This window comes from Chelonia mydas, chromosome 24, assembly GCF_015237465.2.
Source record: "Chelonia mydas isolate rCheMyd1 chromosome 24, rCheMyd1.pri.v2, whole genome shotgun sequence".
Classification (NCBI taxonomy): domain Eukaryota; kingdom Metazoa; phylum Chordata; order Testudines; family Cheloniidae; genus Chelonia; species Chelonia mydas.
The window spans coordinates 8,685,631-9,251,989 of NC_051264.2; the positions used below are offsets into that span (position 1 = coordinate 8,685,631).

At 50.1% G+C, this 566,359-nt stretch overlaps 15 protein-coding genes and 2 long non-coding RNA genes across 83 annotated transcripts; 10 read left to right on the top strand and 7 right to left on the bottom strand.

The window, feature by feature from the left end:
• The first annotated feature begins 7,877 nt into the window (after nt 1-7,877).
• Nucleotides 7,878-14,482, top strand: PSMB4 (proteasome 20S subunit beta 4). 2 transcript variants are annotated; one of them, XM_037883110.2, is made up of 8 exons: nt 7,878-7,973; nt 8,055-8,082; nt 8,702-8,908; nt 11,214-11,360; nt 12,402-12,483; nt 12,699-12,815; nt 13,639-13,727; nt 14,327-14,482. In XM_037883110.2, exons 1-8 carry the CDS (start codon nt 7,937-7,939, stop codon nt 14,337-14,339), a joined length of 720 nt encoding a protein of 239 aa, XP_037739038.1. In that variant the 5' UTR covers nt 7,878-7,936; the 3' UTR covers nt 14,340-14,482. The 2 variants fall into 2 exon arrangements, with proteins under 2 accessions (XP_037739038.1, XP_037739037.1); XM_037883109.2 differs by having other exon boundaries at nt 7,907-8,082.
• A 3,767-nt stretch (nt 14,483-18,249) lies between these two features.
• On the bottom strand, nt 18,250-77,394 carry POGZ (pogo transposable element derived with ZNF domain). Of its 41 annotated transcripts, none has more exons than XM_007068116.4 (20): nt 77,085-77,379; nt 62,992-63,116; nt 60,506-60,664; nt 47,064-47,111; nt 43,502-43,677; nt 39,649-39,757; nt 38,802-39,095; nt 37,735-37,935; nt 36,785-36,894; nt 36,014-36,348; nt 34,025-34,179; nt 30,036-30,136; nt 28,862-29,008; nt 27,726-27,860; nt 27,242-27,414; nt 26,465-26,605; nt 25,574-25,633; nt 22,182-22,294; nt 21,214-21,238; nt 18,250-21,108 (listed from the first exon to the last, which is right to left on the bottom strand). In XM_007068116.4, the coding sequence occupies exons 2-20, from the start codon at nt 63,113-63,115 to the stop codon at nt 19,539-19,541; spliced, it is 4,176 nt and encodes a 1,391-aa protein (XP_007068178.2). In that variant the 5' UTR covers nt 63,116; nt 77,085-77,379; the 3' UTR covers nt 18,250-19,538. The 41 variants fall into 41 exon arrangements, with proteins under 41 accessions (XP_007068178.2, XP_043391418.1, XP_043391422.1 ...); XM_043535483.1 differs by having other exon boundaries at nt 28,853-29,008; nt 38,916-39,095; nt 77,085-77,354; XM_043535487.1 differs by having other exon boundaries at nt 36,785-36,858; nt 38,916-39,095; nt 77,085-77,352.
• On the top strand, nt 76,072-125,906 carry SELENBP1 (selenium binding protein 1). 5 transcript variants are annotated; one of them, XM_043535503.1, is made up of 13 exons: nt 76,072-76,238; nt 94,081-94,291; nt 107,449-107,502; nt 108,197-108,309; nt 112,033-112,218; nt 113,570-113,690; nt 115,021-115,203; nt 117,847-118,025; nt 119,544-119,622; nt 121,706-121,827; nt 123,312-123,404; nt 123,849-123,967; nt 124,770-125,906. In XM_043535503.1, the coding sequence occupies exons 2-13, from the start codon at nt 94,273-94,275 to the stop codon at nt 124,930-124,932; spliced, it is 1,431 nt and encodes a 476-aa protein (XP_043391438.1). In that variant the 5' UTR covers nt 76,072-76,238; nt 94,081-94,272; the 3' UTR covers nt 124,933-125,906. The 5 variants fall into 5 exon arrangements, with proteins under 5 accessions (XP_043391438.1, XP_007068180.2, XP_037739004.1 ...); XM_007068118.4 differs by lacking the exons at nt 76,072-76,238; nt 94,081-94,291 and adding an exon at nt 98,801-99,106; XM_043535504.1 differs by lacking the exons at nt 76,072-76,238; nt 94,081-94,291 and adding an exon at nt 99,441-99,468.
• An 11,141-nt stretch (nt 125,907-137,047) lies between these two features.
• RFX5 (regulatory factor X5) lies at nt 137,048-156,675 on the top strand. Of its 4 annotated transcripts, none has more exons than XM_027830312.3 (10): nt 137,048-137,333; nt 139,277-139,411; nt 142,285-142,318; nt 142,844-142,926; nt 143,419-143,541; nt 144,387-144,503; nt 148,502-148,583; nt 149,509-149,707; nt 154,418-154,515; nt 155,149-156,675. In XM_027830312.3, the coding sequence occupies exons 2-10, from the start codon at nt 139,293-139,295 to the stop codon at nt 156,433-156,435; spliced, it is 2,142 nt and encodes a 713-aa protein (XP_027686113.2). In that variant the 5' UTR covers nt 137,048-137,333; nt 139,277-139,292; the 3' UTR covers nt 156,436-156,675. The 4 variants fall into 4 exon arrangements, with proteins under 4 accessions (XP_027686113.2, XP_007068182.2, XP_043391552.1 ...); XM_007068120.4 differs by having other exon boundaries at nt 139,281-139,411; XM_043535617.1 differs by lacking the exon at nt 137,048-137,333 and adding an exon at nt 139,021-139,051.
• A 12,316-nt stretch (nt 156,676-168,991) lies between these two features.
• On the top strand, nt 168,992-226,228 carry PI4KB (phosphatidylinositol 4-kinase beta). Of its 3 annotated transcripts, XM_037882633.2 has the most exons (12): nt 171,384-171,525; nt 181,763-182,732; nt 204,717-204,761; nt 211,828-212,055; nt 213,658-213,885; nt 214,872-214,981; nt 216,016-216,120; nt 216,868-216,991; nt 217,084-217,349; nt 218,087-218,219; nt 218,772-218,892; nt 222,566-226,228. In XM_037882633.2, exons 2-12 carry the CDS (start codon nt 181,791-181,793, stop codon nt 222,745-222,747), a joined length of 2,484 nt encoding a protein of 827 aa, XP_037738561.1. In that variant the 5' UTR covers nt 171,384-171,525; nt 181,763-181,790; the 3' UTR covers nt 222,748-226,228. The 3 variants fall into 3 exon arrangements, with proteins under 3 accessions (XP_037738563.1, XP_037738561.1, XP_037738562.1); XM_037882635.2 differs by lacking the exons at nt 181,763-182,732; nt 204,717-204,761 and adding an exon at nt 168,992-169,144 and having other exon boundaries at nt 171,403-171,525; XM_037882634.2 differs by lacking the exon at nt 204,717-204,761.
• Nucleotides 226,229-229,902: 3,674 nt separating this feature from the next.
• Nucleotides 229,903-263,293, top strand: LOC102940472 (unconventional myosin-Ie). The gene is made up of 28 exons (XM_037882562.2): nt 229,903-230,274; nt 240,363-240,500; nt 242,236-242,325; nt 244,418-244,512; nt 245,272-245,359; nt 245,496-245,585; nt 246,429-246,560; nt 246,651-246,785; nt 249,820-249,952; nt 250,539-250,735; nt 251,036-251,116; nt 251,524-251,610; nt 252,223-252,309; nt 252,851-253,018; nt 253,607-253,692; nt 254,231-254,312; nt 254,930-255,036; nt 255,380-255,478; nt 256,040-256,184; nt 256,566-256,680; nt 257,980-258,149; nt 258,530-258,675; nt 258,924-259,070; nt 259,740-259,897; nt 260,135-260,215; nt 260,701-260,896; nt 261,423-261,604; nt 262,827-263,293. Exons 1-28 carry the CDS (start codon nt 230,272-230,274, stop codon nt 262,901-262,903), a joined length of 3,315 nt encoding a protein of 1,104 aa, XP_037738490.1. The 5' UTR covers nt 229,903-230,271; the 3' UTR covers nt 262,904-263,293.
• Nucleotides 263,294-264,923: 1,630 nt separating this feature from the next.
• Nucleotides 264,924-312,957, bottom strand: ZNF687 (zinc finger protein 687). Of its 4 annotated transcripts, none has more exons than XM_043535119.1 (10): nt 312,935-312,957; nt 284,412-286,675; nt 284,181-284,216; nt 276,139-276,317; nt 273,942-274,118; nt 271,567-271,729; nt 270,461-270,760; nt 269,962-270,074; nt 269,315-269,456; nt 264,924-268,612 (listed from the first exon to the last, which is right to left on the bottom strand). In XM_043535119.1, exons 2-10 carry the CDS (start codon nt 286,653-286,655, stop codon nt 268,139-268,141), a joined length of 3,828 nt encoding a protein of 1,275 aa, XP_043391054.1. In that variant the 5' UTR covers nt 286,656-286,675; nt 312,935-312,957; the 3' UTR covers nt 264,924-268,138. The 4 variants fall into 4 exon arrangements, with proteins under 4 accessions (XP_043391054.1, XP_043391052.1, XP_043391055.1 ...); XM_043535117.1 differs by lacking the exon at nt 312,935-312,957 and adding an exon at nt 292,609-292,639; XM_043535120.1 differs by lacking the exons at nt 284,181-284,216; nt 312,935-312,957 and adding an exon at nt 301,692-301,800.
• Nucleotides 312,958-328,760: 15,803 nt separating this feature from the next.
• On the top strand, nt 328,761-338,680 carry LOC119564118. Of its 3 annotated transcripts, none has more exons than XM_043535544.1 (6): nt 328,761-330,015; nt 334,756-334,902; nt 335,178-335,300; nt 335,999-336,109; nt 337,256-337,373; nt 338,237-338,680. In XM_043535544.1, exons 1-6 carry the CDS (start codon nt 329,998-330,000, stop codon nt 338,269-338,271), a joined length of 552 nt encoding a protein of 183 aa, XP_043391479.1. In that variant the 5' UTR covers nt 328,761-329,997; the 3' UTR covers nt 338,272-338,680. The 3 variants fall into 3 exon arrangements, with proteins under 3 accessions (XP_043391479.1, XP_037738830.1, XP_037738829.1); XM_037882902.2 differs by lacking the exon at nt 328,761-330,015 and adding an exon at nt 330,061-332,606; XM_037882901.2 differs by lacking the exon at nt 328,761-330,015 and having other exon boundaries at nt 332,649-334,902.
• A 2,132-nt stretch (nt 338,681-340,812) lies between these two features.
• Nucleotides 340,813-415,091, bottom strand: LOC102940695 (26S proteasome non-ATPase regulatory subunit 4). Of its 6 annotated transcripts, XM_043535543.1 has the most exons (22): nt 414,812-414,913; nt 397,943-397,977; nt 396,585-396,674; nt 392,821-392,951; nt 392,049-392,166; nt 390,419-390,571; nt 388,758-389,057; nt 387,618-387,823; nt 386,871-386,954; nt 385,964-386,012; nt 385,441-385,525; nt 385,013-385,144; nt 383,877-384,006; nt 349,981-350,121; nt 349,194-349,308; nt 346,912-346,998; nt 345,387-345,455; nt 343,199-343,414; nt 342,996-343,104; nt 342,253-342,384; nt 341,558-341,625; nt 340,813-341,174 (listed from the first exon to the last, which is right to left on the bottom strand). In XM_043535543.1, the coding sequence occupies exons 1-22, from the start codon at nt 414,867-414,869 to the stop codon at nt 341,007-341,009; spliced, it is 2,676 nt and encodes an 891-aa protein (XP_043391478.1). In that variant the 5' UTR covers nt 414,870-414,913; the 3' UTR covers nt 340,813-341,006. The 6 variants fall into 6 exon arrangements, with proteins under 6 accessions (XP_043391478.1, XP_037738828.1, XP_037738600.1 ...); XM_037882672.2 differs by lacking the exons at nt 340,813-341,174; nt 341,558-341,625; nt 342,253-342,384; ... (4 more) ...; nt 349,194-349,308; nt 349,981-350,121 and adding exons at nt 375,625-378,378; nt 379,234-379,318; nt 382,826-382,906; XM_043535542.1 differs by lacking the exons at nt 340,813-341,174; nt 341,558-341,625; nt 342,253-342,384; ... (5 more) ...; nt 349,981-350,121; nt 414,812-414,913 and adding exons at nt 375,625-378,378; nt 379,234-379,318; nt 414,977-415,091.
• LOC114021345 (40S ribosomal protein S28) lies at nt 360,084-360,456 on the bottom strand. Its single transcript, XM_027830276.3, has one exon. It carries the CDS (start codon nt 360,438-360,440, stop codon nt 360,231-360,233), a length of 210 nt encoding a protein of 69 aa, XP_027686077.1. The 5' UTR covers nt 360,441-360,456; the 3' UTR covers nt 360,084-360,230.
• Nucleotides 414,941-421,292, top strand: LOC122463782. Its single transcript, XR_006287410.1, has 3 exons — nt 414,941-415,069; nt 415,525-415,732; nt 420,361-421,292. It is a non-coding gene; the product is annotated as an uncharacterized LOC122463782 (long non-coding RNA).
• A 7,012-nt stretch (nt 421,293-428,304) lies between these two features.
• VPS72 (vacuolar protein sorting 72 homolog) lies at nt 428,305-433,428 on the top strand. Its single transcript, XM_037882817.2, has 6 exons — nt 428,305-428,581; nt 429,166-429,318; nt 430,219-430,330; nt 430,602-430,781; nt 431,605-431,749; nt 432,515-433,428. The coding sequence occupies exons 1-6, from the start codon at nt 428,468-428,470 to the stop codon at nt 432,903-432,905; spliced, it is 1,095 nt and encodes a 364-aa protein (XP_037738745.1). The 5' UTR covers nt 428,305-428,467; the 3' UTR covers nt 432,906-433,428.
• A 149-nt stretch (nt 433,429-433,577) lies between these two features.
• Nucleotides 433,578-453,261, top strand: TMOD4 (tropomodulin 4). Of its 2 annotated transcripts, none has more exons than XM_027830313.3 (10): nt 433,578-433,732; nt 440,292-440,466; nt 440,906-441,062; nt 444,998-445,120; nt 447,215-447,304; nt 447,752-447,882; nt 448,850-448,957; nt 449,950-450,093; nt 452,081-452,225; nt 452,954-453,261. In XM_027830313.3, exons 2-10 carry the CDS (start codon nt 440,344-440,346, stop codon nt 452,974-452,976), a joined length of 1,044 nt encoding a protein of 347 aa, XP_027686114.2. In that variant the 5' UTR covers nt 433,578-433,732; nt 440,292-440,343; the 3' UTR covers nt 452,977-453,261. The 2 variants fall into 2 exon arrangements, with proteins under 2 accessions (XP_027686114.2, XP_037738746.1); XM_037882818.2 differs by lacking the exon at nt 433,578-433,732 and adding an exon at nt 435,046-435,192.
• On the bottom strand, nt 433,596-436,153 carry LOC119564099. The gene is made up of 2 exons (XR_005222985.2): nt 435,345-436,153; nt 433,596-433,876 (listed from the first exon to the last, which is right to left on the bottom strand). It is a non-coding gene; the product is annotated as an uncharacterized LOC119564099 (long non-coding RNA).
• Nucleotides 453,262-459,210: 5,949 nt separating the features above from the next.
• Nucleotides 459,211-465,949, bottom strand: SCNM1 (sodium channel modifier 1). Of its 4 annotated transcripts, none has more exons than XR_006287388.1 (9): nt 465,784-465,944; nt 464,508-464,578; nt 463,207-463,295; nt 462,749-462,846; nt 462,567-462,667; nt 461,486-461,673; nt 460,813-460,888; nt 460,570-460,696; nt 459,211-460,095 (listed from the first exon to the last, which is right to left on the bottom strand). XR_006287388.1 is itself a non-coding variant. In XM_037883265.2 (8 exons), the coding sequence occupies exons 1-8, from the start codon at nt 465,832-465,834 to the stop codon at nt 460,001-460,003; spliced, it is 825 nt and encodes a 274-aa protein (XP_037739193.1). In that variant the 5' UTR covers nt 465,835-465,949; the 3' UTR covers nt 459,211-460,000. The 4 variants fall into 4 exon arrangements, 2 of the variants coding, with proteins under 2 accessions (XP_037739193.1, XP_037739194.1); XR_006287387.1 differs by having other exon boundaries at nt 459,211-460,100; XM_037883265.2 differs by lacking the exon at nt 460,813-460,888 and having other exon boundaries at nt 459,211-460,100; nt 465,784-465,949.
• Nucleotides 465,950-466,182: 233 nt separating this feature from the next.
• LYSMD1 (LysM domain containing 1) lies at nt 466,183-474,601 on the top strand. 2 transcript variants are annotated; one of them, XM_037882816.2, is made up of 3 exons: nt 466,183-466,937; nt 470,503-470,819; nt 472,753-474,601. In XM_037882816.2, exons 1-3 carry the CDS (start codon nt 466,758-466,760, stop codon nt 472,910-472,912), a joined length of 657 nt encoding a protein of 218 aa, XP_037738744.1. In that variant the 5' UTR covers nt 466,183-466,757; the 3' UTR covers nt 472,913-474,601. The 2 variants fall into 2 exon arrangements, with proteins under 2 accessions (XP_037738744.1, XP_043391176.1); XM_043535241.1 differs by having other exon boundaries at nt 466,217-466,937; nt 472,762-474,601.
• Nucleotides 474,602-474,614: 13 nt separating this feature from the next.
• TNFAIP8L2 (TNF alpha induced protein 8 like 2) lies at nt 474,615-492,851 on the bottom strand. 2 transcript variants are annotated; one of them, XM_007068127.4, is made up of 2 exons: nt 492,672-492,851; nt 474,615-478,936 (listed from the first exon to the last, which is right to left on the bottom strand). In XM_007068127.4, exon 2 carries the CDS (start codon nt 478,929-478,931, stop codon nt 478,371-478,373), a length of 561 nt encoding a protein of 186 aa, XP_007068189.1. In that variant the 5' UTR covers nt 478,932-478,936; nt 492,672-492,851; the 3' UTR covers nt 474,615-478,370. The 2 variants fall into 2 exon arrangements, with proteins under 2 accessions (XP_007068189.1, XP_043391177.1); XM_043535242.1 differs by having other exon boundaries at nt 492,675-492,819.
• Nucleotides 492,852-566,359: the final 73,508 nt, after the last annotated feature.

Here is a 566,359-nt window from a genome sequence, read left to right on the forward strand (position 1 = left end):
AACACCTAGCGATGGATGGTGTTGCCAGGCACTGTGGGATACATACACACAAGCCATTGCTCTCGCTGTCAAAAAGGTGCCCCAAATGTGGACACGATCTGTCGACAGAGGGAGCAAATGTAGACACACTTTAGCGACTTTGCTTTTGTTGATTTTTCCTTGGCGACATTAGTTTCATCAAAAAAACTTGCAAGTGTAGACAAGCCCCAAGAGAGAGATCTGGAAGCAGAAGGGTGAGTTTTTAATTGAATGTTTGGCTACAGTATCCCATGTAATCTGCAGACAAAAGGTGGATAAACAAATGCAAATAGCTACGGAAGGTGTGTCAGATAGAAAGCATCTGCCACTTTAGATGACTGATGGGCCACACCTGCCCCTAAAAAACACAGGTTCTGGTTCTAAAGGTCGTCTCTCTCACCAACACAAGTTGGTCCAATAAAAGATATTAGCTCACACACATTGTCTCTCTAATATCCTGGGACTAACATGGCTACAGCTACGCTGCATACAGGTTCATTCAGGCAAACAGTAGGTAGTACTGTGTTGTATCACCATGCACATCCTGCATAATTAAATTAATTCTTTGCTGGTTTGCTGCAGATTTTCTTTGTAAAGATTTTTTAAACTATGGTGTTTAAAAAAATCAAAAGCAAGATTTGAAATCCCACGTGGGGGGGAATCGATCGTGCTAACAAAGTGATTGGTGCCTACAAAAGAGTTATTGCTTTATGGGAATCCCAGTTAGGCCTGGGCAACACTAGAAAATTAAATCAGCTTACCTACCTTGCTCAGGGGTGTTAAAAATCCACACCCTGAGCGGCACAGTTAAGCTGACCTAAATCCCATTGTAGACAGTGTTCCTAGCTACCATGTGCCAGAGAGGTGGATTACCTCTGCCAACAAACTCCTCCTGTAGATGTAGGTATTGTCTACCTCAGAGGTTCTCAAACTGGGGGTCGGGACCCCTCAGGGGGTTGTGAGGTTATTACCTGGGGGGTCATAGAATATCAGGGTTGGAAGGGACCTCAGGAGGTCATCTAGTCCAACCCCCTGCTCAAAGCAGGACCGATCCCCGACTAAATCATCCCAGCCAGGGCTTTGTCAAGCCTGACCTTAAAAACTTGTAGGGAAGGAGATTCCGCCACCTCCCTAGGTAATGCATTCCAGTGTTTCACCACCCTCATAGTGAAAAAGGGTTTCCTAATATCCAACCTAAATCTCCCCCACTGCAACTTGAGACCATTACTCCTTGTTCTGTCATCTGCTGCCACTGAGAACAGTCTAGAGCCATCCTCTTTGGAACCCCCTTTCAGGTAGTTGAAAGCAGCTATCAAATCCCCCCTCATTCTTCTCTTCTGAAGACTAAACATCCCCAGTTCCCTCAGCCTCTCTTCATAAGTCATGTGTTCCAGTCCCCTAATCATTTTTGTTGCCCTCCGCTGGACTCTTTCTAACTTTTCCACATCCTTCTTGTAGTGTGGGGCCCAACACTGGACACATACTCCAGATGAGGCCTCACCAATGTCGAATAGAGGGGAACGATCACGTCCCTCAATCTGCTGGCAATGCCCCTACTTATACATCCCAAAATGCCGTTGGCCTTCTTGGCAACAAGGGCACATTGTTGACTAATATCCAGCTTCTCGTCCACTGTAACCCCTAGGTCCTTTTCTGCAGAACTGCTGCCGAGCCATTCGGTCCCTAGTCTGTAGCGGTGCATTGGATTCTTCTGTCCTAAGTGCAGGTCTCTGCACTTGTCCTTGTTGAACCTCAGATTTCTTTTGGCCCAATCCTCCAATTTGTCTAGGTCCCTCTGTATCATATCCCTACCCTCCAGCATATCTACCTCTCCTCCCAGTTTAGTGTCATCTGGGAACTTGCTGAGGGTGCAATCCACACCATCCTCCAGATTATTTATGAAGATATTGAACAAAACCAGCCCCAGGACCGACCCCTGGGGCACTCCACTTGATACCGGCTGCCAACTAGACAGGGAGCCATTGATCACTACCCATTGAGCCCAACAATCTAGCCAGCTTTCTATCCACCTTATAGTCCATTCATCCTGCCCATACTTCTTTAACTTGCTGGCAAGAACACTGTGGGAGATGGTGTCAAAAGCTTTGCTAAAGTCAAGGAACAACACATCCACTGCTTTCTCTTCATCCACAGAACCATTTATCTCATCATAGAAGGCAATTAGATTAGTCAGGCATGACTTGCCCTTGGTGAATCCATGCTGACTGTTCCTGATCACTTTCCTCTCCTCTAAGTGCTTCAGAATTGATTCCTTGAGGACCTGCTCCATGATTTTTCCAGGGACTGAGGTGAGGCTGACTGGCCTGTAGTTCCCAGGATCCTCCTCCTTCCCTTTTTTAAAAATGGGCACTACATTAGCCTTTTTCCAGTCATCAGGGACCTCCCCCAATCGCCATGAGTTTTCAAAAATAATGGCCAATGGCTCTGCAATCACATCCGCCAACTCCTTTAGCACTCTCGGATGCAATGCATCTGGCCCCATGGACTTGTGCTTGTCCAGCTTTTCTAAATAGTCCCGAACCACTTCTTTCTCCACAGAGGGCTGGTCATGAGCTGTCAGCCTCCACCCCAAATCCCACTTTGGCTCCACCATTTATAATGGTGTTAAATATATAAAAAATATATAAAAAAGTGTTTAATTTATTATGGGGGTCACACTCAGAGGCTTGCTATGTGAAAGGGGTCACCAGTACAAAAGTTTGAGAACCACTGGTCTACGTGAAGCGCTATCACGGTACAACTGTGCCATTGTAACAGTTGAATGGTAGACAAGCCCTTCGTGAAAGTACCTGTTTAAGTGACTTTCACTCCCCAGGGGATTTTTGGACTTTCATCTGGACCCTTGCCATGGCTCAAAGACTGCTGATGATAAACTGAGTCAATATTTTGCTGTTATCGCCACATGGTCTATGAACCTTTTGAAATATTTCTTTAATAATATAGTGCTCAATTTCTTTTATGAGCCCAAGCAAATGTGTGCAGGGATTTTGACATGAATTTGAATTGATAAAAAAATTAACTGTTCCACTCATGTAAAATGTAAGTCCTTTGCTATCATGGTAACATGGCAATATCGTACAGAAGTACCATATTTACCACTACATCCGTTCACCCCAAGAAAAAAACAAACAAACGATAGTCTCCAAAAAAAGCTTTTATTTTGCTACTCAATCAATTACAAAAAGAGTTTTACCATTTGTTACTATTTTGGGAAGAAAAAACATTGTAAATAATCCATAGGTTTTGCAAGTACCATAAAGCAGCACATGATGGCCTCTTGGAAATCCACTGAGGGGGCAAGTAAAGAACTCAGATCTACTGCTCCTGAAACATAGCCCTAGCCACTTGAGCTAGAATAATAATACCTAGCTCTTATAATCAATAGATCTCTGTAAAGGAGTAGACTCACCCCTGCGGCACCTCCTGTCATCGGGAATTAGCTCATCCAGTCACCAGAGCACCGTCTGCAGGCCGGTGATCCGCCACAGCTCTGCTCCCCTGTGTCCCTCACAGACCCCAGTGCCCCTTTCTCTGGGGTTCTGCCCCCTGGCAGTACCCCCAGACTCTGCCTCTAGGTCTCCCCTTCCTGAGGGACCCCCAACCCCCTATCCCCACCTTGCCTCAGTCTGCGCTACTGCCAGTCATCAGCAAGCCCCTGCTCCCTGGGGCAGACTGCAGTGTAAAGGCCACTCATCATAGGCAAGGGGGTTCGGACCTGTTGCTTTCCTCTGCCTCCCAGTACCTCTATGGGCCTTGGACCAGGCCTTACAGCCTGGGGAGTTGCCAGCCTAGAGCGCCCCCACTCAGCCTACTCCTTCCCCAGCACTGTACCACCCTCAGTACCCAGGCAGGCCCTGCTATCTCCCAGCCTGAAGAGAGACTCCTTGGGTCTCTGGCTCACAGCCTTTTTATACAGGCCAGCTGGGGCCTTATTGGGGCGTGGCCCAGCTACGGCTGCTTCCCCAGTCAACAATCCCCAGCCACAGCCCTCTCCAGGGCTGCTTTTAACCCCTTCTATTTTAGGAGCAGGATAGCCACCCTGCTACAATCTCAAACTGCTTTACAAACAAGTAGCAGTATCCTCATTTTGCATATGGAGAAACTGAGGCACAGGGAGGGGAAGTGCCACTTCAGTTTGCCATAGGTCACCCAGAAGGCTAGTGGCAGAGCCAGGTATTAGAACCCAGGTCTCCTGAATCCCAGTCCATTGCTCTATCCACTATTCATGGTATGCAGTATAGGAGTTATGACACACAGTTGAGCAGTTCTGATTCCTTCCAGTAGAGGGCACATTAGCTGATTCATTGAAATATACTGACTAACAGATATGTCACCTTTCATCCCTCTGGGATTTCTCACAGCTATTTTATTGTATTCTGCCAATTTACAGTAGAAATTCTGAGAGATTCTTAACTATGGAAGATACTAGGGGATTTCTACTGCCATAGATTCAGTCTATATTTAAACTGTTCCAGTGGTACAGCTGCAGCACTTCAGTGTAGACATGACAGCGACAGGAGGGATTCTCCTGTTGGTGTAGGTAATCCACCTCCCCAAGAGGTGGTAGCTAGGTCAGTGGAAGAATTCTTCCATCAAGCTAGTGCCATCTACACCAGGAGGTTAGGCTGGCATAGGTATATCTCGCCACATTTCTGAGAGATGTAGCTATCATCACAGGTGCCGACTTTCCAATGTGCCGGGGGTGCTCGACCCCCGGCTCTGCCCAGGCCCCATCCCCACTCTGTCCCTTACCAAAGGCCCCACCCCTTCTCCACCTCTTCCTGCCCCACCCCTTCTCCCAAGCCCCCGCCCCCACCCTACCTCTTCCTTCACCGCCACTTTCTGCCCCATTCCGCCCCCCGAGCGTGCGGCACCCTCGCTCCTTCCCCCTCCAGAGCCTCCTGCCCACTGTGAAACAGCTGGGGGAGAGAGGGGGAAGTGCTGATCAGCGGGGCCTGCCAGCAGGCAAGAGGCGCTGGGGGGAAAAGGGGAGCTGATCGGAGGGTTGCCAGTGGATGCTCAGCACCCATCACTTTTCCCCCGTGGGTGCTCCAGCCCCGGAGCACCCATGGAGTCTGCGCCTATGGCTGTGATGATGTAAGTTCCCACAGTAGACCAGCCGTAAGTAACACAATGGATGCCTGAAATAGGTTTGTTGGGAATCCCCGATATTATAGGTTCTACCAAAGGAGAAGGAAGAGAATCACTTCTTTTCTAATGCACCCTGGTGGCACTGCCAGAGACAAAATGGACACACATTTCCATCTGACTCCCTTGACAAGTAAAGGGCTGAGAGGGCAAAGGGATGGAAGGTGAGAGATTAAAGACCTTGGATGAAGCTCATTTTGGGTTCATGCGGCTCAGCCATAGAAAATAATATTAATAACCTTTGATGGAACCTATTCCTGCGATTCCCACTAACACACAATATAAGTAACAATAATGGTTACTTTGAATCTTTACAAATATTAATTTAGTTTCACAGCCACAGCCCAGCCTGGAAGGTAGCTGAGAATTATCTACATGTTACAAATGAGGAAACTGAGACAGAGGGAGATCTATTGACCTGGCACTGCATATCCTCAACCTGCATTGACCTGGTAACACTCAGGCCATATCTATGCTGCCATTTATGTCAGCAAAACTTATGTCGCTCAGGGGTGTTAAAAAACACCCCCCTGAGCGGCATACATTTCGCCGGCATAAGTTGTAACGTGCACAGCTCTATTTCGGTGGGAAAACTTCTCCCGCCCACACAGCTACCGCCGCTCGTGGAAGTGGTTTTATTATGCTGGGGGGAGAGCTTTCTCCTGTTGGCATAGAGCGGCTACATGAGCCATTTTCCAGAGGCACCGCTGCGTCGGTCCAGCTGTGCCACTGTAAGCTCTCTAGTGTAGACATGGCCTAAGACTAGTCAATAGGGATGTTGACCCAGGTGTTTAGGCATCTGGGAGTAAGGATCTGAGGGGTCCTACAACTCCCACTCTTTAACCCTCAGCACGGATTCCTGCTAAAGTCAGTGGAAGTGGGATTGGGCCCAGAGTGGGTACATGGAACATCTGTGGCAGAACCCAGGTCTCAAGACGTCTAGGCTTGATCCACAAATCTGCCCTTCCTCCTGACAGCTCCTTCCTAGAACACACATCACAGTGCATAGTTTGCCTTGCACTTCTTTCATCCACCATTGTGTTTGCTGTGGGAACTCATCATGAACAGAAATGATGTGTAACTTGGCTCTAAAATGTCTTTCAAAGAAGCTGGCTCTTATTATCAGCCCGGGAAATTATTTTCACTGAGTGATTCAGGCAGACATGTGGTTCATGAAACACACTGTCTCCGAAATTGTTTCCTGGCTGGGTAATCAGCAGCTCGTTAGCTTTAATCAGATCACTCCGCTGTCACTTCCTTTTCTGTGTGTGTAGATGGCAGAACAAAGCATCGCAGTGAGGAGTGAATGGGGCACAAGGGAAGGGGGATGTCATTCTACATTGCTGGCTTTTTGTAAATTGCAGTGACTAACCCTTAATTGGATGCTGAGCAGTTTAAACAAGAGATCCCAAAAGGGGAGGTGGAAAGACAGCTGGGTTGGATTTGCATTGTCAAAAGTCAAGCGAATGGGGTGGTGCTGTGTGCTGGGGCTCAGATTAATTGGGACTAAGGCCTTGAACGCATATGGGATTTCAGTCATCATGGCCATTCAACAGTGTAACTTTCCCAGTGCAAATTTCTAGTATACATAAGTGCAAAACCAATACAGGGGCCCCAATGCAGCTTATTCATGCTAACAAACTGGGTAAATTGCACCAGTGCAAATAGCAGCTATACCTGCCTACATTAAATTTAGACTGATGCAACTATAGCAAAAAGAAAAGGAGTACTTGTGGCACCTTAGAGACTAACAAATTTATTTGAGCATAAGCTTTCGTGAGCTAGTCTCTAAGGTGCCACAAGTACTCCTTTTCTTTTTGCGGATACAGACTAACACGGCTGCTACTCTGAAACCTGCACCTATAATAGTGGCTGCAACTGGGACAAACCCCAACATACAGGAGGGCTAAGTGTTGGGGAATTGCATTCACGCCAAGGTTTGGATTTAGCTCTCAATTCATTTGTCTGGTCTAAGTTTTTTAATAGAATTAGATTGGCCAGGGTATTGCACTGAGATGATGTGACATGATGGATGGCACTGGGTTTTCACTCCATGCTGTCACACCAATATGCACTCATTTGCAGAAAACCTCATGATATTCTGACTGGTAGAGGCACGCCTTGCGATGCATCATGTTGGGATTCTGCTGGGAATGTTTTCTTCTGCAACACACAAAAAGAGCAACCCTGAATGTGCGGTAAGGTGTCATCCTTAGGTCAGTCATAACTACAATGGCTAATTATCCAAATAACACAGTTACATGATTATTATATATATTTACATATGGCTCATATTCAAATATAGGGGATAGCTTTGGGCAGGGAAGTTCTGGTATCCCAACTACCCTCAAGCCCCACAGCCAGTCCAGGGTAGTGCAATATTCCTGCTGAAATGACTAGCAGTGGAATAGTGAATAGCATTTTCCATGCAAAGTGCCATCAGTAGGGTTCAGAGTTAACACACCATAGCGCTGAATGGGGGCAGGTCACAGCTCCAAGCGTCGCTGTTTCAGGGCGGTTATTGCTATCAGGGCCTCGCTCAAGGTGGTTGCACCCATAGGCCCTCGGAGGAGGAGCTGGGAGCCGGTCCCCACCCACGCCGCACCCAAGATGGCGCCCTATGGGACTCGCCTGGTTTCTGTAGGGGCCACGCTCAAGATGGCTGCGCCCGGCGTACGGCGCGCGGGAGGGGACAGTGACTGCTGCGCCTGCGCGTTGCACAGACTCAGTCCGCGCCGGAGTGACTAAGATGGAAGCCGGGGGGATGCGGCTGCCGCTGCCGTTCTGGGCCGGGGGCCCGGCCCCGGGGGAGCTGTGCAGCCTGCCCTGCCCCAGCGCGGCCGGCCCGGGCCTGGAGCTCCTGGCCGGGGCCGGGGGCCCCCTCACGCGGACCCAGTGAGTGACCGGGAGCCGCTTTCGGTTCGGGCCGCGGCCCCATGCGGGGCGGGGGGAGCGGAGCCGGGGGGGGCGCGGGGCTGAGAGAGGTGGGGGCCTGGCTGGGGGGAGGGGAGGGGAGGGCTGGGCTGGGGGAGGGGGAGGGGAGGACAAGGGCCTGGGGGGAGACTGGGGAGGGCCTGGGGAAGGGGACGGCGGCTGGGCGAACCCCACCCGCGTGGCCCTGTGGGGAAGGGAGAGATTTGGGGGAGATGGCTGAAAGCCTGGCAGACCCAGGTGAATTGCTTTCTTTTGCTAAGGAGGGGACAACGCTGGGGTCTTCCGGGAAAGGGGTGAACAGCGTTGCCCCCCCCCCCCCCGGGTCCCTGGAGGCTGGTGTTTCCACAGCCCCTATTGTACGTGCCTGTGCTGCCCTGCCATCGTGCTCTGTGACCCATTGATCCCCATGTAATCAGCAGCCCCTGGCCCAACCCCCATTGGCTGTTGGGTTCATTTGGAGCAGAATTACAGTCTGTATCCGCGAGTCAGGCTCGGGAGAGGAGTAAGGGCCGTTAGAAGAGTAATGCTGCTGTTGGCTGTCCAACGTGGGGAGTGCTGATGGTTTTGCTTGTCTCCCCAGGAATCCCATGGTGACAGGCACCTCGGTGCTGGGAGTGAAGTTTGACGGTGGTGTGATCATCGCTGCAGACATGCTGGGCTCCTACGGCTCTCTGGCCCGGTTTCGTAACATTTCCAGGATCATGAAAGTGAATGATAACACTGTGCTCGGCGCATCTGGGGACTACGCTGATTTCCAGTACCTCAAGCAGGTTATTGACCAGATGGTGTAAGTATTTCTCCTCTGCTGAGCCATGGAAACAAGCCTTCCCTCTCTGCATTAGAGGGAGCCCCATTTCCCAGGCAGAGCAAGCTTGCACTGTTCTGCCTATGCTGTGGATACCTAGACTTGGCTTCGCTGGACTTTACTGTAGTAAATAACAGAATGATCAGATACATAGATGAACACAATATGTTGGGGAAGATTTAATCAACACACCTTTTGTAAAGGGAAATCATGCCTCGCCAATTCATTAGCATTCTTGCACCCCCCACATTCCCACCCCCACCCCTCGCACCAAATGGGAGCTCCTGCACCCCCCCCCATTCCCACCTGCACCCCTCGCACCAAATGGGAGTTGCACAGGTAAGCGCTCCACACCCAAACCTCCTGCCCCAACCCTGAGCCCCCTCCCTCATTCTAGCTCCTGGCCAGACCCTACACCCCAACCCCTAGCCTGCTCCTTCACCCCCAGCCCTGTGCTCAGTGCATTCCCACCCTCAGCTCAGTGCAGAGAGAGAGGAAGAGAATGGGCTGTAACCAGGGAGAAGGTAGGTGCCCACTCTGTGTGGGCAGGGCTGGGATCCCAGACCGGCAGCGGACTGAGCGGGGCTGGCAGGAGCCGGTGGACGGAATCCCAGACCGGGAGCGGGCTGAGCCGCTCAGCCCACTGCTGGTCTGGGGTTCTGGCTGCCGGCCCCTTGCCAGCCGGGGTCCCGGCCGCAGGCCCAGCTCAGCCTGCGGCTGGCCTCGGTGAACGGAACCCCAGGCCGGCAGCGGGCTGAGCGGGCCGGTGGCGCAAGATCAGCATTTTAATTTAATTTTAAATGAAGCGTCTTAAACATTTTGAAAACTTTGTTTACTTTACATACAACTTTACATAGTTACTTTACTTTACTTTACATAGTTTAGTTATAATAATATATAGACTTATAGAGAGAGACCTTCTAAAAAGCGTTAAAATGTATTACTGGCACGTGAAACCTTAATGTGAATAAATGAAGACTCGGCGCACCACTTCTGAAAGGTTGCCGACCCCTGGGATAGATAAGACAGAAAATATCATAATGCCAATATATAAATCGTGGTACGCCCACATCTTGAATACTGCATGCAGTTCTGGTTGCTCCATCTCAAAAAAGATATGAGAATTGGAAAAAGTACAGAGAAGGGCAACAAAAATAATTAGGAGCAGGGAACTGCTTCCTTAGGAGGAGAGATTAAAAAGACTGGGGCTGTTCACCATGGGAAAGAGATGACTGAGGGGGAATATGCTAGAGTTCTGTCAAATCATAAATGGTGTGAAGAAAATGAATAGGGAAGTGTTATTTACCCTTTCACATAAAACAAGAACTAGGGGTCTTCCAATGAAAATAATAGGCTGTAGGCTTAAAAGCAAAAGGAAGAACTTCTTCACACAACGCACAGTAAACTTGCGGATCTTGTCAGGGATTGTTGTGAAGACTAAAAGTACAACTAGAATCAAAGCAGAATTAGATAAGTTGATAGCTATTAACCAAGGTGGTCAGGGATGCAACCCCATGCTCTGGGTGTACCTAAAACTTTTGACAGCCAGAAGCTGGGATGGTCGATGGGTCACTCGATAACTGCCCTGTTCTGTTCATTCCCTCTGAAGCATCTGGCACTGACCCCTGTTGCAAGACAGGATACTGGGCTAGATGGAGCATTGGTCTGACCCAGTATGCCCGTTCTTATGCTCTCTAGGGTTTGCCAGTCTAGCATCTTTCATTAACACTAAAACAAAATATTTTAAATGAAAGTAACACAAATACCCCAAACTAGTGTTTACAAAATGAATTAGCTCCAGAGATGCTAAAACCCGGTGTGTCATTTTAAGTGTGAGCTCTTTGTCCATCTGTCCCTAAGAGTGCAAACTTGTCTCCATCCCATAAGGTCCCACCACTACCACTCCTACTTAGCTGGTTTTGAGCATGCAGACTAGCTGGAGGTTAATACAGGGCTATTGATTCTTGATCCGCAGTCTCCTTCACCCCAAGAAGGAAATCGCAATTTCTGTACTACAAATCACTCCTCACAGGCCCTTTGTTGGAGATTCACTGGACCTATCAACAGGTCTCTCCAGTTACCCTTCATTTACTTTAGATCTATGGCTGATGAGCTGTAAGAATGCAGAGATGTGTTTTTGCTTTAACAGCCTGTGAGGATTTAGTATATAGGGCATATTGTCTTATTGCTAGCCTGGCTGGCAGGGGTGGGGGCTGTGGTTAAATCTAAATAATGTCCAATGGTTGGTAGGTTTTTCTAAGTTGTCTAAAACTCTTCTCTAAACTAGAATTGATGAGGAGCTGTTGGGAGATGGTCACAGTTACAGTCCAAAGGCCATTCACTCCTGGCTGACCCGAGCCATGTACAGCCGGAGATCCAAGATGAATCCACTCTGGAATACTGTTGTTATTGGAGGCTTTTACAATGGGGAGAGGTGAGTCCTGCACAAACCATGTGGGATGTGTAGCGTTACTTCTCTGCTACATGCCCACTTCAGGGACTTGATCCACTCACCGCACGATAGAAATTGGTGTCATTTATAGTCCCTGGTAGAATAAAGCTCAGGGCTTGATTTAAGCAAGGACAAACAGTAAATCTGAAAGATCTAAAAATGTTTGTAAAGCATAGGAAAGGGCTTTCAATGTGGTCTTAGCCGATCAAACTTTTGTTACTAGCTAATCTGAGGTTTTGGGGCATTAATTTTCTGCCTCTTTCAGGTCAGACTCTATCTTGTCTTGTATCATGGTGCATAGATCTATTTTTCCTTTCCATTGCAGATTTTCAGTACTGGGGCACACGACTGCCTATATAATGTGCATATGCAGTTGTTGCAACTGACTGTGTAATTGCTTCCCCTGTGTGTGCGCAGGTGAGGCCTGCCTTTTGATACACAGTTGCATGCTCCTGCCATTGTGGCCCTTGATGTCCCATAGATCAAATGCACTTCCCCTCCTTGGGCACTCATTTTACAGCCTTCTCCTTGCTTCTTCTCAGGGACAGCCTGTCTAGGAGAGAGAGCTCCCGTTCCACACTTACTGATGGCTTTTTTTCTAAACCACTTCACAGAGGAGCTGACCCTCAGTCTAGCAGCACACATCCCGCTCTAATGCAGTCTGCTACAGAGGGCAATACTAGAGGGTATTTTAAAAAGAGTAAGCCGTGTACCTGAAGGCTAGAAAATACCCTGATCCCAAGCTGTTCTTTTGAGTAGTAGACTGGAAGTTTGTTCGATGCTTGCCCTCGAAAGAACTATCTGTTAAAACATGAGCCCCTGAACTTTCCTTCCTTTGGTTGCCTGTGTGCCCAGAGTATCAGCTGGACTTCACCTTTTTCTTGGCTAGCCTGAGGGGTGTTTGCTTTGTCAACTTGTGCTGGAGTTTCCTTTGTAAGCTGGTTACACCACCAGGAATTGTCCCAGATGCTGATGTTTCTTCTGTGCAACCAGGAATGAAAATCTCCGTCATTCTGTGTTCAGTTTTCTAGGGTACGTTGACATGTTGGGTGTTGCCTATGAAGACCCTACGCTCGCTACTGGCTATGGAGCTTACCTAGCTCAGGTAAGTGCTGGTAGAACATGGACTGGGAACTGTAGAGAGAAGCAGCACAGGTTAGTGGCAAGAGCAGGGACGTGTGAGTCAGAGGCTTGAGTTCTCTGCTAATGACGTGCTGTGACTAGTGCATGCTGCTCTCTTGCTTTAACTGCAACTTCAGCCTCGTGGAACTGAGTTGTTATGGAAGATGCTTTATTTATTTATTTATTTATTAAATGCAGCCATTAATGAGAGAAGTCTTAGAGAAGAAACCCGTCCTGACGAAGGACGAGGCCCGGGACCTGATTGAGCGCTGCATGAAAATCCTGTACTACAGAGATGCCAGATCATTTAACAGAGCAAGTATCCTACCTTGGTGTTTCCTGGTCATCCTGCAGGAACTACAGAACCTGTTGTGCTGGCTCAACTGACATGCAGAGTGTAGCCTCGAAGTTTGTGTGATTCATCTTCAGTCATGATACTCTGCTGTCTTATAGCAACTTCCTTCCCCTGACTTCAGAGTGGTTTAGAGCTGCTAAGCCTCACAGCACCTTTGTGAGGTAGTGAAATGGGGAGCATATTTGTCTGAGATGTGACTTGCCCACGTCACGGGTTGTTGGCAAAGGTGGGAAGAGAGCTCAGTCCTTGTTCCCGGCTCTAATCGTGGAAATCCAGCTTTTCAAGACTTGCAGTGGCTCCTCCATCCCTAGCAACAGCAAAATGCAGTTTGCCAACTACCAGACAGAACTGGCAAAGAAACTGAGTCTCACGTTTCTGTAAGGATATTTAAGTAGGCAAAATACACCAAATTAGCTGACCTTTCTCTGAACATTTGGGATCTGGGAATTGACGTTGGTGCTTAGAGTGGGTAGCTCCTGCTAACTGACTTCAGATAAGGAGTGTCAGGGCTCAGACTTTTGGTTATAATCTAGTCCTTCAGTTAGCTGTGCGTGACCTCTGCTTTTGCTGGGCGAAAGGTAAAGCACTAGGTGAAGGTAATTGAATGTGACGCTAACTGAGTCGTTATACTAAAGCAAATTTCTTCAGTGAAAGATGAACTTCAGTTATTCATTTTTTGGTCGCAAACTATCATTTACTCAATGTCAAAGCACTTGCAATCTCAGATTTCATTTGCATTAGTTAGGGTTTACTGTAAATTCTAATTGTTGATCTCCTCCTTAGTACGAACTTGCCATAGTGACCGAGAAAGGAGTTGAAGTGGAAGGACCTCTGTCCGTAGAAACCAACTGGGACATAGCACATCTGATCCGGTAACTTGCCAAAAGTTGTACACTTCACTCAAACTGACAAATGTCTTGTAACTGAAGGCCATCTTCTGCCCTCAAGCTTCTAACTGCCATGGGAGTTGAGCCTCCTTCTGGCCCCCGTGGCGGGGGGGGGTTTGTAGATTGCCTTTTTTTTTTTTTTTTTAAAGTTGTGTTGCTCTGCTATTGGAACAATATTTCTGCTTGGTGTCATAGCTTGGAAGAAACTGGGGGCATGAATGCATAGTTCTGGCCAGAAGGGGGAAAGCATTTATTCTAGAAAACTCTTTTCTGCACCAAGGGACAGCTTCTAAGGTATTTGAGGTTGGCTAAATCTTGCATCTGGTTGCTGTTTCTGTGGCCAGGATATGAAGCCATTACTAGACAAAGGTTCCTAGGGAAGAGGGAAGAGATCTGCTGCTGACTTACCTGTTCACCAGTTTTCCACTTGTCTTGGGCAACTGCCTTTTATCAAGCACTGTGTGTAACACCTAAAATACCCAAATCTGTCTTTCACGCTTATTGATGTTGACTCTAGTTTGTGTGCACTTCTTGTGTAACTGACTTGTCTTCAAACAACCTGACCTTTTAAAATCTCTTTACAGTGGCTTTGAATGAAATCTGAAGAATTGCTTGAGCCTGGTGCATCCATATCGCCTTTCATATGCACAGTGTAAATCAGTTATTTCTACCAGAGCTTAGCGCTCTGAGCAACCCTGAGTTATACAAGTTTTGTAAATGAAATAAACATGTTGAAACAAGTTTACGTGTTTTAAGCTTGAAAACGTACTCTGCGTGGGACATCTAAAACTGGAGGTGTACCAGAAGAAAGTCTCTCATGTTTAGCTTTACTGAACAAGAAGCAAAGGGTCAGAGTATTTGAGGTTCACAGGGAGTCAGATGTTCCTCTGAGAAATTAACTACTTTCAATGATTGGTGCAGATGTATATGAGCCTCTTCTGGAAGAGGCCAGGATTTAATGGAGCATCCAGTTTGTGCTGGTAAACTTACCTTTCACAATTGTCAGGGGCCTGGCCATGACTTCAGCGTCATTGATAGAAGGCTGTACCTGTTCTATCCTATAAGCATAGCACATTTATAAGACATTCCCTTAGTCATAGGTGCAGCGTAGGCGCTATATAGACCCTCTAATGCAGAAACAGATGAGGGATGGACAACAGTGGGGGTCTCCTACTCTACACACCCCTTACCGGCCTTTAAGTCTAGCAGTTGGACATCTTGTCTCGCACTCGTCCTGCTTCTGTCAGTACAAGCCCCATACTACTCCCTCTATGCTTAGAAAGCACTTTCATCTAGTGATCCAGCTATACATACAGATTAACTTAAAATAGTACAAACACTTCTGGAAATAGGTCATGGAATGTACCCAGCTCCCAGGGAGACTGTTCAGGGATGTTACCTAAAACGTCTTAAATTGTGGGCATGTTTACCATGCTCACATCAGGGAATACTGTAAGCAGGCAACTATATTCTGCGTCCATTTAAGTTCCTTGTAGAGGGCATTGCACTAATCCAAGGACAGAAATCTTTCCAAGCCATCACATTTGGAATATCCAGGAGCAGTGGAAGACTGGAGTTGCAAACTTGAATTGAGGTAGGCAGACCTGCTGCTGCCCTTTCAGTGACTGACAGCGTGGTTCAAGGTGGGTGACCGAAGTTTGCTTTACGGGGTCCTGTACTGGCTGAGCAGGATGCTTTTAATTGTAGAGGGTCTGTGCTTAGATGGAGACATGCTGAAGGCAAAGGCTTCAGGTTAGTGTAATGCATGTGAAAATATTACTTACCTGCCAAGTTCATCTGCCCTTGCAACAGGAACCCCCTTCATTTCAGATAGATGAGTTCACAGTTGCCTCATCTGTTTTGCTCTGGAGCTGCTGATCTCCAGCGTTTCCTGCTTATTTACTATGGAACTAGGTTTGATGATATCCTATTCCAGTATCTGGCAATTCAGTTACATGATTTAACACCATGAGGTGATACAGAGCAAAACCTCACTGTTACATCACTTATTCCCAAGCCTGGTCATTCTAACCAAAAAGTGCAGTGTTCTCCCTTTCCTGCCCACCATTCTCCACAAGAGTTTAGCAGCTGTAATGAGATCTTATTACTAGGCCAGCATTGCACTTACACAACTTGTTACATGCTAACAGCTGAAGTATTAATAAAAACTGACACTTGGGAAAATAAAACTGTTTTGAGATGCAGTCTCTTTGCTTCCCGTGTGCTCAGTTTTGCAACTTATTATGTAAGCACTCTGCAAAGCGTTAGTGTAGCATCAGTTTGGAATGACTTGGCATGACTGTAAGCCTGGCAAAATTAAGAGCTACATGGTTGTAGGCATGAACAGCCTTTCAGTTTATCTTGAAGCTGAACTGAAATGCATTTCAGAAAAATGTCAACAGTCATTTAATAGAGGTGCACGCTTAGAGTTGTGACAACTACTCAAACAACATGGGCAGCCCAACAGCCTGGAATACCAACAACTGATGGAGAAAACGGGCCATGAATTTGTATCATGATAGGTAGCTTTTAGCTCACCTTTTAATCCAATCCCAGGTGCAATGAAAACACAATTTTTAATAACACCATATAGATACTAAGGTCAGAAGGGACCATTATGATCATCTAGTCCGACCTCCTGCACAACGCAGGCCACAGAATCTCACCCACCCACTCCTCCGAAAAACCTCTCACCTATGTCTGAGCTATTGAAGTCCTCAACTCGTGGTTTAAAGACTTCAAGGAGCAGAGAATCCTCCAGCAAGTGACCCGTGCCCCATGCTACAGAAGAAGGCGAAAAACCTCCAGGGCCTCTTCCAATCTGCCCTGGAGGAAAATGGAGCAAGTGCTAAATGACATCAGCTAAGTAATAACACAGGGCTCCAACCTTTCCTCACAAGTAATTCCAGAAGGGAAAAACATCCATGGGACCATCAGTTTCATTGTTGACTACTGTGCCTATTGCCCCCCTATTTAAGCACTACCCAGGAAAATTAGACTTGCAAAGACCACTCACAAGTGAGTGTTTTATGAGCAGGCTTGTATTTAAAGCATATTAAGTAATCCAATGTCCTTGTCCTGAAAGGCAGATACTTCATATCTTCTCCATGGTGCAGACTGGAAAAACTTGATACCAAGAGGTTACGGATTTCAACTTTTCAAACAGGTGCTTTAAGTTGAACAGGGATTTGGATGCCTAACTTTAGACTCCTGTGACTTGGCCAGGGCTACATAATATCAACGCGGAGTCAGGATTAGAACTTAAGTTGCTGGCTCCCAAGCCTGCGCTCTGGTCACAGACCTAATGCTTTACTGACCATTTGTAAACAGTAAAAACAAACTACCTTTGCTATTTAGCTTATAGATGTCTTAAGAAACAAAAAGATATTACCTCCAAAGAGTTAAAATACCAGTTCATTCAGTTAAATAGATGGTCTGACACATTTATACTTTCACAAATGATTATGTATATGGCTGGTCTTCGACAGTCTTACAGCTCTTACCATTCACTGGTTTAACCAGAGGTCCTGCTTACATCAAATTCTAAAAGGACTTGGATGAAGCCCTTGAAAGAGAACCTCACCTCAACAGTGATTACAGTGAAGGAACTTAAACCATTTGAAATTAGGAGTTTTAAAGAGTTCTGTAATCAAATGGCCTCATCATAATAGTAGGTGACACAGTAGGATACAACTTGGTATGAACATCATACAAAAAACTGCCCATAGCACACATGCTCTTAAGACAATCGTACAAGCACTTAGAGATAAGATGCCTCCACTTTTTTGGAATCCCAGGTTGTGTGTCTAGCCAGCTAATACATTAGGAGGATAGTAAAGAATGCAGCTACATGTAGCTAAAATACTGAATAGTCTGCTTAAACCGGGCCATCTCTTTGCAATTGATTTAGCCTTGAAATTATAATATATGACTGCTGCTTAAGTTTCATTTGAAAAGGGTGCATTTACCAGCACCTATGAGGTAAAAACTTAACTTTAAGCTGTAGTTTAAGAATGCAGAGGTTGCCAAATAAAGATGAAATGCAATATATTTATACAGTACAATATAAATATGTATTTATGCTTTTCAGACTTTTTTTTAAAACCCCTTGAAGTCAGGACAACAGGCTGTCCCACTTAACCTACTATAGTTAATATATGGCAGTTAGGGGCCAAACTCTGCTAAAGTCACATTGATTTTATGGAGGGTTGCACAGGTACAAGTGAGGGCAGAATCAGGCTCTAAGTGTTAACTACATGTAAAGCCATTTCATTACTATCCCATCTCTGGCTTTTTTCCAGACACACTGAGCTACTGAGTCCCTTCCCAAGCAGGGGATTTGTGTACAAACTGAATCAAATCAGGAATTGGTCATGTCAAAGAAAAAACTTCATCAGCTTCACATTTTTTGCAGAGTTCAGAGGAGCAAGAGAATTAATTTAGGATAATATGTACTTTTCTATCAAAGTCACAAGAGTTAAATAGTTCTCCATAATAAAAACACATATTTATAAATCCATTTCCCTGGTTTTATTAAATGTTCCACTTATGTACACTTTAAAGATGAACCATTTACAGGTCTGCACATGCTGCCTCCTGCTTTCCTTGGGTAATAGGGAAGGTTCTCAAAAACCTCTACGGAAACAGAAAGGTGCAGGTGCTTCTGATTTTTGTATGTCAAAATGCTTTCAGTTTATACCATAATACATACAATTAAAAAACCCTCAAACATGCAAATTGTAGAAAAATTTAAGCTGGCAGTGAAAAATAAAAACAAACGTCTTCCTTTTGTGCACATCACAGTTTGTTTCATTAAATCAGATTTTCTAATTCTAAGGAACGTAGTGTCTGATGCCACTGGTTAAAGCAGATTTATCAACTACTAGTAGTTTAAAAAGGTCGTTTAATGGTCCATATAGTTTTAGCTCCCATCTATTGTACAGGAAGATCAAGACAGGCTTGTCTTGTCTCTTCCGTCATGTACCCTCTGTCAGTAATTCTTTGGAGCAAGGTGGGTGGGTATCAGATGGTTTCCTGGGTGGAGGAATGAAACCATCACACACAGTGTCCTCCAGTTGTCATGAAGTCTACTCAAAAACGAGAGGCTGGCTTTAACACTGTACCTAACTCCCTAAACGTAGATCTCAGTTCAACCCCAGTTCAAATACTAATGGCTCCTAAGAACCGTTGCTGGCATTGAACAGGCAAAATTCTATCGCTTGTGTTTTACCCTGTGTCAAGATTCACAAGCAAAGTCATTGCTCTTCTTTTCTTTTTTAAAAAAGAAACAAAAACCCAAATCTTAATGGCCAATAATAGAAGGTTTCACACATTAAAGCAATAATTCAATCTAAAGTTACTACAGAAACCTAAATCTCTGGGTCAAGTGTTTAAAAAAAAAAAAAAAAATCTGTGTTAAGACAACCAAAAGATTTATATACTGGTTCATTAGCTACATTTTTTTTTCCTTTCTTTAGAAATGGTCACATTGACGATGTAGTATAATTCAAAACATTTTTGCACAATAAAACAGAAAACTATGATACAGTGAGGTAAAGAAAACGCAAAAATATTCACCCACAATATAGCTTCAGAAAATACCAACACAGTGATTTCTTTTTTTTCTTTTTAAAAAAAAAAGCACAAAACTTATAAATGAACAGCATAAATGGCTATTAATCTGAGTGATCACCTACAAATTTCCTAATCCCACAAATCCACAGGGAAGTGTAATGGTCTCATCCAACATTTATTTAAAAAATAACCCTTTCTGGATCATGATTCTCAGATTAGTGCTCAGATTTCCATCAGATCCAAATCAGCATCTTCAAAGCCATAGAAGGATTCAGTCTCGCTTTCCCCTTCAAAGAGCTGGTGGAGGATTTCTGGGTCTGTAGATTCTTCGGCACGGGTCCTGTCCTGGAATCCAACTTCTTCGTCCTGCAGCTCATCGCTCAGCTTCAGCTGCTCCTCCAGAGAGGCAATCAGCTCCTCCTGCATGTCGGCATTGCGTGTGGGAGAGTTGGCCGTGCCATCGGGGCCCGGCAGCACGCTAGCCACCAGGAAGGACTGCTGCACGAGTTCAGGACAGTCGCCAATGACCTCCAGAACCTCTGCCAGCCAGCATAAAACCAGCTGGAGGAGAATGTCCGAGTCGCATGTGGAGTCCGCCATTTCCTTGGCTTGCTCTTTCCACTTTTTATGCAAGAAGTTTTTCACAGTCCTTTTTATACACACATCTAGGGGTTGGATTTTGGAGCTGCAGCCAGCAGGGACTACGGCTGGCAGAGTGCTGGATGCATTCAGTAAGGAAAGTACCTCTTCAGACAGATGTGTTCGGTGGCAATCCAGCACCAGCATGCCCTTGCTGTTCTGGCACTCTGTGTGCTTCTGCCACACTCTAGAAGACCACACCTCCATGATTTCGTCATCGCTGTACCCATTCTCCTTTGCTTCCAATATAATAGACTCCGGCACGTTGGCAGGCTGCTCTACATGACCCCTGTAGAACACCAGAGTTGGCAGAATGCTGCCATCAGCTAAGATAGCGAGGACAACGTCGCACCAGGGCTCCCCAGTCCCCACTGTCTGCAATGCATTCTCTTTCCTGTCGTCGCTGCTCAGTACCTCCACATCAAGGAAAAGAGAGATCTCGTCAATGGCTGCGATCATGGAGAGCGGCAGGTCCTGGGTGTGGATCTGCCGTTGCACAAACTCAATGAAGCAGCTGGCATTTTCGTCTACGTCTTTGGGGAGAGGGTGAGCCACTGCTCTGCGGGTGTGCAGGCTGAGGTTGTGCCTGAGCATGAACCTCACCGCCCATTCGTAGGAGATCTTGAAGCCTCCCTCAAGGGACCGGCCAATCTTGGTTGCCTTCTGAAAGAGAGTCTCCTCGTTCACAGGCAGCTGCTGCTCTCTTTGTGTGAGGACCCACTCTGCTAGCTTCTCTTCAGCCTCTAAGCTGAGGTACTTGCCCTCTGACAAAGATGCTAAGTTGTCTTCTTGGAAAGCTTGAAACCTTCGCAACCAGCGCCTGATACGCCTCTGAGGATTCCTGAAGTGCTCTGCTGCCTGTTCAGTGTTGCAGCACAAGGCAAACAGTACGACACGAAGCTTTTTCACGGACAGTTGTTCCTTTTTGCTTACAGGTTCGGGCTCTTTTGCTGGCTGTTCTTCTTCTTGATCATCAATATTTAAGCACTCTTCCTCCTGACTAACTGCAGGTCTCTTATATGCCTCTAGCACTGCTTCAGGCTCCAACTCATCCTTCTCAGCTAACAAAGGCTTTGTTTTCACAGTAGCAGCTTTACTTGGGGGATAGGTGGAGTATATATTCTTCATGCTTCCGTCATGAGGCTGGCTGTGCCTTGAAGGGAGAGAACACAGAGAACCAGCTTAAAACAAGAAAAACAAAAACAGGGAACAAAAACTAGAAGAGTATTTGGCAGATGAGAGATGTCAAACAGTTTACCTTGAATGTGAAATCCAAGTGGGCCCTGAAAAAGGAAATATTTGGAGATTAGTTTGCAAACAGCAAGTGAAACATCAAGACAGACAACAACAACAAAAATCATTTTTCTAAGATGATGATCTTGTACCTCTACAGCGTCAGTCATCCTGAAGGATCTCAACACAATTTGCAAACACTTTATATGTATAATTTCACACCCATAGAGTAATCATTGTATCCAACACTGAAATGCAGCCACCTCTGGGTTGATGCACAGCAGCTAACAATGCTCAGTAACACTAGACAATGACCATTAAAACCAGCAGAGAAATACTGTATTCATTTGAATTCACAGGAGGAATACAGTTAGGCCGGATATAGGCCAGTAAACTGAAATTTGCCCAGGCCACTGGAGGTAACGCCTTCCTTTAGCAAAATGTAATAGGGATATTTAATGTCAAGCGTCTGGTATGCAAGTTTTAAGACCCATCCAAAATTGTAATTTCAGCAGCAGCACAATGCCTCTTAGCCTCTCACTGGTTCAACAGTGTCTCAGAGGAAGAGTAACTTACTAACAGCATTCATGCAGCCCCTGGATGAGTCCCACAGCCAGAGAGCTGTAACTATATGCAAAAAAGGAAAGGAGATATTAAACCAACCCCTCAAACCTCCAGAATAGACAGACTCTCTCATTCTGTTATGAAGGGTCCACAACACTACACATCTACCTACAAGTCCTATGGCCTGGGTTATACAGCAGGTCAGACTAGCTGATCACAGTGGTTGCTTCTGACCTTCTAATCTATGAATCTACTCTATGTTTTACACCTAAATAGCATGGAAAGCTAGAGGAATTATAGGCCAAATTCATCCCAAATAGATACACCAGGGAAGCATCTGGCCCATAATCTATAAATAATGCATTATGCCCAAAATTACTACTATGCTACAGTATAATGTGACATTTCTGCTTCATCTCAAAATCTTACCTCGGAAAATGATGTTACTGAACTCATGTGATGGGTTGAAGACCAGATGCTTGGCCATTGCATCACCTTCAGATGTTGCAAAAAGACAGGAGGCACAGGCCAACTTTACCCCGCTAGGAGGGGGAAGAGAAAAGTAGTATATAATAACACCAGCATCACAACAAACATATGCATTTCATATAAAGCAGCAACCATTAATAAAGAGATCTGGAAAGTTCTCATGGAGACTAAAGAGGCTATAAAAACAGAAAACTTAGTTGAAATCCCCCATTAATATTACCTCCTTATTGACTGGGTACATGTCACCTCGGGATGGGATTCAGAGATAAAATTTCTAGACATCATTACTGACTGCTTCTTGGAGCAGCTAGTCCTGGAACCCACGAGGGGAGAAGCAATTCTTGATTTAGTTCTAAGAGGAAGACTGGATCTGGTCCAAGAGGCAAATATAGCTGAACCACTTGGCAATATCAACCACAATGTAATTAAATTTACATCCTTGTAGGGGAGAAAATACCTAAGAAATCCACCACAGTAGCACTTAACCTCAAAAAGGGGAACTACACAAAAATGAGGAGGCTAGTTAAATGGAAATTAAAAGAAACAGTCACAAAAGTGAAATGTGTGCAAGCTGCATGGAAATTTTTTAAAAAAACACCATAATAGAGGCTCAAACTAAATGTATCCCCGCTCCCAAAAAACAGTACAAGGACCAGAAAAAAACCACCATGGCTAAACAACAGAGTAAAAGAGGCGGTTAAAGACAAAAAGACATCTTTTAAAAACTGAAAGTCAACTTCTAGTGAAGAAAACAGAAAGGAACATACATCCTTGCAAGTCAAGCATAATTAGGCAGGTCAAAAAGAATTTAAAGAACAACTAGCAAAAGACAAGAACTAAAAGTAAAAAAAAATTTTCAAGTACATCAGAAGCAAGAAGCTAGCCAAACAATCAGCAGGGCCACTGGACAACTGAGGTGCTAAAGATGCACTCAAGGAAGACAAGGTCACTGATGAGAAGCTAAATGAATTCTCTGCATCGGTCTTCACTGGAGAGGATGTAAGGGAGATACCCACACCTGAGCCATTTTTTTTAGATGACAAATATGAGGAACTGTCCCAGATTGAGGTGTCAGTAGAGGAGGTTTTGGAACAAATTCTTTAAAAAGAAATAAGTCACCAGGACCAGATTTCTGAGGGAGCTCAAATATGAAATTGCAGAACTACTAATTATGATATGTAACCTATCATTTAAATCAACCTCTGTGCCAGATGAGTGGTGGAGAGCTAATGTGATGCCAATTTTTAAAAAAGACGCCAGAGCCAATTCTGGCAATTACAGTCTGGTAAGCCTAACTTCAGTACCAGCAAAATAGTTTAAACTACAGTAAAGAACAGAATTATCAGACACATAGATGAACATGATACGTTGGGGAAGAACCAATACAGCTTTTGTAAAGGGAAATCATGCCTCACCAATCTATCAGACTTCTTTGGGGACAGGGTCAACAAACATATGGACAAGGGTGATCTAGTGCACATAGCGTACTTTGCCTTTCAGAAAGCCTTTGACAAGGTCCCTCATCAAAGGCTCTTAAGCAAAGTAAGCAGTCATGGGAAAAAGAGGCAAGTTCCTCTCCTGGATCAGTGATTGGTTAAAAGATAGAAAACAAAGAGTAGGACTAAATTATCAGTTTTCACAGTGGAGAAAGGTAAACAGCAAGGTCCCCCAAAGATCCGTACTGGGACTAGTGCTGTTTAACAGTCACAAATGATTAGGAAAAAAAGGTAAAACAGTGAGTTGGCAAAATTTTCAGATGATACAAAATTACTCCAGACAGTTAGGTCCAAAGCAGACTGCAAAGAGTTACAAAGTGACCTCACGAAACTGGGTGACTGGGCAACAAAATGGCAGATGATATTCAATGTTGATAAATGCAAAGTAATGCACACTGGAAGACATAATTCCAAGTATACATACAAAATGATGGTGTCTAAATTAGCTGTTACCACACAAGAAATCAATCTTGGGAGTTATCATGGATAGTTTTCTGAAAACATCTGTTCAATGTGCGCCAGTCAAAAAACCTAACAGAATGCTGGGAACCATCAGAAAACGGATAGATAATAAGACAAAAAATATCATAATACCACCATATATAAAAACATGGTATGCCCATACTTTGAATACTGCGTGCAGTTATGGTCATCCCATCTGATAAAAGATAGATTAGAATTGGAAAAAGTACACAGAAGGGAAACAAAAATTATTAGGGGGATGGTACAGCTTTCATGTGAGGAGAGATTAAAAAGACAGGACTGTTCAGCCTGGAAAAGAGACAACTGAGGGGAGATATGATAGAGGTTTAGAAAATCATGAATGGTGTGGAGAAAGCGAGTAAGGATGTGTTATTCACCCCTCCACATAACACAAGAACCAGGGGTCAGTAATAGGCAGCAGATTTAAAACAACCATAAGGAAGTACTTCTTCACATACCACACAGTCAACCTGGGGAAGTCATTGCCAGGGGATGTGGTAAAGGCCAAAAGTATAACTGAATTAAAAAAAGAATCAGATAAAGTTCCTGGAGGATAGATCCATCGATGGCTATTAACTAAGAGGGTCAGGGATGCAATCTCATGCTCTGGGTGTCCTAAAAGAAGCTGGGACTGGATGACAGGGTGTGGATCACTCAGTAAAGTGCCTTGTTCTGTTCACTCCTTCTGAAGCTTCTGGCATTGGCCACTATTGGAAGACAGGATACGGGTCTGCGACATATAATTGATCTGACCTAGTATGGCCATTCTTATGACCAAATTCTGCCTTCAACTGCATAAGTGCATTTCCCATTATGTGCCACATGAAGTTAGCTCACACTAAGGCTATGTCTACACTACTGCGGTAAGTCAACCTACGCTATGCAACTCCAGCTACGTGAATAATGTAGCTGGAGTTGACGTAACTTAGGTCAAGTTACCGCGGGGTCTACACTGCAGGGGGTCGACGGGAGAAACTCTCGCATCGACTTACCTTACTCTTCTCGTTGAGGGTAGAGTACAGGGGTCGACTGGACAGCAATCTGCTGTCGATTTGGCGGGTCTTCACTAGACCCACTAAATTGACTGCCAGAGGATCGATCTGAGAGCCTCGATCCAAGCTGTAGTGTAGACCTGCCCTAAGAAGTCATTAGGAGTTGCAGGTTATCCAGGGTAAAGTAAGACCCAGGATCTTGTGCTCTGTTTAAACACCTTTTTGCTATTACAGAAAAAATATATTGGATCTTCTTGAGAAAGTGGATAATTACAGAAGATGGCAGAGTTAGAAGATCAGAAAATAAATCACTTTAGATGGTTAGGAAATTAAAATAAGATGTAATCAAGTTTGGCATTACCAGGCAGTATAGTTTTTAAACAAGGCCAAGTATTTTGGACTCTTCCGAGGAACGTGGTTGCTGTAAGATAAAAAACAAACATATTTACTAGAGGCTCAGGATTATTCTGCATATTTAGGCCAGACAAAAAATCATGCACACTTATTCAGAGAAACCTGATCCTATTTTAGAACCATTCTGTTGTAAGTTTCCCTATCTTTCAATTAAGGTTTCAGGGGAATGGGATTCCTATCCCTGATTAAACTGCTTGACCCTGGTTCTGGGGGCAACCGTGCTGCATCCATCTATTGTTTTCCAGGATCTGTAAGCTTGTGTGATTAACTACATCTTTCAATGAACTATATACTTGAACCTTTTTTAGGAGCAAGACAGCAATATCCCTGCTCTGAAACCCACACCTCTCAGCGATTTGCACCAGGTGGCAGTTAATGACAGTTCTCACCTAGTAATGTTATTTATCACAGTCACTGATGCTCAAGAACTTGGAGAGGTTTTTAGGCCCAATGGTCTAGAGCAGGATCACCAAATCCTGATTCTGAATGGGGAGGGCAACTGCAAAAGTTAGATGGGGTATTTCTAAGTGGCTGACAAATTAAAAGGAGTCGGGATGCGTGTGTCTGTGGATGTCCCTTATGTGAACTGAAATCCACTGAGATTAATCCTCATCCAGCATTTGCCCTCAACTGTTCGCTCAAATCATTTAGGTGTATAAAGAAACCCATTACCACCCATTGTACCATTGATACAAACCACATGCACACTGCCCTATAACCCACTTCTAGTGAACTGGAACTTACTGATCCCCCAGTAAAGGAGAATGTCAATCTAAGGGGGAGGGGGTTCCAGTGTATTAGAGAGGTTTGCTTTTCTAGAGAGTCCTTTTACACCTACTTGATCATATGGTTGGCATAAGCTCTGGAGCAGCAAGTGCTATAACGACACAGCGAACAGTGGACGTAGGTAGGAAAGTGGTTTGGGAAATCTGGGATTTCGAAGCTGCACTCCAAGCACGTCTGCCTCCCCAGAACACTCCTGCAGATGAAAGGGGACACTCTCATCAGTGGCTGTACAGATACCTTGTGGAGTTACAATTTCTGTTACTACAAACCCTTTCAGGCTGGCAGACACAAAAGACAAAGCTAACCAGCAAACAGTGAAGACTATCATTGACAGAGGCAAACTTCCAGAAAAAATTGCAGTCAAAATAATCTCCTCTGACCTATACTTTCAGCCCTAGCTACATAGATTTTCTTAGCGTTAGGCTTTAGTTTCACCATTTGTGACACCTCGTTAAGGAATCACTCTCTTATGCCATGTACTCAAATACAATGGACTGCCCTAACCAGAAAAATTAAGGCTGCAGTGTGGGACCTCTAAGGGAGACAGGATGAGAGGGGGAAGAGAAAGAGGGAGGCTCCTCTGGGCTCTCTACAGGGAAAACCCCACAAAAGAGAAAATTAAAAAAAAAAAAAAAATTGTTTAAATCATTTGACTTAATCCTGGTCTTGTGGAAAGCTGGCTTCTCCTGGCATGATAGTTCTTCCTGGCAGTGGACAAGCCGAAACTGCACAGTGCCGAGGAGCAGACTGCCATCAATGGTGGCATAACATAGCTGACTGCATTTTCTTTAACAACCTTTTAGTTTGAAACTTAGCAAGAAGTTCTGACATTTTCTTGACTGCTCTCTTCTGGATGTTCCTCTGGACGGGTGGGTACAGGAAGATGGGCTGGGGGTCCGTAGAAGTCGTCAGTGGAGTGGCTTCCTGCAAGGTGCCCTGTGGCGCATCAGACGAAGATACTGGCACTGTCCGCGGCTGTCCTCTAGATGCTCTAATTGTAACCTGCAGCAAATGACAGATACCTCAGCTTTGCATATCTTAAGACACGTGCTGCCCCACTCCTGATCTCTGCTCCTCAGCTTTGCAATGGTCTGCTCAACTTAACATGGAATAGCAGGTGGAATCAATCTGTTCCAACAGGTGGAGATCTGAAGTGATGCACATTCTGCAAACACCTGTTTTATGGAATCTAGTAAAAACTGGTAGAAAAATGCTGCTGGAATTTTTAGGAGGTACATATTGATACTGTTGATATACTTCTGAGAAAACGTAGGAGGAGCAGCAAGGGCTGCTGTTTAACTTGGATCCCTTACCTTGGTTCCAGGTTTCAGTCCTTCTAGCTGCTTCGGCTTTCGGAAAGTTTTGTGGTGCTGCAGCTTGTGTTCAATTTTATCCTTGGCGAATAGGAATTGCAGCCGACACTTGTTACAGTGATAAACACTCTTCTTCTAAAGCAAAATAAAAAAGGAATTTTTAATTTTGGAGAGTGGAGGCAAAAAGGGTAGGTTCTTGGGTGGTTTACTTTATTTATTTAAAAAAACCAAAACAATGGCTTCTCTTTCTTTTATTCCCTTGACCTCAAGTCCAGCCATGTTTAGGTGCCATTTGAAAATGCTGTATTAAAAATAGTTACTGGTGGTGTTTGTTCCATTTCCAGTGGGTAACGTGTCCACATCATAAAATCACCTTCACCCCAGCAATTGGTCCCTTTATCAGCAAAGGCACCAAGAACTGCAGGGTCAAGAAAAATGAACTCTTCTCTTTCTCCTAGAGGGGGTTTTCTCCAAGTCACGGCTGAGGCACACTGGCAGAGTAGCACATAGAAGCTGCTTGCCTTTCCAATGCCTACCCTATACCTGTTCTGTGGGTAAACTAAGGGCTGCCAGGGTTGTCAATCTGCTACCTGCCAAGAGCACTAACTTTATATAATTTATAAGTACGCTTAGAACTACTCACACTTAAAAGAGGTCACCATTCTAGGCAACTGATATGGAAATAGAGCTTCCCAACAGCTGTACAAAACGTGGTCTGTGGGATGGAATTTATTTTCTGGAATCTGAACTTTCACCCAGAAGGATAAAGGGCTGATATCACCCACCAACAATCTTTGTTAATTACAAAGTGGAAACAAATACCGACATGGAAAACACAGGATATTTGTGCTAATCATAGCTGAGGCATAGTCGTGTGTGTGTGTGTGTGTGTGTGTGTGTGTGTGTGTGTGTGTGTGTGTGTGTGTGTGTGTGTGTGTGTGTGTGTGTGTGTGTGTGTGTGTGTGTGTGTGTGTGTGTGTGTGTGTGTGTGTGTGATGAAGTGGGCACATCGCCTGTTTCAGGCCCTGATTCAGCTTTAAGCATGTGCTCCATTCCCAATGAAGTCTCTGTGAAAAGTGAACCATTTTAACCAAAAAGTTGCGAAGAATATAAACCTAACTCCGTACTTGGGTTACCTGGTGCCTCATGAAATGCTGCTGGAAGGCATTGCCATTCTTAAAGACTTTCAGGCAATAAGGACAGAGCAGGTGCCGTGTGTCCTCGTGGATCATTCGGAAATGGCTATCCACTTCAGAGTAAAGCGACGAACGATACTGACAGACCTGGGGAAGGACAAATGCAAACAATTAACATGGAAGTAATCTAGGAATTTATATCACATCTATCACTGTAGTATATGGTTACTTTCACTGAAGCATCTAAGCAGCTGCTAACCTACACCCCCTTTAAGTTACTGAATGAACTTATCTGAAGTAAGCAGGAAGGGAGATCTAACAGGAAGTGAGACCTAACAGTGAGTGATCTCTATCAGATAAAAATGGGGCTGGTCAATCTAGGTAGATTCTTATATGGCAACCATAACCATGGTTCCTGAGCACCTGAGGAGTAATGAGCTCTGAATGGAAGTAAATCTTATGCAGTCTTCATCACTCAGAATAGAGGGCTACAAGAAGAGAGAGGTATCTTGAGGCGTTGGGGGGAACATCAGGGTTTACTGGGGGATACCCATAAAGAATAAAAATAAGCCACTTAGATTTTTTTTGAAGAGACTACATACTCTTAAAATTAATAGTTCTGAGAACAGATCTCTCCTGAGAATTCTGTTCTTTCAGATGGTTATAAAATTAGCAGTTAATGACACTATCCATCCAATCTAAAAAGAAGAAAGGGAGTAACAGTGCGAACAGGAATAATAGGTAGTTACTGAAAAGCAAGTCACAGTATGTCAGATAGAACAATTCACTCAGGCCCTATGTCACACTGAAAGAAGTTACATTTTAGAAGTTTCTTATTCTTTTCCTTTTCTCATTGGACAGGCAGCAGTGGGGCCAATTTATGAAGGGTAGCATCTTTAGAGTGGATGCAAGCACTGATCTCAGGGTTAGACAGCAACTAGGGATGTAATGAGTGAGTGACAGAGCCTTATCTCCTCCTCTAGAGTGACAGCTTCTCTTTCCTGAAAAGGCACCCATCTCCAGGCCCTCAATGCAAACTACTAGTGTCTGCTCCCTCAGCACTGACTCCAGTGGGACTAATCACCTATTTAAATGCTTTGCTGGAAAGTTCCAGACCTCCTCCTGGACTTCACAGAAACAGTCTAAAGCACAGAGTTTAAAATGTGTGTAATACCTGACAAACGTAGGGCATTTCTCCAGGCTTGTGGGTATCCTTCATATGCTGCAAGAACATTGGTTCACTCTCAAATGCCCATTCACAAATCTTGCACTTCGCTGTAACAGGAAGGAAAAGCAAAGTAACAGTTAAAACCCCCACAACACAAAGGTTGCAGTGAAGGACTTTGAAATCAGATAATATAATCCCTTTAAAGGAAGCAAAATATTACTTGTTCTCGCCTCTTGGATCTGGGGCATGTGATTTAAATATATCTATCTATATCTACTCTCAGCATCTTCTGGAAGGCATCACCAAAACCAACTGAGCAAGGAGTAAAACTGAGTCATCAAAGAACATGGAAAAGCTCCATTTCCTTTGGCCCAGGCCAATGCTGCACTGTTTCCAAAGTACATTTTTGATCAGATTAGTTTATCATCATCTGAAGTCTATTTGGTAACCCCTATGTGAAATGAATTTGGAAGGTCACAACTAAGCTTGGAATAACAGAGACTTGGTGGGGTAACTCACATGACTGGAGCACTGTCATGGATGGGTATAAACTGTTCAGGAAGGACTGGTGGGAGAGAAAAGGTGGAGGAGTTGCACTGTATGTAAGGGAGCAGTATGATTGCTCAGAGCTTCCAATAGGAAACCGGAGAAAAGTCTGTTGAGAGTCTTTGGGTTAAGTTTAGAAGCGACAGCAACAAGGGTGATGTCATGGTGGGCGTCTGCTATAGACCACCAGACCAGGAGAATGAGGTAGAGGAGGCTTTCTTCAGACAACTAACAGTAGTTTCCAGATCACAGGCCCTGGTTCCTCATGGGGGACTTCAATCTCCCTAACATCTGCTGGGAGAGCAACAGAGCAGTGCACAGTTTTTAGAGAGTGCTGGGGACTTCCTGGTGCAAGTGCTGGAGGAACCAACCAGGGGCTGTGCTCCTCTTGACCTGCTGTTTGCAAATAGGGAAGAATTGGTAGGGGAAGTAGAATTGGGTGGCAATCTGGGCAGCCCTGACCATGAGATGGTCGAGTTCAGGATCCTGACAAAAGGAAGAAAGGAGAGTAGCAGAATACATACCCTGGACTTCAGAAAAGCATACTTTGACTCCCTCAGGGATCCCCTGGAAGGTTAATATGAGGCAAAAGGAGTCCAGGAGAGCTGGCTGTATTTTAAAGAAGCCTTACTGAGGGCGCAGAAACAAGCCATCCCGATGTGCAGAAAGAATAGCAAATATGGCAGGTGACCAGCTTGGCTTAACAGAGAAATCTTCAGTGAGCTTAAACACAAAAAGGAAGCTTACAAGAAGTGGAAATTTGGACAGATGACTAGGGAGGAGTATAAAAATATTGCTCGAGCATGCAGCTGGAGTGGCACCTAGCAAGGGATGTCAAGGGTAACAAGAAAGGTTTCTACAGGAATGTTAGCAACAAGAAGGAGTCAGGGAAAGTGTGGGACCCTTACTGAATGGGGGAGGCAATCTAGTGACAGATGATGTGGAAAAGGCTGAAGTATTCAATGCTTTTTTTGCCTCGGTCTTCACAAACAAGGTCAGCTCCCAGACTGCTGCACTGAGCAGCACAGTATGGGGAGGAGGTGAGCAGCCCTCAGTGGTGAAAGAACAGGTTAAGGACTATTTAGAAAAGTTGGACATGCACAAGTCCATGGAGCTGGATGCAATGCATCCAAGGGTGCTGAGGGAGTTGGCTGATGTGACTGCAGAGCCATTGGCCATTATCTCTGAAAACTCGTGGCGACTGGGGGAGGTCCTGGATGACTGGAAAAAGGCAAATATAGTGCCCATCTTTAAAAAAAAAGGAAGAAGGAGAATCTGGGGAACTACAGATCGGTCAGCCTCACCTCAGTCTCTGGAAAAATCATGGAGCAAGTCCACAAGGAATCCATTTTGAACCACTTGGAGGAGAGGAAGGTGATCAGGGATAGTCAACATGGATTCACCAAAGGAAAGTCATGCCTGACCAACCCGATTGCCTTCTATGATGAGATAACTGGCTTTGTGGCTATGGGGAAAGTGGTGGACGTGATATATCTTGACTTTAGCAAAGCTTTTGATACAGTCTCCCACAGTATTCTTGCCAGCAAGTTAAAAAGTATGGATTGGATGAATGGACTATAAGGTAAATAGAAAGCTGGCTAGATCATCGGGCTCAACAGGTAGAGATCAATGGCTCGATGTCTAGTTGGCAGCCGGTATCAAGCGGCGTGTCCCAGGGGTCTGTCCTGGGGCAGGTTTTGTTCAATATCTTCATTAATGATCTGGATGATGGGATAGATCGCACCCTCAGCAAGTTTGCGGATGACACTAAGCTGGGGGGAGATGTACATAAGCTGAAGGGTAGGGATAGGGTCCAGAGTGACCTACACAAATTGGAGGATTGGGCTATAAGAAATCTGATGAGGTTCAACAAGAACAAGTGCAGAGTCCTGCACTTAGGATGGAAGAATCCCAGGCACTGCTACAGACTGGGGACTGATTGGCTAAGCGGCAGTTCTGCAGAAAAGAACTGGGGATTACAGTGGACGAAAAGCTGGATATGAGTCAACAGTGTGCCTTGCTGCCAAGAAGGCTAGCGGCATATTGGGCTGCATTAGTAGAAGCATTGCCAGCAGATCCAGGGAAGTGATTATTCCCCTCTTTTCGGCACAGGTGAGGCCACATCCGGAGTACTGTGCCCAGTTTTGATTCCCCCACTACAGAAAGAACGTGAACAAATTGGAGAGGGTCCAGCAGAGGGCAAAGAAAATGATTAGGGGGCTGGGGCACATGATTTATGAGGAGAGGCTGAAGGAACTGGGCTTATTTAGTCTGCAGAAGAGAAGAGTGAGGGGGGATTTTATAGCAGCCTTCAACTACCTGAAGGGGGTTCCAAAGAGGATGGAGCTAGGCTGTTCTAAGTGGTGGCAGGTGACAGAACAAGGAGCAATGGTCTCAAGTTGCAGTGGGGGAGGTCTAGGTTGGATATTAGGAAAAACTCTTTCTCTAGGAGGGTGGTGAAGCACTGGAATGGGTTACCTAGGGCAGTGGTAGAATCTCCATCCACAGAGGTTTTTAATGGCTGGCTTGACAAAGCCCTGGCTGGGATGATTTAGTTGGTGTTGGTCCTGCTTTGAGCAGGGGTTTGGACTAGATGACCTCCTGAGGTCTCTTCCAACCCTAATCTTCTATGATTCTAAGCTTCTAATGGACAAGTGTCCATTTTCTTTTTGCGGATACAGACTAACACAGTTGCTACTCTGAAAAGTGTCCTGTTGACATTTAGAACAGGCCAAAGAAAGAACCTAAGACTTGTGTGGAAACAACAATCCCATCATGCTTTGCAGATAAAATAAAGCTAACTTTAAGGAGTGGAATTTTACTAAGCATAACATTTGGCATGTTTTGAAATTGCTGTGACAGATATTTTAGCAATATACTAACCACAAAATGCATGCAAGATGTAGAACGACTACCACTGTCCAAAGAAAGGTATAAACAATGACTAGTCATCAGGTTTTAAGACGGTTGAAAAGTTACAAGAGATTGAGTAAGGCATAGTACCTGAACTTTCTCATCCCACAAGGTGGCACTGGTGGGCATGGTGTGGGGAAACACATGTGTATAAACTGAGGACTTCAGTCTGCTTTCACCTGCACTAGATTAATTTTACTGTTTAAAAGAATAAACAACAAGCCCCAATAAAAGCTCCATGGAGTTACCTTAGCTCAGAATTTCATTCCTTTAGGAGGTTCATATCAGAACCTAAACATCATCTGATTATGATTGTTTTGGATCTTTAAAATGTCCTTGACAATGAAATCACTTTGGACTAATACTACAGTTTAGTTTGAACTTTTGCAGGCATGCAAGAAAATGTAATTCCATGTAACCCCACATCACACCCTGCATCATGATGGCATGGTCCCAGGACGGATAGAACTCTTTCTCCAGAGACTTACACTGAAATCCTGAAATAAACAAACAAACCCCCTGCTACCACCACTTACTGGTTGATTCATAGGGACTGTGAACATTCTCTAGGTGGCACTGCAGCTGGAAGGGGGTGGAGAACTGCCTGTAACAGTGCTGGCAGATAGTATGGACATCTACCTCCCCATTCTGCTGATCTAGTTCAACATGGTGTTTCATATGATTCATAAACCTGAAGGAGAGCAGAGTGTATGTGAACATAAATCCAAAAACATTCGCATCCATATCAACCCTAGAAATGGTGTGAACCAGACACTTTTACATTGGTTATTTTGGCATTGCTTTCACTAGTAGCAAAAACACTTATTTTCAAATAGCTAATAAAATAACTGCATTTTTGGCATAGCATTAAGATACTCTCTTCTCACTAACCCTACTAAAACCAGGCCTGACATGACAGGAACTCTCCTCCATCAAAGAGATGGACATAACATTCCTCACTCTGTGGCCCAGAGATGCTTCAACAGCAGCTTATTCAGCCCCTGGATAGCAGGATACATCTGACTCTGCTCTCTAACTGCCCACTGAAGGAGCAGCATCAAGAGGATAACAACTAAAATTCTCCATCTGCCATGACAAAGCATATTAGCTCAAAGTCAAATTTTAATACTAACTATTGTAGCAATAAGATACTAGAGAGACTTCTTGTGCATTGTACAATCTGTTCCACAAACAGGAAATTACCTCTTCTCTTCAGCTCTCATGTTCAAACTCAACTGGATAAAGCAGTGGAGAATACTCTATCATGGGTTCTAGGGACTGGACTAGTGGTGAGTTAATCAGAAATTACAGGTGTTAAAAGTTCTATTAGGACTCAGGATTCCGTTATTCTAGCCCAGAGGTTCCCAAACTGTGGGCCGTGGCCCACCAGACAGTCCTGGGTGGTCTACTGGCACAGCCATGGGCGGAGTTTGGAGAGGACACTGGAGTTTGTGAAGCAGACAGTGACAAAGTGGCAGCTAGTGATGGCCCCTGCTCAGTGCCGGAGGAGCTCAGCACCCACAGAGGGTGGCAGAGGGCGATGTGGAGCCGTTGTGCGGCGGGAGAGAAGGGGCTGGCCCAGAGAGGTGGCAGCTCCCAGGGTGGCTGGTGGGTTTGTGGCTGTTCCTGCTCCAAGCCACTGTACCCCCATAATCCATGGCCGTCGGGCCTCCTGGAGTATCAGCTCCACGGCTCCCCCAATAACCAGGGCACAGCAGTGCTGCTCTGTTTCCTCCTGGACAATGACCATCACAGATAATGGCCGGGCCCAACCCGAGTGCCTGCCTTTGCCCAGCATTGGGGGCCCCCGAACCTCTCTCTTGTTCCCGGACAGGGGCTGCCTGTGAAGCGCACAAGGGTGCTGGGCGGGTGACTGGGGCAAGGCTGCCACGTGACAAGCTCAAGGCACTCAGTGGTCTGCAGAGGTGGAGGGTGTCAGTGGGGGCTGGCTGGCCCTGCCTGGCCCCTTCACTCTTTTGCTGGCCCTGCTCCCTGCTGAGGCGAGGGGCCGTGCACGCTCCACGGTGCCCTCTCCCTGACAGACATGTGGCAGCCACGCTACATGTTAAACAGCCCCTTGCCTGATTTCCCATTTGATCACCCCGAGGGGAGGGAGCACTATCAAACTGTATACACTGATAGCGGGAAGGGCATAATTTAAAGGTTCAGCTGCCCCTGAACAGCTCAAGTCATACCTCCAACCCCGGGTCCCACCTCCTGGAAAGCAGCAAGAAGTGCTAATAGTCGGCCGCAGTGCCTATTGCAGCTGCAGGAGGGCCTCAAGGAAAAAAGTTTGGGAACCCTGTTCTAGCCAAAAGAATTCTGGGTTCAGTTCCCAGCTCTGCCACTGACTCATTGTGTGATCATGGGCAAATCACTTCACCTCTCCATGCCTCTGTTTGTGACTTACCTACCCTATCAGGGGGGCTTTGGAACTTAATTGATTGACATAGTAACTCACTTTGAGACGTGCAGATTCAAGAACTGCGAGGTATTGTTATAGGGGCATGTGGCATTCCTCTTACCGTATGTTGTTCTTTAGCCTCTTGGTGCAGTGTGGACACCGGAAGGATGTTGGAACCTTGGGGAAGTTCAAAAGCTGAGTCACTTTGCCGCCATCCCTGCCATAGTAGAAATCATCTACCAACATGATGAGTTTGCTCTGGGACGAGTCACCTGCATTTTCACTTTGCTCTGGAGCTTTAGCGGGTGGAGACAATGCAGGGATAGGTGTGGAGGAGGGTGGTGAAGCAACAGCTGCAGTTTTTTCTGGAGATGGAGGCTTTGTAGGCTGAATATTTGGTTCAGGTTCCAGAGATTTTCCTTTCTTGAGGAATTCAACCATTTCAGGGCAGCAGTACTTCAGGAAAAAGAAAAGCCACACTAATGATTAGATTGTACATAACAGTAACTATATCACTACACATACAGTGTGGGCTGTGACCTCATTGGTTCGCACAAGCTAAGCAGGCTGGGCCTCATGAGAGCTGGGAGCCCACCATAGCAACCTTCAGGAAGTAGTGAGGTGGATGCTCTTCCCTCCAAGTCAGTACAGCTGGGTGAGACCATTGCTAGGAAGGGGCAGTGCTACTGGAGGAACAGTCCTTTTTAACAAGATATAAAACTAGGTCCTGCCTACTTGGAGTTATTAAAGATCCTGTGGTAGATTTTCCATTCCCCCCATCAGATTGTCCTACCCAAGCCCCTTCCGTGGGGGAGAACACTGTTCTTCAGTATTGCCGTATACAATCAATAGTACTGACTAATGAATTCTTCATCTCCGAATGGTTACTTACACACATATGTCCTCTTAAAGCCTCAGTCACTCGAAATTGGGCATTGCATCTTGGGCAGACTTTCCGGCCACCATCTTGTAAATCAAATGTGGGGACAGGAGAAGAGCTGACTGTAATAACAATAACAATAATAACAACAATAATAAAAAACTGGATAAACCAGATCTGATACTACCCCTACATTTCAATAAAAACTTGGATCTAAGTTCTGGCCCTATTGAAAGTGATTCATTTCAAGAGTAATAACGTTAACTGCTAACAGGACTTGAGAGGACAAGTATGAAAACGTGCAGATTTATGACAACTCATATGAGATACACTGCACACTCATCATTCCTCAGAACACAGTCACTGATGTCCTAAGAATTTTCTGATAAAGATCTTGCAGCTAAAATCATCTTCTCCCACTACTCCAGTCACACTCCACTCTCCTTGTGTCCTTTCACTGACTTCCTGCCCCCATCCACATCAAGTTCAAACTCCTTGTTCTCACCTCCAAACATGGGCAGAAGTCCAGAATCTGGATGGCATAAAAGGTGGCTTAAAGCCATCTTTTGCCTCACTCCCACTGAGATGTGCCTTCTGTGCAGGAGAAGTAGCACAGAAGCTACCCTCTTGCATGTCTGTAAAGAGCTCTGTATGCCCATGGTGATGTGTAAATAATAATTCTAACAATGGTAGCACGGGCATCCATAATACTGAATACACAGTAATAAATACAAGGAGTAGTCAGGAACTCACATGATAAATATAGGACACTCACTAGAAAAAACTTTAGAGCAATGAAGACATGAAATTCAACTGTACAGCTGTTTAACAGGTCTGTTTCCCCTTTTATATGCAATCTAGATAACATGCTTAGTTACTGTTCTCTGCTTCAGAAATTGAGTGTTAGGAACATCTTTAGAAGTCTGTGCTTTCAGCAGAATCTAGGCTACCACAGACCGTACCTTTCAGCGATGACGACGACGACTCTGAAACACTGGATCGCTGGGAACCATGTGCAGGGCTGCTATTAGAAACCACAAGTGGACCAGGGCTCTGGCCTAATGAAGGAATGGTATTCAGTGTGTTCACCAGCTTAGCAACCTCATTGCTGTTCTCTCCAGTTACTCCAGGTCTCTTCACAGTCACAAAGCTTGCAATACTCACTGCCAACAGAAGGGACAATGGAGAAAAAAAATTTAGGAACACAGGATTTGATATACCAGGCAAGACCTCTCATCTCTCATGTCCTACATCCTGATATATCCGATCAAACCATGGGTCGAACATGTCCCCCATCATCTACTGTACCACATAAGACCATCAGTTCTGGTACCCTGACTCTGACCGTGATCAATACCTGATTCATCAGAGTTGTACAAGAAGGGTTAGGGGAGGACAACACTCTTCTGACCCCCTCCAGCTATCAGCTTACACCATGAAACACGAGATTTGTCCTGTGAATAACTATACATGTTATTGATTGTCAAAAATTATCCACACCCCTTTTCTGAATCTTGCTGTAGTATTTGACTCTGACCTCCTAAATGTAATTACATTGTCTGGACCTCTTGCTGAATGAAGCAGTACTTTTATTTGTTCTAAAAGTTGTTTGCCATTATTTTTGAACAATCCATCATTATTGTATTATTGGACATCATATAAAAGGAATGACTAATTTCCACTGTGCCCTTCTTAATCTTAAAAACAGCTTCATATATAATCTTTCAAAACACACAAATAAGCATTTCTTAGGGTCTTTCATCTGAGTATCTCAAAACATTTTATAAACACGAATTAGTTAATTCTCATACCCATCTGGGATATATGGAAGGATTATCCCCATTTTACAGATGGGTAAACTGAGGCACAGAGCAGTTAAGTGACTTGCCCATAGTTACGCAATGTGTCAGTGACGGAGTCAGGAATAGAACCCAGGACTCCCTCTCCCATACTCTAGCCACTAGGCCACATATCTGAAGATCAAATTATAAACACTTGAATCCCACTGCTTTCCCATGGGAGGTCTTACCTAATTTAGGGTTAGTAGCTTGACTGGATTGCCCTGGCTGCTGCACAGTTAACTGTCCAAGTGTTGTTGGCTGCGTTGAAGTAGGAGTTGTGGAGGTGCTGGGAGTGGACTTACTTTGCTGTTGTGACTGGGACTGTGGTACAGTGCTCCTGATGGTAAGCGTGGCCGGAATGACCGTAGTGAAAGTGTTGGTAGTGGGTCGCACCGGCATGGTTGTACCTGGTCTCACCTGGGCCATTTGAGAGAAAACCTGAGGAACTCCAACGGTTGGTTTAACAAACTGGGTACCTGGGGCTTCAAAAAGAACAGAAAACCTGGTTAGATCCGATGCTCCCACTTGATGTGTCAGATATCTAACTGCTTGTTTCCCAGCAGCACTGAGCCCTCACAACTCCCACTAACTTCGCTGGAGGTTATGAATGCTCAGCACCTTTGAAAATAGTTTCACTTTCCAAGATGAGTGAAATGCAAAAGGAAACAGACAGTGAAAATTACACGTTCAAATTCTTCCCTTTTTAATAATTTTGGGTGGGATTTTCCAAAGTACCACAGTTTTCAGTGGGACTCATACTCCTAGTCATACAGACCCCAATCCTGAAAACTCTTATATACGTGCTTAGCTTTACTGCTGCGAGTGAAACTACTCAGAGTAGGAAAGTGTTTGAAGGACCAGGGGCTTAGGTCCCTAAGAAAAATCCCACTCTTCAAGGGCTACTGGCAACACAGATAAGGAAACAAATTTCAAGATATAATATTTTTAGTTTATGTTCCTTTAGTTGGATAAACGCTAAACAACAGATTTCTACCACATGCCCATTTAGTCTGTTTCAGTGGATACACTGCTTACCTGGGACTAGGGTAATGGGTCTAACTGTTTGGCCTTGCTGTACGTTCAGAACAATTCCAACCTGATTCATTGTGTTTTGTACAGGCCGGACATTCCTTACTGGAAATCCCTGCATTTAAGAGGCAAAATTATCTTTAACATATTTATTCCAACAAACCAAAAACAGAGATAATCCGTGTGCAGTTTACCAATCACAATGTGCCGTTAGTGCCTGAATGGTCTTCCCAAATTACTTCTTTGAGGTTTGCTAGGTATGTTTAGGAGTGGAAGAGACAAATTCAGCTATCACAGCAGAACCAGTATTTGGTCAGTATGAGTCTTTGCATCGATTTCAGTTGGCATTAGATTGGACCCTATTTCTGCAAAGTAATAAATCCAATTTCTCTTCCAGTAGAAATCTGCTCAAAAAGATCCTCTAACCCCAACCCCCTCCCACCCACCTCAAAAAAGTAAAGGTAAATGAAGAATATTCACATTGACAGCACTAGTCAGAGTAAGTCATATGAAGTGATCAGAGTGACAAACTGATAAGTATTAGCCAAGGCAGGTTAGTCTTCCAAGCATTTTTATTCTCTGTTTTCCACAGGTGTTTGTTTGTTACTAAAATAAAACTAACAAACAGAACTGATGATCCAAGAGCCCAGGCTCCTCTGTGCCAGTCAAAGGACCAGCACCATCCCCTTGTGTTGCCATAAGTACTGATAAAAAGGACTTTTATATTAAAGTGACAAGTATATCATTACAGAAGTACTTAGAAGTACAAATATATTGTGGAAATAATACTTATGCATTTATAGGTAAAAAATACAAGTGCAAGTACTTTCACGCCTGTATTTCCTGGCCAATAGATGAACTACCACCTAAATAATATAAGCACATAGTAGAAGAGAAAGAAAAAGAGCAACGATTAAATTTTATTTATATACACAAAAGAGATGGAACAACAATGAAAAAAATCACTTAAAACATAAATAAATTTCCTTTCCATTATATCTATATATCTATATACATAAATATTATGTACAAACAGCAGCTCATTCGATTAAATGGGCATTTTCTTCAACAACAGTAGAATCTTGAATGTATCATCCTGAAGACAGTTCCTTCTTGGCAAAAGGATTTGTCCAGCGCTACTGAATAATCTTTCCACTGGAACATGATTGGCAGGGTAGTATTAAATTTGATAAAAAGTTTAACAACTACTGGATGTTTTTTCAGTTGATCAAATTCATGAGATGGATCACTGTGGAGTTGTATACCAACAATTCTTAAGTGGGAGTCAGATGTGCCCTGATCATCAAAGCAGTAGAAATTAGTGGCATCTTTGGATGTCATTGCTTGATCTGTAGGCTTTGGTAGGCTGTCACAACAAACCAGATCATGTAAAAAGAACTTCCTCTGCAATTTTTCTCTCAATCTGATTCAGCAGCCAATGCAACTTTAAAATAAAATCGGCGTGGCACAGGAACAGCGACAAATGACTTTGCACTTTTGTTACTCACAGCTGCATCAAATGTCAAAATACGTCCAAACCTTTTCTATGGCCTTCCTTCACATTATCTACCAAGTCCAGTGGCAACCGTGGACATCACCTCCAGCAACTCACTTAGATATTCCAGCTGTGTTGGAGAATTTTGACAGTGGGAAATGCTCCATCACAATATTAACTCTATCAGGCATGTTGTAAATACGGTGAAAGCTACTAAACTCTGAATTCCATTGCTTAGAGGTAGGTTTGCGGATTGTTTTTCCAAGCGTGTCATTCACAATCTCAGAACTCTTTGAACTCTGGTATGCAGTGTTGCTTAAGACAGAGCACTTAGCCACTACACTTCTGAAGAGACGCTTGTATTGAGAGTTCTTGGCAAGAGCCCTAGAAGCATCAGTAGTTGCTACCAAGTTCAGAGTGTACGAAAAACAGTCATATGTAGTGGCAAAATATGTGGTGGTAAAATATACATGAACAGTAAGCAGTATCGCTTGTCAAAACTTCATCAATACTCACATGGCTACATCTATCAGAACGTGGGGTGTCCACTTGTTTACTAGCATCCTCCTCCACTTCCTTATCAGCATCATCCTCCAACACTCCAGGTCCTGAAAACAGCTTGAAGGCTTTAACAAAATTGCTAATACTGTCTTTGTCAAGCGTTATTTTTCTTGAATCCAGATCAAACTGTGAGTGGATCTGAGCCAAAAGAGAAGTGATCTTATTGTTACCAATGTGTTCCAACAAAGTGATGGAAGCCTAAGACTGCGGACTCTTGTTGGATTAGTAGTCAATCCAGTGACAGGTAATACCCACGTAGCTTCTTGCCTGATGTGTCCACACATCTCCAGTCATGCAAACATAACGTAGAGATGCCAATTTGTTTTTTATGCTTTCAAGAACCAAGCTGTATTGTCCCAGTAGTTTAATCTTTATTTTTTCAGTTCACATGACAGCAGTTTTGGGAATAATTCCAATAAATAAAGTGCGAAAGCCACACCCTTCAACAGTTGACAGAGTCAGCATATCACTAATAAAACTGAGAATTAGTTTGTTTATATTTTCTTTGGACACTGCTCCATCACAGAGTAATTGCTGCAGAAAAGTATCAAAACTGGGGGTCTTTCACTTTGGGGTTGCCCCAGATGCTGTGAACAAGTCATCAATAGTTTGCTTACATCCAAAGTCCTTTTCTCCATGACTTTTCTAAAAAACAAATAAAAATTATTTTATTTTATTCAGAGCAACTATATATATAAATGTTTAATTATTATTCTGCTCAAATACAAAAGGAAAAACAAATGCTAAGTGATGTATAAAACATACCATAAATACTGCTGGGGGTCTGTGTTTTACAACAAACTGAATTAGAGTAAATATGGTATTTCTGGCCTTTTCTGGCCTAGTAAATCACAATTTCAGGAAACATATCAAAACAGCAGTTCAAGAAATAATAAATATGTCCAACTAAGGAGAAAATATAGTGAGCAAAAAATGGAATGAACCATATTTAATTAATAATAATTATTTACCTGCATGTTTGGTGAAATCTGAGGGTGCCTTATCTTGTCTGTGAATTGTCTTTCTTTTTGGTTTGCACAAACTACAAACTGCTTCAATAAAGTTCCCATCATCTTCAACAACATCTGAGAAGTAAGTTCTCACTACAATCGGCAACACTTTATTTTCACACACCATTAGTGACTGAAGAGATATTTCCAGATTAAAGAAGACTAAGAATATTTACAATTCAAAAGGAAATGAAACAGGAAGTATAATCAATGATACAATGACTGGTAGTGGTGGCACTAGGCAGAAGTTGACAAAACAATTCCTTAGGCCTCAATTTCCCAATAGCCCCTTCAGCATTGGAGCATGCCCAGTGCCTGGCAGGCATTTCTTATCCCACCCTGCAGGGTAAGCAGCTACTGGGCTTGTTTTCTCAATGCAGGACACGGAGAGGTATGTGTCTGCCTGCTCTGCCCCCTCCCCCATACTGACTCACCCCTCCAATAGGCTGGACCTGTTGCAGTGACCAATCAGAAATGAAGAGGGCAGGGCCACCACCCTCCCTGGCTGGTGGAACAGCAGGAACAGAAAAAAGCCCATGGCAGCTGGAAATGAGCGCCTAAAGTGCCCAACCCAGGACAGTGGTTTCTGGGGACGAACCAGAATCCGGGACAGTTTGAAAAAGTACTTGCAGTTTTTTAAATTTTTTTTTAAAGTTAGTTATGATTTAGGTACCTTCAGTAGTACTTAAATACAAGCACTAAGTACAGAATACGTAAAAGTACTTAAGTACAGTTAAGTACAGTGCTTCAAAATATTTAAGAATACTTAAGTACATGGGAACAGAAAACTCACCTGTGTTGTTATAAAGATAGGTTGGCTGCTCACTGGTGAATTAGTAACATGGTTGGCATTCTGCATCACCTGAACAGGTCGTAACACTGGCTGTGTTACCATTGTGCCTAGCCCCGAGGTTGGGTTCTGGGTAAGGATTAGTGGCTGTCCACCTTGCTGAACAAGAGGGTTGGCAGCTGGAAGAAAAACAAGATCTACTTATTTACACACCTTAAATTTTTCATACTGATTCCTCAGTGACTAGTTTCAGCCTCCACAATTTGAATTAGTTACACTGAACACATTTTCAAATATATTATCCAAAAGACCCACCCCTCCACACCTCCCATGTATCATTTTACTAGTCTGCACATCTGAGATTTTCAAAGCTGTGCAGGGAACTGGGCATTCAAGACCCACAGGTAGTTTTGAAATATCTCAAAGATGGATTTCTCCGGCTCCCCAGCATAGCTGTTGAACACTGCTCCGGCAGCGTAATGAGACGAGAAAAGGTAACCTATTTCCCCTTGTTTTTTCCTACCCCGGCCCCCACTGTTCCTCAGACGTTCTTGTTAAACCCTGGATTTGTGCCGGAAATGGCCCACCTTGATTATCATACACATTGTAAGGAGAGTGATCACTTTAGATAAGCTATTACCAGCAGGAGAGTGGGGTGGGGGGAGAGAAAACCTTTTGAAGTGATAAACACCCATTTTTTCATGGTCTGTGTGTATAAAACATCCTCACTGCATTTTCCACTTTATGCATCCGATGAAGTGAGCTGTAGCTCACGAAAGCTTATGCTCAAATAATTTGGCTAGTCTCTAAGGTGCCACAAGTACTCCTTTTCTTTTAGCTGACAAGAAAAGAATTGAACTGGCACGCAGGCACTGCTTCAGGGTGAGGTAAGCAAACTGACACAGGACCTCTTGCAAGCCCCAGTGTAAGTGGTCTTCCAGGAGAAGAAACACAGTGCACAGCATCATAGAAATTCTGGGCAGCACTGCCAACCATAGGCAGTCAGAGATGGCAGCCACAATCATGCTGAGCGCTGCACTGCCCCCTAGAACAACCCAGTACTGGGAGGGAGGGCACAAAGGTGACCTTAAAGCCACCTTAGCCCCTCTTCCTGCTCCTGGACAGTGCTTGCATGTGCTGCACATCCAAGAGACACAGTACACAATCTCACTTTCAGCCTTAATACACAGAAAAATTATTGAGCACATTTGGATCACACTAGAGTCATGAGAATACCCTAAAATACTTTAAGGCCTTTGCCCCTTCAGTTCAGCAACTCTTTTTTTTTTTTTTTTTTAAATTAAAGAATGGTAACTCGTTTTTGCCTAGTCTACATGTCTGTGAAAAAGACAGTGTCTTGTGTCCTTTGAATTCAATATCTTGATATTACATGGTATGGTGAAATATTCCATCACAATCCCTTTGGTCTCAAAGAGTTATTATGCACCTAATAGGTCTCTTTGCGGGAATACCATTGCCTGTTACTGTTATATGCAGTGCTGGTTTTGCTACTATTGTTATAGCTGCCTAACGCTTTCCTTTATAAAATGCCATTTTCAGTTGCAGTTAATTTTGCAAGATTTTGACTGTCCAGGCTAAATTTTCCCATGACAGGTGTCTGCCTCAGGCTGAATTTTCTTAGGAAAGTTTCAGCATAAAACGGTTCACCGTTTCAGAGAGTGAGATTCAGGGAAAATATGTTGTTCTACTCATGTTAGACAAATTCCTACAGTGTTTTGTTGAGAAATTCTAGCACCTCTAAGCTATGTAGCAGGAACTTTATATTTGCCAGAGAGATGCCCTGGTGTTGAGGATGTGTCTTTTGCTATCCCCATGAAAAAAACACCCAAATCTGACTATCAGCATCTGAAAAATTTCATTTGCACATGCTCAGTAGAGGTTTGTTAGACACTGACTCCATTATTCTCCAAAGATTCTGTCACTACAGCTCCTTTATGTCAACCACAGTGACCGTGCACCATCCCCAGAGTGCAACTAAGCATGCTCAGCCTTAGGGCTGCAGGGAATGTAGGGGCTTAGCAGGACTGTCCCTGCAACTGTCCCTCCTGACACCCAGAGAACTGCTGTGGCACCAGAACTGAGAACAGAGGGATTGTTTCTCCTGTGCGCTCAATGCTTCTTCAGTTGGCACCCAGGCAGCACGAAGGATCGAGAAGGAATAGGAGCAAACAACCTGACTGCACAAAAGAAAGGGAGTGGGGAGGAGCAAGAGAAGGGAGGGGAAGACACGGGCAGGTTGGGGGTGCAGGCTAAGGGGATAGGTGCCAAGGGGAACTGGAACAGAATGGGAGAAGGACATACTAGGAAAGGGGAAAATAGGGCAAAAAGATCTTTAACCACTGAAACATACTCCACTACAGAACTGGCAATAGAACTCAGGATTCTTGAGTTCTATCATACCTCTGTTACCACTATATAGCAGTGAAACTCACTGTCAAAATGTGCATCTCATTATCCTCTATGTGAGCTAGCCACCTGGGGGAAATAAGTCCTGTTAACTGAAGTCTGTGCTGTGGGCCTAAAGGTGCCAGTCTTCCTGATGACCCATGTGGGGGTCAATAGAATTCCATGTGATGAAATTTCTGTTTTTCAGTTTACTTGTTTTGTTTTGAGCTTAGGAAGTTACATTGAAGGGAAAAAAAAAAAGTTATGTCAAAAGAACATTGTGGTTGAAAAGTCCAGCATGTAAAAGTTAGATAATGCCCAATTAAGGTTGCATAGGCAACTTTAATTCACTCCCCTTGTGCATATACATTATGATACAGACTTTAATTACATGGTCACATAATATATTTTTCCATAGAATCTCTGCCTCATTCAGCGCACAGACGAAAAGGTGCTCTGGGAATGAATCAAGGTTGTGTAACAAATGAGGCCGTGTCATCTGTATGAGCCAGCCTCATTTGTTGCAGAAGTTGGAAGGTGTGTAGTGAATGAACCAAGGGACTGGAAGAGGAGAAAGGGGTTTTTGTGCTTATGGCAGTTGAATGTAACCCTAGAGAATGGGAGTCTATCCCTGCCTCTCCCACTTAGTTTCTGATAAGGGGTAAGTCACTTAACCCAAAAACTTTTCACAAGCGCCCACTGGATCTTCCTCATTTTCTGGGTTCCCACTTTAGAACACCTGAAACCTGATCTGAAGAAGTGCTAAGAGCTCACAACTGCAACTGAAGTCAATGGAGCTGTGCTCTGAACATACACAGTGCTATAAAAACACTAAGTACTCTGAATAAAAATCAAGAATGTGGCATCTCAGGTTGGGCTCCCAAAATGAGTGGGGCATTTGACGATTTTGGCTTCAATCTGTCTCACAGCCTCATCTGTAAAATGGGGGATAATACCATCTTACCTGACAGGGATATTGCAAAGATGAAATTCATTCACTAATATTTATGAACCACTCAGCTACCACACTGACGCATGTCAAAGAAAAGCCATGAGGAAATTTATAATACTGTATTCAGGATTTAAATTTGTGTGCAATAAAAAAGGCATGGGGTCAGACATTAAATGATGAGGATAAAAAGAAGTATTGCATAGCTACCCATTCGGTCAGCAGCATTGTTCCTGTGCACTGATTGAGGCAGGGGTCCTGCAGAAAAAACAGTGTGATCATGTAATTAGAGACTATATCAAAATGCCAAAATAAGACTGTACAGGTAAGAACTCTTCAACAATAGGCCATGACTACAACCCCGAAAGAAAGGAATTTTGCTGGGATCTCCTTTTAATGAGTATTTCATATAGTACCGTCGGCAATTCAGTAAGTAGCGTTATTCTTCAAATCAGTACTGAACTAATATTAGCAGGTCTGTGCTCGAGGACATGTTATCTTTCAGAAGAGTCATAAAAGCAAGGTTCTGAACACTCATGGTCATTAAAGATCCCATAGCAACATTTGTACAACAAGAAGAGTTAACAGTAGTATCTTGGCCAAAATCCAACTAGAATAGAATGTTACATACCCTGCAGTAACCGTGGTTCTTTGAGAAGCTTTGTCCACAAAGATTTTGCTTTTAATGGGCAAACCCGCTCCATGCAAGATAGGATTACTTTGGTCAGCAGTGTTAGTTGGGGCTATGCCTGTGCCCTAGTTGCCCTTGCACCCCCCACACTCCCAAGTGAATAAAGGGAAGAGTGAACCCAATCATCCCTCAGTTCTTTCACCAATAGAGAATCCCCCAGAAGTAGGAATTAGTAGAAGTGGGCAAGGAGGGTAGGTCGTGTAATCTGTGTGGACAACACATCTCGAAGATCCCAGTTAATACAGGGGAAATAATCATTCTTTCTTCAACTGATTGCCCTGACAGATTTTATTCTTGGTGACTAAAAAGCAGTGTAGTTGTCCCATTGCTTGGAGGTGCATATTAGAGGAGTTCTACTTAAATAAATGACTGCAGAACAGCCCTACTAAATCACCATCTGATCTGGAAGCTTCTACTAAGGAACAGTGTCTTGTAAGTATGTGGATTGAACACCGTGTAGCTGCCCTACAAATTTCAGATATAGAGACATTCCTCAAACAGGCAGCAGATGCTGCCTGAGCTCAAATGCTCTCACCTTGCTAACTCTATATAGTATATCCTCGCTATAATGCCCTTCATAATAACGAACCTTCGGCTATAAAGAACCCGGTCACCAAATCCCACTTCGAGCCCCACAGCTGCAGTGGAGGCTGACAGCTTCTCCAGCCCTGCCACAGCCACAAGGCCGGAGGAGCTGTCAGCCCCTGCCACAGCCACAAGGCTGGAGAAGCTGTCAGCAGCCTCCTCTTCTCTCCCCCACCTCCAGCCCAGGGCAGTCGGCCTCTTTCACTATAATGAACTCCTGGCTATAACAAACAAATGGCTTGGATCCCGACGGGTTCGTTACAGCGAGGGTGTATTGTACTGAAGTCCCAGGAGCACGGGGGTGCCCAAACTAGAGGAAAAGCCATGTATAAGGCCCTTCGGAAATCTTGCCACTGAGGGTGGAAAAACACACTGTGACCCCTAGATAGGAAGGTGATGTTCAGATATTACTACTACTAGATGGAGCCTTATGGAGTGGATAGAAAGCACAGATTGTTTCAGGGTTAGCAAATAGTCCAGTATTGGTGCTTTTAAGGGAGAAAGCTAGTGGTGATGCGCAAATAGAAAACCTCTTCCATTTACCTTTGCAATTAAATCTAGCTAAATATTTCCTGCTTTGTAGCAGAATGTTCTGAACCTCAGCTGAACAGCTTCTTTTGGTGGATGTCATCTAGCCAGCATCCAGGCTGTCAGATATAAGGAAACTGTGTCCAGGTATGGGATCTGAATGGTGATGTCCCAGACCATGTCAGGCAGAGCGTAGGTGAAGTCTAGCATGCTGTACAATGTAAGTATATGAGGCTGTGTGTTCTGGAAGTCTGAGATGTTCTCACTCATCTTCTTCTCACTCATCTCACTCATGTCCCTTCAGGAGTTTCACCTAAATTTTGTTTGGAATCTCACTTGAAGAAGGTAATCTCTTGCTGATCTGGAGCCTAACAGTGCTCCTATAAATTCTATGCTCCAAATCAGTGTGGATTTTTGTCTGTTGTCTGCCACTCAGATATAGTTTTGTAGATATGATCATTTCTCATGTTCTTGCTGAAGACGAATGTCTTGCTCGCCTCGCACCAGAGGTTAACCAGAATCCGGCCATGTTCCTCTGCCCAGCTAGCAGTGGGCTTGTTGAAGTAAGGCTAGACCGTGTTTCCCTGTCTCCTTACATAAGCTGTCACAACCTTGGTGAATGCCCTTGAACACAGAGACAGCATCAGGCTATACTATCCGTTCTCAGCAGTGGGCATAAAACCTGATGCCTTGTGGAAACCCCAGACTGTTGGGCAGCAGAGGACCATTTGCAATAGTATCTGTCTCCTCTTCAGTGGCTCCGAGGTCCTCCGTCGCCAACTGTAATATTGGATAGAGGAGTGCTGTGTGAAGGATGGCTCCTGGAGTGACTTCTTCCTCCTTGGGGTTGGGATATAGATGCTTGAAGAGTGCAGTCACCCATGAATCCTTCAAGGAGTAGAGGGCCTCATCCATTCCAGTGTCGAAAAGTTTGTTACCCTCAAAGGGGAGATCCTCAATTGTTGCTTGGACCTCAGTGGGAATCCCCAAAGACTGACTGTATTACCTCCTCATGGCTACTGCAGCAGCCTTGTGAATGCTGTAGTGTTAAACATGTACAGCGCAACCTTTAGGGAAGTGTGGGCAGTCAGCTGTCCCTCTGCCATGACAGACTTCATGTTCTCCTGGGGTTCCTTGAGAAGCCTGTTTATAAACTAAGACAACTTATCTCAGTTTAAAAAAAAACAACATATTTCGAGATGAGGGCCTGATAGTCACCCTCCTCTGAAGGTTAGCTGACAAATATGCCATGCAGTTGAAGAAGGCCCCATTTCTTATCCTTTTTTCCTCAGTGTGGACTTAGAAAGTTCCTGCTGTTTTGATCTCTCCTGAACTGCTACTACTACAAGAAAACCCAATGCTGGATAAAAATAAAAATATCTGAACCCCTGATCAGGAACGTGGTAGTCCCGGTCAGCTCTTCTGAATGTAACCAGAATGGATATTTTTTGCACGCTCCAGTAGCCCTTCATTAATGGACATGGCAAGCCTGACTAGCATAGAGGGATGTAGAATATCCATGAGTTTGTGCTGCTTCTCTCAGATCACTTCCAGGGCTACATCTGAAGTTTCTGCCATATATTTCATCAGGTCCTAGAATACCTTAGACTCATCAGCTGAGGCCAACATGGGTGAACTGCCTCATCCAAGGAATAGCGAGCATCAAGAGTGCCCATCATAAACAGACATCAAAGCATGACACAAGGAATAAGTCTTAAATCCCGGTGACTTAGATTCTGCAATAATGCTAGTACCCCAGCACAAGGGGAGGGATATAGGCCAACTTATCTAATTATATAGAAATAAAACCAATGGGTGCAAAAAAGAGAAAACTACACCAATCAGATATTATACACAAGGCTAAGAAAAAATGACAGTGTGCAGAGTAAGCAGACATTGCAGGGTTCCAACTCACTGCCATGGGCAGTAAGAATGAAGTAAGGGCCAGTTGGGCCTGCTCTGCTCTTTATGCAGTCAGGTGGGGAGGTGTGAGGGCACCAAGGGCCTCCAGTGGACTCTGCTGACCAAAAGAATCAGTCGTGTGTGTAGCACAGCAAGAGTCCAATGTCTGTCGACAATCATTCGAAGGAAATTATAATCTGCCTGCCTAAATTCCCCTAGTAGTTGTAACTGGACATAGTATTCTCTCTTACTTCTTGTCCTAAACTATTGTATAGCATTGCTGTATCCGGTCAGGTTGTTGTCGTCATATATTAGAGATGGGTAAAATATTCCCTTATACTGTTTCAATATTTTAAAGTGTGTAAAGCACTTTGCTTCTTGGGGTGAAAAGTGCTACAGGAATGTAAATTATATTTTTATTTGACAGTGAAATTATTGAATCAAAACTGTCACACTAATGTGGAAGATGGACACCTACCACATTTTCATATCAGCATTGCTTCTTTTTTTAAATAAGGGAACACTGTCAAAACTGGCAGACAAATATTGGACCTGCTAGCTATATATGTAAACGCCAAGAATTACTTAGGTGGGGCACAGAGGTAGAAGTAGGAATAATTGAAGGAAATAACAACAGGACCATGTAGACTGAATGCCAATTTAAAAGACTTGCTGAAAGTGAGATGTATTTATGAAAATCTCCCCAAGAAAAGTGGTGGAAGCCTAATCACTTCAGACATTTAAAACTGAACAGTAGGGAACAATACTGCTCCAGCAGGGAAATGGACTAGATGAACCAACAGATATTGTCCATCTTTAACTTCTGCAACTCTGTTTTTTGATTCATGGACACACCGTCCACTCCACTATGTCCTTCTATTCACCTTCTGAAAGAGAGTTAGGCCATGTCTACACTAGTGAGCTTACGGCAGGACAACTGTACCAATGTAGCTGTGCCACTGTAAGATAGCTAGTGTAGCTGCTCTAGGTCGACAGTAGAGAGCTCCCCCGCTGACATAGCACTGTGCACTTTGTCACTTATGCCAGCGAAATTTATGTCGCTCAGGGGTGTGGTTTTTTTCCACCCACCTGAGCGACATGAGATTTGCTGATAAAAGTGGTAGTGTAGACATGGCATTAGAGTCTTGTACATTTTAATACTGAAAATGTACAATGCCCATAAGGGAATCCCTGCACCGGGTTTGTTACTGTAGGGTCACAGGCACAGAAGCTGGCTTTTTATCAACATGGTGGATCTTGTTTAAGAGAAGTTAAATTTTAGGTCTGCTACCCTGCATGCAGCATTGCATAAGAAACAATAGTGTATTGGCTAGGAGAAGATGGATGAGATTTAATGGACTTTTCCCACTCTAATCTGGAATTCTTTTTAATGAGTGTAAAGCAAAATGCAACAAGACAACCTAGGAATGTAAAAAATTAATTGCTGAAAGCTGGGATGGCTCCAGACATGGCTCGTTTCTTGAGCCTGCAATGTAGTCTGAAGTTTAAAACACGATTTGACCCTCACAGTTACTGGGCCAGTAGATATTGCAGGGATTGTAGAGGTGACAGATGTCCCTCTGGCACTTTGCCACTTCGGTCCCTGCTGGCAGCAAGCCTAAAGGGATTCCCCTGTGAGCCAAAGTCAAAATAGTAAGAGATGGCATCAGCTCAAATAACACCACTGCTCCAGAAAGAAAAGTCCACATTCACAGCCAAAGAATTTTATTCTTATTGGATTTAAAAGTTAATTGGCCGAGTTTTTCTCTGTTGTACCAGTAATCCAACTGATATTAATGGAGAAGTATGACAGCAACCAAAAGGAGAATGTAGCCTAATGTATGTAAACTAATGGGCTCTAGAGAGATATAGAAAATAGTCATGTTTCTACAGCTCCATTCATCGCAAGGGATTGCAAAGCATTTCACAAAACCTAAACTGATGTTAGCAACAATTTAAAAAAAAAAAAAAAAAGACCCTTAGGCTTTGGACACACCACCACCGCAAAACTAAGTTTAGTAACAGTTAAGGCTGATGGACACATTCCATCCATTTAAAATCTTAAAAGAATGGAAATAAGAAGTTAACACTTGTGCATTCGTTTCCACTTTCATATTGCCTACAGGGCTCGATAATGCACTCCAACAGACTTCCACTTCCATCTTCAAGAGATACCAGATAGCAATATATATCCCAACTTCATCAAACTTGCACTCCAGCACAAAACCTTGACAGTGGTCTCAGATACTTTTATATCAGCACATCTGACAGTCATACATTCCATGCATTTGGGAAGTTATTCTGCCCCATACCATGTGGTCATTGTTAAGATTCCCCCTCTGCTTCTCCAGAGTATTTTCCCCTTACACACACCTCTTTAGTTAAAAGACTTTGCATCAGAATTCTGTAGTGGCCATAGTGTTTCTTGGCCAACATCTGGCCTAAAAAGTAATTGTATGAGCCCTCAGACTCACTCCTCTTTAGAGCATCCTGCGGCAACCACAGGTGCCAACATGCAGTTATTCCACCATGATCTAAGTACGCAAAATATTTAGATGAAGCTCCTACGCTCCTGAAAGTTGCCAGTGCCATCCAGAATTGAACAGAGTTTTGGCAACACCTACAATGCTGCACACTATAATTCTTCATTCATTTCTATGTCAGGTAGCCTGAGACTGAAAGACAGTCTACAACACACACACACACAAAAGAAAAATAACCGTGGAGAATGATAGGGACCCTCATTTGGCTTAGCTCAGTCTATGTGACTGAAGTCTTTAATCTCTTCCTTAAGGATTAAAAGAAACATAAGGCAGTGACATTTGCACAGTGCCAGCTGCTAATGCATTTCTGTAAGCCAGACCAAAAAAAAAAAAAAAAAAAAGAAAGAAAAAAAAAAGAAAAGAAAAGAGGCTTAGTTAACTGAGACCACACCTCTTCCTTTTAATATAACTGTTGGAGAGATAGATGTGTAGAAATGTAATACTAGCTGTTCATGGCCAGGGCATTAACAGTACTGCAAGCATCTAATTCATTAGGAAGACAATTCTACATACTTCTGTGATTTACAGAACACATACTGAAATTTTCTAACTAGCCTGAAGCATTATGTTAGTAATCTTGCTAAGCGTCCAATGTTCTAGATGCCCAAAGGGTTTGCTTGACACATTCAGACTCTATGCAGCAAGGACTGAGAAAGGAAGAGAGAACAATCAGGTGTCGTTTTCAGATGAGATGTTGGAGCTTTGAATTAAGAGTATCATGGCAGCAGTTTTCCAAGACTCTTATTTTTAGACAGCCAAAAAAAAGTGGACAAAATAAGAGGGTTTGTCAGACTTGGCAGGACTATCACAGAATCATCATAATTTCAGATGTGACAAAAAACTATTCTAATTCTATGCATCCGATGAAGTGAGCTGTAGCTCACGAAAGCTCATGCTCAAATAAACTGGTTAGTCTCTAAGGTGCCACAAGTACTCCTTTTCTTTTTACGAATACAGACTAACACGGCTGTTACTCTGAAACCTATTCTAATTCAATTTCTGTGACTCTAACCTGTTAGAAGATATTTGGAATCACTTGCATAGTGACCACCCCCTAAGTTAAAAGTTAAGTTAAAAGTACAAATTTTGAATACTGTTCTAGCAAGCTCAGATTTACTGATTAATGCGTATTTCTAACAGACTTTTAAAATATTGAATATTATCTATCAGTAACCCTTAAGCTTTAGTTTATTAGTGTTAATCTAATCAGCATGCCAATACCACAAGGATTTGTATTTATTTTTTGTGATTGATTTAAGGTATCTCCCTAATCAACACTTATCATTAAAACTATTAAATATTTATCACAATTATGCTATGCAGTGATTCTTAAATATATATGGTATTTTTTCAACATATGAATTACTACTCCAAATAAGGTAAAGTACCTGTCCTATTACCTGCAGATGTGATCAATTTTTCTATTAAAAAATTGGTATCTGATTATTTTTAATTAGATTTATTGAACACTGAATAATAATCTTACATTTATACAGCCCCTTTAATCCCAAAGGATCCTAACACTCTTTATTAACGTTATACATTGAAATACAAACTATACAGAGAAATTGCTTTAGCCACCTCTGAAATTAAACATGGCAGCTACTTAACAGCACACTGAATGACAATTTTAGGATAGGAAGTGAAGAAGAATACCATTATCCAATTCAAACAGCAGGAAAAGTTCAAGGAAATAATATTCAAATTTAAAGTTGGCCAACGCAACAGTTTAATATCTCTACTCTTCCAAAATGCAACACTAGTTCTTTAGTGACCACAAGTAGTCAAAACCTTTGTTTTATACCACATCTGAAAGACTATACAACTGGCAACAGCAGTTTCCCCTAACAAGCCGGGGCACTGGATTCAGTATTGAATTAGAGAAAAGAGAAGCATCTATTCCACTTCCAGCAGAAGAGGTTACTCACCTTGTGCAGTAACTGAGGTTCTTCGAGATGTGTGTCCCTGTGGGTGCTCCACTTCGGGTGTCGGTGCGTCCTGGCGCCGGAGATTTTCGGTAGCAGTGCCCAGTTGGGATGCGCATGCACAGTAGTTCACAGTAGTTGTCTCGCAGTACCACTGGCACTTCATCTAGCGCTCCCGTGGCCCGATCCCCTCGGTTCCTTCTCTACCACAGAGTCCTTTCTGCGAACTCTAAAGTAGAGGGGAGGAGGGCAGGTACTAGATCACCCACAGGGAATACATCTTGAAGAACCTCAGTTACTGCACAAGGTGAGTAACCATCTCTTCTTCTTCAAGTGCTGTCCCTGTGGGTGCTCCGCTTCAGGTGACTGTAGAGCAGTATCCTATTATGGAAGGATGCTGTATAGTTGAGGCTAGTACCGTAAGGCCAAGTATTGTATTGGCCTCTAAACTCTGAGTTATTATGTAGTAGTTTGTGAACATGTGTATGGAAGCCCATGGAGTAGCTTGGAATGTGGTCCAGGCAGAAATTGATCTAGTTGAATGGGCTCTGATCCCTGTCGGGGGTTCTATATTTTGTTGTTGGTAACATAAATGGCTGCAATTCTAAATCCATTTCAATAGTCTTTGTTTCAAAATGGCTGCACCCTTCGATTGTTCTTAGAACGAAATCTTTCCGTAGGTCACCATCTCGGTAAAATGCTAGTGCTCTTCTAATATCTAGCGTGGAGAATAGATTCCTGTGTAGACCCATCTGGCTTAGGGTAAAACGCAGGTAGATGGATAGGTTGATTGAGATGGAATGATGAAGGTACCTTCGGTATGAATTTAGGGTGTAGTCCCATAGTCACTTTGTTTTTAAAGAATATGGTATAAGGAGGATGGGCCATGAGGGCCCCAATTTCACCCACTCTACATGTTGAGGTGATCGCAACCAGGAACGCTACCTTCGTTGATAAATGTAGTGGAGAATAGGTAGCAAGTGGTTCAAAAGGGGCTCTAGTAAGGCCCGTGAGGACTAGATGTCCATGCTGATGTAGGGTGGCGGACTTCAGGGTACCTGTTCTAAATACCTGCAAGGAAGCGTTTCGTAATCGGATGCGCGAAGGCTGAAAAAAAACATCTATCTTGTGGTGGAAAGCAGCTATGGCTGCGAGGTGTATTCTAAGTGAACTAATAGATAACCCTGAATGTTTCAAATGCAACATGTGCTCCAAAATGGAATGTATCGGCGCTGTAAGTACTGATATGTGGCTGTTGTGACACCACGAGGAGAATCTCTTCCATTTATGGAGGTAAGTGGTATGCATGGTAAGTTTCCCGCTGTTTAGCAACAACTTTTTAACCTCTCCCAAACAGGTTAGTTTGTCATGATGGAACCATAGGGGAGCCATGCCTTCAGGTGGAGTTTTCCCAGATTCGGGTGAAGAACTTGACCCTCACCCTGAGGGAGAAGATCCTGACGGAGAGGAAGGGTGTACGGGGTGCAAAGTGCCATGCGGTTCAAGTATGGAAACCATGTCTGTCTGGGACATGTCGGAGCTATCAGTACGATCCTGGCTCTGTCGGTCTGTATCTGTGTATCACTCTGGATAATAACAGTACCAGTGGGAATGTGTACAGGAGGGGTATGTTCCATCGGATGACAAAGGCATCTCCTAGGGATTGTGATCCTACTCCTGCTCATGAGCAGGACCTTGGACATTTGTGATTTTGTGAACAGACTGATGTGTGGCGACCCCCACATGCAGAATATGTGTTGTGTTGTCATTGTTCGGTTCCCATTCGTGTTCTTGGGAAAACTGTCTGCTCAATGTGTCTGCCATCATGTTCTGTTGGCCCAGGAGGTACGACACTGTAATGGTAATATTGTGGATAATGCACCAGTTCTATAATTTTATGGCTTCTGTGCACAGGGAATGAGATTGAGTTCCTCCCTGCTTGTTTATGTAGAACATACAGGCTACACTGTCTGTCATCATTCCTAGTGATTTGTTTTTTATCATTGGTAGGAAATGTTGGCATGGGATTCAAACAGCTTGTAGTTTGAGGAAATTGATGTGTAATAATGACTCCACGGGAGACCATTTTCCTTGGATTGTGTGTTGGTTCAAGTTTACACCAACCGATTAGTGAGGCATCTATAGTGATCAGGATGGATGCTGGGTCTTGGTGAAACGGGACACCTGCGCACACATTTCATGGGTTTATCCACCATTGTAGCGATTGTATGACTTTTGGTGGTAATGACAGGAGTCTGTTTAGACTGTGCTTGCATGATATGTAGAGTGTGCTCCGTCATCCCTGGAGACCGCGCATGTGTAGTTGTTTGTTCTTGATCACAAAAGTAGAGGCCACCATGTGTCCTAATAGTTGAAGACAGGTGCGTGCAGAGACGCTTTGGATTGTTTGTGACTACGGATATGAGAGTGGTCATTGTGGAGAATCTGGTCAATGGTAACGAAGCTTTAGCTTCTATTGAGTCTAGGTAAGCGCCAATTAATTCTAGTTGTTGAACCAGAACTAAAGTAGATTTCTTGTCATTTATTTGTAACCATAGGGTATGGAAAAGTGTCAGTCTTCTGTGTGAAGCGTATTGCTTCTGCTTGAATGTGACCCTTCAATAGACAATCATCCAAGTATGGGAATATCATAATTCCCTGTCTGCATCGGTGTGCTGTTACTATGGCAACGGTACTGGCAAAGACTCTCGGAGCCGTTGAGAGTCTGAATGGCAACACCCTGTATTGGAAGTGGTCTCTCCCTACTGTGAGCCATAGGAATTGTCTGTGTGCGGGGTCTATAGTGATATGAAAATACGCATATTGTAGGTCGAGGGCTGAAAACCAGTCCTTCTCCCAATGCTGGAATTATTGACATCGGCGTAACCATTCTGAATTTGTGGGTACATACAAATTTGTTGAGTCTTCTGAGATCTAAAATGGGTCTCCATCCTCCATTATTCTTTTGAGTCAAGAAGCAGTGGGAGTAGAACCCCTTCCCTCTCTGTTGTACTGGAACATGTTCCATGGCACCTAGCTGTACAAGATAGTTTACTTCTTGTCATAGAAGATGCTCATGAGAAGAGTTCCAGAAGAGGGATGGGTAGGTGGGATGGTAGTACGATTTGGTTATATCTCCAATATCCAGTGATCTGTGGTGATGGATGCCCACGCTCAGAAAAATGGCCTTAGTTGGTGGCCAAACATCTGGATAGGTTGTGTAATATGTGCTGGTTGTCAGGGGATGTCGATCAGACCCTCAACCAAATCATCAAATTGCATCTTGGCCGGTGGTGGATGCGGTGAACCTGCGTCACAGGCACCACCAGGGAGTTTAGTTGAGGGTGAGAGAATAGGAAATACATGCCTTTATTGGGCATGTAATCATAGAATATCAGGGTTGGAAGGGACTTCAGGAGGTCATCTAGTCCAACCCCCTGCTCAAAGCAGGACCAATCCCTAACTAAATCTGCCCCTTTGCTTGTGGGGGGTATGGTAGCCGGAGTTTGCCATACTGATTCTGCCAGTTCCAGCAGGGTGCTATTAATTGGTAGTGCTATCTTTGTTGAGGACGCTGGGTGTAGTATTTTTTAAGAGCTGATGTTGATTTTCAGTCACCTCTTCCAGAGGGATGTTCTGACTTTGTGCAACCCGTTTGAATAAGTCCTGGAATTGTTTTGAGTCATCTGCGACGGTAGGCGGAGGTGGCATTACCGCCTCATCCAAAGATGAAGATGAGTTATGGGCAGGTGAGCAGCCTTGAGTATTGGAATCCTCCAAATCCTCAGAATCCTCATGCGCCTCCAAGGGGTCAGTGGCTGTCACTGTAGAAAGGCAAATCCGTTGCCTCTGTGAAGTGTGAGGCCTTTGGGTCTGAAATCTTTAGGCCTCCCATGAGTCCCAATGTGCCCAGTGCATTGGGAATGGCACGGGTGGGCACATCCATGGATTAGCCGGCCACAAGGGTATGTCCCTGTGTAACCGGTCACTGGCACTTGTGTGAGATTGTGGAGGCTTGGTGCCTGATGGACAGGAGTGCTCTGAATAGAAGACTGCCTCTTCTAGGTCATCTTCCTCATCACTTGAAAATTGCTGGGCACTAGGTGAGTACGTCTGTACCAGTGCAATCAGCACCGGACAACCATTGGCGCCAAGTATAGCTCACCCAGGCTTGGATGCTATCTCAGCGTCAGTTGATTGAGCAAGGAAGCGTGGTGCAATGGGCATCGGTGCCGTGCTCTTATGTGTAGAGGCCTGTGAGGTCGGCCCTGTCAGTACCACAGGCTTTTGCGTAGCCTTGATTGGTGCCGACTTAGTGCATTCAGGCATCAGCTCCGCAGCATGCGGCACCAACAGAGGTGGCATGGTAATCAGAGGCGCTATCGGCACTGTGTCCTTCCTCGGTGCATTCGATGCCGTGGAGGAGGAGGCTGATTTGTGCCAACTACTTGACTCCTTATCTCTGCCGGCAGAGGTCCCAATACGGACGGTGGCGGAGGTGCCTGGAGCATCAAATGTGGTCACCCCGCTGACCATCGGCACCAAGGGTAGTGATCATGCTACAGAACATTTCCTCTTCAGTGGATCTCCATGGGTTGGAGATGCCTCCCTCTTCCTCAATTTTCTGGAGAAAAGGGAACTCGCTCTGTCCAGCGAGGAGGCACCTGAAGAATCCACGATAGGGTTTTTCCAAGGTAGATGGTGGTGTTAGGGATTTCTCCATAAGGATCCTTTTAAGTCTGAGCTCCCTATGCCTCCTCGCTCTGGCTGTAAAGTTGCTCCAATGGTTGCATTTTTGAGGGATGTGCATCTCCCTCAGGCAACAGACATACTGTGAGTGTCCATCGGAGACAGGCATAGCATCCTTACATGAAGTGCAGTGTTTAAAACCCAAAAAGCCGGACATTTTCGTTGTCCAATTTTGTCATAGTACAAAGAGACAGGAACGAAGAGGAAGGCTTTCCAAGATTTTTTTTTTTTTTTTTTAAATGGGGAAAGTCTAAGTCATTAAACAGAAACCGAAGACTAAATAACTACTGGGAATTAAACTTAACAATAAGATTAGAAACAGTTTTCTAGGTAAATTTCTGACACGGCCGTTGGAGCTCTATCTGCAGCCAAGGACGGTTGAGAAGAAACTGAGGGGGTTGGGGCCGCATGAGCGCTAGATGAAGTGCCAACGCTACGGTGAGACAGCTACTGCTCACACGTGTCCCGACCAGGCACTGCCACCAAAAATCTCCGATCAGCGGCACCGGGATGCACCAACATCTGAAGTGGAGCACCCACAGGGACAGCACTCAAAGAACCTAGAGTTTTTAAAAGATTTCTCCCATCCAAGAACTAACTTGACCCATTCTTACTTAGCTTGTGAAATCTCACAGGATCACAAGCACAAGAGCACATAGCTACCATTGTGGCCTAACATCTCCCCCTGAACACCCACGCCCATAATATATTGAAAGCATTTCTGCTTACCATTGTTGTTTGCAAACAGCGTCACTAGTGTCTTCTTAGCACTGTCACTGTTTTGAGCCCCACTGCTACTGACCGATGTAGCTGTAGAGAGATTACCTCCTATGGATGCATGGGCAACAATCGGCAGAGGGGCAGAAACAGGCTGCAGACTCACTGAAACTGCCAGGAAGGAATTTCATAGTCACATTTAAAAAAATAACACAGAGACACTACAATGTTTGCAGAGATGCCATAACAGCAAGCTGTTTGGGCATATTGCTGTGGTATTACACTAAGTAAAACCTGTAGTTTCAGGTATCCTGTTTTCTTAGCTCAGTATTTCCTACCAAGCAACACAAGTAAAAAAAGGCATTTGGCCAGTTCAAGGCCATTGTTACTGATTTGCTAAAACAGATTATTCCCCATCCCCTACTGAATCATTTTCTCCTTGCTGATGCCACTTTGTCTGCCACAGAAATCTCCCTCTTGCTCTGCTCCGGCCAGAAGAGCATGAAGAAGCAGATGGCACCAAAAAGCAGCAGAACTACACACTCCCTTAGGAGGCACTGTCTTATCCTACCCACCTACCAATATACCCAGCATCTACTAGCTTGTGGTTTCTTGTTAAAGCCCTGGTGTTGAATCCTTCCCCAAATATCCCATGTTAACAACAAGATGAAAAAAGCAGCTAGTCCAAAGAAGTTTAAAAAGAATTAGCTGCCAGGAACACTTCCAGAGCATCGCGTAACAGGATTAGAACTTAGGCTCATAGTAGTTAAAGATGCAACAGGCCAACTACCCCTGAACTAAAGCACGAGATAGTCCCTAGAAGTACCAGATTTAATAATTTTATTAAGATTATGTTAAAATAAAAAGAAAATGCTACAGAGTTTAAGCATAGACGTTTCTGGTTATCAGGGAATAAGGTACAGATTATCAAGGGGTGCGAAGTTTGGTTTAGGATCGGATGGCATACTATTAAACTGATGCTATTCTTGATCTTAGCCAAAAGGCCAAGCAAAAGCAATTCAAATAGCCAAACAAAAGACTAATTTATTAAATATGCCAGTCTGTTCCACCCACATGCACAGCTAGGAAAGGACTTAAAAAAAACAACAACCCACACCAGACTCAAGAATTTGGGATGAACCAGAAGGATACTGAGTAAATATTTTTTGATTTTATTCATGTTACATCTACTCTTGAATTTTAAATCAATTATCATCTAGTGATAATTACCCAATTTCAATATTTATCACTTTATATCCAGCCCCCTTCAACATGTTCATAACAGCTCAAGTCAATATTTATGATGCATCACCCTTATACAAATACCTAGATTGGGTAATTATAACTGGAACTATTAAATCAAAACTGAAAAATGAGAAGAGGTGTATCTACCTATTAAGTCCCTTTAAATTAGTCTTAACATTTCTCTTAAAGAAAAACAACAATATAATAAAAAGATATTCTAATCATCAAATTTAATTAAATACAGTAAGGACTCGAGATCCTTCAAGCATGCATGTTTTGAAATCAACAGAACTACTTAGGTGTTTAAAGTTAAGCATACATGTACTTGCAAGATCAAGGCCAAAAATCAGTTAAAATAGGGAAATAAAGTGATTTTAAAAAGTAATTAACAATCAAACAGGTTGCCATCTTGACAGTCTGACAATATAGGTTAGGATAGGGGTTCTCAAACTGGGGGTCGGGACCCCTCAGGGGGTCACAAGGTTCTTACATGAGGGGTCGCGAGCTGTCAGCCTCCACCCCAAACCCCACTTTGCCTCCAGCATTTATAACGGTGTTAAATATATAAAAATTGTGTTTTTAATTTATAAGGAGGGGTCACACTCAGAGGCTTTCTATGTGAAAGGGGTCACAAGTACAAAAGTTTGAGAACCACTGGGTTAGGATATAGGAAATGCAGTCTGCTGTTGAAATTAGCGGGAGTCAGACTTTCAAAGCTGTTGGAATGAGCATACTACTTAGCAGTAACATTTGCAAAAGTACTTTGTAAAATGTAAAGCACTATATATAGACACACACATAGTGTTATTTAATCTATTATTCTTACACAAATTATAAATTGAGTACTTTTTAAAACAATCACTTTGGTTGATTTAACAATAGACAAACAACTGTTAACCAAAGTTTCCTCCTCCCAAAAAACGAATCATACCTTCAAATAACTTTGAAAATCTCTAATTCCACATTAATTCCATTGTTAAACTGCATTTCCTGCCTCTTAATAAGAGGAGGTGCAGTCTGCTGAATTATCACCAGAACGTCAGCTCCCGCAGAGCCATATAACTGTGAACAGAGCTTTCATATATCAGGAATTTCTAACTGTTCAGAAAATGTGTTTTAATATATTTATTATTTGATAGCTAAATATTTACTGAACACCACATACAGGGAAACTACAGTGATTAGTTAAGTATAAATACTGTGCTATACAACATCCATATCTTGCATAACTCTATATTAAAATAGAGTATTACCCGTAGCAGTTTTATCAACTGAATTATAATCTTCAACAACAGAATCTTCAATCACATCACTAATTTTCTGCCATGGCTCCAGCTCCTCCTCCTCACATTCCATAAAAAGGTCTGTGTCTGCCATCCTGTAAAGGGAAGAGAGGAAAAACCCTTTATTGGGTGTTGAAAAAACTAGATTTCGTCAGACAGCAAAAGTCTCATTAGACAAAGAATCCTAATTCCAGATCCACTAGTAATGTCCATTATTTCTTCACTGGGGTGGGGGAAAATGTGAAACTTGGAACTGCAAATTACATTTTTCTTTCTTGTGTTTTAGAATTTAATCCACATGCTACTTGAAATGGATTTGTTTGTTCCCACTTTAAAACGAAAACTGTTTTTACCTTAAAACATCAGGCTTTCAAATCTTTACATTTCTGTTTCAGTACTGCCAAACATAGGCGCCAAATTCCTCAGTTCCCAGGGGGTGCCTGCCCCCATTTTGCCCCAAGCCCCGCCCCCCAAGCCTCCACTCCCGCTCCGCCTCTTCCTGCCCCATCCCGCCTCTTCCTGCCCCTGCTCCTCCCCCCAGTGCCTATGCTGCCATCCTGAAGGTTCAAAAATCATGACCCAGAATCCCCAAATTCATCAAATTTATTTTTTAAAAATCAGGAGATTTAAAAAATAATAATGATTTTTGGTCTATATTCTGGTTTTTGAGCACTCCCTGACCACCTTCAGTATGTATGTGACAACTGCAGGCTGAAAACTTCAATTTTAAATGCATACAAGATGTGAACACACAAATATGCAGGCCTCTGCTCCCCATCCCCGCCCTGAACCCTCCTCAGCTCCCCACTAGCAGACTTTCACAGCCACTAATTCCCCAGCAGGCTCCTATAGCCCTCTCTGTCCACACTATGCTTCCTTGTGGCAAAGAGTTCCACATGTCGATTATAAGCTAGTTTTAAAAGAAGTGGATTTCCTGTTATCAGTCTTATAATGATTTCCTTTCCAATTCACTGATTTTATATTAGAAGAATTGTAAATTGGAATGTCTAATTCACCTTCTCTACACCACTCATTTTCTATACCTCTATCATGTCCCCTCTTATCTATATTTTGTCTAAAGTAAACAATTCCAACCATTTTAATGTCTCCTCATGTGGAACTCTCTCCTTTCTGATAATCATTTTTGTCACTTCTCTGAGCTCCAATTTCTTCTTCATCTTTTTGAGATACGGGGCCCAGAACTGAACACAGCAATACAACTGAAGGTGTACCATGGATTTATACAGTGGTATTATATTTTTCAGTATTATCTACTCCATTCTTTATACATCCTAACATTTTGTTTGCTTTTTTGACCACCACTGCACACCAGAGAGAAGTTCTCACTGAGCTGTCTACAACAATGGCCACGTCTTTTTCCTGTGTGGTTATACTTAATTTAGACCTCAGTGACATTTAGGAGTGCAATACTAACACTTATAGATTGTACATCTTTAAGTTGTTAAATAAACATCCAGACTATCAAGCCAGTATTAAAACAAGATGTAAACTGCGTTACAGTTTTTGATATTAGCCTCTAGAATCACAAAGAATGTCTCTTCTCAGATGGTAAGACAAGTGTCAATATCAGGCCTCCAAAAAGCTGGTTTTCATTAGGGTGGATTTGATTTAAATCAAATTGATTTAAATCATGATTTAAAATCACTCACCAGGAAGACTCGATTTAATCATGGATTTCTACATAAAAGTGCATTCTTGTTGGTTGTTATAACCTTAATATATATTCTTCACAACTCAGAGATAGATGTAGGTTTCATTTTTAGAAGGTACACAACCTACATTTTTAAAGTGATTTATTTTGAAAATGTTTCAGATTAGTTTTACAGCTATATCAGAAAATGAATGATTGGTTGGTTGGTTATTTTATTTACCAAAAGGTAATTGAAGCAGATATTTATGAAGTCACTGGGAGGTGAACTATCTCCAATTCAACAGGTTAATCATTAATGTTTGGAGGATTTTCTTGTCATGCTGTATTAGGAGATCACCACCAGACAGACATTTAAATTGTTTTATTTAACTATTTCTCACCTCTATATATTATGTATTCATTTATTTAAAAACATTTTTGTTGTTAACAAGCATGTTATCTCTGGAGACACAAATCCACAATTTGAGAACAGCAAAACTAAGCATCTCTGATGGTATCTTCTAGACGGACCACTTAGTCCCATTGGGTAGACAGAAAGATTAACCTAAATAATCTATACAGAAGCCCCTGGAATCCCATAAAATTGGGTCCCTAATCCATGAACTATTGGAACTCATTTATAATTTTTTCTTAAACATTACATGAATATATTGTCTTATACTATAGAATTAGCATTTATAATCCCTATTCCATGATGAGATACCTTTGAGCTATAATGTATCTTAATTAAAACTATCTTTAGACAGCTTTTTTCCCTCAAAAAGCATTATAAAAAAAATCCGATTTAAATAAAAAAAATCAATTTTTTTTCAAATCATTGATTTTTATCCACCCTGGTTTTTATTATTACTGTTCAGTTCTACATATAGGTCTCCAATAGGGCTTTACACCTTGATATCTCTTGGGCCAAGCAAAATGGAAGCATCTTTCTCGTAGAACTAGCTCTGCGTTGTTTCATTTAGCAGGAATTAGCAGTCTCTGAACTCCACCTCGACATATGGTTCACCAAAAAATTCAATTCAATTCAATGGCACATTTACGGCCATGTCTACACTAGCAAGCTTACAGAGGCACAGCTGTACTGATACAGCTGCGCCGCTGTAAGATCTTTTGTGAAGCTGCTCTATGCCGATGGGAGAGAGCTCCCCTGTCAACATAATAAAACCACCTCAATGAGCGGGGGTAGCTATGTCAATGGGAGAAGCTCTCCCACTGACACAGCGTTGTGCATATCACCACTTAAGCTGGTGAAATTTATGTCCCTTGGGGGCGGGGAAGGGTTTCACACAGGGATAGTGTAGACATGGCCTTAATGGGCTGAAAGCAGAACAAGTGGCAGTTCTGTAGCATAGCTAAATGAGGCTTCACACTTGCAGAAACGATTTTTCTCCTCTTGATTGTATTTTGTATTTTTGGAAGAGGAGACTGTTGTGATTGCATTTTGTCATCTCTACCACCATTTGACAGCCACTAAATCTGATGAGAAACATTCTGAGACAGATTGGCCAAAGTAAACAGCTGACAATAGAAGACAAGCAAGAAAGTAATCCAGCTCATTTACAGACAATCTGTGTTATCAATAGCCACAGAAACAGAGCTGACCAGAATGCTTAAATACAGAACAAGGTTTTCATTAGCTTACTGTTGTAAGGCAATTTTAATTTTATGTAGTCTACCACAGATTAAGTAATCATAGTGGGACTGTAAATGTAAGTCAGATCATTGAGCTACAGTCATTTTACTCCTTATAAAATCAAAGTTCTAGCCAAACAAAAGTTGTATCTCTCTCAAACTTCAGGACATAACTCAAATGGAATGCAACTGTCTAAAGGAGAATGGTTTTTAATGCATCCAAATACTCAGTCATGATTGCTTATGAGTATCTGTTGGCTGGGTGGTGTTGATGGATCACAGACCTGGGTGGGGTCAATAGGTGTACTAAACACCTTCCATTCAGGTTAAATGAGGAAACCATTAAATGATCCTTTGTTTACTGATAATTGAAACAATGGAAACCACCACCTGTGAACTGAAGCAGCAAGGCAAGCCAGGAAAGTGACTGGACCGTGCTGCCTAAGGGGTCTTCCTGAAGGCTGATAGCAAATGCAGGGACTGAGCATTCTGGTAGGTACTGAGGGGAAATGTGAGTGTCAGAGAGATACGCAGAAGCACCAGAACAGACAGACTCTGAAGTGGCGAAGAAGACATCCAGAACCAGCACAGCCCTGAGAGAAGCCTTGGAAGACAGCTTTTGGGTTAAGTGGTGCTGACTGGAAAGGGGCTTGGAACTGTGAACAAAAGAAACCATTTCCCATTGTTTGGTTCCTCCTGCATTCAGGGAAGCAGAATGTTGTACATTCTTTGTAAATAAACAGGATTGCACCAAAGACACCAGACTCTACCATCAATTTCTCCTAAAAGAAACAACCCCTCAGAATCCTGAAATTTGGCTACCACTTCAGTCAAAAAAGGAGTAACAATACTGACTTGAATGGGACTTCCCCCCCCAACCCAAAGACTGGGTAGTAAGCACATGAACCAACTCCACAAAGGTCACGTGAGTAAAGTTATACACAACTGTTTGCAGGACTGAAGCCTAAATAAGACTATACACAAGGAAACAATGAGTTACGGGATACAACAAATACTCTGTAATTACATTAAAAAACAGAGGAACTCAAGAGGGTTAGGTTGTTAGGACAACACAGCGGTATGTGGTTAAGCATGAAAATCAACTTGGGGAAAGTACTGAACCATTTTATCTTTTAATATTAGTTCATAGACCTGATTAGAAGCTTAACTAGGTCACATACAGTTTTATTCAGAGTAATAGCAGTAGCCCCTGCTTTTCCCCACTTTCATATCTGTACGACAGCAGGGTATTGAAATAAAAAACAAGCTGTTGCACATGACCAGAGATATGGGCTTCCTCTAAATATCTTTTTTTTAAATCATTCTTAAAACATATGTTTACATGTATTTAAAAATTTAACCTGAAGTGACAACTCTTTGCAAAATTAATAGATTGATATAAAATAGGCATTAAATCTGAAACAAATATCTATTAGTAGGAAAACAGATTGTCATTACATATTGTGAGAAGTTTACATGGCATATATCTGAGATCCTTTTATTTAAAAAAAAAAAGTGCAAAATGTGGCACTTGGTGTAAAATGCAGTGTTCATATTCCATTGGGGATAGGGAGGCTTAAAGAACTGGATACATGGTTTCAAAATTGTAATTTTTCATTAGCAAGCACTCAGCAGCCAAGTTTTGTGCAGCTCCATGCGTGACATTTTATTTTAATTATTTAAGTAGATAAATTTGCATGTCAGTACACATCCGTTTTGAAAACCCTGTGGATTTAGTGCTTGTGAAAAGTGCTGGATTGATACAAGGTTTCCCAAGGAGAGAAGCAGGTGTGGGGAGCCATGTGGCTCCTCGGCAGGAGGGGAGGTGTGGTGGTTGCTATAACCGGCCATGTCTGAGCAAGGATCATTCACATAACTAAGGGTTTTCAGGACTGGGCCTTTACTCATCACATCTATCTATAATATTTTGAGTTTCTTTGTTCTTCACTTCTTTCTCTGTTAATCAAAGACTGTTTATAGGATACCAAAAACTCGAGACAAGTATGTTAAGTTACATGACAAAGACAGGTCATAACTCCACTGGGAGGTAAGTAAAAGAAAGAGAACAGAATGAGGATTTGAAATTGTACACATTCATCAACAAAATGGCTACTACTGCATTTCTTGCATATCTAGCAAATAACAAGCAAGTGCATTTATGTAGTTGTTGCTATAAGAATCCATACTAAGAAAAATGATCAATTTACCTTACTAGTTTACTCTTTTTTCTCCTGACAGAATAATTAACAAAAAGTTTATAAAATTTAACATACTATTTCAGCCAAGTTATTCCAATTTAGAACCAATCTCCTTTACATCTGTTTAAGCACGTGTCCATTCAGTAACCCCGTTATTCCATATGTCCACTGAACTCATACAAATATTTGCTTAAAAGAAGCTTGTTCAGTGAATAAAAAACCTGGTAACCAACGGGAAAATACAACAAATGAACAGCTGATTGGTTAAAAATAACAAGGTAATCTTAATTGTCAAATAAAATATTAGAAAAAAATCCATAACTCATTATCATGCACTTGGCTAACTGTACATTAGAGTTGCTATGTTAGGCTTCTATATTCCATTAAAATGAATTAAACAAGTGTTTTTCATAAAAACTTAAGTGACGATCTCTCACAATATGGAACCAGCTCCAGTATCACTTTCAGGGGAAAACTATTTTTCTTAAGTAAATTATTCTGTTGAATTATATCACCTCTGCTATTTCTGTTATTTAAGTATCACTACAAAGCACTCATCACCATAGTATCTGAGCATTTCAGAAACATTACTAATGTATTTATCTTAATAACCCCAGGAGGTAGGGAAATATTCTCCTCATTTTAAAGATGCTAAGACTCAAAGTGACATGCTCAATATTCCACAGGAATTCTTTGGCACAGTCAGAAATAGAATCCAGGTCTCCAAAGTCCTAGTGCAGTGCATTAACTACAAGATCAAACTCCCCCTCATTCAAAATAAGAATCATTTCTGGATGACAAAAGAGAAGGAAACACACCCTGACAAACAAAACAAAAGAAGGCTCTGCAGCATAAATCTACCTTTAAGCTCTGCACAGCAGTGAGAAATAAGACTCCATATGTCCTAAATACCATTTTTTTCTCTCATTTGGTACAAAATTTATAATAATTACATTTGAACTGATTTTAAAAAATCCAAAAACATGAGATAGATCTATGCATGTTTCTAGTAGGTCACTGTCTCAATTAACCAATGCCTGCACATTTGTGATTTTAAATATTCATCCTCTTAGAAACATCTAGAAAAGAATTCCATGCAATACTTCTTGGACAAAGCTCCTCTGAGATAATAAAAGAATGGTGACACTTAAAACAGTAACCATTTGTCTGGAGTCGTATTACTCCGTACTAAATGAGCAACAGTGCCTAGACATTATATTGACGGGCACTTTATAAATATTTAAGACAGACAGTCAGATCTCAGAGTAGCAGCCGTGGTAGTCTGTATCCACAAAAAGAACAGTAGTACTTGTGGCACCTTAGAGACTAACAAATTTAGTTGAGCATAAGCTTTCGTGGGCTACAGCCCACTTCATAGAATCATAGAATATCAGGGTTGGAAGGGACCTCAGGAGCTCATCTAGTCCAACCCCCTGCTCAAAGCAGGACCAAACCCCAACTAAATCATCCCAGCCAGATTCATCATTCATCAGATGCATGCAGTGGAAAATACAGTAGGACGATTTTATATACAAAGAAAACATGAAACAATGGGTGTTACCATGCACACTATAACAAGAGTGATCAGGTAAGGTAAGCTATTACCAGCAGGAGAGAAAAAAAACTTTTTGTAGTGATAATCAAGGTGGGCCATTTCCAGCAGTTGACAAGAACGCCTGAGGAACTGTAGGGGGGGGGAAAATAAACATGGGGAAATAGTTTTACTTTGTGTAATGACACATCCACTCCCAGTCTTTATTCAAGCCTAATTTAATGGTGTCCAGTTTGCAAATTAATTCCAAATTCAGCAGCCTCTCACTGGAGTCTGTTTTTGAAGTTTTTTTGTTGTAATATTGCGACTTTTACGTCTGTAATCGAGTGACCAGAGAGATTGAAGTGTTCTCTGACGGGTTTTTGAATGTTATAATTCTTGTCGTCTGATTTCTGTCCAATTATTCTTTTGAGATTGTAGAGATTGTCCGGTTTGGCCAATGTACATGGCAGAGGGGCATTGCTGGCACATGATGGCATATATCACATTGGTAGATGTGCAGGTGAACGAGCCTCTGACAGCGTGGCTGATGTGATTAGGCCCTATGATGATGTCCACTGAATAGATATGTGGACACAGTTGGCAACGGGCTTTGTTGTAAGGACAGGTTCCTGGATTAGTGGTTCTGTTGTGTGGTTGCTGGTGAGTATTTGCTTCAGTTTGGGGGGCTGTCTGTAAGCATGCATGGTATGTCTATCCACTAAGGCAAAAGCTATGAAGTTTAAAATTACATTAAGGAAATCTTTCCACGCATGATTAAGAATACATAATTCAACACCTCATAATTATTCAAAAGACGCTGAAGTAAAACATTAAAGAGACTGTAGCTACAAGCTTCCTTTGACACTAACTTGCATTAAATGCATGGTATTTCATCTGTTCATATCAACTCAACTAAGAAAATGTCTTCTCTCTTCTACAATGTAGCAGCTTTGTTTTTCATAGCTTTGATCTTGAATATTTTTGTAAGTAAGAAGCCCTTGCTCAATAAAATGATTAATCCCAGTAATAAATACTCTACATTTAGCTCTTCAGCTCATAACAGGCAGATTGCTTGCTTGCAAATATGGATGCCAAAAAAAAACCCAACAATCACTAAATGTGCTAAATATACTACAAGAAATAAACCATTTTAGATGCATTTCCCCCCCGCTGTCAGTTGAAACGTGAAAAAGACTTTTATGGTGTTGAAAGCCAGTGTATATTAATTATACATAATTAATTGGCACTATTACAAAATATGGCCCCTTTGGCTTATGTGGACCAACATGGCTCATATTCATCTTTACCACAAGGAAAAAAAATCATTAAGCCAATGATCATTCTGTTCTTGTATTAAAAAGATTAGCATTTGATTATACATTCTGCTAAACCAGCTACCTTCACTGGTGGAGAGCCAGCAATAAAAATTTGAATTTGCATCCAAGTAGACAGATTACCCTAAATTTGAGAAAGGTCTTTTTCCTTCTCGCCTAGCAGCAAAAAGCTGCTTGTCTCTTTTCTAATTTCAGCTGAAATTTGGCATCTGCTCTAGGCTCCAATTTGTATTTATTAAAATTAATAAACTGCCATCCTGTACAATTAGATAGATATAACATATAACAATTATGAACTGCGATTTTTCTCCAGAAAGCTTGACAAAACAACTAGAAAGAAGAAGAGTTTTTCTTTGTTAGTTTAGTGCTATTTTTAAACCTTCACAAAGCATCTCACCAAACAAAATTCAGTTAATTCAAATCCTACCACCAAAAAAAGGCCACAAATTAAGGACCTGATTCTCAACTAATATAAGTTTTATCCTGGTGTAGCTCCATTAACTTCAATGTAGTTAGTAGTAATTTATACAGATGTAAGTAAGTGAAGAGAATCAGGTCCCAAATGTGTTTCACTATCAGAAGCACCTGTGGGTACTGAATTCTACATGACAGCTGTAAAATAAGGCAGCTGTAGCTCACTGAAGTGATATCTAGGTCATGAGCTTATATATTTACTATTTCTTTCTCAAGTCTACATTACTTGACACAAAATGAGTTACACCCCCAGGCCTCTCCATTCAAAAACTTTTTTAAGGACTGCAAATTCAAGATTCTCTCTACAGTATTCTTGAAAACTTGCATGACAGGACATGCTATTGGTGTACAAGCTTTAAATAAAGTTTTTAATTTAAAACAAAAAATCTATATAAATCAGCACTTGTTAGGCCACTGCTGGTAGTCCACTTTCTGCTAAATAGTGACATCATCTCCAACACAGGCAGTCTTGGGGACAGAATACAAGTGAATTTCCATCATACTTTATGGGTTGTTAAAAAACAACTTTGTTTTAAGATTAAATAATATTTTCTATTTCTATAGCACCATTTATTCCAGAAATTCAAAGCTTTTTACAAACATTAATTAATCCTCACAACATCCACATGAAGTAGAGAAGTATTTTTATAACCATTTTATAGATAGGGGAAACTGAGGCAAGGAGCTGTGAATTGACTTGCCCAGGATCAAATATAGCAACTTATATAAGAGCATTAAAGAGACTCAAGAAGCTTTAACTTCTGGTCCTTGCTGCAACCACTAGTTAATACTGTCTCACTCAGCATAAAGCCCTCCTCATTATTAAAACCAGAATCAAAGCAAAATGGAAAAAGATTTCCAGTATCTGACCTTTCAGCTCCCCCAAATTAATGAACTGCAAATTATGTCATTTTAAACAACATTCACCACCACCAGTGCTCACAAATGTGGATTTTAATTTAAAAAATTTTATTCACAAATACAACAAACATGGTGAGAGAAGTATTTGACTTCATGTGAATTTACACATATAAAATGAAGGCAGTGATCTTTTAAAACAAGGGAACTTGCAGGGATGATAAATCTAAGTATTGGACCATATCATGTTGTTAATTAATTTTTTAGACAAAACTCTGCATTATTCCAACAGGGATCTTACACTCATGGCCCACTGTTTGCAATTTAAGACTGAATGCTCATCATGGAAATAACACTAAAACAGGAATGTAATTTAATCTGAACACAACATAGCAAATTTATGAACCCTGATTTAAAAGTCTGGATTTATTTCTCTGCAAAGAATATGCCAGAACAATTTTAGTTTGAACGCAAAGAGCTCAAATCCTGCAAGTCTTAGGCAAAATATTCACTGAAGGCAATGGGCCCTGGTTCATCATTGCCCTGCAACCCCCCTTATGCCAACTAAGGTAAACTGGTGGAAAAGACCCATACTACAAGTGAAAGCCTCTCCAGGAGATCTTTGCAACTGCTCTCAGGCTCTCAACCAGGGGGCATTCTGGGATGGCGATAGGAGAGGAGATGTGTCAGGGGCAAGAGGCATGCCCCGCACACACCTGTGCCCCGATGATTCTGTGCCTACAAAAATGTTCACAGAAGCTACTGAAGCAGATGCACGATTTGGGCTATCCTAGTTGAGAACAGGGTTGAATTAGTAGATGCACAAACTGCCTTCTCTCTGTCCCTTCACTAGTGTAGAATCTAATCCAACGAGTTTTGACTAAGAATTGCAGGATTTGACCCAAGATTATTACCTGTATCCCAGAAGATTAATTTTTAACACTAAATTATATAAGCTTTGTGCACATTCCTTGCCAAACAAGTTCATCACCTTTTTTTACACCAGTCTGGATTTTCTCCCAAAGATTTTATTCAAGGGCACTTATTATATATCCCAGCTAATATTTCAGTCCTCTTCTGCAACTCTGTTGTTTTTCTCAGTGTGAAAAAATATCACCTGCATTAATATGTAATTGCCATTTATATTTTCTTTCCCATTTACTAAAGAACAAGACAAGGATAGGCCTGAAAACAAAATAAAGTAAAAAAAAAAAGAATGGAACCCCCTCACTTGAAAAACAAAACTAAAACCCTAACGATGCTTCATTTGGTTCTTTATCAAGGACAACATTAGACATAAATGGAATGTATAAATGCATCGAGTCAACACCTCTCCCTCCCCTAAGCCCATCTCTTCTCTCCATCCCACCTCCCTTCTTGCCTCCACACATCCCCCTCACCTAAACTGTCATCTTGGCTCTTGTCTTCTGTATGTTGTCCCCCATTTGGATTGCAAGCATTCAGGGACAAGGAATATGTTTTATCTTTATGAGAGCTATGATAATTGATGGCACTGGTATGTTTCTTAATAACATATAATAAATTAATCCCATGATTAGGGCAGGATATATTCCTCTGCTATTTGAGACAAATCCTGCAAACCTTACGCTGGCAAAACGCCCACTGACTTTAAGGAGTATTTTGCCAAGACAGGATATTGGATATAAAACTGATACCAGACTGGATATTAGTTGAAAAGCAAAGAATCAATAATGGGTTTTATGATGTTTTGATTGTTATTGATATGACTATTTTGATGCTTTTTACAGCACCTCAGGTGAAGTTCGTGGGGGGAGAGAGTTGTATGATATGTCAGAGTCTAACAGTTACCTCCTCTATGGTAAGGCAAATTTACTTTTCATTGGTTGATGTGGTTCATTTTAGTTCACTGGCTACCAGGATTACTTTAAAGAGCATATTAAAATGTGTACAAATGTTATCACTTTGGTTTGTTACATGTTTTATTAAAGGCTTTCAAGTGCAATTAGCTACTAATTAAAAATGTATTATTATTGTACATTAAATTATCATCTGCTCTTACATTTTGAACTGCAAAAGAAAAAATTATATTTAACTTGCTTTCTGATATACTTGTGCATCTAGTCTCGCCTTATAATTTTGGTGTCTCATATAAGAGATCCAGGCTATGGGAGAGACTTGCTGGGAGACTGGGCCTGCCCATGAACTTTGCAAGTCTGTTCAGTCTAGGTTCTTATAACATGCTCATCACCTTTGGCACTGATCTGGCAAATGGCTCTGTGCAGGAGGACCCAAAAAGAACCCCACTGACTTCCACAGGGCTCTTTGTTAGTAGTTATGAGCATCACTAATACGCAAAAAGAAAAGGAGTACTTGTGGGACCTTAGAGACTAACAAGTTTATTTGAGCATAAGCTTTCGTGAGCTACAGCTCCCTTCATCGGATGCATTCAATGGAAAATACAGTGTATATAAATCTCCCCACTGTATTTTCCACTGAATGCATCCGACGAAGCGAGCTGTAGCTCACGAAAGCTTATGCTCAAATAAATTTGTTAGTCTCTAAGGTGCCACAAGTACTCCTTTTCTTTTTGTGAATACAGACTAACACGGCTGCTAGTCTGAAACTTGTCACTAATACTCAGACACTAATTATTCCCCTTCTCTTTCAACTGGGTTCATGTGTCCAGATCCCTGAATGCACAATGTATCCATATATACACATAAGCGGGGGGAGGGAGGGCAGCAACCATAACATTTGCAGAACCCCAACCAAGACTGGGGCTCCAAGCAGATAGGGGCTGGAGGCCATCTGGAATAATGTGGTGGGTAGATGAGCCAGGTAGTGTCTTATGTAATTCACTCTGATGTGTGATTCAGAAATGTGCAGAGATACACGTTGTGAGGCAGACTGTTAATTTCTGTGACCTCCAAACTGCTGGACAGTGGGTAGCGGGATATCGAAAGGAGCAGGGCCATTAGTCTCAAACGCCTGCAGGATGTCCCCCAAAAGGAATGGCAGCCCTGCAAGAATAAGTCATTTGTGCCCTGCTTGATGTGTCTTGGTGACAGCAACTGCTGCCAAGTTCATAAAGCAGAGAGCTTGTTGTTGGTGCATGTGGGATGTTGATGTCTGTGCCCCATCCCCATGTATTCTTCACACCACGTCCTGGCGAAATGGGGGTAAGCAGAGGGCAAGTTAAAAGATTCCCTAATGTCAGGTGTCCGAGGTTTCTCAGACATCCACCCATATCAGACCATCTGAAGGGAGAAAAGCAGCGGAGAAGCTAAATGGTTCCACATCACGCTGGGAGGAGTGACAAGCATGTTATGGGGACCTCCACGTTCATTGAGGCAGCCAGGCTGAGGGGAGCCACCCTCACTCCCTGGGAGGGAAGTGGCTTGCACGCTAAGGAGACCTGACCCCCTCCGCTCTGTGGAGCACAAGCATGCCCAGAGCAACCCCTCACTGAGGCAGTTGGGCCAAGCGGTATCCTCTGAGAGTGACAGCCAGGCTAAGGGGACCCCATCGTTGAGGTGAGTAGGCAAAGGGGGGCTCACTCCGAGGATCAGGAGGAGCAGCAGGAAGGCCAACCCACCCCACACTATCACAGAGGCAACTAGGTGGACTCCCCCAGTTCATTTTCATTAAAAAGGATGGGGATAGCACCTTCCCCCCAGAAATAAAAACACACTAGCTTCCATTTATTGTGGCTGCTTGGGAAGAAAAGGTAGAGAAAATAATCCCTGTGCCCAACATGGCCGCCCACCCAGCAGCAGCCCTAGGAAGGGGGTGGGAGGCACGGAGACAAGGGAGTCTGCAATCCTTCTCCCCGCAGCGACGGGAACCAGCATGAGGGGAGCGTGGGAGGCACTTTAGGACGGCGCATGGGTTGCTCTGTGCAGTGTTTAACCCGTTATGTTCGTCTCCAGCCAGCCGAGAGGAGAGGGGACGGGGGGGGGGCTGACGCGGAGGGAGCAGCCGGGGCCGTATCACTCCCCTCCCTTCAGAGGGAGGAGGGGGTATGCGGATCACTCCGCCTCCCCAGTCAGCGAAGACGAGAGAGCGAGCAAGTAGATATTCCGCCGCCCAGCGGGAGCAGCTCCTCCCCCCTCCCCTCAGGAACCCCGATCCCTCCCTCACCGGGGCTCGCGCTCCCTCCCCGCTAAGCGCGTCTGGCGGCCGCTTTGTGTACGGCGCGCGCTGCCCACCCCCCACCCGCTCACAGACCCGGGCGGTTCGAACCGGTTCCAACGGTCACCGCCACCCGCATTCTTGTCGTGCGCGCGCGCCGCCAACCTCTCCCCCCCGTGACCCCCCCCCGGAGTCTGATTGATTCTGCAGCGTCCGCCCCCCCACATAACGGACTCGCGCCAACTCACCTTTCTCTCCGTCTCCCGCCGCTGCCGCCGCCTCCTCAGCCGAGCTTGGCTCGTTCGCACACGCTCTTAAAGTGACACGCACCCCACACAACCTCTTACAGGGCGAAGTGGCCGGGCGGGGAGCGCAGGTTGCATGAGCTCCCCCCAAATATTTTTGCCCCCCTTTCCGAAAAAAAGAAGCTGCGGGTTGATACACACAGAAAGGACCAACAGACACACACACACACACAAAAAGGGGACCGGACCGGCGGAGGGATACGGTGATGTCATTTCCTCCTCTACTCCAATGCCTTCTTCTGATTGGCTGACTGAGGTGACATCACTGGGACCAAGGCGCATCCTAACTTGTCATGGGGAAGTTTGTCTGAGGCACAAATTTTGGGGGGATTCTCTGGCAGGGAGGTTGATTATAGAAGGGGACTTTTTTTTTTAGGTTGATCCCACTGGCATGTCCAGGAATGACTGGGAAGATGGAGATTTGGGGGGAGGGAACCTGGAAGTGGCCAGTGCTGCCTTTTAAGGGCCTTGTGGCGAGCCGGTCTGCCTGGGTTGTGCTGCCTGATGAAGGCCAAATAGTTAATGGTCCAAACTGGTATCCAATGTATCCTAACTTTTCCTACAGCTAGCAAAGGGAGTTTGGAGGCAGGACTTGAACCCACCACCTGCAGCGGGTATTGCCTTTGGCGTGGCTAGCGACATGGCAACGTCTCAAACCCATCGCCTGCACCACTTATTGGCTTTGGCATGATTAATGATATGGCTGAATCTCAAGCCCAACATCTGCAGCAGGTATTGGCTTTGACATGGTTAATGGTGTGACTCTCGAGCTCACCAGCTGCAGCAGGTATTGATTTTGGCCTCGTTAGTAACATGGCAAGGTGCCAAATACACCACCTGCAGAGGATATAGGCTTTTGGGTGGTTGGCAACATGGCTAAATCTGGAACTGAGCCCAACACCTGCAGTAGTTAATGGCTTTTGGGTGGTTTGCAATATGGCTGGCACTAGAACTCCCCACCTGCAAGATACAATGTTATTTGATGGTGTAGTAACATGGTTGGGTTTCAAACATGTCACTGGCAGCCTTCCTCCCCCTCCTACCCTTATTGGTGTAGCCACAGGATTCAAACCCATCACCCAAAACAAGTAACATTTCTTTGATAGCTAGTGATGTGGTTGGGATTAGAATCTGCAGCCTGGAGCGTATAGGAGTTTTTTGTGGTTAGCCATGTGTCTGCAACTTCAAGCTACACTTGTAGCAGGTAACTACTTTTGGTGATTAGTGACATGGCCAAAATCTGAATCACTTTTTAGTCAGTCAAGACCAAAAGTCATTATCAACAGACATTTTGGGGCCTCCGTGATAGGAGTTGGAGTTAAAAAACAGTTTCATGTCCTCTCCATAAAACCCATAATTCCATCAGTATTTGGCTCTAATTTCTTCCCTCACTGGCAGCTTGAGCAAAGAGACCAAGGAATAAATGGACCCTGGACATTGAACATCTCTGCTGTCCTCCAGGGGGATTGTTGCAGGACAGGACTCAGGCACACTGACATGGAGATCAGAGAGTGTATAGCAAAACTATAGGCACTGCCCAAGTGGCTATAAAAGCCCTGTTCAGCAGGATGCTTAAGCACATGCCTAACTTTAAGTATGTGATTAATCCCAGTATAGTCATTGAGACTACTCAGAGCTTAAAGTTAGGCACTTTTGCTGGATCAGCACCATAGACTTTTGATTTCTAGCACATTACATCAATGGCTAAAATTCTCACACAGACATGAAATGTTTTAAATCCTTAATAATAGTAATCACATTTATAATTAATACATACATTTAATAATAATCAGTAATACATTTTATAGTAACCACATACAATTACAAAATGAACAATGACAGTATGCTTAACTGATAATACACATAACAGTAATCAAATCAAACATTGTTATTACGAATATATATTTAACAATAATAAATGTGTCATTAATATTTTACATTTATCAATACTGAACAATAATATATTAAAATAAATTAATTATTTTGTGTAATAGTAAATAGTTCACTTATATATTTGTTAATCACTATTAATAAATAGCTATTTACATCTTCAGTGCACATTAAAAACATTAACTTATGTTTTCTCACAACACTCCTGTGAAGTTGGTCTGCCCAAATGGACCAACTTAATGAGGCATGCACCTGTTGCTAGCATGTTATTTATTATCCTGGAATTTATTAAACATGCATATTAGTCTTCTTCTGATGGACCACTATGAATTACCAATCACTGTTCCCAGCTCACACTATGCATCAGGTTACTCAACCACTTACTGGTGGGAAGTGTTTGCATGTAACTACCTGTGTATCACTTCTCTACCATTTAAAGTTCCAAATCTCTGCTAGGGTATTTCCACTGAAGTCAACAATAGTAGTAATAATGTGTATTTATTTGTTTATTTGGCACTGCTAGGCACTGCAATCGTACAACCCCAATCATGGTTCTGCACCCCACTGTGTTAGGTGCTGTACAAAGGAATCATGTAATGAAATACCAGCAATTTTTGCTTGCTTTTTCCATGAACATTTTCTGGAGCTAGCTGCACAAAGAGTGAAATATTTATGAAACGAAAATTAAGAACAGTTCCCTGAAGTTAACACTTCGAAATGGAAATGTTAATAAAATGTCTCTACAAGGAATTGAGATATCATTAAAATAATGGATCTAAAAATGGGAATGTTTTATAACAATAACAGATCAATAACTATTGTGGTAAACACTTAAAAATCAACATTTACCACACCACAAGATTTGATTTCTCTATTGTATTTACAATATTTCTTAGTGAATCCTGCTGTTTTCTATTCTATGATCTCTGTCTTCATCCAATGTATACAATTAAGATATCAAGTTCAAGATGAGCCTAATAAGCAAGACAAAAAGAAGTAGAGGATTTAACTGTATGCAGTCACCTCAGTACTGACAAGTTGTTTTTAACTGTGTGGTGGGTACATGTGAAACAAAAGGGAAGACAATGCCACTTTAGGCCATGTATCAAGCTTAGGATTTCCTGGTTGCCACTGTGCTGCTCACTAGGCCGCTCAGAAATTCACAGTGATAGTAGAGTTAGGATTCAGATACTCATGCTCCAAAAAGCTCAGACAGATGTCTGAGAATAAGGGAGAATCTTCCTTAACTGATGGCAGTGTAGGGTTTATGACACACAACTGATCACTCCTGATTCTACCCAGCAAAGAACATTAGCACACAAACACTGGCAAGTTAGTTAGGAATAATATAGATTTTTGGATTTAGGACATACTACTAAATAGAATAAAAAGGCCCAGTAGGCTTACTATTAAATTTATCAGTCTCTAAAGAAAATTAACTATTTATCTGAGAGCTAGTCTTCATGGAAAAACGGGTGGAGGTGAGGTCCAGGTGTGTCAACTAATCTTGACCTACCTATGTCATTATTCCTAGCATGGATGCATTGTAATGCCTTTTAACACAATTGAACAGGTTGAGATACGTACCCCAACCTAACCTCGACACATTTGTCTAGTGTAGACTAGCCCTTAAATTACCGTTTAGCAAAAGTACGAGTGACACAGCAAAGATTAATTGATACATCAAACTAGCTGTTCCAAAGATAGTAAATTGGAGCATTGTGTTTAGCTTCTGCAGTCTGCCAGTTTTCTTGGAAGCCTGCCATGTAGGGTTTTTGCCATGAGTCTAAAATTGGAACCACCTGCAGCTTGGTTGGTGTCAAGGCAAGAACTCAAAAGGTTTCAACATGTGGTTTCCTAACCACTGAGAAAGTCATTGTAAGGGTGTACTATAGCTTGAAAATGGAACAACAGAAAGCTTTGTTATATCATTTCACAAGCAGTTTTTCACACCGTATAGTCTGGGGCTGACTGGAAGAGGTCCACAAAGCAGAAGTTGCCGCTTGGGATTATGATTTTATTGTTATTTGGGTGAAACAAATTTATTGAACACATCAGGATTTGGTGGTTTAGAACTTTAAAGAGGCACAAGCAATTATACTTCTGACTAAAATGTTTTTCCTACTAATAGTCTCAATTCAGCAAGGTACTTAAGTATGTGCCTAACTTTAAGCATGAGAGTCCCACTGGCAATCTAAAATGCCCAGCATTACTATAATTGACAGATTAGGGGCAAATTTTCCCCTCTTATTTTTTTCAATTTATTTTATACATTTGTCAGCACTTTGAATATAGTAAGACTTGCTATTTCCTTTTTATTCTTGAGATGCTGTTCTCTCTCTACTCATGCAGTTGAATTCATATGTGGGATCTAGAATGATTTTATTTGTGATAAATTAATATATATTTGAGATTTCTTGAGAACTGAAAGTTTCAGACTTCTGCATGTTTTAGTATTGCACTTAATTTAGAAGCTTTAAACATAAGAACAGCCACACTGGGTCAGACCAAAGGTCCATCTAGTCCAATATCCTGTCTTTTGACAGTGACCAGTGCCTGGTGCCCTAGAGGGAATGAACAGAACAGGTAATCATCAAGTGATCCATCCCCTGTCACCCATTCCAGCTTCTGGCAAACAAAGGCTAAGGACACCACTGATGGACCTTTCCTCTGTGAATTTAAGTTTAAAAACTTTGCCTTTCTTTCCTCCCAAATAAACATTGAAATAAATGCCTCCATCTTTCTAAAATAAGCCTCCCTAATCTCCATGAGAAGCATCTGAGAGAGAGCATTCATCTGTTGAGGAGAAATCAACAGCATTACTTTACCCCACAAGATTTGTATTTCCACCTGCCAGAATCTACCTTAATATTTTGCATAATCAGATCCTAATAATACCTAGCCATATTAATTTGTTTAACTTAATCCTTAAATAAATCAAGTTATTTGTTACTCATTTAAATTTACAAGGTATAAAAATGGCTGAATTGCTAATTCTTGGTAAGAATAAAATTTTGATTAAGAATTGTTTAGTTTATATCTATAGATTCCCCCCATCCCCTCCCAACCTTACCCCGCCCCCCCACTCCCTCAAACCAAACCTCCATGATTTTTAAATTTTCATGAATAATATTCCTTGGATCACTCACTTACTGATTAAGTATTAGTTACTGTTATTTAGTATGTCTGCATAACAACAGAATTAAATCAGAATAACATTTAAAAATGCAGTCTGCCGCCCATTCTAGCACCAGAAGTTCCTTTCTGTATTGGATAATGACTTCTGAGGGTTCCAAAGCAGTGGCAATCAGAGGTAGTCCTACCTTGTGTACCTGTGAAGTAAGAAAGGAGATCTTAAACCATATATCTGTAATAGGATTGTGAATAAATGTAATCAAACATCTGAACTTTGACACAGTGTTCCTAAGGTCACAGTCTAGACACAATCATTCAGCTGTCAAAGGCCTAATGTCTAATGATATCATTGCCAGTTGATTTCAATTATCTTTAGACTCCAATATGATACAGAAGCCAATAGTTTTTTGAGATTATCTGATGCTTGCTTCTCTGGAATAACCCCCTCCTGACCTCTTTCCCTATAATTTTATTTAAACTATTACCCACGATTTTAGTAGGTACTTTGTAGTCTGTGTTTCACCACAAGGCTATTTTGTAATTAATACATGGCTTTTGGTCTTTTTAAAGTTTATAAATGAAGAAGACCACAGCTTCAGTCTTGGTATCTGATAAAAGTATTCTTTCATTAAATATACCCACCAGATATTGAGTCCAAAAAGTCCTCCATCTGGTGTACAAAATTCCTCTAGTAAGCTATCTTCTCCTGCAAAGTTATACATTTTCAACCTCTTGATATAACTTAATGTAGCAAATAGCCAAGAAAATGAGCACATGAAAAATTGGGAATTTAATTTTAAAGCTATCTGGAAATTATATAATCCAATGAAGAGAGTTGGTACTTTATTTTCAGCACAGCAATCAACATTTACTAAAGAATAAATTATATTTATTGTCATGTGTTTTTTATTAAATGGTTCTGAATTGCAACTAAGCACTCGATTGTCACTAGCCCTATGTGCTGGTTTGCTCCCTTGTGCCGGCTTTCCCTGCTGCTGCTCACAGTACTTGAAGGGAAACAGACTCCAACACCACTTTCTACAAGCCATTACCCTCTGATCCCACTGAGGGTTACCAAAAGAAACTACATCATTTGCTCAAGAAACTCCCTGAAAAAGCACAAGAACAAATCCGCACAGACACACCCCTGGAACCCCAACCAGGGGTATTCTGTCTGCTACCCAAGATCCATAAACCTGGAAATCCTGGACACCCCATCATCTCAGGCATTGGCACCCTGACAGCAGGATTGTCTGGCTATGTAGACTCCCTCCTCAGGCCCTACACTACCAGCACTCCCAGCTATCTTCAAGACACCACTGACTCCCTGAGGAAACTACAATCTATCATGATCTTCCTGAAAACACCATCCTGGCCACTATGGATGTAGAAGCCCTCTACACCAACATTCCACACAAAGATGGACTACAAGCCGTTAGGAACACTATCCCCGATAATGTCACGGCAAACCTGGTGGCTGAACTTTGTGACTTTGTCCTCACTCATAACTATTTCACATTTGGGGACAATGTATACCTTCAAATCAGCGGCACTGCTATGGGTACCCGCATGGCCCCACAATATGCCAACATTTTTATGGCTGACTTAGAACAACGTTTCCTCAACTCTCGTCCCCTAATGCCCCTACTCTACTTGCGCTACATTGATGACATCTTCATCATCAGGACCCATGGAAAAGAAGTCCTTGAGGAATTCCACCATGATTTCAACAATTTCCATCCCACCATCAACCTCAGCCTGGACCAGTCCACACAAGAGATCCACTTCCTGGACACTACGGTGCTAATAAGCGATGGTCACATAAACACGACCCTATACCGGAAACCTACTGACCGCTATTCCTACCTACATGCCTCCAGCTTTTATCCAGACCACACCACACAATCCATTGTCTACAGCCAAGCTCTATGATACAACCGCATTTGCTCCAACCCCTCAGACAGAGACAAACACCTACAAGATCTTTATCAAGCATTCTTACAACTACAATACCCACCTGCTGAAGTGAAGAAACAGATTGACAGAGCCAGAAGAGTACTCAGAAGTCACCTACTCCAGGACAGGTCCAACAAAGAAAATAACAGAACGCCACTAGCCATCACCTTCAGCACCCAACTAAAACCTCTCCAACGCATCATCAGGGAACTATAACCTATCCTGAAGGATGACCCATCACTCTTACAGATCTTGGGAGACAGGCCAGTCCTTGCTTACAGACAGCCCTCCAACCTGAAGCAAATACTCACCAGCAACCACACACCACACAACAGAACCACTAACCCAGGAACCTATCCTTGCAACAAAGCCTGTTGCCAACTGTGTCCACATATCTATTCAGGGGACACCATCATACGGCCTAATCACATCAGCCACACTATCAGAGGCTCGTTCACCTGCACATCTACCAATGTGATATATGCCATCATGTGCCAGCAATGCCCCTCTGCCATGTACATTGGCCAAACTGGACAGTCTCTACGTAAAAGAATAAATGGACACAAATCAGACGTCAAGAATGATAACATTCAAAAACCAGTCGGAGAACACTTTAATCTCTTTGGTCACTCGATTACAGACCTAAAAGTGGCAATACTTCAACAAAAAAACTTCAAAAACAGACTCCAAGGAGAGACTGTTGAATTGGAATTAATTTGCAAACTGGATACTGGATTTAGGCTTGAATAAAGACTGGGAGTGGATGTGTCATTACACAAAGTAAAACTATTTCCCCATGTTTATTCTCCCCCCACCACTGCTCCTTGGACATTCCTGTTAACTGCTGGAAATGGCCCACCTTGATTATGACTACAAAAGGTTTTTTTTGCCCCGCTCTCCTACTGGTAATAGCTCACCTTACCTGATCACTCTCGTTACAGTGTGCATGGTAACACCCATTGTTTCATGTTCTCTGTGTATATAAATCTCCCCACTGTATTTTCCACTGAATGCATCTGATGAAGTGAGCTGTAGCTCACCAAAGCTTATGCTCAACTAAATTTGTTAGTCTCTAAGGTGCCACAAGTACTCCTTTTCTTTCTGCAGACTCTGCAGAGCTGCTCTGTTCCCATCTATTGGAATTCTTTTCTGAGACCTTTTCCAATCGGTTCCCAAGAAATTAGCTGAGATCTGGACTTGCCACTGAGGTGTTGTTTTTTTTTAATTGGTATACAGCAACACTACACTAAGGTGATTAAACTCAAATGCAGGAGGAAGGGTGTAGGAGTTTACCACAGCGCCAAACGCTCATAATAAAAAAATCAAATTATATACGTACACTAATGCATACATATTCCATTTTGCATTGTATCACACATAATAATTGGTTTAATAATTTTTTTTAACCAATCCTTGTACAATTCCAGAAATGTCCACAAGCTACAAAATATGCTAGTAAACAAAGCTGCAGCTGCAAGCTTATCACACATTATTCTTCTTACTATTTCTTTGTCTTTTAACAACATGTTATTTACAAGGCCATTTGTAAATTCATGCTTTGTCCATTGTTAACCTCTATTTCCTTACTTCCGTTTTCTTTCATTGTTTATGCAAGGCCTATGCTGCCTTGCTTAAAAGCGTAGAGAGGTTTCATCCCCAAGATGGCCAACATAGGTACACTGCCCAACGTGTTGGTGTATGGGGTGCCAAGTATAGATCTGGTGCAGTTTACTAACTCCCTAGAGCAGCCAGGAAACTGGGAGAGAGATTGTGACTTCCTCCTGGGCTGTTCCAGAATCAGTTCTGCGCCTACCTACCCACCCATTACTCTGGGCAAATTGCTCTCTCACAATCTAGGCTGAAAGAAATATAGAGACAGAATGTGACACCCACTGGATAGTACTTACATCACAAGAGGTCTTGCTGAAATCAATGGGATTTTTTGTGGCGTAAGATACAACCAGTCAGTGATCAGTCAGTGTGAATGAGGGTATCACAGTCTGTCCCACAATAATTAGGAATTATGTTTCAGTGGAAATATTGCTTGACCTTTGTGTTTAGACTCCAGCGATTCCTTGTTGATGGCTTAACACCTCTTTGTTAAAGGAGCAACACAGTGCTTATGATTTTATCATGAGTCTTGCAATATTTGATGTTTTCCTTAAGACCCCAGCTGCTGGAATCAAGAGACTGTTGTTTTTGTTAAGTTTCAGAGTAGCAGCCGTGTTAGTCTGTATTCGCAAAAAGAAAAGGAGTACTTGTGGCACCTTAGAGATTAACCAATTTATTTGAGCATAAGCTTTCGTGAGCTACAGCAAAGTTGGGGTTTGTTTATGTTGCTTAATAATCATGAGATTTTAAAACAAACAATCTAATGATTTTGGGGGCCTGACTCCTGACTTTTGAGTGCTTGGGATTGGCAATACTGAAACAGCAATTTGCAAAGGGAATAAAGCAAGAACTTGAATATCACTTGTAAAAGGGGAAAAATGGTCTTAGCCCCTGGTTTGCATCTTTTTGATATATGGAAAGATCCCCCCCACTTTTTCCTTAACATAGGACATCCAGGTCTTGTATGGCTTGTTTTTCTTGGATGGCTAAAGAAGGGGCAGGTCTAGTACATCCTGGATACCAAGAAAATTGAACCTGATTAATTGCCAAGGGAAGTGATTTTCTTTTGACTGTTTCTTTGTTTTTATTAACACCTATTTAACCCAAACAGTTGGAAGTCTTTTGTTAAAGACTTCAGACTCTTAAAATTTAAAAAACAAAAAGGAGTACTTGTGGCACCTTAGAGACTAACAAATTTCGTAAGCTTATGCTCAAATAAATTTGTTAGTCTCTAAGGTGCCACAAGTACTCCTTTTCTTTTTGTGCATACAGACTAACACTGCTGCTACTCTGAAACCTTAAAATTTAAAGATTCAAAAGCCTTCAGTTTGCTCTCAGTCCACATCTCTGTGTCTTTCAAGGGAACACAACAGCAAAATTTGACATTCATGATATTTCAAGAACTTTTCAGGTGTTTTTTATGCAAATAAGGATGCAAGCTTTATTTTATTTCCTCTTTGGGGCATTTAAAAGGTTTTATTTGTTTGGGTTGTTTTTATTAGTTAAATGAGGTATTTCAGTATGAAGTCCCATGGGACTTTATCTGAGACAGCTGGAGGTATGCATCAGAAGTTACATAATAAAAATATTCCCTTTTAAGCATAAACCAGTCTATGGACAAGTTATAACCATAGAGTTCTCACTGAAATTTTTGGGTGCATTTGCATATTACTTGAGAATTTAATCTTTTATGGTTTAATAGGGTAAACAATTATTTAAATAAATTATTGGCCAATAAAGCTGAATATATATACATTGTGCAGATTAAACCTAAAGAATTATGATTCTTTTAAGAAGACGATAAGCATTTGACCTAGCAAATATGGAAACTAGAGACCATCAGGGCCCAGATCTTCAGCTGGTATAGGTCTCTTCTTATTATTCTGGAGAAAGCCTTATTGGATCTCAGAGATATAAATAAAGAGCTTGACTGCTTTTCTAGAAAGCTGCTAACACATGCTGATTAATCTTTTCTTAACTGTTTTTAATTCTGGTCTTGGACAACTGACAATATTATGAGCCAAAATGTGAGCTTGTTACTTGGGCAAACTCCCTGAGGAAAGACAGTAAAAAATTAGTAAAAAGTATGTTAAGGACCTCAGAATTTATATCCTAATGATCCAAAGGACCATAGGATTGGGTCCTGAACCAGAATATTTCTCTGGAGGAAGCTGTTGTGGCTATAAAAGTGGTTTTTTTAAATCAAAAGTTTTGTTTGTCTCATCAACTCCCAGCTGGGATTTCCTCTTGCAGTTTCTGTAAACATCCATTTGTTATAATTTCAGCATTACAAACCGCAAGCATTTAAAAATCTTGAATCAGCCCCTCAAAAATCATGAGATTTAATTTGGGGTCCTTTTTATTGGTTCTGTTTTGACTCACACTTTGGCCATGTTTTTAAGTGGATAGAAGCAGAGCAGGATAAAACTTTAAATTTCTCATGCTGGGTGTCTGCCTTAGGATGAATCTTTTTGGAAAGTTTTAGGTAAAACGGTTCAGGAATTTCCAAGAATGAGTTTAGGGAAAAAGATGTTAAAATTTTTTTTACAACAGTTTCATTGAGAAGCTTTAGTGCCTTCATGGTTTCGAGCACTAGAGATTTGAAATTTGGTAGGGGGTTTCCCTGGTGTCAGTGATGTGCCTTTTGCCGTACCTGTAAAAATTTGCTCAAATATGGGGAAGTTATGAGCCTCTGAAAATCACAGTTTGCACATGCTCAGCAGAGACTTTAGGGTTTGGCAGCTAAGAAGTCCAAAGTGTCCATAGGCAGTAAGCATACACCATCCCTCACAGCTCCTACATGCCACCAGTCTGGGCATTTGCCATCCTCATAGATCGACTGGGACTGCTCCCTCCATGAGCAGCAGTAGCTGAGATTGCTCCTTCTGGCTGCTGGAGCTGTGGTGGCACCAGGCACAGGAACTGAGAGTAGGCAGAATCTCTCTCGTGCTCTCAATGGTCTCAATGGCAGAGAAATGATGGTGGTGAGGACTAAAGGGAGAAGAAGTTGCAAGAGCCAGAGGCTGCGGAGAAGCAGGGAGGGAGAAAGGCAGAAGCTAAGCATTGGCGGGAGAGGATAGGCGCAAAGCAGGGAGGAGACAAGCTAGGCGCACAAGGGCAGATGGGTCCCCTACAGAGCCTGGAATTTAACACAGGAGCCCTCAGTCTTTGTTCCTTCGTTGTCAGCAAATAACTGTGAAACCCACTTGCAAAGGGTATGATTCATCCAATCTCCAAAGACTGGTCCATGTAGAGGATAACAGCCTACTATTGCTACAAGTTACTCCATTAACTGGTACATTAACTCCATTACATCAAGAATTGTAACATTCAAAAACCAGTAAGAGAGCACTTCAGTCTCCCTGGACACTCAATAACAGACTTAAAAGTGGCAATTCTTCTTCAAAAACAGACTTCAACGAGAAACTGCAGAACTGGAATTAATTTGCAAACTGGACACCATCAAATTAGGCCTGAATAAAGACTGGGAGTGGATGGGTCACTACAAAAAGTACTTTTTCCCTCTCTTGATATTCACCCCTTCTTGTCAAATGTTGAGAATAGGCCACTTCCACCTTAATTGAATTGGCCTCTTTAGCACTGACTCCCAACTTGTGTAAGGCAACTCCCATCTTTTCATGTGCTGTAATATTTATACTGCTTACTGTATTTTTCACTCCATGCATCTGGTGAAGTGGGTTTTAGCCCACGAAAGCTTATGCCCAAATAAATTTGTTAGTCTCTAGGATGCCACAAAGACTCCTCATTGTTTTTCCATTAACTGAAGTGATAGAGGTCTGTGTGTGGATCTGAAGGCCTGAATTCTGCTGTTGACCAAATTTTGGGGTCAGTATGGCTCCACATGATGGAATTTTTTTTCCCCTTTATTTTTTAATAAACTAGGGCATTACATTCCAAAAAACTATATTAAAAGAACATTAAGGTTGCAAAATCAAGCACTGACAAGTTAGGAAAAGCCAGAATGAAGATTTGCCCATGGAAAGTTAATTTCTCTTGTATGTATACATTATGAAAACACTCTTTAATTACACAATCACATACTATTTTTAATACAGGACCCCCGTCTCATTCAATGCAGAGAATGTATGGTACTTTGAGGATGAATCACGGTTGTGTAGTGAATGAGTGTTGTCTGTAGGACCTCTGCCTCATTTGTTGCAGAAGCTGAAAGGTGTGGGGGGGTTGGTTTTGTTTGTTTCTATTGTAATAGGGATGCTGCTTTTTATGACAGCTGGGACTGCAACATGTGCTGCTGGGATGTGTTGGGAAAGCGGTGACAGGAGGTGAATCTTAGGCAGCTCTGGGTCTCTGTTGGGAACAGGAGATCTTGGAATAGGAGACAGACTGTGACCTGTCTGTCTAAGTACTTATCTGGACCCCCTGAAAGGTGTGTTGTGAATGAGAGATTGAAAAAAGAGAAAGGATGGTCTTCTGGTTAAAGAAGTAGAATACTACCTTGAAGAATTGAAGTAAAAAAACTTGCAGTTGTGAGTCTCAGGGCCCCAGTCAGCTGGCTCGGACTCGTGGGGCTCAGGCTGCAGGGTTATACCATGAGCACAAATCAGCTGACCCAGGCCAATCCTGGCTGTGCCACGGGTCTTTTATTGCAGTGTAGACATACCCTTGCACAGGCTCCAACTCCAGGGGTGCTCCAGGGCTGGAGCACCCACGGGGAAAAATTGGTGGCTGCTCTGCACCCACTGGCAGTCAAGCTCCCCACCCCATCCCACCCCCACCGCCTCTCCTGGGCGTGCCACGTCCCTGCTTCTCCTCCCAGTGTTTGCTGCCACAAAACAGCTGTTTCATGGCAACAAGCTCTGGGAGGGAAGGGAGAGGAGCAGGAACATGGTGCACTCAGGGGAAGAGGCGGGGCCAGGCATTTGGAGAAGGGGTTGGAATGGGGGTGGGGCACAGGCGGAGTTGGGGTGGGGTGGAGGCAAAGGGGGGGGTCGAGCACCCACCAGCGCCAGCAGAAGTCAGCGCCTGTGTTCCCTTGGAGTCTATCCCTGCCTCTGCCACAGGGTTCCTATGTGATGCTGCGCTAGTTGCTTAAAACAAAATTTTCACAGCTGGCAACTACTTGGGTGTTCCTCATTTTGTGTCTGCTCAATGTGAGACATATGGGGCCAGATTTGCACAAGTGCTGAGTGCTCACAACCAGGGTGGATTTGATTTAAATAAAATTGATTTAAATCACTAGTCAGGAAGACTTGATTTAATCATGGATTTCTACGTAAAAGTGCATTCTTGTTGATTGTTATAACCTTAATACATATTCTTCACAACTCAGAGATAGCTGTAGGTTTCATTTTTAGAAGGTACACACTATACATTTTTAAACAGTGATTTATTTTGAAAACTTTTCAGATTAGTTTTACAGCTATATCAGAAAATGAATGATTGGTTATTTCATTTACCAAAGGTAATTGAAGCAGATATTTATGAAGTCATTGGGAAGTGAACTCTCATTAATATTTGGAGGATTTTCTTGCCATGTAGTATTAGGAGGAGAACATCACCAGACAGACATTTAAATTGTTTTATTTAACTAAAACAATGTTAAATATTCTGCATATTTTTCTTCAGCAGTAAATATATAATATTTTAACAAAAAAGCATATGTCCCTCACTTCTCATGTTTATCTCCAGACTCCTTCTCCAGATCTATTCCGCCCCCAACAATCTTCTATTCATTGAACTTTTTGAAAATTTGCACTTTTAAAGAGAGGTAAGGGATTGACTCTGTGTACACAAATTTGCACAGGGACAACAGGGTTGAGGTCTATTATTTCTCAGCTCTATAATTTATTTTAAAACATTTTTGCTGTTAACAAGAACGTTATCTCTGGAGACACAAATCCACAGTTTGAGAACTGCAAAACTAAGCATCTCTGATGGTATCTTCTAGACTGAGCACTGGGTCCCACTAGGTAGATAGAAAGATTAACCTAAATAATCTATACAGAAGCCCCTGAAACCCCATAAAATTGGGTCCCTAATCCATGAAGTATTGGAACTCGTTTACAAAACTTTTCTTAAACATTACATGAATATATTGTCTTATACTATAGAATTATATTTTATAATCCCTATTTCATGATGAGATACATTGTAGCTCAAAGGTATCTTTAGGTAGGTTTTTGAGGAAAAAAACATATTATCAAAAAAATCTGATTTAAATTAAAAAAAAAAAAATCATGGATTTTTATCCACCCTGCTCACAACTGCAACTGAAGTCAATTGGAGCTATGCTTTGATCACTATGCAAAATGCTAAGTGCTCTGAAAAAAATCAGACCATAGGCATCTCAGATTGAGCACCCAAAGTTAGTTCCTTCTCCTCTCTCTCTGATCCTCTCTACGGTAAGAAGAAAAGGAGGACTTGTGGCACCTTAGAGACTAACCAATTTATTTGAGCATGAGCTTTCGTGAGCTACAGCTCACTTCATCGGATGCATACTGTGGAAATCGCAGAAGACATTATATACACAGACACCATGAAACAATACCTCCTCCCACCCCACTCTCCTGCTGGTAATAGCTTATCTAAAGTGATCATCAAGTTGGGCCATTTCCAGCTGTTACTCTGAAACCTGTCATTATCTACGGTAAGAGAATTCCATGTGCAGTATAATGTTTTGTTTTGGTAAGGTTTTATTTTTGGTCCTTTATTTTGATACTTATTTCACAATCAGAAGAGGAAAAAAATAACGTTATTCGGCCAAATCCTTCAGTCCTTACTCAGTCAAAACTCTCAATGCCACTTTTCCTAAAGGTTGCATAATTTACTCTCTTATTTTGTAGACATCCATTTAAACATACACTGTGCTTTACAGACACTGAAAGGACAAGATCCCAATCCCAAGCTGCCTGTAAAGACAAATATGAGAAGAGTATTATTTACAATTGGATGATGATATTTATTTTCCTAGTATGTTTACCCTGACTTCGTTGGCCAACATATTTTGTTTTTGGATTAATGACAACCATAAAAGCTGAGGAGAATGAAGGTCAGATCCATGCTTCATGAGGAAGGTTTGCAGCTGGTTTTGATGATGGGATAAGTGATACAAACAAAGCGTTGCATAATTTTTGGTTTCTTAATGTGTTAAAGTATTGGGTGTGGGGAGAGGTCAGTGTTGGGGTATATAGATTGAAATTGACCATCCATCCATCCATCTTGTCCAGGGAAGCTTTGAGCAAAAGTAATTGCCAGCTCAGATTGTAATTGTTGACTTGCAGCATGTGAAATATGTTTGATATGTCTCAGCCCAGTTCCTAGTGAACAATTATTGTTATTTTTATCATGGTAACATCTAAGGACCCCACTGTACTAGGCTGTCTGCAAACAAACAGACAGTTGTTGCCTTGGAGAGCTCACAATCTAGTATCCACAACACACCTTTAATTGGTACAATTGTTGGTGGTCATAGCACTGAAACCAAAAAATTGAAAGAACCTAGGACAACTCAATGTACATGCTGTCTGCATTTGAAGAATTATAGATCAGAACATGATGACGTGGAGATCATCTTGTGCGCTTTGAGAATGGTCTGTATAGACTCTCACAAAGAGCTATAAATAAAAAATTATGGCATTTGAAGTTATTTGCTTAATACATACCTTCATTTCACATTCTGTACAGTGCAATCAGGCTGTCATCTGTTATTGCAAAAGTGGGGAGGGTGGCAGATATTGTTAAATCTCATGATTCAGGGCGTAAGATGATTGCTTCAGGTATGAAGAAAAACTCAATCACATACAGCATTGCACAACTGGCCCTGGAGGAGAAAAAATTTGCCTCCCTGTGATTATTGGGGATGTGGGACACCAGAACAGATGGGCCAAATGTCTGATTTTCTATAACCAATTCAGGGTTCTCAGACATCAGGTGCGGCTCAGACATCAATTAAAAATCTGTGGGCTAAATTCAAAGGACATACAATTTTTGTATTGCTAGAAATATACTGAATTAGAAACTGATATAGTTATTCTAGTACAAACCCCTCCTGTGGATGTAGGTATGTTATAAAGGTACTTTATAACAGTATAGCTTATAAACCCCTAGTTGTATCGTTTTAGCTATATGGGTTTCTAAACCAACATAATTATAACAGGACAAAAACTGTGTTTAGATCAGCCCAAAGCAATGTATAAATGGGTCTAAGAGAATGGAAGTTGGTCATCAACGTTTCGATGTCATGGTAATAAGTGCTATACAGAAACCTCAGACAGATGGAGAGGTAGAACTTACACTCTGAAGGACCAAACGAAGTTGTACGTTACTCATGGTGGTTGTTGTTTTTTTCCCCTTCTCTCTTAAACAGAGTTTGTCCTGCTCTGAGTGTTATAGTTTTGACTGGGTGAATGTGATGAACCTGACTTCACCATCTTGCACCCCGTGCACTGGGCCTGCCAGCTCCACTCTCCTGGCTCCACAGCTCAAAGCTAAGTTGCAGTTCTCCTCCAAGGTCTATATGTACGCAACATAATCAAGGCCCGACTCCAATTCTGTGCTCATGATAGACACCTTCCAAGGTGAATACTAAGTCTCACTTCTTCCATGCCAACCACTAGACATAAGTCAAAGATACTTAGTGTTATATTTGTTGTTTTTTTAGTTAACTGAGCCAATGTGAAGCACACATGGCTAACCTGAGTAACAGCCTGATCATATTGCTGTAACTCATATCCTTGCTCTGGACACATGCTCCCTGCTGTTTGGCACTCTCACTCATTGAGTGGGATTTTCACAAGCCAGCAGTAGTCTAACTCTGCTCTCCATACCTTCAATGGGTAAAACTCCCCATGATTCCAGTGGGAAGAGAGAGAGGCCAATGAGGAGCACTTGTGAAAATCCCACTTGGTGTCTAAAATTTAGGCCCTAGATCCTGCAATTGGGGTCATGTGAATGGACCCTCGGAGCTGTTTGGAGCCCCATTGGCTTCAGAGGGATGCTGCAGAAGCACGTGGGTCTTCCTGGAAGAGATGATTGCAAGATCAGAGACTTAAAATCCAAACTCTGAGACAGCTCTTCAGTATATGTTCTGGGGGTTGTTTAATATAATAAGCATGCCTTTGGGTACTCTAAAAAAATAGTAAGGTGGACTAGGGTGATATATTTCAGAGCAGCTGCCGTGTTAGTCTGTATCCACAAAAAGAAAAGGAGGACTTGTGGCACCTTAGAGACTAACAAATTTATTTGAGCTTAAGCTTTCGTGAGCTACAGCTCACTTCATCGGATGCATTCAGTGGAAAATACAGTGGGGAGATTTATATACACAGAACATGAAACAATGGGTGTTATCATACACACTGTAACGAGAGTGATCAGGTACGGTGAGCTATTACCAGCAGGAGAGCGGGGGGGTGGAGGGGGAACCTTTTGTAGTGATAATCAAGGTGAGCCATTTCCAGCAGTTGACAAGAACATCTGAGGAACAGTGGGTGGGGGCGGGATAAACATGGCAAAATAGTTTTACTTTGTGTAATGACCCATCCAATCCCAGTCTCTATTCAAGCCTAAGTTAATTGTATCCAGTTTGCAAATTAATTCCAATTCAGCAGTCTCTCCTTGGAGTCTGTTTTTGAAGTTTTTTTGTTGAAGAATTGCCACTTTTAGGTCTGTAATCGAGTGACCAAAGAGATTGAAGTGTTCTCCGATTGGTTTTTGAATGTTATCATTCTTGACGTCTGATTTGTGTCCATTTATTCTTTTACGTAGAGACTGTCCAGTTTGGCCAATATACATGGCAGAGGGGCATTGCTGGCACATGATGGTGTATATCACATCCGATGAAGTGAGTGAAGCTCACGAAAGCTTATGCTCAAATCAATTTGTTAGTGTCTAAGGTGCCAGAAGTCCTCCTTTTCTTTTTAGGGTGATATAGTTACTCTTTTAAAATGGTAGCTTGAAAAACACTGAAGTAGGCACCTATTTTTAGCTAAAATTACATGTTAAAAACAAATCATTAAGGAGGGAACAGGGTGTGGGGTAGGCAGTGGTGGGTCCTCTTGTATTAATTTTGATTAAATAAATGAGCCAAAGATATTAACATAACCACTGTGTTAAACAAGGTCTGGTGTTTGGTATATAGAAACTTCAGCCTGCTTAATACCGTGGCAAAACACTATTAAAAGTCCTTTGAACCTTTTATTAAAGATACAGAACAGAAGGGAAAGCATTTGAAATGTAAAGTATTAAGTAAGGCTTTCATTTTAACAACATCCCTTGTTCCCTTTCCCTGCAGAGATTTAGAAGGAAAAACCTCATTTGACAGTCTTGTAGATGTTGTTAAAGACGGTAAAAACTGTTCTTCTGGGGAAAAGAGAAGGTGTTAGTTGAAATGAGCTAGAGCTGTTGCCAAAGTTCAAACCAGTTTCATCTCAGGTAGTGTTGGGATTCACGATGTCACCAGAGTCCCTCTCTGGCCCGAGTTGGTCAGAATATGTCTCAGGATTAGGACAAAAAGGGTCTGGAGTCCTAGAAGATGCGGGTGGGAGGGGAAGGCGAGAGAAAGAGAAGGGGCGGGGGCAGCCCTGATGTGAAGCTCACTCCAGTAGCCTCCATCTGTTCTTCCTGATTTTTTTTTCTGTTCTTCTCCACACAAAGTCCCTTTCTTTCTTTAAGGACCCCCAAAGAGAATGGTGGGTGGTATAACCCAACCCCTCATTATTTAGTCTACCAATTATGCCTAATATCCAACATGCCAATTTTGGTTTGTTAATTTCCGGTTTCACATATTGTTTTTACCAACCATGATTTTGAATCAGTCCTTGAATCATATCGTGGTCTTTTTGTTCAGACTAATTCAGTTTTTCTGTCTCCGTTTTGTTCCTTTTCCCATCAACTTTTCTTGTTATAGTTATTGTATCATCTACTTTTTACAACTGAGCTCACAATTAAAGTACATTTGTCAGCCCAATTATCCCAACGGCCCCCAGAAATTAAACTGTGTAGAATTTGACAAGGTACAAAAATAACTATTAGCAGAAACAGCCCAAGGACAGGTAGGAGTTATAACCTCATGTTTCTCTTGAGTGATTCTCTCTGTCTGATTAAAGGAGTGGCTTTGCTCAGAGCCAGTGGGAGCAGTGTCTGCCTAATGTGCCTGGAGACCAGGGTGAAGAGTGAGAAAAATAATACATATCCCTTATATAATGCTTTCCATCTGTAGCTAACATGGCAGTATCCCCATTATTAGAGATGAAGAAACAGAGGAACAAAGACAGATTCACAGATTCCAATGCCAGAAGGGATCATTGTGATCATCTAGCCTGACCTCCTATATAACACGGGCCAGGAACTTCCCCAAAATAATCCATAGAGCAGATCTTTTAGATAAATTTACAATCTTGATTTAAAAATTGGCAGGGATGGAGACTAGAGTCCACCACAACTCCCAGCAAATTGTTCCAATGAGTAATTACTCTGTTAAATATTTACACCTTCTTTCCAAAAGACTAGCCAAACACCCAGCAGGTCAGTGGCTGAGCTGGGAATACAACCCATACTGGCAAATATTAAATGAATTCTCAATAGAAGAGCGGTTCCCAAACTTGTTCTGCCGCTTGTGCAGGGAAAGCCCCTGGCAGGCCGGGCCAGTTTGTTTACCTGCTGCGTCCGCAGGTTCAGCCGATCGCGGGTCCCAGTGGCCACGGTTTTCTGCTCCAGGCCAATGGGAGCTGCTGGAAGTGGCGCAGGCCGAGAGACGTACTGGCCGCCGCTTCCAGCGGCTCCCATTGGCCTGGAGCAGTGAACCGCGGCCAGTGGGAGCCGCGATCGGCTGAACCTGCGGACATGGCAGGTAAACAAACCAGCCGGCCCGCCAGGGGTTTTCCCTGCACAAGCAGCAGAAGAAGTTTGGGAACCACTGCAATAGAGCATTGCTAAATTTTCTTGCATCCTTTTTATGCACTGTAATTGAAGCTTTGTTCATTCAAGAATTTGCAGAAGACAAACTTCAGGCCCATTGTCAACATTAACTTAATCACAAAACAGAATACATTTTGCTACAAAATGAAATGCCTTTTGATTGGAAGCAATTGATAGAGGGCAGAGTATCCAAACAGGAAAGAGAAACAATGCCATGTGACATAGATGACCCATCTCACAGCTGGAATATTGATTTGTAACTATCAAGTACTTGGAGGAATTCACAGCAAATAATTTTCGAGCACAAAACTTTTGGCAAGTGGTTTGGGAATGGCAAAAAAATTAGTTTAAAAAATGCAAACTGCTCATGTACAATTTGCATACAGGAAAAAGGGCTAAACTCACCAAATAAATTGTTAGCTGCAGTTTGTTCATTTGATTCTACCAACCAGTCCCTTGGCTCTAGTATTGTCAAGGGGGTTCTCAATGGTGGGTTTTGAGAAGAGGTTAGGGTTTCAGTTGAATAATTTGTGGATTGTGGGGGTGGGGGAAGGGATAGGCTTGCAGTTGTACAATGCTACATCCTCCCCTGAGAACATTTTTGGAAATGGTGGGGCAAAAAAATATTGCTCTTTAGAAAGCCAGGGGGGAAAATATTATATTTGTTCCTGATCAGGGACAGTTTAGCAGTATCCAAAGTGGAAGATGATCTTTCCTGGGAGCAGAGAAATCCCTCCCTTCAAATCATCTATTGAGTGGGGCGGGGGGAGGGGGGAAGAGGTGTTGGTTGATTGTGGAAGATGGCTCCCCTCAAAAAAAAAAAAAATTAAGCTCTGAAGTTTTCATGGGAGAAATGGATCTAACTGTAACTAGCAGGAAGAGCTTTTGCAGCTGTCTTGCTTAGAGGATTGAAAAAACATGTAAATGAAAAAAACCCACCGGCCTGCCAAGCAAGAGACAATTGGGAGCTGTAACTAGGTCATGCATTCACTGCCTGCTGGAGAACTTGAAATATTGCCTAGAAGCAAGAGTTTTATGAACAGAATTGTTTCCTCTCCCTTTCACTGTTAAAAGCCTGTTTTTTCTCTGTGTAAGAAAGCTATTAGTGTGCCGCAAACATACACACATCCCTAGTATATGGGTAGAAGCAGGTGGGAGCTCCACCAGAACCAGCTGCGTTACCCAACCTTTGGGGAAGGGAGCAGTAGAGTCCTTCGGAGCCTTAATAGCGTCCCTGTGTATTATTAGCAGGGAGAGAAGGAGGTGGTGTGCTACTCTGGAACCTCCTACATGCTTTCCACCATTAGACCTCCCCTTTGCAGCTCCCTTCCAAACCCTCCTGCCCGCCCACTGAACTGCTATATATGATCCTTCAATACCAGCCTTTGCTCTGTGGAATCTTCTCCTGTCACACTGCAAACGCTGCTTATTCCAAGTCATAAGCAGCTGAGAATCTGACCAGAAGGCACTCAACATGGGTAAGAAACTGTCCCCAGTCTGCAACTAGCATTAGGCATGAAGACCTACAGTTTTGGCTGGTTTCCAACCTGTTATCTTGCTGCTGTTGGTATTTGCAGGCTGCAGCATTTATCCTTTGAAACTTCTTACTTTTTCCCTAAGCAGGGACTTGCAGATTTGCTACTGAATAACCAGTGCAGAGTACATGTAAGGAGCACTGTGGGCTAAAGTTTTGTTTGACTGATAAAAAGTTTTTCTTTAAGCTACTTAAACTAAAAATAACACTAAGTTTTAAAATCTTTAACTGCATCTCTTGGTATGTGAGCAACAGCTACATTTGTTTGTTTCAGAATTTGGAAGCTGCATGAAATGAGTAATAACGGTAATCTTGCTGAGAGACTAATTCTGAATCTCCCCTCTTTTAAGGGAGACTGTCAGGTAGCTAATGACCAACATATAACACTGTATTTACTTGCTTTCTACAAATCCTACTACTAATATAAACTCCTTTTGGAAACACTTTTTGGGGAAACAATGAACACAAATAGAGGATTTTTTTCTTTAGATATAAATATTCCCTTATATTATTTACAGCCTAACTAGTATATTGTGCTTGACATGTTACATGAAAAGGTCCTTGGAGACCATGGTAAAAAACCCTTATAGAGGCAGAATGCTAAACTGACTAGACTGGTTTAACTGTCCAACCTGAATATTTCCTTTCTGCAGTTCTGACAGTATAAATGGTGAAAAGTAAACTAGAGTTTGTTTATTAGGAGGATTTGATTAGTAACACAGATAAGGCTCCTGTCATGATGACTGCAGTGTACATGCCTAAAGAGTGATCCGAATACCATACATACAGAGAAAACTATGTCTCTGTGCCAACACAGAATTGAGATGCTTTATGGATTTCTGATTAACGCTAAATCAATCTCCGATGGGGGAGGAGGAAGCCCTCTTGTGCAGGTTTTTAGAGTCGAGACAGAATCCTCGATCTCTGTGATCATGAGTGATCAGTTGTTTAGGTGGGGTCTTGTTTCGCTTTTTCACACAAGTGTTACTTTTGGCCCTTTCATACTGTTAATGCTTAGTTTGTGACTGTTGAACAATGACATAATTACTGCTATTGTCCTCCAGGTCTGCTGTATATGCTTATCAGTTTAATGTGGGCAAAGTTATGTCATAAAACTAACTTGTTTGACTACCTCCTTTTTAATGTGTTACTGGATAAGTCAAACAATCTTGTAGCTGGATAAGAGAACTGCCTCTTTGTTCAAACTAACAAGCAGATGATGTGCAAAAGATATTCCACTGCACCAATCTAATGCTTCCAGTATGAAGAGGAAAACTAAAGACTTAATCCCATTTGATTTGCTGTAAATGGGTTTCCCCCATCTCAAAAAGAGTATAGCACAGACATGCTTTAACGTAAGCTAACTTACAAAGCATACAGTAGTAGTGGTGGGCTGTGTTGATCAATGTGAAAGGTCTGTTAGGCTCATTATACAAGTTTGTTTTATGGGAGGCAGTTATAACTTGGCTATAAGAATTTAATGTTGCTGAGTCATGGTACACAGTGTCAAACTCAAATTGTGCAATCATATACATAAAAGTGTAGTTGTTTAGTGGTGCAGTTAAACATGCTGTAATCTTTCATACTCCTTTAACCTCAAACATACTGCTTTAAACTAAATTATGTAGAAAGGTATCCCTTGATTGTGCAAATGGCTGTTACATTGAACTAACTGGCATGCAGTACTCTATCCAGAGGCTGAAACAGATTGTAAATTTGTGATCATATTGCATGTTGTAAGTCTATAAAATCTATAGTCTCTTTAGGCAGACTTCCAACAACTCCTGTTTTATCTGAACAGTCTGCAGATTTACTGTAGCTGCCTCAATAGGCTTTATAGCTCAGCCATAATAATGTAACAGCCAGGTTGCATAAGCATAAAGGAAATGACCTTTTTATTTTTAAAATACTGTTCTTCTCAGAAATTATTATTAAAATAGGCTCCCACATCCCATTTTTATCGCTTGCATGGTACCTAGTGTCTTTGGGCTTCTTTTTGTATTCCCATGGCACCTTTGCCCGATAAATCTGAAAGCATTTTACAGCTATTTATTAAAAGTCTACAGCCCCCTGGGACTAACATGATCCAATAGCTGGAAGTTGAAGCTAGACAAATTCAGACTAGAAATAGGGTATATGCTTTTAACAGTGAAAATAATTAACCATCGAAACAATTTACCAAGGGTCATGGTGGATTCTCCATCACTGACAATTTTAAAATCAAGACTGGATATTTTTCTAAAATATCTGCTCTAGGAATTACTTGGGGAAGTTCTATGGTCTGTGTTATACAGAAGGTCAGACTGGATGATCACAATGGTCCCTTCTGGCATTAGAATCTATGAAAGTATTATTATTCCCAAACAGGCACAGAGAAATGAAGTGACTTGCCCTAGGATCACACAGTGAGTCAGCAATAGCAACAACTAGAACCTAGGTATCTTGAGGTTAGTCCCCTGTTCTGACCACTAGACTAGAGCAGGAGTTTCATCCTTTTTCTTTCTGAGGTCCCCCCAACATGCTATAAAAATTCCACAGCCCACCTGCACCCCACAACTGTTTTTCTGCATATCCACTAGATTAAAAGCCAAGGCTGGCGTTAGGGGTAGCAAGCAGGGCAATTGCCCGGGGCCCCATGAAGCTAAGTTACTTGGGCTTCAACTTCAGCCCTGGGCGGCAGGATGGTGGCGGGGCTCAGGCTTCAGCTTTCTGCCTTGGGCCCCACCAAGTCTAACACCAGCCCTGCTCTCTGGTTTATTTTGGCAGACCCGCTGAAACCTGCTTGCAGCCTTCCAGGGGAGCCCAGACCTCTGGTTGAGAGCCCCTGGACTAGAGGATACAGTCTTCACTTTCTGACTTTGTACAGCAGGTTCTCTCATTTAGCAGAGCTTGGTGTGGTTAAAACACTAGGGTGGGGATGAACTGTAATTCTCAGGGATGACCTTTGGTTGTATAGGGGTCCTTGGAATCATCAGAAGAACGGCCCTTTACTATTTCCATGAGGTCATGAAAACTGCCTCCCCCAACTTTAAACTCTGCTGGGTGGCAGGAGAGGAGGCGTTGCAGGCCCCTGAGGTCTGTTCCTTCACTGTTCTATTGGGAATTATGGTTCATATCTTCAATATATAATATATAAATGTTGCGGTAGGCCATCCATATACCCTCTCGTTAACTAGAACAGAGGTTGCCAAGCTGTGGCCTATGGAGCACTTGCTGGTAGTTTATTGATTATGAGCTGGCTGCTCACATGGGGCTGCCTCACCTCTTGGTATAGGATAGATGGAAGAGGAAGACTGTAGCGAAGCGAGGACTCACCGGCATGACTCCTCCTGCTGGTAGTCTTGGAATAAGCTCTTTTCCAGCTTACAGAGCACCCTCTGCAGGCCAGTATCTCACCTGCCACAGGTCCCCGTGTCCCTCCCGAACCCCAGTGCCTGTTTACCCTAGAGTTCTGCTCTAGCAGTACCCCACTCTCTGGGTCTCCACTCCCAGGAGAACCCCCATCCTCTAAACTCAGGTTGCCTCAGTGGCTACTGCCAGTCATAATCTATCCCCCGCTCACTGGGACAGACTGCAGTCTATAATGGCCACTCATCACTGGCAAGGGGTTAGAACCTGCTGCTTTTGCCTACCCTCAGGCTGTCCCTCTGCAGCCCAGTACCTTTTGGCCTTAAACAAGGCCTGCAGCCTGGCAGTTTACTAGGCTGGAGCTCCCCAGCTCCCTTTGCCCTTCCCCAGCACTGCTCCGCTTACGGTACCTTCCTCTCAGGCAGCTAGCCCTTCCCACTCCAGGGCTTGAGCGAGACTCCTTTGCTTCTGGCCCACAGCCCCCTTATAAGGGCCAGGTGTGGCCAGCTACTCCAATCAGCCTAGCTTGGCTGTTTTAACTCCTTTTCTCCAGCTGCAACCCTCTCCAGAGCTGCTTTAACCCCTTCAGGGCCGGAGCGGGGTGACCACCCCGCTACAGATGGAGGTTGGTCCTGGCAGAAACCACCAGAGTCGGAGACCTCCTGGACTAGGACAGGGAGGATTGGGTGGAGCCCCGCGCGGTCGGACGACGCATGGGGCTTTCCATCCTTCCGACCCCTAGGAACATACTCCAGGAGGTGAAGGCTGCCTTGTCACCCGAGTCTCTCATTTTCCTGCAGCGAGCCCTGCGAGAGGGCGTTCTCTGCCCACCCCTCACCCCTGGCCCTCCGGACATTTTTCTTGGGCCCCTGTTCTGCGAGCCCCCCCGGCCTCCCCGCTCCCACACTCCGAGCCGGCTGCATACCCTGCAGCCGGTCCGGTTTCGAACCACGCCCAGAAACCATCTGTACACACTCGTGCTCTATACGTCGCATTTCCTCACCCTCGTGTCCCACCCCGACACCAAATGGCAGGACTGTCTTCCACCTAAAAAGGGTGAGGAGCCCCGGTGGGCCAGCCTTTATTCCACCTTGGTCCCACGGCCCGCCAGGGACATTAGTTGACGGCTCCTTCATGAAGCCGTGAGCATGGGCGTGCACCTGGCACGGTTCACCCCTACACCTGAGGCCTGCCCCTTTTGCGGCATGAGGGAGAACCTGGCGCACGCCTATCTCGAATGCGCCAGGTTGCAGCCCCTATTCTGGCTCCTCCAGGTTGCCTCCTGTTGAGGTTCTGGCTGCACTTCTCCCCACACTTGTTCCTCTTTGCACACCCTATCCATGGCCCCACGAAGTAGCGAGACCTCCTTGTCAACCTCCTCCTGGCTCTGGCCAAAGTCTCCATCTATAATACCAGGAGGAGGATGTTGGACGAGGGGGTGCTTTGCAACTGCGGGGCCTTTTTCCGTTCCTCCCTAGTTTCACGCATCTGGGTAGAGTTCCACTGGGCAGCGTCCGCTGGCTCCCTCAACAGCTTTGAGGAGCAGTGGACGCTGTCCAGGGTTCTCTGCTCGGTGTCCCCATCCGGTATCCTCATTTTGAACCTCTGACCTTCACTCCGATTCCTGTTTTTCATTAGTTGTCCCCCGCAATCAGTTGGTCCCTGGGTCCGGGGGGGGAGGGGCCTTGAGCAGTGGGTGGGCTTGCGCCTGCCCACCTCCCAGGTTTTTCCAATACGACCCCGCTACAGAGACAAAATAAAGAGCAAAGGGAGACAGTGGGACACTCTACTTTCCTGCACCTAGCACTGGTGTAAATGAGTGCAGAAAGAGGATGTAAAATGCTACCAACATCAGAATGGCAGTGTCTTACCCTCACTTTGCACAGGGGCAAATGACTGCACAAGATACAGGGAAACAAAGAATCAAGCCTAGTGTGTCATCTTGGTGAAAAAGGACAAAACACTGCACTAAAAATATCGCTTCCATGTGAGCAACTGCTGTAATTGCCACAAGTCTGTTATCTTTATGGTGACTGGGAGGGGAGGTGGATTGCATGGCAGAGGAGCTTTGTCAATAAAGATATCCTCCACATTTTGGGAAGGAAAAAACCTCAAGTATTCCTGATCTAGCAGTAAACTGGACTAGCTACTTATCCCAGTCACATTGTGATAAATGACAGTAGTTTGCAAAAGCATGTTGGCCTTTTGCTAGATTTCTATTACAAATACAGTCCAACTTCAAGGTATTCTAAACATTCAGTCAGACGCCAAGATAGCTGGGAAGCTGCATTTAATGACGACTATTAGTATGTGTAATGACACGTTAATATCTCTAATGTAAACATTTTTAGCAACATCTTGCTACAGATAGCAGATTCATGACTTGTGTGTTCATGAAGAGCCTGATACAAAATACAGTGAAAGCTATATGTCAACTTCAAACAGATCCTCAACAGTTTATTACAACAGAATATTTGAACAAGTAGGGAAGGAACGGAGAGAAAGTGGGAAGGAAGAAAGAGGAGTAAGATGGGGGAGGGGAAGAAGAAAGGCGGGGAATGTCACCATCTTGCCCTAGGTTATCTCTAGCAAACATTCTAGTTTTAGTGGTCTCTTAATTTATTAATCTGCAGAAGAACAACGTATTTGTGCAATACTAGTCTAGTACTGGTCTAATCCATGTTTTGTCCCTGCTAATGTAGGTGACTAGGAAAAATAGGACAGAGTTTAGTTATATGTATCCATTTTTAATAAAGTTTAAATTGTGCCTTACAGAGCTTAGACATGCAACGGTGTGGAATACATCAGATTGTCTGTCCTTTTGCCTATTTTCAGACAGTCTTCTTAGACAGCCTATTTAGTACTAAAACACCCTCGCTTTCTGAGGAAATCATGTTTTAAAGTAACAAACCTCAGAAGGTAGTGAGTGGATTCTACAAAGTAACGTGTCATCTTTGTTTACTAAAGAATAGTAACCTGATTTAATGGGGAAATACAGCTGTCACATCCTATTGAGTTGAAGGTATCGGATTCTGTAGGGTTTGTTTTGAAGAACTTGTTTGTCACAACATAAGATTATAACACAGTGGTGAAAATGAACAAAATGTCAAGTCATTTATCAGACACATGCTTGAAGCACTGCAGTCAGCTGCAAAGCGGGCATCTTTGGTCCTGCTCAAAATTATCTCAATTTATCACACTGCTGCTGTATAAGATGGGGGTGGGGAGGGACAGCTCGACTCTACCTCCAGGTTGGAATGGGTTCAGCAGGACTGCAGCATGGTGACTATAGCAGTGCAGAATTGTATAGTCTGATAAGGTGTATAAACTTGCTGCGTGGTGTTAATATGTTTTTAAATAGCGTGTCAGGATAATATTTTCTTGATCCTAGATGTTATTTGCTAATGTAAACCTTAAACATGAATCCTGTGACTGTCTGGAATACTGACTGTTACAGTAGCAACTGCTATACAGTAGTCTAACCACAAGAGTGCCATGTCAATGAATTGACATATATGATAATAAGTTGAGATCTTTAATATGCTAATCTATAGGAGAAGGGCACCCCAACATTAGTAGGGCGAGGAAATACAAATAAGGAATGGGGAGAAACCCCTGCTAAAAATGCATTAGATAGAGTGGCATCAGCATACCATATTATAAAAGTTGTATCCCAGCCTGTGGCAGGAGGAGCAAGAGAGGTAGCCTTTGGGAGGTGCCAGAATGATGACCACTAGTGATGAGGAGGAAGGTGATGGTGATGAGGAAGACAATGGCTAACATTTCAGGTTGTTCTGCCTGGGATGGTGTGAGTATGTACATGTTCAGATGTATGTTCTGTAGTCTCTCTGTCTTTCTGGGTTAGAGTGTTTGTGACTATGCTAAATGTATTGATAAACTATTGTAAATACAAAAGGGTTCCTAAAGTGTGAGTGCCACAACTCTGAACATTGGAGTTCCCAACTGAACTAATTTTAATAATACTGGGCCTGATTTTGGGACAAGAACCTGTCAAATCTCAAAGTGATAACTGAGAATTCTTAAGTATTCAGTATAGTTAGTGATTCATAGATTGGGCTACACATGGAATGCACCTTGAATCCATTAAATTCCTGCTTGAACCCTTAAAGCACAGAGGAACACTTGTTTTCAGTTCCTCTAGTGTTTTAATGTACCTTGATCTCCCCTAATAAAGAACAAGCCCTGAATCTCCAGCCAGATTTGAACTTCCCCTGCTGCTTGCCAGATTCCTCCACTGCCACTCATCGGGTTCCCTCCCAGTCTCTGGGAACATGGACGGGCAGCTGAGCTGCCCCCCCACCCCCCTTCTGCTGGTTGAGACTAGTTGAGGAGTTCAGCTAGAGATCAATGAAGGTTTCAGTTAGCAGGAAGGTAGGATGGAGTGCTGAGGAGCAGAAGCTGGGGAACTGAGTTTCTAGCAGTGAGAAGGTGGTACAGGTGTGGATTCCCCACTAAGCAAAACACTCGCACTATTGGCTCCTAACCAGTTTCTAAATTCCTAGAAACAGCCACTCCAAGGGGTAATACACAGAAGAGGCCTGCACAGTTTTCCTATAATAATAAAATGGGTTGGTCAGATTGAGCAATCTGTCTAGCTGAGCTCGATAGTGCTTCCCTACTAAGCCCTAACATCTTTCACAAATCAAGTCTTTCTAAATCCCAGATGTTTATCTGGCTGCTTATGATTCAGTCATTTCCTCCATTTTTGGATCTTCAGCTTGACATGGTGGGCCTCATTTTCAGAGGTCTGGAGTGCTCTCAGCTTTTATTGGTCCATGGGATTTGTGGGTGGCACTTCTGAAAACTGGGTCTAAGATCTCTTAAGCTGAGCACCCAAAGTCCGCGACCTCTTTGGAAAATGTGCAGGTAAATAACTTGGAGATATCTAACCTTTTTTTTCCCCCCTTCTTTCATCAGCAAAATGTGGAGCATGTGGTCCTGGGTACGAGACTCCTTTAGATGCCATGAAAGGCAAGTCCTGTCAAGTGTGTTCTGAAATCTAGGTTACCAAAACAAGAGCTTTATTGAACTACCCTCAGATTCAGTGAAGATTAATGAGGTGCCTTTTGGGTGTAGCATTAGCTAACTCTGTTCTGCAGCTGGCATAATGGAAGGGGTGACAAGCCTTTGTAAGGGGTAGGGAGATTCCCTGGGAATTCCTTTTTAAGGATAATTTTTTGAAAGTGTGTGCACTTTACATTCAAAGGGCCCTTCAGAAATATCTCTGATCCAAGGATGAGTCTTTCTTGAGCAAAGATGGGCTAATAGAACCCCAAACTGCGAATGGGCCATGCCACAGGCAGGGAAATCCCCTTCAGACTGACCCCTGCCTAGTGTGCTTCCCTGCATAATGAAGACTCTGATAATATCTACCCCACCCCACCCCTGAGGAAGACTAAGGAGAAAGGTTCCCAACCTCCAGTTCAGGGAGGCTGGAACAATCTTTAAAGTGGGGGTGCTGAGAGCATTGAACCAAACTGTAAAGTCTGTATATAATGGAAACCACTTCAAGTTGGGAGTGCAGCAGCATCCCCAGCACCCCTAGTTCCAGCATCTATGCTTCAGTTGGGCAAATCCAACCCAGTGAGAGATTCCTCCAAGACTTGCTTTGGGGTTAGTGTGAAGCTGATTTCTGTTGACCTAAACAAGTTCTCTGCCTTGCAAGGTCCCAGAGAGGAGATTGTATACCTGCCCTGTATCTACAGAAACACTGGGATAGAGAAACCTGACTATGTGGCCACAGTGGACGTTGACCCCAAATCTCCACACTACTGCCAGGTACACTCCTGTCAAGATTCTGGCTCTAATCCTTTGTACTTAGCCTGGCTGACCCCAGGCATCTTTAGTGCCGTTTAGTAACACTCTAGCTGCAGCTCCTTGAACCCCTTCTCCAAACGGAAAATTTTTCTGTGCTTGCCAGTGGTGGCTAAATGGGGACCTGATGCACGAAAATTTGGAGGACCCTGAACAATCTCTCTCTCTCTCTCTCTCTCTTTCTCTCATATCTATCTATCCGATGGAGTCTTGTCTTGTGTCCACTCCTAAGCCATTAATTTTCCTGCCAAATGGGGGAGGTCAGCTTTATGTTGCCATTTCTCCTTCTGCTCCACTTCTTGCTATCCTATCTGGGACCTGCTGAAATTAAGAAGGTTAGATCCCAAGGGTCCTGCATTAATCTTTCTTTGTCTGCTGTCTTCTTGGTATTTGACTCTGGGTATGTCTACACTATGAAATTAGGTCGAATTTATAGAAGTCGTTTTTTTAGAAATCGGTTTTATATATTCGAGTGTGTGTCCCCCCACAGAAAATGCTCTAAGTGCAGTAAGTGCATTAACTCGGCAGAGTGCTTCCACAGTACCGAGGCTAGAGTCGACTTCCAGAGTGTTGCACTGTGGGTAGCTATCCCACAGTTCCCGCAGTCTCCGCTGCTCATTGGAATTCTGGGTTGAGATCCCAATGCCTGATGGGGCTAAAATATTGTCGCGGGTGGTTCTGGGTACATATCGTCAGGCCCCCGTTCCCTCCCTCCCTCCCTCCGTGAAAGCAAGGGCAGACAATCGTTTCGCTCCTTTTTTCCTGAGTTACCTATGCAGATGCCATACCACGGCAAGCATGGAGCCCACTCAGCTCACTGTCACCGTATGTCTCCTGGGTGCTGGCAGACGCGGTACTGCATTGCTACACAGCACCAGCAACTCATTGCCTTGTGGCAGCAGACGGTGCAATAGGACTGGTAGCCGTCATCGTCATGTCTGAGGTGCTCCTGGTCACCTCTGTGAGGTCAATCAGGAGCGCCTGGGCAGACATGGGCGCAGGGACTAAATTTGGAGTGACTTGATCAGGTCATTCTTTTTAGTCCTGCAGTCAGTCCTATTGAACCATCTTATGGTGAGCAGGTAGGCGATACGGATTGCTAGCAGTCCTATTGCATCATCTTCTGCCGGGCAGGCAAGAGATGAGGATGGCTAGCAGTCCTATTGTGCCATCTTCTGCCGAGCAGCCATGAGATGTGGATGGCATGCAGTCCTTCTGCACCGTCTGCTGCCAGCCAAAGATGTAAAAGATAGATGGAGTGTATCAAAACAAGAAATAGACCAGATTTGTTTTGTACTCATTTGCAAACCCCTCCCACCCCCCGTCTAGGGGACTCATTCCTCTAGGTCACACTGCAGTCACTCACAGAGAAGGTGCAGCGAGGTAGATCTAGCCATGTATCAATCAGAGGCCAGACTAACCTCCTTGTTCCAATAAGAACAACTTAGGTGCACCATTTCTTATTGGAACCCTCTGTGAAGTCCTGCCTGAAATACTCCTTGACGTAAAGCCACCCCCTTTGTTGATTTTAACTCCCGGTAAGCCAACCCTGTAAGCCATGTCGTCAGTCACCCCTCCCTGCGTCAGAGCAATGGCAAACAATCGTGCATCTGAGTTGAGAGTGCTGTCCAGAGCAGTCACAATGGAGCACTCTGGGATAGCTCCCGGAGGCCAATACCGTCGAATTGTGTCCACAGTACCCCAAATTCGACCCGCCAAGGTCGATTTAAGCACTAATCCACTTGTCTGGGGTGGAGTAAGGAAATCGATTTTAAGAGCCCTTTAAGTCGAAATAAAGGGCTTCATCGTGTGGACGGGTGCAGGTTTACATCGATTTAACGCTGCTAAATTCGACCTAAAGTCCTAGTGTAGACCAGGGCTCTGGTAGATCTTTCTCCATCACCACTTTCAAATAGATGTCTCAGTACTGATTATCAATCTAACTTCATGCTACATTTCTTAGAGATGTGCAGCCAGTTCACAATGAAACCCCAAACCCTGGGTAACTCAACTTGTTTCCTATTTCATTAGAAACTCTAAACTCAACCCTCCTCCAAAAGGTTCCTCTTCGATTTGCCCGGTTTATGATTTCACATAAAAGCTATATGAAACTTGGTGGCTTAGTGGTATGTTTGCTTTGAGTTTTCAGCCTTTTTCTGAACTTGGTCTTGGGAATCTTCCAGGGATTGCTGAAGGCTAATATTTACCTGTTGTTCCAGGTCTCTTTCAAAGCCTTTCTGTGCTTAGTAAGCATAACCCCATTGTCAGTAGGTATTGAGCAAGATTACTAATCACTGCAGGATCAAATTTGTTGGGGACATCCAACAGGTTTGACAGTTACTCGTTTGTTTAAGCTGAGTAGGGTGATCCTGCTTTAGGAACTCTATAAAACTAATCTGTTCTGTCATAAAATGGGAAAGCACAATCTACCTGGCCAAGGCTACAGCTTTCAGTTAGCTGGTAAAACTGTATTTTAGAACCAATTAGTACATGGTTAAAAAAAGTGTAATCTTTCTACCTTTCAAATATTAGATACATTTAATAGCACACCCATTAAAAAACAAATGTTAGGATGTCATGATGTCCAAATTCACGTGTGATTTTGTCACAGGGCTCTCTACTCACTGCTAGAGCGCCTCTTTCTAGCTACATCTAGGGATTATCTCTGCCAAACCAACACTCCTTCCTGCAGTTGCACTCTCTCACTCTGTCTTGCTCTCTCAGGACTCAACTGCTCTCACTTCATTTTTCGGCCCTCCAGCCAGGTCATTGTGGTTTTCCCCTTCTGGGGAAATCATGTGTCTCAGGAATCACTGTCCCTGTCATTCTTCTCTTTCACTGCCGCTTAATGGTGCCACTTCCCCAGTGGCTGGTAGGGGATCCCAAGCCCATGGGAAACCAAGGCCTACCCTCTACACTGGGTTCCAGCCCAGGGACCCTACAACAAGCTGTCAAGGTCTGCATAGTCCTATCCCTTACTGCTTTATCCCTGGGTGACCTCACCTTCTCTCACCCTAACAGTGCATGCATGGCTGCCTACCACTCTCAGCCACAGGCCCCTCCTGTTACTCTCCAGCTGAGCTTCATCTCTAATTAGTCCTACTTGTTCCCTGGCTCCTCCTCCAGGTGCAGCCTAAGTGTTTAATTGGCCCACCTGGCCACCTTAACCTCTTCAAGCCTTATGTGGGATGGACACCCAGTCACAGATGCACAGAGAGTGATTTGCCCAGTATCACACATGATGGTGGTAGAGAGCCAGGAATAGGACTCAGGAGTCCTGTCTCCTGGTCTCCTGTGCTAATGACCCAGAATGGGATTTTCTTTAAAACCACCTAAGGGATTGAGCATCAAGGGATTCTTAAACTACTCTTTTCAGAGTAACAGCCGTGTTAGTCTGTATTCGCAAAAAGAAAAGGAGTACTTGTGGCACCTTAGAGACTAACCAATTTATTTGAGCATAAGCTTTCGTGAGCTACAGCTCACTTCATCGGATGCATACTGTGGAAACTGCAGAAGACATTATATACACAGAAACTACTCTGAAAATCTCGACCTAGAACTACTGCCTGGATAACAGCAACAATTGCCCTTGTGTTTCCTATGCTGTGTCTGTATTTCTAAAGAACTGTTTTTCTTAGGACTGCCTGTCTTACAGACTGAATCTGAACCATGCCTTTGACTTCATAGGTGATCCACCGCCTGCCCATGCCCAACCTCCGAGACGAGCTCCATCACTCTGGGTGGAACACCTGCAGCAGCAGCTTTGGGGATGTCACAAAGAAACGGAACCGGCTGATTCTTCCCAGTCTGATTTCTTCCCGCATTTATGTGGTGGATGTGGGCACAGACATGCGGGCTCCCAGAATACATAAAGTATGTCTGAGGTGACTCCAAGAGATGTATCTCACCCAGGAGATGGGAACTAAAATTTCCCACTTATGAATGTGGATGAGGAAATCCAGAACAGGTTTTTTGGGCTTTTGGGGAACCTTAAGAACTGGTCAGTCTCAAAAGTCTTAGAATTTTAAAGAAAATTATTCTTTTTCCACAGCCAAAGAAGATTAAGTTCTTAAATCCTTGAGTTCTATATGGAGAGCAACACCCCCCTCCCTCAACCTGATGTAAATTGGTGCCCTCAACGTACAACTTGTAGTTTAGGGTAACTTTGCTTCTTTGGGTAACAAGTGTGACTAAACCCTACTCTAGAGCAATGATGTCTGCTTTGAACTAGCTCACTTGATACGCTAAAATTACCTCCTTTTTCTAAGTACCAAATTAAGCTGGCACCTGAAAATCAAGCAGTGTTCTCTTTGCCTTTAATAGAATCCCCAGTAATAAAGGTGTTGGAGTCACAATTTAGCTGACCGGTACCTTGCTGATTCAGACAGACTAGACTCCATCTAGTTCTCCTCTAGATGTATTGAGGGAACAGACAGCTCCAGTGTGTCACAGACAGCTCTGACTTTCAGATGTACTGAGTAACTCTGGGCCACTGGTTTCACATAACTTGTCTTTCGACTAGAGACATGCTTTCAATGTAACAGCAGGGTACACGTTCTTCAGGAGAACCACTTAGTGACAGTGGAATTGATTAAAATATATACAAACTCGTACCTTTGAACTTCAGGCACTGGGATTTTGTTTATTCTCGCTTCATAGTTCAAGCTGGGCAAACAAAAGATTTTTCAGTTCACTTGCAATTAAAAAGGAAATTAGTTTTGGGCTAACCCAAAATAATAACCCAAAACAAAATTTTGTTTAACCCAAAATAATACATTTTGTTTACATTTCAAGCATATGTTTTAACTTTTTTTTTTATTTTGAAACAAAAATTCATCAAATGGGAAAAATATAAATATTTAAATTTTTTTCCTGAATAGTTTCAATGTTTCTCCTCCTCCCGCCCAACCAAAACAGTTTGGTGAAATTGACATGAATTCATGAAATGTTTCGATGTCACCAAATCTCCATTTTTTGCTGAAAAAATGTTTCGGTTGAAAAATTTTGCCCAGCTTTATTCATAATTTCCTTCTCTCTGTCTGGCCAAGCCCAGAACACAGGGGCTGAGTTTTCAAGTGGAAAAAAATCCAACAGCCTAGTATTTTGAAGAGTTTTAAGATGTCAGGAAACCCTCCTGGATGGGGATAGGGATTGACACTCTGATTTTGACTGGGGGTGGCCTGACCACGGAGGGATTGACTATGTGCATATAAACTCTCCTTAGATGATTGAGCCAGTGAATATATTCTGGAAGTGCGGCTTAGCCAATCCCCACACAACTCACTGCTTGGGCAATGGTGAGATCATGATCAGCAGCATGGGAGACCCATCCGGCAATGGCAAAGGTATTTATCCCCTGTAGTCGTTCAAGAGAAGGAATCCTTGCTACAAAAATCCAGGCTACAAAACTGGAAGCCTTGTTGAGAACTTGCAATCCTTTTGAGCTGCTGGCCAGCTTAGCAGCCCTGGAGTCAGAAGTTCTCTACTTTACCACAGAATAGGTACATCAGGAGGCATGGCAGGGCAGATTTCACAAACACAGTCCCCTGTCAATGTGATTCAATCCTGACTTGGAGTACCCACCTCCGGTGTTATAGGGAAGTTCAGTATCCAGGGCACATTCAGTCCTTGAGAGCTTTGAGCCTAAGAAGGGGACAATTGTGAATATTTGTAGTTTGGACACTTGCCAACAGGTGTACTAGGCTGAGACTAATTAGGGCTTTCTTATTGCATAGTTGCTGTCAGTTGTTAACTAGGATAGGGCTGATCCCCCAGATGTGCTGGAATTGCTTTTCAGAACAAAGGGAACTGAAACATTTTGGTTTAGAAGAGAATGCTACATGTCAGGCGCTCTGTGGCCCTTCCTCCCCCTCTACTAGGGGCTCCATGCATGCCATCCAGATTCCTGCTTCCCTCATCACCACTACTCTCCCCCAGTCCTCCTCAGGCCCTGCTTCTCCATTGCACCCCTACAAACCCTCCTTGTAAGGCTCTGATTTCTGTTAGCCCAGTCTACAGACAACTTCCTCATTAGGCAAGTTTAGCAGTTGCCTCTGATACATGTTAGCGGCAGCAGAGAAATTCCTCTGCCTGCAGCACCAGGCAGTCTGGGGCCCCTGATTTTCCTCTGAATCAGGCTTTTACCATTTTCTGATTTGCACCCAAATCAATATCTTGTTCCCATCGATGCCTAGATCATTCCCTGAAATTTTGGAATTGATCAGATGCTGTGTTCCAAAGTTATCGCATACAGGCCAACAGAAATGCTATTGAGTTGTATCATAGAATATCAGGCTTGGAAGGGACCTCAGGAGGTCATCTAGTCCAACCCCGTACTCAAAGCAGGACCGTGCTGGGCCTTACTTTGCTTGGCCAGTTGGCATACATGTCTGGTTAGGAGGACACTTATGTTAAGATACTTCATTGTTGAATCTTTGGGAGGAAATTCTCTTTGAGTTAATTTGCTTACTGGTAGAAATATTAATGAAAGCCCTTGCAATGGAAAGCACAGAAGAAACATCTCCTTTCAGAAAGCTTTCTCCACCCTCCCTCAAGTACATGTAACATGCTATTGCCTGTTAGAAGAAGAGTTCAGTATTGCATTGTGTCTTATCCTGCTTAAGTTCTTAAACTGGGTGATTAAAATCAAACAATTTGTTTTGTTTTTGGCATCAGGTGGCTTTATCTTGCTGGATGGAGAGACTTTTGAGGTGAAGGGGAACTGGGAGAAAGGATCCAACATCCCTAAACTTGGCTATGATTTCTGGTACCAGCCACGGCATAATGTCTTGATGAGCACGGAATGGGGAATGCCAAAAGTCTTGGCAAATGGGTTAGACCCAGCAGACCTAAAGACTGGTGAGAGTGTGTTTGTTTAAAATTTGATGACATTCTGGTCCAGTGTTCAATAAAGCGAGGACTGCATCCAGGGACTCTCCTATCACCAGTGAAGGCTGGTGATTTCAGAGTACATAGGCAAAATTGTCATATAAAGATGTCTGCAGAGTTAGTTTACACCAGTCATTAAAGATCACAATGTATATGGCCCCAAACAAGGTAGGCAAAACCTACTCTGAGTGTTCTTTAATAGTTCTAGCTGGTGACAGCAGAAGTTCAGCAAAACCTTGGGAACATATGAACTTGAATGGCCACAAGGGCTGCTATAGAGCTGTACTCAGTGTCAGAATTCAGCTGTGAGGAGGAAGGGGCATCTCAGTTTAGTCTGACCTCCCCTCAGAAGGTCATCTTGTTCTTCCCTATCAGCTCCATGGGAGACAGTCACATAGCCAAAATGTTGGAGGCCATTCATACTGCTTTTGAAAAGACCCATATGTAGCTAACCTGGGGTGTTCAGACGTGAAGGATCAATGGATTGAGACCCTCTGGTCTCCCATTGAACTCGGTCTTTCTCTGTTTTCTACTGCACACAGGCCAAGGTGTTGTAGTGTCAAGAATCCCACAATCTGATGCCTGACCCCTCACCTGTGATGATTTTTAAATGGGTGAAGATTTTTGGCATGATTATATAGTTAAGAGCAAAAGTCCATTCTCTGTGCTATTAAAACCCTTGAAACCTTTCATAGAATCGTATGACTGGAAGGGACCGCGAGAGGTTTTCTAGTTCAGTCCCTGCACTCATGGCAGGACTAAGTATTATCTAGACCATCCCTGACAGGTGTTTGTTTAACCTGCTCTTAAAAATCTCCAATGATGGAGCTTCTACAACCTCCCGAGGCAATTTATTCCAGTGCTTAACCACCCTGACAGTTAGGAAGTTTTTCCTAATGTCCAACCTAAACCGCCCTTTCTGCAATTTAAGCCCATTGCTTCTTGTCCTATCCTCAGAGGTTAACAAGAACAATTTGTCTCCCTTCTCATTGTAACAACCTTTTATGTACTTGAAAACTGCTATCATGTCCCCACTCAGTCTTCTCTTTTCCAGACTAAACAAACCCAATTTTTTAAATCTTCCCTCACAGACCTTGCTTTCTAGACCTTTAATCATTTTTATTGCTTTTCTCTGAACTTTGTCCACATCTTTCCTGAAATGTGGCGCCCAGAATGGACACAGTAATTCAGTTGAAGCTTTATCAGCGCAGAGCAGAGCAGAAGAATTACTTTTATCGTGTCTTGCTTACAACAGTGCTGCTAATACATCCCAGAATGATGTTTGTTTTTTTTTACAATACAATATTTAGCTTGTGACTCATACAATATTTAGCTTGTGATCCACTATGACCCCCAGATCCCTTTCCACAGTACTCCTTCTTAGGCAGTCATTTCCCATTTCATTTGTCATTTGTATGTGTGCAATTGATTGTTCCTCCCTAAGTGGAGTACTTTGCATTTGTCCGTATTGAATTTCATTCTGTTTACTTCAGACCATTTCTCCAATTTGTCCAGATCATTTGAATTTTAATCCTAACCTCCAAAGCATTTGCAACCTGTCCCAGGTTGGTATCGTTCTCAGACTTTATAAGTGTACTCTCTATGCCATTATCTAAATCATTGATGAAGATATTGAACAGAACCAGACCCAGAACCCATCTCTGCAGGACCCCACTTGATATCCCTTCCAGCTTGACTGTGAACCACTGATAACTCCTCTCTGGGAACGGTTTTCCAACCAGTTATGCACCCACCTTATAGTAGCTTCATCTAAGTTGTATTTCCCTAGTTTGTTTATGAGACGTTCATGCAAGACCGTACCAAAAGCCTTACTAAAATCAAGATATAGCACATCTGCTACTTCCCCCCTATTCGCAAGGCTTGTTACCCTTTCACAGAAAGCTTTTAGGTTGGTTTGACATGATTTGTTCTTGACAAATCCATGCTGCTGTTACTTATCACCTTATTATCTTCTAGATATTTGCAAATTGATTGCTTAATTATTTGCTCCATTATCTTTCGGGTACTTAAGTTAAGCTGACTCCCAGGGTTTTCCTTATTCCCCTTTTTATAGATGGGCACTATATTTGCCTTTTTCCAATCCTCAGGAATCTCTTCTGTCTTTCATGACTTTTAGAAGATAATTGCTAATGCCTCATTTATCTCCTCAGTCAGCTCCTTGAGTATTCTAGGATGTATTTCATCAGGCCTTGGTGACTTGAAGACATCTAACTTGTCTAAGTAATTTTAAATTTGTTCTTTCTCTATTTTACCCTCTGATGTTACCTCATTTTCACTAGCATTCAGTATGTTAGATGTCCAGTCGCTACTAAACTTTTTGGTAAAAACTGAAGCAAAAATGTAATTTAGCACTTCTGCCATTTCTATACTTTGTTATTGTTTTTTCCCCCCTCATTGAGTAATGAGACTATCCTGCCCTGGGTCTTCCTCTTGCTTCTAATGTATTCTTCTAGTATAGGCTGCAGCTGCAATAACTCTCCTTGCCAGAGGCATTTAATTGTTTAGCTGTCTGTCTGCGCTCTTGGAATTGGTTGTTCTCCAAGGCTAAAATCAACTCTCCTGACTTTATTTTTGTTTGACTTGATCTCTCAGGGAGCTATGGCCGTTACATTAATGTGTGGGACTGGACCACTCATGTCTTCACGCAGTCAGTTGACCTGGGGGAAGACTCCATCCCTCTGGAAATCAGATTCCTCCACAACCCTGATGCAGCAGAGGGATATGTTGGTTGTGCTCTGAGTAGTGCAATCCATCGCTTCTACAAGACAGGGGTAAGCACTCTAGCAGCTGCCATGTGACAGAAGGCAAGGTTAAACATGAGCATGTTTCAGAAATCCACTGGGTCACTTAGACAATGGAATTCAGTTAGGATAGATTTGGGCAGCATCTGTTTTTTGTGTTGCATCCAGGTTGACCAAGCTGTATGGCTCTATGAAACCTCCCAGAAACGTCATGGATAGGCACCAAATCTTTGCTCTAGAAGGCCCAAGAAAATACTACTTGTTCCCAAAGGAAGTCAATAGGCCCATGTCAACTTATATTGGGAGCTCCCACAAGCTCCTAACGTTCTTTGTCTTTGGCTGAGTTTCACTTGCATTGTAGAAATTTTGTGTCCAGTGAGCCCTGCCAGTGCCTTTACAAGCCAGTGGGCATTTGGAAACTAAGAGATAGTTAATAAATACCAAAACTTGCTATATTGGGAACCCAACAAAAGCCAATATCCCCATGTGAAATAATGTGCCCTCAACCTCTAGCCACTTTAAAATGAACTCTTTGGCTCTTGAGAACTGGGTGGCTTGGAGAGGTCTTGCCAAACAACCTGTTCTTACAATAGTATTCCTGTTCATGGAGTTCATTTGAGATAACAAGCTGAGTGAGGTAATATCTTGTATTGGAACAACTTCTGTTGGTGGGAGAGACAAGCTTACCCAGAACTCTTCTTCAGGCCTGGGGAAAGTACTGTGTCACAGCTAAATACAAGGTGGAGTTCATTTAAGGGACATTCATTTTACATCTCACGATGGATCTAGAGAACAGCTTAAATGGAGTTAAACTGATTTTCCTATATGCATGTATAATTATCTAGACTCTTTGTAGTGAACTAACTGGCCCAATGGCTACTGTATTTTCCCTGCCATGTTCTTTATGGCCTGTGCTAAAGGTTTCTGCAAGGTAATTATGTTGGCGAGATATAGCCCCAGTTCCATAGACTGCACAAAGCCTCCTAACCCATCATGTATATATCCCCCTGTCCCTGGCCTATACCTAACAGTTAGGTTGACTTAGCTACATCGCATAGGATGTGAAACATTCATACCCCTGAGAGACTTAGTTAAGTCGACCTAAGCCCTGGTGTAGACACTGCTAGGTCAACTGATTCTTCCATCAGTCTAGCTCCTGCCTCTCAGAGGGGTGAATTGATTAACTACAGTGATAGAAAAACCCCTTCTGTTGCTGTAGCAAGTGTCTACACTGCAGCAGCACAGTTGCAGTGCCGTAGCTGTACCACCGTAGTGTAGACATAACTCCATGGCTGTGCTCCGAAACCTAGGCTATTGTTGAGGTCCAATGAACAATGCTTCTATTTTTAGTATTGACAGATATATAATCATTAACTCTGTGTTTCTAGCTAGTCACCTATTTGTTATTCACATCAATTGTTAACATTTATTTGCAGTACCTTTGTATATGCTAGGTGCACACTATCACATGCTTATTCTGCATCTCCCATGTATAATTGGGTTCTTGCTGACTTATTGCAAGGGAATATTATGTTTACTCTTGTATAGAATGGAAATTGGGCAGCAGAGAAGGTGGTTCAAGTCCCCAGCAAGAAGGTGAATGGTTGGCTTTTTCCTGACATGCCAGGTTAGTGTAAGCACGTTTCAAAATTTTCCTTCTCATGCTTTGCAGCTGGGCTGAGCATCTTGTCATTGAATGACAAACACTTTTTGCATGAAGCATATGGAGGAGCTTATCAGTTATACAAGGAGTTTGGCATACCTTCAAAGACATGCATGTGTCCCTCCAAAGAGGGACTGGCTTAGAATTGCCAATTGCATACCTATTTGTGTTAAGATCTCCCAATGTGTATTATGAGTGGGAATCTGGCTCATCTTGACTGACGCTATAAGGAGGTGGCCCGTGTCTCTTCCTATGAGAGATTCTTTTGCAGTGCCTTTTGGAGCACCCATGGGGAAAACATGGTGGGTGCTGAGCACCCACCGGCAGTCCCCCTATCAGCACCCCCCAGCACCTCCCGCCTGGTGGGCCCCACAGATCAGCACCTCCCACTCCCTCCCCGTGCCTCCACAGCATGCAGGAGGCTGTGGGGGGTAGGGAGAGGAGCAAAGACACATTGTGCTCGGGGGAGGGGGTGGGAAGAGTCGGGGCTGAAGGGCTGGGGCAGGACCTTGAGGGAAGGGATGGAGTGGGGGTGGGACCTGGTGCAGAGCCGGGGGTCAAGCACCCCCTGGTACTTTGGAAAGTCAGCGCCTGTGACACCATGTATCTGCCTGTTATCACCATCACACAATAGTTGTCACATTCTCCCTCAGGTAGCTGGTTCCCCTGGAGCAGATTTCTGGGATGGTGAATGCCAACTAGTCCTATATTTGGGAGACCCCTTTCTGTATCCAAAGGGACTTGAGGGCCTCTCAATTGAGATCCCAGTCATTGGTTGGTCAGGGGAGAGCTCATTTCCAGTTGGACCCTTTCCTTTAAATCCATGCCTCCGGTTCCCCCACCTCTCCAATTTAATGACCATAACATCTCCTCTTGCAGTTTTCTCCCCCTGTCCCTGCCTCCAATAGTGGAAATTGTGGCTGTAAAGCAGTAGCTGGAAGCTATATGCTGCCGGCATGTCTCCCCAGCCCACGAAGGACTCACTGCCACATTGAGTCTTTTCCAGGCACAATTTTATTCTCCTTACATAAAACTTAAGCAATACCTCAAAACAAGGCCATCCTCAGCCCATCCTGGGCTACAGCTCCCAGGGGCTTTCCCCCTTTTTCTCTCTCTCCCTCCTGCTTCAGGACTGGAGGCCATCTCCTTCTTTAGCCCTCCTCCAGGCCATTTGTCTGGAAGTTACCTTTCTCCAGCACCTCCCAGAACAGCTAAGAACCCTTCTGCAGCTTCTCTCACTACCAGAGCTCTTACCCTTTTTAGGCATCCCAGGACCCCTCCCAGCTGGGCATAATAATTAAATAGCCACATGATCTCTAGCTGACCAGGATCAGATGGAAAGGGAGCCAATGAGTCACAGATGAGGCTGGGCCTGAGTCTCACAGACGGCCGGCCAGCCTGTGACAAACTGGTTGCATTGTTTTTGTCTCAACCTGAAGGTTTGATTCAGAGCAGCACAGGGCTTCCTATTCCTTCCCAAAGCAGCTTAAACACACTGATCCTGGAACAGGGTTGGGTTTGGATTCTCCAGCATAGTACCTCTGGTCTGGGCCCATATGCAGCTTGCTATATTCTGTCACCAGCTGCTGACTGGGAATGTTCTAGGTTGAAGAGTGGCTTCTGCTCAGCCCTGCTTGTGAACTACCATGCAGGCGATAGGGTTTGGCTCCTCCTCCCAGGTTGGCTGCTTGAAGCTTGACAGACAGTGGTCTCTAGAAAGAATGTGGGAGTCCCTGTGTCTTTCAACAGGAACTCACAATAGTTGTGTTCTCCAGGGAGTGGGTTGATCCTGGCTGGAATCCTGGTAATTAATGAGGGCCGAAAAGAGATCTGGAGAGGAAACTGAATAAATACAATGATATGGCTGAGACCACCTTTTGCATTGGGCTTGGGTTTCATATCTGAACAAGGTTTGTTTGATCTGGATCTGCGCTGATGCTCTGTGACTGGGGTTCTAACAAAGACAGATCTATGGCCATATGATCCTTGTCACTGTCTGCTGATCTCTGTGTGTTTCCTGACTCCACCTTTGACTGCTCTCTCCAAGGTCTCATTACTGACATCCTGATCTCACTGGATGACAGGTTCCTGTATTTCAGCAACTGGCTCCATGGAGACATTCGTCAGTATGATATCTCTGACACTCGGAAGCCCAAACTGGTGGGACAGGTAATCATAAATCATAAAAGTGGCAGAATCATAAAAGTGGCAAAGAGTCCTGTGGCACCTTATAGACTAACAGACGTATTGGAGCATAAGCTTTCGTGGGTGAATACCCACTTCTTCAGATGCATGAAGAATCATAAAGGCTTCTATTACTAGGTTGTGAAGCTGGGGAACCCCATCTCTTTAGGGGAGAAAAGGACAGTTTTCTATTGCATAGGGGTTAGATGGTCAATTCTGTACCCTCATGGCCATGTTCCTTTCATACATGTGTGATGGGTTGCGTCACAGAAACCCCTTTGGGATTGCCACCTGATGTGCTGGGACTACCTCTGAGCCCATTTTCCCTGCCAGCTTGGGACTTCAGTACCTTGCCTTGTTTGAGCCAGACACGTTTGCCTGCTGCAAACACAGATCCAAGTCTGAAACACGTCCCCAACAAGCTGCAGGCATAACTGAAAACAGCTTAAGAAGTGCTCCTGTCTCCAGCACTCAGATACCCAGCTCCCAATGTGGTCCAAACCCCAAATAAATCCATTTTACCCTGTATAAAGCTTATACGGGTAAATTCATAAATTGTTTGCCCTCTATAACACTGATAGAGAGATATGCAAAGCTGTTTCCCCTCCCCCACCCCAGGTATTAATACATACTCTGGGTTAATTAATAAGTAAAAAATTATTTTATTAAATACAAAAAGTAGGATTTAAGTGGTTCCAAGTAATAACAGACAGAACAAAAGTAAATTACCAAACAAAATAAAATAAAAAACGCAAGTCTAAGCTTAATACAGTAGGAAACTAAATGCAGACAAATCTCACCCTCAGAGATGTTCCAGTAAGCTTCTTTGACAGACTAGCCTCTTTCTAGTCTGGGCCCAATCCTTTCCCCTGGTACAGTCCTTGTTCCAGCTCAGGTGGTAGCTAGGGGATTTCTCATGACTGCAGCCCCCTTTGTTCTGTTCCACCCCCTTATATATCTTTTGCACAAGGCCGGAATCCTTTGTCCCTCTCTGGGTTCCCACCCCTCTTTCTAAATGGAAAAGCACCAGGTTAAAGATGGATTCCAGTTCAGGTGACATGATCACATGTCCCTGTAAGGCTTCATTACCCACTTGCCAGCACACAGGTATACAGGAAGATTTACAAATAAACAGAGCCATTTTCAACCAATTGTCCTGGTTAATGGGAGCCATCAAGATTCCAAGCCACCATTAATGGACCATACTTTGCATAATTACAATAGGACCTCAGAGTTATATTTCATATTTCTAGTTTCAGATACAAGAATGATACATTTATACAAATAGGATGAACGCACTCAGTTGATTATAAGCTTTGTAATGATACCTTAGAAGAGACCTTTTGCATGAAGCATATTCCAGTTACATTGTATTCACACTCATTAGCATATTTTCATAAAATCATATGGAATGCACTGTCACAACACGGACACCCTGAAATCTTTGTGGCACATCCTCTGGCTTACAGGTGTTCCTGGGAGGCAAGATTCCAAGAGGTGGGCCAATTGTTGTGGTGGAAGACCAAGAGCTGAACTCTCAGCCAGAGCCTTTTGTGATCAAGGTGAGCAATGCAATGCAACCACTGCTCCATTAATACTTCTCTACTGGCAGCTGTCTCTTGGTGCATGCCAGCTCCTATATGAGTGCCAGCTTCCTATATGAGTGCCAGATTCTGCACATCTTACTGAGGCAAAACTCCCATCCAAGTACAATAGGACTTGCTTGTGTAGATGCTGTGGAATCAGGCCCTTTCTGGCATAACCCAGTCTGTGTATGCACAGGTTAGCCAGGAGCCTGTATCAGGCAAGCAGTCAGTCTCGGTTAGAACTGCTCCTTGCCCAAATGCAGGGGTTCACCACCCCATGCATTCAGGAATGCTGGTTGTCAGATGTTCTGCCAGGAGCAGAACCTGCCATGCTGCTGTACTCCCTCCTGTTGCATTCTTCTTCCCTTGTGATGCCACTAGCAGCTTATAAACCCAGGTCTTGTTTTCCTGTAACACCAGGGGAAGAGGGTACAAGGTGGACCGCAGATGATCCAGCTGAGCTTGGATGGCAAGAGACTGTATGTCTCCACTTCCCTCTACAGTGCATGGGACAAGCAATTTTACCCAGACCTTGTCAAGTAAGAAACCTTTCTTGGATGGGAAATCCCAGGGCCAGCCATAGGCAGTGGGTGATGTTTGCACCACCTCCAAGGGCACATGGATGTGTGCAGGAGGACTGGCTTTATTAGCTCATTGCACACTACTAACTCATATCAGGGTTTCACACACTAGTAAGAATCAGCCCACACTTAATAGGCACAACAGCCTCTGAGCATCTGCAAAATTTAACGTCTGATATTGAAATCATTCCTCTAGTGGTGGGGGTGTGGAAGAATTCATTAGATACTAGTATTCTGAAGATGACCTAGCCTACAGGAAACCTGTATTGCTTCAAAGCACCCGCAAATACATGGTTTTTATTACATAAAGCAGATGATTTTCCACATGACCACATGAGGGCATGGTGCGGCTTGCCTATCACCTGCAGTTAATGCATAAGTGCACATCTAGTTGTAGTCACTTCCCATTCACTGGCAGCTCTAAGTCAAGGTTTTCAATGGAGCAGTGTAACTCTCCATAGGACGCTTCTGAGTGTGACCCCCAGGCCTTTGTTGGGCGGTTCAGTGTACCTGAAGCCTTTGCCTGTCACAATGGGCACTACAGTCTGAGTCCCAGACCGAAACCCCAGTGTTTCAAACACCCCTGAATACTGGTGTGCCGAAAGGTTAAAGCTGGGGGCTCGTCTCCACTCTGTCTAAAAGACCTTTTGGTTAACTAGAAAATCTGGAAGAGAAGAACAAAGTGTAGGAATTTCTTAAACCAGGACACAGCCTCTTTTTCCCCCTCCCCCCAATGTCTGCTTTCTTGTCCCTTGTTCAGGGAAGGCTCTGTCATGCTGCAGATTGATGTGGACACTGAGAAAGGTGGACTGAAGGTGAATAAAAACTTCCTAGTGGATTTTGGGAAAGAACCTGATGGACCCGTCCTTGCTCATGAGATCCGCTACCCTGGTGGAGACTGCAGCTCTGATATCTGGATCTAATTCTTGTGTGTGGGTGCCTCTCTCTCTCTCTCTCTCTCTCTCTCTCATCCTAACTATACGTGTGAAAAAGGCATAGGTAGGTCTGATCTGCTGGGGTTCTATCCACTACAGATGTCTAGATTTCCATGGGTGCTAAGCCAGAGAAGCCATGCACCTGCTTGCACACTCCTGGCTGAGCCAGCCAAGTGAGTGTGTCTAGCCATGAAACATGATGTCTTACTTCTCTGCCCTCTCCTGTGGCCTGTCTATTCACTGATGGTCATAAACTTCAAGGTGTACAACTCCCTGTGTTGTGGGAGTCCTGATAATCATTTGTAAAGAGGGATTCTGGCAGCTGCCTTCATGCCAATGTCTCCTAACAATGCTACAGACCTTAACATCTGCTAGACTTCCTAAATTGGCAGAGTTAGTGGAGGGTGTAAAGCTACAATTTTGAGCGTATACAATTAGGCTTAGAATTAAATTCTTCTCCACCCCAGTCTCTGGGTCTAATAATAAGGAACCTGTGATCTGCGTGCTCAGAGCTGTAGTCAAGACTAAATACAACAAGCCCCTGAGCCACCACAAGGATCCAACAGCTCTTTGAGATGACTAGAGTTATCCATTTTAATCCCATACAAGAGAGTGGTGAGAACATTGTTTTTTCTCTTTACTGTAAACTTTAATCATTCAAGCTTTAGGGCTTGTCTGTGCTCAGACATTAAATGGATTAAGGTGGGGTGCAAATTTAAAGCACAATAACTGAATAACTGCATGTAGGGACATCCTTATTCCAGAACAGAGAACTTGTTTCTGTTTAGCTTAAATCACTTAGTCAATGCCCTATTGCACAGCACTATATAAACAGGATTTGATTGTAGACTGCAAATTGGTGTCTGTTTCCTGAAGCTGGATTGTATTTCAGTTCTTGTGCAGTAATGCAGCACTTAAATTGCTTTAACAAACAAATAATAAAATTGTTCTTTGCACAAGCACATCATAATTTTTAACTCTTCCGCGTCTTTCAGGGAACAGAAAAATGTAAGATGGTGATTGTGAATCATGTGTCTGAAAATCAAGAAGACCTGTGTGCCTAAAATCTCTTATGGGGGAGACTTTCCAAAATCACTTTAAAAAAAAAATCCGGAAACCAGCTGGTACAAGGTCTTCCTGTTCCTAAAAAACAAAGTATATTTGTGTTACTGCAGTCAAAGTCACTGAAACATAGCATTTGTCTAGTAACTATATTCTCTGTTCCTGATCAGTAAAATGAGGATAATGGCACTTTGCCATACCACTGTGAGAGTAAGGGACTGGGGCATAGGCAGTCTTGCCTAGCAGTCACGGCTGGGCTAAAGTCTGCCCACTGGGCACAGGAGTTGCCAGGCTGGAGTTGGAGGAATCACAAGGCCACGTCCCATAAACAAGAGTCAGGGTTGGTGGCTGGGGTCCAAGACCGGAGATCAGAGGTAGTACCAGGTTAGAATTGAGAGGAAGGAATCAGGGTAGAAGTCAGGCTGGAGTCAAGACCAGAGGATGAGGCGAAGTCTAGCATTTCAGCAGGCCAAGGTCTGTGTAGCTGCCCAGCAACTTCATGGGGCAACCCCTGTGGTTAAGTAGCGGTAGTTGGCCAACCAGAGGGCCACGGTGTACTGTCACTCTGGGTCTCATGGGCAGTACTTCCTGCAGCGCCTACTCTCCACAGCTCCCTGGCTGTACCTCTGCATGGCCTCCTAGTGGCACTGTGGGATTATCAGCCGCCCCCGGGTCCTTACACCAGGGCTGGGAGGATCAATACACTAATGATTGTGAAGTGCTCAGATAGTACAGTATTGGGGGCCATATCGGTCCCACAGACAGAGGATCTAGCACAATCTAGTTGTAACTGTTATCTGCATGATCCCTTCAGTTCTCACAGGGTTGATCTTGACTAGGATAAAAGGTGTGTGTAGAAATCGCTGTGTCGCTCTAGCATGGCCTTTAACACTGGTTAGCTGGTCAAGTTGATGTTAAAAGGACATTTGGACTTCACCTTGATCAACTATCGCATCAGTCTAGCATGGATAGGGCAATGTAGTGTTAGAATGGGGTAACTGAAACCTTCTAAATACACCTTTTAAATCTTGGTCAACATGATCCCGGTCCCAATAAGATATTTAATATGCTCTCTACAGTTGCTCTGGTTTACACTGGTATAAATTTAGATTAAACCCTCCATCTAAACAGGATCTAGTTTCTACTCTTCCAGCCCTTTGCCATGGGCTTCCTAGACAGTGGTACTGAGCTCCCCACAACCTCGTCCACATTCCCATCCTAGCACCCACAGGTGGAGCCATGTGCACGCTTTGCAGCAAATGCTCTCTGTGTCTCTTGGACTCCGCTAGCTTTGGTTCCACTTGTTCCAAGCCTCTTGATGGGATGATGCCTTCTGGATGATTTTTTAGTTAGAGGGTTTTTTGTTTCTGCAGTAAGATCAACTTTGAATTAAAACCTAGAGACAAACGTCAGCTCTTGACAGCCTTCTTCTGTGGGCTCCTGGATGTGATCTGCCTCCCTGGGCTGTGATTGAGCTAGTGACAGTAGGAAAACACTTCAAAGAACAAAAGATCTAACGCATACTTCTCGTTTAGCAAGCTGCCAAGGTGAAACCTACAACTGAAGTAAATACGAAGTCCAGTGTTCTGATTTGGGGAATGTTCAGGAATTTTGGGGTGGGCAGGGAACAAAGTCTTTCACATTGATCTTAACTCGGGGCAAATAACTTACCGGCCATTTAATATGTCAGCATTTGCCACTTATTTCCACAGAGGTCTGCCCTAATGGTAGAGCGCAGTGTCTCAGTGCACCAGTGGTAACTATTGCCGGACACGGAGTATTCTTTTTAAACGGCAACCTATGTTCGCATGTCACCTGCTGCGATCAGCTGCTTCCTAACATTGCTCTTCAGCATCCTCTGCCAGGCAAGGACAAGTCAGTGAGGGCTGGGAAGACGCTGCAGCAGCCAGCGAGGGGGAAGAACCCCTTTGGAGTTGGAGGCGTCCCTCTGCAGAGAATGAACCTTCGGAACGCTGGCACGCCCAAGCCTGTTGACCCTGTTTTTGTTACAGAGACGTGGTGGCTGCACTCCATCACCGCTTTCAGTTCCCCAAATCATCGTCACCTTAACCTTCTTGCCGGAGCTCTGCCAGCTGCTTCTTTCTCGTCAATTACGCTGGTGGCACACACTGAAATCTCCACTCCCCCTGGAAGCCTGGCATGAGTCTCGCGCCCCCCCCCCCCACTATCAAGAGGGAACCACTTCCCTTCTGCCTGTGGGTGATACGTAGGGGGCAGTGAGGCAGTTAGTTATGAGCTGTGTTCTGACGGTGCTCAGGGAGCCTAGTCACGGAGCACGGCCCTACGGTGCTGAGTGCTGTGCGGACACGTAACCGTGATGGTCTCTGCCCCCCACACCTTACAGTCGAAGTATAAAATGATACAGCGGGTGCATGGAATGGACAGGGAGCGCATGACAGCCTGTGCACACAGCACACCATTACCAAGCTTTCTGTAAGCATCATGAGAGAGGAGAGATTTGAAGGAGGCCCACGAGATGGCCTCGTAGATTTTCTTTGCAGGGGGAGCTCCTCCCATGCGTGAGGGGCAGCGTGGGTGAAAGCGGGACAGCACTTGTTCCAGAATTTAGCAAGTAGGTAATGAATGCCACCATCCCTGGCAGAGCTGTTGACCCGTCAGTAATAAAAGAGAGGAGAGGTAGGTGGGGCTAGGCCGTGAAAGGGAAGACAAGTCATTTGTGTTTGATGCATGGAGAAGGGGAGCCGGTGCAGGGCTGCAGAGAGAGGGGTGATGCAATCAAAGGGGGCGGGGGCGCCAGAAAAGCCATCTTCGCTGCAGCATTTTGAATGGACATGCGCAGGGAGCAGGATGGGATTCATCCAGGCCAGAGAAGAGGAGGATGCAATGGCTGATGTGGGCCCGCACGGGAGCTCCAGTAGGGCGGATGACAAGGAAAGGCCAAATCTTAAAGTTGTGATGCTGGAAGAACTGGCAAGATTTAGACGCGTCCTGAATGTAAGGATGTAGAGAGAGGGCCGAGTTGAAGGTAGGGTGCCCAGGTTATGGGTCTGAGTTAGGGTTGCCAACTTTCTAATCACATAAAACCAAACACCCCTGCCCCACCCTGCCCTTTCTCCTAGGCCCTGCCCATGCCCTGCCCCTTCTTCACCAGCCTCTGGGAATGCAAGCACTGCCTCCCAGGCGTACTCCCACCCCCAGCTTCTTTGCTCTTTCAGTACAGGTCAACAATAGGCCCACACCAACCCCCACATCCTCTGGAGCACCCAGCCTGTTCCACTGAACACTCACAGATCTCTTAGCGTCTCTCCTCCGAAAGGAACAGCACACACCCACTGACTCGAATCACGCTGCATAACACACAGCACTCACATGTATTTATAGTGAAAACAAGAATAAGTTTATTAACAAAGAACAGATTCAAGTGACAGAAAGTAAAACTTTTGGAAACAAACCATAACACACTTTTTAGAGCCTAAACTTAACTCCCAAAGCATTCCCCTGTCCCTACAGGATAGCATACCCCAAGACCTGGTGTTTCCCAGTGTTTTCAACCAGTTTGGGTGAGCTCCCTTCTCATAAAGATCAAGCCTGCTGGCAGCTTGGTCTCCCAGATGGAAGGAATACCTGGGGCTCACCTGCACAGCAGTTATAGTTTCAAAAGTTCATTCTTACTCCTAACCAGGAACAACCCTGTTTGCTTTTTCCTGCAGCCCCCCACAATCTATTGATTAACATTTTGCTCAGAATGTAAATGTGGGGCCCTTGTGAACCATTCAATACTTACTCAATTTGTACGTGACCAGCCAGAGTGAGATAAGCCCCTCTTCCCCACTGCCTCAGAGGAGTGTGTGGATCACCTTTGGGTGACCTGCCTTAATTCAGAGACCCGTAGAGAATAATTTTTAGCATATAGACATTGCTAAGGCCCTGCTTAATTTGCAATACTGCAGAAGTTGCAGATCCCGCAATATTAGGCTTCCATCGCAATTTTGATTTTAATTAGCTTACTTTGCACAGTCCACAATTTTGCACACATTTTGAGGTTTGCAACACACACTTTTCCCCCCATTAGTACAGTAGAACGCCGTTTACCTGAGCTGACAGCAGCTAGGACTCTGGCTGTCAGCCCCGCCCATTAATGACTCTAATATAGCTACAGCAAAATGTCTGATATCAAAAAGATTAGCAGGCATAACATAATAGTTGAGAGTTTATATTATTCCAGCAAATTTTTCTTAAACAAATAGGTCTTCTCTGGCTTTGTCCAAATTACCGCAATTAATACAGGTCCATTATTACTTTTCTACGATTTTCCATGTCTTGTCCACAACTCAGCTGCAATTATTTGAAAATCTTCCTGCGATTCAAGTAGGGCCTTAGGTATTACTCTTCACAGCTGTTCCATACATACATCTCACAATGATTCTGCTGACCAGTGCATAGGCATGGACTCTGTGGGTGCTCTGTGGCTGGAGCACCCACAGAAAAGAAATAGTGGGGTGCTCTGCACCCACCAGCCACAGCTGTTTGGCAGCACCCCCAATCAGCTGTTTGGCGGCGCACCCCATTAGGTGATTGGAGGCGCCAACAAACAGGTGTTTGGCAGCAGAGGGAGAGGCTTGGGGGAGGGTGAAGAGCAGCAAGCGGAGGTGGTCTCGGGGAGGGGGCAGAGCGGGGGCGGGAAGAGGTGGTGTGAGGATGGGGCCTTGGGGGAGAGGGTGAAGTAGGGGCAGTGCCTCAGCCAGAGTGGGGGTGGAGCACCCCTGGGGAAAAGAGAAACGCAGCGCCTATGGACCAGTGAGACACATGCTTTCATCAGAGACTTTATATTACATTATTTGGTAGACTAGTATGTAAATATCAGACACAGAGGATCCCTGTAACCCTTATGTTCCCCTCTGCCCTCTGCCAGTTGGCATTAAGGGGTCCTTGGGCCACAACGAGACCAGCCCAGGTTGGTAGGCAGATCTGTGGGTCATCAGCCTCAGAGGGTAAATTAAGTTCTGCTTGCAAATGAGATCACCCAGTGACAAGGTGTAGAGCAATGGCTCTCAACGTTTGCAGATTACTGTATCCCTTTCAATAGTCTGATTTGTCTTGCATACCCCCAAGTTTCACCTTACTTAAAAACGTACAAAATCAGACATAAAAATACAAAAGTGTCTCAGTTCTGATCAGTTGCTTCCTTTCTCCTTACCACCATAAAATAAATCAATTGGAATATAAATATTGTACTTACATTTCAGTGTATAGTATAGAGAGCAGTATAAACAAGTCATTGTCCATGAAATTTTGGTTTGTTCTGACTTCACTCGTGCTTTTTAGGTAGCCTGTCAAACTAGGCAAATATCTAGATGAGTTGATGTTCCTCCGGGAAGACCTCTGAGTACCCCCAGGGGTACAGGGGCCCCTGGTTGAGAACCATTGGTGTAGAGGAAGAAGAGAAGGGGGCCAAAGACAGAGCCCTGAGGAACCCCCATAGGAAACTGGAGGGATGATGAAGAGGCTCCTCTGAATTAACCAACGCTGAAGCAATGATATTGTATTTGCCCTTCTAGCAATGAGCACAGGCCTGGCACACAGGAAAGTTACAATGACATGAGGTAGAAAGGAGATTAGAACAGAACAAATATGTTTGCAGCTTGCTGGAGGGAGAAATGACCTTAAGGCTTATGCTCTTGCTGTAAAAAAAAAAGAGAGAGCCTGGAAAATTCAAGCCCTGAGGCCTGAACCAAAGTCAGCACTAGCTAGGCTATAAGCAAATCAGGCCCTGTCATAAAGCAAATGCTTGTTTACACATTCACTGTCCGATACATGAACTTGGCAAACACATGCCTGGCATTGCTAAAAACACAGGCACTCGTAAGAACTCCTAGGCACTAGGTATTCACATAAACACGTTCCACAAGACACCCAACATAAAGTTGTGGTGTGGACACATTCCTGGAAAATGGTACAGAAACATACCAACCCCAAAGACAAGGATGGGAGGACAGAAGTATGAATGGGGATGTTTTGTTTGAGCCAGCAGGTACAAGGTGTACGGTTTGTAAGTAACCGTCTCTGAGCTGTCATATGTCACTTGTTTGTATCGACGTATAAAAGGAGGGGCGCCTTTGTCCGGCCTAGGGGGCAGCAAAAAGTCCAGCTGCTTACTGAGCTGGTCTATTGTGACGGGTGTACATGTGTGAGCGTACCTGTAACCATTGAGCCGGGGCGCTGCAACCGCGCTTCGTTAACACCTTTCTGATCCCACACACCATGTAAAATCTCTACTCCTAGTCTGGTTTCATCAGCAAAATGCAGGGCTAAGTGCATTTCAGCCAGGAGCCACTCACTTGAGCATAAGCCAAGGAGACAGGAGCTCTAGTTCTGGCAAAGCACCGTCTCCAGCTTTATGTTTGTTTGTTTTTTAAATCCTGACCAGTCAGCAGCTTTCAGAACAAGTGCCAGCTAGTGATGGAGTGACCTCCAGGATGTCTGGCACTCAGATAGACACCTTGGTAGTTGGATGAAGACCCCTCCCCTCTGCAAAATAAGGTGCCCATTTTTAACAGCGAGGGTGATTAGCCTTTGGAGCAACTTACCTAGGGACATGGTGAATTCTCCGTCACTTAGTCTTTAAATCAAGACCGGATGTCTTCCTAAAAGGTATGCTACAGCTCAACCAGAAGTTGTGGGCTTGATGCAGAAATTGGATGAGGTTCTTTGGCTTATGTTTTGCAGGAGCTCAGGCTAGATGATCGTAATGATCTGGCCTGAAAGTCTGTCTAAATGGGGCTTTGGAGGGCAAAACTAGGACCTCTGTTTCAGGGGGTTTCTGATGCTCATCCTGGAATGAAAGAAAACCTGCAGGACAGTTCAAACATTTTTCAAACAAGGTTGAGCGAGAGAGTTGGGAAGATTCTGATTTTATCCAGACTGTGTTCACCCTAGTGCCATGGGACTATGAACTTACTATGGGGAATTGGTCAGCTTTAAGGTTGGTATCCATGTCAAAGATTCTGGAACCCATGTTACTTATTCAAATAAATTATCAATAATTGTCAATTGTCAACTTTCCTTCAAATCGAGCAGTGTTCCTGTCTGGCCACGAGTTATGGGAGGACTACAGAAAGGTTGTGAGGACCACCAGGTGGGTCATGCAGTTGTCTTTTTGATCTGACCCAGGCCCAGCGGCCTGATGTCTGGGGAAGACAGAGCCAAACCACCCAGGTTTCCAATTTTATACATTTTATTAATTAAACGAAAGCATAAAATAAAGTCCAATAAAATAAAATAAAAATAAAATAAACAAATCCAATTAAAAGAAAGTGAATAAAATCAAATTAATCTAGTTTGCAGGTTGTGGGAAGAAACAGTTCCTTGTAAGATTTGTGTAATAATTTAGCAAGGGGTAGTTTTCTTTAGCCATCAGCCTCAAAAGCAATAAGGTATTCTCACTCTCAATGCCACTTGATAGATTTATGTTTCAGCCAAATAGCAGATACAGGGAGGGTCAAATTGCTCCCAACTTGAAGGCAATATGGAGACTACATCCCTGGCAAATCAGAATGAAGCACTCCCCATTTGAAATCATGGGCATCACTCAGAGGGGTTTGATGACATAAACCTCCTTGTTCCAATAAATTTGGGCCCGAAAAGTCCACATATCTGTAAGTATATCTAGTCAGTCAGTAGGTCTATAGGTAATCTGAGCCATGTGAGGTCACGTGTCAACCCACGGACGTCATCTCTACCATCTTACAAAAGCCCTGACTCAAAAAGGATCTAAAAACTGCAAAGTTAACAAAAAATTGGAACTGAAATTGTAGAAAAAACACTAATCATACATTCCTTCCACCCATGCACTGAGAGAGAGTTCCTGTTTCAGACAGATGCTAATAACTTCCTCTTGCATCTTTGAGTATGCAGTAGCTCAACTTTGAACAGCGTTTTTGGCACATGCAATGTGGGTGAAAAGTCAGACTTTTGCTTGGTCAGAGCCAGAAGACTTTAAAATCAAAATATTGGGGTTTGATTTTTTTTTTTAAATATATTTTTGCTATACAACGCCAGTCTGCCTCACAGCCAACACTAACCCTGGGCTTATGCCTTCTCAAATGTCCCAAGAATCAGCACTCTTGAGTTGGATTTGGTGTCCCTTCACCGTCACTTTGATGGTTAAAGGATCCACAGCATTTTGAATTTCCAGCATGAGTCGCTTATTTTGGGACTTTGTCACACCTCCATCCCGGATTAGGGCCCAGGCAGGCCTTGGCTCCTTAGACTGCCTGACCTTAGCTGAACATGCGCGTTCATGTCTAGCACATGAAAAGTGCCTACGTTTTAGTCTTATAAATCTCTGGTGTTTGCACTGGTGTAATGTCCCTAGCTGGGTTCTGGACACAGAGGCAGCTGATAGAAAGAGATGACCTAGGAGTTCTAAATTCAGAGCCTGATTCGGGTTCTGGGGATCTGATCCTGACCTTCTCACCTGGGCGCTGGGCCAAAGCGCCTTCCACTCCCTGTGTGAGGCGCTCTACTTCGGCCTGCCTTCTCTAACGCGGACCTGGAGCCACGTGGACATTTCAGAACAAATAATAACAAAACCCTAACAAAACAAACCACTCCAATGCACAACCGGGAGAGGATGAGCGAGAGGGAGCCGTGCACGACGGGGTTAGTCATATTGCTTAGCTGGAAGGTGCTTAGATACGACAGCAGTGAAGGTGGGGTAAGAACAGAATAGACTGTTGTGATGGAGATGCCGGGATTTTCCCCGCTGTGCGCAGGAGGCCTAATGGGTGCCGCTCCCAGAGGGGTAGGGGAACCCAGGTCCTCTCACTCCGCCAGGTTCTGACCCGGGGAGGCTGGTTTCGCTTTGTTCACCCTGGTGGTGCCTTGCGCCAGCCTCAAGTCAGCTTCCCTGGATCACGGCTTCCCTCCCGCTGCATCCCAGCCAGCCACCATCCATCCCTGGAAAGTGTTTTCGGACTTCCAGCCCTGGTCCCATTCTCCAGGTACTGCAGCTCCCCCGTTCAGCCTTTTAAATGCCACCTCCAACCCCAGCATGCTCGGTATGGGCGGAAGGGTGCGGCCTCCTTAGCCAAGAGTTGCTCCTTATCCCCCTCCTGTCCAGTGCAGGGTTTATATACCCCATCACACACCCCACAGATGTAGGTGCCAGGTTATTTCCGTGCCCCCCTAGATCTTGCTGGCAGAGGAAGGGGGAAATGAGGAGCCACTGATGCAGGGGGAGATTGGCTGTGGGCAAATAGCTTCCTCCCGGTCCAGTACCTTCTGCATAGGATCTGGAGCTGGTTTAGATGCTGGCTGCCCTCCTGCTCCACCCTGTTGATAGAAGGGGGCAGAGATGAGGGGCAGGGCCCCACCCAGCTGCTTGCTGGGGTATATTGAAAACGGTGTAAAAAATTACAAGCTATCACCTTAAATCCTAAGGGTTTTCCTGGTCCTGCTTGCTGACCAGGGGGCTCTGTAGGGAAGCATGTGATCAGAGTCAGTTCTGTAGACAGACAGCCTACAATAAAGTGGGGTGAGGTGTTTTTAGGGAGCAGCCTGCTTTGTCTCTTTCTGTTTTTGATTCTTGTCTGTCAGGGTTCTGAATACCAAGAAATAAAGTCGTGTTACAACGCAACCTTCCAGCAAAGATATATGTATGTTTTTATCTAACCTCTCTGTTTGTAGTCCATGATCATACGACTGACCTTACTTGGGCCTGCTGCCCTGCTACCACACCCCTTTGGGGAGCCATTCACACCAGCAGAGGTGCCGTCTTCCTGAGTTCGCAGGAAGTGCTTGACCCCCCATTCCGCCCCAGCCCCGCCCCCACTCCACCCCACCCCTTCCCCCAGCGCCAGCTGCATGCCGCTGAACAGCTGACCGTGGTGGGCAGGAGGTGCAGGGAGGGAGGGGGAGAAGCTGATTAGCAGGGCTGCCGATGGATGCTGAGCACCCACTGTTTTTTCTATGGGTGCTCCAGCCCCGAAGCACCCAAGGAGTCAGCACCCGTGCACAGCAGCGTAAAGTGGGTGTAAAGCGCTGGTCCTTGCAGCCTGGCAGCACTTGCTTTGCACAGGTGCCAGGGCGGTGTTGCCAGTGCTTGTGATCTGTGGTCTTTCTCCTGAAGCACCAGCTCCCAGAGCCACATGACTGTGTGAGGATTGGCACTTCCACTGTTGAAACAAAGCATGGCCCTTGTATTTTTAGAGAAACACTTGATCTCTAAAGGCCAGAAACAGACAGACACAACCCCACAAGGCAAACACAACCCCACCCACGCTTTATCTCAAAAATCATGATTAAAAATACTCTCATCATTTTGGGAGCAGGGTTCTGATGTGTTTTTTTGTACCACCCCACATCCCAAGCCTTCAAAAGTCCTGAGTCAGGCCTCCAAAAATAATGAGATTGGCGTAAAAACAATGAGTTTGTTTTTTAAAAGAATAAATTTGGGCCTTGCATTATTCATCTGCTGCTTTCTGAGCTTTTCGTGTGCACTGGGGACACGTTTGCATGCCTTCCTCTGCAACCAGGAGAGCTAGAGACAGAACGAAAGCTGAGCGGCTCCTCTAATCCCATGCCTCCGGGAGCTGGGGCTTTAAAAACAACTCCAGATAACGCTGGTTTTGGATGCATGGTGCTGTCCATGGCGGGTCAGAGAGACCGGCTTTATAGTGAGGGATGGGGTGGTGTGTCAGTGCCTGGCTTTGCAGACAGGCTCAGGCTCTGCCAGGGGGCAGGGAGCGGCCCTGGCTGCTGTGACCCCCGCCCCGCAGCCGCCCTGTCAGCAAAACCTTCCCCCAGGCCTGCATTGCAACTTTCCCCCCCAGCTTCCTCCTCCAGCCGCCCCGCCCTGTGCCAATCCGCAGCTTGTTACTAGGCAGAGTTGTCATCCAGCCGGCCAATCAAGAGACAAATCGGATTTGTATCCGGGTAGAAAAGCCAGCCGCAGCCAATCAGATTAAAGAACGGCCAAAGTCTCCGGGCAGATCAAAGGCGCGTGAGCCAATCAGAAAAACAAAGCGGCAATCAGGGCAGGTTGGGGGGGGTTATTCCCCCCCCCCCCCAGCCAGACGAGTTGGTGCTTAGGTACTTTCTTTTTCTGTTTTGCCATTGGGGCGGCACGTGCCTGTCCTGTGCGCTGGGGGGGGGCAGCGACCCAGCGGGGCTCGGACCATGCTGCCGGGGACGCCTCGCCAGCCGGGGCAGCAAATCTGGGAGCCAAAGGGGAGGCTGGCCGCGGACTGAGCGGCCGGGGCGTGCGCCTCCTTCTCCCTTCCTGCAAACGCACCTTTGGCCATTGGACTCGCTCTAGAGGGGGGCTGTGGTGACCCTGAGAGTAGGTGAGTTTCCTTTGTTTCGTTCCCAGTCTCTTTCTCGCTTTGCAACGTAGCCAAGCCTTGGGGGTGAGGATGGGGCGGGCTTGCAAAGTGCTGGTCGCTCCCAGAGAGAGGAAATCCGTCTTGCAAAACCATAAGAAAGGGACGCACAAGGATCTGCTCTTCTCTGCAAACCGAAAATCGTCGCCTTGGTTGGGCCAAGCTGGGTCTGGGGCATGGCTCTCTGGACCTTGCGGCTGCTGTCAGAGCTGGATGTGCGACATTTCAGGCTCCCCCCCCCCGAAAATAAATGATGAGATCTGGAAACACATGGTGCAAAATAAAACCCGAGATGCTTTTACAGCCAGGAGGAGGAGGAAGATTCCCCCCAGCCTGGGGACAGCGCGATTTGGCAAGTCTGAAGCTGCGGCTCCCAGTTCAACTGCAGATATTTAAATCTCCCTCTTCGTGGGATTTCCCCCCCCCCCCCACTTCCCCCTGGGGCATTCCAGCCATTAATTGATTTCCTCTCAGTGGCAGCACCTCGCCCTGAAGAAGGAACTATAGATACAGGATCTATAACTAAACAGGCTACTCCGGAGCTGAGGTTTGCAGAATTGTAGCATTGCATGCAAATTTCTTGTACAAACTAATAATTAAATTAGCTCCAGTCTTCTGTTGAATGCAGGGTTATTAATGGAGCCTCCTTGAGCTCTGATGAATCCTCACTTTTGCAATTAAAGAGGGAAAAACTCAGCAAAAACTTTATGGTCTTGCTAATTTAATTTGATTTAAAAAATTGTATTTTTTGGGGGGAGGAAAATAGGACAAGAAGAAGAACGCTGTCTGGCGGAGGTAGTCAGAGCTGGGGCTGAGTGTCAGGACTCCTGGGTTCAACTCCAGGCCCTAGGAGGGAGTTTGGTCTAGTGGTCAGAACTGGGGACCAGGCAGTGGGACTGTAGTGTTCTGTTCCCAGCTCTGACACCCACCAACTTGCTGAAAATCACTTGACATAAGACAGCGTTATTTCTTCAGTGCGCTCAGCTTGAGTCCTATATCCGTATTCTTGACATTGATTTTTTTACTTCTTGATTATTTTAATACTGCGATAGTGTCCAGTGGCCTCAGTCAGCATTTGTGTTAGGTGCTGTACAAACTCATGGGAATGGTTTACAATCCAAGGCCCTGGTCTTGCAATGAGCTCTAAGCCCACAGACCCCATTGCAGGGTCGGGGCCTACCAGGAAAAGTGTGTGGGGGGGGAAGAGATCCTGACTGCTTGGGGTCTTTAATGACCACATGTCACTTTTTGCAAGAATCTGGGCCTCGGTGTCAAATTCCAGCAGGGGTTATTGCATTCAACCTCATGAAGGCTAGGGAACTCTTTCATGTCTGTCTGTACTACTCTCCTTTCAGAATTAGGTCCCAGAATTCCCTTTCATGCTTTCAATGGGATTCTCCTCCCATTACGCTTCCTCTCCTCGGCCCCGATCCCGCACTGCGACCCTCTAACTGCTCTGTTTAAGTTGATGGGAGTTGAGGGTGCTGAACACCTTATTTGGGTGCCTAAATGCAGAGGTGGGGGCCCTTGAATTAGGCCCCCAAGTTAGATGACATCAGCCTTTGCTCCCAGCTCTCCTAACCAGCCTTACAAGCGTGAATTGTATTTTCACGCATTTTTATTTCTTTGTAGAATAACTACCTGTATTGTGACAGCATCTACAAGCCCCAGTCGCAAACAAGGTACGAGGTGCTGCACAAACGCAGGACACTGCCACTCTGCTTTTGGACCTCTGCCTCGTCAGCGACACCTGACTCCCTCTAAGCTGTCAGGTTTCTCCCCAAGCAGCAGGGAAAGGGGCCGAGCGCTCGGTTGTAATAACAAATGGCACTTCTGCACCGGTTGGGTGGCTGTCTGCCGTGGGGCAATCTGTTCTGGGCTGCTTTTTCACGGCTCTTGTCTTTTAGGCAGTTGCCGAATGTCATGGCTGACGACAAAGCTGGTCCCAAGGTCTCTAAAAAGGGAAGCTCGCAGTCTGGGAACTCCAGAGGGGATGCCTCAGAGCCCAGCACCCTGCTGCAGAAACTGAAGAGCACCATCTCGTAAGGGCAACATCTGCCTCTCGCTTTTGTATGGCTGGCTTCTTAGATGTTTTCTTAGTGGTAGTGAAAGGCGCTGGCTGCCCAGCCCCGGAGACGTTGCGTTGCTCCGCACCTTGGGCATCCTTATCTCTTTGAATTGTGGTGGTGTGAGGATCTTGTGGTGGTAGGGGCTGTGTGTGATTGATTAGTACAGGCCAACTCCAGCACCCGCACACTAAACCCTACAACTGAAACGAGACCAAAGTATCATAGCCCACAGGAGACTAGACTGCCATGGACGGCAGGCAGAGATGAGGAGGGACCGAGGAATACCAGTGTGTGAGGCGCCCTGGGAATGATGAAGTGAGATATAGCCAGAGAATCCAGGCAAGTGACCTGTACCCACGTACCGCAGAGGAAGGCGAAACACCCCCCACCCCCGGTCCCTGCCAATCTGGCCTGGGAGAAAATTCCTTCCTGATCCCACATCTGGTTGTCAGTTAGATGTAAATGATGCTCAAGGTCTTTAAATATTAACAGGCAAAATGTTTTGCTGTGAAGCAATCAGGGTTGCTACCCATATGCAACATACCTGACTGAAACCCACATGAGCAAGGAAATGAAAAAATTAAGCCACATGGCCCTACATACCGGTCTGCACCACTCACAGACACACTGCTTTCCCTGACCGCTACCCCATCCCACACATGGTAACCTTAACTCTGCCCTGACATAGCCTCCTCTGCTTCATGCTGGCCTCCTTTGTAAAGTGCTTGGACATCTATGGATGAAAAGCGCTATGTAAAAGCTAGTGAATGTTATTTGCTAGGTGAAAGTCCCCGTTGTCATATGGAAGTAATTCATGAAGATAAAAACAAACAAACCTGAAAGTGGCTGAGAACTTAAAACTAGGAAGGTAACAGGCCGTGAAACCCGGCGATGATTCAGCCTGGTGATACGCTGAACAAAAAGAGCTGTCAGCCATGCTTGTAGCTGTGTCCGTCGCTTCACACCGACTCAGTGGTCCTCAGTAGACCCCGAGCGTGTGATGATTTGGTGACACTGACTTAGCCAACATTCTAGGCTTCAGAGTGATACACAGACAGACACATAGACCCTGGACTCTGATTACCAAATTTTCCCCTCCTGACACTATTCGTCATGAGTGTTTGGTGCAGAGGTGTGACAAAGTGGGTAGTTTCTATAATATTTGTATAAATCCTAGGCATGCCTCAGTTTCCCTCTTGCTACCCAGTGGGTGCAAAAGGTTTAACCCTGCTCCTGGAACAGGACAGGAGGGGTGTGCGGGTCACCTCGCTGTCTGGAGGGGAATGGGTAGAGTCAGTAAAGAACTGGCTCAAACCAGCCCGAATCAACAGAGGGCCTCCAGCAAGACCGAGAGATGCCCTCAGGGTTGAACACCTAACAGCAGGAACCCCTCTGCCCCGCAGGCTGGACCGGGGACAGAGCTAGAGAACAAGGTGTCAGGTGACTGGAGGAAGGGTGACCCCTTTGGAGGGACTCAGGAGCCCGGAGCTGGGCAGATAAAGGGGAAACATGGGACGAGAGCCAGAGGTGGAGTCCATCACAGCTTGGCTGGCTCATCAGGGCACTGGTTTAACCAGAGTGGACTATGGCATAACTTCTGCCTTTCTGTGCTACCCCAAGGATGTTCGGATTCTGTAGCCAGGTGACTCATCAATGGCTCCCTTGTTCTGAAAAAGGCTGCCTGTGTCACTGTAAATACTCCCCGGAGAGCACGGTGCGGGCCCGGTACAAGCCTCCCGCTGGAGTTTGGCTTGGCCGGATTCACTCCAGGGAGCCATGGACAGAGACAGGGAATGCTGGGGCCAGAGGCCTGCCCCTGTGGATCTGTGTGGGTCCTTGGGGTCCAGCACAGTAAAGGGGTCACTCCCAGGAGGCTACTTACAGGCTGGGACATAGCTCAGACCCTGTGACTCCGTGAGTGGTGGTGTGTTGGGGGAGGATAGTTTGGTAAAGGGGGTGACAGAAGGCTCACCCCCCAAGTGGGCAGGGCCTTCTTAATGACTTCAGAGGCCTCTGGGCACAGCGTATCGGGTGGGGGGGCAGCGGAGCCCTGCCACGTTACAGTAGAAAATAAATAGTAATTCTTGCCTGTAAAATGTTATTGGGAACTAAAACACAACGTAGTGGTAACAGAAAAAGTGTTAAATGTATTCTGCTGATTTAAAAACCTCTGCAGGCAGCGAAGTGACAACTGACCTCTGAAAATCCAATTTCCTGAATCACTCCGGACTCAATATTCATCATCGACTCGATTAACATTTTTTTGTTACACATCACCGCTGGGGCCACCTTTCCGTTGGGGGCTCTGGGCACATGCCCAGTTTGCCCCTGCCTTAAGCTGTCCCTGCTGGTGCGAGCAGGGCAGAGTTAAGGTGTGTGGGTTATAGGGGATGGTAATTTGCCTGTGGGTGGAGGAATAGAGGGGATGTACTATTCCGTGGCTCAACATTTCATTGCTCCTGTGGGTTTGAGTCAGGCAAGCTGTGTGTGTGTGAAGCAAGCCTAAACGTTTCCCAGCAAAGTTTTTTGCCTGTTTAATTTCCTGGTTTTTTTAATCCTTAAGCGAATGCGTCTTTGCTGGGGGAGTGGATCTGTGGGCTGGATGTAAAAGCAGCTGCTGACTGAGTAGACGTTCTGTTACAGCAGCTGCTGCATATGAAAGCTTTCTCTGTTACGCGCAGAAGCTGGGCTTTGACTCCAACGTACTGGAGGCGGCAGTGAGGTTTGGCTGGGAACCCCTGAGGTGTTTTCCGTCCCTGTGGTTCTGCTTTGTGCAGGGAGTGCTGTACGGTCCACGCTCTGTGGCTTGATGACGGATGCTTTATTTTTTCTCCTGTTTTAAACAGCAAATCCGTGCAGAGCAAAGTGGACAGCATTCTGGTGAGTGTCTTGAGCAGCTCTTCGGCTGCTTAAAAGCCTTGTAGCGTAGAGACCAGCACAAGTGAGTGTCAGCCCTGAATCTTCTCTCAATGGCAACATCCCATGCTGCTCTGCCTCTTACCATACTGGCTCAGTCCCTCAATTCTGCCTAATCCAGTAATCCTGCCATAAGGGATCCGTTCAGTGGTCCAGTCAGTCCAGGATCCGATCTCTAAGAGGAGCAGTGAGCAATGCGTGATCTTTCAGAGCAAATCAGACCATCTGCCCTTGACCAATTATGTATTGCTAAATAGAGTGGGTGGGAGAAGGCCTTCTTCCTTCCTGACCCCTTTATTGGTCAAGTCATGCCCTGATGCATAAGATTTTATTTACCTTGCCTTGCACAGCAGCAAACATAATTATTGGTCATAGAATGATCTCTGCTAAGAAGTCTCTTTAGTCATTGCAATTAGCAAAGTAATTTAACTTCTGGCTGTTTTGCTGCCTCCGTTGAACCTCTAACCATTTTGTCCCTGCTAACAATAGCAAGATGTGCAGAAATTTTCAGACAACGATAAACTCTACCTGTACCTACAGCTGCCATCCGGTCCGAGTTCTGGGGAAAAAAGGTAGGGAACAGTCTGAGATACCATTGTGCCTTGTCTTTCACTACAGCGCAGTTCAGTGGTTAGCACAGGAGGAGGTTGGGGATCAGGATTCCTGGGGACTGTTGCCAGTTCTGGGAAGGGGGTGCAGGAGTTCTGGGCAGTTGGACCCTGGGGTTCTCTTGCCGGTTCTTGGAGGGATCGTGGCCCGGTAATTTAAGCAGCATGACTGGGTTCTCTTCAAGCTGATGCCAGTGTTTCCCTGTAACTCAGTTTTCCCATGTATTACCCCCCACCCATTTTATATTACTTCCCAGCCTCATGGGTATGGGAGGGAGGGAGTCTCCAAATAATGCCTATGATCCTCTGAAAGTTGCTACAGAGAGGAATGTAACCCTGGCCTGGCAACCTCTCTGTCTCCCCCCTCAACCCCTCACTGATGCAATCTCTGTGCTAATTAATGTTGTCTCTAATTTGATCATGTCTGCTTACCATGACCTGCCTCCCTGGGAGCAGCAGCCTGGACCTGAGCTCCTTGAGCACTGCTGAGCACATGCATGCATGCAACTGGATCCGGAATCACCTGGAGGAACACACGGACACCTGCCTGCCCAAGCAGGATGTCTACGACACATACAAGTGAGCATGTGCACAGGGCCCAGCGTGAGTCAGTGCAGCCAGCGGCCTTGCATTGCGAGCGCTCTGGATCTTGCAGGCTAAGCAGGGACTGGCTGCATCAGGGCTTGACTGGGAGGCCTCCAAGGAAGGCCTTAGATTTCCAGCCTCAGTTCATTCATAGTCCGTTTGTACCCATAACATCCTGGATTACCAGCTCCTTGGGGCAGGGACTGTCTCTTTATTCTGCGAATGTACAGTGTCTAGTGCTGGTCCGTGACCAGGGTTCATAAGTGCTACTGTAATATACCTAATACTTTACAGCGCCTGGCGCAATGGGGTCCTTCCTGTTCCATGACTGGGATGCCTACGCGCTACCGTAATACGCCTAATAAATAATCCTGAGCAAATGCCAACTGTGCTAGTGATGCTCAGCGTTACTAAATTCCCTGTGGTGTTTCAGATACACACCCAGAGATCATTCTCCACGTCACTATGGGACCACACGCTGCTGTTCTTACTTGGGCAAAAAATCCATTGCCTGAGTCAGAACTGTAGCACTGGGCTGTAATGTGTTGGGCAGCTGTTAAAATGCCATTTCACCAGAGGTGGCTGCATTTCAGTGGCGGAGAGTGATTTCCCTCTGTACAGGGAGTAGATCTTGAGTTTGCGGAGGCTGAGTTTACAAAGACCCTCTGTGATAAATGTAATATGACTTAACTAGAAGAGGTGCCGGCACCCAGCGTTCAGTACTGCTGGTGATAATCCACGGGGAAGCAATCGAATGCACTGCCAAGACAGTAGTATCAAGTGCAGGACCTTGGCTTTGGGATGAAACTCTCTCTCCTCTGATCCTCTGAACCCGGCAGGCGATACTGTGATAACCTCTGTTGTCACCCTCTGAGTGCCGCTAACTTTGGGAAGATCATCCGGGAGATCTTCCCGAACATCAAAGCCAGAAGACTGGGAGGACGAGGACAATCGAAATATCCTTGTACACTAAATAACCTCTGTCTACGCCTCCGAGAACTAGCCCAAGCAAAGGGATGATGTCAGCTTAGTTTTGTGTGGACAGGGTTGGCGTCTTCTAAAGAACAAGAATGAATGGAAATGATTTGTTTTTAATTGATTAGTCATTACATTTTGCAGCACCACAGGGGAATGGAGCAGTTGGAGAAGGGAAGTGGGAGCAGGGCTCCTGGATTGTATTCCCAGCTCTGGCAGAGAAGTGGTGTCTAGTGGTTAGAGCAGGAGGCTGGGAGTCAGGAATCTGGGAGGGGGTGGTATTGAGTGGCTGAAATAAGAAACTGCATGTCAGGACTCCTGGGTTCTGTTCCTAGCTCTTATTAACAAAGTGCTGTGGGATCCTCTAGCACAGAGGTTCTTAAACTTAATTGCACCGCGACCCACATCTGACAAGAAAAATTACTTCATGACCACAGGAGGGAGGACCGATGCCTGAGCCCACCCGAGCCCCACTGCCCTGGGTGAGGGGTCCAAAGCCCGAGCCTCACCGCTCTGGGCAGGGGGGCCAAAACTGAAGCCCAAGGGCTTCAGCCCCAGGTAGGGGGCCTGCAACCTGAGCCCCGCCGTCCAGGCTTCAGCACCAGGCAGTGGGGCTCGGGCTTCAGCGCTGGGCCCCAGTAAGTCTAAGCCAGCCCTGGCGACCCCATTCAAAGGGGGTCATGACCCACTTTGGGGTCCCAACCCACAGTTTGAGAACAGCTGCTCTAGCAAAACAAAAACAATGAGGAGTCCGATGGCACCTTAAAGACTAACCGATTTATTTGGGCATAAGCTTTTGTGGGTAAAAACCCCACTTCTTCAGATGCATGGAGTGAAAATTAAAGATACAGGCATAAATATACTGGCACATGAAGAGAAGGGAGAACCAATGTTGACAAGGCCAATTCAGTCAGGTTGGATGTGGTCCACTCCCAATAATTGTTGAGGAGGTGTCAGTACCAAGAGAGGGAAAATTGCTTTCGTAGTGAGCCAGCCAGTCCCTATTCAAGCCCAAATTAATGGTGTTAAATTTGTAAATGAATTGTAGCTCTGCAGTTTCTCTTTGAAGTCTGTTTTTTGTTTTTGTTGAAGGATGGCTACTTTTAAATCTGTTACTGAGTGTCCAGGGAGATTGAAGTGTTCTCCTACAGACTTTTTTGTATGTTAACATTCCTGATGCCTGACTTGTGTCCATTGGATACAGACTAACAGGGCTACCCCTCTGATATCTAGCAAAACAGGGTTGCCAACTCTCATGGTATTTGGGAATTTCCTTAAAGCCCCGACTCTTAGAAGCCTGTGATTCCATGAGAACCCATGATCTGGGGCAAAAATTGGGGATTGATCCTGCTTTGAGCAGGAGGTTGGACTAGATGACCTCCTGAGGTCCCTTCCAACCCTGATATTCTGTGATTCTAAGTTTCTAGCTGTCATGGTTGCAAAGAAAATTTTGTAAATGCAAACCCTGAAGGCTCAAAAACCAGAAGGCAAATAAAAAAGAGCCCAAGTTTATTATTTTTTAAAATCTAGGATTTTTTGGGGGTGTCTAACTCATAATGGTTGAATATGTGGGATTGGCACTACGGTTACTCTGGAACACGCTTTGGGATCCTCTAATGAAAGCTGATACAAAAGGAAATGTATTATCTTTAAATCCTTGATTGATTTTAAGTAGGGCTGTTGATTAATTGCAGTTAACTCACGTGGTTAACTCAAAAAAATTAATTGCAATTAAAAAAAATTAGTCGCAATTAATCACCGTTTTAATTGCACTGTTAAACAATAGAATACCGGTTGAAATGTATTAAATATTTTGGATGTTTTTCTACTTTTTCAAATAGTTGAAATTTACAACGCAGAATACAAAGTGCACAGGGCTCACTTTATGTTATTATTTTTATTACAAATATTTGCACTGTAAAAATGATAAAAGAAATAGTATTTTTCAATTCACCTCCTACAATACTGTAGTGCAATCTCTATTGTGAAAGTGCAACTTACATATGTAGATTTTTTTTTTGTTACATAACTGCACTCAAAAACAAAACAATGTAAAACTTTAGAGCCTACAATTCCACTCAGTCCTACTTCTTGTGCAGCCAATCGCTAAGACAAACAAGTTTGTTTACATTTATGGGAGATAATGCTGCCCTCTTCTTATTTACAATGTCACCTGAGAGTGAGAACAGTTGTTCGCATAGCACTATTTTAGCCGGCGTTGTTAGGTATTTATGTGCCAGATATGCTAAACATTTGTATGTGCTTTCATGCTTTGGCCACCATTCCAGAGGACATGCTTCCATGCCAGTGACACTCGTTTAAAAAAAACTGCATTAATTAAATATGTGACTGAACTCCTTGCAGAAAGAATTGTATGTCTCCTGCTGTTTTACCTGCATTCTGTCATATATTTCGTGTTATGGCAGTCTCAGATGACGACCCAGCATGTGTTCGATTTAAGAATACTTTCACTGCAGATTTCACAAATGCAAAGAAGGTACCAATGTGAGATTTCTACAGCCCTTGACCAAGGTTTACAAATCTGAAGTGCCTTCCAAAATCTGAGAGGGATGAGGTGTGGAGCATGTTTTCAGAAGTCTTAAAAAAGCAACACTCCAATGTGGAAACTACAGAACCTGAACCACCAAAAAGGAAAATCAACCTTTTGTTGGTGGCATCTGACTCAGATGATGAAAATGAACATGCATCAGTCCTCACTGCTTTGGATTGTTATTGAGCAGAACCCGCCATCTGCATGAAAGCACGTATTCTGGAATGGTGGGTGAACCATGAAGGGACATAGGAATCTTTACTGCATCTGGCACGTAAATATCTTGCGACGCTGGCTACAACAGTGCCATGAGAACACCTGTTCTCACTTTCAGGTGACATTGTAAATAAGAAGGGGGCAGCATTATCTCCTGCAAATGTAAACAAACTTGTTTGTCTGGGCGATTGGCTGCACAAGGGGTAGGACTGAGTGGACTTTGTTTTATTTTTGAGTGGGGTTTTTTGTACAAAATTCTACATTTGTAAATTCAGCTTTCATGATAAAGGGATTGCACTACAGTACTTGTATTAGGTGAATTGAAAAATACTGTTTCTTATGTTTGTTTTTTTACAGTGCAAATATCTGTAATCAACAATAAATATAAAGTCAGCACTGTACACTTTGTATTCTGTGTTGTAATTGAAATCAATATATTTGAAAATGTAGAAAACGTCCAAAATATTTAAATGAATGGTGTTCCATTGTTTAACAGAGCGATTAATCACGATTATTTTTTAATCATGTGATTAATCACGATTAATTTTTTTAATTGCTTGACAGCCCAAATTTTAAGCCCAGAAAGTAGCACTGTGATCATCCACTCTGACCTCATATATAACTCAAGCCCTAGAACTTCCCCAAATAATTCCTGTTTGAACAAGAGCAGATCTTTTACCAGAACATCCAATCTTAAACTGGAAATTCCCAGTGATGGAGAATCCATCTGGCCCTTGATAAATTGTCCCAATGGCTAATTACCCTGACTGTTAAACATTGATACCCCATTTGCAGTCTGAATTGTTGACCTGCTAATCTAGCTTTGGACAGAAGTAGCCTCTTCTGCAAGTCCAGAGAGAATATATCCTTCTTTTCAGCTTATTCAACTAGTTAAGTTCAGTCAAAGTTGAGATTGGGAGTTGAAAAAGCAGGAAAGTTTATTTTCCTCTTCCACTCATGGTGGGGGTCGAGCAGATCTGGGCTAGCTCATGGGAACTGAGAAGTGGACCGAACTAGTGCGGAGCACAGTGAAGTATAAACTGCATCGGCAGTGAAAAGCAAGAGGTTTTGTGATTCCCAGATCTCTAATTGGATGTGGAAGGAGTCACACTAAGGACTTAAACAGCCTCCTTTCAAGCTTTAACGTCTCACTTTTGCAGCTTTATTTAGTTCCTTCCAACTTCCCACTGAAATTCCTTAACCTTGCCGAACATATTGCTACAGCGGGATCAGGAGGAAGACCGTGGTCAGCATGCCACCCCTGCCCAGCCTGGACCTCAAAGTTACCGATACCGTAAGTTCCCCAGAAGCACGGCCTCCTAGTGTCAAGGCTGCTTGAGCTTTAGTGGGCCATCCTGGTGCTTGTGGGCTCTAAAGCCCTCCATGGTTAGGGGGTGTTTCAGTAGATTTCTGCGATGTCACTGCCCCAGCCTTAGCCACCTAACACACCTGCTCTGAATTTTAGATTTAGCGTTGAGTCTGTTTTGCCTTCATGCCATTGACCATGGGAAGGTCCTAGCTCAGCCCTATCGGCTATAGGAAGTGTTGTGGGGAGGTTGTGTATTCCCCGTACTGTGGGCACTGGGCCCCCTACCATGTCTGGGGCTGGCAGGGGTGTAGAGGGGTTTGTACATAGAGCTGGGAAAAACTCTTCACCCAAAACATTTTTTTATTGTTGTAAAAAATGCAGATTTGGCAACACGGAACCATTGTGTGAATTCATCTCAGTTCCCCCAAATTGTTACAACTGGGGGGGAAAAAAAAAAAAGGTTAAGGAAAAAGTTAAACATTTGACCTTTCGGTGTTTTGGTTCAAAACGATGTCTCAAAATATCGTGTCCTGAACCTTTTAAAAATGGTCAAAAATGAAACCTTTTGTTCGACCCAAAATGGATTGATTTTGACTTTTTGGAAATGCCAGCACATCCATTGCTGGGAAAATTGGTTCTCCTCCCCCCCCCAGCTCTTGTCTGTTGGCATATAACGTGACCCATCCTTGGGAACTGTCCTCACCATGACCTCCTGTGAGTTCAGGCAGGAGCGCCGGGTGTCCATCGGGAGCGCCCCCGGGAGTTTTGGGCACTCGATTACTGAGCACTGGGCAAACACCAGGAGCGCCCTGGGAATTTTGCGTGCTCACTGACTGTGCCCGGAGAGGGGAGCAGAAGCGCTCCAAGGCCTGGTTCTGGTCGCTGACCTCCCTCCCCTCCCCTGACACAGTCGGAGCTGACAGACCTGGTGCAGTCATACCACGACGAGCTGGTGGACGCGGCCTGCGCTTTGACCTGCCACTGGGCTGAGAAGATCCTCAAGCGCTCCTTCAACAACATCGTGGAGGTGGCTCAGTTCCTCATCCAGCAGCACCTCATCAGCTCGCGCTCCGACCGCGCCGACCTGGTCATGGCCATGGTGGTCTCAGGTGGGTCGGGTGCTCAGAAAGGGGATTCCTCCCACAGGACCTGCCCTTGCGCTTGTGTGTGGGGGGTAGGTGGGAGCCCCATTGCCGAGCGTGGGGCTCGGTGGAGTACTGGGACCTCCCACTGTAGCGCTCGTTGCAGGGTTGGGGTTATTGAGGGTGCCGCAGGCCTCTCTACCCAGGCTGGCTTCAGCCTAGCTGCTGCCTCCCCAGTAATGGACATAAGGCTCCATGTGTTGAGTAACACCCCTTTGTGGGGCTGGGTTTATTCACATTCACAAGGAAACTCAAGAACTCCCCAGCCTCCCGGCTGGCTCCCACCTCTCAATGCAGGGCTCTCAGGCATAGAGATCATCGAGCCTGACCACCTGTATATTGCAGGCCACCAACCCCACCCAGCACCCGCACCCCAAAAGCAACCAGACTGAGACTAAAGTATCCCAGCTGGCGGGAGACTAGACTGTTTTGTGCCGCAGGCAGAGAAGGGGAAGGACCCCGGTGCACTAATGCCCGAGGCCTCTCCAATGGCAGAGCATTAAGTGAGAGATTCCCGGTCATGCTGCAAAGCGAAGGAAAAACTCCTAGGGTCCTTGCCATGCTGACCTAGGGGAAATTCCTGCCTGACCCCACATATGGCAGCGATTGGTTAGACCTTGAGCATGTGAGCCAGCCAGCCGAGCAGCTGAGGGGGAGAATGCTCGGAGCACGGCCCTCCCCGACCAGTGTCCCAGCTCCAGCTGTCCTGTCCCCGCTGTGTCAGCAGCAGACTTGTTCTCCGGTCTCCCTCGCAGGCTCCTGCAGGCTGCACCCCTGGGCTCTCTGGCTGGGAGCTGAGGGGGGTCACTCTGCAGAGCAGCTCATGCAGCCCCCTTCATCCTTTGAGTCACCCTTCTCCTTCCTCTGAGTCTTCCCAGGCTTTCTGCCAAAGCTCTGTCTACACTTAAACCACTGCAGCTGCACCGCGGATGCTCCGCAGCATAGACCCTCGTGACAGCGACAGGAGGGGTTCTCTTGTCACTGACGTTAATCCACCGCCACAAGAGGAAGAACTCTTCCACCGACCTACCGCTGTCTTTGCCGGGGGCTAGGTCTGCTTCACGGTGTCAATCAGCGCTGTGGATTTTTCACATCCCAAAGCGACGTAGCTGGCTCGACAGAACATTGTAGGGTACCCTTGGCCTGTGACGGCCAAGCACTGGACACCAGAAATAATTCAAGTCTTCCCCCTTCCCCAGTGTCCTTTAAGAATTGCAGTATTGCTTTTAATAGGTCTCCATTTTCCTGATGCTCTTACGAAGTGTTGCAGTGAAAATTTGGATATTTAAAGGTTTGGATACTTAAAGATACTTAAAAGTTTCCCATATATCCCCTTTCAATGGTACACTCTGCACTCCCAAAGAAGCTGATCAGCTCTTTCCTGGACCTTGCCTGTTCTGTCTTCATGTTTGTTTATTAGAAACAAATTACGGTTTGAGCCACAATGACCAGTTAAAATTCTAAATAGAGCCACTTCACTCCTTCTCTCAGGGCCTTGGAGTATCTGAGTATTTTCGACTCTTGGGCACGTTTCATAGAATCATAGGATTGGGGGGGACCTCGAGAGGTCATCTAGTCGAGTCCCCTGCACTCATGGCAGGACTAAGTATTATGTAGACCATCCCTGGCAGGGGTTTGTCCAACCTGCTCTTAAAAGTCTCCAATGATGGAGATTCCACAACCTCCCTAGGCAATTTATTCCAGTGCTTAACCACCCCAACAGGAAGTTTTTTCGAATGTCCAACTTAAACCGCCCTTGCTGCAATTTAAGCCCATTGCTTCTTGTCCTGTCCTCAGAGGTGAAGAAGAACAATTTTTCTCCCTCCTTCTTGTAACAGCCTTTTCACAGCATCTTTCCCTCTTCATTTCTTTGGGCCCATATTTCCTGCCGTTAACTCATTTTTAATCAGTTTTTTTAAACTCTAGTTTACTTACAGGGGTGTCTAAATCAACTTGCTCGTGTTTAACAGCAATTTTTGCCACTTTGTCGTTGCCCACCACCTCTTTGTGTGCTAGGATCTGTGCTATCACTGCGATTACACCCAGCTTCATCAGTTCTGTTGTTAACCGTAACGTTTCATTACATGGAGCATTTCCGCTCTCCGAAGAGTGGTTTCTGATCGCCCGGAGTCCTGATAAGGAATCAGACAGGAGGACCGCAGCGGCTGGGCAAACATCTATGACCCAATTTAACGCCAGCATTTTCACAGCCAGTTCAGTCGTTGGAACGGCCCCAAAGTTTGATAGCTGTACAGCTTTCTTGATCCCGCATGTAGGAACGCAGAATGCTGCTCCCAGTCTTCCTGTTGGCCTATCTTTGGCCGGGATATTATACAGACTTATCACAGACGTATTGATTTGCGATATCTTATACGCTTAACATGCCTTTTCCTCGTTCAGTTTCACTGTACAATTCTGTATCTACCTCCGAAGGTATAATTTTCCAATGTTAATGCATTTTCCCAAAGCTATAGATTTTATCCTCTTCTGGGTCTTTCTCTACACTAAGATCCTTTGTCCATGCTTCAGCCCTCCTTACATGAGGCATTTTGAGTTTTTGCCCTACACGTCGTCCATTTAAAAGTGTATCTATTCAGTGTTTCCAATGATGTTAGCCCCAAAGGTTACATCTAAAAGTTTCATTCTTAAGATCATGGGCATTTTACCCACAGCTATCGGCCCTTCACAGCGGCGTTGTGATGAAGGGACCACGTGCAGTATTATGCTACAGTCTGCTGAGCTTGGATTGAGTCAGGCGTTCTCAAATTGGTTTTTGATGCCGAACTGAAATCCTGGCACCATAATCAATAACTGGCCTTCTTAGCGTTCTGTGCAGTGTTACTGCTGCTTTCTGCTCTGCACCCTAGGGCGTTCCAGAAACACTTTTTGAAGTAGGGTGTTCTGCCTTGTCGCTAATATTTTCAATATGATCCTTCCGTGTGAGCTTGCTGCTAAATATCACATCTAAAAATGTGAAGCTTTTAACTACGCTTATTTGCGGCCCATATCAATACAATTTATGATCTCGTTCAGTTTTCCTTTTAGTGACTGTTGTTCCCTCAGTTTTGTCAGTTGAGAAAGTCACCGTTCTGCCCCCTTGCCTCATCTCTACCCTGGAAGCCTGATTTAGCCCCATGACCTGCCTGTCACGTGGCTTTCTCATTCTCCCCACCTATGGAGGTGAGCTGTTTATGTGACAGGTGGGGCTGGATGCAGCTCCCTTAAAGGGGCCAGCCGCCCTGTGACAGAGGACTGGGTCCTGCTGCTCCTGGGGAAATCGCAGGCAAAGTTCCCTCTGCTCTTAGCAGGGCCCCCCAACCCCCGCATCACCTGAGATTAACCCTTTCAGCTGTGACTCTCTGTAGAGCTCCATGGGACATTCCCTTAGTGAGAGGATTTGAAGTCAGTTGCCCAGTTTCCATTAGTGCCTCTGCAGACCGTTTGCACCATGGGGAGGAGCTGCACTGTTCTAGCTGGGCATGGCTAAGATGGCACGGCTGCTGTGTGTAGACAAAGCCCACCTCGATTAGGCTAACCCATAGCGGTAGCGCTGTAATCCTACTGGCCTAGTTAAAGCAATACAAAGCCCTAATGTTGATGTCATAATACTGGTGCGTCCCTGTTTATTATGTCTATTGTATGATCTGCATTTAGACGATAAGGTCTCTGAGACAGGCACCGTCTAGGATCATTTATTAGGTGTATTACAGTAGTCCCTGAGAACCCCAGTAATGGACCAGGGCCCTATTATGCTGGGTGTTGTAGGTACACAGAATGCCCCAGCTCATTTTGAGTTGTGATGGCAACTCCCTCCCTGGAACCCTGGGTGGGCGGAGCGGGGCTGGATGTGGGGTGTAGAGGGCGGAACAGGGCTGGACATGGGGTGGAGTTCCAGTTTTGTTGTGTCTGCACCAAACGTGCAACTTTAATAATAAACTGGGCCCACAACTTTCTGACATAGCCTTGTACGTAGCCTCTTGGTGCTTTAATGTCCGTTTAAAGACCAGTCTAAGTTATACTGGTGCAATGTTCGCATGGGGACAAGCCCTCAGGAACTGGTTTAAACGGAACCAGAATAAGCCCACTCTGAAACTGAAGTAGGGGATTGCACCAGTCTTACTCAGGCCATGTCTACACTGAAAACGCTGCAGCTGCTCCGCTTTACCACTTCAGTGTGTAGACACTATCGTGATGAGAGGGGTTCTCCCATCGCTGTAGTTCATCCACCCCCCCGAGAAGCAGTACCTAGGTTGATGGAAGAATTTTTCCGTTGACTTAGCTACTGCCTCTTGGGGAGGTGGATTGCTTACCACGGTGGGAGAACCCCTTCTGTTGATGTAGGTAGTGTTTACTCTGAAGATCTGCTGCTGTAGTGTTTCAAGTGTAGACAAACCCTGAATTAAACCAGTGTAGCTCTCTTGTATAGACCTGTCAAGCAGACCAGAGTTGGGGCTTTCCTGGCCTGTGACTATAATAAATAACATCCAGGATAGAAAGTAAATGCATTTTTCCCAAATAAATAATAATCCCGGTGCCTTTCAAAGGACTAATAATTTAAGGGAAGGGACTTTTTCCATTTAAAAAAAAACAAAAAAACTTTTCTAGTGAGGGTGATCTTTTAAGAACAATCAAGTCCATGTATTTTTTTTTTTTTTTGGTTGGTTGGTTGGTTTCTAGAAAGTTCAGAAAATATCCACCGAGACACTCGACCACCACAGACTGCCAAGAAGAATGGGTTGGAAACATCGGACAGCACTGTCAAAACCCAGCCGCAGGTGAGAAAGGGTTGGGTGCTGGGGAGAAACCTTCCCACCATGACTAGGGCCCTACTCCCCTAAGAGCTGAAAGGCTGGTATGGTCAGCCCCTGCTTGGAATTCGGCTTACTGTTAATCTAAGGAAGAGTGGGGTCTAGTAGTTAGAGCAGGGGGGCAATGGGAGCCAGGACTCCTGGGTTCTAGCCCCAGCTCTGGGAAGAGAGTGAGGGCTAGGGTTAGATCAGAGGGAGCTGGGAGCCAGGCCCCCTGGGTTCTAGGCCCAGCTTTGGGAAGAGAGTGGGGTCTAGGGTTAGATCAGAGGGAGCTGGGAGCCAGGCCCCCTGGGTTCTAGCCTCAGCTCTGGGAAGAGAGGTGGGGTCTAGTGGTTAGAGCAGGGGGGCTGGGAGCCAGAACTCCTGAGTTCTTCTCACACCTCTGCCACTGAATTCATGCCGTTAGCAAGTCAGTTCTCTGTGCCTCAGTCTCTCCTATAAAATGGGGGTGGCAGTAGCCTCAGGAATGGGGTTGTGGGCCCTCATCGCTGAACCCTAGTTGGGTGTAGGTGTTTGGCGGAGGCTCTGGAGATGGGTGCAGCGTGGGTGTGTGGTGATGCCCCTTCTGCCAAAGTCCATCCGTCTGTCTTTGCCTGTCAGAACAAAAAGGAGAATAACTCGAAACCCTCCGTCCCACCCCGAGCCGAGAGGAAGAAAACCCCAGAGACCCCCAAGCCGGTGAGCAGCCCCCAAGTCAACGCCCTGGTGGCTCGCCTGCCTTTCCTCCTGCCTCGCATCCAGGCCAGCGAGAGACTGATGCCGCCGGGTGCCCAGGCCGTGCGCTCCTCCCCTCCCATCCTGGCGCCCAAGATCACGGCCACGCCCATCGGGGGCACGGTCAAGATGGCCGCCCTGCCGCTGCCGGTGGGCACTGCTTCCTCCCTGCCCATCAACCTGGCACCGGGCGTGAATGGGGCGGCGGGTCTGGTCAGCCAGCAGGCGGCGGTGCCGGTGATCAACATGATCCTGCCCAATGTGCCGACCGGCATGGGCATCCCCGTGGCCGAAATCCCAGCTAACCCCAAGAGTGCAGCCGGCGGCGCCAGCGAAGGGCACAGCCCCGCCAAGAGCAGCGAGGGGCCAGCCGGCAGCCGGCAGGAGGCACAGGGAGCCAAAGGGGCCAAACGCCCCCTGGAATCGCCTGGCGAGGCTTCCAGCATCAAGAGGAAGCGCGGTCGGCCCCGGAAGAGGCCGGAGGAGGCGGAGGCCTGTTCGCTGGATAAATGCAGCAGCACGGAGGAGGCGGGTGCCCCTGAGACCAGAGGAGGGGGTGATGCCGTCCAAGAGGGTAGCACATCACGGGGCTCAATCGTCTCGGGCGGGAACGGAGGGTCGCCCAGCCCGTGTCCCGGAGAGCCGGGAGGGCTCTGTGTGGGAGGCCCAGACAGCCGGGCTAAAGGAGCGTCGCTAGGTGCTGACCGAGCCATGGGCACCTCCCAGGTGAGCGTCATCCAGGATGGCCGGTTGAGTGATCAGAGCCAGGTGAAAGCTGGCACCCAGGAGCTGGAGGACGATTTGCAGGCGCCGATGAATCTAGGCGAGGCTGGGCCAGCGGTGGCAGGGGGGGCCTTGGCTTCTGTACCACGATCCCAAGGCTCCCAGGAAGGGAGACCTCACTCCCGCTCTCCCTTGGGAGACACCAAACCGGAGAGCCCGGAAAAAAGCCCGGCCTTGCCGCCGCTATCAGCGATTTCTGCCCCCGGCGACCGCGCTCGGCCGTCCGACTCCGGGAGCTCTCCCGATTTGCTTTGCGACGCGTCTGGCTCGGAGGAGTCGTCGCCGGGTTTGTGCTCTGCCGGCGCTGGAGAGGACAAAGCCCCTATGCGCCAGCGCAGCCCTGCTTCCCAAAGGCTCCCCAGCCCCCAGTCCGCAGCGGATCGCCCCTGAGCATGCCCTGTGCAGCACCCCCGCCACAGCAAGCCGAACTCGGCGTCTGCCCATGTCCGGGTTCGCAGCCAGGAGTTGGCGCTCTGCCACAACCGGACGCCTCGCAGGGAAGATTTAAAAATGATATTCATTTGCTAACTGCCTCCGACCCTTCCCAGGGCTGCAGAGTAACACCCTTCTTCCCTCTTCCCCCCCCACCCCCCGATGCCATGCTATTAAATAAAGCCAATCCTTGCCACACACAGTTTGTTTGTGATCGGCAGCCGTCACCTTTTCTCTGGCCCAGCAATTTGGTTTTGCTGCAGTGGGAGGCCAGGCCAATGCACCGTCTCTCCTGCCCCCTCCGTGAGGAAAGGGCTGCTGCTCCCAGGGGTGGAAAAGATCTGGCTGGAGAGTAGGAAGCCCTCAGGTGAAGAAATGACTTGGGTGACATCTCGCCACTTCAGCCACCAAGGGCATCTACACTGTTCACTGCGCCCAGGCTCTGACTCGGGTTTGAGCCCCAGCCCCCTTCCGTCCACACCAAACCAGTGACTTGGGTCAGCGAGCACTCAGGATCCTGCTGGGGGGTGGGTCAGAGTCTTAAGTCCTGCTGCGAGTTGGGTCCAAGCCCTGTCATTTTGCAGTGGGGATGCAGCTTGAGCTGCAGACCCACGTCAGAAGGTCAGTGCAGTGCAGTACAGACACATTAGCAGGGCTGAGACCTGGGTCCAACCATTGTAAACCCAGGTTTGCAGTGCAGTGGGGCAGCTCAAGTGCAGCCCGAGTCCATAAGCCCAGGTCCCACAGACCTGGGTTAAGCGTGCAGTGCAGAGGTACCCCAAGAGATCGTGTTCACGGTGCCCTCTGCAGACTGCGCTGCTCTTGGATACTGGACAGCACGGCTGGTTTCAGGCCACTGGTGTAACTGCCCCAAAGCAAACTGCTGGAGTTAATGCCCTTCGCCCTGACGCAGCATCACGTGCATTGCTGCGGTTACACCAGGGCTGAAATCAGAGGCCTTTGGGGCGCACTGCCAGTCTTGCATCTAGAGGGAGTTTTTGCTGCTGCTCCTCTCCTATGTAGGGCTGCTTGCCCTAGCTCACAGGCGCTAAGCACCCCGCAGGATGGACGCTGGTGTTCTCGCTGATCCCAGGTTTGATTTTAAAGCTAAAGCTTGTGGTGACGTTGTTGTTGTTGTGATGTGTGTCTCCTTTAATTTGTCCCTTTGGTCTGTGTTTTGATCTGCCCACGAGCATCGCTAACCAAACCGATGAGCTGGATCCATGAGGTTTTCTGGCCTGTGCCCCTTCTTGCCCTGGAATCTGTGAATCTAAGCCACCCTGGGACTAGGGATTAAAGGTCTCCGCTTGACAGGGCTCAGAGAGAGGTGGCCTTTCTAAAACTGGGTTCTCGTGCTGCTATCGGGGGTATAATGGATTCCAAAGAGAGGTCAGTGTGACCATCTAGGCTGACCTCCTGGATAACACAGGCCCCAAAATAATTCCCAGAGCAGGTCTGCTCGACAAACAGCCAATCTTGATTTAAAAGGAGTCAGCGATGGAGAATCCGCCACAACCCTTGGTTGTGCAGAACAAGAGCGTAGAGAAAGCATCTCTTGTTTTTCAATCCTGGAAACAATCAGGAATGTCACATCCAGTCTGCCCGGGTTTTGCTGGGTGTCTCCGAGGAGGTTTCGACCTTAACTGAAAGACCTGGGATGTTGGCTCTTTAACAAAGATGTCCTGTATCCAAACTGTTAGTTAGTCATTAGAGTTAAATAGGCCTCACCCCTAAAAAAAAATTGATTACACCCCCGTCCCCTCTCACTAGCTCAGTGTTCGCTCTCCAGATGTCCCTGTTTCACTGACTTTTGTGCCCACCCCAGCCCTGTCTACATTAGCGTTTTGTTGATCTCCTAGCGTTGCCCTCGCACTGATGCAGCTTCCCCAGCTGCATAGAACGGGAAGCGCTAGTACAGATGAACAGCTGGCATTTCCACCACCAGCCGGCTCGGCCTGCGCTCACAGCTAACCGCGGGAATAAGGAGGAACCTCTTGGATTCTCTTTGTCTGATATACCCTCCCGAGGTGTCCCATTGCTCCACAGGAGATTTAAGTCATGGGCTGGCTGAGCAACCGCTCTCCAAATGCATTAGACAGCCTCTAGCATCGCCATGCAGAGGGGTGCTTGGTGTATAGTGCCCCTAGACTTGCTGCAAGCCCCAGTATGGGGGCTACACCGAACCAGGGGGAGGGACATTTTGTCTGCATCATGAATAAAGTCCTCCATACTGTCCTGCGTGGGGGGGACGGGAAACTGTTCTTCCAGTGTTTGCCCAGGCAGGAGAGCGGAGTAGCAGTGAGTAGGCACTCCCTGTGGATCTGAGAACCAATGCTTGTGGACAGCAGGGAGCCCAGAATCGGTTCTCAAGGGATCCAGCAGGTGGAGTGACTTTCTTCCTCTTGTATGGAGCTTTCCCCTCTGTCCCACCACTCATCTCTGGGTAGAGTCTCAGACTATTGATCGGAACAGAGGCTTCCTTACTAACTTCCTCTGGACGCTAGCAAGCTAAAGAATCCAGTTAGTTATCACAGGGAGTAACCAGCACAACCTGCTGTTGTCTCAGAGTCTGGCTGCACATGAAAGTTAATTAGGATTAAAGTAGGGTGTGACTTTAAAACAGATTAACTATTCCTGATTAATGCTCTGTGTGGACACTCTTATTCCAGAATAACTCCCCATGTACACAAGCCTTCAGAAGTCCTGCACTTTGCTTCCATTCTCCCTTCCTGCCAGCAAATGATAAAAGTCACAGCTGTAGTATGATTTATTAGGTGAATTATGGGAGCACCTGAGCTCCCCAGTCACCCATGGTGCTAGGCGCTGTACAAATACAGGCGAAAAAGACAGCCCCAAAGAGTTTACAAGCTTTTGCCCTTTAAGGGTTTATAATCTGCTTTCTCTGAGATGGACTTATAGGTGAATTGGAAAATTTCCCCCACATATGCCAGACCCTGGCTCAGTATGTTTGGTTTGTTTGGTTTTATTTGCAATTTAAAAAAAAAAAATTAAAACACTGTATCTTAGAAGCTCATTTTCTGGTGTGGAGCCCAGATGGGTCAGAGGCTTGGGAATCCAGCCTGCATGGTGTGTTTATGTGGCCCACATGGCCACATTTGCAGCATCTCCGCTTTGATTTTAAGGAGAAAAGGTGAGAGTGCACCCCTCGTGGAGTGTGTCAATAACAATCCAGACTTGAAGCGAGTGTAGCTGATTCCCCCCCCCGCCCCCCCCCCCGTGGCTGCCTGAAGCTGCAGCCAGCCTGAGCTCGGAGAGGTGTGAACTTCCCCACCTGCTGTGAATCCCCCTGGGGTTGTTGATACTAAAGCCGAGGGACTCTTTAAATGTCAGCATTAACTATTCCATTGTCGCAGTGCGAGGGGACTGGATGTGAATCCCACAGGGAGGGGAAGATGATGGTGGGGCTTCAAGAGGAGCACGTTTTCCGACTGATGCCGACTTCATTGTAACAGCTCAAAGTTCTGGTCCTACGTGACCGACAGGTTCCAACCTCGATCCTAGGGCCCAGTGGTCAGCTGTGGGTTGAGGAGAGCACGTGCTCCTAAATTTATACCCCCCTGGCCCACGGACTTTAATTAACAGTGCAGTCCCTCTCTGGGCAGAATGAGCTTTGCAATGGAGCTGAAGCACAGGGCTCAATACTGCCAGTCCCCAGCAGAGGGCCCCTGCATCTGCCAGGCTGGGGTACCCAGCGCGGGAGCAGGAGCCACCCAGGCCCCTAAGGGGCTGGAGAGGCCAAAGCGTTACCTTTGCAGACTCAGTAGCTGCTCTGGGGTGGTGGGAGGGCGGGGAGCAAACTGACTCTTCCTCCCGGGGTGAAAACCATAAGCCGTGTGAGCACCTGGTCTCTGGCTGAGTGCAGTGGCGGAGGGGTGATTTCAGGGGCCTGATAGCCCAGGTTAGAGCAATGTGTGGGGTGGGTGGGTGCTGTGCGAGCTCCCCCTCCCCTCCCAAAAAACCCTCGTGCACAGCTCGGTTAAGGCAGCTTGGTCCTGATCTCCAAATTCCCTGCACTTCCAGGCCAATTCTCCCCACACGGCTTTGCTGGTGCCGCTCAACCCTAGCCTGCAGCCCCCTGTTACCCCAGCCTTGGGCTCTACACCACACTCACACTCACACACTCTCTCTCTCTCCTGTGTCTGTTGATGCCCCTCAGTCCTGACCCACAGCCTTTCCCCACCATTCCAGCCCTTGATTCCCTGCCCCCAATCAACAGCCCTGGCAATGCCCCTCACTCCCAAACCCAACCCCCTACTATTCCAGTCCTGTGCCACCCGCACACAGCCCTACCGATGCCTCTCAGGCCTGACCCACAGCTCCCCTCCCTACAGGGAATGAGTAGGTCTAGTGGTTAGAGCTGGTGTCTGGGAGTCAGGATTTTGGGGCCCTGGTCCCAGGTCTAACACTGACCTGCTGGGTGACCTTGGCACCGGTCACTCAGCCTCCTCGTGCCTCAGTTTCCTCAAAGGCCCAACATGGATGATCTTCCCCTGGACTTTGCAAACACTAATTACTCACGAGGAGGGTCAGGAGCCTTGTCGCTGAGCCAGGCAAAGGGAGGCCCGGAGCTGTATTGGCCAAAGCCAGCCCACACCCAGGTGGGCCAGGCCCATGGCCAAAGCCAGCCCAGGTGGGCCAAGTGACTTCAAGAACCTGCCTGACTTTGCCATGTCCACACACACAGCTCGATCTCCTGCTCTTCTGGTTCTTCCAGTCAGGAGTTGGATTGTGCCAAAGGAATTTGCTTGGCTCAGGGGTGCAGGGAGAGCTCTTGGGTTAAGGAGGGGAATGTTGGTCCTTGACCAGAAAAGCCCCCGAACCAGCTCTGGGGTGGATCCATCTCCGCAGCCAGGCCCCATGCTCTCCCTGGTGTTAGAACAGCAGATCTGAACAGGTGACTGGCTACGGTACAGCAGGCTCCTCTGACCCTCCTGCGAGGAACGAGGTGCTGGTGCACACACACATACATATACATACGTGTGTGCACACATGCATGCACACATGCACATGCACACACATGCATATGCACGCATGTGCATGTGTGTGCACATATGCATATACACACGTGTGCACACATGCGTGCACACACACGTGCACATGCACACGTTTCCTTAGCAGGGTCTCACCCTTCACTCACAGACTCTCTGTAGCTCACACTTTTGCTCTCACGCCTATTCACCCACAGAGATGCGTCACGCCCGCCCAGCCCCACACACCCACACCAACACACAAGGTTTCGAATGAACAATTCTGAGCAGAGGAAATGAGCTCTGCCGGAGGCTGCGTTGCTTCCAGTCCCCAGACTGCTCTCGAGTGGGACGTCAGGAAGACGCCAGGGAAGCGTCAGCCACCGAATGAGAGACAGCCCTGGCCTTGGCGAGCTCACAGTCTGTATAGAGACAGGATGGGAGGGGAAATTGAGGAACAGAGTGGGGAAAGGACTTGCCCAAGGTCACCCAGCAGGTCCATAGCAGAGCCAGGAATAGAACCCAGGTGTCCTGAGTCCAGTCCAAGGCCCATTCCATTCTATGTAGGGTCTTACCCTGCCCTCATCACTGTCCTGTCTGGGTACTGTCCCGTCATGTATTAAGTCAGGTGACCAAGAGCGGTCAGGTGTGATCCATTCTTTTCGCTCATCCTCTCATAAGAACATAAGAACGGCCATAGTGGGTCAGACCAAAGGTCCATCTAGCCCAGTATCCTGTCTTCTGACACTGGCCAGTGCCAGGTGCCCCAGAGGGAATGAACAAAACAGGCAATCCTCAAGTGATCTATCCCTTCGCCCATTCCCAGCTCCTGGCAAACACTATCCCTGCCCATCCTGGCTATGAACTTATCTAGTTCTTTTTTCAATCCTCTCCCAACTCCCCTGTCCTCGCTGCATCTCCCATCAGCTGATTTATCCTGCTGGGTCTCCGAGATCCATCCTACCTATTCCCCCTTGCTCCCTTTAATCTAGGCCATCCCCAAATAACCGCCCCCTCCTTGGTTTTCTCCCCTCTCCGTCCTGATCCCTTTCTGCAGTCAGGGCTGCCCAGGAGTGGGGGGGGGAGGGGCGGGGGGCAACATGGGCAGTTTACCCCAGCCCCCCCTCCCCCGTTTGAGAGGGCCCCAAACGTGCAAAAATTGAGTGAGTGACGCACAGTGAGCTGGTGCATGGTGTCACAGCGCTGCTCAGGTTTGGTCCGGCTGCCCCTGTCCGGGGAGCTGGGCCCAGCCCTGTGGGACAGGAGTCCTCGTTGCAGGGTGCGTGTGGAACGAGTACCTCAGTTTCAGGTTTTTGCCCTGGGCCCCTAAAAACCTCTGTGTGCCCTGCCTGCAACTTAGCCCTGCGGCTTTCCCAAATGCCCTGGGGAGGGGCACAGATCCAGGCAAGGAGATGCTTCCCCAAAGCAGCTGGGTGTGTGTGTGGGGAAGGTTGATTTGCGTCCCTGGTGTTATTTACAGGCAGATTGGTGCGTAAAGGGGATGGGAGGGAAGGGGCCGCTGTGGGGCATGGGAGGTTGGTAATTGTAGGTGCTTTACTCTCCTGCCCCGCCCTGCGGGGGTGATCCACCGTGGGAGGTGAATCAGTGTTTCCCCAGTGAGTCAGGTAGATTAGCAAAGTCCTTGGAGAGACCCGCCTTATCTGAAGGAACTCTCCCGGGAAGGTGGCTCCTCCACACCGGAAACCCCTCCTAAGGGCAGCCTGGGAGGACTCGCTCTGGCTCAGAAGCGATCAGCTGCATCAGGCCAGGGATGTGGAGGGAGCCTGAGGGCCTGGAGTGAGATGCTGCTCCTGGGCTCCCAATTCTGCTGTGAATGGCACACATTAACCACTGCTCTGCTGCTGGACAGTCCAGGTAGAACCACCTGTCTTCCTTCTGGATGGTCCGGTACGTCCAGGTAGAACCCACCTGTCGTCCTTCTGGATGGTCCAGTATGTCCAGGTAGAACCCACCTGTCGTGCTGCTGGATGGTCTGGTACGTCCAGGTAGAACCCACCTGTCGTCCTTCTGGATGGTCAGGCAACGTTGCTTAATTTGTAATAAAAGAGTTGCCGGGCCCCAAGCAATTTTTTTACTTTCATAACTGATGTGGCAGGCCCAGAGGCGCCAGGGCTCTGAACTCCCAGGCCCGGAGGCACCGGGGCTCTGAACTCCCAGGCCCGGAGGCGCTGGGGCTCTGAACTGCCAGGCCCAGAAGCGCCGGGGCTCTGACCTGCCAGGCCCAGAGGTGCCGGGGCTCTGACCTGCCCAGCCCAGAGGCGCCAGGGCTCTGAACTGCCAGGCCCGGAGGTGCCGGGGCTCTGAACTCCCAGGCCCAGAGGTGCCGGGGCTCTGAACTGCCCAGCCCAGAGGTGTCGGGGCTCTGAACTGCCAGGCCCGGAGGCGCCGGGGCTCTGACCTGCCCAGCCCAGAGGTGCCGGGGCTCTGAAATGCCAGGCCCGGAGGCGCCGGGGCTCTGAAATGCCAGGCCCGGAGGTGCCGGGGCTCTAAACTGCCAGGCCCGGAGGTGCCAGGGCTCTGAACTGCCAGGCCTGGAGGCGCCTGGGCTCAGCCCTGGCAAGCTCTGGCACAAATTAAGCATTGCCTGCCACCATGGTCCCTGATCTCAGTTGGGGCATCTGGGTGCTACTGTAATACACTTAATAACATTGCAAATGATTATTAACGATAGCACTGGGCCAGTCTGAGCACAGCTCACTATAGCCTGTGAAGTCCAATCTGCAGGGAGTCATAGACAAGGAGCCAGAGAGCCGGTTAGGAGCAGCTCCCTCAGGTATTCACTCCAAAGGGACCCAGCCCTTCTTCTTGGGGGTTGCTGCGCTTCTGTGGGAAACCCTGGGACATTCCAGTGAAACGCCTAGTGCAGGTCTCTTGGGTGGTGTGGGATTCCCCTTTGCTCTCCGATCCCTGCACGAGAACCAGCAGAACGAGTTTTGAATGTAGGTCGGACCTGACCTCTCGAGTAGGAGGATGGGTTGGTGGCTTAAAGCACAGGCTAGGACAGGGTGCCAGGAGTCCTGCGTTCTGTTCCAATTCTGGGAGGTGAGTGGGGTCTAGTGGTTAGAGCAGCAGCTAGGAGTCAGGATATCTGGGTTTTGGGAAAGGAGTGGGGAGCTAGTGGTTAGAATATGGGAGCTGGGAGTCAGGACTGGTGGGTTCTGTTCCCCGCTCTGGGAGGGAAGAAGAGTCTAGTGGTTAGAGCAGGGGCTTGGGCAGCTGGATGCCTGGGTTCTGCCCCCACCTCTAGAAGGGAGTGTGGCATAATGGCCAGAGCAAGGGATGAGGCACCAGGATCCATGGGTTCTAATTTCAGATCTGCCACTGATGTGCAGTGTGACCCTGGACCAGTCCCTTCCCACCTCTATGCCCTTCTGTTAAGCAGGGACCCCGCTACCACCTCACACAGGCTTTTTCCACAAGCCGGGGGGGCCTTTACCAACGCCGTGTGATGAGCCGGCAGCCTCGGACCAAAATAAGAACGGCTCCCAAGTGACTCTGAATAGAATCACTGCAGCCATTCATGAACATTAGCTAATGAGTCCCTGAGGCTCGGTGCGCACTCCGGGGCAACGCCAGCTGCTGGCATTCTGCTGGGGGTAGGTGACTCGGGAGGGTAACTAAGGTAGCGTGGCCATTACTGGAAAGCATTGCGATGGCTGGCAGCTGCCTCTGCTCTTCGTGCGGCTGCTGCTGCCCATCCTATGGGGTCAGGCCCTGTTCATTCATTTAACTTACCATGGAAAAGTTGCTCTGGAAGCCAGAAATAGCTGGGCTGGTTTTAACCCCCGAGCTGCCGGGCAGGTTTAGGCCAGGCGTCATTGGGTTTTTTTGCACTCATGTCAGCTGAGCAAAGGGCCTGGTGAGGTAGGGGTGGGGAGGTCCCATTTGCTGGAATCTCGGATCTCCTTTCCAAGCTCCCACCATCAAGGTCAGATTTCCCAGAGCTCAGCTCACCCAGGCAAGGGCCAGGTTTTCAGGCAGCAGCTCCCAGCATGGCTGGATGGTCCCGATGTTCTGAGCTCATTTCAGAGTCTGTCCCAGCTGGCTGATTGCTGGGCTAGGAGGTGCCACTGTACAGCACCAGTGCAGGCAATGGGAGCGCCAGTTTCCCCCCCTTCCCAGCTCATCCAGGAGTAACTCCTTGGGCAGAGAGGGAAGTTTGGCCTCCCACGTAATCCTTGGGACTCCCTGCAGAGCCCCCAGACAACAGGAACCGCTCTTCACCATGAACTGGGCTAAGACTCACAGAACTCATCTCGCCCACAGGCCAAATGGACACAGATTTGAGTCCTGCCCGGGTTGGTAGCAATCGGCATCCGGATCACCAGCACTAAGGTCACTAACTGCTCCCCCACTCGCTGTCCACTTTAGCAAAGGGGCCGAGGACAGACTGAGCTCCTGTCTCCCCACTAGAGGGGATCGAGGATGGGAATCTTCTCCCACAGAAGGAAACAGACCCCCACATTTGTGCACTCCATGGCAAGGGAGACATGGTTCAGTCTCGCCTAGCAGCTAGAATACTGGACTGGGACTCAGGAGTCCTAGGGTCTAATGACCTTGGGCAAGTCACTGCTCTGTGCCTCAGTTTCCCCATATGTAACAAAGGATGGAGATAATGACAGTGACCTTCTTTAAAGCACTGTGAGATCTACTGATGTCAAGTACTTAGATAGAAGCTAAGTATTATTAGGAAACTTTATTGTTATTATCAGGCTCTTGAGTGTGACTGAATGATTCATGCTTCAGAGGGTCCACAGACATCTGAGACTGAGTTAGACTTCCGACCCTATCCTGCTGGTTGTCCTTGCACCTTTGCTAAGGGCAGAAGGTGTGTGGTTTGTGCTCTTGGACAGTTTCCCTTCCCTCCTCCCCATGTCAAGTAGTCATGTTTTCACCTACCCCAGAGGTGACTGTATTTCCATGGCTATGGGATTTTTCAGAGGCTGCCATCCTAACAACATACACACAAGGGTCAGCTTCACACAGTGAGAGATGTTACAAAGCAACTGTGGTTTGGTGTGTTCCTAGGCTACAAGGTAGGAGACTGAATCACCATGGCCCCATGTGACCTAAACACACATTTAAATCTATTCCTATTCAGCAAAGCATTTAAACATGTGCTTTAGTCCCATTGGGACTAGACTCGGCCCATGAAGTTAACTCTGTGCTTAAGTCTTTGCACAATCGAGGCCTTAGCTCAGTATTCTTCAGCATCCAGCATTTAACAACACATATATTGAAATACCATATAATAAAGCAACTCAAAGACCTCGGAGACCCACCACTAGCCAAGCATCTTTATATTTGGCTACACATCTCCCAATTCAAAAATAAACCCTGACTTTGAGAAGGAGCAGTAGAACAATTCATCTCATCTGTGTCTCAGTCTCTACTTACTTTCGGTGTGCCCATCAACCTGGTATATGAACTCAATTATTACTGCAGATCTGCTGCCACGTACCGCCTTGCACAGGAACAAGAGGGGGAATATATATTCTCATTTGCCACTACTGTCTTGTCTTTTAGATCGTAGACTCTTTGGGGTATGGGCTATCATTTAATATTAATACAACCCCTATGCACAGTGGGGTCCAACCTTGTGGATCTTTAGGCACTACCTACCGCTAAGTAGATGTGAAATCATAATATTCTGGCACTTGCACATTTCCAATTCACCTTGCAAAACTCTGACAAGTACGAGCTCCCAATGAAAACCGCAGCAACAAAAATTAGATGTGGGGACAACCCAGCCTTCAACATTGTGGGAACAAATTCCTGTTAAAGGTGAAATTTTCAAAAGCACCTAAGTCACTTACTGCCACTTCATGCATACAGCTCTAGGTGTCATTTTCAAAAGAGACAGACTCCTGAGGCACCAATCCTCAAGGGTATTTAGGCACATAAGTCCTCTGGGCCTCAGGCAGCTAAGTGTCATTGAAAGTCAATGGCACATAGGTGCCTAAATCACTTAGGCATTTTGAAAATTTCACCCTGAGCTGAGACAGAACTAGGGACTCAGGAAATGCCAATTTAGCAGCAATCCAAAATTGCAAAACTGTAGAAAGTAAAATATTGTGATCCAAAATACAAATGAAAATGCACACCAGAGCCTGCAATATTCATACCAACCTCCACCATTCAAATAATTAATAACGCCATAGTTGATGAATAATAATAATAGAATAATGAAATTACAAATAATAATGACCAGCCAAACATTGCTGCAACTGCAAGTCAAACCAGCAACTTAGGTTCTGATCCTACAAACATTTACACACATGTTTTAACTCTACTCCTATCTGCAGCTTCACTGAGTTCAATGGAGCTAATCATCCAGTGATTAATTTGTGCCAGGGCTAAGCCCCGGCACCTCTAGGCTTAGCAGTTCATAGCCCTGGCATCTCTGTGCTTGCTGCATCAGTTATGAATGTAAAAAAATTGCTTGAGCCCCAATACCTTTTTCATTACAAATTAAGCATTACACTCATCATAGTAAAATTAAGCATGCATGTATTTGGAGGGTCTGGGCTCTGTTAGCGTGCTTAACTTTACACACTGTGGGTTGTCCTATTGAGTGTTACAACAACAAGCAGTGTGGCCTAGTGGCTAGAGTGCTGAACTGGGATTGGGAAATGTGGATTTTATGCTGGGGTGTACCAGGTGGCCTGGGGCAAATCACTCCCCCTCCTTTCCCTGCTCTATAAAGTGGGGGAAATGATACAGCTCTTATCTGTACAACACCTTTAGGTCTATTGATGAATAGTATTAGATAACAACTAAAGTATTATTATTACCCACAATGCCTATAGCGAAGTACTGCGCAAGTCTCTGCAGGATCAAGGCTTTAGCTACCAAAAATACATCCCAACAAAAAGCCGGCAAAATGGATGGTTCATGAAAACACAAAATTATGCCCCCTTGAAAAAAAACGACAAACACTAAAACCTGTAGAGTTTCTAATCCCACAGTCACCCTCAATTACAAAACTGGAGCAAACAACAACAAAAATACAAGGGGTGGGAGGGGAACCTGTTCCATGTACCGTGACCAAACCCCTCTGAAAAACTGTGGGTAACCCCCTCCCCCAAACTAACACTGCAAAGTTTCTGGCTGCTGAAGAAAGGGATTTTTTTTTAGTGCAATATTGAAACGTGTCCAAACTTGCACAATTTTCTTTCTTTCTTTGGCCACAACTCCCCTCTGAGTCCCTGCAAAGCCCAGGGAGGCGGGGACGCATCTTTGCTGCGTTTCTGTCACATGCAAGTTTGTTTCCCTTGTGCAACACCCCCGGCTGCCCCAGCTGCAGCCTGCCCGAGCCATGGACTCGCCTGGGCCCCTTTCTGATCAGGCAATGAAATAGCCACCCCTGCAGAGCGCATAGGTTTCTATGGGTGTCCGGGGTCCTTGCGTCCTAGCACCCTCCCCTGCGAGGAGGAGGGTAGCCCCCCCCGTGAGCGCGCGGCAAGGGGACTCTGGGGCTTGGGGGCGCGGTAATTTTTGGGGCGCCTTTCCCCGTCCCTGTGGTGGGGGTGGGTGTCAAGGCCCCTCAGGCGGCGCGGCGGGCAGCCCCGGAGCTGGGGCCTGCGGCTGTGCGGAGGCTGCGGCGGCTGCTGCCGGCGGGTCCCGGCTGGGGAGGGAGCCGCGTCCCCCGCCGGCAGGTGAGCGACAGGGCGGGCTCCGCGGCGGAGGGGGAGGGGAGTTCCCCCCGCAGGGCTCCCCCACCCCCACTGGGGACCCCTCGCGCCCCCTCGGCCCTCCACTTCCCCCCCCGCTGGGTCCCCGGCCCCCCTCAGTCCCTCCCCACGGGCCCCCCCGCTGGGTTCCCTCGGGCCCCCTCCTCACAGCATTCCCCTGCCCCCCCCCACGGGCCCCCCGACCCCCACTTCCCTCCCAATCCCCGGCCCCCCACTTCCCCCACCACGGGCCCCCTCCTTACAGCATTCCCCGGCCCCCCCTGCTCGGTCCCCGCACGGACCCCCTGCTCACAGTATTCCCCCCCCCCGCTGGGTCCCCGGCCCCCCACTTCCTCCCCTCGGGCCCCCTCCTCACAGCATTCCCCCGCCCCCCCACTGGTCCCCCGCCCCCCACTTTCTCTCCATCCCCCCCCCGCTGGGTCCCCGGCCCCTTTCAGTCCCCCCCCCCACGGGCCTCCTCCTCATAGCATCCTCCCCCGCTGGGTCCCTTGCCCCCCTCTTTCCCCCCAACCCCCTGCTGGATCCCTGGCCCCCCACTTTACCCTCACCCCCCAGCTGGGTCCCCGGCCCCCCGCTTCCCCCAATCCCCTCCCTGGGTCCCCTGCCACCCTCAGCACATCCTGAGGGCCCCCCCGAGCTCCCCACTCCTCACAGCATTCCCCTCCCCCCGCTGGATCCCTTGCCCCCCCCACTTTCCCACCCCCTTCTCTGGGTCCCCTCCCCCTTTCTCCCTCCAGTTCCCTCTTATCAGATTCCTCTCGCCTCCCCCTGTCCTCACCTGCCAGGGTCCCCCTTCATTCCCCAGCTTCTCCTCACCTCCTCCAGCCTGCTCAACCCCTCTTGCTCAGTGTCCCCTTCCTCCACTCTGTCCCCCCTCCAGTTCACCCTACAGCCCCCTCTTCAGCCTTCCCCACAACCATCCCCTTCCATCCCCCTTAGAGCCCCTCATCATCCCCTGGTCCCCTCTCTTTGAGTCCCCCTTATAGGTCCTCCATCTTCCCCCTGCCCAGTGGGACCCATTCCATTGGGGTCACTAAAACGTCCTCCTTCTCTTCTCCCTCTCTCTCTCCCCCCCCCCATGTCTGTGTCTTCCTGTGGACCTATCATGCGACTTTCACTCCAAGGTTGCTGCCACTCTTGAAGTCTCTGTGCTGCCCCACCTCCAGCTGTCCCCCTCCCCAACTAGGACATCCTGAAGCCTTTCCCCCAGGTTGCTCCTAAGAGAGCCCCCCTGCCTCCTCCTCCCATAGTGAAATCTCTCCTATTCTCCCCATTGCTGGGGCTGCCATCCAGGCCCCTCATGCTTAGTTGTCCCTTGTTGGGATTTCCTCATAACTAACCCCTCCTGTCCCCCCCACCCCATTTACTCCCCTTCCTGGGGTATTCTCCAGTTCCTGCACTGTCTCCTGTGGAGTTATAGTTTTCTCCCTCTATCTAGGCAGCCTCTCTGGGATTCTTCTTCCAGTGATTGAATTTCTCTGCCCTTGTGTAACCACCTCCGTTTTCCAGGGATTTTATCCTTCTCTTTTCTGGGGTGGCCCCCACTTCATGTGGTTACCCCCCTTCTTCCCACTCAGTGAACGGGCTTGTAATTCCTTATGGTGGCATAGCTGGTGCTAAGTCTTTTCTGTCTCTCCCCCAGTAAATGCCACTGACAGTAACAGCCCAGGGCAAAAAGAAATTCCCCAAAGCTGGGACTGGAGACAGGAATTGTTCTGGTGTCTCTTTAATTTCCTTCCAGTTGCTGGGAGGGAGAGGCAGTGGTGATTCTTGTGTTGGCATTTCTAGCTATTGCTTTGAATAAATTCTGCCCCCTCGCCCCCAGACCTATGAACTCCAAAAGAGTTTGTTCTCTGTGATGTGGTTAGCCCTGCCTTTTTCTGATGTGATTTGTAACCAGTCTCTTACTGCAGCAGCCAAATTTCACCTTCTTTTGAAAAAGAGAAAACTTAAAGGGTTGGATGGAGCCTTAAGTGTCTTGTAAAGCTGGGGAGGAGGGATTCTGCCCTGGGTGTACTGGGGGATGGACAAAGCTGGTTTTCCAGGGGCCATGGTTTCAACTGGGCTGCAGACTTACACGTATTGGTATTTATTATTCAAACAGCTATGGATTGTTATTGAATGCAGCCAAGCAGCAACCAGGGCTTGTTTGGTCTATTTCAGTTACAAGGGAATCTTTTTATGCCTGAGTAGCATCGTTTTTTCTCCCCTCCTTCAAACAGCTGATTAGAATCATCTCTGGGAATCCACTTGAGTCCGCATTGTCAAAGATGAATAGCTCGATCATACTGGTGTGCATGCATTCAAGGAGGGAGAAGCTGCCGTGTTGGATACGATTGCACCAGGTATGCAACAGACTGATGGATTGTTGTTTCATAATTCATTATCCCCAAGCAATCAGACCTTCTGTTTTAAATGCTTCATAATCTCTGAGAAATATATTGGGTGTGTGTGTGTGTGAGAGAGAGAGAGAAACAGATGGTGGTGCTGGTTAAAGATGCTGGATTGATTTGATGCCCAGAGACCAAAGTCCTGTGAATATCCCTTTAACAGGTACAGAATGGACAGTGGCAATACAAGCATCTCCTATGCTTTGCTTTAATCCTGATCTCAACATTAACCATTATAATGACTTGTCAGTCCTGACAGGCCTGTATTCCTGTCAGTCATTGACTGATCTGCTGCAAATCCTTGTAGTGCTGCGTCTTCTGATATGATAATAGATTTTTAGAACTGGACTGAGACCTCCTCTCCCCCCCTCCCCCCCAGCTCATTCTATCGGCCCTCAGATAACATCTCTCAGTCGTTAATGACCAGGGCTGAATCTGAACAGCTTAGATGTGGAGGGTTTTGTAGCCCATTACCAATCCATTGAGCCATCTTGTCCTTCCTGTGCTTTGTAAAAATGCCTGAAAGAACTACTTAAGGATTTTAAAAATTATTTGATATGCTAGGCAAGTGGCCTTCCCAGAGGCAGTTTTTATTAACATTAGATTTTCATGGTAGACAGTATATCAGTAGACCTGATATCACCTGATTACCTCTGTTCATTCCTTTTGGGGCACCTGACATTGGTCACTGTCAGAAGACAGGATACTGGGTTAGATGGACCTTTGGTCTGACCCAGTATGGCTGTTCTTATGTTCTTCTGACCTGTTCCTACAGAAGATGCTCCAAGTTGATAGTTCTGTAGGCGTTACAATCAAGTGGTCAATATGTATTGCCCTATCCATTCATTCATCTTCTGGTATCTAGACACAGGTAATACTTTGCACTCTCATGGCAGCTTCGGTCTGAGGACCTCAAAGCGTTCTACACATGGTAAAACTTGAGGAACAGCTGGGTGAAATAATTTGCCGAAAGTCACAGAGCAAGTCAGTTGCAGAACTGGGAACGGGACCAGGGAATCCTTACTCCCAGCCCCTTCTCAGGTCATTCTGCTCTCTTGTCTTAATGGTTTTGTTAATGTTTAGGAAAGCTGAGAGATTTCACCTACTCTGGCTTTATGAGCTGGGCAATGTGCTATATTTATATTGCCCTCTGTGCTAACTGTGGTCCACATCTAGTAATGATAATTGAAGTCCGTGGTTCACGTGGGTGCAGGGGATCTGCCTGTGTGGATCCAGCTGCAGGGTCAGGGCCTAAGGCTGCAGCTTCCACTTGGTGGAAATAGAAAACTCCAGTAATAAGACTGACTTCTCTTCTGGAAATCCGAATGTGACTTTAGTAGAAACTCCAGTCCTGTGGTCCTTAGATTACTGCTAAATTTAGGTCTCCATGTTTGGAACAGCTAAAGATGAGCCATTCCTGTCAGAGGCATTATAACAGTCAGAGCAGGGGACTGGGAGTTTGATCCACTGGGTTCTCTTCCCAGCTCTTGGACTAACTCTGTGCAAGTCACTTCACCTCTTAATTCAAATATTGATAACTCAGGATATTCTTGTTAAAATAATAAATATATATATATATACACGCAAGAGCTTTGGAAGGGATATAAACTTCAAGCTTCAGGGCATAAACAATCTTCTAACTATTGGGGGGCTAGGAGGAAACTCCCTTGGGGCAGGCTGAATGTGCAGAATGAATTTTGTTATGTGCACCAATATGGAAGTGATGTGTGACACATCACCTTCATATTGGTGCACATAGCAAAATTCATGTGGTGGGGGTGGGGCCGAGGGGTTAGGGCTGGGGCAGAGGGTTGGAGTGCAGAGGTGTGAGGGCTCTGGCTGGGGGTGCGGGCTCTGGGGTGGGGCCGGGGATGAGGGGGTTGGGGTGCAGGAGGGTGCTCTGGGGCTATGGTGGGGAGAGAGGACTCCCCGCAGCAGCACCTGGGCTAGGGGGGAGAGATGCCTCTCCTCACCGCAGCAGCTCTGGGGCTGGGGTCACAGGATAGGTGCCCCTCCCCTGGCAGGTCTGGGCTGTGGCTACGTTCGGGCTGGGGGAGGGGCGTGGTGGCAGGGCTGGGTCAGGGCGCGCCAGTTGTGGCTGAGTTGGGGCCAGGCGCACTCCGGCCATGGCAAGTCCCTGGGCGGGTTCCCTGAGCACCTGTGTGGTGCTAAGAAGGCTGCCGTGCAGCTGCACAGCTTACAGGCAACTTAGCCCATAACTACCTGCTGCAGGGTTTCTTCCTCTGAAACGCTTGGTACTGATCATTGTTGGAGACAGGCTGCTGCTCTAGATAGGAATTGCCAGACCAGATTACACCACTGTACCTTAGGGCTTGTCTACACTTGAAAAGCTACAGCAGCACAGCCGCAGCGTAGACACTATCTATGCTGACAGGAAGGGTTCTCCCGTCAGCGTAGGTAATCCACCTTCCCGAGAAGTGGTATTCTTCCATTGACGTAGCACAGTGTACCCTAGAGTTATTAGTGACAGTTGCTGAGGGCTGTGGATTTTTCATACCCCATAGCAACATAGCTGGGTCAACCTAACTTTGTGTAGACCAGTCTTTGATTTATCTCTGTTAAAAAGAGGTTGGTGATTAATGTTTGCAAAGTACTTGGAGATGAAGGAGCTAGAGAAGAGCAAATTATTGTTGAAGTGTTTTTGAGAGTAGCAAGTTGATAGAGTTGCTGCTGCAGTTAAATATGTTTATGGTGGGTCTCAAACTCTGCCTTGTGAGATGATGTGACTTGTTCATAATTTTGCTTAGTCTGGACATTAAGGTCCCATTTCCAAAGGAGTTGAGCCCTTGCGGCTCTCGTTGACCACTGAGAGAGCTGGGGTAGTGCAGTACCTCTGAAAATCAGACCACAACATTTTTTTGTTATGGAAAAATTAATTTTAAAAATAAGTCACTGGATTTAATTATTTTTCATCACAAGTTATAACTCGTGGAGAGGGAATGAAGGAAGTATGGTTTTATGGTACAGATCTGCAAGTCACGAGATGTGGCTTCCTTTGTGATCTTTGCCTCCGTTTCTCCACTCCAGCATGGGATCTTTTCTTCAGAGTGGGGTAGGGAAGCTAAATGAATAAAGGGCCTCAGTCCTCTGAAAAGTGCTACAGAAGGACAAAGCATTAGTAGTTTGCTATTAACAGAGATTTTGGGTGCAGAGGTCTTTGTGCAAGGAGTTTACTGCTAGCCTGTATCCCTCATGTGACTGTGGAGCAGCAATTTCTTAATCATTTCTAAAATGTCTTTGAGATCATTTGTCATTATTCCTTGTGGCATACACTGCAGAGTAGATCCGTTTTAATCCAAATTTAGGAGTAATGCCTCGTCCTGGTTGCATGAGCCCCAGACTTGTTACTATTTAAGTAATGCAGAGTTGGCTGAATCAAATCCAGCATAAAATGAAACCTTGCAGAACCGTGAAGAGATGTCAAATGCTTCTAACCCGAGCATTTATATGAGGTCAGACTGTAGCAGAAACTTCAGCCCACTTGTCAAACTATTTGGAGCTCTGTCCTGATCTGTGGTCCACGTAGTGCATTATTAGTGCCGACTTGTAAAACCAGCCACTGTGCTTGTGCTGAAATGAGGTACTTGGTGCTGAGTATCTAAGTGGGATCAAGCCATTGGTGAGCAGTCTCTTTAACTGATACTCTGTCTGGCTCCTACAATAGAGCATAAAACCCCCGCACGATTATTGATTGAGAAAAGCAGCTACTGGGCAGGTGCATTAGAGTTTTGGTGTACTGCTTTCATGCATGTGTGTGGTGACCCTATTGATTCAGTGGGAAAATAGCTGGATTAATTTTACATGGTGTCCACAGATCTATCAACTACAGGTTTCCTTTGACCTTGCCGTGGCACACCACAAAGGCTCACAAGGACACCGACTACGATTCCTATATTAAGGAGTCCCTGAGTACTCATTGACAGTCCATCCTTTACTGTTCCTGTCCTATGTTTTTACATCGTACTTCCTGGAGTGCAGGCTAGTAGTTAGAGCAGGAGATTGGGACTCAGGACTCCTGGGTGCCATTGCTGGCTCTACCTCTCTCTCATGGGCACATCCCGTGGTTCTTAGCACCACAGCAAACTGTGCTGCATTGGGTATTGTGGGAGAGTCTGTCCTTCTTTTCTGCGGATTTATAGAGGTAAGGAGTAAACTTGGGAATTCACACAATGCAGCCAGTTCCAGGTAGCCATGCTCCTAATTTCAGCATCTAGCCTGGACCTTACAGGGGTCATAGCATGGGTCACACTCTGGGTAGGACCCCATATTGTAACACCAGTTGGGATGTAGGTCAGATACAGAAACGAGGAGGTGGCTGCCTGGAACCTAGTGGCCAAAGAGTTTGATAAATTAAGCCTGTACTTAAGTGCTTTGCTGGATCAGGGCCAGAGGCAGGATCAAGACTCTTAATACTAGCCTCCTCTGCCCATTCACACTACCACCGTTGGTGTGGAAAGTCTTTCCTCTGTGCGTCTTCTGGCCCCCAGAATAGCCTCCCTTCATCTCTCCGCCTCGCTGACTTCCCATCTTGCACAAAATCTCAACTGAAAAACATCTCCTCTCCTCCTTGTGCCTCTTAATCTTGCTCTCCCTCTGCTATTTATTATTTAAATTTATTCTTAGGCTTGGAAGGGTTAGATTTTTATTGGAACATGTTGATTTAATCGTACGCACCAAAACTGATGGAAAAAATATTTCCATCGATGATGATAGAGATTGACAGCTAGGCAGAGTAGGTAAAATGCTGCTTGAGAGCTTTGAGAGTTTGATTTAAGGCTCTTTACTTTGTATTATTTGATGTGTGATGTCATTTTGTGTTTTAACAATTATAAAGCTGTGGCTTTTTGAATCTCAGCATCTGCTGCTAAGTAATTGTCTGACCACCCATAATTTCCCACAATTGTGAACATTTAAATAAATGAAAATTGGGGGAAAAAATGCTTAAAACTCAGTTTTGTGAAAATTTTAAATTGATAAAAGTAAGAAAAAAAAATGCTTAAATAAAGATCAGTGTTGCCCTTTGAAATTATGAAAGGATAAAAATCAAATTCTGCCAAGCTACATTTTTTGTGAGTACAGTTTGCGGGGAAAAAAAAAAAGCACAGAAAATGTTTTGTTGTAGAACAGGGTGCAGCCTTAAGGGCACAGTTTGTCCCTTGAGCATGTCTGGCTTTTGAATGGATGAGACATGTATGTCGTGTTCAGGTTTAATCCAGTTCAGCCAGGTGTGAAAATGGATGGCAATCCATCTGTGCTGATGCCGAGAAAAGAATTTTTCTCCTACTAAAGGAATTTCATACTAGGTGGAGGAAGATACATTCTCCGATAAGAAGAATTTATCATGGTCTTTGTTTAAATGCTGCTTATCGCATTCTGCTACAGCCTTCCTGTGTGATCTTGGTCTAGTCACTTTCCCTCTGTGCCTCGGTTTCCCACTTTTAAAAGTAAGAATAGCCTCTTCAGGGGGAAAGTTGCAAGGGTTAATATTTGTAAAGCACTTTGTGATCCACTGAAAAGTGCAGTGGCAATGCAGAGAGTCTATATAGTGGAGGCAGAGTTGAAAATGAAGTCTTGATTCAGTGTATATTGAAATTGCTTTATTCCCCACCTCCCCATCCCGATTAGTGTGTTCTGAAAAATATCTGGAGCTGGAATGAGATGCAGTAAATCATGAATGCTGAGGAAAACAAAGCAACATAGTGTAATAGAGACCAGATGTCTTATTGACTCTCCATCCAGTATTCCTGTTTGCTTGCCAGTCCTAATGCTACAGTGCTAATAGTCTTTATTCAAGGCAGGCAGGACTGGGACATTTTTTAAAAGGAATCACAAAAAACAATGCACTTCAAGAGCTTTAACTCTTCACAGCTTCATGTCTGAAATTCTATATTCATTGGGAACTTTCCTTTCTTTTGTGTTAAATCGCTGACATCTGTGGAGTTCCACCAGGTCGAAATTGTGGGTGAAGTAGGAACCACAAGAATTCAGCTCAGGCTGCTTTCTAGATTATATTGCTTCATTGTATATAGCTGGTGAGCTTGTTATCCTAATGAGCACAGTGATTTAGAATGGAGGAGCTAAACTGAGGTCTCAAAGCTGCAAACAGAGGTAAATAGCACATTGTAATATGTTTAACCAACTGTTAAGAACCACAGAAAAATATAGACGAGGATGAAGGCAGAGAATGCATTCCCTGTTTGGGATGTTATGGAGCTTTTAGAGAGGGAGATGTTTCTTTGGCTTTCTCCAAACTGACCCAGACAAATCACTGAATAAACCAGGTGCGGGGATGGTTGATCTAGATTGTGTCAGGGAGATACAGAAAGAAGTTAGACAATCCTGGCTTTAAACCATAGTTCTAAGAACTAAAGAAATGCCCTGCTCTGGTTCCAGTGCTAGAACTGCCATGGGGAGCGGACCCAGTAGGCCTGTGTGTTGCATTTGGTTCTGATGGCTGTCTAATCCCAGCTGAACCCACTGAGCGGTTGCAAGTCTCTCGCCATCTTTCTCCTTTTATTGCTGATTTAGCACCACTTATAAGCAGTGCTTCTTGTTGCATTGTTCCTGAGCAAGCATTGCTTCCCAAAGAGAAGGCTTTTGGGGTGTGTGGGGTGATAAAGGATTTGGGGAATTCTTCTGGGCTTTGCAGCTGCTGCATTTTGAGATTTACACAGTGGTGGAAGCCCCCATGTGCCTTCATGGGAATCTAGACTGCATGTATAAAGCTGTTCTAGATGACACTGTGGGTGCGGTAGCCCAAGTCATGGAAGCTTTAAGGGGGTTTTATAGCTTAGCATTTCAGTGTGATTGTTTTATTGTCTCTAATGATTCTGAAACATGACACAGGTGTTCTGGGCAGTTTGAATAAATTGAAGAGAAAATCTTAAACATTTCTATTTCTAATAGGGTCCACTGAGCATGCACACCTCCCACTTTTATGACCCTTTAACCAGGGACTATCTTATGGTTTGGGGAAGGAGGCGCTGCTGAAAGGGTGTAGAAATCAGACCGTGGAGTTGTTCCCTTATCTGAACCTGTTGCTAGATGGTGTATTTTACTCTAATAGACAAGACAGCTTTTTGGGCATTAGGGGGAGGGAGATGGAGGGGGACTGAAACACAGCGAGATGAAGTGATTTGCTCAGGGTCTGAACTAAACTCAGATCTTCAGTCTCCATCCATAGATTTAACCCCATGGCCATGCTTCCTTCTTAGCATTCGTATACTTAAGTTTAAAATAAGCGAGTGGGAAAACAGTAGTTTAATTGGATCCCTATAATATTTTCCATCTGCAACCTAACAAGAAACTTGTCAAAAGCATTTTTCTGCTTCAAACCTGGCTCCCCCCCGCCCGCCCGAGAGTCTGGGACTATAAAAGCCCTCTGTGATTGTATGTTAGATTGTTATATTAGTCAGGGATGACTGGTTAGCATGGTATAAAAGGTACTTTTGCGCTTGGCATGTGACTGATGATCTAGGGTTGGGCTTTAACAAATGCCACAGTTGATTTTTTTTATTAGTTGGTGTTTGTCATTCCAGTTGGCTTGATGTTAACATTTTAAGGATTCCAGCTTGTAGAGATCCCATGGAATGGCTTCCCCCAGTTGTAGGCAAACTGCAATACCCTGTACCTGCTTTTGTACTACAGTCATAGTCCTTTGTTGAAATATAGAGGAAGAACTCTCCCTTGTCCATGTACTGGTAGTGTTGAGTTTTCATGGGGCAAAGCAGAGCTAATTAAGGAGGGAAAATAACTTTCTTATGTTTTCCGGGTGGTTAGGATCTAATTACCACAAATGTTCAAAGCATGTGGGGTAGGCACCAAAGGAAATGGGACACACAAAGGAAAAGTAACTTACAAATGCTTTGTATGTTATTTCTGTGCAGACGGGTGAAAGCTGTAGTTACATTGCTTCAAATGCCTAGAAAGATTGATAGGACCTTGCTGAGATTTGGTCAGACTTCATTTACCCAGAAGTTAGAACTAAAGCAGTTCTTCGGTTAGAAGAGAAAATCTTCATTTTACAGAAATAGAGAAGTTAATGGCTAAGCATCGCTATATTACTCGTATTCAATTCCAGTATTTGAAAAGAAACTCTTGGATATTTTTGCTGATTAATTCATTCCTCCTCTCTCATCATGGCAAGCTGAGGACAACAAGATAGGAATGTAAATGAGAAGAGGATGGTCCAGTTGTTAGGGTACTAGCCTAGGACTTGGAGACCTGCATTCAAGTCCCTGGTCTGCCCCAGACTTCCTCTGTGACTTTAAGGGTCACTTAGCTTCTCTGTACCTCAGTTCCCTATCTGTAAAATGAGAAGACAAGTTCTTCTCTACCTTGCGGGTGTTGAGGATAAATGCAGACTGTGAGACTGAACTCAGATACAAGGGGACCTATTAAGTACCTTAGATAGAAAATCTTCCCAACAGCCATGGGATGTGAGTAGATATTCCCATTACACAGATGGGGAAATGGAGATACAGAAAGTTCTCCCGATGCTAATGGTGCAGCACTGGATCTCTCTTTCATCCCTTAGACTTGGGAAAATTCAGACTGCTATATCCTTTTGAACAGATCCCCAAAATCTTTTTTATTTACGTACTGTTATCATTATAGTTTTTTTATTATTATTATTTTCTCTGGAGTCTGGACCTTGACTATATCTTGACCAAGAAATTTGGGCCTTGACAAAAAATAGACTACCTGCCTTAGATGTTGAGCTTTGGTTGGACAGTTACAGTAAAGAATCTGCCTTATGAAAATTAACTTAAGGCACTCATTAATTTGTTTCAGGATTATTTTCTGACTCTACAAATAGCAATGGCTTTTTTCTTAAAGGTGGGTGGGGAAGAAGAAGAATAGATCTTTTGGCAGCATGTGGAAGTAGCCATGTGATTGGTTGCCCGCACGTGGTTTATGTCATGGATTAGCAGATAAACATGGTATTCACTCTTAGAAATAAATACATAAACCAAGTAATTAAATTAGCAGGGAAGTCTCTTGTCCTAGGCCATGTGCCGTGCCAGTAAGGATTTTGTAGGCTGTAAATATGGAGTTGGGGTCAGATTGGGAATGAAAACTGTTCAGTGATCTCTTTCCACAGCAAATAATTCTACTGGGTTTGGAAGTGACTGTGAGAGAGCGGGAAATAGGAATCCTACTGAAATACTTATGCATTTGAAAAAGGTGGTGGTGTTGTATGGTGATTGTGAATTATCTTCCTGTACAGAAAAGCAAGGAAAGAAAAGTGGTCAGAACTGCAATAACAAACTTTTATTGAGAGGAATGTCAGTTTAAAAAAAGATATTTCCACTTGGCACTGGGTTTCCTTATTTCTGGCTGACCATAGTAGGATATGTTGTTGCAGTTATGATTGAGATGACAAAAGTAGGAAGTGTTTCCAGCTTTGGTTTTAGCTTTATTTTTTTAAAAAAAAAGTAATATTAAAAATGAGTGTGAATTGTAGGGGGGCGGGGCATAGCCCAGACATCTGAGTATGGGGCTTGGAGCAGGAATTCTTGTTCTGATTGTAGTTCTTGCACGTCAAGTAGTCTCTATTTCTCAATGTAATAAAGGGATAACACTTACCTACCTCCCAGGAGTGGCAGGCGACTTAACTTTCAAAGTGCTAGGTAAGCGCTACATATTAATCTGTCACAAGGGGAAATTAAAATGATAAAAGCAGAGCCGGGAGGGATTTATTACATTCTAGTTATGAACAAAGCACATTGGATACACCCAGCTTGGCGTATAAAGCCATAATCCCATTAATGGCTACATAACCTTGCAAAATTCCTTTAGTGTGAGGTATAAAGAGTTTCCTGGTTATTTTCTTTTGCTTTTTGCAAATCAAGGCTGGGTAGAAAGGGCCTTGAGAAGTAGTCTAAAGGCCAAATGTGATCTATTTTAAGATAAGCCTCACTGCTGTAAATTGTGCATATACTAGAGGTTTTCCCTATTGTTGTTGCACCAATGTGCATGCCATTCCTATGCAGACAAGACCCTAGTCAAAAAATGTTCACACCAGATTGCCTCAACTTTAAATATCTTCTGAGGTACATCCCAAAAAGAGTGCACCAAGTAGGCTCTGCAGCAGGTTAATAGGCAGATGATCTCTCTCCCCTTCCCAAAATGGTGCTATTGACTACCTTTCACATTGCTTTCATTTCAGCTTTGAAGCGTGCAGACCTGCCACTGCTATGGGTGACGCTATTGTAGACGCAGCCCCTGGGACAGTGTTGGATCAGTCATCCGGCCCAGTGCTGCAGGGAAATGGAGGGACTCCTCTCAGCGTCATCAGAGAAGGCATTGGAGAGTTGGCGGTTATCGACCCTGAGGTGGCGAAGAAAGCCTGTGAAGAGGTCCTGGAGAAGGTCAAGCTGATGCATGGGGTCTCCTCAGACAGCGTGGCTAAATCGGATGATGGCAACGAAACGGAGAGTGCTCCACGGACCAACCTGGAACTAGCCAATGGAGATGTCGGAGATGGCTGTGAAATCAAATGCTTGGATGACCCAGCCGGCGCGCCTTCCAGGATCCAGGAGGAGGACGAGACCATGGCCAACACAGTGAAAAGCGCCCGGAGGCGGCAAAAGAACAACTCAGCTAAGCAGTCCTGGCTGCTCCGGCTCTTTGAATCCAAACTCTTTGATATCTCCATGGCCATTTCATACTTGTACAATTCAAAGGAGCCAGGGGTACAAGCTTATATTGGAAATAGGTTGTTTTGCTTTAGGAACGAGGATGTGGACTTCTACCTGCCACAGCTTCTAAACATGTACATCCATATGGATGAAGATGTTGGCGATGCTATCAAACCCTACATTGTGCACCGCTGTCGGCAAAGCATCAACTTTTCCCTCCAGTGTGCTCTGCTGCTGGGCGCCTACTCCTCAGACATGCACATCTCAACTCAGCGACACTCCCGTGGGACCAAGCTGCGGAAGCTCATCCTCTCTGATGAGTTGAAGCCAGCTCACAAAAAGAGGGAGCTGCCGTCTCTGAGCCCGGCGCCCGACATGGGGTTGTCACCTTCCAAAAGGACTCACCAGCGGTCCAAGTCGGACGCCACAGCTAGCATCAGCCTGAGCAGCAATCTGAAACGGACCGCCAGCAATCCCAAAGTCGAGAGTGAGGATGAGGTAATGTTGGAGTCTCTTTTGTCTGTGAAGCGTGTGTCCACAACAGGATATGTGCCTTTGGGCCTCATCTCATAACTCTTTCTCTGCTAGAGATTTTTATATTAACCAGTGCAAATGATGTAAATTTCATTTATTTTTTTCCCCCAAGAAAAGTGGCATTATGTGCTATAGCCATGGCTGGAAAACGTAGAGCCCATTCGTGCAGGAACTCTCTACTGTAATAAAAGAAAATACTTTGCACTTCTTCTCTAATGCCTTTTCTCTGAGGGTCCTACAGGTGCCTTTACAAAGATAGGTGAGTATTGTTCCCCCACTTTACTGATGGGGAAGCTAGGAAAGGAAGGATGACCTTATGGTTAAGGTAGTGGACTGGGATTCAGGAGCTCTGGGTTCAGTTTCTAAGCCACAGATTTCCTGTATCACAATTTAATCTTCATCTTCATTTTCCTGTCTGTACAAAGGGAGACAACTGTTTCCTACCTTAAAAGATTCTGGGAAAGATAAACTCCTTATTGTTTGAAATGTTCCAATTCAACAAGAATGGGCACATCTAAGTAGGTAGCTAAGTTACATGGTGATTTAGTGCTAGAGTTAAGAATAGAACCCAGGCTCCTATTCCCCAGCTCTGAGCCTGAGCTAGGCTTGCTCCTGTAAAGGAAGGAAGTGCCCTGTACATTTAGCAGATATATACAGAAATGCTTTGCGCCCACTAGTTATAGCTACTGTAGGTGGTCTCATGACCATTGTTCATAGGAATGAGTCTCTCAATGATCAGTCTTTTCGCTAATAAATTCGGTAATAAATATGATCAGCACATCTGTAAAATACAACTGGAGTTTTTGTTTTGAATTGGTGCGTTAGGGCTTGCTATTGGTTACCCTGGGAGCTCATCCTGGGAGGGACATTGGTGTGAAATTGCAGTCTTGATGCAAAGCACAGAATGAATATTTCAAGCCTCTGCTGAACTTTCGTTCCCCGTCTCTGTCATTTGCATCAAGGAAGGAGTTGCAGAGAGATTCAGAACAGAGGGTTGTTAATATCCAAGACTGGTGGGAATTCACCTGTAGATGAATGCATCAGGCAGGGGAAGGGAAGGCCCCCGATTTCAGCACACAGTGGCTGCCCCTCATAGTCACCTCTGAGGAGGATTCCATCGAGGTATTAAAAAATAATCCTGTGCAAAACAAAACAGCCTCTGTGCAGATAAGCCCAGACAACTCCACCAGGTCTAGTCCCCATTAACTGTCCAAAACGAATGTCTGATGCAAATGCCCTTGCTTTTGAGAAGAGAGCCATGGCATTTTTATACTGGCTGACTTTCTTGTTCCACAAATTGCCTGTTGTAATGAGACCTCCTTTTAATCGGTCCTCCTTTTCTTCCCAGCCATAAAGCAGAGGGAACCCAAACTGTGTTATGCTGGGAGGGTTGGGCTGTATGTGAGGCAATGTCAATTTGCAGTGTCTAGTGTTAATGCAGTTTAATGCTAAGCAGCATTAAATAAGGACTAAATCAAACTTGCATGCACACGTACATTTTCCCATGTCATACTTCTTCCAGACCTGAATGGCACTCTCAGGCCTTGTGACTAGCTGGATGACACTGGTTATTTTTAAGTGTAGAAAAGTTATGCATGTAGACATGGATTTTGTATAGCCTTTTCAATCATATTGTTGCCTCTACAGAGTGCTTTATCTGTTTGCCAGATACTGTGTTTATTTCTGATGCTTGAGCTACATTTCTTACAAAAGGAATCTAGACTCCCCTACATCCATTTCACAGGTCTGGCAGATAGTCTTTCAGAACAAAAGGATAAAGCTGTACCCTTGGTTTTTGAGGGAGGGAAAGGAAAGGAAAAATCTGGTAATCTGAGCTTTATTACATTGCTTTCAAATGACCTTGATGCTTTCTCCACATGTTCTTTTGGAAACCAAGGTAATGAGTAGTGCAGGTCTTATTTCCAGTACTACAGTGTTAGAGGGTGAGAGGACAGGGAATTGAGGTGTTAAGAGTGCAGATCTGTGAGCTGTGCTCAACAAATTGGAGAGAAGCAATGCATCACTTCCTCTGTCTTAACTCAAGCAGTTGAAATACTCTCTTGGGGTAGCGAATCATCTAACCAAAAGGGATGGTTTAGCTGGCAGAGAATTAGGGTTGATACACCTATACATTACTCCACAGGTTCAAATCACAGCAGGGCTGACTCAGCCCTTGGTCTTTCCAAGACAGATAAATTTAATTCCATGCAGCTTTCTCTGGGTGTATGCCTGTTTTTCAAGGTCTCCTCTGAATAATAGACAACCAAGTTGCTCTCTGCTCTGTCTAGACACTAAAGATCTTGTGGTTGTTTCTGTAACAGCAGGGAGTTTAGCTGACATCCTTTGCTAATGATCCCCATCCCCTCTGTTATGCAGTGCCAGAGGGGGCTGTGTAATTCTTGTATGTATAGAACTTGAGAAAGCTTTTTTGTGAGCCTTTAAGAAAGAGGCTCTTCAGAAACATGAAGTATTAATTATGTCAGCTGAACACAGCCTGGCTGATAAGTAGTTAAAAATGTCCTGTTTTCCCAACCCTGCGAATTCGCATGTCATGAGCCAAGGGGAAGGCACCATGTGGGTAGGGTAAGTGAATGTTTCATGTCCCTGACAGTTCACTGTTTGGTAGAAAACAGCTGGCTGACAGAAAGCAGGACACGTGGAGGTCTCCTTAGCTCATACTGGCTGCAGCTGCTCATATAATGGAAACTGAAGCTTTCATCTATAATTTATGTAAAGCTGCACTGAGAAGAGTTTCTCTTGGCAATGTTTAAAACATATTTCGGTCCAGAGGCCACGCAAGCCTTTTAAATGGTGTATGGCAGTGGAGGAGGCCTCCGCTATCCAGGCTCTTTAAAAACTTTCCCCGCTTCAGAGCGTTCAAGAGGCTGGTTAAGATCGTCCGTTTGCTGTTTAAATTCCTCGAAACATCGTCTTATGTTAAAACAGCTAAACTCCTGTGAAAACACACTCTTCTGCAGACTGTCAGATAGTCTTAAGAGGCAGCTATTTAATGCTAAGTAATTCTCAGTCACTCCACCTTTGCACTTGGAACAGTGTCTGCGTGTGGGGGCTAAGGTGTCTCTAAACCTTTTTTCACACACACACCCCCCACCCCCGGTATTCTGGGGCCATGCAGAGCCCTGCCCTTTGGGTGCAAATATGCTCTAACGTAATGCTGTGCTTTCCTTGGCTCCTGGGAAGCTGAGAATAGCCGTAGTGCAGTGCACTCCAACTAGATTCTCAACGTACGTTGGTGCAGGGTCCCTTTAGAGCCCTGTGCAGAGGGATCTCGGGGTTGTTTCCAGCCTCTTTGGGCCACTAGAACGGCATAGGGCATTAGCATCAATGAGTATTGGGCCCAGAGGCTCTAACTGCCCCAGTGAATTGCTGCTATTCTTAAGGTTCGGTTAGGATAATTTGATCAGTACTAAGTGCCTCCAGGCACTGACCAGGTGGATGAGCAGCAGAGGCAGCAAAGTCTCCACCAATAACGTGTCACTCTCCACTTCAGCCCTTGCTGGCCTCATTTAACTTGGTTATGAACCATAAGTAATATACTTTAATCATGCCCCAGGAGAAAGTTTCTCTACCTTTTTCTGACTCCTCAAAATTCTTTCTTTTTAGAGATTGCGGAATTTGATTATAAATTGAAAACTTGTTTCGGGATTAAGATTAAGTAAGTGGGTTACTGGCAAGGATCATGACTAAGCTTTCCTTCAACTCTGATTTTATTGACGATGCCCTCATCCAAACATCTGGTCTTACGCTGCATCATCCTGCCAGGGACATTCATTAAATAGTCAGATTTGTCTCGTTTTTAGACCTGTAAAAACCTCAGATGTGACCAGGCCAGGGATAAAGTATTGAACTTTCACCAGTTGGCCTATACTATTATCAGAACACTTCTGTAGCGCTATAAACTTACACTTGGCTTTACAAATATTTCTGACATGCTTGCATTTAAGTGAGACAAATTCAGGACCGCAGTTCAGGAGAGGCTGGGTATGGGGGGATGGAGTGGAGCGCCAGATTTCTGAGAAAAGTAAATCATTCCATTAGCTCTAATCTGGTCTAGGAGAATATTTAAACTAAAAACAATGGGAATTGACTAACTTCGGCACTAGGAAAAAGCCTGTCGGAATCAGGAAGAACTGAAACACTGAGCTAATTAATGTTATCTTGTGGTTTGAATAAGGATGAATCTTTAATTTAAAGATTATTATTGCCCCGCCATCCTTGTTTATGGACCCTTAAGTGAGACATACGTTCGTACTGCTTCTGGTTCACTCAAGCCTTTGTCAGTACCTTCAGTTCCGGATGAAGCTAGTCTGGTTTAAAGCAGGCATTAATACTTTTTTATTTTAAATGCCTTCCTTTTAGAACATAATCGGGAGGGATGTTAGTACAATCCGATCAGTTGCCAAGCAATCTGGTGCCAGCATGCTTCACGGGTCTGGCTAGTGCGGGTTGAATGAGAGATTGGGGTAGAGAGCACTTCTGGAGCTCAGAGGCATGGTGCTACAATCCAATTGGTAAACAAGGATGTAGGAGTTACCACAGTAACACTAGAGATAAGGGTTACCTGGATTTTTATGGTGAGACAATTGGCTTTCTTTACAGCGCTGTAATAAATCACCATTTCTGTCTGTCTTGGGATACTAAAGCACTTCTGTTTCTCATCTTAAGTGCAAGTCTCTGCCCCCTAATGTTCCATATAGATGAATGCCATGGTATCTTGTGAGCATGACAGATAGGGCTAGGGGGCCATGATGGAAAGCAGATGGGTCCTTTTGCTCCCTGGAATATAAACCACATACCCTGTTAATCAAGTGTCATAGTATCAAGAAATCCTGTAACTAGATCTTTGTTCCCTCTGTCTTCCCCTGCACTCCATCCCCCCCAAAAAGATTTTAGGAGGTTTGGTTCTTTAAAATATTTGATTTTATTAAAATGTTCTTTCCACTGAAGTTGAACAGGCATGCAAACAGTTTTGAGGTGCCTTCTAAACTAGAAGGTTGGGAATTTTCCAGCACTGTGACTTCCTCGTGCCTCTTTGCTGTTTAACCAGAACTCTCTTCCTTGTGGGAAAGACCTGCTTTCAAGTGTTCATTTATAGATACATGATTGTTTCACTTTGGGCCAGTTTGAGCTCTGGTGTAATATGTACAGCTCCTGTTGAAGGCAGTGGAATTACACCAGGGATGAATTTGGCCTTTCATGTGCTGCTATCTGAGACTGTAGCATTTTATTACCGCATACAACTCTTTCAGTTAAGATCTTCTTGTTCCAGTTGTCACGTCATGCTGCATAACCTCAGTAATAACCATACATGAGGTGCATTATTTCAAGTGCTCTTGCTTGTGTTTCTTTTTAATTCTTGCCAGGTTGTGCAGTCGAAACTGAACCTCATGAAAAGTTTTAATGGTATATGTTTTATCCTGTATTAGTTTCCCTTCAACGAGTGCATGGGCTTTTGTAGCAAAAAGCTGCAAGGGTGAAATGGATGGCATTGTCACTTTGAATCCTTGTGGCTCAGGGAACAGACTGAGTTGCTGTCATCTTCTCCGTTCCTGGAATCTTTTCCTCAGCTTTCCCTATCAAGGTATTTCTGATGCTTTCACCACCACGGGGACTCTAGGTTTGCCTGCTCACCAGCTCCAGTACTGTCTGTATGAGGACACTGGTTACAGTTACTTAGCGACCTTAATTTTCCACCTGAAGAACTTGAGACCTGGACACACGATAACTTGCTGTAACTTGATTCAGAAGCAGAAACAGAAGACAGTGGAATACTGTCCAGTGCTCCATTCATAGAAAATAGTCTGAAATGCCATTGCTGGGCACATGCAACCTATGAGATGTCTGAGAACATCCTGTAACATGAAGGATTCCTACAATCTTCCCAGCGAAGAAGCCATACGATACAGATGCCCTACAATTTCAGAGGTGTTGCTGTTATCTATCTCTTCACAATATATGTCTCTGTTGGAGTTTTCCATTGGGTACCGGCTACAAAAATTCTCTCAAACATCGTTCCATGCACCAGAGATGGATTCTCTGCTCCTTTTGCTTGAGGGGATTCTTCTTTCCCCTTTCTTTCCTTTGTCATGGTCATCACCGTCCTTCCTGTCACTTGAGTTTGCAGCTGTGATGTCTCTTTTTCTTCCTTTACGTCATGTCCAGAATTCCTCCCTTCCCCTTTATCCCTGCTGGAAATGGAGGTGCCAAGGCGGGGCCAGAAAGCAATGTGATACACCCTCTACAAACTCTGAACCTACTAACCAGTTCTCGGTGCCAAATGATGATTTACTGATGGGCAAATTGTCCAGGGTCTACAGCACCTATAAATCAGCCTTGTAAAATTCTACTTGCTGAGGATGAGTAACTGTCTTTGACAGAAAAATTATATATTGTCATAAAGAGTTGGCAAGTAAATTTTGTGCCTGGGCTGGAAAATGATCCCGGCAGTTTTGTTAGCACCAGAGTGCATTGTTGGTAGTGGAAAGAAATCTGTTTCTTTTGCATCACCCTATTTGCTGACAAGATCATTTCAGTCTATACTGAACACCATTTGGAAACCATGCTTGCTTATTCAGCCATGGCAATGGTTCTTGGAAACTCCAAGTCACAATTTAGGTCTAATTTTTTTTAAGGAAGCCCCCCCCCCCCCTCTTTTTCTCAGTTGAAACTTAAGGGATAAGTGTCTTGCAGTCTTTTCTGGCTCTGCAACCTATGTACAGGGAGATCTGCTTGCGCCATATCTGGGAGAAGAGTTGCTGTGGTGACAACTATTGGAATGATGTCACCATTCTGGGGCAGGGTAAAGAGAGGCTGTTGCTTGCTGACTCAGTGAATGTGTCAAGTTAACTGGGGGAGTAAGATCATGTTACCCAACAGTTTCCCCTGAATAGCAACAAGGTGGATTTGGGCAATTCTGTTGGTAAAACTGGTCTGCACAAAAGGTTCTGGACAGAGCTGACTGGAGTGAAGGTTAGAAATTCCTAAGAAACAGAGTCATAGTCTTTTGTACAAGGGTTTAGTGTTGTGTTGCAGACAGCAATTACTGTTTGCAAGTGGAAACCAGCACGTCTCATGTCAGTTGATTAAATTTCAAAAAGAGACAGGCCCCCAATGAGCCACAAGACAGGCAGCTAACCTGTCTTATGGCTCATTCAGGGCTTGTCTCTTATCGACCCCAGTTAAGGCTTTATATTTTTTTGGGAGGTGGGAAGTTTAAATTTAAAGTGAAGGAAGTCGTCTCATCTGCTGATGAGTTTCATTTCTTGGCTTTGTTTAAATAAAGAAAACAAGTTTTGTTTTCTCAAATCCCCACCATAAGTCTAATAGGATTTACTGTAAAGATGCAGAACATTCTCTTGAGTGTCCTTAGAATGAGGTTTGTTGCAAAGTAAAAAATGCTTCCCTGACAGTATGTAAACATATCTGCATCAGTTTCCTCGTGAACTTCCGTGTCACTGGAGCTGGCGAATACTTTGTGAATAGTATCAATGGTAGTGCTACATTAACTAGTTCCATAGCTGATGTCCTGCAGGTCCAGCCTGCTACTCTACAATATTTTGGTATAGGAGGCAATGATAGGGCTCAACTTTTGGTGACCTGCACACTGTGCTCGAAGAGAGGGGGCTGACAATGCTGTGCAGACAGTCCTCATTTTCAGCACCTCCTGATATTTCTACTTATCATTTATATATCATCTTTGTACTTCGAAAACACTGTACATACATTAATCCATACAGCTCCCCTCTGAATAGGTAAGTAAATGGACTCCATCTCTCAACAACTGTGCCAGTTCTCTTGATTTTGCTAGTCCAGGCTCCCAGCACAGCTCAGCCAATGCTCTGCTGTTTTGAGTTTGCAGAATCCACTGGGATTAAAGTTCTGATCTTCCACATTAGCTCTTCTAGTGTCCCACAATCCTGACCCTCTGCAACCCTCTTCCATTCCAGTCTGCTCTCTAAACTCCCAGCCCTTCCAGTGCACCTCACTCCTGATTTCCGCTAAGCTCTTTGAGAGAAGGACATTTTTTTTTGTTCTGAGTTTGTACAGTGGCTAGTACGATGGGATCCTATGAATCCTGGGCCCCATTGTAATACAAGTAATAAATAATCCGTCTATATCGCACCACTGAATTGTGATACTGCAAACTGAGCAGTGATTTTTTTTTTTTGAGGGGAGAGATGTGGACATAAATGACTAAGAACATAGCTACTTCTTTCAGAGATGAGTTCATACAGGGTCTTTTTTTGGAACGACAGTATGTTTTAATAAAACAATAACTTGGGCCTTGTCTAAAGTTACTAAGCAGTATTTTGTCTACAGTATCATGTGACATAATGAGAGAGCTCTTGTGATGAAGGACAGTGCTGCACTTTGTTAGGCTGTGCAAAAAAGAGATCCAACTGAAATTCCTCCTAGAATCTTTGTCATGGAGAATAGCAGCAAAGTAATCTTTTTGTATGGCTCATTCACTCCGTCGCGCCTGTCCCTCCTCCTCCTGCCACCCCCAAGATTTTAAAAACCAGAGAGCAAAAGGATTCTGATTTTTCATTCTAATTCAGTAAATTAAAACCATCTAATCTAAATGGAAATTTTTTTGTTAACTACAGACCTGCCCAAGCTCTTATTATGAACTGGGAGTCGATGGTTCTTGGGTCCTCACAGACTCTGCTCCTAATTTAGTTTGCTGCACATAAACAGAATGATTATGCTGGTTCAACTAGTAAGGTAAACATTTTAAGTAGAAGACTGCTAATTGAATAATAGTTAAGAATCTAGGCTGGCTGCCAAGACTAAGTATTGAAAACTAGAGCTTTTAAATGCCAGTTTCTCTGCAGCTGGTTAGAAACATTTCAGCTTGGTATGGCAAAGTAGCTCAGAGCTTTGGAGTAATACGAGTTTGAAACTAAATATGTAGGCATTTATATCAGTGTCTTAAGCAGCATTAGCAATATTTTAAGAAGTGGTGCTAGAGGGTTGTGTAAATACAAATCTCTCTGCACTTTGTATAAAAACTAATTCTCTAGAACAGTGGTGCTTTACCTTTACTGCAGCCTGCATCCCTTTGGTTCTCAAAATATGTTCTCGCACCCCTTATCAAAAATCGTTGAAGTAGGTCAGTTCTTTAAACCTAGATATATTTTTTTGTTTGTATATTACAGTAATCGTTAAATTTATAATGTTAATAAATACATAGGTTTGATGAAACAAAGTAGTTGTACTTACATGCCTGTGCTTAATTTGTGTTCGATGATTTGCCTTCTAAAAAAATCTGGCATGTCTCGCACCCCCAGAAAGGACATCTCGCACCCCTGGGGGGTGCATGCACCACAGGTTAAGAACTACTGCTCTAGAAGTATTCTGAATCTAAAACCTGCTTTTTATCAGTTGTAAACATTCTCTCCCTTTTCCCCCACCTTGCTGTCCTAGCATCCATAATCTGGTTCCCCGTCCCCTTTAAAAACAAAAGTACATTAGTTTTGCAATGCATCATAAACGTAACCTGGAGCTAGTACAACAATAAAGGTTATATGAAGAGTAAGGAAAGGGAGGAAGTGTGCCTTGGTGTTATGGTCCAGGAGACAGGCATGGGCAGGAGAACTCTGTTCTGTTCTGCTAGTGTCCGTGTGACCCTGGGCAGGTCATTCAGCTGCTCTGTGCCTCAGTTCCCCATCTGTAAATTGGGGGATGCACTTGGGGCCATGCCATGCACTTGGCTGGAGCGTTTGGCCACTACCATAATACAAATAATAATGGTCAGATGGCCACTTCCCTGAAGAGAAGAGTCTAATTGGGAAGAAGGTGTTAGAAGTACCTCTAGGGGTATCAAGTAAGATGACTTGGATACCTCGATTAGGTAGTGCACAGTTATAAATGTTGAGAGAGCCTTGCAGGAAGGATTCCTGAGAAGTGAAAGTGTCTTTTTAAATGAAACCAGGCATGTCCAGCTTTGTATGTTTTACAAAGATCACTTAAATTGTTTTTCACGGTCATGATGAGCTGTGTTCATTGGGTAGAAAACTTGTGCTGAGCATTATTCTTAAATTTTGTAAAGCTCTACAAGTGCGAGCCTGATGCTATAAAACCATAAGAAGTTCATTAAAAATAAACCTAGAATTTGATTTTGAGTCTCTCCTTGGTGCAGAGAGAAATATGTGGTGAAAATAAACAGGCAAAAGGCACTTTTAATGAATGGTCAAAGGCTGCAAGTGTCATGAATGTGCTGTGAACTTCAGATTTTTATGAGACAGTCTAGAGAATTTAAGGTTCATGGCTTCTTGTTGCCCTGGTGACAAATGTGGACATTTACTAATGGTTCACATGTGTCAAATCTATATCTCTGAGTTGCTAGGGCGAGGAGTTGGCTTTTGGCCTGCTTTAAACACACTCATTTTCCCACTGTTTTGTTTTCTAAAATAATTTCCTGGCAGGCTCCCTGAAGGTAGGCTGGCAGCACATTAGCACAAACAAAGTGAAACTGACCGATATTGAACTGAAGCATCCAGGAATAACTCTTTCACTGGTGGCTGAGCTGGCAATCTGTGAAGGGCAGAGAATTTCCCCTGCCTTTCTAAAAACAACGAGGAGTCCTTGTGGCACCTTAGAGACTAACAAATTTATTTGGGCATAAGCTTTCATGGGCTATAACGCACTTCATCAGATGCATGGAGTGGAAAATACAGTAGGCAGGTATAAATACACAGCACATGAAAAGATGGAGTTGCCTTACTGAGTGGGGGATCAGTGCTAATGAGGCCAATTCAATTAGGGTGGATGTGGCCCATTTCCAACAGTTGACAAGAAGGGGTGAATATCAACAGAGGGAAGATTACTTTTTGTAGTGCTAATGAGGCCAATTCAGCCGTGGTGGATGTGGCCCTGCCTTTCTCTGATGCCCCAAATGTGCCTGCCCTGCTAGAATCCACCATTGAGGAATGAACACACAGCTGGGATGTCAGATACAACTGTCAGTTCTGGTTTGGGTGCTTGCAATCTCAGTGCTCCTTTGTGTCCAGCGGATGCACCCAGGGAGAGATGAGAATGTTGTGAGCATGGGATATTTTCCTGCTAAGGTGCTGCTGAGCTGCAGGTGCCTCTTGTGAGCTTGTTTCACCTGCGCAATTAACCAGCGAGGTGAGAATGAAATCACTGAGACACATCATTGAAGGTTGTTCCTGGATTCCTCCTCTCATCTCCCAAGGTCCCCAGTGACTGTGGTAGAGGAAGTGCTGATTTCCTCCAGGCATGTTGATTTGGTTTGTTTGCGTTCAGGCTTTGTGGCAATGTTCACACCGTTTTGTTGTTGGGTTTGGGTTACTAAGAGGGTTTAGGCCTGTACCCCACTTTTACTTCCTTCCATCTCATGTTCAGCAGCCCTCTAGAACTGAAGAAGCAAATTGTACCATTTCCTCCCTGTTAAACACAGCTGAAAACATTAAAATTGAATGAGGGTAGGTGCTAAGACATTCTGAGCTTCTCAGGGTCACGCCTAAAGTTTGTAAGGTTAGCAAAAAGCTAAACATTGAATTCCACAGCAGTTTTAGTTATCTGCCATTCCTGTCCAAATGCACTAGATTCCCTGTACCTGTTGTGGTGCTTTGACTAAGGTCACAGCTTTGTGTCTCATTTCTAATGATACAAGCTAAGCCTTCCATAATCTTTAGTCAGCCAAATGAACCATCAGCCGTACCCTTCTATGCCCTTTGTTCATCAGTCTAGTCACTTGGTCCTTTACTTTCCATTTGATTGTTACACATTAACTTAACTTCATGATAAATTTTTGCCATGTGTGAAACCATCAACTGATACTTGTCCGTCTCCATAGGTAATTAGTGCTACAGGAATCCCATACTGCTTTCATTTCCATGGCTACCATTACACTGTGTCTTGGGGTTTTCAGCCTTCACACTAGTTTGGGGAGCAGAACCAGATCTTACTGGTGGCCTTGTAAACATGTTTTCTAACGCCTTCTCTGGAGGGGAAGATAAATCTATTAGTTTGTGCATTTACATATTTGATGCAGGCCGTCCTGTGGTTTATGTCGTCTGCTTGTCATACCAACATGAGCTGCAGAGATGTTCAGTGAAGGGCAATGGCTTAATTAAAAATAAAATGGAAACTGAACCTTTGAGGAAGTTGACTTGCACTGTGCAGTAGCTGTTCCTTCCCTGAACTAGCATTGGCTCATGTTTCTGTAAGATGTTGCAAACATCTGTTGCATCAGTAAATAAGTCAAATTACGGGACAGTGCAGGAGTGCTCAGACTGACTTTCTGCTCCATTCTGTACTGTGCTCAGGATCGTTGCTTTAAGGTTCTGCAACATGGCATGGCCTTGTAAGAGCAGCGATTGAAGTCAATGGATTGTATGACCTTTGTAATCCTGACTTGGGTCAAACAACCGTGGCAAGAAATAAGGTTCAGTTGTATCTTACCTTCACTCCCTTTTTATTACCCCACCCAAGTGTCGGCTCTTACTAACTTCCCACTCATGGACTATGCTCTGCCAACTCTGCCTTACCAAACCTGTCCCCACCCACTGGTGACTCTGTACCTTCTTTTGTCATGCTGCTCCCCAAAGTTGGGAAGAGAGCCCATTCTAGTACTCCAAGCGAGACTTGTTCTTCTCCTTCAAGCCTCTCCTAAATCTTCATCTCTTCTGGTAACCTTTCTATAGCTAACAGTTCAACCCTGCTCAGACTTCATATCATTTATCCATTCATTAAGCTCTCATTACACTTTCAAATATTTTTTAAAAATCTTGCAGCTAACAGAGCACAAGCCAAGCAAGGTGTGGCCACTCTGCTTTGTTTTGGCTATGTCGACTATAAGCTCTTCAAAGCAGGAAATTTGCTCTGTTATTTGTAAAAACCACGAGGTCTATACTAGGGGAACATATAAATAAGATTTTAAAAAGACTCCATGACCCACAGGTCTATATTAACAGAGCTCACATTGATTTGAGTTTCTTTTTGTCTGTATATGCGTGTATGTTTAATAGAAGCTGGAAATTGGCTGATAGATAATCTACACACTGTGCTGACAGTACACATGGTAAATTGGCTTTTCCATAAAACCAAAGGGTCAAACGTCTATCAAGTTTGGTTTTTAGAAGCACCTATTTGCCTGGATAGTTTAAAGAAGGCAGCAGGTAGCAACTGACTTATTGAATTCTGGCAGTGTGAGGTGATACTTTTATTACTATCATAGTTCAGTCTAAGCTAATAGAACCTGCTGATTTGTAGAGCTCAGGAATTTGCTCATTTCTTCAAGTGAATCGACTCTTAATTGCTTTCCTAGATAAGCATTAAATGGAATTGCCCTTTATTTCTATCCAATTCTTTCACCCTCTCCAAAGTTCATTAAATTAAATGAGTTGGATCAGATCCTCTGTGAATGTGCCTGTTAGAATAAGGTGCTTAGTTTAGCATGTCAGGAATCCTGGATGAGTCCCCAGGTTTCTAATCCTGAATACCAAGAGAATTGAGTTCCCTTCCTCCTTATGCAATCTTGGGCATCCCTTTTTTTTAGTCAGACTGGTTGAGTTTCCCTTCAGAGTTAGGAGATGTCTACATGGGAAAGTTATACTTGCATAAATGAAGGTGTCAATTTAAACAGATAGTTATACTGTTATAACCGCCCATATTCTTAATCCAGAATGAGAGTGGGTTTTTGTTTGTTTATTTTATGTCTCTTTGGAAGGGGTTTAACATAAACCAAAACAAGCGACTCTTATTCTAGAATAAGAGCTATAGCAGTTTATAATTAAACCGGTATAACTGGTAAAACGTTCCTGTGTAGATGAGTGCTACATTATGTCTGTCCATCAAAAGGAAGCTACCGGGATTTGTTAGAATAGCTCTTAATGCTAGGTAGTTACTAAATAAGAGTGTATGTGTATCCGATGAAGAGAGCTGTAGCTTACGAAAGCTTATGCTCAGATAAATTTGTTAGTCTCTAAGGTGCCACTACTACTACTTTTCTTTTTGTGTATATAAACTAATTGTTCAAAGAGAACCAAAGGGACCAGTATCTCCTTTCAGCCCAGTGGACTGGGAGTTGATATAGTAGAGAGCCTGACTTGGGGCTGTGAGAATTCAGATGTGGTTTGTAATTATCCAGTTAAAGTACAATTTGTATAAAAACACCTGTTAATTTATATTAAACATTTTTGGTCAAAGTATAGATTTTGTTTGAGCTTTAAAAATCCAGCTATGGGATTTACCCACACAACGCCCATTTGAAATTAGTGGGAGTTGTGTGTTTAAATCCTACTCAAAGGTTGAGGTTTCCAAAGCTGTCTTTAAAACAGCTTTGAAAAGCACTCATTTTAAATGGTTTCCAATGAGATCTAAATGTCTGGTCCTAGAATGTTGTGTGAGACTGTCAAGAGGAGGACTCCTGTTGGCTTTTTATTGCATTTCAGTGTACTTTAAAAACAATGGGACTGATGCTCATATAACCTAAAGCTCCTTGACGCTGCCACGGTGGCGTTAAAAGGGCTTTAGGATGGATGGGGAATCGGGTTCATTGTTTTTAATGACTTAAGGTAGCATTTTCAAAAGCATCTAACTGACTTAGCAGCCTAAGTCCCATTTTCCAAAGTGAAGTGAGACTTGCTCTTTGTAACAGCTTGTAGATTACACTGTAGTTTTCATTCTTTGAGTGAGGAAATGGGGTAGCTTGTAAACCGTGTAATGCAATCCCAGCTGCTGTTGGCATGGGACAGAAGAGGCTGGATGGGAATTGAGTTTGGATCTCTGGAGTGCTGGCCTGCTTTTCTTTCCTTTGTCTTTTACCCAGAAGTTTCTGAAACTCCACCATTCACCCTCTGAGTATGTCTGTAGTTGGCATATTTGCTTCAGTTTATATTTGGTTTAAAAAAAAATCACTTATTTAATTTTGGCCGGGATTAAGCAAGTATCGCCTTTAACAAGAAAAATTCCAAGCATCCCATCCGCTGACTCAACCATATTATAATTTTCATTCTCTTTGTTGACTCGTTCAGACTCTGTCTGTGTGTCTCAACCTGGGTCACAGTTGCTGGAGTTGGCCCATTGTGTGATAGAAGGAGTCCAGTGTTAAACTCTGCAACAAAGGTTATCACTGTAATGTGGAAGAAATGCACTTTATGGCCACAGCCCATGAACAGTCAGCTATTCATACTCCAGCCTGCTTAGTACAGCAGAAATATCTAATTAATATATAATCAGTCATTGTGCAGTTCAGTCACTACTGGTTTTCAAATTGGTAATGTATTTAAGTTGTGGATAACAAACGTTAGGGCTGCTTTACTGCAAAGAAACTATGGACCTAATCCTATGAGGTATGGGTGCATCTCAATGCCCGGTGGTCCTAATAGGGATCGAAGGATGTTCAGCGCCTTGCAGAACTGGGCAAAGCACGTTGCGGCTTTGCTTTAGAGGTGGGGATCCCGTTTTTCTGCTCAAAAGAAGGAGCATGACAGAATGGCATTTGACAGCCAATTGTAGTGTACTCCCCCCCCCCACCCCCCTTTTCTCTTGCATACACAGACTAGCAGTTCCTGGTTTTCTGCTTATAAATGGTTACTTGAAGACATTTTTCAGAGGGAGGCAAGGTATCTTGCTTTGTAATCCCGAATGTGTTCAGTCTGAAGCACTTCTGTTTCCACATAAAACACTATTTAAACTCCTTTTCTTTGCAGTGGGATTTTCTCTTTAACATGAGAGCCTATTAATTTACATACTGGTAATTCCAGTATGATTTTCTAAATCTTTAAGTTTCAATTGCTTTACTTTTGAAAATGCTTTTAAAAATAGATAAATAAAGCACACGAATAACATCGTTTCAGTGAAATCTCTCGATCCTGCATTACAGATCTCTAAAGGTGAAATAGACCCCTCTGCAGAAAGCCAGTGCACAGGCTAGAACAATACTCTTGTCCTGCTCAGGCCCTCTGCCTGGCCCTAATTCCATCCTGACTACTTGTGAGAGAGTATATTTATTCTTACTGGACAAAGGTTTTATTTAACTCTAAAAGATCAAAAACGATTTGGCTCTGTGTAGCGCAGGTTGCTAGTTTGCAGTAGCTTGGTGGTACTTGTGCTAAGAGCTGCTTTAAGCAAGTCATCACCAGGCTAGTTCTTACATAGGCATGTCCTGCTGTGCTTGTTTTGATTTCAAACACCGTGGTTAGTCAAGCTAGCAGCTCACAGTGGTGTCAGGCACCAGGGTGCCTTTTATAAAAGTGGTAATCTGTGGTATTAGGAAGGAATCTATCCATTACAGTATTTAGCTGGTAAGGTAAAGAGATGCTGGCATCTCTGACATCAAATTTCTGAAATAATGAATGTTTCCTGCACCTGGTATCTGAACAGTTATAGGAACAAAGCCCAACTTAATTTACTAGATGGACTGTAGCTTCTAGATCTTGTGGCACAACAGAGCATTCATAGGGGAGAAAGATATGTTTTGGCGATAGGATTTCTCCTGTTTTGGGAGGTGCAGGACAAGAATCCTTTCTTTAACCTCTCTTAGCCCAGACAGCCCCCTCCCCACAAGTACTAGTTGCACTGAGTTAGTAGGGTTGTCAGCTTTCTAATGGCTGAAAACTGGACCCCGCCCCCAACTCGCTCCTCCCCTTCCCCATCACTCGCTGCTGTCCCGGTCACTGGTTCCTCTCCATCTCCTCCCACTGACCCCCAGCTGGCGTCCCTCTGCTCTGGGGCTGGGAGGGGAGCTGCAGCCGGATGCGGAGCCTGATGTCTGCCTACCTGCCCTCAAGATGCAGGCAGGAGGTGGCCCCAGCTATTAGGGGCTGGCATGGGTTGATGACCTGGCACATCCCTCCCCCCCACCCTCAGTAACCAGGCTTTTGGTGTCCAGGCACCTGGCAACCCTATGAGTTGAGCAGTAGTCCATTTGAGAAAATCTCAAACTCCTTGTTCGTTAATCGGAAAAGACAGCACACAAGTGCCAGGGTAGAGTTGGAGACCAAGGACATATTCCAGTTGAAGGCCTTATTGTGCAGAAATTAGCTGTGTCAGGAGTGTCATCGAAGCTAGTGAGACTACTTGCATACAGATAGAATGTGTGATAAGGCCTCTATAGCATGTTTTCCAAAGTCTCCAGTGACGCACAGCAGCGATTAGGTCAGCCCAGTATCTCAAGGTGGGTCGACACACTCTGTTGCTGTAGTTAACTAGGTCTGACTTTACGCTGATTTTAGTTAAATTGGTGCAACTTTGTGTGATGCTTTTGAATTGATTTAGACCTGGCTTATATCAGTTTTAGCTTGTCAGTAAATTTACCAGTGCATGATAAATAGAGATAACTTTCCACAGATATGTGTGTGTCCATTCTGGTTCAACTAAATAGATTTTTAAACTGGTTTGTTTAAACGAGAGCAGTTTTTGATGTGCTGACAAGCTCAAACCTTCCTTGGTAACTATCCCAAGGTCTGTATCAAGAAACAGAATGATACCTCATACTTTTATTATTTTCTCTACTTCTTTATGCAATTAGGAAATCAGTGGTAGAAGTATTGAGCCAAAAAAAAATTGTGGCGATGTGCAAAACTGTTGTAAAACCTGCCTGGAATTGCAAATAAAGCGCAAGAAAGAGAGAGGTGTATGGAAGGATTTTCTTTGCTGGGTTTTCTTATGGGGGGCTGTGGTGTTGAGGAATGTTTCATTTCAAACAAATGCAATTCACCTGGTTTAATAGTTTCTCTTGCCAGCTTTTTAAATTTGCATTTGTGACTTCAGGGCTCATGTAAGGTCTTGTGTTGACAGCCCTGGAGATTGAAATCTAATTACAGAGCAGGTACAGCATGGAAGTGTCAACTTCTTTTCTAGGACAGGAGGGCCAACTTTGAGAGGGGAGGGAGTTCATTCTGCATGGTCCATTTCGTCCTTGATCTCTCTGGGTATGTCTTCACGGCAGACTTAACCAGGGCTATAGCTCAGGTGTTGCCTCTAGCCCTCATTCCACACAGAAACACCTCTCACATGGACTCCAGGATGCTTTTTGGTGCTAGCAGGCACAGCTGAGGGGAGGTTTCCTTTAACCACAGGCTGGTATTCCACCTGCTTTGCTCTGAGAACACTCAGGTGCTGTTAGTCCTCCAATCGATCCTACAATTCCACCTGGGCTGCACTTTCTTATCTAAGTCCTCCCTTCTTCTGCACTGCACTTCAGCCCCACATTTGCCTTCTTCATTTCTGCTGCACTTCTACAGCATTTGAACAGAGATGTTACTCAAGAAATCCTTCTCCTGTGCTGCCAGTTGGCCAGAAGTTCATAGAATCATAGAATATCAGGGTTGGAAGGGACCCCAGAAGGTCATCTAGTCCAACCCCCTGCTCGAAGCAGGAGACCCCCTGCTCGAAGTTGGCCCCAGCCTTCTGGTAAAGCTGTGGTGAGCTATCAGTAAGAGCATTTCTGCACAGGAGCCAAGGAAGGACAGACAAGTTTTCGTACAGTACACTGTGAATAACTTAATAGAGTATAATGCACCAGTATAATGCACCGCTAAGAACCATGAGATATCCTAGAAATCTATCCCATGGGCTACTACAGCACTGTTGTGGATGCAGCCACACAGGTGTGGCACAAGTAGTGCTTTGTAGTAGGGATGTTCCCAAGCCGGAGCTAATCTTGCAGTGAAGACACAGCCTTTGAGACTAAGAGGGCCAGCGAGTGCCACTTCTGGGTTTTTTTAATGTGGACATTCAACTCTTGGGAACTGGACAGAGACACATGGCACCAGAAACAGCCTCAGATGGTAACAACTTTTAGTCTGCACTTGAATTTGTGAGGTAGAGGTGAAACATACCATTGAAACATTCCATCATCAATTCTTCCTTTTCAGTTGTCTGCTGCAAAACAGTAATCTGCTTAAATGATCTTTACCTCCCAACTCACCTGTTCATTTAACTTCGTCCTGCAGTGAAGTTGTCATGCTGAATGCAGGTCTGCAGAATTAATTAACAAGCCACAAACTCAGGGCTCCGACTCCTCTGTGGAATCCAGGGCAGGGAAAACTGCGTGATGAAAGGAAAGGCTCTTCTTCAAATACAGAACTTCAATAATCAGCAAGTGCAAACCACAGCCTTATGAAGTTGATTGAGCTCGGCTCGTGTGCATGTTTATCTGTGTGAAAATCCCTTGTTAATATTTATATTTGGATTGTTTACCTATTTTGCGCTTTGTTTCCTGAGGTTGAAAGCAAATAGTTGCTTCCTGATGAGTCTTCCAAGGCTGTTGCTTAAAATACGTGCGCACGCGCCCACCCACCATTGTGGCCTAAGAATTGGGAGGGTTTTTTTAATGTGCTCATGAGGAAGTTATTAATTTAAATGAGATTATTTCTCGAGTAAGATTAAGCCTTGTGGAATTAGCATGTCCCTGTAATTAACATGCTAAAAACAGGTCTGTTTGTTTCTCTTTGGGAAATGAATTAAATCAATTACACACCAGTCTCAAGGGTGTGAGGCTTCAATATTATCTTTCTTTTTGTATGAAAATAACAGATTGAAGGATTTTAAATGAGGCACTACAGAAATACTGGTTTTGTTTTTAACCCTATTTTATTCAAGAAATCAGAATATTGCTGCCTTTGAGCCAGAGGTAAACCAAAGGGGGAGAGTTTTGCTGAAATATAAACATTTATTATTATTTATTCAGATTTATACCATAAATCCTAGCCAAAACTTCCGGCACGTCTGCTTCAAATTACAAACATAAAATTAAATGACTGCTGTCGGACCCGAATCCCTAACAAACACAGAACTCTCCTTCCCCACATCCCATCTGCATCCCATCCTCTGCAGCAGTCCATGCAAATTACTACTTGTAGTGTGCACTGAAGGTAAACAGACCCAGGTTTGTTTCCAGGGCAGGTGGTATGGAGCTCATCTCATGAACCCTTCATGGAAAGTGCTCTTCAGGTTCCCTCCTCCCACCTTTTTTTTAAATCACGGGGGAGCCAGCTTTGCCCCGGCGACTTTGGCAGTGTGGCATGAGGAAAGAGGTTATGTCTCAATTAGAAAGATCTCAGGCCGTTTGTGGACTTATAGGCCAAAGCAAACACCTTAAACTCAGTCTGGAAACCATTAGGCAGCCAGTGCAGACCGCAAAGCAGTGGTGTCACACAGTGCTGCCGAGAAGCACTGCTTTTAAATAGGTCACCATGTTCTGCACCATCTTACATTTCTGGATTGGATTATGGTGTCAGCACATCTTGGTGTAAATCACTTCTGTTCTACAGGAATCGGAGTAGAGGAGAGGTTGCCCTGGGTTTGGCCTCATGAGGCCCATATTGGTAGCATTCCAGGAGACCATGGGCTGCACTGAATTTGTATGAAATGGTGCCAATTGCAGCTGCTTCCATTTCAAGTGTAGACACGTGGTCTGGACACTGCATAGCTTAGCCAGGTTTTTAACAAGCTCCTATTGCAGCTGTCAGACATGGTTTGGAAGCTGTCTGAATTCCTGTCAAGCATGGGGAAGTCTCTCCAGTGAATGGGGTAAATTCTGGAGTGCCATGATCATCTGCTGGGTTGGGTTCCAAACATGAAATTGTGTTGGAATTTCTTCCTGCGGTGTGAAGTGGAGAGAAAAATGACTAGGAGTTCTGTTCAATTACCAGAACTGCTTGGTGATCTGTCGGTGCCAGTGCCCCTGTTGCCTTGAGCACCCTTGGTCTGCAAGAATGTGTAATCTAGGCTGTATTTGCACTTAGCTCTGTGGGTAGAATAGTTATTGTTCATTTATATTAACAGTTCTCTTCTGTACCCCTGCTGCTGCCTCTTGTTTTTCACTTTTGGATATTGGAAAATTATGGGGACCATAAAATGAGTAGGGACCATGTAAATGTAAACTACAAGATTACGCGCAGACTGTGTTATGAATCTAAGGAGTCAAGCAAGCGACATTAAATTGAGGTCATCTATCTACTCAGGAATGATTTGTGATGGAACCTAAAATAACCATTACAGCAGCTACACAAAATTCATCTTTCTCTGCTTGCAGAGAAGTCTGATTCATAGTTTGTGTTTGCGGCCCTGCTGATACAAAGGAGGTTTGCTGGTAGTATGGTGAATCTACTTCTTCAGTATACTTGTCTCCTGATTAGAGTTCCGCCTCGCAAACTTCATTGAACAAATGGCTTAATTGTTGGGTTTTTTAGTCTGGTTCTAGGATAAATTACCATGAGGATAATTTTCTAGTGAAAAAGCTGTTCAAATTAAAGTACTCAATGGAAAATTGTAGATGGATGCAGTGGTGAAGGAAAACTTTTGTAGTTTTGATTGTGAATTGTTTGGGGCATGCTTGTTTTGCATGCAGCACCTAGCACAGGAGGACCATGATCCTTGATTTGGGCCTCTAGGCACTACTGCGTTTTAAATAATACAAACTGATTTGGACGCTACAACAGATATTTGATAGCACTAATATGTTTTGGAGAATCTGGAGTACTTTTGACCTTCATTTTTGTGTGATGAAGTATTTTGGAAAGATTTTGACCAATGAAAATAAAGTCATTTGACACTGTTTACAAGATTTCAACAATAACAGACCTAATCTAATCAGATCTAACTTAGATTGTAAGATTTTTGGAGCAGGGAACCCTGTCTGTGTTTGAAAAGCTTCATGGACATATATGGCATCATACTAGTAATAAATTTAGATTCATAAAGTTATTGCCAGATCCATTAACCCCTGATCACTCTAGTATTATCCAATGACCATCGTAAAATAAGATTCTCTATCAGATTTTGCAATTTCTTATTAAAGGTTAGCAAGCCTGATTTTTTTTTTAAATAAATGAAAAATGGTCTTATAAAATTGGAGCTAAACTATTGCCTTTTCTCCCCCTTCTTTCTTTCTTTATTTTTCTAAAAAAAAATAAAAAAATAAAAAAAAAAATCCTTTCATCCTTTTCCCAGGAATTCTCATCGAGTACGGAAAGTGTTGATAAATCATTCTGTTCCGTAAGTTTGGCCAGTTTTGTTCTAGTGGCTGGGTTGCCTCGCTTCCTTATTTTACAGCAGCATTTCCTCTGTGTCCTGAAATACTAATCTCTGGTCACCTGGCAGTGGCCCTTAAACAGCTCTGATATTAAGCCACTCCATGTAGAACACTGCATTGCAAGAGCATTTCTATGCCAGCATTTTATGCCCAGTGCATGCATTCTATTGGCTGAGTCCTCTTGAGCTGTAGCAAAGTTCTGCTATCCTGTCTTATGCAGAGGCAAAACAGAGAAGTTGATAACATTTTGATCTGAACACAAGGATAACATTTGTCCAGTTTATGCTTTTCAATAGCCTGCAGTGAAATACAAGATAAACAGAGCTTTGGGAAATTTTGTTTGTACAATTTTGACTAAAGCAAACAAGAAGTCATGAGGGGGCCTGCAAGTTAGATATTGTATCTCGTCAATAAATACCCATCTATGGAGATATAAAAAATTACATTTAAAAAGAAATTACAAGCTTTAACGCAGGTGAATAACCCTGGCTGATGATACGAATTCTGAATACTTATTCAAACCCGTCTGTGTGTGTTCTCCCCTCTAGTTAGAGGAAATGCTGTTTCCTTAAATTTTCTTACAAGTTGTCTGCCAGATGGGATTTAATTTGCTTTTTCCACAAAAATCAGTTTTCTGTCTGATGAAATTACTTTAGATCAAAACTGATGTTCCCTAATAACTCTTCTCTTGTTATGAAACATTTTTCATTTTTAATCAAGGGCATCTCTCTTCAATTTGTACCATTTTTCTAACAGTGCACATTCTCACTTTGGGATTCCTAATTGGCTTCCCATGTATTGAATATGTAGTCCATGATCAAAAATCACTTATTGAGAGCTGTGGGGTTTGTCTTTTTAATATAATTATTTACAGTGTCTTACATACCATTTTGTTAGTCAAATAAGTTGAATTCCTCCTGTGTAAATGAGGTCTTGGAAATGTGTACCTGACTCTGTCTTGCTCCTCTAATGAGTAGATTTGAAGTCTTATCGTGTTCTAGGATTATTTCCACAGATTATTTCACTATGTGAAACAGTAAGAAAAGGATGGTAAATGAAACCTTACAGTGGGCTCATAAAGTGACTCAATGCTGTTCTCGTACAACCAGTTTAGAAGCAACACACTGAAGAGGGTTGGCATTTATTGATATAGCCAGCCAACCTTAAAATATTTGCCAAGGATGATAGGGTGTTCTCAAAGAGGCAATGCATGCTAGTGGTTAGAGAAGTGGTGGCTGGGAGCCAGGACTCCTGGGTTCAGTTCCTAGATCTGCCACTGTATTGCTGCATGACCTTGGGTCGCTACATTTTTCTATTCCTTATTTTTTCATAAAAAGAGGATAATACTGTGACAGGTTCAGTGACAGAGATCCCTTTGGGACTGTGACCTGATGTGCTGAAATTACCTCTGAGCCCATTTTCCCTGCCAGCTTGGGACTCCAGAACCCTGCTTTGTTGAGCCAGACACTCTAGCCTGCTGCAACACAGGCCCAGGGTCCGGGCCACACTCCCAACGCTGCAGACCTTAACTAAAAACAGCTCACCAGGTTACCTGTCTCCAGCACCCAGACACCCAGCTCCCAATGGGATCCAAACCCCAAATAAATCTGTTTTACTCTGTATAAAGCTTATACAGGGTAAATTTGTAAATTGTTCGCCCTCTATATCACTGATAGAGAGATATGCACAGCTGTTTGCACCCCCAGGTATTAATCACTTACTCTGGGTTTATTAAGTATAAAAAGCAGGATTTAAGTGGTTTCAAGTAATAACAGCCAGAACAAGGTAAGTCACAAAGCAAAATAAAACAAAACACGCAAGTCTAAGCCTAATATGTGAAGAAACTGATTACAGGTAATATCTCACTCTCAGAGATATTCCAATAAGCTTCTTTCACAGACTAGACTCCTTCCTAGTCTGGGCCCAATCCTTTCCCCTGTATAGTCTTTGTTAGATCCAGCAGACATCTCAAGTGGTAAGCAGGGGATTTATCATGACTGGCTGCCACCTTTGTCCTTCTCCACCCTCTTTTATGGCTTTGGCACAAGGCGGGAATCTTTTGTCTCTCTGGGTCCCCACCCCTCCTTCTAAATGGAAAAGTACCAGATTTAAGATGGATTTCATTTACAGGTGACTTGGTCACATGTCACTGTAAGACCCCTAGTCTCCATTCCCAATGGGCTGGCCCGACCGTACACAGGAAGGCTTTCAAGTAACTAGGGCCATTTACAACTGATTGTTTCTGGAGCACCCTTAATGGCCTCCACTTAATATGTTTACATCAGTGACCCAAGTTTATATTTTATTCTCCTAACTCTAGATATAGAAATAGTACATGCAAACAAATGGGATGAACACACTTAGTAGATTACAAGTTTTTTAATAAAAAGAAGAGGAGGACTTGTGGCACCTTAGAGACTAACAAATTTATTTGAGCATAAGCTTTCGTGAGCTACAGCTCACTTCATCGGATGCATTCAGTGGAAAATACAGTGAAGTTTTTTCATCACACCATACAAGGGTTATTTAGCTTAAAGCACATTCCAGTTATGTCATATTCATAGCATACTTCCTTAAAGCATATGGAGTGCAACGTCACAAATACTTAAATACCTCCAGAGGGTTGTTGGGAAGGCTTAATGTTTGTAAAATGCCTTCAGACCCTTGGATAGAAGGGGCAGTAGAAGAGCAAAAAAAAATCTATATTTTATAGCGATAGTTGTTACCTTCATATCAGTGATTTCAGTTTTATAGTTCTCACATCAATGTTGCCTGAAGCGTGTGAGATCCACTTACAGTTTAAATGCCTGTTCTGTAACCTGAAGGGACTCTGTGTGGTGTTGGCTTCTGCCTTTCTCCCTCAGGAGAGAAATCTATTCTTCAGGCTTCACTAACCATGGTTATTCATGTCATGCTTGAACATGGCAGACTTTTATTGTAGCCAATCAGACTCTTTGCAAACATTTATGTCCTATTTATAAACCAGCTGCAGACACCTGTGCCTAACTAAATTGCCTAGGTTTTTATACACATGCACATGTATGAGATATGTGGTATTCCTCATAATTAACACTTTTAATCTTGAAACCCAGTGGCAGTGTATAGCTAGCTGGAAGAGTCTAGATGCCCTGTAGAACATCCGTTCTAGTCTATGCATCATTGCTCTGTTTAGGTAAAGACCTACAGCCTGCTTCTCGTGCTACACACCGTCTGTAACTATTGTCTAGCTTTCAGTGCATCCGGTAAGAGTCTCTACCAGTTTAGTAGTGGAAGTGAAAGAACATGTAAGATATGCTGAGAAACCGGATATAAATGAGATTCTGCTGTGTATCGCTCCGAGACAGCACCTGTGGTGTTGCTCATTTCTGGCACCAGAAAGATATAAACTGAAGTTAGCTCATTAAAAAGCAAAGAAATGTGGTGAGGGAGACAGGAGGGGGATTGAATTGAGGAAAGACTAAGTGTGAAGTCCGTATAGCCTGGCTAAGTGGGAGCATAGCAATCCACAAATGTTTTAATACACATGCCAAGCAGCGCGAGAGAGGAATTGCTTACAGTGGACAGGATGGGGATGATATTGGAGACAAGGAAAATATAGATTGAACGTCAGGAGATGCTTTTTGACAATAAGATCTCTTAGATTGTGGAACATAAGAAAGGCCATACTGGGTCAGACCAAAGGTCCATCTAGCCCAGTATCCTGTCTTCTAACAGTGGCCAGTGCCAGGTGCCCCAAAGGGAAGTGGGGAGACCCCCCACTGCTTGGGACACGAAAACTAAACTGGGCAAAAGCCCTGGGGAAGGGTCAGCCTTCTGTGCCGGCTGAGAGGCTGGAGTAGATAATACTTATGTGAAATTAAAGATGAAAATGACCTACGATTCCATAGGGAAGGCACATGCTTATGAGAGGACAGTTGCTAGAGAAGGTGACCCAAGCACTGCTCCCCAAACCACTCATCCTAACTCCTGAGCAGACCACAGAGCTTGCTCCAGATCAAACCAAAATCATCCCCCCGCCCCCACACACACACCACCTGAGCATAGCAAATGCCTTGTTCTGATCCCTGCAAGATAGTGTACTGAGTGACCTTAGGTTGCCAGTTATCTGGGCTGTGTTCATAATTGGAGTAAGGTCCATTGTGGTTATTCAGCAGCATCCAGACCTTAGGGGACGGAGTGATTTTAAAACATCACCAGTTAAATGTGGTGCTGTAATATCAAGTAAGTGTTTATATTGGCCCAGAGAGTGCTAGAGTGATACTTAACTATGCTGAGAAGCTGAATGAAGGAATAAGGTTTCACTTCCACCTCTCTCTGCTTGGCCTCAGAAGTTAGTTTAATGTCATGATCCCATGTAAGGTAAGCTTACTGTTAATTTTCTAATGCTGGAATGCAGGTCTGCATTGGCTTAATTCAATCTGTCGGACCTTTCTGGGGTTCAGTGTCTGTTATATAGAGACATAGCTTAAGGTTGCTGGCATTCAAGGTCAGTGACTGTGGATCCAACTGGGCGTTTAAATTTTCCAAAATGGCCTCTGTAACAGGACTCAAGGTGGAGATTAATTTTCCGTACTGTGTTGGCATCTCAGCAGAAGAGCAAAGTATATCTCAATGAGCTGCTTGGCATGCAGGAACTTAGCAACAATAAACAATAGGGAGGCCATTTCCTGGCAGTTCACGACTGACTGGAGGAGTAGAGGGCCTGAGGTGTCTCCAGAGGTCCATAATCCAGACAAACTTCCAGGAAATGTCTATGCAGTGTTGTAGCTGTGTTGGATACAGGACATTAGAGAGACAAGGTTGGGGAGGTTAATATCTTTCATTGGACCTGCTTCTGTTGGCAAGAGAGACAAGCTTTCAGGCTTATGTGGAGCTCTTCTAGTGAGAGCCTAGAACTTCTGAGTTCTACTCCTGTCTGACAGTATCTTTGTGCAAGTCACTTCCCTTCTCTCACTCTGCTTTCCTCTTCCTAAAACAGGGATGATGATATGTAACTTTGTAAATGCTTTGAGCTATAGATAAAAAGTGATTTAAGTGCCAAGCATTAGCTCACTTGAGGGGCTGGGAAGCTTAATTGGTTAATGTTTACGAAGCATGTTGTCAAGGAGAAACGTATGAATGCGAAGTATTAAACCATTAAACAGTTAAAAACCAAGAGAATATAGGATGTTGAAGTGATGAGCTGAATTGTGCGTTGCCCTAGATGTATGTACCAGTGCTCTCTTCCTAGCAGATCAAGACTTGGACAGTCACCTTGAGGAAAGGAGGGTTTCACTCTTAGCATGCTGTTATGTTTATGCCTCTGAGTTCCATTCATTAATTATCCTATTGCACACAATCATAAATCACTATTGCAGTAACTAGGCTTTACTGAATATCTCAGTAGCGTGTGCAATGCATGAAAGTTTCAGTATGCATAAATTATGCTGCTTGATTTTGTATGTGAAATTATCAGATGCACACACACCAAAGATGAAAATTGACTTGAGCCATGAGGCACAACAGACTTTAAAACAGGAGCAATAATCATAATAAGCTATTGCAGCATTTTGGGGTTTTGGTTGAAAGAGCCCAGAAGATTCTGTGGAAAAAGTGGATGGGTTCAGTGTCATGGATACTTTTGGACGGTCAGAATATTTGTTTTTAACCAGTTTGCAGCTAGCCCTGCAGTGAGTATGTTAGCATCAGTGTGGTGGTCAGGAACAAGAAGGAACTGAGTTATCAGAAGTGTGGAGAGGTAGTTTCTGTATAGTGGACAATGAAATCAGGATGCCAGTCTGAAAGGTAGCATACAGACAGGGTGGTTCTACTTTGGATGGGGATTGTTAAAATAGAAGATGGGAGCTACATGATGTAGTTCAGATGTGTGTATGCTAAAGGACCGAACATCGGATGGCGCAGGGTTTTTAAACATTAATTCTATGGCTGGTGGTTGCAATTGATCATGCTGCCATGGATGCTATGCAAACATTTCCTCCTATCGCAAGGACACCTATGCTTTCTTAGCCAGCGTAGCTTAGTGAGGGAAAGCTGCTGTCTTCAGGAGGGTGACTATTGGCTGCTTTGTAGAGTCAGGTGCTACACTTACATTGAAGCATGGAAGCTTTTTGATGTGGACTACAGACAAAAACTAAACCCCTCTGCTCTTACAGAGGATGGAAAAGGACATTAATGTTAACTAGATGGCTACTTTTCTTTTTTACCAACTTCACTTAGTCTTTCATAGGTGTTCTGTTATAAATAATTTTTCCTTTGCTCTCTTTTCCCATGCTACATAGCTTTTGCATGTGCATTTCTAGCATGATCGGTGATGGGGGCACTTCACAGCTTTTAATTCTTTGTCTTTAATGGCAAAATTCAACTATAAACTTCTGCCATTTCAAGTTACAGTTCTGCTGCTCAAAATGAGTAGAACAATGTTTAACCTGTAAAATACAGCAACCACATTCACAAATATGTTAATGGTTAAAAGATTTAAGCTGCACTTTAAGCTTGAGGTTTAATCCCACCATAAAATGGTCAGAATTCTGAGAAATATTCTCCAGATTTTGACTTAAAAAAACAACCCAACCTTGACAACGAAACTGTGTGAGGCTGGTAGAATTAGAGAAAAAGATCTGGGCTCCCTCTAATGGCTCTCTAGGAGTAGAGACTTTACACTGTTGCCAGATGTGTGGTGTTGCACAGATAGATGAGTAAGTGAACAAAAATAACCGTGTTAAGTCAGCACCACAATGGGATTGTGGTGCGAAGATTTTTAACCCAGTGGAAATGGCCAGTTTCAAGGTGAGTGAAAAGCTCTAGTTAGGTTTTTGTGTTCAGTATACATACTTTTTTAGTATCCTGTTTTACAGATGATCACCTGCTCCTTATATTCACAAGAGCATCAGACAGGTAGTAGAAGCTTCTCTTCCGTGTGCAGTTTATCCCAACAATTTCAGACTGACTCCTAATTGTAGAACTGTGGGTTCTTACGCACACAACTGTTGCCTTGTAACTCTCTTCTCCCGCTTCCTTAAAACATTTTAGCCTGTCAGACTTGCCCCAGAGAGAGAATTCATCAAATCCCTGATGGCCATTGGAAAGAGACTAGCCATTTTGCCCACCAAAGAGCAGAAGACTCAGCGTCTTATCTCGGAGCTGTCTTTACTTAACCATAAGCTTCCGGCACGCATCTGGCTTCCCACAGCTGGCTTTGACCATCATGTGGTGCGGGTGCCCCACACGCAGGCGGTGGTGCTCAACTCCAAGGACAAGGTAAGAGTGGCTGAGCAAGGAAGATTAATTCTCTTGAAGCATTGTAAGATTAGCACTTCCCTTAAAAGCTGACTTCAGAGAACCCAGCATTAAGAACGTAGCTCACTGCATCTTCTGGATATTAAGCTAAATAAATAATAATTCACCTTCTCTTAACCAGTCATAAATAAGATTCACCTGGCAGGGTCTGTCGTCACCGTATGGTACAGAGATGTAGCAGGTAGAGCAACACATAGCAGACTTCCCTGCTGTCATTCTCTGGGCTGCATCACTTGAGAAGGTCAAGGACTCAAGAGACATAGGAAGAGGAGTCCATGCAAGGGTAGCTGGGAGGGGAGAGTCCAGAGAAGGCTTGAGCGAGAGGAAGTTTCCCCAAAGCTTTCTAATGTTGGGTTTGAAATGTTCCTGGATTCATGTCCCTCTTGGCCACTTTCAAACCCTAGCAACAGCCCTTCAGAAAAAGGGCCAAGTTTAATGGTGGCATGGTTTCAGTGCTGTGTGATAAGGACTGGATTTCAAAGGTGCTGAGCAGCATAACTCCTGTAGAAATAAATGGGACCTGCAGGCATTCAGCATCTGAAAATCCAGCCCAATAATGTCAGAAAAATCGACCAAAGATATTAGGGTAACATTCTTACCTGGGTTATATGTGAGCTACTGGCATCTGGGGCAGAATACAAGGCTACTCTTTTAAAGGGTTGTTTCTGCATGGCTTTGAGCTCTCTGGCCCTGATCTTAAGTACACAAGTGCTCCCATTAACTCCAGTGACACTACTCACATGCTTCAAGTTAAGCATGTACCGATGTGCTTTGCGAGATCAGTGCCAAAATGCTCAGTACCTTGCAGGATTGAGCCCTCCAAGCTCAACGTTTTTTCTTCTGGTGATTGTAAGTTAGTTTTGCATTGATGTGAATGTTACTGATGTCTCTTTGGTGCTACTCAAGGTAATTAGCATCTGACCCTAAGCCGGCCTTGTTCCATTTACCTTACTCTGAGCACGTGTCCTTGTGCATTGAACAAGCTGAGATACTTCTGGCTTTAAGATATTGCAATATTATTTTATTAGATCCTCTGATTTTCAGTATCAATACAAATGACTATAAACCCCTTCCTTCATTCCTTCTTCATCTGGAATGTAAATTAAAGGTATATTTATTAGTTACATACTTTAATCGCCTACCAGTCATGGTACCCCTGAAAATTTTGGAGAGAGCAGCAGGATCTAGGACTCAGAGTCAGGAACTCCCAAATGTGGCACTAACTTGGTCTGTGACACACAAACCTCTGTTTTCCCATTTGTAAAAAGATTTAGCTGATCCCCAGTGTATTTGGAAGACAGTGATTATTATTAGTCACAGGATTATGGTAGCAAGTATGAGCCCTAGTCCTGGACCAAGACCGAGGAGAAGGGACCAATCTAAGGATCAGATGAGAGAACAGGTAGATTGATTAATGTTCAGGGTGGTTTGATGATGGAACAGCTAGATACTGGCCAGTGTTAAAAGTGAACTGCAAAGCAAGAGAGAAATGAAGGACTCAAACCCTGGCCAGTGTAAGTTGTGTAGCCCTGTGTCAGTGACATTTGTTTCCGCTTCCCTCAGGCTCCCTATTTAATCTACGTTGAAGTACTTGAATGTGAAAATTTTGACACCACTAATGTGCCAGCCCGGATCCCAGAGAACCGCATCCGGACCACGAGGTCTGTGGAGAACCTGCCAGAATGTGGGATCACTCATGAGCAGAGGGCCAGCAGCTTCACAACTGTTCCCAACTATGACAACGATGATGAAGCCTGGTCTGTGGATGATATTGGGGAACTGCAGGTGGAGGTGAGGCAGCCAAACTCCCCGTCACTAAGACTAGAAACCCAATGGGGAAAATAAGTCCCAGCCATAGAACTGTGTTCCCTATTATAAGGAAGAGGGGACATATGGTGCAGTCTGTTCTCAGAGGGACCTCCCCATCTCAGCCAGCTCCTGTTTTGGTGACTCCTTGCAGCCAAGGAGGCCTGGATACTGTTCTCTGTGGAATATGCTACCAACATTGAGAGCAGCCAGAGCGGAGTCGCTTGAGTGGAATGCACAAGGGTTTGCCTCTTTGCCATGCTCAGCATGATGCCTCTACAGCTTTGTCTGTAATGTCTTACTCCTTCCCTTTTGGCATGTCCCGCAGTGAGAGAGCACTGAGCTAGCTGCAGCTCGGCAGCATTCTAGAACTAGTTGGTGAACAAGGGGCTTCCCAACCGTGATCGTGGTAGGAGTAGCTGCCTGGCTTGTAAAGGAAAGATGTGTGCAAGAGAATTTCTCTTGTGAGCAGCCTCTTGTGCACTGAAAGCGTTTGTACAATGCAGCACATCCCAGGCACTGAGTGTAAACCGCAATGTGAAATCTGCATCCTAACACATTAAAATGCCGTGGCTCGGAGATCAAAATAGCAAGCCTGCCTGGAGCCCCGGATTCAAATCTTGGCAGGAGAGACTCAGTCATTCATCCCACCAAGGTAGATAATCGAGTGCTGTGCAGTTCACTCTGTGCCTGTTCTTCTCTTTTGGATGAGACCTTAAAAATTGGGCCTGTCTGCTCTGCATGGCTATTAGGTCCCATGGGACGCTTCTCATAGCCAGGGTTCGCCCTGCTGTTGGACAGTGTGTAAGCTCACCTCCTTCATCCTAGAAGTGGCTGCATTTCAGTGGCTCTGAACGTGATTAATGGATCCTTTGGACTGAAAGGTTTATAAATGTAACATTTTATCATTTTGCACTAAGGAGAACACTGAGACTTTCTGGTCTGTAACTCAGTCTTGTGTCTCTTTCCAGCTTCCAGAGATGCACACCAACAGCTGTGACAATATTTCCCAGTTCTCCGTGGACAGCATCACCAGCCAAGAGAGCAAAGAGCCTGTGTTCATAGCAGCTGGTGATATTAGGTAACAGTGAGCTTACGTTGTGGGTGGGAGATTTCCCTTACTGTAAAGACCGCAGAGCTGGAGATGGGTTTCACTGTCTTTATTTAAAACAAGCCTTTGTGTTGGGTGGGGAAGAGTAACACCAGGTATCTCCATTAAATCTCTGGAGAAAAAGCCCGTTAGTCAGTACTCCTCATCTTTCTCACTAGGCCTGAGCATCAGGTGCCCTGTATGTTCCTGGACTGGAGGCAGGTGAGGGCTGAGTAGTGGCTGGGTGTAATGGGATGTGCAGTATGAATTAATTCCATAGCCTCTTCTAAAGAGATGCACTTATTAGCTGGGTAGTGGGTTCTCTTTCACTTAAGCAAAGCTCAGTGTCAGGTCTGAGTATCTTTGAAAACTAGGAGCAAGATCAAAGTCAAAAGGTAAATTCTTCATCAGGTGAGTCAACTGACCAATTAGTAGCCATTTGGTGATATATGTGTGGCGTGAGCATGCATGTTACAACAGATCTGAGATCTCAGAAGCTAAATAGACTTAGGCAAGGTCAGTACTTGAACGCACGATCTCCAAGGCAAACATGAAGTACTACAAGAGCTGGAGTTGATGGAGTTCTTCTTTTGAGAGAGTACTGATGCAACCTCTTAGCTCGCTTTAGGAGGTGCAGTGTTGCTGAATATTGACTCACTTGAATGAGACTAAAGACTGCAGTTCTGCCCATGTGTGGTCCCAAAGACTTAGTGGTGTAAGCCCCATTTTCCTAATTTGAAGGAGTAAATTCAGCCCATGGAAAATCAGCCTCTGCTGTTTCAGTTAGATACAGCATTCTTTTTCATCCCCTACCTTAAACTGTTGTTTAACAGTGCAACAACCCTACACAGCTTTACGTTCCACTCCAAAATGGGGTTTGCATGTCAGTGATGGGTGACGTGATCCCTGACAATACAAGCTTTGTAAGTGCTGTGGGCTAACGTGTGTATGATGGCATTGGATTGTCACTGAAACCTCTCTTTTGGGGAAAGCAGACTTGCGTTTTTAATTACTTTACTTTCTAGACGGCGCCTCTCGGAGCAGCTTGCACACACCCCGACAGCTTTCAGGAGAGACCCTGAGGATCCGTCTGCTGTTGCCCTGAAGGAGCCCTGGCAGGAGAAAGTCAGGTATGAGTGAAGGAGGTGGGGTATATGGGAAAGCTGAATTGCACCCATTCCTGTAATAGGTCCGTGTTGAAATCCCAGCTTCGTCTCTGTGGAATAGCTTCCATTGTGGCTGCCTGTGCTGATTTGCTCTGTAAGTAAATGTGGAGCCTCAGCTTTGGGCGCTGGTTGCCTTTAGGGAGCAAACATTGACTCAGATTCAATATTTCCAAAACAAAAGGTCTCCATACACAGCAGTGATTGATTTAGGCTCTGTGTTCCAGGGTGCTCTGAGTCCCGCAAGTTTGGTGCTTGGCTTATTCTTTTGGAGGGGGTACGATTGTGGATGGGAGGGGAAGTGATAGAAAAGGGCCTTATTTCCTTCCAGTGCTGCTTAATTCCTGCTGCTGTACAGTTTGGCATCTTCTCTGCTTGTTTAACACTTATCTATGGCACTTTGTCAGGGCCCCGTTGTGTCAGCGCTGTATAAACATAATAAACGACTGTCCCAGCTCCAAGAACTGACAGTCCTAAAGCCCCAAGTCAGCAAAATACTGAAGACTATCCCTGTTTAGCAAAGCATTTAAGCACATGCTAGCAGTGAAAGAGAAACATCCCGAGTCTAGAAATTCTTGAATCAAAATCCACCTCTTGGTACTGCCTTACAGCTGCTGTCTTGTTACTATGCTGTTGTGCTAGGCTCTTTCCAGAGATGCCCTGAAGGAGGCAGAGGCTCTCCTCTCTCTTTAACTCTTTGTGATTTCCCCACAGGCGGATCAGGGAAGGCTCCCCTTACGGCCATCTTCCAAACTGGCGCCTCCTCTCGGTGATTGTCAAATGCGGAGATGACCTCAGGCAAGAGTTGCTAGCGTTCCAGGTCCTTAAACAACTGCAGGTAGGAAAGAGCAAGACACCTCCCACTAGTGCTGTGGGTCCGTAAACGCAGCCCATTGGTGCGTTTGACTCACAACTCTCTTTCTCTTTCAGTCTATTTGGGAGCAGGAACGCGTGCCCTTGTGGATCAAGCCATACAAAATCCTCGTCATCTCCGCAGACAGCGGCATGATCGAGCCGGTCGTCAACGCAGTGTCCATCCACCAAGTCAAGAAACAATCACAGCTCTCGCTGCTGGACTACTTCCTCCAGGAGCATGGCAACTACACGACCGAAGCATTTCTGACGGCCCAGAGGAATTTTGTGCAGAGCTGTGCTGGATACTGCCTGGTGTGCTACCTGCTACAGGTCAAAGACAGGTGGGCCCTGTGTGTTGGAGTGAAGAGGCTGCAGTCTGAGCACAAAGAATTTCCTTGCTCACCAGGCCTTGGGACCAACCACTGGGGGGCGGCAATCAGGGAATTGCTGTCTTGAGTCTTGCCTCTTAGAGAAGTGTATTAAACCCCCCAAAGGGAGTAGTAAGGTTTGAAGGACTTTCCAAAATTGCATCCTTACTCAAGATGCCACTTACCTCATTCCGCGCCTTCCCCACCAGCAGGGAATCCCTGAGAGCAGAGGCATCCTCTCATGGTGCTTGCTGGGGAATCAGAACAGTGGGAAGTGGCTGGTGTATGACCATAGGGGAACCTGAAATTTGAGTAGTGGGAGTTCGTTTGTGTTGAAGCCATGCTGCTCGGAGCATTTGCTGTGTAATGGCAGGGCTGTTTTGTAAGCAATAAACCCCCATATATGCACCTAGTTAAAATGTTATTTTTTGGTAGTGTAGTACAAGAGGCAGAGAAAAGAGGCAAGCAGAGAAAATTGGCAGCCCCGTGCGCACTTGGCATTAACAGGAGATGCTGCTGACTTAAACTGAAGCCAGTACCTGTTTGCTTTGTCAGTGCTCAAGCAGTTGCTCCTTCGCATTGGGTGCGGACTTTACAGCTCTTTACTCTGTGGGTGCGTGGTTCTCCGGCTCCAAGTGACTGGCAGGGAGATGGCGTCTGAAATATGAGCTTGTTGACAGTTTTCTTTCTCGTTCTCTTTCCCCTTCAAGGCACAATGGCAATATATTGCTGGATGCAGATGGACACATCATCCATATAGATTTTGGGTTCATTCTCTCCAGCTCCCCCAGGAACCTTGGCTTCGAGACATCTGCCTTCAAGCTCACGTCGGAGTTCGTTGATGTAAGTGAGCTATAGCTAAATTCTGCCAGGAAGGGAAAGGGTCTTGTGGTTTGAGGCACAAGATCAGGAGCCAGGAAACCTGAGTTTTGTTCCCAGATTTGGAAGGGAGTGTGGTCTAGTGGTTAGAGCAGGGGACTGGCACCCCAGACTCTTGGGTTCTCTTCCATACACACTTTCTCTGTGATCTTGGACAAATCCCTTCTTCTCTGTGTATCAGTTTCCCCATCTGTACAAGAAGGATGATCACTATTTCTTGTAGAAGAGTAGTTATGAGAATTGTAATTGATTTCTGCAAATTATTCAAATGAAGGGCACTATAGAAGAGTTAATTCTTATTCCTAAAGAACTCTCAGATCCTAGGAAGAAAGTTGATATAGAAGAGCAAAGTCTTACCATAAAATTAGATCCTTCAAATAAATGTGCCTTTTAAATAATTCCTGGTGTGCTTTCCCAGCTGTCTTTGCTGGCAGGGCTGCTGTTGGAATTTCCTCTCTACGGAACGCTTTTGGCATGTCACTAGAACCCGTGCTCACTGTCTGATCTGCTTTCCAGGTCATGGGCGGTCTGGATGGTGATATGTTTAACTACTACAAGATGCTGATGCTGCAAGGCCTCATCGCTGCCCGAAAGCATATGGATAAAGTCGTGCAGATTGTGGAGATAATGCAGCAAGGTATGGCACTGCTTTCCAGCCTCATGGCTCCAACCTGCTCTTACACATGACAGGATACCTATGGGCATTTCACACACCTGTGCTGGGAAAGGGGAGACAGCTGTGACTAGATGCAGAATTTTGCTCCCTGTCTCTGCCCTCCAGATGGTCTTTCTTTTCATTGCGCAGCATTGGGCAAGTGTTCCCAGGCAGAAGACGGACATGAAAATCTGGCAGTTCAGACGATATTAGTCTCTGGGATCTTCGTGCGAGATCCACGTCGGCTGCATGATGCATCTGCATAAGACCATTTGAATTGCAGCGATTTGAATATAGAGGATGGATGGAGGAGGTCTTGTGTAATGGTGAGAGCAGGGGATTGCGACTCAGGCCACCTGGGTTCTATTCTCCGCTCTCCCACTCGCTCTGCGTGACTTTGGAAGAGTCATTTAGGGGCCTGATTTTCAGAAGTGCTGAGCAGCCCCTGTGAGTCCAGCTTAGGTCAATGGGAGCAGCAAGTGCTGTGACTTAAATTTTCCCTTAAGTGGGATCCCTGCCTCTCTGAAGGCGTTGTGGGGATTAGAGTATAGAAAGCTCTTTAAGCTCCTGTGAGGAAAAGAACTAGAGGAGAATTATCATGACACTCCTGAAAGCATTGCATAGAACTAAGCATTCAGTCAAATTGCTAATGCTGGGAAACTGTAGCATGCTTTGATCCTATCTCATTCTGTGTATGTCGTCTAACTCCTGTTTAACTACTGTGTGTGTGTGGGTTCTATGGAAAGATAAATAGGTTTGGCAGGACCGAGCTTCTGAAGAGCAGGCATCTAGCTTGCTGATCTTGACTCCTTTATTTAAAATGTAATTTGCAACGTTGCCTGCCATGGGGAAAATTGTTTGCCAATCATAATGCTCCTGCGGACACTTGAAGTGCGGAGAGAAGCAAGCCAATAACTGAGTGTGTGTCAGTTTGTCCTCTAGATTGCCAGAGATGTTACGGAGAAAGTCAGCAGAGCCAGGTCCATACGGTAGCGCAGGTCATCTGTGAGTGTCAGGAAGCAGAATAGAATATTCACAGATAAGTTTCTATTGTATGAGATCTTAAAGGGGCTAGCAGCCCAGTGCTCCCCAACTAGTAGCGTATGTACTGGGACTGGCACTCTGAGCTCCCCCCACCCAATCCTCATGAGGGGAACCTCTGTGCAAGGACGGGGGTGCCACGGCTGCCTGCCCTCCATCCAGCTGTGCATGTTCAAACCTGCCATGGAGCTTTGCTTTTTCTTGCATGCACCAGGCAAGGTCCGAGCACAGTGGCAGGTTAGAGCAGCCCCAGTTGAGTGGGACGGGGTAGGCATTGGCTGGGACAACTGAGATCTTAGTCTGATAAATGTTCCACTTTATCAACCTCACTGCAGCAGAATTATATTCACTACATTCCCCTTACAGGACCAGGGAAACGGTCCCTAACGCAAGCATTCAGGGGTTGCATCACCAAGCTACAGCTTTGCAGCTGGGATCCTATGGTCAGGTCGTCTAATGGTTAGAGCAGAGAGTGTTGGGAATCTGAGTTCTGTTGCCAGCCTGGTCATAAGAGCAGAGGGAAAAAGAAATCAAAAATGTTGTAGATATTGTAACTTTATTTCCCTACTATACTATAACACACTTAGCTACCTAAGTTAGAGGAGTGGAAATAACCGTCCAATTTTATACCATGGCACAGTGTAAGGTCACACCTAGCTGTAAGTGAATTGGGTCTGTTCCCCTTTAAAATTGCACAGTAATAACCTGGCAATAACCAGTCTTAATCTATTTACCGTATATACTCATTCATTAGCCCATTCGTTTATAAGCAGACACCCCAAGATGAATAGGTAAAAATAGTAAAAACTGAATGACCTTTTCATAAGCCGACCCTATATTTCAGGGGGTGGCAAACTTCGGCTCCTGGCCCATCAGGGTAAGCCGCTGGCGGGTCGGGACGATTTGTTTACCTGGAGTGTTCGCAGGCACGGAGCCTCTCAGCTCCCTGTGGCCGCGGTTTGCCATTCCCAGCCAATGAGAGCTGCGGGAAGTGGCGCGCCACTTCCCGCAGCTCTCATTGGCTGGGAACGCACATCCCGCAGCTCTCATTGGCTGGGAACGGCGAACCGCGGCCACAGGTAACTGAGGGGCTCCGTGCCTGCAGATGTTCCAGGTAAACAAAACGACCATGTATGAGATATTCGATTCAATGATTTCATAGAGTTTAAAATCATCACACATTTGGTGTAGACCCGTTTGTAAGCCGATCCCCGCTCTTTGATGCGTCACTTTTTTTACCAAAAAATTCAGCTTATGAACGAGTATATACGGTAATTGTTTTGCCGGATATTAATGTCAGTGTTTTGATGATGTCTACACAGTGCCCTCTCTCTGCATTGTGTTGCAGTCTCTTACTCCTAGTTAGTTCGCAGCTCTCCCTGCGGCATGTAACCAGGCTTGAAGCAGTTCATAGATTCATAAAGGTTAAAGCCAGAAAGGATTGTTATGACCACGTAGTCTGGCCCCCTGGAGTCCTCAAACATAGTTACCACCCCAGTACATTAAAAACACCGTTTACCTCCACACACGCCCAGTTACGGGGAGAGTTACAACCTCATTCATCAGCTCTTGCACGCTGACCTCTGCACGCCTGTCTGGCCGCTCACGCTAGAGCACAGGTAGCAGCAGCCTTGTTGGACCATTTCCAAAAGACTTGTTGCTGGTGTGGTTCAACACTTCCTTTGCAGTCCAATAGCCCAGACTGTAAAATCCTCCAGCACCAAGCAAGGATGCTGCACACATACAGAATAACTAGTTGGTAACCCTCACACTGAATCAGCAGCTCTTCCTCCCTCCCTACCCTCTCCCGCTGCATTTGGCTGAAGTTGCATGGCAGGGCGAGTTGGGAAGAGCCTGTGTAAGGGTATTGCAGTTCAAAGTCTGTGTGGTGCAGTGGGGGAAGGAAATGGGGAATAACTCACATTTCTCCACTGGGCACCTGTTTCAAGCATCCACCGAGGTATTCCTCACCTGGCAGAGACTGGCTTTCAACTACAGATCAACCAGTATTGTGTTGGGATCCAAGGGGGACTTTAAAGTGGTCGCTTAAGAAATAGGGGTGGTTCCTTCATTTGGGCTTTGCCTACTTTCCTGTATTAGAAGCTCTTTAACTAAACTACCTTAAGCGCCACTCAGCACACAACCATAACGTTGTGTCAGCCGGTTTGTTAACCCTAGCCTGGATGAGTTAGCCACCCCCAGATAATGGGTGAAAGGTGTGTCCTTGCTTATACTGAGGGCCAGCTCTCCAGTTGCTGTGAATGGCTGCAGTGCCGTTGGAACTAGTGAGGCCAGATTCCCAGCAGGCATATGTCTGTGCAACTCCATTGGAGTTGATGGCGCGACTCCATTTTACACCAGCTGACAATGGGGCCCAATGCTGTGGTTGTGAACGCATGTTCCTGTCGCTTCCCAGGGCAGACAAGACCTTAAAGGGACCCTCTGTGCAGGTTTCCCTGTCATTACCAGACGGCAGTTGCAAAACGTGCCTCCAAAACCAGGCTGCTCTGACTCTCAACTATTCTGTGTAAGTTCTTCCCACTGCTCCAGAATTCGCTGTTAACTCTGCTCCTTGTCTCCTCCTATGTCCCCATCCCCACCCCTGACGTGTTAGGTTCTCAGCTGCCCTGTTTCCATGGCTCCAGTACCATCCGCAACCTGAAGGAGCGTTTCCACATGAACATGACGGAGGAGCAACTGCAGATGCTCATTGAACAGATGGTGGATGGCAGCATGCGGTCAATCACCACCAAGCTCTATGATGGCTTCCAGTACCTCACCAACGGCATCATGTGACAGCTGAGCCCCTGCCACCGACTCAAGGATGGCTTTTGCCGCAGCCACAGTGTCCAGCTGGAGACCTGCCACCTGGCCGAGGGAAAAGGTCTTGCCCCCTGTGGTGAAGGGAGCTGAGCAGTAGCACCTCCCGGGTGCCAGGTTTAACAGACTCGCAAGCCACCACCAACAAAAAACAGTGTTCAGAGAAACAAAATCCACGTGTGAAATTGACTAAAAACGAAAAGGATCATGTGACAACCATTGCGATCACGTTTAATGTGACCGCGGGGTCCAGGCGTTGGTGAGACAAAGCCATCAGCGCTCTGTGGACAACAGAGCATCTGCTAGACACCAGAACCATGTGTACATCAGTTCCTCCCACCTTTATTTCAGTATTATGCCTGTTGATGTCCTGTGAACTCTTCCACAATCTCATAATCGTTTAGGGCCTGGGGTGGAGGGGGCCAAAACCATCCTTCTCCCTGAGTCTGGAATTTGCTGATATTTTGAGCCTTCTGCTAGCACCACTTGAATGCAGTTGAGGTGAATCCCCATCAGCCCCCAACCCTGCATGTTCCTGTACAGTGTTCTCAGCATTATTTGACTCTCCTGATGTTGGTTTGGCTTTTTTCACCCTTTGCACATTTTAATGTAAGTTTAAGTTGCAAGTTAGACTACAAACGTGTCTTGAGATCATAGGTCACTAGACACAACCCATGTAGCACAGTCTTAACCTTCTGGAGCATAGGGTTATTAGGATTTAGATCTTTTTGTTTCCTTTCATCCACGTCTCTCATAGTCTGGCCATGCAAAGGCATGCCCGTCTGTCTGTCTTTGGGCACCTTTTTGACTTTGTTCCACAAATCTGGGGCTGTGAAGCTTTCCCCTGCAATAATATCAGACTTCATACTTCATGGGTTTGTGCCACACTGAATGTCTTGTCCTTGGCTGATGATCCTGGTGATGCAGTAGCCTGGCCCTGAACTTGCACCGCCTTGAACTCAGCAGCGGGGCTGCACGTTGCTTTGTGTGTGGTATCCGCACAGGGGTTACATTTCCGTGGATGATGAGTTTTTACACCTACCTGGATCGGACCTCTATATGCAGAATGTTCCCCTGGAGGTTATAACCTGTCCCATCCCTCCTCGGTGGTGTACTTTGGCCTGAGCCAAGTTTCATGGCTCCCAGGGAGTGAGGCAAAATGTGGACTGATTTTGCTAGTTTTCTTCCTAGGGCAACTGAAGGCTAGTCTAAACTTATCCATCTTACCTTGCTTACACACCTAGCTAGAGTTCAGGAGACGGGTTGATCTTTAGTTTTGCAGCAAGCAGGGCATAGCTAGTGCCTTTTTTCAGTTTTGAGTAAAGAAGTGATCGTGCTAATTTTTCATCCCCAGAAACAGGTCAAAAGCAGATGCTGACAAGCACAAAGTTATTGCAAAGAACCAGTAGAACACAGCTGTGAAGTTGTAAGGCCAGGCTGTTTGGCTTATAGATCCAGGGCATGGAAATCACTCTATGCTGGGCTGATTTCATTTTTAAAACTCCCTTTCCGCTACTGTCCAGCTGAAAACATCTGTACTTTATAAAGAGCAACAAGGTTTGATTTGTTGAAGCTTCTCCATTTCTGTGTATTAGTATAACTCTATTCAGACAAGTCCCTTCCCTTGTCCTCTCTCCCCTCAGTGTATTCAGACTTCTTGGAGCTGCTGATCAGATGGTGGAATCCCCTACTACCTGAGTGTGTGTGATTTGTTACCTCAGTCCTGGTTCTCCTCCATTCCCCATTGACTCCTGTATGTGGACTCTCATGTTAATAGGTGTTTGTTTAGTGCTAATTTGCCATGTTGATTATTTAGCCTTTTTTTTGAACTGTATTTTAACATTATGGGATAGAGGTTTCTGGCAGGAAGAGGCAGTATTTCCAAGTTTTGCAACCAGAAGTTCAAACCACTGCATATGCTCCTGCAGCCCAACAGATGAGCAGCAGCCTAGGCTTCACTGTCTCTCAATTGCAATTAAAACATACAGGTCGTGGGGAGGCGTAATCTTCTGTCACTTCCTGTTCTCAAAACCAGTTATTCTTGTTACCAGTTTGGAAATGGATTGGCAAAATGTAAGTTATGGCTTTTTACTGTCCACTGAAAGAATTATGAAAGGTCTGAAACATTGACTTTGCAAGGAGTGGAGAACGCTTGGGTAGCAATATGCTGATCCTTGCAGGTGGGAATAGAAAAGGACCTAATGCTAGTTTCATTACCAAAAAAACACTAACCTAGTTGCTTTTGTCTGTTCGTTCCATTTTTTAATTTTTCCCTTTAAGTTCCTCCTTGTAACTGCTCTTGTGACCCAGCTGTTCCCGGAGCAGCCAGCAGGGGCTCAGAAAAGGGGCCGTAGATTTTAAGGAACAATCTGAATTTCTGTGGGAAAGACCCAGCGTTGCAGTGCCAGAGGGGTGGTGCTAGAAATGGTAGAATTGTTTGGATGATCAGTGTGTGGGGCGGGGTGGTATCGCTCTAATATAAGGACAAAAAGTAACTATGAATGTTGGAAAAATGAGTGATACTTGTCACATGTTGTAGCTTACAAGCAGATTTGCAGGCTGCTGTGTTGAATGGGGTTACACTTCTGTAATCCACTTGGCAGTGGTAATTGTGAGGGTAGCAATTATTTGTAGGAGCAGCCCATGACGTGTTGGTCATTTTGGCTACTACTGAGTTTCAGAGCAGAGAAAGGATCATTTTAAAACTTTGCAATTGCCTTGTTTTTTTGGTGGGGATCACTGGGATTTAACTTTTGGGTCAAATTTAGGCTTAGTTTACTCATTTGTATGTCACTTAGCAGCCTGTTGAATTGTCGGAAAACTGCTTTAGTTGCTAACTTCGTGTTTCAGCTCCTGCCGCGACTCAAGCTTGTTTGGCCGTAAAAAGCCGTGAGCAGACACTTCAAATGACTCCATCTTGCTTTTTGGCTTCCCCCTCTGCATTTATCCTGACCTGGAAATGAACTGCAACCAAGTTCCCCTTTAATGTAGCAAATGGCATACGGATGCCCAGTGATCGGATGTACTGAGCCCATAGTAGCAGCATTGCTGCAAGTGGCAAATTAGCAAGTGAAATAATGTCCCTGTATACAAATTACCCAGCCAGTTGGGTGACTTCTGCAGATTGTTGCTGCTTAATCTGGATGGGATCCTTTGGAATGTAGTTTTCATTTAAAATCCTCATGGAGAGTACATTTTAACAGCTAAAAGGGGGTGGGCTGCATGATGGCAAGAGGAGAGGGACAAAAATAAGATCCTAATAGGCCATACTAATGGCCTCTCCTTGAGCTGAAGCGAACACCCTTTCTGACAGCTGCTGCTGGCTACACGGACTGTGTGAGAACCTTTCAATGTGTGGGGACTTTTTATTTTCCTATTCAGTAAGGATGGGCCAAACTCAGAAATAAAATATACAACCAGAACTTGATTTCTAATAAAATGTCCTTTTTTAAAAAAACAGAAAAGCTGGTGCAGAAATTGTTGATTGCGTCTCGTTAAGCCGTCAGCAATTAAGAAAAAGCTTAAAGGGGAAAGCTCTGGTGGGAAAGATTGCTTTGTGTTTCCTACGTATTCCAAGCCTGCCTCTTTCTATCACACCCCTAGGCTTGCATAAAACAGATTAAATGCATGTAGGTAGAGTTTGACCCCGAAGGATCACTGGGGGCAGATCTTGAACTTAACCGTGGGTTTCAGGACAGATCTAGTTTTTTTAACCTCCTTTGAATACTAATCCTCATTAGAGGATTTCCAAGCACTACACACAGGTGAGTGAGCATTATCCTCATTTTACACGTGGGGAAACTGAGGCACCCTGATATGACTTGATGAAGGTCATGCAGTGAGTCAGTGGCAGAGCAGAAGGATGGTCTTGTGCTTAAGGTTCTGGAATTAGACTCGGGGAATGGAAGTGTCTAAATATGTCCCAACCTTACCTGGTAGATTTTCTCCTGGTGGGTATTGGAGTCAGATCAGCTAGTGATGGGAATGAGATTTTACTTGAGTTAGCAGCCCTACCAAGCTAGGTCAGCTATGGCGGAGTGGGAGTTGGGTTCTGCTCCCCCTCGTGCATCATTAACAGAATGGTTGACTGAGGTTGAATCGCTAAAGTCTGTGCCACACCAGGGTGAGACAGGTCTCACTGAGAGAGCTTCTAACAGTCATGAGGATGCACGGGTGTCCCTGAGATCTGCCTGCAGAACTATCGTTACCGGGGATGATGCAGGTGAAAGAATGAGCCCCGCTTCCCGTTTGGATCTCAAGGTGGATTGTTGAGCATGTAGGTGATGGAGTCGGAGGCATTGAGCCGGGAGCCCAGCGAGGCCTTTCGGAGAAGAACCCCGCCTCAACGTTCTGAGACCGGTTTGTCAGTCGCTGCAGGCCAGTTCCAGACGGGGTGTAGACAAGGAGGCCGCATTGTGCCAGCGTGTGTCCACGGAGCTCCCAAACACCTGTCTGATGGGACTGATGAAGTCACGAATAACCTCTGCCAGCTGGAGCTCTCTGCTTTCCATAAGAGCACCCTCATCCCTACCTCCTTGAGGAAGAGACAGAGGCTCCAGGAGAGGAGACTTCCTCAGTCAGGCGTGTCAGTAGCAGAGTTTGGGATCTTGACTCCCATCCTCTGACTCCCCATCCTGGGCTGCATTTGACCCAACCCTGGAGATGGGAAAGGCTCTGTATCCCATTCCCATGTGCCTGACCCCCAGGCCGGGAGCTGTGAAACTGGAGGGTTTGATTAGTAGTGTGTGGGGCTGCCGCCCAGGTTCCTTCTGCTTCGGACTGGGATCTCTGCCCTGGCAGCGGCATACTCTGCAGTTTTTAAACTGGCGTGAAGCTCAGCTCTCCATTGGCCGAGCGGCTTCGGCTGGGTCTGCGCAGAATTGGATGTGGGGAGTGGAGAATCGTAAGAAAGGGGAAGTGTTCTGGAAAGCCACTGTGCTGGACAAGCACACCAGAGTCTGAGATCGAGGCCAGAAGGGACTTGTAATAGTATGGACACTCACCCCGGGAGCTCTCCCTGTTGCCCTGCACACCCCCTGGTGGCCTGGTGCTGTGTCCCTACCTCAGTTTCCCCAATGGACTTTCAGTAAGTTCAGTGAAGTTCTTATGTAGCGAATGGAGCCCCTTCGGGGGTCTGGTTTATTTAAACAAAGGCCAATCAGCTGTGCAGCAAGTCTTCACCCCCAGCGTCCGGGGTGTGGGGAGGGAACCAATCTTAATCTGTCGGCCCCACCCAAGTCCCTCTGTCCTAGCTCATCGCCAGGAAGGCCCCATTTGATCATCTATTAATATGGAAATTCTAATATAAATTTAATATTAGTGCAATGTAATAATGCAATTATAAATTAGAGTATATACAATATATTGTATGTACTAGAATTATAATAAATGATGATCATGCCTATATATAAGCATAATCATAGTCCATTTGCAATTCATGTAGTTATAAATCAATACAATTTTCATTAATATGCAAATTATGATTGCAGAATGCAAGATGCAGCTACCTACAGATCTTTGATCATAATCATTAACTTTCAGGTAAAATGGACAGCAGACACACCAGGTGAAACATTTTAAAATATTTCTTCTTTGAAAAATGTCATTTATTAACAGAGGAATTTCCCCCCATCTCTGGCTGTGGTGAGGGAGAAACTGACGAGTGTGGATATTTACCATTGAAAATTGAAAACTTCCAAGTTTAACTTGGCCGTCAATTTAACTTTGCCAGTGGCTCAACCAGTGACTTCCACCGACTAGCAAAGCAAAATAATACTTAACTCTTAGGTATTGTTCATAAGTACATCTCGAAACACTTCAGTCTTTGAATGTACTCATCCTTGTGACACCCCTGTGAGGCAGGGCAATGCTGTTATCCGCATTGTACAGATGGGGAACCGAGGCACCGAGAGGCTAAGTGATTTACCCAAGGTCACCTGGGATGTCTGTGGCAAAGCAGGGATGTCTCCCAAGCCCTAGGTGTAAAACTGCCTTAAAAGTTCCCCAGGTGGCAGGGAGATTTCTTCAGCGTTCGCTGCTGTGCTGAAAGCCGCAACTTTAAATGCACATGCCTGCGAGAGGAGGGAATGCCCGCTGATTTTAGATGTTTGTTTAATTTAGATGTTGAAAAATCTAGACTGGAAAAGAAGACACCCCCCCCCCCCCTTCTCCCCTCCCCAAGACTGCAGAAGTTCTGAACTAGCTGATCCTGCAGCATCAGACTCGTGAACACAAGCGAACGCAAGGGGGGAAAAAAGGCCCCTTGCAGGACTGAACTAAGGGTATGTCTACACTGCAGTGTAAGCCCAGAGTTTGCTCTCAGGCTCCAGCCTAACCCCCCTTTCTGTCTACACACAAATCACACTAAGCCAGGCCTCAGACACAAGGTCTCAGGACCCCATGGGGGTGAAGGGTCCCAGCCTGAGTCAAGCGCTGTTGTTTTGCAGTGGCGATGCAGCCCCCCTGAACTCATGCTCTGGGAGGCTGCCAAAAGTATCCCACGGGCTGACTTCCTTTGTCCTCGGGAGAGTCAGGTTTTCCTGCGGTGCACCACGAACGATGCACTAGTGGCCACATTTTGGGAAGGAGTGAGGAGGTCTGTGATATGGGGGTTGGACTCAGGCCCACATCACACAGCGTAGATGATAGAGCCCCCTCTTGGGGCCCCAAGGTTCAACGGTTCCGAAGCTGGGGTTACAAACGAGTGTAGACCCTCAATTAACAAACCCGGGGTTACAAACGAGTGTAGACCCTCAATTAACAAACCCAGGGTCTGCTACCTCGAGTTCTACGAACCCTGGGCTGCATTGCAGAGGGGTTGAGACCTTCGCAAGGGTCCCAGCCCAAGCCCCAACATATACTCTGCCGTTTTATAGCCCTGCAGCCCGCGACCCTGAGTCAGCTGACATGAGTCAGCTGGGGGTGTTTTATTGCAGCATCGACATACCCTAAGGGATGGGGTCTTGAACCCTGGGTCGGACCCTCCCACCTGGTGGGGGTCAGGGTGAAAATGGAAGGGGAGTTAGGCTCAAGCCTGAGTTGGCAGCTCGGGCTCGCGTTGCTGTGTAGACAGCCTCCCTCCCACCCACCCACCTCTGGTCTATTTCCCGAGTCCGATGTTTCCAAACCCTGCAGTTCCCCTTTCTCCCAGCAGGGGCCAGGAGCGACGAGGAGGGAGCCCTCAGCTGCGCGCAGCTGCCTTTCCGCTCCACCAGGGGGCGCCTCTGCGCGCTCCTCCCTTCCCCTCCCCCCCCCGCCTTGCCCTGCCCGGGAGCGCTCCGTGCAGCCAGCCAGACTCCCGGCGTTCACCTGCCTGTACCTGCCCCCGCCCCCGCCTTCCATCTTTGCCCAGCCCGGCTCCTCTCCTGCTGCCTTCCCCCGGGAGAGGCTCTGCTCTGGGGCGCCCGCCGCCCCCGGGGACGTGCCGGCGCCAGCCATGGGTCCCTGCTGAGCCACCCAGGGCGGAGGTAGGACGTGGGGAAGAGTCACCGCGACCCCGCCATGGTGAGTTTCCTGCTCCCCCTGGAGACGCTTCAGTCCCTTTAAGATCCCACCCCCCGCTGCAAATCCCATGAAAGTCCCGTCCCCGGCGTTCCCCACTTTAATTATTAGCTAATGGGACGTTTGGAGGGAGGGTGGTGGGTTTTTTTGCATCTTAAATCCCCATCCCCCCCCCCGCCGCCCCTGTGAGCAGCAGCTGCCATGAATCACCTTGCAAATGGGGTAGAAAGAAGCTGGGTCAGAAGTAGCCTCTGGGGCTGCGAAGGATCCTCCTTGGCCTGACTGGGATTCCCAAGAAACCTTGGATGAAGGGAGCTGTAGCCCACGAAAGCTTATGCTCAAATAAGTTTGTTAGTCTCTAAGGTGCTACAAGTCCTCCTGTTCTTTTTGCGGATACAGACTAACACGGCTGCTACTCTGAAACCTTCCTTCTCGCCTCACTCTCTCTTTCCTCTGGCTTCTCTTCCGGAACCTCTGCACCTTCTGGGAGGGTTGGTTTTGCTTTTCCGAGCGAGACTTCTTAAAAGGGCCAAATCCTTGTTGCATCGCTATAGAGCGCAGGGAGAATATTGCCAGACCCCAGCCAGCTGCCTGTGTAGTCCCCACACTTTCTCTGTCTAATCGGGGTGCTTACGGCCCTGTCTGAGTTCTGCCCTGAATATTTACGCCCTTCCCTTTGTGAAGGTTTGGGCCCTTGATCCTGCTCTTGGATCTCTGCACTGGGTGACCCCTGAGCCCCCCCCCCAGCCTGTGCAGATCCCTTTGCAGGATCGGGGCCTTACAATGGACATTTAAGCTGATGCTAGGTGTCCCGGAGGAGTTTAGACAGGAGATGGTGATGTTTTTAAGGGGTGTGTGTATGTTAAGGGGCTTGGAAGATGGGGGTGTTATTCCTGGCCAGGTTGCCCCGGGAGCCCCTGAAAGACACCTGTTTCCCCTGCTGCCTGATGGTGTAGCTAGAATTTCTGCCAGAGCGCAGGCTGGAGGGAGGGGCTCTGAGTGCCACTGACTTTACTGGAGCTCATAAAAAACACTTGGGAGCTTTCGTGTGGCGCTCAGGTGAGAGGCACTTTAGAAATGTTAGTACAGCACCTGGCGCGGTGAGTCCCAGGGCCCCTGAGCGCCTGGGAAGGAGGACGGTGTTCAGATCCCAGCTCAGGGTTCCCATAACAGGACTGTGCTAGGAGAAGGGGTTGTTTCGAACCTGATGCTTAAACGGCTTAGCCATTCCCTCCCCCTGGCATGGGCTGGGCTTTGTTTTAATGGCTGCTTTGGTTTCTGAGGGCAGTGGTGAGAGAGTGCATTACAGATGGGTTTGCAGAGGGATTTGGGGGAGCTCTTTGCGTCGAATTGGGCTGGGGTTCCCGTTGCACCGGGCATCGACCTGAATTGCAGGCCTGGGGCTGCACTGTCAGTGATTAATAGATTTATTTATTTTTTAAAACACCAAAAGGTGTCGTTCTGATCATCTGATCTGGCCTCCTGCGTAAAACAAGCCAGGGACTCTCCCTTTGTCCTTGTCTCCATGAGGAAATTGATGGGTGTAGCAATTCCACAAGAGCTTACATGTGAATGCTCTATTCCAGAATAATTACTCACAAAGTGGAGTAATTATTTCTGAGTACAATCACTTTTATTCTGAAATAGTTTGTCTACATGGGGGAGTTACTTTGGAATAGCTAAGCCAGTCAAGTTCCCCCATGTAGACAAAAATACCCAAAGATCCCTGCATTCAGCCCATATCTGGTGGGTGAGCTACAGTCCATCTTTTGGAAAGAAATGTCCAGTCTCAATATCAGTGACTCTAAGAGCTGGAGAATCCACCCTGTCCCTTGGGAATCTGTCGAACAGATTAATTAGCCTACCTGTTAAATGATGTTTTACTGGGTTCTTGCCTGGGTAATTTTGTAGCAAACAGGAGGATCTAAAACACAGGAGGAGCTAATTCTGCTCCTCATCAACCACATGTGCACGAAAATCTGGCGTAAAACAAACCGACTGACCACATATGGGTGGTGGTGGTTATAAAGTTTTTGAGGTTTTAGGGTTACACTCAGGCTGGGTTTTTAAGCTTTTCTCCATGACCATGAGGGCGGGAAACATGTTCTTTCCTTTTAATTTTGAGCAGAGTCTCTCCTGTATTCATGTGACTCCAGCAGCTGGGGCTTGGCTAAGAGTACCAGCTAGTGAGAGGTGGCAACACTGCCGTTTCCCAGCTTGGATCCAGGAGTGTCCTGTTCCTTCAGGACACTGTCATGACAGGCCCTGGCTGCACTCCTGTGTAATGAGGTTTCGGTCAAGCAAGCCCATCCCTGGCCCGGCCTGCTGCTCATGGCCCTGGCTCCAGGAGCCAGATCCCTCAGAGCTGCACAGTTTTCAAACCTTCCCCTAAGGTGCTTGGACTTATTGCAGAGCCTACGTAGACAGCGGCTCTCGTGTGGTTGTTGTGGACAGAGGTTTGAATTTTTGGTGATGCCTAAAACGTTCTGTAGAGAGCATCTCTGCTGCCCGGGGGAAGGGCTGTCCAGCCTGGGGGGCGGGGCACAGCCGCTTCTCACCCCGGGGGTGGGGTGGGGTTCGGCGGACCTGCCGAGGCACTGAGGGAGGGGCATCGTGGGCACAATGCCCAGACCAGCATGGCCGGCCTCCTCTGTGATGGGGTTTTAGATCCTGGCGGTTCCTCTCTGCTGCCCCCACTTCCCATCCCCCAAATGCTGACGGGGCTGCAGTCTCTGTGCTGGTAACTTCCCTCCCTGCCCCCCCACCCCAAAGAGACTCCCCGCTCGGCAGGGGGAAGCTGCGGGTTGATGGGGTGCCCGGCACTGGTTCTAGCCAGCAGCATGGGATTGGGGCAGCCCCACCCCACCTTTCAGGGCCAGCAAGCACTGGTTGGGTGTGGGGGTCACTGGCTGGAGTTGGCACGGGGTCTCCATCTGCAGGCTGTGACTGGGGGGGAGCACAATCACCCTGCTCTTCCCAGGTGGTGGGGGGTCCCAGCAGGATGCTGGCTACCAGGGCCGGTGGTCATGGCTGAGACCCACTGGGGTGGATGGTGAGCATGGACCCTGCTGGCTTCAATCCTGTGTGCGGAACAGGCTTCCCCTCCAAGCCGTCCGTGGTGTGGCTCTGCTCTGGTAGGCGGCTGCGCCCAGCGGGTCACTGGGAATCTATTAATAGAGTGTGATGAATGCGTGTGTGCGACAGTCATCTCTGCTGATTAGAGCCCCGAGTGGGGATGGGAGGGGAATGGGGATAGAGCAGGGGGCTGGGAGGCAGGACTCCTGGGTTCTTTTCCCCAATCTGTCACTGTGACCTGAGGGGTGGGCAGTCCCTGGGCCTCGGTTTCTCTACCTGGCGTGGTGAGGCAATTTGAGAGCCTCAGACCAAGCCCGGCCCGTCAGTGATGTTGCTGGTCCCTAGCTCCTCACAGAGGATCCTGTCTCCCTGGGGTGCCTTGGAGAAGGGGGTGGCATGGGGAAGGGGGTCACAGGAGGCATGGGGAGGGGGTAGGTGCTGTGTAGGGCAGCGTGGGGAGGGGTCGCGGGGTGCTGTGGTGTAAGGGGGTGGTGTGGCAGAGTGGGGAGGAGCTGGGGGGGAGGGGCGTCTCTGCTAAGATCAGGGAGGGGCGTGTTTCACAGCACCACAGGATCAGGCTCCTTGCCTCCAGCCTGACCATCAGTTCCTGCCCCCGCCCCCCAGCTGCACCAGGCTGGTTCATCCTTAACCCTGCTCCCTTCCCCGGTCTTTGTGCAGCCGGGGGAGCCCTGTAGGCCCCACCGGGCCGGGGCCCCTGGGGCAGGATCAGGCCTGTGGAGCCACATGCCAGCAGCCTCCCACGCTGAAATGTCTGGCCTGGGGCCGTGATTCAGCTCAGTTCCTCCTGCCGGGGCTATTCTTAGCTCCAGCCTCCCGGGCCCTGACGGAGGGATCCCCCCTTCCTCCCGGCTGGGCCCTTTGGGGGCAGCCCCGGACCCCTGTTAGCCGCGGGGCGGGTGTGGCAGAGCCGGCAGCGCCGGCTGGGTCTGGCGCTGTGTTTGTGGGGACGCCGCGCCGTGTGCTGGAGGAGCCGGGAGCAGCGTGGGGGGGGGGGGGGGCATGTGTGGGCACGCCCGTGCATTGGAAAGGTCAGGAGCATGTGTGTGCTAGGGGGGGCACTGGGGTCATGCCTGCTGGGGGTGGGGGTGTGCAAGTATAACGGGAGGATGGGAATGTGGGTGGATGCCCTGAGGGGGCACACAGGGGGCCAGATCTTGCCCTAAACCCCTCCACCCCCACGCACAGCGAACTGATGGGTCTGAGTGGGGCCATTATTACATACACGAGCTGGGGCAAACCTTGGCCTGGTAGCAGAGGCCTGGCTTTCAGCCCCCCCCCGGTCGAGATGACGTGCTGTACCCCAGAGCTGCCAAGATCCTGGCTCGGGCAGTGCCCGGCCATGCGGGGATAACGCTGCCCATAGCGAACCCAGTGCCTCAAACAATGGATACGTTTGTCCCGGCCCCCGGTTCCTCGCTCTCACGCTGCCCTTGCTGGCTAGCGGGGGCAGCTCCGTCTCCGTGAGCCGGGCGTGAATTGCCATGGCTAGTCCTGTGCCAGTGAAATCCCGCTGCTCTTCCAAAGCCTGCCTGGTTCCCCCTCCGACAGCCCCGCCACCGGGGCACCCTCTGCACGTCCCTGCCTGCAGCGGGGCGAGCGCGTCCCGTGATGTCTGAGCGTGTCAGGTTCGGAAAGGGAGTGGGACGTGATTGTCACAAACGGCCACATGGCTTGTGACGTGGATTATGGTAGCATGTGAATGTCCCAGTTGAGATTGGGGGACTCCTCATTGGGCCGGGCCCTGCGCAGACCCTAACTGAGATCGGGCCCCCCCTGTGGGGCCGGGCCCTGCGCAGACCCTAACTGAGATCGGGGCCCCCCCTGTCAGGCCGGGCCCTGTGTGGACCCCAACTGAGATCAGGGGGCCCCTGTCAGGCCAGGGTCTGCACAGCCTCCCCTCCCCCAGCCAAGATCAGGGCCCTCATTATGTGGGACCCTGCAGAGACCCCTCCCCCCACCTGAGATTGGGGCCCCGTGATGCTCATGCACAAACCCCAACCAAAATTCGGTCATCCCCTCTCCGCCCCCCATCGTGCCAGGTGCTGCACACCCCACTCCCAACTGAGATCGCACAGATGTGTTTAGGTTCTAAACCCTTTGGGACAGGGAAAGTCTGTTCAGTCCCTGGCACCATGGCTTCTAGGCGCTACGGCAGCAAGATGACAAATACTTCCAGACAGACACAGGGTGGGAGGGGAAACCGAGGCACAGAGCACAGGTGGGACTTGCCCAAAATCACCCAGCAGGCCAGAGTCAGGAACAGAACCCAGGTGTCCTGAGGCCCAGCCCTGCCCTCTACTCACTGGACCGTGCTGCCTTTTGTTAATCCTTGTAGTGGGATTGGCCCTGTTGTAGGACTTCCCGAAAGTGTGGGTTTTGCTGGGGTTAGGAACCCGCAGAGGCTGAAGCGAGGTGCTACTGGGGCTGAGCCCTTCTCGGCGTTGCGTCCCCGGGTAGGCAGGCTTGCACTCGCGGCTGTGTGGACGTGAGGCGTGGAGCCGCTCTGGATTTCAGGGACGCTGTGGGACGTTCAGGGTGGCACATGATGCATTCCTTGGAGTGCAGTGAAGTTCTCCTGGGAGTTTTCCTGAGCCGGGCTGGGATCTTGCCCACACGCCCAGCTCGGGTTAATGAATAACGCCACTGGAGAAGGCAGTTTCACAACCATATGATACTGGGCTGGCTCTTGGCTGAGGGAGTAGAGACGCTGAAAAGGGTGAGGCAGTAGGAATGCAGCATGGTTTAGTGGTTAGAGCAGGGAGGGACAGGGAGGCAGGACTCCTTGAGATCTAGTCCCTGCTTTGAGGGTGAGGGGTCTGGTGGTGGAGGCTGGGGGTCTGGAAATCAGGACTCCTGGGTTCATTTCCTGCCTGTGGGTAGGAAGTGTGGTTGAGTGGTTAGAACGCAGAGCCGAGAGAAAGGGCCCGTAGTTCTATTCCTGGCTCTGCCACTGACTCACATTAGAACCTCGTGCAAGTGAGTCACTTCCTTCCTGCATGCCTCAGTTTCCCCCTTGGCAGCCTGGCAATAGCACTTCCCTTCTCACAGGCCTGCTGAGGCTTAACATGGCCAGAGCTCCAGATTGCCCAAGGGGGTGGGCCTGGCCTGAGACGCCCTCCTCGCTTGGGGAGGCTGATACGCTGTCACCTAAGCGTCCTACCCACCCAACAGGCCACGGGCTCGTTATGCGGCAAAGGGGTGGTAGGGCTGATGTCACTAGGTACAGTCGCTAGCCCTGGGGTCTCACCAGCTACCTGCCCCACTCCGTGGTGGCACAAAGGCCCTTCCACCAGCCCTGCCCACATGCCAGGCATATGCTGCCGCTCGGGGAAGCCGGGGTGCTCTGGATTGAGGAGCAGAATCCGTCCTGGGGCAGCATGTGTTCTGAGCAGCTCGCTGAGCTCTCACCACCCTGGGAGGGCCCTGCCTGCCCTGGCCCCATCCGGGCTGGGATCGGAATGGGGCTGCTCCCTGCCCCAACGAGCTGACCCACTAAATTTAGGACAAGAGCAGAGCAAACCCAGGCACTGTCGGCCCACAGCTCCACCCAGCCCAGTCTCCCACCTCTGGTGGCGGCTGGCACCAGCTGGCTCAGAGGAACCGTGCGCTGACGGGCTAGCCTGCCCCGGGGCGACTTTTCCAACCCCCCCCTTTAATTAGGGCAGGGGTCCCCCAACTTTGGAATGCTGAACGCTGTCCTCCCCGTGGGAGAGCGAAGCTAATCGCGTCCGCTCCCAGCCCTGCCGTGCGTTCAAGTCTTATCCGCGTTAGACGCTTTCTGTGCCCCGGCCCAGCTTGTCCTTGAGACCCGTCCCGGCCTTTGGGGCAGAGCGGAACTAGTGCTTGGCCAGTGTCCCATATCCCCTCCCCCCGACAAGCTCTCGGTTTGTAGTATCTGCATAGATGCTAAAACTCTGCAGCAGGGCCTCTCTGTCTGCTCCCTGCTGGCTTCCTTTGGCCAGCACCGAGCACCCCGGGGCCCATGGGCACTGCCACCATCCAAATAGGTCATATTTTTTTCCCCCTATTTACTCCGCATGCTCTAGGGCTGGGGCAGCACATGGGGAGAACGAGGCAGGGGTCACTGCACGCAGGCGCCAGCCCCAAGCATTCATGCACCAGGAGTCGGTCCCCAGAAATCACCAGATTGGCTGTAAAGGTGCTGCAGATTTAAAAAAAAAATAAAAATAAACGTTGGGTTTCTTTTTATTTGCTGCTAGCTGTTTGAGCCTTCAGGCCTCGTACCAAGCTTTCCACTGGGAGGTGGGAGGGCTCCGTGGTTAGGGTGCCAGCCTCGGCCTCAGGAGTCCTGGGTTCAGTGCCTTGCTCTGTCACTGACTAACCTTGAATCAGTCACTTTGTGCCACAGTCTTCCCCTCTGTACAATGGGGTAAGCGCGCTGCCCTGCCTCCTGGGGGCTGGGAGGGTAGACACACTGAAGAGCGTGAGGTGTTTAGATGCTATGGAGATGGGGGACAAATAAGTTAGAAGGGTTAGAAACTTGGGTTTTCTTAAAGGAAACAGAATCTCACGTGACTCGGGGAGCTGGGGATTGAATTAACCCCCCTCCCCCCCCCAATACTGCGGGAGGGCCGGCAGCACCACAGCTATGATCAGCGTAGCAAGCAGCGATCAGGCCCGGCTGTCTGACCCTGCTCCATGCAGGCCGGGGTGGCCCGGTCAAGCACCTGCAAGGAGAGCATCGTCCTAGCCTTGGCCGGAGCCTCTGCAGCGTTCCCCCCGCACTGCCCCTCCTCTCGCTGCCATCCCTTCCCTCCGCAAGTGCCACCGGCATCGGTCGCGTAGCAACTGGCCGCTCGCATTGTCTGAGTGGGCCGGGGGATGCAGCGCTTGGCAACAGCCAGGAGCCTGTCTGAAGTTTCCTCGCTGGCTCAGAGCGGGGATGGGGGGTTTGATCGCAGTCACCCGGCCTGGGGAGGGGGCAGGGCAGAGCCACCCATCTTCTGAGCTGATGCAGCAAGGGAGTGTGGGGGGGAGAAGTGGATTGCGGGTTGTCTGTTTTTGTAGGGGGCAGTCGGGTGCGCACACATAGCCCAAACAACACACACACACATGTGCTCACTCTCTCTTCCCCCCTCCCTCGCATCTCATCCTGGGGTACTCCGGATCCTCCCAGCTGTTAACCCAGGGGGGCAAGAATCGCGGTTCCCTTTGCCACTACCCTACATCCCAGCCTTCCCCGCCCACTGGGCAAGACCACTAGATTGTGAGCAGTTTGCACTGCCGGCAGGATTCTGTTTCCATCCGTCTGGGTCAGTTTCTCTCCCAGCTGAAATCAAGGGCAAAGCGTCTCTGTCAATTAATAATGGAGACTGGCAGAGAGGGGAAAGTCAAACCCTCATGCTGCGCTCGGGATAGTAACAACACCTGGCAGGGCTAAAGCAGCCTCTGCAAAGGAGGGTCAGTAGCACCGTTGCTATGATATAGGTGGGGAAACTGAGGCACACCCATGGCGAGAGAGGGGGGTGACTTGCCCAGAGCCATGCACCAAGTTTGGGATACAGCACTTGCAGGGTTGCCAACTTTTGCCATTTTACCATGCGTATTGCAATATATGGTTAGTTTTTCTTCAAGTCCCGGCTCCTGGAGTCATACGAGCGCTTGAGAATCTGAGCTTTAATTTATTTCTTTTCTAAAGGCAGGTTTCTGGCCCCCGTGCTTATGCAGAAAAACTTGGAAGCAAAACTCTCTAAAGGCTCAGAAAACATGGCCCAGCATTTCTTTGTTTATTAAATCTCATTATTTTAAAGCCAATCTCACAATTTTTGTGGGCTCAGCTCCTGGTTTTTGAACCCCTGGGGCTGGCAAGACGGTGGGAATTCCTGGCCAGAAGAAGGAAAAGAGAGAGTGGAGTTCTTTGTTGGTGCCGGATGGAGAGCAAGACCCCAAAGTCTTGCTAAAACGAGATAAATTTTTGTGTGTGAGAGAGAGAGAGAGACACACACACACACACACACAGGTCGTGCCTTGGTGCTGGAGCAGAGGCTGATCATAGCTTTACATCCTCTTGGTCTTTGTAACGTCGTCGTCCTGCATTTCTCTCTACAAGCTACAGACACCCGGGCATCATGCAGCCTCTTCTAGGGTGGAGCACGGCCAGTCACGCAGGACGAGGCAGAGGAGTTTGGCCTTAGGGCCCTGGGAAAGCAGCAAAGGGCCAAGGGATCTCGAGTACTCGTGGAGACCAGACAAGGCTTTGGCTTTCATGGTAGCATCTACGCTGCACAGCCTTTGGGGCAGGGACAGTCCGGTCTGTGTTTGTACAGCGCCTAGCACTCTGTGGTCCTGGTCTGTGACTCAGCTCCTAGGCGCAACCGTAATACACCTAATAAATAACATAGAACGCCTAGTGCTATGCCGTCCTGATTCATGACTGGGGCTCCTAAGTGTTACCATAATACACCTAATAAATAATGTACAGCGCCTAGCACCATGGGGTCCTGGTCCATGATTGGCTCCTAGGGGCTATCGTAATACACCTAATAAGTAATGTACTGTGCCTAGCACAGTGGGTTTCTGGTCTGTGACTGGGGTGCCCTGGCGCTACCGTAATACAGAGAATAGAAGACCCAGATGAGATTGGGGCTCCACTGGGCCAGGCGCTGCACAGACACAGAGACCGTCCCTGTCCCACAGAGCCCATGATTGAGACAGACAAAGCAGGGGAAGGGGATCCCTGTTTTATGGATGGGAAACCAAGGCCCAGAGAGATCATGTGACTCTCCCAGGCTGTCCATGGCAAGGAGCTGAACCTAGATCCCCTGATTGCCAGCCCGGTGCCGGACTCTCACGGCCCAAACCACCAGCTTAGCAGCCTGAAGCCATCCCCTCCCTGTCTGGAGCGGAACCCGACAGAGGCAGCCGAGGGCACCGTGTTTGCTGAGCGCTGGCTTCCCCCGGCCCACCCCCACCCCCTCCGCCCTGAGCTTTGCCAGTCCCGTGACCTGTCCCGTTGTGTCCCCCTCCCCGCGCAGGGCAGCAAGGAGCGCTACCACTGGCAGGCGCAGAATGTCAAGCACAGCGGGGTGGACGACATGGTGCTGCTGGCCAAGATCAGCGAGGACGCCATCGTGGAGAACCTCAAGAAGCGCTTCCTGGACGATTACATCTTCGTATCCTGGCCGGGCCAGGCTGGAAGAAGGGAGGGCGACGCCGGGAACTCAGGGTGGGGTGGGGGGAAACACCGATTGCTCCCTGGCCCAAAGGGACAGCAGTTTGCAAAACTGCATGGGGATAATTGGGAAATGGGGGTGGGGGTCAAGCCCCAGCTTCCCCAGGATTGGCTGGTTCTGGGTCAGCCCATTGCCAGGATAACACATGGAGCAATCTAGGGGTCTCAGGCATCAGTGAGATGCTTTTAATGATCATATCAGTATTGTGACGGATTATTAGTATAATTTGTCTCTTGGTAGCGGCCCCAGTGAGATCAGAGCCCTGTTGGGCTGGGCCCAGGCAGAGCCGCAGAGTGAGAGACAGTCCCTGCCCAGGAGAGCTCATAGTTTGAATAGGCATGATAGACAAAAGGTGGGGAGGGGAAACTGAGTCACAGAGCAGGAATGTAAATGCCCAAAGTCACCCAGTAGGGCTGTAGAGACAGAAATAGAACCCAGGCATCCTGAGTGCTTATCCAGAAACTATCCCTAATCCGTGCTGCCTTGATGGATGGACGGGACCAAATTCAGTATTTTACTCAGAGAATCCCCTAATTAGAGCTGGTTGGAAAACAGATTTTCTGTCTCATGAAAAATTTGGAGGTTTCAGAGTTTTGTTTCATCCCGAATTACGATGAAAAGCCAAAATTTCAAAAAAATTTGCAAAACGAAATTCTGAAGGAAAAAAAAAAATCATTTGGGGTCAATGAAAACGTTTCATGTCGGTTTTGACCCTTTTACTTTTTAAAGATAAAATAGAGAAAATTTCAAACTCGACTGTCATTCTGAAACGAAAAATTGGAACTTTTCTAAAAATGTCCAGACGGGACGGGTTGGAGATTTTTGAAACATTTTCCAATTTTTTTCATGAGACTTAATGGAAATCGAGATGACTGCAAAAAAAAACCCTTCAATTTTGAGTAGATGGTGTTTTCCGATGAAAACTGGTCGAAAACTTTCCATCCAGCTCTACTCCTAATCTTGGCCTGGATCCAGGTCTCTCCTTAGTCCCCTTCCTGCTGGACTTCTTAAGTTTCCGCTGTGCCACAAACACACACCACAGCCTTGAGCCTGGGGACTGGATAATGAAACTGACTAGGAGCAAACGCAAATTGGGAGCCGATCTCACTGCTCCAAAGGAGGAAAGTGGAGTGGAAGGGGCGGGGGGTGATCAACCTGCATTGATGGGGATGAGTAACAGAGATGCTGCAAATTTCTTCTGTATGTTGAATAATCCTGGGTGCTTTTATTAATGGCCAGGTAGAGAGTTTAATTGTAAATGCAGGGGCTCTTGCTTGTCAGGTACATCTGCCTGATGGGTGTTTATAATGCACGGGTTGCTGTGAGGTTGTAATGACCCCTTGTGTGGGACTGAACCCACCACAGCATGTCCCTCCACCACTTGAGTGAAAGGGGGAATTCTGTTAGCTGGTAAGAGGTAGTAGGCTATTACCCTAGAAAGGGACATGGTGCACAATTTACCGGCAGGTAGCAATGTCCGTGCATCTGCTGTTGTGCGGATTCGATGGGGGGGTGATTGTGATTTTACGTAGTAACCGTGTGTGGCCCTTTAAATACGGGGTGGGCTGTGTGGGACTGGTGGTTCTGGATCGGGTTCTGAGGAACCCTGGGTTCTTTTCCATTGCTCCTTCCACTTCCTATTGTCGCTGGTCGATCCTTATCTCGGAAACCCCAGACGTACATCGGACCGGTCCTCATCTCCGTCAACCCTTTCAAACAGCTGCCCTACTTCACCGATCGCGAGATTGACATGTACCAGGGAGCCGTGAGTAATGGCGGGCCGGGGAGTAAGTGGGGAAACGGCCTCCAAAACATCACGCTGGGGGTTCCAGTTTCCCTGTGACTCCCTCCCTGCAGCAGGGGCTGTCGAGTGGGAGCAGGGGTACCTCTATGCAGGGTAATTATCAAATAGCAGGGTGTGGGGACATGGATTTGATTCAGATCATGGAGATGGCAGGAGCCCTTCAGCATCAGGCTGGCCTCCCCCACAGCTGGGGATCTCTGCCCTGTTATCCAGACCTTCACATTGTCCGGATCCTGCCCTTGTCCCGCCGCGTGAGTGTATCTTGTATCTCATTCTGGGGGACAAGGAAGGGAGGGGGGTAATGTGGCAGTTCGGGTAAATGGGCATATAGCATATGCGGCATGTGGGAGACCATTACTGTGTCCAGTTCTGGGCCCACACTTCCAACCGGCTGTTGGCAAATAGGAGAAAGTTCAGAAAACAGCTAGAAGAATTATTCGAGTTAATCTATTTAGTTTACCAAAGAAAAGGATCACGGTATGATCTCCGTCTGTAAGTACCTCCGGGGGGACGAGATTTCTGATAGGACACCACTCTTCAGCAGCCAGCCCAGGGCCGCCCAGCTCTGGTGTCTCCTGGAGCAGGCTCCAGGCAGATCCCTGGACGTATGCTGAGCGAAAACGTTGGTTAAGCCTGGCTTCGCTAAACGGGTTGGCTGTAGTTTGAAGAAGGGTTTCCCCATCAGTCCCTGGCCTGCGAGGGGGTGCATGCAGCGGGGTGACCCACAAGGAGCCCCTGGAGTGAATCCCGGCTGGGAAAGGCCCCTTCTACCCTTGGGAGGGGAAGATAACTCCTGAAGCTGGTGAGTCACCCAGGCAGGAATTTCCAGCTGGGAGCCCTGCCCTGCTGCCGGGATGCCGAGGGGGGCATGTGTGATCCACGCCCCGCTCCCAAGGTGAGATCAGCAACTGGATCCCCCGGTGCCTGCAGCACCCCATCGCCCCTCCCCGTGGGAGCTGCCTTGCTCCCAGCCTGCCCCCTAGTGGCAGGTGCAGAGACCTTCCCTGCTTGGCATCCTAGCTAGATCCCAAAGAGGCGTCCGGTGCTCCAATTTCTTTGCTGTTTCAGCGGCAGCCGCCCTATGTTCACTGCAGTTCCCGATTCCCCTCCTGAAAACCCTGCAGCTTTGTCACTGTCCTAAGAGCCGTTGTGGTCCAGGCCCCATTGCCGCGGCGTTCACAGCAGAGTGCTGAGCCCCTGCAAGGGGACCGTGCACCTGCCACGCTCCTGATCTGCTGGCATCTCCTCTCCAAGGGTGCGGCTCGGGGCTTGAGATCTGTGGAGGGATCCGTGGCAGGCGCTATCCCCCGGCGTAGCTGTGGGGGCGCTGAGACGGAGATCTAACCAATGGCTTTGCGAGAGGCCCGGGGAGAGCTGGCTAGATCAGCCCACTAGTTCCCAACAAGGCTGTTTCCAGGGACGCAGGGGTCTAGGCTGGCCAAGGGATGTGCGGGGAGGCTGACACAGGACTCCTGGGTTCTCTTCCCAGCTCAGCCGCTGACCTTGCGCAAGTCATTTCCCTGCTCTGAGCCTCAGTTTCCCCATCTGTGAAATAGGGGTGGCACTGATCTACCATCCCTGCGAGGGTTAATTAAGGTCTGTGAAGTGTTTTGAGGTCCTTGGGAGGAAGGCAAAGGGATAGCATGATTGGGGAGACCTCGTCCTCTGCCCCCTAAGCCCTGTGTCATTTCGAGGTCACTGTGTCCCCTAAGCCCTTAGCAAGTCTCTTGCGCGTTTTGTTTGCCAAGCGCTCACCAGAGCGGGTGGAACGATGGGAACCAAAGGTCCCCGGTGCTCTGACATGGACTGTAAGTTCTTTGGGGCAGGAACTGTGTTCACTGTGTTTGTACAGCCTCCCCACCGCAACGGGGGCCCCCCAGGGCCCCCCAAGACAAATAACTAGAGAGCTGGGGTCGCCTCCTGGCTTGGCTCACCAGTGTGATGAGTTGAAGGGGGTTTCAGCCTAGCCCTGTCTCCTCCCCTGCCACCTCCCTGTGTACAACTGCCCTGCACAGCGGAATAACCGAGTCTCCTGCCGGTGTGTTGGTTGCAGGCCCAGTACGAGAACCCGCCCCACATCTACGCCCTGGCCGATAACATGTACCGCAACATGCTGATCGACGGGGAGAACCAGTGCGTCATCATCAGGTAGGGCGGAGCCGAGAAGAGGGCAGAATCCACTGGGGCAAGAGGGAGGGAGGGGGCAGACGCAGGGTCCACATCTTGGCATGTGCCAAGTTCTAGCTCTAAGAGCTTTCCTGATGGCCAGGTCACACGCTGGGGGTGCCAGCGCGGCGTGGCTCTGTGCCTGGCTGGCTGTAGCCCTCCCGCGCAATGGCAGAGACTGCTGGGAGAGCCCCCTGCTCCCCCCATGACAACCTAGTGTCGGTCTCTACATTTTACTGATGGGGAAGTTGAGGCACGGTCCTGCAGTCCCTGCAGGGTGGGTATGGACTCCACGCAGGAGCTGATGCCTGCTGGGGCGGGTCCTGACACCCACCCTCCTCGCCCATATTCGGGGAGGAGGCTCTGTCTCTACCTTGTTACCAGAGTACCTGAGCACCTCCCAGTTGTTACCGTATTTATCCTAGTAACCCCCCCGGTGGGGCAGGACTGTTCCCTGCAGGCTACAGATGGGCATCTGAGGGACTGAGAGAAGCTAAGGGACTGACGGAGCAGAGAGCTGAGCCCAGGGCTCCCAAGTTCGAGGCTGGTGCCCTGACCACTGGGCCATCCTGCCTCCTTTAAAGGAGAGTCGCTGTCTGGCTTCGAGCAGGACAGGAAAACGTAGATGCAACCAACCAGCTTCTCCTCCCAGGCTCCCTGACCTCCAGAAGGGGCTGGGCTAGGGTGGGGTGTCCTCCCTGGCGGGGCAGAGAAGCCAGCGTTCACCCTTCTCTCTTGCAGCGGGGAGAGCGGTGCTGGCAAGACCGTGGCGGCCAAATACATCATGAGCTACATCTCCAAGGTGTCCGGCGGGGGCCCCAAAGTGCAGGTACCACAGGGCGTGACAGGGCGGGGGGAAGCAGTGGGGATCCGGGAGCCTGGGCTGGCTGGGAGCAGTTGGGCTGGGGGTTCCCGGAGGGCCAGAGCCGACGGCCTCATCTAACGAGCCCCCTGCTTCCCCCCAGCACGTCAAGGACATCATCCTGAAATCCAACCCGCTCCTGGAGGCCTTTGGAAACGCCAAGACCGTACGCAACAACAACTCCAGCCGCTTCGTGAGTGCCTGGGCTTCGCCAGTCCCTCCTGGTTGGGGCGTTCAGCAACTCCTGCCGGGGCCTGGCAGACAGCCTGCCCCCTGCAGCCGGCCATCGCTGAGCGCTTCACAGCCACTAACCAACGCAGCCTCGCAACCCATCCCTGCAGCTTAGTGCCATTAGCTGCGCTTTACGATGGGGGAACTGAGGCACGGAGAGGGAAAGGGACCTGTTGCAATGCGTCCGTGGCAGAGCTGGGAGTAGAGCCCAGCGGGCTCCCAGTTTCCTCCTGCAAAAGCCGCTAGACCCCACTCCCCTCCCAGAGCTGGGAACAGAACCCAGGAATCCTGACTCCCAGACCCCCCACTCTAAACCACTGGCCCCCACTCCTCTTCTGGAACAGAAAGGATGATTTAATTGGGGATTGGTCCTGCTTTGAGCAGGAGGTTGGACTAGATGACCTCCTGAGGTCCCTTCCAACCCTGATATTCTATGAACCCAGGAGTCCTGGCTCCCAGCCTCCCCCAACCCACTAGCTCCCACTGCCCTCCCAGAGCTGGGAATTGAACCCAGGAGTTCTGGCTCTTCCCCCGCCCCCCGCCACACTCTAACCGCTAGCCCCCACTCCCCTCCCAGAGCTGGGGACAGAACCCAGGAGTCCTGGCTCCCAGGAGTTGGCTTGACCACCGGATCCTGCTCAGCGAGGGAGGAGGCCAGATGAACTCTTTGCCGCATGGGGCATTGCTGTCATTAGGATCCGGGGTCTCAAGCACGTCCCAGGTGGGGGGTGCTCTGGGGGTGGTGTCTCTGCTGTGGGGACCTAGCCAGGGGGTCCGGCTCACCTGGCCTCCCCTCCCGCCCCAGGGCAAGTACTTCGAGATCCAGTTCAGCCGTGGCGGGGAGCCCGACGGGGGCAAGATCTCCAACTTCCTGCTGGAGAAGTCGCGGGTGGTGAGCCAGAACCCCGGCGAGAGGAGCTTCCACGTCTACTACCAGGTGCGTGGGGGGGGCAGGGTCTGTGCTGCGCCCCCCCCGCCTCCAACCAACGCGTGACCCCTCCGGCCTCTGTCCTCTCTCCCTGCCCAGCTGCTGGAGGGAGCCTCCCCGGAGCAGCGGGAGAACCTGGGTATCACCAACCCGGATTATTATTACTACCTCAACCAGTCGGCGAGCTACAAGGTGGATGACGTGAACGACCGGCAGGAGTTCCACGAGACGCTGGTACGGGGCGAGTGGGGGTTTACACAGCCAGAGCGGTGCAAGGAGCTCACGTCCCCCCATGGTGTCCCCAGCCCCCCTCATCCTGGTGTCCCCATCCCCCAACCCACTTCCTGCTGCCCCACCCCCATCACAGTGCCCCCAACCTCTTCCTGGTGCCCCTCCATTTCAGTGCCCCCATCCCCCAACCCACTTCCTGGTGCCCCGCCACCCCCATCTCAGTGCCCCAACCTCTTCCTGGTGCCCCATCATCTCAGTGCCCCCATCCCCCAACCCACTTCCTGGTGCCCCGCCACCCCCATCACAGTGCCCCAACCTCTTCTTGGTGCCCCTCCATCTCAGTGCCCCCATCCCACAACCCACTTCCTGGTGCCCCGCCACCCCCATCACAGTGCCCCCAACCACTTCCTGGTGCCCCTCCACCTCAGTGCCCCCATCCCCCAACCCACTTCCTGGTGCCCTGCCACCCCCATCTCAGTGCCCCCAACCACTTCCTGGTGCCCCTCCATCACAGTGCCCCCATCCCCCAACCCACTTCCTGGTGCCCCGCCACCCCCATCACAGTGCCCCAACCTCTTCCTGGTGCCCCTCCATCTCAGTGCCCCCATCCCCCAACCCACTTCCTGGTGCCCCGCCACCCCCATCACAGTGCCCCCAACCTCTTCCTGGTGCCCCCCCGCCACCCCCATCACAGTGCCCCAACCTCTTCCTGGTGCCCCTCCATTTCAGTGCCCCCATCCCCCAACCCACTTCCTGGTGCCCCGCCACCCCCATCTCAGTGCCCCAACCTCTTCTTGGTGCCCCATCATCTCAGTGCCCCCATCCCCCAACCCACTTCCTGGTGCCCTGCCACCCCCATCTCAGTGCCCCAACCTCTTCCTGGTGCCCCATCATCTCAGTGCCCCCATCCCCCAACCACTTCCTGGTGCCCTGCCACCCCCATCTCAGTGCCCCAACCTCTTCCTGGTGCCCCATCATCTCAGTGCCCCCATCCCACAACCCACTTCCTGGTGCCCCGCCACCCCCATCTCAGTGCCCCAACCTCTTCTTGGTGCCCCTCCATCTCAGTGCCCCCATCCCCCAACCCACTTCCTGGTGCCCTGCCACCCCCATCACAGTGCCCCAACCTCTTCCTGGTGCCCCATCATCTCAGTGCCCCCATCCCCCAACCCACTTCCTGGTGCCCCGCCACCCCCATCTCAGTGCCCCAACCTCTTCCTGGTGCCCCATCATCTCAGTGCCCCCATCCCCCAACCCACTTCCTGGTGTCCCGCCACCCGCATCACAGTGCCCCAACCTCTTCCTGGGGCCCCATCATCTCAGTGCCCCCATCCCCCAACCCACTTCCTGGTGCCCCCCCGCCACCCCCATCTCAGTGCCCCCAACCTCTTCCTGGTGCCCCATCATCTCAGTGCCCCCATCCCCCAACCCACTTCCTGGTGCCCCGCCACCCCCATCACAGTGCCCCAACCTCTTCCTGGTGCCCCCCCGCCACCCCCATCACAGTGCCCCAACCTCTTCCTGGTGCCCCATCATCTCAGTGCCCCCATCCCCCAACCCACTTCCTGGTGCCCCCCCGCCACCCCCATCTCAGTGCCCCAACCTCTTCCTGGTGCCCCATCATCTCAGTGCCCCCATCCCCCAACCCACTTCCTGGTGTCCCGCCACCCCCATCTCAGTGCCCCCAACCTCTTCCTGGTGCCCCATCATCTCAGTGCCCCCATCCCCCAACCCACTTCCTGGTGTCCCGCCACCCCCATCTCAGTGCCCCCAACCTCTTCCTGGTGCCCCTCCACCTCAGTGCCCCCATCCCCCAACCCACTTCCTGGTGCCCCGCCACCCCCATCACAGTGCCCCCAACCACTTCCTGGTGCCCCTCCATCTCAGTGCCCCCATCCCCCAACCCACTTCCTGGTGCCCCGCCACCCCCATCTCAGTGCCCCAACCTCTTCCTGGTGCCCCTCCATCTCAGTGCCCCCATCCCCCAACCCACTTCCTGGTGCCCCGCCACCCCCATCTCAGTGCCCCAACCTCTTCTTGGTGCCCCATCATCTCAGTGCCCCCATCCCCCAACCCACTTCCTGGTGCCCCGCCACCCCCATCTCAGTGCCCCAACCTCTTCCTGGTGCCCCATCATCTCAGTGCCCCCATCCCCCAACCCACTTCCTGGTGCCCCGCCACCCCCATCACAGTGCCCCCAACCACTTCCTGGGGCCCCTCCATCTCAGTGCCCCCATCCCCCAACCCACTTCCTGCTGCCCCACCCCCATCACAGTGCCCCAACCTCTTCCTGATGCCCCTCCATCTCAGTGCCCCCATCCCCCAACCCACTTCCTGGTGCCCCGCCACCCCCATCTCAGTGCCCCCAACCACTTCCTGATGCCCCTCCATCTCAGTGCCCCCATCCCCCAACCCACTTCCTGGTGCCCCGCCACCCCCATCTCAGTGCCCCAACCTCTTCCTGGTGCCCCCCCGCCACCCCCATCACAGTGCCCCAACCTCTTCCTGGTGCCCCATCATCTCAGTGCCCCCATCCCCCAACCCACTTCCTGGTGCCCCGCCACCCCCATCTCAGTGCCCCAACCTCTTCCTGGTGCCCCTCCATCTCAGTGCCCCCATCCCCCAACCCACTTCCTGGTGCCCCGCCACCCCCATCTCAGTGCCCCAACCTCTTCCTGGTGCCCCATCATCTCAGTGCCCCCATCCCACAACCCACTTCCTGGTGCCCCGCCACCCGCATCACAGTGCCCCAACCTCTTCCTGGGGCCCCTCCATCTCAGTGCCTCATCCCCTAACCCACATCTTGTTGCCCCCCACTTCTGCCACCATAGAGCCCCAAACCCCAGCTGTTCCCCACCCCCCAACCCTCATCTTGGTGCCCCCCACCCCGCTGTGGTGCTCCCCATCCCCCCCCCCAGTCCTCCCCCCATCCTGGTGCCCCCCCCAACTCCCCATCCTGGGCCCCTGAGCTCCCATCCCCCGGCCGTGCCCGGCCCCCATTCCCAGCCTGACACCTCCCCCTGCTCCTGGTCCCCAGACGGCCATGGAGGTGGTGGGGCTCTCCGGGGAGGAGCAGGCCCTGGTGCTGCAGATCGTGGCCGGGATCCTTCACCTGGGCAACATCAGCTTCCGGGAGGAGGGCAACTACGCTGCCGTGGAGAGCGAGGACTGTGAGTGGGGGGCAGAGGGCACTGGGATGGGGGTCCCTCTTGGGATCTGGCTCAGAGCAGATCTGGAGTGGGGGGGTCCGTCAGGCCTCGCTCAGGGATGGGTGTAGGGGGGTCCCCATCAGGGCCTGCGTTGGCATCTGGTGGGGTGTCACAGCCTGGCTCGGGACCTGGGGGGAGCCCCCTTTGGGGCCTGGCTCGGGGTTGGGGCATCCCTGTCAGGATCTGGCTCAGAGTGGATCTGGAGTGGGGGGGTCGGTCAGGCACCTGATGCTGGGGTGGGGCCTGGCTTGTGTGCCCCATGGATCTGCCTCCATCCTTTGGGGGGCCCCACCTTCTCCTGTTTCCTTCCCCACTCCCATCCTCTCCCTCTGGGGAGGAGGGTCCCATGGGGATGCGGCTCCACCGGCCCCTCTGGATGTGCGGGGGCCGAGGAGGCCGATACCCCACCCACCTTGAAGGCAGGCGGGGTGAGGGGAGGCGAATCCAGCAGCTGGGGTTGGGGAGAAAGGGGGGGAGCCATGCTGAGAGGCAAACGGGGTTGGGGTGTTGCCCCTGACACCCTCTCCCCTTTCCCCACCCTCCCCAGTCCTGGCTTTCCCCTCCTACCTCCTGGGCATCGACCAGGGCCGGCTCAAGGAGAAGCTGACCAGCCGCAAGATGGACAGCCGGTGGGGCGGCAAGTCGGAGGTGATCGACGTGACGCTCAACGTCGAGCAGGCCAGCTTCACCCGGGACGCCCTCGCCAAGGCGCTCTACTCCCGGCTCTTCGACTACCTGGTGGACGTGAGTCACCCTCCCCAGGGGCCCCAGCCCTGGCCCCCCAGCTCCCTTCAGCCGGGAGCAGGGGGGCGCCTTGAACCCTCTAGACCCGGTGTTGAGAAGCCCAGCTCAGCTGCCGGGCCCCACCTGCTCTCTCTCTGGGGGCCTGGTATCTGATCCCCCTTAACCCCACTTCATCCCCCCGAGCAGTGACCCTTCCAGGTCTCTGTCACCCCACCACACACGGGGGCTGGAGTTTTGGCCTCTAATTTTCCAGGCAAGACCCTGAATTCCCACCCCCGCCTTTCTCTGCTTTGCCCCCAGGCTGTCAACAAAGCGATGCAGAAGGATTATGAGGAGTATAACGTTGGGGTGCTGGACATATACGGCTTCGAGATCTTCCAGGTACCGCGGGGCAGGGGCGCGAGAGAGACCTTCCCAGGCTTTAGGTTCCTAGGTCCCCGCCTGGCTCCCCAGCGTTAGGGGGCTAGGGCCAGCAGAAGAGGAGAAACCCTTTGGGATCCCTGCTCCACCAGCCATTTGCAAACCCTTTCTCCCTCAGGGGCTGGGGGCTGTGGGAGGGGTGGGTGGGGGGGCGACAAACGGGACGTGAGCTGGGTGCCAAGGATGTCCCGTGGCTGCTCCAGGCCCTCGGCCTGTCTCAGCTCTCTCTGACACTCCCTTCCGCCGCTCTGAGCGAGCCAGAGCCCCCTTTGGTGGCGCTCTGCCCCTCCATACCAGCACGGCCCTGCCCAGCGGGGACCCCGGGTGCCTGATGGGTCTGTCTCTCTCCCCCCCTCCCCCCCGTGCAGAAAAACGGCTTTGAGCAATTCTGCATCAACTTTGTGAATGAAAAGCTGCAACAGATTTTCATCGAGCTCACGCTCAAGGCAGAGCAGGTGAGGGGCAGGGGGTGGAACAGGTAGTGGGGTGGGGGTGCGGGCAGATGAGAGTCAGGGGTTGGATAAGGGGGGGGATGGGGTAGGGGAGGAGAAGGGGGTGGGGTGGGAGAGGGGACAGATGGGGGGCACAGATGAGGGGGTGGGGGGGGACAGATGAGGGGCAGAGGGAGGAGCTGGTGTGGGGTGGGTGGGGGAGCTCAGCCAATGGGGTTGCGAGGCAGCGTGGCCCAGTGGACGAGGCACTGGGCTGGGGCCCAGGGCCCTGGGTGCTGTTCCCAACTCTGCCATTGACCCTGGGCAGGATCCTTCCCCTCTTTGTGCCTCAGTTTCCCTTCCCGCCTGTTGCCTACTGGGCCCTTCGGTGGCACGGCGCAGCCCCCGCCCGAGTTGGAGCCTCTGTGGGCTGTGCGGTCTGAGCGCTCGTGTCTGCCTGCGGTGGCCGGCACCCACAACTACCACCCCCTGTGGCTGACCTGCAGCTGGGGGTCGTCTCCCCCCCGGAGTTTGGACATGGGCAGAGCCCAACCCCTGCTCCCACGCAAGATCTGGGGCTGCCTCGATCCCAGCCCCCCCTCACAGTAGTCCCCCCCGTCCGTCCCCCCCCACCAGGAGGAGTACGTCCAGGAAGGGATTCGCTGGAACCCCATCGATTATTTCAACAACAAAATCGTCTGTGACCTGATCGAGAACAAAGTGGTGAGCGAGCGACCGGGCTCCCCCCTTCCAAACACCTCTGGACTGGGGGGGAAGACAACCTGTGTGACCCCCTCCCCCAAGCCTGGGACCCCTGCCGACTTGAGTCTCTGATCCCCGCGGAACCTGGATCCCCATAACTGCCCCTTCCCCTGCAGCCATCTGAGCTTCGTGGGGGGCTCTGCCCCCCCAGTTCCCCCTTTAATCAGGGTCTCCCCTGTGACCTGGGGTCTCCCTGGTGACCTCTCCTAGTCCCCTTCTTAATCAGGGGCTCCCAGCAATGTGGGGGACCCCCTCCAGCTGCCCCTTAATTGGGATCTCCCCGGAGCCAAGGGTACCCCCAGTTTCTCTCCCTTAATCGGGGTCTGTTCAGTGCTGTGGGGGACCCCCCACCGAGCCCCCAACCCTGCCTCATTGCAGCGCCAGAGCTGCCCGGGAGGAGGCGCTGGCTCTCCCGCAGGCCTGCGTTGGGAGCGGGAGGGGCTGGGAAGCGGCGCCCCCTCCTGGCTCAGCGATCTGGTGTCGTCCCCCGCAACCCCCCCAGAACCCACCGGGGCTCATGAGCATCCTGGACGATGTGTGTGCCACCATGCACGCCAAGGGCGAGGGCGCCGACCAGAGCCTGCTGCAGAAGCTGCAGATGGCCGTGGGCACCCACCAGCACTTCAACAGCTGGAACAAGGGCTTCATCATCCACCACTACGCCGGCAAGGTCAGCGCAGGGGGGGGTCCTGGGGAGGGCGATAGGGGTGGGGTGGGGGAGGGATACATTAGGGTAGAGGGGAAAAGGAGAGGGAGGGGGTGCTGGGGACAGGGTAGAATTACTATAGGGGGGTCAGGGAGGGGGATGTGGGGGTGCTGGTAGGGTAAATTAAGGTGGAAGGGTATGTGGGGGTGCTGGGGGAGGGGTCGATTAGGGTGGAGGGGGAGGCTGGGGGAGAGGGATGTGTGGGAGTAAATTAGGGTAGAAGGGGAGGCTGGGTGGGTGGATTAGGGTGGAAGGGGAGGCTGGGTTGGAGGGTAAAGGGGGTCAGGGTTGCGGGGGGCTGTCATAGTTGGGGAGTGGGATTGGATGGGGGGTGAGGACCTGGTGCTTCGCCCCAGTAGCTGCGTATTCCAGGCCTTTGGCGTGTCCTGTCCCCCTGGCCCAGTTTGGCGCTCCCTGGCCAAGGGCCCTTCTGGGGGGGACGGTGGACATGGGCTCTGTGATGGGGAGGCTGTGTGAGGGAGCCCCCCCAGCACGCCGGCTCCAGGCTGTTCCCTGGGCCGCTGCCTGAGACCCCGGCTCGCCGGCCCGCAGGTCTCCTACGACGTGGAGGGATTCTGTGAGCGAAACCGCGACGTGCTCTTCACCGACCTCATCGAGCTGATGCAGAGCAGTGAGCTGTGAGTGCCACTTCCCCGGGTCGGGAGGGCAGTGCAGGGCAGTGGTTAGAGCAAGGGGGGCCTGGGAGTCCGGACTCCTGGGTTCTGTTCCCAGCTCTGGGAGGGCAGTGGGGGCTAGTGGTTCAAGTGTCGGGGTTGGGAGCCAGGACACCTGGGTTCTATCCGTGGCTCTGCTGCTTTAGGACGTGGCGCTGATACGAGCTGAATGTTTTCATTGCTTTGGGTTATGTATCCGTTACAATAACCCTGCCCTGGAGGTGGTCCTTGGTGTGTGTGTGTGGAGGGGGAGGGGGGCAGTCCCTGGCCCCTCTGCCTAGGCTGCTGTGGAGATGGCTGAACAGCACAGTGGGTTTTGTGCTGTGGACGATTATCCCCTTGGAGCTGAGCTGGGGCCCAACAAACTCGTCCCATGCTGGGTTGCTCCTGGGCTGGCCTCCAGCTGGGGACAGAGAGGGCAAAAGGCTCAATATCCCAGTCCCTCCCCAAACCTCCCCACCCCACAGGGCACTGACTTAATTTCCCTCTCTGCCCACCTTAGCCCCTTCATCCAAGACCTCTTTCCTGAGAACGTCAACGCAGAGAAGAAAGGGCGCCCCACGACAGCCGGGAGCAAGATCAAGGTACCCGATGAGGTTCGGGGGGGGAAGCCCCGTCCCTTTCCTTTGTGGAAATCTCACTGCTGCATCTCCAGGCCTCCCTATAGCCGCTTGGAGCCATCGGGGGATTATTCTGGCTCCTGTTCTGGAGGGGCTGGGGCAGGAGCTGGTGAATCTGCTCCGGTCCAGCTCCACTCGGCAGATTCACCCCCACTGTTCGGCTGGTTTTTGGCTAATGATGCTCAGCTGTCTTATCTCCCACTGTCCCCCACACCCCCCCTGCAGTTTCCGTTGGACACAGGATGCCTAGCGCTGCCAGACTGTGGCCGTGCCCCACCCCAGAGTCAGCTGCGTTTCAGCGATCCCTGGCTGGGCCGTTTAGTAAGGGGGTGGGGTTTGAGAGATTGGACAGCAGATCTGAGCTTTATTTTCGTGGCAGTGGGATGTCTGTCATCATAGGGGTAATCCGGCCGCCCATCACCCTGGTATCTGAGTGCCTAACTTGGCAGCCGCATTAGCTGTGACCCCATTTAAAGAATGAAGGCAGGTGGGGGGTGGATGAAGGTGGGGAGTGGGGGGGGGGGAAGTTACCATAGAGACCCTCTATCTTTTGGGGCTTAAGTTGATTTGTTCCTTTGAAGAAACAAGCGAATGACCTGGTGAGCACCCTGATGAAGTGTACCCCCCACTACATCCGCTGCATCAAACCCAACGAGACCAAGAGACCCCGCGACTGGGAGGAGAGCAGGTGGGGACCAGGGCCGGGGGCCGGGCTGCTCCGCCCTTCTCCCTTGGGCAGCTGTTGTCCCTGCCCTCTGCCCCCCAATCCCCTCACTCCCAGGCTTCGGCTGTTCCACCCTCAGCCCCTGGGGCGTTTCCCCTTCGTTCCTTTCCAGACTGTTCCCTGCTCTGTAGGGCAGGGCGGCCTCTCCGAGTGCCTCCAGCCCCCGGCTCAGGGGGTGGCTGGAACCCCATCTCCCTACATGGACGGGATCTGCTGCCCAGCCAGGAGGAGACGGGTCGGGGAGCGCGGTGTCTGGTTACCCCTTCCTTGCTCAGACCTACCTGTCTCCCCCTCCGGCTTCCTCCAGGGTGAAGCACCAGGTGGAATACCTGGGCCTGCGGGAGAACATCCGGGTGCGCCGGGCCGGCTATGCCTACCGGCGGGTCTTCCAGAAATTCCTGCAGAGGTAGGAGCCGCCCTCCCCTGGGCAGGGGAGGAGACAGGGCACAAGCCTCCGTCCGTTGCCGCAGGCGCTAGGGGAAGGGGCGCCGGGCAGAGGAGCCGGGGCCCCCCCCAGCAGGGAACTGGGAGGGACGCAAGTATGAGCCATGCGGACGCAGGGGTCCCCCCGCCCGTGGCTGCTTTAGTGGCCCTGGGTCACCTCTGCCCCCTGTGGCTGCTCCGTGTCAGCGGCGGCTGAGTCTGGGGCCCCTCCAGCGCAGAGGCTTGTACTGTGGGCTCTGGAGGCCCCCGGTTCGATCCCAGCGCCGGGGGCCAGCTTACGAGGCTGGTGGCTGCTCTGGTGGTCTCTGTGGTGCTGCGTGGGCTCAGCAGGGAGCCTCTGGTCCAGGAAACATGCCGGGGGCAAGGCCAGGGTTTCCCTGCATCGCACCCCATCTCGCTGGGTCCCCGGGGGCTGCCCCTGGAAGGCAGAGTGCCAGCTGCTGCCCCTGGGAGACATCCCTCCGCAGCTCCTCCAGCCCGCTCTCTTACTGAGCCCCTAGGACAACCCCCCTCTCCCCCCCAGGTATGCCATCCTCACCCCCGAGACATGGCCGGCCTGGCGGGGGGACGAGAAGCAGGGCGTGGTGCACCTGCTGCATGCCGTCAACATGGACCCAGACCAGTACCAGCTGGGGCAGAGCAAGGTCTTCATCAAGGCCCCAGAGTCGGTGAGTCGGGGGGGGGGGGGGGGGCAGTCCCTGGAGTTGGTGAGAGGGGGAGTGGGGCTGACCCCCTGAGTGGGCAGCGCGGGAGTCCCCAAGGTTGGTGAGTGGAGGGACCAATGGGGGGGCCCAGTCCCTGGAGCTGGTGAGGGGGGCTGACCTCCTGGGGACGGAGAGTCCCTGAAGCTGGTGAGCGGGGAGGCCGATGGGGGCACTCCCTGGAGTTGCGGAGGGGACGGGCCCTGAAGTTGGTGAGTGGGATCGTCACTCTGCAGAGCAGGGGGCTGGCTCCCAGTTGGGGATTAGGGAGGCTGGGTCTGGCGTGCACGGCAGAAGGGGGGGGATCACCTGGTAGCCCCCCTAAGCCGGTGCTCCCTGCCCCCACAGCTGTTCCTGCTGGAGGAGATGCGGGAGCGGCGTTACGACGGATACGCCCGGGTCATCCAGAAGGCCTGGCGCAAGCACGTGGCCGTGCGCAAGTACATCCGCATGAGGGAGGAAGGTGGGTCCCGCACACACCCCCACCCCCACCCCCGATTGCCCAGCCCTGGGGAAAGCAGAACTGGGCCCGGCCACCTCTAGCTGTTGCGTAGATATCAGGTGTATTACGGTAGTGCCTAGAGGCCTGAATGGAGAGCAGGGTCCCAATGGGCCTGGCGCTGCACGGACACAGGGCAGGAGCTAGTTCCTGCAGCTTGGCCCTCATGTACTGAATAGACCCAGACTGGGAGAAAGGACGGAGCATTGCCCTCACTTTCCGGTTGGGGAAACTGAGACCCGGAGCTGCAGTGACCTGCCCAGGATCGTCCCCATAAGTCGGTCCCTCCTTCCTTCTGCTCCTGTGGGTGGCAGCGAGCCTGAGGTTTCCCCACTGAGCGATGGAGCCATCCCCTCCATTGATCGCTGTCCCTGGGGGTGCACACACACGTACACCGGCCTGGGGAAGCCGGCATGGCCCCCGTGCTCTGAGGCTGGTGTAGAGGCGGCTCCTGTTGGTAAGGGACGGGCTCCAGGCGAACGGTTGCCGGGTGTACTGAGAGGGCTCATGCATGGGACAAAGGCAGAAGGGCTTGTGCACCCTGGGAAAACTCTCCCCCCCCCCAAACTATTGCTGTCTAGATCAGTGATTGTGGAATAAAATTAGTCCGTCTCCCGCCCCCCCGCGACACCAGCTGGACCGGGCAGGACTCCAGGTCAGAATCCAGTTCTGGTGCCCACCCCTCGAGAAGGAGGTTAGTAAATTGGGGAGGGGCCAGAGAAGAGCCACGAGGAGGATTCAGGGATTAGAGTGAGAGACTCAAGGAGCTCAATCGATTTAGCTTAACAGAGAGGGATAAGGGGCGACTGGATCCCAGTCACTAATTACCTACCTGTCTTTAATAACGGGCTCTTCAATCTAGCAGAGAAAGGTCGAACACGCTCCAGGGGCTGGAAGCTGAAGCGAGCGTGGGTTTTTAGCCGTGAGAGGAATGAATCCTGGGATCAGTTTCCCCAGGGGCCGGGGGATTCAGTGTCGCCGACAGGTTTTCAGTCCAGATTGGCCGTTGCTCTCTGAGCTCTGCCCTGGGAGTTAGCCGAGGGCAGGGCTCTGGCCGGTGGTCGGACTGGCTGGTCACCACGGTCCCGTCTGGGGCCGGAGTCCGGCACTTGGAATCCAGGCCCCGCCTCGCTCCAGAATCCGGCCCCGTGCGGACGAGTCCTGAGTCAGAGTCGGGGGGGGGGGAGGGAAGGGGCTGTGCCCACCCCTCCCCCGCTCGTCAAGGTTTAACGAGGTCTGACTCCGAGTCTCCCCCTCCCAAAGCCTCCAACCTCCTGCTGAACAAGAAGGAGCGCCGGCCCAACAGCCTCAACCGCAACTTCGTGGGCGACTACCTCGGGCTGGAGAACCGGCCCGAGCTGCGGCGCTTCGTGGGCCGGCGTGAGCGCGTGGACTTCGCCGACACCGTCACCAAGTACGACCGGCGCTTCAAGGTGAGCGCGGGGCCCCCCCGGCTGCCCTCTCTGCTGCCCACGGCAGGACCGGTCTCTGCTTCCCCAGGGCCAGGCTCGGCTACCTCCAGCCTCCCTCTTCCTGCCTGTGGGCTGGGCTCTGCTCCCCCATTTCCTCTCAGCCCTACCCATGCCCCCCCCCGACCCCACGCGCTTGTCTCCATCCTACGACAGGCCACGAGCCAATGGGTGCTGCCTCCCCACTCCCTCCTGCCCCCCAGGCTCTGTTGGGCTTGCCCCACCTCCCCCTCAGCCCCCCACACGTTCCCTGCCCCACCTCCCCATGCCCCCGCTTGGCTCCCCCCCATTGCGCCTGCCTCCCTCCAGTGGCCCCCCCGCTCAGCCCCTCTCCCCCCACGCAGACGGTGAAGCGGGACCTGATCCTGACGCCCCGGTTCCTGTACCTCATCGGGCGGGAGAAGGTGAAGCAGGGCCCCGAGAAGGGGACGATCAAGGAGGTGCTGAAGCGGCAGGTGGAGCTGGAGAAGATCCAGTCGGTGTCGCTGAGGTAGGAGCCCGTCAGCCAGCCTGGCAGGCCCGGTGCCCCCGGGGGGCTGGTTCAGCCCGGCCCTCTCCCGGCTGCAGCGGGGGCTGGAGTCCGCTCTGCTTCACGCATCTCCCCTGCCCCGGGCGGGGCCGGTGCCCTGAGCAGCCCCTGGGCACCGCCCGCAGCTGGCCCCGGCCTCGGAGAGAGCCGGGCGGGGGCACCCCCGGTCTCGCGGCTGACGCAGCCTCTGCTTCCCCCACCCCCGGCAGCACCTTGCAGGACGACTTCCTCATCATCCACGGGCCGCAGTACGACAGCGTCCTGGAGTCCGTCTTCAAGACGGAGCTGCTGAGCCTGCTCTGTAAGCGCTACGAGGAGAGGACCCGCCGGCAGCTGACCGTGAAGTTCAGCAACCAGTGAGTCCACGCTGCCGCCAGCAGGGGGCCCCGCTGGGCAGAGCTGGCCCAGGCAGCGGTGTTTGGTTACTAGCAGGTTGCGAGGGGGGGCTGGGAGAACCCGGACTCCTGGGTTCCATTCTCAGCCCTAGGAAGGGAACTATTCCTATGAACCATAGCCCCTTGCAGCCCTAGCCATAGACCATGACCCCATGGTGCTAGGCGCTGTACAAACAGAGCAAAGAGATAGCCTCTGCCCCAAGGAACTTACAGTCTAAAAATGGGGTCTAATTAAAGGAGGGAAGATGGTCGGGGAGTGTCAGGACTCCTGGGTTCTATTGCCAGCTCTGGCGCGGGAGTGTGGTGTCATGGGTTAAAGCAGGGGGTTGGAGTCAGGATTCCTGGGTTCTATTCCTGCCCCTGGGTTGAGTGCAGGCCCCTGGTTCGAGATGGGGACTGGGTCTCACATGATCTTCCAACTCACCTTTGCGATATGCTGCTGGTTGCTTGGTACCAGTACCAAGGGCTGCCTGGATGCAAAGCCACAGAACTTCCTCAAGCCGGTGCCTGGCTCCCTGTCCCCCTCAACGTGCGCGGGCCCCTGTGGTGTCGTGCTGAGCCCAGTGCTTTCCCTCCTGCTTATCTCAACCTCCAATTTCTCAGCTGATTTCTCTCTCCCTCCTCCCCCAGGCTGGAGTTCAAAGTCAAGAAGGACGGCTGGGGCCCCTGGGGGGCAGCGGGCTCCCGCCAGGTCCAGTTCCAGATTTGCCAGGGCGATGTGGCGCTGCGTCGGAACAATGGGAAGGTGCTGATCGTCAGCATCGGGCCCGGGCTGCCCAGGAACGCCCGTGAGTGTCTGCGGGCAACGGGGAACAGGCTGCAAGGAGCAAGCCCTAGCTGCTGGCTTTCTCCTTCGGCCCTGGGGAAACCTGCCCGGAGCGGGCAGAGTCCCGCTGTGGATGGGACCTGATCTCGATCAGACAGAGCTCTGGGCAAGATGCTGCAGGGGACAGCCCTGCCCTGTAGGGAGGGAGCTGAGGGAGGCCAGCACAAGGGAGGGCTAATCACCGTCGTTCCCACTGCAGGACCCACGCGGAGGGACACCAGGAAGAGCAGGTACCTGAACAGCAGCAGCATCCCCGGCTGGAACTACCCCCCTGCGGCAGGTACAAGGCTCCTCTTGCAGCATGGGGGTGGGCTGGGGGGGATCGCTGGGGCAGATGAGTCCAAAGCATCCCATTGCCCCACACGTACCATCCATTACCCCACCGCGGGGGGGAGGGGAAGAGAAGATATGGCCACAGGGTGCCTCTGTCAACTTGCCCATAGGGCCAGCTCAGCTGCTTTCCAAGGGGGCCTACAGACACACATGCTGCCACCCCCAAGAGCTGGACTTTGGCCAGGGCCATGTATTCAAGGCTATGGGGGCACATCCTCCCCTTGGTCAGCGATGGCTGCTTGTACAGCACAGGAAGGGTTAATAGAGGTTGGGAGGTCCAGATGCAGCATAGGAAGCCCCAGGACATGCCAGAAATGAAAGGGTTAATACACATACACATACACAGTTCCAGGCTGGCCTCTGTGTTCCAGATGCAGGATGCCTGGGTTCCTTCGGCTCCAAGTGATTCTTCCCCGCACCCTTCCTTTCCAGGCAGAGAGAAGAGCGACGCCAGCCAGCGCAGCGGCCCTGGGTCCCGGCCCCCTCTCCAGCACCGTCTCTCCGTCGCCCGCCAGGGCAGCATGGAGCAGCCCACCCTGCCCAGACATGGAGCCAGCCCCAGGGCCAAAGCCTTACCTGCCCAGTTCAACCTAGACTTCATGAACGTGCCGGATCAGGGCGCGGCCGGGTAAGTGCCCCAGGCTGCTGGGTCACCTCGCGGGGCTCTGGCCCTCTGAGGGTTGACCCCGGCTGCACCGGACAAGCGGCAGCCTCCCCCCAGATGCCCCAGCCTGGCAGTGGAAGCCAGTGGCGCAGGGAGACTCCAGCCCCGAATGCCTCCCGCTCCCCTTTCCTCGGGTCAAACCAGGTGCCTGAGCTCAGCAGCCCCCTGCCTGGCGCAGCTGTGGCCTTTTCCTGAGCTGTGTTTTTGGCTTCCCCTAGCACCCGCTAGATGGCAGCCTCACAGAGCTGGGCTGGGCTAGTCCAGTCCAGAAGGGACTGGAGAGGCGCTGCCCTTCCCCTTGCTGGTGGCAGGCAGGGGTGCTCAGCCTGGGGCTGCCGGGGAGTCCCCGATCCTGCCCCCGGCGCGAGCCCTGGTTCCTAAGGGCCCTGCTGCAGGAATGCTCTGCCGGAGCACCCGCCCTCTAGCCTGGGAGCCCAGGCCTGACCCTGCCCGGGTCCTGCAGGCTGATCGCTTCCTCCCTTCAACTTAGCTGGCAGCGGAGGCTCTCGAAAGAAGCCAAGCCTGTCCCCGGAGGCGGCCGAGCCAAACCCAAACCCAAGCCAAAGCCCCAGCCGCACCTGCCCCAATGCCGCGCCCTCTACGCCTACGATGCCCAGGACACAGACGAGCTCAGCTTCAACGCTGACGAATACATTGAAATCATTAGAGAAGGTAAGCGGCCTCCCCCCTGCCTGCCCACCCCTCCTCCAGCAACGGGGGAAGGAAGCACTGGGCTGTACTCCTCCAAAGGAGTGTGGGTGAGTGGGTGGTTAGAGTAAGGGCAGAGGAGGGGTGTGACTAGGCTGGCACAAAGGGGATTGGGAGCCTGGACTCCAGCCTCCAACTCCCAATGTCTCGCCCACCTGGCTTAGGGCGTTGATCTTGACCTACAGCCCCAGTGGTTAGGGTAACGGACATGCCTTCCCGGAAGGGGCAGCCCAGGCACAGGAGGGCTCTGGGCCTCCTCAACTTGTCAGTGCGAAGAGACGCTGCCCAACAAGGTTAAAACACACCCCAGCGAGAACTTCGCCCGTCATGGGAGCACATGTAGCTTAGAGCCCTCGCCGCTGCATGGGCCAAGCTAAGGAAGGGACGGGCAGACGCCAGCCCCCCAGCAATGCCGTGCTGAAGAGAGGGGTTTGCATGCCCAAGCAGCTGGCCTGGTGCTGTCTGACGGGCACCCAGGAATTTCAGCAGCAAGCCTTCTCCTGGCGTTTGGTGCCTAAGCCAGGTCAGCCCAATGCCAAGCAGCTGCCAGGCTCCCTGTTGTGCAGGCCCTGCTGTGAGAGAGGCCTCCCCTGGTCCAGTGTGTTAGGGCTGGGAGCAGTGGCTAGCAGATACTCCTGGGCCTAGGCCGTTACGCTGCAGCTTTGAAAAACATCAGAGGTACTGTGATGCCTACAGCTGGTGCCACTAAGGATCTGGGCCTGCTCAGCTGGGACCCTGCCCTTGTGCGCCAAGTGCTGGGTGTAGCTCTTAAAGCTATACTGGACCATTATGATAATCTAGGCCGAGCTCCTGGGTAACACAACTCAAGTCATGCTAGGCCCAAATTCCTGTTTGAACTAGAGCATAGTGTTTAGGTCCCTCAGGGTTCAAAACATGCAGCTTGCTTCCAGCTGCTGGCTCTCCTCCTGCCTTTCGCTACAGGGTTAGAGGTGCCTACTATCACCAATCTCTCCCCAGGCTGTACCCGCAGCCTGTGCACTGTCGTGAGTATAAATCACTACCAGGCTGCCTGGGTAGCATTTTATCTGTACTTCGCACTGCGCTAAGCACCAGCTCTTGGTATAACATGGCAGCAGCTGCTGCCCCATCACGTTTGAGACCAGCTCTTGGTACAACTCTCTGTACAGCCAGCCGTGACTGCTGCCTGCCCTCTTTTCCTTTTCAGACCCCTCAGGCTGGTGGCGGGGCAGGATACGGGGGAAAGAAGGGCTGTTCCCATGGAACTACGTGGAAAAACTCTGATGGCCGTGCCAACTTTATTGCTCCGATTCTGACCGGGCACCTAGGAGGGAAGAGATATGTCTGCAGGACCCAAAGGGGAACAGCATCAATCAGCCTTGATCCTGGATTATACATTGCTGTAGGGCTCGATTGAGGCCACTAATTTAAGGCAATTGAGTGGGAGGACGACGACTGGATCATGTTGAGAGCCCTCTTCCTCTGAGATCTTAGCCCCCCCATCAGCGTTTTGTCTTTCTTCTGCTCTGGGGTGCACGGGGGAGGAGGCAGGTAAGCCTGCCTGTCCTCCTGACCGAGGAGCAACTCGGCAGGCATTGGGCATCTCTTCTCAGGAACCAGCACCCACTGCTTGGACTCAGCGGGACAAGACTAGCTTCTCGGTCTTGTTGTGCAGGGTTAAAAAAAAATCTTCCTCAACTGTATAAAAAGAATAAATTGATGGTTTATTTTCTACACTAACCTCTGTGCTGCTTTCAAAAACAGCTGCAGATTTTTAACTCACAGATGAACATTGATGAGGCTTGCTCGCTTTGTCGGTATTCATTGGCTCCCATTTTACACTGGAACTGGAGAGCCAAACCTTCTCAACTGTTATTGGACAAGGCCAGCAGGCCGCCTGGCTACCTTAAAGAGATTTCCTTGAAACCCTACAATTCCTCTTCATTAATAGTTACTACTGAAGAAAAACTGCCAGGTAATCAAGTGCACCATTTTGGCAGGCACAGGAAACTCATCGAAGAGCAGGTTTCCCAGGTTAAGTTCAGCTGATGTGGTGTAGTTTTTACCTTACCCAGCAGGGAGGTGTCCCCTCCATTCCCTTGGAAGACTCAGATGCTCCTAAAACCCTAGGTAAATAGTGGAATGAATTTTCCCTTCAAACAAAGGCAACAGCAAGTGGATGGCAGAACTGGCCGGTTCGGTAACAGAAGAGCTCCAAGTCCCTGACACTAAAAGTGCCTATGCTGAAGCCCGTGTCAGGGGAAATGGACACTGCTCCAGCCACAGCCATGTGTGTTTTAAGAGGCAGCATTGTTCTTATCTCATCATTTCCTCTTTGCTGAGACTGCAGGGAACGTCTTCCCCAAGTGTTTGCTTTGAAGTGTCCAGCCACCCATTCAAGTTTCCTACCCCGTTATGTGTCTGAAAGAGAGACTTTAACGAGCCTCTTCCTCAGCTCAGTCCCGGACAGCATAAATCCTCTAGTTTTGTCTATGCTGTAAAAACCAAAGACAGCAGCTTGTAGACGTTCTGACAACGTCTCCCTCCGCCTCCCGGTAATAAACTGCTGTCTAAAGGAACCTGCACCACCTTTCATCCAGCTTCATACACGACCTGTCCTGGCCCTCTGGGACCACATCTATCAACTACATTCGGCCATGCAGACAGTGCAAATGCCACATACCTGGGTTAAAGGGGGAAGTTTCAAAAAAACCCTGTAAGTAGAGTCTTTAACAGCTCAGCTGAGCCTTGCCCTGGTGACGAAAGTCAGCGTAATTGCTCTGCAGCTGGCGATGCACCAGGAGTTCAAATCCAATTTCCACTAGATCAACAGTAATAGCATAGAGGGAAAGCTGGCCTTTGTAGCAAGCTGCTGTGCTAGCCCTTAAAAAGCACACCTACTTTCTTGCAGGCAAGTTCATCCCTCCTTTTATTGTACTGCTGCTCACTGGGAGATCCTGCAGCCTGTACAAAAAAATGCAATTTTTAAACCCTTATTGCCAGGCAAATATGGTCTTTGCAAGATTACTGAGTTGCCATCAGATAACTCACTACATAAGAACCTGGCGGGATGTTAAGAGGTAAGACTGTCCCCCACTCTATGCCTTAACACAACATAAACTAAGCCACTGTGGCCGTGAGCCATTTGGTACCCAGGCCATGTGACACACGCCAGACAGGGGTATAACCACATTTTGACCTAGAACCGGCTGCGGAACCAGGCCCCCAAACAAACTTCGCTGAACTTGACTGTCTCTCGTTAAAACTGTGGCAACCATTTAATTAACACAATGTACAGCAGAAGTTAAACCACTAAAAGTTTTAATTGCATTATTACTACAAGAATAAAGAATACCTGAGAGCCTTTTGCAGTGCCCATATTTTTAATGTAGCATAATCATCAGTTCACAAATCCCCTCTAAAAACAAAATGCAGTCACTTTTTTTAAAAACAGAAGTCAATCTAAAGGCACTGAAGTGCATGGGAAATAAAATCACCAAAGATTACAAAGCAAATTGTTTTTCTTCTTCTCTAAAACTGTAGAAACTTTAGGTTCGTCTATATTATTGAACAGCATTTACACTTTCACAGCTCCAAGCGAATACATTTTTTTTTTTAAAAAGTGTAGGGTTTTTGGGGTGGGGGGGTGGGAGAAGAAACAGTTAAGACAAAGCAAAAAACTGGGGAGGAAATTTAAAATATGTAGTTACCTTCATTTCAGCTTGGTTACTCTTGCCAGTGGAACTTAATGGCTTACACACAGTTACCACTCCACTGCTGACCGTGACGGAAAGCAGGTTGTAACAACAAGCGTTGGGAATATTGGATTGCAGGTTTATACAGTGAAAGGTTTGAGGTTTTTAAAAACCCCACATGCTGCTGCATAAACATGCAGTTGGATCCAAAAAAAATTGTTTACTATGAATTAAAAAACAACCACCGCCGCATTTGTTCCTTTCAACCAAACCGTCTTCGGAGGGGGAAGAAAGTTTATCCCATTGAACTAAAAACCAGCAAATCCTTGTTCCTAAACAAGAAAAAATAAATCACAACAGTAGCTCTTTTTTAGTGTATGTTACAGAACTTTTTACAGTTTCAGAGTTATTCACCATGAAAAAAAAAACCCCCAAAGTTACCGAAATAATTACTCACACAACACCCTAATTGAAGCACAGAAGCCAAAGCGACAAACGAAACAAGTTGAAATCGTTTTTCCAAACGTGATTTAGGGATGCAGCCATTTGCACAAATTTTGAAAATTCTCGTGGATGCTGCTGCCGTAAGGACGGTCCAAACCTGCTATTAAGATGCGTCCGAGCCCTTACCTTGGCTGTGATCTTGGTCATGGGGTCTAGGAATGTGCTGTCGGTGAGGTGGTAAGTGCTGACTGGCAGATGAGGGACCCAGAACCCAAAGTGTGTGTGGGGGGCGGGGAGGGGGGAGAGAGAAGAGATGATAGCTGAACCCAAAGGGTGAGTTCCAGGGCAGCGCTTGCTCTGATCAATGGACATGGCCTGGGCTGGGGTTTTCCCTGCGGATCTTGGATCGAGGCCCTGCAGAGGCTGCAATGCCAGCTGCCGTGATTTAAGTGTGTGCCAGTACAAAAGGCAGAGCCCTCCGCTGCAGCCAACAGGCCTGTGTGTGCATATGGGTGGGGAATGAAAGCATCTAAATTAATCTAAGAACTGAATTCTGCATAATTTTTTTTTAAAAGAGGGTTTGGTTTCCCCTTCTGCTTCTAACAAAGCACGTTCTCTTACCCTCTAAGTTACCCTGGTTATTTACAACCAGCTGGGACTTTAAGGACCTGGTAGGTTGGAAAACCCTGGCAGAGGTACTTTGAACAGACTATTCTCAACTCCCTTGGATTCAAGATCCAAGTTCTCCTGGCAGCCCCAAGCAAGGAAATGGGGTTGCTACCCTCTTCTGTTACCAGACTCTGGGCAAACAGCATTTCCAAGCAGCAGCAGAGATCAGGGGCCCATGGAGTTCCACCTCATCCCAACGATAAGACTAAAGCCCAGCTCTCAACCAATAAGACCTGGTGGAAGGGGGATCCGGGTGCATCCTTTTGGGTACCGATTCTCTCCCCCCCGCCCCAAAATAAAATCCCCACCTGCAACAAAATCTGTTTTTGATCAACTGTTCTTTGACCCTCACAGCTGTAAAGAGATTTAGTATTTGCTGATAACTTGGTTCATTTTTTGGTAAAGAGAGAAGAGCTCACAAGCAGAGACCATTACAAACGCTAGCAAGGGGGTGGGGGAAAACTTAATCAGGACGAATCACCCCTCTGTGGTTTCAAGGGATGGCCTTGGGAGGTAGGCAAGGATCAAACTAAACTGTTTCTGGCGTCTCAGACACCCTTTATATAGTACATGCAGGGTTAACTGCACTGCCCTAGCTCTCGGTCCATTTCCCTGCCAGACCTCACTTCCTGAGGTTATTGCTTTCATTTTCAAGACACACACACAAACACACACACACATATACACACACACAGAGTTGTGCAGCTCTGCTTGTCACCTGCAGCTTAATAGCCAAATGTTTCCTTTTAAATTCAGGCCACCTGCAGCCGTCAACCCTGTACAGATATTTCAGTTAGTACAAAACCCAGAATCGCATTAAGTTAGTGCAAGTGAACCTGTGAAGAGGATTCATGACACATGCATTCAGTGGGTGAATATAGTTAGTGAACAAACCACAAAAACTCGGATCGATGCTGTCAGTTAAGATCCCAGGCAACTACCCGAGAGTCAGGTCAAGATTTCTTCCCGGAGCTCCAGATGAAGATACAAAATAAGCAACATTACCAAAAAACAAAACAAAACAAAAAAAACCCCAAAAGTTGGATCCTGCTGTGAACATCCCAGCCAGTCCCCTATCCTGGGCAGCGGCTGGGGGCTTCCCCCACATCAGCGCTCCTGGAGAGAAAGGACTCCCTTCGGACAAGTCCGAATGCGGCAGAGGCATCCTCCCAGTAAGCGGGGAAGCTCCCACCAGAAAGAGCAGAAACAGGGCTCAGGAAAGGTGCGACATCCTGGCACTGGAGCCCTGCCCTCTGAGCTGGGAGACAGCTCCCTGGGCTACAGACCATGCTGGGTAGGGACGACTAACTTCCCTGATCCAATGAGGGGAAGCCACCGCCCTCGACAATCTGAACACATGCTCGCGTACAGAGCGGGCCGCATCCCTCGTTATCATTCAGAGCAGCATACGAACCGTTTGCTTGCCCGTGTAGTCTTGGAACTAGGCTAGACCTGTTGCTTCCCTACACTGTGAACGAGCCCAATTCCCCACCTCGCGTTGGGCTCAGCCGGGCCAGCAACCGAGAGAAGCCAGAGAGCGGATCCGTCCGACATTCCTCTAAGTTTATAAATAAGGATCTCGTTTCTCTTCACAGCTTACATATCCAACCTACATACTGAAACGGTGCACAGAGAGGGGAGGCCCAGCTGGGAGCCGGCCCTACGAGCTCTGTGCAGAGATTATATACACACACTGCCCTCTCCCTCGCACCTAGTTCTCGGGGCTCACGTTCTGCCTGGCTCTGATGAAGGCCATGCCATGGGTGCGGAAGTGCGTCTTCAGGTTGAGCTGGGTGTCAAAGCACTTCCCGCACACCTTGCATACGAGTTTACCGTCGGCCGAGCGCTGGGCCCCTCCCTCGTGGCCGCTGCGGGGGCTGGGCTCCTCCACCTCCCCCGCCCCCTTCTTCTTCTTGTGGGTGATGAAGCGGTGGCGGTTGAGAGAGACCTGGGAGGTGAAGCAGAGGCCGCACTCCCGGCACTGGTGGGAGCTCTCGTCTGTCCTGTGCTGGGGGATGTGCTCCTGGAACTCGGCCGCGCTGCAGGCCACGTAGCCGCACTTGCGGCAGCGGAAGGGGGCTTTGCGGTCCACCTTGGGGTTCTTGGAAGGCGGCGTGGTGCTGTCCGGCTCCTCACTACACGAATCGCCCTCGTCCGAGGAGAGCTTCCGCTTCCTGCTGGACACCTGGGGGGAGGAGTTTGGAGAGGCTTGACCCCTAACGCTGGGCAGGGCCTGGGCCCTGTGTGCTTAAACTGCCTGTGCCAGACAAAGGCCTGCCCCACGCAATGAACAGGGCCCTCCCGTGCTGCGCGGCGGGGGACAGGAGCAGCTCCAAGGAGCTCAGACAAGATGATCCTTTGGCTCCCTTCTAGCCGCAAGATCTCTGGCTGGATGAAAATCCCAACACAGGATCAGCCAGCCCTGGCAGCGGACTCAGCCCCGCCCGCATCCGTTCCTTGGCCTAAATACACTCACTCCACAGCCTCCACTCTGAAGCGCAGCCGCCCTGGCTTCCCTGCTGCCGCCGGCCTTTCAAGCCAACCAGTCAGACAGGAGACCGCCAGCCAAAAGCCAGGGCGCCGCACAAAGCAGTGCTGGCAATTCAGCTGGGGCCGGGCCAGGATTCATGCACTAGTGGGAACAGTGCTGAGGGAGGAGTCCCATAGCCGTCCTGCTAGTGCTCAGCGACGTTCTACCTCTGTAAAACCCCCCTGGAGACGAGATTCTTTGCTTCCTGCCCTATTGCACTACGTTGCTGTGGGTTGTTCTAATGGCAGCCATGTTCCCCCCGAGAAGTGGCTGCATTGGTTGTAAGTTATTTTAACCCCTCCGCCCCCACTCTCTCACAGCTGCGAGTGTCCATCCTTGCAGCCATCGGCCCTGTACCTGCAAGCTTCCGGGTCCCATCCGGGCAATGACGACCTCTTGGCTCTTGGTCTGGTCGGTCACCTTTATCCCGTGCCGCACCTGAATGTGCTTCTCCAGGATCAGCCGGCTGCTGAAGGTGCGTTTGCCTTCGGTGCAGTACCTGGGAGGGACCAGAGCCAGGGAGGGAATGAGGCTCCCCTGGCACCTCGCCCACTGGAGGTGGAGGTGAACAACAGACGACCCCTAGACCTGGTCTACTGCTTCCATCTCAAAGCGCACTGCGGGCGTCAAGCCCACTTCCCACAGGGAAACTGGCTTGGAGAGGTGAGGTTACCTACCCAGAGGTCACACAGTAAGGCAGTGGCAAAACCAGGCCTAGAACCCAGGAGTTCCGACTCCTAGTCCCCTGTTCTAACCACTACAGCACACTCTCCCCCCAACAGCAGGGCAGGAAACTCAGGAGTCTGACCCACCCAGTGCCCCCAGTCCGACCCCTCCTGGAGCTGAGACTAGATCCCCAGGAGTCCGAGCTCCCCACCTCCCCCAGCTCTGACAGTCTTGCGGACTGCATGAACACCTCCCACCCCGAGCTTCGGATGGAAGGGAGGGGTGAGCTAGTTCGCTTTCACCCCTCGAAACCAGAAGGCACGGAGGCTGCTCGGTACCGGCAGGGATAGACTCGCTTGATCCCCTCGTGGTTCACTCGCACGTGTCTCCGGAGGCTGGGGGCGGAGCAAAACGAACGCTCGCACAGACGACACGGGAACTTCTTCACTGACTGGAAGAAGCAAGAGAACAGGTCATGCCACATGCCCTGCCATTGAGTCAACTCATTCTCGAGATGGCCCCTTCTCTCATTGCATGGGGCTTTTATTGGGTGGGGAAACTGAGGCACAGAGAATGGGTCACTTGCCAAGGTGACGCAGCAAGTCAGGAACAGAACCAGGAGACCCAGCTCTCCTGCTGTAACCATTAGACAACACAGCCTGCCCCAGCCAGGAACGGACCCCAGGAATCCCAATCTGCAGGCCTCTGCTCTGTACAATATACAAAACACTGCCTTCCCCACCACCTCAGTGTTCCAACAGGGCCAGGTTCCCAGTGGATAAACTCCACCAGCTCTCCTCACATTGGGCCAGCAATCGCCCTGGGATTCCTTCTCACCTTCCCGTGATCCTTCTTCATGTGTGACACATACTCGTCCCTCTCCGGGAACCAGGAGTGACACATCCCGCACGTCCAGCCGCTGCTTTTCGACTTGCTCGCATCCGTCTTCCGCTGAAAGCGGGTCCGCTTTGCCTTGCGCAGCTCTGGGGAGCTGGGCGGCTCGTCTTCCTCTGAGGATGAGGACGAGGACTCAGATATCTTGGAGACCGGGGCTTCCACGGGCTCCTCCTTGGGGGTGAGCAGGGTGACCGGCTTCTTGGTGAGATCCTCCTTGGGTTTCTGTGGCTGGTGAGTATTCTGTAAGACACAGACAGGGGCGTCAGCCTGACAAGGCTCGGATCCGGGTGCCGGCAGCAGCCCATGCCATGCAGTGATCCCGGGGGGAAGGCAAGCCAGTCTTCCCCCAACTCTGCCATGCTGGAGAGGACAGACATGTTTTCCCCCTTCCCCTCCAAGGCCATCAGCTTGCATCTGGAAGCCTGAGACTCCCATTAGCCCCACACAAGCCGGCAGCTATGCTCCGGGATGGGGAAAGGCAAGAGGTGGACAAGTCAGTGAGAGTGAGAGTGTTCCTAGCACTGCACGAGATGGCAATGGCACTCAGTGGCCCTGATCAGGGCACCCCTGTGCTAAACAGACGTGTACAGACAATGAAGAGGCAGTCCTTGTCCCGAAGAACTAATCATCTATGGACGTCTTGGAAAGGGCTAGCCTGACAAATACTAAAACCAGTTACACAGGCCTCTAGGGACCAGCACACAGATACAGGCCTGAGCTGGTTCATAGGCCAATCCCGGTGCAGGCAGCGTCACGCTAAAGAGAGCTGAACACATCCGGGCACCAACACACTGCCCTGCCAGACTGCTGCCAGGTGGAGAACGTCCAGGCTAGGCCTGTGGAAAGCTGGGGCTTCAGTGAACAGCAGCATTATGGCAGCTCTGCAACATGGTTAGGATCATCCCCACTTTACATGTGGGGAAACTGAGGCCCGGGGAGGGATTGACTTGCTCAAGGACACAGGGTGTCAGGGAATAGCGCTCGGGGGGTTCCTACTCAGATCTCACCTACCTCTCTAGTAAACAGGGCCCCAGTGCCTGACTCACCTTCAGATGTTCCAGCATGGTGCGTTTCTGGGCGAAGAGCAGCGGGCAGTCGGGACATTTAAAAACGCTGACCCTCTGGTTGAGCAGGTGTTGGTCAAAGTGAGAGGAGAGCAGGGGCTTGTGGGTAAAGACTGTGTCACACATTGCACATTTGTAAATCATCCTGAAAATTGGGGGGAGGGGGGAGAAGAGGAGAGGCGGGTTAGAAATAATCAATGTAAGTTTCTCTGAATTTGGTTCAAACATGAAAGCCCCCCAAGGAATATTATTTACATACCAGGGGCCAGCTGAGATCAGGGCCCCATAATGCTAGGTGCTGTGTAGACAGTGCCTGTCCCAAAGGGCTGACAACCTAAGACAGAGTCAGAGCGGAAGTGACTTGCCCAAGGTCACCCAGCTGCTCAGTGGCAGAGGTGGGGATAGAATTTGGGTCTCCAAGTCCTGGGCCAACATCCTGCCCACCAGGCCACGCTGCTCATTAAAGATAATTCAATCTCTTGAGTTGTTTCCCTAATCTCAGCAGCACACTGGAGGATGGCGGACACTGTGTGCTTCCAAAGGGAAGCACAGATCCAACTGACCTACCCTGAGGAAAGTTTCAGATTATTTTTAGCTCCTCTGATGGAGGGCAGCAGAGTGCTGGGTAGGGAGAGAGACTCTCTAACAGAGTTCTTATCTAGCACCTTTCATCCAAGGATCTCACAGCACTTTCTTCTCGTTACCACTCAACCCCCAAGCCCTGATGTATTTAGACCCATTTTACAGACAGAGCCACAAAAAAGCTAAAGTTGAGTGGCTGCCTTGGGCCACCCGCAAGTGACTTGGGGCTTGTCTACACTTGAAACAGTACAGTGCCACCACAGTGTGTTAGGATATAGATATTTAGGCCTGTCTGTAAAGGCCTCTACTCTAATTTAGGTGTATTCTTACCACTTAGCTAGTTCTAGAGGTATAAATAACTAGGTAAGAATCAAAATCACTGTCTGCCGGTGTAAGGGCCTTCTCTTACTGTGACAGTCTGAGGCCCTGTTCTTAGGCTAAGGCCTTTGGCTAAGCAGCAGAGGCAGCCATAAGCTGGGAAGCGACCGGTCACATCCTCACATCCCAAACCAGTCACATTGAAAGAAGGTGCTATTGGGCTGTTAGGATACAATCCTGTCCTGATAATGCCTATCGCCTCCAGAGAAAGGGAAGTGCCTAGAAGATGTAAAAGGAAACTTAGTTTGATAGCATCCTGTCTGGCAAGAACTCACTTATCAATAGCTGGGATGTGAAATCCTCATTTCTTTGTTGTTCTATCACTGTAGTCCCCATTTCCCTATTGTTTGTCTGTATAGTCTGTCTGGTTCTGTGATTGTTTCTGTCTGCTGAATAATTAATTTTGCTGGGTGTAAACTAATTAAGGTGGTGGGATATAATTGGTTAAATAATCATGTTACGATATGTTAGGATTGGTTAAGGTATAGCTAAGCAGAACTCAAGTTTTACTATATAGTCTGCTATAGTAGGAGAGGTGATGTTAGTCAGGAATCAGGAAGTGAGTGGGGAAAATGGGAACAGGGAATGGGGGGGTAAAGTGGAATCATGTTTTGCTAAGGGGGGGAATGGGAACAGGGACACAGGTAAAGCTCTGTGGTGTCAGAGCTGGGAAGGGGGGACACTAAGGAAGGAAACTGGAATCATGCTTGCTAAAAGTTCACCCCAATAAACATTGAATTGTTTGCACCTTTGGACTTCGGGTATTGTTGCTCTCTGTTCATGTGAGAAGGACCAGGGAAGTAAGTGGGTGAAGGAATAAGCCCCCTAACACAGTGCTTCAGTGTAGACCCTCCCTACAGCGACGGGAGGACTCGTAGTTAATCTGCATCCCGGAGAGGTGGTAGCTAGGTGGATGGAAGAATTCTTCCATCGCTCTCGCACTGTCTACGCTGGGGTCAGGTCAGCTTAACTACGTAGCTCAGTAATGTGGATTTTTCACACCCCTGAGCACCATAGCTGGGTTGACCTAACTTTTGAGTGTGGACCTGATCTTAGGGGTAGAAACAGAACCCAGGAGTCCTGTGCTGTAAACTCAAGAACTGCTGCCGCTCTCCACATCAGGCTGAGCACCGTCTAGTTTTGCAAAACACACCGTGGGCTCTTTAATGACAAGTTGTCAGGGCCTCTGGTTTTCCCTCCCGTCTGGCAGGCGGCGGCCTGAATGCTCCTAGCGACTAGCTACTGTACTTATTGAGGAACGGTCTTTCCTCCACTCCCTCCCGGAGCACCGGAGAGTTTTCCTCAGAAGTTTCCCCGCTCCAGCTATTGATCGGGTGGGACCCGGGGTCTGCTCCCCAGATCCCAGCTCGCGGTGGTACCCGGCTGAGGTTACTTACTTGGACTGCTGATTGCTGAACCCCGGGTGCTGCGTGTAGATATGAGCGTGGGCGCTGGGGGCCGACTTGAACGCCATGGGGCAGATCGGGCACTTGTGGAAAACCTCGCAGTGCGAGGTCTGGATGTGGGACTTAATGGAATTCACCCCTCCGAACACCACGGCGCAACTGGGGCACCTGGAGGGAACACACGGTAAGGAGGCAGGATTAGGTCTGGGACTCCCCTCCCGCGCCGTCTCCCCCCCGTACCAGTGAGCAAAGACGGCCCACGCTGGGCTGTGCGCTGGCAGAGTTCAAAGCAGGCTTAGTGGAATGTGCCCAGTTGGAATTCCTTTGCATCTGCTGCTCTTTGGTCCGCCTCTCCCCCCGCCCCGGATTTTAGCCCTTCGGTGGGGGTCACTGTCTAATGGTTAACAGAGTAAGAGCAGGGGACGGCTACTCAGTACAGTCAGCTAATGCATTCCTATCTGATCACTGTGCTTACAGAGGAACCCGAAAAGATACACAGGGGCGGGATCAAAATCAGCCCTGCTGAGAGTGAGACATGTGGCCCTACAGGCAGAGAGAGACTTTCAAGACAAAAGCAGTCGAACAGATTTCTACTTGGAAACGATCGGACGAATACAGGGACGTTCCCACAAGCTGCTTGTCTGCAGCCAGCTGCACTTCTCCGCTGCGAGATCTCTGCCCCAGAGAGCCTGCGTTACTGCCCAGGAACAGGCTGACTCACTAGAGCGTTTTGGATCCTTCCTGCAGGGTACAGGAAACTGTTCAAAGAGGGAGAGAGCAGGAAACAGCACCTGTTCTGAGTTCTGCTGAAGATAATTGATGTGCATGGAATAAAAATACCACCTATTTCTCAGACAGTGCTTTCCTCAAACCGCTTCACAATCTGTAACGTATTTTTAAGAACGGCCCGACTGGGTCAGACCAAGGGTCCATCTAGCCCAGCATCCCGTTTCCAATAGCGGCCAGGGCCAGGTGCTTCAAAGTCAATGAACAGTACAGGGCAATTATCAAGTGATCCATCCCCTGTCGTCCAGTCCCAGCTTCTGGCAGTTGAAGGTTTAGGAACACCCAGGGCAGGGGGTTGCATCCCTGACCACCTTGGCTAACAGCTGTTGATGGACCTATCCTCCAGGAACTTATCTAGTTCTTTTTTGAACCCAGTCAGATTTTTGCCTTCACAACATCCCCCTGCAATGAGTTCCACAGGTTAACTACACATTGTGTGAAGAAGTTCTTCCTTATGTTTGTTTTAAACTTGCCGTCTATCCTCAGAACACCCCTGTGAGGCAAGGCAGGGCAGGGCTATTCACCATATTGTACAGATGGGCCACAGAGGCTGACTTGGCCAAGGTCACACAAGGGGTTTTGTGGCAGAACAGGGAACTGAACAGGTCTCGGGTCCTAACCACTGGAGCATCCCTCTCCTAGCTGCTGGCAACAGGAGACCGGCTGGCAATCCTGGATCCAGAAGGCCTCTTTATTAACAGGCCAGGTGCACCATGGGATGAGTCAGGTTCCTGCCAACAGTCGGCCTGCCGTGGTGTCTCAGCCCTGACCCAGAAGGGCCAGGCTCCACCACCATTCACTCCTTGGCCTCTGTTGAGATTGATAATCCCAGGGGCCAGTTTGGGCCAGTTATGATGGTGGGACATGCTGTGGACATCTGCCCAGAAAGAACTGGGATGAGCCTCACCCCATCCCTCCAAACCCCCTAATTTCACATGGCCACCAGCCATCACACGGCTCAGTTACAGCCAACCAGGGATGGACTTGAACTGCTCACCTAGGAGCTCTTGCCCCTTCTTACAGCAACAGGAAAATTCTTCATCAGCAGTTGAACGGATGACAGCCCGAAGAAGGAAGCAAAGCTGATAGTTCATCCTCCACTTTGCACCAGTGAGCGAGCCAAGCAGAAAGAACCTGCACGGAAACTTTTCCCTGCGGCATCTGCCACCCAAAGCCTGTGTCATCGGGCTAGCCCCGTGCTTCTCAGCTTAAGCAGACTGGGACCCCTCCAGGCTACTCCTACCTAGCTGGGACCGAGTCAGGACCCATCCCCAGCCCTGCGGGAAGGCCAGAGTGATCACAAGCCCCTGATACCGGTTTATGCTGCCAAAGTTGAGACCCGCGTAGCTCCTGGTGTCGCGTAATGAGAAGCTGAAAGCATGGCAGAGCTGCAGCGTCGTACCTGTACCCCACCCTCCTGGAGAAATGCAGGCAGGCCTCCTTCAGGTGGGCCTCGAAGTTCGCCAAGAGGAAGTTCCCGCCGCACTCGGGGCACACGTGAGGGGGTCGGTTTTTGTGCATCCGTTGATGAGCGTTAAAGCTGCAGGGATTGGGCATCATCATGGGACAGGTCGTGCACACCTGGGGGGGCGGGGGAGAAAAGCAAGCACAGGTCACGTGAGCGTCCATCGCGCGCCACCTCCTGCTGCCACCGACTTCACTAGGTTGTACACGAGCAACACACTGGCCACGTGTCCCCTTCCCTCCCGGCTCGATTCCTAGCCCCGGGAAAACCTGGGAACATCTAACCAAGCCCAACGTACGGTATAAAGAAGCGGTGGGTGCGTGGTTGAATTAGGCCTGCACAAGTTTTGATTTTACAAAGAGGGGGCTGTTGTTAAACTGTTTTCCAACCCAGCACAGGCAGGCAAGGGTGAGTATCATGATAGCGCCTAGAGCGGGGGTGGCCAACCGGAGCCTGAGAAGGAGCCAGAATTTACCAATGAACATTCCCGAAGAGCCACAGTAATACATCAGCAGCCCCCCAGCAGCCCCCCGCAGCGCCTCCTGCCCACCAGCAGCCCCGCCAATCCGCGCCTCCCCCTCCCTCCCCGCACCTCCCAATCAGCTGTTCCATCAGCTGTTTCGCAGCATGCTCTGGGGGGGGAGGAGTGAGGGCACGGCAGGCTCAGGGGAGGGGTGGGAAGGGGTGGAGTCGGGGCAGGGCCTGTGGCAGAGCCAGGGGTCGAGCAGTGAGCACCCCCCAGCACATTGGAAAGTTGGAGCCTGTAGCTCAAGTCCCAGAGTCGGTGCCTATACAAGGAGCCGCATGGGGCTCTGGAGCCCAGGTTGGCCACCCCTGGCCTGAGGCCAGCTGAGATCAGGGCCCCATGGCACGAGATGCTGTATAAACTCATACGGTCGGATTGAGAAAAGGCCCTGCTTGTTACTGCCACTAGGTGCCTCAATAGCTCTGTACCCAACCCATGGTAACAGAATCCCTCAAAGAGCGTATGAGCTAAACGGAAAAGTCACACGGGGTAGGAGGAGAAACTGAGGCAGAGACTTGCCCAAGGTCGCTCAACAGAACCAAGAAAAGAACCCTAGTCTGCAATATACATTAATATGCAACAGTCAGTGTGAACCAGACCAGCCCAAATCCAGCCACCCAGCCAGGTTGCTTGGAGGGCAATGCTTAGCGAGGGCAGGGTATGTCGATTGCATCGGCACTGCAGCACTGGTTCAGTGACTTGTATCCCGTGGGCGGCTGCTGCTTGTACTGACTTGCTTTCCAACGGCTGCTAGGAGAACACAAAGTGTGGAATAAAAGTGCCTTTTTCTGCTTCTCAAAAGCGTAAATAAAAAACAAACAGATGGAAGAGCCCCGTTCAATGTAAGCCAGAGCGGTCTGTTAGGAATTTCGCTCTGCAGTGCATCTTCGATCCAAACTGGTTCCAGAACCCACCCCCTCTTCTGCCATTGTATGAGACTAAATTAGAGGGGAGAGAGACATTAAGAGGTACAGACAAGGGAGGGGAAGGGGATATTTACAGCTCAGATTGAGAGAGAGATTCAAGGAGGCAGTGAGATACCAAAAGCTTGTCCTGAATGGCAGGAGCTGAGGAGGAGCGGACTTGGGAAGCTGTAGCAGACGGCCAGAGAAGCTGAAGGTGATAGTGAGACACCCCCACACCAGGTCTGTGTGAATCCATAAAAACAGAGGGCAGTTTGGAACTGAATCCTAGAACGAACCAGCAGGCTCAGCGGTAGAGATGCAGGTCTTTGTACGTGCAAGAGCTGTGGTCGGTCAGCATGTGCCGGTACTCCAGAAGGCCACGCTTCGGGGAGCTGTGGTACTTAAGAGGGAAGCAGAAGCCTGGATAAGGATTTCAGGAGGCGAAGGGGGCCACGGGAAGGGTGATGCTGGAGAAGGAGCTGTGGGAGGAGAAGCCAAGGTCGACAGCTGGAGCCAGTGGATGGAAGGAGAAAGGAGGAGTGCATGCAGGAGTCTGGGAAGGACAGAAACGCTTGAATTAACCCTTTCAACGCGGATGGCTCCCCATGAATTTGTAATGCGCTTTGGACGCATCTGGAATTTAAAGGTTGCTGCATAAATCCACAGCCTAGAGCCAGCTACCATAAACCTCCTTTCTGGGCCCCTGACATTGCTTCCCCCAGATACCTCGCCCTGTAATTACTCAGGCTTGGGTCCAATGTGCTAGGAGGAGTACAATTTAGCAGCGAGAAAATAGCAGGGAGCAATGGACTGGACAATAGAAAGCAGCAAAGACTAGTTCAAAACAGCCTAGGAGTTACGGGCTTGGAGCGGTTTGTTGTACGCTGACTGGCGAGCCTCTCTCTCAACAATGGAGAAAAGGGATTGCAACACCCTTGTAGCTAGGGCAGACAATCAGAACTCAAGGGGCCCCAGATTGGCACTCCATCGCTGAGTCCAGGCTTGCACGCTTGGGAGAGCATTTTGCAGGACACGCCAGGCCTGACTTTTCCTAAAAGAGACGGGGAAAAGGCACGTGTGTCTGAAGTGCATCCTTATTTAGATTTGGCAACCAAAGCTGCAATTAGATTAAGCTTCCAGAGCTGTGTGTGTATTCACTCCAGCTCTGTCCGATCCTAGGAGTTACTGAAGCAGAGAAAACTCTGCTGACAAGTTCAGGCAGCACAAGAGATTTAAACAACAAAGGAAAAGCAGACAGGAGGGTTTGGTTAGGGGACAGGCCAGTCATAACCAGATCTGGGCTTTTGAGATCAGACATCAAGGACATAACACAGGCAAAGAAGGACAATACAGTTGCCTTGCAGTTCTAATGGCCTCTTGTTAATTCACTTTGTCAATGCAGAGTTAAGGTTGCCTGTCTCACCCATATCTTGTGCCCTTCCAGAACATGTGAATTCAGCTAAACTTCCGAAAGCCAGGAAATAAAGAGGTAAGGTACATGCCATCTCCGCAACTTCACCTTAAGTCTGCCCCCTGGGGGCTGGCAATTGCCCCGGGAAATCCTTTGGTAAGGGTGACAGTAATAAGGGGACATGAGGAAGTTGTGTAGGTCGTGTCAGTAACAATACATGGCTCTTTCCCGCCATGACGATTGGCAGACGCGGTCTGTAGGGTTGGGGGGTGGGTGGGTAAGTGGAAGTACGGTGCTAATTGGAATCCTGAGGTAAAGTTGAAGAGAGCGTAAGAGGGGGTTACGGCCTTGTACAGTTCAACCATTGTGGCCTTACACCTGTGGAGCAGACTCGGTGCTGAGCTGAGCTGCGGATCTAAACACATTTTGCATTAGGCCTGGTCTACACTGAAGCATTATATAGTCGCAGCTGTGCCAGCCAGGGCTGAGAGAAAACCCTTGCTCCTGCCCAAGGCCGCTCTGCTGGCAAACAATCTCCCCCGCATATAGACGCAGAAGAGCGCTTCTGTCACTGCAGCGGGGAGGTGGGGTTCCCATGCGGTTGGAAAAACCCTGGCTGACGGGGCTATGCAAACAGTGTCTGTGGCCCAGACATGCCCATAGGTGTTAGAAGCCGCTCCCGTGCTCAAATGCCCTGTTACCCAAGTGTTCTGTACTCTGAAGGCACAGGGCTAGGATGCATGTTGGCCATTGCGCAAAGATGACAGAGTTACGGTTGCCTTGCGCAGCTGGTGTCTCCCTTAATTCTAGTTCCTGCTTTTCAGAAGTTTGAGTTGAGCTGAACTCGAAGTCCTGGAAAGGCACAAGGTACCACCGGGCACCCTTAACTCTGCAGGACCAACGCTTCTTGGCAGTGAATTTTTTTTCGGAACCAGAAAGAGCTGTTCTTTGCAGGAGACAGGGTTAGTGGAGGGAGGCGTGATTATCAGGTGGGCTTGAAGGTAAGGGGCTCCTGTGGCAAAGGACGTGGTGTCATTCTCAAAGGGTTCTTCACCCTCCTGTGCATTTTGTTGTAGTGCAGTGGTGAGTGTGGCCCTGCGGGGAAATGTCTGGAGGGTGCAGTTGCTAACAAGGCAGGGAGAGAAAGCACAGGCCTGGGTTATTTCACAAGGGGTTGAAAGTTTCATTCCATGTGGGTTACCATAACTAAGCGTTCGCAAGGAGGCAGGTGTGCAGCTCCCCTTCTCAGCCCCTCCCTCCCCAGAGCATATTTTCCCTCTCCTTTGCCCCTTTATCTACCCTTCCACCTTCAGCTTAAAGCAGATCTGGTCGTAGGCTGAGCCCTGGCTGGCTAAGGAGCATGACCGTCCAACCTGTGAAACGCCCAGCATCCACTCTCCGCAGCTATAGAAGCCAGGGGCACGCTCCATCCCTCCCATGGCTGGTAGCGGCACTCGCCCGTTCACCTTTTCTCAGACAGACACTTTCAAAGGGCACCTCAGCCCAACAGTCCTGGAAGAGGAATCTGCTCGCTGCAGCCCTGACAGACACCCTAAGAATGTGGCCCCACATCTTGGCAGGCACTGATGACAAACTGTGGGGCACGCTCTGGCAGATTGTTTGGGGGCGCGGGGAGGTGGGCGAGCGGTGACACCAGGCAGCCTGTGGCAGGGACCCTACAGAGGGCAGGGAAGGAGCGCCACCTCCACCCCGTCTCAGCTCAGTGGGCCACACAACCTAGAGGCAGTGTTAAAACATTGGGGGCCCTAAGCAAGTAATTTCCCCTCTCCCTCCCCCCCCGCAAATAGATAGCCCAAGCCCACCACTGGCCAGGGCTTACAGCCTGAGCTGGCTGAGGCGCAAAGATTACATAAAACCATGGAATCAGTGACCAACTGGAGCCATAACAACAAAAAGTGACTAGGGGGCCCCCTTGGGCTGCTCAGACCCAATCAATTGCTTACTCTGCTTATGCCTAGTGCTGGCAGTGCCTTGGTTGTGCAGTAATGGGGGTGGGTGGGGCATGGACAGATTCCGTTAATGGTAAGGGGGGGGTGCGACTGGAGAAGTTTGCACACCACTGCTCTAGGTGACTTTAGCCTTGAAAAGACCTCACTCCCTCCTGGGGCAGACAGACACCAAGTCCTTCCATGGCTAGCCCCTCCTGCTGCTATTTAACATTAGCTTAATCACAGCTCGACCCAAGCTGGCAATTCCACCTCCGGCTGCAGTATCCACCACCCACCCCTCCCCAAGAGCCACCACCTCTCCTACAAAGGCTACTCCTCACTAACACCCCTTGTGCCTCAAGGAGCTTTCCAGACCCTTTGGGAATCTCTACATCAGACACCCACAGCCTTTGTAACCTAGCAAGGCCCCGAAAGGCCAGCCTTCCCCATGGTCTGCATGCTATCCGTAACTCCAGCTGTGTGAGAGTGCTGCGTCGGCAATTCAGGGCATACCCTGTTCCCCAGGTACACGATCACTTCCCCGCAGAACGCTCTGCACGAGTCACAATTTCCGGCCCGGTGTCTTAATGTATCAGCTGAGAAAGCAGTGCCACCCACCCAAACCTAGCACCGGGGCCCAGCATTCGTTCTCAAAGGCCTGCTGAGGGCAGGACTCTACCTCATGGTCTAGGAGTTGAGCCACCAGAGCACGTCCCCCGTGCCCGTCCAGGTCCCTCTGGAGAGGAATCAGCGTGGGTCTATCCTGGTTTGCAGAATTCCCTGCAGTACACTCTGCATGATCCAGGCATGGGCATCATACACAGCACTGCAATATTCAGAGCAGCAGTACATTCAAGACACTAACAGGGCCTTCTAACTTTGCTGGGATACTAGATGCTACTTTCCAAACAGTGTAAAAGAATCCCTTTCTAACAGGCAGAAATAGCCTACTGCCAGGCTTAAACCCCCGGTCTATGAGGATGGCTGGGGGTCACTGATTACAGCATATCCCCCTGAGCTACTCTGGGACTCTGAATAAGCAGAGCTGATGGCATACTTACGCACATTTCCACATCCTCCCCCTAATCCCCACGCACACACACATCAGTTTGGATCTGTTCTCTAGGTCCAAACTCTCAGGTCAATAACTTTTTCAATATTGTGTCCCAACAGGGTGACGGGTGCCATGCACGAGGTAGAGTAAATGCCAAGTGACAGACATAGTAAGCGCCCCAGATGTGTGCAAACAAGTGTTACAAGAACCAGCTGGATTTGTCCCATGCTGGTTTTTAAGAAGGCTGTATCTCAGGAACTCCTTACTCAAATAGCCCCAAATTTGGACTGCTATCCCCACTCTGCATCCTCATGGGGCACAGCAAGTTCCAAGTCAATTGCAGTGAGCAGGAGGATTTTAGAGCCAACCTTTAAACAGAGACCAGTGCTCAGCCTTAACTACAGCGTCATAATACCTGAATTTAAACAATCGTCTGGCTGTCACAGTGCTCGGAAGTAAACAAACAGCGAACGTGCAACAGTCAATTCCTTTCACAGGAAGGAAGCCAATGAGCCTAACAATTTAAAAGGACAAAGTTAAGGTGGGCAGTATTTGTAGGTCCCCTATGGGACTCTGGATACCAAGGTACGAATAAACTGTATTCAAGCTCATTCTGCCTTTTAAAAATCAAATCTATACTCCGCTTTAATACTGAGACACTGCTGGATGCCATCATGCCGAGCGAACCAGGATGTGTTAGCAGCAAACAGGAAGTGGACGGGATCTCAGGCCTAGCTCTCAAGCAGGGAGCTAATACATCCAGGTTTCTCCACAGATTTAACTTGATGATTAGAATTAATTCCTCTTTGAACTAGAGTTCTTTTTGATTAGCCATCCAACCTTGATTTAAAATTTGCCAGTGAGGGAAAATCTACCCCACCTGGACCACCACAGAATTAAACCCTAGATCTGGTGCTTCCAAGAGACTCGCCACTTTCCGAGTGATAATACAAAGAAATGTGTTTTTTAAAAGTGCAACAGAGGATTAATTACTTGCTAATAGTTAACATTCCATGAAAGTGACAGAAGCTGGGGAAATTGTCTGGTATCTCTGAAATATACATGAGTTGAAAGGGACCAGGTGTAAGTGGGTTACATAGAACTGAATGTGCAACTTTATGCTCTTCTCTACCCAGACAGATCCTGGGAGCATGTAGGACACTAACTCTGAACTCTCTTGGGAACTGCATATCTATGTAGAGTCAGCAGACCCTGTAGTGACAGAGCAGAGAGACCATCCAGTCATTTTAAGATCATTCCCTTTCAAATAGTTTTTCAAGGTTTCTCCATTTCAGCTATAGGCTTCCCTACGAATTTTCCCCCAGGCTAACTAACAGATCCGGTTGTCTGAGATTACCTTTCCTGCGCCACTCTCAGCAATCTTCCTCACCTTCTGCTCCTTCCAGTCTTCAAACTTTGCACATGCTTACATCCCCTATTTCACTAAGGGCAGCACATTTAGTCTCCCAGGTCAATTCCTTCTCTTTTACAAGAAGGTTTTTCAACCCAAAACTTGGCTACCAGAACGTGTCAACGAGCCGTATGGGAGCCAGCTCCCTTGGCTCCAATCCTATGGGGCTGGCCAGGCTCAGCTCCATCACGACAGGGGCAAGCCGGGCCAAATTTGAGTGGCACCGTGACTCCATTTACCAGATTGCAACGCCACTCTCACAAATTTGGCCTGGTCGTCCAGCCAGGGGAGCTAGGCCATACTAGTGCTGCAACCCCGGAGGTTGCGGGAAGCCGAGCCCAGCCAGACGCGCAGTACTAAAATTGCACTACCTGCTGCTAGGGTATGCACGATGTACTTACTACCTTAACGTCGCTCTCACATGTTGTGGGTAAGATATTTTGTAAACCAGATTTTTTTTTTTTTTTTGCACTGAAGCTATTTACTGGGTCGCAACAGGCCACCAAGGTTTACAAACGGGTCCTGAGCCCCCAAAGGTCAAGAGCCGCTGCTCTACAACGGCCTGGTTTCCTGCAACAGAAGCTGCCTCTGTGAATAGAAATTTTGCAAATAGCAGCCGCATGATACAGGAAGTAATCAGGTACGAGGCAGTAGAGAGAGCTGCTAACACAACAGAGTGCATATACCCAGCGCCTTTCATCTCAGGATCTCGAATGCCTCTACCTGTGGGCGAACAGCTTCATTCTGCAGAGGGAGAATCTGAAACAGAAGGGAAAGGACTTGCCTGAGGTCAACACAGTGAATCCGTAGCAAAGTCGGGAGTAGAATCCAGGTCTCCTGCCTGCTATGCTCCCTCTCTCACCATTAGGCCATGCTGCCTCCCTCAGGAAAGAGCTAGCAGCCCTGCAATAAGAGAGGGGGCCTCTGGCAGAAGGTTGGAGCTGTTCTACCTACCGTGCTGGGGGTTGTTCCCGGGGTCACAGCCTGCTGGAAGTGTGCAGCGAGCCCGGCTTTGTCCTTGCATTGCTCCTTGCACTCCAGACACCGGAAGCAGTTATAGCTGGTTTGCTCTGAACTGCCGGTCAGGGGCAGGATGGGTTGGTCCTGAGTCCCGTTCGCTGTCCCCATGGCCTCCTGAGGCACTCCAGCCACTTTGCCAGCGGCGAGGGAGGTCACTGACACTATGGGGGTGATGTCCGGCTGGCCAATCATTTGATCCAGAGCAATTGGCCTCATGACCAAGTGGGAGCACTGCATCACCAGGCCTTTGTCCTTGTGCTCCCGAGCATGCAGGAGCAAGCTGCACTTGTTGAAGAAGACCAGGCGCTTGGTGCAGTGGTTGCAGGTCACTTCGATGCGCATGCTGCGCCGGTCGTAATGCCGAGCCAGGCTCTTCTCCAGGGCGAAGGAGTCCCCGCACTCCAAGCAGCGGTACCCGAAGGGCGGGAGAGCCAGGCTGGAGTCTGCCGGAGGATTCAGGTTGGGTTTGTAGGTTGGTAAGAGGTTTTTACTGTTCAGGATCTTGTTGAAAGCCTCCACCAGGCTGGACTGGCTCCTGGAAATGACCGTGCCGGCAATGGTGGGCGAAGGCTTCTGCGGCTGCACCATCACCACTGTGGTGCCGTTGACCTTCTGGTTGGCCGTGGTGGTGACGGTGGTGGTCTGGGTCACCGTGCTGACATTCGTCCTGGTGTCGGCTTTGGGGAGGGTCTGCGGCACCAGGTTGATGATGTTCTTTGTCACAGCCTTGCCCGGCAGCACCACGGATTTCTGCTGGGCCACGCTGGCAGCGATCAGCATGGCACTGCTGGCGTTCTGGATGGTGGTGACCGGCAGGACAGTCCCTTTGATTTTGGTGCCATTTCCGAGTTGGACACTGACAATTTTGGGCCCTTCTATGACTTTCAGGGGGCTGGAGAGCTCCATTTTCTTTTTGGGCACCTCCAGCATGCTCTCCTCTTTCACCACTGCAGCCGGGAGCACGGCGCCCTCGGTGGCGGTCTCCTGAGAACCTGGCTCCGAAGGCAGCTTGGCAGCTCCCGGCTCCGAATCGGAGGAGACTCTGGTCACCGTCCGGGTGATGCTGCCGGAAGACGTCTTGATGGTTTTAATCCGCACCTTGAGGGGCCGCGAGGAACTGGAAGAGGGGGAGTCGTTGCTGCCATCATCATCGTCCTCCTCTTCCTCCTCACCGCTCGACATGCTCCGCGGGGGTTTCTCTAGAGCCTCCTGCTCTTCCTTGAGGGGGCTGCTCCCCAGCAGCTTGGGGGAGCCAAGGGGCCCGGGGCTTCCCTCCGCCAGCGGGGAAGGTTTGAAGAACGGCTCCTGAGGGCTGGTGGGCGAGTCTTTCACTTCGGGGAGGTTGCTGGTGCTGCTGTCAAGGTTTGGATCTGAGCTGGGCCAGGATGTCACAGGGGAATCATCTGTGGAATAGCGGACGGTGACCGATTTCAGGTGCCCCAAGGGGCTGTCACGCAGGGCTGCAGCCAAACCCTTGGGGCTGGCCCCATGGTCCAGCTCCTCTGAGTCGGATTCTTCTTTCTTGATCAGGGGAATGGTGGCAGGGGAGCCATTCATGGCCCCTGCTTGGCTGGTTTCAAAGGGCTGCGGAAAAGCCGGTGGGAGGCTCTCTGTGCTCTCTCCAGCTGGCTCTTTGCAGTCTGGCGACAGGGCAGGAGATGGGGTGGGGGATGGGGAGAGAGAGGGCACAGAGAGGGCTTTCTCTTTCTGTTTGCCCTCCCGAGGCCCGTCGATCAGATCCGCAGAGTTCTCCTCATGGGGATCGGGGCTGAAGTGGGAAAAGATGTCCAGGGGTTTTGCCCCTTTTTCCTTCGATGCCCAGCACTCTCCATTGGACGATGCCACCACTTCCCCCGGCCTAGAGGTGGGGGACCTGGGCAACTCGGGGGCACCAAAGCCATTCTGCAGCAGGCGGGGCCCGAGGCCGTGCCCATCTTTGCCGCGGCCATCCAAGGGGTCGAGCTGCTCGGGACAGACCGTGTTCTTCACTATCACGCTGACGGCGGTGATGTCTGTGTGCGGGAGGACATGTTCAGGGGCCACGGGCTCCCCGGGGACCTGCTTGATGTGAGCCTCAGCCTCCTCATGGCCAGAATGGATGGCCTCATTGGTGTCGATGTCCGGAATATCGAAAGCCGCCAAGAGGTCATCGAAATCCGGGGTCTTCATGTCACCCATGGTGAAGAATCCAGAAGAGTCTAAGAAAAGGAAGACAGAGGATTTAATATCACAGTGCAGGAAACTTTCCTGGACTGACACGGACCCTGCTGGCATCACAGAGCAGCAGGCCATGCACAGGACCAGAAGCTCGGACATTGTAACCCCAGCTGTCTGTCTGTGTCTCAGGTTCTGACCCCCGTCACCATATGGGCCTCAGTGTATTTATCCTCACAACCCCTGGGCGGCAGGGCTGTTATCCCCATTGTACAGAGGGGGATCTGAGGCACAGAGACACTTAAGGCATGTCTCCACTGCAGCCCCAGGGCGCGATTGCAGCTCACAGACAGATACACGCTAGCCTTAACCTAGCTAGCTTGGGTCGTGCAGCGAGTAATTACCCAGGTGGGCTTGTACAGCCTTCGCCAGATCCCACGCCGCCCAGGCTTCGCTACTCCGGGACCCGCGCTAGCTTCAATCTAACCAGCTCGGGTCCGTCTACACGAGCTGCAGTCACACCCTAGGACTGCCGTAGGGGCATAACCTTTTTGATTCACCCAAGGTCATACAGGAGGCCTGTGGCAGGACGGAGAATTGAACCTGGTTCTCCCAAGTCCCAGACCAGTGCTCTAACCACTAGACCATCCTTGCTGCCTAGTCCCAGCTCTGATCCCCTTGGGCATACATCACTTTACCCCTCTCCGCTGCATCTTCTTCTGTAAAATGGGAATAAGCACAGCCCTCCCTCCCATGGGAGTCATGAGCGTTTGTTCGCTGTGTGAACAGGATTCATAGAGCTCAAGAAGCACACAGAGGCACCAACGATACGTCTCCAAAAATCCCGTTAGCAAACCCTGAAATCCCACTCTTCACAACTCTAGTGTCACGTCTGGCACTTGGATCCTACTAAGATGTGCCTGTCGGAATGCCCAAAGGATCTAAAAAAATTCTTTACTGCCTCTTGGAACACAGCCAAAGTTCTCTGTGGACAGCCAGGGAAAACTTTTAGTCAAAACCCCAATTTTTCTATCGAAAAAAAAAAAAAAGTTTTGATGTAAAATTTTCAACCAGCCCAAAAGATCAGAATAAAACAAATCCTCCCATCTCCATCATAAAGGAGCCGAACTGCCTCTGTGGGTGGAGCTCCACTGATGTGAATGGCACTGCACTGCTTACACCAGATCTGAATGCGACTTAGGATTCTGAAACCTGCAGAAAGACTGAGAATAGAAAAGGATCCAATTTAAGCCCCAAAGAGTGGATTATCTGAAACAGACATAGGCCAACTTCTAGCAGTAACCTTCAGATAGCCCACTGCAATATTGTGCTATAAAACCACATCTAACCCCTTTGCTCCGTAAGGCGCTACAGAAATATACATGATGAAGTTTACTAGAAGAATTTCCCCTTTGATGTCATAGATTTGTATGACTGAGTGGCAAAATATCTGGCAAACCCCAAAACACTCAAGAAACCCAATTCTAAGACGCTGTATGAAAGATCTTCCATGATTTGGCCATATATTTCCCTACCTCCTTAATGATTGTTTACAACCTTGTAAGAGTTCTACGAGTGGCTGGGTTTTTCACCCCTCATCTTAACTGTGACACTTCCAGGAGTTGGTACTTTAGCTAGCAGGCTTCTTTAGCTACACGGAAGTGTCAGGTCAACCCAGCTACTTCACTCAGGGGTGACACAAATCCACACACCTGACCAATGTAGTTAAGCTGACCTAAATCCCCCTGTAGCAGCACTAGGTCAATGGAAGACCACTGACCTAGCTGCTGCCTCTCAGAGAGGTGGACTGCCTATGCTGATTGGAGCATCCCATCAACATAGATAATGTCTATGCTGCAGCGCTACGGACAAGCCCTATGACTATCTGTCAGCAGCATGTTGTTCTGAGTCCCCACAAACACATACGTGAGCAAAACCATTCTGTCTCGCTAGGTTTATTTGGGGAAGGACAGGACAAGTTTCTCAGAAGAGTCCTTGTTGGTCTGAATACTGATGTTCTGTTTTAAAATTGGCGCGTACACATGCATGTGGTCTACACGACCAGTGGGAAGCAACAGCTACTCTGTGGCAGAGGGGATCAACGAGGGAGTGGTCTCTCAAAGCACACCAAGGAAAAGTGTCCTAAATAAGAAATGACAGCATGTTTTCACAGACAGCAAAGTAGCATCATACAAAGAACGCAGCTACAGCGCACGCACACCCTAGCCTGGTCTGGTCCTGTTATTGCGGCTCTGCACAAAACAGATTGTGGAACGATACTAACCTAGATTAAGGCTGCATCCATTCCAAACTTTTGTAGAACAGTGGTTCTCAACCAGGGGTATGTGGACTCCGGGGTTATTCAGAGGTCTTCCAAGGGGGACATTTACTCATCTCACTATTTGCCTAGTTTTACAACAGGCTACCTAAAAAGCACTAGCGAAGTCAGTACAAACTACGATTTCATAGACAATGACTTGTTCATACTGCTCTATATACGATACACTGACATGTAAGTATAATATTTATATTCCAGTTGATTTATTTTACACTTCGATGGTAAAAATGAGAAAGTCAGCAATGTTTCAGTAATAGTGGGACTGTGACACTTTTGTATTTTTATTTCTGATTCTGTAAGCAAGTCGTTTTTACGTGAGGTGAAACTTGGGGGTACGTGAGACAAATCAGACTCCTGAAAGGGGTACTGTCATCTGCAAAGGTTGAGAGCCACTGATGTAGAAAGCCATCACAAACACTCCTGTGTGATGGCAACAAACCAAAGGCTAGAGCCAAAGCATGGTCTTTATGGTGAAGGCACGTGGCTAAGTGTAGCAGGTCACTGTCTACACTAGCATAATGCATTTCCATGGTCCACTACGGGGGAGGCTACATTGATCTGCAGTGTTCTACGAATATGGGAGTGGCTGGGTAATTACACAAATTGAATCTATTTCCCCATGTCAAGTGTCCTCACACCTTCTTGTCAACTGTCTGAAATGGGCCATCTTGATCATCACTACAGAAGTTTTTTTCCTCCTGCTGATAATAGCTCATCTTAATTAGCCTCTTAGAGTTCGTATGGCGACTTCCACCTTTTCATGTTCTCTGTATGTATATATCTATCTTCTTACTGTATCTTCCATTCTATGCATCTGATGAAGTGAGCTGTAGCCCACGAAAGCTTATGCTCTGATAAATGTGTTAGTCTCTAAGGTGCCACAAGTCCTCCTGTTCTTTTTGCGGATACAGACTAACCTGGCTGCTACTCTGAAACGTGTGACTAAGAATGACGTAGACACAATGGAAGTGAACGTTTTAACATGGTTCAGGTGGCCAGTACATATGGGGTCAAACCAGGCTAAGAAACCTAGTTCTGAGTCTCAGCTAGACCTGTTTTTATATATGGTTTGGTCTCATTCATGTCAGCCAGACCTCATTAGAAACTTGTTACACTATGACTGAGCTTAAGCAGAGTTTTAAAAACCACTAAGAAAGCCACTGTAGACAGCTTAGTAAGTAGGTTTAGTCTAGTTATATTTTTAACCCTCACAATAGGTCATTCCAAGGGGGATCTCTGTTCAGTTGATCGACCACCACCAGAGACATCACCACACTGCACCAAGGACATCTATCGTACCATGCAGGTGAGCTTCTCAGTGGTACTCTTCCAATGCCCAGCCAAATAGCTCTGCCCTGCAAAACAGACACAGTGTGTCTACACTGCAATTAGACACCCCTGGAGGGTCTGTGCCAGCCCACACGGGCTCAGGCTAAGGGGTGGCGATGTAGGTGTAGACTCTGGGACCCTCCTACCTCACATGGTCCCAGAGCCCGAGCCCAAATGGCTACAGTTAAGCAGTTAAACAGCTCCTTAGCCCGAGCCCGCTGGCACTGGTCAGCCATGTGTTTATAATTGCAGTGCAGATATAGGCTAGAAGGAGGCTAATGTGGCAAACAGAGTTTGTTCAGAGTCCTCACCACACTTGAAGGGGAAGAGAGTATGAAAAGATGACTCTGCAGGGCCGGGTACGGGACTGTTGTCTACAAGATTGGGAAGGGTTTCGATAGGAGGAAAGGAAATGGCTGGGAGGGCACAAAGGGATAAGTAATACAGAGAATGGGTTGAAATTACAAAAGGGAAAATTTAAGCAACACTGAGACCTATTAAGGCTCTGACATCATCTCCCAAGGGAAGAGGAGCCCTGTCTCCTGAGACATTGAAAAGCAGATTTGATAGAAGATACTGGAGGGAACAATCCTGTGCTGGACACCTGAGTAGGAACAGAGGGGATTTTATTCGCAATAGAAGAGACCTCCTCTATGATTAAACCCCGTCCTACACAAACAAGTTTCAAGAGACCACATGATGTTCTTCCAGTCATGACTGGTGACAATGCAGAGATGTCATAAGTGATGTGGGAGGAGAGGCTCCATTAGACCTCTCGGCAGAAGGGCTATGATGAAAAGAAGTGGGATTTCAAAAAGCCGGGACAGAGGACCTCTGTACGTTACGCTCAGCTCCAGCATTTGCCATCTGTTTTCCCAGCACACTCGCCTGCTTAGCCTCACACATGATTCTGCAGGGAAGTTTGTTTTTCAAATAATGATTTTTCCTCACCCCGGTTTGGCAGGTACGACTATTTACAGTCAAGAGAGGAGACAAGCAGGTTGCTGCACACAAAGATGCCCCGGAAAAAAAAAACAGTTTGCCTACACCAACAAAGCAAGGATTTGTTTAGGGAAATTCTCCCCCCTGCAACAGATTCAACATGCTCCCTGGATTTCTAGTTTACCTGTGCCCACTCCCTCCAATACTAACATGGAGGTTATAGACAGAGCAAAGGATTCTCCCCTCTATGCACAGCTTCCCTCTCACTAGGAACAGATTCGTCCGCCTGTGGGCATGGAGAAGAGACAAACAGGAGGGATTTTATGAATGCCAACTTTGACATTGGGGAAGCAGCTCAACCTCAAACAATTTGAAAAGCAGCATTGGACACTGCTTCAGTCACCAAAATGACCTCACGTTTGAGCAGCAAAGCTCGTCTTTGTCCAGATCGTCAAACAATCCCAGACCTCCTCACCTCCTCCTACAAGTGCCAGGTGCACTCCTTCAACCCGCCTTTCCTGACATAAACACAATGCAGCATCTAAGGTTTGAAAACAAAACCCTATCAAAACAAAACACTCCACATCAAATTCTCCCTGGGGAGGAGAGAGGGAACGAGCCACCCGTGACAGCTGATGGGCACAATCACAGTCCACAACTGGAAGGTGCTCCAACACTACGGTGACGAAGGCAGGATAAGAGCCCCGACAGAACAGAATCTTTCAGTGGCAGCCTCCGTAGAGATGCCCAAGACCTGGAGGAACCAGAGACTGAAACGAGCTTGGGAGCGAGCACTGCCCATGAAACACCAGTTCTGGTATACTGGACGCACCAATCTCGAGGGCTGTCACTTCTCACCTGCAGTGAATTCTCAATCAAATAGGCATATTTTAAAGAATGCTTTTGAAACACCGAACGTAGGCTTTTATGCTGTTAAGACAAGCCCCATCACTATGCGGTCTGGTGTCACATGCAACCTGCACGCTGCTTTTTATTTATGCATCAGACAAATTATTCAACATCTGTCCTAACATCCGGCGTTGCAGTTTACTCCCACTTATTCTACTATAAACAATTTGCATTTATGTCTTCGTACAAGCAGAGGCCCGTGATCTCCACTGGGGGAAAAAAACCCAGACATTTCATTTCTCAAATATAGGTTACGTCAAATTCTGCCCCTTGTCGTCCTGGTGTTTCCATAGATTAGTTATTTTCTCCTGTGCCTCTTCGGATTAAGTTTCTTGACCTTTTTTTTTTTAAATACACCCGGCCCACCACTGTAGGAGACCAGACCCCATTTTAACCTCCTTCTGTTGTCTTTGAAAACCTCACCATTTTAAAAACAGAAAGTAAGAGGCATTTACAAACCGTTCATAGCTTCCATGCTCCCAGAGACACTCTTCAACCGATCACTCCCTGAAGAAATTGCTTTTTAGGGAGGATCGTTGACTCTGCACAGGGCTGATTACATGAGCGTTTCCTCGTGGTTTCGTGTCAATGGCAAATTCTCCACCCCCACAGGGGGGTTGTGTGTGTTCTTAGAAGTCACTGTTCCACAGAGATCCCATCTGCGCCACAGAAACCGTGCCTGGGTCTTCACTCGGAAAACCGGCGGGGTTCTTAACTCGAGCTCACACACGCATGGTAAAATCCCAGTGAAGACAAGGCAGTCTGTAGTTTCCACGTGAGTTAGCAGGGCACAGCAAACTCAGACTGTCATGGGACAGCTACTGTGACCTGCTAACCCATGTGGACGCTACAAACTGCCTTGTCTTCACTAGCACTGCAGCAGAGTTAGTTAAACATGAGACTAAAAAATACACTTTTAAAAAGGTTGATCATTTTGGGGGCACTCCACCGCCATAGTTGGGTTACTGATGGTACTGAAAGGCATTCCACCCAGGCTAGAGCGTGACTCAGGAACCAGTTCTTACTGTACTATTTAATCTGCAGATATCTAAGCACTCTGTAAGGGGGGGAGAAATCAATTATTTTTTGTCAAGGTATAGTCAAGGTTCAGACTTCAGAGAAAATCATACAAAAATTATAACAATGATGATGACAAAAAGATTTTGCAGTCCATTCAAAAGTGTCTGGCAGTCCGGATTTGGCCAGCAGTCCGCCTATCGACTACTCCGGTATAGAGTCACTCTCATTTGACAGATTGGAAAACAGACACAGAGTGGGGAAGTTGTAGAGTGACCTAGAGGCAGAACCAGGATTAGAACCCAGATGTAGCCACCCCAACCCTGCTCAACCACAATCCCCGTTTTAAAATTAACTAGAGATCAACGTAAGATTTCAAATCTAAAAGCTCACGGTTCTGTTATCAAACTACCACCCATCCACCAAAGAGCACAGGATACAGAAACACCATAGACCAGTTTGTTCTGGCTACGTCTGGGACAAGATGATGCGTTTTTAAACGGAGATGAGCTCAGTGTAAAGATGCACCTCTTTTTCCAGTGAATACAGAGCCTCTGTCCCCAGTGCCTGTGCTTGGTTTGGATAGTCTGGAACTCAAAAGCAACACAGCCGTTAGGGTCTCGCAAAATGAGGAACTCTTAACGATGAGCCATGCTGATAATCTAAGGGAACATTTGTGCTTTCAATTTCAAGCCAAAAGGATATGGTTTCTGGTTGGTCCCCACGCACATTAACCGTGAACCCTTCATGTCCATTTCTGGCTGGATACGCAATATGCACAGTATTGCCATTACAGGGGCGTTTGCATGGCAACTCAACCATGTAACTCCTGTTCAATCCTACCAGGGGCATTAAACGGGATACCGGATTATTTAACTGCAATAATCAGTCCAACATGCTTATTAAAGGCAGACCAGACTCTCGGTGGGGTAGAACAGTCACTGGCTGAAACGCACAGGCCGCGTGCAAGTGGCCTCCTTGCAGAAGGAGGAAGCAGCCTCTGCAAGTTACTCTGTAAGGAGAATCAAGTTTTATTCTCCCTCCCCCCAAAGCCCGTTAGCAGAAACGAGTGGCTTGTCTAAGGATGGCCTGTGTGCAAAGGGCACAGTGCAACAGGGAGACAAACCAGATCATGGGCTGCTGCTCTCTGCTAATTGCAGAGCTGGAAAAGTCTGCCAGATTAGAGGCCAACTCAATGGCAGAGGGGTGGGGCAAAAATATATAGTAACTTCAGCGGGGTCTACACTGAAAAGTGAGGTGGACCCAGCTATGTCGCTTAGGGAGGAGGTGAAAAATCCACACTGCTGAGCGATGTAGTTAAGCTGACCTAAATTCTGGTGTAGATGGCCCTAGGTCAACTGAAGAATTCTTCCCTTGACCTAGTTACTGCCTCTCGGGGAGGTGGATTAACTACAGCAATGGGAGAACCTCTCCGGTTGCTTTAGTGAGCGTCTACACTGATGCGCTTCAGTGTTTCTAGTGAAGCCGTAGCTTAAGTTCTCAAACCCAGACCATATGGAGATGCCCCTCTTCCTCCCATGCTCAGTCAACAGCACTTCCTATCTCGCAGCACCTCCTAACTCTAGGACATCTCTCTTCAGGCATGGGTGGGGTGTAATGGTGGTTACAGCTCAAAAGGGGTGGGGTAGGGATTGGGGAAGTGAAAGCTGCGTGCCTGCCTTGGGGATGTCCTGGGATCCTGAGTCTTCTATGACAGGTCTCAGAGCAGCAGCCGTGTCAGTCTGTATTCGCAAAAAGAAAAGGAGGACTAGCGGCACCTTAGAGACTAACCAATTTATTTGAGCATAAGCTTTCGTGAGCTACAGCTCACTTCATCGGATGCATCGGAAAGCTTATGCTCAAATAAATTGGTTAGTCTCTAAGGTGCCACTAGTCCTCCTTTTCTTTTGGAGTCTTCTATGTATGTGTTTTTCAAAGCGTGGGTCACGACCCAGCTTGTAAGGCGCTGGGTTGCCTTGCTCTGGTCAGCAGCGCCAACCGGGATGTTACAAGTCCCGTCGGCGGTGCTGCCCGGCTAAGACAGGGCCTACTTGTTCTGACACCGCGCTGCGCCCCAGAAGCGGCTGGCAGCAGGTCCAGCTTCTAGGCAGGGGGGCCACGGGACTCTACGCGCTGCCCCCGCCCCGAGCACCATCTCCGCACTCTCACTGGCCGGAAACTGGCCAATGGGAGCTGGGGGGAGGGGCGGTTCATGGGGCTAGGACCGGCAGGAAGCCTGCCTTAGCACCCCGGCTGCACCACTGACCAGGGGCCACCGGATGTAACCCCAATCCTCTGCCCCAGCCCTGAGCCCCCCCCAAACACGGAGCCCCTTTCTGCACCCCAAACCCCTCATCCCCGGCCCCACCCCAGAGCCTGTACCCAGAGCCTTGATCCTCTCCTGTACCCCAACCCCCTGCCCCAGCCCTGAGCCCCCCACAAACCCAGAGCCCCTCCTGCACTCCAAACCCCTCATCCCCGGCCCCACCCCAGAGCCCGCACCCACACCCCAGAGCCCTGACCCCCTCCCACAACCCAACCCTCTGCCCCATCCCAGAGCCCCCTCCCACACCCTGAGCCCCTCATTCCTGGCCCCACCCTGCAGCCCTCACCTCCACACCCCAACCTCTGCCCCAGCCCTGAGCCCCTCCCCCACACCTCAAACCCCTCATCCCCAGCTCCGTTGGGTCGTGGGCATCAACAATTTTCTTCAACTGGGTCCCCAGAAAAAAGGTTTGAAAACCACTGCTCTATGTTGTTAAGAGGCAAAAGTCCCCGTGTCTCTGCAGAATGGTATAAACCCAACTGCCCCCCACAGGCTAAATGGAGTTTCAAAGATTTGAAGGCCAGAACAGATCATCCTGCAGAACACGGGCCAGAGACTCTCACCCCAAAATTAATGCATCAAGCTGCTAACTTTTGGTTGAGCTACAGCAGATCTCTTAGAAGACAGTCTTGATTTAAAGACTCCCGAAGCAATGAAAAATCCACCACTTCCCTGAGTAAATTGTTCCAATGGTTAATTATCCTCCCTGTTGAAACTGTTGAATTTATCTTGCTTCAGCTTCTAGCCACTGGATCTTGCTTTCTTTTTTCTACTAGATTAAAGAGGTCTCTCTCGGGAATCTTCCCACATAGGTACTTGTAGACTGTGAACAAGTCACCCTTTAAACTCCTCTTGGATAAACTAAAACAGGCTGAGGCCTGGTCTACACTAGAAAATGAAATCTGTTTAACCATGCTGGTCGGAGTGTGAAAAATCCACCCCCCCCCCCGAGCGAGGCAGTTAAACCAACCTAAGTCCCCGTGTAGACTCCCATTGACCTAGCACTGCTTACACGGAAGGATTCTTCTGTTGACCTAGCGACTGCCTCTTGGGGAGGTGGATTACCTGTGCCGGGAAGAATTCTGAATTCCACACTGAACTGCTACAGTATGGCAGCTATCTTGCTATAGCAGTTTAAGCAAAGACAAGCCCTGAGCTTCTTTAGTCTTCCTCAATAAGGCATGCTTTCCACACCTTGAATCGTTCTTGGAGCTCTTTCCTGAACCCTTCCCAACTTAACATCCTTATTTAAGTGCGTAAGTGCAGACACTAGAACTGGACACATTCTCACTAATGCAGGGGTGGGCAAACTTTTTGGGGTGTAGAAGGGTGCTCTGGGCTGGGACCGAGGGGTTTGGAGGGCGAGCAGGGCTGGGGCAGGGTGCGGGAATGGGTGCAGGCTCTGGCTGGGCGTGCGGGCTCTGGGGTGGGGAGTGCAGGAGGGTGCTTCTGGCTGGGATCGAGGGGTTGGGGGGGGGGGGGGAAATCAGGGTTGGGGCAGGGGAGAGGCTCAGGGGTGCAGACTCCAGGCGACGCTTACCTCAAGAGGCTCCTGGAAGCAACGGCATGCCCCCACTCTGGCTCCTGTGTGGAGCTGCAGCCAGGCAGCTCTGCGCACTGCCCCGTCTGCAGGCACTGCCGCTGCAGCTCTCATTGGCCACAGTTCCTGGCAATGGGAGCTGTGGGGGCAACGTGCAGAGCGGAGCCCCCTGGCTGCCCCTACACGTAGGAGCAGGAAAGGGGCCATGCTGCTGCTTCCAGAAGCAGTGTGGAGCGGCCCCCGACCCTGCTCCCCAGTTGGAGCGGGGCCATGCTGCAGTTTCTGGGAGCCGCATGGATCGGCCCCTGACCCTGCTCCCCAGCTGGAGCACCAGAGCAGGGGGGCAAGCACCAGACCCCGCTCCCCAATTGGAGCTCAAGGACCAGCTTAAAACAGCTAGTGGGCTGTAGTTTGCCCACCCCTGCACTAATGCTATATACGAAGGTAACACCACTTCCCTACTTCTACTTGATATTCCCCAGTTTATACAGCAAAGAATCAGATGTGCCCACTTAGCAACAGTACTGCACTCTGAGCTCAGGTTCAGAGGTTATCTACCCCAACCCTCAAGTCCTTTTCAGTGTCACTGCATTGCAGCAGACAGTCCCCCATCTTCTCCAGGTGGCCAACCCTTCTTCATTTCTAGATGAAGGACCTTGCCTTTGGCCACATTAAAACATGTTCAAATGAGCCCCCGCCCCGAGTGATCCAGATCTTTCCATAGAACTGACCTGTCCTGGTCAATATTTACCACTCCCTCAGTTTTTGTGCCATCTGCGAGTTTGTATCCTGATCGTACAGAGAAACTGAGGCACGATGAAGGAAGGAATTCACCCAAAGTCACACAGCAAGTCAGTGGCAGGGCTGGGCATGGAAACCATCCTCTCTGCTCTAAGTACTAGAACATACCACTTCCCGAAGCAAGGGCTAGAACCCTGGACTTTAGAGTCCCAGCCTCGGATCTAACCCCTAATCATTACCACTAACATTAGGCAGCTTTCTACGCAGATGCACTGTAAAGCTTCCAACATCCCTGCAGCTGCTCCGCCCAGGGGGTTAGTGCAGGTGCAAGTGGCTTTATGCTTAACTAGGAACCAGGACTGCTGGCTGGAGGATACTACCCCCACCCCCATTTAAAAAATACCAGTAGAGGAGGAGTCCTTGGGTCTATCAACAGAAGCCATCTTTGTGCACTGATGCTCTGCAATTGCTGGGAGTATTAAGTCCCCACTCAGCGCACTGAGAACACAGACCGCGCTGGAGAGTCGGTGCCAGGAACAGCCAGAAAGGCACACAAGGCTTAGACAAAAAGAGGGACTGAATGGTGGGACTATTTAAAGGGCCTGCTATTTCTAAAAGCTGCTTTTCCTGTTCCCCTTCCTGACCAGTGCAGGGTCCTGCCTCCCAGGAGCATTTAAAAAAACAAAACACAAAAAAACCAACCCTCAGAAAACACGACATCTTAATGAAGTTGTTAAACGCCATTTGGAACGTTTCCCTCCCACCCCCAGGCCTTCAGCCCTGCCTGTCACTGCGTCCAAGGCCAACTGGAATGGCTGAGCTCCGAGGATCACATGACAAATGGATTAGCTTCCGAGGCACAGAGGCACTGCTCTCCCTGGCCCACTGCTCCTCCCAGGCCTCAAGCACCCACGGGGGGGGGGGGCGGGAGGCAGTCCCTAAGAAAATGATAGATTTACCTGCCAAGGAGACCCAGATTAGGAGCTGGGCAAACCACTCCCTTCTCAATCATTCCTAATGCTGTTCTGAGCTATTTTAAAACCATTCCCCTGCTTTAAAAAAACCTCCAGCCTTTGTGGGCCCTTCAAGAGCAACTGTTTTTAATGAGCAAAACTAGCGCCAGGTGTTCTATAATCTCTCTCCCCAGCTGAGACCTCAGGCCAATGTTTTAGCAGACAGTCTGCAGAAGGCCTTGAACTGGGAGGGAGGGGAAGGGAGAAATCTCGGAGCAGCACAGACCCAGAGCACCTGGCCTTGCTATTCCATATTTCACTCCTCACCCCACACACATGTACACGCAAACAAAATCCTGCACTGCTGGCAACTGGTTTAAAAAAAAAAAAAAAAAAAGAAAGAAAATCAATGGCCCTGCTTTTTTGTGCATTATTTATGCAACAGCTAGTGCTCATCTGTTCTAATTCCCCTCTCTGGGGGTAGATTCCCCTCTCCCCGCCCCAAAGCTGTGCTCACATGGAAGATCAATGCTAATTGTTGACATGATTCCCAGCTTGTGCTGACAAGGGAGTGGGGATTGAACCCTAGTATATGCAACAGGATCTACCAGCTTAGCCTTGTGTTTGGGGCACATCTGCCACCACAGCAAAGAGCTCCTCGCTTTGCCAAACATGCAATTGCAAATGGTCGGCAACAATGGGGCGCTGAAAGCTTTACAGAGCAGGTACCTGGATTCTGTGGTGAAGGCAGATCGTTCAGATCAAAGGGAAGTGCTATGTTTATTTTAAGACCAAAGAAGTTTTAACAAGTTTTCACGAAAGCTGGCATGAAGAGATGCGGCTTTGGACTGAAACTTTCCCTCACAGTTTGCAAGAGTTGGGAATGTTCTGACTGCTCTAACCATTCAACCTCTCTGCTCTCCAGAAACAGCAAGAGAACACGAGTGAGATGCAAAAGGCTGTTTTAGTGGGTTTTCCCCCCCAGCAAAAAGGGAATCTACAGGATGCAGTAAGATCGGAGATTTTGAACACTCCAGCCTTGAGATGCAGAATATGAAACTGACAAAGAAAAATCACGTGAAATTGAACAGTATAATTTTAATGCCCAAGTTGAGTGAAGTCCAAGAATTAAACAAGATCTCCAGAAGAACAGATTTTTTAAAAGTTATTAACCTGACAGCACCCCAAAAATAAGAAAAAAATCAGTTGTTCAATAAAGACAGGTTGCAGCTGTGAATTTATTAGAGAACTATAGTTTTATCCCACATCCGAGTGTGTGTATATTTTGGGGGCTTTCCTCCTCTCTAGAGGAACCTGCATTTCTAAATAGCATTTTCCTCTGAAACTAAGACTTTGCATGTACACAGCATTGTTAAGATCTCAAGCACTTGACAAGGTTGGGTATTATCTCCCATTTTACAGATGGGGAAATTGAAGCAATGGGAGGGAAAGTGATCAAACAGTGAGTCAATGGCTGAGTACAGAGTAGGATTTAAAAGGCATGGTATTACCTAAACCACATCTACGCTCAATTTTTTAGAACAAGACAGTGTATACTTTAAACTGCTCAAGTCAAAAGCCGGAGTTAATTTGATCAGTTTAGCATACGTTAAAGTGAACGCTGTCTTGTCCACACTGGACTTTTACAACATGGTAGCTAACGTGTGGTACTACCACACCTGTAAAACCTAACATAGAAAGAGCCGGGAGCAGAACACAGATGTCCCGACACCTCGGCCTAGTATACTTTCAAAAGTTTTACCAGCATAGCTGTCGGGGGGGGGGGGGGGGGGGGGGGGGGCGGGGGAAGGAGGGATGATTTTTTTTTTTTTCAAACTGACACAGCTATCCGGAAAAGCCCTAGTGAAGGCAAATGTTATATCACTAAAAAAAGCGTTGTATCAATATAGCTTATGCTGATGTAAGCACATTTATACCCACAGAACTGTGTCCACAGTAGAGGCTATTGCTGGTATAGCTCGGTGTAGACAAAGCCCTCGTCTCCAGCTCTGACGACTAGACCATGTTGCTTCTATTTCATTACTCAATGACTCTCACTTCATTGGCAGGCACTGCAAATCTCATACCTGTTCCTGAGCCATATTTTCCTCTCTCTGCCAACTAAAGCATTCCAAGCTTTCTGCATTATGCCACACCTAGGTAGACTTCTCTGGGAACACAGCATTGACTTATGAGCCTATTTCTTCCTGCCGGACAACTTCTAAAGATCTCCAACTTCAAAGTTCTTCCCTCCCCACTTTGCTCCGTTTGGGCACTATAATTATTTTTGCTAAGATAGAAAGCAGAAAGAGATCCAGCTGAGCTTTGGAGGAGAGACACCGTTTATAAACAACCTTGTGCATCTCAAGTGTCTTTAATTTGGGGATTTACAAACATTAAGTCTCACAAGCCATGTAGGAGCAGAGGAATATTACACCCCATTTAAGGATTGGGAAACTGAGGCACAAAGTGGGAACTGACTTGTACCCAGCTCTGTCCCTGACTACTTGTGATCTTGGGCAAAACCCAGATCCCAATTCCCCTGCTTTGACCAACAGAGAACAGTCTTAACTGAAATTTATCAGGGCACCTTCAATGCCAGGCATGGAGTCATGGTGAACCACGCTCACTTGCTGTTCAGCTAAGGGGGACCTGCGTCTTTGTTCTGTAGAACACCGCGCACACTTCAGGTGGCATATAAGCGATGCCACATCTACACAATGCTCCAAATTCACTCACAGCTTCCCCCAGTGATACACCCCCGTTTGTTTGGCAATCTATTCCAAAACCACAGCACCTATGCCAAAAATCCCCGCAGCCGAGAGGTTTCCAATACACTGCATTTCTTGCTTTCGGCCTTCCTGATCTCATCCGAGTTTGCTTATCTAGCAAATCTTCAGCAGTGTGATTTGCCAACTCAGTCACCCTTCCGTTTCCAGAGCCAGACACCCGATGCAGTACTAACCTGCTAGAAGGGAGCTCCGTGGAGGAGTGCAGCGGGCCGGGGAGCAGGCTCGGGTTTCACATGGAGGAAAGGGATGATAGAAAGCCACACTGGTTAAACAAGCAGCAGCAACACGTTCTACGCCCAGCGTGACATCATGAGGTCAGGGCTCAGCAGGGACAGCTGCAGTGGGAGGGGAGGTTCAGCAAAACAAGCCCCGAACTCCTTGGCGGCCGCGGCTGGCCTTTTGGGAGGATGGCTTTGGCTAGGAAGCGTGGTTTAAGGCAGCAGCTACCCATCTGACGCTCGGTGCAGAGGCGCAAATCCTAGGCCCCTCCACTGCCACCCTCTCTGCCTTGCCCCCAGCAACATCGACTAATTCGTGGGAGGAGCGCCACCTCCCTTGCCATCTGCCAGGGCTGGGATCAGGAGCTCACCGAGTCCATCCTGACGCAGCCTGGCAGGTTCAACACCACACTGAGGGGGAGGGGGACACAGGTATTCCAGGTCTCTTGGCTTCAGATTCTGTTCATCAAACCAGGGGGACAGCACCAGGAAAAGGGGGGAGATGGGGGAAGACAGGCAGCAATCACAGCATACACCGCTGGACTCCTGGGTTCCATTCCCAGCTAGCAAGGATTTTATCCTGCCGCCCATCACCACAGCATCTGTGCGCTGCCCGCGTCGAACCGCCAGTAGTAGTGAAGTCCCTAGTGGTCTTTATCGAGTTCCCCCAGCTCTTCTCCTTGTTCAGGGTGAAATCCCGGCTGGGTTTGGGGCAGGGGCTGTGCATGTGCCAGTTGCTTTGTTTGTGCCAGGTTTATCAAAGGCGGGGGTGGGGTGGGTAGATACGGGCGTTAGTGCTGAGACGGTCATTCTTGCCGTGAGGAAAGGCTTTACCAAAGAGGAAGGTTTGGCAGCATTTCCTAAAAGATGGTCAGACTCTGGATTTGCTGCGGTAGGTTAGGTTAGACAACAGTCAGAATGTCTGTGTTCTGTTCCCCAGCTCTGCCCCGCTTTGCTGGGTGACCCTGAGCCAATACCATCACTGCTGTGCCTCAGTTTCCCCACTTCTTACATCAGAGCCTCACATGGAGGTCGTGGGCTTTCAAATGCTTTGAGATCCCTGGATAAACAATACTAGAGAAGGGCAAAGCAGTGTGTAACCCAGAGGAAAGATTTCAGAGTAGCAGCCGTGTTAGCCTGTATTCGCAAAAAGAAAAGGAGGACTTGTGGCACCTTAGAGACTAACCAATTTATCTGAGCATAAGCTTTCGTGAGGGTAGAAATACAGGAGTGAGAGATTTTGGTGTTAGAACCACAAACCCATGGCAATGTCTCATCAGCACGGTGCAAAACCCACGCTGAAAGGGTGGGTGGGCAGAAGTGCTGCTAGACAGATATTGTGCTAAAAGATTCCTAGATGTCTTGCAGGAAAAACAAACGTTAGCAGCATCCCCAAAGGCATAAGCTGGCCCCTAGTCACCTTGATGGGCAGTATTAAGCCTCAAGAGGCTAGTTAAAATGCGGGCATTGTTAACTTACCTCTATGACAAAGCAACTCAGCAAGTGTCCAGGTGCTTTTATAAGCTGTGACCTCTATGCCAAGCCCCTGGCTCTTCCTGCATTGATGGAAAACACAAAGGCACAAAAGACCTGGAGTTCCCCTACTTTTGGGGTTAACCTGCAATTTCCTTTTTCTTCAAACACTAAAGTTACTCTGAAGAACACCTCTGTAAGCTCAACAGCTGGGCCAGTCATCAAAGATATTCCCTCCCCCACCTTGTCTCTCCAATATCCTGGCATCAACACTGCAAACAACAGGGAAAGCTTTAACAGTGATACTGAGCTCAAACCCCTTATAGGCATTAAGGGATGAAAGCCTCAACCCTGAGAGATAGGGAAGAATCATTCCCATTTCATAGATGGGGAAACTGAGGCATGGTGACGTGACAAAGGACACATGGCAAGCAAATAGCAACACTCCAAACAGAACCCAGGAGTCCTGACTCCTTGGTCTGTGTTCCAAATCAGTTTCTTGTACTCTCTGGCCCCAGCTACCCAATAAATCAAGCCCAAAATATATCGTCGGGCCCTGTCCCCAACCATGACAAAGCAGAGGGTGTAGCTCTTGCTGCTAACTCAATACAAAATTCATAATCAATCAAATTGTCACCTTAAAAGACGCTGGGCACCTGCTCTGTGAGGCGTGACTTCCATGTGCTAAGTATGACTATCAGCTGTCTCATGGGCTACTGCTGATCCACGTGGTCATTTCCAGTGAGGTGCAGATGTCTCCCCCGCCACCTCCCACCAAATGAAATAGACCCGGAGAGAGACACTGAGCTTTCCACAAAAAGCTCACCCCTGGGCTGAGACCAAATGAGGAAAGGATCGGCCCCAGAGGTGGTAGTGTCGGAACAGCATGAACAGATCAGAACTGAGCTCTCTCTGTATGCTGGAGGGGGGCTGTTTGGGGCAGGGCTAGGAGGGCTTCAAAGATGGTTTTTCAAGTGGTGGAAAGTCTCCATCCCCAGGTGTTTCCAAAGCCAAGCTACAAAAATGGCCAGCAAGGGGACCCAGTTGAGGAGCATTTGGGGGGTACAGGATCCAAGTAGTGGCAAGGACATTGCTACATTTGCCCTGAATCTCTGGGCGTTTGTAGCTTACAGAACATAAGCGTACATGGCTCCCAACAAAGTCTGTTATTGTTAAAACGGTTTCCTGACATGGAGATGATCAGATAAGCGACTGTCTGACAAGGGACTGTTTGTAAGGAATGCCTCAAGGCCGCACCTAATGTGCTGGTGCGCCTCCCAGCAGATGGGCAAGCAACCGAGCGCTCCTCAGAGTCCCAGCTCTGCAGACCCCAGCACGTGCTGCTGCTGACCTCACCCAGACAGGGCAACAGGGGCACGTTCACTCCCTTCCTCTGGTATCTGGACCAGCTCCAGATTCGTTTCAGGAGCCTCTTGCGCCTCGGTTTTAAATCCCTCTGTAGATTAGCACCAGCTAACCACCCTGATCCACACTCTCTATGCTCCTCCCTGTTTGCCTAACCACAATCTACCCTTTGTTGGTGCAACAGCCTTCTCCTGTGCATCTCCTGCCATCTGAGACAGGTCCCCTGAACCCCTCTACCACAACCTCGCTGTTTTCTCTGAATTTCTCCTAATTCCTCCCCTGTTCTCCACCTGCTGCGCAGCTAGCCAAGATTAACGTCTTTGTCCCTTCTGACGTCCAGCCTACTGCCACCCAGCACTTGCATGATTTTGGTGGGGTTGCTCTTTTCCCTACTGTCCTTGGAACGCCCTGTCTCCACATCAGCAACTGAGGCAGGGAGGAGGACAGGTAACCACGGTGCTCCCCAAGAACGGTCTGGTCAGAATTCCAACCTCCCACCGCACCAAACCCACCAGATTCATTCCGAATAGGGGTGTTTTACAGCACAGCCAAGAAGAAATAAAAGCAGCTAACATCTAAAACTCTGCGAGGTGTAGTTTGGCTGCTCCACAGCGTCAGTTACAGAAAATTATTAATTTACCCTGGTGGAATTCATGGCTGGCCACTAGCCGGTACTTCATAGAATCAGTTCCCTTGTGTCCCTTTATCTTGGGAAATGGACCCTTATCTATTCCCTGCCCTCATGCCTTCCTGTCTCTGGAGTGCTCAGTGATGGCTCATTTCACCTCTCCAGGGGGCCAGGTAGGAAACAATACTCAGCCACACCTATTGATTGGACGTTTGAAGCCATCCGGGGTTGTTTCCCCCTCCCTCCCCAGGCAGGGGTGAGTGATTGGAACTTGGCCATTATGCACGTCTCTTTGTGCAGCTCCCCCCAGCATAGACACGCACCCTACAGCAATGGAAGTTGACAGCCTACACCACCTCCCCCAGAGGTAGTAGCTAAGGCGACAGCAGGGGTTAGGCTGGCTTTGCTCCCCCGCTCGGAGGTCTGGAATCTTCCCACTCCGGAGCTATGGCAACCTAAGAGCAGCCCAGGCCTAAAACTTGTAAGGACTTTCAAAGGCCACTCCCCTGTGAGGCAGAATCTGAATACAGTTGGCTGGCCTACACGGAGACCAGACAGAGGGGCTTGTGTACATGGGGAAGTTATTCCGGAATAAGGTAGGGTGTCCACTTAAAGCATGAAAGCTATTCTGAAATTAAAACGGCCATGTGTAGAGGTATTCTGGTCAATTTCCAGTATAGTAAATCCACCCACCACAAGGAAAACAAGCTATACTAGTAAGAGCATAGCTGTGTGCACACTAGGCTCTAAGGGCTTCTGCTGACACAGCCATGCTGGTCAGGGATCCCACCTCTTCATAGCCCACAGAGCTGGGCCGGCAGAAGTCTGTAGTACAGACAGAGTTTAATGCGGTGATACTCAGACCTCAGTGGTTCTGGAGCCAAATTAGTGATCAACGTTATCCATATATAAATAAATAAAATTCGGACCAAGTATTATTTTATCGACTACAATTGGTTAACAACCCAGTAAACGCATCCTGATTGGTTGGTAACTTAGACTGGTTGAGAATTAAATCACACAGCCTTTTAACATGTGCTGCAAAGAGCTGCAGGAGACCCATTAAAGAGCCACCTGGGGCTCAGTCCGAGTATCACTGGTCTAAAGTCCGATTTAGGCCTAAAACGTCGACCAGCATAGCTATGCCGACTAGGGGTGTGATTTTTTTTTTGCTAACGCAGCTATGCCAGTACAAGCCCTAGTGTAGACGCACTTATAGCAGCATAAACCTGCTTTTGCTGGTATAGTTTGTCTCTTGAGCCTAATCACACCACAACATTTTGCTGGCACAGCCGCATCAGCTAGGAGAGGCTCGGTCTACACTACAGAGTTAGGTCGATGTAAAGCACCTTACGTCGACCTAATTACGTCAGCGTACATACAACAGCCTTGCTCCCGTCGATGTCAGTGCCCTACGCACCGACATCACAACTCCGCCTCCACAAGGGGCGTAGGCCTTATGTCGGCGTAGTTAGGGTGACGCAGGGCCCGTGTAGACGCTGCAGGTTGAGCTCTTGGCTGTCACTCTCTCCCGGCTGCTCAGCAGCCTGCGTGGAATGCGTACGGCCAAATCGCAGTCCCTCTCCTAGTGAACGGGGATCCATGTCGCAAGCACTTCTGGCGCTAACTGGCCCCCTTGTTGGCAGATTCAGCAGAGAGGGCGAGGACTGAACAGGCCAGAGGGGTTAAACTCTCTCGCATAGGGGTGGCCCCTCCAGATCGAGCAGAGGCAGACGGGCAGAGGATAAACAGAGGCATTCCATCTGCAAAGCTGACAATGATGCAACACCTTCTGCTGGCCATGAACTCTCAGCCACACTCAGGATTTCAAGGCAGAGCTAACGGTCAAGGCTGAATTACCTTACAGGGCCACGGGAGTGTTTTTGGAGGAGGGAGCCAGGGGGCTCGCTCATTATAATTACTGTTCTCCTGTGCTTCCTGGTCTTTTCATTTAACGCCGCAGCCCATCAGCATCTCTGCTCAGGGAATTGAGATATGCAGCATCTAATGCTTTGCCCATCATCCAAGGAGCCCAGGAATTAAGTTTCACAACCCTCTTTACAGACAGAGAAATGGAGGCTGCGAGAGGTGGAAGTGACTTACTTAAGGTCACACAGCGAGTCAGGGCAGAGGCTAGGAAGAGAACCCAGGAATCCTAGTCCCCAGTCCCTTCACTAGCAGACAGCTCTTTTAACATTGCGCCGTGACAGATGGGAAGATTCCACCCTACTCGGTTACTCACCCGCGCAGGTGCCTCAACACGGGCCTTTCCTAACAGCCTCACTCATCAGAAAGATACAGCTAACCCAGCTTACAACCATCTCAGACCAAGTGGAGCCCCATTTATTCTGACCAAAGCTAAGCCACTTCCCCTCTCTGTGCCTCCGTTTCCCCCACCTGTGAAATGGGAACAACAATACTCCTCGATCGCTGTAAGGCGCTTTGAACTCTGTGGAGGAAAAGCAACTATGTTACAGGCCTCTAGTTAGAGGGACACCTCTGCAGACACAAACAAACGGCTTCTCGACAGTGATCGGGACCAGAAAAGGACCGAAGCTAAACATATGCCTGCCTGAAGATTTCGTACCTGCTATTTTTTTTTAAACAAGCCAGACTTAAGATCACGGTAAGAAATAAGTAACAAAATCCTTCTGTTTTTCCAGGTGTTTCCTTTGTGCATTTAACAGCACTTGTTTGTGCCTTTCCCCCTGTGTGTTAATAAGTATTCTGATTATACAGGATTAACAGGAAAACTAGGCACGATTTCCCCTTTTGCTTGGGTAGGTGCTGCTGTGGGAAGGGGAGAGGGGAAAGAACAATATTTAAAAATAAAGAAATAAGGAAGTGTGGCTGTAACAGCACTGACTGACAGGAGGACCGAGGGGCAGATATAATCCCTGAAATCATCTTAGCTTATTTTTAAAAACTGATGAGAGCTCCCAATGGCAGCACACTTTAAAAAAAATCACTCCAACTTCTGAAACCAAATCTAGGAGTGGAACCCAGCGGTCCTGATGCCCAGTCCCCTTCGCCCATCAGTAGACAACACTGTTTTTCCTGGATCCACACCCAGCATACAGATTCCACCCCCACCCCAGGAAATTAACTACTGATGCAGGTGTTCTGAGAATTCCAACATGAACCATTTTATAATACTTAGAGCTGTTGTACAAAGCTTGGGTAAGTTCCATTCTCCCCATGGAGCAAGCAGGGAATCCAAGGAACAACGCAAGACAGCAATAAATTGAAATGAGAACCTGACTTGCAGTCCCGTACTCCATCTACTAGCAGACCACAGCTGCCCTTGCAGGGGAGAAGACATAAAACCCGACTAGAGGCTGGTTAGTGATTAAATTCCCATAGGTTTAACAGAATTAAGTCTCTACCATCTGCTAATTTCTGGAGACACCAAACAAACAAGTGGTGGCTGAGATCCAGGGCTGCTTAGAATTTGGCCAGCCTGGAAAATGAAGTTTTTAAACATTGGCAGGCTTTTGTTGAGGTTGTTTTTAACACAAACTGGTCTCAACATCAACACGAGGTGAAAGAAGTGATTCTGTTAAACAAAACCCTACAGAGTCTGAGTAACGGGCAGCCTGAGGCGGAAAAAGAGATCCCATGGGGCAATACTTTGCGGCGTGTACTCTGCACTCGGGGCCGTGTCTACACTACAGGCTTCTGCCAGCGTAGCTCGGTCAGTCAGGGGTGTGAAGAGTGAGATCTCGGACTGATAAAGCTACGCTGGCAGCCCAGCGCTAGTGAAGACACAGCTTGTTTGCCAGGGTAGCGTATTTCACTCTGGGCGCTGGAATAAGCGACAAGTGAGTGCAGTTTTACTGGTATAAACTTCAAACGCACTAAGAGCAGTTTGCTGGTTTAGTACACCAGTATACCTACACTAGCAAAGCACTCCTGGCATAGACAAGGCCTACACGGTGTCCTCATCTGGATAATTCACTGAGATCTATGCAAGCACTAAGCATTACAACCCCCACCCCTGGTATTATTTCCATTTTACAGGTCGGGAACTAAGGCCCGGAATCTAGAACTGACTTACCCCAAGGTCACAGTGCCGGGACTTGTCTACTCTAGGACTGTGCCCTGATTTCATACATCTGTGCAGTAGCATCAGTGCTAACCCCTGGTGTAGACAGGGGAAGCGGCGTCAAGCTATAATTTGCATTTGCGCTCATTTAGCCAGCCGTCAAGTTGCACAGATGCAAGTCGCACCTCAGCCGGGCATTGCCATACATGCAGCAGGCATTGGGGAATTGTCTCAATGCAGCTAAGGCCTGATTTTCCCGGCAGAGCAAGGAAGAAAAGCTACTGCTTCTAGTACCTCTAAGCAATGCTGTTTGGCGAGTAAGGCAGTGCCAGCGTAGCTACTGAACCAAGCCACCAGAACAGCACAGACAGGTTAAAATGAACATTTGTTGTTTTATGAAGCAATGTGTTTTATTACATTCTTCTCCAGTAGTGGCCTAGAGACTTCAATCACCACTTTGCTAAGCGTTCTATATACACATGGTATGAGACAGAAGCTACCCCAAAGAGCCTGCAATCCAAGCAAGACAAAAGGTGGGAGGAAAGGAAATATCCCCATTTTCCAGATGGGAAATTGAGGCACAAAGAGATGAAGCGACTTACCCAGAGGGTCAATGATAGAGTCAGCAATTGAACCCCCTTGTATTTCAATGTTTTAACCACAGGGCAACGGAGACTTCCCAGACCTGAAAGTCTGCAGACCCCATTACCATCTACTGGTGCATTTCTAACATACCCTCACCAACTCATCTGGTGCCAAATACAGCACCTAAATTGATGTTCTGAGATTTCTAGAGGACCCCACTGTTATCTTTATGCCAACAGAATTTCATGTTATTTTCACCACATTAAAAAGAAAAGGAGTACTCGTGGCACCTTAGAGACTAACCAATTTATTTGAACATGAGCTTTCCTGAGCTACAGCTCACTTCTGTAGCTCACGAAAGCTCATGCTCAAATAAATTGGTTAGTCTCTAAGGTGCCACAAGTACTCCTTTTCTTTTTGCAAATACAGACTAACATGGCTGTTACTCTGAAACCTTTCACCACATTAAGTTTTACAATGTATGTTTCAAACTCAGCCAGGATCTCTCCTTTCATTCCAACACTGGAAATAGATGATCTCACACATATACTGCAATGCCAAGAGGGAAAAGGAAGGAGATACATAGTTCTCTCACTCTAGACCCACACACCAGTGACCCTGTGCCATAAATGCACACAGCTTCTATTAGTACATTAATATTTTTACAGTATCCAGAAGTGTGTTTAGATGATTTCCGGTACAAATAAATTAAAGCCTGCAAAACACATTGTAAGGGACAATTTTACATTAGCAATAACAGAGATTAAAATAGATGACCTAGAAGAATTTCAGAAATCAGAGATGGATGAGATCAAGGAAACCGTATAAGGTCCCCGTCCTTGCAAAATGCTGAGCGAACAATGCAAGACGTGCACCGCACAAAATTAGGCCCCTAAAAGGAACAAAAAACAACACATCAGCATCAGAAAAACCTGCTATTTGGGTGATTTTCTGAAATGCTTCCACCATTGCTAACAAAGAGCCTGATGCTACAATCAGCTGCAGGCAGACACCTGCATCTTTGCAGAGCCCTACAGGTTTCACTTGGTCTCCATGCAAAAGTAAGGGCCCTCATACACAGCTCAGCCTGCAGGATTAAGGCCAAAGCACAGGTATAGCTCACTGGTGTTTATACCACTGTCCTCTAAACCAGAATAGGAAGACAGTGGTAAAAACCCCTGCACATCTTATCTATGCTAACAACAGTGGGACTGTATTATAGAATAGACAGACAATTTTTCACACACTCAAAGAATAGACAGGGCCAGCAGTCGCTGATGACACACGTTAAATCCTGGGACACTGCTTAGATCAGATACAACCTAAACATCAGAAGAAAGCAGATCTTACTTACACCCCACAGTTCACTACAGAGAGAATTAATTCTGTTTAAAAACCTGATCATCTTCCCACAAACAACTTAATTTTACAGAACCACAAGACTGCCCTGCAAAATGATTCCACAGAGACATAGACTAGCAAAGAAGAGGCTTTCTGGGGGAAGATGCCCAGGAGGCGGTAACTGGTCTGAAGCAAACCACCAAACGCCCAGGCTGTCTAACAACCCTTCCTCCTCACAAACAAAAGCCAAGAGGCCTCAAAAGGAAGTGACCGAAGCCCAGGATAGACTGTAGCAGAATGTAACAGTTACATTTTAATACTGTACACAACTTCCTTGCAGAACCCATCCCCCTCCCCACAAGGTTCAACCCTGATCTTCCATTACCTTGTATTCACACACCCCACACACAGAGTTTAGGGAATAAAAGGGTTTTAGAGCAGGACCACCTACCCCACCTCTTGTTTCCACTTCAGGAGTTTGAGGGGCTTTGTAGTGAGACACCCACAACAGCTCAGGGGGTGGCCACAGAGGGGGCAGTCCCTGAGTGCCATAGAACTCCTATTTGCTCCCACTGAGCTGGGGGCGGGAGGGGGAAGGGGAGAGGACACCTCCAATCCAGAATTCACTCTCCATAAATTGGGGACCCATAATGACATCACCCTTTAGTCACCTTCTCAATAGTCCAGGGTCCCAGAGAAATACCCCTTTATTCAAACAACCCTCCCCAGGCACTGGGGAGCCCAGGGAGATCCCAGGAATTGGGGAGTCCCACAAAACCCCCATTATTCATTTCCCCATTTGGGGGCACCTAGAGACCCACCTTAGTGACACATTCCTCCCCACGATTTGGGGGGAAACCCATAAAACCCTCTGGTTCACCATCTCCATATTTGAGGAGGACCAGAGAGACACGCCACCTTATTCACACCCTCCTCCCCAGGAAACGAAGGGGCACCAGAACCTCTTATTCACTCCCCATGTCTGGGGATACCTAGAGAGACCCCTAAGAACCTGGGGGGGCCTTGAGACCTCTTTTTTATTTTCCCCATTTGGGGGACTGTCTTATTCACACCTCTTCCCGGGGAATCAGGGGGGGCCCTAAGGAGACCCCTTTATTTCCCTTCCCCTTTTCGGGGGTAGAGAAACACCCCTCCCCCTTACTCACTCCCCACGCGCTGGGGGGCGGGGAGACCCCCCACGAATTGGGGGGGGCCCACAATAAGATTTCCCCCTCATTCACCGCCTGCATTTAACGGGGTCCCCTCCAGGAATTGGGGTGGGAGCCCCCCTGCTCCAGGGCCGGCGAGAATCGCGGGGGGGCTCGGCCGGCGGAGGGGGGGCTGCGGTGGCTCAGCGGCGTAGCGGGGGGGCTCGGCCGGGCCGGGGGGGCTCGGCAGGGGGCGGGGCGCCAGCGCAGGGGCAGGCGGGGGGTATTTACCGGCTGGCCCCTGGGCTCAGGCGGCTGCTGCGGCGGCTCCGCCCCGGCTGGCCGGGCGCTGCGGGGGAGGGTCCCGGCCCCAGCTCCAGTAGAAGCGGGCGAGGGGGCGGCTCTGATCCCAGCCCCAAGGCCCCTCTCCGGCTCCAGCTGCTTCTCAGCCACTTCCTGCTTCACCCTCCTCCCCCCGCCCCCTGCCCGCTGGGGCTCGCTCCCCCTTACACCGACTCCATTGGCAGGCGGGCCTGGCACTCAGGGGCTGTTCCCGCCCTCCTCCCTTTCCATTGGTTGCGTTGTCTGTCACTCAAGGGCTTACCCCTCTTACCTCATTCCCCATTGGCTGGGTAACAAGCAACTCCGAGGCTGACCCGCCTACCCTGCCCTGTTCCCATTGATGGCCGCTTCTGCCACTCAAAGGCTTACCCCCGCCTACGTCATATCCCATTGGTCTGCGACTCCGCGGCTGCAGCCACTATCTCATTCTCCATTAGCTGGGAAACCTGTCAATTAGCTCTGCTCCGCCCACTCTGAGCCTCGTTGGCTGGCATGGCTGTCACACAAGGGCTGATCCTCGCCTCTATTGATCAGCACAGCCTGACAATCAAGAGGACCCCGAACTACATATCCTCGTACTGGGGAGCCCCATACTCAACTGGATGACCCGCCTACTCCCTAGGCCGATTGGTTGAGGACAATCCCCGATAGCTGGGGGAGTCTGTCAATCTCCCGACCTCAAACCCCAAGGACTAGCGGAATGTAGCTCAGGAATGGCCTCCTTCCACGCCCAGGCCCATTGGCTGCCATGGAGATGGTTCCCTCACTCTCTGCCCTTCCAATTGGCTTGGTTGCCTGTCACTCAAAACGCTCCTCCCAAACTCTCAGTTCAATTGGCGAACAAAGCTGTCATTCAGATCAGTCCCTATCCACTGCCTTCTCTATTGGGTGACGGGCATGTCAATCAGGACTAACCCCTCACATTTTATTGGATGCCGTGGCCATTGCCTGCCTTACCCCTTGCTCACTTCCTCATTGGCTACAGCCTCCACCGATTGCAGCTCCTCCCCACCTATGAGAAGGCCAGACCCAGCTGTTAGCACCGCTGATTGGCTGAGACCCAATGGCCTCGCAAACCCATCCCCTTGGGCCACACCCTTTTAATTGTAAACAGTCCTCCAGTGATTGCATTGGCTGCTGCCGTCCGAGGAAGGGCAAGGGAGTCTGGGAGCAGGAGAGCAGAGAATTCTGGGAACTGGGGGCACAAAGGATTCTGGAGCAGGGGATTCTGGGAGCTGGGGCACAAAGGATTCTGGGAGCAGAAGAGCCCAGGATTCTGGGAGTTGAGGCACGAAGGATTCTGGGAGCTGGAGAGCAGAGGATTCTGGGAGCTGCACAGCTACAAGGAGCTGTGGTGACACGTTGCTTGCAGAGGGTCAGGCTCAGCAGACTTTCAGTTGGCCCATACCTGCAAGGCCCCCAACTTCCTGTCTCAAACTCTCTCAGCCCTGCAGACAGGAAGTGAGTTCAGCAGCCACAGCCATAGAGCACTCCGCCAGGCTGGGGTGATGGCAGCCTCAGGGCCGTGTTCACCTCAGATGTCAGTTCCTGCTCCCCACCTAAAGCAGAGTCGCCGTCAAAAAGTCCAACAATCAGGCAGACCCAGCCCCTAAAAACAATGAAACTGGCCCCAAAATGAGATTTTTAAAAAAGATTAACTGGTGGGTTGTGCACTGTTTGCTGAACGCCCCCTGCACACCCCACTGCATGTATGACAAGTACAGCATGCACAAGACAAGGTGGGTGAGGTGATATCTCTGATTGGCCCAACTTCTGTTGGTGAAAGAGACAAGCTCTTGAGCGACCCAGAGCTCTTCTTCAGGCCTGGGAAACTTACTCAGGTTTCGTCTACACCACAGACTTAATGTTGGTATAACTGTGTTGCTCATGAGGGCATGTCTACACTACAATCTTAAATTGACCTAGGTTAGGTCAATTTACAGCCACCGCAGTAAATTGCATCTGGATGGGACAGGAAATGAGAGCCTGGGGCAGGGCAGCCAGGCTGTTGGGACCCAGGGGGGCAGCAGACCTCCCTAGGAGGGTCTGGGGGGGCAGCTGAAGCTGAGAGGCTGAGTGGCAGCCCAGCTTGGAAAGGAGACCAGGCAGCTGCCCAGCTGGAGAGCCGTGAAATTGACAAGACAGTCAACTACTGATGTAAGTAACCCTGTGTTGCCCTAACTACACTGACATAAGCCCTACGTCTCTCTTGGAGGTGGAGTTATGATGTCTGTGTAGTACGGCACTTACATCAGCGGGGGCAAGGCTATAGTGTGTACACTGACATAGTTAGGTTGACAGGTTTCAGAGTAACAGCCGTGTTAGTCTGTATTCGCAAAAAGAAAAGGAGGACTTGTGGCACCTTAGAGACTAACCAATTTATTTGAGCATAAGCTTTCGTGAGCTACAGCTCACTTCATCGGATGCATGCTGTGGAAAGTGTAGAAGATCTTTTTATACACACAAAGCATGAAAAAATACCTCCTCCCACCCCACTCTCCTGCTGGTAATAGCTTATCTAAAGTGATCACTCTCCTTACAATGTGTATGATAATCAAGTTGGGCCATTTCCAGCACAAATCCAGGTTTTCTCACCCCCCCCCCAAACCCACTCTCCTGCTGGTAATAGCTTATCTAAAAAGAAAAGGAGGACTTGTGGCACCTTAGAGACTAACCAATTTATTTGAGCATGAGCTTTCGTGAGCTACAGCTCACTTCATCGGATGCATACTGTGGAAATTGCAGAAGACATTATATACCCAGAGACCATGAAACAATACCTCCTCCCACCCCACTCTCCTGCTGGTAATAGCTTATCTAAAGTGATCATCAAGTTGGGCCATTTCCAGCACAAATCCAGGTTTTCTCACCCTCCGCCCCCCCACAGACAAACTCACTCTCTTGCTGGTAATAGCCCATCCAAAGTGACTACTGTCTTCACAATGTGTATGATAATCAAGGTGGGCCATTTCCTGCAGAAATCCAGGTTCTCTCACCCCCTCACCCCCCTCCAAAAACCACACACACAAACTCACTCTCCTGCTGGTAATAGCCTATCCAAAGTGACCACTCTCCTTACAACCTGCATGAAAATCAAAGTGGGCCATTTCCAGCACAAATCCAGGTTTTCTCACTCTCCCACCCCCATATACACACAAACTCACTCTCCTGCTGGTAATAGCTCATCCGAAGTGACCACTCCCCCTACAATGTGCATGATAATCAAGGTGGGCCATTTCCAGCACAAATCCAGGTTTTCTCACCCCCCTCCCCCACAAACTCACTCTCCTGCTGGCAATAGCTCATCCAAACTGACCACTCTCCCCACACTGTGCATGACAATCAAGGTGGGCCACTTCCAGCATAAATCCAAGTTTAACCAGAACGTCTGGGAGGGGGAGGAAAAAACAAGGGGAAATAGGCTACCCTGCATAATGACTTAGCCACTCCCAGTCTCTATTTAAGCCTAAATTAATAGTATCCAATTTGCAAATGAATTCCAATTCAACAGTTTCTCGCTGGAGTCTGGATTTGAAGTTTTTTTGTTGTAAGATAGCGACCTTCATGTCTCTGATTGCGTGACCAGAGAGATTGAAGTGTTCTCCGACTGGTTTATGAATGTTATAATTCTTGACATCTGATTTGTGTCCATTTATTCTTTTACGTAGAGACTGTCCAGTTTGACCAATGTACATGGCAGAGGGGCATTGCTGGCACATGATGGCATATATCACATTAGTGGATGTGCAGGTGAACGAGCCTCCGATAGTGTGGCTGATGTTATTAGGCCCTGTGATGGTGTCCCCTGAATAGATATGTGGGCACAGTTGGCAACGGGCTTTGTTGCAAGGATAGGTTCCTGGGTTAGTGGTTCTGTTGTGTGGTATGTGGTTGCTGGTGAGTATTTGTAGTAGGTGACTTCTGGTAACTCTTCTGGCTCTAAAAAAAAAAAAAGAAAGAAAAGGAGTACTTGTGGCACCTTAGAGACTAACCAGTTTATTTGAGTATGAGCTTTCGTGAGCTACAGCTCACTTCATCGGATGCATAGCATATCGTGGAAACTGCAGAAGACATTATATACACACAGAGACCATGAAACAAAACTTCCTCCCACCTCACTCCCCCGCTGGCAACAGCTTATCTAAAGTGATCCTCAAGTAGAGCCATTTCCAGCACAAATCCAGGTTTTCTCACCCTTCCCCCCCCCGCCCCACACACACATACAAACTCACTCTCCTGCTGGCAACAGCCCATCTCCCTTTGAAACCCCTCTTTATAATGCGCATGATAATCAAGGTGGGTCACCTCCAGCACTAATCCAGGTTTTCTCACCCCCCCCCCCTTTTTTCCAAAAACCACACACACAAACTCATTCTCCTGCTGGCAACAGCTCATCTTACAATGTGCACAGCAATAATCCAAGTTTAACCAGAACGTCTTGGGGGGGGTTTGCAGGAAAAAAACAAGGGGAGACAGGCTACCTTGCATAATGACTTAGCCACTCCCAGTCTCTATTCAAGCCCAAATTAATAGTATAGAGACTGGGAGTGGCTAAGTCATTATGCAAGGTAGCCTGTCTCCCCTTGTTTTTTTCCTGCAAACCCCCCCCCAAGACGTTCTGGTTAAACTTGGATTATTGCTGTGCACATTGTAAGATGAGCTGTTGCCAGCAGGAGAATGAGTTTGTGTGTGTGGTTTTTTGAAAAAAAGGGGGGGGGTGTGGGGGGGGTGAGAAAACCTGGATTAGTGCTGGAGGTGACCCACCTTGATTATCATGCGCATTATAAAGAGGGGTTTCAAAGGGAGATGGGCTGTTGCCAGCAGGAGAGTGAGTTTGTATGTGTGTGTGGGGCGGGGGGGGGGAAGGGTGAGAAAACCTGGATTTGTGCTGGAAATGGCTCTACTTGAGGATCACTTTAGATAAGCTGTTGCCAGCGGGGGAGTGAGGTGGGAGGAAGTTTTGTTTCATGGTCTCTGTGTGTATATAATGTCTTCTGCAGTTTCCACGATATGCTATGCATCCGGTGAAGTGAGCTGTAGCTCACGAAAGCTCATGCTCAAATAAACTGGTTAGTCTCTAAGGTGCCACAAGTACTCCTTTTCTTTTTACGAATACAGACTAACACGGCTGTTACTCTGAAACCTGTCTTCTGGCTCTATCAATCTGTTCCTTCAATCTTGTCCCCTAACGCCCCTACTCTACTTGCGCTATATTGATGACATCTTCATCATCTGGACCCATGGAAAAGAAGTCATTGAGGAATTCCACCATGATTTCAACAATTTCCATCCCACCATCAACCTCAGCCTGGTCCAGTCCACACAAGAGATCCACTTCCTGGACACTACAGTGCTAATAAACGATGGTCACATAAACACCACCCTATACCGGAAACGTACTGACCGCTATTCCTACCTACATGCCTCCAGCTTTCACCCTGACCATACCACACAATCCATCGTCTACAGCCAAGCTCCGCGATACAACCACATTTGCTCCAACCCCTCATACAGAGACAAACACCTACAAGATCTCTATCAAGCATTCTTACAACTACAATACCCACCTGCGGAAGTGAAGAAACAGATTGATAGAGCCAGAAGAGTTCCCAGAAGTCACCTACTACAGGACAGGCCTAAGAAAGAAAATAACAGAACGCCACTAGCCGTCACCTTCAGCCCCCAACTAAAACCCCTCTAACGCATTATTAAGGATCTACAACCTATCCTGAAGGATGACCCAACACTCTCACAAATCTTGGGAGACAGGCCAGTCCTTGCTTACAGACAGCCCCCCAACCTGAAGCAAATACTCACCAGCAACCACATACCACACAACAGAACCACTAACCCAGGAACCTATCCTTGCAACAAAGCCCGTTGCCAACTGTGCCCACATATCTATTCAGGGGACACCATCACAGGGCCTAATAACATCAGCCACACTATCAGAGGCTCGTTCACCTGCACATCCACCAATGTGATATATGCCATCATGTGCCAGCAATGCCCCTCTGCCATGTACATTGGTCAAACTGGACAGTCTCTACGTAAAAGAATAAATGGACACAAATCAGATGTCAAGAATTATAACATTCATAAACCAGTCGGAGAACACTTCAATCTCTCTGGTCACGCGATTACAGACATGAAAGTTGTGATATTACAACAAAAAAACTTCAAATCCAGACTCCAGCGAGAAACTGTTGAATTGGAATTCATTTGCAAATTGGATACAATTAACCTAGGCTTGAATAGAGACTGGGAGTGGCTAAGTCATTATGCAAGGTAACCTTTTTCCCCTTTGTTTTTTCCTAACCCCTCCCCCCCCCCCCAGATGTTCTTGTTAAACCCTGGATTTGTGCTGGAAATGGCCCACCTTGATTATCATACACATTGTAAGGAGAGTGATCACTTTAGATAAGCTATTACCAGGAGGAGAGTGGGGTGGGGGGAGTATTTTTTCATGCTTTGTGTGTATAAAAAGATCTTCTACACTTTCCACAGTATGCATCCGATGAAGTGAGCTGTAGCTCACGAAAGCTTATGCTCAAATAAATTGGTTAGTCTCTAAGGTGCCACAAGTACTCCTTTTCTTTTTATAGTTAGGTTGACATAAACTGCCTTATGTTGACCCAACTGTGTGATATAGACACAATCCACACCCCTGAGCGATGTAGTTATACTGACCCAAACTCCTGGTGTAAACAGTACAGGAGGGCTTCTCCCATGGACACAGCTACCCTCTTCACTAAGCTTGCAGTGCCATATACATAGACAAGCCCTTCACGTATCACAGCTAAATACAAGGTGGAACAGATTGTTTAGCATAAGTAATTAACAGGTATTTCAAGGGACCATTCAAGGGGAAGTGGGCCATTAACGGTGGGGGGAGCAGCTGACACTGACCTGCTGTGTGACACAGAACGACAGAAGGGACTGCAAGGGTGATCTAGTCTAATCTAACCCCCTGCCAAGATGCAGAATTTGTTGTTTCTTGTGCAAACCACTTCATCTTCATCCGATGAAGTGAGCTGTAGCTCACGAAAGCCTATGCTCAAATAAATGTGTTAGTCTCTAAGGTGCCACTAGTCCTCCTTTTCTTTTTGCCAATACAGACTAACATGGCTGCTACTCTGAAACCTGTCACTTCGTCTTTGTGCCTCTACTTCCCCTCCCAACTTTTGGCTGCCTTGGCTATTTAGACTGCAAGCCTTTGGGGCAAGGATTGTCTTTTAGGATGTGTCTATACTACACCCAGCAGTATGGGGCCCTGATCTCATTTGGGGCATCTACAATACCACAAGCAAACAGTAATTTCAGATGTATAAAAAGGCCATTCAGGGGAACAAAATGGACAATAGCAAAAATGATGCAGTACCTTGTTCTTGCCAGCAGCCAGGGCTCGGGGGCTACACTAGTCCATGCACTTTGGAAGAAGGAGCAACAGTATAAGAAGCAAACAACCAGGAGCCTAATCCAAAACCCGTGTTGTTGGTAAGTGGAAAACTCCCAACCCCTGTAATGGCCTTTGATTCGCATCCCAGGGAAAACAGGGATTATTCATCAAAACTTGGACACAAAATTTCATTGTCGGGGGAAACAAATAGAAATGTTGATGTGTCAACAATGTTTGAATGGAAAGATTTGAGGAAAACTGCGTGCCCAGCAAAACTGTTCCCGATGGTCTGTTTTCTAGGTAAGGCCCTAGGAAGGAGAAGACATACTAAAGGAAACTCTCACAGACCTCACATTTAAAAGTAATTCTTGTGAAGTTGGATTATGAAGAGACTCCCTGCTTAAAGAGCTACCTTGAAATTCCAGTGTGGACAGGCCAAACAGCAGCAACACAAATCAAGATCCTCCTGCGTCAGGGTTTCAGCCAGACACCTGCCAGTGGCAGGAAAGGATTCCCCCCGCCCCCTACGATATACTCTGGGAGGATTTCTTTGTCATGTCCTTTCTCTGAAGCATCTGGAGATGGCAACGGCTGGAGATGGGACATTGTACGGTAAGGGCCAGGGCTCTGAGCGCTCTCTTGCTCTGGTGCTTGGCTGGCTGTTCTTGCCCACCCCACATGCCCAGACTGATCACCAGATATGGGGTCAGCAAGGAATTTTCCCTCAAGTCAAATTGGCAGTGGCCTGGGAAAGAGGTTTCACCTTCCTCTGCAGCGTGGGGTGCGGGTCGCTTGCCAGGATTGTCTGGGTATATCTCACTTCATCGTTTTCCTGCCATTGCAGAGGTCTCATGCACTGGTGCACCTCAGTCCCTGCCATGCGCTCTGTCTGTGGCACATCATCCTCTCGTCTCCTGTGGGCTGTGATACTTTGGTCTCATTTTGGTTGTTGGGTTCTTGCGTGGAGGAGGCTGGGTGGGGCTGGTGGGCTCTGCTATGCAAGAGGTCAGACTGGATGAGCCGTGGTCCCTTCTGGCCTTAAACTTTATGACTATCACATGACTGGAAACACCAGATCACGTGTCTGCAAAGCAGCCTAGTTACAGTGGTGGAGGAAATGAGTTCTAGCACAGAAGAAAAGGCTCTCCAAGAAGGAAAGGTGTTAACAGTGGCTTTGATAGGATTGTTATGGCAGGTGACACTTAGGGTTGCCAGGAGTCCAGTTTTGACCGGAACACCTGGGACCCTGGCAGCTTCGGTCAGCACCCCTGACTGGGCTGTTTAATGTCTGGTTGGCGGGGCTGGCAGGCTCCCTACCCGATTTTGTGCAGCTCCTGGAAGTGGCCGGCATGACCCTCCGGCTCCTAGGCGGAGGTGTGACCATGGGGGCTCCTTGCGCTGCCCCCACCTCAAGCGCCAGCTCCGCAGCTCCCATTGGCCAATGGGAGCTGCGGGGAAAGCGTGTGCGGGCAGGAGAAGCGCCCAGACCCCCATGGCTGCACCTCCACCTAGGAGCCGGAGAGACATGTCAGCCGCCCCAACCCCCTGCCCCAGCCCTGAGCCCCCTCCCACACCCAAACTCCCTCCTGGAGCCTGCACCCCCTCATGCACCCCCACCTCCAGCTCTGAGCCCCCTCCTGTACCCCAAACTCCTCATCCCTGGCCGCACCCCCAGCTGGAACCCTCCTCCCCTCCCCCTCCTGTACCCCAACTCCCTGCCCCATCCCAGAACCCCCTACCACACTCTGAATCCCTCACCCCCAGCCCAGAGCCCCCTCCTGCACCCCAAGCCCCTCATCCCCAGCCCCACCCCAGAGCCTGCACCCCCAGCTGGAGCCCTCCTCCCCTCCCCACCCCACCCCAACCCCCTGCCCCAGTCCAGTGAAAATGAGCAAGTGAGTGAGAGTGGGGCAGAGTGAGCAGGGATGGAGTGAGCGGGGGCCAGGCCTCAGAGAAGGGGGTGGGCCTCAGGGAAGGGGCGGGGCAAGGGTGTTCGGTTTTCTGCAGTTAGAAAGTTGGCAACCCTAGTGACACTAGATGGGTCTGAGGGACTTATGGGTCTTCAACGCTGCTCTACAGGGCTCTTTGGAGCTAGCAGGTTCCACTCTGTCACCCAGAGACCTGCCAACTGTTGTCAGAATAGGAGCTGAACTCAGACAGAGGACCCCAGTCCCCGCTGATTGGCAGAACACAGGGGGTCCTGACTGGTCCACAGCCCCTATTTAAACCCAGCACAACGGGGATTTGATCCACCACCTTACTCTGGACTGTGTGCCTTGTGTTTCCTGCTTCCCTGGCTTGACTTCCTGGTATCTTGGCCTGGCCTAACTCTGGTTACTGATCTGTGTTTCTGCCCTCAAGTTTGTTTTCTGCTTCTGATCTCCTGGTAACCTGACCCTGTGTTCCTCCTGACACTCAACTCTCTGTTTGTGCTGTAGCCTATCCTAGACTCTGACTTCCTGGTGTCTGAGCTGGCCTGATTCCTGCTTTGACCAGACCACCCATGTCCTGCTCGTGACAGCGTCTTCCAAATGATTTTTCTTAGTATTCGAGCAAGTTTTGATTCCTGGGGGAAGACATAATTTATGCAAGATTCACTGTAGAGGCAGCTGTGTGAACAGCACAGGAGAGTATTCTGGAGTCAGAGTTGCTCCTTGGGACCCTGGCTTTGGTGTTGGCTTGAGAGACCAGGCAGAAGTGATGTCCCTGCATGCTGTTTGACCATCTCTATCCCAGGACTTGTGCGTGCGCGTGATCAAATACACAAATTCTTCTTCTAAGGCAGTGGTTTTCAAACTCTTTTCCTGGGGACCCAGTTGGGCAAAAACAATTTTCTTCATGACCCAATGAAGCTGGAGATGAGGAGTTTGGGGTATGGGAGGGGCTCAGGGCTGTGGCAGAGGGTTGGAGTGTGGGGGTGAGTGCTGTGGGGTGGGGCCGGGAATGAGGGGTTCAGAGTGTGGGAGGGGGCTCTGGAGTGGGGCAGGGGGTTGGCGTTCAGAAGGGGGTCAGGGCTCTGGGATGGAGGTGCAGGTTATGGGGTGGGACTAGGGATGAGGGGTTTGGGGTGCAGGTAGGGGTTCTGGGTTTCGGGGGGGGCGCAGGATTGGGGCGTGGATTCACCTCCGGCAGCTCGGGGTGCAGAGGCAGGCTTCGTGCCTGTCCTGGCACCGCAGACTGTGCTGCGCCCTGGAAGCGGCCAGCAGCAGGTCTGGCTCCTAGGCAGAGGCGTGCAAGCGTCTCCGTGTGGCTCTCGCCCACAGCTCCCATTGCCCGGGAACCAGTGTGAAGCCAGTGCTCGGGACAGGGGCAGTGGGCAGAGCCCCGTGGCCCCCCTGCCTAGAAACCGGACCCGCTGCTGGTCGCTTCCGGGGCGCAGTGCGATGTTGGAGCAGGTGGGCACTCGCCTGCCTGAAGTGGGCAGCACCGCCGACGGGACTTGTAACGCCCCGGTCGGCGGTGCTGACCAGAGCCACTAGGGTCCCTGGGTGCTGAGCAAGACGACCCAAACTTTGAAAAACACTGTTCTAAGGAAACCTGTTACACAGAGGCTGTGTCTCCGCTACAGCCCGTATAAGCGCCGGTGTGGACAGCGCTGTGTCGGCGGGAGAGCTTCTCCCGCTGACGTAAGCTGACAGGAGAGCTCTCTCCCATCCGCTTACAGCAGCTACGTTAGAGATCTTACAGCGGCGCGGCTGCATCAGCGCAGGCAGCTATGGGGCTGTAATCTCTCTACTGTTGCCGTGCCACCCTAGACTGTGCGGCTGTATGTAAATAAAACAAGTTACAGAGAGAATATACCTAGCCTCTTCCATGGGGACTCTGACCAGCAAGCCCCCAGATGCCAGCTGCTGCTCATCAGAGGGGCACTGCTGGTGCCAGAATGGCACACAAGTATCAGAAGGGCAACAGCCCAGATGTAGAATTGCCCAGGATTTTGGCAAACACGTAGGACCTGCACTAAGCCAAATCACTTTCTAAACAGGTGCCTACCAAGCAGGGAAACGCATGGCCTGAGATGGCTTTTCCCAAAGGGGGCGTGCAGGGCTGGGTGGAAGTTTCTCCCATACCAGGCTAACAGCAGGGTTAACATGGGGTGAGGGTGATGGTTTTCACTTCCCCGCAGGAAGTGGGTCTCAGCTTGCTGAAGATTTTTAACCAGCTGTTCTCTGGGTACAGTGAGAAGAGCTGATCAGAAAGGAGGTAAAGAAAGAAGCTACAACTGCAATAAATAGCTAATAAAATGATGCCCAGCTGAGCTGCAGGTGCCATACAGAACAGACCTCCGAGCACAAGCCAAGCTGTAACAAGCGACTTGAAGTCAGGTGGCTCAGAAGAAGCAGAAGGCTTGGACGTGAGCTGCGATTGAAATCTTCTACTGAGGCGCAAATCCCAGGACTGGGGGAGGAAGCCGCCACCGGGCCATGACGGCAAAACAAGGGTTTGCAGCAGTGCCCACAGGAAAGTCTTTGACTGGTGTATGTTCTGCGTGCACAGACTTCTTATGCCAAAGGGTTTGAATAGCAAATTCTGATCATAAACCTGGCCCAGATGCAAATGGGTTAAATCACGTCCTAGGGAGCTGCCTTTGCAGAAAAGGGACCTCACCCAGAACACTGAGATGGTGTCACATGAGCGCACGGGGTCTGTTACACACATCAGCCGGGTGGGTCCACACACATAGGAAGAGACTGGAGAAAGGGACGGGCAGAAGATGGCAGTGGCGGATGTCATATGGGTGGGACTGGCCCATGCCGTAAGAACTGGGAGAAGCAAGACTCGGACTTTTCCTGGGCTCCTATGAGATGAACAAGAGACTTTTCCTACTGACTCACGGGGAATAAAAACATCGGGGGAAGCCACACCTACTCCACAGGGCACTGTGTCCACTTGTAGGGCTGGCAGTGCCCCATATAGAGGTCACTGAGCCTGCTACAGCCTTGGCTATGAGAGGCTTTTGCTTTTAGATGCAGGGGGGCCAGGTTCAGATCCCCACCAAGAGGTTTGCTGAGGAGGCAAGAGCTAAAATCTTCAGCATCCGTCACTGGGGTTTGGCAGGTTCCGCAGGGTATAGGAAGCTGCAAGCTCAGCACTGTTGGGCTGGTGCTGCTTTTTGGAGCGAGTCTGTAGCCCTCAGGGTTGCAGAGATAAACTTGAAGATGTGAGTGACACCCCGAAGACTCAAAACTCAAAGAAAAAGAGCTTTTCAGGTCTCATGATTCTGGGGGGACCTGACTCACGATTGAGTCGCCAGCGAGACGAGGGACCCTTAAACTTGTTGCGGTGACCTCACTCCTTGCCAAGGTAACATCATGCTACATGAAAATACAGGTATCTGAGTGGTGACATCACACCACGAAATCATGCACCGTCCCTCTCATGGGGACATCACTGGTATGCAGCGAGGCAAGATGTAAGAGCCACCGCTTTGGGCCCTGCACAAGAGCGCGGGGGGACACATCAATATGCAAAAGCAGCCCAAGGGCAGGGTGGACACATACAGAAAGAGAACATGGGCCTGAAGGCAGTGTTGTCTAGTGGCTAGAGCACTGGACTGAGACTCAGGAGACCTGGGTTCTATTCCCAGCTGCTACTAAGTTACTTCCCTGCTCTGTGCCTCAGTTTCCCCATCTGTAAAATGGGGATGATGGTACTGACCTGCTTTGTAAAGCACTATGAAAGCGATGGATGAAAAGTGCTAGATAAGAGCTCAGGATGATTATCACCAGTGACTCAATAACGTTGCATCACTGCCCCTTTTAACCTCACCACCACCACATCCACATCACAGTGATCTGCAGGCCCTGGGGATGGGGCGCACGCCAAGGCTGTCTGACTCGTAAATTCACAGTGAGCCCAGAAACAGCAGAACAAAGCACAGGTGCCAGCTCTGCAACATGCTGCTTCCCTGCCAGGGAAGACATTCCGTTTGCAGATTTCAAGGTCAGACGGGACCATTGTGATCTTCCAATGTGACCTGCACAGAGCAGGGAAACCCGTCAGTGATTCCTGCATTGAGCCAGAAGTGAAAGTAAGCCGGTCCGAGCTGTAAGAGCTGTAACCAGTAAGAGCTGGTACACCACCGACTGTACCGGCTTCCCCAGGCCAGCGATTTAAAAGGCCTGGGGCTCCCAGCAGTGGCCGGAGCCCCAGGCCCTTTAAATTGCTGCCAGAGCCCCCGGGTAGCAGAGGCAGCTGGGAGCCCCAGGGCTTGGGTGGTGATTTAAGGGGCCTGGAGGAGGGAGCCCTGGGCCCTTTAAATCACCGTCAGAGCCCCGCTGCCAGAACCCTTTGGTAGCAGCAATGGCCAGAGCCCCGGGCCCTTTAAATTGCTGTCTGAGCCCCCCGGCTCCCGGCCGCCTCCGCAGCTGGTATCTCCAGCAGTGATTTAAAGGGCCCGGGCCTCCCAGCCACCACTACTGCAGCCAGAGCCCCACGCCCTCTAAATCTCAATTTAAAGAGCCTGGGGATTTAAAGGCCCCGCCCCCCTGCTCAGGACTCCTGCGTATGAGTAAGTCCTTTAAGGTTTCAGAGTAGCAGCCGTGTTAGTCTGTATTTGCAAAAAGAAAAGGAGTACTTGTGGCACCTTAGAGACTAACCAATTTAGTCTCTTAAGTTACTTTCATCCCTGCATCGAGCCCGTATCTTGTGGCTGGGCTAGAGCAGAGCTTTCGGAAAGCCAGCCAGGCTCCCTTTAAAGACTCCAAGCAAAGCAGTTTCCTACGTGAGGCCAGAATCCATTCCAGTGGTTAATTCATCTCATAGTTAAAAAGTCACAGCTTGTTTCTAGTTCAACCTTTGGATTTTTCATTAGACTGTTCAAGCCCCTCTTTCTGCAAACATCTGCTTTGCCTCAGGCCATTGTGATGATTGTATAACATGAATGTTGCACACACAACCAGGATGGGCCCAGACTGGGAGCGCTTTGGGGTAGGGGACCACCTCTTTGTTCTGTGCCTCAGAGGCCCCGAGCCAGGACTGAGGCACCTAGGGGCTATTGCAGTACAGATAATAAATAAAAATAAAGCTGACTTCTCCCTTGACAAAGACAGTCTAGCAATTTGAGCAGAGGCCTGGAAGTTCTGGCCCTGGGCCGGCTATAAAATCGGCTGGAAAAATCATGGAGCAGGTCCTCAAAGAATCAATCCTGAAGCACTTACATGAGAGGAAAGTGATCAGGAACAGTCAGCATGGATTCACCAAGGGAAGGTCATGCCTGACTAATCTAATCGCCTTTTATGATGAGATTACTGGTTCTGTGGATGAAGGGAAAGCAGTGGATGTATTGTTTCTTGACTTTAGCAAAGCTTTTGACACGGTCTCCCACAGTATTCTTGTCAGCAAGTTAAGGAAGTATGGGCTGGATGAATGCACTATAAGGTGGGTAGAAAGCTGGCTAGATTGTCGGGCTCAACGGGTAGTGATCAATGGCTCCATGTCTAGTTGGCAGCCGGTGTCAAGTGGAGTGCCCCAGGGGTCAGTCCTGGGGCCGGTTTTGTTCAATATCTTCATAAATGATCTGGAGGATGGTGTGGATTGCACTCTCAGCAAATTTGCGGATGATACTAAACTGGGAGGAGTGGTAGATACGCTGGAGGGGAGGGATAGGATACAGAAGGACCTAGACAAATTGGAGGATTGGGCCAAAAGAAATCTGATGAGGTTCAATAGGGATAAGTGCAGGGTCCTGCACTTAGGATGGAAGAATCCAATGCACCGCTACAGACGAGGGACCGAATGGCTAGGCAGCAGTTCTGCGGAAAAGGACCTAGGGGTGACAGTGGACAAGAAGCTGGATATGAGTCAGCAGTGTGCCCTTGTTGCCAAGAAGGCCAATGGCATTTTGGGATGTATAAGTAGGGGCATAGCGAGCAGATCGAGGGACGTGATCGTTCCCCTCTATTCGACACTGGTGAGGCCTCATCTGGAGTACTGTGTCCAGTTTTGGGCCCCACACTACAAGAAGGATGTGGATAAATTGGAGAGAGTCCAGCTAAGGGCAACAAAAATGATTAGGGGTCTAGAGCACATGACTTATGAGGAGAGGCTGAGGGAGCTGGGATTGTTTAGTCTGCAGAAGAGAAGAATGAGGGGGGATTTGATAGCTGCTTTCAACTACCTGAAAGGGGGTTCCAAAGAGGATGGCTCTAGACTGTTCTCAATGGTAGCAGATGACAGAACGAGGAGTAATGGTCTCAAGTTGCAATGGGGGAGGTTTAGATTGGATATTAGGAAAAACTTTTTCACTAAGAGGGTGGTGAAACACTGGAATGCGTTACCTAGGGAGGTGGTAGAATCTCCTTCCTTAGAGGTTTTTAAGGTCAGGCTTGACAAAGCCCTGGCTGGGATGATTTAACTGGGACTTGGTCCTGCTTCGAGCAGGGGGTTGGACTAGATGACCTTCTGGGGTCCCTTCCAACCCTGATATTCTATGATTCTATGATAATAGTCCAGTATCCTGTTTTCCAACAGTGGCCAGTGCCAGGTGCTTCAGAGGGAATGAACAGAACAGGGCCTTTATCAAGTGATCCATCCCATCGTCGAGGCTCAGCATCTGGCAGTCAGAGGCTAGGGACACCCAGAACATGGGGTTACTTCCATGACCATCTTGGCTAATAGCCTTTGATGGACCTATCCTCCGTGAACGTACTGAATTCTTTTTTGAGCCCACTTATACTTTTGGCCTTCACAACATCCCCTGGCAACGAATTCCACAGGTTGACAAGGGCTTTGTGTGCAGAAGTACTTCCTTTGGTTTGCTTTAAACCTGCTGCCTGTTAATTTCATCGGGTGACCCCTGGCTCTTGTGTTATGCGAAGAGAGAAATAACACGTCCCTGTTCGCTGTCTCCGCACTGGTCATGATTTTATAGACTGCTATCCCAGCCCCACTTAGTTGTCTCTTTTCTCAGCTGACCAGTCCCAGTCATCGTAATGTCTCTTTTTATGAAAGGTCTCAGAGCAGCAGCCGGGTTAGTCTGTATCCACAAAAAGAACAAGGAGGACTTGTGGCACCTTAGAGACTAACACATTTATTTGAGCATAAGCTTTCGTGGGCTACAGCTCACTTCGTCAGATGCATCTGTTCGAGTTTTTTCATGAAGTTGAGAGATTTCCACTCCATACGGCTAAATTCAGTGCCTTGCATAATGACAGGTTTCCTTTCCTTTTCTTTTTATGGAAGTTATTCCATCCCCTAATCATGTTATTGCCCTGCTCTGTTCCAGTTCTAATAGATCTTTTTGGAGATGGGGCGTCCAGCAGTGCCCACAGTGTACTAGGCTGGGGGGCGTACCATGGATTTATATGGTGGCATTGTTGACTCTGCCCTTTCTATACACTGGGGAGAATGCATCCGATGAAGTGAGCTGTAGCTCACGAAAGCTTATGCTCAAATAAATTGGTTAGTCTCTAAGGTGCCACAAGTCCTCCTTTTCTTTTTGCGAATACAGACTAACACGGCTGCTACTCTGAAACCTGGGGAGAATGAGTCTTTCCTGCCTCTGCCTTGGGCAGAGGGATTTTCTGGTGGGACATAGGAGCTAAATCCAGGATCCCCAGGCTGCTCACAAATTTCTCCTTCCCAACCAGCACGGCTGAGGGCTCCAGTTACCCCCTCCCCAGCTTTATTTTCCACCTGAGGGGCTGAGGCCAATTTTACCCCTCAAGGTTCAGTGCCCAGCCTTTAATTGCGACTCGCCTTCAGCTCAATATCACCGAACAATCTTCCCTTTATGCTGCCTCGAAACCGGCCGAGCACAGAGCCGGCCCCTTTTCTAAAGCCGAGTGGGCTCTCACAGGAGCCCGGCGTGACACAGCACATCCAAGCACACAGGGGCCCGTTTGTGTCCCAGCCCTGCCTTTCGCCAGCAGGGGCCGAGCCAGCTTATCAGTGATCAGGTTTCCTTTGAAAGGCCCTTTTCCCAGGAGCTTGGAATGTGGAATCTGAGCAAGGTCGTCTGAAAGCAGAGCTGGACTGTGCTTGGGGTACTTGTCGGGGGTGGGGGGTGCGGGGGGTGGGGGAGGGAGGCCCTGTATCAGTCTGCCCTGGCAAGGGGACTGCTCTCCCTCCATCGTTAACCACCCTAGCTGAGAAAGCCTGGTTAGCGTAGGGACGGTGGGGAGTTCTGCCCCCTCTTTAAGTAAGGTGACCCCCCACCCCATGAAATAACGAGACATCTTCTCCCAGAATTTCAGGTCTTTCCAGGACCCAGTGAGCCTCCCAGACAGGGACAGAGCTAGAGTAAGAGCAGTCCCTCTGGCCGTCTCCCCAGAAGAAATCACTTTAGCCAGTGCTCCAAATGCAGCATTGCCAAACCCTCCCTGTTCAAAAATCCTGAGTCAGGCTCACCAAAAATCCCAAGATTATGTACAAATAACAGATTTGCGGTTCTTTTTATTTAGCCTTCTGCTTTTGGGGCCTTTAGGGTGCACCGGGGTCACATGTTGAAGCTTTCTCCACAGCCCTGAGGGCCAGAAAGTGACTTTTTCTTTAAGAATGAAGGTTGAAATCATCACGTCTCCACGTGACTCCAGGAGCTGGGGCTTTAAGGAAAACAAGAATCATCATGAGACTCATGACAAAAATCAGGGGAGTTGGCCACACTGCAAATGCAACCATGGCACTAGAGTTTAGGGTAAGCAAAGAACCTGCAGGTTTTTTCTAGAGCACCTTCCAAGCCAGCTGCAATGCCAGGACACTTCATGGAGTTGACAAGCAGCTGATGAAGAGGGAGCGAGGCGTCTGCAGCGAGAGCTGGAAGATCCAGGAGTTTACTACCAGTGAAAGACTCTGCAACATCCCCTAGGCAGCCTGCAATTGTCCATTCCTAGCAGGGTGTTAGTCGCCATCAGAGACCCCCCAGTTCTGGTGGTAGGCAGGGCTGGCACGTCAGCCTTGAGCCCAGCCATCAGGGAGAAGAGGGAGTTATTTTGCACCGATTCAGAAGCCAATTGTAGGATTCCAGATTTAGATCTGGTCTCAAAAGCTCCACTGGGCCGTAGCAAGCCCCGAGTTCTGGGCTGCTCCCCGTCACGCAGGGCTGAGCTCCATGGGAAAGACGCACTGGGCGAACATAAAATGTGAATTTCAACCTGTGCCAAAGATTGGGGGGGAGGGGCCTATTTCTGCATAAGTGGGGCTTTGTGTGGTTTAGGGGAATTCAGCTAGAAACTGGACTAGCTAAACTGATCTCACACCGAAATGACGTCCACGCAGCCCCTCGCACCAGTTACTATATTGATTTGAAAGCACATTCCCCTTTATGCCCATGCAGCTTCCTCCGACAGCCACACCCTCAGTCGTGTTCGCAAAGCGCAGGCTTGGATGGAGGTAGAAAATCAACCATTGGGGTCAGTGGGTGTTTTATTTTAAAGCCACAGACATTGATGCTGGTTACGGGACGGGGCTGGGACATTAGCTTGGGACGTGGGCGACCGGCGTTCAGCTCCCTGCTCCAGTCACATCTAAATTCCAATTTTAGGCATTTCTGTGAGCCACGAAGTCCCCCTCAGCCTAACCCTGTAGGCGCCTCAGCTCCCTCAGCACCTACAGTTCTGCCGTAAGCGTGTCCTCGGTGCCGGTGTTTCTGCCTCCGGGTGTGCACACAGCTGTCTCCCATCGGTGCCCTGGCACGATCTACGACTGACCCAGGGACAGACGGTTGTCCAGCTGCCTACCTTGCCTGCAGGGCCTGATCCGGCAGATGTGCTCAGAGCGTAACGCCACACAAAACGGCAGAGGAGGAAGACCCCTGTTCAGATCCTCTCTCTTCTTCAGGCAGAGGGGGGAACTGAACTGGGCTCTGCCAGGTCCCGGGGGTGTACCCTAACCCCTGGGCTAACGCTTGTCAGGGAGGCGCTCCTCTTGCTCCCAGATGTGGAGTTAAGCAAGCACCCAACGCGCGCTCGCAAGAAACAGCTTGGGGTGTTTGCAAAATGTTCTAGAGTCAGAGCATTCAGGAGTCACTTCGAGAGGGCAAGTTCTAGACCATTCGTGAAACCCCTCAGGCTCCGGCAGATCACTCTGGGCACAGGGCCTGGCCTGGAGGCGGGGGGGGTTGTTTAAGGCACAAGCCAGGCCATTCTTTTCCCCTGGCACAATGTGTTCCAGAAGCAGAACATGATGTAAGGGGGGGGGATTCCTACAGCCCCCCCGCCCCCCCTCATCCTGCCCTGCGAGGTTCTGATCATGGCTGCAGACAGAAACCGCTTCGGGCTTGCCGCTCAGGGCTAGTGTGGGGGATGCAGACAGAATAGGACAAAGAGGCAGAATAGGACAAAGAGGTAACTCAGGCTGCAGGAAGGAAGCAGGGCAGGTGCAGGGCTGGGAGGCTCCCCCATCGGCCTCAATCCCATTGGACAGGCACAGCCCAAGTAAGGCCACCCCCCCAGCTTCGCAGCCCCTATAAGACACCCGGAGGTCTGGCACCGCTGGCTGAGTGCAAGAAGGGGTCTAGATCGCCTAGTGCTCCTGGGGAATGTCTGCTGAAGAGAAGAGACCTGATTCCTGGCCAGTGGGACTGCAGCTGAAGAGCCCCCCGTATGTAAGTGATGGATCAGGTGCTGGAGGGGGGTGCGGGTGACAGACTGATCCTTGGGGAGAGGCATTTGGGGAGCATGGGGGCTGAATCCAACTCCTAGGATATAGGCATCCAACTCACTAATGCACCAGTGTGTTGGTAGCTGCTGCTGGAAGGAGAGGGCAGGGACCAAGTGGGCCATGGAGCATGAACGCCCCTGCCCTAGAGACGGTCCCTCTAGGGCAGGATCCAGCCACCAGGGCAGGAGAAGGCGCTCCTCCTCCTCCCGCTGCTGCCAGATAGAGCCAGGCTGGGCTATCAGTGCAGCTGCATTTGGTCCTGGGAAGCCTGGTCCCTCCCATGCCCCAGCCCCAACGTGCCCTCAGCTGGGTGGGGAAGAGGAGCAGAAAACACCTGCCAGCCCCCTCCCAGGGGGCAGAGAAATTTGAGGGGGGATGGGGAGATGCCCAAGCACTGGAGGTGAGAATCAGCCAGGGGGAGAAGTCAGGGGAAAGGGGTCAGGACCAGGGAGGGTACAAGGGTAATGTGGCCGGAAAAGCATGAGAGGCTTGAGAAGGGACATAGCCCAGTACAGGGGGTGACGGTGAACCAGGAGAGGAGGGGGACGACCTGTGAACCTCCCTCCACACACTGGAGCCCACAGACTCTGAGCAAGAGGCAGGCTGGTCCCCCAGCCCCGCACGGAGGGGCCTATGCTGGGTGCCCGGCTCCAGCCACCCTCGGCTGTGGCTCCTTCGCCCCTTGGCTAGCGCAGAGAGGCACCAAGCCAGCTTGCAGTTAAGGAAACCCCCATCATGCTGATGGCAGAGACGCCGATCTCCGCTCGGGCACGTGCAGGCGCCACGAGTCAAGCCCGCCCAGAACGGCTTCCCTCTCTCCTTCCTTGGCCACAGCGGTCCCTGGGTTCCTCCAGCAGCATCCTCCCAACAAAGGCCTGTGCGTTAAGGATGAGGTGGCTTACTCCGCATGGGGCTGCTGTCCGGCACTCAGAACAGGGTGCTAAGACTCCCGGGTTCTATTCCTCGCCCGAGGGAAGGCGTATGGTCCAGTGGTTTGAGCAGAGAACTAGGCCTCGGGAAGCTTGGCTTCTGCTCCTGGCTCGAGGAGGAGATGGTGCTCCCCGGATGAGCACAGGATCTTGGAGGCAGGACTGTTGGGTTCTCTTCGTAGCCTGAAGGGAGCAAGATCTAGTGGTTAGAGCAGGGACCAGAGATCTTGGCTTCTGTACCTGGCTCTGCTGAAGTTTTGCTGAGAAGTGCTCTCCAAGTTCAGACCCCCTCTCTGTGGCTCAGTTTCCCCACCTCTCGGCAGCTAGTAGCCCAGCAAGACCACTCCAGCTCCCGAGGGAATCAGATTCGGCTCAAGTGCCACGTTCAGGTTCCTTTAAACATCCTACGAAGCTCAGCCGACGAGAGCGGGCTACAAGGGAAACAGGAGTTGCGGCAGCATCAGGAGCCCAGATAGCGCTTCCGTGGCCTGGCGCAGGAGACAGAAATTGTCCGGAAACAAAGGGACTGTGAATTTCCACAGCAGTTTCCATCCAGGCTGCTCCTGGCACTTTACCACCACTTCTTCTCTTAGCCTCATACCCTCCAACAGGCAGGATTATAGCCCCCATTCATAGGCGCTGAGGTGAGCAGAGTATGAATGGGGCAGAGACCATCTCTTTGTACAACACTGAATGCAGCGGGGGCCCAGTCCCCAGCTCTAGGCACTGCCGTAATACACCTCACAACGGGCAGAAGTAGGTTTGACGTTACAGACCCCAGGCCCCTTCCAATAGCCAGCTGGGAAGGGAGCTGTCATAGCCCCTCCAGTCCCCTGGCCCCTCTGCCAAGACGGGGCCATTGCCTGGGGTGGTTCCGCGCTGGGCTGAGACTTGCCAAGTTCACTTCACACATGGGCCACCAAGTGGCAGCAGCTTCCCGGGGCCACCACGCTAGGCTGGATGTTGAACTGGTGCCGTGGCAGCAATGGGCCCTACAGCCCAGGAAAGAGTTAAGTCCGGCCCATGCCGAGGTTGGCTGGCAGCAGCTGGGAATCCGGCCTGCTGCAGAGTGGGCCTCTTGGACCAGATAGCTCCGGCCATGGGATCCTTCTCAGCACACCCCCTGTCTGCAGCATGCTGCCCAACACTCTCTCTCTTCCTCAGACCTTCCACTCCAGCCTGGAGATGCAGGGGCCTCCTCCCTCCAGCCACAAGCTGGTGATCCTGACCGTGGGGGCGGTCGCGGTCCTCACCGTCAGCATCGTAGGGGTCCTCGTGGCAACATATCTGGGGCGAGCTACCTGCATCCAGGTACAGGGAGGGGATTGCGGGGGGATGTGTTGGGCCTGGCTCCCTGTGCAGGAAGGAAGGGAAATCTGAAAGGAGAGGAGAGGGGCAGGGGGTCCCTAGCTGAGCAGATCAGCTTGCTCCAGGCTAGCAGGGGAGAACAAGGAGGGGAGGGCGACTGGGAGGAAAAGTAGCTAACAGGGATGTCTCCTGGTGACCAGTCAGTGGGGGCTGGCGCATCCCCCTGTTCCCTCTAATCCAGTCTCCTTCCCTTTCCCTCCCTCTTCACCCTGCTCAAGCGAGATGCCTATGGCTACCTGCCTACACAGGTGAACGTCCAGAACGAAGCGTCGCTGCTCCTGGCTCTCAGCGAGCTGGGAGAACAGGGGGTCGCGCCAGGGATAACCTGCGACCTGAGAAACGTGAGTACAGTTGGTTTGGGGTGCCGGGGAAGATGTGGGTGTCCATCATGCATTGCAGGGGTCCCTTCCACACCAAGGCCCCCTCTGTTTCGCCGACAGCCTACACAGGACTACCACTGAGAGGCAGCCACCTCTGGGGTGGGACACAGTGGAGGGCGAACAGCCCACAACAATTTGACCTGAGAGCTGAGAACCAGGTGTGAGAGAAAATCCCACCTCTGATCGGGCTGCAGAATAGGATGATCCCAGCTAGGACTGGTTGCCTCCTACCCAGAATGCCAGGGGGGTCTAATGAACACAGTCCTTGCTCGGTGAGAAGTCTCCACAGCAGCCGCAGACAATGGACACAGCGGAGGCCAGCAGGACAGGCTCCATCGCCATCTGCTCTGGTGTCTCCTCCCCAATGCTTACGCTTCCCAGCTGCATCAGGGCAGTGCCAGGGCCAGGCTAACTCCTGCCATGGGCACAGATCAGCAGGGAAAGTCCCATGTGCTCTGGCCCAGGGAGGAAGCACACAGGAAGCACCAGCCTGTCCCCAGCTCGATCCAGCGCTGTGGGATTAAACACTTCACCTCCCCGCCTAGGGGCAGGAGCTCCCTTGCTGCACCACCCTAACAGCGCCCCAGTCACAAAGCCCTGCCCAGAGGCTACTACAACAGGCTTTCACGGTGGGTTGCTCTTGCTTTCCCCCCTCCCAGCACCTGATGGTGTACCACGGACAGCCAGAAGGGTGTGTGGCCCGGAAGATGGAACCCTCCGACCAGCTGCCATCCTGCCAGGAGCTGGAAAGCTACTTCCAGGCTGTATTGGTAAATAACCGCCCAAGAGATGCTACAGCTGCCCCCCTAACACCTTCCCCCCCATCAGACAGGGCCCCTCAAATCCAGCCGGTCTCTGGGGGTGTGGTGACACTCCTGCTCAGTGGGGATCTGATAAGAGCAGAGGCCAAAGGTGGCTGGCCTGCAAGAGAAGCGTTTCCCCCTCCCCTCTGACTGACGATGGCACTGCCTAGCCTGCAGAGATACTGACTTGTACACCAGAGGCCTACACTGAACCCGGGCTGGAGCGCCGAGGTAGTCATCATTCCCCTTCTCCTCTCCAGTGATAAGAACAGCCAGGCTGGATCAGACCCAAGGTCCATCTAGCCCCCTATCCTGCCTCGCCACAGGGACTCCAGAAGAAAAGTGAGACCCCTGCAGCAGGCAGCAGTGGGATGGCCTCCCCCTCCCCACGTTAAGGGCTCACCCTGATCCCTACCAGAGCCTGACTTCAGTCCTGAAGCTTCAGGTTTTATCTCCCACCCACCATTTCAACTGTTCTAATGCTAACAGTCAGCCAGATCCCGCTCTCCAGCCAGCCCGGCAGGACAGTGCTGGAGTCCGGGGAAGGAGGGCAGTGGCCCAAACCTGGGTAGCTCTGCCACTGCAATTCCACTTACATGTGGCGGGAGGCAGTGGAGCTGGAGCCAAAGGACTTTCTCCACGGATCAGCCACAAGGCAGCCCGGGGCTGAGGCTGAGACGTGCCAGCCCTGCGGCACTGCCCCGCTGGGTCAGAAGGGGCTGAACGGTGGCAATACTAGGCCCAGGTAGCCCCACCCTTACACGCCTGCTGAGCATGCTCTGGTGCAGGTTAAAGGAGCTCAGAAGCAAAGCGGGGTTGGGGGCGGGGGGGGGGCACAGGGCCGCAGGAAAGATGAATCCTTATCTGGGCAGCAGGTTGAGCCTGAGAGGGGACCACAGCATGGATAAGGCCCACAGGCAGAGCCTTCCCCCCCTAAGAACCAGCAGGTCCTACTCGTCCGGACTTTTATTAAGCAATTGAGTGCTGGACCATAGGGGCCATGCCCCAAACTGAAGGCACCTCCGTAGGAAGTGGCCCTGGACAGCAGACTTAAGACGCTCTTTGGCTGATGTATCAAAGCCTCCCACTCAACTGTCTACGATCCCACTGCAGAGAAACGCCACACTGGGGATTACCTTGGATGTTCAGAGCATGGGGACCGGCTCCCTGGGCAGCCTGACCACCCTGCTGTGCAGCAACAAACCCACGTATTTGATCACAGCCTTTGCCCGTAAGTAGCAAGATCCCAGGTGCAAGGCTCTCCAGGGAAATCGCTATGCATGTTAACCAGCTTGGGGCACGTGGAAAAGCCAAGTCTGCAGCCATGAAATAGATCCAGTTTTGCAAGACAGGGCTACGCAAACCTGCGTGAGCAGCCTCCGGAGATTGATGCTGGCCCTGCTAGCCACAGGCTCCATCTTCCCTAAAAGGGGAGTTGCCAGAGTTATTTGGCCAGCTGGATTCAAAAAGTTAATATAGGAGTGACATCACAGTGAGTTGCAGATTTGCCTGACCAAGTCCTGGGCCCTAGTTACATTGAAATGTCCTGTAAGGGGGATCCTGGACAGAGATGCAAAATTAGGGGTGCAGAACTAGGTCTAGGCATAACAAGTTCTCATTACTGTGTTGTCCACACACTTCTACAATAGCTGATTTGACAGCAGCAAAAGAATGGCAACCAATGCAAGCTCTGCTGGAATTAGCTAAAGGCTATTATTCCTTGGTCCGGCTGAGAGCTGCCCCATTTCATGCAGTGGTCTGCCTCTCTGGACAGTCCTACTCAGCAACTCAGGGTTAAGAGAGGATTCCCAGCTCAGTCACTTACTAGGACACATGAAAGAGGTAGTGGAACCCCAGTCCTTTGGGACACTCTAGGCTGGTCAGAGCAATAGGGGGGCGACCGTGCACCGGCTGTGTGCCATCTCTTGTTTCTTCGCTAGTCTCTATGAAAACAACAAAACCCCTGTGACATGCCTACTTGCTAGTCAGGCGTATCTAAGAGCAGAGGTAGCGAGAGCTGATCAGCCATTTATGGCCCATCAGGGCAGAGGAGGGCTATTGCTTACTAACGCTCTTGATTTTGTGTCCACACAGCTTCCCCCAGGCATCACATAAGCATGGTTGCTTAGCAAGCCCAGAGCTCATGCAGGGAACACCAGACTGCAAATCCAGCTATCCCGGCTTACTGTATTAATTCCAACTACATCCACGCGGGATGGCCACGCACACATCTAAGAGTTTCTAGCCTTTGGTTCTATACTTTGGGGGAGAACCAACAAATAATGAGCATGGGATTCTGTATCACTGCTTTGCACGAGATAATCAGTAGCAATAAAATACAGAGATGTGACAAGTTGCCGAGTTACCCGTAGCATCAACATGTATCTAACTAATCAACTCAGAAGCAAAAGCCAGTCTGCAGAGATTCTTCATTCCGTTGTAATTCACATGGGTTTGGTGCCCCCTTAGCACCTTCTGTACTACTCGGTGGGGATACGAGGAAGATATATTAATGACTGACACAGTGATCAATAAAGAGCACCACAAAACAGCCTTTGTCTCAGTGTGGATAATTTCTGGTGCGGATAATATTTCCTAGCAAGCATTCTGCTGCGCAGGAGCGAAAGGTTCCTGAGCAGAGCCTTTGGCTTTTAAATCTTTGTGACAGGGAGAGTCACCACTTGGGTATGTTCTCAGCAGCGGATGTAACGGGGGTTCTGTTGTAGCACATGGATTTTGAATGGGTGGGTTGAGGAGATAAAGTACACTGGGCCCTACAGCCCTTTAAAGACTACAGGCCAGGGCACTGGTGTCCTCACTGCTCCACAGACGCAGCGAGGGAATCTCCACGTATTCTGCACTGCACATGTATTCACCCAGAGGCTGTCTGGTCTGAAAGTAAAGCTCAGATAAGGCCATAGAAACATGATGGTGCCAGACTGCCTCTGGGAACTGCTGAGAGCTTGAAAGTGCAGCCAATCCATTTGCACTTCAGGGCTAGCGGGATGGGTTTAAAGTCCTGGTACATCACAGCTGGAGAGACAGTCCCTGCTGCTTAGGCCTGTATGAAACAATGAGCCTGGTACGGCTCAGCCAGAAGATATTTTTGGTGGGCAAGTTCACATGGCTGAATAAGTCTGAACAGGGAATTTCCAACACAGCTCTCATCCTGATCTGCAGGGCCATCTGCTGGTCCAGCCTTAGGCTTCCTTTAACATACCTAACTCCCACCCTGCAGGATCCCTTGCTACTCTATGGGAGGGGATTCATGAGAAAGCTTGTAGAGTTCTTAGCAAATAGAATGTGCTGAGGTACTTCTGGGCCTTTACCAAATGGCTTCTGTGCTGAAAGCTAGGGAACTGCCTCCTGCTAGAAGGGTGATGGCTTTTAATAAAGAGGCAATTAAAGTTAAAATAAGGCCTCTCCTTCTGCCCCTTCCCCAATGCACAGACGAGAATGGCTCCAGGAGAAGCACACTAGCATCACTCCTGCAAGCAAACACTTACGTACGTACAGCAGCACTCTGGTCATTTAGTCTGAGCTCCTGTATAACACAGGGCAGAAAATTTAATCCAGCGATTCTTGCATGGAGCCCAATGACCTGGGCTGAGCTGGAGTACCTGCTCGAGAAAGACATCCCAGTCTTGATTTAAGGACTCTGAGAATTTACATTCCTTGTGATTCCATTCTGTTGGTCAGTTTCTCTCACCAATAATAATTTGCGCCCTCTCTCTCCTCTGAACCTTGCCAACTTCCACTTCCCACCACTGGCTCTTGTTAAGCCTTTGCTAGATTTAGGAGCACCAAGGTATCAGATCGATGCATAACTCTTCCCTAGGCAGGTAATCCTGTTTGCTTCAATGGGGTTACTCCTGTGAGTAAAGTTACACAACTGATTAAGCGTTTGCAGGATCTGGGCATAGTGGGGAAGGCTCTCAGGGGTTTATTTCCTTTACCACAAAGGTCCCCACGTACCACAAAGCTGAGAAGGGAATATATGTAAGATCAGCAAGCCGGGGATGTTGGTTGGAAGGTTGGATTTGGATTCGGATTCAGTTCAGTTTAAGGCAGCTCAGGATACTGTGGAGTTAGGGGACCTGCACGCTAGAGGGGCTGCAGACTATGCAACGCAGCTTTCCATGGCAGAAGCCCTGTCTACACACAGGCTGTACTGGTGTAGTTAAAGCAATTGACCCTGAGTACATTTATAGCTCTATACAAAGGTGCTTCATACAAATATAGCTATTCCCACACAGGAAGGGGATGCAATACCCCAGTATAAGGCTCCTCTATCCCAGTATAACCAAGTCCAGACTAGGGGCTGTTCTGGTAGATCAGTAAAAAGAGAAGCATTCCCCTAACCGATGGTTATATCAGTACAAAAGCTCTCTCTAAACCAGACCTAAGAGATGCAAGGAATTCCACTTGGACCCAACTAATCTGGTTTAAGTGAAGCCCTCTCCCGCTCTGTAACCTCATGGGCCTAAGGGGGCAGCTTTCCCTGGAGGCGGGTCACCCCATCACTGCAGGGATTCTTGCACCCTGCTCTGAAGCAGCTGGTTCCAGCTTGGAGTCAGGAGACTGGGCAAGGTGCACCCCTGCCAATTCCTATGTGGCTCTAAGAAAATCCATAAGCATGTTCTATAGTTACTTTAGGAGGGAGATGGAAAAAAATTTAACGTTTTTATTAACTGTTACATCAAGAAAAAAAAAATTCCTACCCTCGCCCTGTGATCGCTCCACAGCTACCTGGAGAACAGTGATTAAGTAAGTTGAAGTTATTAGGTTACATGGACTGGAACATGCAGGGCTGAGATTATCCCAATCGCTTGGCAGCGGCAGGGAGGTCAGTACCCCAGTGCCATCACTTCTTCTCCTCTTCCTTTTTGTCCTTGTTCTCCTTGGAGGCCTGAGAGGCCAAGGAACCCATGGCATTACGGATGGCCTCATTGTTGGGGTCGACGCCAGGCAGGTTTTCAAGGACGCTCTGTAGGAACTCTGGATCTTGCATCACATCATAATCATCTTCTTCCTGCACATCCATGTAGAGAGAGTCACTCCCCACTCCCTATCGAGAAGATTGGCTGGGATCTAACAGGCTGGCACTGCTTGCTTGAAACACTCCACCCTGTTAGCAGGTGCTGAGCATGCTAGGGAAGGTTTAAGTGGATTCCAGGAACTCACTGAGCCTGGCAGCTCTTGCTAAGGGAGATGGGAGCGGCTCTGTCGGGAAAGGGGAACCTAGGGTGCGAGCTAAGGAGCCCTGAGGGAGGAACCCCAGCAGCAGCCAATCCTACTGACAACGCTTGAACTGAACTGTTATGCTAACCAAGTCTAAGGAGAGGGGGAGTTTGGACTCCACACAGAGTGGATGTCTTGAGAGATTGGGAAAGGGGTGGCTGGGGAGACCATCACCTTGGTAGGTTCTGATGTGTCCATGGCTGCACTGCTATCAACCTCTCCCGATTCAGCTTGGGCGAACTCTGGAGAGAGAAAAGAAATGTCTTGGCTACTGAGTATTCACCACCACCACCTTCACTGCAATCGTATTTATGCTGGGTTGTCAGCAGGGTGTGTATGTAAAGATATTGAAGGCGACTTGCCTGTGGCAGTTAGCGGGCCAGGAGTTTCACACACCAGACATCCACAATTCCAGGCCTTCAGGTCAGGAGTCTGTCAGCGCTTGATCCCATCCTTGCCTTACCCAGCTGTGCTTATGCATAGCAGCATATGGCAAATCATTCCCTCCCCACTGATCTGCTGCTCCCTGCTACAGACACCATATCAGTCAAGACGTGCCTGGGATAACACTGATGGATGCAGAAGGAAGCCTCAAGGCAGAATAGTGAGAGTTGAGAAAGGAGATTCAGGCCTGAAGTGAAGGTTCTGACACCTCTCGCCCCCAGACAGGTAGAACATTCATGGAATTCAGGCCCACTCAGACAAGCACTCACTAACTTTGTGCCTCTCCATTTTTGGGTGCCCAACCTCTGTCAGACGTTGATAGGTGTCAAGAACCTGCTGCTGTCTCTGAATTCACTGGGACAGCTCAGTCAGCACAGGATTTGTCTTCAGGGATTAGACAGATGTGCTACATTCTAGCCACTCACCTGGCCCTTGCAGAGACATCTGCATGGCATAAGCAATCTGCTCCTCTTCTGTCATGCTGCTAAGGTCGGGCAGGCCAGCTCTACCAAACTCCTGCTGGGTGATCGTCATCTTCAATAAGGCATCGTCTGAATCTAGCACAGGGATAAACAGAGTACACATTCCTAGAGCAATTCCCCAACAAATTCTATATTCAGAGAAGAATCCCTGCCCACCACTGAAGGGCAGCCACTTCTGGGGTGGAATGAGACAGCTGCACAAAGCACACAGCAACAATGCACAACAGTTCAGGACAGGAAAAAATACTGCATCCAACTGAAAGTGCAGGGGCAGTTTTTTAGGGAAGGCAGAATGTAGATACCCAAGTAGGGAGTGGGCTGAGATACCGGGGCTAACCGTATTCTTGTGGAAAGTGTCATGGGATCTCTAGCCAGTACAAGTGATCAGGGCCTTCTTTTACATCTCAAGTGAAGAGGAACACCACACTGGAGGGATATAAGGAATTACCATGTTGAAAGGAAGTGCACCCCTCCCTAATGAATCCCCTGCAGCGCGTAGGTGTCCATCCCACCCAAATGCAACCCAGGCCCTGCTTAGCACTGGAGGCTGGACACAATCTCAGTACAAAATGATCTGGCTGCATCAGCAGACTCCCCCGCCCCGCTGCATTGAACTCGCTGCTTTGCTCTGCTCACCCCGGCTCCTCCAAACGAAGAGGGATTAGATCCCCCGCCTGGTTTCTTACCATCCCCACCAGTGGCTGTAATTCCTGCCTCAGCAGCGGAGGCAGCTGCAGCTCTCCTGGCCTCTTCCTCCTGCCGCTGCCTCTGCTCCTCCATGGATACACGCAGCGCCTGTGGAGCAGACAATGGGGTAAACTCAAAGCAACAGCACGTTCACAAACAGTTCGGCTCCTTCAAAGCCATTCTTGGTTCCACCATCTCTTACCAGAGCCAGTTCTGGGTCCGCGCTGGGATCGACTCCAAACTCAAAGTCGCTAGCGCCAAGGCCAAGCATGGCACCGCCCTCCCCAGCCAAAATGGGGGAACTGATGAGGGCATCGGCAAGGCTAGGGCCAGGGGGAACAGTCACCAGGTGGGAACCAGTCCCATCCTTGCCGTTTAAGGTGTTAATGAAGGCAGTCAGCTTGTCTGTGTTGGCTTCCTAGGGGAGGGAGAGAGAGAGGGGGAGGGAAAGAGAGAGGTTAGAACCCAGACTGACTTCCTCCCATTGACTTGGCTCAAAGGAAACGATGCTGGGCTGCCCTATGAACTGTAATAACCCTGACGTCCTCTTACCAGCTGGTGTTCAGGAAGGGAACTCATCTATAAACACAGAAGTACAGAGAAGAGTGATCAGTATGCACCCGGGGTACGGAGACACACCACATTTCAGAGCTGGAAGAGGCCATCTATATAATGGGCCCCCTCCAATGGGCAACTGATTAACCCCCCCAGGAAGTCCCTGTGCAAAGTGAGGACAGTTGACCTGGAACATTGCTCTATTCAATTCATCCTGAGTTTGCTCGTGTTTTAGAGTCCTGCTCAAAGGAAGTGCCAGTAGTTTCCTTTCATAGTGCTGTGACCTCACTGGAGGATCAGGAACCTTACGGCCTGGGTGCCATCTGACAGTCAGCCTGAGGGTGTACCAGCAACACTAGAAATGAGATTGTTCCCAACAACCAGAAGAAACTTTGGCCTATTTCTCCTCTAACATGGGCACCACATGTCTTGAATACAGCACTAATTTTCATACTATTGCCCTCCACCAGAATCCATGTTACACTGAGGTTTTGCTCTATCTATCCAGATAGAGCAGTTCAATGTGATACGGCAACAGGCCACTCTGCTTTGCAGCTTGCTCATCAGCTACGCTGGGAATGGTTGTGGTAGATTTCTGGGATTCAGCCGTCTCAGTTTAGGGAATAAAACATCATTCTCCGCTGAGTATGAGTTGGCCTGTAGGAAAGACGGTTGGCTGGGGTATCATCCTGGCATCACTGATGCCACCCACACTCTAATGATCAGGAAAGAACAGTCACAGAACTTAAGCAGGCCCTGTGAAGGCTGCTCCCTCCGGAAATCTGGAAGTGGAGTAGGGATTATTGGGGAAGAGAAGGGAAAACCGCCAAACCAATTATTTTTCCCTCTCACCTGGAATGTCATTACCAGCTTGGTTCCAAAATCAACCAAAGTCTTTTAAATTGGTGATAAGATTCTTTCATAGCCACAGTGTTGCAGCTCAGAAACACCACTCGGAGGCATGGGGTGACAGACCCTGGATGGAGAGGGGTCACCTCACAGGACTAGATGCCAGACCGACAAAATTCAACCACATTTTTATTCGCAACAATCTCCACTGTTCCTTAGCCTTATACCACAATACAGCCCTCTGCCCAAGGATGTCAGAAACCAACACTGACTAATGTAGCTTGTGACTCACAGAGGTGTGTTCCAGATCATTAATTATATTTCATGAACACTAATTGAAGTCTTTGATGCATGGTTGCAAGGGAATATGGGAACTTCACACTGCCTTAGAGGTTTCATCCTAAGGATGGGTTGGGGTTTTTCATACAAAGGGCAAAGTATGTTTTGCATACAAAGGTTTGTGCCACCTGAATGAAACTCAGAATTACAGCTGGCTTTCTATTTTCAGCCAGAACGCTGTGAAAACGCAGGTGACTAAAGCATGCAGAAAAGAAGTTAAAAAAAATATATATTAAAAGACGTCCTTCAATACCTTCATTTATAGAAACAATTTTAAAAATCCAATTTGTTTTCTTTTTGCCCTTCACTGATGGTGAGTCTAGACCAGTCAATTTCACCTTTAGTTAGAGTCAGTTTCACTAAAGCATTAGCAGAAGCCTGAAATGTTTGGGTAGGAAACACAGCAGGGGAATATTTGAGAAGAGAATCTCCTTTGGAATCTGCAAAATATTAATGGAAGGATTTCTGTTGTCTGAACAGATCAGCCTTAAAATCCCTGCTGAAGAGATTAAGATGGGGGAATTGTGATAGTATTCTTCACTGGTGTTCCCAGATAGATAGGAGACAAGTGTTTGAAAATGAGATGTAAACCCCTGGCTGGAGTTTGAATTTCAAAGACTCTTGGGAGATCAGTTTAAAACTCTCACCTCTTCTCCAAAGTTGATAATGTCAACATTTACTTTCTCCTTTTTAAGGCGCTTTGCCAGTTTCACCAGCTGCAATAAAGAGAAAGGAGTGTTAGCCTTTCATCACTTGTCTTCAGCTCCTACATCTCCTCCACGTAACAGAAAGCAGACAAAAGTGCATGGGATTCGTTCATCAGGACACAAAGTCAGATATAAAAGCATCTAATTTACAGGTGCCAGTCTATACAAGCTTCATAGTAAGAGATTATTTCTGAACAGTAAAATGTTTGAAAGGTTTCATCTCCATTATACTCCTATGAAAACCAAATAGGCCAGAACTTAAAATCAATCCTTAAAGCCAGCAAGCTTCTTTTAAAGAGACACACGGACAATCTGAATTACATTACGTTACCTTTTTAATTGTATGTACGTTGACTTAATTAAAAAGGCACCTATCTAAAATTCTGAATGTTTTTATATTAAAAAAAAAAAAAAAAAATCCAGACAAATACAATTAAGAGTTCAGACTTCTGACTGTTTGATACTTGAAGGCTTTTTTAATACTGCAGCAAGACATTTAAGCATGTTCTGATGCATGATGCAATTTAAATTCCCTCACCTACTGGGGGCAGATTTAAATTTTCACAGTTGCAGGGAAATTATGGGGCGGTCAGACAATTATTTAATCACAACACATGTTGAGATTCAAAAAGTTAGAGAGTTATAACTGTTAAAACACAAATTGTCAACATCACATCAAAATATACAAAGTAAATATCCTTAAATCAAACTCTAAGTTCTCAAGCAGCATTTTTCAATGGAAATATTTTTTCATGGGTTTGTAAGTGTACAGCGAAATCAGTGTTTACCAACATTTACCTACAGAAATGGAATCCTTCCAAGCCTATGTATAGAATAGGATAAATGAGGCTCTGTTTTGATAGAAACCTGTATTGCCTGGAAGCTGAGTTAGTTTATTTGCATCATTCCTTCTTTTCCATTTTCACACCCACCCTCCCACCCCCTTTCAGTAGCTCACATTCTAGTAGCAGGATTTATCAGCTAAAGAGTCGTCTCATTGGGACATAAGCTTTGAGCCTTGCAGTTCTTGATACAGATTCAATAAGATTGCTGTAATATGAATGCTCATTAAGATTTCTCAGAACCAGGTTTTCTGGATATAAAGACTGACCAACATAGTTCAGAAACGCATTGAACAGTTCCAGTTTCAAGAAAGCAGCTATTATTAGGTACTTGATATCAGGGTGATGAAAGCAGTATAAACACCTAGATAAAGAAATTGCTCTGAAAACTGAAGGCACGTCTACATTTAAAAGGCTGCACTGGCTCTCCCATCGACACAGAGCTGTCTACACGGGGGTTAAGTTGGTATAACTACGTCACTCTGAGGAGTGGATTTTTCACACCAAGTGAGAGTGCCATAGTTATATGACATAAGTCTGAAGTGTAAACCAGACCTGAGGGTTTACCATCACGGATTAAACACACCCATGAAATTGCATCTAACTGGTCACGCTTTACTCACATCTTTCTCGTTATCTTCCACAGGGCTCCCAACAAAGGCAATGATACGCATCTTGTGATTCTTGCCTTGACGATGTTTCAAAGCCAACTGGAAAATAAGAGTTGTCATCCAAGGTGAACATAAGAACGGCTATACTGGGTAAGACCAAAGGCCAGTATCCTGTCTTCTGACAGTGGCCAGTGCCAGCTGCTTCAGAGGGAATGAACAGAACAGGGCTATTATTGAGTGATCCACCCCAACGTCCTGACTCCGCATCTGGCAGTCAGAGGCTAAGGACACCCAGAGCATGGAGGTGCATCCAGGACCATCTTGGCTAATAGCCATTGATGGACCAATCCTCCATGAACGCATCTAATTCTTTTTTGAGCCCACTTATACTTTTGGCCTTAACAAGATCCCGTGGCAACGAATTCCACAGGTTGACTGTGCATTGCGTGAAGTAGTACCTCCTTTGGTTTGTTTTAAACCTTCTGCCTGTTAATTTCATTTGGTGACCCCTAGTTCTTGTGTTCTGTGAAGGGGTAAACAACACTTCCCTGTTCACTTTCTCCACACCACTCATGATTTTAGAGACCTCTGTCATATCCCCCCCTTAGCCGTCTCTTTTCCAAGCTGTACAGTCCCCGTCTTTTTAATCCTCAAAAGGAAGCTGATGGTGACTGATGTACCAAGAAAATGTAAATGCCCAGGAGGGAGAGGAGTTGCGTGGGATGGAAAAAATGGGACATTGTACATACACACCTTGGAATAATGGGATGAACCTGAACTAAATACCAGGAGACACTTTTATGAAGCCAGATTCGTTAGACTGAGGAGTATTTTCAAGATGATATTATCTGTAGTGTAATAAGCTGCTTTTAAGAGTCTGCTGCTTCCACAACATGTTTTATAAGGAACTGGCACTAGTAATGCCACTTCTCTATCAAAGGATTCCAGCATAACAAACATTAGTTTAGTTGCATTTGTGAGGCAGGTATTATGATCCCTATTTCGCACCCAAGGAAACTGAGGCAAAAGAGAATCATTAAGTGACTTACTCGATGTCTACACGGCAACTCCATGCCCACGGCTAGCCTGTGCAAGGGGACTCAGGCTCACAGGGCTCAGGCTGCAGGACCGTTTCACTGCTATGTAGATGTCTGGGGTCAGGCTGGAGCCCAGGCTCTAGGACCCTGCGATATGGGAGGGTCCCAGAGCTGGGTCTGAGCCCAGAAGTCTACACAGCCATGAAACAGCCCTGCAGCCCTAGCCAGCTGGCATGGGCCAATGGTGGGTTTTTCTTTGCTATGTAGACATAAGTAAATCTGTGGCAGAGCTGGCAACAGACCAGAAGGTCGGCCTCCAAGTCTTGTGCCTTAACTACAAGACCATCGTTCCCCCCAGGGCTTTGGAGCGGAGCCCGGAGTGCGGAACAGCAGGTTTCTGCCTGTAGCTGGAGCGGAGCACAGCTCCAAAGCCCTGGTTCCCCCTCTAAATATATAGAGTAATAGCTTTCCAGATGTACACACCAGAGGATGACATGAGAAGCACATATACCAGTACACAGCGAAAGTACAGGACAGAAGGGAGTGACTAAACCTTGAGACCTATTCCAGATGTTTCAGGGTAACAAATGCACCTCTCCTTTGTGGGTGCGAATTGACGGAATTTGGCCCCTGTAAATTGGCTGCACATACATGAGATATATTGCAACTGTAACCCAGCAATTTGGTAGCAAATAAAAAGCCATCTCCACAGACTCAGATTCTCTCTAGTTTATATTTCTCTTTCTTCCCCTTCACCAAACAGCCTCCTTGATTTTCCCACACTCAACTTCTCAGTAGAATTATTCACCACGGTAGCAGACTGGATTACATTAAATCCCATAACCTGGCTCAATTCCAACTCGGGCAGTTACATGTCACTTGTCTAAATTCACCTCACACTTTCAGATGAAGACATTTAGTATCCTAAACTATGATGAGACTTTATTACAACAATACCAAGCCCTTATCTAGCACTTTTCATCCTTAGATCTCAAAGTGCTTTACAAAGGTGGTCAGTATCACTATCTCTATTTTACAGATGGGGAAACTGAGGCACGGAAGTGGCATGAATTATTCAAGGTCACCCAGCAGGCCAATGGCAGAACCAGAAATAGAAGCTAGGTCCCCGAGACACAGTCCAGTGCTCTACCTATGAGGCCACACTAACAGTAAGCAGAATGCTTTAGGATGAGAGCGGTTATAGAAATACAAGACGATGACTCATTTAAGAAAAGTCACGAACAAGGTGTCACTTACATGAGCAACTCGGATTCCTGTACAAAAGGTAATTTTCCCTTTGGGTTGCACCGTGTGTAATTTGGAAAGGATCCGTCCTGTGTCTGGGGTAAGTGTGGTCAACACTTCACAGTTACTAGAACAATATAAATGGTTGCATTGTTATACGAAGTCCTATCAAACTTCCCAATACCCCTTGTAAGGTAGTATCCTTTTGCAGGTGGGGAAACTGAGGCACAGGGTCACCCACAGTCACATGGAGAAAACAGCAGAAGCCAGTTATCCCTAGATCTGTGCTCAATACACTAGATCAGTGTTTCTCAGCCTTTTCAGGTTGGCAACCTGAAATGTGAGGTCAAAAGTGTGTGTAACTCCCTTACATTTACTATAAAAGGGTCAGAACTGCATCATTGATAAGCCTATGTAATTTGTGTTTTTTGAGAGGCTGACAGAATACTTAACCTTGCAGGATCAAGGTGTGCAGGGAGCGGGATCTCTGTTGTAAGTTGTATTATAATCTCCTCCCTTATCCCCCGCACTGCCTTTCATGACCCTCTTACTCACATCGGGGTTGCAACCCACTGGCTAGGAAATACTACACTAGAGCAGTGTTACTCAAAGTGGTGGTCCACGGACCGGTGCCGGCCCGCAAGCCATTGGCTGCCGGTCTGCGCGCACATTGGGAAAACAAATTGCCGGTCCCCCACATCAGATAGCTCGAGAAGCACTGCCCTAGACCACACTCATTATTTGGGTGGGAGAGCAGGAGTCGTTTTGATTTCTAGGAGGGGGAACTCTACAGACGTACTTAGCTAAGGTAATGAGCCCCACGTTGTTCTCTGGGTTGCTACGGGTTTTCGAGTGGCACACGATGTTGACAGCATCTTGCTGGGCTTGCAGGCGAGTAGGTAAAAAGTCCCCATTTCTCATGTATTCACTGTTGTCAACACTGAAATACAGAAAGAATCAGACAAGGTCAGAACTAAAAAACAGGCTTGTCTGGTTTTTACCCTAAGCTGGTTCATGAAAATGAAGCCTCAGGATCCTAGATCTGTGGCCAGATGGCTAACAACATACATGTCTCCTCGTCCTTGTCAATTCTTAAGGCAGAGAGAGAGAGAAGGAAGCATACAAGTAGCCTGCAAAAAAAAGTCAAAGGCTCTTCAGCCAAGGCAGAACCGACCTACAGAAATCCCATACTTTACATGCTCAAGAATCTTGAAATTCAGATGCAAGAACTAAACCCATTTTAAAGCCCTGGTTATAGTAGGACAATGCAGAGGCCTGTCCTTTGGGCCTATGGCACAGACTCTGAGAGCCCATAGTCCAGTCCATGAGTCCTAAAACTGGGCATGCAGCTCCCCCCTCCCTGTAACTGCCAGCTGAAGAGCACTCAACATCAGCTGCATGTTCTGAGATTCGCAGGTGAACACAAAGAACAAACAATTTCTCTTCATCCATCAGCAGTATTAGCTATGGCTGGAGACAGGACAAAGAATAGCTGGACCAATCTGATGGGGCAATACCCATGTTCCTATCAGTATGTATACGCAAATCTCTCTTAGGGTTATGAACGTTTATTTGACATTTTAAGAAGTAGCCTATAGCTTTTTGATATTATAGCAACTTAGCACTGCTATAGTTGTAGCTTCCAAAGTGCTTTGGCAAAGATGAACAAATATCCATTCCCTCATTTTACAGGGAGGGAAACTGAGGCACAGACAGGGGAGACAGGTCACACAGAGTTAATGAGAGCTGGGACTAGAACGGTCATCTGGTGTCTCACAGCCCCAGGCGCTAATGAAACATTTGATGCAGCTCAGGCTCCTGGCAAACTGTCAGCATGGCGGTGTCCCAGAGTCCAAGCACCCCCCGTTATACAGATTCGATTGTTTGGGATACGGTAACGTCTAGGGGTTAAAAAAGGAGACTGAGAAGCAGAGCTTCTGGGCTCTATTCTGGACACTGCCACTAACTCACCGGAGGGAGGGACTTTGGGTGAGTCACCCCTCTGCGCTTCAGTTCCCTCTCCCTGTGTAAAATGGGGCTAATTCTCCCTTGCTTTTTGCAACAGGCATTGAGCTCCTTGGGTGAAAGGTGCTAAACATGTGCCCAGTATTATCAAGCAGTGAATTACCAGCTTTGTGGTTTCACTTCTGTTCCCAGCAGAGAACGATTAACATCCCAGCTCCCCCTCAGTTAACAGGAGCTGTTACACTGCAGTTGTGACCTGTTAGCTACACTGACAGCGTAAGTCAGATTTACTCTCCACCCACCAGCCGGCTGACCCATTCCATGCAAGCTAGCACATCTGCAACACTGCTGGCTTGCTACGATAGTGCTTTCATTGAGGATTGGCTGAACAAAGAGGGGCTCTATGCCAGTGGTCTCCAACCTTTTTATGCACAAGATCACTTTCTGAATTTAAATGCATCCCAGGATCTACCTAGCCCCTTCCCCACGGCCCCATCCCACTCACTACATCCCCCCCCTTCCGTTGCTCGTTCTCTCCCACCCTCACTCACTTTTGCCACACTGGGGCAGGGAGTTGGGGCTGAGGTGTTTGGAGTGTGGGAGGGGGTTCCAGGCTGAGCCTGGGGCAAGGGTGTAGGAGGGGTTGAGGGGCGCAAGCTCTGGGAGGGAGTTTGGGTGCAGGAGGGGGCTCTGGCCTGGGACAGCGTTGGGGTCAGGAGGGAGTATGGGGTGCAGGATCTGGGAGGGAGTTTGGGTGCAGGAGGGGGTCCGGGCATGGGCAGAGTGTTGGGGTACAGGAGGGGGTACAGTGTGCAGGCTCTAGGAGGGGGCTCAGGGCTGGGGCAGGGGGTTGGGGTGCAGGCTCTTGCTGTGGCGCTTAACTTGGGTGGCTCCCGGTCTGCGGCACAGTGGGGCTAAGGCAGGCTCTCTGCCTGCTCCAGCCCCGCGCTTCTCCTGGAAGCTGCCATCCCTACAGCCCCTGGCAGAGTGGGGAGGCATGTGGCTCTGCGTGCTGCACCCAGGCACCGCTCCCACAGCTCCCATTGGCCGCAGTTCCCCGTTCCCGGACAAAAGGAGCTGCAGGCAGGAGCAGAATGTGGAGACCCCCCAATCCCGCCCCCTTTCCAGGACTCAGTGGCGCGGGACCAGGGCAGGCAAGGAGCCTGCCTTAGCCCTGCCGGACTTTTAGCAGCCGAAGATCACAATCAACTATCAGAGACTCCAGGATCTACCAGTTGGTGACAATTGGTGACATTCAACTTGATGGCATGTCTGTCAATAACGTGATAACTTTGGAATGCCAGAGCTGATCCATTCTAAAAATGTCAGCGAATGTTCAGTCTAGGCATTAATGGGCAGAAACCTATGGATTTTGGTGAAAAACAAAACTGGGTCACTGATGCCTTCCGTGCCCCCCACATCTCAGCTCTTCCCAATAGAGTTTAAAATGCTGTGCCCCTGAATGACGTAACTCCCAGACAGAAGAAATAATGGAGGGCACATAGAGCCCCATGGGGCAATGAGGGGTTGCAGAGAGTTCCTGAAATAAGGCACACAACCAGCTTGTGGGGCAAATCGAGGCAAGGAGCCCCTGGTGTGTGCAATGAGCTCAGCAGACAGAAGCAACTATGTAGTAGTTTTGTCTCTGTGCAATTTTAAACCTTTCACATACAGAATGTCACTGCACAGGATCCAGTTTTAATCCTTGCTCTCCTGGCTGTAGCACACAAAGCCACTTTCTCATGCCAGAAGGCATCATTTGTATTAAAATGCAAACCCTGTGTGCTGCTGAACACAAATATTCTTTACTACAAAAAGCAGCCATTCATTCACACACAAGAATGGAAGTGGATGCGTGTAGTAAGAAATAGCACATGGCATATGGACTTCAAAGTGCTTTGCTAACATTAATTCTAACAACCCTGAGAAGCAAGTTAATACTCTTATTTTACGAGACACAGACATCATGACTCCTCAAGGTGACAGTACCAGTGGCATGATGTGGGCCAGAAACCAGGACTCATGACTCCCAGTGCTCTGGTCTAACCCACTACACCCCCCCACCCACATGGCCCAGCTCTTCTTGCCCTGCACCTTATGCAGTTATTGTCACCATATGAACCTAGTGTAACAATGAGGGTAAATACACTGCCAGACTAGAATGATAGCCCACTGCACCCATTCTGCACTGGTGTAGGTGACCATACAATGTACAAGGCAACAATGGACTGGACTCACTAGATCTGGGATTTTATATTCCAATTTCAGAACTCACTCTACCAAAGTCATGAAATCAACAGCTACAAGAGAACAATAATTAACCTGACACTGTCTCTTATTTGAATCTGACATAGTTACTTAGCAAATCAAGCTACTGTGATGTCTCTATCCAACTAACTGAAGAGCTATTTAGTTACCATATACAACGCACAATGGAAGTTTTGTGCATCTTATGAATCTCTGCCATTGCTACATTTGGTAATTAGACTACAGCAACTAATGGGTCTGAGGTATTGTAGTAACCATAATCTTTATTGTGCTCTGAACAATAGTAAGTTTAATAGTAAGTTAAGTTTATACTTCAGAGATGCATAAAAAAATCACTAATTTTCTATGCCTGATTTTAGCTCTAGTTATCAGCTTGGTAATGTAGAAAGCAAAACTGACCACCATTTTACTTAGGTTATTTATACTCTCCAGTTCTTGGGGGGTGGGGGAGAAGGGTCAGACACTGTATCCTGTGAACAGTCTCTATTGTCTGCTCTTGTTACAAGTTACTCTGGGCCACATCAAACCTGAACCAGCCTTGGTTGTGCTATGAGATAACGTGTGGGGGGTGGACAGGGAGGAAGGTTGGGGGTCGAATCCAGACCGTGCTAAAGGTGAGTTAACACAGAGGAGGCCCTGGCTATCTTTGTTGATCCAGTGTGAAGTGGATTCTAGTCCAGCTATGGCAAATGCTCCCACTTCTCAGTCCCAACTGATCCTCCCAGAGGGCACCCCTCCCCATCCTCCAGAGTCTGACCACCACACTCTGCCCTGAAGATTCTCAGATTCTCCGTAGCATCAAGCCCTCCCCAACCAATGTCAAATATTTGCCTTATCGCACCTGACCCAAATGTCACCACATCCCAGCACTGCCCACCTCTGAATCTCCTGTCCCAGACTATCATCCATTGCCCACTAAACTAAAGCCCTCCACAGCCAAGGAGAAGCTCCCCATCCAAACAACGGTCATCTCTATAGCCCTCCCAGCCCAGCCTTACATCCAAGTTAACAACTCTCCCTGCCCTTACCTCAGCCAGCACCAAACCACCTTCTAGCCTGGAAGGGACAGCCAGCTTAGTCCCCTCACCAATCCAGCATTAATCCTTCCTCCCATAAAAGGGCAGTGATTCCCATCACCTTGTGACCACCCACTGATCCCCTCACTCTATTACTGTGCCTCACAGTCCAACCTAGAACTCAGTCACCCAACAGATCCCACTTCCCCCCACAGCCTTCTACTGATGCTGCCCATTCATCTTCTCCTACCCCATCCCCAGCCCAGAACTGGGATGGCCTCTGCCTCTTTCACATTCCTGCTGCCAACCTGCCACTCATCTCCCACTCCCAGAAATCTCCCCAGCCGGGTCCTGCTCCATTTACCCCCTGCATGACTTTAACCCAGCCCTGCTCCAGACCCCCTTTCCAGCACCAGCCCTCCCCAACTCCCTCTCACCTCAGACTTTTCCCCACACTGAAATCTCCCCAGCCTGGGGCTATTCCACCCCCGCTTGCCCCGTCCTGCCTGATCCAAATCCAGCCCTCCCCTCTCCTAGTTCTCCCCAACCCCATCAAGTCAGCCCTGCTCCTCTTCCCCATCCCCTTAACCAGATTCTCACCCTGGTCCTGCCCCCACTTCCCCCACAGAGCCTCTTCAGCCTGACCCTGCTCCACATCTCGCACAACTCAACCCCAAACCTTCCCTTGCCACCCCCCCCAGCTCCTCTTCCCCACCCTACCTGGGCCTCACTCTCCCTGACCCTGCTCCACATCCCGCACAACTCAACCCCAACCCTTCCCTTGCCGCCCCCCCCCCCGCTCCTCTTCCCCACCTGGGCCTCACTCTCCCCTCAGCCTAACCCTGGCCCTGCCTCAGAGTCCCCCCTGCCTAGGGATATTCCACTTCCCTCGCATAACCCTAATCCACCCCCACCTGCCCTCCTCCAACCTCCCAACTAGCCCTGCACCCCTCCCCCCAGGACCCTAAACATATGTGGCCCCTACTTAGTCCTGTCCATCCCCCCCAGATTCTCTCCAGCCTGACCCAGTGCCACATACCCCATTGCTCAACCCTATCGCCCACTCTGACAGCCCCCCCGGCCCTGCACTCGGTGCAGTTCTCCTGACCCCAAGCTGGCCCTGCCCACAGGAGTCTCCCCACCTGGGGATATTCCACCCTCTCACCTGCCCGCTGCTCTCCCCCATCCCCCCACAGCCAGCACTGAACCAGCCCCCAGCTCCATATCCCCCGCCCCGGTGAGCCCCCCTGCCTGACCCTGCTCCCCCTCAGCCCATCCCCACAGCCCCACTCCACCCCCAGAGCCACCCTGCCTGACCCTGCTCCCCCTCAGCCCACCCACCCCAACAGCCTCCCCCAGCCCCACTCCACTCCCAGAGCCCCCCTGCCTGACCCTGCTCCCCCCCACCCAGACAGCCCCGCCACGCTCCTCCCCCAGAGCCCCCCTGCCTGACCCTGCTCCCCCTCAGCCCACCCACCCCAACAGCCTCCCCCAGCCCCACTCCACTCCCAGAGCCCCCCTGCCTGACCCTGCTCCCCCCCACCCAGACAGCCCCGCCCCGCTCCTCCCCCAGAGCCCTTCTGCCTGACCCTGCTCCCCCTCAGCCCCCCACCCCAACAGCCCCCCCCAGCCCCACTCCCCCCCCCAGCGAGCCCCCCCGCCTGACCCTGCTCCCCCTCCACCCAGACAGCCCCACTAACCCCCCTGTCCTGCTTCGGGCGAGCCCCCACGCCTGACCCCGCTCCCCCTCATCCTGCCCCCCCGGCCGGGCCTGGACAGCGGAGCAGGAGCCGGGATGACTCAGGGAAACCCCGCGGGGGCCCGGTCCCCGCTCCCCGGGCCCTGGCCCGGCCTATCCTCGGCTCCTCCCCGGGGTCCCGGCCCGACCTCGCCCGCCTCGGCCCCCACCCCCGCAGCCCCCACCCCCGGCTCGGCCCCGGCTCCTCACCAGACCATAGTGCTCTCCAGCACCATCTTGCCTCCCTCCGAGACACCGGCCGGGCTAGGCCCCGCCAACAAGCCGCCCTCGCACTGGCCCAACCTCCAGCCAATCACCGGCGCCCATCTTAAAAGGTCGGCCGCAAGGGCCGCTGGGAGTTGTAGTTTCTTCGCGCCTTCCCAAGGGGCTACAGGAGGACAACTTCGTCCCCGGCCGGAGGGGGAAGGGCTCGCGCTGCAGCTAGAACCCGCCCCCGCCTTGCAAGAAAAGTGCGTGCAGGCAGATCCTCTCACGCAGGGGGATTAGTTGCGTTTTATTCCTCCAGCAGGAAAAGTTACTTGGCCCAGAGGAATGGGCTTTTGCCCTGGAGGAATTGCCAGGTTTTTCCAAACAAAATTGCTTTGGAAATTTCCTGGCCCTGATGCAGAATTCACTTGCCGGCCCTTTGTTGTGATGATAATGGGGGGAAAGAGAAATGCGTGAAATACAAATAATGGGACTTACAGAGCTGGGAGGGAGGGCACTTGTACGTTGTAGGCCTGCGTGGAGCTTGCAGGCATTATTTTGAGAACGTTCTCTGGCCTGGGGTAGACAGGAGGTCAGACTAGATGGTCACAGTTGTCCCTTCTGGCCAGTTAAAACTGGCCTTGCAGGAATGGACAAGCACTTTATTCCCAATTAAAGCTTTGTAGATGTGCCATTGCGACAACAATTCCTGGCGTGGCTGCCTGCCAACAAGTGAGCGATTTGGAATGTGTGTACCCACAAGTCAAGTACATGGAGGAGCGCAGCATCTGCTAATTGTTTGGTAGTAGCGCATGGATGGGTTAAGGACATAAGAACGGCCATACTGGGTCAGACCAATGGTCCATCTAGCCCAGCATCCTCTCTTCCAACAGTGGTCAAGGCCATGTGCTTCAGAGGAAATGAACAGAACAGGTAACAGAAGTGATCCATCCCCTGTCGCCCGTTCCCAGCTGCTGGCAATCAGAGGATAGGGACACTATCCCTGCCCATCCTGGCTATGAACTTATCTAGTTCTTTTTTCAATCCTCTCCCAAATCTCCTGTCCTCGCTGCCTCTCCCATCAGCTGATTGATCCTGCTAGGTCTCCGAGATCCATCCTACCCATTCCCCCATCCCTGTCCATCCTAATAACCATCGATGGACCTATCCTCCATGAATTTTTCTAGTTCTTTTTTGAACCCTGTTATAGTCGTGGCATTTACAACATCCTCAGGTAAAGATTTTCACAGGGCCCCTGCACATTTCCTTGATCAGTATCACATTTAGCTTCAATCCATCCCATCCCTGCCAGTTAAAATTACCCGGAGGATGGTAGCCTTGGTTTACTAGGCTTGTGGTAACTGAAAACTCCCACATGTTGGGCACATATAGATCTTACAGTGTAAGCAAAGATACCAAACTCTTTTGTTAATTGTTTTAAAAGCAGCTGGTGCAAGAGAGATGTCCTGACCGTATTTGGCCACTGGGGGTCACTGCATTACCAGCTCAAGAGGACCGAACAGGTACTTGTTTTTCTCTGGAAGAAACATTTTTAAAGGTGGACTTGAGGTTTAGATGGTGAAATTCAAACCTGGGACCATTACGCATTTTGTTTAGGGAGTCCTTCTGCATGAGTGGCTTGTGATGATCTCTCTACCCCATGTTTAAAGTCAGCCCCAGTAACAAAACAATGAGTGTTGTTATTTTAACTTGCTTCATCCGTCTATAATAAGGGAGACAACGTGATCTAGTGGGTAGGGCACTGGATCAGGAGTCAGGAGATCTGGATTCTTCTATTCCTGGCTGTGAGGATGGGTGAGTCACTTCCCCTCTGTTTCCTCTCCCACCCTTTGTCTGCCTTATCTATTTAGATTGCCTAAGCTCCTTAGGGCAGGGAATGGCTCTATGTGGCTAGGTCTACACTACAGAATTACTTCGGTATAACGACGTCACTCAGATCCACACCCCTGAGTGCCGTAGCTCTAAGCGCTGATGTAGACAGTGCTAGGTGGACAGGAGATCTTCTCCCACTGACATAGCTACGGCCTCTGGCGGAGGTAGATTAATTCTGCCAACAGGAGAGCTCTCCCATCGGCGTAGCGCGTCTTCACAAAAGCACTACAGCAGCGCAACTGCATTGGGGCAGCGTTTTAAGTGTAGACCTGCTCTTAGTGTAGGTACAGCACCTAGCACGATGGGGCCTGGATGTCACGTAGGGCCTCTAGCCACTATTGTCATATTAATAGTAAAAGAATAGTGAGTGCTTTTTAATCAGGAGATCTCCAAGCACTTTGCCATGGAGGTCAGTATCCTTATTCCCATTTTACTTGGGGAAACTGAGGCACAGATAAGGGAAGGGACTTGCCCAAGGTCACCCAGCAGGCTAGGAGCAGAGCTGGGACTAGAACCCAGGTCTCCCAAGCCCCAGTCTAATGCTGTATCCACTCCAAGGCAGGTGTGTACATGGCTATGAAATTGCATCTGTTTTCTCATCACCATCTGCTGTCACTTGTCTCAGGCCCTGGTCCTGCTGCGGGGGCCCTGCCCAGAACCAGTTTCAGGATCCGGGCCTTGGATTGTGAGCTGTTCAGTGCAGAGAGAATGGGTTTCTCCAGCATGCAGCACAGTGAGGTCCTGACCCTGTTTGAGGCCTCTGGCGATTACAGCAATATAAAGTAAGTCCCCCTTCTGAGCCAGCTGGGTCACACACATGTCAGAAGCCCCTCCCCTGCCAATTTGGACGGTTGTTGGTACATTCTGAAGGCACATGGGGGAGTGCAGAAGCACTTTGATTTCACCAGGTACCACCTTCCCAGGACCAGCTCTCTAATTCATTGTAGAAGGAGCTGTTAATGACAAGGAGGTCATGCCAAAAAGGTGTGTACGGACAGTGACATGGAGAAGGCAAAATCCCTTTGAAAAACAGGGTTTTCCACCACAAGAGATGCCATGATTCAAACAGACCCCAGCTCTCGCCACCCGTCAGTAGGACATAGGCAGGGCTGCCCGCAACCCGGAAAGCAAGAGAGCCGGTCCAGTCAGGTCCCTGCCCGGTTCTCTTTAGCTAATAAGCTAGCCAGGGCTTCCCCTAACAGAGTTATATGTACCACTGGGGGTACAGGAGCTTGATACTCCAGTCACATCACAGAATATTTTTAAGGGGCTGGTATGTGAACCAAGGAAGGCTGGGAGCCGCTGTGCCAACCCCATAAAAATAATAGCTTGAGGGGAAACGTGAGCCAAACGGCCTGCATTCTGCTACCCTCAGCAGACAGCTTAGCAAAGCAAGCACACAGCATATGAAAACATACCACGTTCTAGCTAGGCCAATTTGTTGTTCAGCAGAGTTCAGCTGACGTTTGACCTCTCTTTTTCTCCTTCCTTACAACTAACTTTGGGCCTTGTCTCTTTCATCGAAGGGTTGCAATATGCCCTTGACTGCAGAGTGGGGTGATTTTCCAAGGAAGGCACCGCTGTCTGTCTAGTTCTTAGCACAGAGCCCTGGGATTGCATTCTGTCACCAGTTTGGCCACAGATTTTTGCACTGTGACCAAGAGCAGGTAACTTCAGCTCTCTGGGCGTCCATTTCTCCATCTGTAAAATAGGCTTATGCTCAAGAACCAGCGCTAGGCACTGTACAAATACCGAACAAAGTGTGACAGGGTCGGGCTAGATGGCTATAGGAGAGTAATTTTTTTTTTTTTTTAAACTGGAAAAAAATCCTTTATTGTAGTCTCTGAAACACAACATTCCTCTTCACTAAGTCAAGCGGAGTAGGGATGAACTGTCGCTTCTTCATTACAGGAAGTCGGAAATGGTAGTCACATCAGGCTTGCCAACCAGCTGCAGCATAGATCAGCGTAATCGCCTTGCTTCATGCTCAGACTCCAGCAGCGTCAGGACATCCGCCTCACGGACAGGCCCCTTTACGTTTCGGATGATGGATCTACTGGTGTTGTCCATGAATTCAACATGAATCTGGGTGCACTGGCCCTGCGAGCCCGTCCGGCCCAGCACCTTGGTGACCCGGGCCAGTTTGATGGGCTGCACGCGGTTTGTATCCATGGCGCCTGCTGTGGGTACGATAATTTTTTTTTTTTGAAGCAAAAAAGGTATTTTTTTATTTGCATAACACACTTACAAAACAAAACAATAGCATATGCAATGTGTAACACAGCAACCAATCACAATTGTTTTCTCATTAGCTTCAGGGGAGGGAAGTGTTCAAGCTTGCCTGGGCCCAGATCAGGGGGCTTCCTCGACTCTCGTGGTCTTCCACCCTTCCGAATTACCTGGTGGTCCAGAGCGAGGGGGCCTCATCGACTCTCAAGGTCTGCCACCCCCTTGAGTTACCTGGCGCCACGCCCGAGTGTCACCAACAATTCCCTCCTCTGAAAGCACCCAACAAAAGGGGCAGGCTGTGGGGTGACAACCTGGGGGTGGGGGGGGAGGGGACCCGTGCACCCACGTGTGAAAGGACCCCTCTAAGGTGGTGGTGTCCGCAGCAGCAATGGCTGGGGCTGGGGTCCCTTACTCTCTCCCCCAATCAAAGGGTCAAAACAAAGGGAGCCGGACGGGGACACCGAGCAGAGCGCCTCGGACAGCGCCCACCGCTCCTCAAAAGCATCAAGGGAGTCAGTGGACGCCGCCCAGAAGAACTCCGCCCAGATACATGAACAGACCGAGGTTCGGAAAATGGCCCCACAGTCACAGGAAACTCCATCGGCCAACCTCCTCTCTGGTTTTATAGATGGCCATTTTAGCCAGGGCCAGGAGGAGGTTAACTAGGAGATCCCGCGACTTTGTGAGGCCACGGATGGGGAGTGCATAAATAAAAAGGTGAGGGGAAAAATGCAAACAAAAACGTAATAGAAGAATTGTGAGGAGCCAGAACAGGGGCTGCAGCCTGGTGCACTCCAAATATACGTGCGCCAGGGTTTCCCTCGGACCGCAAAAGGGACAAGTATCTGGGATGGGGTTGAACCGCGCCAAGTACGTGCCCGTGCTCACAGCTCTGTGAAGGAGCCGCCAACTGATGTCCCCGACAGGCCTCGGAACCAAGGTGGAATATAGGCTGGCCCACCGGGGCTGCTCACCCTCCAAAGGTGGCAGAAGGTCTCGCCACTTTGTGTCAGGGTGGGACACTAGGGTGAGGGCGTGAAGGATGTGGAGCACGACTGTGTATAGATGTTTCCTTGGCGTGGTTTGGAAGCGTACCGGCTGCAGTTCATGCAGCCGGCTCGCAGTGAAGGGGTGACGGGGTCAATTGGGTCTGCGGGGCAGGGGTCCAATTAAAAGGTCCGGCGGGCCTGGGGTAGAGGGTGGGCGGGGCATGCCCTCGAGCAGGACCCGATCGAGGTAAGCTCTAGCAGCGGGCGGCAAAGCGGCCTTCACCTCCTGAAGTACGCGCCGGGGGGTACGAGGTCTGGAGAGCCCCCATGCGCCAGGCGACCGTTAGGGGATCCAGCCAGTCTCCCCGGTCGTAGTCCAGGAGGTCTCTGACTCTCGTGACTTCTGCCAGGATCAAGCTCTGGCGCACAGAGCAGGACTCCGCCACCTGCACACGGAGCTGGGGGTTGTGTAGCAGGGGCTCCACAAGACGATCTACCCCCTCAGTGGCCGCCACAGACCTGGTCATTAAAAACAGTTTCCAAGTCCGGAGGAGGCCTGGTAGAAGACTGGCAGCCTGGAGAGGTCTCGCGGAAGACCTCCCGGACAGAGATAAAAGAGCTGCCGGTCATATCGGAGCCCTCGGATGCAGCACAGGATGGCGTGCGCCAGTGTGCTCCATGCCAAACTGCCTGCACCATAGAGGAGCCTCTGTAGGGCCTGGAGGCGGAAGACGCGGACCTGAGTGTGCAGACACTTCAGGCCCTGTCCTCCTTCCTTCAGGGGTAGATGAAGAACCCCTACAGGGGCCCAGTGCGTTCCTGACCAAAAGAACCCCAGAATCGATGTCCGGAGGTTGGTCAGGAAACCCGGGGCCGGGACCAGGGTGTTGAGCCGGTACCAAAGCACGGACAGGACTAGTTGATTAAGCACCAGCACTCTCCCTCGGAGGGAGAGACATCGGAGTAGTCCCGTCCATTTCCAGAGCCACTCTCTCACCCCGCCCTCTAAGTTTTCCCAGTTCTCCGGCAGAGAGGGATGCGTGGCAGAAAGGTAAACGCCGAGGTAGAGCAGTGGACCCGCTCTCCACCGGACGGTCTGAAGCACGGGTGGGAGGGAGCTCGCCTGCCGCCAGTCTCCTACCGCCAAGCCAGAGCTCTTGACCCAGTTGACCCAGGCGGAGGAGGCTGCTGAATAGATGGCCTGGCAAGCCTCCACCCGCGCCAAGTCGCCAGAGTCCTGGACCACGAGGAGCACGTCATCGGTGTACGCTGACAGGACCAGCCGCAGCTCCGGCTCCCGCAGCACCAACCCTGTCAACTTCCTGCAGAGGAGACAGAGGAAGCACTCGATTGCCAGAGCGTACAGCTGGTCCGAGAGGGGGCACCCCTGCCGTACTCCTCGCCCGAAGTTGACCGGTTCGGTCAGGGTCGAGTTGAGCTTAACCAGACACTCTGCGGAAGCGTACAGCACCCGGAGAAAACCCACAAACTGGGGTCTGAAGCCAGACACCCGCAGAGTGCTCAGGAGGTACCCGTGGTCCACCCTATCGAAAGCCTTCTCCTGATCTAGGGACAGGAGGGTGAATGACAGACCGTCTCTACGCCCGAGTTCCAAAAGGTCCCGAACCAGAAATAGGTTATCAAAGATACTGCAGTCCAGGACAGTGTAGGTCTGGTCTGGGTGGATCACGTCCGCCAGCACAGACCCTAGCCGCAGCGAGATTGCTTTCGCTACGATTTTGTAGTCCGTACTGAGGAGCGAGACGGGATGCCAATTTCGTAAATCGCGGAGGTCCCCCTTCTTCGGCAGTAAGGCGAGCACAGTTCGCCTGCACGAAAGAGGGAGGACCCCGCTCTGCAGAGACTCGGCCCAGACGGTGACTAGGTCTGGACCGAGGACGTCCCAAAACACGCGGTAGAGCTCCACGGTCAGCCCGTCCATGCCTGGAGACTTATTAGTGCGCATATGACGGAGGGCTTCCGAGAACTCGGCCAGAGTCAGAGGCAACTCTAGCCGGTCTCGGTTGCTCATGCTGACTGTAGGGAGCTCCTCCCAGAGCACTCTGCAAGCACCAGGGTCAGTCGGATCCGGGGAGAAAAGACTTGCGTAGAAGGCTGGGCCCTCCCGCACATCTCCACTGGTTCCGTGAGGGGGGTGCCGTCTTCTGCCAGGAGGCAGGTGACGTGTTTCTTGGTCCCCCTCGTTTTCTCCAGGGCATAGAAGAAGCAGGAGCCGCGATCCATCTCCCGAAGGAGGCGGATGTGGGATTGAACAAAGGCGCCCCGGGCCCGATGGTCCTCGAGGGCCCGGAGCTCCTCCCGCTTCTCCCGGCAGAGGAGCGGGTCCTCGGGGCTGGCGGCCAGACGCCTCTCCAGCTCTAAGACCTCCCGTTTCAACTGCTCTATCACCTCATTTCTCCGTTGGCTGGTACCCCGGGTGTAGTCACGGCAGAAAAGCCTGGCGCGCACCTTCCCCAGGTCCCACCATCGCTGTGCCGAGGGAAAGGCACGCCGCTGCCCTTGCCAGGCCAGCCAGAATTCCCAAAAGGACGTCACAAAGCCCTCATCCTCCAACAGGCTGTTGTTAAAATGCCAGTAGGCCGGCCCCGGCCTCTCCGCACAGAGGGAGGCTGTCATGGTGGCTAGATGATGGTCAGAAAATGGGGCCAGCCGAATGGTGGAGGAGGGAGCTTGTGAGAGATGGAAGCGTGATAAATAAATGCGGTCCAACCGGGAGTGGCTCGACTGATGGGCTTCCACCCGGACAAAGGTGAACGTGGAAGTGTCATCCGGGTGGTGGTCGCGCCAGATGTCCACTAGGGAGTGATGTTCGACTATCTCCCGGAGGGTGTCTGCGGTGGCCGGGCTCTGCTCGGTCCCCAAGCGGTCCTGTTCCTCGAGGGTGGTATTAAAGTCCCCTCCCAGGACCAGGCACTCGTGAGAATCTAAGGTACCGAGGAAGGCGGACGCCCGCTGGTAGAATTGCAGCCGCTCTGGGCCCGATGTCGGGGCATAGACGTTAACGAGGTTAAGCACGAGCCCCTCCATACGGACCTGGAGATGCAGCAGGCGACCCGGCATGGCCTCGGCGACCCCTAGCACCTCGGGCCATAGGTCGGGGGGAGAACAGGGTCGCCACTCCAGCCTGTCAAAACGGGGCATGGCTAAAGTAGACCCTGTCCCCCCACTCCAGCCGTCAACTGTCTTCGGCGGTCGGGTCCGTATGGGTCTCCTGCAGGAGAACCACAGAGTACCCTCCCTCCCGAAGGAAGGAGAGCACCTGGGACCTGCAGAGAGCCATCCTACAACCCTGGGTGTTCAACATTGCGATGGTGAGAGGTGTCATGGGGAGGGTCGGGGGAGTCCTCACTGGCAGGGACGCTCGCATCTCTCAGCGGGCCGCGCAGCAGTCCGTGACCCATCCCATAGGTGAGTAATTGTTCACGGAAGACGCGGACCCACCAGTAGGCCGTGGCATCCTGCTTCCCCGTCCCTTTACCTTCCCCCATGAGGGCCCTTGTGGCCCGGAGGATTTGAGAAAAGTCCCCCCATCCCTGGAGAGCAAGTTGTACCTTGTTGCGGGAGCCACGGATATCCTCTAAAAACTTCCGCAGCTCTCCTCGCAGCTCATGGGGGGTGGGGTTACGGTTTCCCGGTTGTTCCCCGGCGGGGCCCTTGGTGCAGCCCTGTGGTCCACTAAAACGGACAAGCAGGGTGCGGACCCCCAACGGGGTGCCTGATGGGCTGGAGCTTCTAGGCCCGCCTCAAGCTTTGGGGCAATAGGGGGCGGTGGAGGGAAAATAGCAGCTCCTAATGGGTCGGGGCAGGAGAACGCAAAGGCCGCTCCCTGGGGGTCATCAGTTGGGAAAGGAAAGGAGACAGCCCCGGGGGCGGCGATAACATCGCAGGAGGTAAATTGGATAGGGGTAGGGGCACGGGCGAGGTTCTGGGTTTCGGGAGGCAAGCAGCTGGATGGTGGCACCTCCCGATCAAGCTCAAGGGTTAAGGGGGTGGGGAGGGAGCTCGCAGCGACACTGGGCGCGCGCTCTGTGGTGGATTTAGTGGCCACAACATCAGGAGGTGGATTATCTTCTGTAGGGCCCCCGCCCGGGAAGGAAGTCGATTGCTCCGCACCAACAGGGGGTGCCCCTGGCGACTCGTGTCCCGGCCGCATGGCGCCGGCTGTCACCTGAGCAGGCTCGGTGGTCGTCAGCGGGGTGCCATCAGCGGCCGGGTCGGTGGAGGAGTCCAGGGGCTCCTTGGAGGTGGGAGCAGAAGCAGCAGTTAAGGGGAGGGAGTATGGGGAAAAGAGGGGTGGAGTGAGGTTGCCCAGATCGAGGTTTGCTGGCAAAAGGTCGTCCTCCCCCTGGGCGACCGGGGTCAGATCTAGGGCCTCGATCTCCTCGAACATGGAGGAGAGGACACTTTCCGCCGCCCCGGGGTTCTCCCCGCCGGCACCCGCCACGACAGCTGCCTCGGGGTTCACGGGGGCTTTGGGTAGCGTCAGGACAGAAGGGGCTTCCTCGAGGGTCTCGGAGGGGAGGGTCTCCCGTGGAGGGGAGACACTACCCTCCGGTGCTGCCACGTCTTTCCCGGCTGACACCGGTGGATGGGACGCACTTGTGGGCAAAGTGGAAGGTTCGACATCGGTGCCCCCCTTCCTGGTCTTCTGGGGGGCTTCCGCCTTGGGTGGATGAGGCGGAGCTCGAGCCTTCCGCTTGCCTCGCTTCCCCTGGACTAGGGCCCAGCCCTCCATAGCATCATCTGGGGGCTGGTTAGCAGGGGTCGTGTCAGGGGGCAAAGGCGATGGCTCAGGGACTTGGGGGGGGATGACGGTGGGGTGGCATAAGGGAGGGAGGATTCTCCCTGGGGCAGGCTCTCTCCCATGTCTGGTGGTATCTCTGCCACACCCTCCTCCATAGGCCCCGCTAGATTGTCAGCAGCGAGGGCGGGGCTCTGCCGCTCGTCTGGGCGTTGTAGGGGAGGTGCCCCTTGGGCCTGAGCAGGAGAAGTGGTGGTCCGAAGAGGAGGGGGGGCGGGTTCAGGTACTGGGCGGCCAGGGGCGTTGCCAATGATGGGGCTGATGTCCTGCCGGGTCTCGGGGATCCCTGGTGCCCCTCCTTGCCGGGCTAAGGGGCAGTCCCTCCGGACATGCCCCGACGCCCGGCAGAGGTAGCACCGGGCTTCCCCCGTGGAAAAGTACACCCGGTAACGAGCCCCCTGGTGGGGGACTAGGAAGGACCCCTCGAGCGCCTCTCCGTCACGTGCCGCTGATGGCAGTAAAAGTTGCACTTGCCGGCGGAAGGAAAAAATGTGACGGAGGGTGGGGTCCTTGCAGCCCAACGGGAGAAGACTGATGACAGAAACAGGTTTCCCCAGGGTGGAAAGGGCGGGTAGCAGGGCAGCATTGGGGAGAAAAGGAGGGACAGAGATCAGGACCAGGCGGACGCCCAGGTCCTCTAGCGGCTCTAGGGGGACAAAGACCCCCCTCACCGCCAGGCCCCTCTCCACCGCTTCCTGGCTGGCAGCCTCCAACGCTAAGAAGAAAACGACCTTCCCATACATTTTGGAGGCCACCACAATGGCTGAGGGCCCCATCACCCTCGCCAACACCCGCACGTAGGTCTCCACGTGAGGCGAGGCGGGCACCAGGAGGCATACGTCCTGGGGGCTGAGGGAGGGACATCCGCAGAGCTGGTGGAGGGGGCAGCGGGGGAGGACGCTGTGGTCGGTGGCGGGGCTGCAGCAGTGGGGGTGGCCCCTGCCATGGAGGGCCCGGTGGTTTTAGCGGGGCCCTTCCCCTTATTCTTGCCCTGGCCTTTCCTGCTGGCTGGGGGGGTTCCCTAGAGTCTGGGGAGGCGATGGGCATGGCAGCAGCGGAGGTCACCCCGGTGACCTCCATTGCCGATGCCCCAGCGGGGGCAGTGGCAGGTGATTAACAGGAGTTGGGGTCAGGTAGAAAGGGACAAGCTGTGGGGTGGACAATTGGGGGGGGGGGGCACATGAACCACCGTACGCTTGTCCAGAGAGTCCTGTTTGGTTGGCTGGTGCTTCTGGCCCACGCGGTGGAATCAGGGCGAGCAGCTGAGTTCAGAGGCAGATGTCAGACAGCCAGCAAAGATGGTGGAGTGGGGGGGTGAAGATCGTAGTGTGGGGGTTGGGAGGACACAGATGGATCGGGGGGCAGCTCCGTGCCACACCCCCGTGTCCCTACAAACACAGTTAAGACACAGTCTAGGCCTTCCCCCACATGAGAGCACAGTTCGAAAGTTACTCAGTCTTAGGTCCCCTCCACGGCGATTTGTAGATTCCCCGGTCGGTGTTCCTCCGGTGGACGGCTTTTTCTCTGTCTGTTCCGGGCTTTCTTTTTTGCATTCCAGAAATGCCGGAGCAAGTGATAAGAGTCCTCTCGACCGGAGACGGGTCCGCAGACAAACAGCAAGCGGCTGGGTCTGGGGTCTGGGTCCGGGGGCTGGGTCCTTCCACTCCCCCACTCTGGGGAAGTGGGCCGGCAGGCCCCCCCCCCCCAGGCGGGGGGTTTCAGCTGGAGCGGCAGGAGCGTCCGAGGGTGGGCGGGGGGGGCTAACAGCCGGCCGGCAGCCGGCCAGAACTCTAGCAACAGCAGAGAAAGAAAAAAAACAATGAAAAGAAAGGGGGGAGAGCATCTGGCCCAGTTGGGGGGGGGGGGGAGCCGAAAGCAGGGGCAAAAAGCAAGGAAAGCCCAGGCCAGAGGACGGCGGCAGCAGCAGGAAAGCAGGCTAAGTAGGTCTCTTTTCCCTGGGTAAGGTAACAGGGAAGGTTTTTTTTTTTTTTTTGAAACAGAAAAAAAAAATGTATTGTGACAATTACAAGAATTACCAAAGAACCAAATCAAAGTATGCAACAAAACAACGCAAACAGAAGGTATAACACAGCAGCTTTCAGGAGGGAGAAGTGTTCAGGCTAGCCTGGGCCCAGAGCGGGGGGGCTTCCTCGACACTCGTGGTCTTCCACCCCCTCGAGAACAGGGAAGGTTGTTTTTTTTTTTGAAACAGAAAAGAAGTTTATTTGTAACAGTTACAGAGATTACAAAAAGATAAAGAAAAACTTAGCAACAAAACAACGCAATCAGAAGGTATAACACAACAGCTTTCAGGAGGGAGAGGTGTTCAGGTTAGCCCAGGTCCAGAGCGGGGGGGCTTCCTCGACACTCGTGGTCTTCCACCCTCCTGAGTTACCTGGTGGCCTAGAGCGGGGGGGCTTCCTCGACACTCGTGGTCTTCCACCCCCTCGAGAACAGGGAAGGTTTTTTTTTTTTTTTTTTTTTTTTTTTTTTTGAAACAGAAAAGAAGTTTATTTGTAACAGTTACAGAAATTACAAAAAGATAAAGAAAAACTTAGCAACAAAACAACGCAATCAGAAGGTATAACACAACAGCTTTCAGGAGGGAGAGGTGTTCAGGTTAGCCCAGGCCCAGAGCGGGGGGGCTTCCTCGACACTCGTGGTCTTCCACCCTCCTGAGTTACCTGGTGGCCTAGAGCGGGGGGGGGCTTCCTCGACACTCGTGGTCTTCCACCCCCTCGAGAACAGGGAAGGTTTTTTTGAAACAGAAAAGAAGTTTATTTGTAACAGGTACAGAGATTACAAAAAGATAAAGAAAAACTTAGCAACAAAACAACGCAATCAGAAGGTATAACACAACAGCTTTCAGGAGGGAGAGGTGTTCAGGCTAGCCCAGGCCCAGAGCGGGGGGGCTTCCTCGACACTCGTGGTCTTCCACCCTCCTGAGTTACCTGGTGGCCTAGAGCGGGGGGGGGCTTCCTCGACACTCGTGGTCTTCCACCCCCTCGAGAACAGGGAAGGTTTTTTTTTTTTTTTTTTTGAAACAGAAAAGAAGTTTATTTGTAACAGTTACAGAAAGTACAAAAAGATAAAGAAAAACTTAGCAACAAAACAACGCAATCAAAAGATATAACACAACAGCTGTCAGGAGGGAGAGGTGTTCAGGTTAGCCTAGGCCCAGAGCGGGGGGGCTTCCTCGACACTCGTGGTCTTCCACCCTCCTGAGTTACCTGGTGGCCTAGAGCGGGGGGGCTTCCTCGACACTCGTGGTCTTCCACCCCCTCGAGAACAGGGAAGGTTCCAGAACAATCAGGAACCTTCTGGAGACAATTAAGACAGGCTGATTAGAACACCACAGCCAATCAAGAAGCTGCTAGAATCAATTAAGGCAGGCTAATCAGGGCACCTAGGTTTTAAAAAGGAGCTCACTTCAGTTTGTGGTGTGTGTGTGAGGAGCTGGGAGTGAGAATGCGGACTGTTGGAGGACTGAGGTGTACAAGCATTATCAGACACCAGGAGGAAGGTCCTATGGTGAAGATAAAGAAGGTGTTGGGAGGAGGCCATGGGGAAGTAGCCCAGGGAGTTGTATCTGTCGCACAGCTGTTCCAGGAGGCACTCTAGACAGCTGCATTCCACAGGGCCCTGGGCAGGAACCCGGAGTAGAGGACGGGCCCAGGTTCCCCCCAAATCCTCCCAACTCCTGGTCAGACACAGGAGTCGTCGACCTGGACTGTGAATTCAGAAAAACGGCCAAGTTGAGGGCTGCTGTGAAGCTCCAAGATGAGCAAATCCGCCAATAAGCGTAAGACCCACCAAGGTAGAGCAGGAATTTTGTCACAAAAAGACAATCCCTACCCCCAAAAGCTTCCAATCTAGGCATAAGACAAGAGACAAAAGCTGGATACAGACAGCTGGAGGAGTGCAAGAAAAAAGTGAGGCCATATGGTCAGCAAAACTGGCTTTGCACACCAACAGCCTAACTGTTGTCAATATTTTTGTAGGCCTTACAGCAAAGGAGAGTTTTAAGGAGGATTACAAATATAAGAACGGCCATACTGGGCCAGACCAATGATCCATCTACCCCAGTATCGTGTCTTCTTACAGCGGCTGGTGCCAGATGTTTCAGTGAGAATGAACAGAACAGGGCAATTCTTGAGTGATCCATCCCGTGGTCCAGTCCCATCTTCTGGCAGTTGGAGGTTTAGGGACACTCAGAGTGTGGGGTGCATCCCTGACCCTCTTGGCTAATAGCCCTTGATGGACCTCTCCTCCAGGAACTACTCTAATTTGTGTTATAACCCAGTTATAATTTTGGCCTTCGCACTATCCCCTGGCAACAAGTTCCCCAGGTTGACAGTGTGTTGGCTGAAGAAGTTCTTCTTCTGTTTGTTTTCAATCTGCTGCCTGTTAATTTCATTGGGTGACCCCAGGTTTGTGTGTTCTGTGAAGGGGTAACTAACACATCCTTATTCCCGTTCTCCACACCAGTCGTGAATGCATAGACGTCTATCCTCTCCCCCCTCAGTTGTCTCTTTTCAAAGCTGAACAGTCCCTGTCTTTCTTAATCTCTCCTCGTATGGAAGCTTGTCCACCCCCCTAGTCATTTTGTTGCCCTTCTCTGCACCTTTTCCAATTCACATCGATCTTTGTGCCAGAGGAGAACACTGTAGCTTTGCAACAGTTTACAGGGCGCTTGTCCCAGGCATGAGGGGCCGAAGGGGAGAAAGCACAAAGGTGTTTGAAAATGTAAGAAGTGGGTGACAGAGACTATCATGGGCCGATTGAAAGGTCGACTCCCACCTCCGATACCGAATGAGACATGACAGGGACAATGGGGATAGGCTGTGAAGGGCCTTGACCTTAAGCAACCTACGTCTTGGTGGGATGTATAAACAGGGAAATCTCGAGTAGAAGCAGGGAGATTATTTTACTCCTGTATTTGGCACTGGTGCAACTGCTGCTGGAATCCTGTGTCCAGTTCTGGTGCCCACAAATCACAAGAAGGATGTTGAAAAATTGGAGAGGGCCAGGAGCATGAATAAAGAATTAGAAAACATACGTTATAGTAAGAGACTCAAAGACTTTCTATTTAAGCTTAAAGAGAAGGTGAAGGGAAGACTTGATTACAGCCTATAATTATATAGGGAACAATATTTAATAATGGGCTCTTCAGTCTAGCAGAGAAAGGTCAAACACAATCTAACGGCTGGAAGTAGAAGCTAGACAATTTCAGACTGGAAATAAGGTGTAAATTTAAAACAAAGTAATTAACCATTGGAACAATTTACCAATGGTCATAATGGATTCTCCATCACTGACTTTAAATAAAGATTGGATGTTTTTCTAAAAGACCTGCTCTTGGAATTACTTGGGTCAGGTCTCTGGCCTGTGTTAGACAGAAGGTCAGACTAGATGACCACAATGGTCTCTTTTGGTCTTGTAATCCATGCAATTGCTCTGTTTCAGAGCCTGCAGACAAACAATAGTTTTGAGAGGTGCGAACTACTTAATCATGTAAAGGGATTGTTGATTCTGAAACCTAATGACAACTGTGTGCAAATACTATCAACTGTATGGATTAGAGCATGAGTTCCATGTCACATGAAAGACACAGGAAGAAACTGTCTCACTCCACTCAGCACTGGTGTGGCTTATGCTGGAGTAACAGATCCCGTATGGGACACCTCGCTTTAAGAAACGTGGACTAAATGGAGAGAGTCCAGAGGAGAGCAACAAAAATGCCCAAAAGTTTAGCAAACCTGACCTATGAAGATTGGGCACGTTTAGTCTGGGGACCTGTAACAGTCCTCAAACATGTTAAGGACTGTTATAAGGATCAACTGTTCTCCATGTCTGTTGTAGTCATTTAGATGGAATACAGGGGCCCAAAGAGTCCAAGGTGTTAACATGATTCTGTTACTCTCCAACAGCGTAAAACAAGGTTCAGGGTTTGGTACTCAGATCTCAGCCTGCTTATACTATGGTGCAAACACCATTCAAAATCACTAACTTTAAGAAAAATGCAAAGCTTTAAGTAAGGCTTTCATTTTAACACCCCTCCCTCTTTCCTTTGAGCTGGAGTTTTTAAAAGGACCCTCCCTCCACCTCAGCTGACATTAAAGATGGCCAGAACTGTCCTTTTGGGGAAAAGAGACACTAATTGAAATGGACTGGAGCTGGCGTTGTTGTTATTCAAGTCCAATCCTGCTTTCCAGAAAACCAAACAAGACGAGCACACTCAAGGCGAAAGGAAAGAACAGCAAAAGAGAGACAATGCAGCTGGCTCTTCGGTGGAGCCTTGCTGCAGAACAAACACAAGACCACACAATGTTCCTATCAGTCACTCTGAGACCTGGCAAACTTGTGCCAGCAGTAGGCATTTTAGAGCATTGCACTTTGCATATTTTGCAACAGTAGTGTAAGCTGTCCTTGCAATCACAGGCTGTCTTGGTCATCTAAGCCAGCCTCTTCTTAGACAGAAGGAAAAAGGGGACAGAGGCAGGGAAGAGGGGAAATAAGGTAGGGAAGGGAAAAAACATATTGGGAGAAAGACAAAGTCTCACAACCCAGGTGCTGTTTGGGATTTAGTTGGAGCTGGCAGAGGTGGTAGTGTCATCTGGGTCCCTCTCTCTGGTCTGGGTGTTGGATCATATTAAAGAAGTTCTGTATTAAAATCACAAATGAGTTTGATTTCCCCATAGTTTAAATTCCAGGGTATTACTAATTAAGAGGTCTCTTGGTTTTTGGTACTGTTTCTCTCCCTCTATGTGTGAAACTTGCAAGCTGCTAATTGTGTTAGTACATTCTAAGACAGAGTCTGTTCTCAAAGCAATTCTTTGTAACAACTACTCCTCTCACAGAGAGAGACTCAAAGCAATACTCTGTAACAACAGAAACAGCACCCAGAGACTCCCCGCCCTTTTGTTACATTTCATCTCGCTTTGTTAACAATTGTGATTAAAATAGAGATAGAGGATGTATGTGGATGGATGCTTGGTGTGGATAATAACTGAATGATCAGGGAGGTGCCAGCCTAAGAATCCAGTGTCCATCGGCTGAAGAAGGCATCAAGTGGAAATAACCAGAGGACCCCCAGAGGGCAGACTGGAATCCACCAAACAGCCTCAAGAATGGGAGAACCAAAGAACAAGATAACATCTGGCAGCACGGAGCCGTCAGGAACGTGGACTGGCATAGGAAGAAATTCCTATAAAAATGGATTCTAGAAAGTGAGAACTTTGGGGTCTGATTCTGCAAACCAACTTCCAGGAGCATCAGATGTGCATCTGACAAGGCCCTGCTCCCTCCTCGTGTCCAGGCCACCTGGCCAGTGGCTTGGCATGAGCAACTCTAAGGCTGGTAACTACGATAACAGCCTTGCAGAACCTGTGTATGTGTGTGTGAATGAATGAATGAATGTGTGAATAAATATGAGATTGAATGGAATGTTATAGCTATAACTAACTGCTTACTATGATTCTTTCTGTATTCACAATAAATGTGGTATTTTGCCTTTTCCCCTTTAATAAGATCCTGCGGGTTTTTATTTTATTGGTATAACATTTGCCCAGTCAAGACGTCTCTCAGGATTAAGACGAAGAAGGTTCAAGGTCCCAGGAAATAATGGGGTGGCAGCTGCAATGGTGAAACCCATTCCTTTCCCTTCTCTTATCTTTTAGACCGTGTTTGCATCCCCTCCTTTCAGTAGCCAGCTTCCCCCCTCTTGTCTTTTGAGGACCCCCAAGGAGGAATGATGGGTGGAATGGCTCCTCCCCCTCATTTTGTGCACCAATTATGCTTAATTTGACACCAATTTGAGTTAACTGATTTTCAGTCCCACACTTCTCTCATTTACTAGGCATGATCTTAACACAGTCCTTGAATTGGATCAGGAGGACTTGGGGTTTGGACTAATTCAGTCCATCTCCATTTTTATCTTCTCCCATCAACACTTGTAATAGGTTATTGTGACACTTTTATGAACCTTCACTCAATTTTCACAGTTGAGCTGACAATTAAGATAAATTTGTAGGCCTAATCATCACAACACATCCACTGAAGGTAGGACAAATAGCAATAGGCTTAATCTGCGGCAAGGGAGATTTAGGTTAGAGAGTAGGAAAAACTTTTTAACTGTAGGGGTAGTTATGCTCTAAACTAGGCTTTCAAGGGAGGTTATGGGATCTTTGTCATTGGAGGTTTTTAAGAACAGGTTGGACAAACCCCTGTCAGGGATGGTCTAGGTTTATTGGTCCTGATGCAGGGCAGGGGACTGGACTTGACTTCTTGAGGTCCAGTAGTGACCCTGAGGAGGAGGAGAAGATAGAGAAGAGAGGTAGGAAAGAACGCAGGGAAACAAACAGGGTCGGAACTGAAGCAGACTGGTTGATGGGCATATGGGCCCCGTCCACTACTCCAGGGACAGGTTCCCCTAGTGGCCACAAGGAAAGTGGCATAGTCTTGGAGGTGAAGCAGAAGACCGTCTGAGACTGCAGATAGTTTGTCCAGGGAGAGTTTGATACTCTGGCAGGGCAGGGCTACAGTGACCTGGCCAGAGGGCTGTCACAAAAATGGAGCACTCCAAGTCCAGTGTCTCTACAGGGCGAACAATCAAATGAGGAGGCACGAGACTGGTAGAGAGCTGATCCCCAGACCTAGATGCAAGGAGCCGCCGCACTGGTGAGTGAATCCCGTCACAAGGACAAAATTAAGCGTTCAGTGGGACACCTCTCAGGCCAAGTCTAGGCTACAAGCACCACAGTAGCACAACTGCAGCACTGTCGCTGTAGTGTAGACACTTCCTCCACTGATGGAAGGAGTTTCTCTGGAGTTAATCCATCTCGCTGAGATGCGGTTAGCTAGGTCAGCGGAAGAATTATTGTTGACCTAGCTGCATCTACACTGGGGTTAGGTCAACTTAACCGTGGCGCTCGGGGTGCAAAATTCTTCACAGCCCAGAGCAACTGTTAGGTTTATTTAACTTTTCAACTGTAGACCAGGCCTAAATAGAAGCAGTGAACAGAGCGTTAGCTAGAGCTGCTGCAGACAGCTCGCTCCAAGCCAACAGGTCTCAATAATTCTCCTTTTAACAAGCACAGCTCAGAACTCAACACTTCAACAGCAGTTCCCTGAACTTAGTCCTTACCAGTGCAGACCCTTCCCAGCTCTCCTTGTCTCGCACATCTACCATCTCCACTGCTGCATGCTGGGAGACGGCTGTATGAAAGTTATGAAATGGATGAAGTATAGTTTCAAGTCCCCCCAAGCCACCCCTCACCACCAAGAGGAATAAATAAAATAAAAATACACACCTTTCTAGGTTTGGTAGCACACTGTGTATTGTAATATCCCATCACAGCGATATTATCCCCTGTGTAGGACAGGCTCCTAAGAGACAGCTTTTGTTTTTAATATTCAATTTAACAGCCAACGATGGCAAAAGTGTTACAAGGTTAAAATGACAATATTCACAACACGGCACAAGTTGTTTCATAAGGATGTATGCTTGACAGGTCAGATCCTCCCTGGTGGATTGACGAAGCAGCAATGGACCCTGCCGTGTGGAATCAAAGCTGTCAGCGTAGATTGAGCAGGAAAGAGGTCCAGCCATCAGCAGCTCTCGATTCCTTCGCCCCGCATTTCAGTCCAACAATGGAGGGGTAAGGGTAGGGTGAGAGGCTTAAACAGGGAGCCAGGATCAAGGGTGTTGACCCCTTCCTTCGCAGACCCAACTCTCTGAGCCATTAGCCAGATAGCGAACCCCTCGTGATGGAAATAACCGATCAAGTTTTAATACCTTACACCAGTTATCCTGCCACTTTTAGAATGCAAGAAGCCTTTGCTGTTAAACCATTGCAAAGCAGAGGTTGATAATTATGATATATAAATGTCAACGCCCTCCCTCCCCCACCCTCTGAATAACTATTCCCGGAATAAAACATTTAAATACAACTTCATAAATATTAAATCATGAACAAAAAAACCAAAACTGAATTGGTTTCTTTCCTCCTGGTAAAAAAAGGATTTGAGTGAGGAGGGAAGATCAGAAAGCGTGTGTCTAATATAGACGGTTCATCAGGATATGAAGAATAACCTGCTGAGTAGAGGGGAGAAAGAGGGAAATTGCACTAGAGCGGTTTCCCATTGTCACTACACTGATCTTCAAGGTACAGGTCTCATCAGGACATTGCTTGACGTTTAAATCTAGATAAAGAGGTTCCAGACGTTACTCAGAGACCACCGCTTTCCTGCTTGACTAAACGCCTTTGCGTTTGGACACCTGGCTGGCTCTCTGTGAGAAAGGCTGTTCTGCCTTTCAAAGCTCTGTTTGTTTGTTTGTTTTTTAAACTAACAGCTTGAACTCTATCCACGTTAAATGTGATTGGAAAAAAAAAAACCCCAAACACTCAGCCCTGATACATCAAACTAAAAAACCCCTTCTAAGCCGCTACATTCTTCGGCTTTATTAGCAACGACTGCTAATCGGCATACAAAACTCTTGCATCTGCAAGAGCAACAATTTGAATTTCTCTATTTTTTAATCTGTGAAAAGGAGGTGGGGGAGGGTCACTGTTTTTAGGGGAAAAAAGACTAAGATTCATTTAATTTAAAAAAAAAAACTTTAGTGAAAATAAAAATCAGTACAACATATGCTCAGGTTTCTAACCATGTGTCTGCAGCTGGTAACTTGGTAAGGACTGCCACAGTCTTATGTACAGCAAATGGCTAAGGTAATACAGCAATGCGTCTTTTCAGCTGACTCTAATAAGCCGCAGCCTTGGAATCAGAGCGCAACACACACTTTTGTTGAGGCAAAAAAACCCGCAAAATCTGTTGCTCTGCACAGAGACCCGGCAGCCATTTATATGGAGTGGCATTATGGGAATCTCTATTTGGAAGCAGTCAGAGCACTGTGCGCAAAAGGTAACCCTGATGCCAAGGGGTAAGACACAAGCATAGCTATCAAAAGGGAATTTAGCTATTAAAAAAAAAAAAAAAAAAAAAATGCAGATTTTACAAGTTGTGTCCCAAGGAGGACACATAATACTGGGAAAAAACCAAGCAGGATCGGTTTGGTCCATTTGCTTAAGAAACACTGAAGGCTTAAAAATGTGCCAGGCACCAAGATCTCCCCAAATCTCTGTTGCTTCTCATTCTGTGGGAGGATGAGAGAATAAAGGGGTCGTTTAAAACAGGACAAAGCAAAGCAAAAACCTCTCTGACATCTTAAAAGCGTCGCACATTCCAAATCCTTCAAGCACCAAGCCGTGATAAAGCACCAAGTCTTGTGGGCAGGTCTGTTCCATGTCACCTTCTCAGGATGATGATGATGATGATGATGATGCAACGTCATAAATGCATTAGAGACTACTGCTCCCAAAATTAGTTTCTAGAAAAGACATCCATGATCAATACCTTTCATGTGTGACCAAAAAAATGTCGCTCCCCTTTCTGCCTCCCTCTGATGCGGGACATTTTTGGTGGAACACTGATAAAACTATTTTTAAAAAGAATAGATAATTGTCGCAGCCTAAAAGAAACGATATGACTGAATTCAAGAAACTTAAATTAATATAAAAACCAAACACCATGTTGATCTGTTGCAAAAACTGTTCCAACAAGGCTCCAATGTCCATTTCCCCTGGTGCTCTTCAGAGTTGACCTTTGTTCTTGCAAGGTTTGTGATGTCCTCAATCCTAGGTAACCAACTCCCCCAAAGCCAGTTCCTTTTCTCCAGAGGACTCTGGCCTGCATGGAGCAGCCCCTGCTCCTCCTTGGAGATGAGAAGCCTTGCTCCTGCCACTATTCGAAGAGAGGACAGCAGCAGAAAAACCAGATGCAACCAGCCACAGGTTGAGGATTCTTTTTCAGAAGAGGAGGTTGCTCTGGGCTCAGTCATTGTTAATACTATGACACTAAGTATATCCCAAGCCTTCCACCTTCTATGGATTCTGTCCGGATAAGATTTCTAGGATCAGCCGCAGGGGCTGAATGTTTGTCAGACTCTACGGCCCACGCAGAGTACAAAGAAATCTTCTGCTCACATCACAACTGTCTCTCTGTTATTTCACTGTAAAGAGAAAAATCAATAGGTAGAATATTCAGGAAGGTTTTCTAAGCAGTTTGAGTCAGTTTCTTCCTTGGTGAAAGGTGCCGGATTGCGAAGCGGTTGTGGTGAATAAGAGACAAGTCCAGTAGCAATGCAAAGCCTCACTGACATTTCAAAAGCTAGTCACTGAACAGGCACAACCACTCTGTGCTAACGTGAGTGTCTTAAAGCGCTTCCTTCCTATCCTTGAGCAGTTAGGGCAGTGGTTCTCAACCTATTTACCATTGTGGGCCACATGCAATACTATCTCTATGGCCCTGAGGATGTCACATGGTCCGCAGCTCTGTGCTGACTGGGCTGCAAGTTGAGAACCACTGATCTAGGGCCTAGCAATTCTTGGCCTCTCCGAGGCAGACGCTGTATTAAAGGATGCTGTCTAGATAGGTCATAGGTTTGGTCTACACTTGACTGTGGTTTTATATGTCCCAAATCATGCTGGTGGTTCACCTTCAGCTTGGACAAGCGACTGGGACCCAGGAGCCCTGGTTCTACTCTCCGCTTTTCCATAGACCTGCTTTGGGCATGTCAGCTCTGCACCTCAATTTCCCCTCCCACTCCTCGTGCTCTCTGGTGCAGAGTCTCACTAGATGTCTGCGTAGCATGCAGCACAATTAGGGTCCAATCTCAGTTGGGGCCATTGGTATCAAAGAAACGAAGTAATTAATTGAGTTAGTCTGTTGCATTTTGGGAGGCTCACACCCCAAGCACAAAACACCTGCATTTCAATTGAAAGCCAAATGAAACCTTTTTTTTAAAGCTGCGACTAAAACTGCCCGACAGAGCCCTTCTTGCACTTATGGAAATGCAGGCACTTACAAAGCTTATCTCCGTCTCTGGTACGTCTTCAAAACGTTCTGTCAGTTCTGAGGAGCGTTCTGTTACCAAAGGCCCTGCGGAGCCACTGGGGGAAAACAGAAAAAGCGCACCTATAAAGCTGTTTCTTCTAAATAAGCCTTCAAAATTCTTCGTGTTCCTTTGGGTTTCCTAATACGCCCACAGTAATATCCAAGTGATGTATAAAGCATCTCTTAGCCACACGTGAGATGTTCCTGACTCATTGGCCACCTTGGCACGTGTACTTGAAAAGATTGCACCAGGAAAAAAAAGAGACTCCACCCCAAAGTGACTCTGCCAGTCTGGAATCCAGGTTTCCCCTCCCTGCCTCACAAGAGGGCTGTGATGTGTTACTGTCTCTCCGGGGAAGACTGCTCCTTTCCCACATTTTACATGGGTACTGCAGAGATTTTTATTCAAACAAGAACTGCACTCATCACAGACTCAAACTAAGGGGAGTTTCAGGCAAGCAGGTGGGGCCCACCAGTGGGTGGTGACTCATTTAGGGAAATGCAAAGAAAGGCCAATTTACGTCATGTTTCCATTCCACAAACATTCCATCCCTAGTGTTTACACAGTTGGAACAGTCACCTTCCCTCCCCTGGTTTTAATTGCTCTGTTTATTGTGTAAATGTGGATCTTAAACACAGGATGAGAACGCTTATCGTTCAGATAAACCAATGGCTCCTCTTTACAAGCACAGTGGTTTTCAACCTTCTTTCATTTGTGGACCCCTAAAAAATTTCAAATGGAGGCACAGACCCCTTTGGAAATCTTAGTCTGCGGATCCCTAGGGGTCTGCGGACCACAGCTTGAAAACCCCTGCCCTAGCACACAGTTGGAATGTAAATAAATACTCCTAGCTGGAAGCCATTTCAAAGAGTCGATAAAGTGACATAATGGGCTAGAACAGTGTTTCTCAACCTTTTCAAAATGGCAATCCCTTATTCAAAGTCAAAAATTTTCATTGTCCCCTAACATTTACAATAAAATAAGCAGTTGCACCAATGGTAAGTCTCTAATTTGCATGTGTGTTTCAAGAGGCTGACAAGACCTGACCTTGAAAAGGGCCAGGGTGCATAGGGAGTCGGGGAGAGAGAGTTTCTTTGTTTTAGATTGTAATTTTTTCATGCATTGCGACCCCAACGATTGCCTTCTGGGGCTGGCGATGCACTGGTTTCCAAATCGGGCCTCCCCACCCCTCCCACTTAGCAACACAGGATGGGCAGTGTGGTCATGATCTCCTGACTCCACTTCACAACCCAAAGGTTGAGAATCCATGAAGTAGATAAAGGGAAAGTTCAACCTGGTGAGCATGGATGTCACACCGTACCGTGCATTACACAGGCCAGGAGATGCTAGTCACGTTACAGTCACTGTCTTAAAGAAAGTTGTGACGGCATAAGGAAAGCCACATGCTTCTGAAGTTGAAGGCACTTTGGTTTATGCTGCTAATGCACTCAGGGCTTGTTGTTTGCTTCCAGCAGGCTACACCTTGTCATCTGGTGCTACGTGCATCATTGGCAGGGTATGAAATGTATAGAGCAGTCCTCCACCTCGCAGTTTGACAACATTCGGCACATGAAAAGTGGTCACCCTGCAAAGCTAGGACCTCTGCTCAATAATCTTCTGTTCACTCACATTCAGCAGACTGGAGACACTGGAGTCCTTGTGTTTGGACACAGAGGGTACCACATATCTTTCCTGCCTAGATTAAGCCTCACCTATTTGAGTGGTTACTCAGGGCTGAACTAGCTACATCCTCTGCTGAGCTTTCTGAGCTGTGAACTTCCAGTCCCACTGACCTACACAGAGATTAAAAGGAGAGACCCTCAGCTGGTGAATACAACACTCCAGACACTGATTTTACAAAGAGGGGAAAGTCTGGTGATAACCCACATAAAGCTTGTGTTTTAAAATTAAGAAATGATATCCTAATTTTAAGGTCATTTATTTAGTACCACAGAATCCAGCAAAGGGATGAAGAGAGATCCCCCACCTAAAGCCATGAGGAAGGTCAACCTATGGAACTGACTGCCACAGGATGCCAATGAAACACTATGGCTGAATAATTTATACTTTATTTAGCTGCACAGTTCAGGGATCTCAAAGTACTTCACAAACAATACGAGAGTCAATGGCAGAGCTGGGTCTAGATACACAGGGGAGTCCTAACTCCCAGCCCCATGCTTTTCTGGACTGACCCCTCTCTTCATTTGAGGTTATACAGCATATAAGCTGTCCCCCATGTCTTTCAGGGAGACATTCTCCTTCCCACCTGCACAACACTACAGCTTTCTTTGAAGCACCAGGTATTGGTTACAGCAAAAGGCAGGACACCAGACTGAATGGCTCAATGGCTCGATCCAGCATGGCAAGCCTACTCTGCCGTCAGTGCTGGCCCGGGGCACTCCGTACATAAAGCTGTGCAGGGGCAGCCACATATCAGTGGCAGGCACCAGGGGGTTGGCTTTATCCCTCACTAAGGCAGGCAGGATTTGCTGCAAGCACACGCTAACAGCGTGGTATTGCTTACAGAGCTCTGAGGGGCGCATCGTCTTCAGTGCAGACTGGGCACCGTTCACAGAGGCATATAGCAGCACTCCACAGCAGGGGAAGTGGCTGTGCTGCAAACCAGAGACGGGAGTAGTTCTTTCAACCTGGTATTACAAAATAGGGGGCCCATCCCCTTGTGTTTAGAACTTAAGTACCGAGCAAATTAGTGCCTTTCCTGACTAGGTCTTCACCCTCACCTATTGGAGCGGAAGCTGAGAATTGTTCTAATTGTAGAGTTTTCAGACACGTGAACTTGAACTCCCACTGACCTACACAGAGATTACAAAGGTGAAACTCCACACTGAGTGGTAAATACAAAACCACAGGCTTGCTGACTCTATAGAGAAGGAGAAACTCTGGTTTAATTCCATGTAAACAATAACTATAATTATGAAACTACCTCAGTGCTAGTCTATTAATACAGTGCCCTGGAATTTGAACACAAGACCAAGACCCTTGCTCTAGCAATCTGTCCTCACTTGTATCTATGGGAGGTTAGAGAAAAGTAATTGCATCTCATGATTGCTTGCAGGGATCAGGAAGGAATTGCTTTCTCCATGTGTAGTGTTGCCCCATTGGCCAAGTGTATTAATGGATGGGTGCAGGAGGGAAGATGTTTCCTTCCCTTAAAATCAAATGTTCACAGGATTCCAGATTTGATGGACCAGCAGGATTAACCCAGCAGGGCAAATCCTACAGATGCTGGGAATATTATGTCATGCAAGGACGACACCATACCTTGAAGGCACTTATCGTTCCGCCTTCTGGCTTACAGCAGCCTTGGTGCATATGTAACTTGGTGCAAGCACCCACTGTGTTACATGGTATTACATTACATATGACGAATTCCCAATATGCAGAGCGCTTATAGCCTCTGAACAGTAAAGGGGCACATGGCAAGTTGGTCAAGTGGTCCTACTAAAAACAGGCTACTAAGTACTTCATCTACAGACAGATGAAGTCAAAATTCTGTTTAGAACTGAAGAGGTTTCAGGCAAAGCATGACCCTCGCCCTCACCTATTTGAGCAGATGACAGGAGCTGTTCTAGCCAAATCCTTTGGTGAGGTTTCAGATTTGTGAACTTGCACTCCCACTGACCTAAGCAGAAATTAAAGGAGAGAGACCCTCAGTGGTAAGTCAAGAAAAAGCCTCAGACATGCTGACTTTATTGAAAAGGAGAAGATCTGGTTTAGGATCCCTATAAAGAAGTGTGTCGGAGATGGGCAAATTATAAATTTATATTCCAGTTCTGGCCCACTGGTTTGGGCTGGGTTTGTGACATTCTGCAGTCAACGGACTATGATTAATGAGGACAGAATGTTTCTGATCATTTGTGATATGAGAAATGAGCATCAGAGCAGCTGTGTGCTTCCATGATCCAGACTGCCCCCCTCTTACAGCCCCTCCTATTCTCTACCATTCTTACCCCTTTTGCAACAAACAAAAGATTCAAGGGGGTCCTTTCATTGCTTCCTTACAGCTGTCTATGCACATTCATCTCCTAGCAGATGCACTTTTAAAATGCATTTTCTTTTGGCCTCATTTTCAGAGGTGTTAAGCACCTATAATTCTACTGGAATCCATGAGAGCTGCAAGAGCTCAACACCTCTGGAAAAAAAAAAATCAAGCAAATTCTGTCGATCCTGCTTGCTACTTGCTCATGTTCTCCTGCATGTCTTTTTTTTTTTTTTAAGTGACAATTCACCAAATCACCTACTGTAAAAGATTTCAAACGATCAAGTAAAAAACCAAAGCTGCTACACAGTTCAAGCAAGGAGCTAGAAGGCCAACAAGACTCACCACCTTACAAAGCAGAGGATGCAACACTGCCTTGGTCTTCAAACTCAACACTGCATGTTAATGGTGTTACAATGACCCCTTGCATCTGGTACTGAACCGGTCTGGCATGTGTCGACTGCTCAAAAGACATGTAGTTTGACAAGCATACCAAAAAACAAACACTCCATGAAAGCAGCAAGCCCTGTGACTGATGTGATTGAAAGCAGAGTATCCCAGCCTGCAGACAGCAGTGCCCTCCCACGCACGGTTGTGATTAACGGAGAGGTACCTGTTGGCTGGAGAGTTAAGGCCTCCGCTGCCCAATGAAGAAGTGGACAAGGTTGTTGCTATGGAATCACTGTTAGCTTCGTCTACTGGAGGAGTTCTGGGAAGGAGATCAGGGCGACCAAGATGGGAACCTGTGGGAAGAGCAGAGCAGATAGCAACATAATGAATAGCATCCCCTGGCATCAGCAGCAATAACTAATCATTTGCCAAGATCTTCTGTAGCCAATGCTGCTTCATGTTACAGAAAGTCATCATGCAGGAAACTACACAACAGAATGGTCCAGTCCAGCACATTTGGTATCCATTCTCAGCGAATCCAGCTCTTTGTGATACAGTCTCTGTACTAACATTTCCACTAACATGCTGGCAGGGCATGATCCATAGGGAAGGAGATCAAAGCTCAGGACATCACTTAGGCCAATTACATAGGACTTACCATACTGGATCGGACCAGAGGTCCAATCAGTCCAGTATCCTGTCTTTATACAGACCAGTACTAGATGCTTCAGAGGATGGGGTAACAACGCTGCTGACATGGGATAATCCACCCAGACCACATTAGGTCTCCTCCTGACCTCTAAGATAGTCTTAAACCCTGAAGGCTGAGGTTTAAAATCCCTTCCAGAATTTGTTACGATAAGAATATCCAGTTGTAATTCATATAGATGTCCAATCTCTTTTTGCTTCTTGCTAAATTAGTTCTTGATCTCATTCACTTCCTGTAGCAGTGAGTGCTACGGGCTAAGTATATATTATGTGGAAAAAAAGTCTCTTTACTGTTCCACCATTAATGCACCACAATGTTGGCAGGTCCCCAGTGGGCTGTGAGAGACATTTCATGAAAGTCTGACAACTCCTCTAGGCCTGCTGAAGACCCCTCAGAATGCCACACCCCTTGAACTACGCAATATATTAATGGCTGCATCTGAGTCCTGGTAGCTGCGATTAGATCTGTGATCCCAGGATAGTGCTCTAGCAAGCTTGCAGACTCGGACAGCGTGTATTGAATGTCCCCACAGTCTCACCAGTGGAGGTCTTGGATCACAAAAATCTGGGCTGAACCACGCTTCCTTTGCTGTTCTTTTTTTAAAAGGAAAGCAATTCCTGTCATCTGGGTTTTCTAGTATAGGCACCAACCTTGCTCCACATCTGCTTCTGCTGTTACTTGCGCTTTAGTTTCACACGACGAATGGTAAGGGGCTCCGCCTTGACCCGTCCTCCGAGGAATGGTTGTGCCAGACCGGCTCTTTTTAGAAGGAGAAAGTTTTACTTAAAGACAAAAGCAAAGAAAGATCTTACTTAATATCACATTTTCCAGAAACAAAACAAAATCTTACATAGCAACATCCATAACCTTCCCCATTATTTAATGAGAAAGTGTTGCACTCTGAAGAAAGCTGATGGATGAAAGACCCTGCCCTAGGAGTTGTCAGTTACATTCTGCGGGGCAGGAAGATATACCAGTAACCCTGACACAGCACAAGTTTCCTACTGAGCAGACGCACCTCCATTCATTCTCTCCCTGACTATGGCAGCCTCCCAGGAACCTGTGAAGAGATACTCACATGGTATTTTCTTGAATGCAATGTTGCACATGAATCGTTGAAACCTTTCTGCATAGAAGCTGGGCCTATGCACAGACACAGTGTCCTAAAAACATCCAAGGGACAAAAGTTACACATGTAACTATAGTTCTAAGACAACATGGATTTCTTTTAGAGTAGGTTTACATTTGGAACAAGTATGGTCACGCTATATTAAAAGCATTTTTATAAATGGTGAATAAACAATAAAGTGATTAATAGCTACTGAAAGCATGAGTCGTATGCGTTATAAAGACATCAGTAGAAGTTGTTATAGATGGTTGTAAGCAAGCTACTAACTTGGACTAAATTTATTGCATTTATTAACATCTATCAATAATTTGTTGATCTTTATAAATGTACCTTTACTATAAGGTCTGACCATAGATTCTACTTTAAAATACATATTTCTACACACACAACTATCTGTTTGATGGGACACCTGGTTTGAAAATACTGCTATCAGGCAATTTAAGAGTCCCAGGATAAAATTCTTGCTACATACCCCATCGTGCACCAATGCTTTCCATGAGTGCTCCAATTTCTTAACGAATCTGAGAAGTGAGATTTGAAAGCAGTGAACAGACCATAGTAATTTTCACATTTAGGTTTTGCAATCACTATTAGTAAGTTACGTTCATTGCTGAAGTTTGGCTTCTTAACATTGACAGATATAACAGAAATGCACCTTTTTCCTAAAGCCAAAGTAATTTACAGACCTAGTTAAAAGAATCTAAAAACATTCAGTAGCAGTTTTATTCTTTTAGGGGGCGATTTTAGGAGGCACTGATGGCAGTGAGAGAACGCCCATTGACTTCTAATGATAAATGTAAAAAAGATCTCAAACTGAAAAAAAAAAAAATTAGCTAGAATTTCAAGCTAGCTGGAACTAGGGGTGTGGTAGCACCCCTGGGCTTGAGGTGGTTTCCATCATACACAGGGTTTACAGTTTGGTTCAATGGCTCTTAGCACCCTCACTGTACAAATTGTTCCAGCACCCCTGGCTATGCACCAACTCGACACCAACACTACAAACATCTAAGCAAAGTCATAAAACTATTTTTCATTCCAGACACTATGGCAATTTTAACCTACCACCTATTTTTCTCAGCCACTTCCTGCACACTCCCCTCAGCATAATCACCAAGTCTAAGAAAAACCTGCCCTGTAAGAGCAAGCCTGTACTCTGACACTGAATAAACGAGGGATACAAGGTCCAGAGGAGCATGCGGGGATTTCAGCTTATGAAAAACATCAAGGAAATGGGGCAAGAAAACTACAAACTGTTTGTAGTCTTCAGTAAACAAGCCAGAGAGTCTCAGACTGTTGCAACCAAACAGGGCCAATTTTATTACTGGAGGTTTATTTTATCCACTATTGTCAACATATAGGTGTCACATAAAGGCTCTTACCTGTAGGACTGTAGCACATCAATAATACCAATATATAAAAGCAGCCTTTCCCCCTTTGAATTTCGGGCTGGAATACCTCCCATTCTAGAAAACAAAAACAGGAAGCATGAGATTTGCAGGCTTTACCCTGATCAAAGCAGTTTTCACTCTACACAACTAAGCCTTACATGGGTTAAATGTTAAGCGGATTAACGAGTGGCAACATGCACCTACTGCTGAGCTGACAAACTCTAGTGAAGACAAATCAGAGCCAAATGCTAAGTCAGTAAGTTACCAAAACATAACAGGAGTTTATCCCTGTTTTCTGTACATTGTCTATTTTACTGAAACTGTGGGCTGGTTAATTGATAACTGTCCACTTTGAGAAGAATCCAAGAAACCTGGAGTATCTGGTGCTGGTCACTCAGAGACAGGAGCTCAGGTCTGATCCGCTACAGCAATTCCTACGATCCCCGGAGGCGATACTTAATATTTAGCTGTTTGAGTACAGCTTCCAGGTGTGGTACAGAGACATTAATCCTCACACATCCCAGTGAGGCAGGCAAGCAGAGGCACAAAGGACTTAAGTGACGTGCTCACGATAAGGAACTGAAACCAGAACTCAGGACTCCTGAATCCCAAGCCTCAGGCTCAGCCCTACATCACTGGTACCTAAAATCACACCTTCCTTATCAATCCTTGAATTTTACCCCATCTGCTCTAAGTATGAATTGGCCATGTTAATTTGAACGATCAACCCAGACATACTGGTCGTCAGTCTCTATGGTGCCGCCTCGCCGGGCTTCTCCTCGGATAGACTCCATAGCCGTGGAGTAGAGAGCTTTCTGGGTAGCTGGCCTTCGCGTGTCCGACTGGGCCGTCCCATCCATTATCGCACGCTCTCTCTGTGCCTGATCAATGTTATGGACGGCCACAAGCAAACTATAATCCATGATTTTAAAACTCTGCAGAACCTGGACGGAAACAAAGTCAATATGGCATCATTTACGTTTTGCAAGCTACATGAATGGTTAAACTATTCCAGTTTTATGCATGCACTGAGTATTTTTGCTTAGTGTTCTGAAAATACCAAGGGGATGGCCTCTATATAAACACTCAGTGATCTTCACCCACAGATATCAATGAGCAGCTTTACAAAGGAAGGTAAAATATCAGTATCTTTCTTCTACAGACAGGGCAACTGGAAAAATGATTTGTGCAGGGCTGCACACCAGATCACTTGCAGGCACAGAACTCAGGTCCTCTGACTCTCCGTCCGGTGTCCTATCTGCTGGACCACACAGCTGCTCTAAAACTAGGACTCCTCCTACTGTAAAAGTAGTAAGACATTATTGGGTAGCAGGGCATAAATTGGACTGCTCAGGGGACGGGGAAGGGGAGACTGCACTGTACCACTCTAGATTACTGATTTGAATTTTACCCAACTTAGAAACATCTGAACATGCAAAAGAAGTTTGTGGTCTGTCCCGTTCCCAGTGGACATCATCACACAAATGCCAACCAATTAGCCCTCTAGCTGGCAGTCATGGCAGAGGTGCCAAAGATTGAATGTATCACGGTAGCCGAGTTCCCTGGGTCAGAATTGAGTTGTACAGGGAGGGCAGTGTTTTGAGGGGGTAACTGCACTGCAGCTGCCTGGGCAGTGCCTTTCTGGGGGACAGAGGACTCAATTCTAGCATCTTTCACTTAAAAACTGCACTGCAGAATTATCCAGACTGTAGACACAAAAAGAAAAAAAACAAAACAAACAAAAAACAGGGCAAATGCCAGGCCTAAGAAGCTTTAGAGTGACCTTGGGGTACACACATTTCAAAAGGCATGAAGTAATCCACAGAAAAGGGGGGAAAAAAATCGGTCTCAATTCAGCTCATCTCACCCTTCACTCACCAAACAATCTCTCTGCAGCGTTTTGCACAAGGCATTGTACATATCAGAGTCTAGGAACAGGCCATCGGGGATGTCCTGCATAAAATCCAGGTCTTTGTATGTCGGGAAGACCTTTTCCCGCTCCTTCTGGGATGCTCGACGCTTATAGGTGGAGCCTTTCAAGTCATACTTCAGGTGCATTTTCACAGAGCGGGGCAGCAAGTTGTTCATCACTACGATGCGGATGTTCTTCCCTCCGGCCTGCACGCAGTACAGACCATAGAACTTAGGCAGCAGCGTCCGAGGATTCTGATTCAAGTTCTAAATGTCCAAAGACAGAAGACATAACTTCAGAGTCCAGGTGACTCCCTACATTCAGAGCAGCTAGCTATTTGCTCTTAACCAGTGTATCTGAATCAAAGCAACCTTGTCTGGGATCCAAAGTGATTATCAGCAAAGCAACGAATCAGGGATGGGTGAACTTGGGGCATAGATTGGTAACGCTAGGGTAAGAAATGTTTCCTCTGCAAAACTGAACTCATCAGATGCAGCTTTTGCACAAAGAAGGAATTTGCACCTTCATCCACACAATTATCTGCCAAAGGCGATCTGTGGCAGCCAGCAGGGCAAAGGAGGATTTTTGTGCTTAGTCTTTTAGTTTGCCACTCCCTCCTCAAGCTAGGCTCTTGCCAGATCTAATGCTAAGCAGGATAAGGCTGGGTGCATACTGGAATAAGAGATCCCTATAACTCTCGTAGTTGCAGAAACTAGCATTGGTCCAGTTTCCCGGCCTAGTAATATGGGCAAGGTGCTGGTGGTGCTATGGGTAGGTAAGAAGAGGTCTTAACCAATGCATGTATTAAGAATCCCATGGCACTTTTCTAAGCCAGGGACATGAACTCCATTAACCTGTCCAAATTGCCACTCAGGGAGGCAGTTAATAAAGCACTCTGGGACCATCTGCCATCTCTAGTGGGATTATGTATATATCGTATGTTGGGGTTGGATCTGATTTTGTTCTAGGACTAGCAGGGCCCATTTATCTATATATGATCACATTTTTAGTCTCTTTAGACAGACACTCAGAGGCCCTGGAATATGGGCATGTTAAATTTAAATAAAGTAGCGCTGGTTGGGCAGCACTGATGGAACAAAGAGAATGGCCCAGAAGGGGGGAAAGGAAATAAGGAACTTTGCTAGTCTTTGCATATCATGGGTATGAGCTTCTTGCACAAAACCTGACTGAGCAGACACACACATTCAACCACATAGAATCTAGCAGTGCAAGCCTGAATGCTAGGCAGGTCCCTTTCAGGGAGACGGGCACTCTTCAAAACAACCCAAATGAGAAGGTCTGGTGCAAACCTTCCTGTGCTGGCCCAAAGAGCTCCAGCAGCCTCTATTAGTCACATGCAGGAGGGTGTATCAGTATTAGCCAGCAGAGGCAAAATGGAGTTGACCAACCCAAAGGGCTCAGGTCCAGATTTTCAGAAGTCCTGAGCATCTACCCCTGCAGCAAATGGGAGTGGAGTGTGCTCAGCATCTCTGAAAATACGGCCTTGAAACCAGATGTAAATCCGCCGCCCTGCATGTGACCTGCCAGTTACAACGATATTCTCAAGTTTATGCTGTCAGAGAAACATCATTACGACCCACGCAGAAAGGTCACCCAAGCAACTTACCATGTAGTAACCCGGCAGCAGCTTTTGCAAGAACTCTGCTTCTTTGTGCTGAACTGTTTTAATGATAAACTCGTCATCACTGGATACATAGAAGAGGGAACCACTGGCCCCGGAGTTGGAGAGCTCAATGAGTGGCTCACTGCAGAGCGAGTACTGAAGGGGGGTGGGGTGGGTTTGAATTAAAAAGCAAAAGCATAAGATAAACAAGTAACAAAGCACAGGCATCTTTATCGAAGCTTTAGCTAAAGGGTCAACTTGAGTGTCTGAGTACGTGTGTTCTAACCCACGAAAGCTTATGCCCAAATACATTTGTTAGTCGCTAACGTGCCACAAGGATTCCTCGTTAAAAAAAAAAAAAAAAAAAAAAAAATTTAGAGATGGCGTCGTTACACATCCACACAGGCGCCTTTGCAAAGCACTTTGAGCAACCCCAGTGAACAGCAGCATCATATTTTGCCCACAAACAGATAAATATACAATTCAGTATATAGACTGGTTAGTAGTTCATTAAGTTAGATAAACTAGAGATGTTTTATGAGAATAGCAAGTCATGGCACAGCTTTTAGAGTTGGGGAAGCATCCAGCATGACTGTCTCTGGAATCCGTGGCCCTCAGGTTAGTGCTTTCTCATGTCCATAACTTTGTGCTAGAACATGTCTTGTTTGGAGAGATTACAGGTAGGCATGGAGATGTAGTTATAAGCCTGTGATGTCTCAGCAGCTCTGCTCCCTCCCTCCCTTTGGGTTTCTCGCAATTAGTAGTAATTTGTATTAGCATAGCACCTAGGAGCTCTAGTCAAAGACGAGGACCCCGCTGGGCTACTGCAGTCGCTTGCTACGTAAAGGAATGGTTTGGTTCCTTCCTGAAACTACTGGCCCATTGACCGGCTACGGGGCAACATATTCTGGCCAACCAAGGGGCCCTACAAGCAAGGATCACACCTCATTTGAATAAAACAGAGGTAAGAACTGCTGCATCCTGCTCGAATACGGTGGCACAATTGCAGAGATTGCCTGGCCCAGTGTGCACAACTCCATTTTGATTCTAGTAGCCCGCTCTCCACAGCAAAGATGGGATCTGCACAATAGAATTCTGTGGGCTGTATTTGGCCCTGTGAATTCTGGGGGCTGCAGGTGCCACTTTGGCCACCCCGGGTTAAAGCAGTGGTTTCAAGGGAGCCTACAGTGGGTCCAGGCTAGGAGAGTCTCATGTGAGGGTGCCGGAGAAGCACAATCAGGATGGAATTGGTACAGGACCCAGTATGGACATTCAGAATACGCTGCTGCGAATCTGACAGTCAGACCAGGCAAGTCTCATTTGCTCCACTCCAGAACATAAGGCAATAATCATCAGAAGGGTCAAGAGATCCCAACAAGGATAAAAACTGATCTGCCCACATTGGGGATCAGGCTGATGGCTGTAAGTGCAGTCCTGGCCAAGGGCCTTTTCTTGGTAAACTTTAATTAAATAAAGGCAAACCCCAAGAAAGCGGGCAAAGCTGAGACAACATCCATTGGTGTGTGCACAGTGTTAGGAGTGGGACCGGACAGAGGCCATTTATACTGGGGAAGAAGGGAAAAATACTAGTTATCAAGTATGACAAATAAAACTGGCTTCCCCAGTGACTTACCAGATAGTCATCTGGCCGTATTCCAAACAGTTCACGGAAGTAGCGAAATGCTACAGGAGCATACGTTTTAAACCGGAAGTCATTGTAGTGATGAGCCGGGGTCAGGTTACTCCCTTCACTGTGGGGGAAGGGAACAGATGGTTAGAAATACACACAGTACTTTTAAAGGCCTCTTTTAAAATAAAGAAGGACCACGCCAAGACAATGTTCTACAACCCCCAAAAACAGAACACATGGCAAGTTTAACACCTTAAATCAGCGATTCTCAACCTATTTACCATTGTGGGCTGCATCCAATACTACCTGTATGGCCCTGAGGATGTCACATGGGCTGCAGCTCTGTGCTGATTGGGCTGCAAGCGGTGGGCTGCAGGTTGAGAACCACGGCCTTAAATTCTCTTTCATTAACCCTCGCATGCCTCAGAGCTCCAGCAGGTATTTTTCTATCATATATAATGCAAGAACAATCATTGTTGAACGCTTGCTCTAATGGAAAGGTTGAGTAATACCTAAAATTAAGGGCTGAGTTGCATTCTGTTGTGTGGTTGCCATATCAACAAGTGCAGAACTAGCCACTATACTATTGTGTGCTTTAGAGACGCCTGTACATGTCTTAGGGAGCTGATTTTCAATCAGTGTTGCTTTCTTCTCTTAACTCCCAAACCTACAAGTAAAGTAACAGTACTAGCTCATCATAACCCACAGGAAGACCCATCTCAGAGTGGATAACCCTAAGTAAAAGCATTTCACAGAGCAGCAAGCAAGCTCTCACCTTGGGAAGAAAATACTTTCTACTACATAGAAGTCTTGCATGAGAACATCTCGCTCCGGTTTGGTGCTCAAGCTTCCTACTGTGTGGGTGATGCCCAGTTGAATGGCACCTTTCAAGGCCGATGAGGTAGTCTGGAGGGGAAAAGGAAACAGGAAGTCAAACAGAACGGGTTAAATGGATGACCGTCTTAGAACAAAAAATCTGCTCCAATTTAAACTAACATCCTTCCAGCAAGCACTAGATGGTATTTCGTACCCATAAATCCCAGTTTCCTTTCTTTGCTTTTCTCTAGCTGGCTAACTTAGTCTTTGGCTGCTTTCTTTCATGTCAATCTGCTTGATGGGAAACATACAACTTATCACTGTACAGCAAGATCATCACATGAAAGAGATCCTGTTTCCAGAATATTTAAGCTGCTGCCAAACTAAGGTGACAAGGGCCCCATGTTCCACTCATCTGAGGCGCAGAGTGTATAAGACTAGCTTCTGCCATATATTAGGGATGGGGATACCTCGACGTCCCTGACAGAGCCCTAACAATCCTTCCATCTCATTTTATCCCCATTCTGCAGCATTGTTACCCCAGAGGACTAAGTTAGCCAGCTAGAGAAAAGCAAAGAAAGGATTTTACCTCCTTCCAAGGTGTTCATTTCCACTCCTTACAATGACCGGAGTGGTGGCTATTGAACAGCAAAGTTCAATCTAGGAAGTGGACGAGCATGGTATCTCGATCTCCCGAAACCTAGGTTTGCATGATCGGGTGGCCTCGGCATAGACTCTGGTCTTCCTCAAGGCAATGTAGAGTCCAAGCATGGAGCTAGCCCTCAAAATAAGCTAACCCCACAGAATGCACACTTGTGGGTTTCAACCCTGTATTCTCACCGTCTCATCCTACTCCTTTGCTAGGCTTGTAAGCAATAATAAGAGGCTTAGCAGAATTCACTGATTTTTTTTTATTTTTTTTTAAACAATGTTGTCTGTAATAACAATGTTTATTTTTAAGCATTTAAGATTTGTATCTATTTCAATTTTCACCGTTGTGCAAAATGATAGCTTTTAAGCACTTCTTCCTATTTTTATCCATTTAAATGTTCACAGTTGTGCTAAATTATTTCGGGGGAAGTCAGACAATTCTTTAACGACAGTAGATGTTGCGGTTCAAAAAGTTAAAGCTTTGCCAGTGTCAAAACACAAACCGTCAACACAGAGAAAGCAAATATCCTTAAAATCAAACTCTAATAAGTTCTCAAGCAGCATTTTCCTTTGCCTAGCTGGACTTTTGACCAGTGATGGAAATGTGTGTGTCAGTTTGTGTGTGCACAGTGAAACTGAGGTTTACCAATAAAAATTGGATCCTTCCAAGCCTAACTAACAGCTGGTCATTATAATTTTAAAAACAAACCATAGCTTTGCTGCTGTGGCCTCTGCATAAATTGTCCAAGAACAATGCAGTATTATATTCCTGTGGCAGCTATTTACAAACATCAAGAATCTGCTAGTCTGCTCATGTCTACAGAACACTGTGATTTTGTCTTAGGCCATTAACACTTGCTGAGATCCAGCTTGTTCTAGGTGGTCATGAATCTTCCAGGATGATGCAGATAAGATCTGTTTGACAACTACTGAAGTTACATGGTCTGTGTCAATTCCCTGCTTATAAGACAAACCTACTGCAAAGGTTGTTAAAACTACAGCGGAACAGGTACAAGTTGTTTACATACAAGGCAACTGAACTGAAAACAAAATCCTGAGCAGGTGACTCAGTAGGTGGTGTTCTTCTGACAGTCAGTATTGAACCAATACCCCAGCAAGGTGCCAAGGGACACCGTGCATCTAATAAGACATCCTGATGACTTGGTTGTGAAAGACAGAATTTAACCTTGATGACTAGGCCAGATTCCAATTTACGCAAGTACGTTTTGGCTTCCCTAGATTTCCCCTCCATTGCTGCTAAAACGAATGCTCTGGCTCTTCCATCTGAGTATCTACAAAATCTTTCAAAGATGACTAAACAGTCTCCATTTATTATCAGTCATGTTTATTACAGTAGCACCTATGGGCCAACCAAGAATGAGGGCCCCATTGTGCTAGGCGCTGTACAAACTCAGAAATAAAGAGCTTATTATCTAAATAGACAAGACAGATGCAAGATGGGAGAAGTAGAACACACAAGCAGAGTGGATAGTGTGATGGCAGCAAACAGGTTAGTTCCATTATTATTATTTTTGGGGGTGGGTTTAGTTAGGAGAGGATCAGTTAATGAAAAGAAAAGGGAAGGGGGTGAGCAGCACAGAGCAGAAGAAGGTAAATGGAGATGGAGTAAGAGACCTGTCCAAGGTCACACAGTAAGTGACAGAACTGAGAACAGAACTCAGGTTTTTCTTGATTCCATCAGGTTTTAGACCACTTCATTGCATCCCTTCACTCTCCTTACTAACCAGATCCTAGGATGTGACCATGTGAGATTTATCACACAGTTTGTCTAGGAGGTTGGAACAGAGTTCTCCTAAATACTTTTCCTTCTTGCCTTTTAAAATTAATATAGGTGAAAAATCCATGCAAGCTCAGCATACTGTTCATACCTAAAAGGTAGTTTCACTTTAAAGATAAAGAAATTGAACACCAGCTTGGCATTGCTGCATTATCTGTGGGTGCAAAGAGCTACAATGAGGTTGCCATTAAGCTGTGTGCATTTTTTTTCCTCATCATAAACTGAGCAGTCAGCTGCCTGTTTACAATTGTTTTAACAAAGGGCAGAGAATAAATTAATCAACATAGTGCCTCAAGGAAAGGAGGGAGACACATAACCACAACAACAACAACTTAAGTAAGGAGAGCCTGTTAGTCATTTCCAGGTAACCCCATTAGGAGCCCCCCGTTACTAGTTTCTGGGGCCCCTGCAAACATATTTAAGTGTCTCATCTAATTCCACTTTGGTTGCTGCCTTCTCCCAGCCAGTTCTGCTACCTCCTTCTCCTCCTCCACTCAGCATGCTGGGATACTGGAGATCTGAACTGAGAACCCCAAGCTTAAACATAGTCAAATATAGTAAAATTAGAGAGACTAGATTCAACAGAAGTGCTGTTTAAGTTCTCTCCCACACACTCAGTTCCCTTTTTTTCCAGGTAATCTCTAGAAGTGAACCCCATCACCAAACAGTACGTGGATATTAAAGCATGGCTGGATTAAAGATTTCAAACGAGAAGCTTCCACTTACATGAAGCGAGAGCTGCTGAAAAGCCTCGATCATGCCATTATCCATTTAATCCAGACACGGGAAACCACTCTTGTTGTAAAGCAAGTTGGCACATACTGATGAAGTCCAACGAAAGTTAGTAGCAGTGTCCAAAAATCCCCACATCCATAGGCTGGTTTAAGAAACCAACACACACAATCTGCCTTTTGTAAAGCAAATTCCAGCAAAATCACAATCTGTAGCTGCTATCGTGTCCAGACAGCAGCAAGCGCACTCAGTAAATGAGAAGGGTCCTAGAAAGTGTTGCTAATGAGGGAAGGTTTAAAAAATAATCCTGTCTTTAGGAGGCAATGGCAGAGAAGCTACTCCCAGAGCATAAATTCAGCCCTTCAGCCTCTGCAGCCTGCCAGTCTTTGCTCCCACCGAGATCTTCTTTAATGTTTGTCACGCAAGTTACCCAACCTTTTATGCTAAATAGAATGAGTCAGAAACCTTGATGCTCTGGGCAGCATTAATGTAGTGAATAGGAGAATGAAAACAATCAGATTAATTAGCTGAGATGCGCCTACCTTTTTATATGTCGTCTCACCAGTGGAATCTACTCCTCTATGACCTTTTTTTATTGTCTGTGAGCCAGGCTGTCCAGAAGAACCAGACATCTAGGAGTATGGGTGAAGACAAGAACCAAGAAGTTTTAAAAAACAAATATCCTAGGTGTATCTCTCCACCCAGAATCAAGAGGCATAACTACAGAGGGTTACAGGGGATCTCTCAGGGGTAAGCCTATGGAGTTGTATAATACATTTCTTTTCAACTTCCACCTTTAATACAAAGATGCAGCTTGCAGAAAACTACAGGTCCCAGCATGCAATGCTTGGATCAAGATGGAGCACCACTTCATGGGCTGCTGCTGAATATTAATGTGGAGGGGGACATTATATGGCCTAACTTCATCTTCAAAATAGAGTGACATTAAAGAACCTTGGAGAGATACTAGTTTCCTGGGAGTTTCCTGTGTGATGCAGACCTGGAAGCTAAATAAAGGGGTAGAGGGGACTGTCTTCACAAAATGCAAGCTAGAGGAGGAATTCTGGTTCTGTACAAGGAGGGAGTTTTCAGGTTGCTCTTAGAAGCCTTAATTTCCAGCAGACTAGTCCTAAATGACCTTAGGCTGCAATCAGTGTGCGCCTTCCTTTACTGGTACGACTCATGCCCATGAAGGGTATGGCTATACTGCAATCACACATGACTGCAGCTTGAGCAGACATACTCTAGCTGGCATAGGTACTGGGCTTGTACATCTCATGCTCACGTGCGGACTGCCACAACTTCACTGCTCCAGTATCCGAGCCAGCTAGATCAAAGCTAGTATGTGTGCTCAGGCTGCAGTTACACCCCGTGATTGCAGTACAGACATACACTTCGAAGACCTGAGGCCTTTGAGGAAGTGAGCTAGGTTGGTGGTACAAGTTAATCTAGTTTCTCAGGCAGAGGTGGCAATTTTAGCTGCATCTTGTCTACTACTCTATGACCCCTTGGAAACTTGCCTGAGCCATTGTCTTCTGTGTAAATGGCCATTCTGTTCCTCTATAAACTGTGTTCCTTGGTCAAAATGAGTTGAACTCAGGCTCTGTGGCTTAACATTTATATATATAGTGTTTTGGTGGAATGGAATCACTTGAAATTCCATGGCAATTAGGATATAAAAATGGACCCAATTCTCTTACAAGGACAAAGGCCCACTGATTTCACAAGTGAATACACCAGTTCATTGCAGCCTTATAATTGCTTGTTCAGCTTTGTCCCCCGCTTTCCCTTTCAGATTCAAGCCATATACAGAGCTCAAAATGCCTCGTTAAATAGAAAGCACCAGTTTATGACAGTGCCCAGGGAACAAAGCACACCATTTTCTCAAGAAGTACCTTACCTCTGAAGTGAATGATTTTTTGAAGGTTGCTGATCCTGTCAAGATAGAAATTTAAGAGACATTTAGCAAAGAAACAGGTTATTATATATTGTGGAAAAAGCCTGACATACTGCCGTGATTTAAATGTTTTAATGCATCTGAAAAAGCACTGACTCATGTTGAATATTTTTTCTCAACTTCTCTTGCTCACAGCACAGGGAAATTTTTTTCAGGCCATAAGGAAATATCATTCTGCTTACCACACAGCCATCGCAACTTAACTTTGTTTATCTCCCATAGTGTAACTATTTGCTAGTCTGATCTCTCCTGCTCAGCCAGATTCCAATAATTTTTTAGCTATGTATAGAAACTCAGGGTCAAATTCAGACATTGTGTAAGCTGATGCAACTTTATCAAATTCAACTGAGTTACACCAAGACTTAATATGGCTCTAACCAACCATTAATTAAAATCACTACATCAAAGACCCAATTTTCATAGTTCAAGCTTTGGGATGCTGCAGTGTCAGCACTTCCATTATAAATTTATTTTCAGGAGTTTTTACAATCACAACATAAATCCTTTGAGTCGAATGTTAAGATTCAGACGATACTAGGGCTAAATGACAGTGAGGTGATTTACTACTTTTTCCACCTTTTGAGGCCAGGATTCCAGTCCTGTTTCTTGGATACGGGAACAGAAACGGACTATGATCCTGCTCTTTTGTGGATGTTTGTCTAAGCCACAAAACTACCACATGGATTGGCAATAATACTCAGAAACAGCCCAGAACTGTAAAAGTGGAGATGCTGCCCCCACATAAAATGAAGTCATGGGAAAACTTGCATTTCTTCCTTTTCCTCTACCTGGGACAAAAAAAAAAAAAAAAACCCAAAAAACTGCAGCACATCCTCCACAGGTGAGAGTCACAAATACAGTCTGATTAAGCTTATTTCTCAACCATGGCAACCTCAGTCATTCAAAACAGGGGCAAAGAAAAATTAAGAAGTGTTATGGTGGTAAGAAAACTGCATTTCAGCAAAGCATACAAAGGCACTTAACAGTCAAACTGACCAATCTTCCGATCCATTTATCAAACAATCAAAGCTCCCATTTCAAGATAGACGAAACAGTGAGCAAATATAATTCTGTGCCAAAAGCTTTTTACTAACCAAAGTGAGAGTATAGCGACCGGCTTTTTTCACCCCTTCTGTTCTTCCCTTAAGGCAAGAAAGGTGTCATGACAGGTTTAATTTTTATGTATAAAGTTCCACACATTCAGGAGCTATTCCCTCCCCCTCCCAGTACATTCTGTGCTCTTCATAAAAAATGAGTAACGCACCGCTGTATTCATGTGCACTGACTTGCAAGTAGCTGTGCTACGCAAGGCCATAGATCAGTGGTGTACAATCTGTGGTCCGCGGACTCCTGGCAGTCCGCAGACTACGTCTAAGATTTCCAAAGGGGTCTGCACCTCCACTCAAAAAAAATTTAGGGGTCCGCAAATAAGGTTGAAAACCATTGCCATAGACCAAAGGCAGTCAGCTAGCAGGGCAGCCAATTCTGCACATCAGTTGGAGCCATTTGTCCTGGGACATAGGTCCAAGGGCTCAAGCTTTTGCTGCCACTTGGCCAGCTGAACCGCTGTGGAGTCAAGGAGGCTCTCAGAGTTTCCATGGGCTCGAAGCCCGAGGAGCCCACTAGGCTATCACTGTCCAACAGTCCAAGTTAACAGCTTTTGTTCTCGACCCCCGCCCCCAAATAGGAAGTTCTGTCCCTACAGAACAGTCTGGATCTGAAAGCAAACAGATTCCCAGTTGGAAGCTAGCTTCTATGCATTTCACTCCTGCTAACAGGAGCCACGCAGTCATAACTGTTTTTCAGTATGCTGTTTTAATGAGAAACTGACAGTGCTCCACTCTGTCACCTTGCAGTACAGGTGACTGCTTTGAACAAGGCTTTCCACACTGTCAATGTCTGGGACACAGTGGTGGAGGAAGCAACTCAGTCATTACAATGCAGCACCTGTTCAGCAACAATTGTGCCCTATTTTCTTTTCAAGTGAGTATACTGTAAGTATGTAAATCAGATATTCTTTAGAAGTCACACTGAACCAGCAGCACAGCTAGCCCCATCACCTTAGAGATTAGCTATGTTAATAATCATCCATTCGAACCCTTAAATTCTATGCGGATTGACCTAAAACTATTTATTCAAAAGGGATAAATAATGAGCCTTTTTATAACTTTTCAAATCACATCCAAGAAACAATAAGCCAAAAAACAAAAACGCAAATATAAAAAATGTACCACTAACTTTTCACTTGTGTAGCACTTCTCAACTGAGGATTCCAAAGTATTTCATATTCGCTTGACCTCTATATCGAGGGCGGCCAAACTTACTGACCCAGCAAGCCGCATATGACAATCTTCAGAAGTTCAAGAACCGGAGCACACCTGCTGGGGTTTGGGGGGTTTCAGCCCGCTCCTGCTGAAGCCCCAAGCCCCGGCAGGTGTGCCCCATGGGGCTGAAGCCCTGACACCCCTCTCCCTGCTGGGCAGAAGTCCCTACCCCACCACCCTGCTGCAAGGCAGGGGTCTTGAGCTCCCCCCACAGTTTGGTAGGTGGAGAATGGGGGGGCGCATACCGGGGTGGGGAGGGTAGGAGAAAGGAAGGGGCCCTCTGCCAGCCACACTAACTGTGAAAGAGCCACATGTGGCTTGCAAGCCATGGTTTGACCACCCCTGCTCTATACTAATGTGACAGGCACTCTCATTTTACAGAGGGTTAGACTGTAACGTACAGTGATTTGCCTGAAGTCACACAGCAAATCAGCATCAGGACTGAGAACAGAAACCAAGAAACTGGCTCTACACGGCACTGGTGAAGCCTCAGGTGAATACTGTGTCCAGTTCTGGGAGCCACACTTTAGGAAAGATGTGGACAAATTGGAGAGTCCAGAAGAGAGCAACAAAAATGATAAAAGGTTTAGAAAATCTGATCTATGATGAAAGTTTAAAGAATTGGGCAAGTTTAGTCTTGAGAAAAGACGATCGAGGGGAAAGACCCGATGACAGTCACCCAGTATATTAAGGGCTGTTATAAAAGGGACAGTGAACAATTGTTCTCTATGTCCACTGAAGGCAGGACAAGCAGTAATTGGGTTAATCTGAAGCGAGAGATATTTAGATTAGATATTAGGAAAAAAACATTCTAACTGTAAGGAAAGTTAAGCACTGGAACAGGCTTTCAAGAGAGGTCGTAGAATCCCCACCATGGAACTTTTAAAGAAGAGTTTGACAAACACCTGTCAGGGATGGTCTAGGTTTACTTGGTCCTGCACAGGAGGCTGGACTAGATGCCCTCTCAAGGTCCCTTCCAGCCCTACATTTCTATGAATCCCCATTCCAACTTTCCTGGTCCAAGTGGATGAGCAACATTGTCTCCCATCATGTAATTCTAGTGAATGCTATCTGGAAATCAGATATACACATGATCTCCAAACCAAGCACCACTGTCTACAAGGAAAGATCACTAGCCAGCACAGGAAAGTTGCTGTAACAAGGATCAGTAACCAACACACACACCCCCTACCATGTGCAAGACAGGAAGCACTCCCTCCCTTTCTCTAGTTCCTTCATTTCCAAATGAACGTGCAATATCCGTTGATTGCGATATCTCCAACCACCCTAGATGGGAAGGGTTCTGAGTTCCTACAGAGATTCTTTCCCAGGTGTCTGGCTAGAGGGACTTGCTCTCATGCTCAGGGTCTAACTGAGCACCCTATTTGGGGTCGAAAAGGAATTTCCCCCCAGGTCAGATTGGCGGAGACCCTGGTGTTTTTTTGCTTCTCTGCAGTGTGGTGTGGGTCACTTTCTGGTTTGAACTAAAGTAAATGGTGGATTGTTTGTAACTTTAAGTTTTTAAACCAAGATTTGAGGACTTTAGTAACTCAACCAGAGGTTACAGGCCTATTGCAGGAGTGAGTAGGTGAGGTTCTGTGCGCTGCGATGTGCAGGTGGTCAGACCAGATGATCATGATGGTCTCTTCTGGCCTTAAAATCTATGAGATTGGGCAATAGGTTATTTCCCTTTGTCCACAATAAAGATGGCTAATTACACTTGAGCACTAGAATGAACATGCAGCAGGAGTCTGGTTTCCTAAGTAAAGAGGAGATGAATGTAAACAGGCATGTACAATTCCCGTAAATGTTGGGAGTTGCCTGCAAACGCATAAGCTTCCTCAGTTAAAAGCATTACTAGTTTTGGCCATAGGGAGGCATCATATACAGAGCCAGGAAATAGTTAAAACTAAAAGACTTTCCATTCGAGGAAGTTAGAGTTATTATTCTCTTTTTTAAAATGACCATTTCTTCTGCAGTATGTGGAGAAACGAAGAGCAACAGCGTTAGCTAACTCCATGAGCACATTTTCTACAAAACTGAACCTTTAGATAAAGCTTCACTTGTGCCTGGGTGTTTCTAAAAATGTGTTGGAGCTGCTTAAATTCATGAGTGTTTTTTGAAAAAAGAGATACATATTTTTAAAATCTACCTCAAGCGTTTAATTAAAAACAAGCAGGTGATTGACTGAAGAATTATGGTAACTATTTTCAAAAAAAGAAAAGGAGTACTTGTGGCATCTTAGAGACTAACCAATTTATTTGAGCATAAGCTTTCGTGAGCTACAGCTTTGTGGTTTAATTCCATGCCTGGCCTCTCTTTTGAGGGGACTAGATAAGTGTTAGACATTACCTATGCATTCCCCTCCCCCCAAAAAAAGGAAGGATTATCATATGTTTGTATCTTTTAACATTACACAACCAATCCCTAAGGAGAATTCAGACTGTCCCTAGAGTTATTTACTGGAAGCTGAATCAGGAGAAGCAAATAGAAGCTGGCTGAAAATAGTACAGGACCACCACAAGTAGCATGATTCTTACAGCACAATAAATATCAGACTAAAAGCCATACTGAAGCTATTGTGGTGCCGTTTTGGTTAAACAGTCCGCGAACTGCTCTGAAAGGAGTATGCAACACAGAAATTCAGGTCAAATTCTCACCTCACTCATTTGTCTAGAGGATAGGTGTGCTAATTTGGGGTGGGCAGGAATCATAGCCACCAGTGTCTATATTTATGGAGCTGTTCAGACAAATTTCAGTTGCATCTCATGTTTTAGATAAAAATAAAAGTGAAAACGTTACCACATCCAAACACATCATCAAGAGCTATACTCTTCAGGGTATGAAGCATCTTACAAGCTAAGCACCAGGGCCACATCAAACAAGCATGCATTGAAGCTGCTAGAAGCTCTTGTGAGGAAAGACCACATATCTCCATTTCCTCTCCTAATTTCAGGTTTCATCTCAACCCTGCCAGCAGGCAACTGGAGAGGCACATAGAAAAGAGATTATTATTATTATTTTTTTTAAATTTAGGATGGCTTTCAAAGGTTCTGCGGATGAAAGACAGCTGAGATGTTTTCAGAAAGGCATGGCAAGCAGGTATGAAAGCATAAAATGAACCTGACTAGAATAATCCTGGCACATACATAGCAGTTTAGATCTCAGGTGGTAGCTCATACTTTCATATAACATGCACTTAAAAAAAAAGCCATTTAATTAAAATAGCAGCTTCCACTGAGCAAAGTTACAGCACCCATCTACTAAGCCCACAGAATGCTTGATTCTGTATCACTCTTCTTAAAAGCCAAGACAGTTATGTAAAGTGGGCTGTTTGCTGCTAGTTATTGGATAGGAAGAAAACCCATGCTTCTGAAGCACATACTGTATATGAAACTTGTCTACCTCTTTGAGATGATACTGAGCAGCACAAAAAGCTGAAATCTATATGAGGAAAAACAAAGCAAAAAAAATGTGAATTGAAACTTCAACCCTTAAAGAAATGGAAAACTTTTTTGTGGCTAAAGTTACAGGAACAAATTTTAATCAAGACCAAATACAATTTCTGTACGGTAAGAAAGAGGACACCTCTCAAACTGTGTAAAAATTTTTTTTTAAAAATGTTGAGTTCTTAACAAGACACCCTCACCCTGTTGCGTTCATTCACAGCAAAACTCTTTTGTAACTCTAGAAGACGAGCATCTAAATATTTCATTTGCTTTTGGTAAAAGGATCTTATGGACACTCCAGGAGCCTGGCTTGAACGAAAAGTCAAACCAACACTGATCATAATAGTTGCAGATGGAAGAGATCTGTTAGATCATTCAGTCCACCCCCAGCCAGAGCAGAACACAGTCCTCTGAGAGAGGATATAAAAATTTTATTAAAGTTAATGTTTAAAATCAAATTTACACAAGTTAAGAAGGAAGGTACTGTACATCTGGGGTCAGGCTGTTGGATCATACTAAAGAAGTTCTGTATTAAAATCACAAATGAGTTTGATTTCCCCACAGTTTAAAATCCAGGGTATTACTAATTAAGAGGTCTCTTGGTTTTTGGTACTGTTTCTCTCCCTCTAGGTGTGAAACTTGCAAGCTGCTAATTTTGTTAGTACATTCTAAGACAGAGTCTGTTCTCAAAGCAATTCTTTGTGACAACAACTACTCACACAGAGAGACTCAAAGCAATACTCTGTAACAACAGAAACAGCACCCAGAGACTCCCCGCCCTTTTGTTGTATTCATCTCGCTTTGTTAACAATTGTGATTAAAATAGAGATAGAGGATGTATGTGGATGGATGCCTGGTGTGGATAATAACTGAATGATCAGAGAGGTGCCAGCCTAAGAATCCAGTGTCCATCGGCTGAAGAAGGCATCAAGTGGAAATAACCTGAGGACCCCCGGAGGGCAGACTGGAATCCACCCAACAGCCTCAAGAATGGAAGAACCAAAGAACAAGATAACATCTGGCAACGGAGCCGTCAGGAATGTGCCATGAGCTGATTGATTCAGCAACAGCATGATGAAGCAATTCCCATAGACTGGCATAGGAAGAAATTCCTATAAAAATGGACTCTAGAAAGTGAGAACTTTGGGGTCTGATTCTGCAAACCAACTTCCAGGAGCATCAGATGAGCATCTGACAAGGCCCTGCTCCCTCCTCGTGACCAGGCCACCTGGCCAGGGGCTTGGCATGAGCAACTCTAAGGCTGGTAACTATGATAACAACCTTGCAGAACCTGTGTGTGTGTATGAATAAATGTGTGAATAAATATGAAATTGAATGGAATGTTATAGCTATAACTAACTGCTTACTATGATTCTTTCTATATTCACAATAAATGTGGCATTTTGCCTTTTCCCCTTTAATAAGATCCTGCTGGTTTTTATTTTATTGGTATAACAAGGCTTGGGTTATGTATAAACAGTTGATCTTGGCTGGAAGGCCAAACAGTGAATGGCATTTTGAAGTTCTCTGCACCAATAGATCTATCCAACAACTTATGTTAAGAGCAATCCTAAATGTTTTTGATTTAAATTTGCTGTTAAAGAACTTCTGGATTAAGACTTCCTAAATTTTGTATATTCTTTTTCACAAGCTACTCATTCTTGATACCACAATTTGCTAGCAGTCAGCAGAATTAACACATGCATGAATGACTTTGTTGCCCTGGATTAGTGCACAGCTTTGTCTCTCAATATTTCACTTGTACTATGAACTAATGGATCAGAGCATGAGAGAGGATATTTCTGAAGTTACTGGGATGCTGCTGACAATGACTAGGCTCACAGCGACGAGACCAACAGCTTACTGGGGAATAGCCCACAGGAAAATGCTAAACATTTTGCGCCACGTTTTCATGGCAATCTCCTCTTGTTGCTTTACAGGACAGGAATAAACTATTCCTCGGGGCTTAGATACTACGGCAACAGGCACTTTATAAATACTTAATACAGATAGTTGAGCTCAGACATCAAGACATCCAGAAATAGAAGGAAACATAGTAAGCTATGTGGACTTTTACTCCATTATTGCACAGAGATTTGGCAAGTTGGGGTGGGGGGCAAAAATCAAACAGGTTTTCAAACTTCTCTCCCTATCTCCTTAAGGTTTGTGGATGAAGTTCTGTGCTCATGTTAGTAAGAGAGCATTGTAAACCTACTGGAAAACGGGAATTATAAACTCGCTGTTGGAGATAGTTACCATAACAAACCCAGGAACAGAGATACTTAACAGCAACTAACTATTTTGGGTCCTGAACCAAAACCCACTGAGGTCAGTGGGAGTCTGCATTGATTTAACTGGGTTTAGGATCAGACCCAGAGCTGTAACTAGGCATTTTCGCACATGGGGCAAGCAAGCATATTTGCACCCCCTAAAGGTGACACGGGGGGGAGGAGGGGGCACACAGCATCACATGCCCCCTTCCCCCCCCAGATTTCTGCCTTCAATTTAGCACAAAGGTTTTCAAAAGGCACACTCCCGTTCCGTCACCTGCTGGCAGATCAGATGCTGATGGGAGCTGCCTAGCTCACTCAGGCCCCTGACTCTCCGCACTGTGGGTGCCAGCTGACTGCCCAGCAGCCCTCCTTGCCCTGCTCACCTAGCTGTGCCTCCTCCGCACGGCTGGGCACTCCGCAGCCAGGGCATGCGGCACAGCTCCAAGCTGCACCCCGATGCGCTCTTGCCTCTCCCGCAGGAATCTGGTGCTGGCTGGTGATGCCCCTTGGAGCCAACCCCTTCCCACCGAGCCTGCCCTGCCTGGGGAACACCTGGCCATGCAGAGAGGGAGGGCTGCTGGGCAGCCAGCCAGCGCCCTGGCTCCTACAGTGTGGAGAGCTGGGGCCCGAGCAGCTCCCACCAGCTTTCAATCCGCTGGCTCCTGGCAGGAGGCTACGGTTTTCAAACTGTAGGGCAAGCCCCCCTTGGGAGGTGCACCCGACAATTTGAGAACTACTATGCTAAATGGAAGGCAGAAATCTAGGGGAGGCATGTGACCCCACATGACCTCCCCGCCTCACTTTTCCACCCCTGCGGCTTTGTGCCCTGGGCGGCTGCCCCGCCTTGGTTACAACCCTGATCAGGCATTCGAGTGTGAGTGTTCAATAGAAACCTAACAGACCTTTCTTTTTTCCTGTTTTCTGGTCCAGGAGCATGCTTAGAAAAGATCATTGTTCTCAAGTGCATTTATAGTGGCAAATAAAACTGTTTCTAGTTCTGTTAGAACAACACACATTAAAAGGATTTTCTGATGGACATCTTGCTATTTCCCTCAACAAGCCCTTGCCCGTTGCTGATTTTAGCAGCTAAGGTTTCATGAATAGCTAGAGTTGATGATTAATGTTTTATACCACCACTAAACTGGCACTGCAAACTTTGGATTGTACAATGCATTTGTTGCTGGCTTTGGCTGTGCTCAAGATAGCAGTTAAGATCATTTTGCAGTAAAGTGGGAAAATCGGATGTTAATCAGAACTATGCAACTCCAACGTCCTGCATCACATGACTTGCCAAATAAATACAAGATTTATGCATTGTGGGGAGCAAGCGAAGAACAGACAAGAGACCTCAATGAATGGTTCACAGATGTGGAGCAGACAGCCTTTGTGACTGAAGAAAGCCATGGAAATTCTTAAGGCGAGAGGAGTGTGTTCCAAAGGACAGGGAACTAAAAGCCACTGACTTCTGATCCTGGCTGATGTTGTGAAGGCCAAGACTATAACAGGGTTCAAAAAAGAACAAGATAAATTCATGGAGGATAGGTCCATCAGTAGCTATTAGCCAGGATGAACAGGGAATGGTGTCCCTAGCCTCTGTTTGCCAGAACCTGGGAATGGGCAACAGGGGATGGATAACTTAATGATTGCCTATTCTATTCGTTCCCTCTGGGTCATCTAGCATTGGCCACTGTAGAAAGACAAGATACTGGACTACCTTTGGTCTGACCCAGTATGGCTGTTCTTATGACTCTTACACACTCCCCTGTAGTGAAGTGATTCGCCAATACCTCTCTGCCTCGATTTCCCCATCGGTAAAGGAGGAATACCACCAAGCAAGCAGGAGGCTGGGTTTGTAGATTGTTTGGTAACAAGGATAATAATGTTTTGAAGATGAAGAGCATTATGTAAGTATGAAACAGTACAATTAAATCCTGGTAAGAGTCAACAAGCAAGTGCCGCAACAAAAAGCTATTTAATTACAAAGGCTAGATGTGAAAGTAATGTAAATGTGTTGTTTCTAAAAGGAGAAAAACCACATTCCATCTCTCATGGAAAGATTATCTTAAGTTTCTTGGCTCCTCGAGACACAGTGGCAGACTTCAGTATCTGCAGAAGACAGTTCAGCCCTTCTGAAAGCATGAGCACTCTGACAGGAACGCTTTCTAGACTATTTGATGGGCTAAACATTAACTAATCCTCACAACACTTTCACATTTACTTCACAGAGCTGTTATTTCCATTCTACTTAAAAGGAATTTATGCTGAGAGGTTAAGTGACTCAACCAAGGCCACAGAGGGAGTTGGGATTAGAAATCAGGGGGTACTCACTGGTCCCTTGTCATGTGTTCAGGCCATGTTTTTCTCCCCACTTTGGGGAGGCAAATTGTCATTTACCAGCAGAATAGAATTTAGGCTACATCTAAAATGCCATTCTGTCTCCTGAGAGCTATGGCTTTTAGAACTAGGGAGAGTGGGTGGGGATTATAAAACACCTTAACACATTTAATGGTGTTATAATTGTGATTACTAAGTAATCAACAAAGATCAAGAACTACCTACAATATCTGTGTCACATTTTCTGGTTTTCACTGCATCTAGTCTTTAGGGCTGTCAGTTTCACTCTTGATAGAGTGAAGCTCTCCATCACCAAAGAGATACTGCTGCTTTTGCAGTATCAATGTGCTTTAGTCCTGAGCTGGAAGGGCCCACTTCTAAGGGCTTATCTACCCAGGGAGCTACTCTTGATTAACTCCACTTAGGCTAGTCTAAACTATGAAATTAGGTCAGTATAACTATGTTGCTCGGGGGTCTGAAAAATCCACCGCCCTGAGCGATATAGTTAAATTGACCTAACCCTGGTGTAGACAGCGCTAGATGGATGGGAGAATTTTTCTGTCAACCTAGCTACTGCCTCTCAGGGAGGTGGATTACCTACGTCAACGGGAGAACCCTTCTCATTGGCATAGGTAGTGTCTTCACTTAAGCACTACAACAACAGCACAGCTGTGTCACTGTAGTGGTCTATGTGTAGACAAGCCTGTATTCCAAAATAAGTGTACCTTATTCTAAATTAGCTTAGTCCATATGATTAGACTAACTCAGCTAAGGGATGCTTATTCTGGAATAAGAGTGTTCCTGTACAAGGTTAATCAGAAACAGACAATAATCCACTTTAAATTCACACCCTACCTTATTCCGGATTTTCATGTGGAGAGAAATACTAAGGGTAAGAGGAAAAAGCTTAGTCCTTGGCCTCTATTGCTGAAATTGTCAACGGTAGTGGGTAGATGCCTGTCTAGTGTGATCTGGACAAAGACAACTATACAGACAAAGCAGTAACAACTTTCAGTCCCTACTAACCTGGGTTATAATTAAACCACTCACCTAGAATTAAAAGACTTCAGAGCTCATTATTTTCCAGGGGTGTCTGCAAATGAAGGACTAGCTAGAGTGGCATGGAAGATGAAGTTAAGATGGGCTGCCCTTTAACAACACATGGCAGCATTAAAGGCTGTGTTTTCCAAAAGGGGGCTCCAGTTTAAGAAATTCAGGAAATGGTGTTACAGTTTATCACCAACCTCCCGAAACCATCGTACAGTAAAAGCTGTGTTATCCGGCACTTTGCCAACCGCAAAGCTCTAGAAACCAGCATTTCTGATATCTCCATTAAAAGTCTGGTTGGCATGGGACTGGCAGGCTCCCTACCTAGCTCCACGTGGCTCCCCAGAAGTGGCAACATGTCCCTGCTGCTCCTAGGTGGAGGAACGGCCACGGGGGCTCCATGCATTGCCCCCACCTTGCCACGAGTGCTGGCTCTGCAGCTCTGGGAACTGCGGCCAATGGGAGCTGTGGGGACAGCACGCAGAGCCTCCTAGCTGCGCCTCTACTTGGGAGCAGCAGGGACATATCGTCGCTTGTGGGAAACCGCCCGAGGTGAGCACTGCCCGGATCCAGCACCCCAAAACCCCTCCTGCACCCCAACGCCTTGCCCTGAGCCCCCCCTGCACCCATGCCCCCTTCCAGAGTCCTCACCCTGCACCCTCTCCCACGCTCCAATCCCCAGCCCCCTCCCACACGCACACTCCCTCCCAGAGTCTGCGCTCTGCACCCCCTTCCGTGCCCCAACCCCCTCCTGCACCCAAACTCCCTCCCTCCTTTGGTAAGTATAACTCTTAGTTAACTGGAATTTTTGACTAACTGGCACCCCTCCCCAGATAAAGCTTTTCCTGTATTTCATGCTCTTCTTTCTAAAGTACCTTCAAAAGAAGAAAATTCCAGCTTCATAGACCTGCTTGTATTTTGCTTAGAAAAGCAAACACACTACTTTGTTCTTTTAAATCACTTGGTACCATCTCTCCTCTCTTTCTTAAAGGAGAGGGCAATTTGGCCAACATCTGCATGTGTGTTGCAAACATAAGCTCACGAAGCTTTTCTGCACTAGGTTTTTCTTCCATTTCCCACCATTGTTGCTCCATTAGTGGTAGCAACAGTGACAGTGCAAGTTTAGACCAGGGTGAGACAACACTGCACAGTTTACAAGAGTATTCAGAAGCTGGGAATGGGCGACAGGGGATGGATCACTTCATGATTACCTGTTCTGTTCATTCCCTCTGAGGCACCTGGCATTGGCCACTGTCGGAAGCTAGGATACTGGGCTAGATAGACCTTTGGTCAGGGAAACTGAGTCCCACCCCCTCTGCATGCAAACCATTGGAAAAACAAGGAAAAATAAGAAAATCCCCCACTTCGTCACACCCTGTATCGCCGTTCTTATGTTCACATTGTTGACTACCCACTGCAGATCATTTTAGGTTTTGACAGGGTGGATAAAAATAGATTTTGGGGGGCAAAAAAAAAATCAGATTTTATAATTTAGATAACAAAATATAACAATGGTTTTCTTTTTAAAAATGAATCTGTTTAAAATGAATCTGAATTTAATACAATATATGTTAAGGCCAAAACCTATAATCTCTTAAAACATTTATCTAAAAAAATATATGTTGAATCCATAAGCCCCTATTAATTTCTTTATATAAAAAATCAGCCTTTAACTTAAAATTATCAGGGCAAAAACATCTAAATTTTGAGGTCAAATTTTACAAATATGGCACAACAGATTATGTGCTGTGTCAAGGGCTTGTTTAAATAAAAATAAATTTGACATGTTTTGTAATAATAAGCAATATGTCATTCACCCTTTTCTAAAAAGTTAAAAATGTAAAATCAATAAAAATCTGAAAATATCAAACTATATATGACTGCTTAAATAACCTTCTTAGAGAGCAAAAACATGTACCAAATCTAGTGTAAAGACTCTACTTAGTTGTAAATCAGCATGTTTTAATCGTTATATCAAACAATGAGAATGCACCCTTCTTAAGAAAATAACCGAAGTACAAATGGAAAAGCTCCTTAACATTTATAAGTTAAATTGAGCCTTTCCACTTGGTGATTTAAATCAATCCACCCTAGGTTTTGAAGTTTATCTCTGTAAGGAAAAGGGCAAGAGACTCTTTAAAATTGAGGCTTAGGACTCCAATAGTTAGGGCCCTCCCAAATTCACAGTTCACTTTGTCAATTTCATGGCCACAGGATCTTAAAATCCGTGAATTTCATGATTTCAGATATTTATATCTGAAATTTCATGTTGTTGTAACCATGGGGGTCCTGACCCAAAAGCAGATCATGGGGGGATCCCAAAGCTGTTGTAGGGGGGCTGCAAGATTGCCATACTTACTTCTGTGCTGCCTTGAGAGCCCAGCTCTGAAGGCAGCAGCTGCGGAGTTTACTATATTTTAGAACCCCCTTCTGCAATTAAACTTCAAATCTGTCAGAAAAAGTCTACCTCCACTCTCAAAATTAGCAAAAAGAAAAGGAGTACTTGTGGCACCTTAGAGACTAACAAATTTATTTGAGCATAAGCTTTTGTGAGCTACAGCTCACTTCATCGGATGCATTCCTAAATTCAGTGCCTTGCATAATGACAGGTTTCAGAGTAGCAGCCTTGTTAGTCTGTATTCGCAAAAAGAAAAGGAGTACTTGTGGCACCTTAGAGACTAACACATTTATTTGAGCATAAGCTTTCATGAGCTACAGCTCACTGCATGCTGAAGCTCACGAAAGCTTATGCTCAAATAAATGTGTTAATCTCTAAGGTGCCACAAGTACTCCTTTTCTTTTTGCGAATACAGACTAACACGGCTGCTACTCTGAAACCTCTCAAAATTAGGTTAGATCTGAGGCTATATTCCTTTGTTTGGAGATCTGAGAGAGAGGCCCAAACTCAAGAATGAAAACTCAGTTGGAACTACCTATGGAGTGGCTACTGCACAGAACGCAAAAAGAACCAAGGATCTGAAGTCTCACCGGGCTACTTTTGGCACGTTTTGTCCCGCTTCAAAGTGAAAGCAACGAGATGTGATCCTCTTGGGTGCTTCCACACACAGTTAAAAAAACAAACAAGGATGCAACATCTCCATGTCCTGTAGAGAGGGTGGGGGAAACGCTGCATGAGTGGACTTTAAGGAGGAAAGGGTGGAACAAGTTTCAGAAACAGTCATACCCTTTATGTATGCAGAGAGAAGCCAGTAATTGAGAAATATGCCAGAGGGTAAATAGCAACATGTGCCACTCTGGAATGTGGACAGCCCCCTAACAACCGTGCCAAGTCTTTATGTGGTTTTAGATGTACTGTGGGGAGGGATGGAGCGCACTCTCCGCGTCCAAGCTAAGAAACCATTTTTAATATCCAACTACTATGCTCATTCTGCCTGAGGAAGGCTGTACTCTGCTTCCTCTGGAGCATGACAATGCTGCTCCTGGGGTGCCTGCGGGTGTTTGTTGGAGAGAGAACCAAGATACCCTTAAATCCTTGAGGAGAGGGTTGCTGAATTCAGGACCAGAGTTTACATCCTCCTGTGGCACAGCAGTAAGATCATGAGATAAAGCAATTGTCATTTGAAACAGAGGGAACAGTTACTGGTCTAAACCAGTGTTTGCTAATTAGTCAAAGACTAGAAAATCTTAAAATCCACACTACTGAACAGTCAAAGGTTTAATGGCCATCACTTGTCCCAAAGGCAGTGCCTGTCTACACTGCCACTTTACAGCGCTGCAACTTTCTTGCTCAGGGGTGTGCAAAAACACCCCCTTGAGCGCTGCAAGTTTCAGCGCTGTAAAGTGGCAGCGTAGACAGTGCTCACAGCTACTCCCCTCATGGGGGTGGTTTTATTACAGCGCGGCAGCACTTTAACGTTGCTAGTGAAGAAATACCCTTGGACTTTTTTTTTGGTAAAGTGGCAGCAACAGTAGGAGCACTCGTATAGACAGCATTTTTACTGTTTTGTTAATGCTGATTAGAACTGCTCTAGATGACACTGTGACAAAGATGTTAGTGCCCTGTCTACACTAGAGCTTCTACCATTGCTACCACTCTGGGAGATTTCCCAAAGTAGTTTAGTGCAGACAAATCCATAAGTGATGGGCAAGAGGAAGAGGAGAAGGTGGAAAGATTATAAAGCCTGTGCAGTAAATGCTAAACAAAGGATACATAGGTCAACAGATCACAAAGGCTTGAGTGATTGTTTGGAATGTAAACTAAAGGCCTTTTTAAAAAGTTAACTTGCATAAAATCTCCCCACTGTATTTTCCACTACATGCATCCGATGAAGTGAGCTGTAGCTCACGAAAGCTTATGCTCAAATAAATGTGTTAGTCTCCTAGGTGCCACAAGTCCTCCTGTTCTTTTTGCGGATACAGACTAACATGACTGCTACTCTGAAACCAGGCTATAGAGAGGTGTTTGCTTTGGCCTATTATTAGGAGACCCAACCCCACTCCTGTAAAAGGAGGATGGCGTTCAGTAACACCCCACCCAGTGTTACTGCAAGAATTAGTGTCTGTGAAGTGCTCTGAAGATGCAAGGTGGAAATGTGTGTAAGTGCTAAGTATCTGCCCCTTTGTCTCCCGGGGTAGCTAGCTGCCACAACCCCATTGTTATTACTACTAGCCTCCATCACCAGGTTTAGCAATGGCATTCAGAGCTCCTTCCAGCTCCTGTCAACACCATTTCTGGTTCAGCTCGAGCTAGTAAAGAGAAGAGACCAGGACTTCAGAGGCGATGAACGTTACAACAGCAGTGACAAACACCCTCACACCCTGGTAAACAGAGACAGGACTAGCGAATCTTTGCCTTGGCTTCCCAGAGGTGGAGCCGCTTCCTAAAACAAGCCTGATGATAATTTACACTCCCACAGCACCGGGCCTCCTCCTGCAGGGTCCCAAAGCACCCTGAGGAGCGGTCTCTGCACACAGCCAGGCTACTCCCCCCACCCGGGACCCCAGTTTCGGCAGAGCAGCGCGGGGGGGCGTGGGAAGCACCCCGCCGAGCGTCGCCCGATCGCCTGCCCTCAGCACCAGACCCCTGGGCATCCCCAGCAAGGGCCCCACAAGCGAAGTGTTTGCAAACCCCAGCCCCGGTTACAGAGGCGAGGCCCCACCCCGCCCCTGCACCCCCCCGCCCAAGAAAGCGGGGGGAAGGGGGCGGAGAGTCACATCTTCGCCCCCAGGCTCCGGGAGCAGAGCCACGCGGTAGGGGACGAGCCAGCTCCCGCCCAGCGACCCCCCACCCCACAAGGGCCTCGGCCCCCAGCGCCCCCCAGGTCTCCACACAGCGGGTCCCTCCTCCCTTCCCCCGCCCCTTTGGGAGGTTACAGGCCCGCCCCTCCCCCGCTTCCCCTCAGGCGCGCGCCCCCTCCCCCTTACCCGCGATGCCGGCGCTGCTGCTGCTGCTGCCCCCAGACTCGGGGCCGGCCGACGCCATCTTGGAGCTTCTCCCTGCTCCACTGGCCGCCGGCAGCTCCTCCCTCCCCCCGGGGGCCCCTCACTTGGTGCCGCCCGCCCCGCTCCGCCCGCGGCTCAGGACCGCACCATTCGGGCTTAGACAGGGTGGGTTACTCCCTCCGACTTGGACTCGCCCGGCTGGCTCCGGACCGAACCACTCAGCGCGGATGGGAGGGGACGGTGAGGAGATGCCGGGCTTCGGCCACCGCCTGTTTTTGCTAAACTCGGGGAGCTGGGCGCCCCTTGGGCTGGCTACAGCGCATGCGCACCGAGGGGGGGGCTGAAGCCATAGTGGAGGCCGCCATGGGTCACATGACAGTGGAGGAGGGCACAAAAACAATGATAACCCCTTCCAGATTGATGTCAAGGGGTGGGCCTGGCACATCATGGTGATACTGGGATGTTGCCATGGTAACATAACATGGCTTGTCATGACTTCATTTGTGTTGCCAGGATGCTTCGACCTCACCCCGTTGCCATGGCGTCTTATGTCCTGATCTCATTGTCACATCGTGTGTAGCACCGCGCGTCCTGACCTCATCAGGTCATGGCACCACGTGTCCTGACCTCATTGTGGCACCTCACATCTTGACCTCCCCGCGTTGCCACAACATATCGTGTCCCTCCTTCTCCAGATCATCCCAGCCGCATACATCCTGACCTTATCCCGCTGTCATTGAGTGATGTGCTGACCTCACTGCATCAACATATCGTGCCATGACCTCACCACCACATTGCCATGATGTCATGTTGCCTTGGCGTGTTACATCCTGACCTCGCCGTGTCACTAGCTGAGTTGAGAGATCTGGGATTTGCAGTTTATAAGAATGAATTTTCTACTTGGTAAGAGTCTAATCTTATTTCATAGTGGAAGATACTAAATTTCCATGCCTGATGTATAATTTTTGGACCAAATTGTATGTTAAGTCAAGTTCAACAACAACAGTTTAATGGTGTATTGCTGTCATTGGCCCTCCAAGTACAGCCAGTCAAAGGGAGGAGATTTCATATATTGTACTGCTTTAGATACAGAGTTCACCAAGAGCAATCAGAGACCCAGTAACCCCAACCAGTTTAAAACAAAGGGAGTAAATACCATTTCACCTAAAACACTTCCTCTATTACATCCTCATCTACCACATTGCCATGGGAGGTCAAATCACCACATCACATCTAAACCTCTCCATGCTGCTGCGTCATGTCGTGTCCTGGCGCTATCGCTTTGCGACATGTCACCAAGTCATGTGCTGACCTCGCTAAGATTTTGTCATGGGTATTTTTAGTACAAGTCATGGACAGGATGCGGGCAGTAAACAATAAATCATGGAAGCCCCAGCCCTGCAGCGCGGAACTGGAGCCGAAGCTCCGCGGTGCATGGCTGACAGCCGGAGCCCCGCCACGCATGGGGCTGAAGCTGAAGCCAAAAAAGTCACAGAGATCTGTTAATGTCACAGAATCCATGACGTCTATGACCAAGTCAAATCCTTGGAATTGCAGCACCATTTTGCCATGAGAAACGTAACCATGTTGCATCCCAAGGCAAGCGCTTAGCACATCTTGACACAACAGTACAGCATGGACCTTTGGTTGATGCTGTCATGTGCTGGCAAGAAACTACATCATGTTGCATTGCTAGGCAATGGCCCTTTCTCACATCAGGATATTCTGATACCTAATCGTGGTCTTTTGGATGACATCATATTGCATCACTGGCCAGTCTGACATGTTGTCATGCCAAGACAAGAGTGTTTATGCAGGGTATCATGCCATCTGCCTGACCACACCAGCTTGTCACAATACTACATGACAGCCCCTGTGGGTCAGCGCTGCCATGTTGCAACACAGCAAGACATTGTAATGTTTGCAACATTAACTGCTTGTGTTTTAACTCAAAGTTGTCACATTATGGCAAGTCATCATGCCATGATGCCATGTTAGTGTACTTTGGCCCAGTTTCATCATGGACCACAGCCAGGGGATGGCCTCTAGAGTTCAATGTGGTTATGTTGCATTATGGCCTGTCATCTTGCCGTGCAATTCTGGCATGTCACCTTTTGATGCAAAGTTCTTCTTGGTGCATCATGCTGTCCCAGTGCCTTGATGGTGTCTTGGTGCAATGTCAAGATCCTCAGGCTGTAGTGTCATCTCGCAATGCCAGGTGAAAGCACGCTGCAATGTCCGGATAGCACTGAAAATCTCTTGACTCAAAAGTAAGGGGGTCCTCCTGAGTAAGTCTGGATGATCAAATCTGCCTTCCCAAATCCTCACTGCAGTTTCACTTGGTTATGAGATTCTTCTTCACTTCCTGTCATGTAGCATTGCTGTGAGCTGTTAAAGAGCTGCTGCATTCCACCCCAGAGCTGGTTGCATTTCAATGATGAAGGCAATAATTCAAGATTGCAAAGAATTTGGGGATGAACAATGCCTTGTAGGTGCAATAGATTATACAACACTATCTTTGACAGAGAGGCATGCCTTAGTTATCTGAGCACAGAAGTAGCGAACTCCTGAGTTCTAGTTTCAGCTGTGACATTGATTCCATCTCTGGCCTTGGGCAAGTCACTTAACCTCTCTGTCTTATTCTCACTTCCTGTAAAGTGTGGATAATAACACATGTTAGGGGGCTTATTCCTTCACCCACTTACTTCCCTGGTCCTTCTCGCATGAACAGAGAGCAACAATACCCGAAGTCCAAAGGTGCAAACAATTTGATGTTTATTGGGGTGAACTTCCAGCAAGCATGAATCCAGTTTCCTTCCTTAGTGTCCCCCCTTCCCAGCTCTGACACCACAGAGCCTTACGCCTGTGTCCCTGTTCCCATTCCTGCCCTTAGCCAAACATGATTTCAATTTCCTTACCAAAAAGAAAAGGAGTACTTGTGGCACCTTAGAGACTAACCAATTTATTTGAGCATAAGCTGTAGCTCACGAAAGCTTATGCTCAAATAAATTGGTTAGTCTCTAAGGTGCCACAAGTATTCCTTTTCTTTTTGCGAATACAGACTAACATGGCTGTTACTCTGAAATTTCCTTACTCCCATTCCCTGTTCCCATTTCCCCCTTTAGCAAAACATGATTCCAATTTCCTTACCCCCATTCCCTGTTCCCATCTCCCCCACTCACACACCCACCCCCCCACTTCCTGATTGACTGCAGACTATCTAGTAAAACTTGAGTTCAACTTAGCTATACCTTAACCAATCATTTTCCTGAAATTTAACTAACCAATCCTAGCATATTGTAACATGATTATGTAACCAATTATATCCCACCGCCTTAATTAGTTTACACCCAGCAAAATTAATTATACAGCAGACAGGAACAATCACAGAACCAGACAGAGATTATACAGACAAACAATAGCAAAGTGGGAACTATAATGACAAAACAATACAGAAGTGAGGATTTCACATCCCAGCTATTGAGAAGTGAGTTCTTGCCAGACAGGATGCTATCAAACTAAGTTTCCTTTTACATTTTCTAGGCACTTCCCTTTCTCTGGAGGCAATCGGCATTATCAGGACAGGATTGTATTCTTAACAGCCCAATAGCACTTTATTTTAGTGTGACTAGTTTGGAATGTAAAGATGTGACCATTGGCTTCCCAGCTTATGGCTGCCTCTGCTGCTTAGCCAAAGGCCTTAGCCTAAGAACAGGCCTCAGACTGTCACAGTAAGAGAAGGACCTTACACTGGCAGACAGTGATTTTGATTCTTTCTTTTATACCTCTATAACTAGCCAAGTGATAAGAATACACCTAAATTCTTCGAGTACCGACCTTTACCGACAGGCCTGAATATCTATATCCTAAGAACACATTATTATCCCTAACCCCTATACAGCATGGGCAGGAGGGAATTGTTAATTAATGGACATTCATGAAGCGCTATGGAGGTCAGAAATGCCATGCATTATTTGTAACTGAGTCAGTGTGATAAGGGAAACCCCATGTTCACATGGATAAGACCCTCTGCTGTGAAAACAGAATGGGACTTTTGCAGCTGCTAGGAGAGTCCTTGTTTTGAAAGCTCCCTGTCAAATTAAGCACTGCTTTATTTTAACTGGTGACTCAGATAGGCTACCAGCCTTGAAACAAAGCATTGCATTACACCCCTGTCCTTTCCAATCTGTCAGCTCGGCTAACCGATCCTATCATTTCCCACATCAGGGTAATAATAGGTCTGTTTGGGATGACCCTGTGGGCAGGCATTAGAAAGCTTCTGCCACCTACAGGCAAAACATGAGAGCTGGCTGTCAGGGCTCCACATCACAGAAGGAATGACAGCTGCTGTGGGCATTTCAGACAGATCCAATCTTCTCATCTTTAGCAACAATCACCAAAGAAAAGATAGCTTGGCCCAGTGAATTAAGGAGAATTTCTACTAATCTTGATTCCATAAGAAGACTGCTTAAATGCGACGTAACAAGAATATAGTCAAACTGTCGACAGGGCAGTCCTTTAACAGGTGACAATCAATAAACCATGGGGCAATTGTAATTATTGTACATGTCAAGTGATATTTCTATATTACAAAATCCAGACTCCGGGATGTTTTTTTGGTTGTTTCTTTCCACCTCTTCAACACTAATTTAAACCTGGTAATTCTCAGCTCATAGTAATTATGAGAAAATCAAATTCCATCTGCTGCCCTGAGGCAAATCAGGAGAAAACTCCCAACTTGGACTACAATCTGCATCCTGCAGGCAGCTGTATGCAGACAGGCTCCTGCGCTCTCAGGGAGCCCTTTGTCTTCAAGAGGCCCTGTGTAGGGGGCTTGCAGGCCCCACACTATCCTGATTGACCGCTGTTATTTTTAAGTCGAGTTCATTTCCTCTTGTGAGCTGGTCATTCTAGCTGCCCTGTTCACAGGTGGTGATACCAGTTTCCCATTGTTGCTTTGCCTATGATAGCAGGTCTGTCTTGGAGGAGACTTCGCAAAGAATAAGAATTGTACTTTGACTTTACATGGACCAAGTACTGTGCAGACATTACTTAATTCACCCTGGTTCATCCCCCGGGGAGGTGGAGCCTTACCATTATTCCCATGTCGCCCATGTGAGTTCTAGTCCCATCTCTACCACAGACTCGTGGTGTAACTTTGGGTAAGTCATGTCCCCTGCTCTGTGCCTCAGTTTCCCTATCTGTAAAATGCGGGCAATAATAACTACCCGACATCGGGGCTGTCAGGGTTAATTTGAGATAATAAAATAATAGGAATTTGGGGCTAGAAGGGACCTTAAGAGGCCATCTAATCCATCGCCCCCACTGTCTGCTGAGGCAGAGTTAGGTATACCTACACCACCCTGAGAGGTGTTTGTCTAACCTATTCTTAAAAACCTCCAATGACGGGGATTCAACAACCTCCCTTGGAAGCTAATTCCAGTGCTTAACTATCCTTAGAGTTTGAAAGTTTCCTGATATCTAACCTGAATCTCTCTTGTGCAAACTAAAAGGATTATTTCTTGTCCTAGTCTGGGGACATGGAGAACGGAGAACAATCCTTGGGTGGAAGGTGCTATAGACATGCTAATGATCCTGTTTATCTGACCTGGATTTCCAGATAGGCTTCTGTCTCCAGGCCTAGTGACCACCAAACGTACCTCAGTAATGAACTCCTTCTAACGAGGCGAACTCTCACTGCTACAACTGCACAGTGAACCACTCAATTTCCTGTTTTTGTCAGAGCATGTTTCATCCCATGGACTCTTGCTCTTAGTCATGTTAGTATTAAAAGGACACTGAAATTCTTTCCTGGTTTTTATTATCTTCTTTAGATAGCCAAATATTGACTTGTGAAATTCAAGAGGGGTCAGGATTTCACTGTTTCTGGAAACTGACTCATTCCCGTGGTGTCAAGCCTGATCTCCTTTAGAAAATTACACCTTGCACCAGTTATTTACCCATGAAAAGTCCCCTGATAATGCTATGTCTAAAACCCTTTCCCAGATGCAGTTAGCCATTCTTCAGTCCTTTCTTGAAATGTAATTCTCCCAGACATGGGAGCGGGCAACAGGAGGGCCAAAGAGCCATTGCCCCATACTTTTTAAACAGGGGGGCCATGCTGCCCACTTTTGAGAACCTGAACTTGGCAGCAGGGGTACATTGCGAGCAGTGGGCAGGGGTCCTTCTTACTTCTTCCGGGGTCCTTCTTACTGCCCCGCTTTGACCTCTGATCAGAACTGGATTGCATAAAGTCAGAACCCCTTCCCTTGGCCCAGCCCTCCCATCGGCATGACGGAGGGGTGGCTGCGCCAAAAGTGAGTGGCATTGAGACCCTGTGCCCCAGGTTGCAAAACCACTCGCTCATATTTGGAAAAAAGAAAAGGAGTACTTGTGGCACCTTAGAGACTAACCAATTTATTTGAGCATGAGCTTTCGTGAGCTACAGCACGAAAGCTCATGCTCAAATAAATTGGTTAGTCTCTAAGGTGCCACAAGTACTCCTTTTCTTTTTGCCAATACAGACTAACACGGCTGTTACTCTGAAACAACTCATATTTGGCTGTCCCTCCCTTCAACTTCTGCTGTCCTTCTGGCACCATTGCTCTCCTCAGACCTATACCTCGAGTCTCCCCTGCAGATATGCACTCATGGATTCAGTGACTGAAACTTCAGATACAAACACAGATTAAAAAATCCAGGCAGAAACCATGCAACCACCAGGACTGGTGCTAAACATTTCCATTCCATAGGAACGTAGGGAAATGTCTCATTGGATCAGACTTGAAGTCCACCTGTCCAATAATGCCCAGCATCAGCTACTTCAGAGGAAGATATAAGAATCCCACAGCAGCAGATGTGGGATAATGTGCCCCTCACAATAGATCTCATCCTGGTCTCTATGGGTATGTCTACACTCCAAAAAACGAAACAAAACCAGCAAGTGGGTTTCAAATCCCAAGCAGGAACATCTCCACACAGCTGTTTTGAGCCCTGTAGACCAGGACTCTGAGACTTGCTGCTGTTTTTTTTTTTTTCCCCAGTGTATACGTACCCTATTAGTCAGAGATCAGTTTAACCACTGAAGCATAAGCCATAATATCCCTTCCAGAATTGTTGTTAGCAGTAACTATGCTAATTCTAGATATTCTGGTTATCCATAGAAATATCCAATCCCTCTTTGAATCTTGCTAAGTTCTTGGCCTTAATGATTCCATGTAGCAGTGGGTTCCACAGTCTGTCTACGCACTGTGTGAAGAAGTATCTCCTTTGATCAGGTTTTAACTTGTCACCTTTTCATTTCATTGACTATTCATTCCAGATCACGCTGTTTTTCGTTGTGTGGTTTCCTCTATTCTCCATTTGTACGTTGTGTATTTAGATAGCAAGCTCTTCAGGGCAAGGACTGAGTCTTCTTACAAGTTTTCATGCCTAGCACACTGTTGGCTTTGAATACTACAGTGGTGAGTGCTCCAGAATACAAGTAAACTCTGATGATCCCAACACCAATTATCTGAAATGTGGATGATCTCACGCCTTGTCTACACTGCCACTTACAGTGCTGAAACTTTCTTTGCTCAGGGGTGTGAAAAAACACCCCCCTGAGCGATGCAAGTTTCAGCGCTGTAAAGTGGCCTTGTAGACAGTGCTGCCGTGCTGATAGCTACTCCCCTCATGGGGATGGTTTTATTACAGCGCTGGGAGAGCTCTCTCCCAGCTCTGGAGACACGCGCGACTACACAGCTATGTTGAAGCGCTTTAATGTCGGCTGTGTAGACATACTGAAATTTAGAAACGTTTTCCAAGCCAGAATTTTATTTTTTGAGAAGTGTGATTGAAATTGATTTGCTGACATTACAGTTTCCGTCTGGCTAGCCCAGGTTTCCCTGTAAATGATAGACAGATAATGATCTTAGTTTTCTATAGTTTTGTTCATTCAGAAGAGTCCCAAAGCTCTTTACAAATTACAGAAAGACTGGGCATACAGAAGTCGCTTCTTCCACCATTCATGTGCAGCCACCTCTGGTGTGGAACACAGCAGTTGTTTAACAGCACACAGCAACACTGTGCACCAATTTAGAACAGGAAGCAAAGATGTTATGTCTTAAATTGGAATTTGGCCAGGACACTTGGATTATTATCCCTGCTACTGTAGTGGGAGCATCAATGCCCATAGAGTGTGCTGTACCTGTTCTGGAGATAGACAGGCGGTTTACAAACATTACAAACATCAATAACTTCTTGGATTGCATGGGGGACTTTTAAAACTAGATGAGACAAAGCATTAGAAAATGTACCATAGAGAACAAATCTTCCCTGGTCTCAGGGAGACGGACTGGATAATCTAATAGGTCTTTTCCACCTCTTCCTTCGATGATTCAGATTCCCATTGACTTAAGTGGGTTTTGGATTAAGCTCCTAGAGGCAAGGGAGAAGAGACAGTTCCAGAGAGGGCTTTGTTTTTTGCAAACCTCATTGTGGTCAAAAAACCTTATCTGGTAACAATCCAGAATTATGGCTAATCCATCACTGAGCACCCAGCGCATACCGAAAAGATTACTGCTTAAGCCCTTAATGTATTAGGACACTTTGTAAGCGTTGTTAGTGGACTGAGTCGCAATGCTAGAACATAATTTGGACCTGCTGTAAATCAGCGGAGCTCCAGCATGTTGTTTCATAAGAAGAGGGCCATACGTCCCGGTTGGGGCAAGCTGGTGATTTGAACAGTGTAGAACAAGTCATTATCCTGCTCAGACTGTCCTGCTAATTTCAACAAGCCAGATCCTGAGAAGTGCTGCACCTCCCACGAAACTAACATGAATTCTAGGGGCACAGCAGGATGCGGCCCATTCCTCAGGCGCCCAGATACCATGGTGATGGGCACCAATATAAGACCCTACATGGACAGATATGTATGTATGGAGATAGCTAGATCATTCTTGTGATTTATTTATTTCACATTCATCATCATCTACGTTGGGAATCCCTTGAAGTTGAGGATGATTGTCTTTCATGGATTGTCTATTTCAAAATATCTGTAGGTCCGCTGATGGCTGATAAGGCCTATTCTGGAGCTGCACTCTCTGCCACATAGCAGACATGTTTCCAAGCAGGGCAGGTGACCCTGGGCTATTGGTTAGGGCCATAGCATGCTCTTTCTGTCATTTCTGTTTTTCCGTTACATGTAATCATATCTGATTCTCGAAGTGCTGAATTCCTTGCCTCAAGCAGTTCCTCCATTGTTGTCACTCCTGGGTTATACATTCCCACGAATGCAACCAACCAAACACATGCACGCTCTGGACTCTGAGCCTGATTCCCCATTGTCTTGAGTGTTGTGTTGTTATTTACATCAATGCAAAGCAGGTTTAAAATGATACTGTTCCAATGCAGGGTAACCATCAACAAACCTGACAGAGAGAGAGATGAAATTTGAAAGGGCAGCGAGGAGTAGACTGGATGTGAGATCAGATAGGTAGGATGGAACGAGTGTATCATACAATCTCCAAATGTTATTTCTTGCAACTTACACTAGGAGGAGCTAATGGCTCCAGCAAACTTGAAACTAGCTGAAACCCTGGCAAGTCAGGTTAGATTTAGTCCTGGTCCACACTACATGGTTAGGTCGACGTAAGCTGCCTTGTGTCGACCTAGCTGTGGAAGTGTCTTCACTTAAATTCGTGCTCACTGTGCCGATTTAGTTAAACCACCTCCCTAAGCAGCGTAGAGTCACGGTTGATGTAATTAGGTCGATGCAGTGTTAGACACTGCGATACTTATGACAGGTTTCAGAGTAACAGCCGTGTTAGTCTATATTCGCAAAAAGAAAAGGAGTACTTGTGGCACCTTAGAGACTAACCAATTTATTTGAGCATAAGCTTTCGTGAGCTACAGCTCACTTCATTGGATGCATACTGTGGAAAATACAGAAGATGTTTTTATACACACAAACCATGAAAAAATGGGTGTTTATCACTACAAAAGGTTTTCTCTCTGGAAATGGCCCACCTTGATTATCATACACATTGTAAGGAGAGTGATCATTTTAGATAAGCTATTACCAGCAGGAGAGTGGGGTGGGGGGAGAGAAAACCTTTTGTAGTGATAAACACCCATTTTTTCATGGTTTGTGTGTATAAAAACATTTTCTGTATTTTCCACAGTATGCATCCGATGAAGTGAGCTGTAGCTCACGAAAGCTTATGCTCAAATAAATTTGTTAGTCTCTAAGGTGCCACAAGTACTCCTTTTCTTTTTGCGATACTTATGTCAACTGTTACTGGCTTTCAGGTGCTGTCTCACAATGCCCCACACTGGCAATACAATTGATACAAGCGCTCCTGGTGACGACGCACACCACCAACACAAGGAGCCAAGTGTGTGCACACAAGTGCTTCAACAACTGCAGTGGATGTATGCCCTCATTAGGTCATCATAATTGTGTAGTGTAGACATGGCCTCAGATGCCGAAGTTTTCTCTACTTAACAGACCTTTAAAATGACCTTTCAGAAAAATGCCACGGAACTTCCTATGGTGTGAAAAACCCTGTAGGTTCCAAATTAAACTAAGCAGGAGTTAGATTCTCAGTACATATTTTAGCAACAAAGCAGATCAGCTGATAATTCGTTAATCATGCATTTTCAGCTCAGTATTGTCAGTTTCTTCCAGGTATATTATAAATCTAGATTTATAACAAAGATGAGTTAATCATGTTAGGAGATCAGAAATGAATGCACCATGATAAAGTCATGCCTTGTGGAAAATGTTGAAAAACTTCCTCAGCAGAGACAGTTCTGCTGAGATCTGAGATTTGGTTTATTTTTCTTTGTGGACCAAATTCATCTCTTGTGTTAGTGGATGCAACTGCTATTGACTTCAATGGGATTGTGTATATTTACACTCAGGGTGCGTTTGGCCAGTGGGTCTTTGTTCCTTAAATTGGGATACATCTGCCCATTGGTCTTATTTCCCACTGGCAGTCAAAAATCTGTTTGTGCCATCACAGTTGGGCTGCGGGGGAATTTTAATATCAGAAGGGGAAGATTGGTTTTGACACCACTCAAAATGTACCAAGGGTCATAGTGGATTCCCCATCACTGGCAACTTTTTAATCAAGATTGGATGTTTTTCTAAAAGATCTGCTCTAGGAATTATTTTTGGGAAGTTCTCTGGCTGTGTAATCCAGGAGGTCAGACTAGATGATCACAAAGGTCCCCCCGGCCTTGAAATATGAAGATGTGAAACCTGTTTTTGTGCCAAACTTCAGACTCAAATCAGCTTCCTTGAAAGTTTCCCACAACTTGTTAGCAAGACTGAACTCACATTAAAACACCAACAACAAAAACAGAGGCTGATTCATGGTCCTGCATTCAAACTCAGTGGTTTGGGCTGAGGTTTGCTTTATTGGTTGGGTCCCCACAGCTGAGTTACCTCCTGGTAGGATGACCATCCTTCCCATTTTTAAAGGGACAGTCCAGTTTTTGGGGACTTTTTCTTATATCGGCGCCTATTACCCTCTACCCCCGTCCCATTTTTTCACAACTGCTATCTGGTTACCCTACCTCCTGGGAGTGGGGTGCTGAGATAATTAATTAATGTTTGTACAGTGTTTTGAGATCTTTGGATGGAAGGCACCATGGCAGGGCATAGAATTCTTGTGAATGATCCTGTTTAAAAGCAAACAGCTTTAGCAACAATAAAACAAGGAAAAGGGAAAACGGGAGATATCAATCAGTGGAGCTGGTTCTAAACAGCTCCTGTTTTGATTTCAGTCTTTATCCCCAAGATACAGTTTCAAAGCAAAAACCAAGAGCACATCAGGGAAATCAAGTGAGCCAGGTATAAACAATCAGTAACACTAGCAGGTATCAGGTCACAACTGCTCTCAGAATAATTAGGCAATTTGCTAGCTTGCTTCAACAGACCGTCTGAGATTATATTTCCTCTTGACCAAGGTCTGAAGCTGAAGGCCAGGTTTGGTCAGTGGTGTTACATCTGCTCATTCCAGCTATGTGATTCTCTCAGGCTTTGCACCACACGTCACCATTGACACCTGTGCCAAGCGAGTGTGAAGTGCAATCAAATTGGGACAGCAGTGTTTTACGCTTACGTTGTACAGGTGTAACCAGTGAGGCACAGTATGAGATGGGGAGTTTTTGCTGTGTCTCTTTGTGCTCTGTTGATGATTTGTTGGATCATGAGTGGTCCCCATTTTGTATCCTTCCACCAGCAGTGTTTCCAACTCTTGCCTTTATCTTTCTTGCTGCTGCACGGATCTCAATGGTATTTTATGTCAAGTCTTGCAGCTCTTAAAGCCCCAGTTGCTGGAGTTATGTGATTACATAACAGAGTATCTCTTTGCTTTCATTTTTTTAAAAAGGCCAGTGTTGCCCCTTTTGACCAAACTTGCTAGTCACTGCTTAGGGCCCCGTGGGTGTTCCAGTGGAGAGTAGAAATTGGAGCTAGGTATTTCTGTGATGCAGTTTTGCTTATTTACAAGGAATATACCAAGTCCTGTGCTTCTGAATGCAGAGGGAATCAAATAGCAAGGAACAGCTTCTGTTGCTCATAGCACCAAGCACGAGCTTTTCAGCCTGCACTTCTGACACAAAAAACCTCTCCCCAGGTTTCTTCTGGGGTCAGCCACATGCTTTCAGCTGCTCATTCCTCCAGGTTAGCTTCTAGTTCTCTCCTCTGTCTGGTCTCAGTTTCTGTGTGTTCTCTTCCCCCCAATACCCAGGTGAACTCAGTAGGTGCTGCTAGTCTCTAGGTAGACTTCATTAAGGTTTGTTTTAAGTGTGGCCCCCACTGTCTCTTACAACTAGCTTAAATGGGCAATTTATTCACACTTTTGACTCATCCCATAACAAAGTTTCACCTGCCCCAGCTCATAATAAGAGTAGGTTTCTAGCCCTCGTGGCTGCAGAGAAAAGCTGGAAATCACAATGTCTTAAGTCTCAAAAACCAGATGGCCAATCATTGATTATTTTTTATATTATCATGATTTTATATCAAGCTGGTCTTGTGGGTTTTTTTGCGGGGTGGAGCTGACTATGACTGTCGGGTGCTGGGGGCTGGCAATAGTGTCCCAGGGCTCCAGTGGCTGTCATTGTGGCAGCAGGAAGTCACTTGTCTCTGTGGTGAGAACTGCCAGTGGCAGGGGGCTGGTTTCCAGTGGAGTGGATGGGATTTCTCACAGGGGCAAAAGATGATGTGCCCCCAGGGACCTTGGGTTGGGTGCCTCTCACAAGCTACGTAGGGCTAATCTGGGTCAGCATGTGGAGGGGAGACCCCATATTAGGCCGACTAGATGTCCTGATTTTATAGGGATCGCCTGACTTTTGGGTCTTTTTCTTATATAGGCTCCTATTACCCCCCCCCCCCATCCCGATTTTTCACATTTGCTGTCTGGTCACCCTACCCCCTATAGAACCCTGACCTAGACAGGTGTGCAGACCTGCACAAGCCCCGCCCACCTTCCATCGATCTCTCAGTGCTCGATCGTTCTCCCCTGGCCGCTCCTGCCGCCTCGATCTCTCGGCGCTCCGCTCCGCGCCGGGACGGGCTGATTTCTCTCGGCCTGCGCTCGCTCTCCCCTGGGCCAGGCCGGAGCAGTCGCTCGGCGGCGGCGGAGCGGGATGAGCCTGGCGGGGGGCAGGGCGCCGCGCCGCACGGCGGGGAACCGGCTGGCGGGGCTGCTGAATGCCGAGGAGGATGAGTTCTACCAGACCACCTACGGGGGCTTCACGGAGGTGGGGCGAGCAGGAGGGTGGCCGTGGAGAGGGGGCCGAGGCCCGGGGGAGGGGGCTGTGAGGGGGCCCGGGAGGGCGGGGGTCCGGGGGAGGGGGCCCGAGAGGGCGGGGGTCCGGGGGAGGGGCAGAGGCCCGGGGGAGGGGCACCGGGAGGGCGGGGGTCCGGGGGAGGGGGCCCGAGAGGGCGGGGGGGAGGGGCAGAGGCCCGGGGGAGGGGCACCGGGAGGGCGGGGGTCCGGGGGAGGGGGCCCGAGAGGGCGGGGGGGGAGGGGCAGAGGCCCGGGGGAGGGGCACCGGGAGGGTGGGGGTCCGGGGGAGGGGGCCCGAGAGGGCGGGGGGGGAGGGGCAGAGGCCCGGGGGAGGGGGCTGTGAGGGGCCCCGGGAGGGCAGCGTGGGGGGAATCGCTCCCTTGGGGAGCAAAGTTGGGGGGTGGGGGAGTGCAGCAAGGCCCTGTGGAGGCTGAGCTGTGGGCTACTTGGAGGACGGCTGTGATTTGGGTGGGGGCACGAGGCAGAGCGGGACTCTCAAAGGCGCAGTGGGATCTGCTCAGCCGTGACTGTCGTTTGCCCCCCTCTCCCGGTCAGGAGTCGGGAGATGACGAGTACAAAGGCGACCAGTCGGACAGTGACGACGAAGTGGACTCTGACTTTGACATTGACGAGGGCGACGAGCCGGCCAGTGACCAGGACGATGACGAGCCCAAGAGGAAACGCAGGGTGGTCACCAAGGCTTACAAGGTAAGGGTGGAGCAGCTAGTTGTGGTGCTGGGTGACCCAGCCTCTGGTTCTGTATTGGGGTAGTACCTAAGAACACCCACCAGTCATGGACCAGGACCCCAGTGTGCTGGGTGCTGTATGGACAGTGAAGAAAATGGTGGTCTCTGCCCCCAAAGAGCTTCCAATTTAAGTACAAGACAGGAGACACTAGGTGGGTACAGACAGGGGCACACAAGAAAACAACGAAACAACCGCAGTCAGCATAACGTGCAGTGGTCTCAACGCACCAGTTGTCTAATCGCTGTTTCTGATATAGCCCTGTTGGGCTGAGGGAGGGACCCACATGAAAGCTGCTGCCAAAACTCTTAGTACAACCAGATTGTAATCTAGTGTAGGGGGTAGCTGGGGAGTTCACAGCAATTCCATGTATAGGCTGTTTCGTTTACGATCTTGGCGGCAGCAGAACCCTGAAAGCATCTTCAATTAGTGTGTTTCAGGAGTGGGAGTGCAGGCTCATGGGCAGGACTCCTGGGTTCTATTTCCAGCTCTGGGATGGAGTGTGGCCTCATATTTAACCAGGAGATGGGCAGTCAGGACTCATGGGTTCTATTGCTGGCTCTTGGAGGGAGTGATGTCTAGTGGTTAGAAACTGACCATAATAAACAAACTGCAGCAATGGTCAAAGTAAATCAGAGATTGAAAATGTTCTTTCTGTAATCAAAGGTGTAACTAGTAATACAGGCAAATAACTTTTCTTTTTAAAGGCGTTTATGTTGGCAGGGGCCCTCTTGCAAAAACAAGCTGCAAAATCCCTTGTGGCTCTTTATTTAAATGGGGTTGAACTCTCCAAAGCAGCATTAAATAGCAAGCCCCCAGGAGGTTCTTTTTTTCCTCACATCAGCTCTTATCTGAACCTACTAGGAGCCCATCAAAAGCCTGAGACCCAAGAAGCCCGATACAGCTTCCAGCAGCTCCCAGAAGGCGCGAGAGGAGAAGTCTGCGCCCCTGGAACTCCAGGATGAAGTGGGAGACAGTAAGTGTGGCTGATGCTCATTAGGATCAAATTTATTGCCTTTAGGTGAGGTGAAAAACTGGTTTCTGAAGGTTTTCTCGAAGCTTCTGCATCGATTTGCAGGGCAGAGGTTTGATTCAAAGTTATTCAACTACAACTGCTGGGCTGAGCTATGATCCACGGACAGGGAGGAATCATCGTGGGGCTGCTATGCTGGTTTCTTGGTAGCTACGCTGTCTCTGCCCGCCGTACCCAGTGTCCTGACTTTCCCTCCCACTCCTCGGGCTTACAGGCCGCAAGTACATGCGCCAGTCGACTACGGAGCACACGCGCCAGACCTTCCTGCGTGTCCAGGAGCGTCAGGTGCAGTCGAAGCGCAAGAAGGGGGGGCAGAACTATGACAGGCCGCTGACGCAGGAGGAGCTGCTGGAGGAGGCCAAGATCACAGAGGAGATTAACCTGCGGTCTCTGGGTGAGTGACATGGGTAGGAGGCCCTGGGAAACACACAGGCTCTTCACTCAGGTTGGCAGCAGGAGCCTGGCGCACCAGTCAGGGCTGTACTGGTCTACTGGAGACAACATGATCTGATGGGCGTTACGATTCCCAACCTTGTCCTCTGCCTAAGTTCTAGTGCCAGCTCTGGAAGGGTGTATTATCTCCTAGCTAGAACAGGGGACCTGGAGCTAGGACTCTGGGGTTCAGTTCCCAGTTCTTGAATGAGAGTGGAGTCTAGTGGTTAGAGCAGTGTGGGGGTGGAATCTGGACTCCTGGATTTTATTTCCAGCTCTACCATGGGCCATTCATTTCACCTCTGTGTGCCTTGGTTTCCCCAACTGTAAGCGTGGATAATGCTACCCAAGCATTAGTTCTGTGGATGATATATAGACGTGCCTAGGCACCTCCACTCACCATCATGAATGGTTCAGAATTGTAGGCATAACACAGGAGGTCTCTGGCTCATTCAGTTACTAGCCACCCCTTATGGGAGCCTGTGTGCCCCTCCTTGGTTCTCCGAGCACCAGGAAGGAGTTTACAGACCACTGGTGACCCGCGACCTGTACTCTGAGAGCTTCTGGTGTGGCACAAATCTCTGTCGAAATGCGGGAGTCACAGTCACAGTTAATGGCTCTTGCAGTGGTTCCATGTGGTACCTCCCAGTGTGAGGTAAAGAGCTCAGAGCTCTGAAGGCAGTAGAGCGGGCTCAGTAGCCGGACTGTTGACTGGTGGTCTTCTCTGAGCTGCCCCATCGTTCCAAGCCCTGCTCCATTCACCCTCGGTTCAATCGCCCTTGCAGAAACCTACGAGCGGCTGGAAGCTGACAAGAGGAAGCATGTGCAGAAGAAGCGGAAGTGCGTGGGGCCGGTGATCCGCTACTATTCGGGGACCATGCCGCTGATCACTGACCTCGGGGTGAAGGAGGAGAACGTGGATGTGGAAGGGTAGGTGTTGGGGATTGTATTTATTTCTCCCATCTCCCTAGCCTGAACTCCGGCCCCTCGGGATGGGCTGCCAACTCCCTCCTAGGTCTCACTGTCCCTGCTGACTCCTGCACTCTGGCTGGCAGGTGCCAACCCCACTTCCTAGGGGATTCCCCTGAGCCAGCTCGTGGGAGACGTCAGCCCCATCTTGCAGACCCCAGCCATTCAGTCAGTCCTCTTTGGCGTCCCAGCCTTCAGCTGCTTCTCTGAACTGGATCCTGAGTCCCAACAGCCACCGATTTCTTCTTCGTCAGCAGCACGAGTGTGATCTGGATCCCTCGAGGTGGCAGGTGTTTGGGCCCTGGTTAGTCTCCGGCTGAGGACATGGGGCCAGTTGTGGAATTCCCACCTGGACCTAGCTTGAGTTTCAAACACAGCTCAGGCCCATGCTGATCCCTCGCTCCTCCCGTACTCCAAGGGTATCCCAGGTGGGGCTGGTAGGATTAGAACTCAGGCTTGGACAAAGCAGGGCCGTGCCTCCTTTCGCTAGAACCTGCTGCCCCGAGATGGGATTTGTGTGGGGTTTGCACCCTGACTTATGTGGAGGTTGCCTGGAGATCTTTACTGAGCACAAGTGCCTGGTACATGCTTTGTCTCCCCTCCCCCGCACCTCCCAAAAGACCCGTGCGTCCTTGTGCCCCCTCATCCCCAGAGCCCTGGATGTTCTTATTCCCACTGTTGCATTTGAAGCTTGAGATGATTCTTGTGTTTTCTCCCCACCCCCAGGTTGGATCAAGACACGCAGCAAACAGCAGAGGCTCCCCAGGCTTCCGCCTCCCAGGCTGGCAAATGCTCTCGCACCTTCATCACCTTCAGCGACGACGAGACGTTTGAGCGCTTCTTCCCTAAGGCCAAGCAGCCCAAGCTGCCCGTGAAGGAGATCTGCCCCGTCACACACAAGCCGGCTGTCTACCGGGACCCCATCACCGACATCCCCTACTCCAACATCCGGGCCTTCAAAATCATCCGTGAGGCCTACAAGAAATACATCACTGCCCATGGGCTGCCCAATGCGGCGGCTTCCGCGGCCCTGGGGGCAGGGCCGCCCGCAACGGACCCAAATGTCCGGGCGACCAGGCAGAAAATCATCATCAAACAAACCGTCCCGGCCACATAAAGCCCAGGAGTGGTTGTTCCCTTTCCAGGAGGGAACTTCTTAAAGAGACACAGGCACATTTGGGTGGCTCACTATTGAGCCGCCCCTTCTTCTACTTCCCTGTGTATCTTTCTTTCGAACTCAAACAGGTGGTGGTTCATTGCTCTTTATTTATTATTTTATTTTTTAATAAAAAAAGCAATGCCTGCAGCAGTCCCACCAGAACAAACCAGCGCGCACAGCCCCTCCCTGGCAGGAGACCCTACAACAACCAAACCAGCGTGCACAGCCCCTCCCTGGCAGGAGACCCTACAACAACCAAGCCAGCGTGCACAGCCCAACCCTCGCAGGAGACCCTACAACAACCAAACCAGCGTGCACAGCCCCTCCCTCGCAGGAGACCCTACAAAAACCAAACCAGCGTGCACTAGAGGAGCTATGCAGTGGGTGGGATCACTTATGCTGTAAGGAGGCAGGATGGATTTTAAGCTCGGAAATGGTGCCTGTTTAACAATTTAGAAAGATAATAAAGTGACAGGACGGACGCTGTCTGCACTGTGTGGCTCATTGTGCGGAGGGGAGGAGCTGGTGAAAGAGGCTGGATTCTGCGGCAGCCTGACATCCCGTCTCGCTGATCGCCGCAGGGGCAGTGCCAGTGCACGAGTGCCCTGGAGAGCGTCAGGCCCCGGGTGACGTTCAGTTGGTTCTAGCTGAGACTGCGGGCAGGGTAAAGCTCCCGTTGCAGCAGCCAGAGGCACAAGGAGCGGTTTGCGCTGAACCCTGACTCGTGGCACCGACTGGAGCCTTGGCAGGGCTGTAAAGTACAGGCGGTTCCATGACTCGGACAGGTTAGTTGGTGTCTGCCTCCTGCCAGTGCTCCAGCGAGGCTTCGCCAGCCTGCAGGACTCTGATAAGTGTTGTCAGTAACACCCCTGGGAGGTCCAGAGCAGCGTTTTATTCCTCGGGATTGTCAGGCATCCTTGCCAGCCCGGCTGCTTCAATGAGGAGAGAAGGGAAATAAAAGAACCCACCATTCCAGGGGTGATTTCCTCAGTTGCCCTCCCTGCCCCTGCCCATCCGATTTCCTACTTATGCCCGTGGCCAGCTTGATCCCTGCCCCCTCTCTACTCATCTGGTTTTAAATGTCTCAGGCACTGGGGCTTCCGTACCTTGGGGGATGAGGCTGCAGCTCCAGAGAGCTTGTTAACAAGCCATTCCTGAGTTTCAGCTTAAATTTCTCTCTCTCGCTCCTTGTTATCCCCCAAGCAATTCTTCCTCCTTGCAGCTGGCTAGCATCGTACCCCCATCCCCTGCCAAAAGGTACAGCTTAGTTCTGCCTGTCTAGTGTCTTATCCAGTCCCGTCCCCAAAGTATCTGAATGCTTTGCCTACGGTCATGTGTTGATCCTCCCAGGGATTTAACATTATCCCCATATTCCCCAGATGGGGAAACTGAGGCACGAGGTCTCATGCTACCCCAAGGAGTCAGAGCTGGGAATTGAATCCAGATCTCGAGTCCCAGTCAAGTGCCTTAACTGCAAGCTCATCCTTCTTTCCTTACCCCACATCTCCATTAAGCTGTCTTCATAAATTAGCCCCCCACCCCCTTTCTCTAATTCAGTTTAATAGATTACAGGCCAGAAGGGACCTTTATTAGTTGTATTACGGTAACAGATGGGAGGCGTAGTCATGGACCAGGCCCCCATCGTACTGGGTGCTGTATGTTCTTTGTTAGGTGTATTATGGTAGCAGCTGGGACCCCCCCTCATCACGGACCGGCTGTCCACTGTGCTAGGTGCGGTACAGGCACATCAAAGAGATGATCCCTGCCTCACAGAGCTCTCACTCTAATGCAGGCTGCAGAATTTCTCTTGCATGTCTGATCCTGAGCTAAAGCCAGGATTCCCAGTGCGGTTGCATGGGACCTGGAGTGAGTCCTCTCTTCTCAGCTCTGCCAGGATGCCTGTGTGGCTGGCTCTCATTCCTGCTGCTAAGGCCTCCTCCATGCCCTTGCCACCTGCAAAGCAAATCAGGGGCAACCGAGAGCTGCCCCCCTTCATGTGGCAATTCTGGCATTTGACCACTGGGGGTCTGCAGGGCTCTGGGAAAACCGGCTGGGCAGTTGGAGTGATTGATAACCAGCCTGTCTATGTGATCTCGCCCTCCCACCCTCCCCTTTGCCCAGCTGGAGCTAAAATAATAATATGCTGATCTCACACACTTCACTGGCGGTATCCCTTGCCTCAGCACTGCGCTGCGGCTACTTTCACCCAGCCTGGAAAGGCAGCGTCCTGGACTGCCAGGGGAAGGTAAGCTGGAAGCCTTGCTCCTGGGCGGTAGGTTTCTCCATGGGGCGCGAGGCTGGTCTAATCACAAAGCTAATATTCTAAGCGGCTTGCCAAAGGGGCGAGGGGCTGGCTTGCCCTCTTCGGCCATTGCTCATTGGGCTGTGGATTCTCACCTCAGGCTTGCATTGAAGGGGACGGGCTGCCCATGTGGGATCAGTGCCTGCTTTTCTGTGGGTTGTAGGGCACATGTTCCTCTTGTAGGTAGGTGAAGGCACCCTTGCCTGGTGCGCTGAGAGACCTTCTCTGCCTGGGATATCCACTGCTTGTACTTGACCCTCCGGGTAAACAGCTTTGTCTCCTATCATGGCTCCGTGCACGATCCTCATGGCTTTTGGCTACTAGGCCTGCTTTTCCCCCACCAAAAGAATATAAAAAGCATGACAGGGCTACAATGTGGATCCTCCTACGCAACCCAGAGTGCTGTATAAATGGTACAGACTCATACGGGTCGGTTTGACTAGCGCTGAAATGTGGCCACCTCTGGGGAGGGCTGCAGCAGCTGATATAATCCTTTAGGACAGGGCCCGAGTACCGTAAGTGCAGGAGGAATATTAGGTAGGCAACATCGCAATTCCCAGGCTGGAATTTGGCTGGGACTCTGGGGCTAATATCCGCTGAAGCACTAGGGGATCTTTAGCGATGGGGGCTTGTGTGTGTTACACCTGCCACACAGCCCTCCCTAGTGCCCCGTGCTGACCCAATATGAGCGCGCCACCTAGCGAATCCTCCAGCACTGCTTCCGGCAGATCTGGGTGGGTGGCGCTTGGAGGTCTCCTATCCAGCTTACCCACCCAGCCTGCCCCTACTCAGCCTCTGAAACCTAGTTTGATCCCAGCACCGGGTGGCACAACCGCAGACCGAGTTGCTTGGAATAAAACAAGAGGACGGTCAGGTTTTGCCCTGGGGAAAGGCCAAAGGGCTATTGCCAGATTCCCAGAGCCCTCCAGGACATTGTGCCCTTGCGTTGTAGTCAGAAGCCAGCTTAGCCCCGGTAAGGCTGCGGCTACATGTGAGCACCTGGCCACTGTGATCTCAGCAGAACAAGGTAAGGCAGAGTCGGGCCCAGCAGGGAGCACGTGGCCGCAGGGGCTGTTAGAAAGGCTTTTTTGACCGGAGCTGGTGTCTGGCTGCTGCTTTAACATGCTAATGGGTAATAATATAAATAATTCCCGCTGTGGCAGGTCCCCCGGGTGGCTGTCTCTGGCCTGTGTTAGACAGGAGGTCAGACTAACCGATCAGAGCGACTCCGTCAGGCCTTAGCGGCAGTGGGCTTGATTCTGATCGCCCGTATGCTGGTAAATCAAGAGTAACTGCACTGAAGACTGGTGTGAGATCGGAATCCCTCCTGGTGGCTCTGTGGCAATGTTATCCCTGTGCCCTGGCCAGCCCTGTCTGCTTATGTAGTTAGCTCATGACTCCCAGAGTGCCCATCACCGTGGGGGCTGGGCCCTGCGCCAATGAGCTTACAAGCATCAGACGGCAGGGCGCAGGGCTTGAGCGGGTGAACCGTCTGTACACGCTCCCCTTAACACTGCCAGAGCTGGGTACAAGGGCCTGAGGACAGAGGTGTCGACTTCCCCAGTTCCCGGAGAGTGCTCGACCCCCGCTCTGCCCCCGGCCCTGCCCCCACTCCACACCCCTTCCCCAAATCCCCCACCCCTTCCTGTCCCAGCCCTTCCCCCAACCCCCCCCGCCCCCGCACCTCCTGAACACTGCTGAACAGCTGATCACGGTGGGCGGCAGGCACTGGGAGGGAGGGGGAGGAGCTGATTGGCGGGCCGCTGGCGGGTGGGAGGGGGAGGAGCTGATCCGTGGGGCTGCCGGTGGGTGCGGAACACCGACTATTTTTTCCCCATGGGTGCTCCAGCCCCAGAGCACCCAGGGAGTCGGCGCCGATGCCTGAGGGTGAATGCGACTCAGGCCCATTCTTGAAGATGCTTCCCAGCTGAGCATCTCAAAGCACCTCCCATTGTACTGATGGAGGAAACCGTGGGGCTGTCTACCCTTGGAGTTCATAGATTCATAGATGCCAAGGCCAGAAGGGACCATGGGGATCATCTAGTGAGACCACCTCTGTAACGCGGGCCAGAGACCTGCCCCAAAGGAATTCCTAGCGCAGAGTTGTTAGAAAAACATCCAGTCTTGTTTGAAGCATGGTCAGTGACGGAGAATCCACCATGACTGTCACTAGATTGTCGGGCTCAACGGGTAGTGATCAATGGCTCCATGTCTAGTTGGCAGCCGGTGTCAAGTGGAGTGCCCCAGGGGTCGGTCCTGGGGCTGGTTTTGTTCAATATCTTCATAAATGATCTGGAGGATGGTGTAGATTGCACCCTCAGCAAGTTTGCAGATGACACTAAACTGGGAGGAGTGGTAGATATGCTGGAGGGCAGGGATAGGATACAGAGGGACCTAGACAAATTGGAGGATTGGGCCAAAAGAAATCTGATGAGGTTCAATAAGGATAAGTGCAGGGTCCTGCACTTAGGACGGAAGAACCCAATGCACAGCTACAGACTAGGGACCGAATGGCTCGGCAGCAGTTCTGCGGAAAAGGACCTAGGGGTTACAGTGGACGAGAAGCTGGATATGAGTCACCAGTGTGCCCTTGTTGCCAAGAAGGCCAATGGCATTTTGGGATGTATAAGTAGGGGCATAGCGAGCAGATCGAGGGACGTGATCGTTCCCCTCTATTCGACATTGGTGAGGCCTCATCTGGAGTACTGTGTCCAGTTTTGGGCCCCACACTACAAGAAGGATGTGGATAACTTGGAGAGAGTCCAGCGAAGGGCAACAAAAATGATTAGGGGTCTGGAACACATGACTTATGAGGAGAGGCTGAGGGAACTGGGATTGTTTAGTCTGCAGAAGAGAAGAATGAGGGGGGATTTGATAGCTGCTTTCAACTACCTGAGAGGTGGTTCCAGAGAGGATGGTTCTAGACTATTCTCAGTGGTAGCAGATGACAGAACAAGGAGTAATGGTCTCAAGTTGCAGTGGGGGAGGTTTAGGTTGGATATTAGGAAAAACTTTTTCACTAGGAGGGTGGTGAAACACTGGAATGCGTTACCTAGGGAGGTGGTGGAATCTCCTTCCTTAGAAGTGTTTAAGGTCAGGCTTGACAAAGCCCTGGCTGGGATGATTTAGTTGGGGATTGGTCCTGCTTTGAGCAGGGGGTTGGACTAGATGACCTCCTGAGGTCCCTTCCAACCCTGATATTCTATGATTCTATGATTCTATGACCCTTGGGAAATTGTTCCAGCGGCTAATTACTCTCCAGGTTAAAACATGCACCTTATTTCCAGTCCGAATGTGTCTAGCTTCAATTTCCAGCCATTGGATCGTGGTTGGCTTTTCTCTGCTCGTGTAAAGAGCCTATTATTCAATACTTGTTCCCCATGTAGGTATTCACAGAGTGGGATCAAGTCCCACCTTAGCCTTCTCTTGGTTAAGCTAAATGGACTGAGCTCCTGGGGTCTCTCGCTGTAAAGCAGGTTTTCGAATCCTTTAATCCTCCTCGCAGCTCTTCTCTGACCCCTCTCCGACTGGTCAGCCCTGTGGGCGCCCCGAGATAGCCCCGGAAAACCCACCGCACAGTGTAGCACTCTGCTCAGTGACTATTTAAGGCCCGTTTCTCTGCCCTGTTTCAGACCCCGCTCCGGCAGGGATGGGACGGGGCGGCCGTCCCACCTGTTCTCCAGCTGCCAGCTGCCACCGCTCTCCTAACAAGCATCAGGGACATGGCACTGGGCGCCAGGCTGACCCGTGTCAAGCCAGGTTGGCAGATTCCTGGAGCAGCTGCCTCAGCAGTTTTGATCAGTTGAAGGGCGGATGGTGCTGGCTGTGTCACTCCTTCATCTGCCCTTTAGGTTTAGCCCCCAGTGCCCCTTCTGTGCCCAGCAACCCCCTTCAATCCCTGGCCTACCCCCCTCATGCCTAGAGCCTCCTCCACCCCCAGCATGACACCCGTCCGTCCCCAGGGCGTCCATTCCCTCTCCAGCTCCATCTTTATCTCAGTGCAGGTGCCCTCCCCCTGCCACCCTTAGCCCAGCCCCACCACCATCCCTGTCCCGCTCTTGGCTGCGTTCCCCTTCCAGCATGGACCTATGGCCCCCAATGGACACTCTGGTTCCCTCCAGGGGCACCCTCTGCATCCTCCTACCCTGCTCAGCGCGTCTGCGTCAGACTCGCTCCCTTATCGGCCAGTGCCGATGGCTGTGGGGCTGGGACGAGCCCTGGGTGGGGCTGTGGGGTCTCTGATAAGGACACTGAGCTACTGCAGCTGTTTGGAGACAGGGAGGGGCAGCTCCATGGAGGGTGGGGGAGGAATAGGGGCTGATTTAACCATTTGTGCCACGGGCCCTTGTGCTGAAGCTTTGGGGACGGGGTGGGAGACGAGGGCAGTTAATGCACCATCCCCTTGGGAGGGGCGGGAGGTTGGCTGGGCCTGGCTGCTGGATTCCTGCCCGCTGCTACTCTGGACCCTACAGTGTCTTCAGACAGCAGGGATGCCAGGAAATTCAATAATATCCACTGGCAGTGAGTTCCACAGGCTAACCTCACTAATATCTAGTGGCAAGGAGTTTCACAGGCTAACCTCAGTAATATCCCATGGCAAGGAGTCCCGCAGGCTGACCATACAGTGGCCGGGAGTTCCATGGAACAATCTCACTAATACCCAGTGGCAGGCAGTTCTGCGGCCTAACCTGATTAATAGCCAATGACAGAGAGTTGCACTGTCTAGTATCACTAATATTCAGTGGCAGGGAGTCCCCTGGGCTAATCTCTCTAATATCGAGTGGCAGGGAAATACACAAACTAACCTCGCTAATAGCCAGTAGCAGGGAGTTCCATGAGCTAACCTTGCTAATATCCCACATCAGGGAGTCCCACTGGCTAATCTCACTGATATCTTGTAGCAGGGAGTTCCAAAGGTCAGAATCAGTCCTGTCCCTCTGCAGCGACCCAGAGGTCTTGTGTGGCAGCAGGGAGTCCCATGGGTGAACCTTATGAATGCCCCGCTGCAGGGAGAGCTCACATCTGTTTGTGTCCCCACCCAGGCTAAGTCTCTGCTCGGTTGCTGAGGGGGGTTGCCTCCGACGCTGCTGAACCATGACGTCCTACCGGATGGAGCTGGAGAAGTACCGGGACATTGACGAGGAGAAGCTTCTGAGGGAACTTACCCCCGAGGAGCTGGACCAGCTGGACCTAGAGCTGCAGGATATGGATCCCGAGGTGAGGCCACCCACAGGGCTGGCAGGGGAAGGGGGTGATGCTGCGGCTTGCGGGGAGTTGCTGACCTCCAGGCTTCGAAGCCTCACTCCAATCCCCACCCCACCCCTGACCCTGGCTTTCCCTGGGCCTTTGTGGTGCAGCCATGACGGTCATAATACTCTTTGAAACTCAGACCAGTGGGGGTGGGGGAGAGTGCAGTTCAGTTCAGTGGTTAGAGCAGGGGGGTGGGTTCTATTCCCAGCTCTGGTACTAACTCCCTGAGTAAACCACTCCCCTGCTGTGTGCCTCAGTTTCCCCACTGTAACATGGGGCATTGGCACCAGGCTTCATTCATTGCCATTTGCAAAGGGCTTTGTGCCCCTCCTCAGGGGCAAGGGGGCTGTGATCTCTATGGGGGGGCTTGTCCCGCCAGTGACCCCTTCCCGCCTCCCTCTTCCAGAACATGATGCTCCCAGCCGGGCTGCGCCAGCGAGACCAGACCAAGAAGACCCCGACGGGGCCACTGGACCGGGATGCCCTCATGCATCACCTGGAGAAGCAGGCGCTGGAGGCGAAGGAGCGTGAGGACCTGGTGCCATTCACTGGCGAGAAGAGAGGTACCAGGGGAGTGTGTGTGTATGTGGGGGGGGGTGCTCGGGGGCTTGGCTCAGCCTGACCCGGCATTGGCACAAATGGCACAGACTCTGACATTCGCCTGATCACCCCCCTGCTTGGGGGAGAAGGGCTCATGGCCCAATCTGCTAGGAGGTCCCTGCCCATGCCATGGGGCCTGTGCCAGAGGATACGTGTCCCCCACCCCCGGGGCAGAGCTAGGCCAAAGAGTACGTGCCCCCCACCCACCAGGGCAGGGTTAGGCTGGTGGGTGGGTATGTGCTCTTGGCAGCTGTGGGGGTTCATTCCCCATGGGGGCAGTGCTAGAGGGTACCAAGCCCCCATGCAGGGACAGTGCCGGGGGGGCAGGTGCCCCACACCAGAGGAGGGGCAGCACTTGGGGCACACCCCCGCCTGTGTCTCTGGGTGGCCAAGCAGTGCTGGGTCAGGTGGACCAGGCCAGCGAGAATGGCCTTATGGGGGGCCCTGCCTTGGCCTTTGTGGGGTGGGCAGGGCTGTCCCTGGGTGCTGCTGGCCTAGCGTCTGCCCAGGTGCTGGGCTGCAGGGCTGGGACGGAAGGGATTATACTTAGCTCAGCCCAGGAGCTGAGGCCGCTCCAAAGTATCTTGGTGAGTGGCTCGGCTGCCCTGTCCGCTCCAAGCTGGGGCCCCATCAGCCCAGACACAGCAGCTCCTGGCCCTGGAGCCCACCCCTTGTCCTGGCCACTCCCCATAACCCTGGGGAGCCGGCAGGGGCCAGTTCCTTGGGGCAGGGCGAGGGCAGAGCTGCTGAGGTTTTGGGGAGGCAGCAAGGTCTAGTGGGCATGGCACCAGGTTGGGCCTCAGGATACCTGGGTTCTATTCCCACTGGCCTACGGGGGGATCTTGGGCAAGTCCCTTCCCTTCCTGGTGCCTCAGTTTCTCCGGTCTCCCAAGGTCTGTCTGATCTATTGAGACTGAGCTCTTCAGGGCAGGGAGCGCCTCCCACTCTGGGTCTGTGCAGTGCCCAGTGCAGCAGGGCCCCAGTCTCAGCTCTGGATGCCACCCTAAAGGGCCAATTCTCTGATTGGGGACCCCTCCAGTGAGGCTCCTCCCCCTGAGCTGCTGGCCACAGTGCTGTGCACTTCAGGGTCCATTCCCCGGCGTCACCATGGCCCCAGGCCAACAGCTTCCTGTGGCTTCCATTTCGGCTGAAAGGGTGGATGGGGCCAGAAGTGACTCCCCTGTCCCATCCGTGGGGCCTGGAGTCAACCTGGTGACCCCAACTCACCGGGGAGACTCACCAGGGAGGCCCAGGAGGGAATGGGCCATGGAGGCTGAGCTGCTCTCTGGCCCCAGAGGGGTCCCCATCAGGGGGCAGCATAGGAGAACGCTGAGCCCAGGCTCTGCCCGTCCTGTGAATGCCCGGGGCTGCCAATCAGGGGACGTCTTCTGCCACACTGGACAAATTATAACAAACATCCTCCCGACCCCACGGAGATCGTGGCGCTAAAAGATCCACCCGGGGCCCTGGGAGCGCGGGGCCCTAGAACATCAAGGCGGGGCCCTGGGGCAGAGACAGAGTCCTCGGGAGATGCCGGGTCACCTGCCTGGCTCCTGAGCACCGCTGAGCTCTAAATCTGCCCCTGGCTGCTAGACTCGCCGGGAGCGCCAGGCTGAGCTGGGGGGTGGCTGAGAAGCAGGGCTCTCCGACGGCAGCCCACAGGGGCGGGGATCCTCCCGCCTCACTTAGCTGGCCGGACAGGAGCTGCTGACAGTGGAACCCCCATTACGCAGGTGGAGACAGCAGGCCTGGTGCTGCTCTGGCCTGGGTGTGGTTGGAAACGGTTCCCCATAAAATCCTCCCTGTGCAGGGGCCTCCCCATCCAGTGGGCAGCTGGCATGAGGGTCCCGTCCCCACCCTGCTCCCACCCCCGCTGCAGGGGGTGGAGCGGGGGTGTGGCTGCGGCACCCTGTGCTGTGGCTATTCTCGGCTCCCCAGGGTCCGTACAGGGTGGGGCGGGTCTGTGGCCGTGGTGCACTGCGCTGTGCCTATTCTTTTCTCCCCAGGGCCCACTGGGACCCCGAGGCTGCTCCAACTTCCCCTGGGTGCCAGGCAGGGCCCTGCACCAACCCAGAATCCAGGGAGAGCAAAGGCGACTTAGCCACCCCACACCCCAATCCTGCTCCCAGCGCAGGAGCAGAGTGACTGGGATCGGGCCCAGTGCAGGGGCTCCACATGTCCTGTCCATAGCCCCTGGCCACCCGATGGCCCATTATCTCCCCGCCTCCCCTCTGGAGCATGATCACAAGCAGGCGCTGACACTGCTAGGCTGCGAGTCCATGGAGCCAGGCCGGCTACACAACGTCTCTTGTGGTGGGCTCTGTGCTGCCCGGGAGGGACGTGCGGCATCAGAATGTCATGCTCCGGGAGATGGGCCCGACGCGATGCGCCGGTGAAATGAAACCCAGGCCAGGGTGACGCTGCCCCCGGTGCCCCAGCTGGGCAGGAGGTGCCCGGAGCAGTTGCTGCTGCAGCATCCTGAAAATCGGGTGTCTGACAGCGGCTTTCCCCTGAAGCTAAGAGCCCCGAGGCGCTTCCAGGCTGGTTAGTCACATCCGAAAAGGTCACTCTCCTCTGCTCCATCTCCCCCAGGCTTCCTTCGGCCCCTGCCCAGCGCAGGACCTCCTAGTTTATGCAGTTTCCTGTCCCACCCTGTGACCGTGGCCTGCGGGCACCTTCCAGGCGTGGATGAAGCCACGTGACTGACCCCTGCCATGTGTGGCTTGTTCTCTCGCCCGGGGAGGATTGTGCGGGTTGCGGGGGTGTTGGTGTTGGAGGAGGGCCGGGTGGAGAAGCAGACAGAGGAACAGGGGGAAGGCTGGGACGGTCCAGTCCTGGGAGAGTTCGTGCCCCAGTCTGGGACCAGCCCGCCGAGGAAGCCCTACCTGCTGCACAGTTGGTAGAAAGTTCCCCTGGACCTGGACACAGGTCCTCAGATTTAGGGTCTTCTAGAGGTGCTGGGCCACTGAGCTCTTTGTGGGTGAGGCCCGAGGCTATTCCACGGGAAGACAGCATCGAGAGCAGAGTATTGGGCCGGCCCTGATCTAACTGATGTGGGATCTCACGCCACTGCCAGAACCCATCCCAGCCATCCCAGGTTCAATCCCGGGTGCTACATTCTCTCCATCTCTGCACCGATCAGGTCCATCTGTCCCTTGGTGCTCCCCCATCTGTTGGTCTGCACCTGTTGTCTCTCGACTTACACTGTCAGCTCCTCGGGGCAGGGGCCTGCACCTTGCGGTGTGTGTGTGTAGTGGGACTGGGGCTCTGCAATCCACACCCTGATAACCTCTAGCCCTGGGGGCTGGCACGTGCTCCCCGCCGCGAAGGGGCTGGAGTGAATGAGTCACAGGAATTTTACAGAGCCGAGGCCAGAACTCCCTGCGAGGCTGTCAAAGGGGTCGGCCGCACTCTTACATTCTGTCACTCAGTGCTGCCCCGGCCTTTCAGTTGGAGTCTCCTTTGCTTCCTGTCCTGACCTTGTGTGGCTGCTAAACAGCTACAACACTCTGCCCCAGAGGTGGCTGCATTTGTCCACCACCCGGCTGATCTGGGACGGCAATTCCCTCTGTCGCTGGGGGAAGCAGGGATTCCAGGGCAGAAGGCACTGTGGGAATCGAAGATGTTGTCACCAGTCGATGGCTACCTGGCATCAACAGGCTGCTACTTATAACCTCGTGGTGGCCGGGGGAATAGAAACCACATCTTCCTACTCTAAAAGTCCAGGCTCCTGCCACGTGAGCTGCTTGAGAATCTCCACTGTCTGCTGGCAGTATAGGTCCTATGACACACACCTGATTCCATGCAGCAGAGCACAGTGGAGCACATATGCTGCTATGTTACAGTTCTAAGCTTTGCTGCTCTTCATCCCAGACGCTAACCCCTAGTCTCTCTGCAGGAAAACCCTTTATCCCAAAGAACCCCCAGCGGGAGATCCCCAAGGAGGAGCAGATCACTCTGGAACCTGAGCTGGAGGAAGCCCTGGCCAACGCCACTGAGGCAGAGATGTGCGACATTGCAGGTGAAGGGCCTGGGGCCCTCGGGGGCAGCAAACCCAGTCTGCTTTGGGGCCACAGCAGTGTGGAAGGCAGCAGTGCCCTACCTGCATGCTAGTGGTGAATGCCCGGGGCCCAGGCTCTGGCTTGACGTCGCTGTGGCTGCCATTTCCGGGGTGGGTATGTTGTGACTGGGGGCTGAGCGAAGGTTGGCCGGGTCCTGGCACTGGCGGGGATTCAGATGGAGCTAGTGAGATGCTGAGCCCCCCAGGTTGGGTCATAGGTTCAATCCCCACTCCCAGAGACCTCTGGAGCACGAAGCACCAGCTCTGCTGTGGGAGCTGAAAGGTGAGGCTGTTGGCTAGGGCTGTAGCAAGCTCATCATCTGCCATGTGTAACCGCTCCAGGGGGTGGGAGATGCTGAGAGCGGGGACCAGGTCCCGCCTACCCCACAGGGGGCGTGGGCATCATCATGGGGAGCCGGGGTGGGTACCAGGAACAACCTCGGGCCTTAGAGCTAGGGGGCTCTGGGGACAGCTGCCCTAAAACATCCCTGAGGGGACACAGGGTGTGGGATAGGTCGGGGGAGCAAATGACAGGCCTGTGGGCACAGGCACCGCTGAAATCGACGGGCATCTTGCCACCTATGCCAGGGCTGGATTTGACCTCTCAGAGCGCCTGTAATTAACGAGTGTGTCTTGCAAACTGCAGTGGGGCTAATGGCAGGGGAATGTGTCGAGGTTTGGGGGTCTGCTGTGTGTGAAAACACCTGGCCAGACGGGGGAGCTGTGGAGTCTTGTGCAGACTGAGCATGCCCGGGGAGCTTGGCGTCTCTGGACGAACCATGCGTGTGAGAGGCTGCCGTGTGCGTGCGGGCAGAGGCGGGTTTGTGCGTGTTGCATGCACGTCCCTGTGTGAAGGCACGTGTGTGAGCGTATACATGCGTCCGGGTGTGTGTATGTGCATGGGCCCCTGTGTTTACCCACGCCTGTGTGAGTCCATGTGCGGACGTATACCTGTGGGTCTGCGTGGTTGTATGCACCTGTGCGAACACATGCACCTATGTGAATCCACGTAGGCGTGAGCACATGGGCACGCATGGCCTGGCCTGCGCATATACTCACGAGTGTTTGTGCCCTCGCCTTGCTTCAGGGGCTAGTACATTCAGGCTGGCTCGTTGCCTGGCCCAGATACATAGCAGACCTCTTAGCTCCCCGGGTGGGGGTGGGAGGGCGTAGAGGGACAAGGCGGTAAAGCGAGATCTAGGCTCACCCCATCCCTAATTCAGCAGCACGAAGCTCGACCTGCTTGAGCTCCGGGACCCAGCTTGGGTGCCCTGCCCCCATGCCGCCTCAGGGATGTTACTGCTCCTGCCCATACAAGCCATGATGAGCTCCGATTCCCAGAGCTCAGCAGCGAGCGAGCTGGCCGGGAGCCAGCGGGTGGCTAAAATGAGAAAGGCAGGCTCTAGGGCTATCCGCTTACACCCGCCGGGGAGATGCTAGGCCAATAAAAATACATGGGGCATGTGGTGAGAGATTACATTTAGGGGCTTTTCCTATGGCCTCCCGCAGCCAGCCGCGGTCGGGTTGTGAGCGTGGCCGCAGGGCTGCCCTGTGGCCTGCCACAGTAATAGAGAAGTGCCATCAACCTCCAGGTCATGGGGCACTTTGTGAGCCTTGTATGTATAGGAATTGCTTGCCCACCCACTAACATGCAGCCACCTCTGGGGTGGAACACGGCAGCTATTTATAAAAGGCATCGTCACCCACTGTGTGCATACTGCCATCTCTGGGGTGGAAGATTTTAGACAGGGAGCACTCTCTCAGTGGTGAGACACAGCAGCTTCTGGCAGGGAATGTGGAAGCTGCTTGTACAGGGATCCCTTCCTCTGTGCTGAGATGCAGCCACCTCTGGGGTGCAAGGTGGTAGCTGTTTAACAGCAAACAGCAACATCCCGACTGTCACTTAGTGCAGTTTAGTGAAATTGGCCAGGAGGGTGCAGGGTGGGCCCAGGAAAGCAGAGAGCTGCAGCGACCCCCGCTCCCTACCTCTGCAGCTTAGACTCTCGGCCTTTGTTATTAAACCCAGCGGCCTGTTTGCTGTTCCCTCCCCAACAGCCATTCTGGGGATGTACACCCTGATGAGCAACAAGCAGTACTATGAAGCCATTTGCAGCGGCAACATCACCAGCACCGAAGGCATCAATAGTGAGTGAGCTCCACCGGCCCGCGGGGCGGCAGGGCGGGGTTTGCGCTCATCCCACGCGCCAGCTGACTCCGGTGGGGTTGCTCAGTCAGTCGCAGAGCGCAAGGCCCGGGTCCCTAGGTCTGGATTGTTCCCCCTGCGGGACTGTGAACCTGCTCTCAGGAAACGCGGGATGTGAAACCAGCAGATCTGGGATGAGCACGAAATGGGGTTTATCAGTTCCTCTCTGTTTGGATCGTTATGAGTGACGCAGTGCAGGAGATGTCAGGAAATGGAGGGGGCCAAATTCTCCCAGCATGTACCCAGGCATAAATCAGGAGTAGCCAAAGCGGGGCACCTTCAGCGGCTCAGCGGCGTTCCCCTGGCTCCGAGGCCGGGTGGAGCGTGAGAGGATCGGGTCAGCGAATCTCCCCCTGCTGACCTGGTGGTGCGCGCGTGTTTCCCACCAGGTGTGGTAAAGCCGGATAGGTACAAACCAGTCCCAGACGAGCCGCCGAACCCCACCAACGTGGAGGAGACCCTGAAAAAAATCCAGAGCAACGACAAGGACCTGGAGGAGGTCAACCTGAACAATATCAAGGTCAGCTTCTCCCAGGGCAGAAAGGGGCATGGGAGAGGGTGGGAGCCCTGAGCTGCGGGGACATCTGACTGGGAAAAGCCCTGGGGTGAAATCCTGGTCCTGCTGGGGTCAAGCACAATGGGGCCATTGATTCATTGGGGCCAGGACCTCAGCCCCTCGGGGAATAGATATCCACCTCCCTCCATCTATCTACCCCTTGGATCCACCCGCCCGATATCCACCTCCCTCCATCTATCTACCCCTTGGATCCATCCGCCTGATATCCACCTCCCTCCATCTATCTACCCCTTGGATCCACCCACCCGATATCCACCTCCCTCCATTTATCTACCCCTTCAATCCACCCGCCAGATATCCACCTTTCTCCATCTATCTACCCCTTTGATCCATCCACCTGATATCCATTTACCTCCATCTGTCTAGCCCTTCCTTGCATCCATTCCTCGAGCCATCTCCCTGCATCTGTATACTACTTTGATCCATCCATCTACTCCATCCATATGTACCCCTTTGTGACCGAGGGTGTCTGGGGCCGCCCTCACTGGAAATGCCGAGGTCAGGGCAAGCTGCGAAAGGGAGAGCAGATACTCCCAACATTTTCCTGATACCTGACATGGCATATCTGGCATAACTCATTACAATTTTACAATATTGATATTCGTAATATCCTCAAATGTCCCCCAGATTCCATACAGCGTCACACACGTGGATCCATCCATCTACTTCATCATCTATGTACCCCTTTGATCCACCCATCCATCTATTCCTCCATCCCCTCATCCATCTACCCCATTGATCCATCTCTTTACCTTATCCACCCCACTGTATCCCTCCCTCCCTCCATCCACCCATCTATCTCATCCTCCTCATCCCCCATCCCATCGACCCACTCATCTACCTCATCCCTCTGTCCATCCCTCCATTGTGAGGCGAGACAAACCCGTTTTCTCACTCTCTCCTCCTGCAGGACATTCCCATCCCGAAGCTGAAGGAAATCTGCGAAGCCATGAAAACCAACACCCACGTGAAGAAGCTGAGCCTGGTGGCGACTCGGAGCAACGACCCCGTGGCCAAGGTAAGCCCTCCCACTCCCGACAGACGGAGCCGCTTGGAGCATCCCTTCACGCACTGGTGTAGGTCCTGTTGACCTCAGTGGGTACGTCTGTACTGCAGTCGGGAGGTGTGACTGCAGCGTGTGCAGACGTGCCCCAGCCGGTTGATCTAGTGAGCTCGGGTAACATAACGGTGCGTGGCAGGGGCTAGCTGCTTGTGCACATCCCCAGGGGCCTGGGCGGGCAGGTCTCGCCCATGCAGCTTCCCTGCTGTTTTGACTTGCGCTGGCTTTGCTCTAGCGAGATCCCAGCTAGCTCAGATACGTCGCCTCCCCGTCGCAGCGTAGACGCAGTCAGAGGGGCTTACGCTTGGGCTTCGGTGCTCTGCTGAATGGGGTCTTCAGTTTCAGCCCCATAGCTCGTCAAGCAAAGAACCACCCGGGACAGATGTGAGTCACGAGGCTTAACACACTGTCTGGAGGGAGCCCAGCTACTGGGATGATTTCCTGAGGGTCTCGGTGGATTTCAATGCAGACGGGATGTTTCTCTCACAGATCTCTCCAGGCCTTGTTTCGGGGAGGTTCTGTGGGCTGTGTGAGGCTGGTCAGGTCAGATGGTCACAGTGGCGGCTGTGTTGACAGGTCCTGGGTAGACTTTTCAGCTCAGAACTGAACCCCCGTTCCGCAACCTCAGCCTGGGGCTCCAGGACCATGCTGCAAACCTGGCTTGGCTGGAGCTGCGTGTACTAGCGCTGTCCCTTAGCCAGCAAGAGCTGGGAGGGCGAATGTGTCTCATGTCACTCAACAGTATCCCCGATAACTACCAGCCTTGACTTCCATCCAGACCAGGTCTTGAGGGTGGTGTCTAACTTGGAGGCCCTTATGTGGGGGGCCAGCGACCTTTTAGCTTTGTCTTCTGTACGGGGGCGCTGCGTGGGGAGGATGTCACCACAGCAAACCCTGCTTGCAGGCTGTGAAAGGTCGATGCGACTGACTCTGGTCTGGGACTCCCACAGGCCGTGGCCGAGATGCTGAAGGAGAACAAGACTCTTCAGAGCCTCAACATTGAATCCAATTTCATCACCAGTGCCGGGATGATGGCCGTCATCAAGGCCGTGCAGCAGAACACCATGCTGGCCGAGCTGAAGGTGGACAACCAGGTACGGCCGTGCCCAGCCACTAGGGAACACCGGGACGGGGTGCGACACACGGCTTGCTGGGGGCGTGGCACTGGAAGGGCAAGCGAGTCCAAGCGTCATCTGATGGGTGGGCAGGAAGCGAAAGGTGGGGTTAGTGGACGTTGGACATCGTCGGTGGCTGGGATACAGACCTGTGTGCTGGGAACCCCTCAGTATCAATCCCAGCTCAGCTTCTGTGGGCACATGGGGTTTCAAATGCTGGCCCTATTGATGTCAGCGGGAATTTGGCAATTGATTCTAATAGGAGTGTGACAGAGAGGGTGCCTCTCAGTGCCCCCTTGTGGCGTGGGATGGCTCTGCAGCATCCCTGCCTCAGTTTCCCCTCACCCAGGTTTTTACAAGGTCCAGGTGTTTATCAGTTAGTCCTGCCCCCTCAGGCTAGGAGGCTGCTAATTATGACACAGGCAGGGCTGGCCCCATTTCTCCTTAAAGGATCCAGTCACCCTGTGACCAGGAAGCTGGCCATTCTGTGCCCCAGTTTCCCCCAGGTAAAACAGGGATAATGCTACCCGGGTTCGTAAGGGGCATTGTCCACCTTCCCTAGCCAAGGGACAGGTATTGTAATAACACTCCCTTATCTTTCTGGGGGTTAGGAGGGTTCACCTTAGACAGAGGCTAATTATTAATGATCATCTCTGCTGGCTGCACATTACTAATCGAGAGCCTGATCCGGGGAGGGGCTGAGTTCGCTCTGCACCCAGTGGCAGTAGTTCTCAAACTTTTGTACTGGTGACCCCTTTCACATAGCAAACCTCTGAGTGCGACCCCCCCTTATAAATCAAAACCACTTTTTAATATACTTAACACCATTATAAATGCTGGAGGCAAAGCGAGGTTTGGGGTGGAGGCTGACAGCTCGCGACACCCTGAGGGGTCCCGACCCCCAGTCTGAGAACCCCGTGGGTCCATGGAGCAGAGGGGCTCAGCGCCTTGCAGCCATGGGCTGTGGGTTGGGTAAGGAGAGGCCCCATGAAGTGAATGGAAAGGCTCTGGTTGACTCCAATAGGCCCCGGTTACTCAGGACAGCCAGATGCTTGGGCCGCTTGTCTGGGTCCAGAGTGAGGGCCCGGTGGAGGGTGCAATTGGGAACAACCAGCCATCTGCCCAGAGCTGTCGGGCCTGGGGTGGGCCCCATGCTGGGCCACAGGCCCTGGAGAAACCCAACTGCTCCTGCTTTGGGGGGTCAGAGCCCGTTAGATTCCAGCAGCCGGCTGTGAAGGCAGGGAGCTTGGCAGGATGGACTGAGGACCTGACCCAGCGTCGTGCCACCATGCGAGTGCTGCCCTGCCCATAGCTGCTCCTGGCTCTGAACCCCACGGGCAGGGGACCTGGCCTGACGACCGCTCGGCCTTCCCTGCACAGAGAGAGAGAGAGAGAGAGAAACAATGGCTTGGTCCTTTTGCTCCAGGCTACCACCCTCGGGCCCCCTCTGCGAGAGATCAGGGAGCCAGTCCAGGCCCGGGTCCTGGGCTAGCACAGGTGCCAAGGCTGGGCCATGCCTTGGAGGCCGGGGCGGCCGGCGGGACCCTAAGCACCTGAAATGCAGCCTCCACTTTACTGACAAGGTCTCCCGGAGGCCGGTGTCCATCCACAACAATCCCCGGTTTCCCGGGGGTGAGTAACAGGAGACGAGGCCTCTCGCCCTAGGGGCCGGCTCTGAGCTGGGCTCTGCTTTGTAGTCACCTCCCAGCAGCTGGTGTGCGATGAGTCTGGCGGCTGTCAGGCCAGCTCCCAGCCGCCTGACAGTCTCTGCAGAGAGACCAAGGGGCGGCTGGGCCCTGGAGGGTGTGTGTGTGTGTGTGTGTGTGTGTGGCAGGGCCAGTTGGCCTGGGCTGGAGGGGAGGCTGGTGGGCAGCCTGGGGGAAGGTGGGAGCAGAGCTCCTCACCCCTGGGGCTAAGCTCAGCCGGGCGCTGGTACCCACCGAGGCTGCCGTTCCTGCCCCCGCAGTCTCAGCGGCTGGGGGACTCGGTGGAGATGGAGATGGCCGCCATGCTGGAGAAGTGCCCCTCCATCATCCGCTTCGGGTACCACTTCACGCAGCAGGGACCAAGGGCCAGAGCCTCCATTGCCATCAGCAAGAACAATGAGCTCCGTAAGTAGCAGGCTGGGGAAGGGTGGGGAGGGGACAGACCGACGGCTCGCCCATTTCCCCGGCCCCACTGCAGCAGCTCTGTGAGCCCGAGCTCCCTTGGCTTTACAGTAGGCCCTGGCCCCAGATTTACCCGCATTGATGTGGCTCTGCTGACGACCTGAGGTCTGGTGCGCTCCGCTCTGGGGTGCAGCGCCTGGTTGACGGTACATTGCTGCTCCCCTCTAGCGGCTAGACCAGACAGAGCCAGTCCGAGGATGGCGCTAATCGTGCTGGTTCTTTAGCTTAAGCAGCCGAGACCTGTGCATTTGGATGTGGAGGTTCAGGGTTCAATTCCCCACCCCCGGTGTCGTTCCATGTGCTGCTGATTAGGACAGGAAGTGAAGGCTCCCCCAGCTGGCTGAACCTGCAGTGGGGGTGTGAGAGGTTAGAATGGGAGAGCAGGCCCTGGACTTCACCCAGGACGGGGATTAAGACCCTGGCAGAGGTAACACCCCCACGGACCATCCCACTGGGCTGCCCATTGTTGACGGATGTCAGCCTCTTCACTTCCTGTCCTAAACCGCCCAGCGGCATTTCCTTCCTGCCTATCTCCTGGATGGGCTGGAGCTAGATCTGGGGAGGGGGAGAAGGTTTAGGGAGGTCGGTACTGGTCGATTTATAGAGGGTGGGGTGGGGGCCTCTGGGCTCAGCTCTGCGCCACCAACCCCCTTGCTGTGTCTGCCCCACAGGTCGCAAGCAGAGGAAGACATAATGCCCGGCGCCTGGCCCGTGTCTCTAACGCCTCTCCGTGCCTCGAAGCCATCGGCCCCGGCCGGCTGGTGCCCCGCGGCCAGGGCTCTGCCTCCAGCTCAAAGCAAAGGGGAGCTTTTTGTTCTTTTTGTAGATTTCCTGGAGCCGCCCCTCAGCTGTCGGCCCCCCGCCCCCCTTCCCGCCCCATCTAGTATTTGGAGTCCCCAGCTCAGGTTACTTGTTCTTAGGAAGAGAATTGAAGCGAGTGTTTTGGTTCTCACTGTAAATAAAGAGATCACTATGCGGACAGAGGGCCCAGGCTCCAGCACTGGGGTGGGGAGTGGGGACCAACACTCTGTAGGGCCGGGAGCCTCCTCCTCCCAGGGGCCAGTCCCAGCTGCTTCAGAGAAAGGACAATTCTTTCCCTTTGCACCCTGGGCTGCAGCAGGGCCAGCCCCTGCCCCGGCCAGCAGAGCTGGGCTCGCCGAGCTGCAGATCAGTCCATTTGCCCACTTGTCCCCCAGCTCCCCACTCCGGAAAGTGGCATCCTGCTCCTGGATTCACCACCACCACCTGCACCTCCCTCCTTTGCCCCTGGATCCCTTCCCCGCCTTTAACCATGGAACCCCCTGGCCCTCCCCATCTTTAATGCTGGATCCCTGGCTCTCCCCTCCTTTAACCCGGATTCTTCCCCTGCCTGCACCTCCTTCCTTTGCCCCTCGACCCCCCTGCACCCTCCCCTCTCTCTCCCACAGCGTCCAGCTGTCACATTCCTGACAGTGGTGCCTAGAGGCTGCCCTAGAGCTTGGGACCCCGCCCTAAGGCGCTCACCCTGTAACTAGCCAAGGGGTGGGAGGGGAAACTGAGGTGCAGCGCAGGGAAGTGACTTACCCAAGCTCACCCCCAACTGGAACAGGGCCTAGACCCTGTGGCGCTGGTGGTGGGGCCCTACCCCCTAGAGCGCTGTGCCTCGAGTGTACCGCTAATCTGACTCCCCCTCCCTTTTCCTGCCAGGCTCCCGTGCGCTGCTTGTCCACGGCCCAGTCTGGAAGGTCATTTCAAGGATGCCACTTCCCCCCTGCCCCTTCCTGCCGGCCGGTGCACGCACCTTCCTCAGCCTCCCCCCAGGCCCACAGCCCCCTCACACACCTGCCACCTAGGGCAGCTCCTGGGGCAATAGAGAGGCTGAGAATCAAGGGGCACCATGTTGGAGGGGGGTCCCCCATGGGCACTTAGCCCTGCAGCCTCACTCCTGATCACCCCTGAGCTGGTGGTGCCCCTCAGGTCCAGGTTTCCCAGCCAGCCTAGCTCCTTACGGCCCCCTCCCTGTTGCCCAACAGGGGCTTCCCTCGCCGTGATGGGGGGATGGGCATGGCCCTACACAGCCATTGTCACTCTGACTCCAGACCTGGGGATCCCTGGGAACAGACACCCCTGGGGCAAAGGAGTTCGGATTCAAGCTCCACAGAGGGGCCATCGTGGGGAGGACCGATGTGGCTGGCCTCCCGTGCCCGGGCTGGCAGAGGGGAAGGCCCCCAAGCCGGGCGCCGACTGATGGGCTTATATGGTAAGGTGGCGTGTTGGCTCCCTCCCTGTCCCCGCAGCCGTCACGCCCACGGGCTGATGGGGGCAGGTGGCATTAGTCAGCAAGCGCGTTCGGGACCGTGCTAAGCCCTGCCCGGCCTGGGGCTGCCAGCCTTGTAAACAAGCGGCATGGCTCCCACTTGTGCGTCTTACTCAGCATCAAAGGGCTGCGGCCCCAGGCTGCGAGGAGCAGGGATGAGTGATAGGGATGGGTGGGAGGCGAGGGGAGGGGAGGGGCTGGGGCTGGGCAGCTGGCAGGGCTCCAGTCACTCGGCTTGGGTCCCTGCACAGGTGACTACAGGCAATTCCCGGCCAGCACCACCAGGGGGCAGCACGGCAGGGGGCCATGGAGCTGGGCTGGCTCCCGACCCCTTTCCGGGGGGTGGCCACACCTGCCTGCTGCAGAGCCCCAATGGGAGGATGGGGTATAGTTTCAGCACAGGACACCTGGGTTCCATTGGTGGGTCCAAGGAGTCCTGCCCCATGTAAGGGGCAAATCAGGGTGGAGGCTCAAAAGAGCTTTATAAAGGGGAGGCAGCATGGTCCAGCGGTAAGTGCGGAGGTGGGGGAGGAGTCAGGAAGCCTGGGTGCTATTCCCCGCTTTGCCACTGACTCCTTGTGTGACCCTGGGGCAAGGCCCCTCTGTGCCTCATTTTCCCCCTCTGTAGTATGGGGCCGCTGATTCTGCTCTGCCTCTATAACTTGCATTGAGATGCGCAGAGGCAGGTACTCTGAGAGCAAAGTGTCCCGTGGGCCGCTGGGGGCCAACCGTGGGAGAGGGCCCCGCCTGTCGAGGGGATCCAGCCCCACCCGGCCCTCTGGAGCACTGACCCTGATGTAGCTGGCCCCTGGGGCTGGATAAGTGGGGGTAGGTGGAGCAGGGGCCGCTGCGTCACAGCAGAGAGGAGGCGAGACACCATCAGCATCGGCTTAAGCCCACGATCCGGTGGATACTGGAGGCAGAAGTGGGGGGACTTCGTGAACTCCGGCTGTCTCCAACGGCCCTGGGCACCCAGCACGGGGGCAGGGACAGGAGCCTGCAGCATCCAGGGCTGGCACAGCTGCAAAATGGCACTGCCCCATGGCGCCACCCTCCCCACTGACCCCACCGCTGCATGGACCCGGGCTGGCGCCTGCCGGGGACTCAGCAGCTAAGCTCTGGCACGATAGGCTCCCGGAGCTGCCACTGGGGGAATGGCCGCAGGCAGGCAGCGCCGCAGCCAAGTGCCCCCTGCCCTAGTGTATTTATACCCCTGGGATCAGCCCGTGAAACGGAGCGAGGGTGATCGGGTTACGGCCCAGCGCGGACGTCACCCTCAAGGAGAGGAAGGAGGCCAAGGGTTTCCCAGCCAGCACTGTCCCCCATACCCAGTAATTGGGGTTGGACCCTATCTCCACCAATGGCACCCCACCACACACCGCCTTCTCCTCTTCCTCAGCTGGATGAAGGCTCCTGCGATCCTTCCCACAATGCTCCCTTCCCCTCCAGGTGGCCCCTTGGCTGCCATCAGTCAAGTGTGTCGCACTACCCCTCCCCCCAAGCCGGAAAGGTTTATAAGCCCTAAAATTTACACGTCTAGCAGCTGGAAACAACCTATTAAAGCAGGCGGCTCAGCTGTCCTGCGGGACGCTGAGCAGGGTGTACGCGGCTGGTGGGGGAGCGTCTCACGTGGCATGAGCCAGATCAGGCCAGCCTCGCGCGGGGAGCGCCCACTCCCATAGCCGGGACAGTGCCCGCCTGCTCCCTCTGGGCGGTGACTCCCCCCTGCCTGCAGTCAGCTCCACTGAGCCCAGCAGGCCCCATGCTCCTGAGGGAACTCCAGCTCTGGCCGCACCCAGGGCCGGCCCCTCTCCCTGCAGCCTGGGCCCCTTTCACGCCCCGTTGGCACCAGCACCCGGCCCCGTGATCCTCCCCTGCAGCGCTTTGCTGCCAGAGTCCTTCGGCGCGATTCAGCCCGGGAGCACAGCCTCCCCCCGCAGGGACCCAGCGGGCACGGCCACCCAACACCCGCTGCCTATTTATAGGCAGGAGCCTGACCTAGAGGCCAGACTGGCCTGGCTCAGCCCAGGCTCCCAGGGCCTTGTTCACAACCTGAACCCGGGAAACCTGGCAGAGCAGTGCCCACACGGTGCCTGCAGGGGCAGAGCTGCTCCTGAACTGCCTGCAGGCAGACGAGAGGCAGCACCCCCCACCGCAGCTCTGGCATCATGCCAAGCATCCCCCTCCCCTCCCAAGGGGCTCAGGGGCCACAGCCCCTTCGGCCTCGCAGCTGAGGTTCACAGCATGAGGTTCTCCTCTGTGCCTATTCCACCCCCAAAGCCAAGGGCCACAGGGTGTGCGGATTCCCCTCCGTGACCTTGGCCATGGGTTAAGGGGAGCTGATCACTCCCCAGGGCAGCCCCTGCTCTGCCTGTATTCTGGGTGGGTGCATGTGGCCCATTCGTTCTCAGCAGGGCCCTTTGGAGCTCAGATCAGCTGCTCCAAACTTGGGGCCTGCTGATCAGGAGGAGGATCCAGCCAGTCCGCTCACTGTGCTGGAGGCAGAGAGCCCAGGGGTAGCAACGCAGAAGCCACACATGCGGTGGAGCGGACGCTGCCAGGGAGGAAACTTTACCCCAGTATTTAGATTTATCACTGTCCGACAGTGGTAGCTAGATAGGGGCCCCTCGCACCAGGCACTGCAGACCCAGTGTGAGAGACAGCCCCTACCTTAAAGAGCTCAAAGTCTGAATAGAGCAGACACACACAGGGAAACTGAGGCACAGGGAGGGTAAGGGACTCGCCCATGGTCATGGAGCATATCAGTAGCAGAGTCAGGAAGAGAGCCCGGCTGTCCTGTGGCCCAGGCCTGCTCCACCAGACCTCACGAGGATTAGAAGTGAAGGGGGGAGCCGGCAGGCCTCCAGGCTGCCGTTGTGCCTCCCAATAACTAAGCTTACGGCGCCCTCTGGGAGGCTCCGAGGGCTGCATGGAAGAACACCAGGGCCAGTAGCTTCACAATCCTTTTTCCAAGCCAGGGCCCTGCGGTGCCGATCCAGAGGCACCACACCTGGTGCCAATCCGCACCCCCTTCCCTCAGCTGCCGTCCTCCTTAGCTCCTCGAAGCAGGACGTGAACCAACTAGGGGTGCTTGAGGGGCTGGTGAAAGGGCCTCACATGCAGCCTCCATCCTTGTTGAACTGAACAGGAGATGCAACCCAGTCGCTTTCGCAAGCAGCTCAGCACGTGGGTCGAGGCCCTGGGCTCCCACCCTTGCTGAGGTCGCTTTCACGACCTGAGCTGACCCTCCACCTGCAAGTTCTGGGCCCCCAGCAGAAAGGCGGCTGGCCAGTTAGACCCCCTGTGCTCATGCCTGGCAGAGTTCAAGCTGTATTAACAAACGCTGGAAACTCAGTGCAAGCACAGTAGCTGGGAACGTTCAGGATTCGAACGTTGAAGGCCCACAAGGCTCTGAGGTCTGCCAGCATGCATGGCAGCTAGAAAACTGACCGGGAGCCAGGACATCTGGAGGGGCCAACCTCAAGGCCTTGCTGTGGCCTGAGCAGGGAGGATACTGGGTCAGGGAGGCGGGGAATGGGGATAGGAACGGGCCAGGGCGCAAATCGAGGGCTGACTAAACCTGGAAAGCTCAGCTGGGTCAGTGGGAACCAAGAGTTGCTCGCTTCTCACTCTCCTGGTGCAAATCAGGCATGATGCCTGATCAGTGGGAGTTACACTAGTCTGACCGCGGACTAGGAAGGAAGATGATCCAGCCTCTGCGTTTCTATCACTGGGTCTAAGGACCCACAAGCGCTACAGGGAAAAAACAACTGGGAGACTGGGAGCTCTGGGGGGCAGGGACATTGGTCTGGTGTGTGTTTGTGCAGTGCCTAGCACCACGGGGTCCTAGCCCATAGCTGGGGGGGCGGGGGGCTGGAGTGCTACCGTAATACACCTTATATGGGCTCCTGAGCGCTACTGTAATACACCTACTATATAATGTACAACACCTAATGCCATGGGGTCCTGGTTCATGGCTAGGATGCCTGAGCGCGAGCGTAATACATCTAATATGGGGTCCTGGTTCATGGCAAGGGCTCCTGAGCAGTACCGTAATACACCTAATGCATAACATACAGCACCTAGCACAAGAGGGTCCTGGTCCATGATCAAGGCTTTAAGATGCTACCGTAATACACGTAATATGGGTATCTCGTACATGGCTAGGGCTTCTGAGCACTACCATAGTACATGTAATAGATAACTTCCAACACCTAGCGCCATTGGTTCCTGGTTCATGGCTAGGGTGCCTGAGCATTACAGTAATACACTCAATACATAACATACAGCGCCTAGCACAACAGGGTCCTGGTCCATGACCGAGGCTTTAGGGTGTTACCATAATACATCTAATAAATACCAATAATTTTAGCCCTCTGATCCAGCAAAGCACTTAAGCCTGTGCTTAACTGTAAGCCCTGATTTCAAATGGGACTGCTCCCATATTTACAATTGAGCATGTGCTCAGGCCCTGGAATGCCTCACAGGGACCATCACCCTTTTCCTTGTTACTGTGTGTGGTCGCTAACATACGTATATTTGAAATGAAGCGTCAAATGTAATGCAAATAGGAAGGTGCCACCTCACCAGTGGGCTGCTGCAGAATAGGCCCCAGGAAGTAGGAGAACAGAAGACGTCTGTACTGCTTTTTAATGTACCAAGCCACCCCCGCAGCACAGGGAGAAGCCAATTCGATCTGAAGATCGACTTTTTAAAAACAAACTTAAACCACCGGGGGAAAAAAGGCCAGAGAATTGCCTGTTAGGAGAGAGCATTGTCCCGTGAGCTCTGGGGGGCAGGGAGTGTCTCTTTGTTCTGTATCCGTGCAGCGCCCAGCACAATGGGGTCCTGATCAGCAGCTGGGATGCCAAAGTGCTACCGTAATACACCTAATAAAAGTGATCAGAACATAAGTGGGAGTCAGGACTCCTGAGTTCTACTCCTTGCTGCCAGTCGGTGCCTCAGTTTCCCCACATGAAAGGGGCATGATACTTTCCTCCCTCTGGGAGAAGCTTTAAGATCCTGGGTTGAAAGATGCTAGATGAGCCCGAAGCACTGACTTCCTCCGGCACTCCCCATTTTCCCGTGTCCCGCCGAGAGCTGCGTCTCACCCTTGTGCTCATCCCCCAGAGACAGAGCAGACCTCGTGCTGGGAACCTGTGGCAGTGGCAACATGACAGCTCCCACCGTGAGTGACCCCGGCAGTGTCTGTGGATACAATGAAGCGGTGATGGGGGTTTCTAGGAATTGTTTGGAAACATCCTTCTTCCCTGGTGATTTATATCCCAAGTCAAAGCCATGAGAAGACGCAGACAGGCCGTTCCTGCCCCCGCTGCCAGCCCCATCCCAAGAGATCGGTCAGCGTTGCTCAGTACCGGGCCCGGTTCCTGGGGGTATCCCACTTGTTGGAGAGGCTGAGAAGTCAGGATGGAGGCAGGGACGGTGGCTCGTCCTCGTCAGAGTCAAACTCCACGTTCTCGTCTTTCACCCACTTGCCGGAAGTGTCCTGGATCCAGCCTGAGCTGAGGGAAGGACAGACAGTCAGAGAGTTACAAACACTAGGACAGGTGGATGCCAACTGAAGAAGACTGAAGGATGGTGTTAAGGAGATGGTTTCTCTGCTGACATGGCACAGGACTCCTAGGTCCTATACCCAGTTCTGTCAGTGCCAGTCTCTCCATCCCACTCCCTGTGCATCAGTTTCCCTTCACCTGTGGAGCCATCCCTTTATATAGCATTTGGAGATGGAATGGGCGAGAAGCGCTGTGCGGGACTGCATGCATGAGAGTCCAAGAACTAGATGGGCAGAGCCATGGAGGACAGATGGTAGGTTATACCCCCGGGCTGGCCCCCAGCAATGGGCTGGATAGGACTTTGGGGGCTTTTCCCTTTGCTGAGTGTTGAGATGAGCTCCTACCACTCAGCCCCAGAGATCGGACCCCTGCCGATGCACCCTGCTGCTCTGTGGGGAACAGGCAGAAGCCAGCTCACCTCCTGAGCAGGAGATAGTGCTCCAGGGCTTGGCGCTTCTCAGGGCTGATGGCTTCAGGCTGGGGAGACAAGGAGGATTTTCCTTTGCTGCTTCTCTTGATCCTCGCAGCAGGTTCCTTCTGCAAATCTAGAATGAGAAGAAAGGGACGCGATGAGGCCGTGAGGCCTTGGAAGGTCGGGATGGAACATCGCTGCCCACCGCCCGGCACCTCTGCAGAGAGCTCATCACCTCTGTGGACGTACTTAGTTCCCTCATGGGAGGCTGAGATCAGGGAGCTCATATGACAGGGGTAATGGCACTTTGCATTTCTACAGTGATCTGTAAAAAGAAAAGGAGTACTTGTGGCACCTTAGAGACTAACCAATTTATTTGAGCATAAGCTTTCGTGAGCTACAGCTCACTTCATCAGACGCATCCGATGAAGTGAGCTGTAGCTCACGAAAGCTTATGCTCAAATAAATTGGTTAGTCTCTAAGGTGCCACAAGTACTCCTTTTCTTTTTGCGAATACAGACTAACACGGCTGCTACTCTGAAACAGTGATCTGTAGTGCCGCTCACAACCCTGAGTGACAATGACGAATGCACCCCCCAAGGGAAACCAAAGCTTGGGGATTTGCCCCAACGCAACATAGCAAATCAATGGTGGGGAGAGTAAGAGAACCCAGGAGTGTGGAATTCCAGCCCCACCCCACCGCTCACTAGACCCTACTCCCCTCCCAAAGCTTGAGATAGAACCCAGAAGTCCTGACTCCCAGCCCTGCCCCACACTCTACCAGGCAGACAACAGCAGTGGAATTTCCCGAGGATTGCAGAAACACATGAGCCACTACAGTGAGACAGGTGAATGTTTGATTTAACTGTCCCCAGGCGCCTCAGTGGAAGGGGCAAGACCCTGGAGCCTGTCAGCCTCGTACCTGCTCGAAGGCTGGCGTGTCCAGGAAGCCGCATGGAGTGGGGGGCGTCCGCAGCAGCACATCCCTCTTCACCTCTCGCCACGGAGCTTCCCGGCTCTGCCGGCTGCTTCCCAACGGCACTGCCGAAGGCAGCGGGGGCAGCAGGCTCCCTCCCAGAAGAACTAATGCTTGAGCTGCTGCCATCGGACCTAAAACAGACAGCAGGTCCCCTGAGACTAGTGTTGACCAGCTGCCCAATGTGCACAGCCACAGTGACAACCAGGGATGGTATCTTGATGTCTAGAGCCCCATCCGTCAGAGGACCCCAAAGTGATTTCTGGACAGGGAGTAACCCGCACAACTCCCCACATAAGGAAAATAAATATTATCCCGGTGTTACAGATGGGGAAACTGGGGCACGGAGGGGACATGACCAAGTCAGTGGCACAGCTGGACACAGAACCCAGGAGTCCTGATCCCCAGTTCCCCGTTCTAACCACCAGACCCGCTCCCCTCCCAGATCTGGGAACAGAACCCAGGAGTCCTGACTTCCAATCCCCCTGCTCTAACCACCAGGCCTCACTCCCTTTCCAGAGCTGGGAAGAGAACCCACGCATCATCTTTCTTATTCCTCAGCCCTAACCACCTAAGGCTGGGAACAGAACGCAGGTCCCCTGCTCTGACCATTAGACCACACTCTCTTCTCAAAGCTGCTGCCTTTACATGATACGCGTTCCACTTCTGAAATATAAAGCAGGCATGGAAGAGACTTGCAATCCCCCGCTCTGAAATCATTCCCACTACACTTGGAGCCTGGCCTACCAGGAAAACGACCAACTTAAGGATTCAGGGCCAGATCCCCAGCTGGTGTAAGTCAGCACCGTGCCATGGACATCCACAGAGCTATGCTAACTGACACCCCCTGGGCGAATGGCCCTTAGAGAGGAATAGAGCAGAAAAACCTGCTGTGGGCAGATGTCCAGCAGATGGTGGCACTACCCAGCAGCAAAGACCTTGCCAAGGTTGTGCCAGGCTCTCGTACCAGCCCCCGATGCCATGGCGAACCCTCAACCCGAGCTGGCAGGGAACGGTTAGGTATTACCTGTTCCTTCGGCAGCAGCTGTTATAGGGAGAGGCTTTCAGCAGAGCGTTCTGGGCAATCTTCCTGGTCTGAGCCAGCAAGGGTGCAGGGCACGCAAGATCCTAAGGAAAACACAGACATGCTCAGGACAGCCAGCCGGGTAAAGGTCGTGGGAAGGGTTCCCATAGGGCGCACGTGCCAACCTGCGTGCCCGCCTCCTCTGCCCGCAGGAACTCCTGCTGCCGCCGCTTCTGCACCTCATTCTCATGTGACCGCTTCTTTCCGTAGAACGTCTGCAGGCCTGGGACACAGAGAGAGACACAGACACAGGTAATCCAGGCGCGAGACTCTCGCCAGGCAGTACCTGCCACCCAGCCGGGGTTACACTGCCAAAGGGCTGCCCAAGTGACTGTCGGTTTGGGGTGGCACGGACTGCCCCCTCCTGCTGTGTCTCAGGGGGATGGATGGATGGCTTTGAGCAATCCAAGCACTATAAAGGTCCAAACCTTGCTGGGTCATCTCAATCTGTCTTCTACCTACCAGCACCACCGACTGCCCCTGAGCTTTGGGAGTGAAGCTGGACTCTTCCTTCCTCCTGCACCATCCCCACTACCCAGGGTCTGCAGCTCCCTGAGCAACTGAGCCCTTAGGGCTGACTTACTAGCTACGTGTTTCTTGCCGGCCCTATGGACCGTCAGCATGTCAAGCGTGTCAAAGACTGGACGGTGGAAACACACTGTGCAGGCGTATCTGAGAGAGAGGAAAAACAGTCACATCAAGCCGGGAGCATCCCCCGTCACGCACACCTATTAGGACAGATGGCCCCCAGCCCTTCTTATCAGCGTTAAGAGACACAGTGCAGTAGGTAACACTGAGCTGGAAGAGACACTAGTTACATCCACTAGAATAAATTACCATGATTCTCAGATTCACCCAGCGCAGTGGGACCTCAACAAATGTAACTGGCCGAGGTTCTCAAAGCACAGGCAGCCAGGTTAAGTGTTACTATCCCCATCTCACCCATGGGGAAACTGAGTGATTTGCCCAATAAGTCAGTGACAGAGCTGGGAAGAGAACCCAGGTGTCCTGACTCCCTTTCCAATGCTCTGGATGCTGGACCACACACCCTCTGTTTTGTTATCCCCAGTTTACAGTTGAGGAAACAGGTCAGGACAACGTAAGTGACAACCAAGGAGAGTCAAGAACTGAACCCAAAATTCCTGGCTCCGTGGCCACTGGACCGTGCTCATTCTCTGACAGACTTCCAAAAGTCTGAATGCCAAGCCAACCGTCTGAGTGTGTAATATTAGCCAGAGGCTCTCTGGGGGACGTGTGGCTCTTTTACATCTGAAGAGAAGTGGGAACTGCAAAGCCAAAATGAAAACTAAAAAAACCCAGATCAGCCTCAATATACAGCCCAGATCCCAGCACCCCGGATTTTGGTGGTGTTTGAAATCCAGATCTGGGTCTAACTTTTACAGATTGTCCCTATTTTTATAATGGGCCTGAGCAAAACATTCCTGAATGCTGGGGCCTTGGAAATCCAGATCTGAATTTAATAACAAATAACAACCCTTAGCTAGGTCTTATCTAGTGCTTTTCATGAATAGAGCTTGGTAAAGGAAGAGCAGTATTCTTATCCCCATTTTACAGATCGGAAAACTGAGTCACAGAGCGATGAAGGGATTTGCCCAAGGGCACCTAGCAGGCTGTAGCAGATCAGGGAAGAGAACCCAGGTGTCCTGATTCCAACTCCAGTACTCTGTGCATTAGGCCACACTGTCAATTTTGTAGCTTCAGTCCCCAGAATAAATAAATACACTAATTAATGAATTGAACCGATTCAAAGGATCATGGTTCAATGTGGGCTTTAGGCTGAGGTTGGATTTTATTTGACCCGATCCTTATGGCATACGGTCTTCTCAGAACCATATTGCTTGCTGCTGAATGGATCTAACGCACCTGCCGTTCCTTAGCAACAGCGCCTCGTCCTCCGGGATGTAGTTTGCCAGCAGATCTGCAACTCTTCTTTTCTGAATAAACGACCAGGCCACGTTACTGAGGAATCAATCTCTCTGGTGTAGGCAGCAGAGCAACTGGCATCAGTGTGGCCACAGATCAATAAGAATAACAATCTCTAGCTCTTATCTAGTGCTTTTCATCCGTGGGTCTCAGAGCGCTTTACAAAGGAGACTGGTAGCATTATCACCATTTTACAGATGGGGAAACTGAGGCACGGAGCAGGGCAGTGACTTGCCCAAGGTAATCCAGTAGGCCAGTGGCAATGCTGTGAATAGAGCCCAGAGCAGCAGGGATGGGGGAGGCGGGAGAGGAGCCAGAGGCCGAGAGGTTTTGGGGTGGTTGGAGAGGGCCAAGGGGTGTTAGGGGATCACCCTGGGGATGGGAGAGTGGTGGGGGGGAGCATTGGGGTGACTCGGGGGTTGAGAGGGAAGCTTGGGGACTCCTCTGGGTCTGGAGGGCAGTGGGAGGGCTGGGGGGAACCAGGGGGTGGGGAGTTCAGGGGATTGCTCTAGGGATGGGAAGAGCTGGGGAGCGGTCGCGGGAGCTGGGAGGATTGGGGGGGGGTCACTCTGGGGAGGGATTGAGGGGGAGCCAAGGGGGTCCCTCTTGGAATGGGGGGAGCTCAGGGTAGCGGGGAATTGACGGGAGCTGGAGGGATCGCTTTGGGGATGTGGGGAGCCAGGGGGTTGTGGGGGGACGGAGGAGTTGGGGGGTCACTCTGGGGATGGGGGGCTAGGGAGAGTCGGGCGGGATTGCTCTGGGGCTGTGGGGAACCGGGGGGCTCTGGGGGGACTGAGGAGGAGCCGGGGGGGGTCACTCTGGGGCTGTGGGGAGCCGGGGGGGGTGGGGGGCTCTGGGGGGACTGAGGCGGAGCCGGGGGGGGCTGTGGGGGGACTGAGGAGCCGGGGGGGTTTACCCCGGGGCTGTGGGGGGACTGAGGAGGAGCCGGGGGGGGGTTACTCTGGGGCTGCGGGGAGCCGGGGATGTGGGGGGCTCTGGGGGATTGAGGCGGAGCCGGAGGGGTGGGGGGCTCTGGGGGGACTGAGGCGGAGCCGGGGGGGCTGTGGAGGGACTGAGGAGGAGCCGGGGGGGGCTCTGGGGAGACTAAGGCGGAGCCGGGGCGGGGTCGCTCTGGGCACCTGACGCGCCCGGCCCAGGACAGCTCTGCGGAGCCGGGGTGTCCGACCCCGCTGCCCAGCCCGACCCGGCCGCTCACCTGCAGCACGTTCAGCTGGCCCGAGTCATCCCCCTCCCGCTTGAAGGACATGGCGGCGCTCCGCGACCCCCGGCCGCGGTAACCATGGGAACAGCGGCCACCCAGCACTTCCGGTTTGGTTCACTTCCCGGCCTACCCTTCCCAGCATGCCTCTTGGCGCTTCGCGCGGATAGGCCCCTTGGGCTAAACCTCCCATGAAGCATTGAGAGGGGCCGAGGAGGAGGGGCATGCTGGGAAATGTAGTCCCGGACCCTGGCCCCTCTCCCCTTCGGCGTGGCTTGTGGCTGGGGGGAATGTTCCCCGATGTGCCACCTCTTTGGCCCCAGAGGGGCGGAGCACGGTTATGGGGTGGGAGGAGCTGGCAGGGATCCTGGGGTGGGGGCAGGCAACTAACCAGGAAGAGACTACATGTCCCAGAGGTCTTTGCGTGGGGTGGGAGGGGGGCGGGGCTGGTCCCGCCCCGCTCAGCTGTTGGGGGCCCGCTGAGCGACACAGGAGGCTGCGGGCACTGGCTGATCTGCTGGGGAGGGGCCGCTGGGGGGTGGCTGGGTCCGGGGGAGCGGCTGGGTTCCGAGGGGGGGGGGGGATTTGCCCCTTCCCCCGAGTAAAGAAGGAGCTGGGGAGGGGACAGAGAAGATTGAGGAGACCCCCCCGCATCCCTCTCTGGTGTAAGGGGTGGGCAGGAAATTGGGGGACCCCCCTTCCATCCCCTCCCCCACCTGTTCAGAGTGGGTTTTTCAGCGTGGGGCGGAAATTGCCCCCCCCCCCGCCTGTGCCCTGGAGTAAAGGCTGAGGGGCGAACAAGCGGGAAAGCAGAGACCGTTGTGGGGGGGCTCAGAGTGGGGGAGCCCTGGCCTGGCTGTTTACTCTGCTTGAGGGGGGTCCTGCCATGAGCACCCCTCAGGAAAGCCCCTCCGGAGCCCGGGCACCTCTGCTGCCCGCACTGGTGCCCCACTGACTTGGGGGGGGGAGGGATGGCCTCCCCCTCCAGGCAGGGGTCCCCTGGAGGGGCTCGGCTGCTCTGCGGCAGCAAGACCCGGTCCTACGGCAGCCTCGTCCAGTCCATGTGCTCCCCGGTGAGGGAGAGGAGGGTGGAACATCGCCTGGAGCCGGGGGACACCTTGCAGGGGCTGGCGCTCAAGTATGGGGTTACGGTAGGTCAGCGCGGCAGCTTTTTATTGCAATCTGGGGGGTGCAGGTGACCTGGCAGGAGGGCCCCAGTGAGGTCCCACGGTTAGAGCGGGGGACAGAGTGCCGGACTCCTGGCTTCTCTTCCTTGCTCTGGGAGGGGACTGGGGTCTTGTGGATGGAGCAGGGAACTGGAAGCCAGGTCTCCTGGGTTCAGGGTGGATTTAATTTACATCAAATTGACTTAAATCATTATTTAAATCACTAATCAGGAAGGCTTGATTTAATAATGGATTTCTGCATAAAAGTGCATTCTTGTTGGTTGTTATAACCTTAATACACAACTTCACAACTCAGAGATAGATGTAGGTTTCATTTTTAGAAGATATGCACCATACATTTTTAAAGTGATTTATTTTGAAAACTTTTCAGATTAGCTTTACAGCTATATCAGAAAATGAATGTTTGGTTATTTCATTTACCAAAGGTAATTGAAGCAGATATTTATGAAGTCATTGAGAGGTGAACTATCTCCAATTCAAGAGATTATTCATTAATATTTGGAGGATTTTCTTGCCATGCTGTATTAGGAGGAGAACTTCACCAGACAGACACTTAAATTGTTTTATTTAACAAAAACAACAACGTTAAGTATTCTGGATTTTTTTTCTTCAACAGCAAACATATAATATTTTACCAAAACAAGCATATAAATTTTTGAATTTAGTTAAACATTCAAGTTTTTTAAAATCAGGTTTGTTTTGGTTAAAAATTATTTTTAGCTAAAATAAATAAATGAAATGTTAACACCCACCCCCCCCCAAAAAAAAAAAAATCGACCATGTCATCCAGGTCAACATGAGAAACTTAAAATATTGGCTTCTGCAGATAACTCAGTTGTCTTCACCTTCATTTTCCTGTTTGTTCATAATCTGAAAAAGAAAAACAGGCTTTCCTGCTTTTTCAGGTACCAAACAATTTCTCAATTTGGAATAAGAAAAGGAGTACTTGTGGCACCTTAGAGACTAACCAATTTATTTGAGCATGAGCTTTCGTGAGCTACAGCTCACTTCATCGGATTCATCACTACAGCTCACGAAAGCTTATGCTCAAATAAATTGGTTAGTCTCTAAGGTGCCACAAGTACTCCTTTTCTTTTTGCAAATACAGACTAACGTGGCTATTACTCTGAAACCTGTCAATCTGGAATTTGCATCTGATGAAGTGAGCTGTAGCTCATGAAAGCTTATGCTCAAATAAATTTGTTAGTCTCTAAGGTGCAACAAGTACTCTTTTCAATTTGGAATGAATTAGTCCAAAGGAAGAAAATATTTTTTCTACACCGGCAGAAGAAGCTACTGCTGTTAAAAGTGAGATTATCACTTCAACAGTCTCTGAATCCAAGTGCTTAAGTGACTTCCACCAGTTCACTGGTTTGACTTTCTTTAAAACATCATCAGCAAACATATTTCTTGAATGGTTCTTATTCCCAACCTGGGTCTCTTTTATGGGTAGATAGAAAGATTAACCTAAACAATCTATACAAAATTGGGTCCCTAATCCATGAACTATTAGAACTCATTACAAAACTTTTCTTGCACATTACTTGAATATATATTCTCATACTATAGAATTAGAATTTATAATCCCTAATCCATGATGAGATATCTGAGCTATAATGTGTCTTAATTAAAACTATCTTTAGATAGGTTTTTTTCTCAAAAAGAATTTTAATACAAAAAAATCATTGATTTTTATCCACCCTGCCTGGGTTCTACTCCCCACTCTGGGCCTCAGTTTCTCTATTACAAAAACCAAGCTATTGCTATTGACCTATCTTTGGTAAAGCGCTAGCTATCTGATTTCAAATTGCCACAGGACTGGTGAATGCTCCTCAAGCTGCCAGCTCTCCATTTCCAGGCCCTCCTGAGGACGCTCTTAAGCGATCCTCTCAAGAAATGTGCGAAACAAGCAATTATATCTGTAGAGTGAATCCTTCCCCTGGGTTTCCTAATGCGTCCTGGCTTTCATTCTTCCCCTTGTAGGCCCTGATTCTGCAGCTTGGCTCCAGATTGATTCCTCCCCCCACCCCCATTTTGTACAGTGCTTGGTGTGTCTTGGACAAGGAGCTCTGCCAAAGCACTTAGTGTTACCCCTTTTCAGTTTTGTTTGCCGAGTGTCTGGGGTGAAGCAGGGAGGGTCCTGTCATGAGCACCCCTAAGAAAAGGGGCACTGGGAGGAGTCACCTCTCCAGAGTCCAGGCACCTCTGATCCCCCTACAGTGGGGACTCCTGGCTCTTGTTTGAGGCTACTCCAATACACATAATGAACCCTAATAATTGATACTGCTCCAGAGCAGTGCCAAGATACTGCGAGATCAGAGACCGAGTCCCCACCCCTAGGACTCTACAATCCAGCACCCTGATTGTGGAACTCTGAGCGGGCACCCCTCTGGAGTCCCTGGGGTGTGGCGGTAAGGGGGGGTGCACGGGGAGCTGAATGTCTGGAGTCTCATGCAGGATCAGGGCTCCGACCCTGCACTCGCTGTCTCCTCTTGGTCCCCCGTGCGTGCGGCTGCCTCCTTGTGAGGCTGATGTGACCCTGGTAATGTGCGCATACACACACACACACACACACACGCTCTCACATCTTTCTCATTTCCTGTTTTTGCAGCTTTCTGTTCCTTTGGCCTCATGTGGCTCTCGGGGAGGGAGGCGGGGGGCAGAGATCAGTTTCTGCTGCAGAAAAAGCTTGCCCCGGTATCACCTCCAGCCTGGCTGGGGCCTGCATTTGTGATCAGGCAGCAGATGGCTGTTGAGTGACTCTGGGAGTGTAGCAGTTTGAATCTTGACAGGCCCTGCAGCCTGAGAGCACCAGTTCAGTCTTCCCCATGACACATGCATGCTGCCCCCTGCTGGTGTCCTCCTGCCCTGCAGCTGGAGGGGCAGGGAAAGCGGGGAGCTGTCTCTGGGGCTGCCAGCCAGGGGGGCCAGCTGTGTTTGTGTGACAGATGCTGAGAACCTGCCAGCTCATTTTGCAGGAGCCCAACAAGCCACCAGTCAGGCGGAAGGGAGGGTCTTTCAGTCTCTGGGCTGGAGTCGCGGCACGTGCCATGGTGGTGGACTCCCAGCCCGTCTCCCTCATCCACCCCGGCTGAGTGTAGGAGACAAGTGTGCTAGGGGGTCCTCCCTGCCTAACAATGGCACGCCTCTCTCCCAGCCACTGGGACAGCACAGTACTTGCCTGGCTGCATTGAACACCATCCTCCAGGGGCTCGGTCACTTTCCCTCCCCCTCCTACCCTGGCATTCAAGTTCCAGCAACCCCCTAACCCGTCTCCCTGCCAGCGTGAGCCCGGCACCCGCAGCCCAGATCACATCATGCGCACACTTGCCCTCATTGCTCTATTTGCTTACTGGTGCCCTCCACCCCATTTCGGTGGTGCCATGACATTAGGTGTCCAGCCTGCAAAGGAGCTTTAGGGAACAAGCCCTGGATCAGAGGCAGTTGTTCTCCTGGTGTGTAGAGAAGGGGGTTGGTGACGTGTGTCCCAGGCCTGGAGGGGTCACAGGTGCTTATGGTCTCTTCCCAGATGGAGCAGATCAAGCGGGCGAACCGGCTGTACACCAGTGACTCCATCTTCCTCAAGACGACACTGCACATCCCCATCCTGGTGGAGCCCAAGCAGATGGCGAACGGCTTAAACCTGGAGGAAGAGGAGGCGGAGGAAGGAGCCAGGTGGCCTGCCACAGGGGAGGAGAAGCCGGTGCTGAAAAATGGCCCTGTGTCTAGCACAGGTGCCACCACCTGCCACGACCTCTCGGCCGCGGATTTCTTAAGGAAGCTCGACTTGGAGATCAGCCTGTCCAAGAAGGCTGCAGTGAAGAAGCTGCGGGAGGGGGAGATCGCGTAAGTGCCACCTTGAGGTTACTGTCGCGCCAAGTCACTAATGCAGTGCCCGGGCTGTATGGGTAGAGGATCAATCCCCAGACCTGCTCGTAGGCCCCTGCCAGCTGCGCTAAAGGAGAATCTCCGCTGGCTGCCCTTGGGTTAGCGCTTATATCCTCTGTGGGGCTGCTACAGGGCGAGGTGACCCCACAAGTGCCAACTGCCTCCTGCAGGGGACGCAGTGATGCCTGAGTACCCCCTGCTCAGGTTTTACATGCCCCTTGGCGGGGAGGGAGAAATTAAAGCCCCAGCGAATCAGGCGCCATGCTTGTCAAAGTAAGAGCCCAGCGCTGAAGCCTGTGAGATCCTCCATGTCCTGCCCATAGTCTGCTCCTCCCCAGCACCCCAAGAAACCCACTTACCCAGGGGTCCCCAAGCCTGAGGGGTGGTGCCCTGGCAGGGGGCTGTAGCGAATGGAGGTCGGAGAGTGAGGGGTCGTTCCTTGCTGACGGGGCGGAAGTGACATAGCCTCAAGCTTTGGCTCCCTCCCCCCCTCCCCCCGTGTGACCTGCGGTGGCCAGGTGAGTACCGGTGCCATCAGCGACTACGTGCAATGCTCATGGCAGCTAGGATGTGGGAGTAGAGATGTGCATGGTGGGGAGTTCTCTGAAGGCGACAAACAGCCGCACACAGCAACCCGGGCACACGCAGACATGTTTGCTTTGATGCTGTTTGTTCCCAGGGCCCCTCCCTCCCCCAGCTTCATCTCCCACTGGCGCTGTGCGGGCAAGAGATAAGAGCCAGGAACTCGTGAACTGCTGGGCATGTGCCGCTCGCTGCAGGGCGTCGGGGTGGGAAGGAATTCATGGGGGGCACTGGGATGTTTCTTGGGTTACTCCAGGGAAACGGCTGTCGGTCGCTGCTGGAGGAGGGGGAGATGCTGGGTTGGATGGGGCCAGGGCCTGGGTCTGATCCAGGCTGTCAGCACCTACCTCCCTGTGGGTCGTGGTGCAGACCTCCCTGTGCTGCTGGAAACAGGGATTGAGAGAAGCCGCTCGGTTATTTTCCTCCCTTCTGTGCAGTGCTGCAGGGGGGTTAAACAGCCAGTGCATTAGCTCAGGGCACAGCCAGAGGAGCCCGTGGCCACCGTCTCCCCTCAGTCGGCTGCTGTACAGGGAATGCCCTTCTCCTGGCCTGGGAGTCTGGCACAGCTGGGCCTCTGAGGACTGTGTTAGGGGAGCTGGCTGGGCTAAGGAGCCGGCCGCTGCTTGCCATTGACTAGCCTCTGTGGCCACTAGAGGGCGCCGTTGCCTGCGTTGAAGATCTCTGCAGTTCCTATCCCAGGCTTGGCCCCCCAGCTCGGGCAGTGCCCCTCAATCCTGACCTGCAGCCCCCTCCTACCCCAGCCCTGGGCCCCAACCCTCCGGCTCGGGCAGTGCCCCTCAATCCTGACCTGCAGCCCGCTCCTACTCCAGCCCTTGGCACCAACCCTCCAGCTTGGCCAGTGCCCCATAATCCTGACCCGCAGCCCCCTCCTACCCCAGCCCTGCGCTCATCCCCCAACCCTAGTTGTGCCAGTGTCCCTCAATCCCAGCCCCAGAAGTCCCAGCCCATGGCATCCTCCCCACAGCTCTGCTGATTCACTCCAGCCCTAGGTTACTTTGTAGCTTTGAACAAAGATCCCACAGGGATTATACAGGCCTCCCTACACTCTCCCCATCTGTACTCTGTCATCTCTGGTCCATTGCATCCCTAGGTACCCCACTCCCCGCGCTGGCCCAATGTGTCTAAAGGGGGCTCTTCCCTGGATCCTTCTCAGCCCCAGCACAGGGTCAGTTCAGCCCCCCCCCCCCCCCCCCCCCAAGGAGGGCATGGCTGGGGGGATCCCTGAGCAGGGCCCGTCTGCGGTGGTCATTCCCTGTCCGAGATCTAACCCCCTTCTCTGTCCCCGCAGAATCGCCAGGACTGAGCCAGGAGCCAGCAGGACCTGCTCCTATCAGAGCGAGCCCTCGCCTCACGCGCAGCAGCGCTCCCTGCTGGGCCCCGTGCCGCTCACCAAAACCACCCGGGCTGCCACGCTGCGGGACCAGGAGGATGAGATCTTCAAGCTCTGATGGGCGGAGCCTTCTTTTCCAAATGGACTCGCCTCTCCCGTCCTAGCCGGCGCGACCAGGCACAGGGGGAAGCGGCGGCGGCGCAGGGTTTGTGACGGCCCTGCCAGGGCTACGGCCCTGATCCTGGCAAGAGCCTGCGTGAGCCCTCCCGCTGCATCTGAATCTGCAGAGGGATGGGCTGGCTGCAGAGGCATCGGTGTATGGGGGACGTTCTGTGGCGGGGGGGGGCCTGCACTGAGGTGTGTTATGGGGGTGACTGGCAGAGCGCCCCCTTGAAGCGGAGGTGTCTCGGCGGCACGCTCTAATGTCTGGCTTTTTCTGCATTGCTCTGCTCTTCGCTGGCCTTTCCCACTGCCGGGCTCTCATCCCTGGCTAGAGCAGCCAGAGCTCCCCATCCCAGCATGCCAGCCTCTCCCTGTCCCATCCTGTCAGGTCGCCTGCAACCCCCTTGGGTCTCCTTGGCTCCCCCACTCAGACTTTAGGATAAGGCCTCGGGATCAGGTCCTCCGCCCTGCCCCACCCCCCATCATCTACTGATGCCCCTCAATCCTGACCCGCAGCCCTCCCTGCTCTTCCTGTTGTGGGACCTTGGCCTTAAATGAAACAGGCACCTTCACAAGCCTGACGTCCTGTGGGATGGCAGGACTCCCTGGCTGCTGATCCCGTAGGACGCCTGGCAGGCAAGAGTCAGCGTCGCCTGCAGCTGCCACCGCCAGCGAGCCCACGGGGGGTCGGGCTGACAATGCTCAGCTCCCCCATGGGAAGGGCTCAGCATCCGCTGTGTTGAAACCCAGCCCCTTGGGCCTGAGCCGAAATCCGCCCAAGTCTTTCCATTGGGGCCTGGCTTGGGGGCTGAGGGGGCAAATTCCATATGCTGCTTGGCCTCACCCCGAAAGCAATGGGTAGAACTCCTCCCACCCCCACTCCCCATGGATCTGTCCCCTGAGTCTGCCAGAGCTACTCAATGACCTCTCACTGCTTAGGATTCCTCTTAGCCCGGCTCTGGGGGAGAGAGCTGGCGTCTGGCCCTAAGCCCAGCGGGGCCAGTCCAGCTGTGGGGGAGGGAGCCGGGGTCTGTCCCTCCTTGTGTGCCATTAATCCAAGGGCTGACCAATCCTTTCCGCCCATCTGGCCCTACTGGGGCTGTATGGGGCCTCTGAGAGACGAGTGCTGCTGATCGCCTGTTAATTTGTCTCTTTGTTACTGGGTGTGAGAGGGAAAACACCCAGCTTGACTCTCAGCTCCCAAGCTGGTGTTTCAGGTGGGGGGTGGGATGGGGACAGCTAGTGGCTTGTAACTGGCGTTTGTGGGCCAGGGGTGAATGGAGGGACTCCCAGAACAGCACCTCCTTGGAAGGCGTTAGCTGCTTGAGCCGAGCCAGAAGCCCCAAACTCTGTATGGGGCAGGTAAGCTGGACTCTGATTTCCCTGCTCATCTGTTTAATTCAGCCGTACTGATTTGGAACTCTTCGCTGTCCAGTATAGCCCAGCTCTGGAGAGGGAATCGGAGTTAAAAATAAAACCCTCCCTTGGGTTCCTCTTTAAAGCCGCCTCATAGCTGAGAGGCCCAGATCCTCTTTAAATAACTCTGCCAGGTACTTTTCAGGCTCAAGATTGAGATCGGCCAGCGGCTAAGGGACCTGCAAATAAAAGTATTCCATCCTGATTGCTCTTTGAACAAAACACGCAACACGGCTCCGTGGTAAATCATTTCTGTTCCTCCCCTTTATTTCCCTGGTGAGGCACAAAGCAGGGTTGGGTCGGCCTTTGTACAGCAGTGGCAGTCAGGGGGGAGGTGATCCAAAAATGGGTCAGATCCTGCTCCCATAGAAGTCGCTGGACGTTTTGCCCTCCGTTGCAGCGTGCGGCCGGTATTGGCGGATATGTCGTTTGTCTTAGGCTCTCGATTGCAATGCGTACGGCCCACATGACACCTGTGTTACAGGGAAAGCTGTGTAGCCCAGGGCAGGGGCCGCGGCAGAGCTGTCTAGGGGCAGCCCAGGGCTGGGAGAGCAGCGAAGTGGTGGGCTCTGCGTTGGGATTGAGGAGCTCCGGCAGAGTCTGAGCAGGGCTCAAGGCTGGGATAGTGGGCGCTGGGGTATGGCAGAGCAATGGGGGGCTCCTGGGTCAGGGGTGGGGTGTGTCAGGGGCCTGCTGATGCAGTGAGGGTGGGAGATTGATCTGTCGGGCTTGCAGTGATGGGAAAGCAGGACCAGCGCCTCCCCCTGGCTGAATCCTGAGCGGCTCTGGGCCTGTCCCTGTGGCGGCTGCCTTTGCCCTGCCCGCTGTGCCAGTGTGTCCCGGTGACCTGCCCGCAATGCCCCAGGCTGGCCTTGCCTGCAGTCAGCCTCTCCCTTGGAACTGTCCGAGTCCCGCGGGCAGCGATGCCAGCAGAGCTGCTCTCCGTCCCTGGCCTCTGCCCAGTGCACCTGGCTTCCGCTAACCGGTGACGTTGCATCCCTGCGTGCGACGGGGAACTGCGGATTCCTCTGTCTACTTCCTCCTTGCCTAGGTGAGTGGTGGTTGGATGCCCATGCCGGGTCTGGCCTGAGAGCCCGGGCGATCTCCGTGTCCCTTTGGTGCGTGGGCAAACAGCCTGTTCTGAAGAGCCTCCCCACTTTTGTGCCATGGACACCTGTATGCTGCCAACCTGGCTGTGACCCGTCAAACTCATTTCACACAGGCCGTGGCACAGTAACAGCTTTTAATTGTGAAGCTTTAATGGCTGCAAGGAGCCGCCTTGAGAAAACCGGCACCTTTAGCAGCTCCCCACAAAGCACTGGGTTCAGGGCTGAGGTGGCTGGAAAAGCGCCCCCTACTGACTCACCAGTGCAAGCTGCTGGAGCACCTGGGAGCTCCTCTTCCAAATGCTGACCAGGTTGGGGCAGTTCCTAAGGCTAATCACATTCCTCCTCTGATTAATTACCTGCCTGGCTGTAGTGGGACCAGCACAGATGCTCATCTGCAGGGAAGGTTTTACTTTTGGGGTCTAATATCTTCTGTAGAAGGCAGCTCCTGGAATGTGGAGAAGCCAGCAGCTCCCCCAGCTCTGGATTTACCACGCCCTTGTGGGTCGGGCAGCGGTGGGAATCGAACCTGTGACCCCTCCGTCTGCAAAAGCACCAGCCAAATTAAAACTGACAGCCAGGGGTTTCTGTAGTGAGGGTTTGGACTGTTTTAATTTCCGGGGGCCAGAAAGCACTGGGCATGTGTCCTCCCAGATCCAGGTTTCTTAAGGGGTGGGCTGTGAGGGCTAAATGGGATGGACACAGGGCAGTGGGATGGGCACAGGGCAGGGGCGCATTCTAGTCCCTGCAAGGCAGGGACCCAGTTCCACTCTGCTTGTGTCCCCCTTCTTCCCACAGGGACCCGGATCCTATCGCCCATGGATCTCTTCTCTCTTACCCACGCAGTGCGGGAGCCGGTGTTGCCCAGGGGCAGGTTTCAGCAGACTCCCCCGTGCTCCGCCACCCAGGGAGAGCCTCCCTGTGCCTCAGGTCGCAGTCCCCTTTGCCCCGGCTACCCGGAGGAGCAGCCGGAGCCGTGCTCTGGATCGCGGTGGGAGCAGCCGCGCTGAGTCAGTCCCCCAGCGCTGCTTAAAAGTGGTTGGGCCCTGGGCGCCCCCCCCCCCACACCGCCCCCCAGCTCTGCGGCCTGTGGAAGTTTGAGCAAGCGCAAAAACTTTGGAGAAGGGGGGGCATTCGTTCCCCCCAACCCCCACTAATTGATGCCACCTGGGCACTAATCAGCCTCTTACCCCAACCACGAGGGGGAGACAGAGCCATATGCTGGGTTAGCACCAGGCCAGCATCTGAGTGCTGGAGAGGGGCTGGGGGGGAAGCCCTGGGGTGTGTGGAGATGAGGCCAGGCTAGCAGAGAGGGGAGGCAGGCAACCGCTGGCCTCGTGCCCCCCTTGGCTGAAAGCACCTGGCTCCCAAGGTGGCTCATGCCTCGTATTCACGAGCCCGGTGAGGGGCTGTTTTCCCAGGGAGCTCCTGCTTTGGTCTCCCCCGCCTCCCCCTTCCTTCACCGGGTGCTGTTTGACGTCGCAGGCCTGGGATGTGCCCAGTCCAGCTGCGTTCTCGGTGAGCTGGCAGCAAACCGGGCAGGGGATGGTGGCTCTGAGGGCTGCATGCTCACCCTTTAACTATGCCCATGCCAGCCAAGGTAGCCTTGTCTGCTGATCTGTTCCCCACGCGCCCGCTCCGAGGAAGCTGCTGGTATCTTTGCTTGACCTCGGCAGCCCCTGGGTTCACGCAGGCCCCAGCTGTGGAGGGAGCCCAGCTGCTAAGGGGCCTTCTGGAGTCATGAGTTGTCTGGGAGGAAATCGCCTGACCTTCCAGCCCCCCGTAGGCTGCCATGCCTTTGGCCATAAACTGTGAGCCAAGGAATCACGGTGCTGGCGGGGAGGAGGGGCTGGGACAGGAGGACAGAGTGGCCAGGGAAGGCGTGGGGGGGCCCCTACCATTTGCCTGCGGGACCTTTGACCGACATGGAGTTTGTGACCTGCATGGGGTCCCCCCCCATTCTCACCCTGCTCGTGGCCTCACCCATGTCTTTGGCTGCGTCAGCGGCTGGGCTCGGGGAGGGAAAGTCCTAAACTCTGCATTGCTGCAAGTCCTGAAACTCTGCATTGCTGCATTGCACTCTCCTAAACCTGAGCTTGATGGTGGGGCAGAGCTCTGCTGAGTGCAGCCCTGGGGACTAGACCTGACCGCTGAGGAACCATGCGGCAAGGACAGGGGCTGACGCTGGTGGCTGGTCCCTTCCCCTGGGCATTGCGTTTCTGTGCAATTGACGTATAAGCTCAGAATCTGCCACCCCCGCCCCCTCTGTTTTGCTGGCTTGGTGGAGCCTCGACTGATCCCTTCGGCCTTGGGCAACCCTGCAGTGGAGAGTGTTTCGGGGGGGACTTGATCTATTGCCTTCATCGGCCCAGCCCCATAATGCCCTGCAGCGGGAGCTGAACCCAGCCCCACTTCCTCCGGCCTCACAAACAGAAGCATCAAGGGGTAGCTGCCCAGGCCGGCCCCGGCTCCCCCAGGCAGCAGATCCCCCACGCAACACAGCGAGGCGGGTGCGGCTTCTCCCCTCTTAACGTGTTAGTAACGACAAGACGAATGTGTACAAAAATAACCACTCTGCAAGAGTCATCGATGGGGAGAAAGAGTCGGGGACTGGGGCGCTGATCCACGAGGGCGTGGAGAGGTCTGGGGCGCATGTGGAGAGCACGGACAGTCCTGAGAGCAACCAGGAGACGCCTGAGTCTTGATTGTCCCGTTGGGTCATCCAGTTCTCCATCCCCTATAAACCTGAAGGTCCTTGCTCCTTGGCGAGGATTTCCATAGGTGCCTAAGGGAGTGAGGTTCTTCCAGGCCCCTATTGGATACAACCCCCAACTCCCATAATCTTTTGCTGGCTAAGAAGGAGGAGAAAGGCAAGGCCCCCTGCCACGCCCCTCACAGCTTCCCCTCCTCTATCAGCTTGTTCAAGCCCTGGCAGATCTTCTGCAGGTGGGGCCGGTAGGGCTCCCCGGGGCTGTAGAGGTGGCTGAGCAGATCGTCGTTGGCGAAGTGGTCAAAGACGTGGCGGATGCGGCTGTGGGACTTGGCCGTCAGGTGCTTCTCCACCAGCTGCAGCAGCATATCCCGGCAGTCCTGCAGCAGCTGGGTCAGCACGCCCGGCTCGAAGGTGAACTCCACCTCGTAGAAGCTGACGGCCGTCATGGCGCCCTGGTGCAGCTTGTGTTTGAACTCCTCCGCCAGGCCCAGCTCGCCGGCGCTGAACCGGTTGTTGCGGTACAGCACGCTGATCTTGACGGCCACCTTGATGAGGTTCTTGATGACCTTCTGGGCCTCGGCCCGGTTCTGGGTGTGCAGCTTGGAGACCCGGTACAGCTCGTCCAGGATCTCGCTGCTTGTGTCATCCAGGAAGACGTTCGCCACCGACTTGCTGGCCATGCGGCTCAGGATCTTCTTCTCTGCCTGCAGGGCCAGGTTCCTGGAGCTGAACGTCTCCATTGTGGCTGCAGGGAGAGGAAAGAGATGCCGCTGTTACGGGGTGTGGGGATGACAGAGGGCGCTGTGGTGAAGCCTCTGCGCTGAGACTCAGCAGAGCTAGCGTTGAGTCCTAGCTCTGCCCAGGCATCTTCCTGTATTTATATGAGGAGCCTCAGAGGGGATGTGGACAAATTGGAGAGAGTCCAGCGGAGGGCAACGAAAATGAACAAGGGGCAGGGGCACATGACTTACGAGGAGAGGCTGAGGGAACTGGGCTTGTTTAGTCTGCAGAAGAGAAGAGTGAGGGGGGGATTTGATAGCAGCCTTCAACTACCTGAAGGGGGGTTCCAAAGGGGATGCAGCTCGGCTGTTCTCAGTGGTAGCAGATGACAGAAAGAGGAGTAATGGTCTCAAGTTGCAGTGGGGGAGGTCTAGGTTGGATATTAGGAAACACAATTTCACTAGTAGGGTGGTGAAACACTGGAATGGGTTCCCTAGGGAGGTGGTGGAATCTCCTTCCTTAGAGGTTTTTAAGGTCAGGCTTGACAAAGCCCTGGCTGGGATGATTTAGCTGGGGTTGGTCCTGCTTTCAGCAGGGGGTGGGACTAGATGACCTCCTGAGGTCTCTTCCAACCCTGATCTTCTCTAATTCGATGAGTGTATCGTGCTGTAGAGCTGATCTGAGGGTGTGACACCCTTTCTTTCCACCGACCTGAGCGACTCCTTGAGGGGCCGGCTTCTCTGACCCAAGTGCTCTGGAGGTCTCCCCTCCATGGCCTCACCTGGCTTGCTGAGCGTTAGAGTGCTGACTGCATGACGCCAAGGGAGTATCTGCACTAACTTTGTTCACCTTCCTGTGGGTTAGGGGCTAATGACTGGAATGCAGGAGCCCTGAGTTCTATCCCATGCCCTATCCTGATTTGTGGGTAATTCTCTCCTTTCTCTGTGCCTCAGTTTCCCCATCTGTAAGATGGGGCTGCTGCTGCTGCTGTCCTCTTTTAAGGGCTAGGGAATTTTTGTTACCATCATTCCTTCTCCAATGACTCCCCCCCATCACTCAGCAAACATCCGCTCTCTGTGTGTCTTGTGAACCCCTTTACAGACTGTGATTTGGGGTCACAGCAGACAGCCCCTCTCCTCTAGTGCCCTCTGCATCCCACCCCCTTGCAGTTAGCAGCCCTGTGTTCTTTTTATGCCATTGCTCCAGGGCCGGACGTGTCGCATTGGGCCAGATGGCGGGGGCTGGAAGGGGGAGGGGATGTGGATCAAACCATCCCAGTGCAGCCCTAGTGGAAGGTATGTCTCACCTGGGGCTCGTGGACATCTCTGACTCTTAGCAAAGCGCTGATGAGACACGGCCACCCCAACGCAAAACTGTGCACAGATGTTCTGCCTGAGTTCCATTTGCAGCAAATTTATTCCTGGTGAAACCAGAGGCCAGCAGGTGTTAATTGCCCTCCGTGCCAATTTATACCTGCTGAGGATCTGGCTGAAAGACAGACCAGGGCACAGCTCCGGCGGACACAGGGCATGGTTCCCAGCCATGCTGCCCCTGCTCAAATCCTGCTGCTGCCTTGTCTTGGAGGGGATGCCCTTGGAGCGTGAGCGTTCAGTGCCTGGCTCGACCGGAGCGGGAGCAGTTCGGTGGGATCGTCGAGGCTCAGCGCTGCTAACCGGAGTTTTGCCCACTTCTCATTTTGGGGTTGATGGCATTTACCCACGTCTCGTCTCAGGACTGAAGAGCTGACTCGCTCCTCCGAGAAGGCCAGCTCGGCTGCATGTCCCCCCACAGCTGACGTGCATCTCTACCAGCTGGTCGTGCTCAGCAACAGACGAGGCACGGAAATCGTGGCTTGTCAAAGTCTGCAGTGAGCCCGCCAGTGCTCGGCACGCGCGGATCATCTGGAGACATCTGCCGACCGTCACACCCTATGATTCCTACAACTTAACGTAATTGGCTAGACTAAACCCATTCAAAATCAGGGCATCTCTGTACCCCTTTGTGCCACTGATGCCCCTGTGTGGCCTGGAACACCTAAAAGGTTAGTTTACCCACTTCTTTTTTTCACTGCTGGGGCAGTGAATGAATGACAGAGGCTTCTGAGGTGAGGATTTGCCAGGAACTGGGCTGAGACCCCCAGCTCGTGACACAGATGCCTTCTTTTGCACTGTCACATCTCCTTTGCAGCAGTGCCAATCGAGTCACGAGAGCGGCCCTGGATGTACAGGCCTTTTGGGGAGTCAGAGTCCTGGTGTTAAATCCGGATCGCCCGCTCTGTGTGATGCAAACCGCTAACCCCACACTGTGCCCCAGATTAGCCTCAGCACTCTGTTATCAAAGCGCTCTACAAAGGAAGGGCAGTGTGGTTATCCCTGTTTTAGAGAGGGGGAAACTGAGGCAGATTGGGAAACTGAGGCAGATTGACTTGCTTGTGGAGCAAGCTGGCATGGTGGGAGGGCACTGGGCCCATAACCCAGAGATGAATGGAGCAAACCATTCTCTGCTAGCCCCCGCCTCCTTCTGAGGTGAAGGATGGTCCAGTGGTTAGGGTACTAGCTTAGCAGACCTAGGTTCAAGTCCCTCCTTTGCCACAAACTTCCAGGGTGACCTTGGGCAAGTCACCTAACAGCTCAGAATCTCAGTTTCCCCATCAGCCCAATGGGGATAGTTACCCTGCGTCACAGGGGTGTTGTGGGGAAAAATACATAACAGATGGTGAGGGGTTCAGCTAATAAGGTAAGGGGGCTAGCTAAGTCCATAGAAGACAGACAGAACGCCTTGCCTCAGAAAAGAATCAACTGTTTACATGGATAACAAAGAACGTCTGCAAATGCACCTGTCAAATTAAAACTAACAGCTAGGATTTTCTGTCTTGAAGATTTAGAGTTCTTTAATTTCCAGGGGGGCCTGATTCTGAGAGAACGCTGAGCATGCGTCCCCTGCCAAATCCCGGTTCCTTAAGGGGTGACTTGAGCACAAGTGTCGTGATTTTGGGTATTTTTCTTCAAGCCCCAGCTCCTGGAGTCCTGTGATTATACAAGAATCCCAGCTTTCATTTAAAAACAAAGTGGGTTTCTAGCCCTTGTGGCTGCAGAGAAAAGCTGGATCCCCACCTCCAATGGCTCAAAACCCTGAAGATGAATAAAAAAGCTTCTTTCCCCACATGTATTCTTTGTTTTTAAAAATCTCATGAGTTTTAAGCCAATCTTGTGATTTGGGGTGGGGTGGGGGGCCTGTTTCATGACTTTTCAACTGCTCAGCTGGGCACCCCAAAATCACTAGTCACCCTTCCAAGTCTTGGCCCCTGATATTTGCTTTCTGGTGCTCCCCCCCCCCCCGGCTCCCCCCCAAAAAGATTGCAGGCTGAAATGCAGCCACCTCTGGTTCTCAGCACACAGCAACACTAAGCAACTTTAGGGCAGGAAGCGCCAAAGACTACATATAGAATGTGGCTGAAATCACAGGGGGGAGAATGCTCCCTACTGAGGCCAAAGAGCCTGGAGAAGGACATGCTATGTGGAGGGAGTGTGGTCTAGTGGTTGGAGCAGGTCGCCTCGGTTCTAGTCCCAGCTCTGGGAAGGGAGTGGGGTCTAATGGTTAGAGTGGGGAGGGGGACTGGGAGTCAGGATTCCTGGGTTCTATTCCTGCTCCCTGCAGCACAGCGCCCCCTAGCCCTGCATTGGGGTCAGCTGGGGACATCTCAGCTGGGGACAGGCTGCTCTGCCTGGATTGTGACATGGCTGAATCAATCGGGCCAAAAGGAGGAAGAGGAGTGTGGATCAGTGTGGAAGAAGAAGGCTCCCAGTTAGTCTGCCTGAGGGGCCCTGCTGGGGAAGGGATGGGGGACAGTGCCCCTGCCAGTTTAATGGGGCCCCGGTGGCTGGTATTGTTTGGATAATTGCAGATTCCTCTTCAAGGGTATTTCCGCTCAGTGTGAGGTCCCAGGCTGATCTGGCTGTCTCCAGCTGGAGAGGGGTCTGGGCAGCCAGGGTTCCCAGCAGCGCTGCTGGCTTTGTGTGTGCTGGGAAGGGGAGGAAAGACCAGCTGCTGGACCGAGGGGACACATCCTATGATAAGCCGTGAGCAGGGCTGAAGCCAGAAAGGGCTGGAGACAAAAGCCCTGATTGGCAGAGGAAGGGTGGGCTCGGCCTCTGCAGATCTTGTTTCTATTTCTGGGTCGGCCCCACTCTGCCTGGGTGGGCAAATTAGAGCATCTCTCTGTGCCTCAGTGCCCCGGCTGCAAAACGGGGCTCGGCTCCAGGTCTCATTTTGAAAGAGAATAGCGCCCCCTAGTGCCACACTGGGGTCCCCACCAACTAGGAAGGGAGAGCGCCCCCTACTGAGCCCCCAGCCTGCTCCCTGCAGCATAGCGCCCCCTAGTGCTGCACTGGGGTCATCATTGCCTGCAAAGGGACAGCCCCCCCCATTAGCGCCCCCCATGCTCCCTGCGGCACAGCGCCCCCTAGTGCTGTGCTGCGGTCATCACTGCCTGCAAAGGGACAGCCCCCCCATTAGCGCCCCCCATGCTCCCTGCAGCACAGCACCCCCTAGCGCCGCGCTGGGGTCAGCACCGACAGCAACTGGACAGCGCCCCCTATTGGGTTCCCCCCCCCTCTGCAGCACAGCGCCCCCTAGCACCGCACTGGGGTCAGCGGTGACCCAGGAGGGAGCACACCCCCTACTGAGCCCCCCTGCTCCCTGAAGCACAGCGCCCCCTAGTGCTCGGGAGGATAAATGCAGCAATGACTGCAGTGTTCAGCACCAGTGGTGCTGGGGGCGGGACAGGCACCTCCTTGCTTTAGGACCTGTGAGGAGGAGCGGGTGAAGGGAGCCTGAGGAAAGCAAACGCCCCAGCTCTGCAAACTCCAGCACATGTCGAATCCCACCTGTCCCCTTCTCCCCCCCATGTGGGGGAACCACAGTCGCAGCCCCCTGCCCCATACAACTCACCATGGAGCAGCCCCTCTCCAGTTTGGAGCCCTGATTCTCAGAGCTTCATGGGTCACTGGGCACCTCTCTCCTGTAGGTTCCTTGGGAGTTCGGTGCCTAAATATCTTTGAGAAGCTGGGCCTTGATTCCTGCCCTTGGGGCAGGGAGGCCTTTAATCCGCCTTTATGTTCCCCCAGGGCCAGGGCTGCCCAAGGCCCTTGTAAAGCGGGGCAGCCCGGGGGAGCCCCGTCCTAATGCAAGGGGAGGGGGGAGCGACTGCTGGGGTGATGCAGTGTTGGGAGGCTTTGCAAAGGGGATGGTGCAGCGATGCAGGGGTGGGCAGGGCTAATGCAGGGGGTTGGGGGCAAGGGCGCTGCAGGGCTGGAGCGTCGGCATGGTTGGCATTGCAGGGGGATGGTGCAGTGTTGCAGGGGGAGGGGTGGTGCAGTGTCCCAGGGCATTGCAGGGGGATGGTGCAGTGTTGCAGGGGGAGGGGTGGTGCAGTGTCCCAGGGCATTGCAGGGGGATGGTGCAGTGTTGCAGGGGGAGGGGTGGTGCAGTGTCCCAGGGCATTGCAGGGGGATGGTGCAGTGTTGCAGGGGGAGGGGTGGTGCAGTATCCCAGGGCATTGCAGGGGGATGGTGCAGTGTTACGGGGGGAGGGGTTGTGCAGTGTCCCAGGGCATTGCAGGGGGATGGTGCAGTGTTGCAGGGGGAGGGGTGGTGCAGTGTCCCAGGGCATTGCAGGGGGATGGTGCAGTGTTGCAGGGGGAGGGGTGGTGCAGTGTCCCAGGGCATTGCAGGGGGATGGTGCAGTGTTACGGGGGGAGGGGGTGGTGCAGAATCAGGGGACTGGCGTTGCAGGGGGTGGTGCAGGAGGATGGTGCAGTGTTGCAGGGGATGGGTGATGCAGTATTGGGGTAGGGGGAGGGGGGACGGCACACCAGCGCAGGTGGGGGAGGAGCCGGGGGCAGGTTCTGCGTGCGTCTCAAGAGGCTGTTTTGGCAGCGCTGCCCACGCAACCCGTGTCTTTAGGCCTCCGGCTCTCCTGGCTTTGGCAAGGAGGGAAATTCCCAGCATGTGGCAGAGCTTGCAGGGAGGGAGCCGAGATTGCCACCCCATTTGTGTCACCAGTGACTACGCTGGATCGATACCCTCCCTCGTGCTTCCGGGCCAGCCGGACAGAGGCTGCCCGCCCTACCTCCCTTACTGCAAAGCTGCCAGGAAGTGCCTCTTACCGCAAGAGAGTTGCAAAAATGAGCTTGAAACAAACACTTTCTCTTCCCCTATGTCTGAGCCTGGTCACCTCGTGAAGAACTGGGCAATCAGACTCTAGATTTCTAAGACAGCAGCACGGGAAGGCCCCAACCATCCTCCAGGCTCCATCGTGCTTGGTGCTACACAGACACAGAGCAAGGGACACTCCCTGCCCTGAACGGCTGGCAATTGAAATAGATCAGACTCCCATATTAGCCAAGTGGGGAAACCGAGGCACAGAGCAATCCTGTGATAGGTCCAAGGGCAGAGCGAGGCATTGAACCCTCTCGAGTGCTAGCGAGCGCGCTGCTGACACCAAGGCCAGCCTTCTGGTTGGGCTGGGGAGCTTAATTAATGTTGGCAAAGCTCTTTGAGATCCTTGGTTAGAGATCGTTACAGCAGAAAGTTTCTCTCTCTCTCCGTCTCATGCACACACAGCTTTACTTCCTGTTTTTCTCCTTGCCTCTTAGCATAACAACTGTGTCTCTTCCTGAGCCCGGGTCTGGTGCTTTCCAAAGAGGTCAGATTTGTCCAGCCCCTGTTCCACCTTCCCCATTGTCTGTTTGATTAAGACGATGTCATGGGAGTGTAAAGGGGGAGGATGAACATCTTGGCACAGATGAGACCAGGAAATGGGAATTCTGGTAACAGGGGCCTTCCCTGGCTCATGGCCAGGGTGGGGGGGCGTGGGTCTTAAATTCAAATGGCTTTTTGCTAATTTAGGGTCAGTATTTCTTAGTTTTATTATATTATTAGCCCGATAGAAAATGCTCAAAAGATTTGAGAGCAGTCATCAGATTGGGGGTGAGGAGAAGATAGCGATGAGATGCAACTCAGGCTCCGCCCATCAACCCCCAAGCTCCTCCCACAATCCTATGATCAGCAGTGAAATAGTTAATATTATACACCACCATCATCAGGATGCAGTTAGCAAGCCACTGAGATAATGGAAGTAGCTCAGACACCACTGACCAACCCCAAGCTCCTACCACAGTTGCAAGGCAGCTGGATAATTTGGCTAAAAATGTGACCACCAGTGAAATAATTAACCACATTGACATTTATATGATAACATTAGGATCCAGAGTTAACAACCCTATTGACATAAATGGAGTGGTTCAGACTCCACTCACTGGCCCCAGGGCAACTGGATGCTTCCATTAAAAGGTGCTCAGCAGTGAAATAGTTACCCACCGTGACACTGACCCTCTCGTCATCATTATGGTTCAGAGTTAACAAAGAAATTTACATGAATGGGGGTAGCTCAGGCCAGCTCCACCCACCAGCCTCAAGCTCCTCCTGCAACCCCAAGCTTAGCCCACAGAAAGCAACTGGATTTTTGTTGGCTAAAAAAGCAGTTAACAACCTTAGCATTTGCACCAGCATCATTAGGGTTCAGAGTTAACAGCCTGCCAAGCTAAAGGGCATCGCTCGTGCCCTCGCTCTGCGCTATCAATTCAGGCTGCCGCTTCTGCAGACTCAGGAAGGCAGCACTGCCTAGGGTCACCCTGGGGATGAGATGTGATGAAATGGATGTGCAGCCGTTGCGCTGCCGATGCAGAGATCTCCACAGCTGCTTGGCTGTGCTTTGGCAGCAGTAGGATCCTCTGCATGCTGAGTCAACCCTCTGCCCTGGGGCCTGGATAACAGCAGATTTCATTCTGCTGGCTGAGTGCCTGCATCTCATCCGGGGAGACTGGCAGCCCTGCTGAGCCGATGAGGCGGAGCGGTGCAGTCAGCCGTCCTGGCAAATCACAGGGGAAGGACAGACACTTGCTGCGTGTCGCTCACCGGTGTAGCTGCCGGCGGCTGATCCGGTGAACATGATCGTTGGAGACAACTAGCTGCGTGCGCCGTGGTGCTGCCTGATTCCCTCTGTTACTGGAGTCCTGCGTCCCATCTCCCACTCCGGCCCGGGCAAGGGATGGGGCCTCCCAGCTCTCGGCCAAAGAGCCTGGAGAAGGACATGCTATGTGGAGGGAGTGTGGTCTAGTGGTTGGAGCAGGATGCCTGGGTTCTAGTCCCAGCTCTGGGATGGGAGTGGGGTCTAATGGGGGAGGGGGCTGGGAGTCAGGATTCCTGGGTTCTATTCCTGGCTCTGGGAAGGGAGTTGGGGGTCTCCTGGTTAGTGAAGGGGACCTTAGGGATCAGGACTCCTGGGTTGCATCCCTGGTTTGAGGAGGGGAATGGCGTCTACTGGGGAGTCAGGACATCTGAGTTCTGTTCCTGGCTCTGCCGCGGAGGCTGTGTGACCGTACACAGGTCACTGCTTTTCTGCTTGCCCTGGTTAAACTCTTGCCCGGCAGTGCAGCCTGCTCCCCTGGGCTGCCCAGTGATGCCTTCAGCAGATGCATCCTCTTCCCCAGCCTCCAGAACCCCCTTCTGCTCCTGGAAGGATACAGCCATTTGGGAGGAAGCTGGGGCGGCCAGACCAGGGGGCCTGGAGAAGTCGTTTGTTCCGGCGGAGGGGAATGCTGGCCCTGCAAGCTGGCTTGAGCTAAGGTGTGGGAGGGAATGGGGGACAGATGGCGGGCTCTGCGGGGCTGTAAGCGGGTTGTCCCTGCTTGGGGCTTTTAACCTGGATGGTGGCAGTGGTGCCTAGTGATTACAGCAAAGGACTTGGGAGTCAGGATTCCTGGGTTCTCCGTTCCCACATCTGTCACTGAGTTGCGGTGTGATCCCTGCCCTTTCTACCTGCATCCCCGCAGGCTACCTGCACCCGTGCAGGGCCCTGTGGGAGGAAGCTTGCCCAGAAGCTGCCTGGGCTGCACCTGTTCTGTGGCTAGTGGATGCTGTGGTCCAGCTGTACGCTGCCCTGGAGCTGACCCAGATGCCCCTTTGGAGGCACCCCCTCTCACCGCTGCGGGTGGCTCTGTCTCTGAGCTGTCCCTCCACCCTTTAGTGCCAGGTCCCAGCTTCAGGACCCACTGGCCATACCCACCGTCATGAGGCATTACAGTCAAAGCATCCCCCTCCACGTGGCCTGGCTGCGCTTCACAGTGACCCTTGACAGGCCAGTTTCTCGCCCTGTTGCTAATCAGTTTCACCCTCGCTGGGTTTCCAAGGCTGCAGGGGAATGTAACCTCAGGGAGAGAGGCCCCCAAGCCAGAATCAGAACCATCACGCCGAGCCAGCCGCCAGCCCTGCAGACTCCGCTCGCTCAGCTAAAACGGGAAGCAGCCCCGAGCCCCCAGGGTTGCAGAACCAAGCCAGCAAGGATTTGCAAAAGCAGCTCTTGAGCTAGCTGCCTGGCTTGGCCAGCATCCTCGTGGCTCGCTGAGGCCAGTCTTTGCTGCTTGCCATCCCCTCTCCGCCCATTACAGGAGCTGGGCTGATTATTTCGTCTGGGCTTTGCCCTCTTTCTGTCCCATCTCTGTCCTAAGACCATGATGTTACTGAGCCCCTGGAGGGCAGTTAATGAGATGAGTCAATCGGGTGGAGAGATTAGCATAAAGCCCAATTAATCAGCTGGGCAGCAGCGCATGGGTCCTGACTGACTTGACAGGCCCCACTAATGGGATAATGTGCCCTCCTTAGACACCATGCAGTATTGGATTTGAGTTGGAATCCCTATGGACTGGGGTGCTAATCTGGCCTAGTGGTTAGAGCAAGGGGAGTGGGTGCCAGGACTCCTGGGTTCTGGAGGAGAGTGTTTCTAGTAGTTAGAGCAGGGGCGATTTGACATCAGGACTCCGGCTTGCCCTGGGACCTTTGGCACATCACTGTGCCTCTGGGCCTCAGTTTCCCCATTCGTACAGCGATGATAATCCTGACCCACAGGGCCTTTGCAAAGCTCCTAAGTGCCAGTGCAGACCTGGAAGCCACAACAATCCTCCTGAGCACAAACTCAGCCTGCTGCCAACCCCGGGGGAGAAAGCCCAATTATCTCTGCATTACACGCAGGAAGCCTGAGCCATCCAGGTGAAGTGACTTGCTCCCCGCCCCATGGTGAGTCAGTGCCGGAACTGGAATGAGATTCGCAGCCTCCCGCTGCCCCTCTCCCAACCTTCTGTAGGGTCCGAGACTTCCTCCCGGGGCGGAGCCAGGCAGGATCTCAGCCAGCGGGGGCTGGAGGTGCCAGCCCATGGTACGGTTAGTCACCCCCACTGGGGTCTGATAGCTGGGGGCCAAGACTATCCCCTGCATGTGCCATCGCGGGGTAGGGCTGGGAATGGTGGTCCCTGTCTCTGTGCGAACAGCACCGTGTTCCTCACTGGGCTCCCACCGAAGCCAGGCGGGTCGGCAAGGAAGTGACTCTCCTGACGTATACAGATGGGGTGTTCCTGGGCCTCCGCCAGCCTGACTTGCTGCCACGCAGGCCTGAACGTGGGCACGGGGCGGTGACCTGCAGCCTCAGCGGCCTGGAGGCAAACGCTCAGCGGAAGGAGAGTTCAGGCAAGGGAACAGCTGGGAAATGTCACTGGCATGCCAGCCCCGCCGCCAGCAAACCCGGAGCAAACAGGAGTCTGGGTGTGCCACAGCTGCGGCACCGGCAAGTGGGCACAGCAGGGCAGTGCCCACCCGGACTCCTGGGTTCTATTCCCCGACAGAGGAGAGCGCGTTAGCCCGTGGTTAGAGATGGAGAGTCAGGACTCCGGTTCTATTGCTGGTTCTGGGAGGGGAGCGAGGACTAGTGGTGAGAGTAAGGGACTGGGAGCCAGGACTCCTGAGTTCTGTTCCTAGCTCATGGAGGGAATGTGGTTAGTGATGAGGGCTGGGGCCTGGGAGCCAGGACTCCTGGGTTCTATTGCGGGTTCGGGGAGGGCAGTGGGGCCTAGTGATGAGGACTGGGGCTGAGGAGCTAGGACTCCCGGATTCTAGTCCTGCCTCAACCAGTGACTTGCCTACAGCATTTTGTTCAAGTTACGCCCGCTCTATACCTCAGTTTCCCCCAGTATATAATGGGGACAATGATCATTCTAGGGCTTGTGAGGCATCTAGGATTTCAGATCCCTGGCGCAAAGACACCCTGAGGTGTCAGGGATGCTCTGACTCAGCTCCATGCCGGGCACAGGCCCAGCCAGCGGCTTCGCTAAGATCACACACACGTCGCCCAGCTGCGGGCACCACATACAGCCCAGGAGACCAAATCGCCTTCTCAGGATGAAAAGGAGTACTTGTGGCACCTTAGAGACTAACCAATTTATTTGAGCATAAGCTTACGTGAGCTACAGCTCACTTCATCGGATGCATACTGTGGAAAGTGTAGAAGATCTTTTTGTACACACAAAGCATGAAAAAATACCTCCCCCCACCCCACTCTCCTGCTGGTAATAGCTTATCTAAAGTGATCACTCTCCTTACAACGTGTATGATAATCAAGTTGGGCCATTTCCAGCACAAATCCAGGTTTTCTCTCTCCCCGGATTTGTGCTGGAAATGGCCCAACTTGATTATCATACACGTTGTAAGGAGAGTGATCACTTTAGATAAGCTATTACCAGCAGGAGAGTGGGGTGGGGGGAGGTATTTTTTCATGCTTTGTGTGTATAAAAAGATCTTCTACACTTTCCACAGTATGCATCCGATGAAGTGAGCTGTAGCTCACGAAAGCTTATGCTCAAATAAATTGGTTAGTTTCTAAGGTGCCACAAGTACTCCTTTTCTTTTTGCGAATACAGACTAACACGGCTGTTACTCTGAAACTTCTCAGGATGTTTTCATTTAGTTGCCTGCCTATTAATATCCCTGACAAGCATCCAGCACAGCGATGGGACATCAGAAAGCTACCGGGCTTTCCCACGGGGATACCCCGCAGAGGCAGAGTGCAAAAGCTCAGTAATAATCAGACCAAGCTTTTGCCATCAAAGTACTTCCCCAGGGAGGTCAGAATCGTCACCCCTTTTTCACAGATGGGGAAACTGAGGCATGGAGGCACCCTCCCCCCGCCAGCAGGGCCAGGAATAGAACACAGGTCCCAGGCCAGTGCGCTAAGCACTAGGCCACACCGCCTCCCTGGGATGGGGAACAGGACAGCTGCCATTTTGGCTGCCATGCTGGGAATTGAAGCAGGGATCTCAAAGCTGGGGGCTGTAACTCCACTGACCGGTGGGCTACCAGCATCTTAGCTAGGGTGATGTCCTCTTAACCCCTTCTCCCCCACCCACGGGGAAAGCAATGCACCCAGGCTCCTCTCTCTACTCTGCCAGCAACTGCCCCCCGCACCCCACCACCGACGGCTCGTGCCTTGGCCGCCGGTCTGGGATGCCAGGTGGCTTTAATGCCACCACCGACCCAGCTACCTGCACCATTACTGGGCTCTGCCTCGGCCAAGCGATGCGGCGTCTCGGCAGGCCCGAAGCCCCGCTCTGCTTGGGGTTTACTGCCCCCTATGGACCAGCAAATGCCTGAGCCTCCCCAGCCCCGCTAGCCTTTCCCGGCTCCCTGTGCCCCTGCTTGGGGGTGTGTGTGTGTCTCCAATGCACCTTGGGATGCAGGGGAGGGGGGTGCTGTGGTGCATTTATCCTGGGTCAGTGGGTTTGCTGAGATCTCCCTTCCCTCCTGCCTCAGCTGCTCCTGCCTTAGGCACATTGACCCATTCACAGCTGTCCACCAGGGACACACATCCATCGCCTGGGGATGTAGTGTCCTTCGCACTCAGAGGATCTGGGGTGTCCAGGGCGGGCAGCCTCCATTCTCCCAGTACTTCAGCTCTAGGGCAGCAGGGAGAGCCTTTGGCTCCCTCCGCGCGCCCCCCGGCACAGGCCTTCTTCACTGAGAGAAAGGCAGAGGAGTGAGACGCACGTGTCTGCTCAGAAGTCTCCTGGCCTCCCCCTGCCCCCGCTTCTGGTATCAAACCCAGCTTCCCCTGTGGGAAATGCAGCCTGGTTAAACCCTTCCCAGCTGGGGGCTTCCCACCCAGGAGTCCTGACTCCCAGCCCCCTGCTCTAACCCACTGGGCCCCACTCCTCACCCAAGCCAGGAATAGAACCCAGGAGTCCTGACTCCCAGCTCCCCTGCTCTAACCCACTAGACCCCATTCCCCTCTCAGAGCTAGGACTAGAAGCCAGGAAACCTGGCTCCCAACCCCACTGCTCTAACCACTAGGCTCCATTCTTCACCCAGAAATGAGACCAGAACCCAGGAGTCCTGACTCTCAGCCCCCTGGCTCTAACCCACTGGACTCCATCCTCTCCCAGAGCTAGATAGAACCCAGGAGTCCTGACTCCTTGCCCCCTCCCTGTACCACCCTTAGTAGGGCACAGACCTCCCCCAGCCAGCATCCTCCCCCCTCCCCATCCTTCCCTCCATCTCCGGTGCTCCGAGGTGCATTTGGAGAGGAGGCAGGGCAGGAGTATCTGGGCGAGGAAGGAAGCGAGCGAGACTCCTGGCCCTGTTGCAGCGCTAACCTGTGCCAGGATCCAGCCCCGTGTCCCAGCCTGATCTCCAACCGCCCCCCATTCCATCCTCGGTGACTCAGAGCCGCTGCCTGTCGCAACTCGTTACGGCAGAAACCGAACTGAAAACGACACCCCCCCATTCCCCGCAAACAGCCCTCGTTCGTTCCCGACGCACTTGGTTCCCGACGGGACGGGATGCCCAACGCGCCCCCTCGCCAGCGCAGAAGACACTCACCTCCGCGTCCCTGGCTGTGGCCCTCCGGCTCCCCCTGCTCATACAGGCTCCCCCAGAGCAGGCTTTGGCATGGAGGAGGGCAAAAACCCCAATCGGCAGCACACTGACGAGATAACCTTAGTGAAACTTCCTTGAGGAACTGTCGCTGGGGCCCGCCCTCGTCAGCTGACGGAGCTGACTTATTTCGGGGCTTGAACTGCTCCCTGCAGACACAAATAACAGCCGGCTGGCAGGCAGAATGGGTCAGATACGGGGGAGATTTTTGTTTCCTCTTTAAACTTCCTGAGATCTTTATCTTGAGGCGCTTTGGCCTTGGTTTGGCTTTGGTTCAGCCTGATCGCGCTAAGACAAGGGGCCTTCACCCATCTGCCTGATGACCACAACGGGGCTGCAAGGATCAGCCCCTTCCCACCATGGTGGCACTTTTAATCACCCTTCAGCAGAGGGGGAAACTGAGGCACAGAGAGGGGAAAGTGACTTGCTTTAGGCCATGCGATGAGTCACAGAGCTGGGAACACAACCTGGGTGTCCTGACTGCCAGTCCAGTGCCTTACCCACTGGACCACATGGCTGGCCTTAATCTTGTTAGTCTCATTATATAGCTTGGGAAACTGAGGCACACAGGTGGGAAAGTCATTGTGCAAGGCCATATAGCAAGTCAGTGGCAGAGTCCTGAATTCCATTCCCTCTTCCTAAGGACCAGGCCCTATGCTCCCTCCAAGAACTGCGTCTAGAACGTTGGAGTCTTGACTCCCAGCCCCCTGATCTAACCACTAGACCCCACTCCCCTCCCAGAGCCAGGGATAGAACCCAGGAGTCCTGGCGCCAAGCCCTCCCTGTTCTAATCATGAGACCCCACACCCTTCCCAGAGCTGGGACTAGAACCCAGGAGTCCTGGCGCCTAGCCCCACTGCTCTAACCACAAGACAAGTTCCTTGCCTTTGCTGAGCAGCGCTGGGCTTTGGAGCTAGCCCATCCAAGCTGAGGCAGCGTGGCTAACGCCAATGGTACCTTGTGCGGGGGTCGGATTCCCAGGGTGGGGTTGGAGTCAGAGAAAACCCCGCTGGGTTTGCAGGGGCGGGGCACCGACTGTTCAGAAATCCCAGCATTGAGTCTGTAAACTGGGCACAATGGACCTACTCCGGGAGTGGGAGGTTGTGGCGGGTAAAGATCTCAAGGCATCATGCTGGAGGGGCCGCTGGCCACACGGAGCCTGGAAGAACCCTGAGCCGGCACACCTGATCCCATGCTGCTTTCTGCCAGGCCAGACCCCTCCTGCCTCTTGCCTCGCCAGGTCACACCATTGCTTCAAGCCCAGCCCCCCTGTCTGCCCTGACCCCCGGACCAGCCAGCCACAGTCCCTGGAATCCTGTTTCCTGTAACTTCTTGTCTGCCCCTTGACAATACACGCTGCTGTGGAGGGCAGCCCCCGTCTCCCCTAAGTGCATGGGGCAGATTTCTGCCTGGCCTCAGCTTGCATGCCCTGAATTAGAGGGGCTGCTTCCCAGCTGCTTGCTTCTTGCTTCTTGCTAGCCTGGCTATTCCGGACAGGGAAGGGAGCTCAGACACATGCTGCATCTGGCTGCCTGGGATCCATGCGGCCGCGTCCCTCTGCAAACGTGGGCAGCAGGCCATGGCGGCGAGCTCCGGTGCCCGGAAGACTGAGCGTCATCAAGCCAAATGGCCATCCTGCGGAGTAATCCAGGGGGTAACGAGAAGGGGCTGGAGCAGTGACCAGGCAATCGGGCCCTCCGGCACGGGGAGCTGCTGTTGAGTCCTGCCAGCCCCGATTACTGAGGCCCAGTAATTGACTGTCTGGAAAGGGTTGATCTCCATCACGGGCAGTTTTTAGAGCTCTGCTCTAGCTCCAGCTCCACAGAAGGCAGTTCTCTGTTCTGTGCCAGCCAGGATGATCACAGCGGTCCCGTCTGGCCCTTCCACTCCAGGGCTCCAAGGCCCACCGGAGACAATGGGAGTTTGCCTGTTGATCTCGGGGGGCCCTGCACCAGGCCCTAAACAGAGCGGGGCTGAAATACATTCTGCTGGCTGAACCGCAGAGGCTGGGCGAGTGGGTAGAGCGCTGGGCTGGGGTTCTGGTCAGTTCGCTCTGGGAGCTCTTCGGGGCCAGGGTTATCTTGCCCTTGTGCGTGTGTGCAGCACCTGGCACCCCGGGCCCCTCCCATAATAACTGCAATCTACAAACTCTTTCATCCCCCCCCCTGCCCAATTGACTTCCCCATGAAAATAAAAGTGGTACTGGGGAAACAATTGCTCATCGGGGCAGGCAGGGTGGTTTGAGCACTGGGCTGGGATTGCGGAGACCCTGGCTTCTATTCCTGGCTTTGCCACTGGGTGGCTGAAGCAGGTCACTTTGCCTCTCCGTGCCTCAGTTTCCCCATCTGTAAAACAGCCCTGTTTGAGCCTACCCTGCCTTGGAAAGTGCTTTGGGATCCATGGATGCTGAGGGGATGTGATTATTCCTTTGCAGGGAGCAGGATTCAGAGTGGCAGGACCCAGTCCTGTCCCATGCAGGCACCTGGGGAGGCCGGAGGACAAGTGGGGTGGAGGAGTGGGGTGGCGCCGTGCTACTTAGAGCCCCAGCCCTTGATCTGCAAGTCAGCAAAAAAAAACCCCAAAGCAACACTTTCTGCCTAGCTTGTGCATTTGAAGCCTCTTCCTTTATCTGCCATCTGTCCCCCTACCTCCGCTACTTCCTCTTCGGAGCGCTCATGCCGTGAAAGGCCAGCCCCGCTCTTCCTCTTGCACTTCCTCCCAGGTTAGGTGTGGTTCTGGGGCTGCTCCGCCTGCCAGCTCCCCGGGGCAGCACCTCGACACTGGGGTCTGTGAAGGAGCCTGACTGAGCTAGATGACCCCAGATCCCACTGAGGTTTGGCAGCTCGGCTCTCCCATCCTTGAATCCTCTGGGCCTCAGTTTCCCCCATCTGTAAAATGGGGAAAATAATCATTCTGCCTTTCTCCCACGCTGTGTCTGCCTCGAGTGGGAGCTCTTCTGGCCAGGAGCTGGCTCTCACTCTGAGTCTCAGCAGTGCCCAGAAAATAGGCCCTGATCTCGGTCGGGGTCTGTGCAGCGCCTGGCACAACGGGGCCCTGATCTCGGTCGGGGTCTGTGCAGCGCCTGGCTCAACGGGGCCCTGATCTCGGTCAGGGTCTGTGCAGCGCCTGGCACCACGGGGCCCTGCTCTTGGTCGGGGTCTGTGCAGCGCCTGGCACAACGGGGCCCTGATCTCGGTCGGGGTCTGTGCAGCGCCCGGCACCACGGGGCCCTGCTCTTGGTCGGGGTCTGTGCAGCGCCTGGCACAACGGGGCCCTGATCTTGGTCGGGGTCTGTGCAGCGCCCGGCACCACGGGGCCCTGATCTCGGTCAGGGTCTGTGCAGCGCCTGGCACAACAGGGCCCTGATCTCGGTCGGGGTCTGTGCAGCGCCCGGCACCACGGGGCCCTGATCTTGGTCGGGGTCTGTGCAGCGCCCGGCACCACGGGACCCTGATCTCGGTCAGGGTCTGTGCAGCGCCTGGCACAACGGGGCCCTGATCTCAGTCAGGGTCTGTGCAGCGCCTGGCACCATGGGGCCCTGATCTCTGTTGTGGTCTGTGCAGCGCCTGGCATCTGGGTCAGGATCTGTGCCGTGGCTGGCACAATGGGGGTCCTCATCTTGGTTGGTATCTCAAGATGCGACTGTCCTTTCGATGGGGCCTAATGGGGTGTCTCCAACTTTAGGGAGATCCAGAAGCACCCAGAGCTGCGCAGGGGCTGAGGGGTTGTCCCATCTGGATGGAGAATGTACCCGGTTTCAGTTGGGCAGTGAGATCCAGCCATACTCTGGGCACTAACCCCTCCCGCCCCCCCACGGCTCCTCCTCCCTCAGCATCTTCTCATTCATTAAGAAAAACAGAGCTTGGCCTGAGTAAAGGATGAATGGTTCCCCAGGCAACGGCGCGGTTTCCTGCCAGCTTCCTGTCTCATGTGATGGCGTCTCACAAGGAAGGATCTGCTGAGTGCTTTGGCCCCCGCGTCCTGAGCCAGGGGATTCGGCTGCAGCTGGGGCAATCCCGGGGGGATGCCGTGCTGTCTGTTGCTGTCTCCCGCCCGCCCCTCTCAGCCTGGGGGTCACGACCCACCACGGCCATCCAAACAGGGTGGCGAGCGCCCTCCCTTGTGTCCCTACCCCCAACCGTTGTGAGCTAACCCCGAAAATGCCAAGCCATGCCTGCCTGAGTCTGCAGACAGCCTGGCACTGGAGCGCTAAGGCAGGGCTGCTTGCCAGGGGGCAGGAGTTGCACCTCTCAGCAGGCTTTGGGGAGCCATAACCCGCTGCTGAATAGACGGGGGGTGGGGTGGGGTGGGGTGGCGGCGGGGTGGTCAGGAAAAGAGCATTCCAGTGTGGAAAAAATTGAGACCCACAGCCTTCGAGAAGGGCCATTGGAAGAGGCCGCAGTGGGTCCTGCTTTGGTGGCATGTGGTGCATATCTGCCAACCAGGATGGCATCTACCCATCCCTGTGCTACCCCACTGGCTGAGGGTCAAGGACTAGCTAGAATTGGTGCATCACCGGCTGATTGGGATGAAACCTGAGGCCAGCCTGCTTTCTGCTCTTGCTGCCAGGTTTCCATGCCACCCTCACCCCAAGGCTGCAAATGCCAGCCTGTCTGGGCCATGTCGAGCGACACCTTGGCACCAGGACTAGCACAAAGGAGCAGCTAAAGGGCTTAAGCCCCAGGGAAGTTATATCTGTGCAGGTTCAAGGCATTTGTCTGGGCCTTGTCATTAAGGCACAACCCTGGGCTTCAGGACGCCTGGGTTCCAGCCCTGGCTCTGGGAGGGGAGTGTGGTTTAGTGGTTAGAGCAGATGGGTCAAGACTCAAGACTCCTAGGTTCTATCCCCAGATCGGGAAAGGGAGTGGGGTCTAGTGGTTAGATCAGACAGGGCAGCGAATCAGGACTCCTGGGTTCTATCCCTAGCTCTCGGAGGAGAGTAGGGGGCTAGTAGTCAGCATTCCTGGGTTTTATTCTCTGCTCCGGCAGCAGAGAGGAGCCTGGTGGGGAGAGGAGGGAGGCTGGGAAGCAGGACTCCTGGGTTCTCCTCCCAGTGCTCAGACGGAGTGGGGCTAATGGTGGAGTCGGGACTCCTGGTCCAATTCTCAATTCATTCATGGTGTGACCTTAGGGGAGCCATTTCCTGCTGTTTGTTGTGCCTCAGTTTCCCCCTCTGTACAATGTGCTAACCCCCTGCTGCCAGGGGAATTGTGAGGCTGAACTGAACTCTCTGATATGCTTTGTGATCCTGAGTGTGCTAGAGACAGGCAACGGGGCAGTCACCATGACTACTCCGTTCATGTTTGCTGCGGGAATGAATTTCCTGTCTGGGGGAGAGGGGGCATGGGCTGAATCTGCCCCAATCTGGCACCATGCGGCTTCCTCCGCCCCCTGCACTGATCCAACTCATCGTTAATACCAGCCCTCTGGCTGAGGTGCCGGGGCAAGTCGCAGGTGATGGCTGGTGGCCACTGGTTGCCTACAGCCCAAGCCCAGTAGCCAATGGGGTATCACTGGCCAGCTATTTCAGCACCAAGGACAGGGGCTGCTGAGCACCTTGAGCTACCCACCCCCCTGCCCCACCCAGGTCCCATCCTGGGGTTTTTGGGTCTCCATGTCCCGCTATGGGAGGGGCCGGAAGGACAGGCCCAGGTGCTCCCCAGAGAGCAGGTGGAGCCTGGGCAGAGGCAAGGCCAGCTGCCCCCACCATGCACACCGCCCCCTGCAGGGCGAGAGGGGATCTGAGCCTCCACCAGGCTTTGACCTCTCTGCCAAGAGGCCGTCTGCAGCCAGCTGTCTGGCACATGGGCCAGCGCTGGGTCACTCGGGGTCAGTCGTCCAGGCTGCAGGCCGGCCAGGTGTTGGTTATTTTTCCTCCCTCCGCCGGGATGCTCGTTCGCCTCTGGATGGGCAGAAGTCAGGGGTATGCAGGAAAAAACAACTGCATCTTCACTGCACCGAGCCCAGCGGGGCCAGGGAGCCAGACAAAGCCCAGGGAGCCGAAGCCAGACACCGGGGGGGCCTCACTTGCGCCCCTGCAGGACAGGACTCGCAGCCCAGCCTGGAGCAGCCTCCTGCTCTGATGGCAAACGGCGAGAGAGAGACGGGAAGGAGGCAAGGCAAAGGAGTGCACATGTTCACACTCGGCCTTGCACGTACACACTCAACCCCCATGTGCATATGCAAACACCCTGTGGTGCATCCACACTCACCCTTCACATGTACCTAGGCACACCCCCCCACGTGCATATCCACACCCCCATGTGAATACACAATCACCTCCACATGTGTACATATGCACACGCATCCCCACACACCGACACACATGTGCATATGCCCACCTCTGCATACACATGTGGGCATATGCACACGCTACACATGTGTGTACAGACACATGCACACTAAACCTGTGTGCCTATGCACCTACCTTCACAATCACTCCCAACACACATGGACTCTCACCCCCCCCCACATTTGTACATGCACACCCCCACTCAGATGGATTCACCCCAAAGCATAAGTGCACATGAACACACCAATAACAAACCCCCAAACACATGTGAACTCACCCTTCCCACGTGTACACACGCATACAACCCCCCACACATGTACCCACTCACCCACACCCATCTCAATATACACATGACACATGCGCACGCACAAGTGTCTACCCTCACTCACACACTTAAGGGGCCAAAGCTCCAGCGGGTGTAGATTGTCTCAGCTCCACTGACATCAGTGAGCCTGGCCTACACTGTCACATGCGTGCACACGTGAACATACACGCACGCCTGTGCAGTCACACAAACAGACCCAGAGCCGCAGCCCCAAACACACACACACACACCTACACACACTGTACAGTGTAAGCTCATGAAATTCGCCCCCTCCCTCAATGTGGAGAGGAAATATACAACCGCTTTTTACCCCAAGTTATAACTGGTTTGTGATAAAGCAAAAACAAAATTATGAACTACAAAAGGCAGATTTTAAATGATTATAAGGGACAGCAAACCATCAAAGCAGGTTACCTAGCAAATAAACAAAAAAGCAATCTAAGCTCAATAGGCTAAAGAGATTGGATATGAGTAGCAAATTCTCACCCTAAATGATGATTTAAACCTGCTGCAGGCTCTTAAAGGGCAAGCTGCACTTGCTTGTAGCTTAAAACCCCAGGTATTCCTTTCACAGGCTAGAAATCCCTCTAACCTGGGTCCAGCCCTTCCTGCCAGTTCAGTCCTTGTTCCTTAGGTGTTTCCAAGCATCTACTTTTCAGTGATATCTTTACATGCCTTATCTTGCACAAAACACACCAGAATTATGCCATACTCATATCACAATAACATTACTATGAAGAATATGGGGCATAGCGTCACAGGATCATCTGAGAGGTGCTTGTTCTTTACATCAGAGCCAGCCTGCTGCATCCGCCAGGTGTCTTCTGCATGGAAGCTGGGTGAAAGGAGAGCTTCTCCAGCCACCCAGAATGGTTGGTGGGACTCCAGGTGGGTGAAGAAGGTTGTCATGGAGCAGGTTAGCGGGAGCTTTCTTGTGTTCACACACCAGTGCCATCTCTGGCCAGCTGGCAGGAGGGATGTTTGTGAGGAGTGGAAACCAAGGCAATGAATCATAGAATATCAGAGTTGGAAGGGACGTCAGGAGGTCATCTAGTCCAACCCCCTGCTCAAAGCAGTCCCCGATGTTTGCCCAAACACCAGTCCCCGATGTTTGCCCCAGATCCCTAAATGGCCCCCTCAAGGATTGAACTCACAACCCTGGGTTTAGCAGGCCAATACTCAAACCACTGAGCTGTCCCTCCCCCCCAAATGGAACAGAGGCAGGCCATGGAGTCACTCTGTGCCTCAGTTTCCCCATCTGTCCATGGCAGTGTTTTGAGGCTACATACATGCAAGAGTGGGAAGCACTTTGAGATCTACTAGGGAACTGTGCTATCTAGGAGCTAGGGATTGTTACATCCGCATCATCATGTGCATAAGCACCCAGGCCCCCACTTCCGCACATACTCCCATCCACGCAGACTCGGTTTCACACACTGAGCCAGGGAGGGCCATCGACAGTCTGGGCCGTGGTCGCTGTGGCTACGTTCGAAGGCATCTGGGGAAGGGGGAAAGAGTTTTCTAGTCTCTGCCGGGCCAGCGCCCTCCACAGCTGAGGGAAGAGCCCTGCCCCTGGCACTGCCATGGGACCATGCTGTGCAAAGGCAGCCCAAAGGGCGTTCAGGCTATCCTGGGGGGATGCTGTGGGTCAGTGCCCCAGTCAGTGGCCTGAGGAGGCGATTGGCTGGAGAGGTTTAACCGTTTCTTTGCCTTGTTCAGCTCGCTGGCTGCCCACCCCTGCTGGCAGGGAGCAGGCAGCTGCCTTTGAGCCTCAAAGCAGGAAGAGAAACTTATGGTTCCTCTGGAGATGGGCAAGAGGCTAAGAACAGAACTCAGCACTTCTGCATCTCATGTGGAGGGACCTCAGAGCCCTCGGCCCCCCTTCACCACTGGGCCGTGGGGCAGGGCTATGAACTAGTCACAGAGAGGGGTCAGGGATGATTCAGGAGTCCTGACTGCCCGGTCTCTGCTCTGTTTATTATTAACTTCTATGACAGTGGGATCTGGAGGCCCCAACTGAAATCGGGGCCCCATCACGCCGGGGTGCTGCACAGACACTGCATGAGAGACAGGCCCTGCCCTAGAGAACTGACCGTCTAGACAAACCAGACAGACAAAAATGCCACCATGGCTAAACAGCAGAGGAAATGAGCTGGTTGGAGGCATAAAGGCACCCTTTAAAAATGGAAGTCAGATCCTAGTGAGGAAACTAGAAAGCAGCCAAAACTCTGGCAAGTCAAGTGCGACAGTCCAATAAGGCAGGCCAAGAAAGACTCTGAAGACCTTCTAGCTGAGGACACAAACACTAACATCAATTTTTGTTTAAGTATCTCAGAAACAGGAAGCCGGCCAACCAAGCAGTGGGGCCGCTGGACGATCGAGGTGCCAAAGGAGCACTCAAGGAAGAAAAGGCCAGTGCAGAGAAGCGAAATTAATTCTTTGCATCGGTCTTCACGGCAGAGGATGTGAGGGAGATTCCCTCACCTGAGCCATTCTTTTTAGATGACAGATCTGTCCCAGACTGAGGTGTCAGTAGAGGAGGTTTTGGAACGAATCGATAAATTGAACAGTAATAAGTCACCAGGACCAGATGGTAACACCCAAGACTTCTGAAGGAACTCACGTATGACATTGCAGAATTCCTAACTGTGGTATGTATCCTATCGCTTAAATCAGCCTCTGTGCCAGATGGCTGAAGGATCGCTAATGTGATGCCGATTTTTACAAAGGGCTCCAGAGGTGATCCTGGCAAATACAGGCTGGTAAACCTAACTTCAGTATTGGGCAAATTGGTTGAAACTGTAATAAAGAATAGACTGATCAGACACATGGATAAGACAGGTTGGGGAAGAGTCAACGTGGCTTTTGTAAAGGGAAATCATGCTCACCAATCTATCAGAATTTTTTGATGGTGTCAGCGAACACGTGGACAGTGGTGATCCAGTGGAGATAGTGTACCTGGACTTTCGGAAAGCTTTTGACAAGCTCCCTCACCAAAGGCTCTTAAGCAAAGTAAGCAGCCATGGGATAAGAGGGAAGGTCCTCTCATGGATCAGTAACAGCCTACAGGTTAGAAGATAGGAAACAAAGGGTAGGAATAAATGGTCAGTTTTCAGAATGCAGAGAGGTAAATAGTGGTGTCCTCCAGGGATCTGTACTGGGACCAGTCTTATTCAATATCTTCATAAATGATCTGGAAAAAGGGGTAACCAGTGAGGTGGCAAAATTTACAGATGATATAAAATTACTCAAGATAGTAACGTCCATAGCTGACTGTGAAGACTTACAAAGGGATCTCACAAAACTGGGCAACAAAATGGCAGATGAAATTCCATATTGATAAATGCAAATAATGCACATTGGAAAACAGAATCCCAACTCGACATACACACTGATGGTGCCTAAGTTAGCTGTTACCACGCAAGAAAGAGATCTTGGATAGTTCCCTGAAAATATCCGCTCAATGTGCATCGGCAGTCCGAAAAGTGAACTGAATGTTAGGAACCATTAGGAAAGGGATAGATAATAGGACAGATAATATCATAATGCCACTCTATAAATCCAGGCTACGCCCACACCGTGAATGCTGTGTGCCGTTCCAGTCACCCCATCGCAGAAAAGATATATTAGAATTGGAAAAATTGCAGAGAAGGGCAACAAAAATGATTAGGGAGATGGAACAGCTTCTGTATGAGGGGAGATTAAAAAGACAGGGATTGTTCATCTTAGAAAAGAGACGACTATGGGGGGATGTGAGCTAGGTCTATAAAATCATGACCGGTGCGGAGAAAGTGACTAGGGACGTGTTATTTATCCCTTCACATAATACACGAACCAAGGCTCACCCAATGAAATTAACAGGCAGCAGGTTGAAAACAAACATAAGGAAGTACTTCTTCACACAATGCACAGTCAACTTGGGGAACTCCTTGCCAGGGGATGTTGTGAAGGCCAAAAGTATAACCGGGTTCAAAAAAGAATTAGATAAGTTCATGGAGTTGTGATTTAGTTGGGGATTGGTCCTGCTTTGACAAGGGGATTGGACAAGATGACCTCCTGAGGTCCCTTCCAACCCTGATATTCTATGATTCTATTGAGTATAGGTCTATTAGCCAAGATGGTCAGGGACGCAACCCAAGGCTCTGAGTGTCCCTAAGCCTCTGACAGAAGCTTGGACAGGACAACAGGGGATGGATCTCTCAATAATTGTGCTGTTCTGTTCATTCCCTGGGAAGCATCCGGCACTTGGCCAGCATCAGAGACAGGATCCCAGGCTAGGTGGGCCATAGGGCTGACCCAGTGTTGGCCATTCTTACTTTCTCTCTAACCCTAGCCCATGTGCAAGAGGTGGGCATCGCTTCAGCCAGCCATAGGATTGCAGCAGAGGCTGGTGTTACTGCAGGCTGAAGGGAAACAAAGCCTTCTTAGAGGAGAATGCCCAGCTTCGCCGAGCAGCGAGGGGCCTGGACCAACCCCCCCGCCCTCCAGGGGGAAGGCAGGGAATTGTCCATTGCTTGAGGCTGGACAAAGCTCTAGAAGACACATGGTAGAGAACAATCGAACCCAGGGCTCTGGGTAACTGACGAAGCAGGACATACACACGGGCCAGATCCGCAGTGCCATATGCCCCATGTAGCCCAATCAGTGGGAGAGCTAACGAGGGTCATTTAGCCACTGATCCAATAGGAACCTGTCATTACTTGGCGGTCACCTTCACCAGGAACTGCCGAGGCGTTAGAGAGGCTGTCACTTGTTCTTTCCACCCGTCCAGGTTAGCCAATGTCTGTCTATTTTGGTTATCCGCCAGGGGAAGTGTTTTGCAAGAGGGGACTTCTCCTTTTCAGCTGGGTTACAGGAGCAACTCCGACAGTCCTCCCCATCCCTGACTGCCCATGGAACCCTGGAGTCCTGCCTCCCAGCCCCCTGCTCTAAGCACCAGGTCCCCTTCCCCTCCCAGAATCTGGGACTAGCACCCTGGAGTCCTAGTTCGCAAGACCCTGCTCTAACCATTAGACACCACTCCCCCGCTAGATGCCCATGTTGTCTCCATGCTCCTCCCTGCTTCGCTCATTGTTCCTGTTTTACTGGGGCTCTGTGACACCCAGGGCAGTGTCTCTCTGGGCTAGTGTTGCATTGCTCCGTCATACCCCCCCCCCCCCCCCGCAGACCCCCTCCTGCAGACGGCTGTGGTTATGCTGCCTTCCAGTCAACACCTGACTCCAATTAACCTGCAAAGAGTCAGGTGAGGCCATTAAGGTAATGTGAACACCTGACTCTAATTATGACCCTTCTGATACTATAAAAGGGCTCACTCCATCAGGCTGAGGAAGCTGGGGGGAGGAAGTGCAGCTGAAGGGCTGGTTAATGAAGACACCCTCAAGCTATTACCCGTGCAGAGAGCTGCTGTGGCTCCATGTGGCCAGCAGGTGTCAGAGTAGCACCAGGTTAGCCCTGGCCCCATGGGCTGCTACGGGAGGCCAAATGCTGATAACCCATCCCTGCCCTGCCCCAAGCTCAGGGCAGCCCTGCGAGACATGCCCACGTCCCTGGGGGTAGCTGGGCTCCTGGCTAAGGGCTCAGATCGCAGCAGCGACCAGGGCTGGCTGTGCCGTCGCCGCGCGAGAGCCATGCAGCCGTAGGTCGCAAGAGAACCGCTCAGAGCAACGGCCCAGCCAGCCCTGCATCCCCCCAAACCCAGCCCTAGTGGGGCAGACCACTGGCCAATCTAGTGCAGTCGCCCACCTCGCTGCAGGCCTGGCCTTGCCCGCATGGAGAGCTGCCACACGCCCGCCGTGGTCAGTGAACAGGTGGATGGCCGCACACCCGGCCGCATAAGTGGCAAGATGATCTGGGAGCCAAAGTCCAGGCCACCCTCTTGAACAGCCCCTGGGAAAGAAAGCCCTTGGGTTTGATCAGGGCTGGTCTAAGCCTAAATTCCCTCTAAGCTGCAGGGCTGCACAGCTGTCTATTAAGACTCGCACAGGGGCTCAGGGCTGCGGTGGGGAGAGAAGCCTCTCCACCGGCCCCAGCACGGACCTGCCCCAGACTTGCCACGGCCAGGGGAGAGGAGCCCCGCCCTCGGCCCTGCCCCGCCAGAGCTGCCGAAGCTGGGGAAAAGCGCCTCTCCCCCTGCCCCAAGCTGCTGTGGCGAGAGAGGGCTGGGGGAGTCCTCTCTTCCCACTGCAGCTTCTGGGCAGCCTGCACCCCCAAACCCCTCATCCCTGGCTCCACCCCACAACCCGCACCCCCCCCCGTACCCTAACCCTCTGCCCCAGCCCTGAGTCCCCCCTGCATCCCGAACCCCTCAACCCTAGCCCCAACCCAGAGCCTGCACCCCCAGCCAGAGCCCTCACCCCCTGCACCCAACCCTCTGCCCCAGCCCTGAGCCCCCTCCCGAACCCCTCATCCCTAGCCCCACCCCAGAGCCTGCATCCCCAGTCAGAGCCCTGATCCCCCCAAACCCCAACCCTTTGCCCCAGCCCTGAGCCCCCTCCTGAACCCCTCATCCCTAGTCCCACCCCAGAGCCTGCACCCCCAGCCAGAGCCCTCACCCCTGCACCCAACCCTCTGCCCCAGCCCTGAGCCCCCTGCCGAACCCCTCATCCCTAGTCCCACCCCAGAGCCTGCATCCCCAGCCAGAGCCCTGATCCCCCCAAACCCCAACCCTCTGCCCCAGCCCTGAGCCCCCTCCCGAACCCCTTGGCCCCACCCCATCCCATGAATTTTGCTATGTCGCCTCCATATTGGGTCTCGTTAACAAAATTCGTTCCACACATGGACATACAAAATTAGAGGGAACCCTGGCCGAGCCCCCTGCATTTGGGATGGAGACACTGGCCCACTGCAGCGCTGCGCTCTGGCCAGCCGCATCTGCCCACCCCGGCTACCCCATGGCATTCGCCCAGCTGAAGCCATAACAGTAGCCGGCGGGGAGAGAGGCGTGAGCTTCGAACTCCCCCTGAACATCACAGGCCCCTGGGTTTCCCGTCACTGATGGAGCCCTCCCCGAGCTGCAGGTGACCGCGGCTGCTTGCGGGCTCTGCTGGCCCAGCCGGTGGCAGAAGCGGGGGAATCGGAGACAGGCCGCTGAGCCCAAAGCTCCCAAATACGGCACAGCCGGGAGTGGCAGCCTTCGGGCCGGAGCTGAGATGGAGGATCAGACACAGTCACCACGGTGGGGGTGGGGGGGGGCCTGCTCTGAGCTGCCTTTGACCCAAACTTTGGCTCTGATCAGGGATGGGCAAAGCCCCGGCTACAGCTCCCCCCAGCACGTAGGATGGGAAGTGTCTCCCGGCGGGCGAAGGCTTGGGGGGTGGGGTTGTCGTGGGCTCCCCCCCGCTGCGTCAGGGGCTGAGGGCGTGTTGCCATGGGCTGGGGCTGGGGCTGAGTTATGGGGTGACCCCATGTCAGGACGCCATGTCCTGATCTCCCATGGGGCTTTTTTTTGGGTCGCAGTCCTCTCTGAGGGTGGGTCCTCCCCTCCCCCAGCAATGGGCCGGGGGGGTCTCTCGAGAGACCCTGTCCTGTTGCAGAGAGCTGACCCTGGGGTGGATCTGGCCTCGTGGCGGGGGAGTGGACTGAGGTGGTGCCCGCTCTCCCGCACAGGAGTGGTGGTGGCAGGGGGACTGACCAGCAGGGAGAAGGGGGGGTTCCCCAGAAAGGGGGGCTGGCTGGAGCCGGGCTTCCCACTCGCGGTGGGCAGAGTGGCTGGGCTGGGTGCAGCGTGAGTCCGGGGTGTGTATGTGCGGGAAGGGGACGCCCACTGGGGGTCCGGCAAAGGGCATGGTCCAGGCAGGTAGAGGGTGGTGGCTCTGCATGGCTCCCACCAGTCGGGGAAGATCTTCTGGCTCCTACTGACCCAGGCAGGGGGCTCGGCTCCCGGCAGAGATGGGCCCAGCCGGGGGAGGTGACTCTGTCTCCCAGCTGGGACCAGCCTCCCGCAGGGGAATTGGCTCCCAGCTGGGCCAAAGCAGGATTGTGTGTTAGCTGCACCGGTCCCAGCTGTTCAGCCAGGGATAGCGGTGGGCTCCCCACCCCATCCCTCAGCACTCCCTGCAGATCAGCCCCACCAGGACCACGTGCAGGGGGGCAAAGGCTCCAGCAAGGGGCCGGCGACCCTCTCGCTGGCCAGTCTGTTAACCTGCTCACAGGCTGAGGGCTCCAGCTGGAGCTGCCCTCGCTACTTTAATGCAAAGGGGGGGGGGGAGGGATGGGATAAAGCAGGGGGATGGAGGGTACTCGGGTCTCAAGAGCCAGTCGAGTGGGCTCGGCCACGCCGCTAACCCCTCTGCTGATTGGCCAGTGAGCGGGGTGGGGGGGCAGAACGATCACCGAGGCAACCCTGCCACTGCCGTGGGCACATGCCCCAGCAGGGTTGTCGTCCTCCCCTGGGCAGCGTGGGAAACTGAGGCATGGGGAGGGGAAAGGACGTGCCCCAAAGTCTCGCAGAACCTGGGAGCCTAGGCTCCAGGTCTCACCCTGCTCTATCCCCTAGCCCCCGCTCCCCTCCCAGAGCTGAGGATAGAACCCAGGAGTCCTGATGCTCAGCCCTTGCCTCCATTCTAACCATTTGACTCCACTTTCCTCCCAGAGAGGGAAATAGAACCCAGGAGTCCTGAAACCCAGGCCCCCCCCCCTGCTCTAACCATTAGACCATCCTATCAGTCCATGCCAAGTGCCCTGTTAACGAGGCAGGGCAGGTAGCCGGGCGTGGGCCCATCCGTATACCTCAGGCACCAGACTGACCCAACCCCAGGGAATCAGCTGGCTGCTTCTAGTTCCAACCGCAGCTCTCCTGGCACCAGTACACAGGTGGCCGCTAGGTGTCCCCCCTCACCTTTCCCTGCCCGATTCACACCCCTTCCCCAGGGGGAGTGATGGGAGCAGGTGGCTGGCTCAGAAGGCGGGTGTGTGCCGTGGGATCATGCCCTCAACTCCCTTTTCCCCAGGCCTGGGGGAAAGGTTAATGGCTGCCCCCTACCCGCTGCCCCGGGCAGGCTAAATCCTGCCCCAGGAGACCTTTTAATGGGGGCTTTGACAGCAGTGAGCACATCATCTCTCCACCGCGGATCGAAGAGCCAAGCCGCACGCAGGGAGACATTAAAGCACTGAACGGGGGCTGGCTGCGGCTGAGAGCGACTCTGCCTGGCTGCTTGGTGTCTCTCCCTGTGTGTGTAACGTTCCCCAGAAGCCAGCAGGCCCCGGATGAGCTGTGCCCCACAGCAGGCCTGTTGCCTGGAGTATAGCTCGGGGGATCAGGGGCAGGACCCTGGAGCTCCAGGAGGGAGATCGGGGAGTCAGGGTGCTGGGGTTTTCTGGGGCTCACCTCAGGGAGCTCTCTGGGTGTCTTTTCCCCGAAGGGTGAAATGAAGGGCACAGCCCCCCCTGCTCTGGGGTGGGGGTGGGCGAGGCAGTGTTTGTACAGTGCTCTGCCGTCCCTGGCAGGAGGGGCAGAGGGCTGGGCTGTTTCCAGAGACAGGGATTCCAGGGTTTCGTGGTGCCAAGGTTCCTGCTTCCAGGCAGCGCCCAGGGAGATGCCACCGATTTACCTTGAAAGGGACCTGGAGCCTTCACTGCCACAGCTTCCCCCTCGCTGGCCCCGTGCGGTGACTAGCCGTGGACCCCACGGCGGGGGAGGGCCTTGGGACCCTCCCGCCCAGGGCCTGGCGCTGCCATGCTGAAGTTGCAGGTTCTGACGGTTCGAGTGCCGAACGGGGGGCAGGCCGAGCCCTGTGTTGGCTAGGTTACAGTGGGGGGTGGCCTCGAGAGCAGGGGGCACGGGGTGTCGGGGCACGTGGGTTCCGTTCCCAGCTGCGGGAGGGGAGTGGGGTCTAATGGCTGGAGCGGGGTGGGGGTGCTGAGTATCAGGACTCCTGGATTCTGCTGCCAGATGCACCCCTACCCTGAGCAAGCCCCTCAGGCTGTATAACATGCAAGCGCCCCTGTGGGTCGGGGGTGGGGGGGCTCATTAACTCTTTGCTAAGTACTTGGAGATGGGTGGGTGGACGGTGCTGGGACTGACCTGCTGGGCATCAGCAGTGTCTTCCTGTGGGGTGAATGGGGGTTGGCTCCCCACAGCGCTGGGTAACTGGGCACAGCGATCACCTCCCCATGGCGCTGGGTGACCGTCCGGGCACAGCGATCAGCTTCCCACAATGCTGGGTGACTGTCTGGGCACAGCGATCGGCTCCTCGCGACGCTGGGTAACTGGGCACAGCGATCGGCTCCCCGCGGCGCTGGGTGACTATCTGGGCACAGTGATAAGCTCCCCGCGGTGCTGGGTAACAGCTGGGCTCTGTGCCTCTTGCTGCCTCCTACCCCCCTGCTCCCAAACTCATCTCTTTAAGTGTCTCCTTCCCTTCCAGCTTTTTTATCCTATTAGGTGACAAACTGCTGCTAATCCCCATAACCCTGTCCTGAGGGCTGAGGTCATGACTGATGGGGCCTCATCATGTCCCACTGCAGGGGGCTCAACATTGGGGCAGCTTCTGGCAAGCCGAGAAGCAGGGCAGTTAGCAGGCAGGCTGCCCCCTTGTCTTCTTGTCGCCCGCGATTGTGTTAGTAGAAGCCAGTGGGTCTGTCTGGTCAGTTACCTCCCTGTCTTCCTCCCTGCGGCCAGTCAGAGGAAGGGTGGCCATGTGGTTGGGGTGTTAGTGGGCGATCTGGGTCCCAGTTCTTCCTCTGCCACAGCCACCCTGCGTGACCTTGGGCACATCTGGTAGCTGCTCCGTGCCTCAGTTTCCCTGCCTGCACCACGGGGATAACAGCCCTGCTCCCAGTGAAGCCACATCAGTGATGCTCAGACTGAGGCTTGGGAGCCGCAAGCGGCTCGTTAATTCGGCTCTTTGCAGCACGTGATGTTAAAACGCCGGGTGAGTTAACGATTAACCGGTCTAAGTTATTAACCAGTCAGGGTGCGTTTACTATGCTAGCAACCAACTGGAGAATACTTGCTCAGCCATTTTGCTGTGAGAATAATCTCTCTATATAAATAGCAAAGGAAACCAGGAATGCCCACTCCCGTGGCTCTGTGGGGTAATGCCGATCACGAATCTGGCTCCCGAATCACCGAGGACTGAGTGTCATGGAGCTAAATCCACTGACGGGCTCAGACGCCCCAGGACTGGGCGCTGCATCCACAGGAGACTCCGCCCTTGACGATGTCCCTCTTACTCTGGTTTCCCCCAGGCAGTTCCTAGCTGTAGTGTTTTCCCCCAATGGGTCCTGCATCCGACTCTCCTCTCCCCCAGGCTGGGGCAATCAGGAGTAGGGCTCTCTGCCCAAGTCCGTGGGGTGAAACTAGCGAGATGGGAACCTGCGCCGGTGATGGTAGGCGGGAGGGGCTCTGCCCAGTCACCAGGAGTAGCCGCAGCCCCTCTGCTGATTGGCAAATGTTGTCCCAGGCGTGTAGGACCAGGACCCCAAATGCCCAGCACCCACAATGGGACCCCATTACGGGCCAGATTTCCCAGAGTGCCCGGCGGCCGGCAGTGGGAAACGAAGCGCTGGGTTTTCCAAAGAATCCAACCTCTTTCGACAACCTGCCCCCACCCCCAATCTTCATGGGAAGACCCTCTCCGTTCTCCGCCCTGGGCTTGTGGGACAGCCGTCCCCTGAATCACCCTTCCCTAGGGGAGAGCAAAGCGGCTAGTTCTCAGGGGGGGTGCTGATGCCAGGTTCCCGGTCGTGGGTGATTTGTGCAGGAACGTAAAATCACAGAGATGTCAGGCTGGAAGGGCCCTTGGGAGGTCACCACGTCCAGCCCCTGGCACTGAGACAGGACCAAATACACTTAGACTGTCCCTGCCAGATCCTATGAATTAGGAACATCCATCAATGCCGGGGCTTAACACTGCGGCTGCGACGGGCCGGCAGGGAAAGGAAGCGCCTGCCTTGGCAACAGCTTCTGTAATAGCTGGAAAGAGGCACAAGCAGCCTCTCCCGAGAGCAAACCCAGGGTGGGACCGTGAGTCAATGAAAACACTAGTGCAACGAGTGTGCGAAGCACCAGCCGACCAGCATGGCAGCATTGCACGCTTGCTTTGCACGAGTGTAAGTGACAGCAGGAGGGGGCAGGGAGAAAACAGAATCAGGCCTGGTGTTTAGAGACAGTTTAATTTTGTGCATCAGCCCAGCTTGTGTGTGTTTGTGTGTGTGGGGGTGTAACTCAGCGGGGGCAATGCACAGGATGTGGGGGGGTGTGAAGCCAAGCAGGGGTAATGCATGGTGTGTGTGTGTGTGGGGTGGGGGTGTCCAGTATAGCCAAGTGGTGGCAATGGGTGGGGGGGTGTAGCTGAGAGGGGGCAGTGCATGGGGTGAGTGTGGGTGTGTGTGGGGGGGTGAGTGTAGCTGAGTGGTAGCAATACATGGGTGTGTGTGTGGGGGGGTATAGCTGAGAGGGGGCAAAGCATGGGGTACAGGAGTGTGGGGCTGCATGGGGCCTGCCCACAGGTTTGCTCCTCCCTGTATCCACCTCCCCACCTCATTCCCAAGGACCTGAAACACTTGGGCCCCTGCAAGGGACAGGAGAGGAGGGCGAGCGGCGGGGGCAGCGGAGCAGGGCGGGGGGGGGGCAGTGGAATGGGGGGGGGCAGTGGAACAGGGCGTGGGGGGGCAGCAGAGCTGGGGGGGCATGCAGAGATAAAGCAGCACCAGCGATTTAAGGCCCAATTCTCATTCAGCCGATCCGCGGGGGCTGTTTCTGCTCGGGGAGCCAGTGGCTCTGGGGTGCCGCTAAACTGGCTCTTTGCTCGGGCCTGGGCCTGCACGAATCCCCCAGCTCTGTAGTCTGCACAATCCAGATGATCGGGGTGGGTGGGGGATGTGGGGGTTAGACTAGATACCTCCTGACGTCCCTTTCAACCCTGAGTTTCTATGATATTCTATGATTCCATGTGGTAATGTACAAGCCCCGCTTTACCCTGGGCAGCGGCCGGCTTGTTGCCCAGCCCACATTAGGTGCAGTAAAATCCCCAGGCCTTGCCCCTTTGATTATCGGGGCTGAGGAATCTGGGGAGCAGGAACCGGTTCAGGAAATGCTGTCCCAGGAGAAACCGATGCAGTGTCGCGCTGGGAAGCGAGGAAACGAGCTCTTTGCAGCCCTCGCTGCGCTGGATTCAAGGTGATTTCCTATCTCTGAGTCCACTGGCTCCAGGCAGCTATGCTGGTGCACACGGGGAGGGCAGCAGGCCTGCGAGGGGCGGTGCATACGGGGAGGGCAGCAGGCCTGCGAGGGGCTGTGCATGGGGGAGCCCTCCCTCCCCCCAAGGCTGATTCATTGATACCCTGAGGTGTGAGATTTCCATAACCGGTGGGGCGGGGGGAGAGACGGGGGGGATCCCAGGGGACAGCGCTATTTCCAGCTGCTTGCCAGCCCGCGTTCTCGTTAGCAACCCGGTGGGCTGTGCCCGAGCCTGCACTGGGGAAGAGTGGTATTTTTAGGCTGAGAAAAATCACATACACACAGTGCGTGGAGGGAAAGTGCTGACTCGGGCAAATGCAAATGCCAAGGATGCTGGGCTTGGGGAGGCTTTCTGTTTGCAATTGGCAGGGGAGCCGGCTTCTTCTCCGTGGGGCAACGGCAGGGCATGGTGCCTCTGGAGTCAGCTGCTCTCTGCCAGCCCTGCAGAACCCTGCCCAGGTCCCATGGAACGAAATAACAATAAACCAGTGCATTTCTGCAGCAAATCTTGCCCAAGGTTTGCTCAATCAACCTACCCCCATAAACTCCCCATGTAGCTATCTATCCGAATACAGCCCCATCTCTCTATCCCCGTACTCCCCTTCTATCTGTCTCCATACACCCCATCTGTCTATCCCCATACCCTCCCCGCACACATTTATCAGCTTTGAATCTCACAACACTTTGCAAGTATCAATTACCTCCCATCGCCCTTGTAACGGGACATAGAGAGATCACCTCACCTACCAGCGAAATGCAACCACTTCTGGGGAGGACTAAGGTAGTAGTCTGGCCGCCCACAGCAATGCTATCTAGTTTGGGCCCAGAAGCCTGAAACCTTGGGGGAGATTCTAGGAGGCAGAACGTAACTGTGGGAAGTGGGAAGTGGAGGCGGACAAGGGCCTGTGTCTGATGCCCCTGCTTGTGTGAAGAGTTCCCAAGCACTCAGGAGGGACCTCGGCTGTTGGCAGCTCGCTGCTCATCTGCGGACAGCGTGGCACTTAGCCATGACCCACCCGGATGTCTGGGTGCCCCGGTCGCCTGGCTCTGATTATAACGGGTACGATCTGCAGACAGAGTGAAGGAGGAGGAAAGAGGCCTGGGGAGTTGAGGTCAGTTCTCCAGGGAGCTCAAATCCTCTCCCTCAATTTCTCTGTAGCTCCCTCCCTCCCTCTCTCTCTCAATCTCCCTGCTCAGCTCCCCAGCTCTCCCCCCTCCCCCCACCTTCTAGGGCTCTTGCATTCAGCCAGCCTGTGCGATCACTTGGAGGAAATTACCTTCCCTTTTAATAACTCTGTCTCGGGCTTCGCTGCCGGGATCCTCCGTGGGCGGAAGGGGGGACTTTCAGAGTCAAAGCTGCAGGGCTGGGTGGCTCGGAGTAGCTGCCAGGCGTGGGCTGGAGTGGGGGGCAGCCCCTTCTTAGATTAGCCCCGAGAGGCCTCTTGGCTTCTATGAATACCTCGCGCTGCAAGGGATTTTCTCATAATCATAAAAGCCCAGGCTGTGGTCTTGGCACTTTTGGATCCCACTGAAACCCCCCAGCTGTTTCCCCTTTGCCCTCTCTGGGGCCAGAAACTGCTCAGAGCGGGGCCCCATTTCCCCTCCAGCTGGGGAATCCTCAGACAGGGGCGTGAGACTGACTCACCCAGAGACCACTGGGAATTGCCTGCCCTGTGCAGGACTTACTGGGATCCTGGGCTCCCAGCAGGCTTGGAGCTCGGGCCAGGTTCCTGCACGACTCAGGGACCCAGTGAGCTGGGTTACAAGCCAACCTGGAGAGCTGCAGGGTCACCTCTGGCTGGCTTTCATGCACCTCTGACAGATCTGTGGCCAGCTGGGGCTACTTGCTTGTCATTAGGCTACTGATCATGGTCTCTTGGGTATTAATCGCAGTGTGGCTAGAACTCACATCGCCCTGCTCCAAATGCTCTAACTCCAACACCTGAGCTAAAGGACAGGTTTCAGAGTAGCAGCCGTGTTAGTCTGTATCCGCAAAAAGAATAGGAGTACTTGTGGCACCTTAGAGACTAACAAATTTATTTGAGCATAAGCTTTCGTGAGCTACAGCTCACTTCATCGGATGCATCCGATGAAGTGAGCTGTGGCTCACGAAAGCTTATGCTCAAATAAATTTGTTAGTCTCTAAGGTGCCACAAATCCTCCTTTTCTTTTTGAGCTAAAGGAGAATCCCTACTAACCAGTAGCACTATAGGGCGTCTGACACAGACTTAAGCTGTTCTGATCCCATCCTGTAGAGGGCAGTAGTCATTGATAAAATTCCCCCGTGTCTTTCCCCGTCAGTTGATGACACAACAGCACAGGTCATCCCAAAGCACTTTCCAGACTGCTTTTATCCCACCACTGAAATGCAGCCACCTCTGGGGCAGCACAGGGCAGCTGTTTTAATGAAGGTACTGCACAGCCCTTTTGCATAGGACATGAAGGAGAATCCTGTATCCCTCCTGCAAGGGGAGTTTATTGATCATCATCATAACATATTGAGAGCCATGTGCTGTACATTTATTAGCTGTATTATGGTAGCACCTAGGAGCCCCAGCCATGAACTAGGACCCCGATTGTGCCAGGTGCTGTACTTTATTTATTAGGTGTATTATGGTAGCACCTAGGGTCCCCAGTCACAGACCAGGACTCCTGGAACTGAGTGGCTAGGGGCGATTTGCCAAAGGGCTCAGCTCCAGTTCAGGCAGGTGATCATTTCAACCCAGGGGCAGTGGCTGGGTGTTGAGCACTCGAAACTCTGGCCACTTATCCAGACTCACCCAGCTCCCTCAGGACTCCTGGGTTCTATCCCGGGCTCTGCCACCGAACTTGGGTACGTCCCGTCCCTGCTCTGTGCCTCAGTTTCCCTCCTCACCCTTTGCCTGTCTTGTCTGCTCAGTTGGTGAGCTCTCCAGGGCAGGGCCTGGCTCTCGCTCTGTGTCCATACAGCGATGGGGCCCGGATCTTGGCTGGGGCCTCTAGGTGCTACTGTCCTACAAACAATTATGAGTTAATCAATTATGCAAATTCTGGAAGGGCTATTAAAATCTTGGGCTTCAGGGCTGAAGCTGAAGCTGATCTCTGCCTGTTCGGGTTCAGGATGAGAGCTCCTGTAGGGGGCAATTTATCTCGTGTCTGCTTCTGGCGGGTTCTTATCCCTTCCTCTGGGATGCAGGACACTGTCAGAGCCGGGATACTGGGCTGGATGGGCCTCCGGGCTGATCCAGAGACACTGCAGTTAATACCCCTGCTCTGGCTAATTAGAGCCTGATCTGCATCCTGACCCAGCACAAGCTCCCCGACGCTGATTTGCAGGGGAAAGGATCCTCTTCCCACCCCCTGAGCCATGCAGTCTCCTTGGTCCCCGGAGACCTACCTGCTGTGGGGAAAGCCACTTAGTTTCCCTGACACCTCGGTGTCTTTGCAGAATTGTTTGCAAAATATTATTTGGGTTGCTCCAGCCGGCTGTATGATAATAGACTTTCTAATGGGCCAATTTTTCCTACTCAGTTGATTTCTTGCAACCTCAGCCGTCTCTGGAATGGCCACATTTTTCATGCGTTTGCTCTAGCTGGTGCTTTCTTGCCTGGTGCTTGGTAATATTACATCAGCAGCCGGGCTGCCTTCCCCATGAAATGGATTAGGCAATAAAAATATAAACGGGGCAGAAAAATATTTCAGGGAAAGGGGATTTTAATGGGAGGCCTGGAATGAGACTTGGATTGGAGTTTGGTGCCCGCTCGCCCTCTCCCAGTCAACGAGCCATCTACCCTGTTCCGGGGGTGAACTGAGGATTGAAATATGCAAGTGTCCTTGTGGAATGGATGGATTGCGAAGATGGCAAAGGAGTGTGCAGCTGTGTTGCTCGATATCATGCAGGTAGAAGGCACCTGCTGGATGTTCTAGGTGCATCCAGGTAGAACCCACCTGCTGTACTGTTGGGTGTTCTAGGTATGTCTAGGTAGAATTCCCTTGCTGTACTGCTCGATATTCTAGGTACATCCAGGTAGAACCTACCTGCCACGCTGCTGGGTGTTGTATGTCCATGTAAAACTCACCTATCGTCTTGCTGGATGTTCTAGGTACATTCACGTAGAACCCATCTGCCGAGTTGCTGGTTGTTCTAGGTATATCAAGCACATCCTAAAGCTCCATTGACTTCACTGGACCACAGCAGTACATGGGGACGGAGTCAAGGACCCAGGTCCAAAAGCATTAGGCTGCACCCTCTTTGGAGAGTGCCTGCTGCTCTCACCTCTACAAAGCAAGGTATCCCTGGGCTGGATAGTCTGGTCATCACCAAAGCACATGGGAACAGCCAGGCCCTGAAATCCCAGGTTTGATCCCACACTCTCACAGTGAGGAAGAAGAAAGAGCATTACCACTGAACCTGTCAGATCCTGAGAGTCTTATCAAGCACCAGACCCTCTTCAGCCCATTTGCAGCCTGGCAGGAGGAGACCAGAAGCCAGACAAGTACGTGGTGGAGTCCAGTGACCATCTCAGAGGCAGAGCGAGCTGTCTAGCAGGGGTAGACGGCAGCTGGGCTCTGACACTAGCCAAGGAGCAGCAATGAAGGCTGCTGGAAAACCAGAGGGGCACGAGGGCACGATGCTGGTGCGTCTCGCCAGCCTGATGGAGAACTGGGGACAGAGGGAGCTGAGGAAAAAGCAAAGGTCCCCGACCTGGGCTGCTAGAGATGAAATTGAACAAAAACAAGTGTGAAACTGCCCAGTCTCCATTCACGGTGGGATCCAAGGAAAGAACCTCCGTGGGTCTGAGAGTGGAGGCTGGATCATTTCCAGCCCCATCATTCCCACAAGGAAGGGCCCTTGTTTTTCCTGCAGACACGTGGGGCTGGATCCTTGGGTGTGCCAGTGTTCGTTTGCGGGGGCGTGGAGGTCAGAGGTCACATTATGGCCCACACTGGTCCTAGGACCAGCCGGGGAATGAGCTGGGCCCTGGCTCAGACAATGGTAGCCCTGTACCCCCGTCATGTTCCCAGATGGCTCTTCTGCATTGCTGGGGAATCCCCCTGTGACAGGGGCATCCCGCGGCTGTTTGAGGGGCTCAAAGAGAGGCAGTGCTAACGGAGAGGCTGATCTGATCATGTCGGGGAAGGATGTGGCCAGGACTCTGTGCACGGGGCGCAGGCAGCAACGGGAAGCACTGAGCGAGGGAACTAGGCCAGGCACAGACCGGGAGGATTTTCATTAATTGATTTAGGTCGTTAATTGCTCCAGGCAGGCGCAGTCAATGGAGCTGTTAAAGCAGGTGAAATTGGGTTGTTTTGCTCCGCAAGCAGCATGTGTGTGTGTGTGTGTGTGTGTGTGTGTGTGTGTGGCGGGGGGTGGGGTTGGTGGTGGTGTGTGGAGTGTGTAGGTATGGGGGGGGCAGGGAGTGGGAGAGGATGTGTGTGTGAAGGAGAATAAGTGTGTGCAGGTGTTTATATGTGCAGCTGTGTGTGTGTATGTGTTTGGGTGTGTGTGTGCACACAGGTGTGTATATATGTGCATTCTGGTATGTGTATGTGTGTGTATATCTGTGTGCAGGGTGAGTGTGTGTGTGTATACAGGGGTGTGTTTATATGTGTTTGTGTGCAGGTGTGTGTGTATGTGCATGCAGGTGTGTGCATACAAGTGTGTGTGTATATCTATGTGCATGCATGTGCAGGTGTGTATCTGTGTGCAGGGTGTGTGTGTGTGTGTATACAGGGGTGTGTGTGTATATGTGTTTGTGTGTTTGCAGGTGTGTATGCGCATGCAGTGTGTGCATACAAGTGTGTGTATATCTGTGTGCATGCGTGTACAGGTGTGTATCTGTGTGCAGGGTGTGTGTGTATACAGGGGTGTGTGTATATCTGTGTGTGTACATATGCAGGTGTGTGCAGGTGTATATCTGTGTGCAGGGTGTGGGTGCGTGCATGAAGGGCTGTGTGTATATGAGTGTGTGCGTGCTGGTGTGTGCATACAGGTGTGTGTATATATCTGTGTGTATGTGTTTGCGTGGGTGCAGGGATGTGTGCATGCAGGTGTGTGGATGTATAGAGGGGGTGTGTGTGTGCAGGGCTGCGTGTGTGTATGTGCATGCGGGTGTGTGCATACGAGCGTGGGTGTGTATAGCTGCGTGAAGGGGTGTGTATATGCAGGTGTGTGCAGGGCTGCGGGTATGTATGTGCATTCACAGCAAGGACGGGGAGATGAGGAACGCTGGGGCCTGCAGCCCTCACCCTCTCTGATTGCTATCCGTTCCCTACAGCAGCCGGACCTGGCCACGTACTGAGTGCCATGGTTAGCCCTGGCGAGAGGCGCTGGACCAAGAGCCCGGCAGCCCCGTGCAATCTGTGCCCTATGCCTGGGCAGCCTTCCCTGCCACGCTGGCCCTGCCACGGACCCTGCCCCCCAGCAGACCCCCCGCTGGAGGCCCATCTCTGTGGCCCAGTCAGTCCCTGGACCCTCTCCATGGGCTGCCACGGTGGGGGACGGTTAGTGCCAGCCGTGGGGGTGGTTTTGTACCACGGATGCTGGGAATCAGACTAAGACCAAGCCTGGTTCCGACGGCTGCAGGATGCCAATAGGTTTCAGCTCCCACCAGCCAGAGCTAAATTCATGCTGGTGACCTAGAGGTGAAAGGTGCAGGGGCCTGACGAGTGGATCTCTGTGCCTCCCTTCACACTCCCCTGGCATTGAAATGCCAGGCTGCCATTGCTGCTAGCCCATTACGGAGTGGCTGGGCCATTACAGATCTCACTCCTGGCTCGCAGGACTGGGATAAGGGTCCAGGTCCTCTCTAGCATCCAACAAAGCCCGGAAGGGTGGCATAGCGTATCGGACTTGGGTACGGTCCCCAGAGCAGTGACATGTCTGTGGAGCTCGGTCTGTCTGTTTCTATATAGTTAGTAAACACAGAGAGTTGGAACCCAACCCGAGCCATGTGGTTATCTCATATTCTTCCCGGCGCGTCCCGAAAGCAGAGCCACAACAGATGGCCCAGCGATTAAGGCACTGGGCCGGGAGCCTTGGCTTCACTTCCTAGCTCTGCCATCGACTCCACGTGTGACCCAGCATGAGTCACGATGTCTTTCCGTGCCTCAGTGTCCCCCCAAGGAAGGATAATGATCCTTCCTTTGTCTCTTGAGTCCGCGAGCAGCAGCTGTCTCGTTATGTTAGCCTTGCTCAAAAGGGCCCCGATCTGTACTATACAGATGACGGCGGTTTGGTGGCCTGGGTGAAATGAGTTTATTGGGTCTCTGCTCCTAATAAATAGGCTTGTGTGTTACGAAGGTTACCTCTGGGACTCCTCATTCTCCTTAGCAGCAGTCCTGAGCAGTCAGGTCAGGGGTGAAGCCCACTGGCAAGGCAGCTGCAAGCCTGGGTGCCTCTCGCCAGTGCTGAAATAAAGCAAGAAATAGAAGATTTTGTCACAGGTTCGTTGCATCCTGGCAGGAATCCCCACTGGCTGCTTTCAGGAGGGCTGTTGTATCTCTGGATCCCAGTCCAGAAGCAGGGAGCATGGCCTGTAAATCCAGCACACTGTCAGTGAACAATAATTCAGGCCTCAGTTGCTCTGTTCCAGGGGAAATGAATAGCTTGGAATTCTCTGCAGTGAGATTTGGCCGGCTCTGAAGCTGCTACAGAGCACGCTCAGCCAGAAACTTTCCAATTAATATTTGGCATAACCCTGCCTTCTCCCTGCAGTTAATACAGTGTGGCCAACTCTCGTGATAGTTGGTGTTTCCCTTCAATCCCAGCTCCTGGAGTCCTGTGATTACACAAGACTCTCAGCTGGCATTTAAAAAAAAGTCACTTTCTAAGCCCTTGTGGTTGCAGAGAAAAGCTTGAAAATGTGCCCCTAAAGGCTCAGAAGCCAGAAAGCAAAGAAAAAGAGCCCCAAATAGAGTGTTTTTTTAACCTCGTGATTCTTAAGCCAGTCGCAGGGCTTTCTGTGGCCAGACGTGTAAGTTTTGAACATTTGAGGTTGGTGATATTATAGAATCCAAGTGAGTTCAGGGCTCCAGCAACCTGGGTGCTGCATGACACACAGCGAGAGACGGGCCCTGCCCCCAAGTGCTCCCAGGCTAGACAAAGGGTGGGAGGGGAAACTGAGGCATGGAGACGGGAAGTGACTTGCCCAGTGTCAGAGGCGGAGCTAGCGAAGGAATGCGGGGGCCCCAGTCTAGAGCCCAGGCAGGGTGGCTGGGTTGCCCCTGTGTGCCCTGAACATGGATATTCCTGCGTGAGACTTTACAGTGCTCTGAGGTATTGGAGTTACTCCCCAACTAGCCACTAGGGGGTTCTTGCACCTGCCCCTGGCGCCCGCCACTGCAGGGTTGATGAGCCACGGCGCCAATCCTTCCTGCTGCCCTTCCCCCATGGTTACCTTTATCCATGGTGTGGGCTCTGAGACATCACAGCGAATCGTCACGGAAGCCATTCTGATGTCACGGACGCAGGCCTGCGAGGTCATCGCTGAATGGGGCAGGCTACGAAACAGGTGTCCCCCCCATCACACTCTCCCCCACCCTGAGGGGACCCCATTTCGGACTCCGCCTCTGTCCTGGGCCTCACGTCCGAGGCCACCAGTGAGGGCGGCACCTGCCAGCTGCGCGGGGTGAGAGCCGGGCGCCCGTTTGCCGACGGAAAACACCCAGTTGACGAAATCGCAACATTTCTTTGGAACGTGTCAATTTCATGAAATATTTTGGTGGGAAAGCAGGAGCACCTTTCATTTTGACGTTCTCGTTTCTAGTCTATTACAGGCAAAATGTAAGGCTCTTAGATGTATAGATCCCAAGGTGTGGTCATCTAGTCTGACCTCCTGTAGGATGCAGGCCCGAGGACATCCCTGAATGAATTCCTGTCTGAACCAGAGCAGATCTTTTAGGAAAACATCCCACATGATTTAAAAATTCCCCATGGTGGAGAATCCACCCGAGCCCTTGGGAAGTTAGTTCATTCCCCTCACTGTTGAAAATGTGTGCCTTATTTCCAGTCTGAATTTGTCCAGCTTTGATACTCAACAATATTTTGTTTCACGAAAAAACTCAAAGATTTTTGATTTCAGGATGAAATCCATTTTTGGAATTTCCCGCAGGATGGAAATTCTGGTTTTTGGCCAGCTCGTTAGGGTCTGGGTGTAGGCGCTCTGGCCTCTAGTGGTCGCGGCTGATCATATCCACAAGTCAAGGGCGGCCAGGAGGTGGTAATCAGTGAGCGGGGATCAGAACAAGCGTTACTGGCAGCCAGGATCAATAGGCCAGAATCAGGCTGGGATCTGAGATCAGAAAGCAAGGTGAGGTGTGACGTCACAGCCAGCCAGAAAGCTGTGTGATTGCCCGAAAACTTGCTGGGGCACCCTTTGGGTTAAATAGTTAGCACGGGCCAATCAGAAGGCGCAGGGTGCTGTCACTCTGGACCCTTTGGGCAGCACTTCCTGCGGTGCCTAGTCCCCACAGTGCTCCTTGGATGGAGCTCTGCATGGCCTCCTGGTGGCGATGTCGACTATCCCTAGGCTCTGTGACCCGGGTTCTAGTCCCACAGAGCCTTACGTGGCTCTAGCTGGAGTTGTTTACAAAGGGGCCGCTTCAGAACTGGGCTGAGACTCAGCAAACTCGTCTCATGCAACAGCCCTCAGGTGATGACCAATTTCCAAGCCTTAACTTGGATTGGAATCTTTGAAGCTAGGGCCTCTTTTTCTCTGCCCTACCGCCCCCAGCTGGTTCTCCGCACTGGGGCAGGGAGGACAGGACACGAGCGTGTATGTGGGTGTGTGTGTGTGTGTGTGAAAGATGCTTCGCAGTCGGCAGAGATGGGGGAGGAGACGTGGTGGAAACATCCGATGGTTTAATGGGGATTTGGACGCGGGCTCTTCGTTGGCAGGCGCTGCCTGGTAGTGTCTAGACAGAGCAATATGTCACTGTCTTTCCCTTCACTCTGAGCAGTCATTTTCCTCTGTCCCCTAAGGCAGATATTGGGCAAGGGGTAGCAGGGGCCGCCGAGGGTGGGGATGAGGTGGGGGGAGGGGGAATTGCTGGCCCTCACTGCAAACTCTGCAGTGCCAGGTTCTGAGCTAGCCGTGGCCGGTGGGTGAAATTCACCAGTGCTGCCTGGGCCTCCTGTTAGCTCTTTGCTCCGGGGTGAATTTCATGCAGAGGCATCCCTGGGCTGTTGCATCGTTCTGACCACGAGGGAAAGATGCGGGACCCAGGAGGAGAGATTCTCCACAGGACGTCAGACCGGAATCTATGATCAGAACGGTGCCCGCCTGGCGCTGAAATTTATGAGATTCCCCTTCCCCAGCTGCACCCACCGGTGTGTCCCAGCTCTGCCCTGTCTAGGAGCAAGAGGGGAGATCTGCCCCTTTGCTGGGGCTGCCGATGACAGGGCTCAGTTGTGCCAAAGTTGGACTCTGGGTGCCTGGGTGGACACGTAACCAGCCCTCAGGAAGGGCGGGAGATGGAGGTCTCTGAACTGGCTGTTAGAGACGCAAGCCGGGCGGACAGCAGATTTGAACACGCCTCCACATGAGCAAGTGATCCCCGCTCCCCCACCTTTATCACGGTGCTGCCAACCCACCCTGCTGCTTAGAAATAGTGTGAGCTACACGGGCTGCAGTCGGCCAAAGCAAGACAGGGCTGGTAGCCAGGGCTGGCCTGCTGCTGAGGCAGACACAAGGGGCATGTGCTGGAAATGCTGTCCCCAGGGGTGTGGGACGTGGGGCTTTAATGTGTGCAGATTATTAAGGGTAATATGACGGTAATGCCTGGACGTCACAGCTGAGATCGGGTCCCCATTGGTACCAGGTGCTGCACAGACCCAGAGTAACCGAGATCATGGCCCTGTCGTGCCAGGCGCTGCACAGATGTAGAGTAACCGAGATCATGGCCCTGTTGTGCCAGGTGCTGCCCAGATGCAGATTCAGAGACAGTCCCTGCCCTGAAAGCTCACAGTCTGAATAGAGACAGTGTTGCCAACTCTTACAATTTTATTGAGAGATCCATTATATTGGGTGTGTTTCTTAAAGCCCCAGCTCTGGGAGTCACGTGATTTCCTGAGACTCTCAGCTTTACCTAAAAGAAGTGGGATGTTTCTAGCCCTTGTGGCTGGGAGGGAAAGCTTGGCATGTCCTGCAGCCTCCAAAACCAGGCAGAACCAATCAGAACCTGATGTTTATTGTGGTTGTTAGAAGAGTCTCTTGATTTTGAAGCTGATCTCATGATTGTGGGGCTGGCAACAAAGGGGGGATCGTGCCCCCCTTTCACAGATGGAGCAGCTATGTCCGGTATTGCTCTGGTCCCCATCACCACAGTAACCGAGCACCTCACAAGCGTTAATGTATTTAACCTCACAACCCCCGCTGGGGCACAGCCGTTATCACCATTGCAAAGGTGGGAAAACTGAGGCACGGAGCGGCCAAGTGACTCGAACAAAGTCACACAGGGAGTTTGTGGCAGAGCAGGGTCTTGACCCCAGGTCTCCTAAGCCCTTAGCACATGCCCAGACCACTCACATGGAGGCCAGAGCAAATCCCCAGCTGCTCACTGCCTTTACCAGAAGGGGTGTTATTTCAGAAAATTTTTTTTTGCAAAGTTGTGCCAGCGTATAGATCAGTGTATGTGATTATATGCTACCCTGCAAAGTAAGGAGGGAGCAAAATGTGGAGCACACAGAAAACTCAGGGGGCAGGGGCAACTGCCCCCTTGCCCCATAGCAAGTGGTGCCCCTGTTTGCCAGTTCTGAGTGTTTGCTCTCAGGTCTCAGGGGTTGCTGGGCCCAGGCCCAAGGCCTGGGAGTGAAGGCGCCCGGCTAAACACCTACACCGGGCTGTGTGTCTGCAGCTGTGCCAGCTCTGCCCCCCAGACACCCTTGCCATGGGGGCTGCGGGAATCAGTGCTACCTTGGGACCCTTGGGGGACACTGACCAATGGGTGCGGGGCTTGGGGAGGAAACTGGGGACCCAGGGCAGAGCTGCCTCTGGTTTCGGGGCAGTTTGGGCCCCTCTCTGCTCATGAGGCACGATGCAGGTTGTAACTCCCAATGGTCACCTACTGGGGGTCAGTGAGTTGCTAGGGCTGGCTTGTCTCTCATTTACCCCTCACTGGGTAACCTGCCTGCTGCAAGCGAGAGGCAGGACTGCACTGTGGTTTGGCTGGTAGCCATGGACTATCGCTGCTCTGCCACAGACTTCCTGTGTGACCCTTGGCCTGCCACTTGGCCTCTCTGTGCCTCAGTTGCCCTTCTGGCTGGACTACATCTACCACAGTGCATCATGGTCTCCCTTCCAGTGCATCATGGGAGTTGTAGTTCTGGGGGCCTCATGCCCCTATTTGCCTCAATGGACCAGACTCTCTGACTGAACTACATCTCCCATGATGCACCTCAGTCTCCCTTGAACAAATGCAATTGTGACGCAGCAGGGAGTGGGGCGGATTTGACCTGGGGATGTTGCAGGGGAGTTTCACTGGGGATGGGAGACTTCCCTTGAGGGAAGATACCTGAGCCTGTAACCTGAGCCAGGAGGGGGGTTGCGGCGAGGTGACACCTTCTGCCCCGGAAACTGGACAAAGGCTGGAGGAGGAGCTGTGGGGTGGCTGGGTGAAACGGCTGGAGGGGTTTCCAGTTTTGGGAGTTGGCTAGGGTCTAATCTCCCTGTCCCCCAGAAGGGCCTGACTAAAGGACCCTGTTTATGCCTGCAAGCTCTGGTTTGAACTGTGTTCCTGTCATCTCTAATGAACCTTCTGTTCTACTGGTTGGCTGAGAGTCACGGTGAATCGCAGGAAGTGAGGGGGAGTCAGGATTTATTAGAGATGTCTGGTTGCTTGGCCAGTCCTCCAGGTCATCCCCTGATTAACACCTCAGTGAGCAAACGGTGGTGCACCCCCACGTCCTTAGGGCCCTCCTTGGCCCCCCATTTCAGATGTACCCTCACCATGGGCACCTTGAATGGGGTCCTGCCCACCCCCATCAGGGTCACAGAGTCACAGGGTTGGGCACCACCCGATCTGGGGCCACCGCCTTGTGCCGGGCCAGCGTCACCTCAGCGTTCATGTCTCAGTATCCATTGACCTTCCTCCCATCCACCTCCAGGGGAACAAGGCACTCGCTCTGCAGGGACAGCCCCGTGCCCACCCTGTAAACTGAGAACCTTGAGTCCGGAGCATCCAGCCCTCCAGAGATGTTGGTCTGGGGCACTCCCCCATCCTGAGCAGTTGGAAAGCTGTCAACCCCCCTGTCCTGGGAAGCCTGCCCCTCCTCCGGCTGGGTCCCTACCCAGTTAACCTGTGTGGATTCGGTCTGCTCAGTCTGTCCTTGAGTTTGGGGCACTGACTGGGTCCATATGTGGCCTCTCTGGCCACAGTGATAGCAGCTCATGTTCCGTTGGTCCCCTCAAGCCGGTCGGTTGGTCCTGATGCCAGATGTTCCCCTTGGGAGGGGGTTCTCCATATTCCCCCTTTGGGAAGTCCCATGGTGACTCTCTCTCTGCATCAGGGCGGACCTGTTCCTTTGGGACTCCTCCCTGCAACCCCCTGACCGGCTGTTAACAAACTCATCAGACAGCCGCCCTGTGTGTCGCTGGTTCTTTGGCTTTTTGTCCTCCAACCATAGCCTCAGGTCAGATGGGCACCGCTCATACAGTTGCTCCAGTACCACCCCTTTAACCAGGTCCTCCTTCGTCTGGGCCCCATCTGCCCACTTGAGGGCATATCCCTCCATGCGGGTGCCCAGTTGCAGATATGTGACCTCCGGGGTTTTATACTGACTCCGGAACCTTTCCCGGTACATCTCGGGAGTCAGCCCAAACTCATGTAGCAGGGCCTTTTTGAATAGTTTGTAGTCCCTTTTCTCCGCCCCTTCCATTTGGCTGTACATCGCCATGGCTTGGGGGTCCAGTAAGGGGGTGAGAAACTGGAACCTGTTTGCATGGGCAACCTGGTGCAGCTCGCAGGCCGTCTCAGAGGCAATCAGGAATTCATCTATGTCCTTCCCTTCCTTACGCTGGGCCAGGATGCACTTATCAAAGTTCCATGCCATCCTGGGTCCCCCCTCACTCACCACAGCTGGGGCCTTGCTGCTCCTCAGCCTGGCCAACTCCAGCTCATGCTGCCGCTGCTTTTCCCGCTCCTCCAGCTCATGCTGATGCTGCCTTTCACGGTCCTCTCGCTCTTTTTCGCGATCCTCTCGCTCCTTCTCTCAATCTTCCAGCTCTCTCAGTCTTATCTCCCTCTCCTATTCCAGCCGCCTCAGCTCCAGGGATGGGGAGCTCCGCCAGGAGGATCCCCTGCAGCCCAGGATCCCCGCTGGGCTCCTTCCAGCCCCTCCCCTAGGCATAGGTAGGAGGGGTCTCGGGCAATGTTCCCTCTAATTTTTGACAGGCTGTGTGTACAAAAAATTTCTTCTGCGTAAATTTTTGACAGGCCGTGTGTGCAAAAAATTTCTTCTGTGCAAATTGTTGTGCTTCTGTGCAAATTTTTGTGTGTCTGGTGTTTCGCTGTGAGCGCGGGGTTTAGGATCTGTGTGTGTGCGCACAGGCACACAGCTTAGAGGGAACGGTGGTCTCAGGATGCCCTCAGTAGCAGTCTGACCCCTCCCAGTCGGGTCAGGCACCTGGGCCCGCCTTGCATCTGCCAGGCTGCTTCCCTCAGAGACACGGATCGGTTCCTCCAAGCGATCCTCCTCCTCCAGCTGTGCAATCAGCTGTTCTTTGGTGAGCCTCCCAATGCACAGCCCCCTCTGCCTGCACAGCTTGACCAGATCTCTCTTAAAGTGCTTATTATACATCCTTCTGGAGGCCACTCCCAGGCCTGCGTGCTCGCAGCTCCCCACGGTTTCCAGGAGGAACCCCTCCTGTGCCAGCCCTTCTCCAGGTCACAACCTCTCTCCCAGAGTCAAGCCGCAGACTCCTCCGCCACTGAGACTGCTCGCCGCAGTCCCCAGGGGGTCCCTGCTATTGCAGCAGTCCTTCTCGCTGGTCACACGCTCCCGGGGTTAAGCGTAGCTCCTCTGCCCCCCGAAACCTCTTCTCTGAATCTTCAGCATGCCTGGTCCTCGTCAATTCCCCTTCGTTTACTGCTTCCCGGTCACTTACTGCAGAAAGTGCTGTCCACGGGGTGCAGTAGATCCCACTGCTTCCACCAGTTGTCACGGCATGAGGGGGAGTCAGGGCCCTGCACCCCCACTTCCTGTGATTCACCATGACTCACAGCCAGCGAGTAGAACAGAAGGTTATTAGAGACGACAGGAACACAGTTCAAACCAGAGCCTGTAGGCATAAACAGGATCCCCTTCTGGGGGGCAGGAAGATTAGACCCCAGCCTTGGGGCTCCCTCCTCTTCCCCAGGCAACTACCAAAACTGGAAACCCCTCCAGCTGTCTCACCCAGCCTCCCCACAGCTCCTCCTCCAGCCTTTGTCCAGTTTCCGGGGCAGAAGGTGTCACCTCGCCCCAACCCCCCTCCTGGCTCAGGTTGCAGGCTCAGGTATCTTCCCTCAAGGGAAGTCTCCCATCCCCAGTGAAACTCCCCTGCCACATCCCCACGTCAAATCCACCCCACTCCCTTCATGGGAGATGTAGTTCTGGCCTGGAGAGGAGCATGGGGCCCTGCATGACCGTTCCCAGGAGGCACCACTGAAGCTTAGGAAGACACAGATTCATGTCGAGGTGGATGGAAATTCCAGCTCTAAGGACTCTTCCCACTGAGGGCAGTGAGGCTGCTGCCATGGCTAGTGATACACATAGGCTCGTAGATCGCGAGGCCAGGATGGGCTGCTGGGGCTTCTAGCCTGACCTGAACAGCAAGTGCTTGTGTTTGCTTGGCCTTGGGCTTGAGTCTGTTGCTCACAGCATTGGAGACAAGGGGCCGGGTCTGAGCCGACTTGTGTGGTGTAAAGCTGGAGCAATTTGGATCCAGGTCTGTGGGATTGTTACCGCTGGGTCTGAGATCCGGATCTGGCCCCGGATGCAAACGGCTGCTTTAATCTCCCAGGGATGTTCAGCTCTCTGTTCCACGCTGTTAAGGAGAATTGCACGGTGCTTGCACTTAATAATCAACACTTTGCAAATCGGTAATGACTCCCAGCCAAGGATTGCACCGCGCTCCACAAACGTTAATTAATTTAAACTCCTGTGGGGGAAGGAAGGCTCCTTATCACCATTTTGCAGTTGGGGAAACTGAGGCAGTTGGAGCGGGACTGGGAATAGAACCCAGGAGTCCGTGCATTCCCGCTCCCTGCTGCAAGCCAAAAGGCTCTCTTCTGGCATTGGAATTATTTCAAGTTTCTCTCCAAATAGGATGGCTGAGCGTGGAGCCAATGTCTCCACGAGAGCTGCAGCCACAGGTGCTGGAGATAGTGGGGGAGGGGGTAGCTTTCATTGCCCGCCCCCGCCCTTTTAAAACCTGGCTGGCAGGGAGTGTGCCCTGAGCTGGCCCAGTTGGCCGGCACCTGGGTCCTGCTCTGCTCTTAGCCACATGCTGGCGGGCAGGCCCTCATCTGTTGGCTACCAAAACTGCAGTGGAGGGTCCTCTTGGTGCCAGGGACCCAGTGGGTCTGGGAAGTGGGACGGACCCGTCACCCAAGGGCTTTGGGCTGGTCATCAGGGAGAGTAAGGTGAGGGGGACAGGGGCTCTGGGAGGAGTGGGGAGCAGGGTCTCCAGGAGGGGGTGCTGGTGGGGGCGGTAGGGACTCTGGGAGAGTCAGGGTGATGGGGGGTTGGGTCCCCAGAAGGGTGGGGCTCATGGGAGGGGTAGAGGCTCCAGGAGGGAGCATTGGGGGCGGCAGGGGCTCTGGGAGGGTGGGGCTGGTGGGGGAGCAGGGGTTCTGGGGGCAGCAGGGGGAAGGGGGAGCTGGTGGGAGGGGGCAAGAGCTCTGGAGGGTGCTGGCGGCAGGGGCTGGGGGCTGTGGGAGACTCAGGCTGATGAGATGTGGATCCCCAGAAGGGAGGAGCTGGTGGAGAGGGAGGGGGTCTGGGAGGGTTGGGCTGCTGCAGGGGTGGGGGTTCTGGGAGAGTGGGGTTGGTGGGAGGGGCAGAGGCTTGGGGAGGGTGTGCTGGTGGTAAGGGGGCAGAGGCTCTGGAGGGTGCTGGTAGGAGGGGCGAGGGCTCTGGGAGAGTCAGGCTGATGTGGGTGGGTGGGTCCCCAGAAGGGTGGGGCTGATGGGGAGGGAGGGGACCTGGGAGGGTTGGGCCGTTCTGGGTGTGACTGGGCCCTCCACTCTTGCAGTTCTTCCAGCGCCTGTGGTTGGAGGCTGCACTGTGGGGGGCTGGGTTTTGGTTATTTTTTCCCCATGGAGGCCAAAGTGATTAATGGCTGGGCGGGTGAAAAACACCCTCCCCGGGTTGAACAGCTGTCATGTTCATCACCCGCCCCACCCTGCACCCCCACCCCGGCCCTAGTAACCATGAGCACCCTGGTGCTGGGCTCTGTCTCCCCCTCCTTGGCGGGCACTGTGATGCTGGTGCCCCACCAGGCTGAGTGCCCGTTTAGCCATGACTTGATCTCTCCCGTGGACGGGAGCGGACTCATTCTCAGCTCCTTGATCCCTGGATGGCGGCTGGTGGAGCGGGGTGGTTTAAAGTGGGTCTGAGACCCCTTTGTGCTGCCTGTTTTCTGGGGCTTGTTTGGTTCCCAGGGCAAGTTAGAGCAGCCTCAGGGTTGCTCTACCTTGCACCCTGCTCCACATCACTGCTATGGGAGCTGGGAGAGAGCAGAGGATAGCTAAAGTGCTCTGTGCTTTGACTCCCCCCTCCCCGATTTATCCCATAAGTGGGGGCTGGAAGCAGGGCGGGTGCCAACCCCACACCAGCTGGGGAGGCCCCTGTCCAGGAGAGATACTTGGCGGGGGGAGGGAGCTGTGTGTGTGTGTGTGTGTGTGTGTACGTGCAAATCAGAGTCTGTGGAGTTGTGTATAGGTAATTGTGTGCATATGTACAGGTGCATGTGTACATACATGTGTATGCATGTGCATTGCCTGTGTATATGTCAGCATGTGTGTTTGCACGTGTTCACGAGTGTGTGTGTGTACAGGTGCATGTGCGGCCACTTGCGTGTGTAGGTACTCTTAGGCATTTGCAGTTGTTCATGTGTGTCTGCGCGTGTCTGTATATGCATTTGTATGTGTGCAGAGGTGCATGTCTGCGTGTACATTTGCGTGTGTTCCCAGATGCCTGCATGTGTACACATGCCTTTGTGTGTGTGTGTACGCGTGTGCATTTCCCGCGTGCCTAACCTGGGTGCGTGTGCACTCACGTGCGTGCGTGCCAAAGCCCAGGTAGGCTGTTTGCCATGTGGCCTGTGCCTGATTGAACGGGGGGGGTGGATAAAACACCCCCCCCCCACCGTCCCCGCGCAGCTGAGCATTTCGCAATAATGGAATTTATCAACCCGGCGAGATGCGACTGGCCTTTAAAATGTTTCGATGAACCTGGCGCCGCCCTGGAGATTGATGGTCCCTGGGCACACGGGTGACGATGCCGTGGGAAGAGCGTTTGCACGTCTGCTGGTTTTTTTTCAAGAAATTTCATTATGGAAACTGTTTGGGATCCATCAGATATTTCTCCTCTCTGAATGAGAATAACATTGGGGGAGGGGGAGAGATCCTGGAGCTGCTGCATTTTTCATTCCAGAGTCTGTTTATTATTTGCAGGTAAGAATCCTCTTGGCGCATCTTTTCTCCACGGGTGTCCAAGGGCTGAGATTCAATGGTTGCAGCCTCAGGAGGGAGTTAGCCATTCTAGGATGGGGAAACCGAGGCAGCGAGAGATTAGGGGAATGTCTCGTCCATGGTCACACGAATAATCATTGGCAGAGCTGGGAGTGGAACCCAGGAGTCCTGGTGCCCAGCTGTAGCCACTAGACCACACTCCCTCCTAGAACTGGGGATGGAACCCAGGAGTCCTGGCGCTCGGGGCTTTTCTCTAAACACATCTTCCCTTAGATGAGTTGAGACAGGTGTGTGCCAATATCTTGCTTCGGGGGGCGCTCTGCCTGTGAGCTGGGTCCGGATGGAATCATCCCTCTGCCCCTGCCCCAGACTCAAGCAGTCTTCCCTGGCTGGCCAGCTGCAGGCCGAGGGAGCTGTGAGCCCCGACGCGCAGGTGTCCCCATCCCAGCTGGTGGCAGGATACAGGCCTCGGGCCGGAGAAGTGACCTGGCGCCGTCGCTCTGACCTTGGGAAACCTGCTTCCTGTTTATGGCGCCCGTTGCCAAGTGAGGGGCCTGAGCCAGCCCCACTGAAATCCACCAGGAGTTTGGCCACTGACACCCGGGGCAGCAGGATGAGGCAGGAAGGACACAATCCAGCTGGGTGCTTGGCGCAAGCTTGCCAGGTCTCAGGGGGTGCCTCTACACTGCGATAACAGACCCGTGGCACGGCTGGCTCAGACTCACGGGGCTCAGGCTGTGGGGCTAAAAAGGGCAGCGTAGGCGTTTGGCCTCGGGCTGGTGCCCGGGCTCTGAAACCCAGCGAAGAGGGAGAGTCCCAGAGCCCAGGCTCCAGCCTGAGCCTGAACGTCTACACTGCTCCTTTTAGCCCCACGAGCCGCAGCTGACTCAGGCCCTGAGGCTCGGTGCTGCGGGTTGTTGATTGTAGCGTCGACGTTCCCGGGGTGGCTGATCCGAGCGGGTGCCGGGCTGCGTTTCCCCCGCAGTGAGGCTGAAGGTGAGAGTCAATCCACGAGGCAGACGCTGCATTGTCTATCGTTCTTTGGGTGTTTGTCTGGTTTTGCCTTCTAGGGAATGGGAGCGGACTTTCCCTGTATCTCTAATGAAAGGATGCTGAGTGCTGTGTTCGCCATGCTGTGAAACTGGCTGATCTCACTAAACCAAGCCCCCAACCTTGTTTAAACCATTTAATGTCTAGTGACCAGGTTATCTTAACACTGTGGACGGTTTAAATCCCTTTATTCCATGTAAATTAATACACCCTCTCCCGTCCCTGCTCTGGTGCTGCCCCTCAATCCTGACCCGCAGCCCCCTGCTAGCCCAGCCACGGGATCCCCCCCACCAGCTCTGCTGTTGCCCCTCAATCCAGACCCGCAGCCCCCTGCTAGCCCAGCCCATAGACAGGTCTGCTAATCATAGAATCATAGACTATCAGGGTTGGAAGGGACCTCAGGAGGTCATCTAGTCCAACCCCCTGCTCAAAGCAGGACCAATCCCCAATTTTTGCCCCAGATCCCTAAATGGCCCCCTCAAGGATTGAACTCACAACTCTGGGTTTAGCAGGCCAATGCTCAAACCACTGAGCGATCCCTCCCCCTCCCTCAGTCCTGACCCAGAGCTCTTCCTGAAATGCCAGTCCTGGGCTTCCCACACGCACAGCTATTTCGACCAAGGCCCCTCAAGCTGTGTGATCTTTTACAAAGATTGTATTTTTCCTGAAAATATCATCAGCAATAAAAACCAAAGGAGGAATATATATATATATACATCAGCTCCCTCTGTCTCTAAAGAGCCGCTTTTCGGAGCCATAATGTGGCATTTTTGAAGAGCTATTTCATGACTCACAATATTGAGTAAGTCCAGAAATTTCCAGTTATTTGTGGTTATTGGGTGAGTTTCCTAAATGAAAAAAGAAAATCTAGTTATTTAGCCCTCTTTTCCCAGACACAGCTGCCACCTGGCCACTCCAGGGGCCAGCGTGACCCCTAGGAAGACAGGCGGGTTTTTAACAGGTGACAAAGTGAATCAACATGGTTAAAATCCTAGTGTAGACAAGGCAGGTTGTCGTTTGGCTTGCCCCATAGCTAAAACTCCGGTCCAGGGTATCCTCCTCTCACGGCTCCAGGAATGCAGCATCCTTCTGCTTGGCCTTGACAAATGCAAGTTTACCTCACTCGCCTCCATTCAGCGGGCTTCTAACAAGACCATCGGCTTTGCCCATGTCACCACTTTTGCTGCACCCCTCTGCGGGTTCCACCTTGCATATCTCATCAAATGAGAGCTGATTGTCTTCTCTTCCAAGGCCTTTCACAGCCTGTCCCTGCCCAACCCAGCGTCTCCCGCCTCGGAGCCTCCTCCAGCACTCACTCCTTGAGTTTTCAAACAATCCCCCATCCGTGCTTCCCGCCCCCCATGCTGCCCTTCACTCTGGCTCCCTGGAAATATCCACCAAGTTATCTCCTTGTCCTCCTTAACTCTCCCCTCTGCTGTGAGGCCTATGCCAGGAAAAACACACCCATGTTCATAGGACGGAGCTGTGGGGAAGTGAATCCCGCCGCGGATAGGTTGTGAATTGCAAGCATTAGAACAGTGGTCCCCAAACTTTTCAGGGTCAGGCCCCAACCTTACCACTGTCCGTGCTCCCCCCTTTCCTCCCACCGCCCCGGAGCTGGGACTGGGGCTTCAGCTCCTGGGGGTGGGGGGGACAGACAGGGGTAACAGGACCAAGGCTGGGCCGGCAGCTGGGGGCAGGTCTGGGGCCAAGGCGGGGAACAGAGGTCCGAGGCTGGAGTGGGGCTGGGTCTAGGACTAGGGGCCAAGGCTTGGGGCAGGACCGGGTGCGGAGCCAGGAGCTGGGCCTGCAGCTGGGGGCAGGGCCAGAGCAGAGCTGGGAGTGGAGTGGGGCTGGACGGTGCTCCCTTCCTGTCCCACATGAGGGCTGGCCTGGGCCCCCCTGGACCCCCCGAAAGTTCTGCACCCCACAGTTTGGGGACCTCTGCACTAGAACAAGGGCATCCACATGGGGAGCTATTCTAGAAGATTCTGGTCAGTTTCCCTCTTGAGACATGCAAAGCCAAACTGATCCACAGTCAGGGGTCAGGTCCCATCAGAATCATGAAATCGGCTTAAAACCAGGGGATTTTCAAAACCAGTCCCCTGTGGGATCTGCAGCTTGGCCATGTGGGTCCGAGTCGCATTTTCCAGTTTTTCTCCACAGTCCGGGGGTGTCTGAGCTCCTGAGGAGGGCACAGAAATGAGACCAGCTTTAGGTGAATCCTGTGGGTACCCAGCTGAGATCAGGACCACCCAGCACCAGGTGCTGCAGACACACAGGGGAGAGACAGTCCCTGCCCCAATAAGCTCACGGTCTGGATGCAAAAGGGGTGGGAGGGGAAACTGAGGCACAGACACTTGCCCAGGGTCACATAACCGGTCAGTGGCAGAGCCAGGAATAGGAGCCCAGGTGTCCTGATGGCCAGCTGAGTGCACTAGCCACCAGACCCTGTTGCCTCTTCTTAAAGGGCTGCTGCCCGTGTCAGCAGCACCCCCGGTCTTTACGCTCGGCTCAGGAGCGGGAACCCATTCTCTGCATGGAGGCCACGGACAGAACGGGCCACAGAGACGGAGCTCCTTTCTCGGCCACGGGGGTTGCGCCGGGTCATAGCTAAGGGTCGTTAGAGCTCACCCTGAACCACATCTGATCCAGGCTCCTTCCAAAAGGTGCAGGGCTCCTGTGATGCATCTCAGAGAGTCAGGGGCCCCCAGCCTCCCAGCCACCTGGCCAAGTCATGCCACTGCTCCCTGCCTCAGTTTCCCCATCCATAAAGCAGGGCTACTGGGAGACTCATTAGCGGCGGAGGGCTCAGGCCTCTTGCATGGTGCCCCACCGGAGAGTCAGGTTTGCCCAACACCTGCACAAGGACACCCAGCTGCTCGCTTAGCGCCATCCAGGAGCAGCGCGCAAATGTCTCCTGCAGGAAACAGCCGCTGGCACGTCCGCAGTCGACCAATCAGAACCTGCCTCCTGTTGTTTCTTTTTTCCGCTGGAGTCTTTTAGCAGGGGAAGAAAGAGCGAGAGAAAAAAGGTAAAATGCATCCAGATGGGAAAACGATTAAAAAACCAGATCTCTTTATTTTTAGCCTGTTTTTTCTCCCCGTCTGGCATTTTCTGGGCCGTGTTGCTAGCTGGGAGATGGGCAAAAACAGCCTTAGAGGAGACGGGCATGAAAAGCCAAATGCTTTTTTGCTTGAAGCCCCGGAGGAAAGAGAAACATAAACAACACGGAGAGAGAACGGCTCCATCGGCCTCCTCCTGGATCGGCCTCTTCGATCCCAAGCAGCTGGGCCGAGATGTGGGGAGAGTATTCAGGGTACTTCCCTGGAGCCCCCTCTTCCCCCACAGAGACAGTGCAGGGAGTGAGGTGGGGGCTGCCTTTTAAGCTGCGGGGGGGGCAGAGCTTGCAGATGGGTGAGTGGAAACAGCCCGGCTGGGAATTTGGGAGCAACCTGTCAGGAGACTCGATTTTTGGAGCGTGGGAGGGGGAACTGGTTTGAAAGAATTAAAATGGGCCAGATCCCAGCTGGTGTCAATCGGCCATAGCTCCACTGGAGTCAATGGGGCCAGCTCCCCGGCTGCTGTGAATGGGCCATAGCTCCATTGACTTCCATTCAATCCATTTACGCTAGTGTGGGTTCTGGCCCTCTGGATTCAGTGCTAGGGAGGGTGATGGCTCGGTGTCCCCTCTGCCCCGACTCGTCAGCAGGCACTTGGCTGCAAGCAGGGAACGTCAATGGGGCTGCTGGCATGTGCTACGGTTACCCACAAACCCCAACCCCTCACTGTGTGGGGCCTTCCCCTGGCACAGGCTCCCCAGCACGGGGGGCTCTGAATACCCCCCTAGACACAGGGTCGGGTCATCACACCCATTGGGCAGATGGGGAAACTGAGACGCCAAGAGGCCATGTGACTCGTAGGAGGGACTGGCAAAGCACAGGCTAGAGAATTCAGGAAATCTGGCTCCCAGCCACCAGCCTTCCCCGTGCTTGTTCTAACCACTACATCCCACACCCCTCCCCGGGGATAGAACCCGGGCATCCTGGCTCCCAGCGCCAGCCCACTAGACCCCATTCCCCTCCTGGCTGCCGCTAATACAAACCTGTAAAGTTTCCAGATGAACTGTAGCTGGTTGGACAACCCTGATTTAGACACCAGGACTGCAGTGCCTCTACCCTCCCCCACACTCCACCCTGCCCACTGTGGTTCTCACCCCCGCCCCGAGCTGGCTGGCTTTGCAGTGCCATAGTGGGGAGGTCTCTCTGGTCCCCATTTCTTCCTCCCTGACTTGCCATGTGGGCCCTGCTCTCTGGACTTGCTGGCCCTGCGGCAGGGCTGCAACTCAATCAGGTTTGCTTTATGTTGGAGGAGGTTTAGATTGGATATTAGGAAAAACTTTTTCACTAGGAGGGTGGTGAAACACTGGAATGTGTTACCTAGGGAGGTGGTGGAATCTCCTTCCTTAGAGGTTTTTAAGGTCAGGCTTGACAAAGCCCTGGCTGGGATGATTTGATTGGGGATTGGTCCTGCTTCGAGCAGGGGGTTGGACTAGATGACCTTCTGGGGTCCCTTCCAACCCTGATATTCTATGATTCTATGTTACACACCCAGGGGTGGATCGGAGCCTGCTGCCCCCCTTCCCCCCGGAGCAGCCGTTTGGGTGCCAGAGCTTGGTGCCCACTTGCGCCGCGGGGTGAACAGCTGGTCTCCTGCCCTCTGAGACAGGCCCCCGCAAAAACTGGCCGGGCCTCAATCAAGGCTGTATATTGATGCTGACAAGGCCTGACGTGCTCACTACACCTAACACGCTGTTGAAGTGGACTCAAAAGGCGACGTGTAATATAGCGTCAGCACGCTAATAACTCACTGATTGTTAATAGTCTGGGGTGACGTCCGTATGGGGTGTGTACAAATACGGACCGGCGCTAGAATGAGGTTCTTGAAATGCATTTGGTGAGCGATGTCTTGGCCCAGCCTGCCCCAGACAAAGGACAAAGGTCTAGTCATCGGGCGGAGATAACAAAGGGAAACAAAGCCACCACCCTAGCGAGGCGGGAAAGCATCTCTCGCGGGGATCTGACCCTCAAATAATAAGTAGTTGAATCAGCTGCTTGTAGACACTATGGCTGTATTGGAAAAGCATAACAAGGAAGGTCCTTTATGACTGCTCATGACCCACGGGTGATTAATAGCCTTGTAACGTGTCTGCACTCACACTACCTGAGGAATCATGGATACTCACTGACATTAGGCTTTAAAGTCTGTGACCAAACAAAGGGAGAAACAGGTTTTCTCCCCAACAGGAGGAAAGGCAGCTGCTACCTGTCTCCTATGAACCATAGGCCAAGTCTACACTACACACTTACTGCAGTATCACTATGTTGCGCCGTGGTGTGATAAATCCACCCCCCTGAGTGATGTAGTTACACCGACTTACCCCCCTTGCAGACAGCGCTATAGGAGAGCATCTCCTACAGACATAGCTACTGCCTCTCGCAGGGGCAGAGTTATTAAGCTGACGGGAAAGGTCTACACTACACACCAAGGCAAATTTGTAATGTAGACCTGCCGTAAGTGAGGTGTGACCAAACCCAATGGGAGCCCCATTTATATACAAATCATCAGGAGGTGGGGAGTCCCCAGGCAGGGGAGAACAGCAGGGCTCAGCCTGAGTCTGGGCACAAAACAGTGAATTTAGGAAGATATATGAAGCTATCTGGGACAGACGCAAGGGGCCAGAGCTCTTGCAAGCTGTGATAGATGGATCCTTCAAGCAAAGGGGTCTGAAGTCCCTAGGGACTGAATATCATAGGTGCTGACTCCATGGGTGCTCCGGGGCAAAAAAATAGTGGATGCCCAGCACCCACCAGCTGATCAGCTGTTTGGTGGTCCCTGCCAATCAGCTTTCTGGCAGTGGGCAGGAGGCGTTGGCAGGAGGGTGAGGAGCAGGGGCAGGAAGAGGCGGAGCGAGGGTGGGGCCTTGGGGGGGGCAGAGCAGGGGGTGGATCAGACCCGGAAAGGAGAAAAGTCGGCCCCTGTGCTGACTCTCGGTGTGAAAACTGCTTCGGCAAAGATCCTTCACCGAGGAAGACAAGGGAAACCAGCCCCTTGTGCTGGTGCAGAAGGGCCGGACTGAAAGTCAGCTGTGGGTGGGAAGGGAAAGATTGGTTCAAAATATACCTTGACCCAGTCAAGAGGATGGTGGTGGTGGGGAGGAAGGATCGGACGCAGCAAAGCAGGAATGGGGCTCGTGTCCCTGCATCCGCTGCAATTCCACCTCGGCCCCAGGAACAGACGCCCCCTGCTTCCTTGCCAGTCATGCTGGCTCTGGGGAGAGGGCAGATGGCTGGGGTGGCACGGCACGGGGTGGGCGCTTTGCCTTTATTTCAGATCTGGGCGGGGAGGGAAGGGGGCAAAGGGTTTCAAGCTGAATTTCAGGTTGATTTGCATTTTAATAAGTGAGTCCCCCTCCTTCTTCTTCCCCCCTCCCCCCTCCCTAAGGGGCCCAGTGTGGAAAATGAAAGCGGGGCCTGACACAGGAATTTATCAAATGTTGCCTGATGAGAAATTATAGCTACTGGGGCTTTAATAAAGCAGCATGCGACCTCCCCCGGGACTGAGTGCTTCGGGGCGGGGAAGGGGGGAATTAATGTGGGAGCTGAGGAAAGGGGGGGGTGAGGGTGATACTCGGCGGGATCGATTCTCCTCTCCTGTGGGGTTTGCAGCTGGGCTGATAGTGGAATCATCCCCGACTGACTCCCGTGTAAGGGAAGGGGCGGTGAGGCCCCAAAGGGACGGGGAGGGATCTTGACTAGGAGATGGCTCCCCTGGGGTCCCTTCAGCTCCCATCAGCTGCAGTGTCTTGGGGCACTTCCCGAATTCGGGGGTTTCTAGATGAGAAAAGCGACACACAGGGCAGGCCGGCTGGAGCTGGGAGGAGATTCCAATTCCGGCCACACGTGGGGGTTCTCCTGACACACCAGGTCTCGGAGTCATGGGGTGGATCTTGGCTTCTATTCAAAGGAGACCACGTTCCTAGCCCCCGGCATCGGGAAGAAAATCTGGAGGAAGTGGTCCCTAAAGGCTCCGGACGCAGAAGGCGAATAGACAGAACACAGCATTGATTATCCAGTAAAATCTTGGGATTTTTGAAGAGTTGGGGTTGGCGATACCGCAAAAACCCAGGATTCCTGACATCGAGTTCCACCTCATGCTAACCACTAGGCAACACTGCTCTCCCAGAGGTAGGAATAGAAGCCAGGAGTCCTGACTCACCAGTCCCCTTGCTCTAACCACTAGACACCACTGCCCTCCCACTGCCTAGATTAGAACTCAGGAGTCCTGATACGCAGCTCCCATCCCCATTCAAACTGCTGTCAGCCAGATTTTCTGACGTGACCACCCCAATTAAAAAACAGCCGTGCCTCAGTTTCCACAATGATGCAAAGGGGATGATGCTATTTCCCTGGTTCCTACAGAGGCTGCGAGGATAGAGGCATTACGATTGGTGGGGGGCCTTGGCTACTTCAGTGTGTGGACCGGCAGAGGTGATGGTCTCTGGCAAACCCCCAAAGGGACAAGGGTAGTGAAGACCCACCAGACTCATTTCACTTGTGGGCATAGGCACTGCGCTTGTGCAGGCTGGTTTGTTAAAGACCAGGAATCCCCAGCGCCATCTTGTTACATCATTAAAAACCAAACAAACCTCCCCTCTCTCAGTACTCTCCCCACTCAAAGAGTTCACAATCTAAACAGACAAAGGCCTGGGAGGGGAAACTGAGGCACAGCACCTGGCCCAGGGGCAGAGTATCAGGGAAACAGAGGCACAGCATCTTGCTCAAGGGCAGAACAGCAGAACTGAGATGCGAACACAAGGCTGCTGACCCCAAATCTAGTGCCCTCCCCACAGAACCATGGAGCACTGTTATTGAATTTCCCTGCCTCATTGGGGCACCCTAGGTCCCCCCGTCCCCCGTCCCCACCATTTCCCAGGCCACGTGGATTGGGTACATGATTCTGCCATAGAACTGAATTACAGTCCTGGAGGATGCCTCCAGAGACCATCCAGTCCCCTCCCTCACGCTGCCGCGGGATTAAGTATATCTAAGAATACCAGGCAGGCTAGTGGTGTCTCTTCCTGCCCTGATCTTACTTGAGTGCCGTAGGGCTTTGGCAAAGCTGGCCAAATGGACAGAGTCAATAATGCAGCAGCCCTGGCCTTGCGGCCACCCAGGCCCTAATCACCATTCTCCCCTCTCCTGCTTTTGATGAACTCCTTTCACAGCATCTCCAGGCGTCTGATCTAATCTCCTGTAATTTCCCTACTGATCTCCTGGCTGCTCCCTCTTTCATGCAGCTGATCAGATACTATAAGAAACCTCTTTCATTCCCATCCCTTCTTCCTTGGCAGATAAGGAAGCGCATTGGCATTTAGTGCAAAGAGAGAATAAACAAGCCCTGGCCTGGAACTTGCAGTGGTGCTGCGTCATTTGGTAACTTACGCGCCTCGGGCCCTGGGAGCTGAGAAATCTATTTTTTATTTCCCATCTTCACTGAGAAATGAACAGCTCCAGGGTTTGCTTGGTCTAATATGTTAACTCTAAGAGGGAGCTCCCCCGGGGTTCTGGTTACACTGGCCAGATAGTAATAATAATTAATAATAATACATAGCACCTGCTTTATAAAATGGGGAAACTGAGGCACAAGGAGGGAAAGCAACTTATCCAAGGCCAGAAGGGACCATTGTGATCATCTAATCTGACCTCCTGTATAACACAGCCTGGAGAACTGCCCCAAAATAATTCCTAGGGCAGATCTTTTAGGAAATCGTCCAATCTTGATTTAAAAGTTGTCAGTGACGGAGAATCCACTTGCCCAAGGTCACCCAGCCAGTCGCAAAGCCAGGAATGGAACCCTGGTGTCGCATGCTCTATCCACTAGACCACACTGCCCCCACCGTGCAGAAGATCCAGAGGGTTCAAAGGCAGAAGGCCCATTCTCACAGCCCAGAACACCTCCCCTGAGAGAGTCCTGTTGCTTGCAGTTGAACTCAGAGCATCACCTTTCAGAGAAGAGACACCCGAGCTGCACTGTTAAAGTCTGCCAGTAAAGTAGGCTCCACCACATCTCATTTTACCAACCCCCAAATGCTCCAAAATTGTGAGGCAGATCCCCCCCAAATCCTGCTTAGAAATCATGAGATTTTAAAACCCTGATCTATCACAGGCCCCTTTTAAATTCACTTTCTGGCTTTTGAGCCTTTTTAGCATCACATTCTCAAACTCTTCTATGCAACAAGGTCTGGAAACGTAATTACGTTTTTTCCCCCAGGAAAGCTGTGATTCACGCAACTCCAGGAGCTGGGGCTTTAAACAAAATCATTCTGGATATCCCTCGGGAAGTTCAAAAGGTTAGTTCCCTTTTTCTGGTGGAAAGTGCCACGTATGCCCAAAAGGGAGTGACCTGCTTAGGTGACTGGTAAGGGGGCTCTGGAACCTTTCCTTTCTAGTTGACCAGTTCCAATTGTTATGCAGGGGGTTGGGCAGTTCCCCACACTTGTGTCTTTGGTCTACAGGCAGTCAAGCCATCCCCTGGAAGCTATTGGGTGTGATGATCAATTTCTATTCAGGCTAAGGGAGGGGGGCAGTTAAATACTCCTTTGTTTAGTGATAGCTGAAACAATGGAAAGCCACCACCCATGAACTAGAGCGCATGCAAGCCTGGGCAGTGGCTGGGACATGTGGTCCAAGGAGTTCCCCAGGGATCTGGTAAGAAATGCAGGGGAGAGGGATTGATTTGATGGCAGCTGTGCATGGCAGAAGGAAATAGTGACAGAAGGCCGTGGAAAGCCAAGGAGACAGCTGGACCAAGCATGGCCCTGAGAAAAAGCTGAAAGAAAGAGAGCGAGCTTTTTGGGCAGAATGCTGGCTGAACAAAGACTAGGAATTGTGAGCAAGGAAATAATCTCCTATTTGAGTCTTCCTGTGTCCAGGGAACAAGGACTTTATGTACATTCCTTGTACATAAAGAGGATGGCTTCAAAAAAATTCCTGCCTCCGTCATCAATTTCCCCTCCTAACAGAAAGGACCTGCAGGACCCTGAGAAAGGGCTCACTTCCCAGGCCAAAAGGGACAACACGGTCCGGTTCAGGCTGTAAGTCAGGCCCATGTGTATTTATGGATGGGTCTCAGTCCCGTTCCCAACGGGACAGGTGCCTTCAACACAACCCGCACTAACCGCACTCCCTGCTTGAGAACTGACCAAGGACTGGCTGGACCGCGGACACTGGAGTCGGTGCGCTGGGGGGATTGTGTGTTTGTGGGTTGCTCCCCAGTGCTCTACCTGTTCTCGGGGGATGAAGAGAGGAGACGGTCTCAGGGTGGGGTGGGAGGTTTCTATCCGGCCTCTTTCACCAGCACTAAATTCCCAAGTCGCCCAAACTCAGCAGCGGCAGTGCGGCAAGCGGGGTCATGGCCAGGACCAGCCTCTCAGCCCGCCTGCTGCCACTTTGCAAGGCGGGGAGGCGCTCCAGGTCTTTGCACGAAGGGAGATGATTAGAGGCAGAGTCGAGTGCTTGCCCGAAGCCCCGTGAATTATTCAGTTATTCAAATTGGAGGGTTATTAAAACTCTTCCGTGTGTGGCTTTTGTTTTATTATTTGGGAGAAGGGGAGTTCGCAGTGGAAGGGAAGAGGCCGGGGTTCGGTTCAGAGCAGCTTTCCCTGCGCGGGGTCGCTTGCAAGGCCCGCGGCAGAGCTGAGTGAGGAACCCAGGAGTCCTGGTGGTTCAGAGCCAGCACTTCACAGCTTGAAAGATCCCAAAGTGCTTAATAAACTAAGATCAAAGGTCGGCATCTAAACCAGAGGGCAAGCCCCACAGCTGCCATTGGGCAACACTCCCTTCCCAGAGCTGGGAATAGAACCCAGGAGTCCTGAATCCCAGCCTCTACCCCTGCTCTAACTACTAGAGCCCACTCCCTTCCCAGAGCTAGGACTAAAGCCCAGGAGTACTGACTCCCAGCCCCCCTGCTGTAACCACTTAGACCCCACTGCCCTCCCATAGCAGGGAGGAGAACCCAGGAGTCCTGTCTACCAGCCTACCCTGCTCTAACCACTAGACCCCACTCTCCTCCCAGAGCTGGGACTAGAGCACAGGAGTCTTGACTCCCAGCCCCCCTGCTTTAACCACTACATCCCACTCCCTCCCATAGCAGGGAGGAGAACCCAGGAGTCCTGTCTACCAGCCTACTCTGCTCTAACCACTGGTCCCCACTCCGTTCCCAGAGCTGGGACTAGAGCCCAGGAGTCCTGACTCCCAGCTCCCCCTGCTCTAGCCACTAGTCCCCACTTTTCCTCACTCGTCTGTGTTGCAGCACATAGGAACCTGGTCCCCGTGTTGCAAAGCTGGGCCATCCACAACAGAACTGGCTGGTCCTTGCTGGAGCTAGGCAGGCAGGTCCCCTCCAATCTCTCCCACGAGGCCTGTTTGAAACGTGCCTCCAAGGTGCTTGGCCCTTTCTAAGCTCCCCTAGGCTCAGGACTGAAACCCAGGGAGCAGCCCAGACCAGCACCAGCACCAGGACTCACCCAGGGAAGGTGGGGCTAGGCGAGCCCTGCGTGCAGAGATCTCGTGTGCTGAGCCCGGGGGGCCTGCAGAGCCGCCCTCTGGATAGCAGAACCTGTCCCTGCCCCACGTGCAAACAACATTGGTGGAGAGCTGGGTTTTATTGCTGGCCCTGCTCGGTGACCTTGGACAAGTCACGGCACCACTCTCTGCCTCAGTTTCCCCATCTGTACAATGGGGAGAATGATGCTTAGGAGGTCGGTGAGTGCGGTCCTGGTTTTAATCTTCCACTTATGACCCCGGGGAGTGGGGAGGTCCAGCAGTCACCTTCACATCCAGCTTCCCCTCCCTCACTTTAAAACCCTTTGCTCTTCTCCTGCAAGGTGGGGAGGGAGCCTGTAGGGGGCGCTAGTGTCAGGGCTGACACGTGCCATGGGCTGTAGCTTAGAGGGAAAGTCTGACATGGGTATCATTACCTGTATCTAGGGGCCTCACCTGAGAACCCACATGGTGCCCGGTGCTGTACAGACACACACAGGCCCTGCCTCCGAAGAGCTTGTGATTTAAATAAACCAGTGTGGGAGGGGAAACTGAGGCACGGAGAAGGGGACGGGACTCGCCAAAGCTCAGCAGCAGAACTGGGAAAAAACCCAGCGCTACCTTCCAGTCCAGTGCTCTACCCATTACATGACACAGCCTCCCACGGGAACTGGCTGCTCATGGTGGTGGGGGAGGGGGGCATTGGAGCATTTCCCTCCCGAATTTCCCACACCCCAATACGGGGGGGCATTGAAGATGGATCATGCTGCGATGGTGAATGGGACCTGGGCAGTCGGTGTAGGGCAGGGGCGGTGGGACAGGGTACGAGCGGAGGGGCAGGTACTGGGAGACGGTGATGCTGAGCCCTGAGGGACGTTGGCGTGGTTCGCTGCCGGGTGGTAAGAGGCCTGGCCCAGGCCCAGCACCTCCTGGAAGCCGTGGCTGCTATTGAGCGGGGAAGAGTAAGGAAATCTGACCTTTCCCCCACTGTAATTACATCTCGGAAGGAGCTCGGGGAGGGGGAAGGAGATCAGAGCCCCACCCCCATCTCCGCGGTTTGGCATTACATCACAGGAGGCAGATGCTAGCAACAAGCTCCCCCTGCCACAAACAGCGGTGGGCTGGACCCTCTCCTGGACCCGCTGTACAAATTGAAACCACCCCAGGGGTTATTAACTGGGGAGGAGGGGGGTGTAACGCTGGAGCAAACCATGGTGAGCCCAGACTCCTGGGTTCTCTTCCTAGCTCCAGGAGGGGAATGGCATCCAGTGGGTAGAGCAGGATGGGAGACAGAATCATGACTGGGTTCTATTCCCAAGTCTGGGAGGGGAGTGGGGTCTAGTGGGTCAGAGCTGGGCAGAGGGGTGATCTGGGAGTCAGGACTCCTGGCTGCATTTCCTTACTTGGCGTGGAAGTGTGGCCTGCTGGGAGGGGGTCTCTGGGGTCCTCTTCTTCCTGCTTTTCACTTTAGCCTGTCTATGCCTCAGTTTCCCCAGCTCCACAATGATGATGATGCACCTGAGATTTAACTCCTGCAAAGCAGTTCAGTTGTTGTGACTCCCAGGGACAGGGGTGTATGTGTGTGTGTGTGTATCCCGGACCAGGCTGGGCATGTGTGTCTGTCTCCTTTCTAGGGCCAAAGTCTGTGTTTCTCCCAGAGCCAGGTTGTGTGTGTGTATACAGGTATTGTGTGTGTCCATCCATGTCCCCAGGGCCAGGCCAGGCTGTGTGTGTGTCTGTGTGTGAGTGTGTGTGTCTGTGTGTATACTCATGGTGATGGCGAGGTGCCTCTACAATCTACCTCCAGCCGCAGGAGGCAGGATGGAGCCCAGATGCGGCGCTGGTTCATTTTGAGTCACCGTCTTCAGTCAGAAACTTTGGGGCCATTTCTCTTTCAGCCCATCCTGAAGGAGCTGCCTTAAATGTAACCAGTACAGCAATGCCTGCCTGAGTCTGCAGCGAGCCTGAGCCCATTGCTGTGAGTGGGGGGAGCTGACCTGAGTGTAACCAACACAGTGACACCTGCCTGAGTCTGCAGAGAGCCTGAGCCCATCGCTGTGAGTGGGGGGAGCTGACCTGAGTGTAACCAACACAGTGACACCTGCCTGAGTCTGCAGAGAGCCTGAGCCCATCGCTGTGAGTGGGGGGAGCTGACCTGAGTGTAACCAACACAGTGACACCTGCCTGAGTCTGCAGAGAGCCTGAGCCCATCGCTGTGAGTGGGGGGAGCTGACTTGAGTGTAACCGACACAGTGACACCCGTCTGAATCTGCAGAGAGCCTGAGCCCATCGCTGTGAGTGGGGGGAGCTGACTTGAGTGTAACCGACACACTGACAACCGTCTGAGACTGCAGAGAGCCTCTTGGGGGATTGGCATGGCCAGTCCCTTGGCAGAGGGATTCCCCTGCCCACTTGGTTTGCCTGACACATGATCGCCTGTGTCTCTCCCCCTACCCTGCTCAGGATGTGTTTAAGGCCATGTCTGCTTTCTGTAAGCACCAGAGGAGCCCTGCAGGGTTGGTGTGAAATTAACAAAAGGAAGAGAGGAGGGGAGGAAAAAACCCTTCCTTGGACCAGATGGTTCCCAACCAAAATAGCCCAGCAATTACAGCTTTAAATACCCTGGAACAGCAAATTAAGGTGCTCAGAATAAAGATGTACTTTCTGTGTGCCGAGTCTGACAAACAGCAGGCGAGGGGCCGAGGGCGCCCCGTCACCCTTCACCTTCCAGGCGCTCGGCCTGATCCCCAGCTCAGGGCCGGCAGGAGGCGCTGCAATGGGAACAGTGGACAGAGAGATGAGGTGCCAGCCCTGGGAGGGGAGTGGGGTCTAGTCCTCGGAGGAAGGGACTGGTAGGCAGGACTCTTGGGTTCTCAACTGCAGAAGGAGAGTTGGGTTGGGTGGTTAGACTGCTGAGTGGGGGATGGGATCGAGAGTCAGTTCACAGAGTCCAAGCTAAAACAGGACCATTGTGATCATCTAGAGACTGATCTCCTGGCTAGCACAGGCCAGAGACCTGCCCTGAAATCATTCCTAGAGCGGAGCTATTAGAAAAACATCCTGTCTTGAGCTAAACGTTGTCAGTGATGGAGAATCCACCGCGACCCTTTTTAAGTTGTTCCAAGGGTTGATTGCTAAAATTTACACCTTATTTCCAGTCTGAATTGGTGCAGCTTCAACTTCCAGCCATTGGATCCTGTTCGACTTTTCTCCGCTAGATTCACAAGCCCATTATCAAATATTTGTTCCCCGTGTAGGTACTTTTAGACTTTGTTCAGCTAATTAGATTGAGCTCCTTGAGTCTCTCACTATACATCATGTTTTCTAATTCTTTAATCATTCTTATGGCTCTTCTCTGACCTGTCTCCAATTTATCAACATCCTTGCTGAAATGGACACACCAGATCTGCACACAGGATTCCAGCAATGGTCGCACCACTGCCAAATACAGAGGTTAAATCAGTGATGATTTTGTGTTTTCTTCCGGGTCATTAATAAAAAAGTTAAATAGTAGAGAGCCAAGAACCGACCACTGCGGGATGCCACTCGAACCATACTCGCTTGATGTTTATAGTGACATTTTGTGACTTATCAGTTAGCCAGCTTTAAATCTATTTAACCTGTGTCATGTTAATTTTACAGCTTTCCATTTTTTTAATGAAAATGTCCTGAGGTACTGAAATTAAGTGCCTTACGGAAATCCAAGTGTATTATATCAACACGATTTCCTTTATCAACCAAACTTGTAATCTCATCTAAAAAGATATCAAATTAGTTTGACAGGATCTATTTTCCATAAACTCATGTTGATTGGCATTAATTATATTACCCTTCTTTAATTATTTATTAATCAAGTCCCATATCAGCGACTCCCTTATCTTGCCTGGGTTCAATGTCAGACTGACAGGTCTATAATTATCTGGGTCATCCTGTTTACCCTTGCTAAATACTGGCACAATAGTTTTCTTCCAGTCTTCTGGAATTTTTCCAATGTTCCAAGGCTTATGGAAAATAAAAATGTATGGCCCAGTGAGCTCATCAGCCAGCTCTTTTAAAACTCTTGGAGCCAAGTTATCCAGACCTGCTGATTTAAAAATGTCTAACTTTAGTAGCTGCTGTTTATCCTCCTGAAATACAAGTGAAATGGACAGAGTATCATATGAAATAACTGCATAATCTGCTTTTCTCCCAAATATAGAATGGTAATATTTATTGAACACTTCTGCCTTTTCTGTGTTATTATTGATAATTCAACCATTTCTATCTAATAATTAACCACTACATTGCAAGAATTATTTTTGTTCTTCATACACTTAAATAACTCCTTCTTGTGGTCCTGAACTCCGCTTGCCTTTGATTTCTCCCTGTGTCCCTTTGCTTCCCTTCTCAGTTTTCTACAATTCCCAGTTTCTGGTTTATATTCTGATCAATTTCCCCTTTCTGCCATTTGTTGTATATATATTTTTATTCTGAGAATGGAGTGGAATCTAATGGTGAGAATAAGGGACAGGGAATCAGAACTCCTGGGTTCTATTTCCAGCTGCAGAAATATGATGAGATCTAGTGGTTAGAGCGCTGGGGTGTGTGTGTGTGTGTAGAAATAGGAGTCAGGACTCCTGGGTTCTATTCTGAGCTGCAGAAGGAGAGTGGGGTAATGGTTAGAGTATAAGGGAATGGGAGTCAGGATTCTTGGATTCTACTCCCAGCTCTGGGAGGGAAGTGGGCTCTAGTGGTTAGAGTAAAGGAGTGGTAGTTAGGACTCATGGCTTTTATTCTTGGCTGTGGAACAAGAAAGTACGGTCTTGTAGTTAGAGCACAGGGTCGGGGGAGGCTGGGAGCCAGGATTCCTGTCTCCTGTGTGATCTTAGCTGTGCCTCAGTTTCCCCTTCAGTATGAGGGGATAATGCTACCCCTACCTCACAGGGGGTTGGGAGGAACTAATCGGACCCTGTTTGCCGAGCTCCATAGAGATGCCAAGCATAACGGGGTGGGCTCTGTCTGAGCCCATCAGCTCAAAGAGGGTTCCCTTGGGAGTGCCCCTGCTCCAGCCTCTTCCTCCCTCGCCAGCCAGCGCCATGTGACCCATGCATTATTCATCCCCGTGGCTGCTCTCCCCGGCCCCAGGAGCAGGCTAAGCGTGTTACTCTGATTGCCAGTCATCTCCTACCCTCGTGATGGATGAGTTCATATCCCGGCAATTACCTTGGCGGTGGCTGGCTGGGTCTCCTCGCTGCCTCGGCCCCAGCCCCACATCACATCCATTTCCCCTGATACCCCTCCAGCCCAGAGTGGCTGAGATGTGATATCTGGGCACAGAGAAGGGGCGCCCTGTCCTGGCCACCCAGGTAAGCTTCTCACTCCTCTGGTGCCCTCTGTAAAGTCAGTGCTGAGCAGGTGGTCCTTAGGAGGCACTCTCCCCTCCAAACTGGCGCTAGCCCAGCCTTCATGTGTGGACCATAGCGGGCGCTGTGCTGCTGGAATTTCAACCCCAGAGACCCTGCCCGCCTTGGATCATTACAGACCCCGGTGCACTGCCCATGTGAGTCAGGGTGCTTAACCCCCGTGTTCCAGCCAACTTCCAACCTGGGAGGATCACATTCTGTCTCCACAGGCCATTTCCCTTGCAGACTATATCCTTCACAGTCCAGCTGCTCCGGTCTACCCCAGAGCTGGCTGCATTTCAGTGCTGGGAGAGGAATTTCTGCACAGGGTTGGGTGTGGTTTTTAAATGACACTGGGTTCCACCCCAGAACTGGCTGCATTTTAGTGCTGGGAGAGCAATTCCTGTCTATCATTGTGTGTGGCTGTTAAATGGATGAGGCTGCGTCTGGAAATGCACGGGGGAGGAGAATCATAGAGTATCAGGGTTGGAAGGGACCTCAGGAGGTCATCTAGTCCAACCCCCTGCTCAAAGCAGGACCAATCCCCAGTTTTTGCCCCAGATCCCTAAATGGCCCTGTCAGGATTAAACTCACAATCCTGGGTTTCGCAGGCCAATAGAAAGATAATTTGCTGGGTCTAGAATGCACCTGAAAAAACACATCCTAGATTAAGGCTCCAGAAATAGAGGGGTTCTAGGTTTACGTGCTAGAAGTGTTTGGATTCTGTAATCAATGGGAGGGTCAAGGCTCGGATCTAGCTCTGGCATGCATCTAGCTTTGAGTTGTAGAACCACAGGGAAGTTTTGTTGGGGTTCTAGAACCAGTCGGGCAAAGGAAGTTTGTGATCTAGAGCCACCGGGTTGTTTGCAGCGCAGCTCTAGAGCCATCGGACGAGCCCTGTCTACGTTCGAGAACCACGGGCCTGCTTTCAAACTAGACCAATTGTGTAATGGTGTTCTCGATCAAATGGAATGTCTGGCTCCAGGTTCTAGATTGAAGGTCTAGACCAGTGGTTCTCAACCTATTTACCATTGTGGGCCACATCCAATACCACCTGTATGGCCCTGAGGATGTCACATGGGCCGCAGCTCTGCGCTGATTAGGCCGCAGGTTGGGAACCACTGGTCTAGAGCCATCCGGCTCTGGAAGCCACAAAGCTGTGGGCTGCTGCACACGTCTCTCTTGTTCTCCTGGAAGCCGGGCGAGGATCCTTTCCTGTCGGGAATCCCTAGTGTTGGTGGCATGGCCTGTGGATGCGGCAGGGGCACCAAGATGCACTGGTGGCCGCGCTGGCAGGGTGATGAACGGCTCCTCGTGTCTGGGGGAGGTAGCGGGAGCCCCAGGGCACGTGGCCCCACATGATCTGTGGCTGGGACGGGGGGCAGTGTCTAGGCTACTGCGACCTTTCAATGGGCTCTTTGTCTGAGGCAAGAGATCGGAGCTGCCCGGGGAGGGGCTGATTTCACAGCAGACCCATTAACTCTTGGAGACCAGCTCTGGGATTTTCCTGACACGGACAGCGACCCCCCAGCACAAACACGCCCAGCTCCAGGGTCTCCAAGCCACACTCCTCCCCACCCCACACCCAAGCCCCAGGGACTGCAGCATGCTGTCACATGGCCTTTTCAGGGCAAATGGGCGTGGCGGGGGGTGGCACCCTGTAGCCGGCACTCTCTTCCCAGCACCCCAAAACCCAATGGAAACAGCCAAACTTTGCCCCGTTTGGACCTGCCCTGGCCCAAGGCTCTGGTTTGTGACATGACCCTGGGGCTGGATCCTACGGGCTGACCTGATCCCTGGGGCGTCGCACAGGGAGGTTGTGGGGTGGGGGCAGATAATGCTTTGGGGAGGCCTAAGAAGGGGTGAATCTAGCAGGACGCGAGGGGAGAGTGGGATCCTCTGTGGAAGCCCGACGTGCCCAGCCTGCAGCCCTTTGCACCCTCACAGTGAGTCGTGGGGCAGAGCCAGCCACAGCCTGCCTCCCCCCCGCCCCCCGCCCCCCAGCTGCTAGCCCACCATGGGGAACAAATTTCACCCTCGATGTCCTTGCTCTTCAATGGGGGATGGCTCCGGGCAGCCCAGGGGGAACTGGAGAGGGGGGAGCTGCAGAGAAAGTGGCCACAGCCATCACAGCCATAGAGAAAGCTAAGCCGGATCTGCCCCCCATGGGCCGGGTGGATCCCTGGGAACCGCTCAGTCTGTCTGGGACAGCAGCGCCCCCCCAGGACCCAGCAGCACCTGCCCTCTGCAGCAGCTCTGGCTCTGTGGGTGCTCATGGGGCTCCCCGACCCTCTTCCCCTCCTGGCTAGCGCCTGTCTGTTTTCTTTCCTACTTTCTCTGTGCTCTCGGTGTCCCTCCAGGCCGCCCCTGGGCATGGGATCTTTCAGGGGGAAAAGGCGTCAGTGGTTATTTACGGCTCTCCACGCCATCCAGCTGCTGGCCGGATAATTAACAAAGACTATTAATTACAGACGAGATTAAATGGAGGCCAGGTGGTTATGCCAGGGCAGGGAGAGGCATGTGACTGTCTGTCTGTCTGTCTAGCTGCTCTCTTTGCTCTGTGCCCCCCAACCAAGCCCCCACCCTGTCTGTCTCCTGCCTCCTTTGCTCTGTGCCCCCCAGCCCAGCCCCCACCCTGTCTGTCTCCTGCCTCCTTTGCTTTGTGCCCCCCCAGCCCAGCCCCACCCTGTCTGTGTCCTGCCTCCTTTGCTCTGTGCCCCCCAGCCCAGCCCCCACCCTGTCTGTCTCCTGCCTCCTTTGCTCTGTGCCCCCCAGCCCAACCCTGGGGGGGATGGGTCTGTGCAGCAGCCTCCCGCCAGCACCATGAGAATTGGCTGGACGCTCTGGTGGTTGGCGAGTGGGGGCTGAGCTTTGACACCCTTCCCAGGGGCGCTTTGCCAGGGCCCACATCTGGCAACCCTAATGCCACTGTTTGAGGTTTTGAGCTAATTGCCATCAAATGCAAGGAGCCTTTGCTAGCACTTGGGGTTGAGGGGTGGGGTTGGGAGCCAGGACTCCTGAGTTCCATGCCTGACTCTGCCAGACTTCCTTCAATTTCTTTTTCTGTGCCTTGGTTTCCCCATCTGCAGAGGGGGCTACACCTCCCCCCTCCCCTTACAGGGTGGGGGTCACATTGGTAAAAGCCTCTGTGCTTCGGCCTGGACGGAGCTCCAGAATTCCCCGTTCCAGTCACCCCAGATGTTCTGGCAATGGATGCAGCAGAAATTCTCTGCACACTTTGGCCACGACGGGCTTTGTGTTGTCCTCACGTTCCCCCGCAGCGTGTCGTGACGGTTGCATGGTGCAGACACACTCGGCTTGTGGGTGTCCCGGGGAGTGGGTACCAGGCAGACCTGTGGTTCAGGGAATTACATGCACGTCCTCAGCAGCAGCTGGCTAATCCCCGCTTCGTTAAACCAAACGGCACTGTCGGTCTCTCCCCACCTCTGGGACGCTTATGCCTGGGAAGTTCTGCCTCTCCAAGGGCCGGATTGACCGAAGTATCCGAGCACCTCACCGCCTCTAATGCATTTAGCCTCACGGCGAGGCCGGGCCATGCCACTGGACCACATCCTCCAAGGTATTTAGGCTCTTGACTACCGTTATCGCCATGGTACAGATGGGGAACTGAGGCAAAGGGGGTGTCTCCGTAGCAGACTGAGGCTGGGCTCAGGTTCGAGTCCCACTTCTGTCAGTTGCTAGATGGCTGTGTCAGAGCAGGGCCTTGACCCCAGGGCAGCACCCTACCCCCTCCTCTCTGGTGCTTTACTCTTACGGGGCAGCCAAACCTTGGGCAGAGGGGCTGGCATCCCACAAACAGGGCTTAAAAGGTGCCTAGGCCCTAGGTACTGCGGGGGAAACCACAGCCCCAGGCTCTTACAGATTCATAGATACTAAGGTCAGAAGGGACCATTATGATCATCTAGTCCGACCTGCACAATGAGGCCACAGAATCTCACCCACCCACTCCTGCGAAAAACCTCTCACCTATGTCTGAGCTATTGAAGTCCTCAAATCGTGGTTTAAAGACTTCAAGGAGCAGAGAATCCTCCAGCAAGTGACCCGTGCCCCATGCTACAGAGGAAGGCGAAAAACCTCCAGGGCCTCTTCCAACCTGCCCTGGAGGAAAATTCCTTCCCGACTCCAAATATGGCAATCAGCTAAACCCTGAGCATATGGGCAAGATTCACCAGCCAGATACTACAGAAAATTCTTTCCTGGGTAACTCAGATCCCACCCCATCTAATATCCCATCACAGGCCATTGGGCCGATTTACCATGAATATTTAATTACCAAAACCATGTTAACCCATCATACCATCTCCTCCATAAACTTATCAAGTTTAATCTTAAAGCCAGATAGATCTTTTGCCCCCACTGCTTCCCTCTCGCTCCTCGCCGCGTCCCCGTCTCGAGATCTCCAGGTCGAAGGTGACCGACGGCCCTGCCGGCAGCCCGGTTTGTTTCCTCGCTGCCGTCCCCCACTCGACGGAGGTGCTGATTGCGGGAGAGCTGGGTTTGGGTCCATGTGCAGGGCTGAACAAGAACAGAGGGAGCTTTAGCTGCTGCGTCTCTAGCGCCTCCTGCTGTGGGGTTACGTCCCTCAGCCAGCCGGGTCCAGGTGAGTGCAAGCTCCTGGCTGGTGATTCGTGCTGGGGTCAGTGATGGAGCTGACCTGGGAGCCCCTGGTCCAAATGGGCTGACCCGGGTTGGTGAGAGGCTGCCGTGAGCACCATGTGTCCTCCCAGCTGTTTGCACCCACCTGACCTTTTCTCCAGCCCTCGCCACGGCGGCCTGGGGCTGGTGGCCTCTCACTTGACCTCACTGTCCCTGGCCCGTAGGACACAGTGGGGCCATATTGCTGCAGAGAGGTGGGCGGCTAGACAGCCCTGAGCCAGCTGGCAGCCTCCCTCCATGCCCCCATGGGCTCTGCCCCCTGCTCCACAGGGCTGGCTAAATCCTGGGGCTGGCTTTGAACTGCCCGGTTCTAGGGCACTACACCGATGGCTGTGCCATGCCACCATCACCCCAGTCATGCACCGCGCCAGCGTTAATGTCGTTCTCCTGGCAACCCCCCATCACGCAGTCCCCGGGCGCTGCTCAGGAACTGCTCCCCATGAAGCCAGGCAGGACTCTGGGGAAGTCTCCTTTCTGTGAGCAGCCTGTCTGCAGGACACACAGCTCACACAGCTTCCACCTTCCTGGGCCTGACCTCGGAGCATTCAGCCTCCTCTGCCCCTCCGTGCGCTTCCCCCAGCGAGTCCGCCCAGGCGGGCTCCTGTGGAAGCCAGAGGGCCCTGCACCCCAACTCCGCAGTGAGACGTGACTCTCAGCCAGCCAGTAAAACAAAAGGTTTATTAGACGACAGGAACATGGTCGAACACAGAGCTTGTAGGTGCAGAGAACAGGACCCCTGAGCTGTGTCCATTTTGGGGGGCAGTGAGCCAAACAACCACGTCTGCACGTCACTCCACATCCCCAGTCAGCCCAAACTGACTCCCCCTCCAGCCCCTCATCCTTTGGACTTTGTCCGTTTCTGGGGCCAGGAGGTCACCGGATTCCTTTGTTCTCCAACCCTTTAGCTCTCACCTGGCAGGGGGGAAGGGCCCAGGCCATCAGTTGCCAGGAAACAGGGTGTCGGCCATTCTCATGTCCAGACCCCTGCACACACCTGCCCTCTAGGTCTCTGCAAGGATCATACACCCTTACCCCACCACCTAGATACTTAAGAACTGCATAGGGGAAACTGAGGCACCCCCACACTATTCAGAGGAAACATTAAGAACAGTCCCGCTTCATCACATCCCCAGACAGCTGGGCAGTGCTGTCACCCCCCCCACGCACGCACCCCGTATACATGGGCAACTGAGGCCCAAAGAGAGCAGATCCGCACAGGCCTCTAACATCTATTGAAATCAACCCTCGTGTGGATCTGGGCTTAAGTGACTAGCTCAGGGTCACACAGGAAGTCAGTAGCAGAGCAGAGGGAATTGCCCCCATGGCTCTGGAGTCCCATGTTGTGTTGACCCTGACCCCAATATTCCTGGGCTGTCCTGCAAACAGTGCCCTCTTTCGCCCATCACCGTTGGGCGGGGTGAGGGGGCGGTTAGCCCTGGGATCCAGCTCATATCCCTATTTGGGCCATCACATCCTCCTGCCTCCCTCAGACTCCCCCAGTGCTGTCCACAGCTGTTTGGAGCATCACGCTCCACCCCAGAGCTAGCTGCATCCCAGTGCATCGCTTGGAGGTGCTGTGCTGCAGGGAGCAGGGTGGGGGCGCTCTTCCCTTGCGGTCAGGGCTGGCAGTGCCCCAGTGCAGTGCTAGGAGGGTCTGTGCTGCAGGAAACAGGGCGGGAGGCATCGCCTGGTTGGGGATGGGTAAGCAGTTCCTTGCCTAAGGGATGGAAGCCACTGGAGGAGATGCAGTTTTCTCAGGGCAGCTGGGAGCATGGTGGGGTGGGTTTCTTTGCTGCTTCTCTTCCCCGGCACCATGACCTTGAACACCGCCCAGACATGGCGCAGACAGACCTGATCTCTCTCTTGCACTCCTCTGCCACGCAATCTCCGAGCCACATCTCCCTCCACCCGATGGCTGGGGAGCAACATGAAAGGCTGCAATTATCTCTCCCGGCCAGGACTCCAGCACTCCCGCCGGGACTCGGGGTGTCTCTCTGCAAGGAGCCGAGCGCTGACGCCGGGGCTGCTCGTCACATTCACCTTGCTCAGGGATGGATGCGTGTGGCATCCCGGGGACAGCGCTGGCCCCCGGCACGGGGCTTTGCCAGAGCGCTCTCCTCCCTCCATCATGGGGCCCCTTCCTGGCCAGACTGCGGCACCAAGGACAGACAACGGGACCCCACCTTGGAGGCTCCGGGAAGGACCCCTTGGAAGTCAAGGCCCACAAGGACGCAGGAGCTCCTGTGATCTCAAAGCACATGAGTGTCATTAGCCCCATGTCACACACAGGGGGGATGCTGCCCCAGCAGGGCTGGGAAAAGGACCTGGGTCTCCTGGGTCGCAGTCCCGTGCTCTGTCCACTAGGCCGCCCTGCCTCCACCCGTGGATGAGTTAAAACTCCAGCAGCCTTGGCTTTGCTAGGGCTACTACTGTAATATCCCTACTCAACCCTCCCCACAAAAAAGCTGCTCCCCTCATCATGACTCCATCATGTGAGGTAGTGGCTGCCCTGTGCCCACTGCCAGCCATCCCTGGCACAATCTCCCCTTCCATGCCCGCCCTAACCTGACCTCCCTCCCCGCTCAGCGCCCAGTTTGTCCGCTAAGCAGCCCCCCTACCCTCCTCACCACCCCAGCACGGGCACCTAACTGGGGAGAGCTACAAGGGCCTGGCGCGATAGGAAAAGCTCATCCATCCCCGTGGGCGCCGGGGCCATGCCAGAAATTTATGTGCCATTAGCACGTGCGTGGGTGAGAGCCACTGGGCAAAAAAACCCCGGCCGGCGACGGGAGCCCAGCGATAGCGGTGACAGGGCGCTGTCGGGCGAGGACGGTGTCCCCGCTAATGGCCCTCCCCCCGTTATCCCTTTAACCGATGGGTGCAGGGACGGGAGACCTCCGTGGAGCAGCTTGGGGCTGTAGTAAGGGGGGAGGAGTCACCAGGGGGCCCAGTATGGAGCTGGTGTCCCACCACTGGGGGCGTGTAGCCTGGTGGATGATGGCCCAGTCAGCTGTGTCCTTTGTGCCTCCCTGAACGCTTCAGTTTCCCCCCCCCCCCACCTTCTTCCACCTGCATTCACGATTCCCCTTCACTTCCTGCCTTGAACTGTTGTGTCGCATGGCTGTTCCAACAGCTGGTGTGTCCCACCCCAGAGCTGGCTGCTTTTCAGCACTGGCTGAAGCATCTCTCCCCCCACCCCCACAAAACACCACGTGCATCCCTGACACTAAAAAAACCCAGCCCTTCCCCAGGCTTTCTAAGCCGCAGTCGCTTTCACCCCAGCAGCCCCTGTGACGTGGAGAGCTGGTTCCAGAGCATATCGGGGGCTGGTTGGGTGAAGCAGCAAACAGCCGGGGCTGGGGCGGGTATTCATCCACCCAATTAGACAGCTGCAGGAGACAGAGGGGGGCTGGGGTGGGTCCCCCCAGCTCTCCAGGCATAAGACAAAGCATCTTCGTCTGAGTCCTACCACCCGCTGGGACTGGGATCCCTCCCCCAGACCCCCTGTTACCAGCCCCCTCCCGGGGGCAGCAGAGCAGGGCCCCTCGCGGGGAAGCATCTCTCAGTCACCGGCAGGCAAGGGAGGTGCGGTTTCGTAGCAGGCCGGCTGGCCCGGAGCAGTCAGGAGCCCGGTGCCCCAGGGCAGAGTCTTCCTGGCCCTGGGCTGGGGGGAGATGGGCTGGAGGGCTGCTCTCCCCCCAGGGATGCACGGGGAGCGGGGAAGATTGGGAACAAAAATCCAGGGGCTGAGCTCTTGGTTCCTGACCCGCGCTGGAAGCTGCTTCTGGGTGGTGCCCCATTCGCGGGCACACTGTCCTCGCCTCGCCAGCCCAGTCCCTGGGGAAAGGCGCTAACGGGCACCCCGGCAGCGGCTGCGCTAGCCGGCCATGAAGGGTGCCTGGGGCTGCAGAGCCTGCATGGATCCCGGGGGGGGCTGAGGCACCACATGCTGCACCCAGCTCCGGGGCGGCTCTTGAGTAGCGTCGGCCCCCAGCAAGGGGAGTCCTCGGTCCTACCCCCAGCTCCATCACTGACCTGCAGCAAGTCACGCCCCCGCTCAGTGCCTCGGTTTCCTCTCCCACCCTGTGCTGGTGAGCTGGCAGGCAGGGCCTGTCTCTCACCCTGCTGGCGCAGTGCCCGGCATGGCTAGGCCTGCGGGCGCTACCCTCCCACTGGGAAAGGCAGAGGTTAATCCCCTGGGCTGGGATTTGGCTCGGATCGCAGGGTTCACAGCCTGGCAGCTGGGCAGCGTGCCAAGGAGCTCAGTTTTGTGGCACTGCTGGGCTCTGAACTGGTACATAAGAACATAAGAATGGCCATATTGGGTGAGACCAAAGGTCCATCTAGCCCAGTATCCCGTCTTCCGACAGTGGCCAATGGCAGGTGCCCCAGAGGGAATGAACAGCACAGGTAATCATCCAGTGATCCATCCTCTGTTGCCCATTCCCAGCTCCTAGCAAACAGAGGCTAGGGACACCATCCCTGCCCATCCTGGCTAATAGCCATTGATGGACCTGTCCTCCATGAACTTATCTAGTTCTTTTTTGAACCCTATTATAGTCTTGGCCTTCACAACATCCTCTGGCAAGGAGTTCCACAGGTTGACTGTGCATTGTGCGAAGAAATACTTCCTTTTCTTTGTTTTAAACCTGCTGCCTGTTAATTTCATTTGGTGACCCCTAGTTCTTGTGTTATGGGAAGGAGTAAATAACACTTTCTTATTTACTTTCTCCAAACCAGTCATGATTTTATAGACCTCTATCATATCCCCCCTTAGTTGTCTCTTTTCCAAGCTGAAAAGTCCCAGTCTTATTAATCTCTCCTCATACGGCAGCTGTTCCAAACCCCTCATCATTTTGGTTGCCCTTTTCTGAACCTTTCCAATTCCAATGTATCTTTTTTGAGATGGGGCGACCGCATCTGCACGCACTATTCCAGATGTGGGCGTACCGGGGATTTAGAGAGAGGCAATATGATATTTTCTGGTATCTGGCTGAAAGGGAAGAACCCCCTCCCTGAACCCCCAGCCCCTGGGGCAGTACCTCACCACGCTGCTTCCCTCGCTTTATTAACCCCCCTGTGACCTGCAGGCTAAATGCCACCTGGCCCAGACACCCTTCCCCTCACTAGACCCTTCAGCCCCCTGCTGGCACATCTCCCACCCCCTAGTAGCTACAGCCCAGAACAGCGGGTGTGACTGATATCCCCCGGCCATTGTAGTTGTGGGACACACACCCCCCGGCCAGGTGGGGCACCCTGTGGAGGTTTTGGGGGGCGCTCATTAGCTGACATGGGTCTCTATAAACGCCCCCCTTCCCATGCCCAGCTCCCCGCACCCTTCCTCTGGGTGTGAAAGTTCAGCCCTGCCCTGGGAGCCGTCAAGCAGGAAACCAGTTTGTTCATTGCACTGGCTAATGCAGCATGGAGACGGGGGTCACGGGGGGGGGGGGGGGGAGAAGCACCATGCAGGTCCCTTTGGGTGGCCCCGGCCTTTGCTTTAACCCCATGCGCGCCAGGCCTGCCTCTTCGCCGGGCACCCCAGCGCATCGGAGCAGGCAGCCCCACTGGTTGGGGGCGACTTTCAGGTTCCCTCCCCCCTTCCAAACACCCATTAATGCTGTTGCATATTCAGTTAGCCCATTAGCGGGATTAACTCCCTGTCTGAAGCAAGGGCCTTGGGGACCAGGAGCTGGGGGCCGTTCTGGGCACTGAACCGGGGGTCCCAGAGATCCTGGGGGCTGTGGGGGGGCTCAGCCAGGGAGAGGGGTGGGGGCTTAGAGCCGGAGCAGCAGGAGGGTGATTTAGGGCTGCAGGGGCCATGCCCATCCCCATCTCCCCAGCCAGCACTGATTTCCCTGGCGTGTTTCAGTGGGAGACTCCACAGACCCACGGCCCTGAGCCTGTGCCCTTCAATGTCACTGATCACCGGCGAGGGCACGGTCCCGATCCTGAGTGCCCCCGGTGCCCAGGGATGGGTGAGCATCTTTCACTGCAGGACCCTGAAGTGCAGCAGGGTGAGGGGCTGAGAGAGGGAGCTGAAGTAGGGCAGGCGATCGGACCCTCTCCTTGGCTGGCAGTGATGCAGCCCCCAGCCCATCACTGTGCCAGCAGACTCCCTGCCGGGCATCGGGCTTGGCATAGAGATGAAGGGCCTGGAGTGGGAAGAAAGGAGAGATAAGCGCCCATGGGGGGGGGGGGGGAGGGAGCACATGAGCCAGCATCTAGTCTGGCAGTCGGGGGGGGGGAGATGAAGGAAGGGGGGTCCATTTGCTCTACGCCACCCCAGAAGGCAGGGACGTATGGCGGGGTGTCCATGCGGCAGCCCTGGGAAGCTGAGCTTGTGGGGAGGAGAGGTCACAAGTGCAAGGAGTTTCTGGGGGTCTCAGCATAGCCATGCCCCACTGAATGGGCCATGGGGCCTGAGACCCCCGATTGCCCCTCAACGGGGGGTGGGGGGGCGCGTCCCTACAAGGCAGGCCAGGGCCAAGGCCCTTGCGGGAGGCTTGTCGCTACACATCTGATCTGCGTATAAGCCCAGCGCCCCGTCCCTTAGCACCAGTGACCCAGTCTGTGCCCCACCTCCCGCCGTGGTTGTGGGAAGGGTCCTGGCTGGGACAGTCGTGCAGGAATCTGGCCGGGGCTGGGGGCAGGAATCCAGCCGATCCCACCCCAGAAAGAATCCCAGCCCCCGTGGGGAAGAATGGCGCCTCTGTGATCACCAGCCCACGCCGGGCACCGGGCTCCTGTCAGCAGGAAAAGAGCCATGGGGGTCCTGCCTCCTGGTGCTGGCCTGGCCCTGAGGAACATGGGACCCCAGCCCCCCACTCGCTGGCCCCTGCAGCTCCGTCCCAGAAGAATCTGGACTCTGGGGAGCAGGCATGGGGGGTGAGATCCCTCATGTGCTGATGGGGGAAGGAGGGGCAGGTTTGCTAGCACCCAGGCATGCCTTGGAAGCCCAGCTCAGGGAAGGGGGGTGCCTCCCCCCAGCCCATTCCAGGGTCTGGCTTGTGCCAAAGGTCCCCCTTTGCAGGCAGAGGCCAAATCCTGGCTCCGGAGCAGGGTGGGGGGCAGTCAGTCGCTACTGTGGGGCAGGTGCCTGTGCCCTAGGAACTAGGATGAGACCCCCCTCAAACTCAGCCCCCACAGGGGCCTCCAGGCAGAGGGGGTCGGAGTGGAACCAGCCCCACTGGGCTCAAGGGATCTGAACCCTGGGGGCTCGGCTCCCAGCCCCAGCTGGCCTTGACTGTCCACCTCACCCTGGAGCTGGTGGGGGCGTGTGTCGTCCGCTTCCCTCCCAGGGCCGGTGCCGGATCATTCACCCGACCAGGCCTAGGGGATGTCAGGAGTCACGGTTGCTTTGCCAACAACAGAATCACGGGGCTGCCGGTGCCAAAATGCCCCTGGGGAGCGACCAGCCGTGCCCGCCGGCTGATTGTTCTCTCCCGGTGTGCGTCGACAGAGCCTGCGAAGACCGGGAGGGAGGTTCGGGGAGACTGGGAGTCAGGACTCCTGGGTTCCACCCAGCGCTGGGAGGGGAGTAATATCTAGTGGTTAGAGCAGAGGACTGGGCGCCAGGACGCCTGAGCTCTCTTCCTAGCGTGAAACCCTGCAAACAGCAACGACGGCTTCGCCCACAGCTCCAGGCCTGGCCCCCCCCCACCTGCTCCCCCAGCCGCATTCCTGCCCGCGTGTGCGTGGCCCCGGCCAGCCGCATGCCTGCCCTTCATGCCGCAGCGCCCCCGCTGCATTCCCGCAGGCGGGGTCAGCCAGAGCCCAGCTGGGCCCCGCCCCCACTTGCACCCAGCCTGCTGGCTCCGGTGCTGAGGCCTAGTGAGCCTGGATCCCCCCCTCCCGCCATCGAGCCACCTGCCCCGCCCGGGCACAGAGGGGCCCCGGGCTCTGGGAACGGTCCAGACGCTGCAGCAAACCAGTGGTATCCCTCTGCCTTCCACCGCCGTGCCAGCCTCAGCCAACTCCCCCACGGACCCCCAGCAAATGATCCCATGAGCCCACCCCCAGCTCTGTCGCTGCCTCTCAATCCCGACCCGCAGCCCCCTGCTAGCACAGCCCTGTCCCCACCCGCTCTGCCAGTGCCCCTCAATCCCGACCCACAGCCCCCTGCTAGCCCAGCCCTGCCACTGCCCCTCAATCCCGACCCGCAGCCCCCTGCTAGCCCAGCCCTGCTCGCTCCCAGTTCTGCCGTTGCCCCTCATTCCCGACCCACAGCCCCCTGCTAGCACAGCCCTGCCCCCACCCGCTCTGCCAGTGCCCCTCAATCCCAACCCACAGCCCCTTGCTAGCCCAGCCCTGCCACTGCCCCTCAATCCCAACCCACAGCCCCCTGCTAGCCCAGCCCTGCCACTGCCCCTCAATCCCGACCCACAGCCCCCTGCTAGCACAGCCCTGCCCCCCGCTCTGCCAGTGCCCCTCAATCCCGACCCACAGCCCCCTGCTAGCCCAGCCCTGTCCCCCACCCGCTCTGCCAGTGCCCCTCAATCCCAACCCACAGCCCCCTGCTAGCCCAGCCCTGCCACTGCCCCTCAATCCCGACCCACAGCCCCCTGCTAGCACAGCCCTGTCCCCCACCCGCTCTGCCAGTGCCCCTCAATCCCAACCCACAGCCCCTGCTAGCCCAGCCCTGCCACTGCCCCTCAATCCCAACCCACAGCCCCTGCTAGCCCAGCCCTGCCACTGCCCCTCAATCCCGACCCGCAGCCCCCTGCTAGCACAGCCCTGTCCCCACCCGCTCTGCCAGTGCCCCTCAATCCCGACCCACAGCCCCCTGCTAGCCCAGCCCTGCCACTGCCCCTCAATCCCAACCCACAGCCCCCTACTAGCCCAGCCCTGCCACTGCCCCTCAATCCCAACCCACAGCCCCCTGCTAGCCCAGCCCTGCCACTGCCCCTCAATCCCGACCCACAGCCCCTGCTAGCCCAGCCCTGCCCCCCGCTCTGCCAGTGCTCCTCAATCCCAACCCACAGCCCCTGCTAGCCCAGCCCTGCCACTGCCCCTCAATCCCAACCCACAGCCCCCTGCTAGCCCAGCCCTGCCACTGCCCCTCAATCCCGACCCACAGCCCCCTGCTAGCCCAGCCCTGCCACTGCCCCTCAATCCCAACCCACAGCCCCCTGCTAGCCCAGCCCTGCCCGCTCCCAGTTCTGCCGTTGCCCCTCATTCCTGACCCACAGCCCCCTGCTAGCTCAGCCCTGCCCCCCGCTCTGCCAGTGCCCCTCAATCCTGACCCACAGGACCCTGCTATTCTGACTCCGGGCTCCCCCAGCATCCCAACCCACAACCCAGCCTGTAGAGGGTTTAGGGCTCTCTCACTGCGGGGTGCGGTGGGATTCTGGGCTAGCTGGAGGGGTACCTCCGGAATGGGGGGATCCTGGCTTAAGGACTAGAGTGAGGCCCCCCAAGTCCCGTGGAGCCAGTGGGGTGCCAGGGCCCAGCTGGCTTTGTGCCCGTGTAATGGGTCCATGGGGAGAGGCCCCGGCGTTCAGCCCTGGTGGTACCAGCTCAGGGCTCCCCAGCTCAGCCTTACGGCGAGGGCAGCTAATGGGGAGCCCGGAGCCTGTTTGGGCTGAGTCAGGCTGGGGAAGTCGAGCACCTGCCCTCTGCGGGGCAGGGGGGCATTAGCTCTCCCCACACTCCCCTCCCCTGCACCTCCTAGGCTCCAGGACCCCCTCAGGCCTGGCAAGGACGGGTGGCTTTGGGGAGGTGGATGCCCTGTCGCTCCTGGGAGCAGCGTGGCCAGGAGCCCGGGTGGTATGGGGCGGTGACCTGCCGCCTATCACAGGGGGACCCCTGGCCCTCGGAGGGATCCCAGGAGTAGATGCCGCAGAGGGGGAGGTTCTCGTGCTGTCAGGGGGCAGGGAAGGCTGGTGCTGGGGCAGCGAGAGGGGTGGGCAGCTCAGCCTAGATAGGGGTTGGGGGGAAATGCCTTTGCCCCTGTTATTTGGGGGTGGAGGGAGGGGCCGCTAGGTGTCTCAGGGGATCAATGGGGCAGCATTGTGCTGATCTAAAAAAGGGGATCCCTGCTTCCTCGGGGGGGGTTGACATTCCCCTGCCCCCCAACAATGATCCCGGGGGTGGGGTGTCAGCCCAAGAGCCCCCAGGGGTGGCGGGCATGTAGCACTTTCATTAATTGCACCCAGCTGGGTTCCCAGGCCCTGCCGTGTGAATCTGTTGGGGGGGGGTACCCCCCCAGTGCTGCCTGTGCCAAGAAGCCGTTAATCTCTGGGAGCTGAGGCCTCATCTGTCTTTGCAGCTCAGTGGCTGGTTTTAATTAAAGGGGCTTTAATCTGCATGGCCATGGGGGTGCGGGGGAACAGGGCCTGCCAGGGAGACAGTGACAGTGGTGGGAAGGATGGGAATCTTGGGAGCTCTGCCCACACAGATCCCTAAGCCCTCCCCCCCCCCCCCCCACATGAGATTCCCAGGGCACTTTAACCAGAGGTCGGATGACACTCCAGACAATGGCTGAGTTTGCTGCTGATCTGTGAGAGCCCTGCTTCCAGGAGTCTCTGCCAAGCCCAACTAGCCGGGGCCAGCCTCCTGGTCCTCTGACTGCTAGGTACTCCCCTCCTAGAGCTGGGATAGAACCCAGGAGTCCTGACTCCCTGCACCCCTTGCTCTAACCACTCGGCCCCGCCGCCCTCCCAGAGCTGGGGATAGAACCCAGGAGGCCTGGCTCCCAGGGCTTTGCTCTCCTCCCCCTCCCAGAGGAAGGAACCCCCCTGGACCCAAATGGATTTTGAATGCCCTAATTTGAACAAAATCTTGGAAAATGTCCTGTTTAAACCTGAGCAGCTAACCTGGAGGTGGGGCCAAAATAGGAGGCAGGAGCCTTTCACCACTAGAGTCAGCCTAGCCCCACCTCAGGCTGGGTGGGGCCATCTGACGATCCCCCTCAAGATCATGAGACCGTCTGAAAAATCATGAATTAAAAAAAAATTTAAAAACAAGTACTGGGTTCTGTTTCGTCAGTGCCTGGTCTTTGAGATGTTTGGGGTTAGGTTTTCCACCATCGCATGGGCTAGAAACCTCCCCCTTTATATTTTATTGGAAGCCGAGCCTCTCCTGAATTCCCATGACTCCGGGAGCTGGGGCTTTACAAAAAAGCAGGAGTCTCGTCAACATTCTCTCTGGTACTTTTCTGGCGCCCATTACTGCATAGCTGAGCACCTCCCAGTCCTTAATGTATTCATCCTCACAGCCTGCCCTGGGCACCAGGGCGGCTGCTTTTCTGGAGCCTACCGGCCAGAGCACTGTCCTGGGACGCTGGAGGTCTCTTCCCACCTCTGCCACTCAGTTGGGTGACCTTGGGCAAATCATTTCCCCTTGCCGTGCCTCAGTTTCCCCACCTGTAAAATGGGACTAACGATACCGGCCTCCTCTGTAAAGTGCCTGTACCCGTCTCTGGTCTTCTCCTGGCCTGTCAGCACCTTGCGGCAGGGACTGTCTGTTCTGTGTCTGTGCAGCACATCACCCAATGGGGTCCTGGTCCATGAATGGAGTATCTAGGCGCTACTGTAACACACCTAATAAAGAACGTTCAGCGCCTGGCACATTGGGGTCTTACTCCATGATTAGGAGCTGTTCCGATCCAGCTAACAACAAACAATACCCATAATCTGGAGGAAAAGAGGATCATTATTTTGCAGACGAGGAACTGGGAGTGTCACCATTTCAGAGCTAAGCCGAGCACAGCCCCTAACCGGCGGTAGGTCCGCCACAGCCTGGTGGGCCAGGCTGGGGTAAGCTGGGGGGCAGGCCCTGTGTCTGGGGGAGCAGCCAGCCTCTCTGCAGCTGGCTGCAGAGATGGGGAGCCCCAGGCTCAGCGGAAACAACCGGAGGCTGAAGGGGAGCAAAGAGACGGCGGAGGGGAAGTGACGCTTTGTGACACTCTGGAGCAGCCCGGCTCCGAGAGGACGGACGGGCGGGTGGCGAATGCCGCAGGCACAGATTTGGGCTCTGATCCTGGCTCTGCCACAGACTTCTTGGGGGAGTCACTTAATCTGTGCCTCCATTTTCCCAAGTGTAAAATGGGGCTAGTGAGCCTCTCCTTGCCCGGTTGGCCTGTGAGCTCTCTGGGGCAGGGATTGTCTGGGCAGCGCCTGGCACCACGGAGCCCGGCTCGCAGCTGGCCTCTCCTGGTGCTGCTGGAATGTAACTAACCAGAAGAAAGGGAGTGTTTGGAGCAGGGTGACGGGGTGGCAGGGGTGCCACGGGCGGGAAGTTTCCACACAAGAGCAATTTCCCTGCCCAGCGTGAATTGGGGGACGGAGGAGGGGGGTGTCTGGCAGGCGTCAGAGATGCTCTCGTGGCTTTGCGTGACACGGTGCTGACAGGCGCCCCCTGGTGGCTGGGGCTTGTCTGTGCTGCCCCTGCTCTCTCAGGGTTTGCAACAGGGGTTAGCGGGCGTGAGCACAAAAGGAACAGCCAGGAGCTTCTGGGTTTGCTTCCCAGATCT

Excerpts from the sequence above, each read along its gene's own strand:
- LYSMD1 (XM_037882816.2), top strand. The coding sequence starts at position 466,758 with ATGGCCTCCCCCTCCAGGCAGGGGTCCCCTGGAGGGGCTCGGCTGCTC. Across the intron at positions 466,938-470,502 it reads CGCTCAAGTATGGGGTTACG|ATGGAGCAGATCAAGCGGGC; the intron begins GTAGGTCAGCGC and ends GTCTCTTCCCAG. Across the intron at positions 470,820-472,752 it reads CTGCGGGAGGGGGAGATCGC|AATCGCCAGGACTGAGCCAG; the intron begins GTAAGTGCCACC and ends CTGTCCCCGCAG.
- SELENBP1 (XM_043535503.1), top strand. Across the intron at positions 107,503-108,196 it reads TCCTTTAGATGCCATGAAAG|GTCCCAGAGAGGAGATTGTA; the intron begins GCAAGTCCTGTC and ends CTGCCTTGCAAG. Across the intron at positions 123,968-124,769 it reads TTTTACCCAGACCTTGTCAA|GGAAGGCTCTGTCATGCTGC; the intron begins GTAAGAAACCTT and ends TCCCTTGTTCAG.
- LOC119564118 (XM_037882901.2), top strand. The coding sequence starts at position 334,615 with ATGCCGAGGTTGGCTGGCAGCAGCTGGGAATCCGGCCTGCTGCAGAGT. Across the intron at positions 334,903-335,177 it reads GGCGAGCTACCTGCATCCAG|CGAGATGCCTATGGCTACCT; the intron begins GTACAGGGAGGG and ends ACCCTGCTCAAG. Across the intron at positions 335,301-335,998 it reads TAACCTGCGACCTGAGAAAC|CACCTGATGGTGTACCACGG; the intron begins GTGAGTACAGTT and ends CCCCCCTCCCAG.
- ZNF687 (XM_043535117.1), bottom strand. Across the intron at positions 274,119-276,138 it reads TCCAGGAGGGTGGGGTACAG|GTGCCCCAGTTGCGCCGTGG; the intron begins GTACGACGCTGC and ends TGTTCCCTCCAG. Across the intron at positions 269,457-269,961 it reads AAGCGAGTCTATCCCTGCCG|GTACTGCACCGAAGGCAAAC; the intron begins GTACCGAGCAGC and ends GGTCCCTCCCAG.
- LOC102940695 (XM_043535543.1), bottom strand. The coding sequence starts at position 414,869 with ATGGCGTCGGCCGGCCCCGAGTCTGGGGGCAGCAGCAGCAGCAGCGCC. Across the intron at positions 396,675-397,942 it reads AAAAATCATTCACTTCAGAG|ATGTCTGGTTCTTCTGGACA; the intron begins GTAAGGTACTTC and ends CCATACTCCTAG. Across the intron at positions 350,122-383,876 it reads CTTAACTCTCCAGCCAACAG|TGTTGACAACAGTGAATACA; the intron begins GTACCTCTCCGT and ends TCTGTATTTCAG.
- PI4KB (XM_037882633.2), top strand. The coding sequence starts at position 181,791 with ATGGGTGACGCTATTGTAGACGCAGCCCCTGGGACAGTGTTGGATCAG. Across the intron at positions 216,121-216,867 it reads CCCTGGCAGGAGAAAGTCAG|GCGGATCAGGGAAGGCTCCC; the intron begins GTATGAGTGAAG and ends ATTTCCCCACAG. Across the intron at positions 216,992-217,083 it reads AGGTCCTTAAACAACTGCAG|TCTATTTGGGAGCAGGAACG; the intron begins GTAGGAAAGAGC and ends TTTCTCTTTCAG.
- LOC114021345 (XM_027830276.3), bottom strand. The coding sequence starts at position 360,440 with ATGGATACAAACCGCGTGCAGCCCATCAAACTGGCCCGGGTCACCAAG.
- SCNM1 (XM_037883265.2), bottom strand. The coding sequence starts at position 465,834 with ATGTCCTTCAAGCGGGAGGGGGATGACTCGGGCCAGCTGAACGTGCTG. Across the intron at positions 464,579-465,783 it reads GCCAGCTGAACGTGCTGCAG|AAAAGAAGAGTTGCAGATCT; the intron begins GTGAGCGGCCGG and ends TCGTTTATTCAG. Across the intron at positions 460,697-461,485 it reads ACACGCCAGCCTTCGAGCAG|ATTTGCAGAAGGAACCTGCT; the intron begins GTACGAGGCTGA and ends TTCTCATTCTAG.
- VPS72 (XM_037882817.2), top strand. The coding sequence starts at position 428,468 with ATGAGCCTGGCGGGGGGCAGGGCGCCGCGCCGCACGGCGGGGAACCGG. Across the intron at positions 430,331-430,601 it reads CCAGGATGAAGTGGGAGACA|GCCGCAAGTACATGCGCCAG; the intron begins GTAAGTGTGGCT and ends TCGGGCTTACAG. Across the intron at positions 431,750-432,514 it reads GAGAACGTGGATGTGGAAGG|GTTGGATCAAGACACGCAGC; the intron begins GTAGGTGTTGGG and ends CCCCACCCCCAG.
- TMOD4 (XM_027830313.3), top strand. The coding sequence starts at position 440,344 with ATGACGTCCTACCGGATGGAGCTGGAGAAGTACCGGGACATTGACGAG. Across the intron at positions 447,883-448,849 it reads TCAACCTGAACAATATCAAG|GACATTCCCATCCCGAAGCT; the intron begins GTCAGCTTCTCC and ends CTCCTCCTGCAG. Across the intron at positions 452,226-452,953 it reads CAGCAAGAACAATGAGCTCC|GTCGCAAGCAGAGGAAGACA; the intron begins GTAAGTAGCAGG and ends TCTGCCCCACAG.
- LOC102940472 (XM_037882562.2), top strand. Across the intron at positions 246,786-249,819 it reads AGGAGTTCCACGAGACGCTG|ACGGCCATGGAGGTGGTGGG; the intron begins GTACGGGGCGAG and ends CCTGGTCCCCAG. Across the intron at positions 255,479-256,039 it reads TTCCAGAAATTCCTGCAGAG|GTATGCCATCCTCACCCCCG; the intron begins GTAGGAGCCGCC and ends TCTCCCCCCCAG.
- TNFAIP8L2 (XM_007068127.4), bottom strand. The coding sequence starts at position 478,931 with ATGGAGACGTTCAGCTCCAGGAACCTGGCCCTGCAGGCAGAGAAGAAG.
- RFX5 (XM_027830312.3), top strand. The coding sequence starts at position 139,293 with ATGGCTGACGACAAAGCTGGTCCCAAGGTCTCTAAAAAGGGAAGCTCG. Across the intron at positions 148,584-149,508 it reads ACCTCAAAGTTACCGATACC|TCGGAGCTGACAGACCTGGT; the intron begins GTAAGTTCCCCA and ends CCCCTGACACAG. Across the intron at positions 149,708-154,417 it reads CATGGCCATGGTGGTCTCAG|AAAGTTCAGAAAATATCCAC; the intron begins GTGGGTCGGGTG and ends GTTGGTTTCTAG.
- PSMB4 (XM_037883109.2), top strand. The coding sequence starts at position 7,937 with ATGGAAGCCGGGGGGATGCGGCTGCCGCTGCCGTTCTGGGCCGGGGGC. Across the intron at positions 8,083-8,701 it reads GGCCCCCTCACGCGGACCCA|GAATCCCATGGTGACAGGCA; the intron begins GTGAGTGACCGG and ends TTGTCTCCCCAG. Across the intron at positions 11,361-12,401 it reads GGCTTTTACAATGGGGAGAG|TTTTCTAGGGTACGTTGACA; the intron begins GTGAGTCCTGCA and ends TTCTGTGTTCAG.
- POGZ (XM_027830277.3), bottom strand. The coding sequence starts at position 63,115 with ATGGCAGACACAGACCTTTTTATGGAATGTGAGGAGGAGGAGCTGGAG. Across the intron at positions 34,180-36,013 it reads AGGCTAAAGAACAACATACG|GTTTATGAATCATATGAAAC; the intron begins GTAAGAGGAATG and ends GCTCTCCTTCAG. Across the intron at positions 21,109-21,213 it reads ACTTGGATTTCACATTCAAG|GCACAGCCAGCCTCATGACG; the intron begins GTAAACTGTTTG and ends TCTCCCTTCAAG.